The sequence below is a fragment of the Mustelus asterias genome, chromosome 7, assembly GCF_964213995.1.
Source record: "Mustelus asterias chromosome 7, sMusAst1.hap1.1, whole genome shotgun sequence".
NCBI classification, from domain to species: domain Eukaryota; kingdom Metazoa; phylum Chordata; class Chondrichthyes; order Carcharhiniformes; family Triakidae; genus Mustelus; species Mustelus asterias.
The window spans coordinates 3,714,397-4,291,112 of record NC_135807.1 but is presented as its reverse complement, the minus strand read 5'-3'; the positions used below and the strand labels follow the sequence as shown (position 1 = coordinate 4,291,112).

Genomic DNA, 576,716 nt, shown 5'->3' with positions numbered 1-576,716 from the left:
AGGAGGCCATTCGGCCCATCGGGCCTGCACCGACAACAATCCCACCCAGGCCCTATCCCCGTAACCCCACGTATTTACCCTGCTAATCCCCCGACACTAAGGGGCAATTTAGCATGGCCATTCCACCTAGCCTGTACACCTTTGGAGTGTGGGAGGAAACCGGAGCACCCGGAGGAAACCCACGCAGACACGGGGAGAACGTGCAAACTCCACACGGACAGTGAGCTGAGGCCGTAATTGAACCCGGGACCCTGGCGCTGTGAGGCAGCAGTGCTAACCACTGTGCCACCAGACTGTCTTCTCCTCAAGGAGTCAGCCAGGTGCCCTTGGGCACTCATAGGGAGGAGAACCAGCAGCTTAAAGCCCCAAGGCCATCCATGCAGCTGACTCTGGGAATGTCCGGCCACTCCCAACCCCCTCTTCGTCTGACCCTCATCAGCCTCAGCTCCACAGGCCAAGGAGGGCGACTCTGCCACACAGCAGGACCCCAAAGGTAGGCCGGGGATCCCATGTCTCGGACCCCCAGAGGGCACACACCAAGATCAACACAGACATAGCAGTCAGCAGACCACCTCCTGTGCTGTGGATGTCGGGGATGTAACAAGACAGAGCGGCAGGGTTAGCAAGGTCATGATGATGTAGTTACAGAGCCTGGGTGCGGGTGTTAATCATTAACCGTGTGTGTGTTCATGTCATTCCTTGATTCCTGCACATAATGAAGTCACGTGTCACAGTCCAGCTCTACTCCTCTGCAGTGTGTAACCGTCTGATTATAGTTCCAAAATCACTGCCTACATCCGTGGTACTTGCATCCCGATCAGAGTCACTGTCTGTGTGGAGTCTGCACATTCTCCCCGTGTCTCCGTGGGTTTCCTCCGGGTGCTCCGGTTTCCTCCCACACTCCAAAGATGTGCAGGTTAGGTGGATTGGCCATGCTAAATTGCCCCTTTGTGTCCAAAAATGTATTAGTTAGGGGGATTAGCAGGGTAAATGTGTGGGGTTACGGGGGCCAAGGCCTGGGTAAGATGCTCTGCTGGAGGGTCGGTCCAGACCCGATGGGCCGAATGGCCTTCTTCTGCACTGTAGAGATTCTATGATAATATGGATTTATACATTGTTTGAAAATCCTGCTCTTTGTGAATGGGTTTATTTGATTTAAGCAGTTATTAACAAAGAACAATACAGCACAGGAACTTGTGGACAGAGATTTATTCAGTTGATTATTGGAGCTTGTGGACAGAGATTTATTCAGTTGATGTTACACATCCTGACTTTCAGGAAGCATTTGCTAAGACCCTCATTTGGGAGTCTGGAGTTAGCATCAACACTCGCCGGCTCCCAGGTAAAAATGGTAAATTGGGTCACTAATTGGAGATGCCATAGGAAGATGGAGCAGTTATCAACAGTAGCAATCCTAATTGGGCAGTTAGAACCATTCGATTCCCCCGAGGTGTCGCGTTGGGCCCGCGCTGGGTAAAATTACGCATTAATGACTTTGATTAGCGCCTTGTCAGGAAGTCTACGTTTCCAGATGCTTTGGGTAGAGCACTTTAGTGGTTATGCTCCTGGGCTAGTCACAGACCTGTCGATAGCCAGTCCTGCCTCTCACTGGCAAATGCTCACATTTCCGTTTGTGAATTTCGATTATAGAGTAGAATAGAATCCCTACTGTACAGAAGGAGGCCATTCGGTCCATCGAGTCTATACCGACCACAATCCTACCCAGGCCCTATTCCCGCAACCCCACACATTTACCCTGCTAGTCCCCCTGACACTAGAGGCAATTTAGCACGGCCAATCAACCTAACCCGCACATCTTTGGACTATGGGAGGAAACCCACGCAGACACGGGGAGAACGTGCAAACTCCACACAGACAGTGACCCGAGGCCGGCATTGAACCCTGGCACTGTGAGGCAGCAGTGCTAGCCATTATTTCTTTATAATGAGGAGAGGCTTGGCTCGGGGAAGGTGGCTGTCCCTGATTGGTGAACCAATGACGAGTGGGTCAGACTGGGGTTAAAATGATTAGCCTGGGGTTAGGTCAAATCTCCGGGGCGGGACATGGAAAAGGAATTTGTGCATTTGTATAGTAACTTTCACTCCATCTGTGCTCACCCCAAAACTGGAAAATCCTGCCCAAAGTCAATGGACCTTTGCGTGGTCCGCTCCCCCCACCCGGGCGGGTGGGACGGGAAAATTCCACCCTAAGTGACTTCTAGCCAATGAAGTACTTCTGAGGGCAGTCACTGAGGTCACGAATGTGGCCTCCAATCAGCACGTTCCCACAAAACAAGGCGATAATAACCAGAGAAATAGTCTGTTCACCGTGAGGGGGATTGAGGGATAAATATTGGACCCAGGCCAAGTCTTGCTCTTCACTGAGATGGAATCTTTTATTGGAGAGAGCAGAGATAGCCTTGATTTAAAGTTTCAGCTTAACGAAGGCGCCTTTTGGCACTGCAGCGCTCCCTCAGCACCGCAGCGCTCCCTCAGCACTGCAGCGCTCCCTCAACACTGCAGCGCTCCCTCAACACTGCAGCGCTCCCTCAGCACTGCAGCGCTCCCTCAGCACTGCAGCGCTCCCTCAACACTGCAGCGCTCCCTCAACACTGCAGCGCTCCCTCAACACTGCAGCGCTCCCTCAGCACTGCAGCGCTCCCTCAGGACCGCAGCGCTCCCTCAGCACTGCAGCACTCCCTCAACACTGCAGCACTCCCTCAGCACCGCAGCGCTCCCTCAACACTGCAGCACTCCCTCAACACTGCAGCGCTCCCTCAACACTGCAGCGCTCCCTCAACACTGCAGCGCTCCCTCAACACTGCAGCGCTCCCTCAGCACTGCAGCGCTCCCTCAACAATGCAGCGCTCCCTCAGCACTGCAGCACTCCCTCAGGACTGCAGCGCTCCCTCAACAATGCAACGCTCCCTCAGCACTGCAGTGCTCCCTCAGGACCGCAGCGCTCCCTCAGCACTGCAGCGCTCCCTCAACACTGCAGCACTCCCTCAACACTGCAGCACTCCCTCAACACTGCAGCACTCCCTCAACACTGCAGCGCTCCCTCAACACTGCAGCGCTCCCTCAACACTGCAGCGCTCCCTCAACACTGCAGCGCTCCCTCAACACTGCAGCGCTCCCTCAACACTGCAGCGCTCTCTCAACACTGCAGCACTCCCTCAACACTGCAGCACTCCCTCAGCACCGCAGCACTCCCTCAGCACCGCAGTGCTCCCTCAGCACCGCAGCGCTCCCTCAACACTGCAGCGCTCCCTCAACACTGCAGCGCTCCCTCAGGACCGCAGCGCTCCCTCAACACTGCAGCACTCCCTCAACACTGCAGCACTCCCTCAACACTGCAGCGCTCCCTCAACACTGCAGCACTCCCTCAACACTGCAGCGCTCCCTCAACACTGCAGCGCTCCCTCAGGACCGCAGCGCTCCCTCAACACTGCAGCACTCCCTCAACACTGCAGCACTCCCTCAGCACTGCAGCACTCCCTCAACACTGCAGCACTCCCTCAACACTGCAGCACTCCCTCAACACTGCAGCACTCCCTCAACACTGCAGCACTCCCTCAACACTGCAGCGCTCCCTCAACACTGCAGCGCTCCCTCAGGACCGCAGCGCTCCCTCAGCACCGCAGCACTCATAGAATCATAGAAACCCTACAGTGCAGAAAGAGGCCATTTGGCCCATCGAGTCTGCACCGACCACAATCCCACCCAGGCCCTACCCCCATATCCCTACATATTTTACCCGCTAATCCCTCTAACCTACGCATCTCAGGACACTAAGGGGCAATTTTAGCATGGCCAATCAACCTAACCCGCACATCTTTAGACTGTGCGAGGAAACCGGAGCACCCGGAGGAAACCCACGCAGACACGAGGAGAATGTGCAAACTCCACACAGACAGTGACCCAAGCCGGGAATTGAACCCAGGTCCCTGGAGCTGTGAAGCAGCAGTGCTAACCACTGTGCTACCGTGCCGCCCCCTCAGCACTGCAGCACAGCAGCACTCTCTCAGCACCGTCTCTCTCTCCATCTCTCTCTCTCCGTCTCTCTCTCCACCTCTCTCTCTCTCTTCCTCCATCTCTCTCTCCATCTCTCTCTCTCTCTCGCTCTCCACATGGTTTTGTATGAATCGCATTGTCATCCCAAATACAAGAACAAAGAACAGGAGATAGCCATTTGGCCATCGAACCTGCTGCACCCTTCAATATGATCACAACTGATGCTGTCCCTCAACTCCACTTCCCTGCACTGTCCCCACAACCTTTCATTCCCTTCGTGCCCAGCAACCGTTAACCTCTGCCAGCAACTCAACTCCCACAGCACTCCGGAGTGAAGATTCACAACCCTCTCCGTGAAGAATTCTCCTCACCTCAGTCCAGTTCTACACTTCAGGAATGTCAGGTCCTTGAGAGGGAGCAGAGGGAGATTTACCCGGATGGTCTCCGGGACGAGGAATTTTGGCTCCACGGTGAGGGCTGGGGAAGCTGAGGTTGTTTTCCTTGGAGTGGGAGGAGATTGAGGGGAGATTTTATAGAATCACATTGCAGAAGGAGGCCATTGGCCCATCGAATCTGCACATACTCTCCGACAGAGCATCCCACCCAGGCCCTATCCTCGAAACCCCACGAATTTACCCAGCTAACCCCCTTCATTTACACATCTTTGGACACTAAAGGGCAATTTAGCACGGCCAATCAACCTAACCTGCACATCTTTGGACTGTGGGAGGAAACTGGAGCACCCGGAGGAAACCCACGCAGACATGGGGAGAACATGCAGACTCTGCACAGACAGTGACCCAAGGCCGGGAATCGAACCCACGTCCCTGGCGCTATGAGACAGTAGTGCTAACCACTGTGCCACCGTGCCGCCGGTTAGTTAACAGTGGTTAACTGATTGAACAAGGACTAGAACCGTAGAACATTCACGCAGCAGAAATAGATCGGGTGACCATTGTATTTGCAATGGCCAACAAATGAAACACCCAGCCTAATCCCACTTTACAGCATTATTTATTCCTTAGTGTCACAAGGAGGTTTACATTAACATTGCAATAAGTTTACTGTGAAAATCCCCTAGTCACCTGTTCGGGATACACTGAGGGAGAATTTAGCACGGCTAATGCACCCTAACCAGCACATCTTTCAGACTGTGGGAGGAAACCGGAGCACCCGGAGGAAACCCATGCAGACATGGGGAGAATGTGCAAACTCCACACAGACAGTGACCCGAGGCCGGGAATCGAATCCGGGTCCGTGGAGCTGTGTGAGGCAGCAGTGCTAACCACTGTGCTACCGTGCTGCGCTGAGCTGAGGTGCATATCCAGACACCTTTTTAAATAAATTAAATGTTTCTATCTCGACTACCGTTTAAGGCAATGAATTCCGGTCCCCCACAACCCTCTTGGTGGAAACATTATTTCCTCACCTCCCTTCTAATATTTCCAACAGTCACTTTAAATTCATGCTGCCCAGTCACTCACACCTCTCTACTAAAGTAAATTGGGCCTCCTGTCCAGGCCCTCACTATTTTGTACATCTCAATTAAATTTCATTTCAGCCTCCCCTGGTACAAGGAGAATAACCCCAGTCTATCCAATCTTTCCTCATAGCTGCAATTTTCCAGTCCTGGCAACACCCTTGTAAATCTCCTCTGTAACCTGTCTGGTGGTATTTACATTCTTTATGCAATGAGGTGACCAGAACTGCACACAGTTTGTGGCCTACCTAATGTTTTATGTTGTTTCAGCATAGCCTCCCTGCTGTTATATTCTATACCTCTGCAGTAAAAGAAAAGATTCCACGTGCCTTCGACCTGACCTTGAGTGTCTTTAAGACAGAGATGGATAGGTTCTTGATCAACAAGGGGATGAGGAGTTATGGGGAAAAGGCAGGAGAATGGGGATGAGATAAATATCAACCATGATTGAATGGCGGAGCAGACTCGGTGGGCCGAGTGGCCTAATTCTGCTCCTATGTCTTATGGTCTTACGATCAATCTGCCCTGCTACCTTCAAACATCTGTGGACATTCTTTTTTATTCTGGGATGTGGGTGTCACTGGCTGGCCAGCATTTATTGTAAGAAGTTTAACAACACCAGGTTAAAGTCCAACAGGTTTATTTGGTAGCAAATGCCATTTGAGTCATTTGCTACCAAATAAACCTGTTGGAATTTAACCTGGTGTTGTTAAACTTCTTACTGTGTTTACCCCAGTCCAACGCCGGCATCTCCACAGCATTTATTGTCCATTCCTAGTTGCCCTTGAGAAGGTGGTGGGGAGCTGCCTTCTTGAATCGCTGCAGTCCATGTGCTGTGGGTTGACCCACAATGCCGTTAGGGAGGGAATTCCAGGATTTTGACCCAGCGACAGTGACGGAACGGCGATATATTTCCAAGTCAGGATAGTGAATGACTTGGAGGGGAACCTCCAGGTGGTGGTGTTCCCATGTATCTGCTACTCTTCTATCTGGTAGATGATCCAGCAGAGGGCAGCAGAGCGGCGATGCTGATTGGTTGACGGGGTGAAGATTTGCATCTTTGGCGCAGTCACCATTTCCAGACGGGGACCTGACCAAGACAGTGGTTTGTGGAGGAGCTGTCGTCAAGGGATAGTTAAACCCCAAACACTACTTCAGAGTTCCTCTCCCTCCCTCCTCCTCTAACCAGAAAAAAAGTCACTGTGAGGACCACAAGCAAGAGAAAGCCCTGGATCAGTGAGCTTACGCACGACCGGTGGGAGAGAGACTGCAGCCTGAGTGAGATTCTGCCAGAGTGAGGGTATCGGGAATTTGGAGCTGAGTGGGAATTCGGTGCTGAGGGGAAAGAAGCGCTCATCTTCAGGAGGAGCGGAGAGGCGGATCTGTGAGGGAGGCTCGAGGGCAAGTGAGAGGTAGGAAGAAATTGAACCGTGACATCACAGCCATCATGTACCAGATGGAAGAGTAGCAGATTGGCTGGTGATCAGTAAGTAGTTTTTCTTTTCTTTTTTCTCATTTTTATCTCTTGGCGTTGCAGTTGTTGCCAGTTAACTTAAGGGTTAAGTCATGGCAGGAGATTCCAGACTTGTGTCATGCTCCTCCTGTACGACGTGGGAACTCAGGAGCCCTTCCAGTGTCCTTGGGTCCTTCACGTGCAGGAAGTGTGTCCAATTGCAGCTCCTGTTAGACTGCTTGACGACTCTGGAGCTGCGGATGGATTCACTTTGTAGCATCCACGATGCTGAGGAAGTCGGGGATAGCACGTTCAGTGAACTGGTCACACCGCAGATAAAAATTACTGTGGGAGAGAGGGAGTGGGTGACCACCACACAGAGGAAGAGTAGGAAAGCAGTGCAGGGGTCCCCTGCGGTCACCTCCCTCCAAAACAAATACACCATTTTGGATACTGTTGGGGGAGGTGGCAGCAGCCAGGTTCATGGCACCGTGGCTGGCTCTGCCACGCAGGAGGGCAGGAGAAAGAGTGGCAGAGCGATAGTGATAGGGGATTTAATTGTAAGAGGAATGTTTCTGTGGATGCAAACAAGACTCCTCGATGGTATGTTACCTCCCTGGTGCAAGGGTCAAGGATGTCTCGGAGCGGCTGCAGGACATTCTGGAGGGGGAGGGTGAACAGCCAGCTGTCACGGGGCATATAGGCACTAATGATATGGGTAAAAAATGGGATGAGGTCCTACAAGCTGAATTTAGAGAGTTAAAGGTTAAACTAAAAAGTAGGAGCTCAGAGGTAGTAATCTCAGGATTGCTCCCAGTGCCACGTGCTAGTCAGAGTCGGAATGTCAGGATAGCTGAGATGAAAACATGGCTTGAGGGATGGTACAAGAGGGAGGGATTCCTGGGACATTGGAACCGGTTCTGGGGGAGGTGGGACAAGTACAAATCAGACGGTCTGCACCTGGGTAGGACTGGAACCAATGTCCGAGGAGGAATGTTTGTCAGTGTTGTTGGGAAGAGTTTAAACTAATGTGGCAGGGGGATGGGAACTGATACAGGAAGCCAGAGGGAAGTAAAGTGGGGACAGAAACAAAAGGCAGGAAGGGGAAAAGTGGCAGGCAGAGAAACCAAAGACAAAAATCAAAAAGGGTCACATTACATCATAATTCTAAGAGGGCAATAAATGCCCAAAGAAACCAAGCCTGAAGGCTCTGTGTCTCAGTGCGAGGAGCATTTGCAATAAGGTAGATGAATTAACCAAGTAGACAGTCATTAATGGATATGATGTAATTAGGATCACGGAGATCTGGCTCCAGGGTGACCAGGGATGGGAACGCAACATCCAGGGATATTCAATATCCAGGAAAGATAGACGGAAAGGAAAGGGGGTGGGGCAGTGTTGCTGGTTAAAGAGGAGATTAACGCAATAGTAAGGAAGGACATTAGCCTGGACGATGTGGAATCTGTATGCGTGGAGCTGCGGAACAACAAAGGACAAAAAAACGTTAGTGGGAGTTGTGAACAGACCACCAATCAGTAGTAGTGAGGTTGGGGATGGCATCAAGCAGGAAATTAGGGATATGTGCAGTAAGGGTACAACAGTTGTTATGGGTGACTTCAATCTGCATATTGATTGGGCTCACCAAACTGGTAGCAATGCGATGGAGGAGGATTTCCTGGAATGTACAAGGGATGATTTTCTCGACCAATATGTCGAGGAACCAATTAGAGAGCAGGCCATCTTCGACTGGGTATTGTGTAATGAGAGAGGATTATTTAGCAAACTTATGGTGTGAGATCATAGAAACATAGAACAGTACAGCACAGTACAGGCTGTTCGGCCCTCGATGTTGTGCCGAGCTTTGACCAAAACCAAGATCAAGCTATCCCACTCCCTATCATCCTGGTGTGCTCCATGTGCCTATCCAATAACCGCTTAAATGTTCCTAAAGTGTCTGACTCCACTATCACTGCAGGCAGTCCATTCCACACCCCAACCATTCTCTGAGTAAAGAACCTACCTCAGACATTCCTCCTATATCTCCCACCATGAACCTTATAGTTATGCCCCCTAGTAACAGCTACATCCACCCGAGGAAATAGTCTCTGAATGTCCACTCTATCTACCCCCCTCATCATCTTATAAACCTCTATTAAGTCGCCTCTCATCCTCCTCCGCTCTAAAGAGAAAAGCCCTAGCTCCGTCAACCTTTCCTCACAAGACCTACCCTCCAAACCAGGCAGCATCCTGGTAAATCTCCTCTGCACTCTCTCCAATGCTTCCACATCCTTCTTATGGTGAGGTGACCAGAACTGCACACAATATTCCAAATGTGGTCTCACCAAGGTCCTGTACAGTTGCAGCATAACCCCACGGCTCTTAAACTCAAACCCCCTGTTAATAAACGCTAACACACTATAGGCCTTCTTCACGGCTCTAGCCACTTGAGTGGCAACCTTTAGAGATCTGTGGATATGAACCCCAAGATCTCTCTGTTCCTCCACATTCCTCAGAACCCTGCCGTTGACCCTGTAATCCGCATTCAAATTTGTCCTACCAAAATGAATCACCTCGCACTTATCAGGGTTAAACTCCATCTGCCATTTTTCGGCCCAGCTCTGCATCCTATCAATGTCTCTTTGCAGCCTACAACAGCCTTCCACCTCATCCACTACTCCACCAATCTTGGTGTCATCAGCAAATTTACTGATCCACCCTGCAGCCCCCTCCTCCAAATCACAAATAGCAGAGGACCCAGCACTGATCCCTGTGGTACACCACTGGTAACTGGTGTCCAGTCTGAAAATTTTCCATCCACCACCACCCTCTGTCTTCTATGAGATAGCCAGTTACTTATCCAATTGGCCAAATTTCCCTCTATCCCACACCTCCTTACTTTCTTCATGAGCCGACCATGGGGGACCTTATCAAACGCCTTACTAAAATCCATGTATACGACATCAACTGCTCTACCTTCATCTACACACTTAGTTACCTCCTCAAAGAATTCAATCAAATTTATGAGGCAAGACTTACCCTTCACGAATCCGTGTTGACTATCCCGGATTAAGCTGCATCTTTCTAAATGGTCGTAAATCCTATCCCTCAGGACCTTTTCCATTAACTTACCGACCACCGAAGTAAGACTAACCGGCCTATAATTACCAGGGTCATTCCTGTTTCCTTTCTTGAACAGAGGAACAACATTCTCCACTCTCCAGTCCCCTGGCACTATCCCCGTGGACAGTGAGGACCCAAAGATCAAAGCCAAAGGCTCTGCAATCTCATCCCTTGCCTCCCAAAGAATCCTAGGATATATCTCATCTGGCCCAGGGGACTTATCGACCCTCAGGTTTTTCAAAATTGCTAATACATCTTCCCTCAGAACATCTACCTCCTCCAGCCTATCAGCCTGTATCACACTCCTATCTTCTAAAACATGGCCCCTCTCCTTGGTGAACACTGCAGGAAAGTATTCATTCATCGCCTCTCCTACCTCTTCTGACTGCATGCACAAGTTCCCACTACTGTCCTTGACCGGCCCTAACCTCACCCTGGTCATTCTTTTATTTCTCACATAAGAGTAAAAAGCCTTGGGGTTTTCCTTGATTCGACCCACCAAGGACTTCTCATGCCCCCTCCTAGCTCTCCTAAGCCCCTTTTTTTTAGCTCATTCCTTGTTAACTTGTAACCCTCAAGCGACCCAACTGAACCTTGTTTTCACATCCTTACATACGCTTCATTTTTCCTCTTGACAAGACATTCAACCTATTTTGTGAACCATGGTTCCCTCACTCGGCCATTTCCTCCCTGCCTGACAGGGACATACCTATCAAGGACACCCAGTATTTGTTCCTTGAACAAGCTCCACTTTTCATTTGTGCCTTTCCCTGTCAGTTTCTGTTCCCATCTTATGCTCCCTAATTCTTGCCTAATCGCATCATAATTACCTCTCCCCCAATTATAAACCTTGCCCTGCCGTACGGCCCTATCCCTCTCCATTGCAATAATGAAAGACACCGAATTGTGGTCACTATCTCCAAAGTGTTCTCCCACAAACAAATCTAACACTTGGCCCGGTTCATTTCCCAGTACCAAATCCCATGTGGCCCCACCTCTTGTCGGCCTATCCACATATTGTGTCAGGAAACCCTCCTGCACACACTGCACAAAAACTGCCCCATCCGAACTATTCGACCTATAAAGGTTCCAATCAATATTTGGAAAGTTAAAGTCCCCCATGACAACTACCCTGTGACCTCCACACCTATCCATAATCTGCTTAGCAATTTCTTCCTCCACATCTCTATTACTATTTGGGGGCCTATAGTAAACTCCTAACAACGTGACCGCTCCTTTCCTATTTCTAACTTCAGCCCATATTACCTCAGTGTGCAGATCCCCCTCAAACTGCCTTTCTGCAGCGTTAAACTATCCTTGATTAACAATGCTACTCCTCCACCTCTTTTACCACCTTCCTGAAACATCTATACCCCGGAACTTCCAACAATCATTCCTGTCCCTGTTCTAACCATGTCTCCATAATGGCCACAACATCGTAGTCCCAAGTACCAATCCACGCTCCAAGTTCACCTACCTTATTCCGGATGCTCCTTGCATTGAAGTAGACACACTTCAACACACTTTCCTGTCTGCCGGTACACTCCTACGACCTTGATACCCTCCTCAGTACCTCACTACACTCAATACTGACTTCTGGACTACAGCTCGTTTTCCCATCCCCCTAACAAATTAGTTTAAACCCTCCCGAAGAGCCGTGGCAAATTTCCCTCCCAGGATATTGGCGCCCCTCTGGTTCAGGTGCACCCCGTCCTGTTTGTACAGGTCCCAACTTCCCTAGAATGTGCTCCAATTATCCATGTAACTGAAACCGTCCCTCCTACACCATCCCTGAAACCACATGTTTATCTGCACTCTCTCCCTGTTCCTCAACTCGCTATCACATGGCACCGGCAACAAACCAGAGATGACAACATGGTTTGTCTTGGCTCTCAGCTTCCACCCTGGCTCCTTAAATTGCTGTTTTAAATCCCCGCCCCTTCTCTTACCTATGTCATTGGTACCGATGTGTACCACGACTTGTGACTGTTCCCCCTCCCCCTTAAGGATCCTGAAAACACGTTCTGAGACATCACGGACCCTGGCACCCGGGAGGCAACACACCATCCGTGAGTCTCTTTCGCTGCCACAGAACCTCCTATCTGTCCCTCTAACTATCGAGTCCCCAATAACTATTGCTCTCCTGCTCTCCCCCTTCCCTTCTGAGCCACAGGGAGGGACTCAGTGCTGGAGATCCAGTCACCGAGGCCCACCACTGGTTGGTCGTCCCCGTCAACTGTACCCAAAGCGGTATACTTGTTGCCGGGGGAACGACCACAGGGGATCCATGCACTGACTGCTTCCTCCCAGCCCCTCTCACTGTCACCCATCTATCTTCATTCCTTGGAGTAACTACAACCCTGAAGCTTCTATCTATGTACTCCTCTGCCTCCTGAGTGATCCGAAGTTCATCCAGCTCCAGCTCCAGTTCCCTAACGCGGTTTTTGAGGAGCTGGAGATGGATGCACTTCCCACAGGTGAAATCAGCAGGGACACTGACAACATCCCTCACCTCAAACATTCTGCAGGAGGAACATTGCACTGCCTGCACTGACATCCCCTCTAGATAACTTGCGGATAAAACAAGAAAAAGAAAGAAAGAGATCCTTTGGGGAAGTGTGATCATAATATGGTATAATTCTTCATTAAGATGTTAAGTCTGAGACTATGGTCCTGAACTTGAGGAAAGCCAGTTTTGATGGTATGAGACGTGCATTGGCTAGGATAAGTTGGCAAAGGATACTTGAGAGGTTGACGGTGGATAGGCAATGGCAGACATTTAAAGAACACACGGATGAACTTCAACAACTGTACATCCCTGTCTGGCATAAGAGTAAAACGGGGAAGGTGGTTCATCCATGGCTAACAAGGGAAATCAGGGATAGTGTTAAAGCCAAAGAGGAGGCAGATAAAGTGACCAGAAAAAGCAGCAAACCTGAGGACTGGGAGAAATTTAAAATCCAGCAGTGGAGGACAAAGGGTCTAATTCAGACGGGGACAACAGAATACAAGAGTAGGCTTGCAGAAAACATAAAAACTGACTGCAAAAGGGCGGCATGGTAGCACAGTGGTTAGCACTGCAGCTTCACAGCTCCAGGGTCCCGGGTTCGATTCCCGGCTCGGGTCACTGTCTGTGTGGAGTTTTCACATTCTCCTCGTGTCTGCGTGGGTTTCCTCTGGGTGCTCCGGTTTCCTCCCACAGTCCAAAGATGTGTGGGTTAGGTTGATTGGCCAGGTTAAAAATTGCCCCTTAGAGTCCTGAGATGTGTAGGTTAGAGGGATTAGCGGGTAAAATATGTGGGGGTAGGGCCTGGGTGGGATTGTGGTCGGTGCAGACTCGATGGGCCGAATGGCCTCCTTCTGCACTGTAGGGATTCTATGATTCTATGAAAAGCTTCTATAGATATGTGAAGAGAAAAAGACTGGGGAAGACAAATGTAGGTCCCTTAGAGTTAGAATTAGGTAAATTTATAATGGGCAACAAAGAGACGGCAGACCAGCTCAACAAATACTTTGGATCTGTCTTTACTAAGAAGACACAAATAATCTTCCAGAAATACTAGGGACAGAGGGTCTTGCATGAAGGAGGAACTGAAGGAAATCTTTATTAGTCAGGAAATTGTATTGGGGAAATTGCTGGGATTAAAACCCAATAATTCCCCAGGACCTGATGCTCTGCATCCCAGAGAACTCAAGGAAATGGCCCGAGAAATAGTGGACACATTGGTGATCATTTTCCAGCAACTTATAGACTCTGGAAAAGTTCCAGTGGATTGGAAAGTGGTGACAGGATTGGTCCAAGTCACTAAAGGGAAATCGTGCTTGACAAATCATCTGGAATTTTTTGAGGATGTGACCAGTAGAGTGGACAAGGGTGAGCCAGTGGGTGTTGTGTATCTGGACTTTCAAAAGGCTTTTGACAAGGTCCCACACAAGAGATTAGTGAGCAAAATTAAAGCTCATGGTATTGGGGGTAATGGATTGACGTGGATAGAGAACTGGTTGGCAGACAGGAAGCAGAGAGTGGGAATAAACAGGTCCTTTTCAGAGTGACAGGCAGTGACGAGTGGGGTACGGCAAGGTTTAGTGCTGGGACCCCAGCTATTCACAATATACATTAATGATTTGGACGAAGGAATTGAATGCAATATCTCCAAATTTGCGGCTGACACTAAGCTGGGTGGCAGTGTGTGCTGTGAGGAGGGTGCTAAGAGGCTGCAGGGTGACTTGGACAGGCAGGCTGAGTGGCAAATACTTGGCAAATACAATATAATGTGGATAAATGTGAGGTCATCCACTTTGGTGGCAAAAACAGGAAGGAAGATTATTATCTGAATGGTGGCAGTTTAGGAAAAGGGGAAGTGCAACGTGACCTGGGTGTCATGGTGGAACAGTCGCTGAAGGTTGGCATGCAGGTACAGCAGGTGGTGAGGGAAGCTAATGGCATGCTGGCCTTCATAGCAAGAAGATTTGAGTATAGGAGTAAGGATGTCTTGCTGCAGTTATACAGGGCCTTGCTGAGGCCACACCTTGAGTATTGTGTGCAGTTTTGGTCTCCTAGTCTAAGGAAAGACATTCTTGCTATTGAGGGAGTCCAGTGAAGGTTCACCAGACTGATTCCTGGAATGGCAGGAGTGACATGTGAAGAGAGACTGGATCGACTGGGCTTGTACGGGATAAAGGGGGAGGTGGCTAGATGAATGGCAGGACTGACATGTGAAGAGAGACTGGATCGACTGGGCTTATATGGGATAAAGGGGGAGGTGGCTAGATGGGTGGAGAACTAGCTTGGTCACAGAAGACAGAGGGTGGTAGTGGAAGGGACTTTTTCCGGCTGGAGGCCTGTGATTAGGGGTGTTCATGATGTGGAGATGCCGGCGTTGGACTGGGGTAAACACAGTAAGAAGTTTAACAACACCAGGTTAAAGTCCAACAGGTTTATTTGGTAGCAAAAGCCACACAAGCTTTCGGAGCTCTAAGCCCCTTCTTCAGGTGAGTGGGAATTCTGTTCACAAACAGAGCTTATAAAGACACAGACTCAATTTACATGAATAATGGTTGGAATGCGAATACTTACAACTAATCAAGTCTTTAAGAAACGAAACAATGTGAGTGGAGAGAGCATCAAGACAGGCTAAAAAGATGTGTATTGTCTCCAGACAAGACAGCCAGTGAAACTCTGCAGGTCCACGCAACTGTGGGAGTTACAAATAGTGTGACATGAACCCAATATCCCGGTTGAGGCTGTCCTCGTGTGTGCGGAACTTGGCTATCAGTTTCTGCTCAGCGACTCTGCGCTGTCGTGTGTCACGAAGGCCGCCTTGGAGAACGCTTACCCGAATATCAGAGGCCGAATGCCCGTGACCGCTGAAGTGCTCCCCAACAGGAAGAGAACAGTCTTGCCTGGTGATTGTCGAGCGGTGTTCATTCATCCGTTGTCGCAGCGTCTGCATAGTTTCCCCAATGTACCATGCCTCGGGACATCCTTTCTTGCAGCGTATCAGGTAGACAACGTTGGCCGAGTTGCAAGAGTATGTACCGTGTACCTGGTGGATGGTGTTCTCACGTGAAATGATGGCATCTGTGTCGATGATCCGGCACGTCTTGCAGAGGTTGCTGTGGCAGGGTTGTGTGGTGTCATGGTCACTGTTCTCCTGAAGGCTGGGTAGTTTGCTGGGGACAATGGTCTGTTTGAGGTTGTGCGGTTGTTTGAAGGCAAGAAGTGGGGGTGTGGGGATGGCCTTGGCGAGGTGTTCATCTTCATCAATGACATGTTGAAGGCTCCGGAGGAGATGCCGTAGCTTCTCCGCTCCGGGGAAGTACTGGACGACGAAGGGTACTCTGTCCACTGTGTCCCGTGTTTGTCTTCTGAGGAGGTCGGTGCGGTTTTTCGCTGTGGCGCGTTGGAACTGTTGATCAATGAGTCTAGCGCCATATCCTGTTCTTATGAGGGCATCTTTCAGCGTCTGGAGGTGTCTGTTGCGATCCTCCTCATCCGAGCAGATCCTGTGTATATGGAGGGCTTGTCCGTAGGGGATGGCTTCTTTAACGTGTTTAGGGTGGAAGCTGGAGAAGTGGAGCATCGTGAGGTTATCCGTGGGCTTGCGGTACAGTGAGGTGCTGAGGTGACCGTCCTTAATGGAGATGCGTGTGTCCAAGAATGCAACCGATTCCGGAGAGTAGTCCATGGTGAGCCTGATGGTGGGATGGAACTTGTTGATGTCATCATAGAGTTGTTTCAGTGATTGCTCACCATGAGTCCAAAGGAAGAAAATGTCATCGATGTATCTAGTGTATAGCATCGGTTGAAGGTCCCGTGCGGTGAAGAAGTCTTGTTCGAACCTGTGCATGAAGATGTTGGCATATTGAGGTGCGAATTTGACCTTCAACAACCAGTTCTTCATCCAGACACACGGAACAGCCATGGGAACCAAATTCGCACCTCAATATGCCAACATCTTCATGCACAGGTTCGAACAAGACTTCTTCACCGCACGGGACTGTCAACCGATGCTGTACACTAGATACATCGATGACATTTTCTTCCTTTGGATTCATGGTGAACAATCACTGAAACAACTCTATGATGACATCAACAAGTTCCATCCCACCATCAGACTCACCATAGACTACTCTCCGGAATCGGTTGCATTCTTGGACACACGCATCTCCATTAAGGACGGTCACCTCAGCACCTCACTGTACCGCAAGCCCACGGATAACCTCACGATGCTCCACTTCTCCAGCTTCCACCCTAAACACGTTAAAGAAGCCATCCCCTACGGACAAGCCCTCCGTATACACAGGATCTGCTCGGATGAGGAGGATCGCAACAGACACCTCCAGACGCTGAAAGATGCCCTCATAAGAACAGGATATGGCGCTAGACTCATTGATCAACAGTTCCAACGCGCCACAGCGAAAAACCGCACCGACCTCCTCAGAAGACAAACACGGGACACGGTGGACAGAGTACCCTTCGTTGTCCAGTACTTCCCCGGAGCGGAGAAGCTACGGCATCTCCTCCGGAGCCTTCAACATGTCATTGATGAAGACGAACATCTCGCCAAGGCCATCCCCACACCCCCACTTCTTGCCTTCAAACAACCGCACAACCTCAAACAGACCATTGTCCGCAGCAAACTACCCAGCCTTCAGGAGAACAGTGACCATGACACCACACAACCCTGCCACAGCAACCTCTGCAAGACGTGCCGGATCATCGACACAGATGCCATCATCTCACGTGAGAACACCATCCACCAGGTACACGGTACATACTCTTGCAACTCGGCCAACGTTGTCTACCTGATACGCTGCAAGAAAGGATGTCCCGAGGCATGGTACATTGGGGAAACAATGCAGATGCTGTGACAACGGATGAATGAACACCGCTCGACAATCACCAGGCAAGACTGTTCTCTTCCTGTTGGGGAGCACTTCAGCGGTCACGGGCATTCGGCCTCTGATATTCGGGTAAGCGTTCTCCAAGGCGGCCTTCGTGACACACGACAGCGCAGAGTCGCTGAGCAGAAACTGATAGCCAAGTTCCGCACACACGAGGACGGCCTCAACCGGGATATTGGGTTCATGTCACACTATTTGTAACTCCCACAGTTGCGTGGACCTGCAGAGTTTCACTGGCTGTCTTGTCTGGAGACAATACACATCTTTTTAGCCTGTCTTGATGCTCTCTCCACTCACATTGTTTCGTTTCTTAAAGACTTGATTAGTTGTAAGTATTCGCATTCCAACCATTATTCATGTAAATTGAGTCTGTGTCTTTATAAGCTCTGTTTGTGAACAGAATTCCCACTCACCTGAAGAAGGGGCTTAGAGCTCCGAAAGCTTGTGTGGCTTTTGCTACCAAATAAACCTGTTGGACTTTAACCTGGTGTTGTTAAACTTCTTACTAGGGGTGTTCCGCAGGGCTCTGTATTGGGACCTCTGCTGTTTGTGATTTATATAAATGATCTAGAAGAAGGTGTAACTGGGGTGATCAGTAAGTTTGCAGACGACACAAAATTGGCAGGACTTGCAGATAGTGAGGAACATTGTCAGAAGCTACAGAAGGATATAGATAGGCTGGAAATTTGGGCAAAGAAATGGCAGATGGAGTTCAATCCTGATAAATGCGAAGTGATGCATTTTGGTAGAAATAATGTAGGGAGGAGCTATACGATAAATGGCAGAACCATAAAGGGTGTAGATACGCAGAGGGACCTGTGTGTGCAAGTCCACAGATCCTTGAAAGTGACGTCACAGGTGGAGAAGGTGGTGAAGAAGGCATATGGCATGCTTGCCTGTATAGGACGGGGCATAGAGTATAAAAGTTGGGGTCTGATGTTGCAGATGTATAGAACGTTGGTTCGGCCGCATTTGGAATACTGCGTCCAGTTCTGGTCGCCACACTACCAGAAGGACGTGGAGGCTTTGGAGAGAGTACAGAGGAGGTTTACCAGGATGTTACCTGGTATGGAGGGGCTTAGTTATGAGGAGAGATTGGGTAAACTGGGGTTGTTCTCCCTGGAAAGACGGAGGATGAGGGGAGACTTAATAGAGGCGTATAAAATTATGAAAGGCATAGATAGGGTGAACGGTGGGAAGCTTTTCCCCAGGTCGGTGGTGACGTTCACGAGGGGTCATAGGTTCAAGGTGAAGGGGGGGAGGTTTAACACAGATATCAGACGGACATGTTTTACACAGAGGGTGGTGGGGGCCTGGAATGCGCTGCCGGGCAAGGTGGTGGAGGCGGACACACTGGGAACGTTTAAGACTTATCTAGACAGCCATATGAACGGAGTGGGAATGGAGGGATACAAAAGAGTGGTCTAGTTTGGACCAGGGAGCGGCGCGGGCTTGGAGGGCCGAAGGGCCTGTTCCTGTGCTGTATTGTTCTTTGTTCTTTGTTGTTCTTTGTTAGATGTGTTCAAGAGGAAGCTGAATGTGGCCCTTGTGGCTAAAGGGACCAAGGGGTATGGAGAGAAAGCAGGAGTCGGATACTGACAGTGCATGATCAAAAATGATCCTATTGAATGGTGGTGCAGGCTTGAAGGGCCGAATGGCCTTCTCCTGCACCTATTTTCCATGTTTCAATGTTTCCAAGTAGTGGTTGTGGGTCTGGAAGATGCTGTCAAAGGATCTTTGCTGAGTTCCTGCAGTGTATCTTGTAGATGGTACGCACAGCTGCCACTGTTTGTCAGTGTTGGAGGGATTGAGTGTTTGTGGATGGGGTAGCAATCAAGCGGGGCTGCTTTGTCCTGGATGGTGTTGAGCTTCTTGAGGGTTGTTGGCGCTGCACCCATCCAGACAAGTGGGGAGTATTACATCACACTCCTGACTTGTCCCCTGTCGATGGTGGACAGGCTTTGGGGCGTCCGGACGTGAGTTAACCACTGCAGAATTCCCAGTCTTTGACTTGCGTTTGTAGCCACAGTATTCATATGGCTGGGTCCAGTTCAACATCTGGTCAATGGTAACCCCCAGGATGTTGACAGTGGGGAATTCAGCGACGGTAATGCCATTGAATGTCAAGGGGCGATGGTTAGATTCCCTCTTGCTGGAGATGGTCATTGCCTGGCATTTGTGTGGCACGCATGTTACTTGCCACTTGTCAGCCCAAGCCTGGATATTGTCCAGATCTTGCTGCATTTTTTTATGAACTGCTTCAATATCTGAGGAGTCGCAAATGGCGCTGGACATTGTGCAATCATCAGCGAACATTCCCACTTCTGACCTTATGATGGAGGAAAGCTCACTAATGAACCAGCTGAAGATGGTTGGACACTACCCTGAGGGAATCCTGCAGAGATGTCCTGGAACTGAGATGACAGATCCTTCACAACCACAACCCTCTTCCTATGTGCCAGGTATGACCCAAACCAGTGGAGAGTTTTCCCCCTGATTCCCATTTATTCCAGTTTTGCTCGGGCTCCCACACTCGGTCGAATGCAGCTTTGATGTCGAGGGCAGTCACTCTCACCTCACCTCTGGAATTCAGCTCTTTTGTCCATGTTTGAACCAAGGCCGTAGTGAGGTCAGGAGCTGAGTGACCCTGGCGAAACCCAAACTGGGCGTCACTGAGCAGGTTATTGCTGAGCAGGTGCTGCTTGACAGCACTGTTGGCGACCCCTTCCATCACTTTACTGATGATCGAGAGTAGACTGATTGGGTGGTAATTGGCTGGGTTGGATTTGTCCTGCTTTTTGTGTACAGGACATACCTGGGCAATTTTCCACATTGTCAGGTAGATGCCAGTGTTGTAACTGTACTGGAAGAGCTTGGTTAGGGAACAGCAAGTTCTGGAGCACAAGTCTTCAGTGCTATTGCCGGAATGTTATCAGGGTCCATTGTCTTTGCAGTATCCAGTGCCTCCAACCGTTTCTTGATATCACTGATGACATTCACTCCAAGCTCTCACACTTCTCTCTATTCTTCCATTTATTGAGCATTCTCTTGCTTTCTTTGTCCTCCCCAGGCTGCACCACCTCACACCTCTCTGGGTTAAATCTCACCTTCTACCTCTCTGGGTTAAATCCCACCTCACACCTCTCTGGCTGTTCAGGCCGCCTCTCTCCTATAGATTGATATCATCCTCACTTTCCCACTGCTCCAAGTTTGGGATCTTTGGCAAATTTTGAAATTTTAATTCTCGGAGAAAACTGATTAAAAAAACACAAAATAATTCTCAAACATTTCATAGAAACCCTACAGTGCGGAAGGAGGCCATTCGGCCCATCGAGTCTGCACCGACCACAATCCCACCCAGGCCCTACCCCCACATATTTACCCGCTGATCCACACATCTCAGAACTCTAAGGGGCAATTTTTAACCTGGCCAATCAACCTAACCCACACATCTTTGGACTGTGGGAGGAAACCGGAGCACCCGGAGGAAACCCACACAGACACGAGGAGAATGTGCAAACTCCACACAGACAGTGACCCGAGCCAGGAATCGAACCCGGGACCCTGGAGCTGTGAAGCAGCAGTGCTAACCACTGTGCTACCATGCCGCTGATTAAAAATCTTTATCCAGTTCTTTGTACCCTGTCTGTACGACCCTCTAAAGCAGGAAATGTTGAAAAACTGTGCCTGGAAAATTATTTTGCAACTTTTGATAAAGTTATTATTTATTTTATTAATTCATGGGACGTGGATATCATTGGCTGTCCAGTATTTATTGCCTGCCCCGATTTGCCCGAAGGCAGTTAGGAATCAACCACATTGCTGTTGTTTATTTGGATAAGCGTGAGATATTTTAGTTTCTGCAGTGGACGTTTCCTCGAGACGAGAGAATCCCAGCAACAGCTGCAGTTTGTTGCTGTTTTCTTCCCGCACCTCGTGGGGCACTAAGGCAGACTTTAACCTGGTCCCATAGCTAGTAATTCCCAGAACAGGTCACTTGTCTGTCGCCATGGGGGCTGATAGCTTGAGGGGGCCACTCCACATAGAGTCACAGAGGTTTACAGCATGGAAACAGGCCCTTCGGCTCAACTCATCCATGCCGCCCCGTTTTTAACCACTAAGCCAATCCCAATTGCCTGCGTTTGGCCCATATCCCTCTATACCCATCTCACCCATGTAACTGTCTAAACGCTTTTAAAAGACAACAAGGTACCCACATCTACTACTACCTCTAGCAGCTTGTGCTGTGCCGCCCAGCTCTAACAGCTGGGCGGCACGGTAGCGCAGTGGTTAGCACTGCTGCTTCACAGCTCCAGGGTCCTGGGTTCGATTCCCGGCTCGGGTCACTGTCTGTGTGGAGTTTGCATGTTCTCCTCGTGCCTGCGTGGGTTTCCTCCAGGTGCTCCAATTTCCTCCCACCGTCCAAAGATGTGCGGGTTAGGTTGATTGGCCAGGTTAAAAAAAGAAATTGCCCCTTAGAATCCTAAAAAAAATGCGTAGGTTTGAGGGATTAGCAGGTAAATATGTGGGGGTAGGGCCTGGGTGGGATTGTGGTCGGTGCAGACTCGATGGGCCGAATGGCCTCCTTCTGCACTGTAGGGTTTCTATGATGTTTCTATGATTGTTCCAGACACTCACCACCCTCTGTGTGAAAAAATTGCCCCTCTGGACCCTTTTGTATCTCCCCTCTCACCTTAAACCTATGCTCTCTGGTTTTAGACTCCCCTACCTTTGGGAAAAGATATTGACTATCTAGCTGATCTATGCCCCTCATTATTTTATAGACCTCTATAAGATCACCCCTCAGCCTTCTATGCTCCAGAGAAAAAAGTCCCAGTCTATTCAGCCTCTCCATATAACTCAATCCATCAAGTCCCAGTAGCGTCCTAGTAAATCTTTTCTGCACTCTTTCTAGTTTAATAATATCCTCTCTATAATAGGGTGACCCAAACTGTACACAGTATTCCAAGTGTGGCCTTACCAATGTCTTGTACAACTTCAACAAGACGTCCCAACTCCATCAAGTGTGGCCGACCAGGAGTCTCTCCCGCTCTTACCACCAGCCAGTGGTGCGTTTGGAAGGATTTGGCCGCGGTATGAATGGCCCTTCCTCGCCCGTCAAGTCCTGGGGTGAGTCTTGAATCCGGAGTTTCTGACCCAGAGGCAGGGACACTCCCCACTGCGCCGCAAGACCCCTGAGTTACAGCTAAAAGTTTATTTATTCACAAGTAGGCCTACATTCACACTGCGATGAAGTTACTGTGAAAAACCCTCGTCGCCACACTCCAGCGCCTGTTCGGGTTACACTGAGGGAGAATTTAGCACAGCCAGTGCACCCTAACCAGCACGTCTTTCAGACTGTGGGAGGAAACTGAAGCACCCGGAGGAAACTTGACGCCTCCTGGCTCCCCAAAGCCGATCCACCATCTACAAGGCACAAGTCAGGAGTGTGATGGAATACTCCCCACTTGCCTGGATGGGTGCAGCTCCAACAACACTCAAGAAGCTCAACACCATCCAGGACAAGCAGCCCATTTTATTGGCACCACATCCACAAACATCCACTCCCTCAACCACCGACGCTCATTAGCAGCAGTGTGTACTATCTACAAGATGCACTGCAGGAACTCATCAATGATCCTTAGAGAGCACCTTCCACGATCACTTCCATCTCAATGGACAAGGGCAGCAGATACGTGGGAACACCACCACCTGCAAGTTCCCCTCCGAGCCACTCACCATCCTGACTTGGAAATATATCGGCCGTTCCTTCACAGTCGCTGGGGTCAAAATCCTGGAATTCCCTCCCTAACAGCATTGTGGGTCAACCCACAGAACATGGACTGCAGCGATTCAAGAAGGCAGCTCACCACCACCTTCTCAAGGGCAACTAGGGATGGGCAATAAATGCCGGCCAGCCACGTCCCATGAATGAATAAAAAAATAATGGCCTCCTATTGCTATCCAAGCCTGTAACGGGGTTAAGAAGGCATAGTGTATACGTTTCTTTATTAAGTGTGCAGGATTAGAGGGGAATTGAGAAGTATTCAATTCAGAAGACGGTACGGTGGCACAGTGGTTAGCACTGCTGCCTCTCAGCGCCAGGAACCCGGGTTCGATTCCCGGCTTGGGGGGTCACTGTCTGTGTGGATTTTGCACATTCTCCTCGTGTCTGCGTGGGTTTCCTCCCACAGTCCAAGATGTGTGGGTTAGGTGGATTGGCCGTGCTAAATTGCCCATAGAGTCAGGGGGATTCATTAGGGTAAATGCATGGGGTTATGAGGATGGGGCCTGGGTGGGAGTGTGGTCGGTGCAGACTCGATGGGCCGAATGGCCTCCTTCTGCACTGCAGGATTTTATGATTCTATTCATTTAACCCAGAAGGTGTTGGGAATCATGTACTCACCACCTCAAAGGCTGATAGAGGCTGAAACCCTTAAAAAAAAGCACTTGGACCTGCTCTGGAGATGATGCAATCTACACCCCAACAGCTGGAAAGTGGGGCCAGACTCTGCATTGGTTGGCATGGATCTGATGGGCTGAATGGCCTCTTCTGTTCCATAAATTTTCCATTAGAGTGCTCCATTCAAGTTTAACATAAAGCTCAGTGTAATACGGACGTTATTTTTCCCCCAGGATTACTTACAGTTCTCAAAGGTTGGCTTCAGAAACTTCAGATCTGGGCTGCTTGCTTTTCCCATCTCCGTGGTGAGTTCATTTATATTTCAGCACAGTTACAACTCAGCTTTGCCAATACCCATTTCACACACCAAAGCAAAGCACCTTTATATTTAATCCAGCACTTTTCACTTCATAAAAAATGGAAAGTTCTGGAAGCGCTCGGCGGGTCGCCCAACACCAGCCGGGAGAGAGACAGAGGGTCAACTTTTAGTGTTATGAGACCATAAGACAGAGGAGCAGAATTAGGCCACTCGGCCCATCCCCATTCTCCTGCCTTTTCCCCATAACCCCTGACCCCCTTATTAATCAAGAACCTATCTATCTCTGTCTTAAAGACACTCAATGACCTGGCCTCCACAGCCGTCTGCGGCAAAGAGTTCCACACATTCCCCACTCTCTGGCTGAAGAAATTCCTCCTCATCTCAGTTTTAAAGGATCGTCCCTTCAGCCCGAGGTTATGCCCTGTCACCACATGAACCTTTGATGACCTTTCACCAGAGCCTGCTGTTCACGACCCATCAGAATGTTCCAGAACACTTCACTGCCAATGAATCATTTTCCTTCAACCGAAAGCAGTGCCAGTGGTAATTGAAAAACATGATTTCAAAGAGGTATCGATAAAAAAAGTACCAGTATAGAAGGATGCGGAGTAGCTGCAAAGATAATATTTTAAAATTCTTTCACAAGATGTGGGTCTCGCTGGCTAGGCTCGCATTTATGTCCTTCCCGAATTGCCTCTTGAGAAGGTGGTGGTGAGCTGCCTTCTTGAATCCCTGCAGTCCATGTGGTGTAGGTACACCCACAGTGCTGTTAGGGAGGGAGTTCCAGGGTTTTGGCTTGAGTAAATGGCTCTGGTTGTGAGGAGCCAACACGGGAATGGGCGCAATGGGCCGAATGAGCTCATTTTGCATTGTTCATGTCTATGGATTGTCTATTTTCACCCTTGCTGTCAAATCCCACCTCCTCCCTATCACCATAATCTCCTTAGGCCCGCACTGAGCAAGCCAGAGAAGGTTCACCAGGCTGATCCCGGGTATGGAGGGATTTTCTCATCACGAGAGGTTGAGTAGGTTGGGCCTCACTGGAGTTTAGAAGAACGAGAGGCGACCTTATTGAGAGGTGTAGGATTCTCAGGGGGTTTGACAGGGTAGATGCTGAGAGGTTGTTTCCCCTTGTGGGAGAGTCTGGGGCCAGAGGACATCATCTCAGAGTGCGGGGCCGCCTGTTTAAGACAAAGGTTAGCAAATCTGTGGAATTCTTTATCAAACTCAGTACCCCCAGTCTGAAGCCTCCAATCACCCAGTGCCCCCTCCTCACAACCTCAACCCGCAGTGTCCCCTCCTCACAACCTCAACACCCAGTGTCCCCTCCTCACAACCTCAACCCGCAGTGTCCCCTCCTCACAACCCCAACACCCAGTGTCCCCTCCTCACAACCTCAACACCCAGTGCCCCCTCCTCACAACCTCAACCCCCAGTGTCCCCTCCTCACAACCTCAACACCCAGTGTCCCCTCCTCACAACCTCAACACCCAGTGCCCCCCTCCTCACAACCTCAACAACCAGTGTCCCCTCCTCACAAACTCAACACCCAGTGCCCACTCCTCACAACCTCAACAACCAGTGTCCCCTCCTCACAACCTCAACACCCAGTGCCCCCCTCCTCACAACCTCAACACCCAGTGTCCCCTCCTCACAACCTCAACACCCAGTGCCCCCCTCCTCACAACCTCAACACCCAGTGCCCCCCTCCTCACAACCACAACATCCAGTGTCCCCTCCTCACAACCTCAACACCCAGTGTCCCCTCCTCACAACCTCAACCCCCAGTGCCCCCTCCTCACAACCTCGACACCCAGTGTCCCCTCCTCACAACCTCAACCCCCAGTGCCCCCTCCTCACAACCTCAACCCCCAGTGCCCCCTCCTCACAACCTCAACACCCAGTGTCCCCTCCTCACAACCTCAACACCCAGTGTCCCCTCCTCACAACCTCAAACAGAGGGTCAGTACTGAGGGAGTGCAGTACTGTCAGAGGGTCAGTACTGAGGGAGTGCCGCACTGTCAGAGGGTCAGTACTGAGGGAGTACCGCACTGTCAGAGGGTCAGCACTAAGGGAGTGCTGCACTGTCAGAGGGTCACTACTGAGGGTGTGCCGCACTGTCAGAGGGTCAGTTCTGAGAGAGTGCTGCACTGTCAGAGGGTCAGTACTGAGGGAGTGCGGCACTGTCAGAGGGTCAGTGCTGAGGGAGTGCTGCACTGTCAGAGGGTCAGTACTGAGGCAGTGCCGAACTGTCAGTGGGTCAGTACTGAGGGAGTGCTGCACTGTCAGAGATTCAGTGCTGAGGGAGTGCTGCACTGTCAGAGGGTCAGTGCTGAGGGAGTGCCGCACTGTCAGAGGGTCAGTGCTGAGAGAGTGCCGCACTGTCAGAGGGTCAGTACTGAGGGAGCGCCGCACTGTCAGAGGGTCAGTACTGAGGGAGTGCCGCACTGTCAGAGGGTCAGTGCTGAGGGAGTGCCGCACTGTCAGAGAGTCAGTACTGAGGGAGTGCCGCACTGTCAGAGGGTCAGTACTGAGGGAGTGCCGCACTGTCAGAGGGTCAGTACTGAGGGAGTGCCGCACTGTCAGAGAGTCAGTACTGAGGGAGTGCCGCACTGTCAGAGAGTCAGTACTGAGGGAGTCCCGCACTGTCAGAGGGTCAGTTCTGAGAGAGTGCCGCACTGTCAGAGGGTCAGTACTGAGGGAGTGCCGCACTGTCAGAGGGTCAGTGCTGAGGGAGTGCTGCACTGTCAGAGGGTCAGTACTGAGGCAGTGCCGAACTGTCAGTGGGTCAGTACTGAGGGAGTGCCGCACTGTCAGAGAGTCAGGTGCCATCTCTCTGATGGAGGATTAATCCGAGGCTCTTTCTGCTCTGTCTGGTGACCCTCTGCCGCTACTCCAATGAAGAGAGTGAAGTTTTTTGGCCCCCCCCAAGCATTTAGACCCCCTCCCTCCGCCCCCACCCACCCACCCCCCCCACCACCCCCCAACCACCATCATTAAAAAGGGATGATGGCACATTAACAGCTTGCTGATTGTCCAATATCACTGTGTAGACATTGGCTGCCATGTTTTGTACCTGACAACAGTGACTGGTGATAAAAAAAAGTGTTTGCTTGTCTGAGAGCGCGGAGGGACATTCCGAGGTGTACAAGTCACTATATAAATGCAAGTATATTTCTCTTGGGTTAATTTCCCCCTTTCGTTCATCTATGTAGCTGATAGGATGTACATTAGAATTAAAAATAAGTATGTATAAGTAATTTCCATTCTGTAATTGCATTTGGAGAGGGTTTAACTGTGCGGAGAATGTCAAAATGTTTCCCTTCGCTGATATATTGTGCAGAATGAAAAGTATTCCACTGACACCTGCTGGGGTAAAGCGACATTGCAGGAAAACAGGCAAAGATAAGGAGCTGCTTCCATGTTGCTGGTTATCCATCTTCATACAGAATTCAGCAGAAAAATGTAGATTGTCCTGAGGGAGTGCCGCACTGTCAGAGGGTCAGTGCTGAGGGAGTGCTGCACTGTCAGAGGGTCAGTGCTGAGGGAGTGCTGCACTGTCAGAGGGTCAGTGCTGAGGGAGTGCCGCACTGTCAGAGGGTCAGTGCTGAGGGAGTGCTGCACTGTCAGAGAGTCAGTGCTGAGGGAGTGCCACACTGTCAGAGGGTCAGTACTGAGGGAGTGCCGCACTGTCAGAGGGTCAGTACTGAGGGAGTGCTGCACTGTCAGAGGGTCAGTACTGAGGCAGTGCCACACTGTCAGAGGGACAGTACTGAGGGAGTGCTGCACTGTCAGAGGGTCAGTGCTGAGGGAGTGCTGCACTGTCAGAGGGTCAGTGCTGAGGCAGTGCCACACTGTCAGAGGGTCAGTGCTGAGGGAGTGCCGCACTGTCAGAGGGTCAGTACTGAGGGAGTGTCGCACTGTCAGAGGGTCAGCGCTGAGGGAGTACCGCACTGTCAGAGGGTCAGTGCTGAGGGAGTGCCGCACTGTCAGAGGGTCAGTACTGAGGGAGTGCTGCACTGTCAGAGGGTCAGTACTAAGGGAGTGCCGCACTGTCAGAAGGTCAGTACTGAGGGAGTGCTGCACTGTCAGAGAGTTGGTACTGAGGGAGTGCCGCACTGTCAGACGGTCAGTGTTGGGGAGTGCTGCACTGTCAGAGGGTCAGTATTGAGGGAGTGCCGCACTGTCAGAGGGTCAGTACTGAGGGAGTGCCGCACTGTCAGAGGGTCAGTACTGAGGGAGTGCCGCACTGTCAGAGGGTCAGTACTGAGGGAGTGCCGCACTGTCAGAGGGTCAGTGCTGAGGGAGTGCCGCACTGTCAGAGGGTCAGTGCTGAGGGAGTGCCGCACTGTCAGATGGTCAGTACTGAGGGAGTGCCGCACTGTCAGAGGGTCAGTACTGAGGGAGTGCCGCACTGTCAGAGGGTCAGTACTGAGGGAGTGCCGCACTGTCAGAGGGTCAGTGTTGGGGGAGTGCTGCATTTGTTGGAGTATGTGCCATCCATCAGTTTGAATATTAAATTGATGACCTCTCTGTCCGCACACTGAATCACTGAATCATAGAAACTCGACAGTGCAGAAAGAGGCCATTCGGCCCATTGCATCTGCACCGACCACAATCCCACCCAGGCCCTATACCCCTACATATTTACCCACTAATCCCTCTAACCTACGCATCTCAGGACACGAAGGGCAATTTTTAGCATGGCCAATCAACCTAACCCGCACATCTTTCGTACTGTGAGAGGAAACCGGAGCACCCGGAGGAAACCCACGCAGTCACGAGGAGAATGTGCAAACTCCACACAGACAGTGACCCGAGCCGGGAATCGAACTCAGGTCCCTGGAGCTGTGAAGCAGCAGTGCTAACCACTGTGCTACCGTGCCACCCATGACACTGACTGGCAGAATGGTTTCAAGGCAGAAGGAGACCATTCAGCCCATTGTGCACTACCTCTCTGATTGAGCAATTCATCCAGTGCTGTTCCCTACCTTCTCCCCATACCCCTGCGCATTCTTCCCTTTCAGATAGAGTCATAGGGTCATAGAGGTTTACTGCATGGGAATAGGCTCTTCGGTCTACTTGTCCATGCCTCCCTTTTTTTATGATGTGGAGATGCCGGCGTTGGACTGGGGTAAACACAGTAAGAAGTTTAACAACACCAGGTTAAAGTCCAACAGGTTTATTTGGTAGCAAAAGCCACACAAGCTTTCGAGGCTCTGAGCCCCTTCTTCAGGTGAGTGGGAATTCTGTTCACAAACAGAACTTATAAGACACAGACTCAATTTACATGAATAATGGTTGGAATGCGAATACTTACAACTAATCCAGTCTTTAAGAAACAAAACAATGGGAGTGGAGAGAGCATCAAGACAGGCTAAAAAGATGTGTATTGTCTCCAGACAAGACAGCCAGTGAAACTCTGCAGGTCCCGAGGCATGGTACATTGGGGAAACTATGCAGACGCTGCGACAACGGATGAATGAACACCGCTCGACAATCACCAGGCAAGACTGTTCTCTTCCTGTTGGGGAGCACTTCAGCGGTCACGGGCATTCGGCCTCTGATATTCGGGTAAGCGTTCTCCAAGGCGGCCTTCGCGACACACGACAGCGCAGAGTCGCGGAGCAGAAACTGATAGCCAGGTTCCGCACACACAAGGACGGCCTCAACCGGGATATTGGGTTTATATCACACTATTTCACATAAATATTTCTGCTTTTTTCCTCCTGAGTCTTTATCATGCGATCCTAGAATCAGAATTTATGTCACACTATTTGTAACTCCCACAGTTGCGTGGACCTGCAGAGTTTCACTGGCTGTCTTGTCTGGAGACAATACACATCTTTTTAGCCTGTCTTGATGCTCTCTCCACTCCCATTGTTTTGTTTCTTAAAGACTGGATTAGTTGTAAGTATTCGCATTCCAACCATTATTCATGTAAATTGAGTCTGTGTCTTATAAGTTCTGTTTGTGAACAGAATTCCCACTCACCTGAAGAAGGGGCTCAGAGCCTCGAAAGCTTGTGTGGCTTTTGCTACCAAATAAACCTGTTGGACTTTAACCTGGTGTTGTTAAACTTCTTACTCCCTTTTTTTAACCACTAAGCTAGTCCCAATTGCCCGCATTTGGCCCATATCCCTCTATACCCATCTTACCCATGTCACTGTTTAAATGCTTTTTAAAAGACAAAATTGTACCCGCCTCAACTACTACCTCTGGCAGCTCGTTCCAGACACTCACCACCCTCTGTGTGAAAAAATTGCCCCTCTGGATCCTTTTGTATCTCTCCCCTCTCACCTTAAACCTCTGCCCCCTAGTGTTAGACTCCCCTACCTTTATAGAACATAGAACATTACAGCGCAGTACAGGCCCTTCGGCCCTCGATGTTGCGCCGACCAGTGGAACCAATCTAAAGCCCCTCTAACCTACACTATTCCAATATCATCCATATGTTTATCCAATGACCATTTAAATGCCCTTAATGTTGGCGAGTCCACTACTGCTGCAGGCAGGGCATTCCACGCCCTTACTGCTCTCTGAGTAAAGAACCAACTCTGACATCTGTCCTATATCTATCACCCCTCAATTTAAAGCTATGTCCCCTCGTGCTAGCCATCACCATCCGAGGAAAAAGGCTCTCACTGTCCACCCTATCTAATCCTCTGATCATCTTGTATGCCTCTATTAAGTCATCTCTTAACCTTCTTCTCTCTGACGAAAACAGCCTCAAGTCCCTCAGCCTTTCCTCATAAGACCTTCCCACCATACCAGGCAACATCCTGGTAAATCTCCTCTGCACCCTTTCCAATGCTTCCACACCCTTCCTATAATGCGGCGACCAGAACTGTACGCAAAACTCCAAGTGCGGCCGCACCAGAGTTTTGTACAGCTGCAACATGACCTCCTGGCTCCGAAACTCAATCCCTCTACCAATAAAAGCTAACACTCCGTATGCCTTCTTAACAACCCTATCAACCTGGGTGCCAACTTTCAGGGATCTATGCATATGGACACCGAGATCTCTCTGCTCATCCACACTACCAAGTATCTAACCATTAGCCCAGTACTCTGTATTCCTGTTACTCCTTCCAAAGTGAATCACCTCACACTTTTCCGCATTGAACTCCATTTGCCACCTCTCAGGCCAGCTCTGCAGCTTATCTATGTCTCTCTGCAACATCCTTCCGCACAGTCCACAACTCCACCGACTTTAGTGTCATCCGCAAATTTACTAATCCATCCTTCTACACCCTCATCCAGGTCATTTATAAAAATGACAAACAGCAGTGGCCCCAAAACAGATCCTTGAGGTACACCACTAGTAACTGAACTCCAGGATGAACATTTCCCATCAACCACCACCCTCTGTTTTCTTACAGCTAGCCAATTCCTGATCCAAACCGCTAAATCACCCTCAATCCCATGCGTATGTATTTTCTGCAATAGCTTACCGTGGGGAACCTTATCAAACGCTTTACTGAAATTCACATACACCACATCAACCGCTTTACCCTCATCCACCTCTTTGGTCACCTTCTCAAAGAACTCAATAAGGTTTGTGAGGCACGACCTACCCTGCACAAAACCGTGTTGACTATCCCTAATCAAATTATTCCTTTCTAGATGATTATAAATCCTATCTCTTATAATCCTTTCCAAAACTTTGCCCACAACAGAAGTGAAAAATATCTTATGGGAAAAGATATTGACTATCTAGCTGATCTATGCCACTCATTATTTTATAGATCTCTATAAGATCACCCCTCAGCCTCCTACACTCCAGGGAAAAAAGTCCCAGTCTATCCAGCCTCTCCTAATAACTCAAACCATCAAGTCCGGGTATCATCCCAGTAAATCTTTGCTGCACTCTTTCTAGTTTAATAATACCCTTTCTATAACAGTGAAATTTGCTGTTGAATGTTTCAGTTGAAGCTGTCCACCACACTCTCAGGCAGAATGTGCCAGATTCTCACCACTGCCTGCATGAAAAACATTCCCCTCATCACGTCTTTGCTTCTTCTACGGATCACTTTAAATCTGTGCCCTCGCATTCTCGAACCTTTTACGAGCAGGACCAGTTTCTCCCTATCTACTCTGTCCAGCTCCCTCATGATTTTGAACATCTCTATCAAATCTCCTCTTCGCCTTCTTCTCTCCAAGGAGAACAGTCCAAACCTCACCAATCTCTCCCCATAACTGAAGTTTCTTATCCCTGGAACCGTTTTTGTAATCCCCTTCTGCACTCTCTCCAATGCGTTCACATCCTTCCTATGATGCGGCACCCAGAATTCTACCCTGTTTTTATGTCGCCTCTCCATGTTCTTCCTACAAAAATGCATCACCCCACACTTCTCCACGTTGAACTTCATCTGCCCCATGCCTCCCACTCCACCAACTTGTCTTTGTCCGTTCTGAAGTTCTACACTCTCCCCCTCACAGTTCACAAAATTTCCAAGTTTTGCATCATTGGTAAATTTTGAATTTGTGTCCAGTACATCAAGGTCTATATCATTACGCAGGAAGCGCATCCAACACTGATCCCTGGGAAACTCCACTACAAACCATCGTCCATTCTCTGTATCATAAGACCATAAGATATAGGAGCAGAATTAGGCCATTCGGCCCATCCAGTCTGCTCCACCATTCAATCATGGCTGATATGGTTCTCATCCCCATTCTCCTGCTGTCTCCCCGTAATCTTTGATCCCCTTATTGATCAAGAACCTATCTATCTCTGTCTTAAAGACACTCAATGACCTGGCATCCACAACCTTCTGCGGCAAAGAGTTCCACAGATTCACCACCCTCTGGCTGAAGAAATTCCTCCTCACCTCAGTTTTAAAGGAGCGTCCCTTCACTCCGAGGTTGTGCCCTCGAGTTCTAATCTCTCCCACTAGTGGAAACATCCTCTCCACGTCCACTCTATCCAGGTCGCTCAGTATTCTGTAAGTTTCAATTAGATTCCCCCTTCATCCTTCTAAACTCCATCGAGTACAGACCCAGAGTCCTCAACCACTCCTCATATGACAAACTCTTCATTCCTGGGATCATTCTGGGATCATCCTCTGGACCGCCTCCAATTTTATACAACCATAGAAATGTTAGGGTTCAGAAAGCCTCAACCATCAGTTTAGGCAGTCAGTTCCAGACACCCACCACCCTCTGGGTGAAAGGTTCTTTTGTCATGACCCCCCTGATCCTTCTGCCAATCGCCTTCAATCTGTGCCCCCTGGTATTGAGCCCTTGGCTCAGGGGGAAACAAGTCTTTCCTGTCTGCCCTGTCTCGGCCCCTTGTAATTCCGTGCACTGCAACGAGGTCATCCAGCAGCTTCCTCTGTTCCAAAAAAAATAACCCTAACCAATCCAACCGCACCTCGTAGCTGCAATTTTTAACACCAGCAAATTAGTTAAATATACTTTTCCAAGTAGAAATATATGTGCCTTCCTTAATTAATCCACAGTTGTCCATTTACGACTATTAATTTTGTCCTGGAGTGAAGTTTATTTATTAGTCACAGGTCAGGCTTACATTAACACTGCAATGAAGTTACTGTGAAAATCCCCTAGTTGCCACACTCCGGCGCCTGTTTGTGTCGATGCACCCTAACCAGCACAGTCTTTCAGACTGTGGGAGGAAACCGGAGCACCCAGAGGAATCCCACTCAGATACGGGGAGAACGTGCAAACTCCACGCAGACAGTGACCCAAGCCGGGAATCGAACCTGGGTCCCTGGCGCTGTGAGGCAGCGGCGCTAACCACTGTGCCACCGTGCCACACATTACTGTTTCTAGAAATATCTCCACCACCGAAGTGAACCTGACTGCTCTGTAGGTGCTGGGCCTGTCTTTGCATACATGTTTTGAACATGGATATAACATTTGGTGGATGTGAAAGATCCACTATTTTTGAATCCGCTATTCTGTGCGGAGTTTGCATGTTCTCCCCGTGTCTGCGTGGGTTTCCTCTGGGTGCTCCGGTTTCCTCCCGCAGTCCAAAGATGTGCAGGTTAGGGCCATGCTAAATTGCTCCTTAGTGTCAGAGGGTTGGCAGGGTAAACAGGTGGAGTGATGGGAATAGGACTTGGGTGGGATTGCGATCGGCGCAGACTCGATGGGCTGAATGGCCTCTTTCTGCACTGTAGGGATTCTATGATGAAGAACAGGGCAGTTCCCCCCCATGTCGCCAGCTCATGTTTACAGCTCTCAGGTTTCTTTCTCCAAGCTGCCTGTGGGATCTTGCTGTGTGAAAGTTGGCTGCTACGTTTCTGACATTACAGCAGAGACTGCACTTCCAAAGTATTTCATTGACTGTAAAGCACCTGGGGACATACAGTGATTGTGAAATGTGTTATACTAAAATTTGTATCTGGCTTCTAATCAATTCCTTTACTTTATCAGTTAACAGTATAATGAGCCTTTAAGTCCCTGGGTTTGTTTTCGAATTACGGAGTATCAAATGGGCTCTTTCTGTGTCACAGCTTCCTTTGATTAGAGCAAGAAGGAGACAAATTGATAATTCTGATATGTATCTGTGACCATGCTCCAGAATAGCAAATTATCCCCAACTCTGAAGAACAGAATTGATTGCAAAATGTAAACCAACAGGATTGAAGTGGCTCCTCAGCTCAGGGGAAACAAGTCTTTCCTGTCTACCATGTCCAGGCCCCTCATAATTCCGTACACCGCAACTGGTCACCTCATAGGTTATTTTTATTTATTCGTGGGACATGGGCGTCGCTGGCTGGGCCAGCATTTACTGCCTATCCCTTGTTGCCCTTGGAGGGCAGTTGAGAGTCAACCACATTGCTTTGGCTCTGGAGTTACATGTAGGCCAGACCGGGTAAGGCCGGCAGGTTTCCTTCCCAGATGGGTTCACTAATCCAATCCAATTGGAACCAATCCAATCGCTCCTCATAGCTGCAATTTTTAAGCCCTGGCAGCATTCTTATAAGTTTCCTCTGCATTCTCGCCAGAGCAATTATGTCCTTCCTGTGATGTGGTGACTAGAACTGTACACAAAAGCCCATTGTGTGGCACTGTATCGAAAGCCTTTTGGAAGTCCAGATACGCCACATCAACAGCATTACCCTCATCGATCCTCACTTGTCTCATTGAAAAACACCAGCAAATTAGTTAAATATGGTTTTCCAAGTAGAAATATAAGCGCAGGTGGAAGGATTAATGATGAACAGATATTTCTCCGATTAGAGTGAAGTGCACAGTTTGGGGAGAGTCTGTGGCTCACTGGCTATGGCCCAGGCTGATTATGATCATCAGTAAATTGATGGAAGGGGTCATCAACAGCGCTATCAAGCAGCACCTGCTCAGCAATAACCTGCTCAGTGACGCCCAGTTTGGGTTTCGCCAGGGTCACTCAGCTCCTGATCTCACTACGGCCTTGGTTCAAACATGGACAAAAGAGCTGAATTCTAGAGGTGAGGTGAGAGTGACAGCCCTTGACATCAAGGCTGCACTCGACTGAGTGTGGCATCAAGGAGCCCTGGCGAAACTGGAATCAGGGGGAAAGCTCTCCGCTGGTTGGAGTCATACCTGGTACAGAGGAAGATGGTTGTGGTTGAAGGAGTTCAATCATCCCAGCTCCAGGACATCAGTTTTTAAAGTTTTTAAATGTTTATTTTCGCAAGTTACATTAACACTGCAATGAAGTTACTGTGAAAATCCCCTCGTCACCACACTCCGGCGCCTGCTCGGGTACACTGAGGGGGAATTTAGCACGGCCAATGCACCTAACCGGCACGTCTTTCAGACTGTGGGAGGAAACCGGAGCACCCGGAGGAAACTCACGCGGACACAGGGAGAATATGCAGACTCCACACAGACAGTGACCCAAGCCAGGAATCGAACCCGGCTCCCTGGCACAGTGAGGCAGCAGTGCCAACCACAGTGCCACCGTCACTGCAGGAGTCCTTTCGGGTAGTGTCCTGGGCCCGACCATGTTCAGCTGCTTCATCAATGACCTTCCCTCCATCATAAGGTCAGAAGTGAGGATGTTCACCTATGGTTGCACAATGTTCAGCACCATTCGCGACTCCTCAGATACTTAAGCGCGTTCAAATGCAACAAGATCTGGACAATATCCAGGCTTGGGCTGACAAGTGGCAAGTAATATTCGCGCCACACAAGTGCTAGGCCATGACTATCTCCAACAAGAGAGAATCTAACATTGCCCCATGACATCCAACGGCACTACCATCGCTGAATCCCCCACTATCAATACCCTGAGGGTTACCATTGATCAGAAACTGAATTGGACTAGCCAGATAAATACTGTGGCTACCAGAGCTGGTCAGAGGCTGGGAATGCTGCAGTGAGTGACCCACCTCCTGAGGAATTGAAATGTTTGAACATGTTAGTCAGCTGGTCTGTTTTTTTTGTCATTAGTAATATCAGGCAGTCTGTAAGTTCGGCATTTCAATTTGATTGAAACTGTTCAAATGAGTTAGTTCAAAGACAGAATATTCTGGAGAATCACTCCAAGCTGAATTCTGACGAGTGCTGTACTAATTAAATTTAAGTTCATAAAGAGCCGGGCTTATTTTAAACGCAGCCAAGAATAAACAAAACACTTGAACAAATATCTAAAAATTCTCATTTACCAATTAAATTAAATCTAGAAGCACAGGATGTACATTACAGCAGCTAAGAATATCAGCGCACTCCAAACATGTGCGGGTTAGGTCGATTGGTCACACTAAATTGACCCTAGTGTCAGGGGGATTAGCAGGACAAATATGTGGGAATCAGGCCTGGGTGGGATCGTGGTTAGTGCAGACTCGATGGGCCGCATAAGAACATAAGAACATAAGAAATAGGAGCAGGAGTAGGCCATCTAGCCCCTCAAGCCTGCTCCGCCATTCAATAAGATCATGGCTGATCTGATAGTGGGTTCAGTTCCACTTACCCGCCCGCTCCCCATAACCCTTAATTCCCTTAATGGTTAAAAATCTATCTATCTGTGACTTAAACACATTTAACGAGGTAGCCTTTACCACTTCATTGGGCAGAGAATTCCAAAGATTCACTACCCTCTGGGAGAAGAAGTTCCTCCTCAACTCTGTTCTAAATTGACTCCCCCGTATTTTGAGGCTATGCCCCCTAGTTCTTGTTTCCATTGTAAGTGGAAATAACCTCGCTGCTTCTACCCTGTCTAGCCCCTTCATTAGCTTATATGTCTCTATAAGATCTCCCCTCAACCTTCTAAACTCCAATGAGTACAGGCCCAGTCTACTCAATCTCTCCTCATAAGCTAACCCCCTCATCTCCGGAATCAACCTGGTGAACCTTCTCTGTACCCCCTCCAAAGCTAATATATCCTTTCTTAAATAAGGGGACCAAAATTGTACACAGTACTCCAGTTGCGGCCTCACCAGTACCCTGTACAGTTGCAGCATGACCTCCCTGCTTTTATACTCCATCCCTCTCGCGATAAAGGCCAACATTCCATTTGCCTGAAGGATGGCTGAAGGACAAGGGCAGCAGATACCTGGGAACACCACCACCTGCAAGTTCCCCTCCAAGCCACTCAACATCCTGACTTGGAAATATATCGGCGTTCCTTCACTGTCGCTTGGTCAAAATCCTGGAATTCCCTCCCTAACAGCACTGTGGGTGTACCTACCCCACAGGATCTTTTATGTGCCTCCTGACAGAAGGTGGTGTGACTACGGCAAGCCAGCTGTGACCTGTGGTACATGATTGCACTTCAATCCCAAACAAAGGTGGCTCACCACCACCTTCTCAAGGGGCAAATAGGGAGGGGCAAAAGATGGTGCCCTGGCCACTAAGATACACATCCCAGGAATGTCCCCACCCCTGCAAATTTTATGACATCCCTTGCGATCACTACGACTCTCACCAACTTTTACAGATGCACCATAGAAAGCATTCTTTCTGGTTGTATCACAGCTTGGTATGGCTCGTGCTCTGCCCAAGACCGCAAGAAACTACAAAAGGTCATGAATGTAGCCCAATCCATCACGCAAACCAGCCTCCCATCCATTGACTCTGTCTACACTTCCCGCTGCCTCAGAAAAGCAGCCAGCATAATTAAGGACCCCATGCACCCCGGACATCCTCTCTTCCAACTTAAAAGTCTGAGGTCATGTACCAACTGACTCAAGAACAGCTTCTTCCCTGCTGCCATCAGACTTTTGAATGGACCTACCTCGCATTAAGTTGATCTTTCTCTACACCCTAGCTATGAGTGTAACACTACATTCTGCACTCTCTCCTTTCCTTCTCGATGAACGGTATGCTTTGTCTGTATCGCGCACAAGAAACAATACTTTTCACTGTATGTTAATACATGTGGCAATAATAAATCAAATCAAAATTTCTAAGTTCAGAGTGCTTGTTATGATAACACCAAGTCTCACCAAAAAACAGGAGTGTGTTTTGTTTTTCAAAGCACTGACATCCCTGAATGCGAACAATTGACCAAAACTCTGGCTAAAGAACATAAGGTGACGTGAGCGACAGTAGCCGAGAGTGGCGTGGTGGCACAGTGGTTAGCACTGATGCCTCACAACGCCAGAGACCCAGGTTCGATTCCGGCCTCGGGTCACTGTCTGTGTGGAGTTTGCACGTTCTCCCCGTGTCTGCATGGGTTTCCTCCGGGTGCTCCAGTTTCCTCCCACAGTCCAAAGATGTGCAAGTTAGGCCGATTGGCCATGCTAAATTGATCCTAGTGACGGGGACTAGCGGGATGGGGTTACAGGAATGGGGCCTGGGTGGGAATGTGGTCAGTGCAGACCCGATGGGCCGAATGGCCTCCTTCTGCACTGTCGGGATGCTATGATAACGAACTCAAAATAAATGCCATTGTTTCCAAACACAAACGTAAAGCCTCAGAGTGCTCCTGACCAGCGTTCTGATGAAAACTGTTTTGTAAATAAGGTACATGACTTTTATAGGCAAACCCAATCTTAATGGGTTCTAATTAAAAAAAAACTGCTTCATCCGCAGATCAATGATCGTGAAACAATTATGAGAGGCTTTCAGTCTCTTTGCAGCAATTAATTCTTTGATTGAATGTTTTATTTTCCTGCTGCATTCACACAGGGGATGGTATTTGTTTGACACATGGGATAATGACGTGGACTAGAGTGCTGTGTTGGAAAAAAACCCAGTGTTCAATCACAAAATAAATTCCAAAAAGAGACTTTAACACTCCTGTGATTGTCCCACGGTCATTGTTGAGCGGATAAAATTGTTCATTTATTTTATTAATCACGTTCCAATCTGAGGCGCAAGCAGAAAAGGACACGGGCGGCAAGAGAGTTCGGAATTCGGGATCCGTGAGCAATGCCTCATCCTCTGATTCACTGATGACCCCGACTTTAAAATGGCGACACTCCGAACTCCGCAAGCCCTGACCTAACAGAGGACAGAGAACAGGGCAGCACAGGAACAGGCCCTTCGGCCCTCCAAGTCTGCGCCAATCATGATGCCCGACTAAACTAAAACCGCATGCACTTATGGAGTCCATATCCTTCCATTCCCATCCTATTCATGTATTTGTCTAGATGCCCCTTAAATGCCGCTATCGTACCTGCTCCCACCACCTCCCCGGGCAGCACGTTCCAGACATTCACCACCCTCTGAGTAAAAGAACTTGCCTCGCACATCTCCTCTAAACTTTTCCCCACGCGCCTTAAACCTGTGTCCCCTAGTGCTTGACTTTTCTACCCTAGGAAAGAGCATCTGACTATCCACTCTATCCATACCACTCATAATCTTGTAGACTTCTATCAGGTCGCCCCTCAACCTCCGTCGTTCCAGTGAGAACAAACCGAGTTTCTCCAACCTTGCCTCATAGCTAATACCCTCCAGACCAGGCAACATCCTGATAAACATCTTCTGTACCCTCTCCAAAGCATCCACATCCTTCTGGTAGCGTGGCGGCCAGAATTGTACACAATATTTTAAATGAGGCCTAAATTAAGGTTCTATAAAGCTGTAGCATGACCTGCCACTTTTTAAACTCAATGCCCCGGCTGATGAAGACAAGCATGCCGTATGCCTTCTTGACTACCTTATCCACCTGCGTTGGCTGAGGTTCTCCAGACCTGTCCTGAGGGAGTGCTGCGCTGCCGGAGGTGAATAATAGAATCCCTACAGTGCAGAAGGAGGCCATTCAGCCCATCAAGCCTGCTCTGACAACAGTCCCATCCAGGCCCTACCCCTCTAACCCCATGTAGTGCCCCTGACACTAGGGTCAATTTAGCATGGCCAATCAACCTAACCCGTACATCTTTGAAGAAACCAGAGCACCCGGAAGAAACCCACGCAGACACGGGGAGAACGTGCAAACTCCACACAGACAGTAACCCAAAGCCAGAATGAACCTGGGTCCCTGACACTGTGAGGCAGCAGCGCTAACCATTGTGCCACCGTGCCGCCCTTTCAGATGGGACGTTGAATAAAGATAGTTCTAATAAAGATAGGATATATACAGTAAATGGCAGAACCCTTAAGAGTATTAATAGGCAAAGGGATCTGGGTGTACAGGTACACAGGTCATTGAAAGTGGCAATGCAGGTGGAGAAAGTAGTCAAGAAGGCATACGGCATGCTTGCCTTCATCGGCCGGGGCATTGAGTTTAAAAATTGGCAAGTCATGTTGCAGCTTTATAGAACCTTAGTTAGGCCGCACTTGGAATATAGTGTTCAATTCTGGTCACCACACTACCAGAAGGATGTGGAGGCTTTGGAGAGGGTACAGAAAAGATTTACCAGGATGTTGCCTGGTATGGAGGGCATTAGCTATGAGGAGAGGTTGGAGAAACTTGGTTTGTGGATTGACTGGAACGACGGAGGTTGAGGGGCGACCTGATAGAAGTCTACAAGATTATGAGGGGCATGGACAGAGTGGATAGTCAGAAGCTTTTTCCCAGGGTGGAAGAGTCAATTACTAGGGGGCACAGGTTTAAGGTGCGAGGGGCAAGGTTTAAAGGAGATGTACGAGGCAGATTTTTTACACAGAGGGCGGTGAGTGCCTGGAACTCGCTGCCGGGGGAGGGAGTGGAAGCGGATACAATAGTGAGTTTTAAGGGGCATCTGGACAAATACATGAATAGGATGGGAATAGAGGGATACGGTCCCTGGAAGGGAAGGGGGTTTTAGTTCAGTCGGGCAGCATGGTCGGTGCAGGCTTGGAGGGGCCGAAGGGCCTGTTCCTGTGCTGTAATTTTCTTTGTTCTTTGAGGTCGCTGTCTGCTCTCACATGAAAGATATCGCTGCCTACTGTTTTGAAAAGAGCAGGGGAATGTCGGGGGGGCCGGAGGGCAGGGGGGGTGTCGGTGGGGCAGAGGGCAGAGGGTGTCGGGGGGGGAGTGGAGGGCAGGGGGGATGTCGGGGGGGGAGTGGAGGACAGGGGGGTGTCGGGGGGGGAGTGGAGGGCAGGGGGGATGTCGGGGGGAGAGCGAAGGGTAGGGGGGTGTCAGGGGGGCAGAGGGTGGGGGGGGTGTCGGGGGGCAGAGGGCAGGAGGGTATCAGGGGGGCGGAGGGCAGGGGGTATCGGGGGGGCGGAGGGTGGGGGGGATGTCGGGGGGGCAGAGGGCAGGAGGTTGTCGCGGGGGCAGAGGGCAGGGGGGTGTTGGGGGGGCAGAGGGTGGGGGGTGTCGGGGGGAGAGGGCAGGGGGGTATCGGGGGGCGGAGGGCAGGAGGGTGTCGGGGGGGGCAGAGGGCAGGAGGGTGTCGGGGGGCAGAGGGCAGGGGGTGTCGGGGGGCAGAGGGCAGGAGGGTGTCAGGGGGGCAGAGGGCAGGGGGGTGTCGGGGGCAGAGGGCAGGGGTGTATCGGGGGGCGGAGGGCGGGGAGGTGTCAGAGGGGCTGGGGCTGTGGGGGCAGTGGGGGTGGCGGGTGGAGTTGGATGTCATCCCTGGCCAATATTTATCAGCCGCCACATTCCCTGCGTAACACCGAGGTAGGGAAAACAGCCAATGGCACATTGAGGATCTTGTAAAATGCTTCAGGACATTCTGAGGTGCTGAGAGGGGATACTGAATGGAGAATGCAGATGTACATTTCGATAGTGCCTTTCCCAACTACGGGACATCCCAATTCATGCACTTACCAGCCAGTGAATTGGCCATCATTTGGGCTTTAGACAACAGAGGAACATTCTTCCATCTGTTCCCTATTTATTTGCTGTTTAACTCTTTCCCGTCCTTGCTGGGATTTTGCCATTTGACGAATTTCCTCCCTTTCCTGCTTCACCTAAACCGTCCTTATCTCAACTTGTTTGAACTCCCCTCAATCACTTTTGCTATCCAGGTACTATCTTCGCGAGGAGGGGCTGAATATGCTGGCTCTTCCCACTGATCACCCGAATCATCAGCCTCCAGGTTTGTGAAGCAACAAGTTTGTCCCAGCGGAATGCTAGACCAGTCCTGGGAGATACTCGCTGGCACATCCCGCAGTGCTCGATAGAGTCATCCCAGGGTTCCAGAATGAACATATTCCCGTTCGTCATATGAGGAGTGGTTGAGGAGTCTGGGTCTGGACTCGATGGGGTTTAGAAGGGTGAGGGGGGATCTAATTGAAACTTATAGAATACTGAGAGGCCTAGATAGAGTGGACGTGGAGAGGATGTTTCCACGAGTGGGAGAGATTAGAACTCGAGGGCACAACCTGAGGCTAAAGGGACGATCCTTTAAAACTGAGATGAGGAGGAATTTCTTCAGCCAGAGAGTGGTGAATCTGTGGAACTCTTTGCCACAGAAGGTTGTGGAGGCCGGGTCATTGAGTGTCTTCAAGACAGAGATACATAGCGTTCTTAATCAAAAAGGGGATCAAAGTTATGGGGAGAAGGCAGGGGAATGGGGATGGGAATCATATCAGCCATGATTGAATGATGGAGTATACTCGATGGGCCGAATGGCCTAAATCTGCTCCAATATCTTATGGTCTTCTGACTGGAACTTTTGGTCCCGTCAGTGGCTACCTGGTGACCATAGCACAGCTGGTGAACAGCACAAAATGCCCAGACAGGGGTGAGACCAGAAGATCCCAGCGCCAGCCAATGGCGAAGCACTCTGCCAGGAGGGGGGAGGGGGGTGAGGGGAGAGGGGCAGAAGATCCCATCCGGGATCTACATCTGCAATGATTTGGAAGTACAGCAGCCAGCTGACAACGGGGAGAGTCCATTCAGCTTTCTTCTTCCATGTTCAAAGGCTGGGGATTGTCAGGTGACTCAGGCAGATCATCGAATCATAGAATCTACGGCACGGAGAAGGTTCTTCGGCCCAAACTGCTCCATGCCGACCAAAAAGCCCATCTAAGCTAACCCCATTGGCCTGCATTTGGCCCATATCGGGCCAAACATTGGGCAGCAGGGTGGCACAGTGGTTAGCACTGCTGCCTCACATCGCCAGGGACCCGGGTTCGATTCCCGGCTCAGATCACTGTCTGTGCGGAGTCTGCACGGTTTCCCTGTGTCTGCGTGGGTTTCCTCCGGGTTCTCCGGTTTCCTCCCACAGTCCAAAGATGTGCTGGTTAGGTTAATTGGACATGTAAAATTGCCCCCGAGTGTCAGGGTAAATAAGTGGGGTTATGGGGATTCTATAGGGATTCTATGATATCCCTCTAAACCTTTCCTATCCATGTATCTGTCCAAATGCCTTTTAAATGTTGTCAATGTCCCTGCCTCAACCCCTTCCCCCAGCAGCTCATTCCACACACGCACCACCCTCTGTGTAAAAAAGTTGCTCCCCAGGTTCCCATTAATTCTTTCCCCTCTTAACTTAAACCCTTGCCCTCTAGTTCTCAATTCCCCAACCCTGGGAAAAAGGCTGAGTGCATTCACCCTATCCGTGCCTCTCATGATCTTATACACCTCTATAAGATCACCCCTCAGTCTCCTATGCTCCAAAGAAAAAAGTCCTAGCCTATCCAATCTCTCCCTATAACTCAGTCCCTTGAGTCCTGGCAACATCCTTGTAAATCTCTTCTGCACTCTCTCCAGTTTAATAACATCTTTCCTATAGCAAGGCGACCAAAACTGAACACGATACTCCAGGTGCGGCCTCACCAACGTCCTGTACAACTGCAACATAACTTCCCAACTTCTATACTCAATGCCCTGACTGATGGCCAGCATGCCAAAAGCCTTCTTCACTGCCTGTAACTCCACCTTTAGAGAACCGGGCACCTGAACTCCAAGGTCCCTCTGTTCCACGATAATCCCAAAGGCCCTACCATTTACCGTGAAAGTCCTGCCTTGATTTGACTTTCCAAAATGCAACACCTCACATGATGCTTGTTTTGAGCTTCCTGTCTCCACTTCCCTCATTCGTTAAGGTTACAAAAGCCATCACTGGCAGTCCAGGATAGAAATCCAACAAGGAACAGCCAGATGGTGGGAGGGGAAATGGAAGGTGGAAATGAGGCAGAGTTCTGTGAGGGTCAGGCCGCCGTGAGGATCCAGAGGATGAAGAACAAGAAGGTGCAAAATGGCCCAATCTTCACGAGTCAAGTTTCAACTCCTTTGGGAGCCCCTGATGTGTCAGCAGTTCCGTGGCAATCGGCTCTCTGTTTCCGACTCCATCCCTTCCTGAATATCCATCCTGTGCTGTGGAAGCAGCTGGTTCCTGCTCCTGTTAATAACGGAAGGGACATCGGAATGGGGTGAAGCCATTCAGCCCCTGCTGCTTGTTCTAGCCCTCAATCTGATCACAGTTGATCTGTGTGTTAATGTCATCGACCCTCCTTCACTGCTTAACTCTTAATCCAGTTACCCCACAAAAATCACTCAATCTCACTTTGAACATTTTCAATTTGACCCCTCCCTCGCGATCGCCCCCAGCCCCATCCCCCCGGGAACATTGAGAGCGGAAATTCCAGATTTCCAATCCCCTTTTGGCAAAGACTGCTTCCTGACTTCACCCCGAGTGTCTGAGCTCACCATCCTAATCAGGTTTGTGAAGCAATGCCTTTGTTGTGGCGGAATTCTACGCCATTCCTGGGAGACACTCGCTGGCATGTCCTGCAGTGCTCGATAGTCAGTCCAGGCTTCCAGAGTGAATATTTTCCTGTTTGTCAAATGAGAAGCAGTAGAGGAGTTTGGGTCTATTCTCGATGGAGTCATTCCAGGGTTTCAGAATGAGATCTCTTAAATGCCACGGATTTTTCCCGGAATATTTCCTGTGGTTACTTGGGCCTCATCCTGCCGGATCTCCCATCGGCATCTGGAAGCCTCGCTGGGGAGAGTCACTGCCCATAGAATCATAGAATCCCTACAATGCAGAAGGAGGCCATTCGGCCCATTGAGTCTGCACCGACCACAATCCCACCCAGGCCCTATCCCCGTAACCCCTCATAATTACCCTGCTAATCTCCCTGACACTAAGGGGCAATTTACCATGACCAATCCACCTAACCCGCATATCTTTGGACTGTGGGAGGAAACCGGAGCACCCGGAGGAAACCCACGCAAAGACGAGGAGAATGTGCAAACTCCACACAGACAGTGACCCAAGCCGGGAATTGAACCCGGGTCCCTGGCGCTGTGAGGCAGCAGTGCTAATCACTGTGCCACTCTGCCGTACATTAGTGTTGTGCCATAGGGAATTGTGCACAGCAAGCTCCCACAAACAGCGATGACCATACGTGATCGGATAATCTGGGCAGGATCTTGAGCCCATCCTGCCATCTGCAAGATTGCCGGTGTGGGGTCGAGATGTGGTGAAAACCGGGAGTTGTGGATCTCACTGGCGATGTACAAAGAACAAAGAAAATTACAGCACAGGAACAGGCCCTTCGGCCCTCCAAGCCTGTACCGACCATGCTGCGCGACTGAACTAAAACCCCCTACCCTTCCGGGAACCATATCCCTCTATTCCCATCCTATTCATGTATTTGTCAAGACGCCCCTTAAAACTCACTATCGTATCCGCTTCCACTACCTCCCCCGGCAACGGGTTCCAGACACCCACTACTCTCTGTGTAAAAGACTTGCCTCGTAATCTCCTTTAAACCTTGCCCCTTGCAGGAACTTGATTTAAATACATTTGATATAATTAACATGCCATCCTCCCCCCCCCTCCCCCACCCCCACCCCCCCCCCCCCCCCCCCCCCAAACCAGGTATTGACCCCCACCATATATTCACACCACGTTAACGTCACCTTACACGGGCGCAGTTTGCTACAGGTTCACCCAGACATAAACCTGTCGTGGGGATCCGCCCCGGGGCATACAGGTGAGTATAGCCCCCAGAGCAGAGGGATATGACCAATCAGTGGCCTGGTAATACCCCCTGGCCAATGCCAACCTGTAGGAGGAATATCAGGAGAAATGGTTGAACCTGACGTTTTACTCAGGGATAGATGAGGATTTCAGCAGCTGGGAAATGAGACAGGGGCAGAAATACGGGATTAATAAAGATGACTTAAAGAGCCGACCCCAACTGATGAAATCTGGTCAACATGTGTGGCATACTAAGCTTCAAACTTGGCATCTTGGCATCTGTCCAGCTCATGTACTGGTGGAATAATATCAGAGGCATGTTAATATTCAGTCATGTTACCAAACAGATTGGAAGAGTTTCCACTGACATAGTGTCCCTACCTCTGGGGCAAAAACTCTGGGTTCAAGTCCGACACCAACACTTACCGGTTGTGTTACAGTTCAACAGTCTGATAGTTGACCCAGAAACCCTTCCGCCATCTCCCCACTCTTCCCCCAAAAGCCAGAGAAAACATATGCCTGAAGATAGGCTCGGAAATCAAGCAGGTTAATGTTAATATATTAGTCACAAGTAAGGTTCACATTAGCACTGCAATGAAGTTACTGTGAAATTCCCCTAGTCGCCACACTCCAGCACCTGTTCAGGCCAAACATCTAACCAGCACACCTTTCGGACTGTGGGAGGAAACCGGAGCACCCGGAGGAAACCCACGCAGACACGGGGAGAATGTGCAAACTCCACACAGACAGTGACCCAAGCCGGGAATTGAACCCGGGTCCCTGGCGCTGTGAGGCAGCAGTGCTAACCACCGTGCCACCGTGCCCGCCCCAGTTGCATGGGGGCTGCAAGAGGGAAGGAGATTGATATAAAAGATGCATCTCCGTTGAGCTGATGAACGAGGGGGGGGGTGGGGAATGGGTCCCTCTTGCGATATTAAGATGAGATTCCTGCTTCCTCAAGAACTGGCTTCGCAAACACTGAGATTGGAGAGCATCCAAAAGTAAATCCCAAAGAAAGCAAAGTGTATTGTAATATTGAAATACATCTGAAGAAACATATGCACACTTAATTAATGTTATTGCTTGCTTCAGAGGAATCTGCTGCTGATTACGGCTTTGAAAGATTTAGCCTCTCTGACAGAGCTTCACTGTCACAGTCTGATAATTCAAAAATAAGATGACACAACAAAATGAAAGTTTCCATCTTTCCCGGTCTCTTTTCTTCATGGAAGGTTTTCTGCCATTATAATTGCAATGATTGCTGCACCCTTTGATGTTTAAACGAGATTAGGTGGGGTTTCCTTTCATCTTTCCAGGCACATGCGTGTCGCTGGCAAGACCAGCATTTATTGCCCATCCCTTATTGAGAAGGTGGTGGGTGAGCCGCCTCCTTGAGCCGCTGCAGTCCGTGTGGTGTAGGTACACCCACAGTGCTGTCAGGGAGGGATTTTGATCCAGCGACAGTGAAGGAATGGTGAGTCAGGATGATGAGTGACTTGGAGGGGAACCTCCAGGTTGTGGTCATAGAATCATAGAATCCCTACAGTGCAGAAGGGGGCCATTCGGCCCATCGAGCCTGCACCGCTGACAACAATCTCACCCTAGCCCTATTCCCATAACCCCACATATTTACCCTGCTAATCCCCCTGATATCCCCATAACAGTAAGGAGCAATTTGGCATGGCCAATCAACCTAACCCACACATGTTTGGACTGTGGGAGGAAACTGGAGTACCCGGAGGAAACCCACACAGACACGGGGAGAAGGTGCAGACTACGCACAGACAGTGACCCAAACCAGGAATCAAACCCGGGTCTCTGGCGCTGTGAGGCAGCAGTGTGCCACCATGCCGTGGTGTTGCCATGCTACCTGCAGCTCTTGTCCTTTAGATGATAGAGGTCATGGGTTTGGAAGGTGCTGTCTCAGGAGACTTGATGAATTCTTACAGTGCATCTTGTAGATGCTGTCACTGTGTCCCAGTGTTGGAGGGAGTGAATATTTAAGCTGGTCGGTGGGGTATTGATCAAGTAAGCTGCTTTGTCCTGAATGGTGTTGAGTTTCTTAAGTGTTGTTGGAGCTGCACTCATCCAAGCAAATGGAGAGTTTTCTATCACACTCCTGACTTGTGCCTTGTAGATGATGGACAGGCTTTGGGTGTTAAACTCCTGGCCACAGACTCTAATTTATTTCTTCATGGTGTCGCTGGCTGGGCCAGCATTTATTGCCCATCCCTGAGTGCATTTAAGAGTCAACCACATTGCTGTGGTTCTGGAGTCGCATGTTGGCCAGACCGGGTAAGGATGGCAGATTTCCTTCCCTAAAGGGATGTTAGTGAGGGATTGTGTGGACTATTAATCCAGAGACCCAGGATAATACTCTCGGATCCCGGGTTCGAATCCCACCACGGGAGATGTTGAAATTTGAATTCAATAAAAATCTGGACTTAAAAGTCAAATGTTGACTAAGAAACCATTGTCAATGGATTTTTATGGCCAATCGACAATGGTTCCACGGTCATCATTAGACTTTTAATTCCAGATTTTTACTGAATTCAAATTTCAACACCTGCCATGGTGGGATTCGAACCCAGGGCCCCAGAGCATTCCCCTGGGTCCCTGGATTAATAATCCATGCTACTCCCTGTTCACTGACCTGCTCCTGTAGCCACAATATTTATGTGGCTGCTCCAGTTCAGTTTCCAGTCAATGGTCACCCTGGATGTTGGGGAGTGGCGAGTTCTTCAGTATTATTGCAGGAGCCTTTTGCTGCATCCAGAGCTCAGTGAATGTAACTGCCATGAGATCAGTGCTCCAGCAGACACAACTCCTTCAGAATATTTCCAATAGGTCTCAGACCACATATCGAATGTGACCTTGTTCCCTCTCTCCAATCCATCCACCCAGCCTCCGTAAACCTCAGCTCCTCTGAATCTCAGCTACCTCTGCGTTACCTCACACCAGGCTTCATTCCCACTTTCCCCCAGTACTTGCCGAGTGATGTTTAAAGTTTATTTACTGGTGTCACAAGTAAACATACATTAACACCGCAATGAAGTTACTGTGAAAATCCTCTAGTCGCCACACTCCGGCGCCTGTTCGGGTTTCACTGAGGGAAAATTTAGCATGGCCAATCCACCTAACCAGCACGTCTTTTGGACTGTGGGAGGAAACCGGAGCACCCGGAGGAAACCCACGCAGACACGGGGAGAACATGCAGACTCCACACAGACAGTGACCCAAGCCGGGAATCGAACCCAGGTCCTCGGCGCTGTGAGGCAGCAGTGCTAACCACTGTGCCACCGTGCCATGGAGTTTCACATCGTATGGGCCCTCCTCATGGCTGTGAAATCTGCAGGGGAGGTTCGGTGTCAACGGGACTGGAAACTCCTGCTGGCGGGAACAGCCGGAAAATTCCACCCTTATACTCCAAATCCTTTTCATCGAATCTTACTGCACTGAAGGAGGCCATTCGGTCCATTGTTCCTGTGCCAGATCTTTGAAACTGCTATCCATTTATTTCCCATAACCCTGCAATTTTCTTCCTTTTTAAGTGTTTGTGGAATTATCCTTTTCAAAGTTAATGTTGACCCTCCATCCAGCACCACGCTATGACACAGCGTTCCAGATTATTGAAGGTTAAGAGTTAACATAGAACAGTACAGCACAGTACAGGCCCTTCGGCCCACCATGTTGTGCCGAGCTTTGTCCGAAACCAAGATCAAGCTATCCCACTCCCTATCATTCTGGTGTGCTCCATGTGCCTATCCAATAACCGCTTGAAAGTTCCCTCAACAGTATCCAAAGCGGTATACTTGTTGCCGGGGGAACGACCTCAGGGGATCCCGGCACTGACTGCTTCCTCCCAGCCCCTCTCACTGTCACCCATCTATCTTCATTCTTCGGAGTAACTACATCCCTGAGGCTTCTATCTATGACCACCTCTGCCTCCCGAATGATCCGAAGTTCATCCAGCTCCAGCTCCAATTCCCTAACGCGGTTTTTGAGGAGCTGGAGATGGGGGCACTTCCCACAGGTGAAATCAGCAGGGACACTGACAACATCCCTCACCTCAAACATCCTGCAGGAGGAACATTGCACTGCCTGTACTGACATCCCCTCTAGGTAACTTGCTGAGAAAACAAGAAAAAGAAAGAGCTTACCTGATATTCACTCACCCCTGTGGTGACCCACTGTAATTACGTATTATATCCCTGCTGCACCTGACCCGAGACTCCTCCCTTTCCACCAGATCGAGGTATAAAGGTAACGGTTCCTCCCCCCTGCCTCAGTCTGGGCCAGGCTAGCTACAAGGGTGTGTTCCAGTTCTTTGTGATTAAAAGCCTGTTTTATTTCACACTCGCTATAGTCCTCGTGAATTGATGGTGCATCAATTTTAATCACAAAGAAAACAAAAATCATAGGATGGAACAAATTTTGAAGCCCGACAAATTAGACCTGGACCCTCAGGCTGTGGGAGCTTCCAACAGCTTTGACCACTGGCTGAAGTGCTTTGAAGCCTTCCTCGAAGCCTCCGCTGTCGTCCAGTCCGAAACAGACAAGCTGCACGTGCTCCACGCCCGGGTAAGTGACGTGGTCTATTCCACCATCCGTGACGCTGAGACGTACAGGGACGCGATAGAGCTCCTAAAGAGCCAGTACAGTAAACAGACAAACGAAGTCTACGCCAGACACCTTCTGCCTACTCGAAGACAACGGCCGGGAGAATCGAGTGCCCAATTTCTCCGCGAACTACGGGTACTCGGGGCAGGGCCTGTAATTGCCAGGCTGTATCCGCCGCGCGGTACACGGAGGACTCAATCCGCGATGCCTATGTTACGGGCATCGCGTCCAATTACATTCGGCAGCGACTGCTAGAGCAGGGTGGGCTGGACCTACCGAAAACGGTGGCGCCGGCAGAATCTTTAGAGGTGGCCTCCCGTAACCTCGAGGCTTACTCACCCGACCACGTGGTTGCATCGTGGGCACCACGGCCGCTGCCACCCCAGTATCTAGGAGGGCCGCAGACCTGCGCCACACCGCCCCCCACCAACAACTCGACTGCTGCGGCTGTTACAGGTCCGAAATGCTATTTTTGCGGCCTGGGGAAGCACCCCCGACAACGCTGCCCGGCGAGGGAGGTGTTCTCCGGGTGCGGGAAGAAGGCTCCGGAGGCATGTGCGGCCCCATAAGTCGGACCCCCTGGTCGAAAGGGTCCAGCTCCTCCACGCCAACCCTCAATATGCCTATGTGGCGTACCCCGATGGGCGGGAGGACACGGTCTCTATCCGGGACCTGGCGCCTGCGGGTGCCCCGGAGCCCACTATGCCAAGGTCTGCAGGGCAAAGTCATCCCCGAAGCCCAACAGTGCCGCGTGCGACCCGCGGGAGCCGCCATTTTGGACGCCATCGGCTGCGTGTGAGACAAGGGGGCCGCCATTTTGGACGCCGACAACTGCGGTCGACCACCCACTAGGATCAACGGCGGCGTCCATCGAGCTGGATCAATCTCATCCTCATCAACTCGCCAGGTCTATGATGGACATTAAGGTAAACGGCCACGTAGGAAATTGTTTGTTCGACTGCGGGAGTACGGAGAGTTTTATCCACCCCGATACGGTGAGCCACTACGCTCTTTCCGTGCGGCCAGTTAAACAAACAATTTCCTTGGCCTCAAAGTCCCGCTCGGTGGATGTCCTCGGGTACTGTGTGGTGACCCTTACGGTCCGGGGCACTGAGTACAAAAATTTCAAGCTCCTGGTGCTGCCACACCTCTGCGCTCCTGTACTCCTGGGGCTCGATTTCCTGACCCATCTCAGGAGTGTCACGTTGCAGTACAACGGGCCTCTTCCCCCGCTCTCCGTCTGCAACCCACAGTTCTTAGACTGCCCACCGCGCACCACCTGCAGCCTCTCGACCCTTCAAGTCACCCCTCCCTCACTATTCGAACACCTCACCCCCGAGTGTAAACCCATTGCCACCAAGAGCAGACGGTACAGTGCGGGGGACAGGACCTTCATCAGGTCCGAGGTCCAGCGGCTCCTGAAGGAGGGGATCATTGAGGCCAGTACTAGCCCCTGGAGAGCACAAGTGGTGGTGTTCAAAACTGGGGAGAAACACCGTATGGTCATCGATTACAGTCAGACCATCAATCGCTACACGCAGCTGGACGCGTATCCCCTTCCGCGCATATCTGACATGGTCAATCAGATTGCGCAATACCGGGTGTTCTCCACTATTAAATCGGCTTACCACCAGCTCCCCATCCGCCCGGAGGACCACCAATATACTGCTTTCGAGGCGGATGGCCGCCTCTATCACTTCCTTAGGGTCCCCTTCGGCGTCACCAACGGGGTCTTGGTTTTCCAGCGTGAGATGGACGAAATGGTGGACCAGAACAGGCTGCGGGCCACCTTCCCGTACCTGGATAACGTCACCATCTGCGGCCATGATCAGCAGGACCACGACGCAAACCTCAATAAATTTCTCCACACGGCCGCTCTCCTTAACCTGACCTACAATAGGGAGAAGTGCGTCTTCCGCACTCACCGCCTCCCATCCTGGGATATGTAGTGGAGAACGGGGTCATTGGCCCCGATCCTGACCGCATGCGTCCTCTCCTGGAACTTCCCCTTCCCACCAACCTCAAAGCACTGAGGAGATGCCTGGGCTTCTTCTCATACTACGCCCAGTGGGTCCCTAATTATGCGGATAAGGCCCGTCCGCTTATCAAATCCACCCTTTTTCCCTGTCGGGAGAGGCCCGCTTGGCCTTCAACCGCATCAAAGCGGACATCGCGAAGGCCACGATACACGCTGTGGACGAGTCAATCCCCTTCCAGGTGGAGAGCGATGCGTCTGACTTCGCCCTGGCCGCCACCCTTAACCAGGCGGGCAGACTCGTGGCCTTCTTCTCACGAACCCTTCAGGGCTCGGAAATTCAACACTCCTCTGTCGAGAAGGAGGCTCAGGCCATCGTCGAAGCAGTGCGACACTGGCGCCACTACTTAGCTGGCCGACGGTTCACTTTGCTCACTGACCAACGTTCGGTGGCTTTTATGTTCAACAATGCGCAGAGGGGCAAGATTAAGAATGATAAGATACTGAGGTGGAGGATTGAGCTCTCCACCTACAATTACGATATCTTATACCGGCCCGGGAAGCTCAATGAGCCTCCGGACACTCTGTCTCGCGGAACATGTGCTAGCGCGCAGGTGAACCAACTACAGACTCTCCATAGTGACCTCTGTCACCCGGGAGTCACCAGGCTCTACCATTTTATTAAGGCCCGTAACCTGCCCTATTCTGTTGAGGACGTCCAGTCTATAACCAGACACTGCCCGGTCTGCGCGGAGTGTAAGCCGCACTTCTATCGGCCGGACAGGGCACACCTCATAAAAGCTACCCGCCCCTTTGAACGCCTCAGTATTGATTTCAAAGGTCTCCTCCCCTCTTCTGACCGCAACATCTATTTCCTCAACGTTATAGATGAGTACTCCCGATTCCCTTTCGCCACTCCCTGCCCGGATATGACTTCAGCCACGGTTGTCAGGGCCCTGCACGGCCTCTTCACCCTGTTCGGTTTCCCTAGCTCCATCCATAGCGACCGGGGATCCTCCTTCATGAGTGATGAGCTGCGTCAGTACCTGCTCTGTAAAGGCATAGCCTCGAGTAGGACCACCAGCTACAACCCCAGGGGAAACGGACAGGTAGAGAGTGAGAATGCGACAGTCTGGAAGGCCGTTTTACTAGCGCTACGGTCTAAAGGTCTTCCAGTCACCCGCTGGCAAGAAGTCCCCCCTGATGCACTGCACTCAATTAGGTCACTCCTGTGTACGGCTACCAACGCCACCCCCCCATGAGCGGATGTTTGCTTTCCCTAGGAAGTCCTCCTCGGGGATCTCACTGGCATCGTGGCTGACGTACCCAGGCCCGGTTCTGCTCCGGAGGCATGTGCGGCCCCATAAGTCGGACCCCCTGGTCGAAAGGGTCCAGCTCCTCCACGCCATCCCCCAATATGCCTATGTGGCGTACCCCGATGGGCGGGAGGACACGGTCTCTATCCGGGACCTGGCGCCTGCGGGTGCCCCAGAGCCCACTATGCCTCTCCACCCCACTGTTGTTAAGGTAGCACCAGGTCCGCTTACTTCTCTGTCCCCCGTGTGCAACTCGCCTGAGCCCCCGGAGTCACCACGCAGTACCCGATCGGAAGGGTCGACGGCGGACTTGAGCGGATTCACCCTGCCACCTGAAACAACACCACAACCGGTACTACGGTGGTCGCAGCGACAGATCAAACCGCCTGACAGGCTGAACCTGTGAGGGGACGACGCCTTACTTCAGCTGTGACTTTTGTACATATTCTGTGACTTTTGTATATATTGTTCCACCCATCTCACCCCCGCCGGACTCTTTTTTTTAAACAGGGGGTGAATGTGGTGACCCACTGTAATTACATGTTATATGCCTGGACACACCCCTGCTGCACCTGACCCGAGACTCCTCCCTTTCCACCTGATCGAGGTATAAAGGTAACGGTTCCTCCCCCCTGCCTCAGTCTGGGCCAGGCTAGCTACAAGGGTGTGTTCCAGTTCTTTGTGATTAAAAGCCTGTTTTATTTCACACTCGCTATAGTCCTCGTGAATTGATGGTGCATCAAGCCCCTTTAGGTTAGAGGAGGTAGAAGTGTGGGGGTCACTGCAAGTGTAGTGTCTCATAGAACATAGAACATAGAACATTACAGCGCAGAACAGGCCCTTCGGCCCACGATGTTGCACCGACCAGTTAAAAAAAAAACTGTGACCCTCCAACCTAAACCAATTTCTTTTCGTCCATGAACCTATCTACGGATCTCTTAAACGCCCCCAAACTAGGCGCATTTACTACTGATGCTGGCAGGGCATTCCAATCCCTCACCACCCTCTGGGTAAAGAACCTACCCCTGACATCGGTTCTATAACTACCCCCCCTCAATTTAAAGCCATGCCCCCTCGTGCTGGATTTCTCCATCAGAGGAAAAAGGCTATCACTATCCACCCTATCTAAACCTCTAATCATCTTATATGTTTCAATAAGATCCCCTCTTAGCCGCCGCCTTTCCAGCGAAAACAATCCCAAATCCCTCAGCCTCTCTTCATAGGATCTCCCCTCCATACCAGGCAACATCCTGGTAAACCTCCTCTGCACCCTCTCCAAAGCCTCCACATCCTTCCTGTAATGTGGGGACCAGAACTGCACACAGTACTCCAAGTGCGGCCGCACCAGAGTTGTGTACAGTTGCAACATAACGCTACGACTCCTAAATTCAATCCCCCTACCAATAAACGCCAAGACACCATATGCCTTCTTAACAACCTTATCTACTTGATTCCCAACTTTCAGGGATCTATGCACACATACACCTAGATCCCTCTGCTCCTCCACACTATTCAAAGTCCTCCCGTTAGCCCTATACTCAACACATCTGTTATTCCTACCAAAGTGAATTACCTCACACTTCTCCGCATTAAACTCCATCCGCCACCTCTCGGCCCAACTTTGCAACCTGTCTAAGTCTTCCTGCAAACTACGACACCCTTCCTCACTGTCTACCACACCACCGACTTTGGTGTCATCAGCAAATTTGCTAATCCACCCAACTATACCCTCATCCAGATCATTAATAAATATTACAAACAGCAGTGGCCCCAAAACAGATCCCTGAGGTACACCACTTGTAACCGCACTCCATGATGAATATTTACTATCAACCACCACCCTCTGTTTCCTATCCGCTAGCCAATTCCTGATCCAATTTCCTAGATCACCCCCAATCCCATACATCTGCATTTTCTGCAGAAGCCTACCATGGTGAACCTTATCAAACGCCTTACTAAAATCCATATATACCACGTCCACTGCCTTGCCCCCATCCACCTCCTTGGTCACTTTCTCAAAAAACTCAATAAGGTTAGTAAGGCACGACCTACCTGCCACAAAACCATGCTGACTGTCACCTATCAATTCATTACTCTCCAAATAACTATAAATCCTATCCCTTATAATTTTTTCCAACATCTTGCCGACAACAGAAGTGAGACTCACCGGTCTATAATTCCCGGGGAAGTCTCTGTTCCCCTTCTTAAACAATGGGACAACATTCGCTAACCTCCAATCTTCTGGTACTATACCAGAGGCCAACGACGACCTGAAGATCAGAGCCAGAGGCTCTGCAATCACTTCTCTTGCCTCCCAGAGAATCCTTGGATAAATCCCATCCGGACCAGGGGATTTATCTATTTTCAGACCCTCCAGAATATCCTGCACATCCTCCTTATCAACTGTAATACTGTCTATTCTACTCCCTTGCAACCCAGTGTCCTCCTCAGCTATATTCATGTCCCCTTGCGTGAACACCGAAGAGAAATATTGGTTCAATGCTTCACCAATCTCCTCCGGTTCCACACATAACTTCCCTCTGCCATCTATAACTGGCCCTAAACTTGCCCTAACCAACCTTCTGTTCTTGACATACCTATAGAACGCCTTAGGATTCTCTTTAACCCTATCCGCCAAAGTCTTCTCATGTCCCCTTTTAGCCCTTCTAAGCTCGCTCTTCAACTCCCTCTTAGCCAATCTAAAGCTTTCTAGTGCACTACCCGAGTGCTCACGTCTCATCCGAACATAAGCCTCCTTTTTCTTTTTAACCAACAAAGAAACTTTTTTGGTGCACCACGGTTCCCTAGCCCTACCAATTCCTCCTTGCCTGACAGGGACATACCTATCACAGACTCGCAGTAGCTGCTCCTTGAAAAAACTCCACATGTCGGACGTTCCCAGTCCCTGTAATCTCCTAGTCCAACCTATGTTTCCTAATTCTCTCCTAATAGCCTCATAATTACCCTTCCCCCAGCTAAAACCACTGGCCCGAGGTTCATGCCTATCCCTTTCCATCACTAAGGTGAACGTAACCGAATTGTGGTCACTATCACCAAAATGCACACCAACTTCCAAGTCTAGCACCTGGTCTGGCTCATTTCCCAGCACCAGATCCAATATAGCCTCACCTCTAGTTGGCCTGTCTACATACTGAGTCAAAAAGCCTTCCTGCACGCTTTGAACAAAAACTGACCCCTCTAACGAGCTAGAGCTATAACAATTCCAGTCAATATTAGTCAAGTTAAAATCCCCCATAACAATTGCCCTATTACTTTCACTCCTAAGCAGGATTGACTCCGCAATCCTTTCCTCAACCTCTCTAGAACTTTTAGGAGGTCTATAAAAGACTCCCAACAGGGTGACCTCTCCTCTCCTATTTCTAATCTCCGCCCATACTACCTCAACAGATAAGTCCTCATCAAACCTCCTCTCTGACACTGTGATACAATCTCTGACCAATAATGCTACCCCTCCCCCTCTTCTACCTCCTTCCCTACTTCGACTAAAACATTTGAACCCCGGGACCTGCAGCATCCATTCCTGCCCCTGCTCTATCCATGTCTCTGAAATAGCCACAACATCGAAGTCCCAGGTACTGATCCACGCTGCAAGTTCACCCACTTTATTGCGAATACTCCTGGCATTGAAGTATACACATTTCAAACCCTGCTCCACCCCACCTCTGCAATGCCGTGCATTGCAGTCCCCATCCATGCATCCCTCACTTTCAGCCCCACTACTCAGGATCCCTCCCCCCCCCCCGAATCAGTTTAAACCTCCCTGCATGGCCTTAGCAAATTTACCCCCCAGGATATTGGTCCCCTTCTGATTAAGGTGTAGACCATCCTTCTCATAGAGGTCACACCTTCCCCAGTACGAGCCCCAATTGCTTAAGTACCTGAACCCCTCCCTCCTGCACCATCCCCTCAGCCATGAATTCAAACCTTCCCTCTCCCTATTCCTCTCTAAACTATCCCGTGGTACAGGCAAGAGTCCAGAGATAACCACTCTGTCAGTCTTGGCCTTTAGTTTCCACCCCAACTCCATAAATCCCTGCCTAAATCTCGGGTTTAGGAACCACCCAACTTATAGACAGGTAAAAATAAAACACTTAACCAGCAACCACTGTGACCCACACTGTAAAAGCAAACTACAAATCTTCCCAGAACTCCCCACAGCCGACTTCCGGTTTCCTGCTGCGCTGAAAAAAAAGTAAGTTAGTTTTATATTCACAGTAACGCTCAGCTCCGCCCTCCGACCACTCCCTGCAGACTAGGCCACACTCCGGCGCCTGTTCGGGTACACTGAGGGAGAATTTAGCACGGCCAATGCACCCTAACCAGCACGTCTTTCGGACTGTGGGAGGAAACTGGAGAACCCGGAGGAAACCCACACAGAGAACGTGTGACCCAAGCCATGAATCAAACCCAGGTCCCTGGCGCTATGAGGCAGCAATGCTAACCACAGTGCCACCAGTGCCGCACTGTCAGACGTTCAATACTGAGGGAGTGCCACACTGTCAGAAGGTCAATACTGAGGGAGTGCTACACTGTCAGAGGGTCAGTACTGAGGGAGTGCCGCACTGTCAGAAGGTCAATACTGAGGGAGTGCCGCACTGTCAGAGGGTCAGTACTGAGGGAGTGCCGCACTGTCAGAGGGTCAGTGCTGAGGGAGTGCCGCACTGTCAGAGGGTCAGTACTGAGGGAGTGCCGCACTGTCAGAAGGTCAATACTGAGGGAGTGCTACACTGTCAGAGGGTCAGTGCTGAGGGAGTGCCGCACTGTCAGAGGGTCAGTACTGAGGGAGTGCCGCACTGTCAGAAGGTCAATACTGAGGGAGTGCCGCACTGTCAGAGGGTCAGTACTGAGGGAGCGCCACACTGTCAGAGGGTCAGTACTGAGGGAGTGCCACACTGTCAGAGGGTCAGTACTGAGGGAGTGCCGCACTGTCAGAAGGTCAATACTGAGGGAGTGCCGCACTGTCAGAGGGTCAGTACTGAGGGAGTGCTGCACTGTCAGAGGGTCAGTACTGAGGGAGTGCCGCACTGTCAGAGGGTCAGTGCTGAGGGAGTGCCGCACTGTCAGAAGGTCAATACTGAGGGAGTGCCGCACTGTCAGAGGGTCAGTGCTGAGGGAGTGCCGCACTGTCAGAGGGTCAGTGCTGAGGGAGTGCCGCACTGTCAGAGGGTCAATACTGAGGGAGTGCCGCACTGTCAGAGGGTCAGTACTGAGGGAGTGCCGCACTGTCAGAGGGTCAGTGCTGAGGGAGTGCCGCACTGTCAGAGGGTCAGTACTGAGGGAGTGCCGCACTGTCAGAAGGTCAATACTGAGGGAGTGCCGCACTGTCAGAGGGTCAGTACTGAGGGAGTGCTGCACTGTCAGAGGGTCAGTACTGAGGGAGTGCCGCACTGTCAGAAGGTTTGATTTGATTTGATTTATTATTGTCACATGTATTAACATACAGTGAAAAGTATTGTTTCTTGTGCACTATACAGACAAAGCATACCGTTCATAGAGAAGGAAAGGAGAGAGTGCAGAATGTAGTGTTACAGTCATAGCTAGGGTGTAGAGAAAGATCAACTTAGTGCGAGGTAGGTCCATTCAAAAGTCTGACAGCAGCAGGGAAGAAGCTGTTCTTGAGTCGGTTGGTACGTGACCTCAGACTTATGTACCTTTTTCCCGGCAGTCAGTACTGAGGGGAGTGCCACACTGTCAGGGGGTCAGTACTGAGGGAGCGCCACACTGTCAGAGGGTCAGTACTGAGGGAGTGCTGCACTGTCAGAGGGTCAGTACTGAGGGAGTGCCACACTGTCAGAGGGTCAGTACTGAGGGAGCGCCGTACTGTCAGAGGGTCAGTGCTGAGGGAGTGCTACACTGTCAGAGGGTCAGTACTGAGGGAGTGCCACACTGTCAGAAGGTCAATACTGAGGGAGTGCTACACTGTCAGAGGGTCAGTACTGAGGGAGTGCCGCACTGTCAGAGGGTCAGTGCTGAGGGAGTGCCGCACTGTCAGAGGGTCAGTACTGAGGGAGTGCCGCACTGTTAAAAGGTCAATACTGAGGGAGTGCTACACTGTCAGAGGGTCAGTACTGAGGGAGTGCCGCACTGTCAGAGGGTCAGTGCTGAGGGAGTGCCGCACTGTCAGAGGGTCAGTACTGAGGGAGTGCCGCACTGTCAGAAGGTCAATACTGAGGGAGTGCTACACTGTCAGAGGGTCAGTACTGAGGGAGTGCTGCACTGTCAGAGGGTCAGTGCTGAGGGAGTGCCGCACTGTCAGAGGGTCAGTACTGAGGGAGTGCCGCACTGTCAGAAGGTCAATACTGAGGGAGTGCCGCACTGTCAGAGGGTCAGTACTGAGGGAGTGCTGCACTGTCAGAGGGTCAGTACTGAGGGAGTGCCGCACTGTCAGAGGGTCAGTGCTGAGGGAGTGCCGCACTGTCAGAAGGTCAATACTGAGGGAGTGCCGCACTGTCAGAGGGTCAGTGCTGAGGGAGTGCCGCACTGTCAGAGGGTCAGTGCTGAGGGAGTGCCGCACTGTCAGAGGGTCAATACTGAGGGAGTGCTGCACTGTCAGAGGGTCAGTGCTGAGGGAGTGCCGCACTGTCAGAGGGTCAGTGCTGAGGGAGTGCCGCACTGTCAGAGGGTCAGTGCTGAGGGAGTGCCGCACTGTCAGAGGGTCAGTGCTGAGGGAGTGCCGCACTGTCAGAAGGTTTGATTTGATTTGATTTATTATTGTCACATGTATTAACATGCAGTGAAAAGTATTGTTTCTTGTGCACTATACAGACAAAGCATACCGTTCATAGAGAAGGAAAGGAGTGTGCAGAATGTAGTGTTACAGTCATAGCTAGGGTGTAGAGAAAGATCAACTTAGTGCGAGGTAGATCCATTCAAAAGTCTGACAGCAGCAGGGAAGAAGCTGTTCTTGAGTCGGTTGGTACGTGACCTCAGACTTTTGTATCTTTTTCCCGGCAGTCAGTACTGAGGGAGTGCCACACTGTCAGAGGGTCAGTACTGAGGGAGCGCCACACTGTCAGAGGGTCAGTACTGAGGGAGTGCCACACTGTCAGAGGGTCAGTACTGAGGGAGTGCTGCACTGTCAGAGGGTCAGTACTGAGGGAGTGCCACACTGTCAGAGGGTCAGTACTGAGGGAGCGCCGTACTGTCAGAGGGTCAGTGCTGAGGGAGTGCCACACTGTCAGAGGGTCAGGACTGAGGGAGTGCCACACTGTCAGAAGGTCAATACTGAGGGAGTGCTACACTGTCAGAGGGTCAGTACTGAGGGAGTGCCGCACTGTCAGAGGGTCAGTGCTGAGGGAGTGCCGCACTGTCAGAGGGTCAATACTGAGGGAGTGCCGCACTGTCAGAAGGTCAATACTGAGGGAGTGCTACACTGTCAGAGGGTCAGTACTGAGGGAGTGCCGCACTGTCAGAGGGTCAGTGCTGAGGGAGTGCCGCACTGTCAGAGGGTCAGTACTGAGGGAGTGCCGCACTGTCAGAAGGTCAATACTGAGGGAGTGCTACACTGTCAGAGGGTCAGTACTGAGGGAGTGCCGCACTGTCAGAGGGTCAGTGCTGAGGGAGTGCCGCACTGTCAGAGGGTCAGTACTGAGGGAGTGCTGCACTGTCAGAGGGTCAGTACTGAGGGAGTGCCGCACTGTCAGAAGGTCAATACTGAGGGAGTGCCGCACTGTCAGAGGGTCAGTACTGAGGAAGTGCTGCACTGTCAGAGGGTCAGTACTGAGGGAGTGCCGCACTGTCAGAGGGTCAGTGCTGATGGAGTGCCGCACTGTCAGAAGGTCAATACTGAGGGAGTGCCGCACTGTCAGAGGGTCAGTGCTGAGGGAGTGCCGCACTGTCAGAGGGTCAGTGCTGAGGGAGTGCCGCACTGTCAGAGGGTCAATACTGAGGGAGTGCCGCACTGTCAGAGGGTCAGTACTGAGGGAGTGCCGCACTGTCAGAAGGTCAATACTGAGGGAGTGCCGCACTGTCAGAGGGTCAGTGCTGAGGGAGTGCCGCACTGTCAGAGGGTCAGTGCTGAGGGAGTGCCGCACTGTCAGAGGGTCAATACTGAGGGAGTGCCGCACTGTCAGAGGGTCAGTACTGAGGGAGTGCCGCACTGTCAGAGGGTCAGTGCTGAGGGAGTGCCGCACTGTCAGAGGGTCAGTACTGAGGGAGTGCCGCACTGTCAGAAGGTCAATACTGAGGGAGTGCCGCACTGTCAGTGGGTCAGTACTGAGGGAGTGCTGCACTGTCAGAGGGTCAGTACTGAGGGAGTGCCGCACTGTCAGAGGGTCAGTACTGAGGGAGTGCTGCACTGTCAGGGGGTCAGTACTGAGGGAGTGCTGCACTGTCAGAGGGTCAGTACTGAGGGAGTGCCGCACTGTCAGAGGGTCAGTGCTGAGGGAGTGCCGCACTGTCAGAAGGTTTGATTTGATTTGATTTATTATTGTCACATGTATTAACATACAGTGAAAAGTATTGTTTCTTGTGCACTATACAGACAAAGCATACCGTTCATAGAGAAGGAAAGGAGAGAGTGCAGAATGTAGTGTTACAGTCATAGCTAGGGTGTAGAGAAAGATCAACTTAGTGCGAGGTAGGTCCATTCAAAAGTCTGACAGCAGCAGGGAAGAAGCTGTTCTTGAGTCGGTTGGTACGTGACCTCAGACTTATGTATCTTTTTCCCGGCAGTCAGTACTGAGGGAGTGCCACACTGTCAGAGGGTCAGTACTGAGGGAGCGCCACACTGTCAGAGGGTCAGTACTGAGGGAGCGCCACACTGTCAGAGGGTCAGTACTGAGGGAGTGCCACACTGTCAGAGGGTCAGTACTGAGGGAGTGCTGCACTGTCAGAGGGTCAGTACTGAGCGAGTGCCACACTGTCAGAGGGTCAGTAGTGAGGGAGCGCCGCACTGTCAGAGGGTCAGTACTGAGGGAGTGCCGCACTGTCAGAGGGTCAGTGCTGAGGGAGTGCCGCACTGTCAGAAGGTCAATACTGAGGGAGTGCCGCACTGTCAGAGGGTCAGTGCTGAGGGAGTGCCGCACTGTCAGAGGGTCAGTGCTGAGGGAGTGCCGCACTGTCAGAGGGTCAATACTGAGGGAGTGCCGCACTGTCAGTGGGTCAGTACTGAGGGAGTGCCGCACTGTCAGAGGGTCAGTGCTGAGGGAGTGCCGCACTGTCAGAGGGTCAATACTGAGGGACTGCCGCACTGTCAGAAGGTTTGATTTGATTTGATTTATTATTGTCACATGTATTAACATGCAGTGAAAAGTATTGTTTCTTGTGCACTATACAGACAAAGCATACCGTTCATAGAGAAGGAAAGGAGTGTGCAGAATGTAGTGTTACAGTCATAGCTAGGGTGTAGAGAAAGATCAACTTAGTGCGAGGTAGGTCCATTCAAAAGTCTGACAGCAGCAGGGAAGAAGCTGTTCTTGAGTCGGTTGGTACGTGACCTCAGACTTTTGTATCTTTTTCCCGGCAGTCAGTACTGAGGGAGTGCCACACTGTCAGAGGGTCAGTACTGAGGGAGCGCCACACTGTCAGAGGGTCAGTACTGAGGGAGTGCCACACTGTCAGAGGGTCAGTACTGAGGGAGTGCTGCACTGTCAGAGGGTCAGTACTGAGGGAGTGCCACACTGTCAGAGGGTCAGTACTGAGGGAGCGCCGTACTGTCAGAGGGTCAGTGCTGAGGGAGTGCCACACTGTCAGAGGGTCAGGACTGAGGGAGTGCCACACTGTCAGAAGGTCAATACTGAGGGAGTGCTACACTGTCAGAGGGTCAGTACTGAGGGAGTGCCGCACTGTCAGAGGGTCAGTGCTGAGGGAGTGCCGCACTGTCAGAGGGTCAATACTGAGGGAGTGCCGCACTGTCAGAAGGTCAATACTGAGGGAGTGCTACACTGTCAGAGGGTCAGTACTGAGGGAGTGCCGCACTGTCAGAGGGTCAGTGCTGAGGGAGTGCCGCACTGTCAGAGGGTCAGTACTGAGGGAGTGCCGCACTGTCAGAAGGTCAATACTGAGGGAGTGCTACACTGTCAGAGGGTCAGTACTGAGGGAGTGCCGCACTGTCAGAGGGTCAGTGCTGAGGGAGTGCCGCACTGTCAGAGGGTCAGTACTGAGGGAGTGCCGCACTGTCAGAAGGTCAATACTGAGGGAGTGCCGCACTGTCAGTGGGTCAGTACTGAGGGAGTGCTGCACTGTCAGAGGGTCAGTACTGAGGGAGAGCCGCACTGTCAGAAGGTCAATACTGAGGGAGTGCCGCACTGTCAGAGGGTCAGTACTGAGGAAGTGCTGCACTGTCAGAGGGTCAGTACTGAGGGAGTGCCGCACTGTCAGAGGGTCAGTGCTGATGGAGTGCCGCACTGTCAGAAGGTCAATACTGAGGGAGTGCCGCACTGTCAGAGGGTCAGTGCTGAGGGAGTGCCGCACTGTCAGAGGGTCAGTGCTGAGGGAGTGCCGCACTGTCAGAGGGTCAATACTGAGGGAGTGCCGCACTGTCAGAGGGTCAGTACTGAGGGAGTGCCGCACTGTCAGAGGGTCAGTGCTGAGGGAGTGCCGCACTGTCAGAGGGTCAGTACTGAGGGAGTGCCGCATTGTCAGAGGGTCAGTGCTGAGGGAGTGCCGCACTGTCAGAGGGTCAATACTGAGGGAGTGCCGCACTGTCAGAGGGTCAGTACTGAGGGAGTGCCGCACTGTCAGAGGGTCAGTGCTGAGGGAGTGCCGCACTGTCAGAGGGTCAGTACTGAGGGAGTGCCGCACTGTCAGAAGGTCAATACTGAGGGAGTGCCGCACTGTCAGTGGGTCAGTACTGAGGGAGTGCTGCTCTGTCAGAGGGTCAGTACTGAGGGAGTGCCGCACTGTCAGAGGGTCAGTACTGAGGGAGTGCTGCACTGTCAGGGGGTCAGTACTGAGGGAGTGCTGCACTGTCAGAGGGTCAGTACTGAGGGAGTGCCGCACTGTCAGAGGGTCAGTGCTGAGGGAGTGCCGCACTGTCAGAAGGTTTGATTTGATTTGATTTATTATTGTCACATGTATTAACATACAGTGAAAAGTATTGTTTCTTGTGCACTATACAGACAAAGCATACCATTCATAGAGAAGGAAAGGAGAGAGTGCAGAATGTAGTGTTACAGTCATATCTAGGGTGTAGAGAAAGATCAACTTAGTGCGAGGTAGGTCCATTCAAAAGTCTGACAGCAGCAGGGAAGAAGCTGTTCTTGAGTCGGTTGGTACGTGACCTCAGACTTATGTATCTTTTTCCCGGCAGTCAGTACTGAGGGAGTGCCACACTGTCAGAGGGTCAGTACTGAGGGAGCGCCACACTGTCAGAGGGTCAGTACTGAGGGAGCGCCACACTGTCAGAGGGTCAGTACTGAGGGAGTGCCACACTGTCAGAGGGTCAGTACTGAGGGAGTGCTGCACTGTCAGAGGGTCAGTACTGAGCGAGTGCCACACTGTCAGAGGGTCAGTAGTGAGGGAGCGCCGCACTGTCAGAGGGTCAGTACTGAGGGAGTGCCGCACTGTCAGAGGGTCAGTGCTGAGGGAGTGCCGCACTGTCAGAAGGTCAATACTGAGGGAGTGCCGCACTGTCAGAGGGTCAGTGCTGAGGGAGTGCCGCACTGTCAGAGGGTCAGTGCTGAGGGAGTGCCGCACTGTCAGAGGGTCAATACTGAGGGAGTGCCGCACTGTCAGTGGGTCAGTACTGAGGGAGTGCCGCACTGTCAGAGGGTCAGTGCTGAGGGAGTGCCGCACTGTCAGAGGGTCAGTACTGAGGGACTGCCGCACTGTCAGAAGGTTTGATTTGATTTGATTTATTATTGTCACATGTATTAACATACAGTGAAAAGTATTGTTTCTTGTGCACTATACAGACAAAGCATACCATTCATAGAGAAGGAAAGGAGAGAGTGCAGAATGTAGTGTTACAGTCATAGCTAGGGTGTAGAGAAAGATCAACTTAGTGCGAGGTAGGTCCATTCAAAAGTCTGACAGCAGCAGGGAAGAAGCTGTTCTTGAGTCGGTTGGTACGTGACCTCAGACTTATGTATCTTTTTCCCGGCAGTCAGTACTGAGGGAGTGCCACACTGTCAGAGGGTCAGTACTGAGGGAGCGCCACACTGTCAGAGGGTCAGTACTGAGGGAGTGCCGCACTGTCAGAAGGTCAATACTGAGGGAGTGCCGCACTGTCAGAGGGTCAGTACTGAGGGAGTGCTGCACTGTCAGAGTGTCCGTACTGAGGGAGTGCCGCACTGTCAGAGGGTCAGTGCTGAGGGAGTGCCGCACTGTCAGAAGGTCAATACTGAGGGAGTGCCGCACTGTCAGAGGGTCAGTGCTGAGGGAGTGCCGCACTGTCAGAGGGTCAGTGCTGAGGGAGTGCCGCACTGTCAGAGGGTCAGTACTGAGGGAGTGCCGCACTGTCAGAGGGTCAGTGCTGAGGGAGTGCCGCACTGTCAGAAGGTTTGATTTGATTTGATTTATTATTGTCACATGTATTAACATACAGTGAAAAGTATTGTTTCTTGTGCACTATACAGACAAAGCATACCGTTCATAGAGAAGGAAAGGAGAGAGTGCAGAATGTAGTGTTACAGTCATAGCTAGGGTGTAGAGAAAGATCAACTTAGTGCGAGGTAGGTCCATTCAAAAGTCTGACAGCAGCAGGGAAGAAGCTGTTCTTGAGTCGGTTGGTACGTGACCTCAGACTTATGTATCTTTTTCCCGGCAGTCAGTACTGAGGGCGTGCCACACTGTCAGAGGGTCAGTACTGAGGGAGTGCCACACTGTCAGAGGGTCAGTACTGAGGGAGCGCCACACTGTCAGAGGGTCAGTACTGAGGGAGTGCCACACTGTCAGAGGGTCAGTACTGAGGGAGTGCTGCACTGTCAGAGGGTCAGTACTGAGGGAGTGCCACACTGTCAGAGGGTCAGTACTGAGGGAGCGCCGCACTGTCAGAGGGTCAGTACTGAGGGAGTGCCGCACTGTCAGAGGGTCAGTACTGAGGGAATGCCGCACTGTCAGAGGGTCAGTGCTGAGGGAGTGCCACACTGTCAGAGGGTCAGTACTGAGGGAGTGCCACACTGTCAGAGAGTCAGTACTGAGGGAGTGTCACACAGTCAGAGGGTTAGTACTGAGGGAGTGCTGCGCTGTCAGAGGGTCAGTGGTGAGGGAGTGCCGCACTGTCAGAGGGTCAGTACTGAGCGAGTGCCACACTGTCAGAGGGTCAGTACTGAGGGAGTCCCGCACTGTCAGAGGGTCAGTACTGAGGGAGTGCTGCGCTGTCAGAGGGTCAGTGCTGAGGGAGTGCCACATTGTCAGAGGGTCAGTACTGAGGGAGTGCCGCATTGTCAGAGAGTCAGTACTGAGGGAGTGCCGCACTGTCAGAGGGTCAGTACTGAGGGAGTGCCGCACTGTCAGAGGGTCAGTACTGAGGGAGTGCCGCACTGTCAGAGGGTCAGTACTGAGGGAGTGCCACACTGTCAGAGGGTCAGTACTGAGGGAGTGCCGCACTGTCAGAGGGTCAGTACTGAGGGAGTGCTGCACTGTCAGAGGGTCAGTACTGAGGGAGTGCCGCACTGTCAGAGGGTCAGGACTGAGGGAGTGCTGCACTTGCAGAAGTTCCGTCACTTTTTTAGTTTATGTCCCTTGGATAGACAGTAAAGCAAGGTTCCGTTGGAATGTTTTAACTTCATGGAATCCTGACAGTACAGAACAAGACCATTCAGCCCATCGAGTCTGCACCGACCACAATCCCACCCAGGCCCTATTCCTGTAACCCCACACATTTATCCTGCTAATCTCCCTGACATTCCAGTCAATTTAGCGTAGCCAATCAACCTAACCCGCACATCTTTGGAGTGTGGGAGGAAACTGGAGCACCCGGAGGAAACCCACGCAGAGACGGGGAGAACGTGCAGACTCCACACAGACAGTGACCCAAGCCGGGAATCGAACCCGGGTCCTTGGCGCTGTGAGGCAGCAGCGCTAACCACTGCGCCACCGTGCCGCCCCATTACAGATGCTTTGTTAATACAAAGGGTTTTGTACTTTAATTGTCATTCACGTTAATCAGTTTGAGGTTATTTCTTTCTCCGATCCTTTCTGAAACAAATGCCGCCAACATTTGGTTTGTTCAGAGTAAGTGTCAACCCACCACCAACCTGGAGCAGAGTGGAGTTTCTCACAGGGAATAAATGGCATTTTCTCCCAGACTGTTAGGTCTGGATTCGAACCAGACTGTCTGGTTTAATTACAGCCAACAATAACTAATTAACATCTGAAATCACTGAACACTCCAGACAAACGTTGATCACAGCCAGGGACAGACTGTTTCCAACAGTTGAGGCGTTACAAAGAATGGGACCAAAGTTACAAGATTGGATGTTGAGAGATATAAAGCATGTTTGGATATAGCCCCGTAACATCATAAAACTGGCAATTCTACTGAGCAAGTGCATTCACAACCAGAAACTGCTACAGGCCAAGGTGCTGTCGATGATGTATTAAAAAACTTGATAATGTGTGAGGAGAAAGAGAGATTCCAGCAAGTTAATCAAGTCAAAACTAATCAACAAGCCATTTCTGAAATCCTTCTCAGCAAGACCACAGCACGTGGCAGTGCCGAGGGAAAGCTGCAGTGGTGGAGGTGCCATCTTTCGAGTGAGGTGTTAAAGGGGTGCCACCCCTGCACCCCCACATGACAAAAAATAAGCAAAGGGAATTACCTGTTCCCTAAGCTCCCAAGACGCTCCCCTGTGGGGAATCTGTAGTTCCCCATTGTTTTTTCCAGAGTATCGTCCCAGACAATCCACGCACCCCGGACATTCTCTCTTCCACCTTCTTCCATCGGGAAAAAGATACAAATGTCTGAGAACGCATGCTCTCACTGGGTTCCCTGAGACCAATGGCCTCAATTGATATCACTGGCCGAGAGATGATCACATTGCTGTTTGTGGGATCATGCTGTGTGAAAATTGACTGCCATGTTTCCTACATTACAACAACAACTAAACTCCGAACATACCTCACTGGCTGTGAAGTGTTTTGAGTACAGTAACAGTTTTAACAACACCAGGTTAAAGTCCAACAGGTTTATTTGGTAGCAAATATCATTAGCTTTCGGAGCGCTGCTCCTTCGTCAGATGGAGTGGAAATGACCGCAGTCTACATTACCCCGTCTACAGTCATTTCCACTCCATCTGACAAAGGAGCAGCGCTCCGAAAGCTAATGGTATTTGCTACCAAATAAACCTGTTGGACTTTAACCTGGTGTTGTTAAAACTCTTACTGTGTTCACCCCAGTCCAACGCCGGCATCTCCACATCAAGTGTTTTGAGGCCATGAAAGGCAATAGAAATTATTTTGTACACACAGACTAGTTGTTTAAAGTTTATTTATTAGTGTCACAAACAGGCTTACATTCACACTGCAACGAAGTTACTGTGAAAAACTCCTAGTTGCCACACTCCGGCGCCTGTTCGGGTAACACTGAGGGGGAATTTAGCATGGCCAATGCACTTAACCAGCACGTCTTTCAGACTGTGGGAGGAAACTGGAGCACTCTTTGGGCTGACCCCGGAATCTTCCGGAATTGAAGACTATTCTCCATCAACAATCACAGGGTTTAAACAGTACGTCTTCATTTAACTTTCCTTGAAGAGTTTCTGAGCTTAACATCGACACATTTGGGGCCAGAATTGATGTTTGACCAGGAGGGGGATTGTAAATGAGAACTCATTTTGTGGGACATTACAGAAACTATCCAATCAGTGTGGACTATCTGAGGTGACCCTGTAATATTAACAATTTCATAGAATTCTACAGTGCAGAGGAGGCCATTCAGCCCATTGAGTCTACACCAACTACAATCCCACCCAGGCCCTATTCCCGTAACTCCACATATTTACCCTGCTCATCCTCCTGGCGTGGAGATGCCGGCGTTGGACTGGGGTAAACACAGTAAGAAGTCTAACAACACCAGGTTAAAGTCCAACAGGTTTATTTAGTAGCAAAAGCCACTAGCTTTCGGAACAGGCTGTCCCTTCGTCAGGTGGGCGGGAGTTCTGATCCAAATAAACCGACCAAACTACCAAATAAACCTGTTGGACTTTAACCTGGTGTTGTTAGACTTTCTTACTGTGCATCCCCCTGGCACCAGGGTTAATTTAGCATGGCCAATGCATCTAACCAGCAGGCCTTTCAGACTGTGACCTGGGACCTGGGTTTGATTTCCGGCTTGGGTCACTGTCCGTGTGGAGTTTGCACGTTCTCCCTGTGTCTGCGTGGGTTTCCTCCGAGTGCTCCGGTTTCCTCCCACGGTCCAAAGATGTGTAAGTTAGGTGGGTTGGCCATGCTAAATTGCCCCTTAGTGTCCAAAGATGTGCAGGTTACTGGATTAGCCATGATGAATGTGTGGGTGTAGGAGATAGGGTGGGGGAGATGCTCTGTCAGAGAGCAGGTGCAGACTCGATGGGCTGAAGGACCTCCTTCTGCACTGTAGGGATTCTATGATTCTAAGATATATGGAGCAACTGAAATCAGGAATGTTCAAGAGGCCGGAGCTGGAGAAGGGAAGGGATCTTTGATTTGATTTATTATTGTCACATGTATTAGTATACAGTGAAAAGTATTGTTTTTTACACGCTGTACAGACAAAGCATACCGTTCATAGAGAAGGAAAGGAGAGGGTGCAGAATGTAGTGTTACAGTCATGGTTAGGGTGTAGAGAAAGATCAACTTAATGCGAGGTAGGTCCATTCAAAAGTTTGACAGATCTTGTGAGAGAACTCGCATTTCTCCAGGAAATTCCTCTTGCAAAGCTGAGATTTGAAAATTGATGGTTGTCTCAAAAATGAAGTCTAATTTTGGCGTCTCATTCTTCAATAGTCAAACTGCTCATTCTATCAGTCCCGCTAATTTATGTTTTTTGTTCGTGTTGTCACTCCCAACAATGGAAAGTTATCCATACCGGCGTCACACACAGACACTGGGACGATAATTCCCAGCCTATTCAATTCAATCACTCAAACTCTGCTTTAATTGGATGGTTTAATTTATCGGTGCACGGAATTATCAAGCAGGATTGTGGAAAATATACATTGATAACTCAACAGCATGACAGCAGCTTATTTTATCAGCATCCCATTCACCAATTTACCGAAGAAAAGGCAAGCAGCATGCTTTAATGACTATCGTCCGGTGGCTCTGACATCCATCATTATGAAGTGCTTTGAAAGTCTAGTCATGGAACAAATCAATTCCAGCCTCCCAGACTACCTGGATTCACTACAGTTTACCTACCGCCCAACAAGTCCACAGCAGACGCCATTTCCCTGGCTCTGCACTCAACCCTGGAACACCTAGATAACAAGGACACCTATGTCAGACTCTTACTCATTGACTCCAGCTCAGCCTTCAACACCATCATTCCTACGAAACCCATCTCCAAACTTCATGGCCTGGGCCTCGGCTCCTCCCTCTGTGACTGGACCCTGAACTTCCTAACCCACAGATCACAATCCAAACCAGCCTCCCATCCATTGACTCTGTCTACACTTCCCGCTGCCTCGGCAAAGCAGCCAGCATAATTAAGGATCCCACGCACCCCGGGCATTCTCTCCTCCACCTTCTTCTGTCAGGAAAAAGATACAAAAGTCTGTGGTCACGTACCAACCGACTCAAGAACAGCTTCTTCCCTGCTGCTGTCAGACTTTTGAATGGACTTACCTTGCACTAAGTTGATCTTTCTCTACACCCTAGCTGTGACTGTAACACTACATTCTGCACTCTCTCTTTTCCTTCTCTATGAACGGTATGCTTTGTCTGTATAGCGCGCAAGAATCAACAATTTTCACTCTATGTTAATACATGTGACAATAATAAATCAAATCAAATCAAATCTTCACCATTCACACCCTACACCACTACTGCACAGTGGCCGCCGCGTGTACCATCTACAAGGTGCACTGCAGCAACTCACCAAGGTTCTTTAGACAGCACCTTCCAAACCTTAAGACCATAGACCATAAGACATAGGAACAGAATTAGGTCACTCGGCCCATCGAGTCTGCTCCGCCATTCAATCATGGCTGATATTTTTCTCATCCTCATTCTCCTGCCTTTTCCCCATAACCCCTGATCCCCTTATTAATCAAGAATCTATCTATCTCTGTCTTAAAGACACTCAATGACCCGGCCTCCACAGCCTTCTGGTGTAAAGAGTTCCACAGATTCACCATTCTCTGGCTGAAGAAATTCCTCCTTGTCTCAAACCCACGATCTCTATCTCCTGGAAGGACAAGAGCGGCAGATACATGGGAACATCACCACTTGGAGGTTCCCCTCCAAGCCACTCACCAACCTGACTTGGAAATATATCACTGTTCCTTCACTGTTGCTGCATCAAAACTGTGGAACTGTGGGTGTACGGACACCACATGGACCGCAGCGGTTCAAGAAGGCAGCTCACCACCTTCTGAAGGACAACTCGGGATGGGCAATAAATGCTGACCTAGCCAGCGACACCCACATCTCAGAAAAGAATGGATATACTGTGCGAACACATAGTTATTGCCCAACAATTGCAAACTTTTAAGAGTTAGGGAAAGGCCATTTTAATAGAATCCCCACAGTGCAGAAGGAGGCCATTCGGCCCATCGAGTCTGCACCGACCACAATCCCACCCAGGCCCTATCCCCGTAACCCCACATATTTACCCTGCTAGTCCCTCTGACACTAGGGTCAATTTATCATGGCCAATCAACCTAACCCACGCATCTTTGGACTGCGGGAGGAAACCGCTGCACCCAGAGGAAACCCACATGGACGGGGAGAATGTGCAAACTCCACGCAGACAGTGACTTGAGGCCAGAATTGAACCCGGGTCTCTGGCGCTGTGAGGCAGCCATGCAAACCACTGTGCCAATGAGCCACACACACGCTGACCGTGTTTTAAATCACAGCCATTCTATCTGGTCTTCATCGTGAGTGATGTCTCTCTGCTGCTCTGTGACGGGGTGGATTCAGAAAGAATGTTTCCGATGGTGGGGAGTCCAGAACTAGGGGTCATAGTTTGAGGATAAGGGGTAAATCTTTTAGAACTGAGGTGAGGAGAAATTTCTTCACCCAGAGGGTGATGAATGTGTGGAATTCACTAACACCGAAAGTAATTGAGGCCAAAACATTGTCTGATTTCAAGAAATTAGATATAGCTCTTGGGGCTAAAGGGATCAAAGGATATGGGAGGAAGGGGGGGATCAGGATATTGAATTTTATGATCAGCCATGATCAAAATGAATGGCAGAGCAGGCTCGAAGGGCCGAATGGCCTCTTCCTGCTTCTAGTTTCTATCTTTCTATGTTTTGATTTGATTTGATTATTGTCACATGTATTAACATATAGTGAAAAGTATTGTTTCTTGCGTGCTATACAGGCAAAGTATACCGTTCATAGAGAAGGAAAGGAGGGAGTGCAGAATGTAGTGTTACAGTCATAGCTAGGGTGTAGAGAAAGATCAACTTAATGCAAGGTAGGCCCATTCAAAAGTCTGACAGCAGCAGGGAAGAAGCTGTTCTTGAGTCGGTTGGTTCATGATCTCAGACTTTTGTATATTTTTCTTGACAGAAGAAGGTGGAAGAGAGAATGTCCGGGGTGTGTGGGGTCCTTAATTACGCTGGCTGCTTTTCCCGAGGCAGCGGGAAGTGTAGACAGAGTCAATGGATGGGAGGCTGGTTTGCGTGATGGATTGGGCTTCATTCATAAGAACATAAGAACATAAGAAATAGGAGCAGGAGTAGGCCATCTAGCCCCTCGAGCCTGCCCCGCCATTCAATAAGATCATGGCTGATCTGACGTGGATCAGTGCCACTTACCCGCCTGATCCCCATAACCCTTAATTCCCTTACCGATCAGGAATCCATCCATCCGCGCTTTAAACATATTCAGCGAGGTAGCCTCCACCACCTCAGCGGGCAGAGAATTCCAGAGATTCACCACCCTCTGGGAGAAGAAGTTCCTCCTCAACTCTGTCTTAAACCGACCCCCCTTTATTTTGAGGCTGTGTCCTCTAGTTTTAACTTCCTTACTAAGTGGAAAGAATCTCTCCGCCTCCACCCTATCCAGCCCCCACATTATCTTATAAGTCTCCATAAGATCCCCCCTCATCCTTCCAAACTCCAACGAGTACAAACCCAATCTCCTCAGCCTCTCCTCATAATCCAAACCCCTCATCTCCGGTATCAACCTGGTGAACCTTCTCTGCACTCCCTCCAATGCCAATATATCCTTCCTCATATAAGGGGACCAATACTGCACACAGTATTCCAGCTGCGGCCTCACCAATGCCCTGTACAGGTGCATCAAGACATCCCTGCTTTTATATTCTATCCCCCTCGCAATATAGGCCAACATCCCATTTGCCTTCTTGATCACCTGTTGTACCTGCAGACTGGGCTTTTGCGTCTCATGCACAAGGACCCCCAGGTCCCTTTGCACGGTAGCATGTTTTAGTTTGTTTCCATTGAGATAGTAATCCCATTTGTTATTATTTCCTCCAAAGTGTATAACCTCGCATTTCTCAACGTTATACTCCATTTGCCATTTGCCATATCCTCGCCCACTCACTCACCAAGCTGTGATACACCCAGAAAGAATGCTTTCTTTGGTGCATCTATAAAAGTTGGTGAGAGTCGTAGTGGATGTGCCTCGGTGTTTTGATGTAACACCATGGAAAGATCTGCATCTATAAAAGTTGGTGAGAGTCGTAGTGGATGTGCCTCGGTGTTTTGATGTAACACCATGGAAAGATCTGCAGCTTCAAGCGTCCATTTCATGAAATCATTTCATGACCTTTTGAAGTTCCTTGCTCATTGGCACAGTGGTTAGCATGGCTGCCTCACAGCGCCAGGGACCCGGGTTCAATTCTGGCCTCAGGTCACTGTCTGTGTGGAGTTTGCACATTCTCCCCATCCATGTGGGTTTCCTCCGGGTGCTCCTGTTTCCTCCCACAGTCCAAAGATGTGTGGGTTAGGTTGATTGGCCATGATAAATTGACCCTAGTGCCAGAGGGACTAGCAGGGTAAATATGTGGAGTTACGGGGATAGGGCCTGAGTGGGATTGTGGTTGGTGCAGACTCGATGGGCCGAATGGCCTCCTTCTGCACTGTGGGGATTCTATTAAAATGGCCTTTCCCTAACTCTTAAAAGTTTTCAATCATTGGGCAATAACTATGTGTTCGGGCAGAGCAGCAGCCATACCAAGCTGTGATACACCCAGAAAGAATGCTTTCTTTGGTGCATCTATAAAAGTTGGTGAGAGTCGTAGTGGATGTGCCTCGGTGTTTTGATGTAACACCATGGAAAGATCTGCAGCTTCAAGCGTCCATTTCATGAAATCATTTCATGAAATAAAGCAAACATTTGATTTGATTTTGGGAGGTAAGAGGTTAAGAAACTTTGGGATTTGGTAAATAACGATCCAACTGAATAGAATTGTTAAACCTCGCTCTGTGCCAATGTCTCTGTCCTTTTATGACTGTACCTGGACCTTTACAGAAACAGCACCTCCCAATAACGCTATAAAACCTGTACGTAAAACAGACTCTAATCATAAAAGTTGAACCAGACACTTGTCGTAAAAGTTCAGACTTTCTCCTCATTAGAAAAAAAAATAGCCTTAACCATTCACCTTCCAAAATGTAATTATAATCTCTGCGTCCTTTCGGGACAACTGTTCGCATTATTATTAACCAACTGTGATGAAAAGATTCAGTAATTACTATTTCTTTATTAATAGTCATCATTAGACTGAGCTGAACAGAGAAAGCGGCTTTCATGAGGTTTATATTGTGTGGGGATTTGAGGCACTGCAGCCGGGGGGGGAGAGGGGCCACTCTCATTTTGGACTCGAAAGGTTCTGGGTTCAACTCCAACTCCAGAGAGACTTGAGCTCAGGAATCTAGGCTGAACTAGCAGTGCAGTACTGAGCGAGTGCCGTACCATTAGAGGTGCTGTCTGTCAGATCATCTCCGTCTGCCCACTGGATACAATATAAAACCCCAGGACATGATTTGAAGGGAGAGTTCTCCCTGCTGACATTAGTTATCCCTTCATCAAGATCGCAGATGAGAAAACAGATGATGTGGTCACTGTCGAACACTGTCTCTGGGATCCTGCTGTGCTCAAATACATACCATGTTTCCAACAGAGACAACATTCCAACAAGTACTTCACTGGCTGCGGAGTGTTTCGAACATTTTTGATTCGAGTTGATTTATTATTGTTACATGTATTAGTAGACAGTGAACATAAGAACATAAGAACTAGGAGCAGGAGTAGGCCATCTGGCCCTTCGAGCCTGCTCCGCCATTCAATAAGATCACGGCTGATCTTTTCGTGGACTCAGCTCCACTTACCCACCCGCTCACCATAACCCTTAATTCCTTTACTGTTCAAAAATCTATCTATCCTTGACTTAAAAACATTCAGTGAGGTAGCCTCAACTGCTTCACTGGGCAGGGAATTCCACAGATTCACAACCCTTTGGGTGAAGAAGTTCCTCCTCAACTCAGTTCTAAATCTGCTCTCCCTTATTTTGAGGCTGTGCTCCCTAGTTCTGGTTTCATTTGCCAGTGGAAACTACTTCCCTGCTTCTATGTTATCTATTCCCTTCATAATTTTATGTATTTCTATAAGATCTCCCCTCATTCTTCTGAATTCCAATGAGTGTAGCCCCAGTCTACTCAGTCTCTTCTCATAAGCCAACCCTCTCAACTTTGGAATCAACCTAGTGAATCTCCTCTGCACCACCTCCAGTGCCAGTATATCCTTTCTCAAAAAAGTGAAAAGTATTGTTTCTTGCGTGTTATACAGACAAGGCATACTGTACAGAGAGAAGGAAACGAGAGGGAGCAGAATGTAGTGTTACAGTCACAGCTAGGGTGTAGAGAAAGATCAACTTAGTGCGAGGTAGGTCCATTCAAAAGTCTGATGGCAGCAGGGAAGAAGCTGTTCTTGAGTCGGTTGGTACGTGATCTCAGACTTTTATATCTTTTTCCCGACGGATGAAGGTGGAACATTTCCTTAGACTCCTGCAAAAGTAGAAGTGTTGGTGAGCTTTCTTAACTATAGCGTCGGCATGGAGGGACAATGGCAGATTGTTGGTGATCTGGATACCTGGAAACTTGAGGCTTTTGACCATTCATCAGCAAACATGAAAATCGAGTTGGAGGGGAATTTGGCCACACAGTCATAGGTGTATCAGGAGTATAGTAGGGGGCTGAGAACACAGCCTTGTGGGCACCGGTGTTGAGGATGATCGTGGAGGAGGTGTTGTTGCCTATCCTGACTGATTGTGGTCTGTGAGTTAGGAAGTCTAGGATCCAGTCGCAGATGGGAATGCCGAGGCCCAAGCCACGGAGTTTGGAGATGAGTTTCTTAAGAATAATATGTTGAAGGCTGAGCTATGTCGATAAATAGGAGTCTGACATAGGTGTCCTTGTTATCTAGGTGTTCCAGGGTTGAGTGCAGGGCCAGATGGTGTCTGCTCTGGATCTGTTGCGGCGGTAGGCAAACTGTAGTGGATCCAGGTAGTCTGGGAGGCTGGAATTGATTTGTGCCATGACTAACCTTGTTAGTTGTGAAAGCTATGACAGGTGTCCCAGAAATGCAAAGATTTTTCTATGTAAACATATGGCATGTTGGCCTTCATAGCAAGGAGATTGAGTATAGGAATGGAGATGTTTTACTGCGATGTATAGGGTGTTGGTGAGGCCATTCCTCGAGTGTTGTGTGCAGTTTTGGTGTCCTTATCCGAGGAAGGATGTTCTTGCTACAGAGGGAGCACAGCGAAGGTTTACCAGGCTGATTCCTGGGATTGGCAGGTCTGTCATATGAGGAGACACTAAGTCGGTTAGGATTATATTCACTGGAGTTTGGAAGAGTGAGAGGGGATCTCATAGAAACGTATAAAACTCTAACAGGGTTAGACAGGGTAGATTCAGAAAGAATGTTCCCGATGGTGGGGGAGTCCTGAACTAGGGGTCATAATTTGAGGAAAAGGGGTAAACCTTTTAGAACTGAGGTGAGGAGAAATTTCTTCACCCAGAGGGTGGTGAATGTGTGGAATTCACTACCACAGAATGTAGTTGAGGCCAAAACGTTGTCGAATTTCAAGAAGAAATTAGAACAAAGAATAAAGAAAATTACAGCACAGGAACAGGCCCTTCGGCCCTCCAAGACTGCACCGACCATGCTGCCCGACTGAACTAAAAACCCCTACGCTTCCGGGGACCATATCCCTCTATTCCCATCTCATTCATGTACTTGTCAAGACGCCCCTTAAAAGTCACTACCGTATCCGCTTCCACTACCTCCCCCGGCAACGAGTTCCAGGCACCCACCATTCTCTGTGTAAAAAATCTGCCTCGTACATCTGTTTTAAAACTTGCCCCTCGCACCTTAAACCTATGCCCCCTAGTAATTGACTCTTCCACCCTGGGAAAAAGCTTCTGACTATCCACTCTGTCCATGCCCCTCATAATCTTGTAGACTTCTATCAGGTCGCCCCTCAACCTCCGTTGCTCCAGTGAGAACAAACCAAGTTTCTCCAACCTCTCCTCATAGCTAATGCCCTCCATACCAGGCAACATCCTGGCAAATCTTTTCTGTACCCTCTCCAAAGCCGCCACATCCTTCTGGTAGTGTGGCGACCAGAATTGAACACTATATTCCAAGTGCAGCCTCACTAAGGTCAACATGTCTTGCCAATTTTGAAACTCAATACCCCGGCCAATGAAGGCAAGCATGCCGTATGCCTTCTTGACTACCTTCTCCACCTGCATTGCCACTTTCAGTGACCTGTGTACCTGTACACCCAGATCCCTTTGCCTATCAATACTCCTAAGTGTTCTGCCATTTACTGTATGTTTCCTATCTGTATTAGACGTTCCAAAATGCATTACCTCACATTTGTCCGGATTAAACTCCATCTGCCATCTCTCCGCCCAAGTCTCCAACCGATCTATATCCTCTGATGGTCCTCATCGCTATCCGCAAATCCACCAACCTTTGTGTCATCCGCAAACTTACTAATCAATCCAGTTACATTTTCCTCCAAATCATTTATATATATTACAAACATAGATATTGCTCTTGGGGCTAAAGGGATCAAGGGATATGGGAGGAAGGGGGGATCAGGATATTGAATTCGATGATTAGCCATGATCAGAATGAGGAGGTGTGTCTGCCTGTTTCACCAGTCTGTCTCTGTATTGAAGTCTGTGAGTGTCTTCCTCGTGGCTTACGATGGGAATGGTGTTCTCCCTGTTCACTATCTCTGTGTGAATTTACTGAGGCTGTTCCCCAGAGTAGAAAGAGGCAACCAGCTTTTACAAAGAGGCAGAGTTCTATTCATTTTCAAATTGCACCTTTTATATTGCTGAACAGAGAGACATGTTGCTGAAACTTTTCATCTTGCACTCATCAGGACAAACACAAGAATACCAAATTTCAAATGATCACAATAATTGATACTGGAGTAGAGAAGGGTATTGATTGATTGGCAAGTGGTGCGAGCAATGGGGAAATATTGGCTTCCCCAAGCTCCTGGGCAAAGTGCAAGGCCTGACCATATTCCTTTTGTTTGCAGGAAACAGATCCCCACGTTTGAATGTTTGTCACTTCCAGCCAGTGTAACTGAGCCACACTCTGAGCTCAACTGAGTATTGTAAACTGGTTGTCAGTGTAGCCATTAGCACACTCATGGTTGGGCAGTCAGTGAACAAAGAACAAAGAAAATTACAGCACAGGAACAGGCCCTTCGGCCCTCCAAGCCTGCACCAACCATGCTGCCCGACTGAACTAAAACCCCCTACCCTTCCGGGGACCATATCCCTCTATTCCCATCCTATTCATGTATTTGTCAAGATGCCCCTTAAAACTCACTGCCATATCTGCTTCCACTTGCCCCCCCCACCACGAGTTCCAGGCACCCACCACCCTCTGTGTAAAAAATCTGCCTCGTACATCTCCTTTAAACCTTGCCCCACGCACCTTAAACCTGTGCCTCTATCACAGTGCTGCCCTATCACAGAATCACATCTAACAATAGACATTTATTCTTTTCAATTATTTATTTATTTGTGCCACAAGTACGCTAACATTAACACTGCAATGAAGCTACTGTGAAAATCCCCTAGTCACCACACTCCGGCGCCTGTTCGGGTAATACTGAGGGAGAATTTAGCACGGCCAATCCACCTAACCAGCACATCTTTCAGACTGTGGGAGGAAACTGGAGCACCCGGAGGAAACCCATGCAGACACCGGGAGAATGTGCAAACTCCACACAGACTGCGACCCAAGCCAGGAATCGAACCTGCGTTCATGGGGCTGTGAGGCAGCAGTGCTAACGATGGTGCCACCATGCCGCTGATTATGTTGAGTTTCGCCGGGCGAGCTAGTTGAGTATGGTTTGTACTCAGTCTATCACGGGTAACCGAAGGATCATGCAATTTGATTCAATCAACCAATCAGTGGGACGTACATCCAATGTATCTAATGTCACACCAGCACTGAAATCCATTAATGCCGTTACTCATTGTGTGGTGGGCAGAATGTCTTTCTGGACTGACGGCAGCATCCTGTTAATGGGAAATAAAGCTCATGTAGCCAGCGAGACCCTTCTGCTTGCTTGAGGGCAATGCCTCGGCCAGTTAGAGTCAACTTGCCTCCCTCTCTTGTGCTATAAATTGTTGTGTTTATTAGAAACCAGGTATTCTTGTGTTTGTCCTGTGACGCTCCTGTACCTTTAAGGAATGTATTTATTTCATGTGAGGGGTATGTTTAAAATTCAGCTCTCATTTACACGGTGCCGATTTGTCTGTAGCAGGCAGCTCAGTGCTGAGAGTGCAAGAGAGTAATTGATTCTAGATGATGGGATGTTTGTTTTAATCTGAGCAAATGCATTTCTGTATATTTTGTTTTTTCTTCTGGGATTTCAGAGTCGGGTTTAATTAGCTTGACTGACAAGAAGCAGAGTCATGTGAATGGGCGGGGCTAAGCTTGCATGGAAAAATAGTCATGTTCTGCCTGTTCCTGAAAGAAGCAAGTAGTCTTTCTCTCTCTCTGGAGGCTGCTGTTTGGGGCTGCCAGAAGTCAGGTGTCTCTCTCTGTCTCTCTCCAGAAGTGTTCAAAAGGCTCCAGGACTGTTAGCAAGTAAAAACACGTAAGCCTAGGGTTTGCTCTATGATTTTGATGCGGAGTTTAAGTCTATGAGGAATATTGCCTAAATTGTAACTCATAAGGATAGGTTCGTGGTTAAGAATTGTATCTTGTCACGTTTAAATGTTGTTCAGTTGGTAAAAGTTAAGCTAATTCATTTGTTATAGTTAAACTGTATTGTTAAAATAAAATTTGTTTTGATAAAGCTTCCCAGTGGGTCACCAGAATCACACCTGGAGTGAAACACCTTCTCCTCACATTAATAACAAAGTCAAAAAATAGTTTGTGGCCGGGTGGCCAAAAACAACAACAATGGTAACATTAACTATGACAGCAATTGTAACATTGAGAGTCAAGCATGCTGGGAACTTTGGTCAAGTTATAATTAAACAGAGGTGCAGGTTAGAAGGCTGCTGCAAGTCATGACCGCTCCTGTGGACTGTGACCTGATGCTTCCTGCGTTGATAAAATAAGGACAGTTATTTGGGTTATGCTAGACTTGTTGGTGCCAAAGTCTCCCGCCATGTCCATATATGACTGAGGTTACGTGACCTACGTGCAGTTTGATGGCAACATCAAGGAGTTGTTTACAAGTAACTCCATTGGCCATGCTCGAGCATTGTGATCAATTTCTGGTGATATCATTGGCTGAGTACCAGAAACCTTTCTGGAAGGTTGGGGAAAGTTTGAGGATAAAGTATGGTCTTTGAGACTTTGTCTCCAGTGAAACCTCATGACCCACCATCGCAAGTTTACCCTGGAGAATATCTTTAGTGAAGACAAAAAGCCATGAGGGAAGATCTACATCGGAGAGCAGACCTGGCCATTTCATTCAAAACCGGGTAGTATTTGTTGTCAGTTGGAAGTTTAAAGTTAATATTAGAGTCAAAGGGTTAAAATTAAATGTGTTAAAGTAATGTAATTGTTATGAGTTTATATGAGTATTGGTACCTGAAGTATTGAATAAAGCAAAAGTTTTGTTTAAGTTGATCACCATGATAAGTTGTCCATTAATGTCAGGGGGATTAGCAGGGTAAATATATGTGGTTACAGGTTTAGGATCTGGGTGGGATTGTTGTCAGTGCACGCTCTGCACTGTAGGGATTCTATGATTCTATGATTCTAAGTGAAAGACTCCTGTCCTTTGATTTGTTATACTTTATATCAGGGGAGACGGTGGCAGAGTGATATTGTTACTGGACAAATAATCCAGAGACCCAGGTTCGAATCCCGCCACGGCAGATGGTGGAATTTTAATTCAATAAAAAAAATCTGGAATTAAGAATCTACTGATGACCATGAAGCCATTGTCAATTGTTGGAAAGGGGGGTTTTGGAAAAACCCATCTGGTTCACTAATGTCCTTTGGGGAAGGAAATCTGCCATCCTTACCTAGTCTGGCCTACATGTGATTCCAGAGTCACAGCAATGTGGTTGACTCTCAACTACCCTCTGAACAAAGGCAACTAGGGATGGGCAATAAATACTGGCCAAGCCATAAAATGAATACATTTTTAAAAAATATTAAAATTAGTATCAGGGAAGAGCTTTAAGTCACCCTATTATAGAAAGAATATTATTAGACTAAAAGAGTGCAGAAAAGATTTACTAGGATGCTACCGGGACTTGATGGATTGAGTTATAAGGAGAGGCTGGATAGACTGGGACTTTTTTCTCTGGAGCGTAGGAGGCTGAGGGGTGATCTTATAGAGGTCTATAAAATAGTGAGGGGCATAGATAAGGTCGATAATCAATATCTTTTCCCAAAGGTAGGAGAGTCTAAAACTAGAGGGCATAGGTTTAAGGTGAGAGGGGAGAGATACAAAAGTGTCCAGAGGGGCAATTTTTCCACACAGAGGGTGGTGAGTGTCTGGAATGAGCTGCCAGAGGTAGTAGTAGAGGCGGGTACAATGTTGTCTTTTAAAAAGCATTTAGACAGTTACATGGGTAAGATGGATATAGATGGATATGGGCCAAACACGGGCAATTGGGACTAGCTTAATAGTAAAAACTGGACGGCATGGACAAGTTGGGCCGAAGGGCCTGTATCCGTGCTGTAAATATCTATGACTCTAACTTTACAGTCAGATAACAATTCTAACTTCACAATATACCTTGGGGCTTCTGATCCGCTCTGTAACAGTCCAGAGTAAATAGCAAAAACCTTTGGCAACATGAGGCACTTTTCAGCAGGATTCAAGAATCCGATCTAGCCAATGGCAAGTTTTTTTCTATGGAATGAGTTACTGCTTTATGGAAGGATTTATCGTTACGTACGATTTTCAATATGTTCCCAGCTTAGCTGAAAGCAGAGATTTCAGGTCAGGTCGATCAGTATGCGTCAATACTCCACATGCCGCTGCTATGGGGTGGAAGCTGAGAAGCACGAGGGTTAAATCCGTTTGCCATCCTGTTGAGTTGCACACTCTCTGAAGCCACTAATAGATTCTTTTTCGAAAATTCTCTCATAGAATTTGATGCAATTGATATTCATTCCCAAGTGCGACTGTTTAGTGGAGTGGAATTTTCATTTTGAATCACACGACACTAAAGACGGCCATTGGGACCATTTTTAAAAATTTATTCATGGGACACGGGCGTCACTGGCTGGCCAGCATTCATTGTCTATCCCTAGTTGCCCAAGGACAGTTGAGAGTCAACCATATTGCTGTGGCTCTGGAGTCACATGTAGGCCAGACCAGGTAAGGATGGCAGATTTCCTTCCCTAAAGGACATTAGTAAACTAGATGGGTTTTTCCGACAATCGACAATGGTTTCATGGTCATCAGTAGATTCCTAATTCCAGATATTTTTTATTGAATTCAGATTCCACCATCTGCTGTGGCGGGATTCGAACCTGGGTCCCCAGAACATGAGGTGAGTTTCTGGACTAATAGTCTCATGATAATACCACGAGGCCATCGCCTTCCATTTGCTGCACTGTGAATGCTGTACTCATAGAATCATAGAATGCCTACAGTACAGAAGGAGGCCATTCACCCCATCGAGGCTGCACCGACAACAATCCCACCCTACTGACCTACCGGGATGCGTAGGTTAGAGGGATTATCATAGAATCATAGAATCATAGAAACCCTACAGTGTGGAAGGAGGCCATTCGGCCCATCGAGTCTGCACCGACCACAATCCCACCCAGGCCCTACCCCCATATCCCTACATATTTACCCGCTAATCCCTCTAACCTACACATCTCAGGACACTAAGGGGCAATTTTAGCATGGCCAATCAACCTAACCCGCACATCTTTGGATTAGCGGGATAAATATGTGGGGTTACGATGATAAGGCCTAGGTGGGGTTGTTGTTGGTGCAGACTCAATGGGCTGAATGGCCTCCTTCTGCACTGTAGGGATTCTGTGGATTGTATAACACTCAGAGTCTTGGACTGCTAACTAGTAGGAGACTGGACACATGAGAATTGATATCTTGGCAAAAAATGAACCTTGCGCCTTAGGCAGTGTAACGGCAGTCAGGCAAATCCTAGGACAACCTCAGCAGCCATTGAAGTGTTGTCCCTATTGTCATTACACAGGACTTCCCTGTGCACCCCCCCCCCCCACAATGGCCTCAACCACCAACTGGCCTGCTTAGTGATTTTTAATACACGCGTCAAAAAAAACCTCCTTCGACCTTTCAGTGCCGGTGAGATACCTGTCTTCCTGATAGCTTTCTTTGTGTCATTCTCAGCTATCTTGCACATTCTCTGTATATTATTAGCCCGAGGCGCCCGCAATAAAGCTGCATCCTTCCTTTCATATCTGAGGTAATAACTGCTTTCCTAAGCCCTTTCCTCTCAACAGAAAAGTAATTACTTTTCTGAAGAATTGATCACAACACACCACAAAGCTCTGCTTCCCCTCTCAAACATCCCTCCGAGTTGCTGCTTATCTGCCTTCTCTCCGCAGTGGCCCCCACCCCCCCTTTCCCAGAAGACCCCACGCTTCAATCAATATTCTGTTCAAAATCAGATGGATTTTTTTTCGTTAATTTGCTTTTGACATTTGCTACAGAAGCTGTATTTGAAAATAAAGAACAAAGCTGGGTATTTGCTTTATTAGAATTCCTGAAACTCCCCACACGAGACGGATTGCGTATTGGTACCTTTACAAACTTTGAAAATATATAATTGCCCAATATTTAATAAGAGAAATTGCAGTTTCAGAAAACAAATTCAATTGCTCGTGCATTGGCTGTCAATGTCCGTCTCTATCCCAGTTTTCCCTTCTCTCCATAATCTCAGAACCCTACGGATGAAATATTTAACATCCCAACATTACTTTACATGGAATTACACTGGGTTGATAACAGCGCAGAGACAGGCCATTCAGCCCAGCTGATCTATGCTGGGGCTTATGCTTCTCCCAACCATTCATCTCACCCCATCAACACATCCTTCTATACCTTTTTCCCTCGTGTGTCTATCCAGCTTCCCCTTAACTGTATCAATAGTGTTCACCTCAGCCACTCCCTGTAGTACCGAGTTCCACATCCTCACCACTCTCTGGGCAAAGAAGATTCTCCTGAATTCCCAATTGAATTCATTAGTTTTATATTTATGCCTGCAGTCCTGGGTCTGAGCTACAAGTGGAGACATCTTCTCAGTGTCCACCCTATCAAATCCCTACCCTAATTGTAAAGACTGCTGTTAGGTTCCCCCACCCCCACTACCCTCCAGAGGATGGAGCTCTGGCCTGTTCTGCTTTTCCTGATAGTTACGGCATTTGGGAGTTTGTTTTAGATGAAGCAGCGTTTTGTTTCAGATTCTGCCTCACTTGATGCGACTGTTATTGGCTACAATTAGTCCCGGGTAGAATTCACAGCACGTTGCACCGCTCATTAATTTGCAATCTCTGAATAGATGAGCTGGAGGATTTGCCATTGTGCTAATGGTTTAAAAATCAGCCGATTGACAGGCCGATGTAAGGGCTTGATAATGTGATCGGTGATGCCCATAGTTCAGGTGGGGGTGCCTCGCAATATAGAATGAGATGAAAGGGGGCAAGAAGAATGAAAGAGAGATAGAAAGAGGGAGAGAATGGGAGAGAGAGAGAGATAGAAAGAGAGAGAGAATGAGAGAGAGAGAGATAATGGGAGAGAGAGATAATTTGCACATTCTCCCTGCGTCTCTGTGGGGTTTCCTCCGGATGCTCCGGTTTCCTCCCACAGTCTGAAAGATGTGCGGGTTAGGGTGCATTGACCCAAACAGGCGCCGGAGTGTGGCGACGAGGGGAATTTCACAGTAACGTCATTGCAGTGTTAATGTAAGCCTTACTTGTGACTAATAAATAAACTTTAGATAGAATGGGAGAGAGAGCTCGAACAAGAGAGAAAAAAGAGCATGGGAGAGAGAGACAGATAGAAAGAGAGAGAGAGAGAGATAAAGAGAGAATGGGAGCGAGATAGAAAGAGGGAGAGACAGAGAGGTAGAGAGAAAGAATGAGATGGAAAGTGAGAGAGAGAAAGAGAGAGAGAAGTAGAAAGAGAGCGAAGTTGATTTGCATTTACACAGACTCAGGACATCTCAAAGTGTTTTCCAGCCAAGTTTTACCATTGGTGGAATGTAGAAAACATGGCAACCAATCTGTGCACAGCAAGATCCCAGTTAACCAGCTAATCTGTTTTTTATCATGTTGATTGAGGGATAAATATTGGCTTCAAACGACAAGCAATGCTCCAGTGATGAGGGATCTGAAATGTGTTGTGACTAAATTTGGGTCTGGAATGCACTGCCTGGGAGTGTGGTGGAGGCAGGTTCAATGGAGGCTTTCAAGAGGACATTAGATGGTTATTTGAATAGAAACAATGTGCAGGGGTTATGGGGGAAAGGCAGGGGAATGGTATTAAGCCATGATGCTCATTTGGAGAGCCGGTGCAGACACGATAGGTCGAATGGCCTCCTTCTACACCATAATAATTCCGCATTTCTACAATTTCAGCTGCACGGGTAGATTGGAGAGGTTGGGCCTGTTCTCCTTGGAGAGGAGAAGATTGAGGGGAGATTTGATCGAGGTGTGCAACATCATGAGGGGGCTGGACAGAGCAGATAGAGAGAAACTGTTCCCATTGGTGGAAGGAGTGAGAATCAAAGGACATCCATTTAAAATGATTGGCAAATGACAGCATGAGGACAAAGATTTTACACAGCGAGTTGCTTGGATCTGGACCGCGCTGCCTGAGGATGCGGTGGAGACAAATTCAACTCTGGTCCTCAAAGAGAAACTGGATAAATATCTGAAAAGGCAATAACAAACAGAACTACAAGGAAAGGCCAAGGGGTTGGAACTAGCTAAATTGCTCTTACGTAGAGCCAGCACAGGTTTGAGGGGTTGAATGGTCTCCTACTGCACTGTAGCCATTCTGTTAGACACTGGTTCTATGGGATTGTTTACATTCACCTGAGGGTTGACAACTCTGAGTAAATATATTCCTGGAGGTTACATCTCATGATTTACCCCCCTCACTGCAGCTATTAGGGGCGGCACGGTGGCACAGTGGTTAGCCCTGCTGCTTCACAGCTCCAGAGATCTGGGTTCGATTCCCGGCTTGGGTCACTGTCTGTGTGGAGTTTGCACATTCTCTTCGTGTCTGCGTGGGTTTCCTCCGGGTGCTCCGGTTTCCTCCCACAGTCCAAAGATGTGCGGGTTAGGTTGATTGGCCATGCTAAAATTGCCCCTTAGTGTCCTGAGATGCATAGGTTAGAGGGATTAGTGGGTAAAATATGTAGGGGTATGGGAGTAGGGCCTGGGTGGGATTGTAGTCGGTGCAGACTCGATGGGCCGAATGGCCTCTTTCTGTGCTGTAGGGTTTCTATGATTTCTATTGGTTGGTCAACACACCCATCCTTGTGACCCACTGCCTTCCTATACCAATCGGAAAGCACAAAGACCCATTACCCAATTGGATGATGTTCGACTGTCAGCCAATCAGCCTCTCTTTCCCCCATCTGGCAAAGAGAAATGTTCAATGAATTTTCTATTCTTTTTAAAGTCCCGATGGTTTTTCTCCAAGGTTGTGCACAAGCCTGGAGGCTGATCTTCAATTCTTGGAGACTCCGGGACAAGCGAAAAGCAAAGTGTCAGCTTTGATTCTTGTGCTGGACTGGGATCTGAATCCAAGATATTCAGATTGAGGAGAAAGAATTCTACCTGCTTTCAAAATGTGGAGATGCCGGTGTTGGACTGGGGTGGACACAGTAAGAAGTCTCATAACACCAGCTTAAAGTCCAACAGGTTTATTTGGTTGCAACGGTTATGAGACTGTCGTGAGGCTTCTTACTGTACCTTCAAAAACCAACCCCTTTAGAAAACATCCTCAAGAGACACCAAGTTCTTTATGTTTCTTATGCTTCTTGTATGCTTGCCTTTATAGGACGGGGTATAGAGTATAAAAGCTGGAGTCTGATGTTGCAGCTGTATAGAACGCTGGTTAGGCCACATTTGGAGTACTGCGTCCAGTTCTGGTCGCCGCACTACCAGAAGGACATGGAGGCATTGGAGAGAGTGCAGAGAAGGTTTACCAGGATGTTGCCTGGTATGGAGGGTCTTAGCTATGAGGAGAGATTGGGTAAACTGGGGTTGTTCTCCTTGGAAAGACGGAGAATGAGGGGAGATCTAATAGTGGTATACAAGATTATGAAGGGTATAGATAGGGTGAACAGTGGGAAGCTTTTTCCCAGGTCGGAGGTGACGATCACGAGGGGTCACGGGCTCAAGCTGAGAGGGGCAAGGTATAACTCAGACATCAGAGGGACGTTTTTTACACAGAGGGTGGTGGGGGCCTGGAATGCGCTGCCAAGTAGGGTGGTGGAGGCAGGCACGCTGACATCGTTTAAGACTTACCTGGATAGTCACATGAGCAGCCTGGGAATGGAGGAATACAAACGATTGGTCTAGTTGGACCAAGGAGCGGCACAGGCTTGGAGGGCCGAAGGGCCTGTTTCCTGTGCTGTACTGTTCTTTGTTCTTTACAAATTACTGAGCATTTCAGTCCTTGCCCCAGCATAGTCTTGTTTTCAAAATTCTCATCCTCGTTTTCACCTTCCTGTCCGTGTGACCTCCTCTTCCACTCTACATGACTGCCACTTCCTGCCGTGTAACCTCCTCTTCCTGTCTCCGTGACTGCCACTTCCTGTCTGTGTGACCTCCTCTTCCCTTCTGCGTGACCTCCACTTCCTGTCTGTGTGACCTCCTCTTCCTCTCTGTGTGACCACCTCTTGTGTGTCCTGAGGGCCACATGATTGGGCTGGACCCTATGGAGTGCCTTGGCAGGAAGCTGGGTGCAATGGCACATACTCTCGCTCGGGGAGGACCCACAGTAGGAGTCAGGGAGAAGTATTGTACAGTCGCATAGTTAATTCTGTTTGACCTTGTGTTGTAAATAATTATTTTTCACAATAAATCCTTTGTTAGTTTGAGCCACATCAAGTTGCCCTCGATTTATTACACTGGCGACGAGGAAAAGCTTTTGAATTTGTCAGGGATGACAGTGCACAGCTACAGGGGAGGAGATATGAGCGTCGAAAATATGAAGAAGCAACGCACATTAAAATGCCTCTGATTGGAAAGGTTGAACCATTTGACCCAGAAGTGGAAAACTACGGACAGTAAATTGAAAAGACTTCCTTATAGCGAATGAAATAATAGCTGAAGAAAAATGAAGGGTTATTCTGCTAGTTTAACATCGCCCAACACTCCAGACACAAAGGGGGCGACCTTACCAAACACATTCTCAGTGCCAAACAAGGTTGTTGTGTCAAGAATCATAGAATTCCGACAGTACAGAAGGAGGCCATTCAGCCCATCGAGTCTACACCAATCACAATCCCACCCAGGCCCTATTCTCGCAAAACCACACATTTACCCCGCTAATCCCCCTGACACTAGGGTCAATTTAGCATGGCCAATCAACCTAACCCGCACATCTTTGGAGTGTGGGAGGAAATCAGAGTACCCGGAGGAAACCCACGGGGAGAAAATGCAGATTCCGCACAGACAGTGACCCAAACCAGGAATCGAACCCGGGTCCCTGGCGCTGTGAGATAGCAGTGCTAACCACTGTGCTACCATGTCGCCCAACATGTAGACCCTCTGAGGAGGAGAGTAGGCCCTGATACAAGGGGTCAACAGGTGACCCCTGCAGTTGATCCAGTTTCTCCAGGATTGGTTCCAGGGATCCCTGGGGGAAATGTGGAACTGAAGCAGCCAGCAGGTTCTGTAACTGAGGAGACAGCAGCTACAGAGGAGGATCTGGAGCCCGGATTGATGAGTTTCCCTCTCACAAGCGTCCGACCTGATTCTTCATTTCCTGAAGAGCCTAGCACAGAATTGAGACATTCTACCAGGATCTGAAATTCCCCGGATTGATTAAATATGTGATGAGTTTCCCTGGGATATTCCTGATGTAATTTGTAATTTGTTTGCTGAAGTTAATGAAGTTATCAGAAGGACGTGGACGCACTGGAGGGGGTGCAGAGGAGATTCACCAGGATGCTGCCTGGGATGGAACATTGAAGTTATGAAGAGAGCTTGGAGAGGCTTGGGTTGTTTTCTTTGGAGCAGAGAAGACTGAGGGGCGACCTGATCGAGGTCAGGATTATGAGGGGCATGGACAGAGTGGATAAGGAGCAGCTGTTCCCCTTAGTTGAAAGGTCAGTTACGAGGGGACGCAAGTTAAAAGGGAGGGATGGGAGGTTTAGTGGGGATGTGAGGAAAAACATTTTTACCCAGAGGGTGGTGAGGGTCTGGAATGCGCTGCCTGGGAGGGTGGTGGGGGTGGGATGCCTCACATCCTCTTAAAAGTACCTGGATGAGCACTTGGTACATCATAACATTCAGGGCTTTGGGCCAAGTGCTGGCAGATGGGATTAGGTCAGGTCAGGGCCTTTCATGCGTTGGTGCAGACTCGATGGGCTGAAGGGCCTCTTCTGCACTCTATTTTTTAAAATTTATTTTATTAGTGTCACAAGTAGGCTTACATTAACACTGCAATGAAGTTACTGTGAAAATCCTCTAGTCGCCACACTCTGGTGCCTGTTCGGGTACACTGAGGGAGAATTTAGCATGGTCAATGCACCTAACCAGCATGTATTTCAGACGGTGGGAGGAACCTGGAGCACCCGGAGGAAACCCACGCAGACACGGGGAGAACGTGCAGACGGAGACCCAAACCGGCAAAGGAACCCGGGTCCCTGTGATTCTGATTCTGTGATTCCGTGATGTTCTTTTTCTTTCATCCATTGGTGAATCAGTGTGGCCCTGATAGCGTGGGCCCTATAGCATGGGCCTTTTAGTGTGGCCTCTTTAGTGTGGCCCTTTTAGCGTGGCCCCTTTAATGTGGCCCCTTTAATGTGGCCCCTTTAGTGTGGCCCCTTTAATGTGGCCCCTTTAGTGTGGCCCCTTTAATGTGGCCCTTTTAGCGTGGCCCCTTTAATGTGGCCCCTTTAGTGTGGCCCCTTTAATGTGGCCCCTTTAGTGTGGCCCCTTTAATGTGGCCCTTTTAGCATGGCCCCTTTAATGTGGCCCCTTTAATGTGGCCCCTTTAGTGTGGCCCCTTTAGCGTGGCCCCTTTAGTGTGGCCCCTTTAGCGTGGCCCCTTTAATGTGGCCCTTTTAGCGTGGCCCCTTTAGTGTGGCCCCTTTAGCGTGGCCCCTTTAATATGGCCCTTTTAGCGTGGCCCCTTTAATGTGGCCCCTTTAGCGTGGCAGCTTTAGCCTGGTCCCTTTAGTGTGATCCCTTTAGTGTGGCCCCTTTAAGTTCCATGACGGCCACTTCATCAGGTTGGACCCTATGGAGTATTGAGGTGTGTTAGCTGAACCAATCAGGTGCGAGGGTGCGTATCTCGTGTCGGGGAGGATCCTCAGTTGGAGCCAGGGAGGAGAGTTGTACAGTCGCATCATTAATTCTGTCCGGCCCTTTACCGTAAATAATTATTTATCATTGGCAAGAAATCCTTTGGTACTTTGATTCACATCGATTTGCACTCGATTTATTACAACTTCCTGTCTGCATGCCGTCCACTTCCTGTCTGCATGCCCTCCACTTCCTGTCTGCATGCCCTCCACTTCCTGTCTGCGTGACCGTCTTTATCTGAAGTGGGAAAATGTTCAGGACGACGGGGGGAAAGGTGAGGGCGTGGAGCTCAGTGAGCTGTTCCTGCAGAGAGCTAGTGCAAACTCGAGGGGCCAAATGGCCTCTTTCTGTGGTGTAACCATTCAAGATCCTCTGGTGACCTGATTCCTCCCACCCTGCCATCCTCTGAGATATCTCCAACCCTGGTTTCCTGGATCATTCTGTGTGATCTCGTTATGAGGTTCCACTCCTCCATCCTCGTGTTGTGAAAACACAACACAAAACATTCTTGGGGAGCGAATGGACAGAATGGTGAGATTGTCAAAAGTGCCTTCCATGTAAATCAACAGAAGGGTAAGCTCACCGGACCATTATAGAGAAAAGTGAAACTTCTTCCAAAAATGTGTGGGTTAGGTGGATTGGCCATACTAAATCACCCTTTAATGTCAGCGGGATTAGCAGGGTAAATATATTGGGTTATGGGGATAGGGCCTGGGTGGGATTGTTGCCAGTGCAGGCTCGATGGGCCGAATGGCCTCTTGCTGTACTGTAAGGATTCTATGATATGAACATACGCACAAAATAATATTCTGATATTAATGTTTTTAGAAACATAGAGAAGTTGCAGAATAGAAGGAGGCCATTCAGCCCGTCCAGGACAATAATCTCAAAATAACTTAAAGAAATGTTTCCCATTATATATTCCATTAACATTTTCTTCTATTTGTACGGCATGGTGGCACAGTGGTTAGCACTGCTGCCTCACAACGCCAGGGACCCGGATTGGGTCACTGTTTGTGGGGAGTCTGCATGTTCTCCCCATGTCTGTGTGGGTTTCCTCTGGTTTCCTCCCACAGTTGAAAGATGTGCGGTTTAGGTTGATTGGCCATGCTAAATTGACCCCAGTATTAGGGGATTAGCAGAGTAAATATGTGGGGTTACGGGAATAGGGCCTGGGTGGGATTATGGTCGGTGCAGACTCGATGGGCCGAATAGCCTTCTTCTGTACTGTGGGGATTCTATGAAATCTGAAAGAAGAGTCGACAATATTTAATTTAATCTCTAATGATTTAATCCACAACATTATTTCCACAACAGTCAATTCAAAACACATCAAAATCACCAACACTTCCAACATAAAACACAAAATTAAACGCAACCCTACTTGAATTGGAGAGTTTATTGACTTTTAAATCGAAAGTTAGCTCGAGTCAGTTTGTGAAGTTTATTTTTGGCAGTAATATTGCATTTTCAATCCACCTGGGGGAGCTAACATCCTGGTTTTCCATTTAGCATCACCTCAGCAGAATTCCGGGGAATGTATCAGGAGCCCGGCTCCTTGGAACACAGGAGCAGGAGAAGGCCATTCAGTTCCTCGAGCCTGTTAGAAAATGGCTAATCAGCATCCTAACTCCATCCATGCTGCCCTTGGCTCTAGGGAATCCTTCTCCAGCCTTATACCTCCAGCCTTTCGCACTTGGAATGTAGTGTTCAATTCTGGTCGCCACACTAAAAGAAGGATGTGGAGGCTTTGGAGAGGGTACAGAAAAGATTTACCAGGATGTTGCCTGGCATCGAGGGCATTAGCTATGAGGAGAGGTTGGAGAAACTTGATTTGTTCTCACTGGAACGATGGAAGTTGAGGGGTGACCTGATAGAAGTCTTCAAGATTATGAGGGGCATGGACAGAGTGGATAGTCAGAAGCTTTTTCCCAGGGTCAAAGAGTCAATCACCAGGGGGCACAGTTTAAGGTGCGAGGGGCAAGGTTTAAAGGAGATGTACGAGGCAAGTTATTTACACAGAGGATGGTGGGTGCCTGGAACTCGCTGCCGGGGGAGGTAGTGGAAGCGGATATGATAGTGAGTTTTAAGGGGCGTCTGGACAAATACATGAATGGGATGGGAATAGAGGGATACGGTCGCCGGAAGGGTAGGGGGTTTTAGTTCAGTCGGGCAGCATGGTCGGTGCAGGCTTGGAGGGCCGAAGGGCCTGTTCCTGTGCTGTAATTTTCTTTGTTCTTTCCCAGCAAAAAGAAATCCATTGGTCTCAGGTTGAAGGTGGTGAGTGGATCTCGCATTCATTGATTTCCCTGGGAGAAAGTGTGAGACTTCATTGCATAGTTCTTACTGTCACACCTCAACCCTCCCTCAACAGTGAGAAAATGTCCCTCGCTATCTGCCCAGTTCAATCCTTTCAAGATCAGAGAGCTCTCAATCTAATTGCCCCCTCTCAGCCCACCCGAATCCCGCTATGTTCCCGGAACACGACCTACTTTAAGCAATCTCTCCTCATGAGGGGGGTCGAGGCTGGCCCGGACATGTCCAGGAGACCAGCGATCAGGCCGTGGGTAGGGGGTGAGAGGGCCAGCGTTGCAGGGGTCGCGGGGCAGGTCAGCGACCGGGAGGCCGGCAGTGTGGGGCCACTGGACATGTGCCGATCTCGGCGCTGACAGATTGGCGTGCGCGCACTGGGCTGCTCGGAGCTATGCTGCCGGCCTCTCCAGCGGGAATCGGTCTCACCCACAGTTTGTCAGTGTGATTCACACTCAGGGCTCTGCACAGGGTGTGGGAGATTCATTGTGAAACTCACGCAAATTCGACACTCGGAATGTTTTTGGGAGAATCACCCCCAGCACTTGTGGCGAGAGAATAGAGCCAACGTTTCGAGTCTGGACAACTATCCTCGAAACAGAACAAAAAAAGACTTGCATTGATATAGCGCCTCTGATGTTGTCAGGACATCCCAAAGCATTTACAGCTAATGTGGCACTTTTCAGAGTGTAGGCACAGTTGTAATGCAGGAACTGCATCATCCACTTTGCACACAGCAAGATCCCACAAAAGCAATGTGACAATGAGCAGGTACTCTGTTTTAGTGACAGGGATTGAAGGATAAACATTGGCGCCAGGAGATGAGAGAACTCCCCTGCTCTTCGATATAATGGCCATTGGGTCTGCTACAGTCTGAGAGTGCTTACAGGTCCTCTTTTACTGACACATCTACACTGCAGCACTCCCTCAGTACTGACCCTCTGACAGTGCAGCACTCCCTCAGTACTGACCCTCTGACAGTGCGGCACTCCCTCAGTACTGACCCTCTGACAGTGCAGCACTCCCTCAGTACTGACCCTCTGACAGTGCGGCACTCCCTCAGTACTGACCCTCTGACAGTGCAGCACTCCCTCAGTACTGACCCTCTGACAGTGCGGCACTCCCTCAGTACTGACCCTCTGACAGTGCGGCACTCCCTCAGCACTGACCCTCTGACAGTGCAGCACTCCCTCAGTACTGACCCTCTGACAGTGCAGCATCCCTCAGTACTGACCCTCTGACAGTCCAGCACTCCCTCAGTACTGACACTCTGACAGTGCGGCACTCCCTCAGCACTGACCGTCTGACAGTGCAGCACTCCCTCAGTACTGACTCTCTGACAGTGCGGCACTCCCTCAGTATTGACCCTCTGACAGTGCAGCACTCCCTCAGCACTGACCCTCTGACAGTGCGGCACTCCCTCAGGACTGACCCTCTGACAGTGCGGCACTCCCTCAGCACTGACCCTCTGACAGTGCAGCACTCCCTCAGCACTGACCCTCTGACAGTGCGGCACTCCCTCAGTACTGACCCTCTGACAGTGTGGCACTCCCTCAGCACTGACCCTCTGACAGTGCGGCACTCCCTCAGCACTGACCCTCTGACGGTGCAGCACTCCCTCAGCACTGACCCTCTGACAGTGCAGCACTCCCTCAGTACTGACCCTCTGACAGTGCGGCACTCCCTCAGTACTGACCCTCTGACATTGAAGCACTCCCTCAGTTCTCAGAATCTCAACTAATGCTCTGGGGACCCAGGTTTGAATCCCGCCACGGCAGATGGTGGAATTGGAATTACATTTTTAAAAATCTGGAATTAAGAATCTACTGATGACCGTGAAACCATTATCGATTGTCGAAAAAACCCATCTGGTTCACTAATGTCCCTTTAGGGAAGGAAATCTGCCGTCCTTACCCGATCTGGCCTACATATAACTCCCGAGTCACAGCAATGTGGTTGACTCTCAACTGCCCTCTGAACAAGGACAGCTAGGGATGGGCAATAAATGCTGGCCAGCGACGCTCATGTCCCATGAATGAATAAAAAAAGAAGAAAAAACCAGTCTTTGAGCCACACATTTGACTCTGAGCGAATCTGCCCACTCCAATTTGCTCGTGGCTCAGGTATAATCCTGAGATTATTACCTCAGAAGTTCCGTTGATCTGAATTTAGCCCCTGGCTGCTGATATTCTCCAAGCAGAACCTTTATCCTCATTCTGATTATGTCTTTGATACCCACATGGAACAAAACCACTGAATCCCATCCCTTCTCCCCCCGCAACTTCCTCACCAGCCCTGAGTAGATGTCCTGAACCCTGACACCGGGCAGGAAACACAGCCACCTGAATTCACACTCTCGGTTGCAGAGAACCTTGTCTATCCCTCTGACTATTCTGTACCCCACCATCGCTAAATCTTGTTAACGCTCCCACTTGAGTTGTTTCCTATGTCGTGGGTAGTTTTCTCATCTACTCTGCAGGACCAAATGTTCATATGTACGGACTGTGAGCAACTCAATGCCTTTGGACAATCACAAAGGCTGAGGCTCTTCCATATCTACTCCCCCGATCCCCTTACCTGCCTCACTCACAGTCACGCCCACCTGTCCCTGACCAAAGGGCTGTGACCACCTCCTGGAACAAATCATCTCGGTAACACTCCTCCGTGCTGATACATCACACTGTCTGCAGCTCGGCCTCCAGCTCACTGACTCTGAGCTGAAGAGGTGCCGACGCTTACTCCAGCTGTGTTTGCCCATGGATCATACTAGCCACCAGGGACATCCCCAACGCCTCTACTATCTCAGGAGACTGAGGAAATTTGGCATGTCAGCCACGACTCTTACCAACTTCTACAGATGCGCCATAGAAAGCATTCTTTCTGGTTGTATCACAGCTTGGTATGGCTCCTGCTCTGCCCAAGATCGCAAGAAACTAAACCCAATCCATCATGCAAACCAGCCTCCCATCCATTGAGTCCGTCTACAATTCCCGTGCCTTGGCAAAGCAGCCAGCAGAATTAAGGACCCCACACACCCCGGACATTCTCTCTTCCACCTTCTTCCATCGGGAAAAAGATACAAAAGTTTGAGGTCACATACCAACCAACTCAAGAACAGCTTCTTCCCTGCTGTCATAAGACTTTTGAATGGACCTACCCCGCATTAAGTTGATCTTTCTCTGCACCCTAGCTATGACTGTAAAACTACATTCTGCACTCTCTCCTTTCCTTCTCTATGAATGGTATGCTTTATCTGTATAGCGTGCAAGAACCAATACTTTTCACTGTATGTTAATACATGTGACAATAATAAATCAAATTTGACCTCCTCTTGGGAAATAAGGAAGGGCAGGTGTCAGAAGTGTTAGTGAGGGATCACTTTGGGACCAGTGACCATAATTCTATTAGTTTTAAGATAGCTATGGAGGTCTGGCCCAAAAGTTAAAATTCTAAATTGAGGCAAGGCCAATTTTGATTGTATCAGGCAGGAACTTTCAAAAGTTAATTGGGAGAGTTTGTGGGAAGGTAAAGGGACGTCTGGTAAGTGGCATGCTTTCAAAGGTGTGTTAACCAGGGTTCAGAGTAAACACATTCCACTTAGAGTGAAGGGCAAGGCTGGCAGAAGTAGGGAACCCTGGAAGACTCGGGATATTGAGGCCCTGGTCACAAGAAGAAAGAGGCACATGACATGAATAGGCAGCTGGGATCAAGTAAATCCCTTGAAGAGTATAGGGGGTGTAGGAGTAGTGTTAAGAGAGAAATCAGGAGGGCAAAAAGGAGATACGAGATTGTTTTGGCAGATAAGGCAAAGGAGAATCCACGGAGCTTCTACAAATACATAAAGGGCAAAAGAGTAACAAGGGAGAGAGTAGGGCCTCTTAAGGATCAACATGGTCATCTATGTGTGGATCCACAAGAGATGGGTGAGATCCTAAATGAATATTTCTCATCAGAATTTACTGTTGAGAAAAGCATGGATGTTAGGGAACTTGGAGAAATAAATAGTGATGTCTTGAGGAGTGTACATATTACAGAGAAGGAGGTGCTGGAAATTTAAAGCGCATCAAGGTAGATAAATCCCCGGGACCTGATGAAGTGTATCCCAGGACATTTTGGGAGGCTAGGGAGGAAATTGCGGGTCCCCTAGCCGAGATATTTGAATCATCGATAGTCACGGGTGATGTGCCTGAAGATTGGAGAGTGGCAAATGTTGTGCCTTTGTTTAAAAAGGCTGCAGGGAAAAGCCTGGGAACTACAGGCCAGTGAGCCTCACATCTGTGGTGGGTAAGTTGTTGGAAGGTATTTTGAGAGACAGGATCTACAGACATTTAGAGACGCAAGGACTGATTCGGGACAGTCAGCATGGCTTTGTGAGTGGAAAATCATGTCTCACAAATTGGATTGAGTTTTTTGAAGGGGTAACCAAGAAGATAGATGAGGGCAGCGCAGTTGATGTTGTCCACATGGACTTTAGCAAGGCCTTTGACGAGGTACCGCATGGTAGGTTGTTGCAAAAGGTTAAATCTCACGGGATCCAGGGTGAGGTATCTAAATGGATACAAAATTGGCTTGATGACAGAATGCGGAGATGCCGGCGTTGGACTGGGGTGAACACAGTAAGAGTTTTAACAACACCAGGTTAAAGTCCAACAGGTTTATTTGGTAGCAAATACCATTAGCTTTCAGAGCGCTGTTCCTTCGTCAGATGGAGTGGGAATGTGCTCTCAAACAGAGCACAGAGACACAAAATCAAATTACAGAATACTGATTAGAATGCGAATCCCTACAGCCAACCAGATCTTAAAGGTACAGACAATGTGGGTGGAGGGAGCATTAAGCACAGGTTAAAGAGATGTATATTGTCTCCAGACAGGACAGCCTGCAAGTCCAGGAGGCAAGCTGAGGGGGTTACTAATAATGTGACATAAATCCAACATCCCGGTTTAGGCCGTCCTCATGTGTGCGGAACTTGGCTATCAGTTTCTGCTCAGTGACTCTGCGCTGTCGTTTGTCGTGAAGGCCGCCTTGGAGAATGCTCTATGACAGAAGCCAGAGGGTGGTTGGAGAGAGTTGTTTTTCAAACTGGAGGCCAGCGACCAGCGGAGCGCCTTAGGGATCAGTGCTGGGCCCACTGTTATTTGTCATTTATGTTAATGATTTGGATGAGAATATAGGGGGCATGGTTAGTAAGTTTGCAGATGACACTAAGATTGGTGGCATAGTGGACAGTGAAGAAAGTTATCTCTGATTGCAATGGGATCTTCATCAATTGGGCCAGTGGATTGACGAATGGCAGATGGAGATTAATTTAGACAAATGCGAGGTGATGCATTTTGGTAGATTGAACCGGGGCAGGACTTACTCAGTTAATGGTAGGGCGTTGGGGAGAGTTACAGAACAAAGAGATCTAGGGGTACATGTTCATAGCTCCTTGAAAGTGGAGTCACAGGTGGGCAGAGTGGTGAAGAAGGCATTCGGCATGCTTGGTTTCATCGGTCAGAACATTGAATACAGGAGTTGGGACGTCTTGTTGAAGTTGTACAAGACATTGGTAAAGCAACACTTGGAATACTGTGTGCAATTCTAGTCACCCTATTATAGAAAGGATATAATTAAACTAGAAAGAGTGCAGAAAAGATTTATTAGGATGCTACCGGGACTTGATGGATTGAGTTATAAGGAGAGACTGGATAGACTGGGACTTTTTTCTCTGGAGTGTTGGAGGCTGAGGGGGTGATCTTATAGAGGTCTATAAAATAATGAGGGGCACAGATCAGCTAGATAGTCAATATATTTTCCCAAAGGTAGGGGAGTCTAAAACTAGAGGGCATAGGTTTAAGGTGAGAGGGGAGAGATACAAAAGTGTCCAGAGGGGCAATGTTTTCACACAGAGAGTGTCTGGAACAAGCTGCCAGAGGTAGTAGTAGAGGCTGGTACAATTTTGTCTTTTAAAAAGCATTTAGACAGTTACATGAGTACGATGGGTATAGAGAGATATGGGCCAAATGCGACTAATTGGGACTAGCTTAGGGTTTTAAAAAAAAAAGGCGGCATGGACAAGTTGGGCCGAAGGGCCTGTTTCCATGCTGTAAACCTCTATGACTCTATAAATCAAATCAAATCAAATCAAAAATCTGCAGTCGCAACACAACACCTGTTCTACATCCTTACTGTGCGCTAAGTAAGTAACAAATGACTTACTTTATTAATTATTTTAAAGTTATGTTAATGCCTCTCCTTATCACCACTTTCTCTATTAGTTTAAACCTTGTAAACCACTAAACCCTAGCACTTAATAATAAAATAAATAATGGAATCACTAGTTGCACTCCACTCTCTTGCAAGTATATCCATTCTTATGTAAGCTAATGGACAGGTAATAACTGAGAAAGCTCAAGCCAACATTGGTCTTTATATCAAGGAGGTTGAAATATAAAGGCTTGAAGGTTATGTTCCATGTGTTTATAGTTCTGGTTAGACTTTCACATACAACAAACACTGTGTTCAGTTCTGGACATCACACCTTCGGATGGATATATTGACCTTGGAGGAGGCGCAGAGTCGATTCACCAGAATGATCCAGAGGCCAACGTGTATAAATCAGGAGGACAAGTTGCATCAGTTAGGCTGGTATTCCATCAAGTATAGAAGAAAGAAGGGTTCTTTAAAGTTGAAGGGCGGGGTGGGGATGGGGAGGGTGGCACTGGAAAATTCTGGCCATAATTTGGGGACATAAGGTCAAATCATAGAATCCTTACAGTGCAGAAGGAGGCCATTTGGTCCACTGAGTCTGCACTGACTCTCCAACTGAGGATACCACCCAGGCCCTATCTCTGCAGCCCCATATATTGGCAAGGCCAATCCACCTAACCGACACATCTTTGGACACTAAGGGACAATTTACTATGGCCAATCCACCTAACCTACACATCTTTGGACAATAAGGGGCAATTTAGCATGGCCAATCCATGTAACCTACACATCTTTTGACAGTAAGGCGCAGTTTAGCATGGCCAATCCACCTAACCTACACATCTTTGGACACTAAGGGACAATTTAACATGGCCAATCCACCTAACCTACACATATTTGGACACTAAGGGGCAATTTAGCATGGCCAATCCACCTAACCTACACATCTTTGGACACTAAGGGACAATTTAGCATGGCCAATCTACCTAACCTACGCATCTTTGGACAGCGGGAGGAAACCGGAGCACCCGGATGAAACCCAGGCAGACATGGGGAGAATGTACAAACTCCACATAGACAGTCACCCAAGGATGGAATCAAACCTGAGTCCCTGTCGCTGTGAGGTCTAAGTGAATGAAAGAACAAGATCGAAAGGCTGAGCGACCTCTTCCTATTTCTATGTACCTACCTTCTACTGAATTTGTCATGTGATTCTGCCAGAGTGTCCAAGCCTCTCCAATGGATTCAATACTAAAGGCGATTTATTGGAGAGAGATGGGACTCAGAGATGGCACGATTCTCTGCTGTACATAACTGAGGCGGTTGTAGGACAGCTAAAGCTCGACTTAGATATAACTAATGAATTGCTCGATCTGTACTAACCCGACAACATAACGAAAGTATAATCTCCAGAGATACCCTCGCTGCAGCACTGGTGCAATTGTTCTACTTCTGACACGGTCTATGTTTGTGTCTCGTCTGAGAGAGATTGCCAAATCAGTACGGAATTAATGTCAACTTAAAGACAGTTTGTGCACGGTAGGCTTGGGTCCAGCGGGGATTGCAATGAGTTTGTGGAAACGGATTTCACTCAGTACCTTAAGGAGATGTCAGAGAGAGCAAACCTTCATTAAATCTGCCTGCACTTGCTGCAAGTGCTGAGTCCCACAGGTGAGAGCCTGCACACAATTTAAATATCAGAAACAAATGAAAAGCAGTTGGGAACAGGGGGGAATAGTCAGTCCGACCTCCTCAACTTCGTTTCTTGAAAGGTAGAAATTTAAATTGAATTTAAAAAACCTGAATTCACATAAAATTAAATGAAAGCAAAACAAGGATTAATTAATTTAATAATAAGGTCTTGCACACGGATGTGAATCGTATTTTGAAATGCCACGCATTTGATACTCATTCAATGCACATTTTTGTCTTTGCATATTTGTACAGCATTGGATTTTAAACAATTTTATCTCAGCCAAGTTAAAATCATGATCTTTAAATATGATTCACTGTCGTCTGTAAATTGATTATGTAAATGTTGCCATATTTGTTCGTGATAAATGGCAACAAATATTAAGGCAATTACAGATCCAAACATATAGGCCAGAACTCTATCATCTCGCCCACCATGGAATCGGAGCGTGCGAGGGTCCGACAACAGAAATCTCCGCTGACCTCAGGTGGGAATTTCCGGTCTCGCCCGAGCAAGACCATAAAATCCCGTCCATAGTTTATTGAGGCGATCATGTGTAAATGCATGTGTGTGTACGTGTGTGAGACCGTGCTTATAAGGGAAAGCGATGGCCCACTGCTATTATTGCCAGGCTATTAATCCAGAAACTCAGCTAATGTTCTGGGGATAAAAGCAAATTACTGCGGATGCTGGAATCTGAAACCAAAAGAGGAAACGCTGGAAAATCTCAGCAGGTCTGGCAGCATCTGTAAGGAGAGAAAAGAGTTGATGTTTCGAGTCCAGACGACCCTTTGTCACAAAGGGTCGTCTGGACTCGAAACGTCAGTTCTTTTCTCTCCTTACAGATGCTGCCAGACCTGCTGAGATTTTCCAGCGTTTTCTCTTTTGGTTAATGCTCTGGGGACCCGGGTTCGAATCCCGCCACGGCAGATGGTGGAACTTGAATTCAATAAAAAGTATCTGGAATTACGAATCTACTGGTGACCATGAAACCATTGTCGATTGTTGGAAAAAAAATCCATCTGATTCACTAACATCCTTTAGGGAAGGAAATCTGCCATCCTTACCTGGTCTTGCCTACATGTGACCCCAGAGCCACGGCAATGTGGTTGACTCTCAACTGCCCTCCGAGGGCAACTAGGGATGGGCAATAAATGCTAGCGATGCCCATGTCCCACAAAACAAAATCCGATTCTCTCCCCCAGAGGGTTGTCACTGCTCCAGAATTGAGGATATTCCAGGCTGAGGGGGATAGATCCTTGCCCTTTAGGGGAACGAAGAACAGGGTTTCTGAGGATGATAACAGGAATGTGGATGCATACCTTTCAGAAGACGATCAACAGCATGGATGTCTTTTCTCATAAAAAGCGAAGGGGGGGGGGTGACCTGACGGAGGTCTCTAAAATTCTGCAAACTCTTCAAGGACTGGACACTGGGAGAATGTTTTCATGAGGGTGGAGGGGAGAGGTGGAGGGGTGTCAGAGGAGGAGTAAGCAGAGGCCATCATTATAGGATAGTTAGCAGGAAATCCAATGGGGGATTCTGGAGAAACTCCTATCGATTGAAGCAAATAGTATAGGTGCATCCAAAGGGAAGCGAGACAAGCCAACGAGGGAGCCAGGAACAGAGGGGTATGATGATAGATGTAGGCATATTGGCATTGCCACTAAACTAATAATCCAGACACCCAGGGTAATGTTCTGGGGAACCACTGCAAATGGTGGAATTTGAATTGAACAACAATCTGGAATGAAGAATCTACAGATGACCATGAAACCATTGTCGATTGTCAGAAAAACCCACCTGGTTCACCAATGTCCTTTAGGGAAGGAAATCTGCCGTCCTTACCCGATCTGGCCTACATGTGACTCCAGAGCCACAGCGATGTGGTTAACTCAGAACAGCTCTCTGAAATGGCTGAGCGAGACATTCAGTTCAAGGAGCAATTAGGGATGGGCAATAGATACTGGCCGAGCCAGCAACACTCACGTCCCATGAACCAATGAAAAAAAAACCATAATATCATAAAATATAGGAGCAGAAGTAGGCCAATCAGCCCATCGAGTCTGCTCCGCCATTCAATGAGATCATGACTGATCTGATATGATAATCCTCAACTCCACTTTCCCGACTTATCCCCATGACCCTGGTTTCCCTAACTGATTATAATTCTGTCTACCTTTGAAAGGCAGACTAGTCTCAAGGGGCTGAATGGCCTATTTCTGCTTCTTTTTCTTATGTTCTTACATAAGTGGATGTGCGGATAATGACATTATCAACCTCTCCATAGACTGGGGACACTGAGAACTGGTTAATCTCTTCTCCCTGATCTACCTGCAGAAGCACTATCACAGTCACCTGGTCAAAACCAACGAAACTTTGCACTGATCTGATCGGATTTTGATTTATTATTGTCACATGTATTAACATGCAGTGAAAAGTATTGTTTCTTGCGCGCTATACAGACAAAGCATACCGTTCATAGAGAAGGAAAGGAGAGAGTGCAGAATGTAGTGTTACAGTCATAGCTAGGGTGTAGAGAAAGATCAACTTAATGCAAGGTAGGTCCATTCAAAAGTCTGACAGCAGCAGGGAAGAAGCTGTTCTTGAGTCGGCTGGTATGTGACCTCAGACTTTTGTACTTTTTCCCGACGGAAGAAGGTGGAAGAGAGAATGTCCGGGGTGCGTGGGGTTCTTAATTATGCTGGCTGCTTTGCCGAGGCAGCGGGAAGTGTAGACAGAGTCAATGGATGGGAGGCTGGTTTGCGTGATGGATTGGGCTACATTCACGATCTTTTGTAGTTTCTTGCAGTCTTGGGCAGAGCAGGAGCCATACCAAGCTGTGATACAACCTGGGGATAACCAACTCTAGTAGATTTGCTTTCTCTGGCAAGTGTGACTGAACGAGATCATTCGCTATTTCGGTGTTGTATTTAAAATGTGTTTCCAACCATATGTCGGTCCCATCAGTAAGAATGCTTATTTCCACTTCTGTAACATCACCCAACATTGTTGGGTGTTTCAACAATTTTCCTCTCAATCCCTGCCTCAGCTCAGCATCCGCTGAAACCCTCATCCATACCTTTGTTGCCTCGAGAATCATCTATTCCAGCACACTCCCAGCTGCTTTTGTAGATTCTCCACTGAAGTTATCCAAAACCCCGCTGCTCAGCTCCTAACTCGCACTGCGGTACTCACATCTGCCCATCATCCCAGTGCTCACTGACTCCTATTGGCTTCTGGCCTGGCAACAGCTCAATTTTAACATTCACGCCTCATTTTCTCAGAGTAAGAAATCTCACAACACCAGGTTAAAGTCCAACAGGTTTATTTTGGAATCACGAGCTTTCGGAGCGTTGCTCCTTCATCAGGTGAATGGGGATAGAACCATAGAATCATAGAATCCCTACAGTGCAGAAGGAGGCCATTCAGCCCACCGAGTCTACACTGACCACAATCCCATCCAGGCCCTATTCCCGTAACCCCTCATATTTACCTGCTAATCCCCCTGTGTTACAACTCAGGTCGGATACTCCAAAGTGTTCTATGAAGCTCGCCTGACCTGTAATGTTTTGCGTTGAATTTGGCTAGGATGAGCGTGAGAGGTTTCACTCCAGGTGTGATTCAACTGACCCACGAGGAGCTGTTATCAAAAACAAAGTTTAATTAAGAATATTGTTGAGATGTATAGTAAGACAATTAGCAAGAACTTTTAACAATTACAAACAAGAAGCACAACAACCACGATAATGCATAACTCTTAAGGAAATATCTCTAATGTGTTCCAACCAAAGCCAACATCCAATACACAAAACCCTCCAATAAACACAATACAGCATAGGGTCATGCCCACTTGTTACAGGAATCCCGCCTCCTGGGTTCAATACTGAAAATCCCTTGTGAAGAAATGCAGAAGAGGTTGCAGTTGAATCTGTTTCCCAAAACCCAGCTTCTTTAAGGCAGAACCAAACAAAGAGGAAAAACCAGGGAGAGAAAGAGACTGCTCCTTGGCTTGCTGCTAAACTGCTTCCCACAATGAAACTGAAAGCCCAAAGGAAAAAAAACCCCTATCACCTGACTGCCACAGCTTAGCTCCACCCCCAATGACATCACTGAAGCTGTAAGCTGCATGATTTTATTTTTAAAAACCTTCCTTAAAGGTACACTCACATAACACCTGATACTAGGGTTAATTTAGCATGGCCAATCAATCTAACCCGCACAACTTTGCATTTTGAAATCCCTTCATGGCCTTGTCCCTCTCTCTGTCAACAATCTCCTCTAGCCCCTTTGAGATATCTGGGCTCCTCTAACTCTGGCCTTTTGAGCACCCCTGAATTTAAATCACTCCAGGATTGTTGGTTGTACACCTATAGAAAAGTGACAACAGTTTTGCCTTGGGTAAAATAGATTTTAAACTCTAAAAATCCAGGAATAAGAGAGTGTCACCAAGAAGGTGCTTACCTGAGGAAGGTTCGTACGATTGTTTTAACTGTGTGAATTTAATCTTGTATGTTTATTTTTTTCCTATTAGTAAACCTTTCTAATTTTTAAAATCCCTGAAGTGTTATTGGAATTCTGTGCCTCCAGGATTAGGTTTTGTATCATTTTCAAAATACAAAAAAAAGGTTATGATCAGCAGCACAGGTTTCCCTGTGTGATTTGGCTTGTTGAGCAAACAGCTCCTGTTGTGGTCTTAAAATATACCCTTATACTGGCCATGTATCCCTGCACTAACCATATACCCTGCACTGACCATATACCCTGCACTGACCATATACCCTGCACTGACCATATACCCTGCACTGACCATATACTCTGCACTGACCACATACACTGTACTGACCACATACCCCTGTACTGACCATATACCCTACACTGACCATATACCCTGCACTGACCATATACCCTGCACTGACCATATACCCTGCACTGACCATATACCCTGCACTGACCATATACTCTGCACTGACCATATACCCTGCACTGACCATATACTCTGCACTGACCATATACACTGTACTGACCACATACCCCTGCACTGACCATATACCCTGCACTGACCATATACCCTGCACTGACCATATACCCTGCACTGACCATATACTCTGCACTGACCATATACACTGTACTGACCACATACCCCTGCACTGACCATATACACTGTACTGACCACATACCCCTGCACTGACCATATACTCTGCACTGACCATATACTCTGCACTGACCATATACTCTGCACTGACCATATACTCTGCACTGACCATATACTCTGCACTGACCATATACCCTGCACTGACCATATACTCTGCACTGACCATATACCCTGCACTGACCATATACTCTGCACTGACCATATACACTGTACTGACCACATACCCCTGCACTGACCATATACACTGTACTGACCACATACCCCTGCACTGACCATATACACTGTACTGACCACATACCCCTGCACTGACCATATACTCTGCACTGACCATATACACTGTACTGACCACATACCCCTGCACTGACCATATACCCTGCACTGACCATATACCCTGCACTGACCATATACTCTGCACTGACCATATACTCTGCACTGACCATATACCCTGCACTGACCATATACCCTGCACTGACCATATACTCTGCACTGACCATATACTCTGCACTGACCATATACCCTGCACTGGCCATGTGCCCCTGCACTGACCATATACCCTGCACTGATCATATAACCGGCACTGACCATATATCCCTGCACTGACCATATACCCCTGCACTGACCATACAACCCGCACTGACCATTCTGCTCAGACAGTTTTGATCAGTTAGGGTCGATCCCAATCAATATTAAACTCCCATAAAAACCTCAGTGTTTACTGTTAAATTAATGCTTTCTGCACCTTTAACCTCATTTACTGCTATATCCCCTAGATCCCTGGATTGTCATTAAAACCTAAGTTTATTTATTATTGTCACAAGTAGGCTTACATTAACACTGCAATGAAGTTACTGTGAAAATCCCCTAGTCGCCACACTCCAGCACCTGTCCGGGTACACTGAGGGAGAATTTAGCACGGCCAATACACCTAACCAGCACGTCTTTTGGACTGTGGGAGGAAACCGGAGCACCCGGAGGAAACCCACGCAGACATGGGGAGAACGTGCAAACTCCACACAGACAGTGACCCAAGCCGGGAATCGAACCCGGGTCCCTGACGTTGTGGGGCAGCAGTGCTAACCACTGTGCCATCCTGTTTAATAATTAATAATAAATTAACGAAAGAGGCAGGCTAACTTTCAGCGAAAATTAAACTGTGAAACGTAAATCAGATTTCTAAACCATTTCTCAGAACTCTTCATTCCTAGAGATGGTTACGGTGAATGCTGAACTAATGTACAGCACATTCCAGTGAAACACCGAGGATATTCTTTTGTAGAATAATGTTTTAATAGACTAAAGGTAATTGCAACCCTCTGTGTGAGCAGAATAAATGAGGCAGACACTTTGCTCTGCATGTTCAGATCTCTGTGGACGTAGCGCTGTGACAGACTTTGCTCGGTAATTGTTTGTGAGAATCCGGGGAAAAAAGCAAATCGATCACTGCTGATGAGAGGTATTTTGAAAATGGATTCACTGAAATACGTAATCAGCAACGTCCAAAGTTTAATTACATCCTGCCAGCCAGGACAGTGGAATACACAGTCAAGGAATCACATTCGTCCATGGTGCCTGCGTCGGTGCTTGGAGAGATTTCTCTGATCAGTCGCACTCCCCCAGCTCCTGCTCCCTCGCCCTGAAAATTCTCTTTCTCAAATATTAATCCCATTTTGAAAATTACAATGACTTCCAGGCAATGCATTCCAGGTCACAACTTGTCGCGTGAAAGAACTCGACATTTCCCTTCCCCTTCCTCCGCCAATTATCTTAAATCTGTGTCCCCTGGTTACTGATGTTGTCGGCTGCTGTGTAGGGCAGCACGGTGGCACAGTGGTTAGCACTGCTGCCTCACAACGCCAGGGACCCCGGGTTCGATTCCCAGCTTGGGTCACTGTCTGTGTGGAGTTTGCACATTCTCCCCTTGTCTGCGTGGGTTTCCTCCGGGTGCTCCGGTTTCCTCCCACAGTCCAAAGACATGCTGATTAGGGTGCATTGGCCGTGCTAAATTCTCCCACAGTGTACCTGAACAGGTGCCAGAGTGTGGCGACTAGGGGATTTTCACAGTAACTTCATTGCAGTGTAAATATAAGCCTACTTGTGACTAATAAATAAACGTTTAACTTTAGTCTGGTAGGTCCCCTGAAGACGTTCTGAGTCATGTATACTTTAACAGTAAGTGTTTTTTAACTCCTGGTAATCATGTACCCACATATAGGATAAGGTCTAAATTGGAGCTGTCTCCATGCTTGCCTGTACACAAGTCTCTGTCCAGTACACGATTGCCGTCTAGACTCGGCTCATGGGTTCCTTTACATCACACTGTGGGCAGTACTGTATCCAGTCCCCACATTAACCCTTTCTATACCAGACCATTTTACTACACCACCCCAAGTCTTTATCCACCATGTTTACAAAGCATTCCTGTTTACTCAGCATATTTACATGACCTACCCTCAAAGAACAAAGAAAATTACAGCACAGGAACAGGCCCTTCAGCCCTCCAAGCCTGCACCGACCATGCTGCCCGACTGAACTAAAACCCCCTACCCTTCCGGGGACCATATTCCTCTATTCCCATCCTATTCATGTATTTGTCCAAACACCCCTATTGTATCTGCTTCCACTACCCCCCCCCCCCCCAGCAATGTGTTCCAGGCACCCACTACTCTCTGTGTAAAAAACTTGCCTCGTACATCTCCTTTAACCCTTGCCCCTCGCACCTTAAACCTGTGCCCCCTAGTAATTGACTCTTCCACCCTGGGGAAAAGCTTCTCACTATCCACTCCATCCATGCCTCCCATAATCTTGTAGACTTCTACCAGGTCACCCCTCAACCTCCGTCGTTCCCGACCCCTCATCGGCTCTATTGCCCTGATTTTACCGGCACACCCACCCCGAAATCGAGGCATTCTCTGCAGCCTTCGGGCGCAATCTTACAAGCCTCGGACAGACGTGCCAATGAAATTCTGGCCTATGTGTTTATAGTTTCAGGCAGCCCGGAGGCTACATAACAACTCTCCCAGATCTTGTCTTTACAGCTGGAGGAGTGGGGGACTGTGTTGACAGGGTAAACCCTGATAAATAGGAGGCAGTTTTGGATGTTGCTGACTTGGCATTTGGTCACCTTCAATTTCCCTCCAATGTAGTGGTAGGATCACCTCGAGGGATGGGGAGGAGGCGCCTCCTGACCGTACCTTCCGGAATACAGACAAGATACAACTGTGGTGGCACAGTGGTTAGCAGGTTCGATTCCCGGCTTGGGTCACTGTCTGCGCAGAGTCTGCACGTTCTCCCCGTGTCTGCGTGGTTTCCTCCGGGTGCTCCGGTTTCCTCCCACAGTCTGAAAGACGTGCTGGTTAGGGTGCATTGACCCGAACAGGTGCCGGAGTGTGGCGACTAGGGGAATTTCACAGTAACTTAGTTGCAGTGTTAATGTAAGCCTTACTTGTGACACTAATAAATAAGCTTTACTTTAACTTTATAAGGTAATGCATCAAAAGGCTACTTAACAAGAGCCCATGGTGTTGAGGGCAGTATATTAGCATGGATAGAGGATTGGCTAACGGTACGGTAGCACAGTGGTTAGCACTGCTGCTTCACAGCTCCAGGGACCTGGGTTCAAATCCCGAGCTCGGGTCACTGTCTGTGTGGAGTTTGCACATTCTCCTCGTGTCTGCGTGGGTTTCCTCCGGGTGCTCCGGTTTCCTCCCACAGTCCAAAGATGTGCGGGTTAGGTTGATTGGCCATGCTAAAATTGCCCCTTAGTGTCCTGAGATGCATAGGTTAGAGGGATTAGTGGGTAAAATATGTAGGGATATGGGGGTAGGGCCTGGGTGGGATTGTGGTCGGTGCAGACTCGATGGGCCAAATGGCCTCTTTCTGTGCTGTAGGGTTTCTATGATTCTATGATAATAGAAGACAGGGAGTTGGGATAAGAAGGGCAACCTGTAACTAGTGGAGTGCCACTGGGATCAGTGCTGGGGCCACAGTTATTTATAACATATATTATGACTTTGACAAGGAAGTGAATGCACTCTTGCCAAGTTTGCGGATGACACAAAAATACGGAAGGCACGTGGTGAGGATGACGGAGGTACAGGAGGAGACAGACAGGTTAGGTGAGTGGCAAAAACTTGGTAGATGGGATATAATGTAGGAAAGTGTGAAGTTCAGCACTTTGTAGGAAGAATAAAGGAGCTGAATATTATTTAACTGGAGAAAGACTGCAGAAAGCTGCAGCACAGAGGGGTTTGGTGCCCTCGTGCATAAATCACAAAAAGCCAGCAAACACGTTCTGCAGGTAATAGGAAAGACAAATGGAATGTTGGCCTTTATTTCAAAGGGAATGGAATATAAAAATAAGGAAGGCTTACTGAAACTATTCAAGGCCAAACCTGGAATACAGTGAACAGTTTTGATCTCCTTCTCTAAGGAAAGATACACTGGCAATGGAGGCAGTCCAGAGAAGGTTCACTCGGTTGATCCCGGGTACGGAGGGATTTTCTTATGAGGAGAGAACAAAGAACAGAGAAAAGTACAGCACAGGAACAGGCCCTTCGGCCCTCCGAGTCTGCACGATCAGGATGCCCTAACTAAACTAAAAAAAAACCTTCTGCCCTTACTCGGTCCGTATCCCTCTATTCCCTCCCTATTCATGCACCCATCCAGGTGCCTCTTAAATGTTGCTAATGTGCCTGCTTCCACCACCTCCTCTGGCAGCGCGTTCCAGGCACCCACCACCCTCTGCATGAAAAACTTCCCCCACACATCTCTCTAAACTTTCCCCCTCTCACCTTGAACCTGTGCCCCCTTGTAATTGACTTTTCCACCCTGGGGGAAAAGCCTCTGTCTATCTACCCTGTCTATGCCTCTCATCATTTTGTAGACCTCTATCAAGTCTCCCCTCAGCCTCCATCTTTCCAGTGAAAACAATCCTAGTTTATTCAACCTCTCCTCATAGCCAACACCCTCGAGACCAGGCAACATCCTGGTGAACTTTCTTTGCACTCTCTCCAAAGCTTCCATGTCCTTTTGGTAGTGTGATGACCAGAACTGCAGATCTGCAATACTCCAAATGCAGCCTAACCAAGGTTTTATATAGCTGCAACATGATTTCCCAACTCTTGTACCCGGGTCCCCAGAGCATTAGCTGAGTTTCTGGATTAATAGTCTAGTGACAATAGCGCTAGGCCATTGCCTCCCCTGTTTGTGGGAGCTTGCTGTGCACAGATTAGCTGCTGCATCTCCGACGTCGAAACATGTCAAACATTCCACATTTGCAGTGAAGCGCTATTGGGACATCCAGTGGCGGAGCAGAAATTCAAGTCTGTCACAAAAAATTCAGCAATTGCCGAGCGTTTGTACCACCTGGAATTAATTGTGCCGGTTCCTCATTAGCTTCCGTGCCTTTGTGTTGCAGCCCCAGTTGATGGCAGGTTTGAGCCCAGCCTGGGAGCGTAAACCATCATCTCAATGTACAAAATGAAGGTTCCTTTCGAGTTCTGCTCCTGAAAAGAACTGACAGCAATAACTTTCTCTCCAGTAATCCCCAGACTTCCGCCACTCCAAATGTATCTCATTTGTCGATAGCTTTTCATTGATTTGTTTTCAGATAGGAATGCTCAAAATGAGTTGTGTTATTATTACGCTGTATAATTGAACACAGAGGGAATTTGTACATTTATTTGAAGGACCTCGCTGAGGAAAATAAAACTATTGTTTATGCTTCATTATTTGAACTGTGTGCAGCTGGTTAATCTCCAGAGGCTCTTGGCTTCCAACGTCAAAGCATTAACTTATCCCTTAACTACTGCAAAACTAATTGTGAAGCTGTAAGTCCATAAAATCGGCACAAGTAACAATTTCTCCTCTGGTAATCTTCTGGTAGATTATTTGCACAAATAATCACAAATGAGCTAAATCACCCCAGTAAATTAACGGCGCGCTAATGACGCAAGCTGTTATTAAAGCATAAACTGGCCCATGAGTTTGGGGAATGGGGAAATACGCAGTCAGTTGTTAAGGATGTTCTGGAGTTGCACAAAGATTGCCCATTACACTCATCCAGAAAGTTAGGGCTGGTGATTAAAACCACTGTGGTAATTGTTAATGCTACGCCAATCGTATCTCTCCAACCCAGAAAGAGAACAATTTAAACTGTTTGATATCATTCCTGCGGGTAGTAAATTGTTGTTAGAGATTTTTTTTAAAGAAAATTACATGTAAAATTTTAGAATTTTCTTAATTTTCCTTTGTCTCTCTTTACTCCTTAAAACCATTTTTTCCCTCTATTTCTCTTTCCTCATTTGATTTATTAGGCATAGCTAGGGTGTAGAGAAAGATCAACTTAATGCAAGGTAAGTCCATTCAAACGTCTGACAGCAGCAGGGAAGAAGCTGTTCTTGAGTCAGCTGCTGCTAAGCGGTTATTGGATAGGCACATGGAGCACACCAGGATGATAGGGAGTGGGATAGCTTGATCTTGGTTTCAGATAAAGCTCGGCACAACATCGTGGGCCGAAGGGCCTGTTCTGTGCTGTACTGTTCTATGTTCTATGTACGTGACCTCAGACTTTTGTATCTTTTTCTCAATGGAAGAAAGTGGAAGAGATTATCTCTGGGGTCCGTGGGGTCCTTGATTATGCTGGCTGCTTTTCTGAGGCAGCGGGAAGTGTAGACAGAGTCAATGGATGGTAGGCTGGTTTGAGAGATGGACTGGGCTACATTCACGACTCTTTGTAGTTTCTTGTGGTCCTGGGCAGAGCAGGAGCCATACCAAGCTGTGATACAACCAGAAAGAATGCTTTCTATGGTGCATCTGTAAAAGTTGGTGAGAGTCGTAGCTGACATGCCAAATTTCCTTAGTCTTCTGAGAAAGTAGAGGCGTTGGTGGGCTTTCTTAACTATAGTGTCGGCATGGGGGGACCAGGTTGTTGGTGATCTGGACACCTAAAAACGTGAAGCTGTCTGATTTGACACTAATTCTTCCACGTTCCCTCTCCATCTGTTCCTTTCTCAATCCTTAAATCTCATTAGTTAAGGAGCTAGACAGATGATTCCACCATTCACTGAGGTGCGTGTTGTCCCGTTATCCCTTGTCGCCCTGTTGACAGATCACACTTCCTGTGGGATGGATGACAATCCAGCTGAAGGGTGTGGGAAAATGTCCAAAGAATATTATGTAATGGCCCATTCCGGATAGATCGAGACATCAAATTGTAGAAAAGCAAAAAAACTCTACTGCAAAGTGAGGGACCTGGAGTTCTGATGGAAGATCGCAATCCTGAAATGATGGTCAGAATTCTCCGGCCATTCAGTCCAGCGGGATTCTCTGATCCCGCTGCAGTGAATGGAGATTTGGTTGAGTGCCAAATTCTCCATCCTCACCGGCAGCGGGGCGCGAACAGCCGGAATATTCCAGCCATTAACTCTGGGGAGGATTTCCCATGAATCCAGTGGCATGTTTCTTGGCGGCTGGTGGTGGCCTGCCATTGGCCAAAGGTGGGATCTTCTGGTCCCGTCGCTGTCAAGAGACTTCCTGTCGAATCCAACACCTGTTGCCGGGGTGGCGGGGGGGGGGGTGGTCACCGTCAACATGACCCGAAGATCTCATTGGTGAGAACGGGCAGAAAATGCCCCTCCCCCCACCTTGCTCCTTTCTCCACAGATGTTGCCATACCAACTGAATAATTCCAGCATTTCCTTCTTTTACGTCAATTTTTATCTATTTTGTTCAGAAGCTGATGGCAATTTTTAAACTTCATTCGTGGGACATGGGCGTCGCTGGCTGGCCAGCATTTATTGCCCATCCCTAGTTGCCCTTGAGAAGGTGGTGGTGAGCTGCCTTCTTGAATCGCTGCAGTCCATGTTCTGTGGGTTGACCCACAATGCCGTTAGGGAGGGGACTCCAGGATTTTGACCCAGTGACTGCGAAGGAACGGTGATATATTTCCAAGTCAGGATGGTGAGTGGCTTGAAGGGGAACTTGCAGGTGGTGGTGTTCCCATGTATCTGCTGCCCTTGTCCTTCTAGATGGAAGTGGTCGTGGGTTTGGAAGGCGCTGCCTAAGGATCTTTGGTGAATTGCTGCAGTGCATCTTGTAGATAGTACACACTGCTGCTACTGAGCGTCAGTGGTGGAGGGAGTGGATGTGGTGCCAATCAAGCGGGCTGCTTTGTCCTGGATGGTGTTGAGCTTCTTGAGTGTTGGAGCTGCACCCATCCAGGCAAGTGGAGAGTATTCCATCACACTCCTGACTTGTGCCTTGTAGAGGGTGGACAGGCTTTGGGGAGTCAGGAGGTGAGTTACTCGCTGTGGCATTCCCAGCCTCTGATCTGCTCTTGTCGCCACTGTGTTAATGTGGTGAGTCCAGTTGAGTTTCTAGTCAATGGTAACCCCAAGGATGTCGACAGTCGGGGATTCAGTGATGGTCATTCATTGAATGATTCATTGAATGTCAAGGGGCAGTGGTTAGAGTGTCTCTTATTAGTGATGGTCATTGCCTGGCATTTGTGTGGCGTGAATGTTATTTGTCACTTGTCAGCCCAAGCCTGGATATTGTCCAGATCTCGTTGCATTTGAACATGGACTGCTTCAGTATCTGAGGAGTCGCGAATGGTGCTGAACATTGTGCAATCATCGGCGAACATCCCCACTTCTGACCTGATAACGGAGGTAAAGGTAATTGATGAAGCAGCTGAAGATTGTTGGGCCTTGGACACTCCCCTGAGGGACTCCTGCAGAGATGTCCTGGAGCTGAGATGACTGACTCTCCACAACCATCTTCCTATGTGCCAGGTATGACTCCAACCAGCGGTGAGTTTGCCCCCTGATTCCCATTGATTCCAGTTTCGCTAGGGTTCCCTGATGCCACATTTGGTCAAATACTGCTTGATGTCAAGGGCTGTCAGTCTCACCTCACCTCTGGAATTCAGCTCTTTTGACCATGTTTGAACCAAGGCTGTAATGAGGTCAGGAGCTGAGTGACCCTGGCGAAACCCAAACTGGGCGTCACTGAGCAGCTTATTGGTGAGCAGGTGCTGCTTGACAGCGCTGTTGGTGACCCCTTCCATCACTTTACTGATGATCGAGAGTAGACTGATTGGATTGTAATTGGCCAGGTTTGATTTGTCCTGCTTTTTGTGTACAGGACATACCTGGGCAATTTTCCACATTGTTGGGTAGATGCCAGTGTTGTAACTGTACTGGGAGAGAATAATATGCTCAGGAAATATTCTTTAAATTTGTTCACAGTATATGAATGAGGCCAACATTTATTGCCCATCCCTAATTGCCCCTGGGAAGCCGTCTTCTTGAACCGCTGCACTTCGTGCGATATAGGTCTATCCATAGAAGAAAGACTTTTTTTAATTTATTTTACTCCAATTTTCTTTTCCTTTCTAAAGGAAAGGATCATCATCCCAGTACCTAAGAAAAACCAAGTAGTGTGCCTTAATGACTTTCGGCTGATGGCTTTGACATCCATCATTATGAAGTGCTTCAAAAGGTTAGTTTGCCTATTGCCGCAACAGGTCCACAGCAGACGCCACCTCCCTGGCCCTGCACTCAAGCCTGGAACACCGAGATAACAAGAACACCTACACCAGACTCCTATTTATTGACTACAGCTCAGCCTTCAACTCCATTATTCCTACAAAACTCATCTCCAAACTCCATGGTCTGGGCCTTGGCACCTCCCTCTGCGACTGGATCCTGAACTTCCTAACTTGCAGACCACAATCAGTAAGGATAGGCAACAACACCTCTTCCTCCACAATTATCCTCAACACCGGTGCCCCACAAGGCTGTGTTCTCAGCCCCCTACTATACTCCTTATACACCAATGACTGTACGGCCAAATTCCCCTCCAATTCGATTTTCAAGTTTGCTGATGACACCACTGTAGTGGGTCGGATCTCAAACAATGACAAGACAGAGTACAGGAATGAGATAGAGAATCTGGTGAACTGGTGCAGCAACAATAATCTCTCCCTCAATGTCAACAAAACGAAGGAGATTGTCATCGACTTCAGGAAGCTTAGTGGAGAACATGCCCCTGTCTATATCAATGAAGATGAAGTAGAAAGGGTCGAGAGCTTCACGTTTTTAGGTGTCCAGATCACCAACAACCTGTCCTGGTCCCCCCATGCCGACACTATAGTTAAGAAAGCCCCACCAACGCCTCTACTTTCTCAGAAGACTAAGGAAATTTGGCATGTCAGCTACGACTCTCACCAACCTTTACAGATGCGCCATAGAAAGCATTCTTTCTGGTTGTATCACAGCTTGGTGTGGCTCCTGCTCTGCCCAAGACCGCAAGGAACTACAAAACGTCATGAATGTAGCCCAATCCATCACGCAAATCAGCCTCCCATCCATTGACTCTGTCTACACTTCCCGCTGCCTCAGAAAAGCAGTCAGCATAATTATGGACCCCACGTCCCCGGACATTCTCTCTTCCACCTTCTTCCTTCGGGAAAAAGATACAAAAGTCTGAGGCCACGTATCAACTGACTCAAAAACAGCTTCTTCCCTGCTGCTGTCAGACTATTGAGTGGACCTACCTTGCATTAAGTTGATCTTTCTCCACACCCTAGCTGTGACTGTAACACTACATTCTGCACTCTCTCCTTTCCTTCTCTATGAACGGTATGCTTTGTATAGTGCGCAAGAAACAATACTTTTCACTGTATACTAATACAGGTGACAATAATAAATCGAATCAAAGGCGGCAAATTATTTATTTGAGTCGGGTCAGTTCAGGGGAAGAGGTTCTCACCACAAAGGGAGAATTACAAAAATGAAAGCAATTAGTTTAAATCCACAAAAATACTCCATTTTCAGTTTAAGGAATAATTACAGGAATTATTTGAATAGTTTGAAGAATTCCACAATAAGATAACGTTTTTCTCACCCAATGACAACCAATTGGGAAAGAGTGAAGGTAGCCTAGTGATAATGCTCAATGATTCATAATCCCAAACTTGGATGAATGTTCCAGAAACATATATTCAAATTCCATCTCAGCAGCTGTGGAGGGGGAGAATTAAATTGATAATTATCGAGAACATGGGCGGCATGGTGGCAGTGTTAGCAATGCTGCCTCACAGCTCCAGGGACCTGGGTTCGTTTCCCGGCTTCGGTCACCTGTGCGCATGGAGGCTGCACGTTCTCCCCGTGTCTGGGTGGGTTTCCTCCGGGTGCTCCAGTTTCCTCCCACAGTCTGAAAGACGTGCTGGTTAGGGTGCATTGGCCTTGCTAAATTCTCCCTCAGTGTAACCCGAACAGGCGCCGGAGTGTGGCGACTAGGGGATTTTCACAGTAACTTCATTGCAGCGTTAATGTAAGCCTACTTGTGACATTAATAAATAAACTTTAAAACTTCCTATAATGTTCTCCCCGTGTCTGTGTGGGTTTCCTCCGGGTGCTCCGGTTTCCTCCTACAGTCTGAAAGATATGCTGGTTAGGGTGCATTGGCTATGCTAAATTCACCTTCAGTGTGTCCGAACAGGCGCCAGAGTGTGGTGACGAGGGGATTTTCACAGTAACTTCATTGCAGTATTAACGTAAGCCGACTTGTGACACCAATAAATAAAATAAATAAAAATATAGCTTCTCTGGTAATGATCGTGAAGCTATTGTTTTGTTGTACAAATAAGGAGGCACGGTGGCCTGAAGCATAGCACCAGGGACCTGGGTTCGATTCCCAGCTTGGGTCATTGTCTGTATGGCGTCTGCACATTCTCCCCGTGTCTGCATGGGTTTCCTCCGGTTTCCGCCACACTCCAAAGATGTGCAGGTTAGGTGAATTGGCCAGGTCAGGGGGACTAGCTTGGGTAAATGCATGGGGTTATGGGGATAGGGCCTGGATGGGATTGTGGTCAGTGCGAACTTGATGGGCCGAATTTGTTCTCACTGGAGCGACGGAGGTTGAGGGGCGACCTGATAAAAATCTACAGGATTGAGGGGCATGGACAGAGTGGATAGTCAGGAACTTTTTCCCAGGGTGGAAGAGTCAATTACTAGGGGGCACAGGTTTAAGGTGCGAGGGGCAAGGTTTAAAAGAGATGTACGAGGCAGATCTTTCACACAGAGAGTGGTGGGTGCCTGGAACTCGTTGCCGGGGGAAGGAGTGGAAGCGGATACGGTAATGACTTTTAAGGGGCGTCTTGACAAGTACATGAATGAGATGGAAATAGAGGGATATGGTCCCCGGAAGGGTAGGGGGTTTTAGTTCAGTCGGGCAGCATGGTCGGTGCAGGCTTGGAGGGCCGAAGGGCCTGTTCCTGTGCTGTAATTTTCTTTGTTCTTTGTATAGCCTCCTTCTGCACTGTAGGGTTCTATGATTCTATGATAAATCCATCTGGTTCATTAAACTAATGTCTTTCAGAGGAAGGAAATCTGCCGTCCTTACCTGGTCTGACCTCCATGTGACTCCAGAGCCACAGCAATGTGGTTGATTCTAAACTGCCCTCTGAAATGGCCCAACAAGCCACTCCCAGCACCTGCTCAGATTCAGAGAATTGTTACAGCACAGGAGGCCATTCTGCCAGTCACATCTGCCCTGGTTCTCTGAAGGAACAATTCACCCAGTGTCACTCCACCGCCTTCACCCCGTAACCCCGCACATTCTTCCTTTACAGGTAATTACAGGTAATTATGCAATTCCCTCTTGAAAGCATTTGCAGAGTTACATTAAAGGTTATTGCAGAAAATAAAAGCTAATGGTCCAGGGGGTAACAAACTGGCATGGATAGAAGATTGGTTAGCTAACAAGATATAGGGAGTTGGCATAAATGGGTCTTTTTCTGGTTAACACAGTGAGTTTTACAACACCAGCTTAAGGCTCCGAAAGCTTGTGTGGCTTTTGCTACCAAATAAACCTGTTGGACTTTAACCTGGTGTTGTTAAACTTCTTACTGTGTTTACCCCAGTCCAACGCCGGCATCTCCACATCTTTTTCTGGTTGGCAGGATGTGAAAAGTGGTGTGCCACAAAGGTCAGTGCTGGGACCCCAACGTTTTACAATTTATATAAATGATTTATCATCGAATCCCTACACTGCAGAAGGAGACCATTCGGCCCATCGAGTCAGCACCAATACCAATCCCACCCAAGCCCTATTCCTGTAACATCATATAGTTACCCTGCAAATCCCCCTGGACAATTGAGCATGGCCTAACCCGCACATCTTTTAGACTGTGGGAGGAAACCCACGCAGACACGGGGAGAACGTGCAGACTCCACACAGACAGTGATCCAAGCCGGGAATTGAACCCGGGTCCCTGGCACTGTGAGGCAGCAATGCTAACCACTGCACCACCATGCCGCCCCTTCATTTAGATGAAGGAACGGAAGGTTAGGTTGGTAAATTTGCCGATGTCACAAAAATAGGTAGGAATGTAAGTTGTGAAGGGGACATAAGGAGGCTACAAAGGGACATCGATAGTTTAATGAGCGGAAAGAAAACCTGGCAAATAGAGAATAATGTGGGAAAATGTGAAATTCTCCATTTTGGCAGGAAGAATTTTAAAAAAGCATTTTATCTGACTGGTGAGATTGCAGAGCTCTGAGATTCAGAGGGATCCAGGTGCCCAAGTACATGAACAGTGTCACCAACAGTGCTTGCAAGTAGCATCAGAAACTCAACTGGACTCACCACATGAACACAGTGGCCAGAAGAGCAGGTCAGGGGCTAAGAATACTGCGGCGAATAACTCACCTCCCGACTCCCCAAAGCCTGTCCACCATCTACAAGGCACAAGTTAGGAGTGTGATGGAATATTCTCCATAGAATCCCTACAGTGCAGAAGGAGGCCATTTGGCCCATTGAGACTGCACCGACCACAATCCCACCCAGGCCCTATTCCAACAAATCCACATATTTACCTTGCTAACCCCGCCTGACACTAGGGTCAATTTAGCATGGCTAAACAACCTAACCTGCACATCTTTATACTTCACTTGCCTGGATGAGTGCAACTCCAGCAACACTCAAGAAGCTCCACACCCATCCAGGACAAAGCAGCCCACTCGAGTGGCACCCCATTCACCACCTTAAACACTCACTCCATCTGCCATCCACAAGATGCACTGCAACAACTCGACAAGCTTCCTTGTACAGCACCTTCCACCTCCTGCAGATTCCTCTCCAAGCCTACTGTGACTTGCAATAGGGAGTTAGATGAATACTTGGAAAGAGAAGAAAGTACAGGTCGATGGGGAAGTAACAGGGGAGTGATGAGTTGGATATTGAGTCGGTACAGGTGTAGTGGGCTGAATGACCTGTATCATTCTATGATTGGGATTTAAAGGCCAGATTACTGAAGGTCAGGACTGCATGTATTATTTATTTATTATTGTCACAAGTAGGCTTATATTAACACTGTAATGAAGTTACTGTGAAAATCCCACACTCCAGCACCTGAGGGACAATTTATCATGGCTAATGCACCAAACCGGCACGTCTTTCAGACTGTGGGAGGAAATCGGAGCACCCGGAAGAAACCCACGCAGACACGGAGAGAACGTGCAGACTCCGCACAGACAGTGACCCAAGCCGGGAATCGAACCCGGGTCCCTGGCGCTGTGAGGCAGCAGTGCTAACCACTGTAATTGGCTGTAGAAACTGTCCCTTTCTCTTGGGGATCTGCAGCGTACATACCGGCGAACGTGATTCCTTTTGCAACAGTCCCTGTGTGAGCAAAGCCTTTCCTCCTTCACAGAGCCTGCGTGCAGCGCGACATTTGCCAGTCGTTTCAAAACATGAATCTACATGTATTTGAATATTACACACGCCATGAATTTTGCATGAAGTTAAGCCGCCTTCTTTAAACATTAATGCTCACAGGCAAAGGGCTTCTTACTCAAAACTTCAATTTTTCTCTCCTCCCGGGACTCGGAGGGGGGGGGGGGCGGAAAGTAAAGCAAATAACCGTCTTGGTTTGAGTTTCCCCCGGGGACCATGTAACCAGAGGGAACCGCACGGTCCGTACATCCCAGGAGCCAGAGCTGCTGCTTGTGAAATATGATAAGGGAGAGGAGCAGGGTGGATTCAGTTTGTTTATTCTTGTTCTGATCCCTTTCCTTTGTTTGTCGATGTGAAATGATTGGGACCGATCAAAATTTCTTAAAAGCGGAGTATTAGTGGCTCTCACATCGGCTCATTAATTAGAAAATCCCTGTGTCCTTTCCACTGATTATTTTCATTTCTTGCCTTTCTGTTTCTTCCGCTTCATCGACGGCCTTTGCCCCTCACCCTGAAATAAAAACAGACAGAACATCTTGGTTCAGTCAGCGGCTTGAAGGGTGCAGTTCCAGACACCGAAGCTAGGTGGCAGAGTGTTTGGCGTGGGCGGGAGCAGCAAGTTGTGCAAAAGGGATTTTTGATGGATGAAGTGATGGGCTAAACTGTGGCAGACGCAGTTCAAGGTAGGGAAGTGGGTGAGTGTAGTAAGTCCTCGGAGGCAGAAGTCCCTTCACCAAAATCCCTTTATTTACACGTTTGACAACAGTATACAGAGTTAGCAGCCTACACTCGGAGTCCCAGAGGAACTGACACGCCTGGTTATGTGCAAAGCAAGAGGCTCCCTGATTGGCCCATCAATTTGGCCCTTAATTCTCCTCGTGTCTGCGTGGGTTTCCTCCGGGTGCACTGGTTTCCTCCCACACTCCAAAGATGTGCGGGTTAGGTTGATTGGCCATGCTAAATTGACTCGAGTGTCGGGGATTAGCAGGGTAAATGTGTGGGGTTACTGGAATAGGGCCTGGATGGGATTGTGGTCGGTGCAGACTCGATGGGCTGAATGGTCTCTTCTGTACTTTAGGGATTCTATGATTAGGCAGAAATTGGCAGCTCTTGATTGGGAGAGGCTGTTTGAGGGTAAATCCACATCTGGCATGTGGGAGTCTTTTAAGGAACAGTTGTTAGGGCTGCAGGACAAGCATGTGCCTATAAAAAAGAAGGATAGGAAGGGTAGGATTCAAGAACCGTGGATAACCAGGGAAATTGAGGGACTGGTCAAAAAGAAAAGAGAGGCGTATGTTAGGTCCAGGCAGCTAAAAACGGAGGGAGCTCTGGAGGAGTACAAAGAAAGTAGGAAAGAACTCAAACGGGGAATTAGAAGGGCAAAAAGGGGTCACGAAATGTCCTTGGCAGACAGGATTAAGGAGAATCCCAAGGCATTTTATTCATACGTTAGGAACAAAAGGGTTGTCAGGGAAAAAGTCGGACCTCTCAGGGACAAAAGTGGGGAATTATGCTTGGAGCCCAAAGAAGTAGGGGCGATCCTAAATGAATACTTTGCGTCGGTATTCACAAAGGAGTTGACTGGGAGTGTCTTGGAGGGGAGTGTTGAACTGTTGGAGAAAATCTCCATTACAAGGGAGGAAGTGTTAGGTTTGTTAGAGAATATAAAGACTGACAAATCCCCAGGGCCTGATGGAATCTATCCAAGGCTGCTCAGGGAGACGAGAGATGAAATCGCTGGGCCTCTGACGCAAATCTTTGTCTCGTCACTGGACGCAGGTGAGGTCCCAGAGGATTGGAGGATAGCTAATGTGGTCCCGTTATTTAAGAAGGGTAGGAAGGATAACGCGGGTAATTATAGGCAGGTGAGCTTGACGTCCATGGTGGGGAAGTTGTTGGAGAAGATTCTTAGAGATAGGATGTATGCGCATTTAGAAAGGAATAAACTCATTAACGATAGTCAGCATGGTTTTGTGAGAGGGAGGTCATGCCTCACTAACCTGGTGGAGTTTTTTGAAGAAGTGACTAGAATGGTTGACGAGGGAAGGGCCGTGGATGTCGTCTATGTGGACTTTAGTAAAGCGTTTGACAAAGTCCCTCATGGTAGGCTGGTGCAAAAGGTTGGATTTCATGGGTTAAAGGGGGAGGTGGCTAGGTGGGTGGAGAATTGACTTGCTCACAGAAGACAGAGGGTGGTAGTGGAAGGGTCTTTTTCCGGCTGGAGGCCTGTGACTAGTGGTGTTCCGCAGGGCTCTGTATTGGGACCTCTGCTGTTTGTGATTTATATAAACGATCTGGAAGGAGGTGTAACTGGGGTGATCAGTAAGTTTGCGGACGACACAAAATTGGCTGGACTTGCAGATAGTGAGGAGCATTGTCAGAGGTTACAGAAGGATATAGATAGGCTGGAAATTTGGGCAAAGAAATGGCAGATGGAGTTCAATCCTGATAAATGCGAAGTGATGCATTTTGGTAGCAATAATGTAGGGAGGAGCTATACGATAAATGGCAGAACCATAAAGGGTGTAGATACGCAGAGGGACCTGGGTGTGCAAGTCCACAGATCCTTGAAGGTGACGTCACAGGTGGAGAAGGTGGTGAAGAAGGCATATGGCATGCTTGCCTTTATAGGACGGGGCATAGAGTATAAAAGTTGGGGTCTGATGTTGCAGATGTATAGAACGTTGGTTCGGCCGCATTTGGAATACTGCGTCCAGTTCTGGTCGCCACACTACCAGAAGGACGTGGAGGCTTTGGAGAAAGTACAGAGGAGGTTTACCAGGATGTTGCCTGGTATGGAGGGGCTTAGTTATGAGGAGAGATTGGGTAGACTGGGGTTGTTTTCCCTGGAAAGACGGAGGATGAGGGGAGACTTAATAGAGGTGTATAAAATTATGAAAGGCATAGATAGGGTGAACAGTGGGAAGCTTTTCCCCAGGTCGGTGGTGACGTTCACGAGGGGTCATAGGTTCAAGGTGAAGGGGGGGAGGTTTAACACAGATATCAGAAGGACATATTTTACACAGAGGGTGGTGGGGGCCTGGAATGCGCTGCCAGGCAAGGTGGTGGAGGCGGACACACTGGGAACGTTTAAGACTTATCTAGATAGCCACATGAACGGAGTGGGAATGGAGGGATACAAAAGAATGGTCTAGTTTGGACCAGGGAGCAGCACGGGCTTGGAGGGCCGAAGGGCCTGTTCCTGTGCTGTATTGTTCTTTGTTTTTTTTATTAATCAGGGAGTTCATATTCTAACAAGCCAACCTCAATTGCCTGATTAAAGTCATTACAGGGAGTTTTCAAGTTTAAAGTTTATTTATTAGTGTCACAAGTAGGCTTACATTAACACTGCAATGGAGTTACTGTGAAAATCCCCTAGTTGCCACACTCCAGCACCTGTTCGGGTACACTGAGGGGGAATTTAGCATGGCCGATGCACCCTAACCAGCACGTCTTTTGGACTGTGGGAGGAAACTGGAGCACCCGGAGGAAACCCACGCAGACATGGGAAGAATGTGCAGACAGTCACCCAAGCCGGGAATCGAGCCCGGGTCCCTGGTGCTGAGAGGCAGCAGTGCTAACCACTGTGCCACCGAGTTGCCCATGGCACAGTGAATTTGTCAGTAGGCTAGTATCCCAGAAAAAGATCTGGGTACCCGGGTTCAAAGCCCGCCACAGCAGATGGAGAAATTTAAATTCATTAAAGCTCTGATGATGACCATGAAACCATCGTCAATGACCAGAAAAACCCATCTGATTCACTAATGCCCTTTCGGGAAGGAAATCTGCCGTCCTTACTCGGTCTGGCCTACATGCGACTCCAGACGTACAGGTTGACTTCCACATGCCCTCTGAAATGGAGGGCTGTTAGGGAAGGACAATACATTCTGGCCCAGCCAGCGACGCTGACATCCCGCGAAATTACTTTGAGAAGATTCAATTTCAATGTTATCTTATTGGCAGGAGGGTAGAATCTATAGAGGAGCAGAGATATTTAGGAATCCATACACAGAAAGCATTAAAAACGCCAAGGACAATAAAAATGGTACAATGGTATGACAGCCTCCGAGAGTCTCCTCCAAGGGGAAACATTTCAGCATGCACTCTGTCATGTTGAGTTTAAGATAGCCATGTGATCATGAAAGGCACTATATAAATGCAGTCTTTGGGTACAACTCCGGCCTCAGGTCACTGGCTGTGCGGAGTTTGCACGCTCTCCCCGTGGGTTTCCTCCGGGTGCTCCGGTTTTCTCCCACAGTCTGAAAGACGTGCTAGTTAGGTGCATTGACCACGCTAAATTCTCCCTCAGTGTACCCGAACAGGCGCCGGAGTGTGGCAACTGGGGGATTTTCACAGTAACTTCATTGCAGTGTTAATGTGAGCCTACTTGTGACAAATAGATAAACTTTAACTTTAGTGGAGTAAGTGCATGAGATTATGGGGATGGGGCCTGGGTGGGATGTTCTGTCGGAGAGTTGGTGCAGATGGACCGAATGGCCTCTTTCTGCATTGTAGGGATGCTATGGTTCTATGGGTAGGTTAGGGGTATTGACCGTGCTAAATTGCCCTCTCGTGTCCAAAGAGTGGGTTAATAGGGTAAATGTGTGGGGTTACGGGAATAGGGCCTGGGTGGGATTGTGATCGGTGCAGACACAAAGAAAAAAAAACAAAGAACGAAGAAAATTACAGCACAGGAACAGGCCCTTCGGCCCTCCAAGCCTGGACCGACCATGCTGCCCGACTGAACTAAAACCCCCTACCCTTCCGGGGACCATATCCCTCTGTTCCCATCCTATTCATGTATTTGTCCAGATGCCCCTTAGAAGCCACGATCGTATCTGCTTCCACTACCTCCCCTGGCAGCGGGTTCCAGACACCCACCACCCTAAAAAATAAATTGCTGACTCGATGGGCCGAATGGCCTCCTTCTGCTCTGTAGGATTCTATGTCTTTGACCAAGCCTTTCATCATCTCTCCTAACATTTCCGAGTGGAGGGGGGAGGGGTGAGGTCAGTGTACCGTTTGCACCCTACCCCCCCCCCCCCCCCACCCCCCCACCCAGAAGGAAAGTTGATTTTAAAGCCACCAACTTTTAAAAAGCCCACCCCGCTGTGATAACGCGCTCGGGACAGCTGAAACAAGCTCCGAGTCCCCGCAGTGGAAGGGAGTCCCACTCTCAGGAGCTCAAATTCTAACAGTGCCGGCAGTGCGGCAACTCAGTCATCGACACCGTCAGGAATGCAAGAAGACCCATGGAGATCACTGACGGTATCTGGGGCCTAGCGAGATCCGGGGCTTGTACTGCGGGGGGGGGGGGGAAATCAGCTTCCCAAGGGATGGGGAAGGAGGGGGTTACAGGGCACGGGATTAAGAGGCCTGGCGAGAAGGTGTCCCCCTGAATGACGTGACCCCTTTTCACCAAGGTTGTAAAAAGAACCCGCCCGGCTTTCACTGCCCAGTGTATTGTGACAGTGGAGGTGGATTGAGGGCATTAAGTGGGCAATAATTGGCCACCAAAGACCCTGAATAGTCCTAAGGGTGGGCAAACTGGTGGGCACCATACCTATCCCCTGTTATGATGGGACCAGGTTGGGATTGGGTGAGAAGGCAGTGGACTCAAAACCTGACATATTTTACACATACGCCCGCTGCCTGCAAGGGGTGCACGGGGGGGGTGGGGGGGGGTGGGGGTGGATCCAGCCCCTCACAAGGTTCTGTGTCAAATTTTGTTTAGTAATGCTTCTGTGAAGGTGCTATCTAAATGCAAGTTACTGTTGTTGTTGTGAAATGTTTTTAACTCCCTACAACTCTAAGACAGACGTTGAAGGAAATTGGGAAATGGTATGGGAACAAGAGCTCATTGCATTTGCCTGAGGTGAATTAGTTGAAGCATAAACCAGATCAGTTACAGAATTACCAGCACAGAGGTAGGCCATTCGGCCCAACTGGTCTATGCTGGTGCACAGTTTTGGTCCCCTACTGGAGGAGGGATGTAGTTGCATTGAAGGCAATTCAGAGGAGGTTGATTCCAATAAGTTGATCTTTCTCTACACCCTAGCTATGGCTGTAATACTGCATTCTGCACCCTCTCCTTTCCTTCTCTATGAACGGTATGCTTTGTTTGTATAGCCCGCAAGAAACAATACTTTTCCCAACACGTGACAAGAATAAATCAAATCAAATCAAATATGAGGGGTTTGCCTTATGGAGAGAGATAGAGCAGTTTAGGCCAACACTCTCTAGAGTTTAGAAGGATGAGGGGAGATCTAATTGAGGTATGGGAGATGCTAAAGGGGATTGATATTGGAGACATGTGGGACAATCCAGAACAAGAGGTGATAGTTTTAGGATAAGGGGTCGCAGATTTAAAACAGAGATGAGGAGAAACTATTTCTCTCGAATCTGTGGAATTCATTAACCCAGAGTTTGGTGGATGCTGGGATATCGAGTAAATTTAGGGGAGATAGACAGACAGGTTTTTAATTAGTAATAGGGTTGAAGGGTTATGGAGAACGGGCAGGAATGTGGAGATGAGGCCAAGGTGAGATTAGCCATGATTGTTTGAAAGGCAGAGCAGGTTCGAGGGGCTGAATGGCCTCCTTCTGCTTCCAGTTCTGATGTCCACACAGGCCTCAGCCCCGTCGATCTTCATTTCACCAACATATCTTTCTATTCCTTTTCCCTCCTGTGTTTATCCGCCTTTCCCCTTAAGCGCATCTATCATCGATACTATTCACCTCAACGACTCCCTCTAGTAGCGAGATCCAGATTCGCATGCACCACTCTCTGGATAAACAATCTTCTCCTGAATTCCTTGCTGGATTTCTGAGTGACTATTTTACAGTGATAACCCCTGGTTTTATGGCTGCCTCACAAGTGAAATCATAGAACAGAAGGAGCCATTTCAGCACACCAGCCTCGTGCTGACTCTCTGCAAGAACAACTCATTCAGACACCCCCCCCCCCTCCCCCCCACAGCCCTACAAATCTTCTCGCTTCAGGTATTTACCCCATTCCCTTTAGAAAGCCTCGATAGACCCTGCTTCCTCCTCACCCTCAGGCAGCACATTCCACACCCTAATCACTCCCTTTCCTGCATCACATCATCTTTAGCCAACACCTTCACCCTGTGTCCTCTGCTTCTCGATCCCTCCACCAATGGGAGCGGTTTCTCCCTGTCCACTCTGCCCAGACCCCTCATGATTTTCAGCATCCCGGAGGAAACCCACGCAGACACGGGGAGAACATGCAAATTGCACACAGACAGTGACCCTACCCAGGAATCGAACCCGGGTCCCTGGCGCTGTGAAGCAGCAGTGCTAACCACTGTGCCACCCCTCCTCATTCCAGGAACCATTCCGTTTTTGGCACTCTCTCTAAATCGTTCCTAAAGCGCGGTGCCCAAAATTGGACACAACACCCTAAATTGCGGCCAAGCCAGTGTTTTACAAAGGATGATCATATCTTCCTCGTCTCTGTTAATAAAGATCAGAAGCCCATAATCCTTTTTAAAAGTCACCTCAACCTGCCCTGCCTCTCCACACCTGCCCTTTAGTACACTGTCCTAATTTGAAAAATCTCCATCATGTCATTCCTCAGTCTTCTGGATTACAGAGAAAAGAGCCCAGTTCATTCAATTTTTCCTCATTCATCATAGAATTCCTACTGTGCACAAGAGACCATTCGGCCCATTGAGTTTGCACCGACTCTCTGACAGGGCCTGGGTGGGATTGTGGTCGGTGCAGACTCGATAGGCCGAATGGCCTCCTTCTGCACTGTAGGGATTCTATGATTCTATGAGAGTATTTTACCCAAGCCCTCGAACCTGTAATCTCACACATTTTACCACGGCTAATCAATTCTAACCTACACATCTTATGTTTGCTCGTTGGTTTATTAGTGTCACAAGTAGGCTTACATTAACACTGCAATGAAGATACTGTGAAAATCCCCTAGTTGCCACACTCTGATGTGAGGGTTTTTCCTGCGATGGAGAGCAGCGAGATTCCTCGATGGTTATCGCATACTTGCCGATTGCCCTTCCTCTTGTAGAGGTGTACGATGGAAGCATCTGCTTCTCGATCCCTCCACCAATGGGAGCGGTTTCTCCCTGTCCACTGTGCCCAGATCCCTCATGATTTTGAGCATCTCGACCAAACCTCCTCTCGACCTGTTCTTCCCCGAGGAAGATAACCCTGTCTTTGCCAATCTATCCTCGTACCTGAGGTTTAATGTTTAAAGTTTATTTATTCCTGTCACAAATAGGCTTACATTAACACTGCAATGAAGTTACTGTGAAATTCTCCTAGTCGCCACACTCCAGCGCCTGTTCGGGTACACTGAGGGAGGATTTAGCACGGCCAATGCACCCTAACCAGCACGTCTTTCAGAATATGGGAGGAAACCGGAGCACCCGGAGGAAACCCACGCAGACACGGGGAGAACGTGCAGACTCCACACAGACAGTGACCCAACCCGGGAATCGAATCTGGGTCCCTGGCGCTGTGAAGCAGCAGTGCTAACCACTGTGCCACCCCACCTCATTCCAGGAACCATTCCCTTAAAATCTTTTTGGCACTCATCTTTCCTGAAATGCGGCGCCCAAAAGGGACCCAGATTCTTTCAGACTGTGAGAGGAAACCGGCTTACCCGGAGGAAACCCACACAGACACGGGGAGAACGTGCAAATTCCACACAGACAGTGACCCAAGGCCGGAATTGAACCGGGTCCCTGGCACTGTGAGGCAGCAGTGCTAACCACTGTGCCATCGTGCCGCTCCACCTTGTCTCAGTCGTGGCATCACCTGTACTCACCATCTCAATCGGAGCTCTTTATTACGTGTTTGATCTTACCGCCAACTCGGTGTAGCCTTCATCCACCAGCACGTTTCTTGCACAGTTATTGATGTGCTTGAAGCGATCGGGACCTAGTAAGATCCCCCCGTACCACCGGGAAACCACCACCAGCACATTTCGAGCATCTAATATCTGTTGAAGCAGAACAACGTGCAAGTAAAGGATTCGTTCAATCCTTGCTGATAATTGTCAAGAAAGCAAGGAATTGGCATAGTTTTCTTTTGGCAATATCATTGTCATTTTTCTCATGTAGTGTGAAACAGGCTGGTGGGGGTGTGATTATTGTAATTGAGTTAAGAGACAGAACAACTACAAGGGTTTAAAATAACAGTAAGGAGTGATTTTGATAAGTTAATGAACCAATTGGAACTTCAATAAGCATTTACATAGAGCAATAAAAGTAGTAGTGTTGAAGTGGATTGTTCTAGTTCAAAGGGGGACATATACAGGTTGTAAAAATTGTAATTGAGGCAAAGGTGCGATAGCCTAATGGTGGGCGACACAGTGGCACAGTGGTTAGCACAGCTGCCTCACAGCGCCAGGGATCTGGGTTTGATTCCCGGCTTGGGTCACTGTCTGTGTGGAGTTTGCACGTTCTCCCCGTGTCTGCGTGGGTTTCCTCCGGGTGCTCCGGTTTCCTCCCACAGTCGAAAGACATGCGGGTTAGGTTGATTGGCCATTGCTACACTGACCCTAGTATCAGGGGGATTAGCAGGGTAAATATGTGGTGTTACAGGAATAGGGCCCAGGTGGGATTGTGGTCGGTGCAGACTCGATGGGCCGAATGGCCTCCTCATGCACTGTAGGGATTCTGATCCAAAGCCTACTTTTTAAAATAAAGGAGCTGAAGCAATGTGTTCAATTCTGGTCGCCACACTACCAGAAGGATGTGGAGGCTTTGGAGAGGGAACAGAAAAGATTTACCAGGATGTTGCCTGGTATGGAGGGCATTAGCTATGAGGAGAGGTTGGAAAAACTTATAGAACATAGAACATAGAACATAGAACATTACAGCGCAGAACAGGCCCTTCGGCCCACGATGTTGCACCGACCAGTTAAAAAAAAAACTGTGACCCTCCAACCTAAACCAATTTCTTTTCGTCCATGAACCTATCTACGGATCTCTTAAACGCCCCCAAACTAGGCGCATTTACTACTGATGCTGGCAGGGCATTCCAATCCCTCACCACCCTCTGGGTAAAGAACCTACCCCTGACATCGGTTCTATAACTACCCCCCCTCAATTTAAAGCCATGCCCCCTCGTGCTGGATTTCTCCATCAGAGGAAAAAGGCTATCACTATCCACCCTATCTAAACCTCTAATCATCTTATATGTTTCAATAAGATCCCCTCTTAGCCGCCGCCTTTCCAGCGAAAACAATCCCAAATCCCTCAGCCTCTCCTCATAGGATCTCCCCTCCATACCAGGCAACATCCTGGTAAACCTCCTCTGCACCCTCTCCAAAGCCTCCACATCCTTCCTGTAATGTGGGGACCAGAACTGCACACAGTACTCCAAGTGCGGCCGCACCAGAGTTGTGTACAGTTGCAACATAACGCTACGACTCCTAAATTCAATCCCCCTACCAATAAACGCCAAGACACCATATGCCTTCTTAACAACCTTATCTACTTGATTCCCAACTTTCAGGGATCTATGCACACATACACCTAGATCCCTCTGCTCCTCCACACTATTCAAAGTCCTCCCGTTAGCCCTATACTCAACACATCTGTTATTCCTACCAAAGTGAATTACCTCACACTTCTCCGCATTAAACTCCATCCGCCACCTCTCGGCCCAACTTTGCAACCTGTCTAAGTCTTCCTGCAAACTACGACACCCTTCCTCACTGTCTACCACACCACCGACTTTGGTGTCATCAGCAAATTTGCTAATCCACCCAACTATACCCTCATCCAGATCATTAATAAATATTACAAACAGCAGTGGCCCCAAAACAGATCCCTGAGGTACACCACTTGTAACCGCACTCCATGATGAATATTTACTATCAACCACCACCCTCTGTTTCCTATCCGCTAGCCAATTCCTGATCCAATTTCCTAGATCACCCCCAATCCCATACATCTGCATTTTCTGCAGAAGCCTACCATGGTGAACCTTATCAAACGCCTTACTAAAATCCATATATACCACGTCCACTGCCTTGCCCCCATCCACCTCCTTGGTCACTTTCTCAAAAAACTCAATAAGGTTAGTAAGGCACGACCTACCTGCCACAAAACCATGCTGACTATCACCTATCAATTCATTACTCTCCAAATAACTATAAATCCTATCCCTTATAATTTTTTCCAACATCTTGCCGACAACAGAAGTGAGACTCACCGGTCTATAATTCCCGGGGAAGTCTCTGTTCCCCTTCTTAAACAATGGGACAACATTCGCTAACCTCCAATCTTCTGGTACTATACCAGAGGCCAACGACGACCTGAAGATCAGAGCCAGAGGCTCTGCAATCACTTCTCTTGCCTCCCAGAGAATCCTTGGATAAATCCCATCCGGACCAGGGGATTTATCTATTTTCAGACCCTCCAGAATATCCTGCACATCCTCCTTATCAACTGTAATACTGTCTATTCTACTCCCTTGCAACCCAGTGTCCTCCTCAGCTATATTCATGTCCCCTTGCGTGAACACCGAAGAGAAATATTGGTTCAATGCTTCACCAATCTCCTCCGGTTCCACACATAACTTCCCTCTGCCATCTATAACTGGCCCTAAACTTGCCCTAACCAACCTTCTGTTCTTGACATACCTATAGAACGCCTTAGGATTCTCTTTAACCCTATCCGCCAAAGTCTTCTCATGTCCCCTTTTAGCCCTTCTAAGCTCGCTCTTCAACTCCCTCTTAGCCAATCTAAAGCTTTCTAGTGCACTACCCGAGTGCTCACATCTCATCCGAACATAAGCCTCCTTTTTCTTTTTAACCAACAAAGAAACTTTTTTGGTGCATCACGGTTCCCTAGCCCTACCAATTCCTCCTTGCCTGACAGGGACATACCTATCACAGACTCGCAGTAGCTGCTCCTTGAAAAAACTCCACATGTCGGACGTTCCCAGTCCCTGTAATCTCCTAGTCCAACCTATGTTTCCTAATTCTCTCCTAATAGCCTCATAATTACCCTTCCCCCAGCTAAAACCACTGGCCCGAGGTTCATGCCTATCCCTTTCCATCACTAAGGTGAACGTAACCGAATTGTGGTCACTATCACCAAAATGCACACCAACTTCCAAGTCTAGCACCTGGTCTGGCTCATTTCCCAGCACCAGATCCAATATAGCCTCACCTCTAGTTGGCCTGTCTACATACTTGGTTTGTTCTCACTGGAAAGACGGAGGTTGAGGGGAGACCTGATAGAAGTCTACAAGATTATGAGGGGCATGGACAGAGTGGATAGTCAGAAGCTTTTTCCCAGGGTGGAAGCGTCAATTACTAGGGGGCATAGGTTTAAGGTGCGAGGGGCAAGGTTTAAAGGAGATGTACAGGGCAGATTTTTTTTACACAGAGGGTGGTGGGTGCCTGGAACCCGTTGCCGGGGGAGGTAGTGGAAGTAGATGCGATCGTGACTTTAAGAGGCGTCTTGACAAATACATGAATAGGATGGGAATAGAGGGATATGGTCCCCTGAAGGGTAGGAGGTTTTAGTTCAGTCGGGCAGCATGGTCAGTACAGGATTGGCTGGCCAAAGGGCCTGTTCCTGTGCTGTAATTTTCTTTGTTCTTTGAAAGGAGTTTGATTAGTTCTAGGAAAAGGGCATTACGGGGGGACTGGATAGAGGGTGGAGAGATCATAGGGAAGGAACACATTTAAGAAAATGCTCAAGTCAGTTTGGGGACCAGCTACGTAGACAGTGTGGACAAGACAAAACCTGGAGAACCAGTTGTTGTTAGCCTCAGAGGCCACCCCAAAAGCCAAAGGGCACTGTCTGGTACAATTGCTGGAGTTCTATAGATTTAAAAATCGATAGCAACGGCACGGTAGCACAGTGGTTAGCACTGCTGCCTCACAGCGCCAGGATCTGGGTTCAATTCCAGCCTCAGATCACCATCTGTGTGGAGTTTGCACATTCTCCCCATATCTGCATGGGTTTCCTCCAGGTGCTCCGGTTTCCTCCCACAGTCCAAAGATGTACAGGTTAGGTGCATTGGCCATGCTAAATTGACCCTAGTGTCAGGGGGATTAGCAGGCTAAATATATGGTGCTACAGGGATAGGGCTGGGTGAGATTGTGGTCGGTGCAGACTCGATGGGCCGAATGGCCTCCTTCTGCACTGTAGGGTTTCTATGATTCTATGACTGTTAACAAGCAGGAAAGGAAGGTAAACTCTGAGGTAGTTTAAGTTACGATCCTTTGGAACTGTTTTAAAGTACTACTAACCGTGTGAAGCCACGCCTGTGCTTTTCCATTTTATTTGTTTTTAATAAATGTTTACTTGAATGTAAAATAATCACAGTTAGTCGGGGACATCATTTCCTGATTTCAGAAAGCCTCCTCGTAATATACAAATTGCAACTGTTTTGGCAGCTGTTTCAAGTTTCCCTTTGTGATTTGGGAAGCTGGGTTCTTACCATCACCATGCCTCAACATAATTCTGTTGCTGTAAATAAAAGCTGAGATCCATTTATAAAAATCTCTTAAATAAACCTTTATAAATCACGGACTAAGCCCTAGCTGGAGTAGTGTGTTAACTTTAGGCATTACACTGTAGGAAGGCCCTTGGGAGCAAATAAGGAGAAACTGTTTCCTGTTACAGAAGAGTCCATTTGATTTGATTTTTATTGTCACATGTATTGGGATACAGTGAAAAGTATTGTTTCTTGTGCGCCATACGGACAAAGCATACCATTCATAGAGAAGGAAAGGAGAGAGTGCAGAATGTAGTGTTACAGTCATAGCTCGGGTGCAGAGAAAGATAAGCAATAATATAAAGTAGGTCCATTCAAAAGTCTGACGGTAGCAGGGAAGAAGCTGTTCTTGAGTCGGTTGGTCCGTGACCTCAGACTTTTGTATCTTTTTCCCAACGGACGAAGGTGGAAGAGAGAATGTCCGGGGTGCGTGGGGGTTCCTTGATTATGCTGGCTGCTTTGTCGAGGCAGTGAGAAGTATAGACAGTGTCAATGGGTGGGAGGTTGGTTTGCCTGATGGACTGATATCGGTGAACAGAAGAGCACAGATTTAAGATAATTGAGGAAAAAAGCTCAGGGCGAGATGGAGAGAATTGATCTGAAGATAGTCCTTCTGAACTGGAAAGCGTTGCCTGAAAGGGTGGCGGAAACTGATTCAACAACACCTTTCAAAAGGAGAACTAGATAAATACTTGTAAAAGATAACACTTGCAGACTAATGGGGGTGGGGGGAGGGGGGAGGGGGGGGCAGGGAGCAGAGCAGGGGGAGGGAGGGGGACCGATTGGAAAACTCTTCCAAAAAGCCAGAACTGATGTCAAGTACTCATTGGGGTCTTTCCTTATTCTCTCCAGGATGTGGGCGTCGCTGGGTAGGCCGGCATTAACTGCCCTTCGCCACCACCACATTGAACCATTTAAAAAAATTTAAGTTTATTTATTAGTGTCACAAGTCAGCTTACATTAACACTGCAATGAAGTTACTGTGAAAATCTCCCAGTCGCCACACTCCGGGTGCCTGTTCGGGTACACTGAGGGAGAATTTAGCACGGCCAATGCACCCTAACCAGCACGTCTTTCAGACTGTGGGAGGAAACCGGAGCACCCGGAGGAAATCCACGCAGACACGGGGGGAACGTGCAAACTCCGCACAGACAGTGACCCAAGGCTGGAATCGAACTCGAGTCCCTGGCGCTGTGAGGCAGCAGTGCTAACCACTGCGCCACCATGCCGCCCACATGGACTGCAGTCCATGTGCATTAGAAACACTCAGTGCAGTCCATGTGGATTTAGGCTCTCCTAATCCATTGTCTCCGAGAGTGAAAAGTGACATGATGATGAAACAACATAATGTGATTGTTGGATGAGATAATGATAATAACGGGCTATACTGATGAAGGATTGCTATGAAACATTCTGAAGTGTTGTGTTACCTGCAGTAGATGCAGAAGTCGGCCTCCAGCTGCTGTTTCTCCATCATCCTCACAGTCTTGCAGGAAGGTCTGTTTGTCCTCGCAGTATATCCTGAACAATTAACACGCACACTCTAGTCTCTCTTTAGAATAGATCACGCAATGCATAACCAGCAATAGAAATGTTAGCTTCTACTCTGGTGTCACTTACAGCATAGAATCAACAACAGCAAACACCCCAGATTCATTTTTAAAAACCAATGTCTAACACGAGCAACGTCAAGAACACAAGAGATTGGAGGAGGTGTAGCCCACTTGGCCCATCGAGCCTGCTGCCCCATGACTGGTTTTCAACTCCATATCCCTCTATTCCCATCCTATTCATGTATTTGTCCAGATACCCCTATCGTTTCTGCTTCCACCACCTCCCCCGGCAACGTGTTCCAGGCACCCACCACCCTCTGTGTAAAAAATCTGCCTCGTACATCTCCTTTAAACCTTGCCCCTCGCACCTTAAACCTGTGCCCCCTAGTAATTGACACTTCCACCCTGGGAAAAAGTTTCTGACTATCCACTCTGTCCATGCCTCTCATAATCTTGTAGACCTCTGTCAGATTGCCCCCTCAACCTCCGTCGTTCCAATGAGAAAAAATTGAGTTTATCTAACCTCTCCTCATAACTAATACTCTCCATACCAGGCAACATCCTGGTAAACCTCTTCTGTATCTTCTCCAAAGCCTCAACATCCTTCTGGTAGTGTGGCGACCAGAATTGTACCCAATAATCCAAATGAGGCCTAACTAAGGTTCTATACAGTTGCAGCATGACCTGCCAATTCTTACACTCAATGCCCCGACCGATGAGGGCAAACATGACGTATGCCTTCTTGACTACCTTATCCACCCTGCGTTGCCATTTTCAGTGATGGGTAGACATGTACGCCCAGATCCCACTGCCTATCAATACTCTTCAGGGTTCTACCATTTACCATTTCCATTAACAATGCAGCAGCCTGTATACACTGGCCGACCTGGACATTAACTCAATAACTCAAGGGCGTTAACACAGGGAACATCATGACCACCAAGATCCCTCCCAGGTCACACATCATCACCAATTTAGGAACAAAAGGAGGCCATTGGGCCCCTTGACCCTGCTGTACTATTCAATGAGATCATAACTACGAGACGTACAATCCTTCCCTCATTTTTACTCATTCCTGGGATGTGAGCATCACTAGCAAGGCCAAATTGTAATTGCCATTCCTAATTGGTGAGCTGCCTTCTTGAATCATTGCAGTCCATGTGGTGTAGGTGCACCCACAGTGCTGTTGGGGAGGGAGTTCCAGGATTTTGAGCCAGCGACAGTGAAGGAACAGCAATATTTCCAAGCCAGGATGGCAAGTGGCTTGGAGGAGAACCTCCAGGTGGTGGTGTTCCCAGGTATCTGCTGCCTTTGTCCTTCTAGATGGCAGAGATCATGGGTTTGGATGATGTCCGAGGAGCCTTGGTGAGTTGCTGCAGTGCATCTTGTAGATGGTACACACTGCTGCCAGTGTGGGTGTCATTGATGGAGGAAGTCAATGTTTAAGGTGGTGCAGGGGTCTCAATCAAGCGGGCTGTTTTGTTCTGGATGGTGTTGAGCTTCTTGAGTGTTGTTGGAGCTGAACCAATCCAGGCAAGTGGAGAGTATTCCATCACACTCCTGACTTGTGCCTTGTAGACGATGGACAGGTTTTGGGGAGTCAGGAGATGAGTTACTCACCAAAGGATTCCAAGCCTCTAACCTGCTCTTGTAGCCACAGTATTTCAATGACTGGTCCAGTTCACTTTCTGGTCAATGGTAACCCCAGGATGTTGATAGTGGGAGATTCAGTGATGATAAGACCATTGATTGTCAAGGGGTGATGGTTAGATTCTCTTTTGTTGGAGTTGGTCATTGCCTGGCATTTGTGTGGAGTGAATGTTATTTGTTATTTACCGACCCAAGCCCAGATACTGACGTTATGATGGAAAGAAGGTCATTGGTGAAGATGGTGGGCCCAGGACACTCCCCTGAAGGGCTCCTGCAGAGATGTCCTGGAGCTGAGATGATTCACCTCCAACCACCACAACCATCTTCCTTTGTGCCGGGTATGACTCCAACCAGCGGAGAGTTTTCCACCTGATCCCAGTTTTGTTAGGGATCCCTAACTTCCTCCCACATCCCTTAATGCCTTTGGCTAACTTGGTTAGTATTAGCCGAAAATTACTGAAAAGAGAGGCACTTTGCTGAAGTTTTTCAGTTTGCACTCATCAGGCCAAACACAAGAATGCCAAATTTTAAACAATCACAGCAATTGATTCCACAGGAGAAGTGGGTACTGATTGGTTGGCAAGTCAAATGCCCAAGGTGTTGCCATGGGGAAAGCAATGGGGAACTATAGATTCTCAAATTCAATTGTATTACCATTGCTGAATCCCCCAGCATCAACACTCCCCAAAGCCTGTCCAGCGTCTAGAAGGCATAAGTCAGGAGTGTGATGGAATATTCCCCACTTGCCTGGATGAGTGCAACTCCAACAACACTCAAGAAGCTCAACACCTTCCAGGATAAAGCAGCCCACTTGATAAGTACCCCATCCACTGCCTTAAACATTCACTCTGTCCACTACTGATTCACAATGATAGCCGTGTACACCATCTAAGAACAAAGAACAAAGAAAATTACAGCACAGGAACAGGCCCTTCGGCCCTCCAAGCCTGCACCGACTATGCTGTCCGACTGAACTAAAGCCCCTACCCTTCCGGGGACCATATCCCTCTATTCCCATCCTATTCATGTATTTGTCAAATCGCCCCCTTAAAAGTCACTATCGTCTCCGCTTCCACTACCTTCCCCAGCAGCAGGTTCCAGGCACCCACCACCCGCTGTGTAAGATACTTGCCTCGTACATCTCCTTTAAACCTTGCCCCTTGCCCCTTAAACCTGTGCCCCCTAGTAATTGACTCTTCCACCCTGCAAAAAAAGCTTCTGACTATCCACTCTGTCCATGCCCCTCATAATCTTGTAGACGTCTATCAGGTCGCCCCCTCGTACTCCGTCGTTCCAATGAGAACAACCTAAGTTTCTGCAACCTCTCCTCATAGCTAACGCCCTCCATACCAGGCAACATCCTGGTAAATCTTTTCTGTACCCTCTCCAAAGCCTTCTGGTAGTGTGGCGACCAGAATTGAACACGAAACAGCAACTCAGTAAGGCTCCTTTGACAGCACTTTCCAATCCAACAGCTCTCCCATCTAGGACAACAGCAGCATGCACATGGGAACACCACCACCTGGAGGTTCCCCTCCAAGTCACTCACCATCTTGACTTGGAAATGTGTCAGCAATTTCTTCACTGTTGCTGGGTCAAAATCCTGGAACTCTGTACTTTCTCCAATGCCTTCACATCCTTCCTCAAGTACTGGACTCTAAATAAAATCCTGGAACTCCCTCCCCAACAGCACTGTGGGTGTACCTACACCTCAGGGACTGCAGCGGTTCAAGAAGGCAGCTCACCACCACCATCTGAAGGGCAATTAGGAATGAGCAATAAATGCTGGCCTAGCCAGAGACACCCACATCCTGTAAATTAATATGAAAATCCCCGAGTCGCCACACTCCAGCATCTGTTCGGGTACACTGAGGGAGAATTTAGCACGGCCAATGCACCTAACCTGCACGTCTTTAGACTGTGGGAGGAAACCAGAGCACCCGGAGGAAACCCACGCAGACACGGGGAGAACGTGCAGACTCCGCACAGACAGTCATCCAAGCTGGGAATCGAACTCGGATCCCTGGCACTGTGAGACGATGGCCTGGTGGTATTATCGCGAGACTATTAATCCGGAAACTCAGCTCATGCTCTGGGGACCCAGGTTCGAATACCGCCACGGCAGATGGTGGAATTTGAATTCCATAAAAAATATCTGGAAATAGGAATCTACTGATGATGATGGTTTGCTAATATCCCTTCAGGGAAGGAAATCTGCCGTCCTTACCCGGTCTGGCCTACATGTGACTCCAGAGCCACAGCAATGTGGTTGACTCTCAACTGCCCTCTGAACAAGGACAACTAGGGATGGGCAATAAATGCTGGCCAGCGACGCTCATGTCCCATGAATGAATAAAAAAAGGAACATGAAAAAAAAATCTTCTCAATTCAGTTCCGATCCTATTTTGACCACCATTTAATTGTGTTTTGATTCAAAGGTTATTCAAACAATTGACCTGTCTTGTACCTGTAAGCGTAGATGTTGTGCGTAGCATTTGCAATCTTTTTGTTCTGATAAAGCTCCTGTAGAAGCAGTTTCACCTGAAGAGGAAACAAAGCAAATATATGTCACAAAATGTTAACACGTCACTCAAATCGTCCACAGAACAAAGAAAATTACAGCACAGGAACAGGCCCTTCAGCCCTCCAAGCCTGCACCGACCATGCTGCCCGACTGAACTAAAACCCCCTACCCTTCCGGGGACCGTATCCCTCTATTCCCATCCTATTCACGTATTTGTCCAGACGCCCCTTAAAAGTCACTATCGTATCTGCTTCCACTACCTTCCCCAGCAGGGGGAGCTAGTGGAAGATAGCAACCAATGCAAAATAGTGGATATGATTCCATTATCAACTGTTTCCACAGGGTTATTCATCTCTCCAAGTATTCTTACAGCATGGGGCTGTCAGTGGGTTGGGATGAGAAAAGGTCAAAACAAAGATCTTGCATTTACATAGCACCTTTCACAACCACAGGGTCTCCTGACTGCACAGACTGTTGAAATGGGGGAAAAGTCAAATTTGGTCCACAAATAGCAATGTGATAGCGGAGATGATGGTGTTGTGGCAATGTCACTTCAGACACGGGTTCAAATCCCACCACGGCAGCTGGTGAAATTTTAATTCAATCAATAAGTTTGGAATTTAAGGCTAGTCTCAGAATGAAATCGTTGCCGATTGTCGGAAAAACCCACCTGGTTCACTAATGTCTTTTTGGGAAAGAAATCTGCCGTCCTTACCTGGCCTGGCCTATATGTGGCTCCAGAACCACAGCAATGTGGTTGACTCTCAACTGCCCTCTGAAATGGCCAAGAGAGACACTCAGTTCATGGGGCAATTAGGGAAGGATAACAAATGCTGGCCCACATCCAGTGATGCCCACATCACATGAAAGAATCAGGAAATAAAAATGATCTGACGAAGGGTCATCGAGACTCGAAATGTTGATTTGATTTATTGCCACATGTACTAGTATACAACGAAAAATATTGTTTCTTGCGCGCTATACAGACAAAGCATGTCGTTCATAGAGAAGGAAAGGAGAGAGCTGCAGAATGTAGTGTTAGAGCTAGGGTGTAGAGAAAGATCAACTTAGTGCGAGGTAGGTCCATTCAAAAGTCTGATGGCAGCAGGGAAGAAGCTGCTCTTGAGTTGGTTGGTACGTGACCTCAGACTTTTGTATCTTTTTCTCAACAGAAGAAGGTGGAAGAGAGAATGTCCGGGGCGCGTGGGGTCCTTAATTATGCTGGCTGCTTTTCCAAGGCAGCGGGAAGTGTAGACAGAGTCAATGGATGGGAGGCTGGTTTGCGTGATAGATTGGGCTACATTCACAACCTTTTGTAGTTTCTTGTGGTCTTGGGCAGAACAGGAGCCATACCAAGCTGTGATACAACCAGAAAGAATGCTTTCCATGGTGCATCTGTAAAAGTTGGTGAGAGTCGTAGCTGACATGCCAAATTTCCTTAGTCTCCTGAGAAAGTAGAGGCGTTGGTGGGGCTTTCTTAACTATAGTGTCGGCATGGGGGGACCAGGACAGGTTGTTGGTGATCTGGACACGTAAAAACTTGAAGCTCTCAACCCTTTCTACTTCATCCCCATTGATGTAGACAGGGGCATGTTCTCCTTTACGCTTCCTGAAGTCGATGACACTTTCCTTCGTTTTGTTGACATTGAGGGAGAGATTATTGTTGCTGCACCAGTTCACCAGATTCTCTATCTCATTGTCTTCCCACAGATGCTGTGAGGCCTGCTGAGATTTCCCAGCACTGTCTGTTTTGGTTTCAGATTCCAGCACCCGCAGTAATTTGCCTTTAGTTGATTGAAGGAGAATTATTGATCAGGACATGGGGGAGATTCCCTTCCCCTTCCCCCCTCCCCCCACTATTCTTCAAAATTGTGCCCTGGGATCTTCTGAATCCACTTGAGCACATATGTCTGAGCCAAAAGTGGCACCTCTGACTGTGCAGCACTCCCTCAGTACCACACTGGGACTGTCAGCAAGGACTGGGATTGAACCAGCAAGCTTAAAAATCCAAGGACAGGAGTGTTACTCACAGAATCACGCACCCCACTGCTCCCCAGGCTAATAGACCCTTTCGAAGATTGCCAAGAGATGGATGTTCAAATTCACTTTCAATGGTTTTTGGGATAGTGGTTTATTCCAGTTCGCTGTGAAGTACAGAAAGGTTCAACCAGTGGTTTTGTTGTAAAAAATATTGTTGTTAAGCGTCAGGACAAACCTCTTTAATAATACCAATTACTAAAAGAAAGATATTGCATTTCTATAGCACCTTTCACGGCCTCAGCGAATGAAGTACTTTGTTACATAAAAAACAAAAAATACCGGAAATACTCAACAGATCAGGCAGCATCTGTGGACGCAGAAGCAGAGTTAACGTTTCAGGTGGATGACCTTCCGTCAGGGCAGGAAGAGATTAGAGATTTCACACATTATAAACAAATGCTGAGCCAAGGGGAAAGGAGCAAACAAGGTCTGTGAGTAACACTCCTGTCCTTGGATTTTTAAGGTTGCTGGTTCAAGCCCAGTCCTTGCTGACACTCCCAGTGTGGTACTGAGGGAGTGCTGCACAGTCAGAGGTGCCACTTTTGGCTCAGACACAAAGCTCAGGCCCTGTTTGTGCTCACGTGGATCCAAGAGATCCCGGGGCACGATTTTGAAGAATAGCGGGGGGGGGATCTCCCCCAATATCCTGATTGATAATTCTCCTTCAATCAACGTCATTTAAAAAACTAAAGCAAATTATTGCGGATGCTGGAATCTGAAACAAAAACGGAAAACATTAACCAGGGTTCCAAGAGTTAGAAAATGAGACATGATCACATGAACAGGCTGATAGTTCCTGAGTCAGAGAAGGTTAAGGAGGTGACTTAATTGAAGTTTTTCAGGATTTGGAAAGGAATAGATGGGGTAGTGGGGGGGAGTCTAGGACAGAGGCAGGTGTTAGAAAATGCATCTTTAAGCAAAGGAGTGATGGAAGAGTGGAACTCTCTCTCCGTCAAAAAGCTGTCGATGCTGGGGCTCAGCTGGGCATCACTGCCCATTTATCAACATTTATCATCTGTCCCTGGTTGCCCTTGAGAAGGTGGTGGTGAGCTGCCTTCTTGAGCCGCTGCAGTCCATGTGGTGTAGGCACACCCCCAGTGCTGTTAGGGAGGGAGTTCCAGGATTGTGACCCAGTGACAGTAAAGGAACAGCCGATATATTTCCAAGTCAGGATGGTGAGTAGCTTCTGCCCTTATCCTTCTAAGTGTGAGGTCACTGGTTTGCAAGATGCTGTTGAAGGAGCCTTGGCAAGTTCAGCCATTATCACGTTAAAAGGTGGAACAGGCCTGAGGGTACAGAATGGCCTCTGTCTGTTCCTATAATTACATCGGAATTGTTACCACTCTTCATCCTGTACATCGCTGTTCAATACACAGGGACCATTCACATCGGGAATGACAGCTGATGCTAGTTTTGCAATGAGTGGGCCGGATCTCAAACAGTGTCGAGACGGAGTACAGGAATGAGATCGAGAATCTGGTGAACTGGTGCGGCAACAATAATCTCTCCCTCAATGTCAACAAAACGTCATTGACTTCAGGAAGCGTAGTGGAGACTATGCCCCAGTCAACGTCAATGGGGACGAAGTAGAAAGGGTCGAGAGCTTCAAGTGTTTGGGTGTCCAGATCACCAACAACCTGTCCTGGTCCCCCCATGCCGACACTATAGTTCAGAAAGCCCACCAATGCCTCTACTTTCTCAGAAGACTAAGGGAATTTGGCATGTCAGCTACGACTTTCACAGATGCACTATAGAAAGCATTCTCTCTGGTTATATCACAGCTTGGTATGGCTCCTGCTCTGCCCAAGACCACAAGAAACTACAAATGTAGCCCAGTCCATCACGCAAACCAGCCTCCCATCCATTGACTCTGTCGACACCTCCTGCTGCCTCGGCAAAGCAGTCAGCATAATCCAGGACCCCACGCACCCTGGGCATTCTCTCTTCCACCTTCTTCTGTTGAGAAAAAGATACAAAAGTCTGAGGTCACGTACCAACCGACTCAAGAACAGCTTCTTCCCTGCTGCTGTCAGACTTTTGAATGGACCTACCTCGCATTAAGTTGATCTTTCTCTACACCCTAGCTATGACTGTAACACTACATTCAGCACCCTCTCCTTTCCTTCTCTATGAATGATATGCTTTGTCTGTATAGTGCGTAAGAAACAATACTTTTCACTGTATGTTAATACATGTGACAATAATAAATCAAATGAAAGATTCCCAGGTGTTGATTGCTGTTCACTTTAGTGTTCATAGTGAATGAACCCGAGACCACCTTCCTCTCACAGACACTGTTCATCAGTGCGAACAATTTTCACAAGGCAAAACGTCAACCTTACTGGGAGACGATGAAGTCAATCTCACTGATTGCTGGTAACCTTGTTTTTTTACTGGGGTTATTTTCTCATATGTCAGATTAAACAGAAGTGCTTTGGAATGATTACAAAACAATCATCAGCACAAAGCAAATCGTAAACTGTGAAAGCAAAGCTTCAGCACTTTACAACCACCTTCTGAATCCTGAAATGAAATCACTCCCAGGAATGTATGTTTTATTTTCACTGCAGGATTGTCAAAGAAACAACTTGGAGATGATTGCAAGAAATAGCATATCGCCCATAGGGGCGGCACGGTAGCACAGTGGTTAGCGCTGCTGCTTCACAGCTCCATGGACCAGGGTTCGATTCCCGGCTTGGCTCACTGTCTGTGTGGAGTTTGTACATTCTCCTCGTGTCTGCGTGGGTTTCCTCCGGGTGCTCCGGTTTCCTCCCACAGTCCAAAGATGTGTGGGTTAGGTTGATTGGCCATGCTAAAAATTGCCCTTAGTGTCCTGAGATGCGTAGGTTAGAGGGATTAGTGGATAAGGATATGGGGGTAGGGCCTGGGTGGGATTGTGGTCGGTGCAGACTCGATGGGCCGAATGGCCTCTTTCTGTACTGTAGGGTTTCTATGATTTCTATGATTTCTATGAATCAGAAATAACGCTGGAAACACCTGCACGTCAGAACGTAACCGGTGACAACTTTGTATTGGATGTAATGTGACCAATGGTAACAAGCTGCAAGGATCAGCTGACCCAGTCAACCATGGAACCAATCACAGAATGATGTAATAGTCAGCTGACTCACTATAAATAAGAACCTGTTTGGAATTGAGGGGAGCTTGGAGTGGCCCAGGGCGAGGCCTAAGTTTGGAGTAATGAGGTTTCTTTATTAAACCTTTTCTTTGATTTATAAGTTGGAGTAAGTTTTTATTGTCTGCATTTGAAGAGTTACTTCTGATGAAACAAGGCACAGCGTGATATATTAAACGGTGCTAGAGATGGGATCACCACCTACTAACTCAACTAGTAAAACAAATCTGAATAGATTGGGGTGGCACGGTGGTTAGCACTGCTGCCTCACAGCGCCAGGGACCTGGGTTCAATTCTGGCCTCAAGTCACCATCTGTGCGGAGTCTGCACATTCTCCCCATGTCTGCGTGGGTTTCCTCCCACAGTCCAAAGATGTGCGGGTTAGGTGCATTGGCCATGCTAAATTGCCACTTAGTGTGTCAGGAGGATTAGGGGGATAGGACCTGGGTGGGATTGTTGTCGGTGCAGGCTTGATGGGCCAAATGGCCTCCTGCTGCACTGTAGGATTCTATGAGACTTCAAAGGGTCCCTGGAATCATTGCCAAACGCTTGCCGTCAGTTTAGAAGCCATAAAAGTGCAAAAGCTGAATGGAGGGAAAGGCTTTACTCCACATGACAACCATCAGAGCTTTGGAATCATAGGCAACAAACATTTACATTTGTATAGCCTCTTTACTGCTGTAAATCCCCTCAAGGGCATTCCATGGAACAGTCAGCATGTGACGCCAAGACACCGGAGGCGATATTAGGAAGGGAGTTTGGTCAGAGGAATAGGTTTGAAGGCAGCAGATCCCAAGCTGTGGGTCACAACCCCTTTCATTTTATCATTTCTTAGGATGTGGACATCGCTGACAAGGCCCGTGTTTATCACCTGTCCCTCATTGCCCTTGAGAAGGCGAATGTCTCGCCTTGAGTGTCTCGCTCAGCCAATTCAGAGGGTAATTAAGAGTCAACCACATTGCTGTAGGTCTGGAGTCACATGTAGGCCAGACCGGGTGAGGTTTCTCTTCCGCCAAGGACATGAGTGAACCAGATGAGTTTTATGACAATTGACAATGGTTTCAAGGATTCATTAATTCCGTGGTGGGATTTGCATCCATTTCCTCAGAGTATTAGCCTGGGCCTCTGGGTCACTGGCAGAGAACCACTATCTCCCCTACATCCTCTTGTAGCATGGTGAGGCTTGAGGAGGTTACGCAGATAGGGAGGGGATGATGAGATTTGAATTGAAGACATAGCCAGACTAGGAGCTGGTTCAAGGGGCACTGCTCCAAAAAAACCCTCCATAAACATTTATCCTGCAGATATTGTTACCAAAATGAATGATTTGGTCATAAAACTCAGTTTCCGTTTGTGGGAGTTTGTTGACAATTGACTGTTTGAAATAAATAACTCAGAACAGTGACAACAATGTGGAATAGAACCGTGAGCTTTGCTCATTCCAAAAGCTCCACCTTCCTGATAATCAAATCAAACAAAATATTTGCATTGATATAGTGCCTTCCACGATCTCAGGATAGAAGCATAGAAACATAGAAGATAGGAGCAGGAGGAGGCCATTCGGCCCTTCGAGCCTGCTCCGCCATTCATCACGATCATGGCTGATCATCCAACTCAATAGCCTAATCCTGCTTTCTCCCCGTAACCTTTGATCCCGTTCACCCCGAGTGCTATATCCAGCTGCCCCTTGAATACACTCAATGTTTTGGCATCAACTACTTCCCGTGGTAATGAATTCCACAGGCTCACCACTCTTTGGGTGAAGAAATGTCTCCTCACCTCCGTCCTAAATGGTCTACCCTGAATCCTCAGACTGTGACCCCTGGTTCTGGACTCCCCCACCATCAGGAACATCCTTCCTGCATCTACCCTGTCTAGTGCTGTTAGAATTTTATAAGTCTCTATGAGATTCCCCTGCCATTTGTCTGAACTCTAGCGAAAACAATCCTAACCTCGTCAATCTCTCCTCGTACATCAATCCCGCCATCCCCAGAATCAGCCTGGTAAACCTTCGCTGCACTCCCTCGAGAGCAAGAACATCCTTCCTCAGAAAAGGAGACCAAAACTGTACACAATACTCCAGGTGTGGCCTCACCAAGGCCCTGTATAATTGCAACAGCACATCCCTGTCCCTGTACTCGAAACCTCTCGCAATGAAGGCCAACATACCATTTGTCTTCTTTACCGCCTGCCGCACCTGCATGTTCCAGAACTCCTTACAACTTGTTTATTTCCTGACGTGTATGTGGCAGCCAACTTGTGCACAGCAAGATCCCACAAACAGCAACGTGATATCGCGTTTCTTCCCCCCATGATGTTGATGGTGGGATGTTGACATTGACAAGGACACCGGCGAGAACTCTTGACTCATCTTCGAAATAGAAATGTTTATGTTCCCCGAGAGAGCCTGGGTTTAGTGTTCCATCAGATCGAGTATGCTGCTAGTCCAGCTCTCCCTTTGGTAAAGAGGTAAAGAAGTTTTCCTTTGCCACGATCACCTGGGCCTCAACTGGGACCCAGGGTGGCACAGTGGTTCGCACTGCTGCCTCACAGTGCCAGGGACCCGGGTTCAATTCCCAGCTTGGGTCACTGTCTGTGTGGAGTCTGCACGGGTTTCCCCCAGGTGCTCCGGTTTCCTCCCTCAGTTCAAAGATGTGCGGGTTAGGTGGATTGGCCATGTCAAATTGCCCCTTAGTGTCAGCGGGACTAGCAGCATAAATACGTGGGACTATAGGATAGAGGCTGGGTGGGATTGTGATCGGTGCAGGCTCGATGGGGTCGAATGTCCTCCTTCTGCGCTGTAGGGATTCTGTGACTATTTCGAAGAAGAGCAGGGGAGTTCTTCCCAGTGCCCGAGGGCCAATCCTTTTCCCCCAGTTCACACATCAATAAATAGACCATTTGGTGATTATCACAATCCTGTTTGTGGGATCTTGCTGTGTGTAAACTGGCTGCCCCATTTCCTACCGTCCAATAGTGACTACAATTTACAAGTAGTTCATTGGAGGTGAGGTGCTTTGGGAAATCCCAAAATCGTGACCGTACAAACACATGAACCAAGAGCTGGAGTAGGCCATTCGGCCCCTCGAGCCTGCTCCACCATTCACTATGATCATGACCTCCAACCCCCCAATAACCTTTCATCCTCATGCTCATCAATAATCTACTTACCTCGGTCTAAAAAATATTCAGAGATTCTGCTTCCGCTGCCTTTTCTGGCAGAGACTCGCCACCCTCTGAGAGTAAACATTTCTCCTCATCTCCGTCTTAAACTAATGGCCCCTTATTTTTAAACAGTGACCCTCTAGTTCTGGATTCTCCCACAAGAGAAACACCAGTGGAATTTTACTGCCCTGCCTGTTACGGGAATCGGAGCGGGCGAGGGGCGGACAACGAGAAAGTCCATTGACCTCGGGTGGGACTTTACGGTTTCCGGACGAGTGAGGCTGGAAAATCCCGCCCATCCCCTCCACATTCACCCTGTCAATACCCTCAGGATCTTAAAAGTTTCAATCAAGTTGCCTCTTATTCTTCTAAACGCCAGCAGATACAAGCCTAGTCTATCAAACCTTTCCCCATGAGATAACCCACCCATTCCTGGTATTAGTCTGGTAAACCCTCTGTGAACTGTTTCCAATGATTTACATCCTTCAAGAACGAAGAAAATTACGGCACAGGAACAGGCCCTTCGGCCCTCCAAGCCTGCACCGACCATGCTGCCCAATTGAACTAAAACCCCCTACCCTTCCGGGGACCATATCCCTCTATTCCCATCCTATTCATGGATTTGTCCAGACGGCCCTTAAAACTCACTATCATATCTGCTTCCACTACCTCCCCCCTTCCTTCAATAATGAGCCCTATGCTGTACCCAGTACTCCAAGTGTGGTCTCACCAATGTCCTGCATAACGGAAGCATAACCTCGCTGCTTTTATATTCAACTCCCCTCACAATAAACAAGACCATTCTATTAGCTTTTCCCATGACCAATACCCTTAACCTGCACATCTTTGGACTGTGGGAGGAAACCGGAGCGCCCGGAGGAAACCCACGCAGACACGGGGAGAACGTGCAGTCTCCACATAGGTCTGTGGTTCCCTGTTTTCTCTTCCCCTCCTTTCTTAAATAGTGGGGTGACATTTTCTACCTTCCAATCTGCCGGGGCCACTCCGACACTTCTGGAGAATTAAGAAAGATGATCACCGATGCATCCATTATTCCCATAGCTACCTCTTTCAATATATAGAAATTGATTTGGATATAGAATATCAGGTCCCGGGGACTTGTCAAACTGCAGTCCCATTAATTTCAATAACCTCCTTACGGATACAAGTTGCCTTCAATTTCTCACTCTTCCTAATCCCTTGGACCATGGAAGCTACCCATTCTCCTCTTCAATCTTCTGGGCCACACTCCTTCCCCATTTTTCCTGTGGAATGATCTGCCTCATTTGGTACTTCGTACAGTTTCATGAACGTCTTTCAAAAAGGGAATCGGATAAATGTTTGAAAGACAGTAAGATCACAGAGATATCACAGATAGGATGGCCCACTGCGCCTCTTGTGACTTCCTACAAATCACAGCATACTACAGCGCAGAAGAGTTGGCCCTTCGAGTCGGCACTGACACATTCGAAACACCTGACCTCCCACCTATTCCAATCCGCCAGCACTTGGCCCATAGCCTTGAATGTTATGAGGTGCCAAGTTCTCATCCAGGTATTTTTTAAAGGATGTGAGGCATCCCGCCTCCACCACCCTCCCAGGCAGCGCATTCCAGACCCTCACCACCCTCTGGGTAAAGAACTTTTTCCACAAATCCTCCCACCCCTCACTTTTAATTTGTGTTCCCTTGTAACTGACCCTTCAACTTAGAGGAACAGCTGCTCCCTATCCACTCTGTCCATGCCCCTCATAATCTTGAACACCTCGATCAGGTCGCCCCCTCAGTCTTCTCTGTTCCAACGAAAACAACCCAAGCCTATCCAACCTCTCTTCATAACTTAAATGCTCCATCCCAGGCAGCATCCTAGTGAATCTCCTCTGCACCCCCTCCAGTGCAATCACATCCTTCCGATAATGTGGTGACCAGAACCGCACACAGTGCTCCAGCTGTGGCCTCACCAACGTTCTATACAACTTAATAGAGGCAGGTGTAATTTTGTCTTTTAAAAAGTATTTGGACAGTTACATGGGTAAGATGGGCGTAGAGGGATATGGGCCAAATGGCAGCAATTGGGACTAGATAAGTGGTTAAAAAAAGGGTGGCATGGACAAGTTGGGCTGAAGGGCCTGTTCCATGCTATAAACCTCCATGACTCTAACTCCATCATGACCTCTCTGTTTTTGTAATCTATCCCGCGATTGATAAAGGCGAGTGTGCCATATGCCTTTTTCACCACCTTATTAACCTGCTTTTCCGCCTTCAGAGATCTATGGACAAAATCCTTGGTAATTCTACATAAAAGCTACTCCCTGTTCACTAAGCCCTTGTAAAGATAAGCAAATTCACAAAAGAAATTTGTTTTTCTATTTCTGTAAATCGGACAATTAGTGCAAATAAATGAACCTGAATATTTAATGATGTCTTTTGTCTGGTCAAATCTTAATTCTCAGAGATAAGCAGATTTTTCATTAAGCTTGTAATTGGTCGATATTCAACCGCACTTTGTGGTGCATTTCCCTGCGACTTCATAAATTATACAAAGGTTCCAATTCTAAACGAACATCAAAGTATTCATGAAGCGTCAAATCAGCTTTAATCAACTCTTATCTCCTTTGATTTCAAAAGCCTAATTTGATCTCTTACCATCATTATGAATTAATGCAGAGGCCGGGATGTAAATGCCAAGTTAATGTAGTATGGGTTACACTAAGCGAGGAGAAATTAAAATCTCTTTCCAAATCAAAAAGTTCTTAAAGAGCTCATAAAATTTCAATTAAATTCTCTTTGGAGATGTGTTTCATAAACAGAGATCTTCCTCATCATTATCAACACTTTCTTCATCAACTCTCAGCTCATTATTAAACACATCAGCGAAATATTTATTCTGCTGATGAAATGCTTGGGATGGGTTTGTTGAAATAACAAATGTTCAAAGTTGCCACAGAAGCGGATTCTCAGATCACAGAGCGACAGACTGCAGAAGGAGGTTACTTGGCCCGTCGTGTCTGTACCGGCTCGCTAAAGAGAGGTACTATCAGTCCCAATCCGCTCTCCCCATCATCCCTTCTCTTTCCCCCTTAACCCTGCAAATGTGTGTGCTGCCTCACAGCTCCAGGGTCCTGGGTTCGATTCCCGGCTTGGGTCACTGTCTGTGTGGAGTCTGCACGTTCTCCCCAATCACAACATGATACAATTTAAGCTTGTTATGGAGAAGGAAATAGACAAGCGGCAAAGTTTTGGATTGGGGGAGAGCAGATTTTCGTAAAATAAGACAGGATCTGATGAAGGTAGACTAGGAGTAGCTACTAACGGGAAAATCTACAGAAGAGCACTGGGGGGGCATTCAAAAAGGAAATTGGGCGGGTGCAAGCCCAACGTGTTCCCTCTAGGATGATAGGCAGGAATAATAAGCGCAGAGAACCATGGATGACCAGAGATATTCAGGATACAATGAGAAGGAAAAGAAAGGCTTTTAAAAAGTACAAGGGGAGCAAATCAGTGGAGGCATTAGTGAGGTATAGAAAGTGCAGGGTGCAGCTTAAGAAAGCAATAAGGAACACAAAGAGGGGATATGAGAAAGCTCTAGCTGGTGAAAGTAGGGAAAATCCCAAGATATTCTATAAGTATATCAATGGGAAAAGGATAACCAGGGAAAGAGTAGGGCCCATTAGGGAGCAAGGGGGAAATCTGTGGGTGAAGCAAGAGGACATTGAATGAATACTGTGTACAGTATTCAGCATACAGTACAATTGGATGAGTACTGTGTACAGTTTTGGTCCCCTTATTTAAGAAAGGATGCATTGGCTTTGGAAGGGGTGCAGAGAAGGTTAACTAGGTTGATTCCAGAGCTGAGGGGGTTGGCTTATGAGGAGAGATTGAGTAGACTGGGCCTGTACTCATTGGAGTTTAGAAGGTTGAGGGGAGATCTTATAGAGACATATAAGATACTGAAGGGGCTAGACAGGGTAGAAACATTGAGATTGTTTCCACTTACAATGGAAACAAGAACTAGGGGGCATAGCCTCAAAATACAGGGGAGTCAATTTAGAACAGAGTTGCGGAGGAACTTCTTCTCCCAGAGGGTAGTGAATCTTTGGAATTTTCTGCCCAATGAAGCGGTAGAGGCTACCTCATTAAAATGTGTTTAAGTCACAGATAGGTTTTTAGCCAATAAGGGAATTAAGGGTTATGGAGAGCGGGCGGGTAAGTGGAACTGAACCCACTATCAGATCAGCCATGATCTTATTGAATGGCGGAGCAGGCTTGAGGGGCTAGATGGCCTACTCCTGCTCCTATTTCTTATGTTCTTATGTACTTGTTGAATGAATACTTCACACCTGTTCTTCACCCAAGAGAATGAGGACGATGGTGTGGAATTCAGACAGAGAGACTGTGAGGTTCTTGAGCAAATTGACACAGGGAAAGACAAGGTGTTGGAGATGTTGGCAGCCTTAAAAGTGAATAAACCTCCAGGTCCGGATGAATTGTGCCCCAGGCTGCTGTGGGAGGCAAGGGAGGCGATTGCAGGGACTCTGACCCAAATTTTCAATTCTTCTCTGGCCACGGGGGAGGTGTCAGACGACTGGAGAACAGCTAATGTGGTTCCGCTATTTAAGAAGCGTTGTAGAGATAAACCAGGGAACTACAGACCAGTGAGTCTTATGTCAGTGGTAGGGAAATTATTAGAGAAACATCTGAAGGAGAGAATCTATCTCCACTTGGAGAGGCAAAGCTTGATCAGGGATAGTCAGCATGGCTTCATCAGAGGGAGGTCATGCCTAACAAATTTGATTGAATTTTTTGAGGAGGTGACCAGGTGTGTAGATGAGGGTAGTGCAGTCGATGTAGTTTATATGGACTTCAGCAAAGCCTTTGACAAGGTCCCACATGGGAGACTTGTAAAGAAGGTAAATTCACATGGGATACAGGGTAATTTGATAAAGTGGATTCAAAATTGGCTCAGTTGTAGGAGACAGAGGGTGATGACAGAAAGCTGCTTTAGTGACTGGAAGCCGGTGTCCAGTGGCGTACCACAGGGATCTGTGTTGGGCCCCCTATTATTCGTCATTTATATAAATAACATTGATGACTATGTGGGGGATAGGATTAGTAAGTTTGCAGATGACACAAGGATTGGACAGGTGGTTAACAGTGAGGTGGAGTGTCTTAGGCTACAAGATGATATAGACGGAATGGTCAAATGGGCAGATAAGTGGCAGATGGAATTTAACCTTGAAAAGTGTGAGGTGAGACACTTTGGAAGGAGTAATTTGACAAGAAAGTACTCAATGAATGGTAGGACACTAGGAAGTTCTGAGGAACAAAGGGACCTTGGTGTGTTTGTCCACAGATCTCTGAAAGCAGAAGGGCATGTTAGTAGGATGGTGAAAAAGGCATATGGGACACTTGCCTTTATCAATCGAGGCATAGATTACAAAAGCAGGGAAGTCCTGTTGGAGTTGTATAGAACTTTGGTGAGGCCACAGCTGGAGCACTGGGTGCAGTTCTGGTCACCACATTATAGGAAGGATGTGATTGCACTGGAGGGGGTGCAGAGGAGATTCACCAGGATGCTGCCTGGGATGGAATATTTATGAAGAGAGGTCGGATAGGCTTGGGTTGTTTTCGTTGGAGCAGAGAAGACTGAGTGGCGACCTAATTGAGGTGTACAAGATTATGAGGGACTTGGACAGAGTGGATAAGGAGCAGCTGTTCTCCTTAGTTGAAGGATCAGTCACAAGGGGACATAGGTTCTTTGTGAGGGACAGGGGGTTTAGGGAGGATATGAGGAAAATCTTTTTTACTCAGAAGATGGTGATGGTCTGGAATACGCTGCCTGGGAGGGTGGTGGAGGCGGGTTGCCTCACATCCTTTAAAAAGTATCTGGATGAGCACTTGGCACATCATAACATTCAGGGCTATGGGCCCAGTGCTGGCAGATGGGATTAGGTGGGAGTTCAGGTGTTTCTAATGTGTCGGTGCCGCCTCAATGGACCGAAGGGCTTCTTCTGCACTGCATGGTTCTATGATTCCATATGTCTGCGTGGGTTTCCTCCGGGTTCCTCCCACAGTCTGAAAGACGTGCTGGTTAGGGTGCATTGGCCGTGCTAAATTCTCCTTCAGTGAACCCGAGCAGGCACCGGAGTGTGGCGACTCGGGGATTTTCACTGTAACTTCATTGCAGTGTTAATGTAAGCCTACTTGTGACACTAATAAATAAACTTTAAATGTTTCAGTATTTGTCAATTCCCTCTTGAGAGTTCCTCTTGAAGCTGTTTCCACCTCCCTTTCAGGCAATGCATTCCATTCACAACAACCTGTAGAGTGGTGGCGCAGTGGTATTGTCACTGGACTCGTAATCCAGAGACCTAGGGTTTGAATCCCACCACGGTAGATGGTGAAATTTGAATTCAATAAAAAACATCTGGAATTACAAGTCTAGTGACGACCCCGAAAGAATTGCTGTCGAACCACATTGGGTTCACTGATGCCCTTACGTAAGGAAATCTGGAGTCACACGTGCGCCAGACCCGGTAAAATTGACTCTTAAAAGGGCTCAGACAGCAATGCCCATGTCCCCTGAACAAGTAAATAAAAACTCGCTGGGTATAGACAATTCTCCTCATCTCCTGCCCTCCCCATCCCAATTTCTTTCTTATTCATTCATGGGACATGGGTATCACTGGGTAGGCCAGCATTTATTGCCCATCCCCAGTTGCCCTTGAGAAGGTGGTGGTGAGCTGCCTTCTTGAATCGCTGCAGTCCATGTTCTGTGGGTTGACCCACAATGCTGTTAGGGAGGGAATTCCAGGATTTTGACCCAGCGACTGTGAAGGAATGGCGATATATTTCCAAGTCAGTACGGTAAGTGGCTTGGAGGGAAGCTTGCAGGTGGTGATGTTTCCATGTACCTGCTACCCTTGTCCTTCGAGATGGAAGTGATTGTGGGTTTGGAAGGCGCTGTCTAAGGATCTTTGGTGATCTTGTAGATACTGCTGCTACTGAGCGTCGGTGGTGGAGGGAGTGAATGTTTGTAGATGTGGTGCCAATCAAGTCGGCTGCTTTGTCCTGGATGGTGTCAAGCTTCTTGAGTTCAGAACCTCAACCACGATTCTGGCATTTCCAAAATGCCTGTCACAATCACTGCACTTTTGAATGGACCTACCTCGCATTAGGTTGATCTTTCTCTACACCCTAGCTATGACTGTAACACTACATTCTGCACTCTCTCCTTTCCTTCTCTATGTACAGTATGCTTTGTCTGTATTGCGCGCAAGAAACAATACTTTTCACAACTCGCTGTGTAACATAAATCCACCACATCGCCCCTCCCGGCCAGGTTCTCTTCTCAAGCACCTTAAACCTGTGTTACAGGCACTGCACATTGTTCCTCTCCAAACACGTTTCCAACTTTGGTTTCAAATCTACTGGCAGAGTAGAAGAAAATAGATGTTCTGAAATCTATAACTTTCTTCTCGCTTGTACGCATCTACACCCTGGTGATTTTCACCTGTGCGTACCTGGTTCAGTGTCACCACAGGGGCAAGGTGTGCCTGGAATGTACTCCTCCGATCTGTGATTGGTTCCCCGTGAATCATCGTTGGAAGTTGTTCAGCTGGAAGTTGATGGCAGAATCACATGGTGAGTCACATGTCAACCAGTGAGTCACATGTCAACCGGTGAGTCACATGTCAACCGGTGAGTCACATGTCAACCGGTGAGTCACATGTCAACCGGTGAGTCACATGTCAACCGGTGAGTCACATGTCAACCGGTGTTCCTTCCCCCTGCATTGTATTATTGCTGTCACTCAGAGGGCTTTGGGGGCTCGGTTTAGCTCAGTTAGCTGGACGGTTGGTTTGTGATGCCAATCGACGCCAATAGCGCAGGTTCAATTCCCGCACTGGCTGAGGTTATTCATGAGGCCCTGCTAATAATGATCTGTGAAATTGATTATGGGACAAATACTGGTCGGTTCACTGGGGCCAAGTCCCTTTGGAATAATGCCATGGGATCTTTGACATCCACTCGAACAGGCAGATGTCTGAAAATCGGCACTACTGACAGTGTAGCTGTCCCTCAGGACCACACTGGACTGACAGCCTTCATTTTTATGAAAAATGGGTGCCACGGTGGTTAGCACTGCTGCCTCACAGTGCCAGGGACCCGGGTTCGATTCCCAGCTTGGGTCACATCTTTGGAGTGTGGGAGGAAACCAGAGCACCCGGAGGAAACTCACGCAGACACAGGGGGAGCGTGCAGACTTCACACAGACAAAGATGTGTGGGTTAGGTGGATTGGCCATGCTAAATTGCCCCTTAGTGTCAAGGGGACTAGCTAGGGTAAATGCATGGGGTTATGGGGACAGGGCCTGGGTGGGATTGCGGTCAGTGCAGACTCGATGGGCCGAATGGGATCCCTCTGCACTGTAGGATTCTATGATTATGCCCGAGGCATGGTTTGGGTAGTGGGACACACAACTTTGTGATTCAGGAGTCATATGGCCTCCTTCTGTGATGCAGATTTTGGTGATTTCTTACGAACCCTAGAGAGGCTGATAACTAGTAAAATCAAATTCAGATTCCCAGCAGCCAATCGAATCTGCACCAACTCTACAACAGGGCACCTTACCCAACCCCCCCCCTATCTCCGTAACCTCACACATGCATCCCATTAATTCCCTTAAGCTATATACCTTTGGACACTAAGGGACAATCTAGCACGGCCAATCCACCTAACCCGCACATCTTTGGACTGTGGGAGGAAACTGGGGCACCCGGAGGAAACCCACGCAGACACGGGGAGAACGTGCAGATTCCACACAGACAGTGACCCGAGGCCGGAATTGAACCCGGGTCCCTGGCACTGTGAGGCAGCAGTGCTAACCACTGTGCCACCGTGCCGCCCAATATCTCATTACAAGACTCGGTGACAAATTGCATTTGATAATCGCTCCTGTGAAGCACCCTGGGGTATTTAGCTATTTGATGCTATATAAATGCAGATTGTGTTGTTGGGTGCATCCCATCCCTACTTGGAGAGAATGAAGGTCGGGTCATAGCTTACCTTCTGAGCTTTCCGGGAAAGCGACATTCACTGTATCCCGCTGATCAGGTGACTGACAGGCAATGAGATAATCATCTTGATAATCCACTTCAGACTCTTCCGTTGTTTTCTGTATTTCTGGAACTGTCAACAAACATCAGAAATAAGGAAACAAAGACGATGCTTTAATAAATTACTGTCCAATTTACACTTTGATAACGGTGAGCGCTAATAACCTCTCTGCTAATTTTAAACACAAAATACAGGTCATTTATTTGCCCCATTCAGATAAGAACATAAGAAATAGGAGCAGGAGTAGGCCATCTCGCCCCTCGAGCCTGCCCCGCCATTCAATAAGATCATGGCTGATCTGAAGTGGATCAGTTCCACTTACCCGCCTGCTCCCCATATCCCCTAATTCCCTTACCGATCAGAAATCCACCTATCCATGACTTAAACATATTCAACGAGGTAGCCTCCACCACTTCAGTGGGCAGAGAATTCCAGAGATTCACCACCCTCTGAGAGAAGAAGTTCCCCCTCAACTCTGTTCTGAACCGGCCCCCACTTATTTTGAGGCTGTGCCCTCTAGTTCTAGTTTCCTTTCTAAGTGGAAAGAATCTCTCCACCTCTACCCTATCCAGCCCCTTCATTATCTTATATGCCTCTATAAGATCACCCCTCAGCCTTCTAAACTCCAATGAGTACAGACCCAATCTGTTCAATCTCTCCTCATAAGCTACACCCCTCATCTCCGGTATCAACCTGGTGAACCTTCTCTGCACTCCCTCCAAGGCCAATATATCCTTTCGCAAATAAGGGGACCAAATCTGCACACAGTACTCCAGTTGCGGCCTCACCAGTGCCTTGTACAGTTGCAGCAAGACCTCCCTGCTTTTATATTCTATCCCCCTCGCGATAAAGGCCAACATTCCATTCGCCTTCTTGATCACCTGCTGCACCTGCAGACTGAGTTTTTGCGATTCGTGCACAAGGACCCCCAGGTCCCTCTGCAGAGTCGCACGATGTAATTTTAGCATGATGGAAGATACAAACATTTTTGTGCAAACATTCCTGTACTCCATCAGCAACAGGCAATCTTCCAATCTGGGCTCTTATCATTCAATGCCAACAGTGTAGAAGGAGGCCTTTCGGCACAACAAGTCTGCACTGACTCTCCCACAGCGCATCTTACCCAGGCCCTTCCCCCACCACTTCCCATAACCCCATGCATCTATTTGATTGGATTTGATTTGATTTATTATTGTCACATGTATTAACATACAGTGAAAAATATTGTTTCTTGCGCGCTATACAGACAAAGCATACCGTTCATAGAGAAGGGGAGAGTGTAGAATGTAGTGTTACAGTCATAGCTGGGGTGTAGAGAAAGATCAGCTTAATGCAAGGTAAGTCCATTCAAAAGTCTGACAGCAGCAGGGAAGAAGCTGTTCTTGAGTCGGTTGGTACGTGACCTCAGACTTTTGTATCTTTTTCCCGACGGAAGAAGGTGGAAGAGAGAATGTCCGGGGTGCGTGGGGTCCTGGATTATGCTGGCTGCTTTGCCGAGGCAGCAGGAAGTGTAGACAGAGGGCCTGATTTTACCAAAATCGCAGTAAAGTTGGGCGCCTGGCCTATACCACGATCTGCACCCAATTCCGAGCAGATCGCGGCTTTACCGACACCCGATTCGGGCGCCCCGACGATTTAAATACATTTGCATGCATTTAAATTGACTTAATGAACCGCGCGCCCAACCCTACCGCCAAATCCCACTTTACCGTCTTCTGGCCTGATCCGCGTCCGCGCTGTTACCGACCTGCAAAATAAAAGTCTGAAGTCGCCGCTGCAGCCTCCGGAGAGCGGGGTCAGAGACTGCAACGGCTCCCTGACCCAGGCCATCCTCTGGTCGGGGCGGGAGGAGGGTGGGAGGAGAAGAGGGGGTGTGACGTCTCATCCCTGGGTGTGGGGGAGAGGGTGGGAGGGGAGGGGGTGTGGCGTCTCATCCTCGGTGGGGTGGGGGGGTGGATTACTCTTCCCTGCAGGTGCGAGAGAGCAGGAGAGATGGCTGTGGCTGGTAGTGGACCAGTGATGGTGCCAGGAGGGATCGGCCGCAGACACGCAGCGGTACCCCCCCCCCGACCAGAGGATGAGACCTCACACCCGCTATCCCCCCTGCCCCAGGGGATGAGACGTCACACCACACCCCCCCCCGCCAGAGGATGAATGTCAGAGAGCCACTCTCTGCTTTTCTTTCCGTGCCCGGGCCCGCTATCAGATTTTTTCCGAACTGCGATGCGCAGTTCAGAGCTCCGATTGGTCCGGCAGTGCTAAGCCCCACCCACAGCACGGATCAGGCTGGAGCCGGTAAAACGTGTTTGGGCGCGCTGGAAAGAGGATTCCAGGCGCAGATCTATTTGACACCCGGATCCGGCACTTAGACTCAAAATGGTAAACTTCCCCCCAGAGTCAATGGATGGGAGCCTCGACTCTAATCCCCCAAACCTACACATCTCGGGACACTAAGGGGCAATTTAGCAATGGCCAATCAACCTAACCCGCACATCTTTGGACTGTGGGAGGAAACCGGAGCACCCGGAGGAAACCCACGCAGACACGGGGAGAACATGCCGACTTCACACAGACGGTGACCCAAGGCCGGAATCAAACCCGGGTCCCTGGCACTGTGAGACAGCAGTGCTAACCACTGTGCCGAATGGCCTCCTTCAGCACTGTAGGGGTTCTATGATAATTAATGAATTCAATTGATGAAAAGTATCTGGAGCTGAAAGCTCGTCTCAGTAATTGTGACCATGAAATTATCATCGATTGTTGGAAAAACCCACTTGGTTCACTAATGCCCTTTAGGGAAGGAAATCTGCCATCCTTACCTGGTCTGATCTATATGTGACTCCAGAGCCACAGCAATGTGGTTGACTCTTAATCTTAAATAGCCTTAGCAAGTCACTCAGACCAAGGGCGTCACCAGGTAAAGGCAGTAGTTCTCCATCTCTAATCAGGATATAAACTAGGCATCATTATCAATAGCAGGAGGGTTTTGGTTTATAAAAGAAAAAGGCTCAAAGTGCTCTAAGAGCTGTTAGCCATAGGGGTGGTTGGCACGGTGGCACAGTGGGTTAGCACTGCTGCCTCACAGCGCCAGGGACCCGGGTTCGATTCCCAGGGGCACAGTGACACAGTGGTTAGTACTGCTGCCTCACTGCGCGAGGGACCCGGGTTCGATTCCCGGCTTGGCTCACTGTCTGTGTGGAGTCTGCATGTTCTCCCCGTGTCTGCATGGGTTTCCTCCGGGTGCTCCAGTTTCCTCCCACAGTCCAAAAGATATGCTGGTTAGGTGCATTGGCCATGCTAAATTCTCCCTCAGTGTACCTGAACAGGTGCCAGAGTGTGGCGACTAGGGGATTTTCACAGTAACTTCATTGCAGTGTAAATGTAAGCCGACTTGTGACGCCAATAAATAAACTTTAAACAAGCAATGAAGGATGGGCAACAAATGCTGGCCTTGCCAGCGATGCCCACATCCCATGACTAATTAAAAATATCTATCTTATAGGATATATGCACACATCTGGAGCATACAGAACATATCCGGACTAGTTTTCCAGTAATGGGGACAGGGTGACTGCTATGAGTTCCAAAATGTTTACACTCTCTTCTCATGCCTCTCAACATAACCACGGCCTCTTCCTGTTGTGTGGAGATAACTCACAAAGGTTGAGAAACGAAGATGACTAAAACCACTTGCTGGTGATTTATGAAAACTAAGCATGGTTTTCTTTGTGGTGTTTAAGCACGTATACAAGTCCCAGAATGTCAGCAGCGACACAGGACAGGAGCTCGGGATTACCTGCATCAGCTGACTGTGGTTTCAGTTGGAGAAAATCTCTAATCTTTCCCACCCAGAGGAAGAGGATACATTCTCCTGGATTCTCCCTGAAACAGATTAAAACATCCCGTCAACTCAGGCATTACTTCAATTCTATAAAAATATCAAACGGAAAGTCTATTAATAGAATCATGGAATACCACCGAACAGGAAGAGACCATTCGGTCCATCAGGTCTGCAACAGCTCCTTCATAGGACAATCCAATTTGGGCGGCACGGGATGACACAGTGCCTCACAGCACCAGGGACCCAGGTTCAATTCCCGGCTTGGGTCACTGTCTGTGTGGAGTTTGCGTGTTCTCCCCGTGTCTGCGTGGGTTTCTTCCGGGTGCTCCGGTTTCCTTCCACAGTCCAAAAGACGTGCTGGTTAGGGTGCATTGGCCGTGCTAAATTCCCCCTCAGTGTACCCGAACAGGCGCCGGGGTGTGGCGACTCGAGGATTTTCACAGTAACTTCATTGCAGTGTGAATATAAGCCTACTTGTGACACTAAACAAATAAACTTCAAATCTGAACAGATGGGGTCCTAGCACAGGTCCCTGCGGTACCTCACTAGTCAATGACAACACTTCACTGGCCGTAAAGCTTTTGGAAAATCCTGAGGTGGTGAAAAGTTCCAGATAAATGAATTGTTTTTTGTTCCTTTTATGACAATATTCTGAGGGACAGGATCTACAGGCATTTAGAGATGCAAGGACTGATTAGGGACAGTCGGCATGGCTTTGTAAGTGGAAAATCATGTCTCACTAATTTGATTGAGTTTTTTGAAGAGGTAACCAAGAAGGTAGATGAGGGCAGTGCAGTTGATGTTGTCTACATGGACTTTAGCAAGGCCTTTGACAAGGTACCGCATGGTAGGTTGTTGCATACGGTTAAATCTCACAGGATCCAGGGTGAGGTAGCCAAATGGATACAAAATTGGCTTGATCACAGAAGAGAGAAGATGCTTGTAGAGGGTTGTTTTTCAAACTGGAGGCCTGTGACCAGCGGTGTGCCTCAGGGATCAGTGCTGGGTCCACTGTTATTTGTCATTTATATTAATGATTTGAATGCAAATTTAGGAGACATGGTTAGTAAGTTTACAGATGACACCAAGATTGGTGACATGGTGGACGACAGTGAAGAAGATTATCTAGGTTGCAACGGGATCTTGATCAATTAAGCCAGTGGGCTGACGAATGGCAGATGGAGTTTAGATAAATACGAGGCAATGCATTTAGGTAGATCGAACCAGGGCAGGACTTACTCAGTTAATGGTAGGGCGTTGGGGAGAGTTATAGAACAGAGATCTAGGGGTACATGTTCATAGCTCTTTGAAAGTGGAGTCACAGGTGGACAGAGTGGTGAAGAAGGCATTCGGCATGCTTCGTTTCATCGGTCAGAACATTGAATACAGGAGTTAGGACATCTTTTGAAGTTGTACAAGACATTGGTAAGGCCACACTTGGAATACTGTGTACAGTTCTGGTCACCCTATTATAGAAAGGATATTATTAAACTAGAAAGAGTGCAGAAAAGATTTACTAGGATGCTACTGGACTTGATGGATTGAGTTATAAGGAGAGGCTGAATAGACTGGGACTTTTTTCTCTGGAGCATAGGAGGCTGAGGGGTGATCTTATAGAGGTCCATATAATAATGAGGGGCATAGATCAGCTGGATAGTCAATATCTTTTCCCAAAGGTAGGGGAGTCTAAAACTAGAGGGCATAGGTTTAAGGTGAGAGATACAAAAATGTCCAGAGGGGCAATTTTTTCACACAGAGGGTGGTGAGTGTCTGGAACAAGTTGCCAGAGGTAGTAGTAGAGGCGGGTACAATTTTGTTTTTTAAAAAGCATTTAGACAGTTACATGGGTAAGATGGGTATAGAGGGATATGGGACAAATGCAGGCATTTGGGACTAGCTTTGGGGTTAAAAGAAAGGGGCAGCATGGACAAGTTGGGCCGAAGAGCCTGTTTCCATGCTGTAAACCTCTATGACATAAATATTTGTAGACACGAGGGCTTTATTTGAATTTATATTTGCTTTGAGATCATCGGATCAACTCACAGATAGATTTCCTCCAAGCTGTTTGAGAGCGAAATGCGCTCCTGCCCTCTCAGCCACGGAGCACTGAAATCAAACAAAAATCCATCAAAATCTTCAACGTCACATCCAAAAAGAAAAGATTATTTTTCTTTGGTTCAACAAAGGTTTCAAAATGGAGGATATTGGAGGCTTTGACAAAGGGTCGTCTGGACTTGAAACGTCAGCTCTTTTTTCTCTCCTTACAGATGCTGCCAGACCCGCTGAGATTTTCCAGCATTTCCTCTTTTTGTTTTAAAATGGAGATTCCTCGCCTCACAAGGTCAGCAAGTCATTAGAGAGGCAAATCACCTGTTTCTGTGCCAGAATTCCTACGTAAATCCCATTCAAATAAAGTTCATTTGAGGTTGGGGTCATTCAAATGTCACATCATGGAGCTGGGTGTCACCAGATTTCCCTAATTGCCCTCAAGAAGATGGTGGAGACTGCCTTCTTGAGACGCTGCAGTCCCTGAGGTGTAGGTACACCAACAGTGCTCTTAGGGAGGGTGTTCCAAGATTCTGACCCGGTGACAGTGAACGAATGGCCGATATATTTCCAAATCAGGATGGTGAGTGACTCGGAGAGAAGTAACAGACGGTGGAACATTGTGGATTCTCCTGAAATCTCTCGGAATTAAAAATTAATTGTACGCACAGTACATGTATGAACAGAGGGAGAAAAATAATCAACAGGGAATTAACAAGTCTTTTGCTCTAAATGCTTTTGTTCATTATTTATTAAAGAAATACTGGAGACAAGCAGGAATGGGTTAAGAAAATGCCTGTTCGCTTTCTGATTGGCCACTGGATGGTGGGTTGCCATGACAATGGAAGTGTCAGGCAGCCAATGGTGGGGGGAGGGGGCGGGGCGTTTGGAGATGGGAAGTCTAGGAATGACCCCTCTGGGAATATATACGTCCAGAATTAGGAACCTTAACAAAGACAACTTGTGACCTGCACTCCCTCTAATATTTCCTTCCCTTTATCCAGGCCCATTAGCTCCCGGCAGGATTTGCCTTGGCCCAGAGAATCGGGCGTTGAGCAAAAAACGGTGCCCGTTGCGATGTTCCCGGCCTGTTAGGTTGCAGGTGTGAGCAGACCCTTTGAAGTCACAAAGGAAGTTTCATTAGAACTGAATCAAAGCTTACTTTAACTGGTAGATAGGTGGAGCAGCTGTCGGGTATTCAGGAGGAAGCATCACCTAGACAGCAAAGAACATAAATATTGATGATACAGATTAGTTTTACATGGACGTACACAAAATCTACAGCACAGAAACTGGACATTTGGTCCAACTGGTCAACGTCAGTCAGTCCGAGCCTCATCTCACCCTATCAGCACGGTCTGTTTCAATCTCCCTCAAGCTTATCCAAGAGTGTTTGAAAAGGTTGAGAGGGGATTTGATGGACATGTTCAGACTTGTCTGGAATCTGGGTGGAGTCAGTAAGGAGGGGCTGTTCCCATTATTGGAGGCAGGGAGCGGGGGGCGGGGGGGGGGGGGGGTGGAAGAGGGATTAGGAACCAGGAGATAGCAACGGCTTGGGCTGATTGGCAGGGAAGCAATGGCAGCATCAGGAAGGGAGCTTTTCCAGCGCAGCAAGTGGTTCCGACCTGGCATAAACTGTCTGAGAAGGTGGTGGAGGCAGATTCAATCTTGGTTATTGAAGGAGAATTGTATCATTATCTGAAGAGGAAAAAGTTGCAGCACTATAGAGAAGAGGCGGGCGACTGGCACTAGGTTGATTGCTCTTGCAGAGGGCTGGATGGGCCGAATGGTCTCCCTTTGTGCTGTAGCCACCTCTTTCCACCAACCTCAAACATTTCATTTGGCAGCGAGTTCAAATTCTTTCGGCAACACCTTGCAGGTTTATCCAGAGTTTAAATTTTTTGAAGCCATTCTTCTGAATAAATCCTCACTTCAACATCAGAAACATTTGTAACTAAAGGTTTTCAACGCCCCTGAACAACTTCACAAATACGTAGCCAACCAAACATCTACTGCCCAACACTGACCAAGACCCATTCACCCATCATGCAATGTATTCACTGACCCACACTCACTCCCTGTCCACAAACACCTCAATTTCACAATCTCTCCACAGCTCTGCCCCTCCCTACCCTCTGTGATCTCTTCCAGCTTTATGAATTTCTGAGATCTCTGCACTCCTCCAATTATGGAATCACATACACTCCCGATTTTAATTGCCCCAGCATTGGTGCCCTGGGACCTAACCTCTGGAATTTCCTCCCTAAACTTCTCCACTTTTGTGGAGTTTAATCTGGACAAATGCGAGGTGATGCATTTTGGACGATCAAATTTCGGTGTGAATTATACTGTAAATGGCAGAACCCTCAGGAACATTAACATACAGAGGGATCTGGGCGTGCAGGTCCACAGTTCCCTAAAAGTGGCAACACAGGTGGCCAAGGTGATTAAGAAGGCATATGGAATGCTTGCCTTCATCAGCCAGGGCATTGAGTACAAGAGTTGGGAAATCATGTTGCAGCTATATAAAACCTTGGTTAGGCTGCATTTGGAGTATTGCGAGCAGTTCTGGTCACCACACTAGCAGAAGGACATGGAAGCATTGGAGAGAGTGCAAAGAAGGTTCACCAGGATGTTGCCTGGTCTCAAGGGTGTTGGCTATGAGGAGAGGTTGAATAAACTAGGATTGTTTTCACTTGAAAGACGGAGGCTGAGGGGAGACCTGATAGAGGTCTACAAAATTATGAGAGGCACAGACAGGGTGGATAGTCAGAGGGTGAAGTGTCAATTACAAAGGGGGCACAGGTTCAAGGTGAGGGGGGGAAAGTTTAAGGGAAGTGTTTGGGGGAAGCTTTTCACGCAGAGAGTGGTGGGTGCCTGGAACACGTTGCCAGAAGAGGTGGTGGAAGCAGACACATTAGCAACATTTAAGAGGCATGAGGATGGGTACATGAATAGAGAGAGAACAGAGGGATACAGACCGAGTGAGGACAGAAGGCTTTTCCTTTAGTTTAGTTAGGGCATCTTGATCAGCACGGGCTTGGAGGGCCGAAGGGCCTGTCCTGTGCTGTACTTTTCTTTGTTCTTTGTACATCTCTTTCCTCCACTCAGATGCTCTGTAAAAACCTACCTCAGTGACTATACTTTCGCTCATTGAGCTTAACATTTCCTTGGTTCCGTGGTTCAGTGTCAAATATTGTGTCATCATTACTCCTGTGAAGCATCTTCAGATGTATTTTAACTATGCTAAAAGGTGCTATATAAACGCAGGTTGTTGTAACAAGATAAGAACATAAGAAATCAGTGCAGGAGGACCATAGAGGCTGGGTCAATAAGTATGTTCAAGGCTGAGATAGACAGATTTTTAATCAGGTAACAAATCAAGGGTTATGGGGACAAGGCAGAAAAGTGGAGTTGAGGATTATCATATCAGACCAGTCATGATATCATTGAGTAGCAGGGAAGACCCGATGGGCTGAATGGCCTACTTCTTCTCATACGTCTTATGGTCTCATGAAGTAGACCATCTGGCTGATCTTGGATTTTAACTCCATTTTCCCGCCCACCCCCCTATCTCTCAATGCCTGGAGACTCTGTCTAATCCAGCCTTAAATGTACCCCATGATGTAATATCGACAACCAACTCAGTGTGAGCGCAGTGTCTGGTGTGGGGATACTGTGCCTTTAAGAAATGTATTTGGGTCATGTTCCTTGTGCAGGATCTGGTTCAGCAGTTTGTTTTATTATCGGTGTCGTTTTGTCTGCATCTGGCAGCTCCTGTTGTTACTACAGCTGCATAATTGGTCCTAGTTGCTAGAATGTCTGTTTTAATTGTTATGGCTCAGGTCAGAAACTCCAATGTGTTTTATGGAGCCTGCCTGAACCATACTTTTTGCATCTTGAATGTGGCTCGGATAAGCATGAGATGTTTCACTTCAGGTATGATTCAAATGACCCACTCGGGAGCTTTTATCAAACAAAGTTTATTTAAGAATATAGTTAACATGTATAGTAAGAAAATTAGCAAGGACTCTTATCACTTACAAACAAGAAGCAAAACAACCACAATAATGTATAACCCTTAACCAATATATATATATACATATATATATTAGATGTTCCAGTCAAAATCAAAATTCAATAAGCAAAATCCTTTAAACAGATTTATCACTGCACAGGCTAAAGCTCACATGATACTAGAATCCAGTTCACTGGGTTGAATGCTGATTTCAAATGATCTTGAAATCTCAGAGCAGCTTGTAGTCTTCAGCTCCCAAAAACATCAGAACATAGATTCTTTACTGCCACAAGCCCTCCTTTCAGCTAACTGGTAAAACTTGCAAAATAAAAACAGAGAGAGACTTTGTTTCCAGCTTGTTTCTAGGACTGCCTCTAACACTGCAGCGAAAACCAAACTAAAAGCAGCACTCGCCACCTGAGTTGCACACAGTTTTTTTCTCTTCCCACCAATGACATCACCAAAGGTTGTGAGCTGAGAAACACTGATTGCGGGAGCTGCAGAGATCATGATAAAAAAAAACTCTTAAAGGGACACTAACATCACATAATCTGGCTTAATGCTGTTCTGTTATTTTACTGTTTTCCCCTGGGGTTTTGCAAAGTAGGGCTTGGTTCAGTTGATTCACAGTAATATCAGATGACTAGGCTCACAGAGAAAAATCTAGCTCAGTTGCTTTTGGGAGCTGTAGAAAGAAGAAATAGCTCTGAGTCTGGAGACTGGGATCTCCCAGGAACTAGGTTTATTTCTCTGAAGTTCTGTTGTTTAAGGTTATATCTTTCTCTGGAAACTGCTGCATGGCAGTCAGAAAGCTTTCTGTGAGCTGTTAAGAATGATACTTGGTCATGTTTAAGTATTTTAATCGGTAAAAGTTATGCTAATCATTCTTGTTATATTCTAATTGTGTTCTTCATTAAAGTTGGTTTTGATAAACAGGGGCGGAATGGTGCCACAGTGATTAGCACTGCTGCCTCATAGCGCCAGGGACCCGGGTTCGATTCCCGGCTTGGGTCACTGTCTGTGTGGAGTTTGCACATTCTCCCCGTGTCTGCGTGGGTTTCCTTCGGGTGCTCCGGTTTCCTCCCACAGTCCAAAGATGTGCGGGTCAGATTGATTGGCCATGCTAAATCCTCCCTAGTTTGGGGGAGATTAGCAGGGCAAATATGTGGGGTTATGGGAATAGGGTAGGATTGTTGTCAGTGTAGTCTCGGTGGTACGAATGGCCTCCTTCTGTAGGGATTCTATGAACACTTCCGAGTTGGTCATTGAATCATACTTGGAGTGAAACATCTTATGCTCACGTGAATGCCAAAATCAAAAAACGTTGGGGTCCAGGCTAACTGCATGATATATCTTGGAGTTTTTGATCTGGTCCCCAACACTGGTACACATTGGAGTTTAGCCTCAGTTTTGCAAGGATGGAGAAGCAAAGGCAGGATTTTGAGCAAGTGCCATACCTGTAAACAAATCGTCCATTTCGGGTGATCCAATTCATCCACAATCCTGATACAAAATATTCTGGAAGCCTCATCAACGACACACCATTCATCCTCATAGATCGATGACAGTGCTTCTATCTCATCGATCTGATTGGAAAAAAAGAATTGCACTGTGAACAAATACAAACTGGCTTAAACATCATTTATTTTCCAGCTACGGCTTACAAACTGAACTTTGAACTGTGTCCGCTAAATTGTATAACCAAACTTTCTGCCAACACAAACCATGGCAGCACGCTGGCACAGTGGTTAGCACTGCTGCCTCACAGCACCAGGGACCCGGGTTCAATTCCAGCCTCAGGTCACTGTGTGTGTGGAGTTTGCACGTTCTCCCCTTGTCTGCGTGGGTTTCATCTAGACGCTCCGGTTTCCTCCCACACTCCAAAGATGTGTGGGTTAGATGGATTGGCCATGCTAAATTGCCCCTTAGTGTCAGGTGGACTAGCTAATATAAATACTTGGGATTAAGGGGATAGGGCCTGGGTGGAATTGCTGTCAGTGCAGACTCGATGGGCCGAATGGCCTCTTTCTGCACTGTAGAGATTCTATGATATTCAGACCAACAGTACGGCCCCCAGATTTGGCAGCAATTAGATCCATGCATGTTTAGGCTCTGAAATTATTTTGCGCACAAAATTGCCAGGAGTATGAGCGGGACAGGGAGGGGCAACGGGCTTTTGGGGAACTTCAGTGAATAACAGAACCAACAGTCTATCTCTTAACCAATGAGATTTGCAGATCAAGAATGAAACACAAGAACAAAAGGAGAAAGAAATTGAGGGAACAACAGACAAATCAGAAACCGAAATAAGGAGAGCAAAAAAAAGAGGGAAAATAAACTGGAAAAAAAACTATTTAAAAATTAGAATTATAATTTAGCATTTTGAAAATCTCCCACAATTCACTAACTGACAGAATGAGTCTCCACATTTGTTTTCTAGGCCAGAGAGGTTGGTTGATGGTGATTCTCAATAACACACCATTAAAAAGGTACATATACTTTAAGTACCAGACATAACTTTCTGTGACCAGTTTAAAGGATTTGATTTGATTTATTATTGTCACATGTATTAACATAGTGAAAAGTATTGTTTCTTGCGCACTATACAGACAGAGCATACCGTTCATAGAGAAGGAGAGATTGCAGAATGTAGTGTTACAGTCATAGCTAGGGTGCAGAGAAAGATCAACTTAACGTGAGGTAGGTCCATTCAAAAGTCTGACAGCAGCAGGGAAGAAGTTGTTTTCGAGTCGGTTGGTACGTGACCTCAGACTTTTGTATCTTTTTCCCGACGGAAGGAGGTGGAAGAGAGAATGTCCGGGGTGCGTGGGGTCCTTAATTATGCTGGCTGCTTTGCTGAGGCAGCGGGAAGTGTAGACAGAGTCAATGGATGGGAGGCTGGTGTGCGTGATGGATTGGGCTTCATTCACGACCTTTTGTGCTTCCTTGCAGTTTTGGGCAGAGCAGGAGCCATACCAAGCTGTGATACAACCAGAAAGAATGCTTTCTCTGGTGCATCTGTAAAAGATGGTGAGAGTCGTAGCTGACATGTCAAAGGACAATTAACATTCCGATGATTGAACTTGATGAAGTCGGGGATATTTCTCTTCATCACGAATTGAGAGATGATTTGTGTCTGAATAAACATCGATCGCTGGCTGTTATTGTTTCAGCAAATTCAGGACTCTTGGGTTTTGTGACTTCACGAACATCCTATTGAAAATCTCCGATCACATTTAAACCCCCACCCTGTCTTCACACTGGCGTTCAGCACAGCCTCACAGGTTAGAGAGGGTTCCATTCAGCTTGCGTCACAGACACAGTATTAGCTCTCTCAGTGCCGGAACATCTCAACTCTGAATCAGAATGAATACAGGTCAAACTCACAGCAGAGAAATATAGGCAAACACTCCAAAGCAGCACTGAGGGAGTGCCGCACTGTCAGAGGGAACAGTACTGAGGGAGTGCCGCACTGTCAGAGGGTCAGTGCTGAGGGAGTGCCGCACTGTCAGAGGGTCAGTGCTGAGGGAGTGCCGCACTGTCAGAGGGAACAGTACTGAGGGAGTGCCGCACTGTCAGAGGGTCAGTGCTGGGGGAGTGCCGCACTGTCAGAGGGACAGTACTGAGGGAGTTCCGCACTGTCAGAGGGACAGTACTGAGGGAGTGCCGCACTGTCAGAGGGTCAGTACTGAGGGAGTGCCGCACTGTCAGAGGGAACAGTACTGAGGGAGTGCCGCACTGTCAGAGGGAACAGTACTGAGGGAGTGCCGCACTGTCAGAGGGTCAGTACAGAGGGAGTGCTGCACTGTCAGAGGGTCAGTACAGAGGGAGTGCTGCACTGTCAGAGGATGAGTACTGAGGGAATTCCGCACTGTCAGAGGGTCAGTACTGAGGGAGTGCCGCACTGTCAGAGGGACAGTACTGAGGGAGTTCCGCACTGTCAGAGGGACAGTACTGAGGGAGTGCCGCACTGTCAGAGGGACAGTACTGAGGGAGTTCCGCACTGTCAGAGGGAACAGTACTGAGGGAGTGCCGCACTGTCAGAGGGTCAGTACAGAGGGAGTGCTGCACTGTCAGAGGGTCAGTACAGAGGGAGTGCTGCACTGTCAGAGGGTCAGTACAGAGGGAGTGCTGCACTGTCAGAGGATGAGTACTGAGGGAATTCCGCACTGTCAGAGGGTCAGTACTGAGGGAGATCCGCACTGTCAGAGGGACAGTACTGAGGGAGTGCCACACTGTCAGAGGGACAGTACTGAGGGAGCTCCACACTGTCAGAGGGTCAGTGCTGAGGGAGTGCCGCACTGTCAGAGGGACAGTACTGAGGGAGTTCCACACTGTCAGAGGGACAGTACTGAGGGAGTTCCGCACTGTCAGAGGGTCAGTGCTGAGGGAGTGCTGCACTGTCAGAGGGTCAGTACTGAGGGAGTGTTTCACTGACTGAGATACTGTCTTTAAATACAATGTTAATGTCCCTTTCCAGTGAATATAAAAGCTCCTCCATCCAGTTTTGTGAAGACGTGCAAGGGAGTTACCCCTGTTGTTTGATTAAAAGTTATCCTTCAGTCTGCAGACTGGAAACCTTTCGACCTTTAAAACATATCTGGATGAGGACTTAAAACATCATAACATTCAAGGATATGGGACAAATGCTGGAAAATCGGATTAGCGCGACTTCATCATAGAATCCCTACATTGTAGGATGAGGCCATTCAGCCCATCGAGCCGCAACCAACAACAATCCCACCCAGGCCCTATCCCCTAACCTCATGTCTTTACCCTGTTAGTCCCCCTGACACTAAGGGACAATTTATCATAGCCAATCCACCTAACCTGCTCACCTTTGGAGTGTGGGAGGAAACTGGGGCACCGGGGGAAACCCACACAGACTCAGGAAGAACATGCCACCTCCACACAGGCCAGAATTGAACCCAGATCCCTGGCGCTGTGAGGCAGCAATACTAACCACAGTGCCACCGTGCCTCCCACGTGGTAGTTCTTGTTGGTACAGACTCGATGAGCTGAAGAGCCTTTTCTGCTGTGTGACTCTGACACCACTGACATGGGTTATCCAGCCATCGTCACACTGCTGTCTGCGGGGGTTTAAGCGGAGAAATAAGCTGCCACATTTCCTACAATGTATAATGCCATTCAGAAGGTCCTTCACTGGACCACGAGAAGCAGGCTTCACTGAACAGCCAGGGGATGTGAAAGTCGCTACAGAAATGTAAGTCTTTCCCTTTGAGATCCCTGTGTCCAGTTTCTCAGCCAGTGTGAATTACTCACTTGTTTCTGAAGGTTTTCCTCCTCAGCCATTCATTCATTCATTGGTCAGGGTGTTTCAATGGGGCACTCAGCTGCTTTCTGCTACAATGTCCCAGCTGGGCCTCTGCCTGTCGCCACCGCGCATGTGCGGGCACTGGCCCCGCCCTCCCGCTCAATGGGTAGAGCCTATTCACAACGCGTCATAGGTCACGACCCTAGCGGTTGACAACTTCCGGTTGCGGAGTGGCCCAGCCTCCTGTCAGTACAGTGTGAAGTTTAACAACACCAGGTTAAAGTCCAACAGGTTTATTTGGTAGCAAAAGCCACACAAGCTTTCGAGGCTCTGAGCCAGGGCAATGCTGATAACACAGGGGGAACTGAGAAACCAGTCCCAATCACTCTCACTCATCAATAATCATTCATAATGTCTCTTACTGTGAATGGACTGTTTTATTTTTACCTGCTGTTTGATTTAGATCAAATAAAAACAAGGATGCTGGAAATGCTCAGCAGGACTGTGGAGAGAAACTGTTGAATTGAATATGACTTCTTTAGAACTCTGAATAAACCATGCTGTAGTGGTATTGTCACTGGACTAGTCATCCAGAGACCTGGGGGCCCCAGGTTCATAATCCCACCACAGCAGAAATTTGAATCAAGTAAAAATCTGTGTAAATTCTAGCTGTTTCCTGACAGACTAGTTGTGGTGTATCAAAGTTACCTTCCAGTTGGGATTCAATTTTCTGATTAAAAGCAGAACCAATTTAATCCATTAGAGGGCAGCAATCATCTTCTAGGCTTGGTAAGAGAAAGAAGAAATACTGTTCTTTGATTTGATTTGATTTATTATTGTCACATGTATTAGTATACAGTGAAAAGTATTGTTTCTTGCGCGCTATACAGACAAAGCATACCGTATATAGAGAAGGTAAGGAGAGAGTGCAGAATGTAGCGTTACAGTCATAGCTAGGGTGTAGAGAAAGATCAACTTAATGCTAACTTGGTCCATTCAAAAGTCTGACAGCAGCAGGGAAGAAGCTGTTCTTGAATCGGTTGGTACGTGACCTCAGACTTTTGTATCTTTTTCCTGATGGGAGAAGGTGGAAGAGAGAATGTCTGGGGTACGTGGGGTCCTTAATTATGCTGGCTGCTTTTCGGAGACAGCAGGAAGTGTAGACAGTGTTGATGGATGAGAGGCTGGTTTGTGTGATGGACTGGGCTTCATTCACGACCCTTCATTGTTTATTGCGGTCTTGGGCAGAGCAGGAGCCATACCAAGCTGTGATACAACCAGAAAGAATGCTTTCTACAGTGCATCTGTAAAAGTTGGTGAAAAGTTGATTATACAATGCTGTGTTTTTCTAAATTAAGGTCACAATCTTGTGACATTTCAACATGATGTAATGAATTGTGATTTAACCAGGGCTTTGTATAGCTGGAGAACAACTTCTATCTTCCGGTATACTATTCTTCTAGATCCCTCCATTTGCCTTTTGGATCATTTCACAAATTACTACTTCGCAACATTTTAATGCTCCATTTATCTGGACACTCAAGTTCTTTTGACCTCCACTGCATCTAGTTGTCCACTATTTCAAAGGTATCATATTAGGGGCTTCATATGGTAGACGCTGGGAGATTGTTTCCGCTGGTCGGGGCATCTAAAACATGGGGACACAGCCTCAGGACAAGGGGCCGACCATTTAGGACCGAGACGAGGAGAAATGACTTCACTCACAGGGTTGTGAATCTTTGGAATTTTGTACCTCAGAGGGTTGTGGAAGCTCCATTGTTGAATCGACTTTAGGCTGGGATAGACAGATATTTGGTCTCTCAGGAAATTGAGAGATGTGGGGAGCGGGTGGGAAAATGGAGTTGAAGCCCGAGATCAACCATGGTCATGTTGAATGGGAGAGCAGCTACGACGGGCCGAGTGGTCTACTCCTGTTTCTTGTGTTCTTGACTTCCATCATTCTTGGGTCCAAAGTGGATGACCTCACGTTTACCTGCAACAAAACACATCTGCCAGATTTTTGTCCACTCACTTTTAACCTGTCCATATTTCTTTGCAATGTTCTATTTCCATCTACAACACTGACAATGCCACATATCTCCCTGTCATCAGCAAATTTGCATACATGTGGTTTCCGAACACATTATCTGAGTCATTAATAAATGTAGTGAATAGTGGAGGCCCCAGCGCAGATCCTTGCGGAACACCACCAGTCACACCCCACCAATTACAGTATCTGACCATTTCTTCATTTTCACTGACATTATCATTATTATCAAACACTGTTGGTACAAATGATCAAAGACTGGAGCATATAATTCAGGCTGACTCACTGTACCAGTATTGAGGGAGTACTGCACTGTCAGACACTCTGTCTTCTGCGTGAGACATTTACATCCCCTGGAAAGGGCAGAAGATCCCAGGGCACTATTCCGCAGAAGAGAAGAGGATGTTCTCCTCAGTCTCCTGGCTAATATTTATCCTTCAACCTCCAACAGAAAAATAGATAATCTCATCATTATCACATTGCTGTTTGTGGGATCTTGCTATGTGCAAATTTGCTGCTTAATTGCCTACATGACAACAGTGACTATATTTCAAAAGTGCCTCAATGGTTATAAAAAGCGTGTGAGGTCATGAAAAGTGTGAAGGAAATGCCAGATTTTCTTAAACTGCACACCTACATTCAAGAGATCCTTTATCAGTTGCAGCAAGACCTGGACTACATACTGGACTACTGGGCGGTATGGTGGCACAGAGGTTAGCACTGCTGCCTCACAGCGCCAGGGCCTGAGTTCCATTCCTGGCTTGGGTCACCATCTGTGCGGAGTCTGCACGTTCTCTCCATGTCTGCGTAGGTTTCCTCCGGGTGCTCTGGTTTCCTCCCACAGTCCAGAAGACGTGCTAGTTAAGTGTACTAGCCATGATAAATTCTCCCTCATTATACCCAAACAGGTGCCTGAGTGTGGCGACCAGGGGATTTTCAATGTAATTTTATTGCAGTGTTAATGTAAGCCTACTTGTGACACTAATAAAAAAACTTTAAAACATTCAGCCTTGGGCTGGTAAGTAGTAAGTAACATTCACACCACACAAGTGCCAGGTAAAGATCATTTCCAATAAATCTAACAAACACCCCATGACATTCAATGGTGTAACCATCACTGAATCCCCCACTATCAACACCCTGGAGGTTACCAATGACCAGAAACTGAACTGGGCCCAGCCATATAAATACTGTGGCTACCAGAGCAGGTCAGTAACTAGGAATCCTGTGGCGAGTAACTCACCTCCTGACTCCCTAAAACCTGTCCACAAGTAACAAGGCACATATCAGCAGTGTGATGGAATTCTCTCCACTTGCCTGGATGGGTGCAGTTCCAACAACACTCAAGAAGCTTGACACCAGCCAGGACAAAGCAACCTGCTTGATTAGTATGCCATCGATCATAAAAAGATAAAGTCGCCATAGTCCCAGATGACCATCGGCTGCTCTCCCCCTTGGTGGTGATTTAACCTGAGGATCACCATACCTAAGGCGAGGACAAGGTTGAGAAGGTGGGGCCTTCATGAATAACCTCAGCCAGTGCAGGAATTGAACCCACGCTGTTGGCGCCACTTTGCATCACTACCCAGCTGTCCAACCAACTGAGCTAAACCAACCTCACCGTCGACCATATTGAACGCTCACTCCCTCCATCACCAGTGCACAGTGACAGCCGCGTGTACTATCTACAAAATGCAATGGAGCAACTCATCAAGCCTCCTTCGATAGCATCTTCCAAAGACATGACTTGTACCATCTAGCAGGACAAGTGAGCAGATAAATAGAAACAGTGTCCTCCCAGTCAGACACCACCCTATGAATCATTTTTTAAAAATACATTTTATGGGGTCTGGGTGTCACTGGCGAGGCCAGCATTTATTGCCCATCCCTAATTGCCCCTGAGAAGCTGGTGATGAGCTGCCTTCTTCAATCGCTGCAGTTTGCGTGGTATAGGTACACCCACAGTGCTGTTGGTACACCCACAGTGCTGTTAGGGAGGGAGTTCCAGGATTTTGACCCAGGGACTGTGAAGGAATGGCCAAGTCAGGATGGTGAGTCGCTTGGGGGGGAACCTCCAGGTGGTGGTGTTCCCAGGTAACTGCTGTTCTTGTCCTTCTAGATGGTAGAGGTCTTAGGTTTGGGAGGTGCTGTCAAAGGAGCCTTGGTGAGTTGCTGCAGTGCATCTTCTAGATGGTACACATGGCTGCCACTGTTCATTAGTGGTGAAGGGGGTGCTATCAAGCAGGCTGTTTTATCCTGGATGGCATTGATCTTCTTGAGTGTTGTTGGATCTGTACTGAGTGCGGGCAGAGGTAGTGTTTTCTTTCAAGTCTCTTTGGCTTTAAACAATACATCTCAAAAACTAATAGCTGTATTTCAATGAAATCTGGTACACAGATTGAGTATGACCCAAGGAAGAATTTATTCATTTTTTGGTGAAGGTTTAGATCTGGATTTTCTTAAAGCATTGGTTAACAGTGGGAGATTGTTAACCAATGACATTTGTTTTAAGGATCTTGTTTAGAGTGTTGTGAATTGCTTCAGCTGCATGGGTGGAACTTGTAACAGCTGTAAAAACGTGAGCAGAGTTTTCAGAGCAAGTTGTTGGATGTGGATTTTCTTTCCCGATTCATTCATGGGATGTGGGCATCGTTGGCTGGGCCAACGTTTGTCGCTCATCCGTAGTTGCCCTGAACTGAGTGACTCGCTCAGCCATTTCAGAGGGCAGTTCAGAGTCAAACATGTAGACCAGACTGGGTAAGGACGGCTGACTTCCTTCTTTCTTTAAGGGACATTAGTGAACCGGATTAGTTGTTATGGCAATCATTTTATGGTCATTATTAGACCTTCTTTTAAGAATTCCAGATTTTTATTAAATTCAAATTCTACCATCTGCCCTTATAGATTCAAATCCAGGTCCCCAAAACAAATACTTTAGATCTGTCTTCACTAAGAAGGACACCGTGGGCAGCACAGTGGTTAGCATTGGTGCCTCACAGCGCCAGGGACCTGGGCCCTGGGTTCAATTCCTGGCTTGGGTCACTGTCTGTGTGGAGTTTGCACGTTCTACCCGTGTCTGCGTGGGTTTCCTCCGGGTGCTCCGGTTTCCTCCCACAGTCTGAAAGACGTGCTGGTTAGGTTCATTGACCTGAACAGGCACCGGAGTGTGGCGACTATGGGATTTTCACAGTAACTTCCTTACTTGTGACTAATAACTTAACAAAAAACCTTCCAGAAATATTAGGGGACAGAGGGTTTAGCCTGAAGGAAGAACTGGAGGAAATCCTTATTAGTCAGGAAATTGTATGGTGGAAATTGCTAGGATTAAAACCCAATAAGTCCCCAGGGCCTGATGCTCTGCATCCCAGAGTACTCAAGGAAGTGGCCCGAGGAATAGTGGACAGATTGGTGATCGTTTTCCAGCATTCTATAGAATCTGGAAGAATTCCAGTGGATTGGAGGGTAGCTAATGTAACCCCACTTTTTAAAGAAGGAGGGAGAGAGAAAGAAAACGGGGAATTACGGACCGGTTAGCCTGACATCGGTGGTGCGGAAAATGCTGGAGTCAATTAGTAAGGGTGCAATAACTGGGCATTTGGAAAATGGTGACATGATTGGTCCAAGTCAGCACGGATTCACTAAAGGGAAATCGTGCTTGACAAATCATCTGGAATTTTTTGAGGATGTGACCAGTAGAGTGGACAAGGGTGAGCCAGTGGGTGTTGGCTATCTGGACTTTCAAAAGGCTTTTAACAAGGTCCCACACAAGAGATAAGTGAGCAAAATTAAAGCTCATGGTATTGGGGGTAATGTATTGACGTGGATAGAGAACTGGTTGGCAGACAGGAAGCAGAGAGTGGGAATAAACGAGTCCTTTTCAGAGTGGCAGGCAGTGACAAGTGGGGTACCGCAGGGTTCAGTGCTGGGACCCCAGCTATTCACAATGTACATTAATGATTTGGACGAAGGAATTGAATGCAATATCTCCAAATTTGCGGCTGACACTAAGCCTCCGGGAAGAGCTGCATAATGATAGTAATGTTGAGTCTGATATAGGTGTCTTTGTTATCTAGGTGTTCCAGGGTTGAGTGCAGGGCCAGGGAGATGGCATCTGCTGTGGACCCGTTGTGGCGGTTGGTGAACTGTAGTGGATCCAGGCAACCTGGGAGGCATGAATTGATTCGTGCCATGACTAACCTTTCAAAGCACTTCATAATGATGGATGTCAGACCGGATGATAGTCATTAAAGCACGCTGCCAGGCTTTTCTTTGGTACTGGGATGATGGTCGTGCCAGCTAATGGCATGCTGGCTTTCATAGCAAGATGATTTGAGTCTAGGAGTAAAAATGTCTTGCTGCAGTTATACAGGGCCTTGGTGGGGTCACACCTTGAGTGTTGTGTGCAGTTTTGGTCTTCTAGTCTGAGGAAGGACCATTCTTCCTATTGAGGGGGTCCAGTGAAGGTTCACCAGACTGATTCCTGGAATGGCAGGACTGAGATGTGAAGAGAGACTGGATTGACTGGGCTTGCACTCACTGGAATTGAAAAGATTGAGTGGGGATCTCATAGAAACATATAAAATCCTGATGGGACTGACAGGCTAGATGCGGGAAGAATGTTCCCAATGTTGGGGAAGTCCGGAACTAGGGGTCACAGTCTAAGAATAAGGATTTAGATGAGGAAGAACTTCTTCACTCAGAGAGTTGTGAACCTGTGGAATTCTCGACCACAGAAAGCTGTTGGTGCCAGTTCATTAGATATGTTCAAGAGGGAGCTGGACGTGACCCTTGTGGCTAAAGGGATCAAGGGATATGGAGAGAAAGCAGGAGTGGGATACTGACAGTGCATGATCAGCCATGATCATATTGAATGGAGGTGCAGGCTCGAAGGGCCGATTGGCCTACTCCTGCACCTATTTTCTATGTTTCTATGTATTACCCTGGGTCTCTGGATTATGAGTCCAGCCCATACTCTGCTGCCTCCAGGTGGAGTGATCTGAAGCCTCCTCTGTGAACTGGAAGCTCTTAATAATGTTTTTTCAGCTTTGAAACAACACAGCATCAGACAGATGGGGAACAGCCTTCAGGAAGAGCCCCATAATGATGATGATGTTGAGTTAACACAGCACGGTGGAGGTATGAGCTCCATTGAGTTCCCTTTCCCTTATTCTGATGGTTTTGCAAGCTGTTATCTCTCTTGTGCATCATACGTCTCACATCGAATTTCCTGATGCTGACACTTTAAATGAAGAATCATAGGATCATAGAAACAGTGCAGAAGGAGGCCATTTGGCCCATCGATCTGCACCGACAATAATCCCACTCAGGCCCTATCCTTGTAACCCCACGTAATCCCCTGATACTAAGGGGCAATCCCACCCAGACCAGTTCCCAATAACCCCAAGTATTTACCCCGCTAATCCCCCTAACCTACACATCTTGGGACACTAAGGGGCAATTTAGCATGGCCCACCCACCTAACCTGCTCATCTTTCAGACTGTGGGAGGAAACTGGAGCACCCGGAGGAGACACGGGGAGAATGTGCAAACTCCACACAGACAGTGACCCAAGCTGGGAATTGAACCCTGGTCCTTGGTGCTGTGAGGCAGCAGTGTTAACCACAGTGCCGCCGTAAGGAGAATCATAATGATAAGAATCATGTAAGAAGAATCATATAAGACTCGAAACATTAACCCTGTTTCTCTCCCCATAGATGCTGCTGGACTTGCAGAGTTTCTGCAACATTTTCTGTTTTTATTTCAGATTTCCAGGATCCACAGTATTTTGCTTTTACCTCAAACGTGAACTCTTGTTCAAGAAGAAATGTGTTCCAGATGTTTTATTCTCTGACAAACTCATCTTCAACAAAAAGTATTATGTTTCCTTAGCAGAGCCCATGTAGAAATGATCATTGATAAGCTGATTTCATGTGATAACATGTCCTGTTTCAGTATCACCATTAGACCATTGGTCATTCATGAGTCACGTGACTGTTTACTCTGAGAATATCAATATCACACGCTTAATCATCATCTGCATTTGTACCCGCAAAGATAAATGTAAGATTAGAATGTGTGCACTTGATTAAAGCAGATTGCAGTGCATTAGATTCCACTGTTTCTTAGAACTTATTGAGTGAAAAGTACAAGTTGATTGACCCATCTCCTCGGGTCACTGTCTGTGTGGAGTTTGCACATTCTCCCCGTGTCTCCTCCGGGCGCTCCGGTTTCCACCCACAGTCGAAAGATGTGCGGGTTAGGTGGATTGGCCATGCTAAATTGATCCTAGTGTCAGGGGGACTAGCAGGGTAAATATGTGTGGTTACAGGAATAGGGCCTGGGTCAGTGCAGACTCGATGGGCCGAATAGCCTCCTTCTGCACTGTGGTGATCCTATGATTCTAACTCCAGTCTTAGACTTTCTTCAATCTGACCCACACTTCATGGTGGTTGCAGGATCTGCACTGGACACTTCTACAAAATAACACCATGTAAATACCAGGAGAGGCAAACCCAGCACCTACCCCTCAAAAGACCAATTCACATCCAGTAAGCACAGGGTGACCAACTATCCCAGATTCAAAGGGCTTGTCCCTTATGTTGACTGTTTGTCCCATGCCTCTTAAGGGATGCCTTTTGTCCCATATTTCGAGGACAGTGTGTGAGAGTTTGATCCTGGGGAGTTTAAGTTGAGTAATTTGAGTGGGACTGAGTGGGCCAGCAGAGCGGTGATAATGTTGTGACTCCACAAGGTATCATAAGTTTTGGGCTCTTTGAGCCCCGCCCCTATCACCAGCACCCTCTGGAATAATCCGTCAATAGGGACGCTATCCAGACCTTTCATTATTTTATCAGCCTTGCTTAGTTCACCTGTAAATCCAAGAGTAAATACACCGAGGTCTTTGAGCCTGAGTAACTGGAGTTGTTTAATTGGGATCAATCTAACATCCCTGCTAAAGGGAGTCAGTTAGTTCAGTCTGAGGACTCTGGGTCTGTACTCGATGGAGTTTAGAAGGATAAGGGGGGACCTCGTTGAAACTTACAGAATACTGAAATGCCTGGATGGAGTGGACGTGGAGATGTCTCCAATAGTAGGAGAGATTGGTAGAGTTCCTTGAGAACATTACATGTGCAGTGGACAATGGGGAACCTGTGGATGTGGTGTATCTGGATTTCCAGAAGGTATTTGACAAGGTGCCGCACCAAAGACTGCTACATAAGATAAAGGTGCACAGTGTTACGGGTAATGTATTAGCATGGATAGAGGATTGGTTAACTAACAGAAAGCAAAGAGTGGGGGTAAATGGGTGTTTTTCTGGTTGGCAATCAGTGACTAGTGGTGTGCCTCGGGGATCAGTGTCGGGACCGCAATTGTTTACAATTTACATAGATGATTTGGAGTTGGGGACCAAGTGTAGCGTGTCAAAATTCGCAGATGACACTAAGATGGGTGGAAGAGCAAAGTGTGCAGAGGACGCTGGAACTCTGTAAAGGGATAAAGATAATCGAAGTGAGTGGGTGAGGGTCTGGCAGATGGAGTACAATGTTGGTAAATGTGAGGTCATCCATTTTGGTAGGGATAACAGCAAAATGGTCTATTATTTAAATGGTAAAAAATTGCAGCATGCTGCTGTGCAGAGGGACCTGGGTGTCCTTGTGCAGGAATCTCAAGGAGTTGGTTTGCAGGTGCAGCAGGTAATTAAGAAGGCAAATGGAATTTTGTCCTTCATTGTTAGAGGGATGGAGTTTAAAAACAGTGAGATTATGTTACAGCTGTATGAGGTGCTGGTGAGGCCACACCTGGAGTACTGTGTACAGTTTTGGGTCTCCTTACTTGAGAAAGGATATACTGGCACTGGAGGTGGTGCAGAGGAGATTCACTAAGTTGATTCCGGAGTTGAGAGGGTTGGCTTATGAGGAGAGACTGAGTAGACTGGGGCTATACTCATTGGAATTCAGAAGAATGAGGGGAGATCTTATAGAAACATATAAGATTATGAAGGGAATAGATAAGATAGAAGCAGGGAAGTTGTTTCCACTGGCGGGTGAAACTAGAACTAGGGGGCATAGCCTCAAAATAAGGGGAAGCAGATTCAGGACTGAGTTGAGGAGGAACTTCTTCACACAAAGCGTTGTGAATCTGTGGAATTCCCTGCCCAGTGAAGCAGTTGAGGCTACCTCATTGAATGTTTTTAAGACAAGGATAGATAAATTTTTGAACAGTAAAGGAATTAAGGATTATGGTGAGCGGGTGGGTAAGTAGAGCTGAGTCCACAAAAAGATCAGCCATGATCTTATTGAATGGCGGAGCAAGCTCGAGGGGCCAGAAGGCCCACTCCTGCTCCTAGTTCTTATGTTCTTATTAGGATCTGAGGGCACAACCTCAGAGTAAAGGGACGACCCTTTAGAACCAAGATGAGGAGGAATTTCTCCAGCCAGGGTGTGGTGAATCTGTGGAATGCATTGCCACAGAGTGGCACGGTGACAAAGTGGTTAGCACTGCTGCCTCACAGCATCAGGGACCTGGGTTCAATTCCAGCCTCGGGTCACTGTCTGTGTAGAGTTTGCACATCCTCTGTGTGGGTTTCCTCCGGGTGCTCTGGTTCCTCCCACAGTCCAAGGATGTGTGGGTTTGGTGGATTGGCCATGCTAAATTGACCCTAGTGTCAGGGGATTAGCTACGGTAAATATGTGGGGTTATGGGAATAGGTCCTGGGTGGGATTGTGGTCGGTGCAGACTTGATGGGCCGAATGGCCTCCTTTTGCACTGTAGGGATTCTATGATTCTACAAGGCTGTGGAGGCCAGGTCATTGAGTGCATTTAAGACAGAGATAGATAGATTCTTGACTGGTAAGGGAATCAAAGGTTATGGGGAAAACTGGGAGGATGGGGTTGAAAAACATATCAGCCATGATAGAATGGCGGAACAGACTCGATGGGCCGAATGGCTTCATTCTGCTCCTATATTTTATGGCTGGATTCAATCCCTGTACCGGCTGAGGTTGTATATGAAAGCCCTGCCTTCTCAACATTGCCTGAGGTGTAATGACCCTCAGGTTAAATCACCACCTGTCAGTCCCTATGGTCAGCTGGGACTATGGTGACATTAGTATCTCTGGGCCTTGCTTGTTCCTGAGTTAATATTTAATCCCTAGTGTCTCCAAGACAATCTGGAAGGTTGTTATCGCCTTCCAGCGTGAGGAGAGGCAGAATTCCCATTTCACCATTCCCAGCTTACAGTTCAAAACGCGAGCGCATCCCCGGATTGCAATCGAACCGATGGAGTTTACATGCACACAACCTGCTTTTGTGGTGCCGGAGGGGTTCCTCCCCAAACCCCAGCCTGTGCAGCTATTGTTTTGAAAAGAGGGAGAGGGATTGGGTCGGGGCTGGGCTGTCTGTGCGGAGTTTAAAGCAGGAGACTCCTGCTGTTTCGAGGTTTGTCCCCTGCGGCATACTGTGCTCTTTGTAAACAGGAACTCCCTCCCCTGGGGAATCCCTGTGTTAGTTACACACTCCGAATTGTTACATTGTAGTCACGCGCTGCACTGGAAGTCCCGCTGCTGCTCCCTGCTTACTGAGCTCTAACAGGTAAAACACAGCACTGCGGGGGGAGAGAGAGGGATAAAATCAACAAGTTAGCACAATTGTAATCATTCACTTTGTTGTGTCGCTGCCTCAGCCGATCACTGAGCCGGTGGCCGGGCGGTGTTGTGTTTTGTGAAGGATGCCAACTTTACTGAACTCCCAGTTCATCCTTCACTTGGCTGTAGCAATGCTTGCAGACCTGGAAATTTCTTAATTAAGAGAGGGCACAGATCTAAAGTAATGGGCAAAAAAGGGCAACCCCTCCCCGCCCCCCCTCCCCCCATTGAGGTAGAAAAACCCTTTCAGACAGCCAGTGGGTTCGGATCTGAAATGCAGAGTGCATGTGGGTGACATGACGGCACAGTGGGTTAGCACTGTTGCCTCACAGCACCAGGGACCCAGGTTCAATTCCCAGCTTGGATCACTGTCTGTGCAGAGTCTGCATGTCCTCCCTGTGTCTGCGTGGGTTTCCTCCGGGTGCTCTGGTTTCCTCCCACAGTCTGAAAGACGTGGTGGCTAGGTGCATTGGCTGTGCTAAATTCTCCCTCCGTGTACCTGAACAGGCGCTGGAGTGTGACGACCAGGGGATTTTCACAGTAACTTCATTGCAGTGTAAGCTGACTAATAAATAAGCTTTAAACTGCCTGAGTGTGGTGGAGTCAGCTTCAATCGAGGCATTCAAGAGGGCAATGTGCAGGGGTAAGGTTGGGGTGGGATAGCACGAGAGCACCCGGTACACACATGATGGACCAAATGGCAGCTTGCACTGGAATGATGAAGTGATTCTCAGAGCAGCTCATTGTGATAGAGCATGTGTCATTCAGGTTGATGGAGTAAACATGTTTACATGTGCTTCAGCTGTTCAAACCGGTGAGGGGTATGGGATGGGGAGAGACTGTTCCTGTTGGCAGAACGGCCAGGTATCAGAGACTGATTGCAGGTGAATGGCAAAAACCGATGACCACATTGATGAGGAAAACCTTTTTTTTATACACATTGAGTTGTTGGGATCTGGAAACATTGCCTCAGAGTGTGGTAGAGGCTAGATTTAATTGTGACTTTTGAAAGGGAATTGCAAAAGCACCTGATGTTCAGGGGAAAGGGGAGTGAAGCTAGTTGAGTTGTTGCAGAGAATCGGCAGGAACTTGGTGGGCTGAATGGCCTATGCTGTAATCATTCTATGATTCTATGGTTTTCAGAAGATCTGTCACTGCTGTTCCTGAGTCCCAGGTGTTTGGTGAGTGTGCTTGATAACATTCACAAAAACACAAACTCCAAAATAATATTTTCTTAATTGGTTTCAAAATGTGTATTTTCTGTATTGACAAAAGGATGGTATTTCAAAGTCAGAACGTTGTGTTGCAAATTGACAAAAACTTGGAAGTTTATCTCACTACGTAAGACCATAAGAATAGGAACAGGAGGAGGCCATTCAGCCCATACAGAATTGGTGCCGTACTTTCACATCATTGGAAAGATGGGATGGAAAAGTTCATCATGCATGTATCCGGGACCTTTCAGATTAAGAGTGAAGGTATTCTCAGATTGAGAATGAAGGGTTGGTGATGGTATTTGGTGTGAAAAAGTTACATCAATACGTCTATAGTGGACATTTCATAATTAGTTACCAACAACAAACCCTTATTGGGCCTGCTCAAAGATGAGGCAATTCCCCCTATTGCCTCTGCTCAGATACAGTGTTGGGCCTTGTTACTTGTGGCCTATAAGTATCTTCTAGAACACCTCCTTGGAACCCAGAGAGCCAACACTGACGCACTGTCGCCTCCTGATGCCCACAAGCCTGGCTCCTCTACCAACATCAGGACAAGTCATGAATGACCCTAAATATTTTGGAGATTCTGCCAATTTCCACAAGGCAGATTAAGGCCTGGACTGAAAAAGATCCAAGCTTATCTAAAATAAGGTATATGATCTGATACAGTGCCCTCTGAACCTTACCTAGCTGAGGAAGAGGAGTTTGGTGTTTCAGACAGGATCACTCTCTGGGGAAGTCCCAAGTAGTTGTTCCACCCCCCGGGGCATCATCTAATATTAATGGAACGACACGATGGCCACCTGGGAATATCAAAGATGAAGATGCTGCCGAGGAGTTAGCTCTGGCGGCTTGGCCTTGACTCTGAAATCACAGACTTGGTAAAGTAATGTGACCTGTGTCAGGAAAATCAAAACCTCCCTCCCTACACCCATGGGAGTGTCTGCTGCGAGACTGATGGGGTCTATTATGGTGGTGGGGCAGAAATTAAGCCCTCGGCTGAGAACTTCGATTTCATCTGGTTGAAGTGTGTAGTCCGACAAGTTGACAATGGACTTCCCTGCAGTGGTACTGTTTTCTACTGTGGTACCGGGGGAGGCTTGGTTGCTGCTGGTGGTGATGCCGAGTTTCTCGAGTTTCCTGTTCTTGGTGTGCATGTAGATGGTGTAGTTCCTTTGTCTCGTCTGCTTGGCAGAGTTTCGCAGCTGGTCTGCGTCCCGAGTGCAAGTTGAGAATATGGACTCTATCTTGGTTTCCAGGCTGCGGCGTTTGCTGTAGAGCTGGTGTACGAGGTGGTTGAGGAGTGTGAGAGAGGTGCGACGGCAAAGTCTCTCAGCGTAGTCTGTGTTATAGGTTGATCTGAGTGGGTTTGTGATCCGTAGTCCTTTTGGTATCTTGTTTGCTTTCTTGCATCTTTGTAGAAACTTGATGTCTGTGTCGATATGCGCGATCTTCTTGGAGATCCTCTCCACTTGGAGCCGGTAGGCCATGGACGTGTGTGCGTACGGACTTGCAGGGCCCTTTATGGGTTCCATGTTTTTAATCATGGAGGATTTTCACAGTAACTTCATTGCAGTGTTAATATCAGCCTACTTGTGACAAATAAATTAACCATGTGGTTGGAGGTGCATCGCATGGGCTCCATCCCAATGTTTCTGGTTACCCTACGATCGATAAATTACAGCAAAGTTTCTATACACACGGAATACCGGAAGTCCAGGTTATGATAACGGCACAGCTTCTACTAGCTGTGATTTCCAGAGCTTCGAATGGTATCTGATACATCTAAACTGCATCTAAATGGACTGGTGGAACGGGTGGTGCTCGGAAAACAACCGGTGGCATGCAAACTGGCACGATCTTTGTTTAACTGTGGGACCACATCTCACACAACAGGAATTGCCCCAGTGGAACTGCTGATGGGGTATCAGCTTCGGACAAGCCTGAGCCTGCTGTTCCCAATCCTGGTGGGGAGGGTGGAGTCCTAACCAGAAAACCAGGAAAAAAAACTCACCGTTCTGCAAGGGCAGAACATTTCAAATCGGTGATCTGGTTCTCCAGGGTGGCACAGTGGGTTAGCACTGCTGCTTCACAGCTCCAGGGACCTGGGTTCGATTCCCGGCTTGGGTCACTGTTTGTGTGGAGTTTGCACATTCTCCCCGTGTCTGCGTGGGTTTCCTCCCTCAGTCCAAAGATGTGCGGGTTAGGTGGATTGGCCATGCTAAATTGCCCCTTAGTGTCAGGGGGACTAGCTAGTGTAAATGCATGTGGTTATGGGGATAGGGTCTGGGTGGGGTTGCGATCAGTGCAGACTTGATGGGCCGAATGGCCTCCTTCTGCACTGTAGGGATTCTATGATTCTACGTAAGGAGCTTCAGGGATGGCATCACGTTAGGTCCCTGGGATCGTTATGGAGAAGACGGGGCCAGTATCCTATAAGGTTAATGTTCAGGGTAAAATGGTAAAGAAACATCGGGACCATCTCGTGGAGTGAGTTCATGCCTGAGCAGTCACTAACCGACCGCGAAGATTGCTGCCTCCGGTGTTAACCCACAGCCTGAAGCTGACTCCACGTTGGCCTCTCTGGATGACCAGGACACACAGATGGAAGCAGAGGAAGTTGGCATCCCGAGGAGGAGCCCACATCAATACTGTGCAACATTTCCTCCGGGACAGAGGGTTCCCTCTTTGGGTTCACACCACCAAACCCTGCCCTGCTTACCAGACCTCAGACAAACTGCTAAGCGGCAGAAAGGAACTTCTCTCAATGGGGGTGCTGGGGGAGAAATGGGCCTAAGAGGGGAGGGATGTTATGGCAGCCATGGTGGGTCATCGATAGATCTCCCTGTGGGTATTGTGGAGTACAAGCTCCCTTATTGAGTGAATGGAGTGAGCAGCCGGAGGATAAAACCCATTGCTCCAGCCTGGACAGTTGATGTAGGTCCCCGAGTATAGGCTTGTTTGCTGTAAGCTGCATGTGTGGCTCTGTCTTTGGTTATTAATAAAGGGTTTCTTGGTGATGGAAGTCTGGCCTTGGTGGAACTATTACAACTACCAAACCTTGTTTAAACTCAAACCAGGCAAGTTGATTCTGGTCAAAGCATTACTCTGAGGAATGGACCAGAGAATGGCTGTCAGCTATTTTGTTCATTCCAGACAGGTGCAATGTGTGTACCTGTTCTTTCTGTCTGCAAAGGACTGGGCTCCGTGTATTAATATATGTAGCTTTTAGTGTGCGTCAGTGTGCCACACTGCAAACCTGCCTGACAATCTTCAAATGATTGTCCGTAATTCTTGCAGACTCAGGATTATTTAGCAAATATTGTCCAATCTCAGAATCGCATCTAATGTTGGACATCTTGCTTTGAGTTTTGCAAGCACGAACTGGTTGGGTACATTCTGTATCTTGTCTGTTGTGAACAGTGGCGAGGACATGGACAATCCAGCAGTCTTTGGGATGTGCGGCCTACATACCTGGCATCACACTGGCACTGAAATTCATAGACCGCATCATTCATTTGTGTAACAGGCAGAATGTCTTTTCCGTTTGAGAGCAGCATCCTGAACGTGGTGAATAGGAATCGTGGTGCTGCTGCATAGCAACAGCGTGAAGCAGCTAGCTTCACCTGATGCTCACATTTTTGAGACGCCTTCGCCTTCCAGGGTACTCGGAGGTAGACGGGGCAGTTTTCAGGACTGTAAGTGATGGCCTTAGGTGAGTAATGACCTGGTCAGAGTAGCCATTATCCCGCAGGATGACTTTGATGTGCCCTATGTCAACACGGTGAGTAAGTGACCCGGGCACTATTTGTGACACTACCGATGAGGTGAATCTTATAGCGTGTGGAATTGTAGGAATCCCAGCGTGTGTATTGACCAGTGGGCTTGCAGTAGATGGTCCCAGAGAACCCCCTGGCAGATTTCTCAGCCAGTTCATAAGGGAAAGAGCTCATTTGACTGCTCCATTTCACTGGTGAATTTGAGTGCAGGAAGGAGCTCAGGGATGTGTGAGGAAATTCTTACACACAGGAGCACATTCACATACAGCAAATATATCATCTACGTATGGGAAATGGGCAAGGGATAGAATGCTGGTGGGTCTAGATCACTATGTTATAGTGCTGTAGCCACAAATCTCCATGGATTCATCAAGTGATTTGATTTATTATTGTCACGTAGCAATATACAGTGAAAAGTATTGTTTCTTGCGCGCTATCCGGACAAAGCATACCGTTGATAGAGAAGGAAAGGAGAGCGTGGAGAATGTAGTGCTACAGTCATAGCTAGGGTGTAGAGAAAGATCAACTTAATGCGAGGTAGGTCCATTCAAAAGTCTGATGGCAACAGCGAAGAAGCTGTTCTTGAGTCGGTTGGTACGTGACCTCAGACTTTTGTATCTTTTTCCCGATGGAACAAGGTGGAAGAGAGAATGTCCGGGGTGCGCGGGGTCCTTGATTATGCTGGCTGCTTGTCTACACTTCCCGCGGCCTCTGAAAGAGTCAGTGGATGGGAGGCTGGTTTGAGTGATGGACGGGGCTACATTCACAACCACGTGGACACGGCATTGCTATCGACCTGCAAGTCCTGCATGTCCTTTGCAAATGTGAAGGAATTCTTCACAATTACCTGGAAAACATTTAAGATAAAGACAAAATCCTGTGGATGCTGGAATCTGAGACAAAACATGCTGTAAAATCTCAGCGGGTTTGACAGCATCTATGGAGGGGGAACAGAGCTAACGTTTCGAGTCTAGAAGATCCTCTGAGGAAGGGTCACCCAGACTCGAAACGTTGGCTCTATTCTCTCTCCACAGGTGCTGTCAGACCTGCTGAGTTTCTCTAGCATTTTCTGTTTTCGTTTGTGGAAAATATGTGGCAACTTAGCCAACCATGTGACCAATTAATCTTGTGTAGAAATGGCCATGGATAAGAAAGGCTATAAGGGCACATCACTTTTGTGTGTCTTGGGCAATCCTTAGAAATGAGAACAGAGTGAGAACAAATCCTGTCAGATACCTCACCCGACAGCCCATTATTCTTACACAAGTCCGAGTGTTTTTCAAATTTGCTTTCGAGGCAGCCCGGGATTGCTAAGCAGCAGGTCTGACCGATACGATTTCTGACCCATCGTTAAGAATGGTGTGGATTTTGTTCATGTATTCTAGAAAGGGAAACCTGCTGTCCTTGCAGGGCCTTGGGCGAGATGTAACTCCCGTCCCACGCCAGCGTGGTGGACTATTCGGCCAGTCCAGGTGGTGGTTACCAAGTCATTTTGCTGCATCAAGGACATGGGGGATAGTATCTCTGGATCATTTGGCTGTGATTCACTTGTTTGATCACACATAGTGATGACACAACCAACACCATTAACCCTGTAAAGTCCCCACTGATAAATTCAGTCAATCAAACAACAAGATGCTAGTCTCAGTAATGGTGACCACGAAACTATCATCTATTGTTGTAAAAATCCATCTGGTTCACTAAAGGAAATCTGTCGTCCTTACCCGGTCTGGCCTACATGGGATTCCAGATCCGCAGCAATGTGGTTAACTCTTAACTGCCTCTGAGATGACTGAGAAAGCTACTCAGTTCAAGGGCAATTAGGGCTGAGCAACCAATGCTGACGCAGCCAATGACACCCACTCCCCATCAATGAATGAAAAAGAACATTTTGGGGCAAATCTCTGAGACCAAGTCTTGCAATGTTGGCACTGAAGCCCAAATGCATGGTCTATCTCGGCTTGCTCCACAGATCTCCATGGTGTTCATTGGTATCACTATCACCAGTTCCCCCACCATCAGCATACTGGAGGCTCCGGTTAACCAGGAACCCAACTGCACCGTTCGGTGGACCTGCACATTTCCAGATTACAACAGTAACTACATCTCATTGGCTGCTTAATTGGCAGAAAAGTACATTAAGTTGACATTGTCCAAGTGTTTGGGAAGTGGAAGTGTCTCTTTGCAGTTGGTCACATGTTCACGTATGAACTTCAGAGGATATTACTCAATGTTCCTTTCTTGGGCAATGGATATTTCCTTGTGTACATCTGCATTTGTTCATCTATGTTCCTTCTGAATGAAAAGACAGCAGGCAGCTGAGGATTCCCATGCTGCCAGAGTGCAAATGTATTTATTGTTGGAACCAGTTTGCCAGCTTTAAGAAAGAGAAAAGGTATACGTTTTTCAAAAACTTTTAAAGTTAAATCTTGGAATCTGGGTGTCGCTGGGTAGGCCAGCATTTATTGCCCATCTCTAATTGCCCCTTGAGAAGGTGGCGGTGAGTTGCCTTCTTGAATCACTATAGCCCATGTGGTGTAGGCACACCCACAGTGCTGTTAGGGAGGGAGTTCCAGGATTTTGACCCAGCGACCGTGAAGGAACGGCCAATATATTTCCAAGTCAGGATCGTGAGGGGAACCTCCAAGGTGGTGTTCCCAGGCATCTGCTGCCCTTGTCCTTCTAGATGGCAGAGGCCATGGGTTTGGAAGGTGCTGCCTAAGGAGCCTTGGTGAGTTGCTGCAGTGCATCTTGTAGACGATACACACTGCTCCTACTGTGCGTCGGTGGTGGAAGAAGTGAACTGATGGAGTGCCAATGAACTTATCCGCTTTGTCCTGGTTGTTGTTGGAGCTGCACTCATCCTGGTGCGGTGGGGGGCAGGGAAGGCAGAGGGACCTTCTCGTGAACCTGGGCCTGGCCAAACTCCCCACCAACAACAGGTCCAGGCAGTGGGTGACCAAGGGGACGTCCAACCCAACTGTCTTTCTGTGTACCGTGGCTAAATTTGTGGCTGGATGTCCCTGGAAAGGGAGCATGCAGTGTCCACTGGCATTGCAGACTAGGTTAGACAGTGTAGATTCTGGAAGAATGTTCCCAATAGTGGGGGAGTCCAGAACTACGGGTCATCATTTTAGAATTGAGGTGAGGAGAAATTTCTTCACCCAGAGGGTGGTGAATGTGTGGAATTCACTACCACAGAAAGTAGTTGAGGCCAAAACGTTGTGTGATTTCAGGAAGAAATTGGATATAGCTCTTGGGGCTAAAGGGATCAACGGATATGGGGGAAGGGGGCATCAGGATACTGAATTCGATGATCAGCCATGATCAAAAAGAATGATGGAGCAGGCTCAAAGGGCTGAATGGCCTCCTCCTGCTTCAAGTTTCTATGTTTCCGCGTTTGATGGGCACTGCAAGGACTGGGGTGCCTTATTATCCCTTTTAATCACTTTTTAGTTTGATGTTTCATCGGTGATTTTGTCTATCGGTTTGTTTGATTTGGTTTAATTGGCTTCATACAAAAGTGTTGGAGCTGCATCCATCCAGGCAAGTGGGGAGCATTCCATCACACTCCTGACTTGTGCCGTGTAGATGGTGGACAGGCTTTGGGGAGTCAGGGAGATGAGTCACTCACCACAGGATTCCCAGCCTCTGACTTGCTCTGTCTGGTACCCACAGTATTTATATGGCTGGGTCCAGTTCAATTTTTAAAAATTTATTGTCACAAGTAAGGCTTACATTAACACTGCAGTGAAGTTACTGTGAAATTCCCCTAGTCGCCACACTCCGGCGCCTGTTCGGGTCAATGCACCCTAACCAGCACATCTTTCAGAATGTGGGAGGAAACCGGAGCACCCGGAGGAAACCCACGCAGACACGGGGAGAACGTGCAGACCCCACACAGACAGTCACCCAAGATGGGAATGGAACCCAGGTCTGTGGCACTGTGAGGCAGCAATGCTAACCACCATGCCGTCTCAATTCAATCAGGAAAGGTTGAACAGGCTGGGCCTTATTACCTATAAAAGAGAAGGCCGAGGGGGTGACCTGTTCAAGGCCTTTCACTCTGTGAGAGGATTTGATAAATTTATTTATTAATCTGAGAGCCCAAGCATCTATTAGAATAACAGAACACCTGCTCCCCAGAGAAAACATTGTTTGGCAGTTCAGGTTCTCTGATCTCTGCATCCATTTCACAAAGTTCAAGGCCCTCCAGCCCCCTTCACCCTCCAAACACTCCCCACGCTCCATCCATGCCATCTCATGTCCCCAACCCCACCCACCCCCTCAGGCCTCCTATGCCAGGCTGTGCTCTGTCACCCACCCAATTTTATGTATGCATTAACACTGCAATGAAGTTACTGTGAAAAGCCCCTAGTTGCCACACTCCGGCGCCTGTTCGGGTAACACTGAGGGAGAATTTAGCACAGCCAATGCACCCTAACCAGCACGTCTTTTGGACTGTAGGAGGAAACCAGGGCACCCGGAGGAAACCCACACAGACACGGGGAGAATGTGCAGACTCCACACAGACAGTGACCCAGGCCAGGAATCAAACCTCTGTCCCTGGTGCTGTGAGGCAGCAGTGCTAACCGCTGTGCCACCGGGCCACACCAAGGGTCAGAGGCAGAAGGCTTAAGTCATCGGCAAAGACACCAGCCTGAACTTTCACCGAGTGGAGTTGACTCAGTAGCCCTTTAAAAATGGGGTTGAGTCCTGATTCCTGACCTTGTTCCCGGGTTGTCTGATTATCTGGAGTGCCTTTAAAAGGCACGGGCCTGTTTCCTGTCAGAAGCTCAGACCCAGCACTCCTGACGCGCTGGCTCTGGTTCAGAGATGGGCATGTTCTACTCCTCTGCAATGTCCGTGGAGCCAAGCTGGATTTTCATAGTTTGTGGCCCTTCAGGAGAGTTGTGAACCCCAGCCTGCGTGAGGGGGCCTTTTTAAAAGGTAAGTTCAAAAAGTCCCCCTATGCCCCCCATGCCAAGCTCTGCCACTTCCATGCCCATTCCACTGTACGCTCTCTACACCCAATACACATCACACTGTCAAGGGGAATATCTAAAAAAAGCTTTGAGAAAATATACTCAGTTGATGAGTTTCTCCCGTTGGGAGGGAGTCGGGGGGAAAAAGTCCTGGATTGAAAGTTAATACACGTGTAAATCCTTCAGTTTCAAGTTTCAAAAACCACAAACACTTGAATCCAATTGGTCTTGAATAAACATTGTGAAATTGCCGCAGAGATCAGAGAACCTGATCTGCCAATCAAACAATGTTTTCTCTGGGGAGCAGGTGTTCTGTGATTCTAATAGATGCCTGGGCTCTCAGCCATGCTACATAAAATTGGGTGGCTGGCAGAGCGTTGCATAGGAGGTCTGAGGGGGTGAGTGGGGGGGGCATGAGGTGGCATGGATGGGGCATTGCGAGTGTTTGGAAGGTGAAGGGGGTTGGCGGGCCTTTGTGGCTTTTTTTGGTGAATGGGACAGAGTCCCACGGCACTGAGGTAGGCCTTTTAAACAGCCCCTCTGCCTGCCTCCGCACTTCCTGCCAGGTTGGCCAGCCCGACTCCATCTCGCTCCCAGCCCCCATCAATGAAGATCCTGTCTTGGTGGGCACTTTCTCCTGAGGGGGGTATTTTCCTGACTCCATGGGCGGCACGGTGGCACAGTGGTTAGCACTGCTGCCTCATAGCTCCAGGGTCCCAGGTTCGATTCCCGGCTTGGGTTACTGTCTGTGTGGAGTTTGCACGTTCTCCCCATGTCTGCGTGGGTTTCCTCTGGGTACTCCGGTTTCTCCCACATTCTGAAAGCTGTGCTGGTTAGGTGGATTGGCCGTGCTAAATTCTCCCTCAGTGTACCCGAACAGGCACCGGAGTGTGGCGACTAGGGGATTTTCACAGTAACTTCATTGCAGTGTTAATGTAAGCCTGCTTGTGACTAATAAATAAAGTTCAAAACTTTAAATCTTGAGGATTAAAACCTAGGCCAAAGTGCAGCGACATTTTTATGCAATGAGCAGTCAGGATTTGCAGTGTGCTGCTCGGATAACAACTCAATAGTGTCCTTGAACAGGCAATTGAATGAATATTTGACTAGAACAAACTCTGGAATGGAGAAAGAGTGGGACATCACTGGATTTCTCTTCCAAAGACCCAGTTCAGCCTCGATGGGCCAAATGGCCTCCTCCTGCACTGTGCCATTCAATTATTCTCGATAAACAAATAGGAGATAAGAATACATTGATGGGATGAGATGAAATAAAGTGGGAGGAAGCTTGCATGGAGCGTAAACATCAACATAGACCAGTTGGGCTGAAAGGCCTATTCTGTGTTGAAGGATTTATGTAATTCCGTGTAAAATATTCTCCCGACAATACCCTCCACTTTGGCCTCTCTTGGTTCCACTCGTAACAGTTCAGTGCTGGCGAGAAGATCTCCTGTTGTGGCTTCTCTTCTTGCAACCTTGTGGCTGGAGCTCTCCAAGCGTCGCACATTTTGGAGAGACAGTGATAATGTCACTGGGCTAGTAATCCATTAAAACTAGCCCCTCAAGAGGGCAGATGGGGCCTCGGTTTAGAGTCAGAGTTCTACAGCGCAAAAAGAGACCCTTCGGCCCATCATGTCTGCACCAGTCATCAAGCACCTATCTATTCCAGTTCCATTTTCCAGCACGTGTTCTTCTTCAGCCTTGTGCACCATCCAAAAGAGGACAGTGCAGCACTCCCTCCCTCAGTCGCGCACTGGCCTGTCAGCCTGCATTATGTACTCAGTTCTCTGGAGGAATATGGAGTGTGTGTACCTGTAGGATTCAGACAGAGAAATGAGAGCTCTTCTCACTGATCCATGGTTGACACTGTATGTTGGGTACCAAATCTTGCTCAGTTCTGCTAAATTGTGTAGATTGCCAAGTTTGCTTGTGTCCCAAGCATTGTGACATCCCCACATTGTTATGTAATCTTTTCGCAAGTTTCAAAGCAGTTCGAACTTGGGGAAGTGAGATTACATTTGATTGAATTGCTGTAAATTGGCTGTTAACAAAACCGAAAATCTGTTTTATAAAGTATTTGGGATCCTGGGCTTTATACATAGAGGGTTTACTAGGATGTTACCGGAACTTGATGGTTTGAGTTACAAGGAGAGGCTGGATAGACTGGGACTTTTTTCTCTGGAGTGTAGAAGGCTGAGGGGTGATCTTATAGAGGTCTATAAAACAATAAGGGGCCTTTTCCCAAAGGTAGAAGAGTCTAAAACTAGAGGGGATAGGTTTAAGGTGAGAGGGGAGAGATACAAAAGGATTCAGAGGGGCAACCTTTTCACACAGAGGGTGGTGAGTGTCTGGAACGAGCTGCCATAGATAGTAATAGAGGCGGGTACAATTTTGTCTTCAAAAAGCATTTAGATAGTTACACGGGTAAGATGGGTATAGAGGGATATGGGCCCATTGAGGGCAATTGGGACTAGCTGAGTGGTTAAAAACTGGGCAGCATAAACAAGTTGGGCCGAAGGGCCTGTTTCCATGCTGTAAACCTCGATGGCTCTATGACTGGTGAACAAAAAAAGTGAAATTAAGGAAAGAAAGGGGGTTAGAATTGGGATTATTGTGTTTTATTTGCTGTGTTCATTTAGTTTTCATCACTGCAGTCTGTGATAAAATGATATTGAAATATTCTGATCTGTTGTACAAAGAAAATATTCTGGGGCTTCACTTGCCGCTCGTGGAGCGCACGGTAATGTCAGTTTCCCCTTGGGGTCCAACATTAGTGACCATGCTTTCAGCTACCTGGGCCTGAACTCCAGTATCATTCGCTGAAATCTCTCTGCCTCTCTCGCCTCCTGTAAGAAGCTCCAGTGATTTCTGCTGGGATTTCAGCGGCACACCAGGAGGAGCAGGGAATGACTGACAGCAACCTCCCTAACTCCACCTGTGTGGAGTCCAGACCTGCCCCTTACTTACACAGCCAGTGACTGCAGACGGCTTTGTGTTGTTCTAACCGTGGGATCCAGGACAAATGCGGGGACTAGCTTAGTGGTTTAAAAAAAAGGGCGGCATGGACAAGTTGGGCCGAAGGGCCTGTTTCCATGCTGTAAACCTCTGTGACTCTATTTGGTGTTGAGCAGAGGTAGAGAGGAACAGCAACAACAACTGATGTTTGTATAACGCCTTTACTGCAGTGAAGCATCTCAAAGAGCTTCTCAGGGATATTATAAAACAATGTTTGACACAGAGGCACACTGGAGATATTGGGCAGGATTTTACAGCCTTGATCGTCCCAAAACTGTAAAAATACCACCCAAGGTCAACAGACCTTCCCGTTGTCCGCCCCTCGCCCACTCCGATCCCCGTGGCTGACGAGGGGGGGGGGTAAAATTCCAGCCATTAGCTCAGGTGACCAAAAGCTTGGTCAAAGAGAGAGGTTTTACTGAGCATCTGAAAGGAGGAAAGCGAGGTAGAGAGACGGTGAGGAATGCGGAAGGAATTTCCCAGCTTGGGGCCCAGGCAGCTGAGAGCACAGCTGCCGATGGTGCAGTGATTAAAATCGCGATGCTCCAGACCATTATTAGATGAGTGTGGATACCTCAGAGGGCTGTGGGGCTGGAGGAGATTCCAGACATCTGCTGAATGTTCAGACATCACTGGCTAGGCTCCAGCTGAAGTATTGTGTCTCATTCTGGGCAACCACACTTTAGGAAGGATGCCAAGGCCTTAGAGAGAGTGCAGTGTAGATTGACCAGAATTGTAAAGGTCAATTTATGGGGTGTGGGCGTCACTGGCTAGGCCAGCTAATAGTGCCCGTCGCTAATCTCCCTCAAGAAGGTGGAGGTGAGCTGCCTTCTTGAACCACAGTAAGAAGTCTAACAACACCAGGTTAAAGTCCAAAAGGTTTATTTGGTAGCAAAAGCCACACAAGCTTTCGGAGCTCCAAGCCCCTTCTTCAGGTGAGTGGGAATTCTGTTCACAAACAGAGCATATAAAGACACAAACTCAATTTACATGAATAATGGTTGGAATGCAAATACTTACAACTAAAACAACGTGAAACAAAACAAAACAAAAACTCACGTTGTTTTGTTTCTTAAAGACTTGATTAGTTGTAAGTATTCGCATTCCAACCATTATTCATGTAAATTGAGTTTGTGTCTTTATATGCCCTGTTTGTGAACAGAATTCCCACTCACCTGAAGAAGGGGCTTGGAGCTCCGAAAGCTTGTGTGGCTTTTGCTACCAAATAAACCTGTTGGACTTTAACCTGGTGTTGTTAAACTTCTTACTGTGTTTACCCCAGTCCAACGCCGGCATCTCCACTTCTTGAACCACTACAGTGCTATTAATGGTGCTGTTCCAGGATTTTGACCCAGTGCCAGTGAAGGAACGATGACATACAACGGGTGTGTGATCTAGAAAGCACTGCCTGAAAGGGCGACAGAAGCAGACTCAATGAAAGCTTCAAAATGGACCCAGATAAATAGTGAGACTATTTGGGATAGCACAGTCAAAGAGCTAGGATGATACAATGGGCTGAATGGCCTCCTCCTGCACTGTCAGATTCTATGATTGGACCACACTTTCCTATTCCTTCAATTAAGTAGAAATGCATCTTAAAAGTTGCTGAAAAATTCTGGAACCGGATTGTGTCTCGCTCTCGCTCTCTCTGAACCTCTACAGTTCATGTGGTGCGGTAACCACTACTTTGGTGGTGATGTTTGCAGTGGGAACCTGTGAGGAGGCACGACCGACAACTGTAAATGGTGAGAACACCAACTAACCAAAATAGCCCTCTGGTGAACCAAAGAGTCATAGTCCCTCCCATTAGGGTGTACCACACTCACAGTGCTGTTAGCGAGGGAGTTCCAGGATTTGACCCAGCCACAGTGAAAGAACGGTGATATTTTCCAAGTCAGGATGGTGAGCGACTTGGAGGAGAACCTCCAGGTGGTGGTGTTCCCAGGTATCTGCTGCCCTTATCCTTCGAGATAGTAGTGGTTGTGGATTTGGAAGGTGCTACCTTGGTGAGTTGATAAAGTGCATCTTGTGGATAGTACACACTGCTGTCACTGTGTGTTAGTGGTGGAAGGACTGGATGTTTGTGGATGGGGTGCCAATGTAGTGAGCTGCTTTGTCCTGGATGGTGTTGAGCTTCTTGTGTTGTTGGAGCTGCGTCCATCCAGGCAAGTGGAGAGTATTCCATTACACTCCTGACTTGTGCCTTGTAGATGGTGGACAGACTCTGGGGAGTCAGGAGGTGGGTTATTCGCTGCTGAATTCCCAGCCTCTGACCTGCTTTTGTAGCCACTGTGTTTATATGGCTGGGCCCAGTTCAGTTTCTGGTCAATGGCAATCCACAGGACTTCGATATTCGGGGATTCAGTGATGGTAATGCCATTGAATATCAACGGGAGATGGTTTGATTCTCTCTTTTTGTTGGAGATGGTCATTGCCTGGCACTTGTGCACTGAGAATGTTATTTGCCACTTGTCAGCCCAAGCCGGGATACTGTCCAGGTCTTGCTGCATTTGAACATGGACTGCTTCAGCATCTGAGGAGTCGCGAATGGTGCTGAACATTGTGCAATCATCGGTGAACATCCCCACTTCTGACCTTATGATGGAGGGACACTCCCTTGAGCGACTAATGCAGTGATGTCCTGGAGCTGAGATAATTAACCTCCAACCACCACAACCATCTTCCTTTGTGCCCAGGTATGACTCCAACCAGGAGAGATTTTCCCCCGATTCCCATTGATTCCAGTTTTGCTGGGGCTCCTTGATGCCACACTGGGTGAAATGCTGCCTTGATGTCAAGGGCAGTCACTCTCACCTCACCGGCCCTTTAGTGAGTAATTAATTACTTCAGTGCACTTGTAAACATCTAAACTGGTAAATTGTGTACCTGAACCCTGCTTCATTGATATTTCTTGACAACTTTTACACCTGTCTGCTATAAGTGAGATTAGAAAGAATACAATTAATTTTTGATTTGATTTATTATTGTCACATGTATTAACATACAGTGAAAAGTATTGTTTCTTGGGTGCTATACAGACAAAGCACACCGTTCATAGAGAAGGAAGGAAGTGAGTGCAGAATGTAGTGTTACAGTCATAGCTAGGGTATAGAGAAAGATCAACTTAATGCAAGGTAAGTCCATTCAAAAGTCTGACAGCAGCAGGGAAGAAGCTGTTCTTGAGTCGGTCGGTACGTGACCTCAGACTTTTGTACCTTTTTCCTGAAGGAAGAAGGTGGAAGAGAGAATGTCCGGGGTGCGTGGAGTCCTTGATTACATTGGCTGCTTTGCCGAGGCAGTGGGAAGTGTAGACAGAGTCAATGGATGGGAGTCTGGTTTGCCTGATAATTAATACAATTAATTTTTATATTCCTGCTGTAAACTGCTTCACGTTGCCTCAGTGAAGGCCCCGCCATGTTTCACTGCGGGACAGGTGAGGAGGTCCAGCAGGTTCGATCCCTGCCCCCTCACATATCAAACATCAGTATGGATATTGTGGGGATGGGGGATTGCAGAAAGACTACCCCTGCAGTCCCAGCATTTGGGTGTAATTTTGTTCGTATGGGTGGTACGTGCTTTGTATAAGTTTAACCCCAGACATTTTCTGTAGCAGGGTTTGACTTGTTTGTCGAAATTGTTTCTACTGTAAGCACTGCTGCAAATTCCTGAATCCTGAACTTCCTAATTCACAGACCACCATCAGTAAGGATAGGCAACAACCCCTCCTCCAAGATCATCCTTAGCACCGGTGCCCCACAAGGCTGTGTTAGAATCATAGAATCATAGAACCCTACAGTGCAGAAAGAGGCCATTCGGCCCATCGAGTCTGCACCGACCACAATCCCACCCAGGCCCTACCCCCATATCCCTACATATTTTATCCACCAATCCCCCTAACCTACGCATCTCAGGAAACTAAGGGGCAATTTTTTTTTTTATCACGGCCAATCAACCTAACTTGCACATCTTTGGACTGTGGGAGGAAACCGGAGCACCCGGAGGAAACCCACGCAGACACGAGGAGAATGTGCAAACTCCACACAGACAGTGACCCGAGCCGGGAATCGAACCCAGGTCCCTGGAGCTGTGAAGCAGCAGTGCTAACCACTGTGCTACCGTGCCGCCGTGTTCTCAGCCCCCTACTATACTCCTTATACACCTATGACTGTGCGGCCAAATTCCCCTTCTATTCGATTTACAAGTTTGCTGATGACACCACTGTAGTGGGTCGGATCCAGATAGAGAATCTGGTGAACTGGTGCGATGACAATAATCTCTTCCTCAATGTCAACAAGACGGAATAGATAGTCATCGACTTCAGGAAGTGTAGTGGAGAACATGCCCCTGTCTACATCAATGGGGACGAAGTGGAAATGGTCGAGAGCTTCAAGTTTCTAGGTGTCCAGATCACCAACAATCTGTCCTGGTCCCTCCACGCTGATGCTATAGTTAAGAAAGCCCACCAACACCTTTACTTTCTCCGGCTAAGGAAGTTTGGTATGTCTGCTATGACTTTCACCAACTTTTACGGATACATCGTTGAAAGCATTCTTTCTGGCTGTATCACAGCTTAGTATGGCTCCTGCTCTATCCAAGAAACTACAAAAGATTATAAATGAAGCCCAGTCCATTATGCAAACCAGCCTCCCATCCATTGACTCTGTCTACACTTCCGCTGCCTCGGCAAAGCAGCCAGCATAATTAAGGACCCCACACATCCCAGATATTCTCTCTTCCATCTTCCGTCGGGAAAAAGATACAAAAGTCTGAGGTCACGTACCAACTGACTCAAGAACAGTTTCTTCCCTGCTGCTGTCAGACTTTTGAATGGACCTACCTCGCACTAAGTTGATCTTTCTCTACACCCTAGCTATGACTGTAACACTACATTCTGCACTCTTTCCTTCACCATGAACGGTATGCTTTGTCTGTATAGCGCGCAAGAAACAATACTTTTCACTGTATTCTAATACATGTGACAATAATAAATCAAATCAAATTTGGGCAATCCTAGAATGGTTACAGTGCAGAAAGAGGCCAGTCAGCCTGCTGTGTCTCTGCTGCCTCTCCACAAGAGCAAACTCACCCAAACCCATGGCTTCACCGTTTCACCTGGGCTGCATATATTTTTGAAAGTAGGCCATTCAGACCAAGTCTGCACCAGCTCTGTGACAGACTATCTTACCTGTATCTCTTGATGTCATTATTATCCAGAAATCTATCATAAATTCATAAGATATAGGAGCAGAATTAGGCCATTCAGCCCATCGAGTCTGCTCCGCCATTCGATCATGGCTGATATCATCCTCATCCCCATTTTCCTGCCTTCTCCCCTTAACCCTTCAACCCATTCCCAATTAAAAATCTGTCTAACGCCTCCTTAAATTTACTCTGTCCCAGCATCCACTGCACTTCGGGATAGCGAATTCCACAGATTCACTACCCTTTGGGAGAAGTAGTTTCTCCTCAACTCTGTTTTAAATTTGCTGCCCCTTATCCTAAGACTATGACCTCTCATCCTAGAATGCTCCACAAGAGGAAGCATCCGCTCCACGTCTACTTTATCCATACCTTTTATCATCTTGTATACCTCAATTTGATCTCCCCTCATTCTTCTCAATTCCAGAGAGTCTCGGCCTAAACTATTCAACCTCTCTTCATGCGACAAATCCCCTCATCTCTGGAATCAATCGAGTGAATTTCTGTCTTGGACATACTCAATGATTGAGTTTCCTCTGGGGTAGAGAATTCCAGCCTCTTAAGTGAAGAAATTCCTCCTCATCTCCGTCATAGAAGGGATCTGGGAAGTGTGGATTGGCACAGGCTGTTCTCTGGTAAGGATGTAAATGGAAAGTGGGAGGCCTTCAAAGGAGAAATTTTGAGAGTGCAGAGTTTGTATGTTCCTGTCAGGATTAAAGGCAAAGTAAATAGGAATAAGGAACCTTGGTTCTCGAGGGAGATTGTAACACTGATTAAGAGGAAGAGAGAGTTGTATGAAATGTACAGGCAGCAAGGAACACATCAGATGCTCGAGGAGTATAAAAAGTGCAAGAAGCTATTTAAGAGGGAAATCAGGAGGGCTAAAAGAAGACATGAGGTTGCTTTGGCAGACAGAGTGAAGGAAAATCCAAAGAGCTTCTATAGGTATGTTAGGAGCAAAAGGATAGTGAGGGATAAAATTGGTCCTCTTGAAGACCAGAGTGGTAGACTGTGTATGGAACCAAAAGAGATGGGGGAGATACTAAATGGTTTTTTTGCATCCGTATTTACTGAGGAAACGGGCATGGAGTCTACGGAAATAGGGCAAACTGGTAGGGAGGCCATGGAAGCTTTACAGATTAAAGGGGAGGAGGTGCTCGCTGTCTTGAGGCAAATCAGAGTGGATAAATCCCCAGGACCGGACAGGGTATTCCCACGGACCTTGAGGGAAGCTAGTGTTGAACTTGCAGGGGCCCTGGCAGACATATTTAAAATGTCAGTATTCACGGGGGAGGTGCCGGATGATTGGAGGGTGGCTCATGTTGTTCCGTTGTTTAAAAAAGGTTCCAAAAGAAATCCGGGAAATTATCGGCCAGTAAGTTTGACGTCGGTGGTGGGCAAGTTATTGGAAGGTGTGATACGGGATAGGATCAACAAATATTTGGATAGACAGGGACTTATTAGGGAGAGTCAACATGGCTTTGTGCGTGGTAGGTCATGTTTGACCAATCTATTAGAGTTTTTCGAGGAGGTTACCAAGAAAGTGGATGAAGGGAAGGGGGTGGATGTTGTCTACCTGGATTTCAGCAAGGCCTTTGACAAGGTCCCTCATGGGAGGTTAGTTAGGAAGGTTCAGTCGATAGGTATACATGGGGAGGTAGTAAATTGGATTCGACACTGGCTCAATGGAAGAAGCCAGAGAGTGGTTGTGGAGGATTGCTTCTCTGAGTGGAGGCCTGTGACTAGTGGTGTGCCACAGGGATCGGTGTTGGGTCCATTGTTGTTTGTCATCTATATCAATGATCTGGATGATAATGTGGTAAATTGGATCAGCAAGTTTGCTGATGATACAAAGATTGGAGGTGTAGTGGACAGTGAGGAAGGTTTTCAAAGCTTGCAGAGGGATTTGGACCAACTAGAAAAATGGGCTGAAAAATGGCAAATGGAATTTAACGCAGACAAGTGTGAGATATTGCACTTTGGAAGGACAAACCAAAGAAGAACGTACTCGGTAAATGGTAGGACTCTGAAGAGTGCAGTTGAACAGAGGGATCTGGGAATACAGGTACAGAATTCCCTAAAAGTGACGTCACAGGTGGATAGAGTCGTAAAGAGTGCCTTTGGTACATTGGCCTTTATAAATCAGAGTATCGAGTATAAAAGTTGGAGTGTTATGGTAAGGTTATATAAGGCATTGGTGAGGCCGAATTTGGAGTATTGTGTACAGTTTTGGTCACCTAGTTACAGGAAGGATGTAAATAAGATTGAAAGAGTGCAGAGAAGGTTCACAAGGATGTTGCCGGGACTTGAGAAGCTGAGTTACAGAGAGAGATTGAATAGGTTGGGACTTTATTCCCTGGAGCGTAGAAGATTGAGGGGAGATTTGATAGAGGTGTATAAGATTTTGATGGGTATAGATAGAGTGAATGCAAGCAGGCTTTTTCCGCTGAGGCTCGGGGAGAAAAAAACCAGAGGGCATGGGTTAAGGGTGAAAGGAGAAAAGTTTAAAGGGAATATTAGGGGGGGCTTCTTCACGCAGAGAGTGGTGGGAGTGTGGAATGAGCTGCCGGATAAAGTGGTAAATGCGGGGTCACTTTTAACGTTTAAGAAAAACTTGGACGGGTTCATGGATGAGAGGGGTGTGGAGGGATATGGTCCAAGTGCAGGTCAGTGGGACTAGGCATAAAATAGTTCGGCACAGACAAGAAGGGCCAAAAGGCCTGTTTCTGAGCTGTAATTTTCTATGGTTCTATGGTAAATGGCCTTCCCGTTATGAAGAGGAATTTCTTCTCTCTGAGGGCTGAGAGTCTTTGGAACTCTTTGTCACAGAGAGCTGTGGGGACAGAGTCCTTGTGTATATTTAAGGCTGAGATAGAGATTTTTAATCAGTAAGGGAATCAAGGGTTATGGGGAAAGGGCAGGAAAGTGGACATGAGAAATATCGGATGAGCCATGATCCTATTGAATGGCAGAGCTGGCTCTAGGGGCCGAATGGCCTCCACCTGTTCCTATTTCTTATTGTGATCACCCAGAGCTTATTACCTTTATGGTTCTGCTTTTTAATTCATCCCTTAATGGCTCATATTCCTTGTTCTCAGTCCTGTGAATGTCGTTGGGACCACATGGACCATGACAACTGGATTGTCCCCCTCCCACCAGCCCAGACCAGATATCCTGAACTCTGACACTGGACAGGCAGCATCGCCGTCTAGACTCGCTTCATTCCTATTTACTCCTCCACTTGAATAGCATCCTGTTTTATGGTCAGCTTGCTCATCCACTCTGCAGTCCCTGCCCTCATCTGGACAACATGCAACAAGGGTAGGTCTTATGAGGAAAGATTGAGGGAGCTAGGGCTGTTCTCTCTGGAGCGGAGGAGGCTGAGGGGAGACTTAATAGAGGTTTATAAAATGATGAAGGGGATAGATAGAGTGAACGTTCAAAGACTATTTCCTCGGGTGGATGGAGCTATTACAAGGGGGCATAACTATAGGGTTCGTGGTGGGAGATATAGGAAGGATATCAGAGGTAGGTTCTTTACGCAGAGAGTGGTTGGAGTGTGGAATGGACTGCCTGCAGTGATAGTGCAGTCAGACACTATAGGAACATTTAAGCGGTTATTGGATAGGCACATGGAGCACACCAGGATGATAGGGAGTGGGATAGCTTGATCTTGGTTTCAGATAAAGCTCGGCACAACATCGTGGGCCGAAGGGCCTGTTCTGTGCTGTATGTTCTATGTAACCCCAAACTTGTTGGACAATTGAAGGGGCTGAGGTTCCTCCAATTCTACCTTCCTGATCCCCTTACCTGCCTCACTTGTGGCACAGTGGTTAGCACCGCTGCATCACAACGCCGGGGACCTGGGTTCAATTCCCGGGTTGGGTCACTGTTTGTGTGGAATTTGCACGTTCTTCCCGTGTCTACGTGGGTTCCTCCGGATGCTCCAGTTTCCTCCCACAGTCCGAAAGACGTGCTGGTTAGGTGCATTGACCCGAACAGGCGTTGGAGCGTGGCAACTAGGGGAATTTCACAGTAACTTCATTGCAGTGTTAATGTCAGCCTTACTTGTGACTAATAGATAAATAAACTTGCAGTCACACCCCCCCGTCCCTGACCATTGACCATGGGAGGCGATGGGCTAGTGGTATTATGGCTGGACTATTCATCCAGAAACTCAGCTCATGTTCTGGGGACCCGGGTTCGAATCCCGCCACGGCAGATGGTGGAATTTGAATCCAATAAAAAAAATGTGGAATTAGGAATCTACTGATAACCATGAAACCATTGTTGATTGTCGGAAAAACCAATCTGGTTCACTCATGTCCTTTAGGGAAGGAAACCTAAGGTCGTTACCTGGTCTGGTCTACATGTGACTCCAGAGCCACACCAATGTGGTTGACTCTCAACTGCCCTCCAAGAGCAACAAGGGATGGGCAATAAATGCTGGCCAGCCGGTGATGCCCGTGTCCCACGAATGAATAAAAAGAAATCAGAAGACCCTATCCTAAGGGGTGTGACTGGTATAAAGTCTGAGTAATTTCATTGCCCCTCAGTGTCTGCAGCTCAGCCTCCAGCTCAGTAGAGCTGAGATGAAATTCCCTGAGCTGTGGACACTTACAAGTAACATTTATTTATTAGTCACAAGTAAGGCTTACATTAACACTGCAATGAAGTTACTTTGAAGTTCCTCTAGTTGCCACAGTCCGGCACCTGTCCGGGTCAATACACCTAACCAGCACGTCTTTCAGACTGTGGGAGGAAACCGGAGCACCCGAAGGAAACCCACGCAGACACGGGGAGAATGTGCAGACTCCACACAGACAGTGACCCAAGCCGGGAATCGAACCCGGGTCCCTGGCGCTGTGAGGCAGCAGTGCTAACCACTGCGCCACAGTGCCGCGCCGACATGGTTGTCTTATATCGCATTGGTGTCCATAAGCTTTCAGCAACACGCTAATTGTTAAGACAATGGCAACTAGATCAATGAATGGAGATTAGCAATGCCATTTCTCCTGTTTTTTCTATCAGAAATGTACATTTTTCTTTCTATCTCTTTTCTCTCTCCTAATCCAATTTTTCATTCTCTCTCTCTCTCTCCCTCTTCTGTACTTGATTTGATTCAAATTCACCCAATTTCTTTCTCCATTGTTCCTCTGTTCGTTTTCCAATTCTTGAATCTTATTGATTAAGGAGTAAAAGCAAATTAGTGCAAATGCTGGAATCTGAAATCAAAAGAGAAAACACTGGAAAATCTCAGCAGGTCCGGCAGCATCTGTACGGAGAGAAAAGAGCTGACGTTTCGAGTCCAGATGACCCTTTGTCAAAGGCAGAGAAAGTGGGAGATATTTATACTGCAGGGGGAGGGAATGAAAGATGAGTCATAGCCGCAGAGGAAAAGACTGCTAATGGCTGTCCACAGAAAGAATAAAGGGTGTGAATGGCCAAACGGCAGAGAAGCTGAAATCAGAGGGTAAACTGTGACAGATGAAGATGTGGGAGAGAGGGTGGGAGAGAGGTAAAATTGAGAAAAACGGAAGCAAAGGGGGAGAAAAGGTAAGGAAAGGGAGAAAGAGTGGGGGGAAAGAAAAATAAAGACAGACAATAAAGAAATAAAAAGTAGAGAACAGTTAAAAATTAAATATAATGAGAACAATGGGGTTGAGGTTGATTAAGGAGTGTTGGATACAGAGTCATTATGATGCAGAAGGAGACTATTCACCTCTTTGATTCCATGCTGGCTCTCTGCAGAGCAATCCAGTCAGTACTGGTTGCCCCCCATTCTGTCCCGGTAGCCCTGCAAGCCCTTTGAGCGCCCATCCAATTTCATTTTGAAAAAAGTCACCGTGGCTGCTTCCACTCCCCTCATAGTCAGTGTGTTCCAGAGCAGGGTCCTGTCATTCACTGATCCCGCAATGCGCCATCATCAGCTTGCACGCCCAGCAAGAAACGGTACCAAAATGTTTTGGCTGGAATGCTATAGCGTCTAACTAATGGGGAACATGGTGAGGTGCCCCACTCTGTGATCTGAATCATTGTGCTGGGAATCGCTGCTCTGTGCCCTCTTGGGTTATGCACAGAATTTTTTTGTCATTTTGAAATATTTTCTCATTAGAAATGAGTTCTGAAATTGAGGACCAGGTACTGCGCGAGGCTGAGGAGCAGTTGCTTCATCAGGCCCGGAATGGCATCCTGGAGGAAGTCAAACAACTGCTGGATCGCAGGAAGGTTGAGAAATTGGCTTTCAACATTAACTGCAAAGGTACGTTTTTCCAAACTTCAGATATCATAGCATCTGTGAATCATCGAATCCCTACAGTGCAGGAGGAGGTCATTCGGCCCATCGAGTCTGTACCAGCTCTCCGACAGATCCTACCCCGTAAACCCACACATTTACTCTGCTAATTCCTCTAACCTACACATTTTGGGACATTAAGGGGCAATCTCGCCTGGCCAATCCACCTAACCCTCACATCTTTGGACTGTGGGAGGAAACCAGAGCACCCGGAGGAAACCCACGCAGACACAGGTAGAACGTGCAAACTTCACGCAGTTACCCAAGGCCAGAATCGAACCTGGGTCCCTGGTGCTGTGAGGCAGCAGTGCTAACCACTGTGATATTGGGTTTTACTATTCAAGCATCACCAATTAAAATCTCCGATTGCTGCTGTTGAATGGTGGAAATTGTAGAATCTTGCAGGCAGGAGGAGACCATTCAGCCCTTCTTGCCTGTCAGCTGCTTTGAAGGAACTATCCAGTTCGTCCCATTCCCCAACTTTTACCCCATCGTCCTACCAATTCTGTCCTTGTTTGAGGTGAGGGACGACGACAGTGTCCCTACTGATTACACCTGTGGGAAGTGCACCCATCTGCAGCTCCTCCAAAACCGTGTTAGGGAACTGGAGCTGGAGTTGGATGAACTTAGGATCATCAGGGACGCAGAGATGGCCATAGACACAAGCTTTAGGAATACAGTTACTCCGAGGATTGAAAACAGATGGGTGACGGTGAGAGGGGCTGGGAGGAAGCAGTCCGTGCAGGGATCCCCGGTGGTCGTTCCCCTTAGCAACAAGTATTCCGCTTTGGATACGGTTGAGGGGGATGACATACCAGTGGGGAGCCGCAGTGAGAGGATCTCCAGCACAGTGTCCGTCTCTGTGGCTCGGGAGGGAAAGGGGGAGAGCGGGAGGGCAATAGTTATTGGGGACTCGTTAGTTAGAGGGATAGATAGGAGGTTCTGTGGCAGCAAAAGAGACTCACGGATGGTATGTTGCCTACCGGATGCCAAGGTCCGTGATGTCTCAGACCGTGTTTTCCAGATTCTGAAGGGGGAGGGGAAACAGTCACAAGTCGTGGTGCACATTGGTACCAATGACATAGGTAAGAGAAGGGACGGGGATTTAAAGCAGGAATTTCTGGAGCTGGGCTGGAAGCTGAGAGCCAAGACGAAACATGTGGTCATCTCTGGTACGTTGCCGGTACCACGTGATAGCGAGTTGAGGAACAGGGAGAGAGTGCAGTTAAAGATGTGGTTGCAGGGATGGTGTAGGAGGGAGGGTTTCAGATACGTGGATAATTGGAACACGTTCTGGGGAAGGTGGGACCTGTACAAACAGGACGGGGTGCACCTGAACCAGAGGGGCACCAATATCCTCGGAGGGAAATTTGTTACGGCTCTTCAGGGGGGTTTAAACTAATTTGTCAGGGGAGTGGGAAAGGGAGTTGTAGTCCAGAAGTCAGTGAGGGTGGTGAGGTATTGGGGAAGGTATCAGGGTCAAGGGTGGGTACTGGTAGACAGGAAGGTGGGTTGAAGTGTGTCTACTTCAATGCAAGGAGCATCCGGAACAAGGTAGATGAACTTGGGGCGTGGATTGGTACTTGGGACTACGATGTTGTGGCCATTACGGAGACGTGGGTAGAACAAGGACAGGAATGGTTGTTGGACGTTCCGGGGTATAGATGTTTCACTAAGTGTAGGGAAGCTGGTAAAAGAGGTGGAGGAGTGGCATTGTTAATCAAGGATAGTTTAACGGCTGCGGAAAGGCACTTCGTGGGGGATCTGCACACTGAGGTAATATGGGCTGAAGTTAGAAATAGGAAAGGAGCGGTCACGTTGCTAGGAGTTTACTATAGGCCCCCAAATAGTAATAGAGATGTGGAGGAAGAAATTGCTAAGCAGATTATGGATATGTGTGGGGGTCACAGGGTAGTTGTCATGGGGGACTTTAACTTTCCAAATATTGATTGGAACCTTTGTAGGTCAAATAGTTTGGATGGGGCAGTTTTTGTGCAGTGTGTGCGGGAGGGTTTCCTGACACAATATGTGGATGGGCCGACGAGAGGTGAGGCCACATTGGATTTGATACTGGGAAATGAACCGGGCCAAGTGTTAGATTTGGTTGTGGGAGAGCAATTTGGAGATAGTGACCACAATTCGGTGTCTTTTGTTATTGCAATGGAGAGGGATAGGGCCGTACGGCAGGGCAAGGTTTACAATTGGGGGAGGGGTAATTATGATGCGATTAGGCAAGAATTAGGGGGCATAAGTTGGGAACAGAAACTGTCAGAGAAAGGAACTAATGAAAAGTGGAACTTTTTCAAGGAACAAATACTGGATGTCCTTGATAGGTATGTTCCTGTCAGGCAGGGAGGAAATGGCCGAGTGAGGGAACCATGGTTCACAAAAGAGGTGGAATGTCTTGTGAAAAGGAAGAGGGAAGCTTATGTAGGGATGAGGAAACAAGGTTCAGATGGCTCGATTGAGGGTTACAAGTTAGCAAGGAATGAGCTGAAAAAGGGGCTTAGGAGAGCTAGGAGGGGACATGAGAAGTCCTTGGCGGGTCGGATCAAGGAAAACCCCAAGGCTTTTTACTCTTATGTGAGGAATAAAAGAATGACCAGGGTGAGGTTAGGGCCGGTCAAGGACAGTAGTGGGAACTTGTGTATGGAGTCAGTAGAGATAGGCGAGGTGATGAATGAATACTTTTCTTCAGTGTTCACCAAGGAGAGGGGCCATGTTTTTGAGGAAGAGAAGGTGTTACAGGCTAATAGGCTGGAGGAAATAGATGTTCGGAGGGAGGATGTCTTGGCAGTTTTGAATAAACTGAAGGTCGATAAGTCCCCTGGGCCTGATGAAATGTATCCTAGGATTCTGTGGGAGGCAAGGGATGAGATTGCAGAGCCTTTGGCGTTGATCTTTGGGTCCTCGCTGTCCACGGGGATGGTGCCAGAGGACTGGAGAATGGCGAATGTTGTTCCTCTGTTTAAGAAAGGGAATAGAAATGACCCTGGTAATTATAGGCCGGTTAGTCTTACTTCGGTGGTTGGTAAATTGATGGAAAGGGTCCTTAGGGATGGGATTTACGACCATTTAGAAAGATGCGGATTAATCCGAGATAGTCAGCACGGATTCGTGAAGGGCAAGTCGTGCCTCACAAATTTGATAGAATTTTTTGAGGAGGTAACTAAGTGTGTTGATGAAGGTAGGGCAGTTGATGTCATATACATGGATTTTAGTAAGGCGTTTGATAAGGTCCCCCATGGTCGGCTTATGATGAAAGTGAGGAGGTGTGGGATAGAGGGAAAGTTGGCCGATTGGATAGGTAACTGGCTGTCTGACCGAAGACAGAGGGTGGTGGTCGATGGAAAATTTTCGGATTGGAGGCAGGTTGCTAGTGGTGTGCCGCAGGGATCAGTGCTTGGTCCTCTGCTCTTTGTGATTTTTATTAATGACTTAGAGGAGGGGGCTGAAGGGTGGATCAGTAAATTTGCTGATGACACCAAGATTGGTGGAGTAGTGGATGAGGTGGAGGGCTGTTGTAGGCTGCAAAGAGACATAGATAGGATGCAAAGCTGGGCTGAAAAATGGCAAATGGAGTTTAACCCTGATAAATGTGAGGTGATTCATTTTGGTAGGACAAATTTAAATGTGGATTACAGGGTCAAAGGTAGGGTTCTGAAGACTGTGGAGGAACAGAGAGATCTTGGGGTCCATATCCACAGATCTCTAAAGGTTGCCAGTCAAGTGGATAGAGCTGTGAAGAAGGCCTATAGTGTGTTAGCTTTTATTAACAGGGGGTTGGAGTTTAAGAGCCGTGGGGTTATGCTGCAACTGTACAGGACCTTGGTGAGACCACATTTGGAATGTTGTGTGCAGTTCTGGTCACCTCACTATAAGAAGGATGTGGAAGCGCTGGAAAGAGTGCAGAGGAGATTTACCAGGATGCTGCCTGGTTTGGAGGGTAGGTCATATGAGGAAAGGTTGAGGGAGCTAGGGCTGTTCTCTCTGGAGCGGAGGAGGCTGAGGGGAGACTTAATAGAGGTGTATAAAATGATGAAGGGGATAGATAGAGTGAACGTTCAAAGACTATTTCCTCAGGTGGATGGAGCTATTACAAGGGGGCATAACTATAGGGTTCGTTGTGGGAGATACAGGACGGATATCAGAGGTAGGTTCTTTACGCAGAGAGTGGTTGGGGTGTGGAATGGACTGCCTGCAGTGATAGTAGAGTCAGACACTTTAGAAACATTTAAGCGGTTATTGGATAGGCACATGGAGCACACCAGGATGATAGGGAGTGGGATAGCTTGATCTTGGTTTCAGATAAAGCTCGGCACAACATCGTGGGCCGAAGGGCCTGTTCTGTGCTGTACTGTTCTATGTTCTATGTTCTCGAATATTTATCCAATTCTTCCTCTGAAAGTTCTGATTGAATTTGCTTCAATCATCCTCTTGGGCAGCGCCTTCCGGAACAGGAGGAGGCCATTCAGCCCCTCGAGCCAGCTCTGCTATTCAATAGGATCATGGCCCACCCTACATTCGTCACTTCCACTTTCCTTGCCCTTTCCCCATAACTCTTGATTCCCTTACTGAACGTACAACAACAACTTGCTGCATTAAAACAAATCTCCTCATTTACCTTCTCGTTATTTTGCCTGTTATCCTAAACCTGTGTCTCCCGATTACTGACCTTCCTATCATTGGAGGAAGGCTTTCCTTGTGTATTCAATCAAAATGGTTCAGAATTTTGAACACCTCTTAACCTGCTCAAAGGAAAACAACCTTCAGTTCCTCCAACTCCTCTCCGTAATTTGAGCATGGCCAGTGATCAACTTCACCTCCTTGAAGTCGCTGACTGCCTCCCTTGCCAGTGGATTTGAGGATCTTGTGAAGGATGGTGCTTTGCCCAGTGCTCCCTACCTGGTGCAGCTTATTCTAATTCCAAAGGCACACAGGACCATCAGGATCTCTGCTGCTCTTAACTAATGAGATTAGTCTCGGGTTTGAGAACCTGGTTCCCAAATTTTTCTTTTCCTCAGTCATCGGCTGACTCACTTGGTGGCACAGTGGTTAGCACAGCTGCCTCACAGTGCCAAGGAGCCAGGTTCAATTCCCAGGTAGGGTCACTGTCTGTGTGGAGTTTGCACGTTCTCCCCGTATCCGCGTGGGTTTCCTCCGGATGCTTCGGTTTCCTCCCACAGTCCAAAGATGTGCGGGTTAAGTTGATTGACCATGCTGAATGCGTGGGATTACGGGGGCAGGGCAGCGGATGGGCCTGGCTAAGCCGATCTTCGGAGAGTTGCAGCGGACTCGATGGGCTGAATGGTCTCCTCCTGCACTGTAGGGATTCTTTCCTCATCGAGAGAAAGGCTTCCAAGTTATTGAAAATGGTCCACATTTTCCAAGACCTCAGCGTTGATCTTAATCAATGCAGGATGGCTTTTTTTGCTGTGGGAGCTGGTTAGAAAGTGACCTCGCCGGGTGTTCAGTGAAATGTCCGCTTTCTCTGGGAAAGTGATTAGCGGTAGTCCAGTTTCTGAGTGAGTGCACACGCAAGCACCTTCTGAATTCTGAAGACTGAGGTTGGATTGGCTTTGATTTTGATGGTGATGAACAGTTTGCCACCTGGTCTGGAGATGATCTCTGCGCCTGTGGGTCATTTTCTGGGGTGAGGCACGGTATTGTGGTGAGGACAACAGAGAGCTGTCGCAATGACACAGCCTCGTCTGATCTCAGTCGCCAGTGAGGTGGCTCCATTGGTGAGGATCACACCTTGTACCAGGAGTAGGCAGAGGGTGGGGAGTCATTTTGGGGTGAAGGTGGTGTCGTGGTAATGTCGCTGGACGAATAATCCACAGGAATAGGCTAATGGGGGTAGCACAGTGGTTAGCACTGCTGCCTCACAGCGCCAGGGACCCGGGTTCGATTCCCGGCTTGGGTCACTGTCTGTGTGGAGTCTGCACGTTCTCCCCGTGTCTGCGTGGGTTTCCTCCGGGTGCTCCGGTTTCCTCCCACAGTCTGAAAGACGTGCTGGTTAGGGTGCATTGGCCGTGCTAAATTCTCCCTCGGTGTGTCCGAACAGGCGCCGGAGTGTGGCGACTGGGGGATTTTCACAGTAACTTCATTGCGGTGTTAATGTAAGCCTACTTGTGACACTAATCAATAAACTTTAAAAACGTTAATGCTTTGGGGACATGGTTTCAAATCCTAGGACAGCAACTGGTGGAATTTAAATTCAATTAATAAAATCTGGAATTAGAAGCTAGTCTCAGTAATAGTGACCGTCAACGATTATCATTTATTGTTGTAAAATTAAACATCTGGTTCGCTAATATTCAGAAATCTGCCATTCTTACCCGGCCTGGCCTACACGTGACTCCAGATCCACAGCAATGTGGTTGACTCTGAAATGGCCGAGCGAGATGCTCAGTTTAAGGGCAATTAGGGATGGGCAACACCTGTTGACCCAGCCAGCGACACCCATCATGAATGAATAAGGGGGAATATATAATACCTGAGAAGGATACTCCGTAATCCTTCACGGTTAACCGAGTCAAAGGCTTTTGTGAGCTTGTAAAAGCCTGTGTGCAGCGGCTGGTGTTCTTGGGTTTGCCACACGATGAAGGTCACCAAGTAAAACAAGTAACGGCGGCACAAAGGGTGGCACGGGTGGCACAGTGGTTAGCACTGCTGCCTCACAGCGCCAGGGATCCGGGTTCGATTCCCGGCTTGGGTCACTGTCTGTGTGGAGTTTGCATGTTCTCCCCGTGTCTGCGTGGGTTTCCTCCGGGTGCTCCGGTTTCCTCCCACAGTCCAAAGACATGCGGGTTAGGTGCATTGGCCATGCTAAGTTGTCCCTTAGTGTCAGGGGGATTAGCTAGAGTAAGTACGTGGGATTAGGGGGATAGAGGCTGGGTGGGATTGTGGTCGATGCAGGCTCGATGGGCCGAATGGCCTCCTTCTGCACTGGAGGATTCTATGAAGTGAGAGTTTCATCCTCTTAATTTTCTGAAATAAGTGAATGCATGTGGAGACTGAATAATTAACAACTTGTTCTGTTTTAGGCCGGAGTAAGTCGAATTTTGGTTGGACCCCTCTACATCTAGCTTGCTATTTTGGACATAAAGATGTCGTGGAGGAATTATTAAAGGTAAGTTTTGATTTTTAGATATTATGCATTTCGTAATTAATTCAGAAATTTCGTATCAAGAAATGCCACGGATGGGTTACAAATGTATCCATGTTGAATGTTGTGTTAATTTTTTGTTGCTGAAATGTACAGGAATTGTTAAGATGTCTGCGTCTCTGAACACTGAAATGTTAAATGTTTCCTGCTGAGTAATTCTTGATTGTTCACTGGTTGGTTTACAAAAACTGTATTGAAAGTATCGTGAAGTATTTGCTGATGAATCATAGAATCATAGAAACCCTACAGTGCAGAAGGAGGCCATTCGGCCCATCGAGTCTGCACCGACCACAATCCCACCCAGGCCCTACCCCCACATATTTACCCGCTAATCCCTCTAACCTACACATCCCAGGACTCTAAGGGGCAATTTTTTTTTTTTTAACCTGGCCAATCAACCTAACCCGCACATCTTTGGACTGTGGGAGGAAACCGGAGCACCCGGAGGAAACCCACGCAGACACGAGGAGAATGTGCAAACTCCACACAGACAGTGACCCGAGCCGGGAATCGAACCCAGGACCCTGGAGCTGTGAAGCAGCAGTGCTACCGTGCCGCCCACAGTACGATGCATGCCAGTTTATCATGCGCTTTATCCATGGCACTGTTAATGTAGAAAGATTATAGTAGATGTAAAAATGGTGTTCAATAATATGCATTGATATTCAATTCAATTTCACCCAGTGATCCATATGGAAATTCATTTTGGCTAACATTGTTTGTTTGGTTAAAAAGAAATTGCCCAACAATGGATAATAGCATTATAAGAATGGTGTCAGGGAGGTTGTATCTTTGTGCAGTAGCATTCCAGCTTGAAATTTAAAGTCTACTTGTCATGCTTAAAATTAGTTTTGAATTTTGAACTCTAATCAATGACTTAAACCATTTCAGATCTAAATTTTAATGATTTTGTTGAAAATTTAATGAGAAAAATTGCTGAAAAACAAAAAGAATGTTGCCTCTAATTTTCTGAGGGGGGGGGGGATTGGTAGCAGAACAGCAGAGAGAAGCAATATTCTTTAAGATTTTTATCTGTTCTGTTGATTTGAAAAATTGCTTTAGTTGAAATGATTAATATTGATACTGAGAAAGATAACCTGAAAGGGCTACGGAGTCTAAATTGAGAAAGAGAATAATTTCCATAATAACGTTACATGTAATTACAACAACTATCTTGGTTGAAGATTGAATGCCTGATGGTGTTAACTTAGTTTCCTCACGTGGTTGGGTTTGATAACCAACTTGAACCTCTAGTGATTTCATCAGCGCTTATTGCTTAAGCAGCAACATCAAAGGAAAGACAGACGTTAACATTAATTTTAATTCTTTAAGTTTTAGATCGTGGATGCCACGATGGGTGGCTTTCCACCTTGAGACCTTGATTTAAATCCAGCCATGACTGACTGACATTATCCTCTGTTGCCTGCAAGAATATCCTGTAAAATTAGTTTAAACAGTTTCAACCCAGTTCCTGGTAACCACGAGTGACCGTAATTTGACACAGGTTGGCATTAAATTAGTAATAGAACATAGAACAGTACAGCACAGAACAGGCCCTTCAGCCCACAATGTTGTGCCGAGCTTTATCTGAAACCAAGATCAAGCTATCCATGGGGAAACCGCAAAACACACAATGCTGCAGTGAGGTTTAGAACAGGCAATGTATGAAAGCTTTTACCCTGTAACTTTGAGTGCTTGATACTGACACTGGGTGGCAGCGTTGATGAAAAGTTCATGAACAAAATGCAAAATTTTGATGCTTCTATTGTGATCTGAATGGAACAATCTGGGTAATTGTGATTGGGATGGTGAAAATCAGTGCTCCTAGCTGACTTTTAATCATCAGAATATTGGGCGGGAGAGACCATTCAGCCCTTCAAACCTGTTCCCCCATCCGGCCTATCAGACCTGTTTCCCCGTTCGGCCTATCAGACCTGTTTCCCCGTTCGGCCCATCAGACCTGTTCCCCCATTCGGCCTATCAGACCTGTTCCACCACTTAACCAGTCCGTTGCTGATCTTTTCTGAATTCCATCCCCCCGCGTTGGTTCCTTAACCCTTAACCCCCCTCCCCCCTTACCCAACACAAGTCCGTCAGTCCCAGCTCTGAAGTTTCTTTTGGGGAGGTAGTTCCGGTTTTCCGCTACCCTTTGTGTGGAGAAGTATTTCCGAACACCACATCTCATTTTAAGCTTTAGAGCCCCTTGCTCTGGACTCTTCCCACCATGAGAAATCGTTTCTCTTTGTCAATCCGACTGTGTGGAATGTGAAAGTCACTTGAAGATTCACTATCTGGGTGTGTGGGTTCTGTGCCCTGTGAGTGGAAACTTGTTCTGAAGGGGTGGAATGCCAGATTGCAGCCAACTTTGGAGGCCTTGTTAACTCAAACCACGCTGTAATATACAAAGCTGCACAGGACAGCACAGTGGTTAGCATTGCTGCCTCACTGCGTCAGGGTTCAATTCCCGGCTTGGGTCACTGTCTGCACGTTCTCCCCGTGTCTGCGTGGGTTTCCTCCGGGTGCTCCGGTTTCCTCCCACAGTCTGAAAGACGTGCTGGTTAGGTGCATTGGCCATGCTAAATTCTCCCTCAGTGTACCTCACCACCCTCAGGGTAAAAAAGTAGGAGAATGGAATACAAATTTCTCAGGGTTATAACTTGTTTATATGTTTGCCATGTGAAATTAAACTCCACAATTCTGGAAGCAGAAATGTTTCTCCTGTCTCAACAACCAACGTAACAATTGATATTTGGGTCCGGTACTCTAGTGGTGACTGTGTTACTGGACTAATCATGTCGAGGCCTGAGAAATGTTCTGGAGACTTCAAATCCCACCACAGTAGCTTGGGAATTAAATTTAATTAATTAAATGAAGAGCTAATGGTGACCGCAAAGGGTTGTTGTAAAAAACCCATCTGGTTCACAATGTCCTTCAGGGAAGGAAATCTGCCATCCTTACCTGGTCTGGCCTACATGTGACTCCAGACCAACAGCAAGCTTAATTGCTCTCTGAAATGACCTAGCGAGACACCAGCTGAGTTAGAATCATATCACGCAATCATAGAATCCTACAGTGCAGAAGGAGGCCATTCGTCCCATCGAGTCTGCACCGACCACAATCCCACCCAGGCCCTATCCATGCATTTACCCTAGCTAGTCTCCCGGACACTAAGGAGCAATTTAGCGTGGCCAATCCACCTAACCCACACATCTTGGGAGTGTGGGAGGAAACCGGAGCACCCGGAGGAAACCCACATAAAAACAGGGAGAACGTGCAAACTCCACACAGACAGTGACCCGAGGCTGGAATCGAACCTGGGTCCCTGGCGCTGTGAGGCAGCAGTGCCAACCACTGTGCCACCGTGCTGCCCCAGAATGACCCATCATTTAATTTTCAATCTATTCTTCACCTCCAGTGCCCCAACTCCTTCCCCTGAGCAGAATAAAAGGGGCTTAGGGAGCTTAAGCTTAAGGGCAGTGAGTAGGTTTTCCTGTTCCCTGCTGGCCCTGTGAAAATCCTAAACACCCCAGAGGCGCCAGGATTCGAGACCTCGCAGCTCCTTTGAATACCTGGCTCCAGAGGCCTGAGAAGGACCTATCTCCTTGGGCTTGGATCTTTTGTACTTGCTCAGTTTCTGGTCAAGTCGATGTAATTCAGAATCGGTATGTGTTTTGAATTAAACTCCTAACGCAAAGTGAATGGGGATTAATCGACCCACATATCTCTTCCAACAAGGAATGATGGGAACCACATAGAAATCCAAACTGAGAGATAGGCAGGTACTTGATGTCAAAGAAAGGATTGTCAAAGGCCCAGCAAGTGCAAATGATAATGCGTCACACATTTATTATCCTGTGATTTAAAACAATTTTCCTCCCCACATCTGCGTCAAACCCTACACCTCAAACCGCCATTCCACCCATCAAGTGCATCCCAGCTCTCTACACAGCAATTCAGTCTTATTTCCCTGCTTTATTTCCACGGAAAGCCCTGGAAGTTTATTTTCCTCAATTATCCATCACGGGCAACATAATGCAACTCCTAATGACTCACTGGAAATGGCAGGGAAGGTTCAGAAAGTGGTTAAAAGATAGATGTGATACTGGGCTTTATAGGGACATGGAATGCAGAAACAGGGAAGTTACACTGCACCTTTATAAACCAATGGCCTCGAATGGAGTGTTGTGTTCGACATTGGCAGCACAGTTTTGGAAAGAGGCTTTGGAGCGAGAACAGAAAATATTTTGAATCATAGAATCCCTGCTGTGCAGAAGGAGGCCATTCAGCCCATCGAGTCTGCACTGACTCTCTGACAGAGTATCTTACCCCGGCCCCCTCCTCCATGACATGGTGGCACAGTGGTTAGCACTGCTGCCTCACAGCGCCAGGGACCCGGGTTCGATTCTAGCCTTGGGTCACTGTCTGTGTGGAGTCTGCGCGTTCTCCCCATGTCTGTGTGGGTTTCCTCCGGGGAAACCGCTCTGTTTTCCAAGATGAGGATTCCAGCTATTAGGAATTCCAATAGGAATTCGGGAGAAACCTCTTTACCCAAAAAGAATGTGAAACTCATTGAGGGGTGAGACTCGATGGTACATGAAAGGGTTTGGTAGGCTAGAGGTACAGAAGGTGTTTCCATCCCTAACAGCAGTGTGGGTGTACCTGCACCACATGGACTGCAGCGGCTCAAGAAGGCAGCTCACCACCACCTCCTGAAGGGGTAATTAGGGATGGACAATAAATATTGGCTTAGCCGGTGATACCCACATCCCTTGAAAGAATATAAAGGAAAACATGGGAGTTGTTGTGGTGAGTGGCATTGATGAGGGGAAGCTGGATAAACACATGCAAAAAACAAAACAGCACAGTAACAGGCCCTTCAGCCCTCCAAGCCTGCACCGATCACATTTACCTATCTAGACCAACCGTTTATATCCCTCTATTCCCCGTTTGTGATAAGTCTTAAATGTCGCGAACGTAACTGCCTCAACCACCTCACTAGGCAGTGCATTCCAGGCCCCCACCACCCTCTGTGTAAAAAACCTTCCCCCGCACATCTCCACTGAACCTTTCCCCCCTTACCTTGAACTTGTGCCCCCTTGTAATTGTCATTTCTGCCCTGGGAAAAAGCTTCCAACTCTTCACCCTATCCACGCCCCTCATAATTTTATAAAATTCTATCAGGTCGTCCCTCAGTCTCCGTCTTTCCAGGGAGAACAATCCCAGCTTATTCACTCTCTCCTCATAGCTAATACCCTCCATTCCAGGCAACATCCTGGTAAACCATTTCTGTACTCTCTCCAAAGCCCCCACACCCTCCTGGACGGGGTGAGATGAAATCAGGTGGGAGTGAGGAGTGTAGGCAGTGATGTGGGCTGCTTGTTTCTGTGTGCTCCATGTGAATATACACTCGGTGATACCACAGCGACTGGGACCAGACTTCTCGACGTCACTTGGAGCCATGCTCATGAATCTTGTGGTGAATCATTGGATTATTTGTTGGTTATCTTATTTCTGATAGGCTGAAGCAGACGTCAACGTGGTCAATGATGTAGGAGACACTCCGCTCCATCGAGCAGCTTTCACGGGAAGGAAGGTGAGAAGATATATTTTTCAGGAATTGCAATGGAATGTTTGAAACTGGCTCAAGCTATTATTGCAAAGCTGGTGTTTGTAAAATTGTTTGTTAAAGAGGAAGGTGGGGATTTAAAAACAAAGAGATGCAAGTGCATATGCAGTACACAGAGTGAAACATTGTACCGAGAGGTCAGACAGTAGTGTTGCCAAGGCAAATTCAAAACCAATCAGTTTAAACTAGGTATTTGAATAACAGCAGACTATCAAATTTGAATTTGTTGTTTTGGTAACCTATAAACCAATCCTATTGTGGGAATGTTGGTATGTCATCAGGGGTATGACATACCAGAGAGCCAGACAGTAACCGCTCTCTGCCACAGCTCATTTATGTCTTAAAAGTAAGCCTTATCTCAATAGTGAAGATAGCAAAGGAAAAAGAAGACGGAAGATTGCAGAAGGTAAAACTTCTCACATAAAATCATAGAATCCCTACAGTGCAGAAGGAGGCCATTCGGCCCATTGAGTCTGCACTACCCACAATCCCACCCAGGCCCTATTCCTGTAATCCCACATATTTACCCTGCTAATCCTGTGACATTAGGGAGAATTTATTATGGCCAATCCACCTAACCCGCACATCTTTGGACTATGGGAGGAAACCGGAGCACCCGGAGGAAACCCACACAGACACGGGGAGAACGTGCAAACTCCACGCAGACAGTGACCCAAGTCGGGAATTGAACCCGGGTCCCTGGCGCTGTGAGGCAGCAGTGCTGATCACTGTGCCATCATGCTGCCAATGCTGTATTTTGAAAGTGACTAAAATAGAATCAACCTCCCCTTTATTACACTCTCAATTTTGTTCAATTGTTGCCAGATTCTATTAATCTACATTTAGAATATTATTTGCAGTCCCCCCCACGCCCCCGCTGGTCTACAGCAACTCCTGATCCAGCACTGCCTCGATTCTAAAATTTGCATCCTTGTTTCCAAATCACTCCATGGCCTCATCTACACCAGCCGTCCACCCCCCATCCCCTTATCTTTGTGATCTCCTCCAGCCTCATGTCCCTCTGAGATCTCTCACTCCTCCAGTCCTGGTCACTTGAGTAACCCTGAGTTTAATCGCTCCACTCGCTGTTGGTGACCTTGTCTTCAGAGCCAGGACTCCGAGCTCTGGAAATTCCTCCCTAAACCTCTCCCCCTCTGAAACACGCTTGGCTCCTTTTAAGACACTTCTCAAAACCTGTCTCTCTGACCAAGCTTTAAGTGGCTTGGTAACAAATTTTGTTTGCTAACCCACAATTGAGGTGCTTGGAGAGGTCAATGGCGCTATATAAATGCAAGTTGTAGTTTTTGATTGATCTTTCAAAGGAACAGTGTTGACCTGATTACCAGAGCCAGGTAGCACCACAGTCCATCCTGTTTCCAACAAGATCCATCCTGTGTTTTCCTGTGTTTCAGTCAGGCGCTGTCCTGTAGTTCGATCAGGCACTGTCCTGTGTTTATCCTGCGTTTCAGTCAGTCTCCGTCTTGTGTTTCAGTCAGACTCTGTCCTGTGTTTTCCTGTGTTTCAGTCAGGCTCTGTCCTGTGTTTTCCTGTGTTTCAGTCAGGCTCTGTCCTGTGTTTTCCTGTGTTTCAGTCAGGCTCTGTCCTGTGTTTTCCTGTGTTTCAGTCAGGCTCTGTCCTGTGTTTTCCTGTGTTTCAGTCAGGCTCTGTCCTGTGTTTTCCTGTGTTTCAGTCAGGCTCTGTCCTGTGTTTTCCTGTGTTTCAGTCAGGCTCTGTCCTGTGTTTTCCTGTGTTTCAGTCAGGCTCTGTCCTGTGTTTTCCTGTGTTTCAGTCAGGCTCTGTCCTGTGTTTTCCTGTGTTTCAGTCAGGCTCTGTCCCGTGTTTTCCTGTGTTTCAGTCAGACTCTGTCCTGTGTTTTTCGGTGTTTCAGTCAGGCTCTGCCCTGTGTTTTCCTGTGTTTCAGTCAGGCTCTGTCCCGTGTTTCAGTCAGGCTCTGTCCCGTGTTTCAGTCAGGCTCTGTCCCGTGTTTCAGTCAGGCTCTGTCCCGTGTTTCAGTCAGGCTCTGCCCTGTGTTTCAGTCAGGCTCTGTCCCGTGTTTCAGTCAGGCTCTGTCCCGTGTTTCAGTCAGGCTCTGCCCTGTGTTTCAGTCAGGCTCTGCCCCGTGTTTCAGTCAGGCTCTGCCCCGTGTTTCAGTCAGGCTCTGCCCCGTGTTTCAGTCAGGCTCTGCCCTGTGTTTTCCTGTGTTTCAGTCAGGCTCTGTCCCGTGTTTTCCTGTGTTTCAGTCAGGCTCTGCCCTGTGTTTCAGTCAGGCTCTGCCCTGTGTTTTCCTGTGTTTCAGTCAGGCTCTGTCCCGTGTTTTCCTGTGTTTCAGTCAGGCTCTGTCCCGTGTTTCAGTCAGGCTCTGCCCTGTGTTTTCCGGTGTTTCAGTCAGGCTCTGCCCTGTGTTTTCCGGTGTTTCAGTCAGGCTCTGCCCTGTGTTTCAGTCAGGCTCTGCCCTGTGTTTTCCTGTGTTTCAGTCAGGCTCTGTCCCGTGTTTTCCTGTGTTTCAGTCAGGCTCTGTCCCGTGTTTCAGTCAGGCTCTGCCCTGTGTTTTCCGGTGTTTCAGTCAGGCTCTGCCCCGTGTTTCAGTCAGGCTCTGCCCTGTGTTTTCCGGTGTTTCAGTCAGGCTCTGCCCTGTGTTTTCCGGTGTTTCAGTCAGGCTCTGCCCCGTGTTTCAGTCAGGCTCTGCCCTGTGTTTTCCGGTGTTTTCCAGGAGCTGGTCTTGCTGCTGTTACAGTTTGACGCCGACGCCGCTATCATTAATGGAGACGGTGAAACACCGAGAGCTGTCACTCAGGACGAGGAAATCCGAGGCATGCTGCAAGGTAAACACAAAGAAAGCCTTGCATTTATATAGCGCCTTTCATGATCTCGGGACATCCTGCCTGCGAAGCACGTTTTGAACTGTAGTCTCCGTTCTAACAAAGGAAAAGCAGCATCTACTCTGTGCACAGCAAGATCCCACTAATAACAATGTGATGATGCCCAGACAATCTGGTCTTCTGATAAGGGATAAATATTGGCCAGGGCACCAGGGCTTCCTCCCTCGCTCATCACCCCGCCCCCCTCCCCCCCCCCCCCCCCCCCCCCCCCCCCCCCCCCCCCAAGAGGGGTGGGCTCTGCGATGATGAGCCCGGCACGATTATGGGAACCTCGTTTCTCAAAACATTCTGAGCTTCAGACGTAAATAAAGGCCTTATGCAGAATTAGACAGCCCTGTCACAGTGAGGGCGGGGCTGGAAAATGCGGCGAGCCACCCAAAACTTCATTGACTTTGGCAGGACTGGAAGATCCCGTTAGTGGGAGAGTTGCGCCCTTTCTCTTGCCGGCTTCGTACACCCAGCCCCGCTGCTCCCCAGGGCAGTGCAGTGAATGTATGGGAGATATCTCTGCTGAAGTTGTTTTTGATTTTGATTTGATGTATTATTGTCACATGTGTTAGTATACAATGAAAAATATTGTTTCTTGCGCGCTATACAGACGAAGCATACTGTTCATAGATAAGGAAAGAAGAGGGTGCAGAATGTAGTGTTACAGTCATAGCCAGGGTGTAGAGAAAGATCAACTTAATGCGAGGTAATTTCATCCAATGCGGCCCTCAATTCCTCTGCAGATCATGTGTGGGTAAGGATGGGATTGAAGGAGAATTTGGGACTCTGCTATGCTTTGCGTGGAGTCGTATCTGACCTGTTTCTGTTCTAGAAACCCAAAGTCTTTCTTTTTACAAAAACAGCTGCTGAAATGACACAAGAGAGAAAGTTGGAGGAGCTGCTATTGGCCGCTGCGCGGGAGGGAGATGTAGCAGAGTTAACCGCTTTGGTAAGTGTTGTCAGATTAATCTGCCCATCATCAGCAGGGGCAGTTCGAATGTTTAATGGTTTGTCTTCTTTCCAGTTCGGGAATCCGGGACAGTTCGAAGAAAAGAGAATCTCACAGCAGGGAGAGGAGGCCATTTGGCCCATCATGCCTGGGCTTTCTGAAAGTGCTATCCAATTAGCCCCCGGATGGAAGCAAGTTACTGCGGATGCTGGAATCTGAAACCAAAAGAAAATAACGCTGGAAAATCTCAGCCGGTCTGGCAGCATCTCCTTTTCTAAGGAGAGAAAAAGGTTTTGAGTCCAGATGGCCCTTTGTCAAAGCTGGAGCTTTGCTCTGCAGACATTTGACAAAGGGTCACCTGGACTCGAAACGTCAGCTCTTTTCTCTCCTTACAGATGCTGCCAGACCTGCTGAGATTTTCCAGCGTTTTGGATCCAGTTGTTGTGGGAAATTACCACCGGAGTCAGACTGGAGGTTCAACAATACAGCTTTATTTCAGACACGAAGCTTCAGGGAGAAAGCACTGGTACTCCGCAGTACTTGGCAGCTACCTTCTCAATCATACAATAGCAGTCGATCATTTTTATACCTTTCAGCCAATGGATAGCCCGGACATTAGCCGTTTAACACATCGTTATAGTTGAGTAGACAGATCACGGTGATCGAAAGTTAACATATCGTTGCAATCAGACAGGTACAGACATGGGTATTTAACATCGCATTGTTCATAGAATGGATACATTTCCTCTATCAATGACTGGTTTTGGTCTATACATACAGTGATTGGTTTTTGCTGCATTTATGTATTTGTGTTCCCATCTATGGCTGATCTTGTTATCAGACCTTATTGTCCTGGGTCTGTCCTTATCTTTAAAGTGCCTCAAGCTCTGACTGGCTTCCTGCAGCTTTTGGTTCCTGCATGTTTAACTTTAAATAACTGTCTGTGCTGCATGTTTTAATCTTAAGTAGCTGTCTGTGCTAAAAGTCAGTGTCTGCTTAATGTCTCTTTCCAGGCAACCATTTTATGATTTTCCCCACCTCACAGTTAGCCCCAATCCTCGCTGCTCTTTACAGTCCTCCACATTTTCCCCTTCAAGCATTTATCCCATTCCCTTGTGAAATTTAAAGGTTTATTTGTTAGTGTCACAAGTAGGCTTACATTAACACTGCAATGAAGTTACAGTGAAAATCCCCCAGTCACCACACTCCGGGCGCCTGTTCGGACACACTGAGGGAGAATTTAGCACGGCCAATCCACCTAACCAGCACGTCTTTCAGACTGTGGGAGGAAACCGGAGCACCCGGAGGAAACCCATGCAGACACAGGCAGGCTCCACACAGACAGACAGACTATCCACTGTGCTGCCGTGCTTCCAAACAGCCCCTTCCAGATCACAACAACCCGCTGCGTAAAATAAATTCTCTTCATTTCCCCTCTTTTTCTTTTGCCAATTCTGTTATCTTTGAGTCCTCTGGTTCCCGTTCCTGCCAGTGACAGGACTTTCTCCTCAGGCTGTGTTTATTTGTCTCAACACCAGAGGGAGCACTTCTTGTACATCCTCAGCCGTGCTGCCTGCTATCAGTGCTGCCCCTTTATCATTGCAGGTTTTTGTTAACTAGTCCACCTATCATTTAGCAATCATTCTCTCTGTACAACACTTGCTTCCGATGATTTAATAATTGCTAACGATATATAGTCAGGAGATTTCAGTAAACAAGATTCTCAGCTCCCAATGCCGAGTATCGATTGTAATATTTAGTTTAAGGACACTTTTTTTTGGTTTAAGAAAATCAATCGAAATAAATTGCAGTAGCACAGTGGTTAACACTGCTGCCTCACAGCGCCAGGGGCCCGGGTTCAATTCCCGACTTTGGGTCACTGTCTATGTGGAGTTTGCACGTTCTCCCCGTGTCTGCGTGGGTTTCCTCCGGGTGCTCCGGTTTCCCCCCACAGTCCAAAGATGTGTAGGTTAAGTGGATTGGCTGTGCTAAATTGCCCCTTCGTGTCCAAAGGTGTGCAGGTTAGGTGGATTGGCCATGCTAAATTGCCCCTTCGTGTCCAAAGATGTGTAGGTTAGGTGGATTGGCCATGTTAAATTGCCCCTTAGTGTCCAAAGATGTGTAGGGTAGGTGGATTGGCCATGCTAAATGCGTGGGGTGACAAGGATAAGGCGGGGGAGATGCTATTTCGGAGAGTCGGTGTAGATGCAATGGGCCAAATGGCCTCTTTCTGCACTATCGGGATTCTATGAAAGTCTTCTGACTGAGATATTTAAGGAAATAAAAATCATGACTCGATATGAGACTGGAAAATATGACCTGGAGATTAAGAGTCTCATTATCTCCCAAACTGGTTTCCCGGGCTGGCTATCCATTATTGGCCAAGACTTTGTGCTGAAATCTCTGCAGTGGCCTTGACCCTACAACCTTCTGGGTCAGAGTGCTACTCACTGAGCCATGGCTGTCACCGTCGATTCGCTTTTGGGTGAGCTGTCGGTATTCCGGAAACCAGGAGTTTTGATTGCCGCTAATGTGACTGTAATTTAATTATTTTCAGCTGAACAAGTCGAATCCAACGAACGTGAACTGTGTGGACAAGTTGGGAAATACACCACTGCACTGTGCAGCATACCGGGGCCAGAGGCTCAGTGCTATAAAGCTTCTAAAGTGTGGTGCTGACCCCAGCATCAAGAATAACAACAGTAAGTAATGGCTGAAAATGAGGAACATGAGGAGGAGGAGGCCATTTGGCCCTCTGAACCTGCCCCACCATTCAACAAGATCATGACTAATCATCCCTCTTCCCACACTCTTCTCCATATCCCTTAATCCTCTTCGTACCAACAATCTATCGATTTCTGCCTTGAACACACTCAGTGACTCTGCTTCCACAGGCCTCTGGGTAGAGAATTCCAAAGATTCGCCACCCTCGGAGTGAAGAAATTCCTCCTCATCTCAGTCTCAAAGAACAAAGAACAATACAGCACAGGAACAGGCCCTTCGGCCCTCCAAGCCCGCGCCGCTCCCTGGTCCAAACTAGACCATTCTTTTGTATCCCTCCATTCCCACTCCGTTCATATGGCTGTCTAGATAAGTCTTAAACGTTCCCAGTGTGTCCGCCTCCACCACCTTGCCTGGCAGCGCATTCCAGGCCCCCACCACCCTCTGTGTAAAATATGTCCGTCTGATATCTGTGTTAAACCTCCCCCCCTTCACCTTGAACCTATGACCCCTCGTGAATGTCACCACCGACCTGGGGAAAAGCTTCCCACCGTTCACCCTATCTATGCCTTTCATAATTTTATACACCTCTATTAAGTCTCCCCTCATCCTCCGTCTTTCCAGGGAGAACAACCCCAGTTTACCCAATCTCTCCTCATAACTAAGCCCCTCCATACCAGGTAACATCCTGGTAAACCTCCTCTGTACTCTCTCCAAAGCCTCCACGTCCTTCTGGTAGTGTGGCGACCAGAACTGGACGCAGTATTCCAGATGCGGCCGAACCAACGTTCTATACATCTGCAACATCAGACCCCAACTTTTATACTCTATGCCCCGTCCTATAAAGGCAAGCATGCCATATGCCTTCTTCACCACCTTCTCCACCTGTGACGTCACTTTCAAGGATCTGTGGACTTGCACACCCAGGTCCCTCTGCGTATCTACACCCTTTATGGTTCTGCCATTTATCATATAGCTCCTCCCTACATTATTTCTACCAAAATGCATCACTTCGCATTGATCAGGATTGAACTCCATCTGCCATTTCTTTGCCCAAATTTCCAGCCTATCTATATCCTTCTGTAGCCTCTGACAATGTTCCTCACTATCTGCAAGTCCTGCCAATTTTGTGTCGTCCGCAAACTTACTGATCATCCCAGTTACACCTTCTTCCAGATCATTTATATAAATCACAAACAGCAGAGGTCCCAATACAGAGCCCTGCGGAACACCACTAGTCACAGGCCTCCAGCCGGAAAAAGACCCTTCCACTACCACCCTCTGTCTTCTGTGACCAAGCCAGTTCTCCACCCATCTAGCCACCTCCCCCTTTATCCCATGAGATCCAACCTTTTTCACCAGCCTACCATGAGGGACTTTGTCAAACACTTTACTAAAGTCCATATAGACTACATCCACGGCCCTTCCCTCGTCAACCATTTTGGTCACTTCTTCAAAAAACTCCACCAGGTTAGTGAGGCATGACCTCCCTCTCACAAAACCATGCTGACTATCGTTAATGAGTTTATTCCTTTCTAAATGCGCATACATCCTATCTCTAAGAATCTTCTCCAACAACTTCCCCACCACGGACGTCAAGCTCACCGGCCTATAATTACCCGGGTTATCCTGCCTACCCTTCTTAAATAACGGGACCACATTAGCTATCCTCCAATCCTCTGGGACCTCACCTGCGTCCAGTGACGAGACAAAGATTTGCGTCAGAAGCCCAGCGATTTCATCTCTCGTCTCCCTGAGCAGCCTTGGATAGATTCCATCAGGCCCTGGGGATTTGTCAGTCTTTAAATTCTCTAACAAACCTAACACTTCCTCCTTTGTAATGGAGATTTTCTCCAACGGTTCAACACTCCCCTCCGAGACACTCCCAGTCAACACATCCCTCTCCTTTGTGAATACCGACGCAAAGTATTCATTTAGGATCTTTCAAATGGCCGACTCCTAATCCCGAGACTGCGAACCCCCATGGTCTACATTTCTCCAGCTAGGGAAAAAATTCACAGCATTTCCATCAGTGATGGGTAACCTAGGCTAGTGAGTGGCCCTCCTTCATCTCAAAGGGTTGTGAATGTAGCCCAATCCATCACACAAACCAGCCTCCCATCCATTGACTCTGTCTACACTTCCCGCTGCCTCGGAAAAGCAGCCAGCATAATTAAGGACTCCACGCACCCCGGACATTCTCTCTTCCACCTTTCGTCGGGAAAAAGATGCAAAAGTCTGAGGTCACGTACCAACCGACACAAGAACAGCTTCTTCACTGCTGCTGTTAGACTTACCACATATTAAGTTGATCTTTCTCTACACCCGAGCTATGACTGTCACACTACATTCTGCACTCTCTCCTTTCCTTCTCTATGAACGGTATGCTTTGTATAGTGTGCAAGAAACAATATTTTTCACTGTATACTAATAATAAATCAAATTAAATCAAAATCAGTGGGCCACAAGATTGAAATCGGGTTTGTTCACTCTCCGTGACACCATGAATCAGATTAAATACATTTAATACACACTGAATGTTCCATAACCAGTTATAGAAAATGCTTCATCATTTTGATATTAATGGAACTGTCATCAACTTCAAATGGTAAAAACGAAAGGAATATTGAAGCTTTGGACACAGAGGGAGCGCACGGCTCTCACAGTCAGTGTTGTGAGCAATCAGCACCCACCTCACTTCACTCACCCTCGCTTTACGTGCAAATCGCTTCAGTCAGACCGGGAGGAAAAAAATACATGGACGGGAATCAGCGGAATGTGGTGACGCCGCGCCTGGGGCAACGGTCGCTTCTCGGCCTTTTGGCTAAGATCAAGTGTAGTATGGTCGGCAGCCCATGGTCGGCCGCACTTGGTTGAGGTCATTAGGTTACACTGAAGCTTCATATGTTTCATATGAAGCAATTTTTTAAAGCGGCATCTCGGCCTTTTGGCTAAGATGCAAATGAGCTCAAGTCTTGGAGGAGGTATTGCTTTCCCTTCTCCAATCAGCTTGGCTCATGTAGATCGGGCCCAGGACAGGGTGGTTTGGTCGCTCGCCCTGTCTTGTCAGCCTGGATCGGAAATGTCTCAACTTGTTGAGACTCTGAATTGGATTTGATTTGATTGAATTAGAAAAGTTTTTTAAAAAACTGTCAACAAAATGTCTCGTGGGGCCGCACTCGGAAGCCAGATAGGCCGCATGTGACCCCCAGGCAGCAGATTGGCCCCCCGCTGATCAAGACACTGTCCAGCACCTTGAAGGATTTTATAAGTTTTAATGAGATCATATGTGACAGTTCCAAACTGGAGGGAATGTTAGTCCAGTCTCTCCTCGTAACCCCCGCCCTACCCCGGACACCAGCCGAGTGAACACTCATTACAACTCTCTCTGTTCAATTTTAGCATCAAAATAATGATGTTTGCAGATAAAACACACTTAGAAATTAATTGATAATGTCCGATTTTAATTGTGACTGGTACTTGGTGAGTCAACGTAAGAAGCTTACATTTCACGTCAGTTTGTGCCTTTGTTACAACCTGGAATGATTTGCCTGATGAAGCTGTCATTTTTAAAAAAGAAATTGTAGCAATTTACAGCGCGGGAGGCCACTCAGCCCATTATCTTCATACTGGCCGATCCGGTCTACTCCCGTTTTCCAGCTCTTGATCTGAAGCCCTATAGGCTGCGGCATCTCGAGAGCTGTCCAGATGTGATGAAGGGTTTCTGTTTCTCAACATCCTTTCAGACAGTGAGTTCCAGACCCCCCCCCCCCCCCAAAGAGCACCAGTGGATGGAAATAATTACTCCTCAAAGCCCTCGAATCCTTCTACCAATCACATGAACTCTATGTATCCTTGTTACTGATGTCGTTATTAACAACAATAGATCCTTTCCTATCCGTTCTCTCTGGATTCCTCAGAATTAAATCTCCCCTCAGCCTCCTCCGTTCTAAAGGAAACTCCCCCCAGCCTGTTCAGTTTTCCCCCCTCACTAACATTCTCCTGTCCCGACAGCATCCTGTATAAATCTCCCCTGCACCCTCTCCACTCTGTCCACATCCTTCCTGTAACATGGGAAGCAGAAACGGTGCACTGTTGTGGTCGAACTAGTGTTTTACACACTTCCAGTACAACCTCCCTACTCCTATACTCTGGGCCTCGGCTAATGAAGGAATGCACCCCGTATGTCTTCTTAACCACCTGTCCAGCTACCTTCACGGATTTGGACACCTGCACTCCAAAATCCCGCTACTTTATTTATTTATTAGTAACAAGTAAGGCTTACATTAACACTGCAATGAAGTTACTGTGAAATTCCCCTCGTCGCCACACTCCGGCGTCTGTTCGAGTCAATGTACCTAACCAGAACGTCTTTCAGACTGAGAGAGGAAACCGGAGCACCCGGAGGAAACCCACGCAGACACAGGGAGAACGTGCAAACTTCACACAGACAGTGACCCAGCCGGGAATCGAACCCGGGTCCCTGGCGCTGTGAGGCAGCAGCGCTAACCACTGTGTCACCCTTACTTCTGCACATATTTCAGTATTTTTAAAATCCTTTATTTCATTCATTCGTGGGACATGGGCGTCGCTGGCTGGGCCAGCATTTATTGCCCATCCCTAGTTGCCCGAGGACAGTTGAGAGTCAACCACATTGCTGTGGCTCTGGAGTCACATGTTGGCCAGACCAGGTAAGGACGGCAGATTTCCTTCCCTACTTTCTGTGCATTCCCTTTGCCCCGTTTGACCTCCCTAAATGCATCAGCTGACACATCTCAGGATTGAGTCCCTTTGCCAATGTCCCGCCCAACCACATACCTTCCTGCAGTTTGTAGCTTTATCTCATTATCGAGCATATTGCTTATGCATCATCTGCAAACTTCTTAACCTGCCCCATAAATGTGTCTAATTATTGATGCGTGCCATAAAAAAATCAAGGGGCCCAGTAGTGAGTCCTACAGAACCGCACTGGAAGTAGCCTCGCAGTCACACAGGCAACACTGGACTCTGTCTGGCTGCCTCATTATCCAGGGCTGGCATTTGATTTCTCCCAGTGAGCTGTCCCTCTATGGCACCGTAGCAACAGAGTTATCACCTCAGCAAATTGTTCCAAATCTAAACTCACCATCCACTTCCCCTCAGTCCCGCTGATCTGGGACAGGACGTTGCATAGTTCCTGCTGCGGGTTGCATTTATTTCACAAGTTCTTGGTTACGAAAAGGATTATTTCCCCATAGAATCTTACAGCAAGAAAAGAGGCCACTCAGCCCAGCGATAGAGAACTGTACGAACCTCCTCCCACCCTCCTGCAACTCACCCCATCAACACTTACTGCTGTTCCTTTCTCCCCTGTGTGTTCATCCACATTCCCCTTAAATACACCAATGCCATTCACCTCGGGGTGGGAGTTCCACATTCTCACCGTTCTCTGGGTGACAGAGATTCTCCTGATTCCCCATTGGAGTTAATGAACTTACTTCTCCAGCCATTTGGATTCCATGTCCCCGCATCCATACACACGCGCACACATGCAGACATACATGCATGCACGCGTGAATACGACACCAGCACATGCACACACACACGTGCACACATACACAGACGCGCGCACTCTCAGTCGCGCACTCGCTCGCGCACTCTCGCACCAACACATGCACTCACAGACACACACACCCTCGTTCTAATTGAAGTGCCAGTGGTCTATCGCTCCTAATTGTTTCTGTGTTTTCTTTCATAGACCAAGTGCCACTTGATTTGGCTCGCGGTACAGAAATCAAACTCGTCCTCGGTGCAAAATCCAGCAAGGTTTGTCTGTCTCTCCTGCAAATCCTTCCAAAGCAACTGTTTTTTGCTGTCAGTGTGAGTTCAGTGTGAGCTCAGTGTCATTCCTGGAAAACTCCCTTTGGAAGCTTACTTCTCCAGCCATGTTTCCATGCTGTCAACCTCTATGATTCTACAGAAGGATGTGGAAAAGATTGAAAGGGTGCAGAGGCGATTTACAAGGACGTTGCCTGGATTGAGTGGCATGCCTTATGAGGATAGGCTGAGGGAGCTCGGTCTTTTCTCCTTGGAGAGACGTAGGATGAGAGGAGACCTAATAGAGGTGTATAAGATGTCGAGAGGCATAGATCAGGTGGACTCTTAGAGGCTTTTTCCCAGGGTGGAAATGGCTGCTACGAGAGGACACAGGTTTAAGGTGCTGGGGGGTAGGTACAGGGGAGATGTTAGGGGGAAGTTTTTCACACAGAGGATGGTGGGCGAGTGGAATCGGCTGCCGTCAGTGGTGGTGGTGGAGGCAAACTCAATAGGGTCTTTTAAGAGATCCTGGATGAGTACATGGGACTTAATAGGATGGAGGGTTATAGGTAGGACTAGAAGGTAGGGATATGTAGGGATATGTTCAGCACAACTTGTGGGGCCGAAGGGCCTGTTTTGTGCTGTAGTTTTTCTATGTTTCTATGTTTCTAAAAGCTCATTTCCAAGGTTACGATCACTGCAAACTTTTCAATATCTTTGTCACTCAGTGACCAGTTTGTAAAGTGGAAACCGAACCATTTGCTCTCAGTCTGATTGTTATAAAGGGGAAGTTGATCCCCCCTCTGAGAGCTAACACATAACCACTCAAAGAGGAATACCTCACTTCATAATCTGTTAAAGTGTGTGTGGGAAATAGTACGATCGGCTCTTTAGCAGCTTTTAGTGATTAAATCAAAGTAACTCCCCGAGACACTCTCTGTAAAAGCAACAAGTAAAACTTTATTTATCTAACTAACAGTGAACAGGTTAACTAAACTATTAACAAACCCAATAAAACACAATTCTAATGGAATGCTGTTTAGATAAATATAATTCCCACTTATTAACAAAAAAATAGAATTTTTAGTCACTCTCTAAATTACAACCAGGTTTGATCTTCCGGAATCTTCTGTCTTCTTTCTTCTTTTGATTTCTTCTGTCTGGAATCTCTGTTTTCTTTTGGTACCTTTACTATTCAGATGAGGTTTTCTTTTAAGACATAAATGAAACTGTGAGCTAAAAGCTATCCGCTGTGGCAGAGCGCAGTTGCTGTGCCTCTCTGGAGCTGCGAGCTGTCTCTCTCTAAAGCTGTGAGCTGTGGTAGGTGCTCTTTTTTCATTTGTCCCACTGCCCCCTGTCTCTTATACCCCTGATGACATACCAACATCCCCACAGGAGGATTGGTTCTGAGGTTACCAAAACACAAATTTAAATCTAATAAGCTGCTGGTAGCTAAGTGACCAGTTTAAGCTGATCGGTTAAAATTCAAAAGCCTGTTCTGATTCAAATGCCTGAAGCCTGTTACTAAGGCAACCCTGCTGCTTCTCCTTTGATATGATGTTTCAGTCTGTGTTCTCCATGCACACGTACCTTTTAAGCACAGAAAAAAAGCACCTTTTAAAAGGACCATGCAATTTTACAACTCCTAGCATTTTACAATTTTTAAAATAATTTTTACAAACACCAATTTTGCAACACTGATATTCCGGAAGGTTGTGGGGCCTGCATCAGAATCTTGACTTGCTACATGTCATTTAGGGTGAGGCTCCCAGCCCAGTACTAATGGAGTGCCGCACTGTCAGAGGTGCCCTCTTCTGGATAAGACACTAAAGGGGATTCACACACAAGAACACAACACAAGAACACAACACAAGAACTAGAAGCTGGTGTAGGCCACCAGGTACCTCAAACCTGCCCCAACATTCATAGAAACATAGAAAATAAGAGCAGGAGGAGGGCATTCGGCCCTTCAACCCTGTTCCACCGTACATTATGATCATGGCTGATCATCAAATTCACTATCCTGACCCCGCCCTCCCCCCAATATCCTTTGACCCCCTTCGCCTCCAAGTGCTATATCTAACACCTTTTTGAATACATTCAATGTTTTGGGCTCAACTAATTCCTGTGGTAGCGAATTCCACAGACTGACCACTCTCTGGGTGAAGAAATGTCTCCTCATCTCTGTCCTAAACAGTCTACCCTGTATCCTCAGACTGTGACCCCTGGTTCTGGACTTCCCCACCATAGGGGACATCCTTTCTGCATCTACCCTGTTAGAATTTTATAGGTTTCTATGAGATCCCCCCTCATTCTTCTGAACTCCAGCGAATACAATTCTAACCAACTCAATCTCTCCACATATGTCAGTCCCGCCATCCCAGAAATTTTTTATTCATTTGTGGGACATGGGCGTCGCTGGCTGGCCAGCATTTATTGCCCATCCCTAGTTGACGTTGGAGGGCAGTTGAGAGTCAACCACATTGCTGTGGCTCTGGAGTCACATGTAGGCCAGACCGGGTAAGGACGGCAGATTTCCTTCCCTAAAGGACATTAGTGAACCAGATGGGTTTTTTATGGTAATGGGTTAGTTTCAAGGCTACCATCCAGTATTCCAGATGTAGTTAATTATTGAATTTAAATTCCCCAGGATGGGATTGGAACGTGTGTATCTGAATCATTAATCCAGGTTACTGGATTACTAGCTCAGTAAGATAAAGACTCTGCTGCTGTATCCTGTAACTATTATAACTCTGTCTACGAATAACTCGCAGAATTTGCAAAAGGGCATAAATCTGAGACAATTGTTTGAAAAGGTATTGTCTTTAAATGGCTGGGCAAAGGCGGATAATGCAACTAATATCAGTTTGTTATCTTTTCAGGGGATGTATAAGATGGTGCAAAGGTTTGAAGGACCACTTCTTAAGGTAACAGCTTTCCATGAATCTGTGACAGATTGTTGATGTCAAATATAATAGAACCATTGCAAGAAGTGACCCTACCTCATTCTTCTGAACTCAAGGTCAAGGTTCACAGGGGGGAAGGTGTACAGGTCAAGGTTCATAGGAGGGAAGGTGTACAGGTCAAGGTTCACGGGGGGAGGTGTACAGGTCAAGGTTCACGGGGGGAGGTGTACAGGTCAAGGTTCACGGGGGGAAAGTGTACAGGTCAAGGTTCACGGGGGGGGGTGTACAGGTCAAGGTTCACGGGAGGAAGGTGTACAAGTCAAGGTTCACGGGGGAAGGTGTACAGGTCAAGATTCACAGGGAAGGTGTACAGGTTAAGGTTCACAAGGGAAGGCGTACAGGTCAAGGTTCACGGGGGGAAGGGTGGGTGCAGCAGCTCTGAGACACAGGGCCTTGGGAGATGCAGTTGGTTGCATGTTTTCTGGAGATGGCCCACAGGAGCAGGAGTAGGCCATTCAGCCCGTTGAACCTGCTCCACCATTCAATGTGATAATGGCTGGTACCCACACTATCCCCATAACCCTTTACATTAAGATGAATCAGAAATCTCTACCATAAACAAACTCGATGACTGAGTTCCCAGTTCCCTGGGGCAGAGAATTCCAAAGATTCACAGCCCTCGAATGTAAAGAAATCTTTCCTCATCTTAGTCCTAAGTGGTTTCCCTTTTATTTTGAAATTGTGCCCCCTGGTTCGAGACTCCGTACCAAGGGAAACATCTTGCCTGCATCTACCCGGTCTATTCCTTCAAGTAATTTGTAGGTTTCAGTGAGATCAATTCTCACTCTTCAAAACTCGGGAAAATACCGGTCCGGTTCGCCCAATCTCTCTGCAGAAGACAGTCCCACCATCCCCGGGACAGCAAATGGAGTTTTGGCTGAGCACCAAATTCTCCGTTGTTGCCGGCAATGGGGCGTCCACAAACCAGAGCAGAGAATCCCGTCCGTGACCGACACATCGAGGAGGACAAGGGCAGCAGATACCTGGGAACACCACCACCTGCAAGTTTCGCTCAAACCTCTCACCATCCTTCAAAATATTTTGCCATTCCTTCACTGCTGCTGGGTCAAAATCACAGAATCTTTACAGTGCAGAAGGCCATTCAGCCCATTGAGTCTGCACTGGTTCTCTGAAAGAACATTCTACCAAGTCCCATTTCCCTGCCTTATCCCTGTAACCGTGCATATTCTCTCTTTTCAGACAGCAATCCAATTCCCTTTTAAATACCTCAATCAAAGCTGCCTCCACCATCCTCTCAGGCAGGTTGCTCCAATCCAATCACCCTCTGGGTGAAAAGAATTTTCCTCACATCACTTCTACTCTCTTTGTCAATAATTTTGAATCTTTACCCCCAAGTTCTTGATGCTCTCCTGAGTGATTTGATCTGATTTATTATTGTCACATGTATTAACATACAGTGAAAAGTATTGTTTCTTGCCTGTGATACAGACAAAGCATACCGTTCATAGAAAAAGAAAGAAGAGAGTGCAGAATGTAGTGTTACAGTCATAACTAGGGTGTAGAGAAAGATCAACTTAGTGCGAGGTAGGTCCATTAAAATGTCTGACGGCAGCAGGGAAGAAGCTGTTCTTGAGTCGGTTGGTACGTGACCTCAGACTTTTGTATCTTTTTCCCGATGGAAGAAGGTGAAGAGAGAATGTCCGGGGTGCGTGGGGTCCTTAATTATGCTGGCTGCTTTGCCGAGGCAGCGGGAAGTGTAGACAGAGTCAATGGATGGGAGGCTGGTTTGCGTGATGGATTGGGCTACATTCATGACCTTTTGTAGTTCCTTGCGGTCTTGGGCAGAGCAGGAGCCATACCAAGCTGTGATACAACCAGGAAGAATGCTTTCTATGTTGCATCTGTAAAAGCTGATGAGAGTCATAGTGAACATGCCAAATTTCCTTAATCTTCTGAGAAAGTAGAGCATTGGTGGGCTTTCTTAACTATAGTGTCGGCATGGGGGGACCAGGACAGGTTGTCAGTGATCTGGACACCTAAAAACTTGAAGCTCTTGATAAATTCTACTTTGTCCCCGTTGATGTAGACAGGGGCATGTTCTCCACTATGGTTCCTGAACTCGATGACTATCTCCTTCGTTTGTTGACATTGAGGGAGAGATTATTGTTGCCGCACCAGTTCACCAGATTCTCTATCTCATTCCTGTACTCTGTCTCGTCATTGTTTGAGATCCGACCCACTACGGTGGCGTTGTCAGCAAACTTGGAAATCGAGTTGGAGGGGAGTTTGGCCACACAGTCATAGGTATTGAATTTGATGATCAGCCATGATCAAGATGAATGGCGGAGCAGGCTCGAAGGGCCGAATGGCCTCCTGCTGCTTCCAACTTCTATGTTTCTATGTTTATCCATCCCCAGTCATCGGCGTAGGGCCTCAGCAGAAAATCCAAGGTTGACACTCCGGTGCAGTGCTGAGGGAGTGCTGCACTGTCAGAGATGCTGTCTTCCAGATAAGGCATTAAAACAAGGCCCTCTCTGTCCTCTTGGGATCTTCTTTCATCATCTTAACACCTCAGTTAAATCACTCCTTAACTGTTGTCACACATGAGAATACAAAGCTAGACTGTCCAATGTGTCTCCATGTTAATTCTGCTAGCCTCGCTATGCCTTCTCTGCTAACTGCATTATTGGTTAGAAAGTTCTGGCCATCCTTTCCAGTTATACTCATCCATTTTATCTTTCTAGCGTTCCAGGTTTTTTGGCTGGAATTTGGTCTGGGTGGTTTTGGAACACGGAGTGCTGTCGTGGTTTCACAATCAGTAAGTGTGAGCAAATTATGTTTGTGTAACAAGAAATGTGAACGTTCGATTTGTGTGCCAGTGATTCAGCGTTAGACAATCGCCCGCTCTCTCCTTTCTGAAGGTCCGATGCGAAGACAGAGGTTTACCGGCAAGGTTGCAAGAATCTCACACAAGCTACTTGTACAGTAAGACCCATTTAATTGTTACCTTAGAACTGGAGGGCAAAGCAGAGAACACCGGGGGGAGGACATTCAGCCCATCAGGCCAATGCCAGCCCTGGACAAAAACAGCTCAGCAAGTCCCAATCCCCAGCCATTTTCCTGTGGCCCTGCAAATTAGGGGAGGCAGTGGCGTAGCGGTATTGTCACTGGGCTACTAATCCAGAGACCCAGGGTAATGCTCTGGGTTCGAATCCCATCAGAGCGGATGGTAAAATTTGAATTCTGTAAATATCTGGAATTAAAGGTCCAATGATGACCATGAAACCATTGTCGATTGTTGTAAAAACCCATCTGGTTCACTGATGTCCTTTAGGGAAGGAAATCTGCTGTCCTTACCCGGTCTGGCCTACATGTGACTCCAGAGCCACAGCAATGTGGTTGACTCTCAAATGCCCTCTGAAATGGAGAGCGGTTAGGGATGGCGAGCAAATGTGACCCAGCCAGCGACGCCCATGTAAAAAATAATATCCAATTCCCTTCTGAAAGTCTTTCCCAGGCAATGCATCACGCAGCCTTTTGTTCTGTTCCCTCCCTGGCTTGGGTGACTGTGTGGAGACTGCACGTTCTCCCCGTGACTTTTAGGGTGGCACAGTGGTTAGCACTGCCGTCTCACAGCACCAGGGACCCGGGTTCAATTCCCGGCTTGGGTCACTGTCTGTGTGGAGTCTGCACGTTCTCCCCGTGTCTGTGTGGGGTTTCCTCCGGGTGCTCCGGTTTCCCCCCACAGTCTGAAACACGTGCTGGTTAGGGTGCATTGGCCGTGCTAAATTCTCCCGAACAGGCACCAGAGTTGGAGACTGGGGGATTTTCACAGTAACTTCATTGCAGTGTTAATGTCAGCCTACTTGTGACACTAAAAAATAAATAATAAATTCACTTCAGATTTTTGATACTTCTATGAATGGGAATAGATTCTTGAATAATTTTTCCATTTCTGCTGTTATGATCCAGTCAGGGGCTGTTAACACTAAATGAGAAATTGCATCACCTTGTTTTAGCCAATAGAACCAGGCCACAAAATTCCACGATTTAAATAAAATCACAAACTGTATTGTATTTAAAAGGTTTAAACAAAACAAAATGCTATTACTGTAACAATATGGTTTATGCTATGAAGGAGAAGTTTGATCTCTCAGAGAACTAACACTCAACCACTCAAAGTGAAGGACCTCCCTTCATACCAAAAGGGAAAAGAGGGTGATGGTTGATGGGAAATGTTCATCCTGGAGTTCAGTTACGAGTGGTGTACTGCAAGGATCTGTTTTGGGGCCACTGCTGTTTGTCATTTTTATGAATGACCTGGATGAGGGCGTAGAAGGATGGGTTAGTAAATTTGCGGATGACACTAAGTCGGTGGAGTTGTGGACAGTGCGGAAGGATGTTGCAGGTTACAGAGGGACATAGATAAGCTGCAGAGCTGGGCTGAGAGGTGGCAAATGTAGTTCAATGCGGAAAAGTGTGAGGTGATTCACTTTGGAAGGAGTAACAGGATTACAGAGTACTGGGCTAATGGTAAGATACTTGGTAGTGTGGATGAACAGAGAGATCTCGGTGTCCATGTGCATAGATCCCTGAAAGTTGGCACCCAGGTTGATAGGGTTGTTAAGAAGGCGTACGGTGTGTTAGCTTTTATTGGTAGAGGGATTGAGTTTCGGAGCCAGGAGGTCATGTTGCAGCTGTACAAAACTCTGGTGCGGCCGCACTTGGAGTATTGCGTACAGTTCTGGTCGCTGCATTATAGGAAGGATGTGGAAGCATTGGAAAGGGTGCAGAGGAGATTTACCAGGATGTTGCCTGGTATGGTGGGAAGGTCCTCTGAGGAAAGGCTGAGGGACTTGAGGCTGTTTTTGTTAGAGAGAAGAAGGTTAAGAGGTGACTTAATAGAGGCATACAAGATGATCAGAGGATTAGACAGGGTGGATAGTGAGAGCCTTTTTCCTCGGATGGTGATGGCTAGCACGAGGGGACATAGCTTTAAATTGAGGGGTGATAGATATAGGACAGATGTCAGAGGTAGGTTCTTTACTCAGAGAGTAGTAAGGGCGTGGAATGCCCTGCCTGCAGCAGTAGTGGACTCGTCAACATTAAGGGCATTTAAATGGTTATTGGATAAACATATGGATGATATTGGAATAGTGTAGATTAGATGGGCTTTAGATTGGTTTCACTGGTCGGCGCAACATCGAGGGCCGAAGGGCCTGTACTGCGCTGTAATGTTCTATGAAAATGCTGGAAAATCTCAGCAGGCCTGGCAGCATCTGTAAGGAGAGAAAAGAGCTGACGTTTCGAGTCCAGATGACCCTTTGTCAAAGCTAAAAGGCAGAGAAAGTGGGAGATATTTATCCTGCAGGGGGAGGGAATGAAAGATGAGTCATAGCCACAAAAACCAGGGGAAAGGCTGCTAATGGCAGCCCATAGAGAGAATAAAGGGTGTGAATGGCCAAACGGCAGAGAAGCTGTAGAATGAAAACAAAGGGGTGGAGGTGAGATCGAGTCAATCATCTGAAGTTGTTGAATTTGATGTTGAGACCGGAAGGCTGTAAAGTGCTGAGCCGGAAGATGAGATGCTGTTCCTCCAGTTTGCGTTGAGCTTCACTGGAATATTCCTATCCGCCTCCTTTCATAATCTGTTAAAGTGTGTGTGGGAAATAGTACGATCCGTCTTCAGCAACTTTCAGTGATTAAATCAAAATAACACTCCTGAGATTCTCTCTTTATAAAGAAACAAGTAAGACTTTATTTTCCTAACTAACCGTGAACAGGTTAACTAAACTATTAACAAACATTATTCTAATGGAATGCTGTTTCCATAAATACAATTCCCGCTTATTGACAAAAAAAAATAGAAATTTTAGTTGCTCTCGAACGTCAATCAGATTTGTAATCTGCCGGAATCATCTTCCTTCTTTGCTGCTTTCTCCTGTGTTCCGTTGGTCTGTTCTTCTGAGATGAGATGAGGCTTTCTTTTAATACATAAAACGTGACTGTTACACTGGCGGAGAGCAGGTTCTGCCTCTCTCTAGCTGGGAGCGGTGGCAGTTGCTGACAGAGGCACTGGCTGTCTTTCTGACCATTTGGAGCTGGGGGCGGTGGCCCTCATAACCCTGATGACATACTAAAATTCGCACAATGGGATTGGTTTACAGGTTATCAAAACCATCATATTCAAATCTGATAGGCCACTGCTATACAAATACCCACTTCAAATTGATTGGTTAAAATTCAAAAACATGTTCTGATTCAAATGCCTAAAGCCTGTTACCAAAGCAATCCTGTGGTTTTGCCCCTGATACATTGCTTCAGACTGTGTACTGGATTTTTGCAAAAAAAAAACCCTTTTTAAAAAAAACCATGCAATGGTGTCTGCTTTTTAGTATTTTTACAATTGTTTTATAATTTTCACAAACACTAACTTCACAACATTTATAATTACCGATGTTACACACTCACATTTGCTTTCCCTCCTCCTGTACGATTAGGATTCTATTAAACATTTGGCCCAACTGGATGCTCGTTAGGAACCAGCTTGATTAACTGTAACCGTTTGGAGAGTGTAATGTGCGAATGAACCCAGGGAAGGAAATAAATGTCAGGACTCCAGAATTAAACTGAAACACCAGAATCATCCTTACTGTGCACGCCCACACAAAATCTAACACAAGCAATAAAGACCAATAGCATTGAATACAGGAGTTGGGACATCTTGCTGAAGTTGTACAAGACATTGGTAAGGCCACACTTGGAATACTGTGTACAGTTCAGGTCACCCGATTATAGAAAGGATATTATTAAACTAGAACGAGTGCAGAAAAAATTTACTAGGATGCTACCGGGACTTGATGGATTGAGTTATAAGGACAGGCTGGATAGACTGGGACTTTTTTCTCTGGAGCATAGAAGGCTGAGGGGTGATCTTATAGAGGTCTATAAAATAATGAGGGGCACAGATCAGCTAGAAAGTCAATATCTTTTCCCAAAGGTAGGGGAGTCTAAAACTAGAGGGCATAGGTTTAAGGTGAGAGGGGAGAGATACAAAAGTGTCCGGAGGGGCAATTTGTTCACTCAGAGTGTGGGGAGTATCTGGAACAAGCTGCCAGAGGTAGTAGTAGAGGCGGGTACAATTTTGTCTTTTAAAAAGCATTTAGATAGTTACATGGGTATGATGGGTATAGAGGGATATGGGCCAAATACGGGCAATTGGGGCTAGCTTAGGGGTTTAAAAAAAAAGGCGGCATGGACAAGTTGGGCCGAAGGGCCTGTTTCCATTCTGTAAACCTCTATGACTCAATAGGTACTTTAACAATAATTCGAAACCAAGTTCAACGTTAAACTCCATCCCACAGACATAGCCCAGCTTAACCTTTCACTCTGAGTGGCTTTAAAGCACACTCACTTATTCCTTTCCTTATTCATTCATGAGATGTGGGCATCGTTGGCTGGGCCAACATTGGTTGCCCATCCCTAATTGCCCTCGAACTGAGTGTCTCGCTCGGCCATTTCAGAGGGCAGTTAAAAGACAACCACATTGCTGTGGCTCTGGAGTCACATGTAGGCCAGACCAGGTAAGGATGGCAGATTTCCTTCCCTAAAGGACATTAGTGAACAAGATGGGTTTTTCCGACAATCGACAATGGTTCCATGGTCATCAGTAGATTCTTAATTCCAGATTTTTTTTTATTGAATTCAAATTCCACCACCTGCCATGGCGGGATTCGAACCCGGGTCCCCCAGAACATTCGCTGAGTTTCTGGATTAATAGTTTAGCGATAATACCACTAGGCCATCGCGTCCCCTGCAGTGTTAATGTAAGCCTACTTGTGACATCAATGAATAAACTTTCACTTATTGCCCATCCCCGAGGACAATTGAGAGTTAACTTCATTTCTATGGCTCTGGAGTCACATGTAGGCCAGACCCGGTAAGGACGGCAGATTTCCTCCCCGAAGGACATTTGTGAACCAGATGGGTTTTCCGACAATGGTTTTATGGTCATCAGTAGATTCTTAATTGCAGATTTTTATTAAATTCAAATTCCACCATCTCCCGTGATGAGTAATGTCCGGGTCCCAGGACATTATCCTGGGTCTCTGGATTACTAGTTCAGTGACAATACCACAATGTCACCACTTCCCCCAGCCTCTTTTAGCCTCTGGCTCGGGTCTGGCTACCCAGGTCACAGCTCGGGTATGTGGTATCTTGCGAACAGTATGACCTCCCGTTCCAGGGATAGGAGTCACTGATGGTGGCCCAATGTGACCCACCAGAAACACTGCCTTGGAGTCCATTCCAGAGCTGTTCTTCCCTCTTTACAGAGAGCACTGGTTCTGCCCGAATCTCTGGTTAAATACAATGGATTGAATGTCATCTCCCAGTGAGTGGAAAAGCAGAATGCACCAATTCCTGTGCAAGCCCTGCTCCACCCTCAGTAACTGTGGGGTTGGGGTGGGTTAAGGGACCGGAGGGGCAGGCGTTGAGCGAGGGCGAGAGGTGGGGTTGGGTGGGCAAAGTAAGCGGAGGAATGAAGTCAAATTTCTTTGTGAGTTGAGGTGCCAACCTCCCATTCCCACCTGTGTGAGTTCCCCTCCCTCCGTGGACTAGACCCGGACAGATTGCGTGCTAAGTTTTAGGTTCTTCTGGATTTCTCATTCTCCAAACCTCTCTGTCCCAAAGGTTAAAAGTACGGATGAGAGAGTCTTTTCAATCAAGTGTTTTGATGACAGTATTCACATCTTCAAAGTGCATCACAAAGGAGCGTCTGCTCAGACAAGTCAGGTGAGTAGCCAAATACTGTCGATTTTTATAACTGAGTTGATGAACTGTGTTTTAGCTCAGGACAAATCCCGATCTCTCAGCCATGACTGGCCTGGAAAACAAACACCTGCTCACAGCCCAGCCCTGCCCTTCCAGAATCAAGATCCGGCCCCCTTCTCATCACCTTCTGCCCCTCCAGCCTCTGTATTCTTACCCGTATAAGGGAGTGCCACTCCATTGGAGGGTCAGAATTAAGTGAGTGCCGCACTGTCAGAGGGTCAGTGCTGAGGGAGTGCCGCACTGTCAGAGGGTCAGTACTGAGGGAGTGCCGCACTGTCGGAGGGTCAGTACTGAGGGAGTGCCGCACTGTCAGAGGGTCAGTACTGAGGGAGTGCCGCACTGTCAGAGGGTCAGTACTGAGGGAGTGCTGCACTGTCAGAGGGTCAATACTGAGGGAGTGTCACACTGTCAGAGGGTCAGTACTGAGGGAGTGCTGCACTGTCAGAGGGTCAGTACTGAGGGAGTGCCGCACTGTCGGAGGGTCAGTACTGAGGGAGTGCTGCACTGTCAGAGGGTCAGTGCTGAGGGAGTGCTGCACTGTCAGAGGGTCAGTACTGAGGGAGTGCTGCACTGTCAGAGGGTCAGTACTGAGGGAGTGCCGCACTGTCAGAGGGTCAGTACTGAGGGAGTGCCGCACTGTCAGAAGGTCAGTGCTGAGGGAGTGCCGCACTGTCAGAGGGTCAGTGCTGAGGGAGTGCCGCACTGTCGGAGGGTCAGTGCTGAGGGAGTGCCGCACTGTCAGAGGGTCAGTGCTGAGAGAGTGCCGCACTGTCAGAGGGTCAGTACTGAGGGAGTGCCGCACAGTCAGAGGGTCAGTACTGAGGGAGTGCGGCACTGTCAGAGGGTCAGTGCTGAGAGAGTGCCGCACTGTCAGAGGGTCAGAACTGAGGGAGTGCTGTACTGTCAGAGGGTCAGCACTGAGGGAGCGCCGCACTGTCAGAGGGTCAGTACTGAGGGAGTGCCGCACTGTCAGAGGGTCAGTACTGAGGGAGTGCCGCACTGTCAGAGGGTCAGTACTGAGGGAGTGCCGCACTGTCAGAGGGTCAGTACTGAGGGAGTGCCGCACTGTCAGAGGGTCAGTACTGAGGGAGTGCCGCACTGTCAGAGGGTCAGTACTGAGGGAGTGCTGCACTGTCAGAGGGTCAGTACTGAGGGAGTGCTGCACTGTCAGGGGGTCAGTACTGAGGGAGTGCCGCACTGTCAGGGGGTCAGTAAACCAGCCTCATCTGCTCCTGTGGTTGAATGTTGAGTATCCAATGGGAATGTTTTGAAGATGAGAAGGGGAGGTCTGTCCAATGGTTTCTCTGTTTCTTAGTAACGATTATTAAAGAAAGGAAATGTTGCAGATGCAGGAGATCGGAAGGAAACACAGAAATACTCGGCATATCTGGAAGCAACTCTGGATAAAAACAGAGATATTAGGCGGGATTTTCTGGCCGCGCTCGCCCCAAGACCGGAAAATCCCACCGGAGGTCAATGGACCTTTGCATGGTCCGTCCCCCCACCCGCTGCGATTCCCGCGGTGAACAGGATGGGAAAATTCCGCCCAGTGTTTCAGGTGGATGGAACAGTTGTCTGGAAGATCGAATTGACATAGGGAAGGACAGGATATTGGAGGCAGATTTAAAAGTGGATAAGTCTCCAGGTCTGGATGAATTGTGCCCTCAGCTGCTGTGGGCGGCAAGGGAGGAGATTGCAGGGGCTCTGACCCAAATTTTCAATTCCTCTCTGGCCACGGGGGAGGTGCCAGACGACTGGAGAACAGCTAATGTGGTTCCGCTATAGGGTTGTAGAGATAAACCAGGGAACTACAGACCCAGTGAATCTCATGTCAGTGGTCGGGAAATTATTAGAGAAACGTCTGAAGGAGAGCATCGATCTCCACTTGGAAAAGCAAAGCTTGATCAGGGATAGTAGGCACGGCTTCGTCAGCGGGAGGTCATGCCTAACAAATTTGATTGAATTTTTTGAGGAGGTGACCAGGTGTGCAGATGAGGGTAGTGCAGTCGATGCAGTTTCCATGGATTTCAGCAAAGCCTTTGACAAGGTTCCACATGGCAGTCTTAGGTAGGGTTCTGAAGACTGTGGAGGAACAGAGAGATCTTGGGGTCCATATCCACAAATCTCTAAAGGTTGCCAGTCAAGTGGATAGAGCTGTGAAGAAGGCCTATAGTGTGTTAGCTTTTATTAACAGGGGGTTGGAGTTTAAGAGTCGTGGGGTTATGCTGCAACTGTACAGGACCTTGGTGAGACCACATTTGGAATATTGTGTGCAGTTCTGGTCACCTCACTATAAGAAGGATGTGGAAGCGCTGGAAAGAGTGCAGAGGAGATTTACCAGGATGCTGCCTGGTTTGGAGGGTAGGTCATATGAGGAAAGGTTGAGGGAGCTAGGGCTGTTCTCTCTGGAGCGGAGGAGGCTGAGGGGAGACTTAATAGAGGTGTATAAAATGATGAAGGGGATAGATAGAGTGAACGTTCAAAGACTATTTCCTCGGGTGGATGGAGCTATTACAAGGGGGCATAACTATAGGGTTCGTGGTGGGAGATACAGGACGGATATCAGAGGTAGGTTCTTTACGCAGAGAGTGGTTGGGGTGTGGAATGGACTGCCTGCAGTGATAGTGGAGTCAGACACTTTAGAAACATTTAAGCGGTTATTGGATAGGCACATGGAGCACACCAGGATGGTAGGGAGTGGGATAGCTTGATCTTGGTTTCAGATAAAGCTCGGCACAACATCGTGGGCCGAAGGGCCTGTTCTGTGCTGTACTGTTCTATGTTCTATGTTCTATGTTTTATAAAGAAGGTAAATTTACATGGGATACAGGGTAATTAGATAAAGTGGATTCAAAATTGGCTCAGTTGTAGGAGACAGAGGGTGATGACAGAAGGCTGCTTTAGTGACTGGAAGCCAGTGTCCAGTGGAGTACCACAGGCAAAAATTTGTACCATTTTTAATGAAAATCGAATTATCCTAGTGAAAATAATATTTTGTGAATTTATTTCCCCTGTAAAACAGGGTATTTTTAAATTCATTTGTGGGGCATGGGTGTCGCTGGCTGGCCAGCATTTATTGCCCATCCCTAGTTAACCGTGGGCAGTTGCTGTGGCTCTGGAGTCACATGTAGGCCAGACCGGGTAAGGACGGCAGATTTCCTTCCCTAAAGGACATTAGTGACATAGATGGGTTTTTCCGACAATCGACAATGGTTTCATGGTTGTCAGTAGATTCTTAATTCCAAATATTTTTATTGGATTCAAATTCCATCATCTGCCGTGGCGGGATTCGAACCCGGATCCCCAGAACACTAGCTGATTTTCTGGATTAATAATCTGGTGATAGTACCACTGGGCCATCGCCTCCCCCTGGGTATTATACAATCCATTAGGGTTACTTCATTCATCTTTTGCTACTCCAGCTATCCACATCTCTCCATCATTTTTTTTGGTAAGTAATTCCAGATTTCTGTTTTTGTTCTAGAAATGGCTTCAGGCTATAGGTGAGCATTCTGCTTACAGCACTCACTACTGTTCCCCGGATCAGTACAGCGATGATGATGAAGATGAAGCCTCTGAGTCTCTACAGGAATCATTACAGGTATATGTCAACATCCGAATGGATTCTCAAGCTGCTATCCCTCTTTGTGATGTACAAAGAGAGACTGGATTCACTGGGCTTGTACTCACTGGAATTGAGAAGAATGAGAGGGGATCTCATAGAAACATAGAAAATCCTGATGGGACTGGACAGGCTCGATGCGAGGAGAATGTTCCCAATGTTGGGGAAGTGCAGAACTAGGGGCCACAGTCTAAGAATAAAGGGGCGGCCCAGTGGTTAGCACTGTTGCCTCACAGTGCCAGGGACCCGGGTTCAATTCCTGGTTTGGGTCACTGTCTGTCTGTTGGGTCTGCACGTTCTCCCCGTGTCTGCGTGGGTTTCCTCCGGGTGCTCCGGTTTCCTTCCACAGTCTGAAAGACGTGCCGGTTAGGATGCATTGGTCATGCTAAATTTTCCCTCAGTGTACCCGAACAGGCACCAGAGTGTGACAACTAGGGCAATTTCACAGTAACTTAATTGCAGTGTTAATGTAAGCCTTACTTGCGACTAATAAATAAACTTTAAAAAACATTTAAGTTGTAAGCCATTCAGGACTGAGATGAGGAAGAATTTTTTCACTCAGAGTTGTGAATCTGTGGAATTCTCTACCACAGAAAGCTGTTGGGGCCGGTTGGTTAGATATGTTCAAGAGGGAGCTGGACGTGGCCCTTGTGGCTAAAGGGATCAAGGGGTATGGAGAGAAAGCGGGAGTCGGATACTGACAGTGCATGATCAGCCATGATCATATTGAATGGTGATGCAGGCTCCAAAGGGCCGAATGGCCTATCCCTGCACCTATTTTGTATACTTCTATTAACAACAGAGTCAATGTGTGAATGAGTGAGAGTTAACAGGGACAGAGTGTGAATGAGTGAGAGTTAACAGAGTCAGAGTGTGAATGAGTGAGAGTTAACAGGGTCAGAGTGTGAATGAGTGAGAGTTAACAGGGTCAGAGTGTGAATGAGTGAGAGTTAACAGGGACAGAGTGTGAATGAGTGAGAGTTAACAGGGACAGAGTGTGAATGAGTGAGTTAACAGGGTCAGAGTGTGAATGAGTGTGAGTTAACGGACAGAGTGTGAATGAGTGAGAGTTAACAGGGACAGAGTGTGAATGAGTGAGAGTTAACAGGGTCAGAGTGTGAATGAGTGAGAGTTAACAGGGTCAGAGTGTGAATGAGTGAGAGTTAACAGGGTCAGAGTGTGAATGAGTGAGAGTTAACGGACAGAGTGTGAATGAGTGAGAGTTAACAACAGGGACAGAGTGTGAATGAGTGAGTTAACAGGGTCAGAGTGTGAATGAGTGAGAGTTAACAACAGGGACAGAGTGTGAATGAGTGAGAGTTAACGGACAGAGTGTGAATGAGTGAGAGTTAACAGGGTCAGAGTGTGAATGAGTGAGAGTTAACAGGGTCAGAGTGTGAATGAGTGAGAGTTAACAACAGGGTCAGAGTGTGAATGAGTGAGTTAACAGGGTCAGAGTGTGAATGAGTGAGAGTTAACAACAGGGACAGAGTGTGAATGAGTGAGAGTTAACGGACAGAGTGTGAATGAGTGAGAGTTAACAACAGGGACAGAGTGTGAATGAGTGAGAGTTAACAACAGGGACAGAGTGTGAATGAGTGAGAGTTAACAACAGGGACAGAGTGTGAATGAGTGAGAGTTAACAGGGTCAGAGTGTGAATGAGTGAGAGTTAACAGGGTCAGAGTGTGAATGAGTGAGAGTTAACAGGGTCAGAGTGTGAATGAGTGAGAGTTAACGGACAGAGTGTGAATGAGTGAGAGTTAACAGGGTCAGAGTGTGAATGAGTGAGAGTTAACAACAGGGTCAGAGTGTGAATGAGTGAGAGTTAACAGGGACAGAGTGTGAATGAGTGAGAGTTAACAACAGGGACAGAGTGTGAATGAGTGAGAGTTAACGGACAGAGTGTGAATGAGTGAGAGTTAACAGGGTCAGAGTGTGAATGAGTGAGAGTTAACAGGGTCAGAGTGTGAATGAGTGAGAGTTAACAGGGTCAGAGTGTGAATGAGTGAGAGTTAACGGACAGAGTGTGAATGAGTGAGAGTTAACAACAGGGTCAGAGTGTGAATGAGTGAGAGTTAACAACAGGGTCAGAGTGTGAATGAGTGAGAGTTAACAGGGACAGAGTGTGAATGAGTGAGAGTTAACAACAGGGACAGAGTGTGAATGAGTGAGAGTTAACGGACAGAGTGTGAATGAGTGAGAGTTAACAACAGGGACAGAGTGTGAATGAGTGAGAGTTAACAACAGGGACAGAGTGTGAATGAGTGAGAGTTAACAACAGGGACAGAGTGTGAATGAGTGAGAGTTAACAGGGTCAGAGTGTGAATGAGTGAGAGTTAACAGGGTCAGAGTGTGAATGAGTGAGAGTTAACAGGGTCAGAGTGTGAATGAGTGAGAGTTAACGGACAGAGTGTGAATGAGTGAGAGTTAACAACAGGGTCAGAGTGTGAATGAGTGAGAGTTAACAACAGGGACAGAGTGTGAATGAGTGAGAGTTAACAGGGTCAGAGTGTGAATGAGTGAGAGTTAACAACAGGGACAGAGTGTGAATGAGTGAGAGTTAACGGACAGAGTGTGAATGAGTGAGAGTTAACAACAGGGACAGAGTGTGAATGAGTGAGAGTTAACAACAGGGACAGAGTGTGAATGAGTGAGAGTTAACGGACAGAGTGTGAATGAGTGAGAGTTAACAACAGGGACAGAGTGTGAATGAGTGAGAGTTAACAACAGGGACAGAGTGTGAATGAGTGAGAGTTAACAACAGGGTCAGAGTGTGAATGAGTGAGAGTTAACAACAGGGTCAGAGTGTGAATGAGTGAGAGTTAACAGGGACAGAGTGTGAATGAGTGAGAGTTAACAACAGGGACAGAGTGTGAATGAGTGAGAGTTAACAGGGACAGAGTGTGAATGAGTGAGAGTTAACAACAGGGACAGAGTGTGAATGAGTGAGAGTTAACAACAGGGACAGAGTGTGAATGAGTGAGAGTTAACAACAGGGTCAGAGTGTGAATGAGTGAGTTAACAACAGGGTCAGAGTGTGAATGAGTGAGAGTTAACAGGGTCAGAGTGTGAATGAGTGAGAGTTAACAACAGGGACAGAGTGTGAATGAGTGAGAGTTAACAGGGTCAGAGTGTGAATGAGTGAGAGTTAACAGGGACAGAGTGTGAATGAGTGAGAGTTAACAGGGACAGAGTGTGAATGAGTGAGAGTTAACAACAGGGACAGAGTGTGAATGAGTGAGAGTTAACAGGGTCAGAGTGTGAATGAGTGAGTTAACAGGGACAGAGTGTGAATGAGTGAGAGTTAACAACAGGGACAGAGTGTGAATGAGTGAGAGTTAACAGGGACAGAGTGTGAATGAGTGAGAGTTAACAGGGACAGAGTGTGAATGAGTGAGAGTTAACAGGGACAGAGTGTGAATGAGTGAGAGTTAACAGGGACAGAGTGTGAATGAGTGAGAGTTAACAGGGTCAGAGTGTGAATGAGTGAGAGTTAACAGGGACAGAGTGTGAATGAGTGAGAGTTAACAGGGACAGAGTGTGAATGAGTGAGAGTTAACAGGGACAGAGTGTGAATGAGTGAGAGTTAACAGGGTCAGAGTGTGAATGAGTGAGAGTTAACAGGGTCAGAGTGTGAATGAGTGAGAGTTAACAGGGACAGAGTGTGAATGAGTGAGTTAACAGGGACAGAGTGTGAATGAGTGAGAGTTAACAGGGTCAGAGTGTGAATGAGTGAGAGTTAACAGGGTCAGAGTGTGAATGAGTGAGAGTTAACAGGGACAGAGTGTGAATGAGTGAGTTAACAGGGACAGAGTGTGAATGAGTGAGTTAACAACAGGGTCAGAGTGTGAATGAGTGAGAGTTAACAGGGTCAGAGTGTGAATGAGTGTGAGTTAACAACAGGGACAGAGTGTGAATGAGTGAGAGTTAACAACAGGGTCAGAGTGTGAATGAGTGTGAGTTAACAACAGGGTCAGAGTGTGAATGAGTGAGAGTTAACAACAGGGTCAGAGTGTGAATGAGTGAGAGTTAACAACAGGGACAGAGTGTGAATGAGTGAGAGTTAACAGGGTCAGAGTGTGAATGAGTGTGAGTTAACAACAGGGTCAGAGTGTGAATGAGTGAGAGTTAACAACAGGGTCAGAGTGTGAATGAGTGAGAGTTAACAACAGGGACAGAGTGTGAATGAGTGAGAGTTAACAGGGTCAGAGTGTGAATGAGTGAGTTAACAGGGTCAGAGTGTGAATGAGTGAGTTAACAGGGTCAGAGTGTGAATGAGTGAGAGTTAACAGGGTGTGTGTGAATGAGTGAGAGTTAACAACAGGGACAGAGTGTGAATGAGTGAGTTAACAGGGACAGAGTGTGAATGAGTGAGTTAACAGGGACAGAGTGTGAATGAGTGAGTTAACAGGGACAGAGTGTGAATGAGTGTGAGTTAACAGGGTCAGAGTGTGAATGAGTGAGTTAACAGGGTCAGAGTGTGAATGAGTGAGTTAACAGGGACAGAGTGTGAATGAGTGTGAGTTAACAGGGTCAGAGTGTGAATGAGTGAGTTAACAGGGTCAGTGTGTGAATGAGTGTGAGTTAACAGGGTCAGAGTGTGAATGAGTGAGTTAACAGGGTCAGTGTGTGAATGAGTGTGAGTTAACAGGGACAGAGTGTGAATGAGTGTGAGTTAACAGGGTCAGAGTGTGAATGAGTGAGTTAACAGGGTCAGTGTGTGAATGAGTGTGAGTTAACAGGGTCAGAGTGTGAATGAGTGAGAGTTAACAGGGTCAGAGTGTGAATGAGTGAGTTAACAGGGTCAGAGTGTGAATGAGTGAGTTAACAGGGACAGAGTGTGAATGAGTGAGAGTTAACAGGGTCAGAGTGTGAATGAGTGAGTTAACAGGGTCAGAGTGTGAATGAGTGAGTTAACAGGGTCAGTGTGTGAATGAGTGTGAGTTAACAGGGTCAGAGTGTGAATGAGTGAGTTAACAGGGTCAGAGTGTGAATGAGTGAGAGTTAACAGGGTCAGAGTGTGAATGAGTGAGAGTTAACAGGGTCAGAGTGTGAATGAGTGAGAGTTAACAGGGTCAGAGTGTGAATGAGTGAGAGTTAACAGGGTCAGAGTGTGAATGAGTGAGTTAACAGGGTCAGTGTGTGAATGAGTGTGAGTTAACAGGGTCAGAGTGTGAATGAGTGAGTTAACAGGGTCAGAGTGTGAATGAGTGAGAGTTAACAGGGTCAGAGTGTGAATGAGTGAGAGTTAACAGGGTCAGAGTGTGAATGAGTGAGAGTTAACAGGGTCAGAGTGTGAATGAGTGAGTTAACAGGGTCAGAGTGTGAATGAGTGAGAGTTAACAGGGTCAGAGTGTGAATGAGTGAGAGTTAACAGGGTCAGAGTGTGAATGAGTGAGAGTTAACAGGGTCAGAGTGTGAATGAGTGAGTTAACAGGGTCAGTGTGTGAATGAGTGTGAGTTAACAGGGTCAGAGTGTGAATGAGTGAGTTAACAGGGTCAGAGTGTGAATGAGTGAGAGTTAACAGGGTCAGAGTGTGAATGAGTGAGAGTTAACAGGGTCAGAGTGTGAATGAGTGAGAGTTAACAGGGTCAGAGTGTGAATGAGTGAGTTAACAGGGTCAGAGTGTGAATGAGTGAGAGTTAACAGGGTCAGAGTGTGAATGAGTGAGTTAACAGGGTCAGAGTGTGAATGAGTGAGAGTTAACAGGGTCAGAGTGTGAATGAGTGAGTTAACAGGGTCAGAGTGTGAATGAGTGAGAGTTAACAGGGTCAGAGTGTGAATGAGTGAGTTAACAGGGTCAGAGTGTGAATGAGTGAGTTAACAGGGTCAGAGTGTGAATGAGTGAGTTAACAGGGTCAGAGTGTGAATGAGTGAGTTAACAGGGACAGAGTGTGAATGAGTGAGTTAACAGGGTCAGAGTGTGAATGAGTGAGAGTTAACAGGGACAGAGTGTGAATGAGTGAGTTAACAGGGTCAGAGTGTGAATGAGTGAGAGTTAACAGGGTCAGAGTGTGAATGAGTGAGAGTTAACAGGGTCAGAGTGTGAATGAGTGAGTTAACAGAGTCAGAGTGTGAATGAGTGAGAGTTAACAGGGACAGAGTGTGAATGAGTGAGAGTTAACAGGGTCAGAGTGTGAATGAGTGAGAGTTAACAGGGTCAGAGTGTGAATGAGTGAGAGTTAACAGGGTCAGAGTGTGAATGAGTGAGAGTTAACAGGGTCAGAGTGTGAATGAGTGAGAGTTAACAGGGTCAGAGTGTGAATGAGTGAGAGTTAACAGGGTCAGAGTGTGAATGAGTGAGAGTTAACAGGGTCAGAGTGTGAATGAGTGAGAGTTAACAGGGTCAGAGTGTGAATGAGTGAGAGTTAACAGGGACAGAGTGTGAATGAGTGAGAGTTAACAGGGTCAGAGTGTGAATGAGTGAGAGTTAACAGGGTCAGAGTGTGAATGAGTGAGAGTTAACAGGGTCAGAGTGTGAATGAGTGAGAGTTAACAGGGTCAGAGTGTGAATGAGTGAGAGTTAACAGGGACAGAGTGTGAATGAGTGTGAGTTAACAGGGTCAGAGTGTGAATGAGTGAGAGTTAACAGGGTCAGAGTGTGAATGAGTGAGAGTTAACAGGGTCAGAGTGTGAATGAGTGAGAGTTAACAGGGACAGAGTGTGAATGAGTGAGAGTTAACAGGGTCAGAGTGTGAATGAGTGAGAGTTAACAGGGTCAGAGTGTGAATGAGTGAGAGTTAACAGGGACAGAGTGTGAATGAGTGTGAGTTAACAGGGACAGAGTGTGAATGAGTGTGAGTTAACAGGGACAGAGTGTGAATGAGTGAGTTAACAGGGTCAGAGTGTGAATGAGTGAGAGTTAACAGGGACAGAGTGTGAATGAGTGTGAGTTAACAGGGACAGAGTGTGAATGAGTGAGAGTTAACAGGGACAGAGTGTGAATGAGTGAGAGTTAACAACAGGGACAGAGTGTGAATGAGTGAGAGTTAACAGGGACAGAGTGTGAATGAGTGAGAGTTAACAGGGACAGAGTGTGAATGAGTGAGAGTTAACAGGGTCAGAGTGTGAATGAGTGAGAGTTAACAGGGACAGAGTGTGAATGAGTGAGAGTTAACAGGGACAGAGTGTGAATGAGTGAGAGTTAACAGGGTCAGAGTGTGAATGAGTGAGAGTTAACAGGGTCAGAGTGTGAATGAGTGAGAGTTAACAGGGACAGAGTGTGAATGAGTGTGAGTTAACAGGGACAGAGTGTGAATGAGTGAGAGTTAACAGGGACAGAGTGTGAATGAGTGAGAGTTAACAGGGTCAGAGTGTGAATGAGTGAGAGTTAACAGGGTCAGAGTGTGAATGAGTGAGTTAACAGGGTCAGAGTGTGAATGAGTGAGAGTTAACAGGGTCAGAGTGTGAATGAGTGAGAGTTAACAACAGGGACAGAGTGTGAATGAGTGAGAGTTAACAACAGGGACAGAGTGTGAATGAGTGAGAGTTAACAGGGTCAGAGTGTGAATGAGTGAGAGTTAACAACAGGGACAGAGTGTGAATGAGTGAGAGTTAACAACAGGGTCAGAGTGTGAATGAGTGTGAGTTAACAGGGACAGAGTGTGAATGAGTGAGAGTTAACAGGGACAGAGTGTGAATGAGTGAGAGTTAACAGGGACAGAGTGTGAATGAGTGAGAGTTAACAGGGTCAGAGTGTGAATGAGTGAGAGTTAACAACAGAGTCAGAGTGTGAATGAGTGAGAGTTAACAACAGGGACAGAGTGTGAATGAGTGAGAGTTAACAACAGGGACAGAGTGTGAATGAGTGAGAGTTAACAACAGGGTCAGAGTGTGAATGAGTGTGAGTTAACAGGGACAGAGTGTGAATGAGTGAGAGTTAACAGGGACAGAGTGTGAATGAGTGAGAGTTAACAGGGACAGAGTGTGAATGAGTGAGAGTTAACAGGGTCAGAGTGTGAATGAGTAAGAGTTAACAACAGAGTCAGAGTGTGAATGAGTGAGAGTTAACAGGGTCAGAGTGTGAATGAGTGAGAGTTAACAGGGACAGAGTGTGAATGAGTGAGAGTTAACAACAGGGACAGAGTGTGAATGAGTGAGAGTTAACAGGGTCAGAGTGTGAATGAGTGAGTTAACAGGGTCAGAGTGTGAATGAGTGAGAGTTAACAGGGTCAGAGTGTGAATGAGTGAGAGTTAACAGGGACAGAGTGTGAATGAGTGAGAGTTAACAGGGTCAGAGTGTGAATGAGTGAGAGTTAACAGGGTCAGAGTGTGAATGAGTGAGAGTTAACAGGGACAGAGTGTGAATGAGTGAGAGTTAACAGGGACAGAGTGTGAATGAGTGAGAGTTAACAACAGGGACAGAGTGTGAATGAGTGAGAGTTAACAGGGACAGAGTGTGAATGAGTGAGAGTTAACAGGGACAGAGTGTGAATGAGTGAGAGTTAACAGGGACAGAGTGTGAATGAGTGAGTTAACAGGGTCAGAGTGTGAATGAGTGAGAGTTAACAGGGACAGAGTGTGAATGAGTGAGAGTTAACAACAGGGACAGAGTGTGAATGAGTGAGAGTTAACAGGGTCAGAGTGTGAATGAGTGAGAGTTAACAACAGGGACAGAGTGTGAATGAGTGAGAGTTAACAGGGTCAGAGTGTGAATGAGTGAGAGTTAACAGGGACAGAGTGTGAATGAGTGAGAGTTAACAGGGACAGAGTGTGAATGAGTGAGAGTTAACAACAGGGACAGAGTGTGAATGAGTGAGAGTTAACAGGGTCAGAGTGTGAATGAGTGAGAGTTAACAGGGACAGAGTGTGAATGAGTGAGAGTTAACAGGGTCAGAGTGTGAATGAGTGAGAGTTAACAACAGGGACAGAGTGTGAATGAGTGAGAGTTAACAGGGTCAGAGTGTGAATGAGTGAGAGTTAACAGGGACAGAGTGTGAATGAGTGAGAGTTAACAGGGACAGAGTGTGAATGAGTGAGAGTTAACAACAGGGACAGAGTGTGAATGAGTGAGAGTTAACAGGGACAGAGTGTGAATGAGTGAGAGTTAACAGGGACAGAGTGTGAATGAGTGAGAGTTAACAGGGTCAGAGTGTGAATGAGTGAGAGTTAACAGGGTCAGAGTGTGAATGAGTGAGAGTTAACAGGGTCAGAGTGTGAATGAGTGAGAGTTAACAGGGACAGAGTGTGAATGAGTGAGAGTTAACAACAGGGACAGAGTGTGAATGAGTGAGAGTTAACAGGGTCAGAGTGTGAATGAGTGAGAGTTAACAACAGGGACAGAGTGTGAATGAGTGAGAGTTAACAACAGGGTCAGAGTGTGAATGAGTGTGAGTTAACAGGGACAGAGTGTGAATGAGTGAGAGTTAACAGGGACAGAGTGTGAATGAGTGAGAGTTAACAGGGACAGAGTGTGAATGAGTGAGAGTTAACAGGGTCAGAGTGTGAATGAGTGAGAGTTAACAACAGGGACAGAGTGTGAATGAGTGAGAGTTAACAGGGTCAGAGTGTGAATGAGTGAGAGTTAACAACAGGGACAGAGTGTGAATGAGTGAGAGTTAACAACAGGGTCAGAGTGTGAATGAGTGTGAGTTAACAGGGACAGAGTGTGAATGAGTGAGAGTTAACAGGGTCAGAGTGTGAATGAGTGAGAGTTAACAACAGAGTCAGAGTGTGAATGAGTGAGAGTTAACAACAGGGACAGAGTGTGAATGAGTGAGAGTTAACAACAGGGTCAGAGTGTGAATGAGTGTGAGTTAACAACAGGGACAGAGTGTGAATGAGTGAGAGTTAACAACAGGGTCAGAGTGTGAATGAGTGAGAGTTAACAGGGACAGAGTGTGAATGAGTGTGAGTTAACAGGGACAGAGTGTGAATGAGTGAGAGTTAACAGGGACAGAGTGTGAATGAGTGAGAGTTAACAACAGGGTCAGAGTGTGAATGAGAGTGAGTTAACAGGGACAGAGTGTGAATGAGTGAGAGTTAACAGGGACAGAGTGTGAATGAGTGAGAGTTAACAGGGACAGAGTGTGAATGAGTGAGAGTTAACAGGGACAGAGTGTGAATGAGTGAGAGTTAACAGGGTCAGAGTGTGAATGAGTGAGAGTTAACAACAGGGACAGAGTGTGAATGAGTGAGAGTTAACAACAGGGACAGAGTGTGAATGAGTGTGAGTTAACAGGGTCAGAGTGTGAATGAGTGAGTTAACAGGGTCAGAGTGTGAATGAGTGAGTTAACAGGGACAGAGTGTGAATGAGTGAGTTAACAACAGGGACAGAGTGTGAATGAGTGAGTTAACAGGGTCAGAGTGTGAATGAGTGTGAGTTAACAGGGTCAGAGTGTGAATGAGTGTGAGTTAACAGGGTCAGAGTGTGAATGAGTGTGAGTTAACAGGGTCAGAGTGTGAATGAGTGAGTTAACAGGGTCAGTGTGTGAATGAGTGTGAGTTAACAGGGTCAGAGTGTGAATGAGTGTGAGTTAACAGGGACAGAGTGTGAATGAGTGAGAGTTAACAGGGTCAGAGTGTGAATGAGTGAGAGTTAACAACAGGGACAGAGTGTGAATGAGTGAGAGTTAACAACAGGGACAGAGTGTGAATGAGTGAGAGTTAACAGGGTCAGAGTGTGAATGAGTGTGAGTTAACAGGGACAGAGTGTGAATGAGTGAGAGTTAACAACAGGGACAGAGTGTGAATGAGTGAGAGTTAACAGGGTCAGAGTGTGAATGAGTGTGAGTTAACAGGGACAGAGTGTGAATGAGTGAGAGTTAACAGGGTCAGAGTGTGAATGAGTGAGTTAACAGGGACAGAGTGTGAATGAGTGAGAGTTAACAGGGTCAGAGTGTGAATGAGTGAGAGTTAACAACAGGGACAGAGTGTGAATGAGTGTGAGTTAACAGGGACAGAGTGTGAATGAGTGTGAGTTAACAGGGACAGAGTGTGAATGAGTGTGAGTTAACAGGGTCAGAGTGTGAATGAGTGTGAGTTAACAGGGACAGAGTGTGAATGAGTGAGAGTTAACAACAGGGACAGAGTGTGAATGAGTGAGAGTTAACAACAGGGTCAGAGTGTGAATGAGTGTGAGTTAACAGGGACAGAGTGTGAATGAGTGTGAGTTAACAGGGACAGAGTGTGAATGAGTGAGAGTTAACAACAGGGACAGAGTGTGAATGAGTGAGAGTTAACAGGGTCAGAGTGTGAATGAGTGAGAGTTAACAGGGTCAGAGTGTGAATGAGTGAGAGTTAACAACAGGGACAGAGTGTGAATGAGTGAGAGTTAACAGGGTCAGAGTGTGAATGAGTGAGAGTTAACAACAGGGACAGAGTGTGAATGAGTGAGAGTTAACAGGGTCAGAGTGTGAATGAGTGAGAGTTAACAACAGGGTCAGAGTGTGAATGAGTGAGAGTTAACAACAGGGTCAGAGTGTGAATGAGTGAGAGTTAACAACAGGGACAGAGTGTGAATGAGTGTGAGTTAACAGGGACAGAGTGTGAATGAGTGAGAGTTAACAGGGTCAGAGTGTGAATGAGTGAGAGTTAACAGGGTCAGAGTGTGAATGAGTGAGAGTTAACAGGGTCAGAGTGTGAATGTGTGAGTTAACAGGGTCAGAGTGTGAATGAGTGAGTTAACAGGGTCAGAGTGTGAATGAGTGAGAGTTAACAGGGTCAGAGTGTGAATGAGTGAGTTAACAGGGTCAGAGTGTGAATGAGTGAGAGTTAACAACAGGGTCAGAGTGTGAATGAGTGAGAGTTAACAACAGGGTCAGAGTGTGAATGAGTGAGAGTTAACAGGGTCAGAGTGTGAATGAGTGAGAGTTAACAGGGTCAGAGTGTGAATGAGTGAGAGTTAACAGGGTCAGAGTGTGAATGAGTGAGAGTTAACAGGGACAGAGTGTGAATGAGTGTGAGTTAACAGGGTCAGAGTGTGAATGAGTGTGAGTTAACAGGGACAGAGTGTGAATGAGTGAGAGTTAACAACAGGGTCAGAGTGTGAATGAGTGAGAGTTAACAACAGGGTCAGAGTGTGAATGAGTGAGAGTTAACAGGGTCAGAGTGTGAATGAGTGAGAGTTAACAGGGTCAGAGTGTGAATGAGTGAGAGTTAACAGGGTCAGAGTGTGAATGAGTGAGAGTTAACAGGGACAGAGTGTGAATGAGTGTGAGTTAACAGGGTCAGAGTGTGAATGAGTGTGAGTTAACAGGGACAGAGTGTGAATGAGTGAGAGTTAACAGGGACAGAGTGTGAATGAGTGAGAGTTAACAGGGTCAGAGTGTGAATGAGTGAGAGTTAACAGGGACAGAGTGTGAATGAGTGTGAGTTAACAGGGTCAGAGTGTGAATGAGTGTGAGTTAACAGGGACAGAGTGTGAATGAGTGTGAGTTAACAACAGGGTCAGAGTGTGAATGAGTGAGAGTTAACAGGGACAGAGTGTGAATGAGTGAGAGTTAACAGGGACAGAGTGTGAATGAGTGAGTTAACAGGGTCAGAGTGTGAATGAGTGAGAGTTAACAACAGGGTCAGAGTGTGAATGAGTGAGTTAACAGGGTCAGTGTGTGAATGAGTGAGTTAACAGGGTCAGAGTGTGAATGAGTGAGTTAACAGGGACAGAGTGTGAATGACTGAGTTAACAGGGTCAGAGTGTGAATGAGTGAGAGTTAACAACAGGGACAGAGTGTGAATGACTGAGTTAACAGGGTCAGAGTGTGAATGAGTGAGAGTTAACAACAGGGTCAGAGTGTGAATGAGTGAGAGTTAACAACAGGGTCAGAGTGTGAATGAGTGAGAGTTAACAGGGTCAGTGTGTGAATGAGTGAGTTAACAACAGGGACAGAGTGTGAATGAGTGAGAGTTAACAGGGACAGAGTGTGAATGAGTGAGAGTTAACAGGGACAGAGTGTGAATGAGTGAGAGTTAACAGGGTCAGAGTGTGAATGAGTGAGAGTTAACAGGGTCAGTGTGTGAATGAGTGTGAGTTAACAGGGTCAGTGTGTGAATGAGTGAGAGTTAACAGGGACAGAGTGTGAATGAGTGTGAGTTAACAGGGACAGAGTGTGAATGAGTGTGAGTTAACAGGGTCAGTGTGTGAATGAGTGAGAGTTAACAACAGGGTCAGAGTGTGAATGAGTGTGAGTTAACAGGGTCAGTGTGTGAATGAGTGAGAGTTAACAACAGGGACAGAGTGTGAATGAGTGAGAGTTAACAACAGGGACAGAGTGTGAATGAGTGTGAGTTAACAGGGTCAGTGTGTGAATGAGTGAGAGTTAACAACAGGGACAGAGTGTGAATGAGTGAGAGTTAACAGGGACAGAGTGTGAATGAGTGTGAGTTAACAGGGTCAGAGTGTGAATGAGTGTGAGTTAACAGGGTCAGAGTGTGAATGAGTGTGAGTTAACAGGGTCAGAGTGTGAATGAGTGTGAGTTAACAGGGTCAGAGTGTGAATGACTGTGAGTTAACAGGGTCAGAGTGTGAATGAGTGAGAGTTAACAGGGTCAGAGTGTGAATAAGTGAGAGTTAACAGGGTCAGAGTGTGAATGAGTGAGTTAACAGGGTCAGAGTGTGAATGAGTGAGAGTTAACAGGGTCAGAGTGTGAATGAGTGAGAGTTAACAGGGACAGAGTGTGAATGAGTGTGAGTTAACAGGGTCAGAGTGTGAATGAGTGAGAGTTAACAGGGTCAGAGTGTGAATGAGTGAGAGTTAACAGGGTCAGAGTGTGAATGAGTGAGAGTTAACAGGGTCAGAGTGTGAATGAGTGAGAGTTAACAGGGTCAGAGTGTGAATGAGTGAGAGTTAACAGGGACAGAGTGTGAATGAGTGAGAGTTAACAGGGACAGAGTGTGAATGAGTGAGAGTTAACAGGGACAGAGTGTGAATGAGTGAGAGTTAACAGGGTCAGAGTGTGAATGAGTGAGTTAACAGGGACAGAGTGTGAATGAGTGAGTTAACAGGGACAGAGTGTGAATGAGTGAGAGTTAACAGGGTCAGAGTGTGAATGAGTGTGAGTTAACAACAGGGTCAGAGTGTGAATGAGTGAGAGTTAACAGGGTCAGAGTGTGAATGAGTGTGAGTTAACAACAGGGTCAGAGTGTGAATGAGTGAGAGTTAACAGGGTCAGAGTGTGAATGAGTGTGAGTTAACAACAGGGTCAGAGTGTGAATGAGTGAGAGTTAACAACAGGGTCAGAGTGTGAATGAGTGAGAGTTAACAGGGTCAGTGTGTGAATGAGTGTGAGTTAACAGGGTCAGAGTGTGAATGAGTGTGAGTTAACAGGGTCAGAGTGTGAATGAGTGAGAGTTAACAGGGTCAGAGTGTGAATGAGTGTGAGTTAACAGGGTCAGAGTGTGAATGAGTGAGAGTTAACAGGGTCAGAGTGTGAATGAGTGAGTTAACAGGGTCAGAGTGTGAATGAGTGAGAGTTAACAACAGGGTCAGAGTGTGAATGAGTGAGTTAACAGGGTCAGAGTGTGAATGAGTGAGAGTTAACAGGGACAGAGTGTGAATGAGTGAGAGTTAACAACAGGGACAGAGTGTGAATGAGTGAGTTAACAGGGTCAGAGTGTGAATGAGTGAGAGTTAACAACAGGGACAGAGTGTGAATGAGTGAGAGTTAACAGGGACAGAGTGTGAATGAGTGAGAGTTAACAACAGGGACAGAGTGTGAATGACTGAGTTAACAGGGTCAGTGTGTGAATGAGTGAGTTAACAACAGGGACAGAGTGTGAATGAGTGAGAGTTAACAGGGACAGAGTGTGAATGAGTGAGAGTTAACAGGGTCAGAGTGTGAATGAGTGAGAGTTAACAGGGACAGAGTGTGAATGAGTGAGAGTTAACAGGGTCAGAGTGTGAATGAGTGAGAGTTAACAACAGGGACAGAGTGTGAATGAGTGAGAGTCAACAGGGACAGAGTGTGAATGAGTGAGAGTTAACAGGGTCAGAGTGTGAATGAGTGAGTTAACAGGGTCAGAGTGTGAATGAGTGAGAGTTAACAACAGGGTCAGAGTGTGAATGAGTGAGAGTTAACAACAGGGTCAGAGTGTGAATGAGTGAGAGTTAACAACAGGGACAGAGTGTGAATGAGTGAGAGTTAACAGGGACAGAGTGTGAATGAGTGAGAGTTAACAGGGTCAGAGTGTGAATGAGTGAGAGTTAACAGGGACAGAGTGTGAATGAGTGAGAGTTAACAGGGACAGAGTGTGAATGAGTGAGAGTTAACAGGGTCAGAGTGTGAATGAGTGAGAGTTAACAGGGACAGAGTGTGAATGAGTGAGAGTTAACAGGGTCAGAGTGTGAATGAGTGAGTTAACAGGGACAGAGTGTGAATGAGTGAGAGTTAACAGGGTCAGAGTGTGAATGAGTGAGAGTTAACAGGGTCAGAGTGTGAATGAGTGAGAGTTAACAGGGACAGAGTGTGAATGAGTGAGAGTTAACAGGGACAGAGTGTGAATGAGTGAGAGTTAACAGGGTCAGAGTGTGAATGAGTGAGAGTTAACAGGGTCAGAGTGTGAATGAGTGAGAGTTAACAGGGACAGAGTGTGAATGAGTGTGAGTTAACAGGGTCAGAGTGTGAATGAGTGAGAGTTAACAGGGTCAGAGTGTGAATGAGTGTGAGTTAACAGGGTGAGAGTGTGAATGAGTGAGAGTTAACAGGGTCAGAGTGTGAATGAGTGAGTTAACAGGGTCAGAGTGTGAATGAGTGAGAGTTAACAGGGACAGAGTGTGAATGAGTGAGAGTTAACAACAGGGACAGAGTGTGAATGAGTGAGAGTTAACAGGGACAGAGTGTGAATGAGTGAGAGTTAACAACAGGGACAGAGTGTGAATGAGTGAGAGTTAACAACAGGGTCAGAGTGTGAATGAGTGAGTTAACAGGGTCAGAGTGTGAATGAGTGTGAGTTAACAGGGTCAGAGTGTGAATGAGTGAGAGTTAACAGGGACAGAGTGTGAATGAGTGAGTTAACAGGGTCAGAGTGTGAATGAGTGAGAGTTAACAACAGGGACAGAGTGTGAATGAGTGAGAGTTAACAGGGACAGAGTGTGAATGAGTGAGAGTTAACAACAGGGACAGAGTGTGAATGAGTGAGAGTTAACAACAGGGACAGAGTGTGAATGAGTGAGAGTTAACAACAGGGTCAGAGTGTGAATGAGTGAGTTAACAACAGGGTCAGAGTGTGAATGAGTGAGAGTTAACAGGGTCAGAGTGTGAATGAGTGAGAGTTAACAACAGGGACAGAGTGTGAATGAGTGAGAGTTAACAGGGTCAGAGTGTGAATGAGTGAGAGTTAACAGGGACAGAGTGTGAATGAGTGAGAGTTAACAGGGACAGAGTGTGAATGAGTGAGAGTTAACAACAGGGACAGAGTGTGAATGAGTGAGAGTTAACAGGGTCAGAGTGTGAATGAGTGAGTTAACAGGGACAGAGTGTGAATGAGTGAGAGTTAACAGGGACAGAGTGTGAATGAGTGAGAGTTAACAGGGACAGAGTGTGAATGAGTGAGAGTTAACAGGGACAGAGTGTGAATGAGTGAGAGTTAACAGGGACAGAGTGTGAATGAGTGAGAGTTAACAGGGACAGAGTGTGAATGAGTGAGAGTTAACAGGGACAGAGTGTGAATGAGTGAGAGTTAACAGGGACAGAGTGTGAATGAGTGAGAGTTAACAGGGACAGAGTGTGAATGAGTGAGAGTTAACAGGGTCAGAGTGTGAATGAGTGAGAGTTAACAGGGACAGAGTGTGAATGAGTGAGAGTTAACAGGGACAGAGTGTGAATGAGTGAGAGTTAACAGGGACAGAGTGTGAATGAGTGAGAGTTAACAGGGTCAGAGTGTGAATGAGTGAGAGTTAACAGGGTCAGAGTGTGAATGAGTGAGAGTTAACAGGGACAGAGTGTGAATGAGTGAGTTAACAGGGACAGAGTGTGAATGAGTGAGTTAACAGGGTCAGAGTGTGAATGAGTGAGAGTTAACAGGGTCAGAGTGTGAATGAGTGAGAGTTAACAGGGACAGAGTGTGAATGAGTGAGTTAACAGGGACAGAGTGTGAATGAGTGAGTTAACAACAGGGTCAGAGTGTGAATGAGTGAGAGTTAACAGGGTCAGAGTGTGAATGAGTGAGAGTTAACAACAGGGACAGAGTGTGAATGAGTGAGAGTTAACAACAGGGTCAGAGTGTGAATGAGTGTGAGTTAACAACAGGGTCAGAGTGTGAATGAGTGAGAGTTAACAACAGGGTCAGAGTGTGAATGAGTGAGAGTTAACAACAGGGACAGAGTGTGAATGAGTGAGAGTTAACAGGGTCAGAGTGTGAATGAGTGAGAGTTAACAGGGTCAGAGTGTGAATGAGTGAGAGTTAACAGGGTCAGTGTGTGAATGAGTGTGAGTTAACAGGGTCAGAGTGTGAATGAGTGAGTTAACAGGGTCAGAGTGTGAATGAGTGAGAGTTAACAGGGTCAGTGTGTGAATGAGTGAGAGTTAACAACAGGGACAGAGTGTGAATGAGTGAGTTAACAGGGACAGAGTGTGAATGAGTGAGTTAACAGGGACAGAGTGTGAATGAGTGAGTTAACAGGGACAGAGTGTGAATGAGTGTGAGTTAACAGGGTCAGAGTGTGAATGAGTGAGTTAACAGGGTCAGAGTGTGAATGAGTGAGTTAACAGGGACAGAGTGTGAATGAGTGTGAGTTAACAGGGTCAGAGTGTGAATGAGTGAGTTAACAGGGTCAGTGTGTGAATGAGTGTGAGTTAACAGGGTCAGAGTGTGAATGAGTGAGTTAACAGGGTCAGTGTGTGAATGAGTGTGAGTTAACAGGGACAGAGTGTGAATGAGTGTGAGTTAACAGGGTCAGAGTGTGAATGAGTGAGTTAACAGGGTCAGTGTGTGAATGAGTGTGAGTTAACAGGGTCAGAGTGTGAATGAGTGAGAGTTAACAGGGTCAGAGTGTGAATGAGTGAGTTAACAGGGTCAGAGTGTGAATGAGTGAGTTAACAGGGACAGAGTGTGAATGAGTGAGAGTTAACAGGGACAGAGTGTGAATGAGTGAGAGTTAACAGGGACAGAGTGTGAATGAGTGAGTTAACAGGGTCAGTGTGTGAATGAGTGAGTTAACAGGGTCAGAGTGTGAATGAGTGAGAGTTAACAGGGTCAGAGTGTGAATGAGTGAGTTAACAGGGTCAGTGTGTGAATGAGTGTGAGTTAACAGGGTCAGAGTGTGAATGAGTGAGAGTTAACAGGGTCAGAGTGTGAATGAGTGAGTTAACAGGGTCAGAGTGTGAATGAGTGAGTTAACAGGGACAGAGTGTGAATGAGTGAGAGTTAACAGGGACAGAGTGTGAATGAGTGAGAGTTAACAGGGACAGAGTGTGAATGAGTGAGTTAACAGGGTCAGTGTGTGAATGAGTGAGTTAACAGGGTCAGAGTGTGAATGAGTGAGAGTTAACAGGGTCAGAGTGTGAATGAGTGAGTTAACAGGGTCAGTGTGTGAATGAGTGTGAGTTAACAGGGTCAGAGTGTGAATGAGTGAGAGTTAACAGGGTCAGAGTGTGAATGAGTGAGAGTTAACAGGGTCAGAGTGTGAATGAGTGAGAGTTAACAGGGACAGAGTGTGAATGAGTGAGAGTTAACAGGGTCAGAGTGTGAATGAGTGAGAGTTAACAGGGTCAGAGTGTGAATGAGTGAGAGTTAACAGGGTCAGAGTGTGAATGAGTGAGTTAACAGGGTCAGAGTGTGAATGAGTGAGAGTTAACAGGGTCAGAGTGTGAATGAGTGAGAGTTAACAGGGTCAGAGTGTGAATGAGTGAGAGTTAACAGGGTCAGAGTGTGAATGAGTGAGTTAACAGGGTCAGAGTGTGAATGAGTGAGAGTTAACAGGGTCAGAGTGTGAATGAGTGAGTTAACAGGGTCAGAGTGTGAATGAGTGAGTTAACAGGGTCAGAGTGTGAATGAGTGAGAGTTAACAGGGTCAGAGTGTGAATGAGTGAGTTAACAGGGTCAGAGTGTGAATGAGTGAGAGTTAACAGGGTCAGAGTGTGAATGAGTGAGTTAACAGGGTCAGAGTGTGAATGAGTGAGTTAACAGGGTCAGAGTGTGAATGAGTGAGTTAACAGGGTCAGAGTGTGAATGAGTGAGTTAACAGGGACAGAGTGTGAATGAGTGAGTTAACAGGGTCAGAGTGTGAATGAGTGAGAGTTAACAGGGACAGAGTGTGAATGAGTGAGTTAACAGGGTCAGAGTGTGAATGAGTGAGAGTTAACAGGGTCAGAGTGTGAATGAGTGAGAGTTAACAGGGTCAGAGTGTGAATGAGTGAGTTAACAGAGTCAGAGTGTGAATGAGTGAGAGTTAACAGGGACAGAGTGTGAATGAGTGAGAGTTAACAGGGTCAGAGTGTGAATGAGTGAGAGTTAACAGGGTCAGAGTGTGAATGAGTGAGAGTTAACAGGGTCAGAGTGTGAATGAGTGAGAGTTAACAGGGTCAGAGTGTGAATGAGTGAGAGTTAACAGGGTCAGAGTGTGAATGAGTGAGAGTTAACAGGGTCAGAGTGTGAATGAGTGAGAGTTAACAGGGTCAGAGTGTGAATGAGTGAGAGTTAACAGGGTCAGAGTGTGAATGAGTGAGAGTTAACAGGGACAGAGTGTGAATGAGTGAGAGTTAACAGGGTCAGAGTGTGAATGAGTGAGAGTTAACAGGGTCAGAGTGTGAATGAGTGAGAGTTAACAGGGTCAGAGTGTGAATGAGTGAGAGTTAACAGGGTCAGAGTGTGAATGAGTGAGAGTTAACAGGGACAGAGTGTGAATGAGTGTGAGTTAACAGGGTCAGAGTGTGAATGAGTGAGAGTTAACAGGGTCAGAGTGTGAATGAGTGAGAGTTAACAGGGTCAGAGTGTGAATGAGTGAGAGTTAACAGGGACAGAGTGTGAATGAGTGAGAGTTAACAGGGTCAGAGTGTGAATGAGTGAGAGTTAACAGGGTCAGAGTGTGAATGAGTGAGAGTTAACAGGGACAGAGTGTGAATGAGTGTGAGTTAACAGGGACAGAGTGTGAATGAGTGTGAGTTAACAGGGACAGAGTGTGAATGAGTGAGTTAACAGGGTCAGAGTGTGAATGAGTGAGAGTTAACAGGGACAGAGTGTGAATGAGTGTGAGTTAACAGGGACAGAGTGTGAATGAGTGAGAGTTAACAGGGACAGAGTGTGAATGAGTGAGAGTTAACAACAGGGACAGAGTGTGAATGAGTGAGAGTTAACAGGGACAGAGTGTGAATGAGTGAGAGTTAACAGGGACAGAGTGTGAATGAGTGAGAGTTAACAGGGTCAGAGTGTGAATGAGTGAGAGTTAACAGGGACAGAGTGTGAATGAGTGAGAGTTAACAGGGACAGAGTGTGAATGAGTGAGAGTAAACAGGGTCAGAGTGTGAATGAGTGAGAGTTAACAGGGTCAGAGTGTGAATGAGTGAGAGTTAACAGGGACAGAGTGTGAATGAGTGTGAGTTAACAGGGACAGAGTGTGAATGAGTGAGAGTTAACAGGGACAGAGTGTGAATGAGTGAGAGTTAACAGGGTCAGAGTGTGAATGAGTGAGAGTTAACAGGGTCAGAGTGTGAATGAGTGAGTTAACAGGGTCAGAGTGTGAATGAGTGAGAGTTAACAGGGTCAGAGTGTGAATGAGTGAGAGTTAACAACAGGGACAGAGTGTGAATGAGTGAGAGTTAACAACAGGGACAGAGTGTGAATGAGTGAGAGTTAACAGGGTCAGAGTGTGAATGAGTGAGAGTTAACAACAGGGACAGAGTGTGAATGAGTGAGAGTTAACAACAGGGTCAGAGTGTGAATGAGTGTGAGTTAACAGGGACAGAGTGTGAATGAGTGAGAGTTAACAGGGACAGAGTGTGAATGAGTGAGAGTTAACAGGGACAGAGTGTGAATGAGTGAGAGTTAACAGGGTCAGAGTGTGAATGAGTGAGAGTTAACAACAGAGTCAGAGTGTGAATGAGTGAGAGTTAACAACAGGGACAGAGTGTGAATGAGTGAGAGTTAACAACAGGGACAGAGTGTGAATGAGTGAGAGTTAACAACAGGGTCAGAGTGTGAATGAGTGTGAGTTAACAGGGACAGAGTGTGAATGAGTGAGAGTTAACAGGGACAGAGTGTGAATGAGTGAGAGTTAACAGGGACAGAGTGTGAATGAGTGAGAGTTAACAGGGTCAGAGTGTGAATGAGTAAGAGTTAACAACAGAGTCAGAGTGTGAATGAGTGAGAGTTAACAGGGTCAGAGTGTGAATGAGTGAGAGTTAACAGGGACAGAGTGTGAATGAGTGAGAGTTAACAACAGGGACAGAGTGTGAATGAGTGAGAGTTAACAGGGTCAGAGTGTGAATGAGTGAGTTAACAGGGTCAGAGTGTGAATGAGTGAGAGTTAACAGGGTCAGAGTGTGAATGAGTGAGAGTTAACAGGGACAGAGTGTGAATGAGTGAGAGTTAACAGGGTCAGAGTGTGAATGAGTGAGAGTTAACAGGGTCAGAGTGTGAATGAGTGAGAGTTAACAGGGACAGAGTGTGAATGAGTGAGAGTTAACAGGGACAGAGTGTGAATGAGTGAGAGTTAACAACAGGGACAGAGTGTGAATGAGTGAGAGTTAACAGGGACAGAGTGTGAATGAGTGAGAGTTAACAGGGACAGAGTGTGAATGAGTGAGAGTTAACAGGGACAGAGTGTGAATGAGTGAGTTAACAGGGTCAGAGTGTGAATGAGTGAGAGTTAACAGGGACAGAGTGTGAATGAGTGAGAGTTAACAACAGGGACAGAGTGTGAATGAGTGAGAGTTAACAGGGTCAGAGTGTGAATGAGTGAGAGTTAACAACAGGGACAGAGTGTGAATGAGTGAGAGTTAACAGGGTCAGAGTGTGAATGAGTGAGAGTTAACAGGGACAGAGTGTGAATGAGTGAGAGTTAACAGGGACAGAGTGTGAATGAGTGAGAGTTAACAACAGGGACAGAGTGTGAATGAGTGAGAGTTAACAGGGTCAGAGTGTGAATGAGTGAGAGTTAACAGGGACAGAGTGTGAATGAGTGAGAGTTAACAGGGTCAGAGTGTGAATGAGTGAGAGTTAACAACAGGGACAGAGTGTGAATGAGTGAGAGTTAACAGGGTCAGAGTGTGAATGAGTGAGAGTTAACAGGGACAGAGTGTGAATGAGTGAGAGTTAACAGGGACAGAGTGTGAATGAGTGAGAGTTAACAACAGGGACAGAGTGTGAATGAGTGAGAGTTAACAGGGACAGAGTGTGAATGAGTGAGAGTTAACAGGGACAGAGTGTGAATGAGTGAGAGTTAACAGGGTCAGAGTGTGAATGAGTGAGAGTTAACAGGGTCAGAGTGTGAATGAGTGAGAGTTAACAGGGTCAGAGTGTGAATGAGTGAGAGTTAACAGGGACAGAGTGTGAATGAGTGAGAGTTAACAACAGGGACAGAGTGTGAATGAGTGAGAGTTAACAGGGTCAGAGTGTGAATGAGTGAGAGTTAACAACAGGGACAGAGTGTGAATGAGTGAGAGTTAACAACAGGGTCAGAGTGTGAATGAGTGTGAGTTAACAGGGACAGAGTGTGAATGAGTGAGAGTTAACAGGGACAGAGTGTGAATGAGTGAGAGTTAACAGGGACAGAGTGTGAATGAGTGAGAGTTAACAGGGTCAGAGTGTGAATGAGTGAGAGTTAACAACAGGGACAGAGTGTGAATGAGTGAGAGTTAACAGGGTCAGAGTGTGAATGAGTGAGAGTTAACAACAGGGACAGAGTGTGAATGAGTGAGAGTTAACAACAGGGTCAGAGTGTGAATGAGTGTGAGTTAACAGGGACAGAGTGTGAATGAGTGAGAGTTAACAGGGTCAGAGTGTGAATGAGTGAGAGTTAACAACAGAGTCAGAGTGTGAATGAGTGAGAGTTAACAACAGGGACAGAGTGTGAATGAGTGAGAGTTAACAACAGGGTCAGAGTGTGTTTGAGTGTGAGTTAACAACAGGGACAGAGTGTGAATGAGTGAGAGTTAACAACAGGGTCAGAGTGTGAATGAGTGAGAGTTAACAGGGACAGAGTGTGAATGAGTGTGAGTTAACAGGGTCAGAGTGTGAATGAGTGAGAGTTAACAGGGACAGAGTGTGAATGAGTGAGAGTTAACAACAGGGTCAGAGTGTGAATGAGAGTGAGTTAACAGGGACAGAGTGTGAATGAGTGAGAGTTAACAGGGACAGAGTGTGAATGAGTGAGAGTTAACAGGGACAGAGTGTGAATGAGTGAGAGTTAACAGGGACAGAGTGTGAATGAGTGAGAGTTAACAGGGTCAGAGTGTGAATGAGTGAGAGTTAACAACAGGGACAGAGTGTGAATGAGTGAGAGTTAACAACAGGGACAGAGTGTGAATGAGTGTGAGTTAACAGGGTCAGAGTGTGAATGAGTGAGTTAACAGGGTCAGAGTGTGAATGAGTGAGTTAACAGGGACAGAGTGTGAATGAGTGAGTTAACAACAGGGACAGAGTGTGAATGAGTGAGTTAACAGGGTCAGAGTGTGAATGAGTGTGAGTTAACAGGGTCAGAGTGTGAATGAGTGTGAGTTAACAGGGTCAGAGTGTGAATGAGTGTGAGTTAACAGGGTCAGAGTGTGAATGAGTGAGTTAACAGGGTCAGTGTGTGAATGAGTGTGAGTTAACAGGGTCAGAGTGTGAATGAGTGTGAGTTAACAGGGACAGAGTGTGAATGAGTGAGAGTTAACAGGGTCAGAGTGTGAATGAGTGAGAGTTAACAACAGGGACAGAGTGTGAATGAGTGAGAGTTAACAACAGGGACAGAGTGTGAATGAGTGAGAGTTAACAGGGTCAGAGTGTGAATGAGTGTGAGTTAACAGGGACAGAGTGTGAATGAGTGAGAGTTAACAACAGGGACAGAGTGTGAATGAGTGAGAGTTAACAGGGTCAGAGTGTGAATGAGTGTGAGTTAACAGGGACAGAGTGTGAATGAGTGAGAGTTAACAGGGTCAGAGTGTGAATGAGTGAGTTAACAGGGACAGAGTGTGAATGAGTGAGAGTTAACAACAGGGACAGAGTGTGAATGAGTGTGAGTTAACAGGGACAGAGTGTGAATGAGTGTGAGTTAACAGGGACAGAGTGTGAATGAGTGTGAGTTAACAGGGTCAGAGTGTGAATGAGTGTGAGTTAACAGGGACAGAGTGTGAATGAGTGAGAGTTAACAACAGGGACAGAGTGTGAATGAGTGAGAGTTAACAACAGGGTCAGAGTGTGAATGAGTGTGAGTTAACAGGGACAGAGTGTGAATGAGTGTGAGTTAACAGGGACAGAGTGTGAATGAGTGAGAGTTAACAACAGGGACAGAGTGTGAATGAGTGAGAGTTAACAGGGTCAGAGTGTGAATGAGTGAGAGTTAACAGGGTCAGAGTGTGAATGAGTGAGAGTTAACAACAGGGACAGAGTGTGAATGAGTGAGAGTTAACAGGGTCAGAGTGTGAATAAGTGAGAGTTAACAACAGGGACAGAGTGTGAATGAGTGAGAGTTAACAGGGTCAGAGTGTGAATGAGTGAGAGTTAACAACAGGGTCAGAGTGTGAATGAGTGAGAGTTAACAACAGGGTCAGAGTGTGAATGAGTGAGAGTTAACAACAGGGACAGAGTGTGAATGAGTGTGAGTTAACAGGGACAGAGTGTGAATGAGTGAGAGTTAACAGGGTCAGAGTGTGAATGAGTGAGAGTTAACAGGGTCAGAGTGTGAATGAGTGAGAGTTAACAGGGTCAGAGTGTGAATGAGTGAGTTAACAGGGTCAGAGTGTGAATGAGTGAGAGTTAACAGGGTCAGAGTGTGAATGAGTGAGTTAACAGGGTCAGAGTGTGAATGAGTGAGAGTTAACAGGGTCAGAGTGTGAATGAGTGAGTTAACAGGGTCAGAGTGTGAATGAGTGAGAGTTAACAGGGTCAGAGTGTGAATGAGTGAGTTAACAGGGTCAGAGTGTGAATGAGTGAGAGTTAACAACAGGGTCAGAGTGTGAATGAGTGAGAGTTAACAACAGGGTCAGAGTGTGAATGAGTGAGAGTTAACAGGGTCAGAGTGTGAATGAGTGAGAGTTAACAGGGTCAGAGTGTGAATGAGTGAGAGTTAACAGGGTCAGAGTGTGAATGAGTGAGAGTTAACAGGGACAGAGTGTGAATGAGTGTGAGTTAACAGGGTCAGAGTGTGAATGAGTGTGAGTTAACAGGGACAGAGTGTGAATGAGTGAGAGTTAACAGGGACAGAGTGTGAATGAGTGAGAGTTAACAGGGTCAGAGTGTGAATGAGTGAGAGTTAACAGGGACAGAGTGTGAATGAGTGTGAGTTAACAGGGTCAGAGTGTGAATGAGTGTGAGTTAACAGGGACAGAGTGTGAATGAGTGTGAGTTAACAACAGGGTCAGAGTGTGAATGAGTGAGAGTTAACAGGGACAGAGTGTGAATGAGTGAGAGTTAACAGGGACAGAGTGTGAATGAGTGAGTTAACAGGGTCAGAGTGTGAATGAGTGAGAGTTAACAACAGGGACAGAGTGTGAATGAGTGAGTTAACAGGGTCAGTGTGTGAATGAGTGAGTTAACAGGGTCAGAGTGTGAATGAGTGAGTTAACAGGGACAGAGTGTGAATGACTGAGTTAACAGGGTCAGAGTGTGAATGAGTGAGAGTTAACAACAGGGACAGAGTGTGAATGACTGAGTTAACAACAGGGACAGAGTGTGAATGAGTGAGTTAACAGGGTCAGTGTGTGAATGAGTGAGAGTTAACAGGGTCAGAGTGTGAATGAGTGAGAGTTAACAGGGTCAGAGTGTGAATGAGTGAGTTAACAGGGTCAGTGTGTGAATGAGTGAGAGTTAACAGGGTCAGAGTGTGAATGAGTGAGTTAACAGGGTCAGAGTGTGAATGACTGAGTTAACAGGGTCAGAGTGTGAATGAGTGAGAGTTAACAACAGGGTCAGAGTGTGAATGAGTGAGAGTTAACAGGGTCAGTGTGTGAATGAGTGAGTTAACAACAGGGACAGAGTGTGAATGAGTGAGAGTTAACAGGGACAGAGTGTGAATGAGTGAGAGTTAACAGGGACAGAGTGTGAATGAGTGAGAGTTAACAGGGTCAGAGTGTGAATGAGTGTGAGTTAACAACAGGGACAGAGTGTGAATGACTGAGTTAACAGGGTCAGTTTGTGAATGAGTGAGAGTTAACAGGGTCAGTGTGTGAATGAGTGAGTTAACAACAGGGACAGAGTGTGAATGAGTGAGAGTTAACAGGGACAGAGTGTGAATGAGTGAGAGTTAACAACAGGGACAGAGTGTGAATGACTGAGTTAACAGGGTCAGTTTGTGAATGAGTGAGAGTTAACAGGGTCAGTGTGTGAATGAGTGAGTTAACAACAGGGACAGAGTGTGAATGAGTGAGAGTTAACAGGGACAGAGTGTGAATGAGTGAGAGTTAACAGGGACAGAGTGTGAATGAGTGAGAGTTAACAGGGTCAGAGTGTGAATGAGTGAGAGTTAACAGGGACAGAGTGTGAATGAGTGAGAGTTAACAGGGTCAGAGTGTGAATGAGTGTGAGTTAACAACAGGGTCAGAGTGTGAATGAGTGTGAGTTAACAGGGTCAGAGTGTGAATGAGTGAGTTAACAGGGTCAGTGTGTGAATGAGTGAGAGTTAACAACAGGGTCAGAGTGTGAATGAGTGAGAGTTAACAGGGACAGAGTGTGAATGAGTGTGAGTTAACAGGGTCAGAGTGTGAATGAGTGAGAGTTAACAGGGTCAGTGTGTGAATGAGTGTGAGTTAACAGGGTCAGTGTGTGAATGAGTGAGAGTTAACAGGGACAGAGTGTGAATGAGTGTGAGTTAACAGGGACAGAGTGTGAATGAGTGTGAGTTAACAGGGTCAGTGTGTGAATGAGTGAGAGTTAACAACAGGGTCAGAGTGTGAATGAGTGTGAGTTAACAGGGTCAGTGTGTGAATGAGTGAGAGTTAACAACAGGGACAGAGTGTGAATGAGTGAGAGTTAACAACAGGGACAGAGTGTGAATGAGTGTGAGTTAACAGGGTCAGTGTGTGAATGAGTGAGAGTTAACAACAGGGACAGAGTGTGAATGAGTGAGAGTTAACAGGGACAGAGTGTGAATGAGTGTGAGTTAACAGGGTCAGAGTGTGAATGAGTGTGAGTTAACAGGGTCAGAGTGTGAATGAGTGTGAGTTAACAGGGTCAGAGTGTGAATGAGTGTGAGTTAACAGGGTCAGAGTGTGAATGACTGTGAGTTAACAGGGTCAGAGTGTGAATGAGTGAGAGTTAACAGGGTCAGAGTGTGAATGAGTGAGAGTTAACAGGGTCAGAGTGTGAATGAGTGAGTTAACAGGGTCAGAGTGTGAATGAGTGAGAGTTAACAGGGTCAGAGTGTGAATGAGTGAGAGTTAACAGGGACAGAGTGTGAATGAGTGTGAGTTAACAGGGTCAGAGTGTGAATGAGTGAGAGTTAACAGGGTCAGAGTGTGAATGAGTGAGAGTTAACAGGGTCAGAGTGTGAATGAGTGAGAGTTAACAGGGTCAGAGTGTGAATGAGTGAGAGTTAACAGGGTCAGAGTGTGAATGAGTGAGAGTTAACAGGGTCAGAGTGTGAATGAGTGAGAGTTAACAGGGACAGAGTGTGAATGAGTGAGAGTTAACAGGGACAGAGTGTGAATGAGTGAGAGTTAACAGGGACAGAGTGTGAATGAGTGAGAGTTAACAGGGTCAGAGTGTGAATGAGTGAGTTAACAGGGACAGAGTGTGAATGAGTGAGTTAACAGGGACAGAGTGTGAATGAGTGAGAGTTAACAGGGTCAGAGTGTGAATGAGTGTGAGTTAACAACAGGGTCAGAGTGTGAATGAGTGAGAGTTAACAGGGTCAGAGTGTGAATGAGTGTGAGTTAACAACAGGGTCAGAGTGTGAATGAGTGAGAGTTAACAGGGTCAGAGTGTGAATGAGTGTGAGTTAACAACAGGGTCAGAGTGTGAATGAGTGAGAGTTAACAACAGGGTCAGAGTGTGAATGAGTGAGAGTTAACAGGGTCAGTGTGTGAATGAGTGTGAGTTAACAGGGTCAGAGTGTGAATGAGTGTGAGTTAACAGGGTCAGAGTGTGAATGAGTGAGAGTTAACAGGGTCAGAGTGTGAATGAGTGTGAGTTAACAGGGTCAGAGTGTGAATGAGTGAGAGTTAACAGGGTCAGAGTGTGAATGAGTGAGTTAACAGGGTCAGAGTGTGAATGAGTGAGAGTTAACAACAGGGTCAGAGTGTGAATGAGTGAGTTAACAGGGTCAGAGTGTGAATGAGTGAGAGTTAACAGGGACAGAGTGTGAATGAGTGAGAGTTAACAACAGGGACAGAGTGTGAATGAGTGAGTTAACAGGGTCAGAGTGTGAATGAGTGAGAGTTAACAACAGGGACAGAGTGTGAATGAGTGAGAGTTAACAGGGACAGAGTGTGAATGAGTGAGTTAACAACAGGGACAGAGTGTGAATGACTGAGTTAACAGGGACAGAGTGTGAATGAGTGAGAGTTAACAACAGGGACAGAGTGTGAATGACTGAGTTAACAGGGTCAGTGTGTGAATGAGTGAGTTAACAACAGGGACAGAGTGTGAATGAGTGAGAGTTAACAGGGACAGAGTGTGAATGAGTGAGAGTTAACAGGGTCAGAGTGTGAATGAGTGAGAGTTAACAGGGACAGAGTGTGAATGAGTGAGAGTTAACAGGGTCAGAGTGTGAATGAGTGAGAGTTAACAACAGGGACAGAGTGTGAATGAGTGAGAGTTAACAGGGACAGAGTGTGAATGAGTGAGAGTTAACAGGGTCAGAGTGTGAATGAGTGAGTTAACAGGGTCAGAGTGTGAATGAGTGAGAGTTAACAACAGGGTCAGAGTGTGAATGAGTGAGAGTTAACAACAGGGTCAGAGTGTGAATGAGTGAGAGTTAACAACAGGGACAGAGTGTGAATGAGTGAGAGTTAACAGGGACAGAGTGTGAATGAGTGAGAGTTAACAGGGTCAGAGTGTGAATGAGTGAGAGTTAACAGGGACAGAGTGTGAATGAGTGAGAGTTAACAGGGACAGAGTGTGAATGAGTGAGAGTTAACAGGGTCAGAGTGTGAATGAGTGAGAGTTAACAGGGACAGAGTGTGAATGAGTGAGAGTTAACAGGGTCAGAGTGTGAATGAGTGAGTTAACAGGGACAGAGTGTGAATGAGTGAGAGTTAACAGGGTCAGAGTGTGAATGAGTGAGAGTTAACAGGGTCAGAGTGTGAATGAGTGAGAGTTAACAGGGACAGAGTGTGAATGAGTGAGAGTTAACAGGGACAGAGTGTGAATGAGTGAGAGTTAACAGGGTCAGAGTGTGAATGAGTGAGAGTTAACAGGGTCAGAGTGTGAATGAGTGAGAGTTAACAGGGACAGAGTGTGAATGAGTGTGAGTTAACAGGGTCAGAGTGTGAATGAGTGAGAGTTAACAGGGTCAGAGTGTGAATGAGTGTGAGTTAACAGGGTGAGAGTGTGAATGAGTGAGAGTTAACAGGGTCAGAGTGTGAATGAGTGAGTTAACAGGGTCAGAGTGTGAATGAGTGAGAGTTAACAGGGACAGAGTGTGAATGAGTGAGAGTTAACAACAGGGACAGAGTGTGAATGAGTGAGAGTTAACAGGGACAGAGTGTGAATGAGTGAGAGTTAACAACAGGGACAGAGTGTGAATGAGTGAGAGTTAACAACAGGGTCAGAGTGTGAATGAGTGAGTTAACAGGGTCAGAGTGTGAATGAGTGTGAGTTAACAGGGTCAGAGTGTGAATGAGTGAGAGTTAACAGGGACAGAGTGTGAATGAGTGTGAGTTAACAGGGTCAGAGTGTGAATGAGTGAGAGTTAACAGGGTCAGAGTGTGAATGACTGAGTTAACAGGGTCAGTGTGTGAATGAGTGAGTTAACAACAGGGACAGAGTGTGAATGAGTGAGAGTTAACAGGGACAGAGTGTGAATGAGTGAGAGTTAACAGGGTCAGAGTGTGAATGAGTGAGAGTTAACAGGGACAGAGTGTGAATGAGTGAGAGTTAACAGGGACAGAGTGTGAATGAGTGAGAGTTAACAGGGTCAGAGTGTGAATGAGTGAGAGTTAACAGGGTCAGAGTGTGAATGAGTGAGTTAACAGGGTCAGAGTGTGAATGAGTGAGTTAACAACAGGGACAGAGTGTGAATGAGTGAGAGTTAACAGGGACAGAGTGTGAATGAGTGAGAGTTAACAGGGTCAGAGTGTGAATGAGTGAGAGTTAACAGGGACAGAGTGTGAATGAGTGAGAGTTAACAGGGTCAGAGTGTGAATGAGTGTGAGTTAACAGGGTCAGAGTGTGAATGAGTGAGAGTTAACAGGGACAGAGTGTGAATGACTGAGTTAACAGGGTCAGTGTGTGAATGAGTGAGAGTTAACAACAGGGACAGAGTGTGAATGAGTGAGAGTTAACAGGGACAGAGTGTGAATGAGTGAGAGTTAACAACAGGGACAGAGTGTGAATGAGTGAGAGTTAACAGGGTCAGAGTGTGAATGAGTGAGAGTTAACAACAGGGACAGAGTGTGAATGAGTGAGAGTTAACAACAGGGACAGAGTGTGAATGAGTGAGAGTTAACAACAGGGACAGAGTGTGAATGAGTGAGAGTTAACAACAGGGACAGAGTGTGAATGAGTGAGAGTTAACAGGGACAGAGTGTGAATGAGTGAGAGTTAACAACAGGGTCAGAGTGTGAATGAGTGTGAGTTAACAGGGACAGAGTGTGAATGAGTGAGAGTTAACAGGGACAGAGTGTGAATGAGTGAGAGTTAACAGGGACAGAGTGTGAATGAGTGAGAGTTAACAGGGTCAGAGTGTGAATGAGTGAGAGTTAACAACAGAGTCAGAGTGTGAATGAGTGAGAGTTAACAACAGGGACAGAGTGTGAATGAGTGAGAGTTAACAGGGTCAGAGTGTGAATGAGTGAGTTAACAGGGTCAGAGTGTGAATGAGTGAGAGTTAACAGGGTCAGAGTGTGAATGAGTGAGAGTTAACAGGGTCAGAGTGTGAATGAGTGAGAGTTAACAGGGTCAGAGTGTGAATGAGTGAGTTAACAGGGTCAGAGTGTGAATGAGTGAGAGTTAACAGGGTCAGAGTGTGAATGAGTGAGAGTTAACAGGGTCAGAGTGTGAATGAGTGAGAGTTAACAGGGTCAGAGTGTGAATGAGTGAGAGTTAACAGGGTCAGAGTGTGAATGAGTGAGAGTTAACAGGGTCAGAGTGTGAATGAGTGAGAGTTAACAGGGACAGAGTGTGAATGAGTGTGAGTTAACAGGGACAGAGTGTGAATGAGTGAGAGTTAACAGGGACAGAGTGTGAATGAGTGAGAGTTAACAACAGGGACAGAGTGTGAATGAGTGAGAGTTAACAGGGACAGAGTGTGAATGAGTGAGAGTTAACAGGGTCAGAGTGTGAATGAGTGAGAGTTAACAGGGACAGAGTGTGAATGAGTGAGAGTTAACAGGGACAGAGTGTGAATGAGTGAGAGTTAACAGGGTCAGAGTGTGAATGAGTGAGAGTTAACAGGGTCAGAGTGTGAATGAGTGAGTTAACAGGGTCAGAGTGTGAATGAGTGAGTTAACAACAGGGACAGAGTGTGAATGAGTGAGAGTTAACAGGGACAGAGTGTGAATGAGTGAGAGTTAACAGGGTCAGAGTGTGAATGAGTGAGAGTTAACAGGGACAGAGTGTGAATGAGTGAGAGTTAACAGGGTCAGAGTGTGAATGAGTGTGAGTTAACAGGGTCAGAGTGTGAATGAGTGAGAGTTAACAGGGACAGAGTGTGAATGACTGAGTTAACAGGGTCAGTGTGTGAATGAGTGAGAGTTAACAACAGGGACAGAGTGTGAATGAGTGAGAGTTAACAGGGACAGAGTGTGAATGAGTGAGAGTTAACAACAGGGACAGAGTGTGAATGAGTGAGAGTTAACAGGGTCAGAGTGTGAATGAGTGAGAGTTAACAACAGGGACAGAGTGTGAATGAGTGAGAGTTAACAACAGGGACAGAGTGTGAATGAGTGAGAGTTAACAACAGGGTCAGAGTGTGAATGAGTGAGAGTTAACAACAGGGACAGAGTGTGAATGAGTGAGAGTTAACAGGGACAGAGTGTGAATGAGTGAGAGTTAACAACAGGGTCAGAGTGTGAATGAGTGTGAGTTAACAGGGACAGAGTGTGAATGAGTGAGAGTTAACAGGGACAGAGTGTGAATGAGTGAGAGTTAACAGGGACAGAGTGTGAATGAGTGAGAGTTAACAGGGTCAGAGTGTGAATGAGTGAGAGTTAACAGGGACAGAGTGTGAATGAGTGAGAGTTAACAACAGAGTCAGAGTGTGAATGAGTGAGAGTTAACAACAGGGACAGAGTGTGAATGAGTGAGAGTTAACAGGGTCAGAGTGTGAATGAGTGAGTTAACAGGGTCAGAGTGTGAATGAGTGAGAGTTAACAGGGTCAGAGTGTGAATGAGTGAGAGTTAACAGGGTCAGAGTGTGAATGAGTGAGAGTTAACAGGGTCAGAGTGTGAATGAGTGAGTTAACAGGGTCAGAGTGTGAATGAGTGAGAGTTAACAGGGTCAGAGTGTGAATGAGTGAGAGTTAACAGGGTCAGAGTGTGAATGAGTGAGAGTTAACAGGGTCAGAGTGTGAATGAGTGAGAGTTAACAGGGTCAGAGTGTGAATGAGTGAGAGTTAACAGGGTCAGAGTGTGAATGAGTGAGAGTTAACAGGGACAGAGTGTGAATGAGTGTGAGTTAACAGGGACAGAGTGTGAATGAGTGAGAGTTAACAGGGACAGAGTGTGAATGAGTGAGAGTTAACAACAGGGACAGAGTGTGAATGAGTGAGAGTTAACAGGGACAGAGTGTGAATGAGTGAGAGTTAACAGGGTCAGAGTGTGAATGAGTGAGAGTTAACAGGGTCAGAGTGTGAATGAGTGAGTTAACAGGGTCAGAGTGTGAATGAGTGAGAGTTAACAGGGACAGAGTGTGAATGAGTGAGAGTTAACAGGGTCAGAGTGTGAATGAGTGAGAGTTAACAGGGTCAGAGTGTGAATGAGTGAGAGTTAACAGGGTCAGAGTGTGAATGAGTGTGAGTTAACAGGGACAGAGTGTGAATGAGTGAGAGTTAACAACAGGGACAGAGTGTGAATGAGTGAGAGTTAACAGGGTCAGAGTGTGAATGAGTGAGAGTTAACAACAGGGACAGAGTGTGAATGAGTGAGAGTTAACAACAGGGTCAGAGTGTGAATGAGTGTGAGTTAACAGGGACAGAGTGTGAATGAGTGAGAGTTAACAGGGACAGAGTGTGAATGAGTGAGAGTTAACAGGGACAGAGTGTGAATGAGTGAGAGTTAACAGGGTCAGAGTGTGAATGAGTGAGAGTTAACAACAGGGACAGAGTGTGAATGAGTGAGAGTTAACAGGGTCAGAGTGTGAATGAGTGAGAGTTAACAACAGGGACAGAGTGTGAATGAGTGAGAGTTCACAACAGGGTCAGAGTGTGAATGAGTGTGAGTTAACAGGGACAGAGTGTGAATGAGTGAGAGTTAACAGGGACAGAGTGTGAATGAGTGAGAGTTAACAACAGGGACAGAGTGTGAATGAGTGAGAGTTAACAGGGTCAGAGTGTGAATGAGTGAGAGTTCACAACAGAGTCAGAGTGTGAATGAGTGAGAGTTAACAACAGGGACAGAGTGTGAATGAGTGAGAGTTAACAACAGGGACAGAGTGTGAATGAGTGAGAGTTAACAACAGGGTCAGAGTGTGAATGAGTGTGAGTTAACAGGGACAGAGTGTGAATGAGTGAGAGTTAACAGGGACAGAGTGTGAATGAGTGAGAGTTAACAGGGACAGAGTGTGAATGAGTGAGAGTTAACAGGGACAGAGTGTGAATGAGTGAGAGTTAACAACAGGGACAGAGTGTGAATGAGTGAGAGTTAACAACAGGGTCAGAGTGTGAATGAGTGAGAGTTAACAGGGTCAGAGTGTGAATGAGTGAGAGTTAACAGGGACAGAGTGTGAATGAGTGAGAGTTAACAGGGTCAGAGTGTGAATGAGTGTGAGTTAACAACAGGGACAGAGTGTGAATGAGTGAGAGTTAACAGGGACAGAGTGTGAATGAGTGAGTTAACAGGGTCAGTGTGTGAATGAGTGAGAGTTAACAACAGGGACAGAGTGTGAATGAGTGAGAGTTAACAGGGACAGAGTGTGAATGAGTGTGAGTTAACAGGGTCAGAGTGTGAATGAGTGTGAGTTAACAACAGGGACAGAGTGTGAATGAGTGTGAGTTAACAGGGACAGAGTGTGAATGAGTGAGTTAACAGGGTCAGTGTGTGAATGAGTGAGAGTTAACAACAGGGACAGAGTGTGAATGAGTGAGAGTTAACAGGGACAGAGTGTGAATGAGTGTGAGTTAACAGGGTCAGAGTGTGAATGAGTGTGAGTTAACAGGGTCAGAGTGTGAATGAGTGTGAGTTAACAGGGTCAGAGTGTGAATGAGTGTGAGTTAACAGGGTCAGAGTGTGAATGAGTGTGAGTTAACAGGGTCAGAGTGTGAATGAGTGTGAGTTAACAGGGTCAGAGTGTGAATGAGTGAGAGTTAACAGGGTCAGAGTGTGAATGAGTGTGAGTTAACAGGGTCAGAGTGTGAATGAGTGTGAGTTAACAGGGTCAGAGTGTGAATGAGTGTGAGTTAACAGGGTCAGAGTGTGAATGAGTGTGAGTTAACAGGGTCAGAGTGTGAATGAGTGAGAGTTAACAGGGTCAGAGTGTGAATGAGTGAGTTAACAGGGTCAGTGTGTGAATGAGTGAGAGTTAACAGGGACAGAGTGTGAATGAGTGAGAGTTAACAGGGACAGAGTGTGAATGGGTGAGAGTTAACAGGGTCAGAGTGTGAATGAGTGAGAGTTAACAGGGTCAGAGTGTGAATGAGTGTGAGTTAACAGGGTCAGAGTGTGAATGAGTGTGAGTTAACAGGGTCAGTGTGTGAATGAGTGAGAGTTAACAACAGGGACAGAGTGTGAATGAGTGAGAGTTAACAGGGACAGAGTGTGAATGAGTGAGAGTTAACAGGGACAGAGTGTGAATGAGTGAGAGTTAACAGGGTCAGAGTGTGAATGAGTGAGAGTTAACAGGGTCAGAGTGTGAATGAGTGAGAGTTAACAGGGTCAGAGTGTGAATGAGTGTGAGTTAACAGGGACAGAGTGTGAATGAGTGAGAGTTAACAGGGACAGAGTGTGAATGAGTGAGAGTTAACAGGGTCAGAGTGTGAATGAGTGAGAGTTAACAGGGTCAGAGTGTGAATGAGTGAGAGTTAACAGGGACAGAGTGTGAATGAGTGTGAGTTAACAGGGACAGAGTGTGAATGAGTGAGAGTTAACAACAGGGTCAGAGTGTGAATGAGTGAGAGTTAACAACAGGGACAGAGTGTGAATGAGTGTGAGTTAACAGGGACAGAGTGTGAATGAGTGAGAGTTAACAACAGGGTCAGAGTGTGAATGAGTGAGAGTTAACAACAGGGTCAGAGTGTGAATGAGTGAGAGTTAACAGGGTCAGAGTGTGAATGAGTGAGTTAACAGGGACAGAGTGTGAATGAGTGTGAGTTAACAGGGACAGAGTGTGAATGAGTGAGAGTTAACAACAGGGTCAGAGTGTGAATGAGTGAGAGTTAACAGGGTCAGAGTGTGAATGAGTGTGAGTTAACAACAGGGACAGAGTGTGAATGAGTGAGAGTTAACAGGGTCAGAGTGTGAATGAGTGTGAGTTAACAGGGTCAGAGTGTGAATGAGTGAGAGTTAACAGGGTCAGAGTGTGAATGAGTGTGAGTTAACAGGGTCAGAGTGTGAATGAGTGAGAGTTAACAGGGACAGAGTGTGAATGAGTGAGAGTTAACAGGGTCAGAGTGTGAATGAGTGAGAGTTAACAACAGGGTCAGAGTGTGAATGAGTGAGAGTTAACAACAGGGTCAGAGTGTGAATGAGTGAGAGTTAACAACAGGGTCAGAGTGTGAATGAGTGAGAGTTAACAGGGTCAGAGTGTGAATGAGTGTGAGTTAACAGGGTCAGAGTGTGAATGAGTGAGAGTTAACAGGGTCAGAGTGTGAATGAGTGAGAGTTAACAGGGTCAGAGTGTGAATGAGTGAGAGTTAACAGGGTCAGAGTGTGAATGAGTGAGAGTTAACAGGGACAGAGTGTGAATGAGTGTGAGTTAACAGGGACAGAGTGTGAATGAGTGAGAGTTAACAACAGGGTCAGAGTGTGAATGAGTGAGAGTTAACAACAGGGACAGAGTGTGAATGAGTGTGAGTTAACAGGGACAGAGTGTGAATGAGTGAGAGTTAACAACAGGGACAGAGTGTGAATGAGTGAGAGTTAACAACAGGGTCAGAGTGTGAATGAGTGAGAGTTAACAACAGGGTCAGAGTGTGAATGAGTGTGAGTTAACAGGGTCAGAGTGTGAATGAGTGAGTTAACAGGGTCAGAGTGTGAATGAGTGTGAGTTAACAGGGTCAGAGTGTGAATGAGTGAGAGTTAACAGGGTCAGAGTGTGAATGAGTGAGTTAACAGGGTCAGAGTGTGAATGAGTGAGAGTTAACAGGGACAGAGTGTGAATGAGTGAGAGTTAACAGGGACAGAGTGTGAATGAGTGAGAGTTAACAACAGGGACAGAGTGTGAATGAGTGAGAGTTAACAACAGGGTCAGAGTGTGAATGAGTGAGTTAACAGGGTCAGAGTGTGAATGAGTGTGAGTTAACAGGGTCAGAGTGTGAATGAGTGAGAGTTAACAACAGGGACAGAGTGTGAATGAGTGAGAGTTAACAGGGTCAGAGTGTGAATGAGTGAGTTAACAGGGACAGAGTGTGAATGACTGAGTTAACAGGGTCAGTGTGTGAATGAGTGAGAGTTAACAGGGTCAGAGTGTGAATGAGTGTGAGTTAACAGGGTCAGAGTGTGAATGAGTGAGAGTTAACAGGGACAGAGTGTGAATGAGTGAGAGTTAACAGGGTCAGAGTGTGAATGAGTGAGAGTTAACAGGGACAGAGTGTGAATGAGTGAGAGTTAACAGGGACAGAGTGTGAATGAGTGAGAGTTAACAACAGGGACAGAGTGTGAATGAGTGTGAGTTAACAGGGTCAGAGTGTGAATGAGTGTGAGTTAACAGGGTCAGAGTGTGAATGAGTGAGAGTTAACAGGGACAGAGTGTGAATGAGTGAGAGTTAACAGGGTCAGAGTGTGAATGAGTGAGAGTTAACAGGGTCAGAGTGTGAATGAGTGTGAGTTAACAGGGTCAGAGTGTGAATGAGTGAGAGTTAACAGGGTCAGAGTGTGAATGAGTGTGAGTTAACAGGGTCAGAGTGTGAATGAGTGAGAGTTAACAGGGACAGAGTGTGAATGAGTGAGTTAACAGGGTCAGTGTGTGAATGAGTGAGAGTTAACAGGGACAGAGTGTGAATGAGTGAGAGTTAACAGGGTCAGAGTGTGAATGAGTGAGAGTTAACAGGGACAGAGTGTGAATGAGTGAGAGTTAACAGGGACAGAGTGTGAATGAGTGAGAGTTAACAGGGACAGAGTGTGAATGAGTGAGAGTTAACAGGGTCAGAGTGTGAATGAGTGAGAGTTAACAGGGACAGAGTGTGAATGAGTGAGAGTTAACAGGGTCAGAGTGTGAATGAGTGTGAGTTAACAGGGTCAGAGTGTGAATGAGTGAGAGTTAACAGGGACAGAGTGTGAATGAGTGAGAGTTAACAACAGGGACAGAGTGTGAATGAGTGAGAGTTAACAGGGACAGAGTGTGAATGAGTGAGAGTTAACAACAGGGACAGAGTGTGAATGAGTGAGAGTTAACAGGGTCAGAGTGTGAATGAGTGTGAGTTAACAGGGACAGAGTGTGAATGAGTGAGAGTTAACAACAGGGTCAGAGTGTGAATGAGTGTGAGTTAACAGGGACAGAGTGTGAATGAGTGAGAGTTAACAGGGACAGAGTGTGAATGAGTGAGAGTTAACAGGGTCAGAGTGTGAATGAGTGAGAGTTAACAACAGAGTCAGAGTGTGAATGAGTGAGAGTTAACAACAGGGACAGAGTGTGAATGAGTGAGAGTTAACAGGGTCAGAGTGTGAATGAGCGAGTTAACAGGGTCAGAGTGTGAATGAGTGAGAGTTAACAGGGTCAGAGTTTGAATGAGTGAGAGTTAACAGGGTCAGAGTGTGAATGAGTGAGAGTTAACAGGGTCAGAGTGTGAATGAGTGAGAGTTAACAGGGTCAGAGTGTGAATGAGTGAGAGTTAACAGGGTCAGAGTGTGAATGAGTGAGAGTTAACAGGGACAGAGTGTGAATGAGTGTGAGTTAACAGGGACAGAGTGTGAATGAGTGAGAGTTAACAGGGACAGAGTGTGAATGAGTGAGAGTTAACAACAGGGACAGAGTGTGAATGAGTGAGAGTTAACAGGGACAGAGTGTGAATGAGTGAGAGTTAACAGGGACAGAGTGTGAATGAGTGAGAGTTAACAGGGTCAGAGTGTGAATGAGTGAGAGTTAACAGGGTCAGAGTGTGAATGAGTGAGAGTTAACAGGGTCAGAGTGTGAATGAGTGAGTTAACAGGGTCAGAGTGTGAATGAGTGAGAGTTAACAGGGACAGAGTGTGAATGAGTGAGAGTTAACAACAGGGACAGAGTGTGAATGAGTGAGAGTTAACAGGGTCAGAGTGTGAATGAGTGAGAGTTAACAACAGGGACAGAGTGTGAATGAGTGAGAGTTAACAACAGGGTCAGAGTGTGAATGAGTGAGAGTTAACAGGGACTGAGTGAGAGTTAACAGGGACAGAGTGTGAATGAGTGAGAGTTAACAGGGACAGAGTGTGAATGAGTGAGAGTTAACAGGGTCAGAGTGTGAATGAGTGAGAGTTAACAGGGACTGAGTGAGAGTTAACAGGGACAGAGTGTGAATGAGTGAGAGTTAACAGGGACAGAGTGTGAATGAGTGAGAGTTAACAGGGTCAGAGTGTGAATGAGTGAGAGTTAACAACAGGGACAGAGTGTGAATGAGTGAGAGTTAACAGGGTCAGAGTGTGAATGAGTGAGAGTTAACAACAGGGACAGAGTGTGAATGAGTGAGAGTTAACAACAGGGTCAGAGTGTGAATGAGTGAGAGTTAACAGGGTCAGAGTGTGAATGAGTGAGAGTTAACAACAGGGACAGAGTGTGAATGAGTGAGAGTTAACAACAGGGTCAGAGTGTGAATGAGTGAGAGTTAACAGGGACTGAGTGAGAGTTAACAGGGACAGAGTGTGAATGAGTGAGAGTTAACAGGGACAGAGTGTGAATGAGTGAGAGTTAACAGGGTCAGAGTGTGAATGAGTGAGAGTTAACAGGGACTGAGTGAGAGTTAACAGGGACAGAGTGTGAATGAGTGAGAGTTAACAGGGACAGAGTGTGAATGAGTGAGAGTTAACAGGGTCAGAGTGTGAATGAGTGAGAGTTAACAACAGGGACAGAGTGTGAATGAGTGAGAGTTAACAGGGTCAGAGTGTGAATGAGTGAGAGTTAACAACAGGGACAGAGTGTGAATGAGTGAGAGTTAACAACAGGGTCAGAGTGTGAATGAGTGTGAGTTAACAGGGACAGAGTGTGAATGAGTGAGAGTTAACAGGGACAGAGTGTGAATGAGTGAGAGTTAACAGGGACAGAGTGTGAATGAGTGAGAGTTAACAGGGTCAGAGTGTGAATGAGTGAGAGTTAACAACAGAGTCAGAGTGTGAATGAGTGAGAGTTAACAACAGGGACAGAGTGTGAATGAGTGAGAGTTAACAACAGGGACAGAGTGTGAATGAGTGAGAGTTAACAACAGGGTCAGAGTGTGAATGAGTGTGAGTTAACAGGGACAGAGTGTGAATGAGTGAGAGTTAACAGGGACAGAGTGTGAATGAGTGAGAGTTAACAGGGACAGAGTGTGAATGAGTGAGAGTTAACAGGGTCAGAGTGTGAATGAGTGAGAGTTAACAACAGGGACAGAGTGTGAATGAGTGAGAGTTAACAGGGTCAGAGTGTGAATGAGTGAGAGTTAACAGGGTCAGAGTGTGAATGAGTGTGAGTTAACAGGGTCAGAGTGTGAATGAGTGAGAGTTAACAACAGGGACAGAGTGTGAATGAGTGAGAGTTAACAGGGTCAGAGTGTGAATGAGTGAGAGTTAACAGGGACAGAGTGTGAATGAGTGAGAGTTAACAGGGTCAGAGTGTGAATGAGTGAGTTAACAGGGACAGAGTGTGAATGAGTGAGAGTTAACAGGGACAGAGTGTGAATGAGTGAGAGTTAACAGGGTCAGAGTGTGAATGAGTGAGAGTTAACAGGGTCAGAGTGTGAATGAGTGAGAGTTAACAGGGACAGAGTGTGAATGAGTGAGAGTTAACAGGGTCAGAGTGTGAATGAGTGAGAGTTAACAGGGACAGAGTGTGAATGAGTGTGAGTTAACAGGGTCAGAGTGTGAATGAGTGTGAGTTAACAGGGACAGAGTGTGAATGAGTGAGAGTTAACAGGGTCAGAGTGTGAATGAGTGAGAGTTAACAACAGGGTCAGAGTGTGAATGAGTGAGAGTTAACAACAGGGACAGAGTGTGAATGAGTGAGAGTTAACAACAGGGACAGAGTGTGAATGAGTGAGAGTTAACAGGGTCAGTGTGTGAATGAGTGTGAGTTAACAGGGTCAGAGTGTGAATGAGTGTGAGTTAACAGGGTCAGAGTGTGAATGAGTGAGAGTTAACAGGGTCAGAGTGTGAATGAGTGTGAGTTAACAGGGTCAGAGTGTGAATGAGTGAGAGTTAACAGGGTCAGAGTGTGAATGAGTGAGTTAACAGGGTCAGAGTGTGAATGAGTGAGAGTTAACAGGGACAGAGTGTGAATGAGTGAGAGTTAACAACAGGGACAGAGTGTGAATGAGTGAGAGTTAACAACAGGGTCAGAGTGTGAATGAGTGAGTTAACAGGGTCAGAGTGTGAATGAGTGAGAGTTAACAGGGACAGAGTGTGAATGAGTGAGAGTTAACAGGGACAGAGTGTGAATGAGTGAGAGTTAACAACAGGGACAGAGTGTGAATGAGTGAGAGTTAACAACAGGGTCAGAGTGTGAATGAGTGAGTTAACAGGGACAGAGTGTGAATGAGTGAGAGTTAACAGGGTCAGAGTGTGAATGAGTGAGAGTTAACAGGGTCAGAGTGTGAATGAGTGAGAGTTAACAGGGTCAGAGTGTGAATGAGTGAGAGTTAACAGGGACAGAGTGTGAATGAGTGAGTTAACAGGGACAGAGTGTGAATGAGTGAGAGTTAACAACAGGGACAGAGTGTGAATGAGTGAGTTAACAACAGGGACAGAGTGTGAATGAGTGAGAGTTAACAACAGGGACAGAGTGTGAATGAGTGAGAGTTAACAACAGGGACAGAGTGTGAATGAGTGAGAGTTAACAGGGACAGAGTGTGAATGACTGAGTTAACAGGGTCAGTGTGTGAATGAGTGAGAGTTAACAACAGGGACAGAGTGTGAATGAGTGAGAGTTAACAGGGACAGAGTGTGAATGAGTGAGAGTTAACAGGGTCAGAGTGTGAATGAGTGAGAGTTAACAGGGACAGAGTGTGAATGAGTGAGAGTTAACAGGGACAGAGTGTGAATGAGTGAGAGTTAACAGGGTCAGAGTGTGAATGAGTGAGAGTTAACAGGGACAGAGTGTGAATGAGTGAGAGTTAACAACAGGGACAGAGTGTGAATGAGTGAGAGTTAACAGGGTCAGAGTGTGAATGAGTGTGAGTTAACAGGGACAGAGTGTGAATGAGTGAGAGTTAACAACAGGGTCAGAGTGTGAATGAGTGTGAGTTAACAGGGACAGAGTGTGAATGAGTGAGAGTTAACAGGGACAGAGTGTGAATGAGTGAGAGTTAACAGGGACAGAGTGTGAATGAGTGAGAGTTAACAGGGTCAGAGTGTGAATGAGTGAGAGTTAACAACAGAGTCAGAGTGTGAATGAGTGAGAGTTAACAACAGGGACAGAGTGTGAATGAGTGAGAGTTAACAGGGTCAGAGTGTGAATGAGTGAGTTAACAGGGTCAGAGTGTGAATGAGTGAGAGTTAACAGGGTCAGAGTTTGAATGAGTGAGAGTTAACAGGGTCAGAGTGTGAATGAGTGAGAGTTAACAGGGTCAGAGTGTGAATGAGTGAGAGTTAACAGGGTCAGAGTGTGAATGAGTGAGAGTTAACAGGGACAGAGTGTGAATGAGTGTGAGTTAACAGGGACAGAGTGTGAATGAGTGAGAGTTAACAGGGACAGAGTGTGAATGAGTGAGAGTTAACAACAGGGACAGAGTGTGAATGAGTGAGAGTTAACAACAGGGACAGAGTGTGAATGAGTGAGAGTTAACAGGGTCAGAGTGTGAATGAGCGAGTTAACAGGGTCAGAGTGTGAATGAGTGAGAGTTAACAGGGTCAGAGTTTGAATGAGTGAGAGTTAACAGGGTCAGAGTGTGAATGAGTGAGAGTTAACAGGGTCAGAGTGTGAATGAGTGAGAGTTAACAGGGTCAGAGTGTGAATGAGTGAGAGTTAACAGGGTCAGAGTGTGAATGAGTGAGAGTTAACAGGGACAGAGTGTGAATGAGTGTGAGTTAACAGGGACAGAGTGTGAATGAGTGAGAGTTAACAGGGACAGAGTGTGAATGAGTGAGAGTTAACAACAGGGACAGAGTGTGAATGAGTGAGAGTTAACAGGGACAGAGTGTGAATGAGTGAGAGTTAACAGGGACAGAGTGTGAATGAGTGAGAGTTAACAGGGTCAGAGTGTGAATGAGTGAGAGTTAACAGGGTCAGAGTGTGAATGAGTGAGAGTTAACAGGGTCAGAGTGTGAATGAGTGAGTTAACAGGGTCAGAGTGTGAATGAGTGAGAGTTAACAGGGACAGAGTGTGAATGAGTGAGAGTTAACAACAGGGACAGAGTGTGAATGAGTGAGAGTTAACAGGGTCAGAGTGTGAATGAGTGAGAGTTAACAACAGGGACAGAGTGTGAATGAGTGAGAGTTAACAACAGGGTCAGAGTGTGAATGAGTGAGAGTTAACAGGGACTGAGTGAGAGTTAACAGGAACAGAGTGTGAATGAGTGAGAGTTAACAGGGACAGAGTGTGAATGAGTGAGAGTTAACAGGGTCAGAGTGTGAATGAGTGAGAGTTAACAGGGACTGAGTGAGAGTTAACAGGGACAGAGTGTGAATGAGTGAGAGTTAACAGGGACAGAGTGTGAATGAGTGAGAGTTAACAGGGTCAGAGTGTGAATGAGTGAGAGTTAACAACAGGGACAGAGTGTGAATGAGTGAGAGTTAACAGGGTCAGAGTGTGAATGAGTGAGAGTTAACAACAGGGACAGAGTGTGAATGAGTGAGAGTTAACAACAGGGTCAGAGTGTGAATGAGTGAGAGTTAACAACAGGGACAGAGTGTGAATGAGTGAGAGTTAACAACAGGGACAGAGTGTGAATGAGTGAGAGTTAACAACAGGGTCAGAGTGTGAATGAGTGAGAGTTAACAGGGACTGAGTGAGAGTTAACAGGGACAGAGTGTGAATGAGTGAGAGTTAACAGGGACAGAGTGTGAATGAGTGAGAGTTAACAGGGTCAGAGTGTGAATGAGTGAGAGTTAACAGGGACTGAGTGAGAGTTAACAGGGACAGAGTGTGAATGAGTGAGAGTTAACAGGGACAGAGTGTGAATGAGTGAGAGTTAACAGGGTCAGAGTGTGAATGAGTGAGAGTTAACAACAGGGACAGAGTGTGAATGAGTGAGAGTTAACAGGGTCAGAGTGTGAATGAGTGAGAGTTAACAACAGGGACAGAGTGTGAATGAGTGAGAGTTAACAACAGGGTCAGAGTGTGAATGAGTGTGAGTTAACAGGGACAGAGTGTGAATGAGTGAGAGTTAACAGGGACAGAGTGTGAATGAGTGAGAGTTAACAGGGACAGAGTGTGAATGAGTGAGAGTTAACAGGGTCAGAGTGTGAATGAGTGAGAGTTAACAACAGAGTCAGAGTGTGAATGAGTGAGAGTTAACAACAGGGACAGAGTGTGAATGAGTGAGAGTTAACAACAGGGACAGAGTGTGAATGAGTGAGAGTTAACAACAGGGTCAGAGTGTGAATGAGTGTGAGTTAACAGGGACAGAGTGTGAATGAGTGAGAGTTAACAGGGACAGAGTGTGAATGAGTGAGAGTTAACAGGGACAGAGTGTGAATGAGTGAGAGTTAACAGGGTCAGAGTGTGAATGAGTGAGAGTTAACAACAGGGACAGAGTGTGAATGAGTGAGAGTTAACAGGGTCAGAGTGTGAATGAGTGAGAGTTAACAGGGTCAGAGTGTGAATGAGTGTGAGTTAACAGGGTCAGAGTGTGAATGAGTGAGAGTTAACAACAGGGACAGAGTGTGAATGAGTGAGAGTTAACAGGGTCAGAGTGTGAATGAGTGAGAGTTAACAGGGACAGAGTGTGAATGAGTGAGAGTTAACAGGGTCAGAGTGTGAATGAGTGAGTTAACAGGGACAGAGTGTGAATGAGTGAGAGTTAACAGGGACAGAGTGTGAATGAGTGAGAGTTAACAGGGTCAGAGTGTGAATGAGTGAGAGTTAACAGGGTCAGAGTGTGAATGAGTGAGAGTTAACAGGGACAGAGTGTGAATGAGTGAGAGTTAACAGGGTCAGAGTGTGAATGAGTGAGAGTTAACAGGGACAGAGTGTGAATGAGTGTGAGTTAACAGGGTCAGAGTGTGAATGAGTGTGAGTTAACAGGGACAGAGTGTGAATGAGTGAGAGTTAACAGGGTCAGAGTGTGAATGAGTGAGAGTTAACAACAGGGTCAGAGTGTGAATGAGTGAGAGTTAACAGGGTCAGAGTGTGAATGAGTGAGAGTTAACAACAGGGACAGAGTGTGAATGAGTGAGAGTTAACAACAGGGACAGAGTGTGAATGAGTGAGAGTTAACAGGGTCAGTGTGTGAATGAGTGTGAGTTAACAGGGTCAGAGTGTGAATGAGTGTGAGTTAACAGGGTCAGAGTGTGAATGAGTGAGAGTTAACAGGGTCAGAGTGTGAATGAGTGTGAGTTAACAGGGTCAGAGTGTGAATGAGTGAGAGTTAACAGGGTCAGAGTGTGAATGAGTGAGTTAACAGGGTCAGAGTGTGAATGAGTGAGAGTTAACAGGGACAGAGTGTGAATGAGTGAGAGTTAACAACAGGGACAGAGTGTGAATGAGTGAGAGTTAACAACAGGGTCAGAGTGTGAATGAGTGAGTTAACAGGGTCAGAGTGTGAATGAGTGAGAGTTAACAGGGACAGAGTGTGAATGAGTGAGAGTTAACAGGGTCAGAGTGTGAATGAGTGAGAGTTAACAGGGTCAGAGTGTGAATGAGTGAGAGTTAACAGGGACAGAGTGTGAATGAGTGAGTTAACAGGGACAGAGTGTGAATGAGTGAGAGTTAACAACAGGGACAGAGTGTGAATGAGTGAGAGTTAACAACAGGGACAGAGTGTGAATGAGTGAGAGTTAACAACAGGGACAGAGTGTGAATGAGTGAGTTAACAACAGGGACAGAGTGTGAATGAGTGAGAGTTAACAACAGGGACAGAGTGTGAATGAGTGAGAGTTAACAACAGGGACAGAGTGTGAATGAGTGAGAGTTAACAGGGACAGAGTGTGAATGACTGAGTTAACAGGGTCAGTGTGTGAATGAGTGAGAGTTAACAACAGGGACAGAGTGTGAATGAGTGAGAGTTAACAGGGTCAGAGTGTGAATGAGTGAGAGTTAACAGGGTCAGAGTGTGAATGAGTGAGAGTTAACAGGGACAGAGTGTGAATGAGTGAGAGTTAACAGGGACAGAGTGTGAATGAGTGAGAGTTAACAGGGTCAGAGTGTGAATGAGTGAGAGTTAACAGGGACAGAGTGTGAATGAGTGAGAGTTAACAACAGGGACAGAGTGTGAATGAGTGAGAGTTAACAGGGACAGAGTGTGAATGAGTGAGAGTTAACAACAGGGACAGAGTGTGAATGAGTGAGAGTTAACAGGGTCAGAGTGTGAATGAGTGTGAGTTAACAGGGACAGAGTGTGAATGAGTGAGAGTTAACAACAGGGTCAGAGTGTGAATGAGTGTGAGTTAACAGGGACAGAGTGTGAATGAGTGAGAGTTAACAGGGACAGAGTGTGAATGAGTGAGAGTTAACAGGGACAGAGTGTGAATGAGTGAGAGTTAACAGGGTCAGAGTGTGAATGAGTGAGAGTTAACAACAGAGTCAGAGTGTGAATGAGTGAGAGTTAACAACAGGGACAGAGTGTGAATGAGTGAGAGTTAACAGGGTCAGAGTGTGAATGAGTGAGTTAACAGGGTCAGAGTGTGAATGAGTGAGAGTTAACAGGGTCAGAGTTTGAATGAGTGAGAGTTAACAGGGTCAGAGTGTGAATGAGTGAGAGTTAACAGGGTCAGAGTGTGAATGAGTGAGAGTTAACAGGGTCAGAGTGTGAATGAGTGAGAGTTAACAGGGACAGAGTGTGAATGAGTGTGAGTTAACAGGGACAGAGTGTGAATGAGTGAGAGTTAACAGGGACAGAGTGTGAATGAGTGAGAGTTAACAACAGGGACAGAGTGTGAATGAGTGAGAGTTAACAGGGTCAGAGTGTGAATGAGTGAGAGTTAACAGGGACAGAGTGTGAATGAGTGTGAGTTAACAGGGACAGAGTGTGAATGAGTGAGAGTTAACAGGGACAGAGTGTGAATGAGTGAGAGTTAACAACAGGGACAGAGTGTGAATGAGTGAGAGTTAACAGGGACAGAGTGTGAATGAGTGAGAGTTAACAGGGACAGAGTGTGAATGAGTGAGAGTTAACAGAGTCAGAGTGTGAATGAGTGAGAGTTAACAGGGACAGAGTGTGAATGAGTGAGAGTTAACAGGGACAGAGTGTGAATGAGTGAGAGTTAACAACAGGGACAGAGTGTGAATGAGTGAGAGTTAACAGGGACAGAGTGTGAATGAGTGAGAGTTAACAGGGTCAGAGTGTGAATGAGTGAGAGTTAACAGGGTCAGAGTGTGAATGAGTGAGTTAACAGGGTCAGAGTGTGAATGAGTGAGAGTTAACAGGGACAGAGTGTGAATGAGTGAGAGTTAACAACAGGGACAGAGTGTGAATGAGTGAGAGTTAACAGGGTCAGAGTGTGAATGAGTGAGAGTTAACAACAGGGACAGAGTGTGAATGAGTGAGAGTTAACAACAGGGTCAGAGTGTGAATGAGTGTGAGTTAACAGGGACAGAGTGTGCATGAGTGAGAGTTAACAGGGACAGAGTGTGAATGAGTGAGAGTTAACAGGGACAGAGTGTGAATGAGTGAGAGTTAACAGGGTCAGAGTGTGAATGAGTGAGAGTTAACAACAGGGACAGAGTGTGAATGAGTGAGAGTTAACAACAGGGTCAGAGTGTGAATGAGTGAGAGTTAACAGGGACAGAGTGTGAATGAGTGAGAGTTAACAGGGACAGAGTGTGAATGAGTGAGAGTTAACAGGGACAGAGTGTGAATGAGTGAGAGTTAACAGGGTCAGAGTGTGAATGAGTGAGAGTTAACAACAGAGTCAGAGTGTGAATGAGTGAGAGTTAACAACAGGGACAGAGTGTGAATGAGTGAGAGTTAACAACAGGGACAGAGTGTGAATGAGTGAGAGTTAACAACAGGGTCAGAGTGTGAATGAGTGTGAGTTAACAGGGACAGAGTGTGAATGAGTGAGAGTTAACAGGGACAGAGTGTGAATGAGTGAGAGTTAACAGGGACAGAGTGTGAATGAGTGAGAGTTAACAGGGTCAGAGTGTGAATGAGTGAGAGTTAACAACAGAGTCAGAGTGTGAATGAGTGAGAGTTAACAACAGGGACAGAGTGTGAATGAGTGAGAGTTAACAACAGGGACAGAGTGTGAATGAGTGAGAGTTAACAACAGGGTCAGAGTGTGAATGAGTGTGAGTTAACAGGGACAGAGTGTGAATGAGTGAGAGTTAACAACAGGGACAGAGTGTGAATGAGTGAGAGTTAACAGGGTCAGAGTGTGAATGAGTGAGAGTTAACAACAGGGACAGAGTGTGAATGAGTGAGAGTTAACAGGGTCAGAGTGTGAATGAGTGAGAGTTAACAACAGGGACAGAGTGTGAATGAGTGAGAGTTAACAGGGACAGAGTGTGAATGAGTGAGAGTTAACAGGGTCAGAGTGTGAATGAGTGTGAGTTAACAGGGTCAGAGTGTGAATGAGTGAGAGTTAACAACAGGGACAGAGTGTGAATGAGTGAGAGTTAACAGGGACAGAGTGTGAATGAGTGTGAGTTAACAGGGTCAGAGTGTGAATGAGTGAGTTAACAGGGTCAGTGTGTGAATGAGTGAGAGTTAACAACAGGGACAGAGTGTGAATGAGTGAGAGTTAACAACAGGGTCAGAGTGTGAATGAGTGAGAGTTAACAGGGACAGAGTGTGAATGAGTGTGAGTTAACAGGGACAGAGTGTGAATGAGTGAGAGTTAACAGGGTCAGAGTGTGAATGAGTGAGAGTTAACAACAGGGACAGAGTGTGAATGAGTGAGAGTTAACAACAGGGTCAGAGTGTGAATGAGTGAGTTAACAGGGTCAGTGTGTGAATGAGTGTGAGTTAACAGGGTCAGAGTGTGAATGAGTGTGAGTTAACAGGGTCAGTGTGTGAATGAGTGAGAGTTAACAGGGTCAGAGTGTGAATGAGTGTGAGTTAACAGGGTCAGAGTGTGAATGAGTGAGAGTTAACAGGGTCAGAGTGTGAATGAGTGAGAGTTAACAGGGACAGAGTGTGAATGAGTGAGAGTTAACAGGGACAGAGTGTGAATGAGTGTGAGTTAACAGGGACAGAGTGTGAATGAGTGAGAGTTAACAGGGACAGAGTGTGAATGAGTGAGAGTTAACAGGGTCAGTGTGTGAATGAGTGAGAGTTAACAACAGGGACAGAGTGTGAATGAGTGAGAGTTAACAGGGTCAGAGTGTGAATGAGTGAGTTAACAGGGTCAGAGTGTGAATGAGTGAGTTAACAGGGACAGAGTGTGAATGAGTGTGAGTTAACAGGGACAGAGTGTGAATGAGTGAGAGTTAACAGGGACAGAGTGTGAATGAGTGAGAGTTAACAGGGTCAGTGTGTGAATGAGTGAGAGTTAACAACAGGGACAGAGTGTGAATGAGTGAGTTAACAGGGACAGAGTGTGAATGAGTGAGAGTTAACAACAGGGTCAGAGTGTGAATGAGTGAGAGTTAACAACAGGGACAGAGTGTGAATGAGTGAGAGTTAACAGGGTCAGTGTGTGAATGAGTGAGAGTTAACAACAGGGACAGAGTGTGAATGAGTGAGAGTTAACAGGGACAGAGTGTGAATGAGTGAGTTAACAGGGTCAGAGTGTGAATGAGTGAGTTAACAGGGTCAGAGTGTGAATGAGTGAGTTAACAGGGACAGAGTGTGAATGAGTGTGAGTTAACAGGGACAGAGTGTGAATGAGTGAGAGTTAACAGGGACAGAGTGTGAATGAGTGAGAGTTAACAGGGTCAGTGTGTGAATGAGTGAGAGTTAACAACAGGGACAGAGTGTGAATGAGTGAGAGTTAACAACAGGGTCAGAGTGTGAATGAGTGAGAGTTAACAGAATCAGAGTGTGAATGAGTGTGAGTTAACAGGGACAGAGTGTGAATGAGTGAGAGTTAACAGGGTCAGAGTGTGAATGAGTGAGAGTTAACAGGGTCAGAGTGTGAATGAGTGAGAGTTAACAGAATCAGAGTGTGAATGAGTGTGAGTTAACAGGGACAGAGTGTGAATGAGTGAGAGTTAACAGGGTCAGAGTGTGAATGAGTGAGAGTTAACAGAATCAGAGTGTGAATGAGTGTGAGTTAACAGGGTCAGAGTGTGAATGAGTGAGAGTTAACAGGGTCAGAGTGTGAATGAGTGTGAGTTAACAGGGACAGAGTGTGAATGAGTGAGAGTTAACAGGGTCAGTGTGTGAATGAGTGAGAGTTAACAACAGGGTCAGAGTGTGAATGAGTGAGAGTTAACAACAGGGACAGAGTGTGAATGAGTGAGAGTTAACAACAGAGTCAGAGTGTGAATGAGTGAGTTAACAGGGACAGAGTGTGAATGAGTGAGAGTTAACAGGGTCAGAGTGTGAATGAGTGAGAGTTAACAACAGAGTCAGAGTGTGAATGAGTGTGAGTTAACAGGGTCAGAGTGTGAATGAGTGAGTTAACAGGGTCAGAGTGTGAATGAGTGAGTTAACAGGGTCAGAGTGTGAATGAGTGAGTTAACAGAGTCAGAGTGTGAATGAGTGAGAGTTAACAGGGTCAGAGTGTGAATGAGTGAGTTAACAGGGTCAGAGTGTGAATGAGTGAGTTAACAGGGACAGAGTGTGAATGAGTGAGAGTTAACAGGGTCAGAGTGTGAATGAGTGAGTTAACAGGGACAGAGTGTGAATGAGTGAGAGTTAACAACAGGGTCAGAGTGTGAATGAGTGAGAGTTAACAACAGAGTCAGAGTGTGAATGAGTGAGTTAACAGGGTCAGAGTGTGAATGAGTGAGAGTTAACAGGGTCAGAGTGTGAATGAGTGAGAGTTAACAGGGTCAGAGTGTGAATGAGTGTGAGTTAACAGACAGAGTGTGAATGAGTGAGAGTTAACAGGGACAGAGTGTGAATGAGTGAGAGTTAACAGGGTCAGAGTGTGAATGAGTGAGAGTTAACAGGGTCAGAGTGTGAATGAGTGAGAGTTAACAGGGTCAGAGTGTGAATGAGTGAGAGTTAACAGGGACAGAGTGTGAATGAGTGTGAGTTAACAGGGTCAGAGTGTGAATGAGTGAGAGTTAACAACAGGGTCAGAGTGTGAATGAGTGAGAGTTAACAGGGACAGAGTGTGAATGAGTGAGAGTTAACAGGGACAGAGTGTGAATGAGTGAGAGTTAACAGGGTCAGAGTGTGAATGAGTGAGAGTTAACAACAGGGTCAGAGTGTGAATGAGTGAGAGTTAACAGGGACAGAGTGTGAATGAGTGAGAGTTAACAGGGACAGAGTGTGAATGAGTGAGAGTTAACAACAGGGACAGAGTGTGAATGAGTGAGTTAACAGGGTCAGAGTGTGAATGAGTGTGAGTTAACAGGGACAGAGTGTGAATGAGTGTGAGTTAACAGGGACAGAGTGTGAATGAGTGAGAGTTAACAGGGACAGAGTGTGAATGCGTGTGAGTTAACAGGGACAGAGTGTGAATGAGTGAGAGTTAACAGGGACAGAGTGTGAATGAGTGAGAGTTAACAGGGACAGTGTGTGAATGAGTGAGAGTTAACAACAGGGACAGAGTGTGAATGAGTGAGAGTTAACAACAGGGACAGAGTGTGAATGAGTGAGAGTTAACAACAGGGACAGAGTGTGAATGAGTGAGAGTTAACAACAGGGTCAGAGTGTGAATGAGTGTGAGTTAACAGGGACAGAGTGTGAATGAGTGAGAGTTAACAGGGACAGAGTGTGAATGAGTGAGAGTTAACAGGGACAGAGTGTGAATGAGTGAGAGTTAACAGGGTCAGAGTGTGAATGAGTGAGAGTTAACAGGGTCAGAGTGTGAATGAGTGAGAGTTAACAGGGTCAGAGTGTGAATGAGTGAGAGTTAACAACAGGGTCAGAGTGTGAATGAGTGAGAGTTAACAACAGGGTCAGAGTGTGAATGAGTGTGAGTTAACAACAGGGACAGAGTGTGAATGAGTGAGAGTTAACAGGGACAGAGTGTGAATGAGTGTGAGTTAACAGGGTCAGAGTGTGAATGAGTGAGAGTTAACAGGGACAGAGTGTGAATGAGTGAGTTAACAGGGTCAGTGTGTGAATGAGTGAGAGTTAACAGGGACAGAGTGTGAATGAGTGAGAGTTAACAGGGACAGAGTGTGAATGAGTGAGTTAACAGGGACAGAGTGTGAATGAGTGAGAGTTAACAGGGTCAGAGTGTGAATGAGTGAGAGTTAACAGGGACAGAGTGTGAATGAGTGAGTTAACAGGGTCAGTGTGTGAATGAGTGAGAGTTAACAGGGACAGAGTGTGAATGAGTGAGAGTTAACAACAGGGTCAGAGTGTGAATGAGTGAGAGTTAACAGGGACAGAGTGTGAATGAGTGTGAGTTAACAACAGGGACAGAGTGTGAATGAGTGAGAGTTAACAGGGACAGAGTGTGAATGAGTGTGAGTTAACAACAGGGACAGAGTGTGAATGAGTGAGAGTTAACAGGGTCAGTGTGTGAATGAGTGAGAGTTAACAGGGACAGAGTGTGAATGAGTGAGAGTTAACAGGGACAGAGTGTGAATGAGTGAGAGTTAACAACAGGGTCAGAGTGTGAATGAGTGTGAGTTAACAGGGACAGAGTGTGAATGAGTGAGAGTTAACAGGGACAGAGTGTGAATGAGTGAGAGTTAACAGGGACAGAGTGTGAATGAGTGAGAGTTAACAGGGTCAGAGTGTGAATGAGTGAGAGTTAACAGGGACAGAGTGTGAATGAGTGTGAGTTAACAGGGTCAGAGTGTGAATGAGTGAGAGTTAACAACAGGGACAGAGTGTGAATGAGTGAGAGTTAACAGGGTCAGAGTGTGAATGAGTGAGAGTTAACAGGGTCAGAGTGTGAATGAGTGAGAGTTAACAGGGTCAGAGTGTGAATGAGTGTGAGTTAACAGGGACAGAGTGTGAATGAGTGAGAGTTAACAGGGTCAGAGTGTGAATGAGTGAGTTAACAGGGACAGAGTGTGAATGAGTGAGAGTTAACAGGGTCAGAGTGTGAATGAGTGAGAGTTAACAGGGACAGAGTGTGAATGAGTGTGAGTTAACAGGGTCAGAGTGTGAATGAGTGAGAGTTAACAGGGTCAGAGTGTGAATGAGTGAGAGTTAACAACAGGGTCAGAGTGTGAATGAGTGTGAGTTAACAACAGGGACAGAGTGTGAATGAGTGAGAGTTAACAGGGACAGAGTGTGAATGAGTGAGAGTTAACAGGGTCAGAGTGTGAATGAGTGAGAGTTAACAGGGACAGAGTGTGAATGAGTGTGAGTTAACAGGGTCAGAGTGTGAATGAGTGAGAGTTAACAGGGTCAGAGTGTGAATGAGTGAGAGTTAACAACAGGGTCAGAGTGTGAATGAGTGTGAGTTAACAACAGGGACAGAGTGTGAATGAGTGAGAGTTAACAGGGTCAGTGTGTGAATGAGTGAGAGTTAACAGGGTCAGAGTGTGAATGAGTGAGAGTTAACAACAGGGTCAGAGTGTGAATGAGTGTGAGTTAACAACAGGGACAGAGTGTGAATGAGTGAGAGTTAACAGGGTCAGTGTGTGAATGAGTGAGAGTTAACAGGGACAGAGTGTGAATGAGTGAGAGTTAACAGGGTCAGAGTGTGAATGAGTGAGAGTTAACAGGGACAGAGTGTGAATGAGTGTGAGTTAACAGGGTCAGAGTGTGAATGAGTGAGAGTTAACAACAGGGACAGAGTGTGAATGAGTGAGAGTTAACAGGGTCAGAGTGTGAATGAGTGAGAGTTAACAGGGTCAGAGTGTGAATGAGTGAGAGTTAACAGGGACAGAGTGTGAATGAGTGTGAGTTAACAGGGTCAGTGTGTGAATGAGTGAGAGTTAACAGGGTCAGAGTGTGAATGAGTGAGTTAACAGGGACAGAGTGTGAATGAGTGAGAGTTAACAGGGTCAGAGTGTGAATGAGTGAGAGTTAACAGGGTCAGAGTGTGAATGAGTGAGAGTTAACAGGGTCAGAGTGTGAATGAGTGAGAGTTAACAACAGGGACAGAGTGTGAATGAGTGAGAGTTAACAGGGTCAGAGTGTGAATGAGTGTGAGTTAACAGGGACAGAGTGTGAATGAGTGAGAGTTAACAGGGTCAGAGTGTGAATGAGTGTGAGTTAACAGGGACAGAGTGTGAATGAGTGAGAGTTAACAGGGACAGAGTGTGAATGAGTGAGAGTTAACAGGGTCAGTGTGTGAATGAGTGAGAGTTAACAGGGTCAGAGTGTGAATGAGTGAGAGTTAACAACAGGGTCAGAGTGTGAATGAGTGTGAGTTAACAACAGGGACAGAGTGTGAATGAGTGAGAGTTAACAGGGACAGAGTGTGAATGAGTGAGAGTTAACAGGGTCAGTGTGTGAATGAGTGAGAGTTAACAGGGACAGAGTGTGAATGAGTGAGAGTTAACAGGGTCAGAGTGTGAATGAGTGAGAGTTAACAGGGTCAGAGTGTGAATGAGTGAGAGTTAACAACAGGGACAGAGTGTGAATGAGTGAGAGTTAACAGGGACAGAGTGTGAATGAGTGAGAGTTAACAACAGGGTCAGAGTGTGAATGAGTGTGAGTTAACAGGGACAGAGTGTGAATGAGTGAGAGTTAACAGGGACAGAGTGTGAATGAGTGAGAGTTAACAGGGACAGAGTGTGAATGAGTGTGAGTTAACAACAGGGACAGAGTGTGAATGAGTGAGAGTTAACAGGGTCAGTGTGTGAATGAGTGAGAGTTAACAACAGGGTCAGAGTGTGAATGAGTGTGAGTTAACAGGGACAGAGTGTGAATGAGTGAGAGTTAACAGGGACAGAGTGTGAATGAGTGAGAGTTAACAGGGACAGAGTGTGAATGAGTGTGAGTTAACAACAGGGACAGAGTGTGAATGAGTGAGAGTTAACAGGGTCAGTGTGTGAATGAGTGAGAGTTAACAGGGACAGAGTGTGAATGAGTGAGAGTTAACAGGGACAGAGTGTGAATGAGTGAGGGTTAACAGGGTCAGAGTGTGAATGAGTGAGAGTTAACAACAGGGACAGAGTGTGAATGAGTGAGAGTTAACAGGGTCAGTGTGTGAATGAGTGAGAGTTAACAGGGTCAGAGTGTGAATGAGTGAGAGTTAACAGGGACAGAGTGTGAATGAGTGAGAGTTAACAGGGACAGAGTGTGAATGAGTGAGGGTTAACAGGGTCAGAGTGTGAATGAGTGAGAGTTAACAACAGGGACAGAGTGTGAATGAGTGAGAGTTAACAGGGACAGAGTGTGAATGAGTGAGAGTTAACAGGGTCAGAGTGTGAATGAGTGAGGGTTAACAGGGTCAGAGTGTGAATGAGTGAGAGTTAACAACAGGGTCAGAGTGTGAATGAGTGTGAGTTAACAGGGACAGAGTGTGAATGAGTGAGAGTTAACAGGGACAGAGTGTGAATGAGTGAGAGTTAACAGGGACAGAGTGTGAATGAGTGTGAGTTAACAACAGGGTCAGAGTGTGAATGAGTGTGAGTTAACAGGGACAGAGTGTGAATGAGTGAGAGTTAACAACAGGGTCAGAGTGTGAATGAGTGTGAGTTAACAGGGACAGAGTGTGAATGAGTGAGAGTTAACAGGGACAGAGTGTGAATGAGTGAGAGTTAACAGGGACAGAGTGTGAATGAGTGAGAGTTAACAACAGGGACAGAGTGTGAATGAGTGAGAGTTAACAGGGTCAGAGTGTGAATGAGTGAGGGTTAACAGGGTCAGTGTGTGAATGAGTGAGAGTTAACAACAGGGACAGAGTGTGAATGAGTGAGAGTTAACAACAGGGTCAGAGTGTGAATGAGTGTGAGTTAACAGGGACAGAGTGTGAATGAGTGAGAGTTAACAGGGACAGAGTGTGAATGAGTGAGAGTTAACAACAGAGTCAGAGTGTGAATGAGTGAGAGTTAACAGGGTCAGAGTGTGAATGAGTGAGAGTTAACAACAGAGTCAGAGTGTGAATGAGTGTGAGTTAACAGGGTCAGAGTGTGAATGAGTGAGAGTTAACAACAGGGTCAGAGTGTGAATGAGTGAGAGTTAACAGGGACAGAGTGTGAATGAGTGAGTTAACAGGGACAGAGTGTGAATGAGTGAGAGTTAACAGGGACAGAGTGTGAATGAGTGAGAGTTAACAGGGTCAGAGTGTGAATGAGTGAGTTAACAGGGTCAGAGTGTGAATGAGTGAGTTAACAGGGACAGAGTGTGAATGAGTGAGAGTTAACAGGGACAGAGTGTGAATGAGTGAGTTAACAGGGACAGAGTGTGAATGAGTGAGAGTTAACAGGGTCAGTGTGTGAATGAGTGAGTTAACAGGGACAGAGTGTGAATGAGTGAGAGTTAACAGGGTCAGAGTGTGAATGAGTGAGTTAACAGGGTCAGAGTGTGAATGAGTGAGTTAACAGAGTCAGAGTGTGAATGAGTGAGAGTTAACAACAGGGTCAGAGTGTGAATGAGTGAGAGTTAACAGGGACAGAGTGTGAATGAGTGAGTTAACAGGGTCAGAGTGTGAATGAGTGAGTTAACAGAGTCAGAATGTGAATGAGTGAGAGTTAACAACAGGGACAGAGTGTGAATGAGTGAGAGTTAACAGGGTCAGAGTGTGAATGAGTGAGAGTTAACAGGGACAGAGTGTGAATGAGTGAGAGTTAACAGGGACAGAGTGTGAATGAGTGAGAGTTAACAGGGTCAGAGTGTGAATGAGTGAGAGTTAACAGGGACAGAGTGTGAATGAGTGAGAGTTAACAGGGTCAGAGTGTGAATGAGTGAGAGTTAACAGAGTCAGAGTGTGAATGAGTGAGAGTTAACAGAGTCAGAGTGTGAATGAGTGTGAGTTAACAGGGTCAGAGTGTGAATGAGTGAGAGTTAACAGGGTCAGAGTGTGAATGAGTGAGTTAACAGGGTCAGAGTGTGAATGAGTGAGAGTTAACAGGGTCAGAGTGTGAATGAGTGAGTTAACAGGGACAGAGTGTGAATGAGTGAGAGTTAACAGGGTCAGAGTGTGAATGAGTGAGTTAACAGGGACAGAGTGTGAATGAGTGAGTTAACAGAGTCAGAGTGTGAATGAGTGAGAGTTAACAGGGTCAGAGTGTGAATGAGTGAGAGTTAACAGGGTCAGAGTGTGAATGAGTGAGAGTTAACAGAGTCAGAGTGTGAATGAGTGAGAGTTAACAACAGGGACAGAGTGTGAATGAGTGAGTTAACAGGGACAGAGTGTGAATGAGTGAGAGTTAACAGGGTCAGAGTGTGAATGAGTGAGTTAACAGGGTCAGTGTGTGAATGAGTGAGTTAACAGGGACAGAGTGTGAATGAGTGAGTTAACAGAGTCAGAGTGTGAATGAGTGAGAGTTAACAGGGTCAGAGTGTGAATGAGTGAGAGTTAACAGGGTCAGAGTGTGAATGAGTGAGAGTTAACAGGGTCAGAGTGTGAATGAGTGAGAGTTAACAGGGACAGAGTGTGAATGAGTGTGAGTTAACAGGGACAGAGTGTGAATGAGTGAGAGTTAACAGGGACAGAGTGTGAATGAGTGAGAGTTAACAGGGTCAGAGTGTGAATGAGTGAGAGTTAACAGGGTCAGAGTGTGAATGAGTGAGAGTTAACAGGGACAGAGTGTGAATGAGTGTGAGTTAACAGGGACAGAGTGTGAATGAGTGAGAGTTAACAGGGACAGAGTGTGAATGAGTGAGAGTTAACAACAGGGACAGAGTGTGAATGAGTGAGTTAACAGGGTCAGAGTGTGAATGAGTGAGAGTTAACAACAGGGACAGAGTGTGAATGAGTGAGAGTTAACAGGGTCAGAGTGTGAATGAGTGAGAGTTAACAGGGTCAGAGTGTGAATGAGTGAGTTAACAACAGGGACAGAGTGTGAATGAGTGAGAGTTAACAGGGACAGAGTGTGAATGAGTGAGAGTTAACAACAGGGACAGAGTGTGAATGAGTGAGAGTTAACAACAGGGTCAGAGTGTGAATGAGTGTGAGTTAACAGGGACAGAGTGTGAATGAGTGAGAGTTAACAGGGACAGAGTGTGAATGAGTGAGAGTTAACAGGGACAGAGTGTGAATGAGTGAGAGTTAACAGGGTCAGAGTGTGAATGAGTGAGAGTTAACAACAGAGTCAGAGTGTGAATGAGTGAGAGTTAACAACAGGGACAGAGTGTGAATGAGTGAGAGTTAACAACAGGGTCAGAGTGTGAATGAGTGAGAGTTAACAGGGACAGAGTGTGAATGAGTGAGTTAACAGGGACAGAGTGTGAATGAGTGAGTTAACAGGGTCAGAGTGTGAATGAGTGAGAGTTAACAACAGGGACAGAGTGTGAATGAGTGAGAGTTAACAGAGTCAGAGTGTGAATGAGTGAGAGTTAACAACAGGGACAGAGTGTGAATGAGTGAGAGTTAACAGGGTCAGAGTGTGAATGAGTGAGTTAACAGGGTCAGAGTGTGAATGAGTGAGAGTTAACAGGGACAGAGTGTGAATGAGTGTGAGTTAACAGGGACAGAGTGTGAATGAGTGAGAGTTAACAGGGTCAGAGTGTGAATGAGTGAGAGTTAACAACAGGGACAGAGTGTGAATGAGTGAGAGTTAACAGGGACAGAGTGTGAATGAGTGTGAGTTAACAGGGACAGAGTGTGAATGAGTGAGAGTTAACAGAGTCAGAGTGTGAATGAGTGAGAGTTAACAGAATCAGAGTGTGAATGAGTGAGAGTTAACAGGGACAGAGTGTGAATGAGTGAGAGTTAACAACAGAGTCAGAGTGTGAATGAGTGAGAGTTAACAGGGTCAGAGTGTGAATGAGTGAGAGTTAACGGACAGAGTCAGAGTGTGAATGAGTGAGAGTTAACAACAGGGTCAGAGTGTGATGAGTGTGAGTTAACAGGGTCAGAGTGTGAATGAGTGAGAGTTAACAGGGACAGAGTGTGAATGAGTGTGAGTTAACAGGGTCAGAGTGTGAATGAGTGAGAGTTAACAGGGACAGAGTGTGAATGAGTGTGAGTTAACAGGGTCAGAGTGTGAATGAGTGAGAGTTAACAGGGACAGAGTGTGAATGAGCGTGAGTTAACAGGGTCAGAGTGTGAATGAGCGTGAGTTAACAGGGACAGAGTGTGAATGAGTGTGAGTTAACAGGGACAGAGTGTGAATGAGTGAGAGTTAACAGGGTCAGAGTGTGAATGAGTGAGAGTTAACAGGGACAGAGTGTGAATGAGTGTGAGTTAACAGGGTCAGAGTGTGAATGAGTGAGAGTTAACAGGGTCAGAGTGTGAATGAGTGTGAGTTAACAGGGACAGAGTGTGAATGAGTGAGAGGTAACAGGGTCAGAGTGTGAATGAGTGAGAGTTAACAGGGACAGAGTGTGAATGAGTGTGAGTTAACAGGGTCAGAGTGTGAATGAGTGTGAGTTAACAGGGTCAGAGTGTGAATGAGTGAGAGTTAACAGGGACAGAGTGTGAATGAGTGTGAGTTAACAGGGTCAGAGTGTGAATGAGTGAGAGTTAACAGGGACAGAGTGTGAATGAGTGTGAGTTAACAGGGTCAGAGTGTGAATGAGTGAGAGTTAACAGGGACAGAGTGTGAATGAGTGTGAGTTAACAGGGTCAGAGTGTGAATGAGTGAGAGTTAACAGGGTCAGAGTGTGAATGAGTGAGAGTTAACAGGGACAGAGTGTGAATGAGTGAGAGTTAACAGGGTCAGAGTGTGAATGAGTGTGAGTTAACAGGGACAGAGTGTGAATGAGTGAGAGTTAACAGGGACAGAGTGTGAATGAGTGAGAGTTAACAGGGACAGAGTGTGAATGAGTGAGAGTTAACAGGGTCAGAGTGTGAATGAGTGAGAGTTAACAGGGTCAGAGTGTGAATGAGTGAGAGTTAACAGGGACAGAGTGTGAATGAGTGAGAGTTAACAACAGAGTCAGAGTGTGAATGAGTGAGAGTTAACAGAATCAGAGTGTGAATGAGTGAGAGTTAACAGGGACAGAGTGTGAATGAGTGAGAGTTAACAGGGACAGAGTGTGAATGAGTGAGAGTTAACAACAGAGTCAGAGTGTGAATGAGTGAGAGTTAACAGAATCAGAGTGTGAATGAGTGAGAGTTAACAGGGACAGAGTGTGAATGAGTGAGAGTTAACAGAATCAGAGTGTGAATGAGTGAGAGTTAACAGGGACAGAGTGTGAATGAGTGAGAGTTAACAACAGAGTCAGAGTGTGAATGAGTGAGAGTTAACAGGGTCAGAGTGTGAATGAGTGAGAGTTAACAGGGTCAGAGTGTGAATGAGTGTGAGTTAACAGGGTCAGAGTGTGAATGAGTGAGAGTTAACAACAGGGTCAGAGTGTGAATGAGTGTGAGTTAACAGGGTCAGAGTGTGAATGAGTGAGAGTTAACAGGGACAGAGTGTGAATGAGTGTGAGTTAACAGGGTCAGAGTGTGAATGAGTGAGAGTTAACAGGGACAGAGTGTGAATGAGTGTGAGTTAACAGGGTCAGAGTGTGAATGAGTGAGAGTTAACAGGGACAGAGTGTGAATGAGTGTGAGTTAACAGGGTCAGAGTGTGAATGAGTGAGAGTTAACAGGGACAGAGTGTGAATGAGTGAGAGTTAACAGGGTCAGAGTGTGAATGAGTGAGAGTTAACAGAGTCAGAGTGTGAATGAGTGAGAGTTATCAGGGTCAGAGTGTGAATGAGTGAGAGTTAACAGGGTCAGAGTGTGAATGAGTGTGAGTTAACAGGGACAGAGTGTGAATGAGTGAGAGTTAACAGGGTCAGAGTGTGAATGAGTGAGAGTTAACAGGGACAGAGTGTGAATGAGTGTGAGTTAACAGGGTCAGAGTGTGAATGAGTGTGAGTTAACAGGGTCAGAGTGTGAATGAGTGAGAGTTAACAGGGACAGAGTGTGAATGAGTGAGAGTTAACAGGGACAGAGTGTGAATGAGTGAGAGTTAACAGGGTCAGAGTGTGAATGAGTGAGAGTTAACAGGGTCAGAGTGTGAATGAGTGTGAGTTAACAACAGGGACAGAGTGTGAATGAGTGAGAGTTAACAGGGACAGAGTGTGAATGAGTGAGAGTTAACAGGGTCAGAGTGTGAATGAGTGTGTGTTAACAGGGACAGAGTGTGAATGAGTGAGTTAACAGGGACAGAGTGTGAATGAGTGAGAGTTAACAACAGGGTCAGAGTGTGAATGAGTGAGAGTTAACAACAGGGACAGAGTGTGAATGAGTGTGAGTTAACAGGGTCAGAGTGTGAATGAGTGAGAGTTAACAGGGACAGAGTGTGAATGAGTGAGAGTTAACAACAGGGTCAGAGTGTGAATGAGTGTGAGTTAACAGGGACAGAGTGTGAATGAGTGAGAGTTAACAGGGTCAGAGTGTGAATGAGTGAGAGTTAACAACAGGGACAGAGTGTGAATGAGTGAGAGTTAACAACAGGGTCAGAGTGTGAATGAGTGAGAGTTAACAGGGACAGAGTGTGAATGAGTGTGAGTTAACAACAGGGACAGAGTGTGAATGAGTGAGAGTTAACAACAGGGTCAGAGTGTGAATGAGTGAGAGTTAACAGGGACAGAGTGTGAATGAGTGAGAGTTAACAACAGGGACAGAGTGTGAATGAGTGAGAGTTAACAACAGGGTCAGAGTGTGAATGAGTGAGAGTTAACAGGGTCAGAGTGTGAATGAGTGAGAGTTAACAACAGGGTCAGAGTGTGAATGAGTGAGTTAACAGGGACAGAGTGTGAATGAGTGAGAGTTAACAGGGTCAGAGTGTGAATGAGTGAGAGTTAACAGGGTCAGAGTGTGAATGAGTGAGAGTTAACAACAGGGTCAGAGTGTGAATGAGTGAGTTAACAGGGACAGAGTGTGAATGAGTGAGAGTTAACAGGGTCAGAGTGTGAATGAGTGAGAGTTAACAACAGGGTCAGAGTGTGAATGAGTGAGTTAACAGGGACAGAGTGTGAATGAGTGAGAGTTAACAGGGTCAGAGTGTGAATGAGTGAGAGTTAACAGGGTCAGAGTGTGAATGAGTGAGAGTTAACAGGGTCAGAGTGTGAATGAGTGAGAGTTAACAGGGTCAGAGTGTGAATGAGTGAGAGTTAACAGGGTCAGAGTGTGAATGAGTGAGAGTTAACAGGGTCAGAGTGTGAATGAGTGAGTTAACAGGGACAGAGTGTGAATGAGTGAGTTAACAGGGACAGAGTGTGAATGAGTGAGAGTTAACAACAGGGTCAGAGTGTGAATGAGTGAGTTAACAGGGACAGAGTGTGAATGAGTGAGAGTTAACAACAGGGTCAGAGTGTGAATGAGTGAGAGTTAACAACAGGGACAGAGTGTGAATGAGTGAGAGTTAACAGGGTCAGAGTGTGAATGAGTGAGAGTTAACAACAGGGTCAGAGTGTGAATGAGTGAGTTAACAGGGTCAGAGTGTGAATGAGTGAGTTAACAGGGACAGAGTGTGAATGAGTGAGAGTTAACAGGGACAGAGTGTGAATGAGTGAGAGTTAACAGGGTCAGAGTGTGAATGAGTGAGTTAACAGGGACAGAGTGTGAATGAGTGAGAGTTAACAGGGACAGAGTGTGAATGAGTGAGTTAACAGGGTCAGAGTGTGAATGAGTGAGAGTTAACAACAGGGACAAAGTGTGAATGAGTGAGTTAACAGGGTCAGAGTGTGAATGAGTGAGAGTTAACAGGGTCAGAGTGTGAATGAGTGAGAGTTAACAGGGTCAGAGTGTGAATGAGTGAGAGTTAACAACAGGGTCAGAGTGTGAATGAGTGAGAGTTAACAGGGTCAGAGTGTGAATGAGTGAGAGTTAACAGGGTCAGAGTGTGAATGAGTGAGAGTTAACAGGGTCAGAGTGTGAATGAGTGAGAGTTAACAACAGGGTCAGAGTGTGAATGAGTGAGTTAACAGGGTCAGAGTGTGAATGAGTGAGAGTTAACAGGGTCAGAGTGTGAATGAGTGAGAGTTAACAACAGGGTCAGAGTGTGAATGAGTGAGAGTTAACAGGGTCAGAGTGTGAATGAGTGTGAGTTAACAACAGGGTCAGAGTGTGAATGAGTGAGTTAACAGGGACAGAGTGTGAATGAGTGAGAGTTAACAGGGACAGAGTGTGAATGAGTGAGAGTTAACAGGGTCAGAGTGTGAATGAGTGAGAGTTAACAACAGGGTCAGAGTGTGAATGAGTGAGTTAACAGGGACAGAGTGTGAATGAGTGAGAGTTAACAACAGGGTCAGAGTGTGAATGAGTGAGAGTTAACAACAGGGTCAGAGTGTGAATGAGTGAGAGTTAACAACAGGGACAGAGTGTGAATGAGTGTGAGTTAACAGGGTCAGAGTGTGAATGAGTGAGTTAACAGGGTCAGAGTGTGAATGAGTGAGAGTTAACAGGGTCAGAGTGTGAATGAGTGAGAGTTAACAACAGGGTCAGAGTGTGAATGAGTGAGAGTTAACAGGGTCAGAGTGTGAATGAGTGAGTTAACAGGGTCAGAGTGTGAATGAGTGAGAGTTAACAACAGGGTCAGAGTGTGAATGAGTGAGAGTTAACAGGGTCAGAGTGTGAATGAGTGAGAGTTAACAGGGTCAGAGTGTGAATGAGTGAGTTAACAGGGTCAGAGTGTGAATGAGTGAGAGTTAACAGGGTCAGAGTGTGAATGAGTGAGTTAACAGGGTCAGAGTGTGAATGAGTGAGTTAACAGGGTCAGAGTGTGAATGAGTGAGAGTTAACAGGGTCAGAGTGTGAATGAGTGAGAGTTAACAGGGTCAGAGTGTGAATGAGTGAGAGTTAACAACAGGGTCAGAGTGTGAATGAGTGTGAGTTAACAGGGTCAGAGTGTGAATGAGTGAGAGTTAACAACAGGGTCAGAGTGTGAATGAGTGAGTTAACAGGGTCAGAGTGTGAATGAGTGTGAGTTAACAGGGTCAGAGTGTGAATGAGTGAGAGTTAACAACAGGGTCAGAGTGTGAATGAGTGAGTTAACAGGGTCAGAGTGTGAATGAGTGAGAGTTAACAGGGTCAGAGTGTGAATGAGTGAGAGTTAACAACAGGGTCAGAGTGTGAATGAGTGAGTTAACAGGGACAGAGTGTGAATGAGTGAGAGTTAACAGGGACAGAGTGTGAATGAGTGAGAGTTAACAGGGTCAGAGTGTGAATGAGTGAGAGTTAACAGGGTCAGAGTGTGAATGAGTGAGAGTTAACAACAGGGTCAGAGTGTGAATGAGTGTGAGTTAACAGGGTCAGAGTGTGAATGAGTGAGAGTTAACAGGGTCAGAGTGTGAATGAGTGAGAGTTAACAGGGTCAGAGTGTGAATGAGTGAGAGTTAACAACAGGGACAGAGTGTGAATGAGTGAGAGTTAACAGGGACAGAGTGTGAATGAGTGAGAGTTAACAGGGACAGAGTGTGAATGAGTGAGAGTTAACAGGGACAGAATGTGAATGAGTGAGAGTTAACAGGGACAGAGTGTGAATGAGTGAGAGTTAACAGGGTCAGAGTGTGAATGAGTGAGAGTTAACAACAGGGACAGAGTGTGAATGAGTGAGAGTTAACAGGGTCAGAGTGTGAATGAGTGAGAGTTAACAGGGACAGAGTGTGAATGAGTGTGAGTTAACAGGGTCAGAGTGTGAATGAGTGAGTTAACAGGGTCAGAGTGTGAATGAGTGAGAGTTAACAGGGTCAGAGTGTGAATGAGTGTGAGTTAACAGGGTCAGAGTGTGAATGAGTGAGAGGTAACAGGGTCAGAGTGTGAATGAGTGAGAGTTAACAACAGGGACAGAGTGTGAATGAGTGAGAGTTAACAGGGTCAGAGTGTGAATGAGTGAGAGTTAACAGGGTCAGAGTGTGAATGAGTGAGAGTTAACAGGGTCAGAGTGTGAATGAGTGAGAGTTAACAACAGGGACAGAGTGTGAATGAGTGAGAGTTAACAGGGACAGAGTGTGAATGAGTGAGAGTTAACAGGGTCAGAGTGTGAATGAGTGAGAGTTAACAACAGGGACAGAGTGTGAATGAGTGAGAGTTAACAGGGTCAGAGTGTGAATGAGTGAGAGTTAACAGGGACAGAGTGTGAATGAGTGTGAGTTAACAGGGTCAGAGTGTGAATGAGTGAGTTAACAGGGTCAGAGTGTGAATGAGTGAGAGTTAACAGGGTCAGAGTGTGAATGAGTGTGAGTTAACAGGGTCAGAGTGTGAATGAGTGAGAGGTAACAGGGTCAGAGTGTGAATGAGTGAGAGTTAACAACAGGGACAGAGTGTGAATGAGTGAGAGTTAACAGGGTCAGAGTGTGAATGAGTGAGAGTTAACAGGGTCAGAGTGTGAATGAGTGAGAGTTAACAGGGTCAGAGTGTGAATGAGTGAGAGTTAACAACAGGGACAGAGTGTGAATGAGTGAGTTAACAGGGACAGAGTGTGAATGAGTGAGAGTTAACAGGGACAGAGTGTGAATGAGTGAGTTAACAGGGACAGAGTGTGAATGAGTGAGAGTTAACAACAGGGACAGAGTGTGAATGAGTGAGTTAACAGGGACAGAGTGTGAATGAGTGAGTTAACAGGGACAGAGTGTGAATGAGTGAGAGTTAACAGGGTCAGAGTGTGAATGAGTGAGAGTTAACAACAGGGACAGAGTGTGAATGAGTGAGTTAACAGGGACAGAGTGTGAATGAGTGAGTTAACAGGGACAGAGTGTGAATGAGTGAGAGTTAACAGGGTCAGAGTGTGAATGAGTGAGAGTTAACAACAGGGACAGAGTGTGAATGAGTGAGAGTTAACAACAGGGACAGAGTGTGAATGAGTGAGAGTTAACAGAATCAGAGTGTGAATGAGTGAGAGTTAACAACAGGGACAGAGTGTGAATGAGTGAGAGTTAACAGGGTCAGAGTGTGAATGAGTGAGAGTTAACAGGGTCAGAGTGTGAATGAGTGAGAGTTAACAGAGTCAGAGTGTGAATGAGTGAGAGTTAACAGAGTCAGAGTGTGAATGAGTGAGAGTTAACAGGGTCAGAGTGTGAATGAGTGAGTTAACAGGGTCAGAGTGTGAATGAGTGAGAGTTAACAGGGTCAGAGTGTGAATGAGTGAGAGTTAACAGGGACAGAGTGTGAATGAGTGTGAGTTAACAGGGACAGAGTGTGAATGAGTGAGAGTTAACAGGGACAGAGTGTGAATGAGTGAGTTAACAGGGTCAGAGTGTGAATGAGTGAGTTAACAGGGTCAGAGTGTGAATGAGTGTGAGTTAACAGGGTCAGAGTGTGAATGAGTGAGAGTTAACAGGGTCAGAGTGTGAACGAGTGAGAGTTAACAGAATCAGAGTGTGAATGAGTGTGAGTTAACAGGGTCAGAGTGTGAACGAGTGTGAGTTAACAGGGTCAGAGTGTGAATGAGTGTGAGTTAACAGGGTCAGAGTGTGAACGAGTGTGAGTTAACAGGGTCAGAGTGTGAATGAGTGAGAGTTAACAACAGGGACAGAGTGTGAATGAGTGAGAGTTAACAGAATCAGAGTGTGAATGAGTGTGAGTTAACAGGGTCAGAGTGTGAACGAGTGTGAGTTAACAGGGACAGAGTGTGAATGAGTGAGTTAACAGGGACAGAGTGTGAATGAGTGAGTTAACAGGGTCAGAGTGTGAATGAGTGAGAGTTAACAACAGGGACAGAGTGTGAATGAGTGAGAGTTAACAACAGGGACAGAGTGTGAATGAGTGAGAGTTAACAACAGGGACAGCAGAACGGGAATTTACTCATCACAGGAGGCAGGCCGGAGGTAAACAATCAGAATATTCTTTGTGAAATGTGTATGTGATTAGATCTCAAATTTCTGGAAGTGTGTGACAGAATTGATGATTTTTTAGGTGGTAGTGATTGTTTTGTCGCCGGTGGTTTGTCATTGTCTCTGGGAAGGACAGGAGGTGATTGCCAGGTTTACCTTGGCTGGACGGGAATCAAACCGCATTATTGGTGTTATTCGGAACCCTACACTCGCTGTCTCGCCGCCTGAACTATCACACCCTCCCCCTCACCCCCCTCACTACCACCCACATCAATGGTTTTGTTATTGGATTAGAAGTCAGAGCGTTGAACTATCTGGACGAGAGCTCAGATCCTACGGCTCGAGAATTTAAATTCCATATTTAAATAAATTTGTAATATTGATCATCGAACTGATTGTCGGAAAAACCCATCTGGTTCACCAATGCCCTTTAGGGAATGAAATCTGCCGTCCTTACCCGGTCTGGCCTACATGTGACTCCAGAGCCACAGCAATGTGGTTGGCTCTTATCTGTCCTCTGAAATGCCCGAGTGAGACACTCAGTCCGAGGGCAACTAGGGATGGGCAACAAATACTGACCCTTCATTGAATGAATGTGGGAAGGGGGGCAGGGGAAAGGGATTTGAGTCTGAGCTGACGTTGGGAAATCCAAATGTTCCCCATCGTATTAAAGAATTGAACAAGACACTGTCGGTATTATCGGAGAGTATTTGCCGTCTCTGTAAACACCACTAGGGGGCCCATTTCACTGCTGTGATTTATTGCACATTGCCTCCCTCTGTTGGAGAGTTGAGTTACTGCACTTTGAAAAGAACAAGTAACCACTCATCGGGAGGCCTCGCTCATCCCAAAACAGTAAACTTCTGCCTGGGCGGCACCACGGTGGCACAGTGGGTTAGCACTGCTGCTTCACAGCTCCAAGGACCTGGGTTCAATTCCCGGCTTGGGTCACTGTCCGTGTGGAGTTTGCACGTTCTCCCCGTGTCTGCGTGGGTTTCCTCCCACAGTCCAAAGGTGTGCGGGTTGGATGGATTGGCCATGCTAAATTGCCCCTTAGTGTCCTGGGATAATCTCATTAGCGATAGACAGCATGGTTTTGTACGAGGAAGGTCATGCCTCACAAATTTGGTTGAGTTTTTTGAGGAGGTGACAAAAACGATTGACGAGGGAAGGGCCGTGGTTGTCATCTATATGGATTTTAGTAAAGCGTTTGACAAGGTCCCTCATGGCAGGCTGGTGCAAAAGGTTAAATCTCGCGGGATAAAAGGTGAGCTAGCTAGATGGGTGGAGAACTGGCTTAGCCATAGAAGACAGAGGGTAACAGTGGAGGGGTCTTTTTCCGGTTGGAGGTCTGTGACTAGTGGTGTTCCGCAGGGCTCTGTACTGGAACCTCTGCTGTTTGTAATATATATAAATGATTTGGAGGAAGATGTAGCTGGTGTGATCAGTAAGTTTGCGGACGACACAAAGATTGCTGGAGTTGCGGATAGTAATGAACATTGTCAGAGAATACAGCAGGATATAGATAGGCTGGAACATTGGGCGGAGAAATGGCAGATGGAATTTAATCCAGATAAATGTGAAGTGATGCATTTCGGTAGATCTAATGTAAGGGGGAGCTATACAATAAATGGCAGAACCATCAGGAGTATAGACACACAGAGGGACCTGGGTGTACAAGTCCACAGATCCTTAAAGGTGGCAGCACAGGTGGAGAGAGTGGTGAAGAAGGCATATGGCATGCTTGTCTTTATTGGACGGGGCATAGAATATAAAAGTTGGCATATGATGTTGCAGCTGTACAGAACGTTGGTTAGGCCACATTTGGAATACTGCGTCCAGTTCTGGTTGCCACACTACCAGAAGGACGTGGAGGCTTTGGAGAGAGTGCAGAGAAGGTTTACCAGGATGTTGCCTGGTATGGAGGGTCTTAGCTATGAGGAGAGATTGGGTAAACTGGGGTTGTTCTCCTGGAAAGACGGAGGATGAGGGGCGACCTAATAGAGGTGTATAAAATTATGAAGGACATAGATAGAGTGCAGTAAGAAGTCTCACAACACCAGGTTAAAGTCCAACAGGTTTATTTGGTAGCAAATACCATAAGCTTTCGGAGCACAGCTCCTTCGTCAGATATCCACTCCATCTGACAAAGGAGCTGTGCTCCGAAAGCTTATGGTATTTGCTACCAAATAAACCTGTTGGACTTTAACCTGGTGTTGTGAGACTTTTTACTGTGCTTACCCCAGTCCAACGCCGGCATCTCCACATCATAGATAGAGTGAACAGTGGGAAGCTTTTTCCCAGGTTGGAGGTGACGAACACAAGGGGTCACGGGTTCAAGGTGAGGGGGGCAAGGTTCAACACAGATGTCAGGGGGATGTATTTTACACAGAGGGTGGTGGGGGCCTGGAATGCACTGCCAAGCAAGGTGATTGAGGCGGACACGCTGGGATCGTTTAAGACTTATCTAGATAGCCACATGACCAGACTGGGAATAGAGGGATACAAACGAATGGTCTAGTTGGGCACATGAGCGGCACAGGCTTGGAGGGCCGAAGGGCCTGTTCCTGTGCTGTATTGTTCTTTGTTCTATATGTAAGTTGGAGGGATTAGTGGGGTAAATGTGTGGGGTAGCGGGGATAAGGCCTAGATGGGATTGTTGTCGGTACAGACTCGATGGGCCTAATGGCCTCTTTCTGTCCTGTAGTGTTTCTATGATTCTAGGTCAATGGATCTCCCTGTGCCCCGCCCCTCTCCTGCTCTGATTCCCGTGGCGGGTGAGCTGGTAAAATTCCAGCCAATATCTCAGCATGTTTTAAATGCTGTCAGATGCTTGTTTTTGCCTGTTATTCTGGGACAGCCAATTTTGGTGTTTGTCTGCAAGTGATCCTGTCTCACGCACAATGGGAGCATGAATCAGCTCTTCGAGTCTGCTCCAGCATTCAATGGGATTCCACTGGCTGGGAAGTCCAGGACTTGGCGGGCGGGCGGGGGGGGGGGGGGGGGGGGGGGGGATCCACACCCACATCCACATCCAGTCTGTTCACATTCAAACATGATCATGGCTGGTCTCAGGCTCCAACTCCATTTTCCCGCCCACTCCCCAGAATCATCGTAATTCCCTGAGAGACCAAAATATCCATCTATCCTGGCCTAAATATATTCCTGGCTTAAATATATTCAACAATGGAGCATCCACAATGCTCTGGGATAGAGAATTCCAAAGATTCGCAGCCCTTTGAAGACATTTCTCCTCTTCTCAGTCCTAAACCATCGGCCCCTTTTATCCTGAGACTGTGCCCCCCCCCACACCCCCATCTTTCAGACTCTCCAGCCAGTGGAAACAATCTCTCAGTGCCCTCCCAATCACACCCCTTCCAGAATCTTGATATTAATGATATTGCCTCTCGTTCATCCACTCATCCCTTTATCTACTGTTCCAGTTACATCCTCAAAATGCGTCAATGCATTTGTCAAACAGGATTTCCCGTTTGTAGAACCATGCTGACATGTTCTAATCAGATTGGACCTTCCTAAGTGAATTGTTGAGACTTCCTTAATAATAGATACCAGCATTTTCCCTACAACTGATGTGAGACTAATGGACCTTTAGTTCCCTGCTTTTCCTCTCCCTCCTCTCTTGAGAAGTGGTGTAACATTTGCCAACTTCCAGTCTAGTGAGACCTTTGCCCAAATCTAAGGAATTTTGGAAAATTATAGTCAATACATCCACTATATCTGCAGCTCTGTCTTTTAGAACCCTGGAGTGTAGGCCATCAGGTCCTGGGGATTTCAGTTCCTTCAGTTTCTCCAATACTTCAGTTTAAGTTTATTTATTAGTGTCACAAGTAGTCTTACGTTAACACTGCAATGAAGTTACTGTGAAAATCCCCTCGTCGCCACACTCTGGCACCTGTTCGGGTACACTGGGGGAGAATTTGGTATGGCCAATCCACCTAACCGACACGTCTTTGGACAGTGGGAGGAAGCCGGAGCACCCGGAGGAATCTCACACAGACACGGGGAGAATGTGCAGACTCTACACAGACAGTGACCCAAGCTGGGAATTAAACCCGGGTCCCTGGCGCTGTGAGGCAGCAGCGCTAACCACTGTGCCACCGTGCCGCCCCGGGTCCCTGGCACTGTGAGACAGCAGTGCTAACCACTGTGCCACCGTGCCGCCCCGGGTCCCTGGCGCTGTGAGGCAGCAGCGCTAACCACTGTGCCACCGTGCCGCCCCGGGTCCCTGGCGCTGTGAGGCAGCAGCGCTAACCACTGTGCCACCGTGCCGCCCCGGGTCCCTGGCGCTGTGAGACAGCAGCGCTAACCACTGTGCCACCGTGCCGCCCCATTTATTTCCGTTGGCATTAATCGCCCTTATTGCCTCACTCACTTTAGCCCCTCGGTTACCATCCATTTCTGATATGGAACTTGTGTATTCTGTTGTGAAGACTGACACAAAATATTGTCTCTGCCATTTCCTCATTCCCCACAATAATTTCTCCTATCTGCTTCTAAGGGACCAACGTTATTTCAGCTACTCTCTTCCTTTTTATATATATATAAAAGCTCATACACTCTAACAATCTGTTTCTATGTTGCTGGCGAATTTACTCTCTTACGTAAACATTTTGATGGCACCTTGCTGGTTTCTAAATCACCCCCAATCCTCAGACTTAATTTCCTGAGTGAGCCACAGATCAGTCCTTCTTGCTGGGTTTTTGTTTTTCAATGGAATGTGTTTTTTTGGGCATTTTAAATTGTTTATTTAAATGTTTCCCACTCCTGATTTACTGCCAGAATTTTTAGACTATTTACCCAATTAACCACAGCCACTGTTCCCCTCACATCTGTGTAATGGGTTTTGTTTAAGCTGAATATTCTTGTTTGTGATTGGAATATATCACTTTCAAACTTCATAGAAACCCTACAGTACAGAAAGAGGCCATTCGGCCCATCGAGTCTGCACCGACCACAATCCCACCCAGGCCCTACCCCCATATCCCTACATATTTTACCCGCTAATCCCTCTAATCTACGCATCCCAGGACACTAAGGGGCAATTTTAGCACGGCCAATCAACCTAACCCGCACATCTTTGGACTGTGGGAGGAAACCGGTGCACCCGGAGGAAACCCACGCAGACACGAGGAGAACGTGCAAACTCCACACAGACAGTGACCCAAGCCGGGAATCGAACCCAGGTCCCTGGCACTGAGAGGCAGCAGTGCTAACCACTGTGCCACGTGCTGCCCTGATCACGGCTGATCTACCCCAATCCCACCTTACCCCATATCCATTATTCCCCAATATCCAAATTCTATTGACTTGAGTATTCAAAGTGGAGGTGGATAAATATCTGACAGATCGAGGAATAGAGGGCGATGGGGAAATGTCACAGGAAAGGAGTTGAGGACGGCATAGATCAGCCATGATGGTATTGAATGGTGGGATAGGCTGGGAGGACCTGGTGGCCACTCCTGCTTCTATTTCTTGTGTTTGTGTTGAGTATACTCAAGTCTTGAGCCAACATAACTCACTGAGCTAGAGAATTCGAAAGATTCACAATCTCCGAGTGAAGAAATTTCTCCTCCCAAAATAGCAGATCCCTTATTCTGCACAGTAAGAAGTCTCAAAACACCAGGGTAAAGTCCAACAGGTTTACTTGGAATTCACTCACCTGAGGAAGGAGCAGCGCTCCCAAAGCTCGTGATTCCAAATAAACCTGTTGGACTTTACCCTGGTGTTGTGAGACTTCTTACTGTGCCCACTCCAATCCAACGCTGGCAACTCCACACTCTTATTCTGCACCAGTGTTCCAGATTCCCCAGCCACAGGCAACATTTTCTTCGCATCAAACCTCGAGGACTGTTTCAGTGAGATGACCTCATTGTTTTGTTATTGTGTGCTAACCTGCATCGAGCCCCGTTTACCCATCATCCCACGGGCCTGTTTTTGTGATGATCTTAAAACTGTGACCCTCTGGTCCATCCGATCGGTGGAAATGGTTTCTCCTCATTTAATCTTCTTCATTTTGAACGTCCCTATCCAATCTCCTCTTGTGGATTCCCCAGACCATCTCCGAGAGGGGTCAGAGCAGCCGCCAGATACCTGCATCCTCCACCCATGCGGATACTTGCACCTTGGCGGGACCCGGTTCTAGACTAGGCTCACGCACAATCTGCTCATCACCTCAGTTTGATTTGATTTATTATTGTCACATGTATGAACATACAGTGAAAAGTATTGTTTCCCGCGCGCTATACAGACAAAGCATACCGTTCATAGAGAAGGAAAGGAGAGAGTGCAGAATGTAGTGTTACAGTCATAGCTAGGGTGTAGAGAAAGATCAACTTAATGCAAGATAAGTCCATTCAAAAGTCTGACAGCAGCAGGGAAGAAGCTGTTCTTGAGTCGGTTGGTGCGTGACCTCAGACTTTTGTATCTTTTTCCCGACGGAAGAAGGTGGAAGAGAGAATGTCCGGGGTGCGTGGGGTCCTTAATTATGCTGGCTGCTTTTTCAAGGCAGTGGGAAGTGTAGATGGCGTCAGTGGACGGGAGGCTGGTTTGCGTGATGGACTGGGCTTCGTTCACGACCCTTTGTAGTTTCTGGCAGTCTTGGGCAGAGCAGGAGCCAGACCAAGCTGTGATACAACCAGAAAGAATGCTTTCTATGGCGCATCTGTAAAAGTTGGTGAGAGTTGTAGCTGACATGCCAAATTTCCTTAATCTTCTGAGAAAGTAGAGGCGTTGGTGGGCTTTCTTAACTATAGTGTCGGCATGGGGGGACCAGGACAGGTTGTTGGTGATCTGGACACCTTGAAACGTTTGACCATTTCTACTTCGTCCCCGTTGATGTAGACAGGGGCATGTTCTCCTTTACGTTTCCGGAAGTCGATGACTATCTCCTTCATTTTGTGGACATTGACATTGACATGTGCCCATAGCAGGCAGAGGCTGCGGCAGCCAAGACATTCGGAAGACTGCTGGAGACCAGATCCCTGCTGGGTCCGGGTCTGACGACAAGCCTCTGGTATCGGCCCTGGGAAGAATTTTGGAGATACAGGGACGGTCAGGGGACTGTCCGGCAGGGCTGTCAGAGGCCATCAGCAGATTGGGACAAAGTCCGTCCATGTCTGTCCAGTGTGGTATCTCTGGCACGCAAGCTCATCAGAGTCATCATGGGCAGTGTGGCGGTAACCTTGGCGACCCAGGTCCAGCAGTTCTTGCTGGATTTCTGGGCCTTTCAGTAGTGGTTAGGTGAGAGGGGGTGGGACACCTCGGCCTCTTTTTAGATGCCCCTTCTCAGGGAGCCAGGGAGGGGCCTGGGAAAAGGAGGAGATACCCTGGGGGCACCCACGGGCGGCACGGTGGCACGGCAGTTAGTACTGCTGCCTCACAGCGCCAGGGACCCAGGTTCAATTCCCGGCTTGGGTCACTGTCTGTGTGGAGTCTGCACGTTCTCCCCGTGTCTGCGTGGGTTTCCTCCGGGTGCTCCGGTTTCCTCCCATAGTCTGACAGATGTGCGGTTGGGTGCATTGGTCCCTTAATGCACCTGAGTAGGCACTGGCGACTAGGGGATTCTCACGGTAACTTCATTGCAGTGTTAATGTAAGCCTACTTGTGACTAATAAATAAATGCTTTAGTGCATTCCAGGGGTGTCCCACTGCCCCAAAACCCCTCTGCCTGCGACCCTATCAACTCCAGCAGGTCAGGCTGAGGAGCACGCACCCTCAGCAGGCTGGGCATCCAGGGCCTAAGATTGCCAAAGTTACGATAGAGAGATAGATTTTTGATCAGTAAGGGAATCCAGGATTACGGGGAAAGGGCAGGAAAGTGGATGTGAGGAATGTCGTCGGATCAGCCATGATCCTATTGAATGGTGGAGCAGGCTCGAGGGGCCGAATGGCCTACCTCTGCACTGTAGGAATTCTATGATTCTTTCAAAGAGCTAGCATGGGCACAGTGGGCCAAGTGGCCTCCTCCTGTGCTGTATCTTTGTTTGATCCTGTACTATCTCAAAATTCTGTCCAGTTTATATTGGAATTGAAGTCTTAGAGGAAACGTGTTTGGGCATTGGCCATTTGGAGCATTGGAAAGGAGTGTTTATTCAGCTGCCGCTGAGTAGAAACTTCAACAAACACCGACCTGTGGGGGTTTCTGCTGTTGGAGACAGATACCTACACAGGAGCGGACAATCCAGTCCCACCTTGCCATCGCTGCAACCAGCCAGCTGCTGCATGTTTGCAAAACCCCGTCGCAGGGAGGGCAGCTGTTCCGTTTCTATTTTGCCCCCGTTGTGGAAAGCTGCCATTTCCCTTCTCCACTGCAGCTGAGTGACTATATCCCCAGCTGGGACTTTTCCAAAACTTACCTGTAGAATCAGTGATTCAATGTTGGGAATTACTCCAGGAAGCGCGGTGTTCAGTGACAGCTGTGTTTAACTGGGCCCACACTGTTTGCAACCTGTCAGCGAGTGTTTGATATATTTGAGATACATTTTTTTGTGTCCTTCAGTGTGTATGTAAAGGATGTTGACTGGCGTATTGTGGAATGATTCACATCAATCGAGGCATAGATTACAAAAGCAGGGAAGCCATGTAGGAGTTGTATAGAACTTTGGTGAGGCCGCAGCTGGTGCACTGTGTGCAGTTCTGGTCACCACATTATCGGAAGGATGTGATTGCACTGGAGGGGGTGCAGAGCAGGTTCACCAGGATGCTGCCTGGGATGGAACGTTTAAGTTATAAAGAGAGGTTGGATAGGCTTGGGTTGTTTTTGTTGGAGCAGAGAAGACTGAGGGGCGACCTGATCGAGGTGTTCAAGATTATGAGGGGCATGGACAGGGTGGATAAGGAGCAGCTGTTCCCCTTAGTTGAAGGGTCAGTTACGAGGGGACATAAGTTAAAAGTGAGAGGTGGGAGGTTTAGGGGGGATGTGAGGAAAAACATTTTTACTCCGAGGGTGGTGGGGGTCTGGAATGCGCTGCCTGGGAGGGTGGTGGAGGCGGGAGGCCTCACATCCTTTAAAAAGTACCTGGATGAGCACTTGGAACATCATAACTTTCAGGGCTATGGGCCCAGTGCTGGCAAGTGGGATTAGGTGGGAGGTCAGGGCCTTTCGTGTGTCGGCGCAGACTCCATGGGCCGAAGGGCCTCTTCTGTACTGAGGTATTCTGTGATTCTGAGAATGATAAGTTAGCAGGAAGTGCATTTCCAATCATTATAAATTACTGTGATTTTTTTTAAAGATCCTTTATTTCTTCAGTGAGTCTAAAATTTGTGTCCTCTGGTCACCGACCCCTCTGCCGGTGGAAACATTTTCTCCTCGTTAATCTGAACGTCTCTATCAAACCTCCCCTGGACCTTCTCTGAGGAGATGGATGTGGAGGCTTTGGAGGGAGTACGGAAATGGTTTACCAGGATGTTGCCTGGTATGGAGGGTATTAGCTATGAGGAGAGGTTGAATAAACTGGGATTGTTCTCCCTGAGGGGCGACCTGATAGAAGTTTATAAAATTATGAGGGGTATGGATAGGGTGAACAATTGGAGGCTTTTTCCCAGGGCAGAAATGACAATTACAAGGGGTAACAAGTTCAAGGTGGGGGGAAAGGTTCAGTGGAGATGTGCGGGGGAAGGGTTTTACACAGAAGGTGGTGGGGGCCTGGAATGCACTGACAAGTGAGGTGGTTGAGGTAGATACATTGGCCATATTTAAGACTTATCTGGATAGACACATGAACAGATGGGGAATAGAGGGATACAGGCGGTTGGTCTGGATAGGACAACGTGATCAGCACAGGGTTGGAGGGCTGAAGGGCCTGTTCCTGCGCTGTACTGTTCTTTGTTCTTTGAGAACGATCCCAGTTTCTCCAGTCTCTCCACATAACTGAGTAATCAAAGGCAATCCAGTCAGGCGTATAATTATTAATAACTGGACGTTACTGACTCCCTGGGGCCTGCTGTGAACTGGTCAGTTCAGCCTTTCACATTCCTTCATTATGCAGAATTATAAAGTGTGATTCTGGGCATTCGATGAAACTAATTCATGGGCAGGTCAGACTGAAGCAGACGACAGCGGCTGGCTGTTTGCGGGTAACTATCAGCTCAGTGTTGTAGATCAGTTCTAAACTGCAATAGCGTCATCCTGAGAATGGACCTTACAACAGCCCGGGAAACAGATGCTGCAAAAGGACTATTGTTGCACAGTTAGCTATCTAAAATACTCAACGGGATTGATAAAGTAAATGTGAACCAAATCATAGAATTCTACAGTGCTGAAGGAGGCCATTTGGCCCATCAAACCTGCACCAACCGCAATCCCACCCAGGCCCTATCCCTGTAACCCCATGCATTTACCCTAGCTAGTCCCCCTGACACTAAGGGGCAATTTAGCATGGCCAATCCATCTAACCCGCACGTCTTTGGAGTCTGGGAGGAAACCAGAGCACCCGGAGGAAACCCATGCAGACACAGGGAGAACGTGCAAACTCCACACAGAAAGGCACCCAAGACTGCAATCAAACCCGGGTCCCTGGAGCTGTGAGGCAGCAGCTGAAGGGGCCGAATGGCCACCTCCTGTGGTCCAGGCATAAGCCCTTAGCTGCACACTAGGCTTGCTGACGGCATGATCTCAGTGGAAGGTGATGGACTAGTGGTATTCGAATCTTGCCACGACAGATGGTGGAGTTTAAATTCAATAAAAAGTATCTGGAATTAAGAATCTAAGGTGAGAGGGGAGAGATACAAAAGGGTCCAGAGGGGCAATTTTTCACACAGAGGGTGGGGAGTGTCTGGAACAAGCTGCCAGAGGCAGTAGTAGAGGCGGGTACAATTTTGTCTTTTAAAAAGCATTTAGACAGTTACATGGGTAAGATGGGTATAGAGGGATATGGGCCAAATGCGGGCAATTGGGACTAGCTCAGTGGTAAAAACTTGGCAGCATGGACAAGTTAGGCCAGAGGGCCTGTTTCCATGCTGTAAATATCTATGATTCTATTGATGACCATGAAATCATTGTCGATTGTTGGAAACACCCATCTGGTTCACTAATGTCCTTTAGGGAAGGAAATCTGCTGTCCTTACCCGGTCTGGCCTACATGTGAAATCCAGAGCCACAGTAATGTGGTTGACTCTTAACTGCCCTCAGGCAACTAGGGATGGCAATAAATGCTGGCCCAGTCAGCGACGCCCATGTCCCACAAATGAATTTTTAAAAAATCTATTGGGAAGGGATTTGTGTATACTAGTTGTAGATTCTCTCACAAAGCGAGGTGGCAGTGAGTGGTCCATTGCTTGATGAGCTACTTTGCTGCTTAGCCCGAGTAAGAAAAATTAATCCTCTGAATATAGAGCTAATGCTTAATCTGTGTCACCTTGAAATAATGGTGCCCAGAGCAACGGGAAGTGCTGAGGCTGTGCTTTGTGTTCTTATATCTGTCTCTCACACATTGGGTGCGCTGGAGAACATACATTTACATTTAGAACAAACATTTCCACGGTGTGTTTAATCAGTCACAGAATTTCCAATGAAAAGCCTAAGCCAACTTTCCACCCTGCACTGTGATGCCTTCTCAATAAATGTTTTATCACTGCAAATAGTGTGTCTGCAAAGAACACTGACCTTGCCGTGTACGTTTCCAACTAATACTGTTCTTTGTACGTACAGCTTTTCCCAGTGACAAATTCAGGAAGAACCTCTTTAGAACAAAGAAAATTACAGCACAGGAACAGGCCCTTCGGCCCTCCAAGCCTGCACCGACCATGCTGCCCGACTGAACTAAAACCCCCTACCCTTCCGGGGACCATATCCCTCTATTCCCATCCTATTCATGTCCTTGTCAAGATGCCCCTTAAAAGTCACTATCGTATCCGCTTCCACTACCTCCCCCGGCAACAAGTTCCAGGCACCCACCACCCTCTGTGTAAACAATCTACCTCGTACATCTCCTTTAAACCTTGCCTCTCGCACCTTAAACCTGTGCCCCCTAGTAATTGACGTTTCCACCCTGGGAAAAAGCTTCTGACTATCCACTCTGTCCATGCCTCTCATAATCTTGTAGACTTCTTTCAGGTCGCCCCCTCAACCTCCGTCGCTCCAGTGAGAACAAACCAAGTTTCTCCAACCTCTCCTCGTAGCTAATGCCCTCCATACCAGGCAACATCCTGGTCAATCTTTTCTGTAACCTCTCCAAAGCCTCCACATCCTTCTGGTAGTGTGGCGACCAGAATTGAACACTATATTCCAAGTGCGGCCTAACTAAGGTTCCATAAAGCTGCAACATGACTTGCCAATTTTTAAACTCAATGCCCTGGCTGATGAAGGCAAGCATGCCTTATACCTTCTTGACTACCTTCTCCACCTGCATTGCCACTTTCAGTGACCTGTGTACCTGTACACCCAGATCCCTCTGCCTATCAATACTCCTAAGGGTTCTGCCATTTACTGTATATTTCCTATCTGTATTAGACCTTCCAAAATGCATTACCTCACATTTGTCCAGATTAAACTCCATCTGCTATCCCTCCGCCCAAGTCTCCAACTGATCTATATCCTGCTGTATCCCCTGATGGTCTCATCGCTATCCGCAAATCCACCAACCTTTGTGTCGTCCGCAAACTTACTGATCAAACCAGACAGTGGTTGGAGTGTGGAACCCGCAGAGTGGTTGAGGCCTTTACAGGGAAGCTGAATAAACATGTAAAGGAGTAAGGAATAGAAAGATACATTGATGGGTGAGGTGTCGAGAGATTGGAGCAGAAACACCAGCATAGAGCTGATGGGCTGAATGGCCTGCTCCTGTAAATACTTTGTGATACTTTTGAGTTGCAAAAGAAAAATCAGGTCGGCTGTAAAATTGTAACTTATTCGATAAGTGCAAAAGAAAATGGAGAGTTGTGTCATTGGATTTTCTTTTTAACATCGTGAGTTGCAAGGAGTTGTGGTCGGTGCAGACTCGATGGGCCGAATGGCCTCCTTCTGCACCGTAGGGTTTCTATGATTCTATGAGGACATTAAATGAGCATAATGACGGGCAGCACGGTGGCACAGTGGTTAGCACCGCCGCCTCACAGCGCCAGGGACCCGGGTGGCACGGTGGCACAGTGATTAGCGCTGCTGCCTCACAGCGCCAGGGACCCGGGCAGCATGGTGGCACAGTGATTAGCACTGCTGCCTCACAGCGCCAGGGACCCGGGCGGCACGGTGGCACAGTGGTTAGCACTGCTGCCTCACAGCGCCAGGGACCCGGGCAGCATGGTGGCACAGTGATTAGCGCTGCTGCCTCACAGCGCCAGGGACCCGGGCAGCATGGTGGCACAGTGGTTAGCACTGCTGCCTCACAGCGCCAGGGACCCGGGGCAGCACGGTGGCACAGTGGTTAGCAACGCCGCCTCACAGCGCCAGGGACCCAGGTGGCACGGTGGCACAGTGATTAGCGCTGCTGCCTCACAGCGCCAGGGACCCGGGCAGCATGGTGGCACAGTGATTAGCACTGCTGCCTCACAGCGCCAGGGACCCGGGCGGCACGGTGGCACAGTGGTTAGCACCGCTGCCTCACAGCGCCAAGGACCCGGGGCAGCACGGTGGCACAGTGGTTAGCACTGCTGCCTCACAGCGCCAGGGACCCGGGGCAGCACGGTGGCACAGTGGTTAGCACCGCTGTCTCACAGTGCCAGGGACCCAGGTTCGATTCCCAGCTTGGGTCACTGTCCCTGTGGAGTTTGCACGTTCTCCCCGTGTCTGCGTGGGTTTCCTCCGGGTGCTCCAGTTTCCTCCCACACTCCAAGGATGTGCGGATTAGGTGGATTGGCCATGCTAAATTGCCCCTTAGTGTCAGGGGGATTAGCATGGTAAATATATGGGGTTAGGGGCTAGGGCCTGGGTGGCATTGTTGTCGGTGCAGACTCGATGGGCTGAATGGCCCCCTTCTGCACTGTAGGAATTCTATGATTCTAATCCAATGTTGAATGCGGATAAGTTACTAAATCGAGGTGTTTTGTATGATGCTTGTTGTCTGGTGCCTTGAGATGAATGTGTGTGTGGCTGTATTTTTCTGTGAGTGATGGAAGAAGATCAATTCTAGGATGAACAATTGGTGATGCCCCAGTGTCAGTCCCGCACTGTGGAAGTCTCTGCATCTGGTTACCTTGGGGAGCTTTACAAAAAGCAGAAACAACTAATGTCACTGCTGCTCCCTCCCTCCCCCCGACTGATTTCTCAACCTTCCTTTGTGTCGAATGTTTAGTGTTTCTCATTGTAAGTTACTGTATGTTATATTTATTTACTGAGTAATTTGGGATGTTCATTCCCTATTCATTGAAACAATGCAAATCTCCTGAATAAGGGGAATGAATAACCTTGTGAAAATAGTCCTTTGGTAACACATCTCAAAGTCAGCAGTGGAGTTAAAGTTTAAAGTTTATTTGTTAGTGTCACAAGTAGGCTTACATTGACACTGCGATGAGGTTACTGTGAAAATCCCCCAGTTGCCACACTCCGGTGCCTGTTCGGGTACACTGAGGGAGTGCTGCAGTGTTGGAGGTGTGTATCTTGCATCAGACACTGAGCTGAGGTCCCCAGCCACCCTCTCGGCTGAGGAAGAGCTGGGGAGTTCTCCCTGGAGCACTGGTCAACATTTATCCCTCAGCCATGGTGGCACAGTGGTTAGCACTGCTGCCTCACAGCGCCAGGGGCCCGGTTTCGATTCCAGCCTTGGGTCAGTGTCTGTGTGGAGTTTGCACATTTTCCCCGTGTCTGCGTGGGTTTCCTCCGGGTGCTCCGGTTTCCTCCCACACTCCAAAGATGTGCAGTTTATGTGGATTGACTGTGGTAAATTGTGGCTTAGAGTCCAAAGATGTGCAGGTTAGGGGGGGGGGGATTAGTGGGGTAAATACGTGGGGTTACGGGGATCGGGCCTGGGTAAGATGCCCTGTCGGAGAGTCGGTGCAGACTCAATGGGCTGAATGGCCTCCTTCTGCACTGTAGAGATTCGATGATTTTATGTATACAGGATGATATAGAATCCTACAGCGCAGAAGGAAGCCACTCGGCCCATCGAGTCTGCACCGACCACAATCCCACCCAGGCCCTGTTCCCTATGATCTGCTCATTAACATGTTGCTGTTGTGGGATTTTGCTGTGTATAATTGGCTGCTGCGTTTCCGATGTTACAATAATGATTACACTCGTCACAAAGTATGGTGAGGATGTCTGTAATTGGCTAATCTGGACACTGTGATCCACCATCACGTTCTATCATGGCGGTGTGTTCAAATCCCTAGAGTGGTCTTTAAACCTCAAATCTCTGACTCCGAGGTGATCCGAATACCAAGAGAGCCGCGACTCGATCATCTGGGAGCACCAGAACTTGTTTCACCAGAATCCTGGAATAGTGAAAGATTTCTTTATTCTTTCATGGGACATGGGCGTCGCCGGCCGGGCCAGTATTTGTTGCCCATCCCTAATTGCCCTCGGACTGAGTGTCGCCCTCGGACTGAGTGTCGCCCTCGGACTGAGTGTCTCACTTGGCCATTTCAGAGGGCATTTTGAGTCAACCTGTGGCTCTGGGGTCACATGTAGGCCAGACCGGGTAAGGACGGCAGATTTCCTTCCCTAAAGGACATTAGTGAACCAGATGAGTTTTTTGCAACAATTGCTGAGAGTTGCCATGGATACCATTACTGAGGCCACCTTTGTAATCCCAGATTTGTAAATTGGATTTAAGTTCCACCAGCTGCGGTGGTGGGATTTGAACCGGGTCCCCAGTGCTTTAGCCTGGGGCCTCTGGATTACGAGCCCATCACCACACTGTCCCCATGGAGGGACATTCATGAATATCAATCCGTTTTGTGCTGTTGGAATATTTATATTTCCATTTTTGATGAACAGACTATGCAGACTTGCCAGCAGAAACTCGAGAAGGAAGTTGCGAGTTTATTGAACATGGTGGAAGGGCCTGGAATGGCGAAAGGTAGACGTCTGGAATTTTATCACTCAACTGAAATAAAGTTTCCTTTTCTTCTTTTCCAGTGAGCTCCTAACGCCTCAGAACCATCATTTCAAAGTTGCCAGATTTTCATTCAGGGCAGGCGGGGGTACATTGGAACTAAACTGCTTCATATTTACCCCATTCTCAGAGTCATAGAGGTTTACAGCATGGAAACAGGCCCTTCGGCCCAACTTGTCCATGCTGCCCTTTTTTTTTAACCACTAAGCTAGTCCCAATTGCCGATATTTGGCCCAAACCCTTCTATACCCATCTTTCCCGTGTAACTGTCTAAATAACTGTCTCAGGGCAGCATGGGTGGCACAGTGGGGTTAGCACTGCTGCCTCACAGCGCCAGGGACCCAGGTTCGATTCCCGGCTTGGGTCACTGTCTGTGTGGAGTTTGCATGTTCTCTCTGTGTTTGCGTGGGTTTCCTCCGGGTGCTCTGGTTTCCTCCCACAGTCTGAAAGATGTGCTGTTTAGGTGCATTGACCCAAACAGATGCTGGAGTGTGGCGACTAGGGGAGTTTCACAGTAACTTCATTGCAGTGTTAATGTAAGCCTTACTTGCGATTAATAAATAAGCTTGAAATAAACTTTAACTCAAACCATCAAATCCTGGTAGCATCCTAGTAAATCTTTTCTGCACTCTTTCCAGTTTAATAATATCCTTTCTATAATAGGGTGACCAGAGCTGTACACAGTATTCCAAGTGTGGCCTTACCAATGTCTTGTACAACTTCAACAAGACATTCCAACTCCTGTATTCAATGTTCTGGCTGATGAAACCAAGCATGCCAAATGCCTTCTTCACCACTCTGTCCACCTGTGACTTCACTTTCAAGGACCCTGAGATCTCTTTGTTCTGTAACTCTCCTCAACGCCCTACCATTAACTGAGTAAGTCCTGCCCTGGTTCAATGTACCAAAATGCATCACCTCGCATTTATTTAAATTAAACTCCATCTGCCATTCGTCAGCCCTCTGGCCCAATTGATCAAGATCCCGTTGCAATTGGAGATAACTTTCTTCACTGTACCCTATGCCACCAATCTTAGAACAAAGAAAAAAGAACAATACAGCACAGGAACAGGCCCTTCGGCCCTCCAAGCCTGTGCCGCTCCCTGGTCCAAACTAGACCATTCTTTTGTATCCCTCCATTCCCACTCCATTCATATGGCTATCTAGATAAGTCTTAAACGTTCCCAGTGTGTCCGCCTCCACCACCTTGCCTGGCAGCGCATTCCAGGCCCCCACCACCCTCTGTGTAAAATATGTCCTTCTGATATCCGTGTTAAACCTCCCCCCCTTCACCTTGAACCTATGACCTCTCGTGAACGTCACCACCGACCTGGGGCAAAGCTTCCCACCGTTCACCCTATCTATGCCTTTCATAATTTTATACACCTCTATTAAGTCTCCCCTCATCCTCCGTCTTTCCAGGGAGAACAACCCCAGTTTGCCCAATCTCTCCTCATAACTAAGCCCCTCCAAACCAGGCAACATCCTGGTAAACCTCCTCTTCACTCTCTCCAAAGCCTCCACGTCCTTCTGGTAGTGTGGCGACCAGAACTGGACGCAGTATTCCAAATGCGGCCGAACCAACGTTCTATACATCTGCAACATCAGACCCCAACTTTTATACTCTATGCCCCGTCCTATAAAGGCAAGCATGCCATATGCCTTCTTCACCACCTTCTCCACCTGTGACGTCACCTTCAAGGATCTGTGGACTTGCACACCCAGGTCCCTCTGCGTATCTACACCCTTTATGGTTCTGCCATTTATCGTATAGCTCCTCCCTACATTATTTCTACCAAAATGCATCACTTCGCATTTATCAGGATTGAACTCCATCTGCCATTTCTTTGCCCAAATTTCCAGCCTATCTATATCCTTCTGTAGCTTCTGACAATGGTCCTCACTATCTGCAAGTCCTGCCAATTTTGTGTCATCCGCAAACTTACTGATCACCCCAGTTACACCTTCTTCAGATCGTTTATATAAATCACAAACAGCAGAGGTCCCAATACAGAGCCCTGCGGAACACCACTAGTCACAGGCCTCCAGCCGGAAAAAGACCCTTCCACTACCACCCTCTGTCTTCTGTGACCAAGCCAGTTCTCCACCCATCTAACCACCTCCCCCTTTATCCCATGAGATCGAACCTTTTTCACCAGCCTTAGTGTCATCTGCAAACTTACTAACCATGCCTCCTATATTCTCATCCAAATCATTCATATGATCATTAAGTCTCCTCAAGATTATTACTAATCTCAGCTCAATTCTCAGTCTGGTGGGGGCAAGGTGCTCCCAATGAAAGAAACAAGGGATTACCATGAAACAGTCCATTGATAGAGTGACTGATGCAGAGAAATGAGTGGCCATACATCCATCCTCCAGCTAATAGCCACAGAGCACCCAAGAACCCCATTCAGCCCATCATACCTGTGCTCTTTGAAGGAACTATCCAGTTAGTCCTCCTGTCTCGTGTCCCCAGTTACCATGCAAATATTGAAGTTTATTTTGTTTTCATTTTATTGGTGCCATCAGTAGGCTTACAATGAAGTTACTGTGAAAATCCCCCAGTCGCCACACTCCGGCACCTGTTCGGGTACACTGAGGGAGAATTTAGCACGGCCAATGCACCCTAACCAGCACGTCTTTCGGACTGTGGGAGGAAACTGGAGCACCCGGAGAAAACCCACGCAGACACGGGGAGAACGTGCAAACTCCACACAGACAGTGACCCAAGGCTGGAATCGAACCTGCGTCCCTGGCACTGTGAGGCAGCAGTGCTAACCACTGTGTCAACGTGCCACCGGATCCAATTCCCTTTTTGAAAGCTTCTGTTGAATCTGCCTCCACTGCCCTTTCGGGCAGCGCCTTCCAGATCGCAACAACTTAACTGTGTTTTTTAAGTCCTGTTTTGTCTGCTTTTAGTGCGCTCTGCCTTTATTTATAAATCCTAGGATGATTTTTAACATCTTTCTCATCCTGTCCTGCTGCCTTCACACTTGGTTTTATTACTGATAAGTGTTGGCGAAAGTTCTAAAAATAAATTCAACCACTGACCTAAAAATCTTAAGCCCCTGAATGGAAATGCTCCTTAATAAGAGTAGGTTAAACTAATTACAAACTAATCCACGCTGTTAATCCTTCAACACTGCAGCACGAACTGATGTTGGCTTTCCAAATGCTTTTGGGGATGAATAATTTTGAATGTTGATAAAGTTCATGTCTCCACTGGCGGACTTCTTTAAGGTTTCAATTTTTGATTGAATATGTTTCTGCAGTTAAACTTTTTTCTGTTTCCGCTGAGTAAGTCCCAGAATTAATAGTAACAGCACCGAGCGAGGCCATTCGGCCCGTTCTCGGCCACAGCAACTCATTCCCCACCATTTTAACTCTGCAAACACTTTCCCGTCAGATGCGTATCTAATTTTCCTTCAAATGCCATGATCACAGCCGCTTTCTCTGCACTTAAGCATTGCATTCCAACTCCAAACTACTCGACTTAAAGATAAAACTAGGCTTTTCCCCCCGATGCCTTTAAGCCCTTCTGACAATCACCTTAACTGAGTGTCAACTCTTCCACCTATGGTCATTGTTTTTTATCTGTCTACTATGCCCAGACCCCGCATGTTTTGAAAAAGGGTGCTAAGTTTATTTATTAGTGTCACAAGTAGGCTTACATTAACACTGCAATGAAGTTACTGTGAAAATCCCCTAGTCGCCACACTCCAGCGCCTGTTCGGGTACACTGAGGGAGAATTTAGCACGGCCAATGCACCTAACCATCAATTCTTTCAGTCTGTCCTGGGATGCCTCGGTTAGCGGGATTAGCAGGGTAAATATGTGGGTTATGGGAATAGGGCCTGGGTGGGGTTGTGGTCGGTGCACTCGATGGGCTGAATGGCCTCATTCTGCACTGTAGGATTTCTATGACAGTGTAGAACTTCAGAAGGACAGGGATAGGGTGATGGAGCGGGCAGATAGGTGGCAAATGCAGTTCAATGCGGAGAGGTGTGAGGTGATGCATTGTGGGTGGAGGAACTTGGAGAGACAATCTCAAACAAAGAGTAAAATTCCAAAGGGGTGCAGGAGCAGAGAGACCTGGGTAAATAAGTGCACAAAGAAGCATCTGGATGAGCACTTCAATCGCCACGGGCATATTAGGCCATGGACCAAGTGCTGGTAAAGGGGCTTAGTATTGGTTGGTATTTGATGCTGGGCCGTAGGGCCTGTTTCTGCGCTGTATAACTCTATGGAATCATTGAAAGTGGCGGGACAGGTGGAGAGAGCAGTAAATAAATCATAGAATATCCTGGGCTTTTTCAACAGGGGCATTGGGTATAAAGACGAGGGAGTTTTATGATAAGCTTGTTAATCATGCTGGGGTTGCTGTAGCAATACAAGTTTAGTTATGTTATGAAGCTGGCTATAGTTAGGTTGGCCGTGGGGATAATGTTTGATTCTTGTTTGGTTTACTGCAGGATTACCACCCCGACTGTTACAGAAGGTCAAAGATGTGACAGAATCATCCCGAATTGCCAGTATCTCACTCAATAACTGTGTCCTTTTCATCGCAAAACAAGAAGCGGTTTGTATTCTTCATGTACCTTGTGACACACTGTTTAGCAGCAATCTTTAGCTTTTATCCACTCATTCAGTGTGGCAGGAGGCCATTCAGCCCATCATGCCTGTACTGGCTCTTTGAAACCGTTATCCTGTTCCATCTTGCCTCATTCCCAGAATGCTGCAACCTTTTCCTTTTCAGCTCTGGGCCATTTGGAGAAACCTCTTCACCCAAAGGAACACTAGGATGCTGGAACGTTAGAAATTGGAGAAAGATTTGTCTGTGTGATATTTTGAGCCTGTTCCACCATTCAATATGATCATAGCTGATCTACTGCATCAGCTGCACCTTCCTGTACTATTGCCATTTGTTTTATTCAAAGTTTATTTATTAGTCATATGAGGAGAGACTAAGTCGGTTAGGATTATATTCACTGGAGTTTAGAAGAGTGAGAGGGGATCTCATAGAAACTTATAAAATTCTAACAGGGTTAGACAGGGTAGATTCAGAAAGAATGTTCCCGATGGTGGGGGAGTCCAGAACTAGGGGTCATAGTTTGAGGATAAGGGGGAAACCTTTTCGAACTGAGATGAGGAGATATTTCTTCACCCAGTGGATGGTGAATGTGTGGAATTCACTCCCACAGAAAGTAGTTAAGGCCAAAAGGTGGTGTGATTTCAAGAAGAAATTAGATATAGCTCTTGGGGATCAAGGGATATGGGGGGAAGGGGGGGATCAGGATATTGAATTCGATGATCAGCCATGATCAAGATGAATGGCGGAGCAGGCTCGAAGGGCCGAATGGCCTCCTCCTGCTTCTAGTTTCTACGCAGTGTCGCAAGTAGGCTTACGTTAACACTGCAATGAAGTTACTGTGAAAATCCCCTAGTCGCCACACTCCAGCGCCTGTTCGGGTACACTGAGGGAGAATTTAGCATGGCCAATCCACCTAATCAGCACGTCTTTCGAACTGTGGGAGGAAACCGGAGCACCCGGAGAAAACCCATGCAGACACGGGGAGAACGTGCAAACTCACACAGTCAGTGGCCCAAGCCAGGAATTGAACCTGGGTCCCTGGAGCTGTGAGGCAGCAGCGCTAACCACTGTGCCACCATGCCGCAGGATGTGGGCATCGGCTGGCTAGATAAACATCTATTGCCCATCCCTAATTGCTCTTTAGGAGGTGGTGAGCTGCCTTCTTGAGCCGCTGCAGTCCCTGTGATGTAGGTACACCCAGTAAGAAGTCTCACAACACCATGTTAAAGTCCAACAGTTTTATTTGGTAGCACAAGCCACTAGCTTTCGGAGCGCTGCTCCTTCGTCAGGTGAGTGGGAGTTCTGTTCACAAACAGGGCATATAAAGACACAAACTCAATTTACAAAATAATGGTTGGAATGCGAGTCTTTACAGGTAATCAAGTCTTAAAGGTACAGACAATGTGAGTGGAGAGAGGGTTAAGCACAGGTTAAAGAGATGTGTATTGTCTCCAGCCAGGACAGTTAGTGAGATTTTGCAAGCCCAGGCAAGTCATGGGGGTTACAGATAGTGTGACATGAACCCAAGATCCTGGTTAAGGCCGTCCTCATGTGTGCGGAACTTGGCTATCGGCCTCTGCTCAGCGACTCTGCGCCATCATGTGTCGTGAAGGCCGCCTTGGAGAACGCTTACCCGAAGATCAGAGGTCGAATGCCCGTGACCGCTGAAGTGCTCCCCCACAGGAAGAGAACAGTCTTGCCTGGTGATTGTCGAGCGATGTTCATTCATCCGTTGTCGTAGCGTCTGCATGGTTTCCCCAATGTACCATGCCTCGGGACATCCTTTCCTGCAGCGTATCAGGTAGACAACGTTGGCCGAGTTGCAAGAGTAGGTACCGTGTACCTGGTGGATGGTGTTCTCACGTGAGATGATGGCATCCGTGTCGCTGATCCGGCACGTCTTGCAGAGGTTGCTGTGGCAGGGTTGTGTGGTGTCGTGGTCACTGTTCTCCTGAAGGCTGGGTAGTTTGCTGCGGACAATGGTCTGTTTAAGGTTGTGCGGTTGTTTGAAGGCAAGAAGTGGGGGTGTGGGGATAGCCTTGGCGAGATGTTTGTCTTCATCAATGACATGTTGAAGGCTCCGGAGGAGATGCCGTAGCTTCTCCGCTCCGGGGAAGTACTGGACAACGAAGGGTACTCTGTCCACTGTGTCCCGTGTTTGTCTTCTGAGGAGGTCGGTGCGGTTTTTTGCTGTGGCGCGTCGGAACCGTTGATCGATGAGTCTAGCGCCATATCCTGTTCTTATGAGGGCATCTTTCAGCGTCTGGAGGTGTCTGTTGCGACCCTCCTCATCCGAGCAGATCCTGTGTATACGGAGGGCTTGTCCATAGGTGATGGCTTCTTTAACGTGTTTAGGGTGGAAGCTGGAGAAGTGAAGCATCGTGAGGTTATCCGTGGGCTTGCGGTATCTTACCCAGGCCTCTTCCCCCACCCTATCCCCTTAACCCCACACATTTACCGTGGTTTATCCATCAAGTTTACCCATACTTAAGACACTAAGGGGCAATTTAACATGGCCAATCTGCCTTACCTGCACATCTTTGGACTTTGGGAGGAAACTGGAGGAAACCCATGCAGGCGCAGGGAGAGCGTTCAAACCCCTCACAACAGTCACCCAAGCCGGGAATCGAGCCTGGGTCCCTGACGCTGTGAGGCAGCAGTGCTAACCACTGGGCCATCATGAATGTTTAAAATGATGGATGTGGTGGATTCAAGTGGGCTGCTTTGTCCTGGATGGTGTTGAGATTCTTGAGTGTTGTTGGAGCTGCACCATCCAGACAAGTGGGGAGTATTCCATCACACTCCTGACTTGTGCCTTGTAGATGGAGGCCAGGCTTTGTCAGGAGATGAGTTATTCCAAATTAAATGCAGAAATCCCAGCCTCTGACTGCTGCTGCATTTGTTTGGCCAGTCAGTATCCCTCCATTCGCTGTCAATACTGTGTCGTTTTATTTAGATTGGGGCGTTCTTTAGCCAGGCCCTGAAAAACCACTGTTCCTAAGGTGGACATTTAGACTCCGAGATAGGGTGGTTTCTCTGCCCATTTGCATGCTGGGTAAATAGCCCACCATGACCCTTAAGCCGTTTCATGCAGAAAACCCTCTACCACCTTGTGCTGATTGCTGTGTGCTGTGTGTGAAGTTGCCCAAGGTATCTGGGTGCGTTGAGGGCTGGGCTTTGTGTGTAATGTGGGGGTTCTGGGGGAGCTGAATAATCCAATCCTGGCACTGCTACAGGTTTGGGGAGGGGGTGTTTGATGAGTGGGGTGGGTGGGACGCTCTGGATTCTGCATTCTCTTTCTGCTGTTTACGCTTGGTCTCCGCATGGACCACCCAGTGAAGCGCAAGGTGATTGGTGCCTTAGCGGATGCTTCTTCTCCAGTTTGTGTGTTCCAAAGCAAGTGATTCCCACGTGTCGATGGGGATGTTGCATGTATTTACGGAGGCTTCCAGAGTGTCCTTGTCGTGTTTCTTTTGCCCTCCTAGTGATCACTTGCCATTGCGGAGCTCGGAGCAGAGCACTTGTTTCGGGAGTCTAGTGCTGGGCATGTGGACAATGTGGCCCGGTCATCACAGCTGGTCGAGCGTGACCAGTGCCTCAATACTGGGAGAGGACACTCACATTGGTACGCCTATCCTGCCAGTGGATTTGCAAGATTTTGTGGAGGCAACATTGGCGATATCTCTCCAGGAATTTGAGGTGCATGTTGTACTTTGTCCATGTTTCTGATGCATGCAGGAGGGTGTTCACCATGGCTGCTCTGTAGAACATGAGCTTGATGCTGGATTTGAGGTCTCAGACTGCGAACACTCTGTCCCTTAGGTGACTGAGGGCTGCACTGGCACATTGGAGTCAATGCAGGCCTTCATCGTCAATGTCTGCTCGCGCCAAGAGGAGGCTCCCGAGGTCTGGGAAAGTATCCACGTTGCTCCAGGAATCCAGATGTGACTCCAGACCCTCAGCAATGTGGTTGACACTTAACTGCCCTCTGAAATGGCCCGTGCAAGTTGTATCAAATGAGGAATAAAAGAATGACCAGGGTGAGGTTAGGGCCGGTCAAGGACATTAGTGGGAACTTGTGTATGGAGTCAGTAGAGATAGGCGAGGTGATGAATGAATACTTTTCTTCAGTGTTCACCAAGGAGAGGGGCCATGTTTTTGAGGAAGAGAAGGTGTTACAGGCTAATAGGCTGGAGGAAATAGATGTTCGGAGGGAGGATGTCTTGGCAGTTTTGAATAAACTGAAGGTCGATAAGTCCCCTGGGCCTGATGAAATGTATCCTAGGATTCTGTGGGAGGCAAGGGATGAGATTGCAGAGCCTTTGGCTTTGATCTTTGGGTCCTCGCTGTCCACGGGGATGGTGCCAGAGGACTGGAGAATGGCGAATGTTGTTCCTCTGTTTAAGAAAGGGAATAGAAATGACCCTGGTAATTATAGACCGGTTAGTCTTACTTCGGTGGTTGGTAAATTGATGGAAAGGGTCCTTAGGGATGGGATTTACGACCATTTAGAAAGATGCGGATTAATCCGAGATAGTCAGCACGGATTCGTGAAGGGCAAGTCGTGCCTCACAAATTTGATAGAATTTTTTGAGGAGGTAACTAAGTGTGTTGATGAAGGTAGGGCAGTTGATGTCATATACATGGATTTTAGTAAGGCGTTTGATAAGGTCCCCCATGGTCGGCTTATGATGAAAGTGAGGAGGTGTGGGATAGAGGGAAAGTTGGCCGATTGGATAGGTAACTGGCTGTCTGACCGAAGACAGAGGGTGGTGGTCGATGGAAAATTTTCGGATTGGAGGCAGGTTGCTAGCGGTGTGCCGCAGGGATCAGTGCTTGGTCCTCTGCTCTTTGTGATTTTTATTAATGACTTAGAGGAGGGGGCTGAAGGGTGGATCAGTAAATTTGCTGATGACACCAAGATTGGTGGAGTAGTGGATGAGGTGGAGGGCTGTTGTAGGCTGCAAAGAGACATAGATAGGATGCAAAGCTGGGCTGAAAAATGGCAAATGGAGTTTAGCCCTGATAAATGTGAGGTGATTCATTTTGGTAGGACAAATTTAAATGTGGATTACAGGGTCAAAGGTAGGGTTCTGAAGACTGTGGAGGAACAGAGAGATCTTGGGGTCCATATCCACAGATCTCTAAAGGTTGCCAGTCAAGTGGATAGAGCTGTGAAGAAGGCCTATAGTGTGTTAGCTTTTATTAACAGGGGGTTGGAGTTTAAGAGCCGTGGGGTTATGCTGCAACTGTACAGGACCTTGGTGAGACCACATTTGGAATATTGTGTGCAGTTCTGGTCACCTCACTATAAGAAGGATGTGGAAGCGCTGGAAAGAGTGCAGAGGAGATTTACCAGGATGCTGCCTGGTTTGGAGGGTAGGTCATATGAGGAAAGGTTGAGGGAGCTAGGGCTGTTCTCTCTGGAGCGGAGGAGGCTGAGGGGAGACTTAATAGAGGTGTATAAAATGATGAAGGGGATAGATAGAGTGAACGTTCAAAGACTATTTCCTCGGGTGGATGGGGCTATTACAAGGGGGCATAACTATAGGGTTCGTGGTGGGAGATACAGGACGGATATCAGAGGTAGGTTCTTTACGCAGAGAGTGGTTGGGGTGTGGAATGGACTGCCTGCAGTGATAGTGGAGTCAGACACTTTAGAAACATTTAAGCGGTTATTGGATAGGCACATGGAGCACACCAGGATGGTAGGGAGTGGGATAGCTTGATCTTGGTTTCAGATAAAGCTCGGCACAACATCGTGGGCCGAAGGGCCTGTTCTGTGCTGTACTGTTCTATGTTCTATGTTCTATAAACCACACAATGTCTAAAAGGAAAGAAACCGGATGAACCACTCGGCATCGACCGAGAGACCGGAAACAACAGCAGCAAAGTCAGTCCTGTCGACCCTGCAAACTCCTGACTAACATCCGGAGGCGAGTGCCAAAATTGGGAGAGGTGTCTCACAGACTAATCAAACAACAGCCTGACACAGTCATTGTTACGGAATCATACCGACAGATAGTGTCCCCGCCCTCAACATCGACTCTGGACCCCATGAGGACTTGTTTAATGTTGTTCAGGTTTAATGACTTGTTCAGGTTTAAATCGGAGGTGGAAGTTTCCCACTGGATATCAGCTCCTGCAGCGGGTGGGGAGAGAACAGCAGAGACAAAGTTTCAGCAAAATACTGCGGATGCTGGAAATATAAACGGAAAATAACGGAAAAGCTCAGCTGGTCAGGTAGCATCTGTGGACAGAGAAACCAAGTTAATGTTTCAAATCCGTGTGATTATTCTACAGAACTGCAGAACAGAACCCTCCTCCCCACCAGGCCTCACCCCCTCCCCCCCCACCCCCAGGCCTCACCCCCCTCCCCCCCCCCACCCCCAGGCCTCACCCCCTCCCCCCCCTCCAACCCCCCCCTCCCCCCAGGCCTCACCCCCTCCTCTCCCCCCAGCCTCGCCCCTTCCTCCCCCCCGGCCTCGCCCCTTCCTCTCCCCCCGGCCTCGCCCCTTCCACCCCCCCCCCCGGCCTCGCCCCTTCCACCCCCCCCCCCCCCCCCGGCCTTGCCCCCTCCTCCCCCCCGGCCTTGCCCCCTCCTCCCCCCTGGCCTTGCCCCCTCCTCCCCCCGGCCTTGCCCCCTCCTCCCCCCGGCCTTTCCCCCTCCTCCCCCCCGGCCTTGCCCCCTCCTCCCCCCCCGGCCTTGCCCCCTCCTCCCCCCTGGCCTTGCCCCCTCCTCCCCCCCGGCCTTGCCCCCTCCTCCCCCCCGGCCTTGCCCCCTCCTCCCCCCCGGCCTTGCCCCCTCCTCCCCCCGGCCTTGCCCCCTCCTCCCCCCCGGCCTTGCCCCCTCCTCCCCCCCGGCCTTGCCCCCTCCTCCCCCCCGGCCTTGCCCCCTCCTCCCCCCCGGCCTTGCCCCCTCCTCCCCCCCGGCCTTGCCCCCTCCTCCCCCCCGGCCTTGCCCCCTCCTCCCCCCCGGCCTTGCCCCCTCCTCCCCCCCGGCCTTGCCCCCTCCTCCCCCCCGGCCTTGCCCCCTCCTCCCCCCCGGCCTTGCCCCCTCCTCCCCCCCGGCCTTGCCCCCTCCTCCCCCCCGGCCTTGCCCCCTCCTCCCCCCCGGCCTTGCCCCCTCCTCCCCCCCGGCCTTGCCCCCTCCTCCCCCCCGGCCTTGCCCCCTCCTCCCCCCCGGCCTTGCCCCCTCCTCCCCCCCGGCCTTGCCCCCTCCTCCCCCCCGGCCTTGCCCCCTCCTCCCCCCCGGCCTTGCCCCCTCCTCCCCCCCCGGCCTTGCCCCCTCCTCCCCCCCGGCCTTGCCCCCTCCTCCCCCCCGGCCTTGCCCCCTCCTCCCCCCCGGCCTTGCCCCCTCCTCCCCCCCGGCCTTGCCCCCCCCTCTCCCCCGGCCACGCCCCTCCCCCGGCCACGCCCCTCCCCCGGCCACGCCCCTCCCCCGGCCACGCCCCTCCTCCCTCCCGGCCACGCCCCCTCCTCCCCCTGGCCACGCCCCCTCCTCCCCCTGGCCACGCCCCCTCCTCCTCCTGGCCACTCTCCCTCCTCCCACCGGCCACGCCTCCTCCTCCCCCGGCCACGCCTCCTCCTCCCCCCGGCCACGCCTCCTCCTCCCCCCGGCCACGCCTCCTCCTCCCCCCGGCCACGCCTCCTCCTCCCACAATGATGAAGTTACTGGTCATTTTTTCAAAAAACTTTGATTAGCTTTTAAACTTCCCGTTGCTCCTGGAGGTTTAACTTTGCTTCTGCTCTGCTCATTAGAACGGGATACAGACGATGAAGCTTCCTTTATTCCACTGATCCCATTCTCCTTCACATTCCATCTGTGCCTTGCTCCCTGTCACCGTTTACTCCGATCAGACTGGTTGTGTGATATTCAGTAGCCATTAACCTAAGCTAACAGCACAGTCTGCCGATAAGGCTGCCTGTCTGCCAGCAGATTAACACGGCTGCCTGCATTGTTGGCCAGCATCAAGGGCACTGAGGTGCCTGTTTAATTGGCCTCAGTACCAACTGGGTTAGTCGATCTGTTCGAGCCGCCGGTCCGTGATCGCTAGCTGTCGGTGATTCCAGCGAGCGTACTGGACAAGGGCAAAATCTGACACAACTGTGATGCCTCCGCAGTGGGATAGCCTGCAAGCTGCGTGCACATGAGCAGTGCGGAATCAGCAATCTCGTTACTGTACGTCAGCAGGAGATTGTTACCTTTGGGAGGGAGGGAGGGAGGGAGGGGAGGGGCGTAGATGTTCAGGGTCAGAGCTCCTTACACAAGCACAGCACTGCGGTTGCTGGAATTCTTCAGCTGAAAATAGAAGAAGGGGGAAAGCTGCGGGCAGCAGCTCATGGGAAACGGAGCCAACGTGTCGGGACTGTGACCTCTCCTCAGGAAAGTTGGAGATGTGCTGGGATTGGGGCGTGTGAAAGGGGGAGTGTGGGAGGTGCTGTCCCCCAGGCTGAGCTTTATTGGAACACCGCAGGTGGCTGAAGGCGGGGAGGTCGGAGCGTGGGAGAATTCCAGTGACTGACAATCGGACACTCTAACTCCAGAATATTCATCTTCACTTACAGGTAACTTACCGCGAAGGAAGAGCGCTTTTAAATGCCTAATCCTTTAGAACATTATCCCTGCTGGAAGCTTTATCAATTCACACCGGATTTTATTTGGAATTTGTAAATACAAAAGGATAAATAGATTTCCCTCCATGTTTCTGGTGGGAAGCACTCTCAATCCTGTTAATTTTACAGTTTGTGTGTGTGCCTCTGTGCCTCTGTGTGTGCCTCTGTGCCTCTGTGTGTGCCTCTGTGTGTGCCTCTCTGTCTCTGTGTGTGCCTCTCTGTCTCTGTGTGTGCCTCTCTGTCTCTGTGTGTGCCTCTCTGTCTCTGTGTGTGCCTCTCTGTCTCTGTGTGTGCCTCTCTGTCTCTGTGTGTGCCTCTCTGTCTCTGTGTGTGCCTCTCTGTCTCTGTGTGAGCCTCTCTGTCTCTGTGTGTGCCTCTCTGTGTGTGTGTGTGTGTGTGTGTGTGTGTATTTCAGTATCAGAAACAATTGAGTAAATTAATTTCAGTATTTCACTGAATATAAAAAGTAAATGTTAATGTTGTGATTTGTCTAAAACGCTAAGCCGCCTTGAACCATGGCTAAATTTCCCTGGCTTTTTCCCCATTCCATTGACTTGCTAAGCAGGGGAGTGAGGATTTAGGTGTGAGTGGTTAGGGTGCATTGACCTGAACAGGCGCTGGAGTGTGACGACTAGGATTTTCACAGTAACTTCATTGCAGTGTTACTGTAAACCTCCTTGTGATACTAATAAATAAACTTTAACTTTTGTTCAAAGCTCGAGCCTGCAGCGCTTCTCGAATCCTCATTCATTGAAATGTTCCTCCGACAATTCGAGAAGTTGTGCATTTGGAGGAAAAATCATTACTCTATCATTGAAGAAATAATACGTAAAGTTTAAAAGTCACATTTGAACTATTCAAATGGAACTGCTTAATGCACCTAATCCTTAATTGAGAAAGAGTTAGAGTTGATCCGGAGTTTTTGCGACAACTTATGCTCTCTTGTAATGTTTCCAGTGCAGTTTGTGGGAAATTTTGAAACTTAGATATTTAAGTTTTAAAAAGATGTCCAAAGAAACACTTGAATGGTTAAATTGGGATCAGTGAGAATTCTCGTTCACTCTCCTCTGGATTTTAGTTTTTATTTGGGATAGATGTAACTGATTTGTCCAGGGGTGAGTTGAGTGATTGTGATCTGGTAAGTCACTGAAAGTCTGCCTTTTGAGTTGGCTGTCGCTTATATCTCGGCTAACCACCTCACGGTGGCACAGTGGTTAGCACTGCTGCCTCACAGCATCAGGGACCCGGGTTCAATTCCTGGCTTGGGTCACTGTCTGTGTGGAGTTTGCACGTTCTCCCCGTGTCTGCGTGGGTTTCCTCCGGGTGCTCCGGTTTCCTCCCACAGTCCAAAGATGTGCGGGTTCGGTTGATTGGCCATGCTAAATTGTCCCTCGTGTCAGGAGGACTAGCTAGGGTAATAGGGCCTGGGTGGCATTGTGGTCGGTACAGACTCGATGGGCTGAATGGCCTCCTTCTGCACTGTAGGGATTCTATGGGAGTCTAAAGATAACAGAGCAAAATAGGATGCTGGAAATCTGTGATAAAAATAGTGAATGCTGGATAAACTCAGCGGGCCTGGCAGCTCTGTGGAGAGAGAAACAGGGTTAATGTTTCCGGTTTAAATGACCCTTTGGCAGAACAGTTCTATGGAAGGATCACTTGAACCAAAACGTTAATTCACAAGAAGAATAGCTAGAGCCTAATATAGAATCATAGAATCCCTGCAGTGCAGAAGGAGGCCATTCGGCCCATCGAGTCTGCACCGACCACAATCCCACCCAGGCCCTATTCCTGTAACCCCTCATATTTACCCTGCTAATCCCCCTGACACTAGGGTTAATTTAGCATGGCCAATCAACCTAACCCACACATCTTTGGACTGTGGGAGGAAACTGGAGCACCCGGAGGAAACCCACGCAGACACGACATATATACAGGCAGTGTACGGAGCAAGGAGAGAATAGAATGGCTAACCTTTTGCTAAAATTGTGGAGAAGAACTTGCTGAAATGTACTGCCTCACCTAGACGTCTAGGGCAAGAACTGGTTACTATTCTTATCATTGGTTCGATGTGTTATTAGGATTATCTTTGCGATCCAGCATATCACTGCACTCAGATCCAGGATATTAACGGGACGAGAGAGGGTAGCGAGTGGGAAGTGATTTCCACTGGGTGGGAAGCCGAGGTCTAGAGGGCCAGAGTCTAAAATTCCGAGCCAGCCCGTTCAGTGGGTGAAATTAGGAAAGGGGTGGGAATGTTTGGAATTCTCTCGTGGCAATTGATGCGAGCGAGACCTATCATTAGTTTTTAAATTGAGATTAATAGATTTGAGAAAGATATTAAGGTTAGGCCAGAGATCAACCATGATCTCATTGAATGGTGGAACAGGCTCGAGGGGCTGAATGGCCTCCTCCTGTTTCTTTAAATGGAATATATAATCAGATTAAGATGAAAACAGCATCTTCTATCTACTCTCATGACAAGAGGAGAGTTTAACGTAGAAATGGAATAATGACCTCAACACCATTTCTCTACTAATACTGATCTTCAGTTCCTCCCTCTCACTAAGCCCTGTGTTCCCCAACATTCTGATATCTTATTTCTATCTTCCTTTGTGAAGATAGAACCATGTATTTCATTGGTCAGTCATTTCTTTGTTCCCCATTAAAAATTCCCGTTTCTGGCGGTAAGGGACCTACATTTGTCTTCATCAATCTTTTTCTCCTCACATACCTATAGAAACTTTTACAGTCAGTTTTTATGCTGCCTGCAAGCTTAATTTCATATTCTATTTTACCCTTCTTAATCAGTCCCTTGGTCGTCCTTTGTTGAATTCTAAACTGCTCCCAATCCTCAGATCTGCTGTTTTTCTTGGCCAATTTGTATGCTTCTTCCTTGGATCTAATACTATCTCTAATTCCCCTTGTGAGCCATGGTTTGGCTACCTCTCCAGTTTTTGTTTGTGCCAGGTGGGCCCAATGTCCTCCTTCTGCACTGTAGGGATTCTATGATTCCAGCAGGCCAGTTGTTGCTCCAACTGTGCAGCTATTCCAAGGATTAAAATTGCTGTTTAATTAATTCCCGGCCCAGGCAAATGCTTTCTTTAGTTCCATCCCAAAAACTAAGTTTAAAGTTTATTTATTAGTGTCGCAACTGGGCTTACATTAACACCGCAATGAAGTTACTGTGAAAATCCCCGAGTCGTCACACTCTGGCATCTGTTCGGGTAACATTGAGGGAGAATTTAGCATGGCCAATGCACCTAACCAGCACGTCTTTCAGACTGTGGGAGGAAACTGGAGCACCCGGAGGAAACCCACGCAGACACGGGGAGAACATGCAGACTCCGCACAGACAGTGACCCAGGCCGGGAATTGAACCCGGGTCCCCGGGTGCTATTTGATAAAGTCAGGCAGGCGAGAGGTTTTTACCCTGGACTGTGGCGCAGGGTATAGGAGCAAGTGCAAAGGGGTCATTTCTTTGGGATCAGGTTGGTTTGGATTGGCAGGCTGGGCATGTGCCGCACTGCTGCCGCCTAACTCAGTGTCCCAGAGCTTTTGCTTCACAAGTGCTGAAGTCTTCCAATCCTCTGTGGCCAACATTTCAAACAATTACCCAGTTATACTTTTACAAAAATAATTCATTCATATAATGTGCGCATCACTAGCTAGACCAGCATTTATTGCTCATTCCTAATTGCCCTTGAGAAGGTGGTAGTGAGCTGCCTTCTTGAATCGCTGCAGCCCACGTGGTGTAGGTACACCCAGAGTGCTGTTAGGGACCCAGTTGGACCCAGTGACAGTTAATTAACGGTGATATCTTTACAAGTCACGTTGCTGAGTGACTGGGAGGGGAACTGTGAGCAGGTGGTGGTGTTCCCAGGTATTTGCTGCCCTTGTCCTTCGATATGGAAGTGGTCGTGGGTTTGGAAGGTGCTATCTAAGGAGCCTTGGTGAATTGCTGCAGTGCATCTTGTAGATAGTACACACTGCTGCTACTGAGCGTCGGTGGTGGAGGGAGTGAATGTTTGTGGATGGGGTGCCAATCAAGCGGGGCTGCTTTGTCCTGGATGATGTTGAGCTTCTTGAGTGTTGTTGGAGCTGCACCCATCCAGGCAAGTGGGGAGTATTCCATCACACTCCTGACTTGTGCCTTGGAGATCGTGGACAGGCTTTGGGGAGTCAGGAGGTGAGTTACTTGCTACACAATTCCCAGCCTCTGACCTGTTCTTGTAACCATTGTGTTTATATGGGTTAGTCCAGTTCAGTTCCTGATCAATGGTGATCCCCAGGATATTGATAGGATGTTGTTGGTGATCTTATAGAGGTCTATAAAATAATGAGGGGCATAGACAAGGTAGATAGTCAACATCTTTTCCCAAAGGTAGGGGTGTCTAAAATTAGAGGGCATAGGTTTAAGGTGAGAGGGGAGAGATACAAAAGGGTCCAGAGAGGCAATTTTTTCACACAGAGGGTGGTGAGTGTCTGGAACAAGCTGCCAGAGGTAGTAGTAGAGGCGGGTACAATTTTGCCTTTTAAAAAGTATTTAGATAGTTACATGGGTAAGATGGATATAGAGGGATATGGGCCCATTGAGGGCAATTGGGACTAGCTTAGGGGTAAAAACTGGGCAGTGTGGACAAGTTGGGCCGAAGGGCCTGTTTCCACGCTGTAAACCTCGATGGCTCTATGACTGGTGAACAAAAAAGTGAAATTAAGGAAAGAAAGGGGGTTAGAATTGGGATTATTGTGTTTTATTTGCTGCGTTCATTTAGTTTTCATCACTGCAGTCTGTGATAAAATGATATTGAAATATTCTGATCTGTTGTACAAAGAAAATATTCTGGGGCTTCACTTGCCGCTCGTGGAGCGCACGGTAATGTCAGTTTCCCCTTGGGGTCCAACATTAGTGACCATGCTTTCAGCTACCTGGGCCTGAACTCCAGTATCATTCGCTGAAATCTCTCTGCCTCTCTCGCCTCCTGTAAGAAGCTCCAGTGATTTCTGCTGGGATTTCAGCGGCACATCAGGAGGAGCAGGGAATGACTGACAGCAACCTCCCTAACTCCACCTGTGTGGAGTCCAGACCTGCCCCTTACTTACACAGCCAGTGACTGCAGACGGCTTTGTGTTGTTCTCACCGTGGGATCCAGGCCGTTGTGTTGTAGGTTCTGATTTGGCACGTTTTGCTCTTTGGTCAACGATGTAGTTTTATTGCTCGTTTATACTTTGAGAGAACAAGGAGAGAAGCTATAAGGAAAGATTAATGAAATATTTTCCAAGTAGATCCTTAGAGAGAATTCTAATGTGATGTGAAGTGTCCTGGAGGAGAGGGACATCAGTGTCACTGGCTGGGACAGTATTCATTGCCCATCCCTAACTACCCTCCATCTCAGAGGGCATTTGAGAGGCAACCACATTGCTGTGGCTCTGGAGTGACGTGTAGGTCAGACCGGGTAAGGACAGCAGATTTCCTTCCCTAAAGGGACATTAGTGATCCAGATGGATTTTTCCGATAATCAGCGAAGATCAGACTTTTAATTCCAGATTTTTATTGAATTCAAATTTAACCATCTGCCGTGGTGGAATTTGAACTTGTGTCCCTGCCCTGGGTCTCTGGATTATTAGTTCAGTGATAATACCACTGCACCAGTGCTTACCCTTAATGTTAGTACAGTAGGAATTAACTTGTTTGAGTGCTTAGAGAGGATATGGAAGAGCCAGTGAGTGGTGTGTATTGTGCTATTTACACACTGAGGGATTATAATCAGCAGGCAGGATGGAAATTATGTCCTTCCTGAGCCAATGCCAACTGCTATGTACAAGGCATCCAATTTCCATGTGTGGTTGAACTTCTTGGCTTTAACATAAAAACTAGGAGTGGGCCATTCGGCCCTTCGAGCTTGTTCTGCCTTTCAATATGATCATGGCTGAGCCTCTATCTCAGTGCCGTATTCCTGCTTTCTCCCCACATTCCATCAAAATCGAAACATTTAAATGTGTTCTGTAATGCTATTAAACAAAGTGCAGTTGACTGGAAGGTTGTGCATGTTGAAATTTCACCTGGGAAACTGAGTTGTGGATTCTATTCCAACTTTTTAGTCTCGTTGGTCCAGCTTACTTGCTTAAATGTCTCTGTAAAAATCTTGTTAGGAACATGGGAACAGGAGGAGGCCATTCAGTCCCTCAAGGCTGTTCCACGATTCAGTGAATCTGTGATCTGACTCCACCAGCCTTTGCCCCAGATCCTTTAATCCCTTTTTTTAACTAAAATCTATCAATCTCGCTGAAAATTAAAAATTTATCCAGCGCCACTTGTGATTTGCGGACGAGAGTTCGCAAACCTCTACTGCCTTCATGTGTAGCATTCCTTCCCCAGTTTTCACTAAACTTGATGACGAGCATTTTGAGGGTCCGGTTATTAAATGTATTTGATGTCTCCATTCCGATGTCTTTTTTTAAAATTAAGATATTGCCGCCTAATTCAACTGTTCCCTTTGGTTTGGAGGGTGCATTATGCGTTAGACTAAAGGAGCTCGCAATGTCCGTGGCATCGCAGTGCACTCTAGGTGTCATGCGGCAATTGATTTTGATTTGATTTGTTATTGTCACATATCCAGTGAAAAGTATTGTTTTTTGCGCGCTATACAGACAAAGCATACCATTCATAGAGAAGGAAATGACAGAATGTAGTGTTACAGTCATAGCTAAGGTGTAGACAAAGATCAACTTAATGCAAAGTAGGTCCATTCTTCCCTGGCAGCAGGGAAGAAGCTGTTCTTGAGTCGGTTGGTACATGACCTCAGACTTTTGTATCTTTTTCCCAACGGAAGAAGGTGGAAGAGAGAATGTCCAGGGTGCGTGGGATCCTTAATTATGCAGGCTGCTTTGTCGAGGCAGTGGGAAGTGTAGACAGAGTCAATGGATGGGAGGCTGGTTTGCGTGATGGATTGGGCTACATTCACAACCTTTTGTAGTTCCTTGCGGTCTTGGGCAGATCAGGAGCCATACCAAGCTGTGATACAACCAGAAAGAATGCTTTCTATGGTGCATCTGTAAAAGATGGTGAGAGTCGTAGCTGAGATGCCAAATTTCCTTAGTCTTCTGAGAAAGTAGAGGGATTGGTGGGATTTCTTAACTATAGTGTCGGCATGGGGGGGACCAGGACATGTTGTCGGTGATCTGGAAACCTAAAATCTTGGATGGCTTCACCTGAGGAATAAGACCTGACAGAGGGTTATGTGTTTGGCTTTTTCAAAAGGTATCCTTGCCCTTTCTCAGGGCTGATAAAATAACTTGTCTGCACCGACACAAAGCAAAATCCAGATTGATTTGAAAAAAATAATTAAAATTGCTGGGCCATTTCAGAGGGCAGTTGAGAGTCAATGATATTGCTGTGGCTCTGGAGTCACATGTAAGATAAATCAGTAAGGAAGGCAGATTTTTTTCCCTAAAGGATATTAGTGAACCAGATGGGTTTTATGATAGTCTGTTTCTGTACTGGAATGATGCCTCTATTTACTGTTGAGAGAAGGATATAACGGAAGCATTCAACTGTAAACTAGTAACTTGACAACGAGGGAGAGAGGATTAATGTTAGGGGTCTGAAGGGGATGTTAGAAGACACTATTCTAATGCAAAAGATGATCAGAATATGTGTAATGTTTTACATAGCTGGTACAGAAATAGCAGAGGAGAATTAGTTGCCAAGAATAGGTAAACTGGGCCATATGATTGCTGCTTGGGAGGCGATGGCCTGGTGGTATTATCGCTAGATTATTAATCCAGAAACCCAGCTAATGTTCTGGGGACTCGGGTTCGAATCCCGCCACGGCAGATGGTGGAATTTAAATTCAATTTTAAAAATCTGGAATTAAGAATCTACTGATGACCATGAAACCATTGTCGATTGTTGGAAAAGCCCATCTGGTTCACTAATATCCTTTAGGGAAGGAAATCTGCCGTGTTACCTGGTCTGGCCTTGGTAATACCATGGTTCTGGTCACCCTATTATAGAAAGGATATTATTAAACTAGAAAGAATGCAGAAAAGATTTACTAGGATGCTACCGAGACTTGATGGTTTGAGTTATCAGGAGAAGCTGGATATTCATTCATTCGTGGGACATGGGCGTCGCTGGCTGGCCAGCATTTATTACCCATCCCTAGTTGCCCCTTGGAGGACAGTTGAGAGTCAACACATTGCTGTGGCTCTGGAGTCACATGTAGGCCAGACCAGGTAAGGGAGGCAGATTTCCTCCTGCTGGGACTTTTTTCTCTGGAGCGTAGGAGGCTGAGGGGTGATCTTATAGAGGTCTACAACATAATGAGGGGTATAGATCAGCTAGATAGTCAATATCTTTTCCCAAAGGTAGGGGAGTCTAAAACTAGGGGGCATAGGTTTAAGGTGAGAGGGGAGAGATAGAAAAGTGTCCAGAGGGGCAATTCTTTCACACAGAGGGTGGTGAGTGTCTGGGACAAGCTGCCAGAGGTAGTAGTAGAGGCGGGTACAATTTTGTCTTTTAAAAAGCATTTAGACAGTTACATGGGTAAGATGGGTATAGAGGGCTATGGGCCAAATGCAGGCAATTGGGACTAGCTTAGTGGTTAAAAAAAAGGGCAGCATGGACAAGTTGGGCCGAAGGGCCTGTTTCCATGTTGGAAACCTCTGACTTGATGGGTTTACTTCTGATCCAATGGCTAAAATTCTCTGATGTCACATGCCCTGGTACTGCTGCCAGTGAGAATGGAGAAATTGGCATTCGATCAAATCTCCACTCACTGCAGCGGGACTGGAGAATCCCAGCTCTGGGCGAGGTTGAAGAATTCCAGCCTCTGTCTTTTTGTCTTATGGATTTGATCTGATCTAAGGAAATTATTTAAATGGAGAAAAACTGCAGAAAGCTGCAACACAAAGGGACTTGGGGGAACTTGTGCATGAAACACAGAAAGCTGGCACACTGGTACAGCAGGTAGTCAGGAAGGCTAATGGAATATTGGTCCTTATTTCAAGGGGGTTGGAGTATAAGAGTCGGGAAGTCTTGCTGCAACTGTACAAGGTACTGGTGAGACCACATCTGGAGCACTGTGAACAGTTTTGGTTCCCTCATTTAAGGAAGGATATTATTTGATTGGAGGCAGTTCAGAGAAGGTTCACTGGGATGATCCCCGGTATGGAGGGATTGTCTTATGAGGAAAGGTTAAACACATTGGGACACTCATTGGAATTTAGAAGAATGAGAGGTGATCTCATTGAAACCAGAGAATCCTGACAGTGCAGAAGGAGGCCATTTGGCCCATTGAGTCTGCACCGACTCTCCGAATCATAGGATTCTTAAAGGGTTTAACAAGGTAAATGCTGCAAGGATGTTTTCCCTCATGGGAGAGTCTAGGGCCTGAGGGCACAGTCTCAGAATAAAAGGGTCAATTTAAGACTCAGATGAAGAGGAATTTCTTCTCTCAGAGGGTTGTGAGTCTTGGAACTCCTTGTTGCAGAGAGCTGTGGGATAGAGTCCTTGTGCATATTTAAGGCTGAATTAGATTTTTGAAAGGTATGGGAAACAAGGGTTAAGGGGAAAGGGCAGGAAAGTGAGGAATATCATTGGATCAGCCATGATCCTATCGAATGACAGAGCAGGATCAAGGGGCCAAATGGCCTCCACCTGTTCCTATTTCTCTTATTTCTGTTGTGTAATCTTACGGGGATGGGTTTGAGGAAATCCTTTTTAAAAACTTGCTTTGTTTTGCTGCCAATACTGTTACATTAAAATAATCGTAACCGTTAACAAAAAAAAAGTCACCTGCCAGATTAGTTCTGTGTGCAAAGATTACAAGTAAACAGTCGCAACCTTGTTATCAGATAAAATACCCTTCCCAGAATTTCTTTGGAAAAGGGCTTTGTAATGTTATTTGAAGCAAAGCCTTCCCTTGCAGCTGTGTTTTAAATAAAGGTGCTCCTTCGTAATTACACGGCGGCACCCTGCTCCTAATTGGAGTGGGCCGTTCCCGAACACACCTGCTCGGATTTTCCAGCTCTGCCCTCTGGCACTTTGTTCGAACAATGACGTGGAGGTAAAGGACACAATGCTGGACAATGACTGAAGCTTAGTTGTTTGCCTTCTGCCTGCGAGAGGTAGGATATAAGTTGGCTTGGGAGAGGTTCTGAAATTTGCGAAGGAGGGTTATTCAATGGCAGTATGTTAGTGTTTAAAAATAAGATGCAGTTGATCTGTCGGCGCTGCTTATCATTCAGCAGCTGGAAGGTTCTGAGCGCTGCTGTCACACAGGCTTGGCTGTTAGCGGACACAGCGCTCACAGCTGAGGTGTTGACATAGGCTTTGGGTTTTTTATTTATTGGTTTACTTTTTGTGATCCGTCCTGCGAAGGTTGACAGCAGAATCTGTGCATTCAAAGTCGATGGATGAAGCCTTAATGGTGAGTGTTGCGATGTCTGTGATACAGGCAATAGAATCTTCTGCATACAAAATAGAAGGAAAGGTGGACAGTTTTGTTTGGATGTTTATTCTATTATCTTTAACACCAAAGGGTTTTAAAGTGAAGCTCGGCTAGCTCCTGTATAATCATTCATACCAGCGAATTGCGGAATAGCCAAAGCCTTGAGTTTTCTTTTAAAAACACAGTTACACCTGTTGTGAATCGCTTGAAATATTTGCAAGCGCGAGAAGCGTAGAATCGAATTGTATCCTGTTGAATCTCAATTGGGTTGCAAGTAAAGTTGGAAAGTCACCGTAGGTTACTATTGTTCTATCTGGGTGGCACGGTGGCACAGTAGTTAGCACTGCTGCCTCACAGCGCCAGGGACCCAGGTTCAATTCCAGGCTTGGGTGACTGTCTGTGTGGAGTTTGCACATTCTCCCCGTGTCTACATGGGTTTCCTCCAGGTGCTCCGGTTTCCTCCCACAGTCCAGAGATGAGTGGGTTAGGTTGATTGGTCATACTAAATTGCCCATAGTGTCCCAGGATGTGTAGGTTAGAAGGATTAGTGGAATAAGTGTGTGGGGTTATGGGGATAGGGCCTGCGTTGGGATTGTTGACGGTGCAGACTCGATGGGCCGAATGGCCTCCTGCACTGTAGGGATTTTATCTCTTAGGTGCCTCTGTCACATGCACCCACCATTTCCCCTGTGGATTGGTTGACTCTACGGTCTGGATATTTACTGGGAAGGGGGGAGGAGTTATGGTCACGATACCCGGTAAGTGCAAGTTTCCCCGAACAGTACGGAGATCTCTTACTGCAGATTCCCCAACCTGATTGGTGGGTGGAAATACTACAGAGAAGGGCGTGGTTTTTAGCAGGTAAGTCTGTTGGTGGCGGGGGAGGGGAGTCACGAGGTGGGGAGCAGATTTTGTTGGTGGGTAGGATATCATAGAATCCCTACTGTGCAGAAGGAGGCCATTCAGCCCATCAAATCTGTACCAACCATGACCTCACCCAGGCCTATTCCCATAACCCCACGCATTTATTCTGCTAATCCCCCGCCACTAAGGGACACTTTCGCGCGGCCAATCCACCTAACCTGCACATGTTTGGAGTGTGGGAGGAAACCGGATCACCTGGAGGAAACCCACGGAGACACGAGGAGAATGTGCAAACTCCACACAGACAGTGACCTGAGGCCAGAATTGAACCCGTTGTGAGGCATCAGTGCTAACCACTGTGCCGTGTATGTTTGGGAGGGGACATAAACAGAAAATGCTGGAAAATCTCAGCGGTCTGACAGCATCTGTGGAGAGAAAATCGAGAAAATGTTTCGAGTCTGGATGACCCTTCGTCAGAATGACAAAGGGTCATCCAGACTCGAAACGTTGGCTCTATTCTCTCCCCACAGATGCTGTCAGACCTGCTGAGATTTGCCAGCGTTTTCTGTTCATGTTTTGGATTCCAGCATACATAGAACATAGAACATAGAACATAGAACAGTACAGCACAGAACAGGCCCTTCGGCCCACGATGTTGTGCCGAGCTTTATCTGAAACCAAGATCGAGCTATCCCACTCCCTATCATCCTAGTGTGCTCCATGTGCCTATCCAATAACCACTTAAATGTTCCTAAAGTGTCTGACTCCACTATCACTGCAGGCAGTCCATTCCACACCCCAACCACTCTCTGCATAAAGAACCTACCTCTGATATCCTTCCTGTATCTCCCACCACGAACCCTATAGTTATGCCCCCTTGTAATAGCTCCATCCACCCGAGGAAATAGTCTTTGAACGTTCACTCTATCTATCCCCTTCATCATTTTATAAACCTCTATTAAGTCTCCCCTCAGCCTCCTCCACTCCAGAGAGAACAGCCCTAGCTCCCTCAACCTTTCCTCATAAGACCTACCCTCCAAACCAGGCAGCATCCTGGTAAACCTCCTCTGCACTCTTTCCAGCACTTCCACATCCTTCTTATAGTGAGGTGACCAGAACTGCACACAATATTCCAAATGTGGTCTCACCAAGGTCCTGTACAGTTGCAGCATAACCCCACGGCTCTTAAACTCCAACCCCCTGTTAATAAAAGCTAACACACTATAGGCCTTCTTCACAGCTCTATCCACTTGAGTGTCAACCTTTAGAGATCTGTGGATATGAACCCCAAGATCTCTCTGTTCCTCCACAGTCTTCAGATCCCTACCTTTGACCCTGTAATCCACATTTAAATTAGTCCTACCAAAATGAATCACCTCACATTTATCAGGGTTAAACTCCCATTTGCCATTTTTCAGCCCAGCTTTGCATCCTATCTATGTCTCTTTGCAGCCTACAACAGCCCTCCACCTCATCCACTACTCCACCAATCTTGGTGTCATCAGCAAATTTACTGATCCACCCTTCAGCCCCCTCCTCTAAGTCATTAATAAAAATCACAAAGAGCAGAGGACCAAGCACTGAACCCTGCGGCACTCCGCTAGTAACCTGCCTCCAGTCCGAAAATTTTCCATCCACCACCACCCTCTGTCTTCGATCAGACAGCCAGTTACCCATCCAATCTGCCAACTTTCCCTCTATCCCACACCTCCTCACTTTCATCATAAGCCGACCATGGGGGACCTTATCAAACGCCTTACTAAAATCCATGTATATGACATCAACTGTCCTACCTTCATCAACACACTTAGTTACCTCCTCAAAAAATTCTATCAAATTTGTGAGGCACGACTTGCCCTTCATGAATCCGTGCTGACTATCCCGGATTAATCCGCATCTTTCTAAATGGTCGTAAATCCCATCTCTCAGGACCTTTTCCATCAATTTACCAACCACCGAAGTAAGACTAACCGGTCTATAATTACCAGGGTCATTTCTATTCCCTTTCTTAAACAGAGGAACAACATTCGCCATTCTCCAGTCCTCTGGCACCATCCCTGTGGACAGCGAGGACCCAAAGATCAAAGCCAAAGGCTCTGCAATCTCATCCCTTGCCTCCCAAAGAATCCTAGGATACATTTCATCAGGCCCAGGGGACTTATCGACCTTCAGTTTATTCAAAACTGCCAGGACATCCTCCCTCCGAACATCTATTTCCTCCAGCCTATTAGCCTGTAACACCTTCTCTTCCTCAAAAACATGGCCCCTCTCATGCATCCGCATGATTTTGCCTGTATTTATGTTTGGGGAGAGCTGGGTGATGGTGCCGTGGTCAGAGGTGATCATGGTGAGGGTTGGTGTCGGGGAAGGTTGTTGATAGGCAGGGGGTTGGGATAATGATGTATAATCTTGTTGGACCTGGTGGAAACATTTCTCTTTCTGGCCCACGAGCAGTGCTGTAAAACGTACATTGTGTTTAGATGCAGCCCCCTTGCCTTCTTTTGACCTGCTGGGTTTCAAAGAACAAAGAGAATTACAGCACAGGAACAGGCCCTTTGGCCCTCCAAGCCTGCACCAACCATGCTGCCCGACATAACTAAAACCCCCTACCCTTCTGGGGACCATATCCCACTATTCCCATCCTATTCATGTATTTGTCAAGATGCCCCTTAAAAGTCACTACCGTATCCACTTCCACAACTCACCCGGCAACAAGTTCCAGGCACCCACCGCCCTCTGTGTAAAAAATCTGCCTCGTACATCTCCTTTAAACCTTGCCCCTCGCACCTTAAACCTGTGCCCCCTAGTAGTTGACGTTTCCACCCTGGGAAAAAGCTTCTGACTATCCACTCTGTCCATGCCCCTCATAATCTTGTGGACTTCTATCAGGTCGCCCCTCAACCTCCGTCGTTCCAGTGAGAACAAACCAAGTTTCTCCAACCTCTCCTCATAGCTAATGCCCTCCATACCAGGCAACATCCTGGTAAATCTTTTCTGTACCCTCTCCAAAGCTTCCACATCCTTCTGGTAGTGTGGCGACCAGAATTCAACACAATATTCCAAGTGCGGTCTAACTAAGGTTCTATAAAGCTGCACGTGACTCAATTTAAACTCAATGCCCTGGCTGATGAAGGCAAGCATGCCGTATGCCTTCTTGACTACCTGCTCCACCTGCATTGCCACTTTCAGTGACCTGTGTATCTGTACACCCAGATCCCTCTGCCTATCAATACTCTTAAGGGTTCTGCCATTTACTGTATATTTCCTATCTGTATTAGACCTTCCAAAATGCATTACCTCACATTTGTCCGGATTAAACTCCAGGTCATGGAAACCTTTCCTAAGGTCATGGAAACCTGGATGACAGCAATAAGAATGACAGCATTATGAAAGGTTTCAATGACCTGAACTTCAGGGCCTCAGCAGCTGCCTATCAAAACCAGGGCAATTAAAATCGGGAATATACAACAGACCAGAATTGAAAGAGTGTAGATTTTTTTCTTTATTCTTTCATGGAATGTGGGTGTCACTGGCATGATCCACATTTATTGCCCATCCCTAATTGCCATAGAACTGAGTAGAATCATTACAGTGTAGAAGGAGGCCCTTCGGCCCATCGAGTCTGCACGAACCACAATCCCTCCCAGACCCTATCCCCATAGCTCCAAGTATTGCCCTGCTAGTCCCCCTGACATTAAGGGGCAATTTATCATGGCCAATGTACCTAACCCGCGTTTCTTTGGCATGTGGAAGGAAACCGGAGCACCCGGAGGAAACTCACGCAGACGCGGGGAGAATGAGCAAACTCCGCACAGACAGTGACCCAAGCTGGGAATCGAACCAGGGACTCTGGCGCTGTGAGGCAGCAGTGATAACCACTGTGCCACCATGCCGCCCTGGCTTGCTGGGGCTATTTCAGAAGGCAATTTAGAATCAATCACATTGCTATGGCTCTGGAGTCACATGTAGGCCAGACTGGGTAAGGATGACAGATTTCCTTCCCGAAAGAACATTAGTGAACCAGGTGAGTTTTCACAACATGAGATGATAAACTAGCTTTCTATTCCAGATTTAGTAACTGAATTTAAATTCCACCAGCTGAAATCCGTGGTGGGATTTGAAGCCATGTCTACAGAGCATTAACCTGGTCTCTGGATTACCAGCCCAATGACATTACCACTACTCCACAGTCACAAGGCCGCAGGATTGGAGGAGATGGAAGTAGGAAAAGGTGAGGTTACGGAGGGATTTTAAAATGTGGATGAGGATTTTGAAGCGGAGACCTTGTTGGACCAGAAGTCAGTTCAGGGGAACAAGCGCAGGCTGAAAGGTGAACAGGATTTTGAATGAGTTGAGATATTTTCAGCATAATTCGGATGCTGTTACAATGCATCCAGAAGAATAACCTTTAAAAGGAGATTTGGGTTCCCAATAGCTAACTCAAAGGATCAAACATCAAGGTTTACACGTTTTAAGACTTTTACTGTAACAAACAAACCAAAACCAACCCTGACTAAGCATTACTGGTTAGACAACTAAGATGTTCATAGAATTCCTACAGTGCAGAAGGAGACCATTTGGCCTATCAAATCTGCACCAACCACAATCCCACCCAAGTCCAATCCCCATAACCCCATGTATTTACCCTGTTAATCTCCTTGACACTATGGGCAATTTACCATGGCCAATCAACCCAACCAGCACATATTTGGACTGTGGGAGGAAACCAGTCCAGACATGGGGAGAACGTGCTAACTCCACACGGACAGTGACCCAAGCCGGAATCAAACCCGGGTCCCTGGTGCTGTGAGGCAGCAGTGCTAACCACTGTGTCACCATGCATGTCAAATGACAGAAAATATACAAGCAAAATACTGCGGATGCTGGAATATGAAATAAACTCTGACGAAGGGTCATCCAGACTCGAAACTTTAAATAAGTTCTTTGTGTCGGTCTTCACGGTGGAAGACACAAATAGTTTGCTGAATATTAGAGATCGAGAGTTGGTGGGAGGGGAGGTCCTTAATACAATTACTGTTACTAAGGAGGTGGTGCTTGGTAGACTAATAGGACTGAAGGTAGACAAGTCCCCGGGCCCGGATGGAATGCATCCCAGGGTACTGAAAGAAATGGCTGAGGTAATAGCAGATGCGTTAGTAGTAATTTATCAAAATTCGCTGGACTCTGGGGTAGTGCCGGCTGACTGGAAAACAGCTACTGTTACGCTGCTGTTTAAAAAAGGAAGTAGACAAAAGGCGGATAACTACAGGCCAGTTAGCTTAACATCCATAGTTGGGAAGATGCTAGAGTCCATTATTAAAGAGGAAATAACAGAGCACCTGAATAAGAATGGTTCGATCAAGCAGATGCAGCATGGATTCATGAAGGGAAAGTCGTGTTTGACGAATCTACTGGACTTTTATGAAGATGTCACTAGTGCGGTTGACAGAGGGGAACCGGTGGATGTGGTGTTTTTAGATTTCCAGAAGGCGTTCGATAAGGTGCCTCACAAAAGGTTGCTGCAGAAGATTGGGGTACACGGAGTTAGGGGCAAGGTGTTGGCGTGGATTGGGGATTGGCTATCTAACAGGAAGCAGAGAGTTGGGATAAATGGGTGCTTTTCTGGTTGGCAGTTGGTGACCAGTGGCGTGCCGCAGGGATCGGTGCTGGGGCCTCAATTGTTTACCATTTACATGGATGATCTGGAGGAGGGGACTGAATGTAGGGTATTCAAGTTTGCTGATGACACGAAGGTGAGTGGGAAAGTGAATTGAGTGGAGGACGCGCAAAGTCTGCAGAGAGATTTGGATAGGCTGAGCGAGTGGGCGAGGATCTGGCAGATGGCATATAACGTTAGCAAATGTGAGGTTATCCACTTTGGAAGAAATAATAGTAAATTGGAATATTATTTAAATGGAGAAAAATTACATCGTGCGACTGTGCAGAGGGATCTGGGGGTCCTTGTGCACGAATCGCAAAAACTCAGTCTGCAGGTGCAGCAGGTGATCAAGAAGGCGAATGGAATGTTGGCCTTTATCGCGAGGGGGATAGAATATAAAAGCAGGGAGGTCTTGCTGCAACTGTACAAGGCACTGGTGAGGCCGCAACTGGAGTACTGTGTGCAGTTTTGGTCCCCTTATTTGCGAAAGGATATATTGGCCTTGGAGGGAGTGCAGAGAAGGTTCACCAGGTTGATACCGGAGATGAGGGGTGTAGCTTATGAGGAGAGATTAAACAGATTGGGTCTGTACTCGTTGGAGTTTAGAAGGATGAGGGGTGATCTTATAGAGACATATAAGATAATGAAGGGGCTGGATAGGGTAGAGGTGGAGAGATTCTTTCTACTTAGAAGGGAAACCAGAACTAGAGGGCACAGCCTCAAAATAAGGGGGGGCCGGTTCAGAACAGAGTTGAGGGGGAACTTCTTCTCTCAGAGGGTAGTGAATCTCTGGAATTCTCTGCCCATTGAAGTGGTGGAGGCTTCCTCGTTGAATATGTTTAAATCACGGGTAGATAGTTTTCTGATCGATAAGGGAATTAGGGGTTATGGGGAGCAGGCGGGTAAGTGGAACTGATTCGCTTCAGATCAGCCATGATCTTGTTGAATGGCGGGGCAGGCTTGAAGGGCCAGATGGCCTACTCCTGCTCCTATTTCTTATGTTTTTATGTTCTTATGAAACATTGGCTCTATTCTGACTCCACAGGTGCTGTCAGACCTGCTGAGACTTTCCAGCGTCTTCTGTTTTTGTGACAGAAAATAAATCCGCCCTCTCATTTCCGAACATGACCAAAGATCCCAAGGGGCTTTGATTGGTTAATATGTACTTTCTGCAGAATTGTAATCATTACAGGAGTTAGTCCAAAGCTGCTCCCCGTTCCAACAGTTCCCGAATCTATATAAATAATCTGCAAGCCGAGACCGAGTGTAACATAGCAAAATTCACGGATGGTACTAAAATAGGTGGGAAAGCAGGCTGTGATGAAGAGATAAAGAGTTTACAGATGGATATTGATAGGCTAGGAGAATGGGCCAGAATCTGGCAGTGGAGTTATGTGCGAGGTTATCCGTTTTTGCCAGAAAAGTAAAAGGGCAAATTATTATTTAAAAGGGAAGCAGATTCCAAAGTGCGTCAGTGCAGAGGGATCTGGGTGTCCTTGTGCATGAATCGCAGAACGTCAGTTTGCAGGTGCAGCATGTAATAAAAAAGGCACATGGAATCTGGGAATTTTTTAGCAAAAGGGTTAGAGTTTAAAAATAAAAAAGTGTTGTTATAATTGTGTAAGGTATTGGTGAGACCACATCTGGAATATTGTCTCCAGTTTTTTCCTCCTTACTTGAGGAAGGATGTGGTGGAATTGGAGGCAGTTCAGAGGAGGTTCACCAGACTGATTCCGGGGATGAGGAGTGGTTGAATAGCTTGGGCTTGTACTCCCTGAAGTTCAGAAGAATGGGGGAGGAATCTGATGGAGGAATATAAAATGCTAAAGGGGATTGATAAGGTGGATGTTGAACAGATGTTCCCTATTGTGGGACAGTCGAGAACAAGAGGTCACGGATATAGAATGAGAGGAGGTAGGTTTAAAACTGAGATAAGGAGAAATACTTCTCTCAAGAGTGTTGTGAATTTGTGGAACTCGCCGCCTCAGAGTGCAGTGGAGGCAGAATCAATGCAGTGAATTCAAGAAAGAGATGGATATCACATTCTCACTCTGTCTGTCTCTCACTCTGTCTCACACACTTTCTATTTGTCTTTCACACACTCACTCTCTCGCTCTCTCACACTCACTCGCTCTGTTTCTCTCTCTCTCTCTTTAGCATTTATCACTCTCTGTATCCATGGTCTGAGAGTCTGTAAGTCTGCCCGTTACTAAGCTTGCTGCTCCTTTTATTGTGCCGGGGGTAGAAGCTGGCACTTATTCGGAGTTGACCCGGGCACCTTGCCCTCACAGCGACCAGATCACATCAGCTTACTGTCAGTGGGAATGAGTAGATCTCATACCCCTGTCCATTGCTCCATTTTACCTTGAAGTGAAAGAGACAGTTTTAAACATAACTATCTGATAAAACCTCGCACACGTGACAATGAACTCAAGGTTACAGTGGGTGTGGAATGGAAGGTCAGGCAGGTGGTAACAAGGGCATGATTGAGGATTCCAGCATTAGGTGAGCTGGACGGGGTCCAAGGTGGGCAATGGTTTGGAGGTGGAGCTGGCAGTCTTGACACTGAAGTGAATATTTGACTCAAAGCCCACCTTAGACTCAAACCCAGCAGCAAAGTTGCAATCGCCCCGGCTAAAAACTAGACAGTTAGCAGGAATGGAAATTCTGGCAGGAAATAGAGTTTGTGGCCGGAGATATCATAGAATCCCTACAGTGCAGAAGGAGGCCATTCAGCCTATTGAGTCTGTACCAACCACAATCCCACCCAGGCCCTATCCCCATAACCCCATGTATTTACCCTGATCATCCCGACACTAGGGTCAATTTAGCATGGCGAATCCACCTAACCCGCACATCCCTCAGTGACCTGAGGCCGGAATTGAACCTGGGTTCCTGACACTGTGAGGCCGCAGTACTGACCACTGTGCCACCCACAGTCTTCTCAATATTGAAAAACATTCTGATAATATTTGCAGGCTATAGATCAGTTTATACAAAAGTTAAAGGGAAGGTGACTCATTTGGTTTGTCTGATATGTGGAACAATGTTTCTTAAAGCGACACCCCTTACCTTTTTAACAGCGTGGAATGTAATTCAATGTTCCAGCAATTAGATTTTCTATTGCTTTTTCAATTCTTGCTCAAGCTATTGCCCTTGCAGTTGAGGTAAATCTCCTCGTTCAAATCAATTTGTTTTTAGCTCCTCATTTTCCATCTACACTTATTTACATGTGTTTTTGTTTATCTTTCCATTGGATGTGGGTGTCACTGGCGAGACCAACATTTATTGCCCATCCTTACTTGCCCTTCAAGTGTTGGTGAGCTGCCTTCTTGAATCCGATGCAGTTCCTGAGGTGTAGGTACACCCGCAGTGCTGTTAGGGAGAGAATTCCAGGAGTTTGACATGTGACAGTAAAGGAACGGCGATATATTTCCAAGTCAGGATGTTGAGTGGCTTGGAGGGGAACCTCCAGGTGGTGGTGTTCCCAGGTATCTGCTGCCCTTGTCCTTCTAGATGGTGGAGGTCATGGGTTTGGAAGGAGCCATGGTGAGTTGTTGCAGTGCATCTTGTAGATGGTACACACTGCCACTGTGCGGTGGTGGAGGGCGTGAATGTTCAAGATGGTTGATTGGTGTCTATAAAACAGACTCGATGGTGTCAAGCTTCTTGAGTGTTGTTGGAGCTGCACTCATCCAGGCAAGTGGAGAGAATTCCATCAGACTCCTGACTTGTGCCTTGTAGATGGTGCATTCCAAGTTGTAGAGTCCCCAGCCTCTGACCTATCCTGGTTTGTGTGTGAATGTGGCAGGGTGTGATGTTAAAGGGTCCAGGGTGCACAGGTTCTGGGAGTCAGGAGGTGAGTTAGTCACCGCAGGACACCCAGCCTCTGACCTGCCCTTGTAGCCACAGTATTGATATGGCTGGGTCCAGTTCAGTTTCTGGTCAATGGTAACCCCCAGGATTTTGACCTCCAGGATTCAGCGATGGTAATGCCATTGAATGTCAAGGGGCGATGGTTGAATTCTCTCTTGTGAGAGATGGCCATTGCCTGGTGCTTGTGTGGTGTGAATCTTACTTGCCACTTGTCAGCCCAAGCCTGGATGTTGAGGGGTATGCCAGGCCATGAGGATACAAGTTGTGATAGTTTACAATGCGCCTCAACAATGGGTGGTTTGAGTTGCTAGATCAGTTCAAAGTCTGTCCCATTTAGCACAGTGACAGTGCCACACAACACGATGGAGGTTATTCTCAATGTGAAGATGGGATTGGTCTCCACAAGGACTGTGCGGTGGTCACTCTTACCGATACTGTCATGGACAGATGCATCTGTGGTTGGTGAAGATGAGGTCAAGTATGTTTCACCCTCTGGTTGGTTCTCCAACCACCTACCAGAGACCCAGTCTAGCGGTTATACCCTATAGGATTCAGCCCGGCTCATTCAGGCATGGTGCCTCGGAGCCACTCTCGGTGATGGACATTGAAGCCCCCCCCCGCCCAGAGTACGTTTCATGTCCAATCCGCCCTCAGTGTTTCCTCCAATCTCTGTTTGACATGGGGAGTTACTGAGTCGTCAACTGAGGGGAATCAGCAGGAGGGTTTCTTGCCCCACGTCTGACCTGAAGCCACAAAGGTTGAGGTTGTCCGGAATCCGTGTTGAGGATTCTCTCCTGACTGTATACCACTGTTCTGCCACCACCACCTCTGGTGCAACAAGACATACCCATGGCCAGTGCTGGTGGTGTCTGAGACATTGGCTAGAATTTTCCCGCCTTGCCCACCACGGGAATCGGAGTGGGCGAGGGGCGGACCATGGAAAGGTCTGTTTTCCTCGCGTGGGATTATCCGGTTTCGGGACGGTCGAGGCCCAGTGTCTATACGGTATGGTTCAGTCAGTATGGCTATGACAGGCTGTTGATTGATTGGTCAGTGAGACAGCTGTCCCAGCTTTGTACGATTTGGTAAGGAGGACTTTGTAGGGGCGATAGGACTGAGTTTGCCGTTTTTGTTTGTGGTGCTTGGGTCAATGTTATATTCTCTGTCAGGTTTCATTCTTTTTCAAATTTGTAGCAGTTTGATATGACTGAGTGTCTTGCTAGGCCACTGCAGAGGGCAGTTAAGAGTCACCCACATTGCTGTGGCTCTGGAGTCACGTGTAGGCCAGACCGGGTAAGGACGGCAGATTCCCTTCCCCAAACGACATTAATGAATCAGGTGGGTTTTTCCAACAATCGACAGTGGTTTCATGACTAGCTTTATCATTTTCAGATTGTATTAATTGAATTTAAATTCACCATCTGCTGTGGTGGGATTTGAACCTGTGTCCCCAGAGTTACAGCCTGGGCCTCTGTTTTTAAAGTTTATTTATTATTGTCACAAGTAGACTTACATTAACACTGCAATGAAGTTACTGTGAAAATCCCCGAGTCGCCACATTCTGGCACCTGTTTGGGTCAATGCACCTAGCCAGCAGATCCTTTGGACTGTGGGAGGAAACCGGAGCACCCGGAGGAAACCCACGCAGACACGGGGAGAACGTGCAGACTCCACACAGACAGTGACCCAAGCCGGGAATCGAACCCAGGTCCCTGGCGCTGTGAGGTAGCAGTGCTAACCACTGTGCCGCTGAGCCACCCTGGATTACTAACCGAGTTACGTTACCACTCTGCCACTACCTCCACAGTGTTAGGAAGAAAATTAACTAAAGGTTTGTCTGGAGGTGAGTTCTGGCGGCATTAGGGGTGTTTTAAATAAAATAATAGAATGCAAATAAAGTAGCTTTGATTTTTAAATCAATAACTTGATTCAAATGGCTGTTCAAATATTCCCATGTGCAGTACCCGTCTGCAGCTGAGTAAATTAAACTGTAGTCTCGCTCAGGTAAAGCAGCCATTAATATTCTCTCGTGTCCCTCTCAGCACGCTCCGAGTACTCTCTCTTGCTGTTAATGTAACTCTTCCAGCCCCCATGCTGTTGCTAAATCTGATTGTAAATAATTTATCATTGCAAATCCTGTTTATAGAAGGCCAAATGTGACTGAGGATCCTTCAGTGCCATTACCCTTCAGTCTAAGTGGCGATGACAAAAATAGTCTGACTTCAGGGAATTTGTGGATGGATTTGTGCGGAGATGGGGGTGAGAGGATGATTAACCTCAGAGCAAGGAATGACAGCGCAGCAGCATAAATGATGGTGTAGCGTCAGCACCAACCGAGATTACTTGCTCCATAATTTAAACTTTCACCCACACCATTCAACAACAACGTGTAGTTGGAGGGGGGGGGGCAAAGAACAAAGAGCAGTACAGCACAGGAACAGGCCCTTCGGCCCTCCAAGCCTGTGCTGATCACATTGTCCTATCTAGACCAACCGCCTGTATCCCTATATACCCCGCCTGTTCATGTCTATCTAGATACGTCTTAAATGTGACTATCGTAACTGCCTCAACCACCTCACTTGGCAGTGCATTCCTCGCCCCCACCACCCTCTTCCCCCGCACGTCTCCACTGAACCTTCCCCCCTTACCTTGAACTTGTGCCCCCTTGTAATTGTCATTTCTGCCCTGGGAAAAAGCTTCCAACTGTTCACCCTATCCACACCCCTCATAATTTTATAAAATTCTATCAGCTCGCCTTCCAGCCTCTGTCTTTCCAGGGTGAACAATCCCAGTTTATTCAATCTCTCCTCATAGCGAATACCCTCCATACCAGGCAACATCCTGGTAAACCATCTCCGTACTCCCTCCAAAGCCTCCACGTCCTTCTGGTAGTGTGGTGACCAGAATTGAACGCAGTATTCCAAATATGGCCAAACCAACATTTTATATAACATAATTTGCCAACTTTTATACTTGATGCCCCATCCAATGAAGGCAAGCGTGCCATTATCATCAGGTGGTCACACCAGGGCCACGGGAGGAGGCCAAGTGGGTGACGGCCAGGAAGGGTAAGGCTAGGGTGGTTGAGAGCACCCCGGTGGATTTGCCCCTGCACAACAAGTACTCCTGCTTGAGTACTGCTGGGGGGGACAGCCCGCCTGGGGGAAGCAGCAGTGGCCGTGTCTCCGCAGTGGAGTCCAGCCCTGTAACTCAGAGGGCTAAGGAAAAGAGGAGGAAGGCGGTATTAATCGGGGACTCGATGGTGAAGGGGACAGACAGGCGTTTCTGCGGAGGTAGGCGGGATTCTCGCATGGTGGTCTGCCTCCCTGGGGCCGGGATCCAGGATGTCGCTAGTCGCGTCCCGGAAATCCTGAGGTGGGAGGGAGAGAAGCCTGAGGTAGCGGTACATATTGGTACCGCTGATGTGGGTAGGAAGGGAGAAGGGGTCATGAAAAGGGAGTACAGGGAATTAGGGAGACAGCTGAGAAAGAGGAAAGCAAAGGTAGTAATCTCAGGATTACTGCCTGTGCCACGGGAAGGTGAGGGCAGGAATGGAGTGAGGTGGAGGATGAATGTGTGGCTGAGGGACTGGTGCAGGGGGCAGGGATTCAGGTTCCTGGACCATTGGGACCTCTTCAGGGGCAGGGGTGATCTGTATACAAAAAACGGGTGGAACTTGAATCACACGGGGACCAATATCCTGGCCGGTAGGTTGGCTAAGGCTACTGGGGAGAATTTAAACTAGATAGGTTGGGGGGAGGGGAGCTAGAAGAGTTGACTAGGATCAAGGAACTAATTGATGGGGGGGAGGATGCAGGGGTAAGGGGAATTACAAAATTAATGGTAGAGGAGAGGGTGCAAGTGAATGAAGGCAGTAATTTAGATAAGGGAGTAGAGGGAGACGGTGTTTGCGACTCATCAAAGCGGGTTCAGATAAAAGCTGGAATAAGGACACTTTGCCTGAATGCACGAAGCATTCGGAACAAGGTGAATGAGTTGATGGTGCAAATCAGCACAAGTGGGTACGATCTAGTGGCCATTACAGAAACGTGGCTGAAAGGTGACCAGGACTGGGAGATGAATATCCAGGGGTATCAGGCGTTTAGGAAGAATAGACAGGAAGGAAAAGGTGGTGGGGTCGCGCTATTAATAAGAGATAATATCAGGGTAGTACTGAGGGATGACATAGGCTCTGAGGAACAAAACGTGGAATCGTTATGGGTAGAGATGAGGAATAGTAGAGGGAGAAAGACACTAGTAGGTGTGGTATATAGGCCCCCGAATAATAATGTTGAGGTAGGGAGGGCTATAAACAAGCAGATAAGGGATGCGTGTAAAAACGGAACGGCAATAATCATGGGGGACTTCAACATGCACATTGACTGGCAGACTCAAGTCGGTAAGGGTGGAATGGAGGAAGAGTTCTTAGAATGCTGTCGGGATAGTTTCCTTGAACAGCATGTTACGGAACCGACGAGGGAACGAGCTATTTTGGATCTGGTATTGTGTAACGAGGTAGGTAGAATTAAGGATCTTATTGTGAAGGACCCTCTTGGGTCTAGTGACCACAATATGGTCGAATTTCTGATTCAGATGGAAGAGGAGAAAGTTTGGTCTCAAACCAGTGTCCTCTGTTTGAACAGAGGGAAATATGATAGGATGAGGGATGAATTGGCTAAGGTAGACTGGGAGAGCAGGCTGGCAGGTAGGATAGCTGAGGAACAGTGGAGGATTTTTAAGGAGATCCTTTTCAGTTCTCAGCAAAAATATATTCCAGCAAAAAACAAGGATGGTAAGAAAAGGGAGAACCAGCCGTGGATAACGAAGGAAATAAAGGAGAGTATTAAAATAAAAACAGCTGCGTACAGAGTGGCCAAAAATAGTGGAGAAACAAGTGATTGGGAAAAATTTAAGAAACAACAAAGAGAGACTAAGAAAGCGATAAAGAAAGGAAGGATAGACTATGAAGCTAGGCTAGCAATTAATATAAAAAATGATAGTAAAAGTTTTTATAAATATATAAAAAGGAATAGAGTGGCTAGAGTGAATGTTGGACCCTTGGAGGACGAGAGGGGGGAGTTAATAGTGGGAAATGAGGATATGGCTGAGTCTTTAAATAAGTTTTTTGTGTCGGTCTTCACGGTGGAGGACACAAATAGTTTGCCAAATATTAACGATAGAGGGTTGGCAGCAGGAGAAATACTTAATACAATTAATGTTACCAGAGAGGCAGTGCTGGGTAGACTAATGGGACTGAAGGTGGACAAGTCCCCGGGTCCGGATGGAATGCATCCCAGGGTATTGAAAGAAATGTCAGATGTAATAGTGGATGCGTTAGTGATTATTTATCAAAACTCGTTGCATTCTGGGGTAGTGCCGGTTGATTGGAAAACGGCTAATGTTACGCCGCTGTTTAAAAAAGGAAGGAGACAAAAGGCGGGTAACTATAGGCCGGTCAGCTTAACGTCTGTAGTAGGGAAAATGCTGGAATCCATTATTAAGGAGGAGATAGCAGGGCATCTGGATAGAAATGGTTCGATCAATCAGACGCAGCATGGATTCATGAGGGGAAAGTCGTGCTTGACGAACATGTTGGATTTTTATGAAGATGTGACGAGGGCGGTTGATGGAGGAGAACCGGTGGATGCGGTGTTTTTGGATTTCCAAAAGGCGTTTGATAAGGTGCCCCATAAAAGGCTGCTGAAGAAGATTAGGGCACACGGAGTTGGGGGTAGTGTGTTAAAGTGGATTGGGGACTGGCTATCCGACAGGAAGCAAAGAGTCGGAATAAATGGGTGTTTTTCCGGTTAGAGGAAGGTAACTAGTGGCGTGCCGCAGGGATCGGTACTCAGGCCGCAACTGTTTACCATTTATATAGATGATCTGGAGGAGGGGACGGAGTGTAGGGTAACGAAGTTTGCAGACGACACAAAGATAAGTGGAAAAGTGAATCGTGTGGAGGACGGAGAAGATCTGCAGAGAGATTTGGACAGGCTGAGTGAGTGGGCGAGGATATGGCAAATGGAGTATAACGTTGATAAATGCGAGGTTATACACTTTGGAGGAAATAATAACAAATGGGATTACTATCTCAATGGAAACAAATTAAAACATGCTACCGTGCAAAGGGACCTGGGGGTCCTTGTGCATGAGACGCAAAAGCCCAGTCTGCAGGTACAACAGGTGATCAAGAAGGCAAATGGGATGTTGGCCTATATTGCGAGGGGGATAGAATATAAAAGCAGGGATGTCTTGATGCACCTGTACAGGGCATTGGTGAGGCCGCAGCTGGAATACTGTGTGCAGTATTGGTCCCCTTATATGAGGAAGGATATATTGGCATTGGAGGGAGTGCAGAGAAGGTTCACCAGGTTGATACCGGAGATGAGGGGTTTGGATTATGAGGAGAGGCTGAGGAGATTGGGTTTGTACTCGTTGGAGTTTAGAAGGATGAGGGGGGATCTTATGGAGACTTATAAGATAATGCGGGGGCTGGATAGGGTGGAGGCGGAGAGATTCTTTCCACTTAGTAAGGAAGTTAAAACTAGAGGACACAGCCTCAAAATAAAGGGGGGTCGGTTTAAGACAGAGTTGAGGAGGAACTTCTTCTCCCAGAGGATGGTGAATCTCTGGAATTCTCTGCCCACTGAGGTGGTGGAGGCTACCTCGCTGAATATGTTTAAAGCGCGGATGGATGGATTCCTGATCGGTAAGGGAATTAAGGGTTATGGGGATCAGGCGGGTAAGTGGTGCTGATCCACGTCAGATCAGCCATGATCTTATTGAATGGCGGGGCAGGCTCGAGGGGCTAGATGGCCTACTCCTGCTCCTATTTCTTATGTTCTTATGTTCTTATTATGCTTTCTTCACCAGCTTTTCCACCTGTGCTGCCACTTTTAAGTATCTGTGGACCTGCACTCCCAGATCTCTGTTAGCTCAGTTGGCTGGACAGCTGGTTAGTGATGCCAACAGCGTGGATTCAATTCCCGTACTGGATGAGATTATTCATAAAGGCCTCGCCTTCTCAATCTTGCCCCTCGCCTGAGGTGTGGTGACCCTCAGGTTAAATCACCACCAGTCAGCTCTTCCCCTCAAAGGGGAAAGCATCCTATGGTCATCTGGGACTGTGGCCACTTTATCGTACCTGCATTTACAGTGCCTTTCAACATGGTAAAATATCCCAAAATGCATCACAGGAGCATCTGACGCCAAGTCACATGAGATATGAGTTCAGGTGACCGGACATTTGGTCAAAGAGGTAAACTTTCAGGTGAGTTTGGGAGAAGAGGGTGGTACAGAGGATTAGGGAGGGAGTTCCAGGGTTTGGGGCCCAGGAAGCTAAAAATATGACCACCAATGGTGGAGCGCTGGAAATGGGAGATGTGCAAGAAGCCGAATTGGAGGTGCGCAGAAACATTGGGCAGCTGTAGGTCTGGAGGAGGTCATAGAGTCATAGAGGTTTACAGCATGGAAACAGGCCCTTCGGCCCAACTTGTCCATGCCGCCCTTTTTTTTTAAACCCCTAAGCTAATCCCAATTGCCCTCAATGGGCCCATATCCCTCTATACCCATCTTACCCATGTAACTATCTAAATGCTTTTTAAAAGACAAAATTGTACCCGCCTCTACTACTACCTCTGGCAGCTTGTTCCAGACACTCACCACCTTCTGTGTGGAAAAAATTGCCCCTCAGGACACTTTTGTATCTCTCCCCTCTCACCTTAAACCTATGCCCTCTAGTTTTACACTCTCCGACCTTTGGGAAAAGATATTGACGATCTAGCTGAACTGTGCCCCTCATTATTTTATAGACCTCTATAAGATCACCCCCTCAGCCTCCTATGCTCCAGAGAGAAAAGTCCCAGTCTATCCAGCCTCTCCTTATAACTCAAACCATCAAGTCCTGGTAGCATCCGAGTAAATCTCTTCTGCACTCTTTCCAGTTTAATAATATCCTTTCTATAATATGGTGACCAGAACTGGACACAGTATTCCAAGTGTAGCCTTATCAATGTCTTGTACAACTTCAACAAGATGTCCCAACTCCTGTATTCAATGTTCTGACCAATGAAACCAAGCATGCTGAATGATTTCTTCACCACTCTGTCTACCTATAACTCCACTTTCAAGGAGCTATGACCCTGTACCCCTAGATCTCTTTCTTCTGTATTTCTCCCCAACGCTCTACCATTAACTGAGTAAGTCCTGCCCTGGTTCAATCTACCAAAATGTATCACCTCGCATTTATCTGAATTAAACTCCATCTGCCATTCGTCAGCCCACTGGCCCAATTCATCAAGATCCCATTGCAATCAGAGATAACTTTCTTCACTGTCCGCTATGCCATCAATCTTGGTGTCATCTGCAAACTTACTAACCATACCTCCTATATTCTCATCCCAATCATTAATATAAATGACAAATAACAGTGGGCCCAGCACTGATCCCTGAGGCACACCGCTGGTCACAGGCCTCCAGTTTGAAAAACAACTCTCTACAACCACCTTCTGTCAAGAAGCCAATTTTGTATCCATTTAGATACCTCACCCTGGATCCTGTGAGATTTAACCGTATGCAACAACCTAATATACGGTACCTTGTCAAAGACCTTGCTAAAGTCCATGTAGACAACATCAACTGCACTGCCCTCATCTACCTTCTTGGTTACCCCTTCAAAAAACTCAAATCAAATTTGTGAGACATGGTTTTCCACTCACAAAGCCATGCTGACTGTCCCTGATCAGTCCTTGCAGCTCTAAATGCCTGTAGATCCTTTCTCTCAAAATACCTTCCAACAATTTACCCACCACAGATGTGAGGCTCACTGGCCTGTAGTTCCCAGGCTTTTCCCTGCAGCCCTTTTTTAAACAAAGGGACAACATTTGCCACTCTCCAATCTTCAGGCACCTCACCCGTGACAATCGATGATTCAAATATCTCGACTAGGGGACCCGCAGTTTCCTCCCTTGCCTCCCACAACGTCCTGGGATACGCTTCATCAGGTCCTGGAGATTTATCTACCTTGATGCGCTTTAAGACTTCCAGCACCACCTTCTCTGTAATATGTACACTCCTCAAGACATCACTATTTATTTTCCCAAGTTCCCTTTCGGTGATGGGGAGGGAGCAAGGCCATGGAGGGATTTGAAAAGTAATATGAGGATTTTAATAAGAATATAAGAACTAGGAGCAGGAGTAGGCCATCGGGCCCCTCGAGCCTGCTCCACCATTCAATAAGATCATGGCTGATCTTTTCGTGGACTCAGCTCCACTTACCCACCCGCTCACCAAAACCCTTAATTCCTTTACTGTTCAAAAATTTATCTACCCTTGCCTTAAAAACATTCAATGAGGTAGCCTCAACTGCTTCACTGGGCAGGGAATTCCACAGATTCACAACCCTTTGTGTGAAGAAGTTCCTCCTCAACTTAGTCCTAAATCTGGTTCCCCCTATTTTGAGGCTATGCCCCCTAGTTCTAGTTTCACCCGCCAGTGGAAACAACTTGCCTGCTTCTATCTTATCTATTCCCATCATAATCTTATATGTTTCTATAAGATCTCCCCTCATTCTTCTGAATTCCAATGAGTATAGTCCCAGTCTACTCAGTCTCTCCTCATAAGCCAACCCTCTCAACTCCGGAATCAACTTAGTGAATCTCCTCTGCACCACCTCCAGTGCCAGTATATCCTTTCTCAAGTAAGGAGACCAAAAACTGTACACAGTCCTCCAGGTGTGGCCTCACCAGCACTTTATACAGCTGCAACATAACCTCGCTGTTTTTAAACTCCATCTCTCTAGCAATGAAGGACAAAATTCCATTTGCCGCCTTAATTACTTGCTGCACCTGCAAACCAACTCCTTGAGATTCCTGCACAAGGACACCCATGTCCCTCTGCACAGCAGCATGCTGCAATTTTTTAGCATTTAAAGAATAGTCCAGTTTGCTGTATTTCCTACCAAAATGGATGACCTCACATTTACCAACATTGTACTCCATCTGCCAGACCCTCGCTCACTCACTTAAACTATCTATATCCCTTTGCAGACTTTTTGCGCCTTCTGCACACTTTGCACTGCCACCCATCTTAATGTCATCTGCGAATTTTGACACACTACACTTGGTCCCCAACTCCAAATCATCTATATAAATTGTAAACAATTGCGGTCCCAACACTGATCCCTGAGGCACACCACTAGTCACTGATCACCAACCAGAAAAACACCCATTTACCCCCACTCTTTGCTTTCTGTTAGTTAACCAATCCTCTATCCATGCCAATACATTACCCGTAACACTGTGCACCTTTATCTTATGTAGCAGTCTTTGGTGTGGCACCTTGTCAAATGCCTTCTGGAAATCCAGATACACACATCCACAGGTTCCCCATTGTCCACTGCACATGTAATGTTCTCAAAGAATTCCACCAAATTACTCAAACATGACCTTCCCTTCATGAACCCATGCTGCATCTTACCAATGGGACAATTTATATCCAGATGTCTCGCTATTTCTTCCTTGATGATAGATTCAAGCATTTTCCCTGCTACAGAAGTTAAGCTAACCGGCCTATAGTTACCCGCCTTTTGTCTACCTCCTTTTTTAAACAGTGGCGTCACATTTGCTGTTTTCCAACCTGCGGGAACCAGCCCAGAGTCCAGGGAATTTTGGTAAATTACCACTAGTACATTTGCTATTTCTCCCGCCATCTCTTTTAGTACCCTGGGATGCATTCCATCAGGACCAGGAGACTTGTCTACCTTTAGCCCCATTAACTTGCCCAACACTACCTCTTTCGTGATAATGATAGTTTCTAGGTTCTCACCTGCCATAGCCTTCCTGTCAGCAATTTTTGGCATGTTATTTGTGTCTTCCACTGTGAAGACCGACTCAAAATACCTGTTCAATGCCTCAGCCATTTTCTCATTTCCAGTTATTACATCCCCCTTCTCGTCCTCTAAAGGACCAATGTTTACTTTCGCCACTCTTTTTCATTTTACATATTTGTAGAAACTTTTGCTATCTGTTTTTATATTCTGAGCTAGTTTACTCTCATAATCCATCTTACTTTTCTTTATAGCTTTTTTTCATGGCTTTCTGTTGACCTTTAAAGATTTCCCAATCCTCTAGGTTCCCACTAATCTTTGCCACTTTGTATGCATTTTTTTTTCAATTTGATACCCTCCTTTATTTCCTTAGATATCCATGGCTGATTATCTCTTTTTCTACAGTCCTTCCTTATCACTGGTATATACTTTTGCTGAGCACTGTGAAAGATCGCTTTGAAAGTCCTCCACTGTTCCTCAATTGTCCCACCATAAAGTTTTCGTTCCCAGTCTACCTTAGCCAACTCCTCCCTCATCCCTTTATAGTTTCCTTTGTTTAAACGCAAGACACTGGTATTGGATTTTACCTTCTCATGCTCCATCTGTATTTCAAATTCAACCATACTGTGATCGCTTCTTCCAAGAGGATCCCTAACTGCAAGATCATTAATTATTCCCGTCTCATTACACAGGACCAGATCTAGGATAGGTTGCTCCCTTAAGTGTTCCATTACATACTGTTCAAGGAAGCTATCGCGGATACATTCTATGAAGTCCTCCTCAAGGCTGCCTTGACCGACCTGGTTTGACCAATTGATATGTAGATTAAAATCCCCCATGATAATTGCTGTACCATTTTTACACGCAGCAGTTATTTCTTTGTTTATTTCACGCCCCACCATGATGTCATTATTTGGTGGCCTATAGACTACACCTATCAGTAACACCCAGAGGTTGCCGGAACAGGAGCCTGTGAAGGTCAGCGAGCACAGGGAATAGTGGGTGAATTCAGCTATCAGCAGTAGAGTTGTGGATCATCTCTCAAACAGGAAGTTGGCCTGCAGAATATTCTAGCAGTTCCTGGCACATCGAGACACCACGACATTGGCTCGAGTCTTCAGAAAATTCTGAGCCTTTGACTTATTCAGTTGATCCAATTTCCAATCCATTTAGAAATGTTTCTCACTCCCTTGTATGTGGAAGAAAATACTTTGCTAAAATTTAAGTGTGAGATATTCGCAAAACCCTCCCTTTTCCATCTCGATGGCACAGTGGTTAGCACTGCTGCCTCACAGCACCAGTGTTCGAATCCCAGCTTGGGTCACTATGCAGAGTCTGCACGTTCTCCCCATGTCTGCATGGGTTTCCTCCGGGTGCTCCGGTTTCCTCCCACAGTCCAAAATACATGCTGGTTAGGGTGCATTGGCCATGCTAAATTCTCCCTCAATGTACCCGAACAAGCATCAGAGTGTGGTGACCAGGGGATTTTCACAGTAACTTCATTGCAGTATTAATGTAAGCCTACTTGTGACACTAATAAATAAACTTAATTAGCATCAGGCTATTTCTTCAGAATAGTGAGTCAGATATGACAGGTTGAGAATAGATAGACAAGGGAAAACTGTTCCCATTAGCTGAAGGTGCAAGGACTTGGAGAGACTGATCTAAAAGATGCAGGGGCTGTGAGGAAGACCCTTTTTACACAGCAGGTGGTAATGACCTGAAACTCACCGTCCAGCAGGAAGTGGAAATGCTGAATCATTTCACAATGAAATTGAGTGAACATGTCAGGGAAATGAACTTGCAGAGCCAGGGGGTGGAGTGGGGGGAGTGGGGTGATTGCACTCCTCTGGAGAGAGCCAGAGTGGACTTGATTAGCTTGTAAAGGTTTCTGTAGACACGTAAAGAGAAAAAGATTGACAAAATTGAATGTAGGCCCCTTACAGTCAGAAGCCGGAGAATTCATAACAGGGAATAAAGAAATGGCTGAGGAATTAAATTTGTACTTTATTCATGTCTTCCTTTGTGAAGATTGAAGCAATGTCCCAGCAGTTCTGAGGGAAACCAAGATTTAGTGAGGAGCTGAAGGAAATCAGCATTAGTAGAGAGATGGTTTGGGGGAAATTGAGGGATTGAAGGTGGACAAACCTCCAGGTCCTGATAATCTTTATCCCAGAGTACATAAGGAAATGGCCCTGGAGATAGTAGATCCATAGGTGGTTATTTTCCGAAATTCTTTGGACTCTGGAATGGTTCCTACAGATTGGAGGGTAACTCATGTAAACCCACTATTCAAAAAGGGAGATAGAGAGAAAACAGGGAAATATAGAGCAGTGAGCCTAACGTCGGTACTGGGGAAGTTGCTGGAGTCCATTATCAAGGATTTCATAACTCGGCATTTGGAAGGCAGTGGTATAATCAGACAAAGTCAACATGGATTTACAAAAGGGAAATCATGCTTGACAAATCTATTGGAATTTTTTGAGGATGTAACTAGTCGAGTTGACCAAGGAGAACCAGTGGATCTGTGCCAGGACCCCAACTGTCCAGATCATATATTAATGATTTGGAAGCGGGAACTGAATGTATTATCTCCAAATGTGCAAATGATACCAGGTTGGGTGGGAGGATGAGCTGTGAGGAGGATGCAGAGATGCTTCAGCGTGGTTTGGACAGGCTGGGTGTGTGGGCATCTGCATGGCAGATGCAGTATAATGCGGATAAATGTGAGGTTATCTACTTTGGTAGCAATAATAGGAAGACAGATTGTTACTTGAATGGGTGTAAATTGAGAGAGGTGGATACTCTGCGAGACCTTGGAGTCCTCGTGCATCAGTCGCTGAAAATAAGCGCACAGGTACAGCAGGCAGTAAAGAAGGCAAATGGTATGTTGGCCTTCATAGCGAGAGGATTTGAGTATAGGAAGAGGTATATTTTGCTGCAATTGTATCGGGTGTTGGTGAGGCTACACCTGGAGTATTGTGTGCAGTTTTGGTGCCCTTATCTGAGGAAGGATGTCTTTGCTATAGAGGGAGTCCAGCGAAGGTTTACCAGGCTGATTCCTGGGATGGCAGGTCTGTCACATGAGGAGAAACTAAGTTGGTTAGAATAATATTCATTGGAGTTTAGAAGAGTGAGAGGGGATCTCATAGAAACTTATAAAATTCTAACAGGGTTAGACAGAGTAGATTCAGAAAGGATGTTCTCGATGGTGGGGGAGTCCAGAACTAGGGGTCATAGATTGACGATAAGGAATTAACCTTTAAGATGGGCCATTCAGTCCATTGAGCCTGCACTGACTTCCCCAGTGCTGTGCAGCGATTGTCAGCCTAGAGTTTGTGGTCAAGTCATTTGGGTCACCTACAGCACAGAGGGAGGCCATCTGGCCCATCAACATAGAAACTACAAGCAGGCCATTCAGCCCTTCGAACCTGCTCCGCCATTCATTTTGATCATGGCTGATCATCAAATTCAATATCCTGATCCCCCCTTTCCCCCATATCCCCTTGATCCCTTTAGCCCCAAGAGCGAAATCTAATTTCTTCTTGAAACCAGGCAACGTTTTGGCCTCAACTACTTTCTGCGGGAATGAATTCCACACATTCACCAGAACTTTCTCCTCACCTCAGTAATCAGTGCAGAAGGAGGCCATTTGGCCCTTTGAGTCTGCACTGACAACAATCCCACCCGGGCCCTATCCCCATTACCCCATGTATATAGGTTCCTAATCCCCTGACACTAAGGGGCAATTTAGCATGGCCAATCCACCTAACCCACGCATCTTTGGAGTGTGAGAGGAAACCCATGCAGGCACGGGGAGAATGTGCAAACTCCACATAGACAGTGACCCAAGCCGTGAATCGAACCCGGGTCCCTGGAGCTGTGAGGCAGCAGTGCTAACCACTGTGCCACCGTGCTGCCCTGGGGTGGTGAAAGGCACTATATAAATGTAATTGTCTTTGCTTTTTTAATTCTCTCAATATTCACCTTTTCAGTTCTTAAGATGCTAATTTTTATTTTGTCTTGCTTTACTCATGAGACAATTGAACCTGTTTCCAATGTCTCTTCATTTTGGTGTCTATAGAGGGGGTGAGTGTGGAGAAAAAAGTCTGGGTCGCTGGTAGGGGTCATTGGCAACAAAAGGGGAAAGGTCACAGGTCTCACCCTGCTTTCCACTTATTGCCATGATGTGGAGTTGCTGGCGTTGGACAGGGGTGGGCACGGTAAGAAGTCTCTCAACATCAGGTTAAAGTCCAACAGGTCACCTGATCAAGTCACCTGATGAAGGAGCAGCGCTCCGAAAGCTCATGATAACAAGTAAACCTGTTGGACTTTAACCTGGTGTTGTGAGACTGCTTACTGTGCGCACTTATTGTCAAGTTTGGAATTAGTCTGTCCACTTTACAGATCAGTAGATAGCAGGGACATTTTCTTCACAATGTAGAAACACTACTGTGCATCTTAAATACTCCATTTCTTTCTGAATATGTCCTTTCCGAGCAGGACATTTTTATTAAGAAATCTGTTTTGCCCTTGCTTTGGTTTTTACTTGTTTTAAATGCTGATTTTTCTCAGCGATTCTCAATGCTGTTATTTAACCAGAAAGCACAACTCTGGTGATTTTGATTTTCCTTCACATACCCTCATTGAAAGAGATGCTCGTTCTTCGCCTCGCTGAGCACGGGGTCCAGTGGAACGGAGGAGTTTAAAAAAATTATCAGGTGTGGGCATCACTTAGACCCTCACTAAATGCCCCTTGATGGTGAATTATAGAATCATAGATTCTGTACAGTACAGAAGGTGGCCTTTCGGCCCTTGAAGTCTGCACTGACAACAATCCCACCCAAGTCCTATCCCCATAATCCCATGCATTTACCCTGCTAGTTCCCCTGACACTAGGGAGCAATTTACCATGGCCAATGTATCTAACCCGCACATCTTTGGACTGTGGGAGGAAACTGGAGCCCCCGGAGGAAATCCACGCAGACACGGGGAGAAGGTGCAGACTCCGCACAGACAGTGACCCAAGCCGGGAATTGAACCCGGGTCCCTGGCACTGTGAGGCAGCAGTGCTCTGTACGAATTTTCACCTGTCATGAATGGGGTGGTGGAAGTGAGGTCGAAGATGATCTGTGATTGTATTGAATGATAGAACGGGCTCGGGGGCCGAATGGCCTGCTCCTTCTGTTTCACAGTGAGGGTTTTATAACCAGAGATTCTTTGCAGAATTCTTTGCCTGAGTATCTTTGCAGAAAGCAGCATCTTTTTCTCTTTCCTTTCACCCTCTCTGTTTTAACAAACAAAACTCAACTTTATTGAAGTCTTAATATGCTGAGCAAGAACTCCTTGTCTAATGGTGACATTTCTGTTTTAAACAATTCTCATGCATATATTGGGACATCAAACTCTCTTGGTCCTGTGTGCATGTTGACAGCCATATAAAACAAGTGAAGAATGTAACCGAATAAATCAAACCACAGGGGGCTGACACGGGGGAATTAAACTTGTTTTTTTGATTTGTGAAACTCCCTTTGCCTGTCGATACACGATTATGAAAAAAAACATCAGTGCTGGTTAATATTTCTGGTTTGGTTATCTGCTTCCAGACAATCTTTCTTTGCAGTTGTTTTATAGGAACTGATGGAGTGTAATAAAAGTCTGCAACACTAAACAGGTCTGCAGTTATAACCGTTCAGGCCAGTGACCCTGCGTCGGAACTCCACAAGGTGTAGCAGCTTCCACGAGGTTATAGTTGTTGGGGTGAAGATCACCAACCTGAGATGTTAACTTTTCCCTCTCCACTCAATGCAGGCTGACCAGCTGAAGATTATATGTTCACATTTTGGATTTCCAGCATCCGCAGTAATTTTGCCTTTCTGTTAAAGTTTAAAGTTTATTTATTAGTGTCACAAGTAGGCTTACATTAACACTGCAATGAAGTTACTGTGAAAATCCCCCTAGTCGCCACACTCCGGCGCCTGTTCGGGTACACTGAGGGAGAATTTAGCGCGGCCAATGCACCCTAACCATGTTATTGTCGGAGAGAAACATCTTTGCTTGTATGTAACGTGATTTCAGATATCACCAGGGTGCGAAACAGCCAAACGGCCTCCCACGGTGTTGCAAATCGTCCAGTCCCTATCAATGTGGCCCATTTTGGATCATTTAATCAGGAACACCTTTCCCCTGCTCTCTCTCAGCATTCAACGTTGCTGGGAATGCATTTCTGCTCTGTCCCTCCCAGTGGATGTTGCTGAGGATTGTCAGTTCTATTGGAGAGTAAGGAGTCGAACAACACCAGGTTAAAGTCCAACAGGTTTATTTGGTAGCAAACGCCACTAGCTTTCGGAGCGCTGCTCCTTCGTCAGGTGAGTGGGAGATCTGCTCATAAACAGGGCATATAAAGACATAAACTCAATTTACAGAATAATGAATAATGATTGGAATGCGAGTCTTTACAGCTAATCAAGTCTTAAAGATACAGACAATGTGGGTGGAGAGAGCATTAGCACAGGTTAAAGAGATGTGTATTGTCTCCAGACAGGACAGCCAGTGAGACTTTGTCTGTACCTTTAAGACTTGATTAGCTGTAAAGACTCGCATTCCAATCGTTATTCTGTAAATTGAGTTTGTGTCTTTATATGCCCTCTTTGTGAACAGAACTCCCACTCACCTGACAAAGGAGCAGCGCTCCGAAAGCTAGTGGCTTGTGCTACCAAATAAACCTATTGGACTTTAACCTGGTGTTGTTAGACTCCTTACTGTGTTTACCCCAGTCCAACGCCGGCATCTCCACATCATTCTATTGGAGAGCACATTCTCAACCTGCTCCCAGATGTATCCACACCCCCATGTTCATCCCAGTGGGAGTCGACGTGCAGCAGCAAACAGGAACAATAAGCTTGGTCTTGCCCTTGGGGTTATGTTGCCTCGGGTGATGTGTCTGTTTGATGCAGGGGCTGGTTTTTTGAAGCAGGTTTATTTACCCTCTTTATATCCAGCAGGAATGTTCTACAATGTAACCCTGAGCCTCTGATTCTCACTTTCCCCACCATCCCCCTCACTTTTCAAAGGTGTAATTTTTAAAGATTCTCACTTCAAATGTGACCATCAATGTTGGTTTTCTCTAAAACCTCCTACTGAACAGGGCTAAACTCGTATTGCCAGTAATCATTAATTTTCATGGTGTTCAATTTTTTAAAAAATGCAACGACGATGGACTGATATTGCAAATAAAATTAAAAAGGAAGTTAACTGTGATTAATTGGGCAGCATGGTGGCACGGTGGTCAGCACTGCTACCTCACAGCACCAGGGACCCAGGTTCGATTCCCGGCTTGGGTCACTGTCTGTGTAGAGTCTGCGTGGGTTTCCTCCGGGTGCTCCAGTTTCCTCCCACAGTCTGAAAGACGTGCTGGTTAGGGTGCATTGGCCGTGCTAAATTCCCCCTCAGTGTGTCCGAACGGGCGCCGGAGTGTGGCAACGCGAGGATTTTCACAGTAACTTCATTGCAGTGTTAACGTAAGCCTGCTTGTGACACTAGTAAATAAACTTTAAACTTCATTGACAACTCGTGTAGTTTGTAAATGGTTCGCAAATGGTTTGTAAGCCAATTGAGCTCAGACCTTGCTACATTTGTGTTCAGAGATGTTGGGGCTTTAATTTATGGTATCCAAAACCAGTTTAATAGTGCGGTGACAGTAAATATTAGCTCAGTGTAATGGTGTAGTGTTTCATTACCAGTTAAAACTGGTACTGTGCAGAACAAATCGGCAAAAATAGTTGTTCTATTTTGATCACACGAAGATTGGGATTGGAGAATGATGTGTCATGTTGAATCAGCTGAACTTTAATCTTTTGTTCAGTCTGTAAAGAACTTTAGTAATCATCTTTCAGCAGCTAACTCTCAACAGTCCCTTCGTCATGGAGGTAAGTTTCTATTCTTCTTCGAGAAACTATTTTGATACTTCACTGATGGAATTTAAGTGTCTTATGTGCATGTTTAAAGTTAATTTATTAGTGTCACAAGTAGGCTTGCATTAACACCGCAATGAAGTTACTGTGAAAATCCCCTAGTCGCCACACTCCGGCACCTGTTTGGGTACACTGAAGGAGAATTTAGCATGGCCAATGCACCTAACCAGCATCTCTTTCGGACTGTGGGAGGAAATCGGAGCACCCGGAGGAAACCCACGCAGACACGGGGAGAACGTGCAGACTCCACACAGACAATGACCCAAGCCGGGAATCGAACCCGGGTCCCTGGCGCTGTGAGGCATCAGTGCTAACCACTGTGCCACCTCAGGTCCCTGACGCTGTGAAGCAGCAGTGCTAACCGCTGTGCCACATGTGCGTTTCTAAACAAAACAGTTTGAATGTTTTGAAATGCCGATAAAAATGCTTATAGTTTGATAAATCGTGTATTTTATTGAAGAAACTAATTAAAACAGTTTATGATTGGAATATTCCAGTGGTCAGGTAGCATATGTGGAGGGAGAAACAGACAGGTGGCGCGGTGGCACAGTGGTTGGCACTGCTGCCTCACAGCGCCAGGAACCCGGGTTCAATTCCTGCCTTGGGTCACTGTCTATGCGGAGTTTGCACCTTCTCCCCGTGTCTACGTGGGTTTCCTCCGGGTGCTCCGGTTTCCTCCCACAGTCCAAAGACTGTGCCGGTTAGGTGGATGGGCCGTGCTAGATTGCCTGGATGTGTAGGTTAGGTCGTTTGGCCATGGTAAATGTGCAGGGTTATGGGGACGGGGGTGTGGGCCTGGGTAAGATATTCTTCACAGTCAGTACTGACTCAATGGGCCGAATGTCCTCCTTCTGCACTGCAAGGATTCTGTGATTCAGATTGTTAACCTTTCGCCAAAACTCCCAGGCTGTGAGTGATAACTTTTGTGATTAACGCTTTAGTAAAATTAGTTGCCAAAAATCAGCACCTGTGTAAAGAACAATCCAGTACAAAAACTGCTGTTACGTTGCACAATCTGTGTAACATTTTCATAACTCGATCAGAGTTACAGTCTACAAATTGAAATTGATATTTGGATAAATGTGAGGTTATTCACTTTGGAAGCAAAAACAAGAAGGCAGATGACTACCTGAATGGGTGTAAATTGGGAGAGGGGAGTGTGCAGCGGGACCTGGGTGTCCTTGTGCACCAGTCGCTGAAGGTAAGCATGCAGGTGCAGCAGGCGGTAAAGAAGGCAAATGGTATGTTGGCCTTCAGTGCGAGAGGTTTTGAGTACAGGAGCAGGGATGTGTTGTTGCGATTATACAGGGTCTTGGTGAGGCCACACCTAGAATATTGTGTGCAGTTTTGGTCTCCTTTTCTGAGGGAGGATGTTCTTGCTCTCGAGGGAGTGCAGCGAAGGTTTACCAGGCTGATTCCGGGGATGGTGGGACTGATGTATGAGGAGAGATTGACTAGGTTAGGATTGTTTTCGCTGGAGTTCAGACGAATGAGGGAGGATCTCATAGAGACTTATAAAATTCTATCAAGTCTAGACAAGGTAGATGCAGAGAGGATGTTCCCGATGGTGGGGGAGTCCAGAACCAGGGTCACAGTCTGAGGATTCAGGGTAGCCATAATGTGGAGATGTCGGCGTTGGACTGGGGTAAGCACAGTAAGAAGCCTCAACACCAGGTTAAAATCCAACTTTTAACCTGGTGTTGTGAGACTTCTTACTGATTCAGGGTAGACCATTTAGGATGGAGATGATGAGACATTTCTTCACCCAAAGAGTGGTGAGCCTGTGGAATTCATTACCACAGGAAGTAATTGACGCCAAAACATTGAATGTATTCAAGAGGCGGCTGGATATAGCACTTGGGGCGAATGGGATCAAAGGTTATGGGGAGAAAGCAGGATTAGGCTATTGAGTTGGATGATCAGCCATGATTATGATGAATGGTGGAGCAGGCTCGAAGGGCCGAATGGCCTCCTCCTGCTCCTGTCTCTATGTTTCTATGACGCTGAATGTACTGACATGTGGAGAATGCCACAAGGTACCTGTACAAGGAGAGCCAATTGTATTGTGCACAGGTGTCTATTTGCATGTTATTTAAATGACATGATGGCTGGAGAAGTGGTGACCTATCAGAAACAAAGCAGGAAGGAATACTGATAGAATGAGGAAAACCATGGCAACCAGATTTCAATGTGTTCAAGATGGTAAGAAGCTAGAACCGATAAATGTCTAAAGAGGTTTAAAGGTCTAGATACTTAAATCATGAACAGGTACAGAAAATGCTCACAATGGCTAATAGACAAGTCGTAGTGCTAACCACTCTGCCACCTGTGCGGCACGGTAGCACGGTGGTCAGCACTGCTGCCTCACAGCACCAAGGACCCGGGTTCGATTCCCGGCTTGGGTCACTGTCTGTGTGGAGTTTGCACGTTCTCTCCGTGTCTGCGTGGGTTTCCTCCGGGTGCTCTGGTTTCCTCCCACAATCTGAAAGATGTGCTAGTTCAGTGCATTGACCCGAACAGATGCCGGAGTGTGGTGACTAGGGGAATTTCACAGTAACTTCACTGCAGTGTTAATGTAAGCCTTACTTGTGACTAATAAACACACTTTTCACTTTATAGCAAGAGGACTAGATAGCAGAGTCATGGTTCAGCAAAGACCACACCTGGAATATTGACCTTGGAGGGAGTGCCGCAGACAGTTACTGTAATGATACTGGATTCAAAGGGGTACGTTATGGGAAGAGGTGACACAAACTGGGATTGTCTTCCCTGGACTTTTTTTATTCATTCATGGGACATGGGCGTCGCTGGCTGGGCCAGCATTTATTGCCCATCCCTAGTTGCCCCTAGAGGGCAGTTGAGAGTCAACCACATTGCTGTGGCTCTGGAGTCACATGTAGGCCAGACTGGGTAAGGACGGCAGATTTCCTTCCCTAAAGGACATTAGTGAACCAGATGGGTTTTTCCAACAACCGACAATGGTTTCATCGCCATCAGTAGATTCTTAACTCCAGACTTATTTATTGTATTCAAATTTCACCATTTGCCGTGGCGGGATTCGAACTCAGGTCCCCAGAACAGGTTGAGGATGATTTGATCAATTTTTTGAGCTATTTAGGGAAGATGTAAGGTAGACTGGAGGGAAATATTGCCATTGGTTAGGGAGAGTAGGACGAGGGTACAGACTAAAGATCAGAGCTGGGCCATTCAGGAGTGAAATGAGGAAACATTTTGGCACACAGAGGGAAAGTTTCAAACTCTTCTATAATGGCAATTGATGCTGGGTCAATTGTTAATGTTAAACCTGACATTGGTAAGATTCTGTGAAGCAGAGGTATTGAGGGAGATGAGGCAAAGTGAGTAAATGAAGTTAGATCACGGATCTGCTACGATCTCATTGAGTGGCAGTGGGACAGGCTGGAAGGGTTGAATGGCCTCCTCCTGTTCCTAATGGATCAATATTTCATTAATCCCTCATCATTTTCCCAAATTGTTCACATTTGCCTCTAATAATGAAAAGACACAGACGGGATTTTCTGCCAGCCCCCGCCCCGAGCTGGGAGATTCCCGGTAGCAGAGATGCCTCGCCGTTGGTGGGATCATCCAGTCCCGCCGAAACCAGTGGCCATTGCCTTGCTTGCTGCCCCCACCATCAGGGAAGCTTCCGCAGTGGGACTGGAAGATCCCACCATAGAAGCATAGCATTACTACAGTGCAGAAAGAGGCCATTCGGCCCATCGAGTCTGCACCGACCACAATCCCACCCAGGCCCTATCCCCATAACCCCACAAATTTACCCCACTATTCCCTCTAACCTACACATCCTGGGACACTAAGGGGCAATTTAGGATGGCCAATGCACCCAAACGATGGGAAGGCTGGAAAATCTCGCTCCAGCCTGTCTCATTCTGCAATATTCCATCCAGCACAAAGTATCGCATTGAAGACAATACCTTTCATTCTCACAATTTAAAAAGTTGTTTTGTTTTCCTTACCCTCTCATTTTCCATTGCCCAAAGTTCTGTCACCCATTTCCTATTCTACCCAAAGCCCCATTTACCAATCATGCCTAGGGCACGGTGGCACAGTGGTTAGCACTGCTGCCTCACAGCGCCAGGGACCCGGGTTCGATTCCCGGCTTGGGTCACTGTCTGTGCGGAGTCTGCACATTCTCCCCGTGTCTGCGTGGGTTTCCTCCAGGTGCTCCGATTTCCTCCCGCAGTCCAAAGATGTGCGGGTTAGGTGCATCAGCCATGCTAAGTTGCCCCTTCGTGTCCTGGGGTGCATAGATTCGAGGGATTAGCGGGGTAAATATCTAGGGTTACAGGGATAAGGCCTAGGTAGGATTGTTGTTGGTACAGACTCGATGGGCCAAATGGTCTCCTTCTGCACTGTAGGGATTCTATGATTTCTACCTTTACTGATCTATACCAATCTGTTTCACAACTGTCACTTGGTTTGGTTTGATTTGATTTGATTTATTATTGTCACATGTATTGGTATACAGTGAAAAGTATTGTTTTTTGCACGCTATACAGACAAAGCTTAGCATTCATAGAGAAGGAAATGAGAGAGTGCAGAATGTAGTGTTACAGTCATAGCTAGGGTGTAGAGAAAGATCAACTTAATGCGAGGTAGGTCCATTCAAAAGTCTGACAGCAGCAGGGAAGAAGCTGTTCTTGAGTCGGTTAGTACGTGACCTCAGACTTTTGTATCTTTTTCCTGATGGAAGAAGGTGGAAGAGAAGGGAAGGTGTTACTGTACCTGAACATTGCTGGAGTGAGAAGCATGTTGCTGAAGTGTTTCACCCTGCGCTCCAATCAGGACGCACAGCACAATACCAAATGTAGCGACTATTTGAAGTTTGGCATTCTTGCATTTGTCCTGATGAGTGTAAGACAAAAAAGTTCAGCAACATGTCTCTTTTTTTCAGTAGTATTCGACTTGTTTCCAATGCGTTAAATTTTAAATCCTTCCATTCTTCACCTCCTTGGCCTCAGTCCAACTTTACCTGGTACAAGTTGATTGTCCTGATTGATCTATTAAAGGGAAGGTTAGACAGATGTTTGAGGGAGTAAGGGAGGAAGGATATGTCAGTGGTGTTCAGTGAAGGTCAGAGGAGGCTCATATGGAGCATAAGTACCAGCATTGTGCTGGCTGGGCTGAATGGCCTCTTTCTGAGCTGTGTAGAAAAACAAATTGGCTCAACCTGGTTTGTTTCTCTGTTCAAATCAAACTCCACCCCTATCCCCCTCTCCCTGAGATCTTCGTGTCTGTACAAAGTTCCTGTGCTTCACGTGTTTCTCACGTGTTTCTCACGTGTGTACCTTTCAAACCTTCAGGGAAAATAAGTGTGTAAACATTTTGAATCATATCTTTATTTTTCAAGCACCTGTGAGCTCTTTTCCAGGACTCATGAGTTTATCATTTTTTAATTCATTTACGGGATGTGGGTGTCACTGACTGGGCCCAGCATTTATTACCCATCCCTGATTGCCCTTGAGAAGGTGGTGGTGAGCCGCTGCCTTGAACTGCTGCAGTCTATGTGGTGTAGGTACACCCACAGTGCTGTTAGGGAGGGAGTTCCAGGATTTTGACCCAGCGACAGTGAAGGAATGGCCGATATATTTCCAAGTCAGGATGGTGAGTGGGTTGGAGGGGAACCTCCAGATGGTGGTGTTCCTAGGTATTTGCTGCCCTTGTCCTTCTAGATGGTAAAGGTTTTGGGTTTGGAAGGTGCTGCGTAAGGAGCCTTGGTGAGTTGCTGCAGTGCATCTTGTAGGTGGTACACACGGCTGCCACTGTGCATCAGTGATGGAGGGATTGAATGTTTGTAAATGTGGTGCCAATCAAGCCGGCTGCTTTGTCCTGGATGGTGTTGAGCTTCTTGAGTGTTGTTGGAGCTGCACCCATCCAGGCAAGTGGAGATTATTCCATCACACTCCTGACTTGTGCCTTGTAGATGGTGGACAGGCTTTGGGGAGTCAGGAGGTAAATTACTCACCACAGTATTCTCAGCCTCTGACTTGCTCTTGTAGCCACAGTATTTATATGGCTGGGTCCAGTTCAGTTTCTGGTCAATGGTAACCCCCAGGATGTTGACAGTGGGGAATTCAGCGATGGCATTGAATGTCAAGGGGCGATGGTTAGATTCTCTCTTGTTGGAGATGATCATTGCCTGGCATTTGTGCGGCGCGAATGTTACTTGTCAGCCCAAGCCTGGATATTGTCCGGATCTTGTTGCATTTGAACATGGGCTGCTTCAGTATCTGAGGAGTCGCGAATGGTGCTGAACATTGTGCCATCATCAGCGAACATCCCCACTTCTGACCTTATGACAGAAGGAAGGTCATTGATGAAGCAGCTGAAGATTGTTGGGCCTAGGACACTCCCCTGAGGGACTCCTGCAGAGATGTTCTGGAGCTGAGATGACTGACTCTCTACAACCACAACCATCTTCCTTTGCATTAGATATAATTCAAAAAGCAGAGAGTTTGCCCCCTGATACCCATTGATTCCAGTTTCGCTGGGGCTCCTTGATGCCACACTCGGTCGAATGCAGCCTTGATGTCAAGGGCAGTCACTCTCACCTCACCTCTGAAATTCAGCTCTTTTGTCCATGTTTGAACCAAGGCTGTAATGAGGTCAGGAGCTGAGTGACTCTGGCGAAACCCAAACTGGGCGTCACTGAGCAGGTTATTGCTGAGCAGGTGCTGCTTGATAGCGCTGTTGATGACCCCTTCCATCACTTCACTGATGATCGAGAGTAGACTGATTGGGTGGTAATTGGCCGGGTTGGATTTGTCCTGCTTTTTGTGTACAGGACATACCTGGGCAATTTTCCACATTGTTGGGTAGATGCCAGTGTTGTAACTGTACTGGAAGAGCTTGGTTAGGGAACAGCAAGTTCTGGAGCACAAGTCTTCAGTGCTATTGATGGGATGTTATCAGGGTCCATTGTCTTTGCAGTATCCAGTGCCTCCAACTGTTTCTTGATATCACACGGAGTGAATCAACTTGGCTGGAGACTGGCATCTGAGATGCTGGGGACCACTGGAGGAGGCCGAGATGGATCATCCACTCGACACTTCTGACTGAAGATTGCTGCGAATACTTCAGCCTTATCTTTTGCACTGATGTGCTGGACTCCTCCATCATTGAGGATGGGGATATTTGTGGAGCCTCCTCCTCCAGTGAGTTGTTTAATTGTCCACCACCATTCACAGCTGAATGTGGAAGGACTGCAGAGCTTAGATTTGATCCGTTGATTGTGGGATCGCTTAGCTCTGTCTATTACTTGCTGTTTATGCAAGTAGTCCTGGTTGGTAGCTTTACCAGATTGACACCTCATTTTTAGGTCTGCCTGGTGCTGCTCCTGACATGCCCTCCTGCACTCTCCATTGACCCAGGGTTGATCCACTGGTTTGATGGTAATGGTTGAGTGGGGGATATGTCGGGTCATGAGGTTTCAGATTGTGCTTGAGTACAGTTCCGCTGCTGTCAATGGCCCACAGCGCCTCATGGATGCCAGTCTTGAGTTGCTGGATCTGTTCGAAGTCTGTCCCATTTCACACGGTGATAGTGCCACACAACACAATGGAGGTTATTCTCAATGTGAAGGCGGGACTTCATCTCCACAAGGTGGTCACTCTTATCGGTACTGCCATGGACAGATGCATCTGAAGGAGGCAGGTTGGTGAGGATGAGTTCAAGTGTTTTCCCTCTTGTTGGTTCCCTCACCACTTCCCGCAGACCCAGTCTAGCAGCGATGCCCTTTAGGACCCGACCAGCTCGGTCTGTGATGCTGCCACCGAGTAACTCTTGGTGGTGGACATTGAAACACCCCCACCCAGAGAACATTCTGTGCCCTAGTCACCCTCGGTGCTTCCTCCAAGTGTTGTTCAACATGGAGGAATCCTGATTCATCAGCCGAAGGAGGACGGTACGTGGTAACCAGTAAGAGGTTTCCTTGCCCATGTTTAACCTGCTGCCATGAGACTTCATGGGATCCAGAATCGATGTTGAGGGTTCCCAGGGCATCTCCCTCCCAATTATAAACGACCGTGCCTCCACCTCTGCTGGATCTGTCCTGACACTGAAGCAGGACGGTGTGATTTTCCCAGCGCTGCTCAAGTAGCGAGGCAAGCCAGGGAATGTCAGCGGGTGGCCACAAACCGGAATCGCCACCGGTCTGTCTCGATCTTCCCGGGCCATTTTTTTCATCGTAATCAGCCTCGCATCAGGGACCAGCGTGAGGCTGATTACAATATGCAAATAGTGATTGCATCACTTTAGCAAGTCCAGGTCGCAATCATCCAGGCTCGCTAATGTTTCTGAACCCGCCGGTGAGCATTCCACCGGCAGGAGTCACGTACAGTCCTCACCAATGGGGAACAGGTGTAAGAGTCTCACTGGTGAGACTGGAGGCCATTGCCTCCTGGGGGCAGGGGGTGTGCCCCTTGGGCATTGCCAGCCTGGCACCTTGGCACTGCCCACTGGGCACATTGGTAATGCTCAGCAGGCACTGGGCAGTGCCAAGTGGTGGAGCCTCACGAGAGCAGGGCCAGATGGGATGGAGCTAGACTGAGGGTAGCGGGAGGTAGGAGGTGCGGGGAGGGGGGACTCTGCATCGGGGGTGGGGGCTGGTTGAGGGTGTGGTTGGTACTCCGAGGTGGGGCTGGCTATCAGGAGACCGGCGACCCAGGGGGGGAGGTGCAGTACACTGGGAGATCAGCACATGCCCAGTTGCCCCCTCAGCAGTCCAGTGCTGGCTTCTCGGGCAGGATAAGGCCCTGCCCTCCGCCAGCCTAAATCCCCGACAACCCCTGTGTTGCACAGAGTGCAGGAAATTCATTTAACTAAACTTGCCCTAAAAACAAGTGGGGAAACCTCCCATTTTCCAGCCCAAGTTGGGCCTGTTTTAGTGAAAATCGCACCTTACATACCCAGGAATGGAGATGGTGATGTCTGGGGTGTTATCTGGAGGGTATGATTCTGTCAGTGTGACTCTGGCCAGTCTGAGGGACAGAGCTCCCAACCTTAGCACAAAGCCCCAGATTTCAGTGAGAAGAACTTTGCAGGTTTTGCCTCGATCGATGCCGGGTGGTTCATACGGTTCCATTCCTTAGTGGTTGATTTGTTACGGTTGTGGGACAGTGATTGACTTTAAAAGGTTTCTGGGCACTGAAATGGCCCTGATAAAGTTTGAAATTACTTCCTCTGCCTTCCATCTCCCGGCAACATCTTCCCTTCACTGTCCAGGCCGGGAGGATTGTCCTCGATTCCCCATTTCCTCTCTCGCAGCCCGATCGTTGCTGGCAATGCTTCTGTTTTGGCAGCTTCACTGCCTCCTGTCCTGTTACTGACACGATGCACAGGTGAGAGAGCAGGGAGGGACTGTGAGAACCAACAGGCTTTTCTGCAGGAGTCGTCTGACAACCTGCTTAACATACATGAGATCAAGGGCGGCACAGTGGTTAGCACTGCTGCCTCACAGCGCCAGGGACCCGGGGCGGCACGGTGACACAGTGGTTAGCACTGCTGCCTCACAGCGCCAGGGACCCGGGGCGGCACGGTGGCACAGTGGTTAGCACTGCTGCCTCACAGCGCCAGGGACCCGGGTTCGATTCCCGGCTTGGGTCACTGTCTGTGTAGAGTCTGCACGTTCTCCCCGTGTCTGCGTGGGTTTCCTCCGGGTGCTCTGCTTTCCTCCCACAGTCTGAAAGACGTGCGGGTTAGGTGCGTTTTCCATGCTAAATACTCCCTCCGTGTACCCGAACAGGCGCCGGAGTGTGGTGACGAGGGGATTTTCACTGACTTCATTGCAGTGTTAATGTGACAATAATAAATAAGTTATTGAAGGGTTCAGGTGGTGCAGCTTGCAATGCAACTAAAGTAGCTTTATTTAAATTATTTACTTTGGATTGTGCCTGGCTCACTGCACCTGAATGCGAGGCTATTTACTACTTGCGTGAGTGCCTCTGAATGAGGCAGCAGTGTAAGTGAGCACAGCTCTGAATGAGGCAGCAGTGTGAGTGAGCACAGCTCTGAATGAGGCAGCAGTGTGAGTGAACACAGCTCTGAATGAGGCAGCGATGTGAATGAGGCAGCAGTGTGAGTGAGCACAGCTCTGAATGAGGCAGCGATGTGAGTGAGCACAGCTCTGAATGAGGCAGCAGTGTGAGTGAGCACAGCTCTGAATGAGGCAGCAGTGTGAGTGAGCACAGCTCTGAATGAGGCAGCAGTGTGAGTGAGCACAGCTCTGAATGAGGCAGCAGTGTGAGTGAGCACAGCTCTGAATGAGGCAGCGATGTGAGTGAGCACAGCTGTTTCAGTCCAAAATAAGCTGAGTGCTCAAAGCATCGTCGAGCAACAATTTTGACCTTGATGTGAATGCAAATGGTTAATGTTTTTGGGTTAATTTCTGTGGCAGCAGGTGGTAAACATGTTGGGCTGTGTGTTCTGGCTGGGGTCACCTCCTTTAGCGCACTGTGGATGTTTCTCCAACTACACTTCTGGTTTGAGATATTTTCTGATATTCAAAACATACCCTGCCGTCAGTGCACCTTCTCTGTTTCCGTCTCTGTCCCGTTCTCCAGCATCACAAACAGCTTTTTGTTAAAAGTTGATTTTTTAAAATCCAAATGACAAAAATCCATTCTGTCTTCAACACCAAATATTTCTGAGCAGAATTTCCTCTGGGCTTTCAAATTCCCTCCGCTCCTTCACTGAGTGGGTGGGTGTGGTTCCTGGAATCATAGAATCCAGTCTTGCAGAAGGAGGCCATTCGGCCCATCCAGTCTGCACCGACCACAATCCCACCCAGGCCCTATCCCCATTACCCCGCACATTTACCCTGCGAATCTCCCTGGCACTAGGGTCAATTTAGCATGGCCAATCCACCTAACCCGCACATCTTTGGACAGTGGGAGAAAACCGGAGCACCTGGAGGAAACCCACGCAGACACAGGGAGAAAGCGCAAACTACACACAGACAGTCATCCGAGGCCGGATTTGAGCCTAGGACCCTGGTGCTGTGAGGCAGCAGTGCTAACCACTGTGCCACCATGCTGCCCAGGCATCTTACCAAGGCCCTCTCCCCCACCCTATCCCTGTAACCCCACACATTTCCCATGGCTAATCTACCTAACCTGCACATCTTTGGACTGTGGGAGGAAACCCATGTAGAGACATGGGGAGAATGTGCAGACTCCGCACAGACAGTGACCCGAGGCCTGAATTGAACCCGGGTCCCTGGCGCTGAGAGGCAGTAGTGCTAACCACTGTGCCGCCCTAAGAACATTCATGGATAATATGTTTTTTTTTAATTAACAGTAATGCTTCTGGGGCTAATCGTAAATCTCACTTCATCAAACAATTTCACAACCTCCCTATTTAAGAATTAAGATTCTGTATCGGGACTTGGAATGGCTTTGTTTTGGAGCCATTCTATTTTCCATTTTTTAGTCAATTTACAAGTGTAACTGGAATCATTCTGAATGTTACACAAAGGCCAATCAGAATTGAATACATTTACAGCACAGGAGGCCATTCAGCCTGTTGTGTGCATATTTTTTTAAATTGTGGGACATGGGTGTCGCTGGCTGGCCAGCATTTATTGCCCATCCCTAGTTGCCCTTGAGAAGGTGGTGGTGAGCTGCCTTCTTGAATCACTGCAGTCTACAGGCTGTGGGTTGACCCACAATGCCGTTGGGAGGGAATTCAAGGAATTTGAACCAGCGACTGCGAAGGAACTGCTGATATATTTCCAAGTCAGGTCACTGAGTGGCTTGGAGGGGAACTTTCAGGTGCTGGTGTTCCCATGTGTCTGCTGCCTTTGTCCTTAAAGATGGAAGTGGTTTAGCCAACAAGTAGCCATCCAGTCTAATCCCATTTTCCAGCTCTTAGTCAGTACACCTGTAGGTTCCTGCAAATCAAACACAAATCCAAGTATTTCTTAACTGAGAGTTTGTGTCTCTACCACCCCGTCAGGGAGTGAGTTAAATATGAACATAGAAGTTAGGAGGAGTCTGCCATTTTGTCCCTCGAACCCACTCTACAATTGATAAGATCATGGCTGCCTGATTGTGGCCTCAACTCCACTTTCCTGCCTCGTCCAATCAGCTTTGAGCCCCTCGTCAATCAAAAATGTGTCTAACTCAGCCTTATGCATAAACAATTACCCGGCCTTGGCAGACTAATGACCCTCAGAAAAATATTCTTCTCATCTCCGTCTTAAATAGGAGACTCCTTATTTTTAAAAGTGTGCCCTGGTTCTAGTCTCTTAATAACACAGAAACAATGGCATGGTGGCACAGTGGTTGGCACTGCTGCCTCACAGCGCCAGGGACCCGGGTTCAATTCCCAGCTTGGGTCACTGTCTGTGTGGAGTTTGCACATTCTCTCCATGTCTGCATGGGTTTCCTCTGGGTGCTCCGGTTTTCTCCCAGAATCCAAAGATATGCAGGTTAGGTGGATTGGCCATGCTAAATTGCCCCTTAGTGTCCCAAAGATGTGCAGGTTAGGTGGATTGGCCATGATAAATTACCCCTTAGTGTCCAAAGATGTGCAGGTTAGGTGGATCGTCAGTGCAAGAAAAATTGAATAAATGGTAAAATATCTTGATAGAAGCTATGGAGAAGTATGTACCATCCAGATTTTTGGATATAATTCCTACAGAGCAGAAGAGGCCATTCGGCCCATCGAGTCTGCACCAACTCTGACAGAGCATCTTACCCTGGCCCTATCCCTGTAACTCCACATATTTAGCCTGTACATCTTGGGACACTAAGGGGCAATTTAGCCTGGCCAATCCACCTAACAGTAAGTAGAAACTCCCCGTGCTTCCATAGAGAACACCACGAGTTGTGCAGAATGGCCTTTACAAAGGCTAAGAATCGTGTTGTCAATGGAAGGATGTAGAATCCACTCTGTGTGATGACGTCTCCGTCAGCTAGCAGTGAACTATCGAGATATCGGAGACATTAACTCCGCTGCTCTCTTCACAGATGCAGTTGAGTGTTTCCAGCATTTTCTGATTATATTTCAGATTTCCAGCTTCAGCAGTATTTCTGGTTTCAACCGAAGGACTTTCCCAGTTGTTTTTTGTGTTGTCGCTTCTTACTGTGCCATCATGTGGTGGGAATTTCACACTGCACCCCGGATTCCTCAGTAACACTCGCTGCTGCTCTGGAACTTGTAGTTCCGGTAGGAATATCGGGGAAAGGAGGAGGCTATTTATCCTCTTTCAGCTTGTTCCACCATTCGGTGAGATTGTGACTGATCTGTAACCTCGCTCCATTTACTAGATTGACACCTGGAAGCAGTGGGTTGTCCTGTGAGGAAAGGTTTGACAAAGGCTCGTTTCCATGGGAGTTTTGGAGAGTGAGGGGTGGTTGAAGTGTATATGATCCGGAATGGTAGTGACAAGGTGGTCATGTTATAAGAACATAAGAACTAGGAGCAGGAGTAGGCCCTTTGTAACTGACCCTTAAACTAAGGGGAACAACTGCTCCCTATCCACCCTATCCATGTCCCTCATAATCTTGTACACATCGATCAGGTCTCCCCCTCAGTCTTCTCTGCTCCAATGAAAACAACCCAAGCCTATCCAACGTCTCTTCATAACTTTGTCAGCGTCCTGGTGAATCTCCTCTGCACCCCCTCCAGTACTCACGTCCTTCTAATAATGTGGCGGCCAGAATTGCACACAGTACTCCAGCTGTGGCCTCACCAAAGTTCTATACAATCCAGCATGACATTTGTAATCTATGCCTCGATTGGTAAAGGCAAGTGTCCCATATGCCTTTTTCACCACCCTACTAACATGCCCTTCCGCTGCCAGAGATCTGAAAAAGGCTGCCCCTTTTTTATTCTTAACCTCTCCTCACAAACTTCATTTGATGCCCCCTCCAAGATATCATCTCCTTCCTGCAGTAACTGACTCCTTAACTCATAATGCAATACCTCCTCCTCTTTTACTCCCTCCCCTGTCTCACCTGAAGATTCTATATCCCAGAATGTTGAGCTGCCAATCCTGCCCCTCCTTCACTCTGTGATGGCGACTATATCATAATTCTTCAATCCTCACCCTTAACCTTCCTCCTTGTGTCATCAGATCTGAGAGGGAAAAGAATATTGAATATAGAACAGTACAGCACAGTACAAGCCCTTTGGCCCACGATGTTGTGCCGAGCTTTGTCCGAAACCAATATCAAGCTATCCCACTCCCTATCATCCTGGTGTGCTCCATGTGCCTATCCAATAACCACTTGAAAGTTCCTAAAGTGTCCGACTCCACTATCACAGCAGGCAGTCCATTCCACACCCCAACCACTTTCTGAGTAAAGAACCTACCTCGGACATCCCTCCTATATCTCCTACCATGAACCTTATAGTTATGCCCCCTAGTAACAGCTACATCCACCCGAGGAAATAGTCTCTGAATGTCCACTCTATCAATCCCCCTCATCATCTTATAAATCTCTATTGAGTTGCCTCTCAACCTCCTCCGCTCAAAAGAGAAAAGCCCTAGCTCCCTCAACCTTTCCTCATAAGACCTACCCTCCAAACCAGGCAGCATCCTGGTAAATCTCCTTTGCACTCTTTCCAGTGCTTCCACATCCTTCTTATAGTGAGGTGACCAGAACTGCACACAATATTCCAAATGTGGTCTCACCAAGGTCCTGTACAGTTGCAGCAGAACCCCACAGCTCTTAAACTCAAACCCCCTGTTAATAAAAGCTAACACACTATAGGCCTTCTTCACAGCTCTATTCACTTGAGTGGCAACCTTCAGAGATCTGTGGATATGAACCCCAAGATCTCTCTGTTTCTCCACATTCCTCAGAACCCTACCTTTGACCCTGTAATCCGCATTCAAATTACTCCTACCAAAATGAATCACCTCGCACTTATCAGGGTTAAACTCCATCTGCCATTTTTCGGCCCAGCTCTGCATCCTATCAATGTCTCTTTGCAGCCTACAACAGCCCTCCACCTCATCCACTACTCCACCAATCTTGGTGTCATCAGCAAATTTCCTGATCCACCCTTCAGCCCCTCCTCCAAGTCATTTATAAAAATCACAAATAGCAGAGGACCCAGCATTGATCCCTGTGGTACACCGCTGGTAACTGGTCTCCAGTCTGAAAATTTTCCATCCACCACCACCCTCTGTCTTCTATGAGATAGCCAGTTACTTATCCAATCGGCCAAATTTCCCTCTATCCCACACCTCCTTACTTTCTTCATGAGCCGACCATGGGGGACCTTATCAAACGCCTTACTAAAATCCATGTATATGACATCAACTGCTCTACCTTCATCTACACACTTAGTTACCTCCTCAAAGAATTCAATCAAATTTGTGAGGCAAGACTTACCCTTCACGAATCCGTGTTGACTATCCCGGATTAAGCTGCATCTTTCTAAATGGTCGTAAATCCTATCCCTCAGGACCTTTTCCATTAACTTACTGACCACCGAAGTAAGACTAACCGGCCTATAATTACCAGGGTCATTCCTATTTCCTTTCTTGAACAGAGGAACAACATTCGCCACTCTCCAGTCCTCTGGCACTTTCCCCGTGAACAGTGAGGACCCAAAGATCAAAGCCAAAAGCTCTGCAATCTCACCCCTTGCCTCCCAAAGAATCCTAGGATATATCTCATCTGGCCCAGGGGACTTATCGACCTTCAGGTTTTTCAAAATTACTAATCTTCCCTCAGAACATCTACCCCCTCCAGCCTATCAGCCTGTATCACACTCTCATCCTCAAAAACATGGCCCCTCTCCTTGGTGAACACTGAAGAAAAGTATTAATTCATCGCCTCTCCTATCTCTTCTGACTCCATGCACAAGTTCCCACGACTGTCCATGACCGGCCCTAACCTCACCCTGATCATTCTTTTATTTCTCACATAAGAGTAAAAAGCCTTGGGGTTTTCGTTGATCCGACCCGCCAAGGACTTCTCATGCCCCCTCCTAGCTCTCCTAAGCCCTTTTTTCAGCTCATTCCTTGCTAACTTGTAACCCTCAATGGACCCAACTGAACCTTGTTTTCACATCCTTACATATGCTTCCTTCTTCCTCTTGACAAGACATTCAACCTCTTTTGTGAACCATGGTTCCCTCACTCAGCCATTTCCTCCCTGCCTGACAGGGACATACCTATCAAGGACACCCAGTATTTGTTCCTTGAACAAGCTCCACTTTTCATTTGTGCCTTTCCCTGACAGTTTCTGTTCTCATCTTATGCCCCCTAATTCTTGCCTAATCGCATCATAATTACCCCTCCCCCAATTGTAAACCTTGTCCTGCCGTACGGCCCTATCCCTCTCCATTGCAATAATGAAAGACACCGAATTGTGGTCACTATCTCCAAAGTGCTCTCCCACAACCAAATCTAACACTTGGCCCGGTCCATTTCCCAGTACCAAATCCAATGTGGCCCCACCTCTTGTCGGCCTATCCACATATTGTGTCAGGAAACCCTCCTGCACTCACTGTACAAAAACTGCCCCATCCGAACTATTCGACCTATAAAGGTTCCAATCAATATTTGGGAAGTTAAAGTCACCCATGACAACTACCCTGTGACCTCCACACCTATCCAAAAGCTGGGGGTTGATGTGTCATCTGAAAAATGGCACCTCTGGCAGCGCAGCACACCCTTGGCACTGTTGTGGAGTGTCAGCCTGCACTAGAGTCTCTGTGGTGAGAATTGAACCATGAAGCTTTGGAAGGTTGCAAGTGTTAAGCCTGTGAAGACAGCAATACAATTTAGTTTTATATTCATCGCCCCCAACTCTTGGATTTCTTCTGTTTTGATTTGACTCTGATATATAAAGTTAAATTACCCTCAATTCTTTTCATCCCTCTCACTCCTCCTGTCTCAAGTTTCAATCTTTGTTGCCACTCATCCCTTTGAACCATGGCATGAGTCCATTCAGCTGATGGTTTTTGTGTCGACACTTTCCTCAAGCTATTTAATTAGTCCTACTTCCCAGAGTCCTGTCATTATTTTCTTTTTCAAGAATTTATCTAGTTTCCTAAATCAGTCTAAGTCAGTTAGGATTATGTTCTCTGGAGTTTAGAAGAGTGAAAGGGGATCTCATAGAAACTTTTAAAATTCTAACAAAATTAGACAGGGTAGATTCAGAAAGAATGTTCCCAATGGTGGGGGAGTCCAGAACTAGGGGTCATAAACAAAGAACAAAGAAAATTACAGCTCAGGAACAGGCCCTTCGGCCCTCCAAGCCTGCACAGACCATGCTACCTGACTTAACTAAAACCCCCGACCCTTCCGGGGACCATTTCCCTCCATTCCCACCCTATTCATGTATTTGTCAAGACGTCCCTTAAAAGTCACTATCGTACCTGCTTCCACTACCTCCCCCGGCAACGAGTTCCAGGCACCCACCACCCTCTGTGTAAAAAATCTGCCTCGTACTGTCCCTCGCACCTTAAACCTGTGCCCCCTAGTAATTGACTCTTGCACCCTGGGAAAAAGCTTCTGACTATCCACTCTGTCCATGCCCCTCATAATCATAGTTTGAGGATGAAGGGTAAATCTTTTAGAACTGAGGTGAGGAGAAATTTCTTCACCCAGAGGGTGGTGAATGTGTGGAATTCACTCCCACAGAATGTAATTGAGGCCAAAACGTTGTCTGATTTCAAGAAGAAATTAGATATAGCTCTTGGGGCTAAAGGGATTGAGGGATATGGGAGGAAGAGGGATCAGGATATTGAATTCGATGATCAGCCATGATCAAGATGAATGGTGGAGCAGGCTCGAAGGGCTGAATGGCCTCCTCCTGCTTCTAGTTTCTATGTTCCCTTTGAAAATGCCGATTGAATCTGCTTCCACCACCCTTTCAGGCAGCGCCTTCCAAATCATTGTAACTTACTGTTAAAAGATTCTCCCTATGTCATCACTGCTTCCACTGCCAATTACATAAAATCTGTATCCCTGGTTGTCAAACCTTCTGCCACCTCTTTCTTTCTCCCTGTTGCTCTTGTTCCTGTTCTCCTTGTTCTTTCTCTCTGTTCCCCCCTCACGCGCTCCCTCTCTCCCCCCACTCCCTCTCTCCCCCCACTCCCTCTCTCCCCCCACTCCCTCTCTCCCCCCGCCACTCTCACCATCACTCTGACTTTCTTTCTCTCTTCCCTCCCCAGGTGCGTAATCTGCGATTAGAGCAGGAACAGGAGAAGAACAAGATTCTTTCAGAAGCTCTGCAGACTCTGGCCTGTGAACATCATGAACTCGAACAGTCTTTAGTCAAAGGGTCTCCACCGCAGAGCGTACTGAGTGATGATGAATTCTACGACGCTGTATCAGGTCAGTGGGTAAAGGATTCGCTGAGGTCAGAAATGGAATTCCGAGTTCTACAAGTTGTAAGCTTCAGGTTGACTTTGGGAGTGGGAGATTACCCAAACAAGGGCTGAGCACAGAAGTGTTTCTCGAGTATTTTGTTAACAAGCAACGAAAAGTGATGCATCAGCCAATTAGAAAGGAGAGTATCCGGCCCTGTCGGGTGAGAATGCGGCACCAGTCCTGGAGAGGGAAAGGCGGATGGTGCACTCTGAGTGTTGATGTTTGTAACTTCCTGCTCTCTAGCTGAACTGTTCTGAAGCATCCTGCCTCTCGTGCTCACACGAAGCCCAACACAAACTGGAGGAACAACAACTCATCTTCCAGTTAGGCACCTTCCAGCCTTCTGGACTTAACATTGAGTTCAACAACTTCAGACAGTGACTGTGCCCCTCCATCTTGGCTCCCCCTTTTTGTAGTTTGTTGTTGTTTTGCACCTCCTTGGCCTGTTCCAATGCAACCCCACCCTTCCCCACCTGCTCCTCCTCACCCCTCCCTCACTTGGCCACCTGTCCCTTGTTGTTCAGTTGCTCCCATTAGCACATTTTGCCGCGATGAGCACTCTTCGTTCCTTAACGGCACCATTAACATTCCCCTTTGTCTCATGTCCATTACAACTCTGGCAATCTCTCCTTTGCTAACCGCACCCCCCTCCCCCCACCGAGTCCTTCCATTCTGCCCCACCTCCTCTCCTAATATATAATTCATTACTTTTCTGTAGAAGGGTCGCTCAAACTCAAAACACTAACTCTGTTTTTCTCTCCATAGTGGCTGCCAGACCTGCTGCATTTTCCAGCATTTTCTGCTTTTATTTCAGATTTCCAATATCTGCAGTATTTTGCTACCTCATGAGGACTGCACCCCACCCCCCCCCAACTCCCCCACCGCCCCGAGCACTCCCAGGGCAACTTCCTTCTGACTGTATACCACTGTGCCACCACCTCTCGTGGTGTCAGGGGCATTGTCTGTGAGGTTGCATGAGTGTTACTATGCCAGGCTGTTGATTTGATTTGATTTATTATTGTCACATGTATTAACATACAGTGAAAAGTATTGTTTCTTGCGCATGCTATACAGACAAAGCATACCGTTCATAGAGAAGGAAACGAGAGAGTGCAGAATGTAGTGTTACAGTCATAGCTAGGGTGTAGAGAAAGATCAACTTAATGCAAGGTAAGTCCATTCAAAAGTCTGACAGCAGCAGGGAAGAAGCTGTTCTTGAGTTGGTTGGTACGTGGCCTCAGATTTTTGTCGCTTTTTCCCCAAGGAAGAAGGTGGAAGAGAGAATGTCTGTGGTGTGTGGGGTCCTTAATTATGCTGGCTGCTTTGCCGAGGCAGCAGGAAGTATAGACAGAGTCCATGGATGGGAGGCTGGTTTGCATGGTGGATTGGGCTACATTCACGACCTTTTGTAGTTCCATGCGGTCTTGGGCAGAGCAGGAGCCATACCAAGCTGTCTTACAACCAGAAAGAATGCTTTCTATGGTGCATCTGTAAAAGTTGGTGAGAGTTGTAGCTGACATGTCAAATTTCCTTAGTCTTCTGAGAAAGTAGAGGTGTTGGTGGGCTTTCTTAACTATAGTGTCGGCATGGGGGGACCAGGTCAGGTTGTTGGTGATCTGGACACCTAAAAACCTGAAGCTCTCGATCCTTTCTCCTTCATCCCCATTGATGTAGACAGGGGCATGTTCTCCTTTACGCTTCCTGAAGTCGATGACAATCTCCTTCATTTTGTTGACATTGAGGGAGAGATTATTGTTGCCGCACCAGTTCACCAGATTCTCTAGCTCATTCCTGTTCTCTGTCTCGTCATTGTTTGAGATCCGACCCACTACGGTGGTGTCGTCAGCAAACTTGAAAATCGAATTGGAGGGAAATTTTGCCGCACAGTCATAGGTGTATAAGGAGTATAGTAGGGGGCTGAGAACACAGCCTTGTGGGGCACTGGTGTTGAGAATGATCGTGGAGGAGGGGTTGTTGCCTATCCTGACTGATTGTGGTCTGTGAGTTAGGAAGTCTAGGATCCAGTCGCAGAGGGAGGTGCCGAGGCCCAGGCCACGGAGTTTGGAGATGAGTTTTGTGGGAATAATAGTGTTGAAGGCTGAGCTGTAGTTAATTAATAGGAGTCTGACATAGGTGTCCTTGTTATCTAGGTGTTCCAGGGTTGAGTGCAAGGCCAGGGAAATGGCGTCTGCTGTGGACCTGTTGCGGCGGTAGGCAAACTGTCGTGGATCCAGGTAGTCTGGGAGGCTGGAATTGATTCGTGCCATGACTAACCTTTCGAAGCACTTCATAATCATGGATGTCAGAACCACCGGCCGATAGTCGTTAAGGCACGCTGCTTGGCTTTTCTTTGGTACTGGGATGATGGTCGTCTTCTTGAAGCAGATAGGGACCTCAGATTGGTGTAAAGAGAGGTTGAAGATGTCTCTGAATACCCCCACCAGCTGATCTGCGCAGGATCTGAGTGCTTGTCTGGGTACCCCATCCGGACCAGTCGCTTTCCTTGGGTTCACCTTCAAGAAAGCTGCTCTGACATCTGTAATGGTGACCCTAGATACAGGATCATCCAGAGCTTCCAGGGGGGAAGGCATGCTCTCCCTGACCTCATAAAGCTCTCCTAATTTTGGCACAGACCCCCAGATTTTAGTAAGGATTTTGTAGAGTTGATAGGGCTGGATTTACCATTGTAAGTTCATTTATTAGTGTCACAAGTAGGCTTACATTGACGCTGCAATGAAGTTACTGTGAAAATCCCCTAGTTGCCACACTCCGGCGCCTGTTCGGGTACACTGAGGGAGAATCTGGCACGGCCAATGCACCCTAACCAGCACGTCTTTGAGACTGTGGGAGGAAACCGGAGCACCCGGAGGAAACCCATGCAGACACGGGAAGAACGTGCAGACCCTGCACAGACAGTGACCCAAGCCGAGAATCGAACCCGGGTCCCTGGCGCTGTGAGGCAGCAGTGCTAACCACTGTGCCACCCCAGAATCAGAATTCCCTGATTCTAAGCAGCTTGTTGATCTGTCTCTGTCATGGGGAAACAGCTCTCATTGTAATACCAGAATATCTTTGAATTACTTTGTGAGGCGATGGAGGCTGGGATATAGATTGTACAAAGGCGCATTGTACTGACCGAGTTACATGTTAAGTGTCACTCTGTGTGTTGACTCTCAGTAAAATAAAGGAATTTACTGATTGGACAATGTCCCCAAGAGTGTTTGCTCGGCCTGCCTTCAGAGAGGGAAATATTTGGGCAAAAGGCAGGGTGTTCAGTCGGTAATGATGGGATGCTGCTGATTTGGCCTTGATTTCTGCTGTCATCCAGGTGGGTGAAGTGCAATGATTGTCCAGTTCCATAAAAGTAGAATACTAGGAACCACTTGCAGGAGCGACTGAAACCACAGAAACCCGACTTTGTAACCAGGAATATGCCGTATAAAACCAAAGAGATAACGGTAAAGCTATCCCGGACACTGGGTCAGCCAGTGCTGGAACACTGGGCGGGATTTTCACCCTCTCTGCAGTGTGCTTCATGGCGGTGGGAGGCAATGCGCTGCTCGCTGGTGGTGGGATCTTACCGGATCACCGTTGTCAACCGGATTTCCCGTTGAACGCATCCCTCGCTGCTGGGCAACCTGCGGTGGAGGTGCATCATCGGCAGGGTGGCACGGTGCAACAGCGGTTAGCACTGCTGCCTCCCTCAACTAAAGTGTAATAGGGGCGGCCCAGTGCCACAGTGGTTAGCACTGCTGCCTTGTAGCGCCAGGGACCCGGGTTCGATTCCCGGCTTGGGTCACTGTCTGTGTGGAGTCTGCACGTTCTCCCCGTGTCTGCGTGGGTTTCCTCCGGGTGCTCCCATTTCCTCCCACAGTCTGAAAGACGTGCTGGTTAGGGTGCATTGGCCATGCTAAATTCTCCCTCAGTGTAACCCGAACAGGCGCCAGAGTGTGGCGACTCGGGATTTTCACAGTAACTTCATTGCAGTGTTAATATAAGCCTTTGTGTGACACTAATAAATAAAAATAAAATTGGAGATGGTCTGTCTGTTGAGGTAAAAGCAGCACTCTGAAATGCCAGACATTATTCCCACTGAGAGCAAACATCAGATGGGCAATGGAGAGGTGGCACAGTGGTGAGCACTGCTGCCTCACAGTGCCAGGGACCCGGGTTCAATTCCAGCCTCGATTTCCAAGGGAGTGAGAAATTAGAGTATGAATGGAACAGTAATTGTAGATGGCTTAACGCTGACAGACTGTGATGGAAATGGAGGCAAATTATCAAACTGGATTTCAAACTGTCTGGACAATGGGAAGGAAAGGCGATGAGTGGAAAGGCTGAATCCCCTCAAGGGCGGTCATCTGTATTACACTTGCCTTAATAGTTGCTCTGTGACCTTTTTTAATGTAAGTACGTCACATTTTTAGGTGGTAATACACGCTCAGCCATTACCCTGGCGTGGAATTTGTGCTAAATAATGTATGGCCACTTAAACTAAAATAGCAGCATAAAGAATGAAGGAGGAGATCGGGTGAAACGCACCGACCATCCAGATTATAGAATCAATTACTCTCCTGAACTCCTGTGTGATGAACTTGGAATCACACAGAATGTTAAAGTTTGATTCCCAGCTTGGGTCACTGTCTGTGTGGAGTCTGCATGTTCTCCCCGTATCTGCGTGGGTTTCTTCCGGGTGCTCCAGTTTCCTCCCACAGTCTGAAAGACGTGCTGGTTAGGGTGCATTGGCCCTGCTAAATTCTCCCTCAGTGTGTCCGAACAGGCGCCAGAGTGTGACGACCAGGGGATTTTCACAGTAAATAAATTGCTCACAATTGCTTTAGTCCCAGTGTTGAAAATTCACTTGCGTCTTTGCCAATGATTTTCTTCCAGTTCCTGCTAACGCGCTCTGTAGGTGCATGAGAGCGGGATGCATTGTGGACATGGTTCCTGCCCTGCTCCAGTAAACTGCAATACCTGAAACGCACGATGACAACTTAAACTTGGCTGGAGTCCCAGCTCCTGTTGATGTATTCTGTTCAAGTGGGTCACAGTTGCAGTTTTCACCCTGTTCCTGTGGCACTGGAGGTGCTTGGAGTCGGCACTGACAACCCATGGCACAAGACAACCAGGCAGAGCACTTGCAAGGTAGCATTGATGTAAACATGTTAGGGTAACGCTGCGAGGAGAGGAAGAAAATATTTCTTTCCGCGGAAATAAAACAGAAAATGCTGGAAAAACTCCGAGCTGTGACGGGGAGACATTCGGGCTTGACACACTAACTCTCGATACATTAACTCTCTTTCCACAGATGCTGCCAGACCTGCTGAATTTTCCCAGCGCTTTCTGTTTTTATTTCAGCATCTGCAGTGTTTTGCTGTTAGTTTCGGCAGTTTGAACCAAGTATTTGGACGGTGTTATGGGGGGAGGGGGGGAAGAGGGGGAATGTTCCACTGGGGTAGGAAGGTGTTTGAATGAATCTGATGCTGAACATTGACATTGTGGTCAGAGTTGATGAAGCCGGCAGCTTGGACCATGATGAATAACGTGTCTGTTCGTGATGTGGTCATTATTCTAACAGGCTGATTAAAATCTACTTTTGTCAGATTAATTTTCAATCGCAAGATTAAAATCAATATAGATCCCTTGACCTATTTACCCATTAACCGGAATAGCGAGATACAAAAGAAAGGCTGTTGTTTTCTGGTGCCAATTTTTGAATATTTGGAAAGGAGTAGTCGTTAATGGACACGTAATTATTTTTTATTTATTTCAATTAAGATGCTTATTAAATGCCCTCCTTACTGCCTCAGCTTAGTAGCCCCTTGACCTGCCACTGAATGAATTCATTGGAAACTCCGTCGCAAAGCTAACTCAGCTGAAGCAGGTTGGCATTCTGTTCCACTGACGTCACCATCTCACTTAAAATTCATGAGCAAGAATGTTTTGTATTCTGCAGGAAATGCGTGACTTTAGTGACCTGGTACTACGAGGGAAATCATGATTAAAAACTGACTATACAATTACAGCATTCTTTTCTAAACTTAAAACTCACTTGACAAATATTTTGTCCCCATTTGTGCTTTTCACGTAGATTTATATTTCCACAAAATTACACTGACAAACCAATTTTAAAATCGATCTGTGCACTTGTGTCACACATAATGTCAAGGGAAGGATAATTAAAGACTTTTTTTTCATTTATGGTTCCGCTGCATCTGAATGAATTTTCAGCGCTGGTTTTGGGAATGCGAGTATGCAAATGAGCTTCATTGTATGTTTGGACCATCACCGGATGGATTCTGTAAACAACACCAGACTGGGTCGGGTTTCCGAGCTTGGTACAGAGTGAATGGTATCAGTTGTTACACGGCTTTTCAAAGCAAGACCATCTGGACGCACTAACATGGCTTGTTTCTGAATGCAGATTCTGACTCTGTGGACTCTCTGAGTGGGTTTGAGACCGTAACAAGCCAGTCGGCAGAGGACGAACCTTTGAACCAGAGCAATACCGAGAGGTCAAAGATGTCTGAGCAGGAAAAGCATGGCAGCAGTCCGCCACAAGCCAATGGCGTCACAAAGTACAGGTGAGCCAATAAGCCAAACACTGCAGAGCGTAGCTTGTTAGAGATGGCCATAATTGTACCTGGAGCTCCGAGCCAAGCCGTGCATGGGGTTGGCACAAGAGTACTTGAATAAAATTGTTGAGAAAATTGGATTTCATATTCTGTTTCATGATAGGGATGGCTGTGGAAACAGAGGACTTGGTTTCTCCGTTACATTTCCTTTTCTTAAAGCACTCATCACAACTTTTATTGAACATGAGAAATATGTTACCAAATAAATGTTCTTTGTAGCGCTGTCAAGGAGGAATTCTCAGTCTATCTAGACTCCAGACCTTGTGAAATGTTTAATACCAAGGTACCATTGTATTAGAGAGGCCTAACATTATCTTTATTTTGCTCTGAACATGCAGTTTCAATTGCTCCTTTTCAGATATACTTAAATTTTGAATCATTCAGTCTAGCTCACGATAGGGATGTGAGATACGTGGGCCAAGTGGGCAAGTTGAGTTGAGAATATTAGTTGAGTTGAGATGGGTACATGAAAAGGGAGGGAATAGAGGGATATGGCCCAAGTAAAGGCAGAAGGTTTTTAGTTAGGGCATCATGATCAGCACGGGGTTGGAGGGTCGAAGAGCCTGTTCCTGTGCTGTACTTTTCTTTGTTCAATATTTGGGGTAAGATGTTGGACAAACTGCAAATGGAAACATTGTTTAAATGTAATGGATTGCAGGAACGGAAACATTTTTTTTCTTGTTTTTATCCTGTTGCACATTTGAAAGACTAAACTTGATCGCGAGGCCTAAATTTTAATGAACTGTAAGAGATACTTTGAGCTCTGGTATCACCTATGGTGTTCATTCTGTTAGTGATCTGATTACCTCGTAGTTGCTTGGGTACTGTGATATTTTTTAATTATAGTGTGTAGATATTTAACTTCAATTATTAGAAATAGAAATTATTTAAATTTGGTCTGTATGTAGCAAATGTTCATAGAATCCCTACAGTGCAAAAGGAGGCCATTCGGCCCATCGAGTCTGCACTGACCACAATTCCACCCAGGCCCTATCTCCATAACTCTACTCATTTACCCTGACACCAAGGGGCAATTTAGCATGGCCAATCAACCTAACCTGCACATCTTTGGACTGAGAGAGGAAATCAGAGCACCCGGAGGAAACCCACGCAGACACGGGGAGAATGTGTAAACGCCACACAGTGACCCAAGCCGGGAATCGAACCCGGGTCCCTGGCGCTGTGAGGCAGCAGTGCTAACCACTGTGCCACTGATGTTAAACAGTAAACTGTTATACTAAGGCTTTCCTGTTGTCTTGCTGTAGACTATTATGGATAAGTGACATTATCTTTCTCGTGCAGTTTGACTTCAAAATGTCAATCTAACTGATTCAAGTTAATTTTTGTATTGTTGGTATTAATTAGGGAAGTATGCTGGTTGCATACCGTACACAGCAGAGTTCACCAGTATTCATATGCAACACAAACACACGTCATTAATGAGATTAGACTATTGGCAGTTTATTTATTGATGAATCTGTATGTTGAACAAGGTGTGGATTGACACCACGAGAACATGGAACGCTTCCATTTCTCGTGCCTACTTTCAACATCGAGTGCTGCTGGGCTATGAATACTGGGGATGCATCCATAATTTAAACTCCCTGTTCTTTCCCCAATCTACCCATTAAGAACAGGGGCACCATGATGTAAATTGTTCCACCTCTTTGTACTGGCTGCAAGTAAGCTTGTCAATTTCTGTCAAATTGTGGGCCAATCGCTGTTGTTCCAAGCACATAAGAACTAGGAGCAGGAGTGGGCCATCTGGTCCCTCGAGCCTGCTCCGCCATTCAATAAGACCATGGCTGATCTTTGAGACTCAGTTGAAGTGGAGCCCCTAAGCTTAGCTGAAAACTGAAGATCTTCAACCCATCTGTGTGAGCAGACTTTAACTCCAGGTGCAAATGCAGAAGGATAGTAGGCAGAAAGAGCAGGGAGGTCCTGAGAGAGCAATTCAGGGAGTTGGGTAGTAGGCTGAAAAGTAGGGCCTCTAGGGTAGCGATCTCTGGACTACTCCCAGTGCCACAAGTTAGTGAGGCTAGGAACAGGGAGATTGTACAGCTGAACGCGTGGCTAAAGGACTGGTGCAGGAGGGAGGGTTTCGAATTCGTGGATCACTGGGAAGTCTTCAAGAGAGGATGGCACCTGTACAAGAAGGACGGGTTACACCTAAACTGGAGGGGCACGAATATCCTAGCTGGGAGTTTTGCTAGTGTGGTTTGGGTGGGTTTAAACTAATGTGGCAGGGGGGTGGGGTTCAGAACAATAGGTCAATAAGCATAGAGGCTGGGGACGAGGTTGGGGCCAAGACAAGGCTATCTAAGAGGCAGAGCGTTCTGGGGGAGGATGACCTCAGTGGGCCTGGAGGTCTGGAGTGCATCTGCTTCAATGCAAGGAGCATCACGGGCAAGACAGATGAGCTTAGAGCCTTAATGCTTGCGCGGAATTTGGATGTGGTTGCAGTGATGGAGATTTGGTTAAAAGGACAGAACTGGCAGCTGAATATTCCGGGGTATGAGTGTTTTAGGCGAGACAGAGGAGGGGCAAGGAGAGGTGGGGGAGTAGCAGTGCTGGTTAGGGAGCATATTACAGCGGTACAGAGGGTGGACAATTTGGAAGAGTCAGGTAACGAGTCACTGTGGGTGGAGCTCAGAAACAGGAAGGGCGCAGTCACTATGCTGGGTGTATACTACAGGCCTCCCAACAGCCCACGGGAAGTTGAGGAACGGATATGTAAGGAGATTCTGGACAGGTGCAGAAAAAATAAGGTTGTTGTAGTGGGAGACTTTAATTTCCCTTGTATAGACTGGAAATCGCTTAGGGCTGGGGCCCTGGACGAGGAAGAATTTATAAAATGCGTACAGGAAGGTTCTTTGGAACAATATGTTGACAGCCCAACTAGAGAGGGGGCTATACTGGACCTAGTACTGGGGAATGAGCCCGGTCAGGTCATCAAAGTTTCAGTAGGGGAACAAGTGGCAAATAATGACCACAATTCTGTAAACTTTAGGATAGTAATGGAAAAAGATGAGTGTTGTCCTATGGGTAAGGTGCTGAATTGAGGGAAGGCTAACTACAGCCAGATTAGGCAGGATTTGGTGGCTGTTGATTGGGAGAGGCTGTTCGAGGGTAAATCCACATTTGGCATGGAGTCTTTTAAGAAGCAGTTGATAGGACTGCAGGCAGGCATATGCCTGTAAAGAGGAAGGATAGGAAAGGTAGGATTCGGGAGCCGTGGATAACCAGTGAAATTGTGGGTCTAATCAAAAAGAAAAAAGAGGCATAGAACAAAGAACAGTACAGCACAGGAACAGGCCCTTCGGCCCTCCAAGCCTGCGCCACTCATGTGCCCACTAGACCATTCTTTTGTATCCCACTATTCCCAGTCTGTTTATGTGGTTATCTAGATAAGTCTTAAACGATCCCAGCGTGTCCGCCTCAATCACCTTGTTTGGCAGTGCAAAAGACACTGAGGACACAAAGATACATGAGGTCCAGGCAGCTAAAAACAGATGGAGCACTGGAGGAATACAGAGAAAGTAGAAAAGAACTCAAACAGGGAGTTAGAAGGGCAAAAAGGGGTCACAAAATGTCCTTGGCAGACAGGATTAAGGAGAATCATAGAAGAAATCATAGAAACCCTACAGTGCAGAAAGAGGCCATTTGGCCCATCGAGTCTGCACCGACCACAATCTCACCCAGGCCCTACCCCCATATCCCTACATATTAACCCGCTAATCCACCGAGGACTCTAAGGGGCAATTTTAGCACGGCCAATCAACCTAACCCGCACATCTTTGGACTGTGGGAGGAAACCGGAGCACCCGGAGGAAACCCACGCAGACACGAGGAGAATGTGCAAACTCCACACAGACAGTGACCCAAGCCGGGAATCGAACCCAGGTCCCTGGAGCTGTGAAGCAGCAGTGCTAACCACTGTGCGACCGTGCCGCCCTAGGTTAAAGACCATCTCTTTAACCTGTGTTGAATGCTCCCTCCACCCACATTGTCTGTACATTTAAGACCTGGCTGGCTGTAGAGATTTGCATTCTAATCAGTATTCTGTAATTTGATTTCTGTGTCTGTGCCCTGTTTGAGAACAGATATCCACTCCATCTGACGAAGGAGCTGTGCTCCGAAAGCTTATGGTATTTGCTACCAAATAAACCTGTTGGACTTTAACCTGGTGTTGTGAGACTTCTTACAGGTGAGGTCCGAGAGGATTGGAGGATAGCAAATGTGGTCCCGTTATTTAAGAAGGGTAGCAAGGATAACCCGGGTCTTTATAGGCCGGTGAGCTTGACATCCGTGGTAGGGAAGTTGTTGGAGAAGATTCTTAGAGATAGGATATATGCGCATTTAGAACTGAATAATCTCATTAGCGATAGACAGCATGGTTTTGTACGACGGAGGTCATGCCTCACAAATTTGGTTGAGTTTTTTGAGGAGGTGACAAAAATGATTGACGAGGGAAGGGTCGTGGATGTCGTCTATATGGATTTTAGTAAAGCGTTTGATAAGGTCCCTCATGGCAGGCTGGTGCAAAAGGTTAAATCTCATGGGATAAAAGGTGAGTTAGCTAGATGGGTAGAGAACTGGCTTAGCCATAGAAGACAAAGAGTAGCAGTGGAGGGGTCTTTTTCCGGTTGGAGGTCTGTGACTAATGGTGTTCCGCAGGGCTCTGTACTGGGACCTCTGCTGTTTGTGATATATATAAATGATTTGGTCAGAGTTAATGGAGGAAGATGTAACTGGTGTGATCAGTAAGTTTGCGGACGACACGAAGATTGCTGGAGTTGCAGATAGTGATGAACATTGTCAGAGAATACAGCAGGATATAGATAGGCTGGAACATTGGGCGGAGAAATGGCAGATGGAATTTAAACCAGATAAATGTGAAGTGATGCATTTCGGTAGATCTAATGTAAGGGGGAGCTATACAATAAATGGCAGAACCATCAGGAGTATAGACACACAGAGGGACCTGGGTGTACAAGTCCACAGATCCTTAAAGGTGGCAGCATAGGTGGAGAGGGTGGTCAAGAAAGCATATGGCATGCTTGCCTTTATTGGACGGGCATAGAATATAAAAGTTGGCATATGATGTTGCAGCTGTATAGAACGTTGGTTAGGCCATATTTGGAATACTGCGTCCAGTTCTGGTTGCCACACTACCAGAAGGACGTGGAGGCTTTGGAGAGAGTACAGAGAAGGTTTACCAGGATGTTGCCTGGTATGGAGGGCCTTAGCTATGAGGAGAGATTGGGTAAACTGGGGTTGTTCTCCCTGGAAAGACGGAGGATGAGGGGCGACCTAATAGAGGTGTATAAAATTACGAAGGACATAGATAGTGAACAGTGGGAAGCTTTTTCCCAGGTCGGAGGTGACGAACACAAGGGGTCACGGGTTCAAGGTGAGGGGGGCAAGGTTCAACAAAGATGTCAGGGGGACGTATTTTACACAGAAGGTGGTGGGGGCCTGGAATGCACTGCCAAGCAAGGTGATTGAGGCGGACACGCTGGGATCGTTTAAGACTTATCTAGATAACCACATGAACAGACTGGGAATAGAGGGATACAAAAGAATGGTCTAGTGGGCACATGAGCGGCACAGGCTTGGAGGGCCGAAGGGCCTGTTCCTGTGCTGTATTGTTCTTTGTTCTTCTTTGTAATCCACAGTGCCACCTAATCTCAGATCCTCATCCATCTTTCCCCAATCCCTCCATGGTCTCAACTCTCCCCATCACCTTCTCCTTCAATCTTCTAAGATATCTGCAGCCGTGCCTGGATTCTGAGCTCTGGGACTCTCTCCCAAAGCTTCCCCATTTCTCCACCTCTCTCTCTTTTGAGATCCTCCTCAAAGCCTTTCTCTCTAACCAAGCTTTTGGTCACTTGTTAGAATATCGCTGCGTGTCAAATTTTGCTCCTGCAAAGTGCCTTGAGGCAATTTACTGTAAGGTGTGATAAAAATGCTATTGCTGGAGCAGTAGTGGATTGTTGTTTTATAAATTTGTTACTATGGAAGAAATCCAAGTATCAGCGAAACCACGTTGCACGTTTAGTAAGGTACCGAATTCGAGAAAAAAATATAGTCCATTGCTACAAATAGAAACATAGAAACTAGAAGCAGGAGGAGGCCATTCGGCCCTTCGAGCCTGCTCTGCCATTCGTCTTGATCATGGCTGATCATCAAATTCAATATCCTGATCCCCCCCCCCCATATCCCTCGATCCCTTTAGCCCCAAGAGCTATACCTAATTTGTTCTTGAAATCAGGGAACGTTTTGGCCTCAACTACATTCTGTGGGAGTGAATTCCACACATTCACCACCCTCTGGGTGAAGAAGTTTCTCCTCACCTCAGTTCTAAAAGGTTTACCCCTTATCCTCAAACTATGACCCCAAGTTCTGGACTCCCCCACCACTGGGAACATTCTTTCTGAATCCACCCTGTCTAACCCTGTTAGAATTTTATAAGTTTCTATGAGATTCCCTCTCACTCTTCTAAACTCCAGTGAATATAATCCTAACCGACTTAGTCTCTCCTCATATGACAGACCTGCCATCCCAGGAATCAGCCTGGTAAACCTTCGCTGCGCTCCCTCTATAGCAAGGACATCCTTCCTCAGATAAGGACACCCCAAAACTACACACAATACTCCAGGTGTGGCCTCACCAACGCCCTGTACAATTGCAGTAAAACATCCCTATCCCGATACTCAAATCCTCTCGCTATGAAGGCCAACATACCGTTTGCCGCCTTTACTGCCTGCTGTACCTGCGCGCTTACTTGCAGATGAGCAGGTGAAATTAAATATGAATGTTTTAGAAACATAGAACATAGAAACCCTACAGTGCAGAAGGAGGCCATTCGGCCCATCGAGTCTACACCGACCACAATCCCACCCAGGCCCTCCCCCCACATATTTTACCCGCTAATCCCTCTAACCTACGCATCCCAGGACTCTAAGGGACAATTTTTAACCTGGCCAATCAACCTAACCCGCACATCTTTGGACTGTGGGAGGAAACCGGAGCACCCGGAGGAAACCCACGCAGACACGAGGAGAATGTGCAAACTCCACACAGACAGTGACCCGAGCCGGGAATCGAACCCGGGATCCTGGAGCTGTGAAGCAGCAGTGCTAACCACTGTGCTACCGTGCCGTTTAGTTTTGAAATGTCCCAAAATTCCACGCGATGGATCAGCCAATGAGAACGGATGAAACAACCAATAATATCACTGAAAATAGAAAATGCTGGAAAATCTCAGCATGTCTGGCAGCATCTGTGGAGAGAGAACTGAGTTAATGTTTCGAGTCTGGAATGTCTGACAGCATCTGTGGAGAGAGAACTGAGTTAATGTTTCGAGTCTGGATGACTCTTTGTAAGAGCTCGGATGAAGAATTTTATCCAGACTTGAAACGTTAACTCTGTTTCACTCCACAGATGCTGTCAGGCCTGCTGAGATTTTCCAGCATTTTCTGTTTTTGTTGCAGATTTCAGCACCCGCGGTATTTTGCTTTTATGTCATTGAAAATGTAAGTTTTGGGGAAAAGATGTGGCAGGGTGCAAGGGTTAATACAGAGAGTATTCTAGAGCACGGGCAGATTGGCTGAAGACTGCGCCACGTGGTGGAGGCGATGGTGATGGAGAGAGAGGGAATAGAAATGTAGGGTGGGTCAGGATTAGGAAAGTGAAGCTGTGAGCTGGGTCACGAGTCTGGCAGAGATTGCGGAGATGAAGTGGAGTCAGGCCACAGAGGGATTTGTAAAAGCGGATGAGGATTATGTAATTATGCTGCCTCCAGACAGCAGAGAAGCGGTCAGCAAGAACAGGGTGATAGGCAGGCAGAGCTTTAGCACAGGATGGGATGGCAAAATTAGGGAAGATTTGGCGCTGGAACGTTGGTGAGGAAGATGTTTGAAACTGGGCGTAAAGAAGGGGTGATTGAGGCCGGGTAGAGCTGATATTAGGAAGCAGGCTTGGTAACTGGATCTGCGTGTTGTTGCGATCACACAGGACGCCAAAGCTGTGCCCCGTCTCGCTCAACCTGGGCGTACAGCCAGGAGGTTTGTGATGGGAGCCAAAGAAGGTGTTTTTGGTAATGGTCGTCACAAGTTGTGCCTAATCCTGTTTCGGTTATTTGGCAGCACTATGTATAAAGTGATATTAAATACTCAAGTTCTGAACCCACAACTGTGCAAAGTGCAAGGAAGTGAACCAGGCCAACACTTGATGGTGGGAGATGATTATGAACAGTCTGATATTTCCGGCTTCTCGCCTGGAAGGTCCCCCAAAAATGTTTGTGTTTTGAGTCATCCTGAATGGCTGGGATAGATCCTCGTCTCAACCCTGCATTCTGCATTTTGACTGATTATGGGATGGACCTTAAATATTTTGGGATTTTAGGATTGAGGATTAGGCTGTTTAGAAATTTAGGAAGATGGTTTGATATTGAGAGATTGTCAGGGAACCTAAGCATGGGGGCACAGTCTCAGGGTAAGATAGTTCAGGACTGAGATGAGGAGAAATTATATCAGCCAATTATATGTGGGTGTCTGGAACTCGCTGCCAGGGGAGGTCGTGGAAGCAGATATGATAGTGACTTTTCAGAGGCATCTGGACAAATACATGAATAGGATGAGAATAGAGGGATATGGTCCCCGGAAGGGTAGGGGGTTTTAGTTAAGTCGGGCAGCATGGTCGATGCAGGCTTGGAGGGCCGAAGGGCCTCTTCCTGTGCTGTAATTTTCTTTGTTCTAAAGTTTTTTAATTCTTTGGAACTATGATGCTCCATTGTTGAAAATATTTAAGTAGCCTCACACCAACAGGTTAAAGTCCAACAGGTTTATTTGATAGCACGAGCTTTCGGAGTGCCGCTCCTTCATCAGAGAATTAAGGAGAGAAGGAGGGAAAGTGGAGGTCAGAATCAGCCCATGATATTGAATGGTGGAGCAGGCTCAACAGGCCATGTGATCTGCTACTATTTCTTGCCGCCTTAATTTGTTTTCTCATTCAGTCTTACGCTGATAGGAATAAGATGTGGAATTAACCCTGTGGGTGGGATAATGGCCGGAATTCTCTGTCCTCGCCTGGGGTTGGGATTCTTCGGTCCCGCTGCGATGAATGGAGATTTGGCTAGTGCCAAATTCTCTGTTCTCTCTGGCAATGGTATCGGGGCAAGAACAGACGAGAATTCCAGCCACTATCGCTTGGTGATTTGAATTAACTGGTTAGATAAATACTGTTCCGTGCCCAACAAGGAAAAAGAAACCGAAACAGAAAATGCTGGAAAATCCCAGCAGGTCTGACAGTGTCTGTGGAGAGAGAATAGAGCTAGAGTTATTCAGACTTAAAACATTGGCTCTATTCTCTCTCCACAGATACTGTCAGACCTGCTGGGATTTTGTTCATCTTTTGTTTCAGTATTTCAACATCTGCAGTAATTTGTTTTTATCTTGAGGGGAAAAAGAAACATCTTTCCTGTTGCAGTTCATAGAATCCCTGCAGAAGAGATCATTCGGCCCATCGAGTCTGTACCGACTCTCCAATAGCGCACCCTACCTAGGCTCAATCCCCCGTCCTAACCCTGTAATGCCATACTTGGCCAATCCACCTAACCCGCACATCATCAGACTGTGGGAGGAAACCGGAGCAGCCGGAGGAAACCCACGCAGACACGGGGAGAATGTGCAGACTCCGCACAGACAGTGACCAGAGGCCGGAATCGGACCCGGGTCCCTGGCGCTGTGAGGCAGCAGTGCCAACCACTGTGCCACCCCACAGTTTCTGCATGAAAGAATATATTTATAAGAGAAACTGTTCTTTTGTTTTCTCTTCTCAGTCTTATAGTTGTGACTTGGAAGTCTCAGAGTGAAATGATCAGAAATGACAGCCTGTAGCTACCCCGGTGATCTCAGTAGATTTTGCAAGCTATTCTGGAGAGGCCCTAGGCTGTGAATTAATGGCGCTTTTGTCTTTGTTACCTTGTTTAAAATGGAGGCAGTTACTGTGTGACTTAAAATGGAGAACTGGAGCTGGCCGGTCTCCAAGGATCAGGAATTCTCCTTTTTTGACGACAGATTATTTAAAATGCTGATTAACAATTGCGAGGTGCCGGTAGGCGAGCGTACGCACTGAGTGTATTTTCTGAGATATTACTTCAATTATTCCAGCAACTTACTCTTGTAAGATTATATTTTAACCTGCAGGAAAAGATTCTGGATGTGATGCTTTAGCTGGAGTTGCCACTTTGACACTGAGTTTAATTTAACTTGCACCCTCGATTGAAAAGGGAAAGATGAGCTTTGAAAAGAACAGTTTCCACTGTTCGTGCGCCTTTTCATTGAACTGGTCAGATGTAAATCCGATACCATGCTTGCTGCAATAAAACAGTGGCTGCAGCTCACAGTGTAAATTAATTGGCTATAAAACACTTCAGGATATCCTGAGGCTGAAACAGGTGCTATTTAAATGCAAGTCTTTTTGATGCCCCCGTTTGGTGCTGCACTGAAATGTTAACCCAGATTGATGTTGAGTAGGAAATGCTGGAATCTAATAAGCCTTCAGAAGATGACAACCTGCACCTGTGCAAAATACCATCTTAGATCCTGCTGCAGCTGTACAGAACTTTAGTTTAGGCCTCATTTGGATTATTGTGTCCAATTCTGGTCGCCACACTACCCTTTGGAGAGGGAACAGAAAAGATTTACCAAGATGTTGCCTGGTCTGGAGGGTATTAGCTATGAGGAGAGATTGGAGAAACTCGGTTTTTTCTCACTGGAACGATGGAGGTTGAGGGGCGACCTGATAGAGGTTTACAAGATTATGAGCGGGATGGACAGAGTGGATAGTCAGATGCTCTTTCCTAGGGGACACAGGTTTAAGGTGCGTGGGGAAAAGTTTAGAGGAGATGTGCGAGGCAAGTTTTTTTACACAGAGGGTGGTGAATGTCTGGAACGCGCTGCCCGGGGAGGTGGTGGGAGCAGGTACGATAGCGGCATTTAAGGGGCAACTAGACGAATACATGAATAGGATGGGAATGGAAGGATACGGGCTCCGTAAATGCATACGGTTTTAGTTCAGTCGGGCAGCATGATCGGTGCAGGCTTGGAGGGCCGAAGGGCCTGTTCCTGTGCTGTACTGTTCTTTGTTCTTATATCTGTCGGTGCTGTGAGAATGTGAAGGAAACCCAAACTGCAAGTGATTCTTGTATAACAGTTCACAAGGATGCAATTGGACAATCCCTATTTGATATTCTTCAGAAAGCGGAGAATACAGAGATAGATCGGGAGGTTTTTCAGGCAAAATGCTAACCAGGTAATCTGATTCATTGTATAAAATATCTGCAATACTCCGGTTTTCCCAGTGACCTGTGTTTTTATTTTAAATTCTTACTCTCCCATATTTCTGTGAGCAGGCAGTTCATAGAATCCCTACAGTGCAGAAAGAGGCCATTCGGCCCATCGAGTCTACACCGACCACAATTCCACCCTGACCCTATCCTCATAACCCGATTCATTTCCCCTAGCTAGTGGCGGATGATGCATTTGTAACAGTACGGACTGGTATAACTTCGTTCCTCACAAATACTTGAAGAGAAATCAACACTAAGTATATTTATCAAAATTAGAAAGTGCTGGAAACATTTGACAGCTTTGTCCACAGCTGAAAACTTCATGAGCATTAGAAACCTTTTCTGATGCACATCCTCCGGAATCCTTGCAGTCTGCTCGTGGTCCACACTGCAATGCTCCCTGCCTGGAACAGTAAGAAGCCTCACAACACCAGGTTAAAGACCAACAGGTTTATTTGGAATCAAGAACTTTCAGAGCGCTGCTCCTTCATCAGGTGATGTCCAACGCTGGCATCTCCACATCCCTGCCTGATAGGAAGTGATAGTAATTCTCCTTTTGAATAGTCACGTCCCCGTTTTCTCAAAACATTATTGGTGATTCCTCCCGTTGAGAGTGGTTCTCCCTTGCGGGTGGCAGGTCGCAGGCGGGTGGCAGTGAGATCACAGGCGGGTGGCAGTGAGATCTCCGTGTTGGCCTTGGGTTCACAGATAGTTTAACCTTTGCCTCACAGGCTGTCCCGCAGTGAGGACATCGGTTGTCCGGTAGACATGGTGATGGATTATCGGCTTCTCTTACCGTCTCTCTCCGCGGCAGCTCTGATTGAGTAGAAGGTCTTGGCATCATTTTTGATGTTGGATTGCCGTTTAGGTCACAGATGGGCACCTGTTTCTCTGTGTTGGTGTAGAGCACACCCTCATGGAGGCTTTGACACTGTCCTTCAAACATTTGCTTTTTATTCGTTTGCGGAACATGGGCGTCGTTAGCTGGCCAGTATTATTGCTCATTCCTATTCGCCTTCGAACCGAGTGGTTCACTCAACCATTTCAAAGGACAGTTAAGAGTTAACCACATTGCTGTGGCTCAGGGGTCACATGTAGGCCAGACCAGGTAAGGACAGTAGATTTCCATCCCGAAAGGACACTCAGATGGGTTTTTACAACAATCAACAATGGTTTCACGGTCACCAGTAGATTCTTAATTCCAGATAGTTTTTATTGAATTCAAACTCCTCCATCTGCCGTGGCGGGATTCGAACCCTGGTCCCCAGAACATTAGCTGAGTTTCTGGATTAATAGTCTTGTGATAATACCACTAGGCCATCACCTCTCCTTGGTTCCCATGTGAACAAATTCTCTGACTGAGTACAGCATCTGCTTGGGCTTTCCTGAGTCGGACATATTGGTGAAATATCCTATCAATCTCTACTGATGTGAGATTATCATGGACTTTATACTTTGCATGTCTACATCTTGGAGTTGACTCATCCTTCCTCTTTATCCACCCACTTGATTCTCAAATTTTTTCTAAGAGCATTAAGGATGATATGACATCAATAAGTTGTCCATGATGAAGCATCGGGAAAACAAATTATCCAATAGACATTGAGTTTATTGACAGGTCTGTTATCAGAATTTTTGAGTGCAGAGCAGGCACAGTGGATTTGATGCTGTATCTCTTCAATGTCCGCATTTTGGGATAGATAATTTCCAATATATGGGGAGTAAGATATTTTCCAACACTTCACCATGAATCTCGATTGAAGGTGATTTGAAAGCTTTGCTTTGGGTTGTCAAAGGAAAGAAGAAACTGCGACAACCATTCTATGATTCAATAAAAAGAAACTAAAGGCCGGGGTTAATTTCAGCTGAACCGGGTCAGTGTCAGTGTGATTTTCCAGATGGCAGAATGATCTCAATCTTCAAGAAAGCCGACATGTTGAACTGTAGCAACTCCAGGGACATAACATTGCTGTCAGCTGGGAAAGCCCAAGTTAGCTTACTTCTTAATTGACTCATGCCTGTTGTAGAGGAGGTCCTTCCAGAGTTCCCGTAACGATTCCAACCCAACCGGCATTAGCTTCCCAATATCCCAATGTTCATAGAACATAGAACATAGAACATTACAGCGCAGAACAGGCCCTTCGGCCCACGATGTTGCACCGACCAGTTAAAAAAAAAAACTGTGACCCTCCAACCTAAACCAATTTCTTTTCATCCATGAACCTATCTACGGATCTCTTAAACGCCCCCAAACTAGGCGCATTTACTACTGATGCTGGCAGGGCATTCCAATCCCTCACCACCCTCTGGGTAAAGAACCTACCCCTGACATCGGTTCTATAACTACCCCCCCTCAATTTAAAGCCATGCCCCCTCGTGCTGGATTTCTCCATCAGAGGAAAAAGGCTATCACTATCCACCCTATCTAAACCTCTAATCATCTTATATGTTTCAATAAGATCCCCTCTTAGCCGTCGCCTTTCCAGCGAAAACAATCCCAAATCCCTCAGCCTCTCCTCATAGGATCTCCCCTCCATACCAGGCAACATCCTGGTAAACCTCCTCTGCACCCTCTCCAAAGCCTCCACATCCTTCCTGTAATGTGGGGACCAGAACTGCACACAGTACTCCAAGTGCGGCCGCACCAGAGTTGTGTACAGTTGCAACATAACGCTACGACTCCTAAATTCAATCCCCCTACCAATAAACGCCAAGACACCATATGCCTTCTTAACAACCTTATCTACTTGATTCCCAACTTTCAGGGATCTATGCACACATACACCTAGATCCCTCTGCTCCTCCACACTATTCAAAGTCCTCCCGTTAGCCCTATACTCAACACATCTGTTATTCCTACCAAAGTGAATTACCTCACACTTCTCCGCATTAAACTCCATCCGCCACCTCTCGGCCCAACTTTGCAACCTGTCTAAGTCTTCCTGCAAACTACGACACCCTTCCTCACTGTCTACCACACCACCGACTTTGGTGTCATCAGCAAATTTGCTAATCCACCCAACTATACCCTCATCCAGATCATTAATAAATATTACAAACAGCAGTGGCCCCAAAACAGATCCCTGAGGTACACCACTTGTAACCGCACTCCATGATGAATATTTACTATCAACCACCACCCTCTGTTTCCTATCCGCTAGCCAATTCCTGATCCAATTTCCTAGATCACCCCCAATCCCATACATCTGCATTTTCTGCAGAAGCCTACCATGGTGAACCTTATCAAACGCCTTACTAAAATCCATATATACCACGTCCACTGCCTTGCCCCCATCCACCTCCTTGGTCACTTTCTCAAAAAACTCAATAAGGTTAGTAAGGCACGACCTACCTGCCACAAAACCATGCTGACTATCACCTATCAATTCATTACTCTCCAAATAACTATAAATCCTATCCCTTATAATTTTTTCCAACATCTTGCCGACAACAGAAGTGAGACTCACCGGTCTATAATTCCCGGGGAAGTCTCTGTTCCCCTTCTTAAACAATGGGACAACATTCGCTAACCTCCAATCTTCTGGTACTATACCAGAGGCCAACGACGACCTGAAGATCAGAGCCAGAGGCTCTGCAATCACTTCTCTTGCCTCCCAGAGAATCCTTGGATAAATCCCATCCGGACCAGGGGATTTATCTATTTTCAGACCCTCCAGAATATCCTGCACATCCTCCTTATCAACTGTAATACTGTCTATTCTACTCCCTTGCAACCCAGTGTCCTCCTCAGCTATATTCATGTCCCCTTGCGTGAACACCGAAGAGAAATATTGGTTCAATGCTTCACCAATCTCCTCCGGTTCCACACATAACTTCCCTCTGCCATCTATAACTGGCCCTAAACTTGCCCTAACCAACCTTCTGTTCTTGACATACCTATAGAACGCCTTAGGATTCTCTTTAACCCTATCCGCCAAAGTCTTCTCATGTCCCCTTTTAGCCCTTCTAAGCTCGCTCTTCAACTCCCTCTTAGCCAATCTAAAGCTTTCTAGTGCACTACCCGAGTGCTCACGTCTCATCCGAACATAAGCCTCCTTTTTCTTTTTAACCAACAAAGAAACTTTTTTGGTGCACCACGGTTCCCTAGCCCTACCAATTCCTCCTTGCCTGACAGGGACATACCTATCACAGACTCGCAGTAGCTGCTCCTTGAAAAAACTCCACATGTCGGACGTTCCCAGTCCCTGTAATCTCCTAGTCCAACCTATGTTTCCTAATTCTCTCCTAATAGCCTCATAATTACCCTTCCCCCAGCTAAAACCACTGGCCCGAGGTTCATGCCTATCCCTTTCCATCACTAAGGTGAACGTAACCGAATTGTGGTCACTATCACCAAAATGCACACCAACTTCCAAGTCTAGCACCTGGTCTGGCTCATTTCCCAGCACCAGATCCAATATAGCCTCACCTCTAGTTGGCCTGTCTACATACTGAGTCAAAAAACCTTCCTGCACGCTTTGAACAAAAACTGACCCCTCTAACGAGCTCGAGCTATAACAATTCCAGTCAATATTAGTCAAGTTAAAATCCCCCATAACAATTGCCCTATTACTTTCACTCCTAAGCAGGATTGACTCCGCAATCCTTTCCTCAACCTCTCTAGAACTTTTAGGAGGTCTATAAAAGACTCCCAACAGGGTGACCTCTCCTCTCCTATTTCTAATCTCCGCCCATACTACCTCAACAGATAAGTCCTCATCAAACCTCCTCTCTGACACTGTGATACAATCTCTGACCAATAATGCTACCCCTCCCCCTCTTCTACCTCCTTCCCTACTTCGACTAAAACATTTGAACCCCGGGACCTGCAGCATCCATTCCTGCCCCTGCTCTATCCATGTCTCTGAAATAGCCACAACATCGAAGTCCCAGGTACTGATCCACGCTGCAAGTTCACCCACTTTATTGCGAATACTCCTGGCATTGAAGTATACATATTTCAAACCCTGCTCCACCCCACCTCTGCAATGCCGTGCATTGCAGTCCCCATCCATGCATCCCTCACTTTCAGCCCCACTACTCAGGATCCCTCCCCCCCCCCGAATCAGTTTAAACCTCCCTGCATGGCCTTAGCAAATTTACCCCCCAGGATATTGGTCCCCTTCTGATTAAGGTGTAGACCATCCTTCTCATAGAGGTCACACCTTCCCCAGTACGAGCCCCAATTGCTTAAGTACCTGAACCCCTCCCTCCTGCACCATCCCCTCAGCCATGAATTCAAACCTTCCCTCTCCCTATTCCTCTCTAAACTATCCCGTGGTACAGGCAAGAGTCCAGAGATAACCACTCTGTCAGTCTTGGCCTTTAGTTTCCACCCCAACTCCATAAATCCCTGCCTAATATCCCCTTCCCCTATCCTCCCTATGTCGTGTGTCCCCACATGTACAATAACTTGTGGTTTATCTCCCTCCCCCCTAAGAGTCCTGAATACCCTGTCAGACACATCCCGGACCCCAGCCCCTGGTAGGCAACACACCAACCCTGAGTCCCTACCTTTAGTTCCGACCCTCCTATCTGTCCCCTTAATTGTGGAGTCCCCAATCACAAGGCCCAGTCTTTTACAGCCCCTAACCACCTGAGCTTTCTCACTCGGCTCACCCCCAGAGATCTGCTCTCTATGCTCAGTTGATTCCTCCTCAACTGTAGCCTCCAGCACCGAAAACCTATTATGGAGGGGAACCGCCCCAGGGGATTGTCTTCCCGATTGCTTCTTACCCCTCCTCCTGGCATTGACCCAAGCCTCATTTCTAGGAGTTACTATTTCTCTATAACTCCTATCAACTTCCACCTCCGCCTCCCGAATTATGCGGAGTTCCTCTACCTCCCCCTCCAGCTCCTTTACACGCTCCTCCAGAAGCTGCAATCTAATGCACTTCTTACAACTAAAATCTCCTGAAACACTACTGGATTTCCTCACCACATACATCCCACAGGAGATGCAGCATACTGCCTGAACTGCCATCCCTGAAGCCATTACCAGCAAGAAAAAAAGAAAACAAAAAACTTCCCCACACTTATAATTAGGTTAGAGGAGGATGGAAGGGTGGGATCCTCTACCAGTGTAGAGGATCGGGTATCTCCTCTGCACCAATTTATAGGGCTAGGGGCCCGAGAGAAAAAAAAAACTACTACTGAGGGGGAACCTCCCAGGTAACTGACTTTTAAAGTTAAAATAAAAACCCTTCCCAGACTCCTTTGCTGCCCACTTCTAGTTTTCACTTTAAACTTGAAAAACTGCTGTTAAAGTAAAGGCCAAAAAAATACACACACTAGCTGACTAATTAAATAAATAAACAATTCAATTAATCCAATTAATCTCTTACCAGCACTGCTGCTTTTCAATCACCCCTCTCAGCTTGCTCCAGTGGATCAATGTTCGGAAAGGTGCTGAGAGCAGGATGACCCGCTGTACATTGCTCTCTTTGATCTCATGCAAGGCTTTGACTGGGACAATCTCTCTGCCCTTTGGAAGGTGCTCCAGTGATGTGGGAGCCCAGCTAAGTTCAGAAACACCATCGTTTCCAAATAACAGCATTGTGCAATGGTCCCAGCACAGACCCCTCCCCTGTCAAACAGGAGTCAAACAGGAGTGTGTCATTACACTGACACTATTCTCAGTCTTTTCTGTTGCAACACTGCAACCTGTCACTGATAGGCCTTCACTCCAGGTGTGGTAATAACTTATTGCATTGATTGTAAACTTTTCAACCTCAACAGACTAAAGGTCAAAACCAAGACTTATTCTTCTGCAGCTGACAATCCACAAGTTAGTGCTCATTCTGAAGAAGAATACAGATCGTTGGCGTATGCAGCAATGCTACATATGAACATGCAAATTAGAAACAGGAGTAGGCCACTCGGCCCCTCCAGCTTGTGCTGCCATTCAATAAGATCATGGCTGATTTGATTGTAACCTCAACCCCACATTCCCGCGTAACCCCAATAACCTTTCACCCCTTTGTTAATCTAGCTCTGCCTTAAGAATATTCAAAGACTCTGCTTCGCCAATCTTCTGAGGAAGAGAATTCCCAAGACTCATGAATCTCTGAGGGAAAACAATTTTCACCATCTGTGTATTCAATGGGTGACCCCTTATTTTTACACAGTGACCCCTAGTTCTGGATTCTCCCACAAGAAGAAACATCCTCTGAGCATCCACCTTGTCAATACCCCTCAGGATTTTATGTGTTTATATCAAGTCACCTCTTGCTCTTCTAAACTTCAGTGGACACAAGCCTAACCTTTCCAACCACTCCTCAACCGCCCTCCCCCCCCCCCCCCCCCCCCCCCCCCCATTCTAGGTCTTAGTCTAGTAACTTTCTCTGAACTGCTTCCAAGACTTTACATTTTTCCTTAAATAAGGAGACCAATACTGTTTTAAAAAAAAAATCCTGCCGCTCCCTCCCTACCTGCACTGTGAGTGTACCTACATCACGTGGACTGCAGCAGTTCAAGAAGGCAGCTCACCACTACCTTCTCAAGGGCAGTTAGGGATGGGTAACAAATGCTGGCCAGCCAGAGACACCCACATCCCATGAGATAATTATAAAGAATATGACACTCTAGGTGTGATCTCACCAATGCCCTGTATAACTGAAGTATAACCTCCCTACTTTGTAATCTCCTCCCCCCCCAATAAACAATAACTTTCTATTAGCTTTCCGAATGACTTGCTGTATACTAGCCCTTTGCAATTCAAGAATGTTAGACTTGCCCAGAACGCCAGGAAGACCAAAATCCACGACCAACCCACACCTTCTTATTCACCTTCTCTCATTTTCCACGTGGGTCACCACCACACTGTTTGACCGCCCTTCTCCATCTCCTCCTGTCCGTCACCCATTCCTCTTTCAATCCTGCTATGTCTTAGTCTCTCGCCACCAAGCCTTTCTGTCTGCTCTTTAGCCTCCCTCTTCACCTTCTTCCTGTCAGCCCCATCTCTATCACTCGTCTCATTCTCCCTCCAAAAAAATGACCAGACCGTTTCAATCACATCTCAGTTACTTTCTTCAATGCTCCCACAGTCTTCACTGGCCCCCTGGTTTGCTGGTTCTTGGTTTTGTCCTTTGTCATCATTCCACACATCCAGCTCACTATTCCCATCTCATTAGTATCCAGTCATTATTCCTCTCTTCCCGAGATTGCCCAGGTTTCTGCACCACATGACAAGGCTGGTCTTGCAACAGTCCTGTAGAATCCTCCTTTCAGTTACAGTGATACTTTTCTATGACATAACGCTCCCCTGCACTCCTTTCAATTCCTCCAGTTTGAGCTAATCCCTTGTTTAATCTCCATTTCCTTGCTTCCATCTTCCTCCAGCACAGACCCTAGGTATTTGAAGCTATTCACTTCCTCCAAGTCTTCACCCAGAGTCTCTAAACCTTCACTTTGTTCCTCCTCCCTCTGTAAAAACTGACTGTTCATCAATTTTTAAAAATTCATTCGTGGGACATGAGCGTCGCTGGCTGGCCAGCATTTATTGCCCATTCCTAGTTGCCCGAGGGCAGTCGAGAATCAACCACATTGCTGTGGCTCTGGAGTCACATGTAGGCCAGACCCCTCCGTCTTCTGGTTCTTGATCCTCCTGTCAATGAGAACACATCACATCAAGCTGTCCATTGAGGTCCGCAGTAGGAGTCATCTCATTTCTCCGATCAGCGCCTCAGCAAGTCACTGACTGGATAGTCAAACTGGATATCCCATAACAAGTTTTCCCTGTCATTAGAAATGTTGGATGGTGCCGCACTGTAACGACAGGAATTGTCACATTGACATCTAATTCTTTCTTTCATTCATTCTTTTTGCGTGTTACACATCAGCAAATGTAGCCACAGCCAAATTTTGTTAAGGATACTAAGGCTTATTAAATTGATTACCTAGATTTTGCAACAAGACTATGTTATAGGGGTGACACGGTAGCACAGTGGTTAGCACTGCTGCTTCACGGCGCAAGGGACCCGGGTTCGATTCCTGATTTGGGTCATTGTCTGTGTGGAGTTTGCACATTCTCCCCGTGTCTGCGTGGGTTTCCTCCAGGTGCTCCGGTTTCCTCCCACAGTCCAAAGAAGTGTGGGTTAGGTTGATTGGCTTTAGTGTCAGGGGCATTAGCAGGGTAAATATGGGGGTAACAGGAATAGGGTCTGGGTGGGATTGTGGTCGGTGCAGACTTGATGGGCTGAATGGCCTCCTTCTGTACTGTCGGGATTGTATGATCTATGATCACGAGGTCAATGGTAGTAAACTAACAAGCAGTTTATTAACATGTTTTAATCCTAACACAATCAGCACAAGACTGCCCAGGCTTGTTCCACCCAAGGTGGAGCTTGAGTCCCAGGTCACCTGACCCCTTCTCTTAAAGGGGCATGCCCCCAACCTGCATTACAGGCTCGATATTACAGAGCACTGGAGAAAATAGCACTTTTGAGAAGTTAGCTTCTGAGAGTAAAAGTAGTGAGAAAAGGCCCCAAGAATTCGAGACAGATTTACAACCAAAGCCCGGGGAAGTCTGTGAGCTGAGAAAAGTTACTGTGTCGTTTGCGTCGACCTCCCCTGGTCATTTACTGAAATCAAATCCACTTTACTAAACCTAACAGCATTGTACACAACTTTACAATAGAGTAGGTGTCAATTTATCGCTAGTGCGCCATTTAGCTCATCTGTGTAAAATGTTAGATGGGAAAGTTATTTTATTTTCAGAAAAAGAAAGAATGAGTTGCATTTATATAGTGCCGATCGGGCACACTGGACTGCTTTACAGCCAGTGAAGTATTTCTGAGTTGCAGTCGCTCAGTCTAGGAAATGCAGCAGCAAATTTGTGCACAGCAAGCTCCCACAAACAGCAATGTGATAACGACAGCTTATCTGCTTTTATGATGTTGGCTGAGGGATAAATATTGGCCGAGACACTGGAGCGATCTCTCCTGCTCCTCAGAATGGTGCCATGGCATCTTTTGTACCCAGCTAACAAGACAGATGGAGCCTCAGTTTAATGCCTCATCTGAAAGACAGAATTCCCAACAGTGCAGCACTCCCTCAGTTCTGCACGGGAGTGTCAGCCTTGATATTTCTTGCGCTCAAACCCTAAATTAAGACTTGAACTTGGAATCTTGTGACTTGGAGGTGAAAGACCTTCCAGCTGAAATTGTAATTATTATCCTTCAAGAGTGATTTCAGTTTTTAGTCCATGTTGGAGCTGCTTGTTTGATTATAAGGGGGCGATGGCCTAGTCATATTATCGCTATATCATTAGTCCAGAAACTCAGCTAATGTTCTGGGGATCTGGGTTCATATCCCTCCACGGCAGGTTGTGGAATGTGAATTCGACAAAAGATATCTGGAATTAAGAACCTACTGATGACCATGAAACCATTGTCGATTGTCGGAAAAACCCATCTGGTTCACTAATGTCCTTTAGGAAAGGAAATCTGCCGTCCTTACCCGGTCTATAAGACAAAGGAGCAGAATTAGGCCACTCGGCCCATCGAGTCTGCTCCGCCATTCAATCATGGCTGATATTTTTCTCATCCCCATTCTCCTGCCTTTTCCCCCTATAACATGGTTCTATAGCGGATTCGATTGAGTCTTTTAAGAGACTTTTGGATAGGTTCATGGAGGTTAGTAAGATAGAGGGTTATAGATGAGCCTAGAAGGCAACTTGTGGGCCGAAGGGCCTATTTGTGCTGTAGCTTTTCTATGTTCTATGTTCTAACCCCTGATCCCCTCATTAATCAAGAATCTATCTATCTCTGTCCTAAAGACACTCAATGACCTGGCCTCTACAGCCCTCTATGGCAAACAGTTCCACAGATTCAACACTCTCTGGCTGAAGAAATTCCTCCTCATCTCTGTTTTAAAGGATCGTCCCTTTAGCCTGAGGTTATGCCCCCTCTGGTTCTAGTTTTTCCTATTAATGGAAACATCCTCTCCACATCCACTTTATCCAGGCCTCTCAGTATTCTGTAAGTTTCAATAAGATCCCCCCTCATCCTTCTGATCTCCAACGAGTACAGACCCAGAGTCCTCAACCATCCCTCATACGACAAGCTCTTCATTCCAGGGATCATTCTTGTGAATCTCCTCTGGACCCTTTCCAAGGCCAGTACATCCTTCCTTAGATATGGGGCCCAAAACTGCTCACAATACTCCAAATGGGGTCTGACCAGAGCCTTATACAGCTTCAGAAGTACATCCCTGCTCTTGTATTCTCGCCCTCTCGACATGAATGCTGACATTGCATTTGGCCCACATGTGACTCCAGAGCCACAGGTTGACTCTCAACCGTCCTCGGGTTTTAGTTCAGTTCAGTCAGGCAGCATGGTCGGTGCAGGCTTGGAGGGCCAAAGGGCCTGTTCCTGTGCTGTAATTTTCTTTGTTCTTTGAATGGTTGGAATGTGAGTCTTGACAGGTAATCAAGATTTTACAGGTACAGTGTGAGTGGAGAGAGGGATAATCACAGATTAAAGAGGTGTGAATTGCCTCAAGCCAAGAGAGTTAGTAGGATTTTGCAAGCCCAGGCAAAATGGTGGGGGTTACAGATAGTGTGACATGAACCCAAGATCCCGGTTAAGGCTGTTCTCATGAGTGCAGAACTTGGTTACATTACATGTAACCCCCACCATTTGGCCGGGTTTGCAAAATCCTACTAACTGTCCTGGGTATGGGCAATAAATGCTGGTCAGTCAGCGATGCCCATTTCCCAGAAATGAATAAAAAAAGATAATGCTAGGCGAATTTCTCCAGAAATGACATTTAAAATGACCACAATGGTTAAAATACAAATTCTAGCAACATCCAATGGGAAGAAACTGGAGCTGGAATAAATGTATTGGACTCTTTCTAGAATAAATTACTATGTTTTCCTGTCACTGTTAATGAATATATCAAGTATTGCCTCTTGTAGACCAAACAACTTTGACCATTGGAAAATGCTTTGTTTTATTCATTCAAGGGACATGGGCGTTTCTGGCAAGGCCAGACTGCTTAGATAGATTTCCTTTTCTAAGGACATTCGTTTCATGGTCACCGTTACTGAAATGAGCTTTTAATTGCAGTTAATTATTGAAATTCCCCCAGTTACTGAGGTGGGTTAATACTCATCTGGTTCACTTTAGGGGTGGCCCAGTGGTTACCACTGTTAACACACAGCAGCAGGGAGCTGGGTTTGACTCTGGCCTTGGCTAACTGTCTGTGTGGAGACATCCCCTGAAATATTGTTTCTTCAGACAGGAGCTAGAAGCCCAGCAATCTGACTCTACTGTGTGGAGTTTGCACATTCTCCTCGTGTCTGCGTGGGTTTCCTCCGGGTGCTCTGATTTCCTCCTACAGTCCAAAGATGTGCAGGTTAGGTTGATTGGCCATGCTAAAATCGCCCTTAGTGTCCTGAGATGCGTAGGTTAATGGGATTAGTGGGTAAATATGTAGGGATATGGGGGGAGGGATGGGTGGGATTGCGGTCAGTGCAGACTCGATGGGCCGAATGGCCTCTTTCTGTGCTGTAGGGTTTCTATGATTTCTACTCAGCAAGTCTTGAGTTAGGATCACCAGGAAATCTGATAGACCCATCAGAATGTTCTCCACAATCAAACCATTAACTTTAGTCTTCCCAATAAGAAGTCTCGGAACACCAGGTTAAAGTCCAACAGGTTTATTTGGAATCATAAGCTTTCGGAGCGCTACTCCTTCATCAGGTGAGCGGAGAGGTAGGTTCACAAGCATCGCACATATAGGCAAAGACACAATTGCAAGATTATTACAGATTGGAACGTGAAGAATTACCCTTTGTTTAAGAAGGGTAGCAAGAATACTCCAGGTAATTACAGGCCGGTGAGCCTTACATCAGTGGTAGGGAAATTATTGGAGAGGATTCTTCGAGACAGGATTTATTCCCACTTTGAAATAAGTGGACGTATTAATGAGAGGCAACATGGTTTTATGAAGCGTATCTCACGAACTTGATCGAGTTTTTCGAGGAAGTGACGAAGATGATTGATGAGGGTAGGGCAGTGGATGTTGTCCACATGGACTTCAGTAAGGGCTTTGACAAGGTCCCTCATGGCAGACTGGTGCAGAAGGTGAAGTCGCATGGGATCAGAGGTGAGCTAGCAAGGCGGATACAAAACTGGCTAGGTCAAAGAAGACAGACGGTAGCAGTGGAAGGGTGTGTTTCTGAATGGAGGGCTGTGACAAGTGGTGTTCCTCGGGGATCGGTGCTGGGACCTTTGCTGTTTGTAATATATATATAAATGATTTGGAGGAAAATATAACAGGATTGATTAGTAAGTTTGCGGCCGACACAAAGGTTGGTGGATTTGCGGATAGCGATGAGGACCATCAGAAGATATAGCAGGATATAGATCAGTTGGAGACTTGGGCGGAGAGATGGCAGGCAGGTGGAGTTTAATCCGGACAAATGTGAGGTAATGCATTTTGGAAGGTCTAATACAGATGGGAAATAAACAGTAAATGGCAGAACCCTTAAGAGTATTGATAGGCAAAGGGATCTGGTTGTACAGGTACACAGGTCACTGAAAGTGGTAATGCAGGTGGAGAAGGTAGTCAAGAAGGCATACGGCATGCTTGCCTTCATCGGCCGGGGCATTGAGTTTAAAAATTGGCAAGTCATATTGCAGCTGTATAGAACCTTAGTTAGGCCGCACTTGGAATAAAGTGTTCAATTCTGGTCGCCACACTACCAGAAGGATGTGGAGGCTTTGGAGAGGGTACAGAAAAGATTTACCAGGATGTTGCCTGGTATGGAAGGCATTAGCTATGAGGAGAGGTTGGTGAAACTTGGTTTGTTCTCACTGGAGCGACGGAGGTTGAGGAGCGACGGAGGTTGAGGGGCGACCTGATAGAAGTCTACAAGATTATGAGAGGCATGGACAGTGTGGATAGTCAGAAGCTTTTCCCAGGGTGGAAGAGTCAATTACTAGGGGGCACAGGTTTAAGGTGCGAGGGGCAAGGTTTAAAGGAGATGTACGAGGCAGATTTTTTACACAGTGAGTAGTGGGTGCCTGGAACCCGTTGCTGGGGGAAGTAGTGGAAGCGGATACGGTAGTGACTTTTAAGGGGCATCTTGACAATCACATGAATAGGATGGGAATAGAGGGATATGGTCCCCGGAAGGGTAGGGGGTTTTAGTTCAGTCGGGCAGCATGGTCGTTGCAGGCTTGGAGGGCTGAAGGGCCTGTTCCTGTGCTATAATTTTCTTTGTTCTTTGAATGGTTGGAATGTGAGTCTTTACAGGTAATCAAGATTTTACAGGTACAGTATGAGTGGAGAGAGGGATAATCACAGGTTAAAGAGGTGTGAATTGCCTCAAGCCAAGAGAGTCAGTAGGATTTTGCAAGCCCAGGCAAAATGGTGGGGGTTACAGATAGTGTGACATGAACCCAAGATCCCGGTTAAGGCTGTCCTCATGAGTGCAGAACTTGGTTACATTACATGTAACCCCCACCATTTGGCCGGGTTTGCAAAATCCTACTAACTGTCCTGGCTTGAGACAATTCACACCTCTTTAACCTGTGATTATCCCTCTCTCCACTCGCGTTGTCTGTATCTGTAAAGACGTGATTACCTGTAAAGACTCACATTCCAACCTTTCTAATCTGTAATTATCTTGCAATTGTGTCTTTGCCGAATTAACCTTTACCTCCTCTCATCTGATGAAGGAGCAGCGCTCCGAAAGCTCGTGATACCAAATAAGCCTGTTGGACTTTAACCTGGTGTTGTGAGACTTAGTACTGTGCCCACCCCTGTCCAACGCCGGCATCTCCACATCATGGTTAGTCTTCCCAAGTCTTGTTTTGGGATGCTCCGCTGCTGGTGTCAACACCTTTGCTATTCATTATTGTACTTCCTACCTCTCAGGTTGAGTGTTGCTGACAAGGCCAGCATCTGTTGTCCCCGGGAAAATGGTGAAGCATTACTTCCTCCCATTCCCCTGCAGGTCTTTCCAGTTCCACTGTTGGTTCAAATTGTTCCAAGAAAAGATTTGCCTAAATGGTGAGGAGAATGGGCTAAAGCATTTTAATTAAAACAAAACGTTTGTTAGATTTTCCCTTGAATTAATCTTTGCTAATTGATACAGTGCAGAACTCAGTTTACAGAGTTTAAAACTCATTCGTGGTATAAGATGAATACCACATCTACAAACATCCACTCCTTCCACCACCGACGCTCAGTAGCAGCAGTGTGTACTGTCCATAAGATGCACTGCAGCAATTCACCAAAGATCCTTAGACAGCACCTTCCAAACCCACAACCACTTCCATCTAGAAGAACAAGAGCAGCAGATACCTGGGAACACCACCACCTGCAAGTTCCTCTCCAAGCCGCTCACCATCCTGCCTTGGAAATATATCGCCGTTCCTTCACAGTCGCTGGGTCAAAATCCTGGAATTCCCTCCCTTACAGCATTGTGGGTCAACCCACAGAACATGGACTGCAGCGATTCAAGAAGGCAGCTCACCACCACCTTCTCAAGGGCAACTAGAAATGGGCAATAAATGCTGGCCAGTCAGTGACGCCAATGTCCCATGAATGAATAAAAAAAAGACAGGGCTTTAGTGAGACCACACCTGAAGTAGTGTGCACAGCTTCTGACTCTACCTAAGGAAGGATGAAGGTGTACCGTAGATTGGTTCCTGGGATGAGAGGGTCATCCTATAAGGAGGGACTGAGTCGCATGGGCCTATACTCTGAAATTTCAAGGAATGAAACAAGATCTCAGTGAATCATGTAAAATTCTCCGAGGGTTTGTCAGGGTAGAAGCTGAGAGCCTGTTTCCCCCTGGCTGGAGAGTCTAGAACGAGGGAGGATCACTTCAGGAGATGTCAACCGTGAAGGTGGAGATAAGAAATTTCTTCACGCAAAAGGGTTGTGATTGTGCCTTCCCCCTGAGGGTGGCACAGTGCTTAGCACTGCTGCCTCACAGCGCCAGGGACTCGGATTCGATTCCGATCACGGGTCACTGTCTGTGTGGAGTTTGCCCGTGTCTCCGTGGTTTTCTTCCAAGTGCTCCGGTTTCCTTCCACAGTCCAAAGATGTGCGGGTTAGGTGGATTGGCCATGCTAAATTCCCCCTTAGTGTCCTAAGATATGTAGGTTAAATGGATTGGTGATGGTAAATGTTAGGGTTACAGGGATAGGAAGAGAGGGCCTGGGTAAGATACTCTGTCAGAAAGTTGGTGCAGACTCGATGGGCCGAATGGCCTCTTCTGCACTGTAAAGATTCTATGATTCTGTAGCAAGTTTGGTGGCGGGAGGTTTTTAATTGGACGGTTTCTAATTGGGTGGGAGTATCTGGCAGGTAGAAATTGGACTTCCTTCCTGCCTCCACCCCGATTAAAGTCTGGGGCAGGAAGGCCCATGGACATCCTTCCCACCTTGCTGCTGGCTGAGGCCTTTAAGTGGGCAATTAATCTGCCCAGTAGCTGATCAAGGGATCCAGCTTTGGGAAGGGTGGGGTTGGATTGAGGGATCCAGCGTCACCCCACCGTCCTTGCTGAAAAGCCCCCTTCACTGTGACTCTCACTGTCCGACCCACAATCCCCACCCCCCTTTCCCGCCACCAGGGCCCCAGTCCCTCCTCGATCTCGCTGGCGCAACTGAGAAAAGAAGGGCTGCTAGCTTCTGATTGACCAGCAACCTTTGGCAAGTGGGACTTCCATCCCTGGGGTACTGGAATCCGAGGGAAGGTTTGCCACTGGTCTGTCGAGAATGGCGCAAGACGTGGCATGGCTTATAGAATAGAATCCTACAGTGCAGAAGGAGGCCATTCGGCCCATCAAGTCTGTACCAACCACAATCTCAAACAGGCCCTATCCCCATAACCCCATGCATTTATGCCAGCTTGTTCCCCTGTCACTAAGGGGCAATTTAGCATGGCCAATCCACCTAACCCGCACATCTTTGGACTGTGGGAGGAAACTGGAGCACCCGGAGGAAACCCACGCAGACACGGGGAGAACGTGCAGACTACGCACAGACAGTGACCCGAGCCGGGACTCAAACCCTTGTCCCTGACGCTGTGGCGCTGCCAATTCAATAGTGGACCAGAATCTAAGTGCCATTATTTAGTCAATGTGTTGATGCTGGCGGCTTAGGGCTCTGACTAATTGGATAGTGAAATAATCATAGAATCCTACAGTGCAGAAGGAGGCCATTCGGCCCATCGAGTCTGCACCGACAACAATCCCACCTAGGCCCTATCCCCTTAACCCCACATATTTACCCTGCTAATCCCCCTGACACTAGTGACAATTTAGCACGGCCAATCAGCCTAACCCGCCCATCTTTCAGACTGTGGGAGGAAACTGGAGCACCCGGAGGAAACCCACGCAGACACGGGGAGAACGTGCAAACTCCACACAGACAGTGAGCCAAGCCGGGAATCGAACCTGAGTCCCTGGCGTTGTGAGGCAGCAGAGCTAACCACTGTGCCACCGTGCTGCCCCAAAATATCTGAATTCAGTGATTTGTGACTAAACATAGATGTGATGTAGTGTTGTTGTTATACATGAAGGAACTTTAGCTGCTTACAGTAGTTTTCAGTGAATCTGAGAGTATTTGTGGACACAGGTTATGTTGGTACAAAGCTCAGTTCATTTTGTTAGCTATTTTCAGAATCCATCTTTCTTTGAACATTGCTGCAAGGTTTTTCTTCCAAGGTGTGATTTTAAAGGAAGGAGAAGATAAATAAAGATATAAAGAATCTTCAATGCTGTAGAGTAATATTTGGTCTCTGGCAGGGTAAATTTGACAGCATTAATGTAGCTATCCTTACCTACAGGGTAAGGGAGGGAAGACAAGTCCGATTCCATCTATTAAAAGCAATCCGGTGAACCACGCAGCAAAGGGGAGCTTTGGCAAAAGGCAGGATTCGACATTAGGAGGGTAATTGCAATAGGCAAGTTACAGGAGACTGTCTCCTCCAACTCAAGACTGTCCTTATCCAATGACCTACTCAACCCACCGGCAGTAGACCTTCCCTCACGCTGTCCTACCAGGCCGAGGAATATAACAGCTGAGGACCTACGAGAGAAGGACTGGCAGAAGAGGATATCCGCCAGGAACTGCACACTCACCATGGGCCCTTTTACACCGTCTCGCGAGTGGCCTCTGTGCAACCATCCAAGATCAATGGGGTCTCCCAAGGACATCCAAGCTGCAGGAGGATAAGTTGGAACAATTAATATTGGAAATGTTGGAAACAGTCAGCAGGACAGGTCACAAGAGCAAGAGAGAGAGAAGCAGAGTTAACGTTTCAGCTCAGTGACCAGAACTTTCATTAGAACTTTAGAATGTTTAACTTCTAACTTTAGAATTGATTTGAAAGTGTGGTGGAGGTGAAATGACTGCTTTTGTGCCACGATTGAGGTTCTGAATGGAGTGGAGGTTCTAGATGACTGGTAGTTGTTGCATAAGGTTAAATCTCACCAGATCCAGGGTGAGGTATCTAAATGGATACAAAATTGGCTTTTTGACAGAAGACAGAAGTGGTTGTAGAAGGTTTTTCAAACTGGAGGCCTGTGACCAGCGGTGTGCCTCTGGGATCAGTGTTGGGTCCACTGTTATTTGTCATTTATATTAATGATTTGGATGAGAATATAGGAGGCATGGTTAGTAAGTTTGCAGATGACACCAAGATTAGAGGTGACGATTGCAACAGGATCTTGATCAATTGGGCCAGTGGGCTGACGAATGGCAGATGGACTTAAATTTAGACAAATGCGAGGTGATGCGTTTTGGTAGATTGAACCAGGGCAGGACTTACTCAGTTAATGGTAGGGCATTGGGGTGAGTTACAGAGCAAAGAGATCTAGGGGTACATGTTCATAGCTCCTTGAAAGTGGAGCCACAGGTGGACAGAGTGGTGAAGAAAGCATTCGGCATGCTTGGTTTCATTGGTCAGAACACTGAATGCAGGAGTTGGGACGTCTTGATGAAGTTGTACAAGACATTGGTAAGGCCACACTTGATGGTGAGTGTCTGGAACAAGCTGCCAGAGGCAGTAGTAGAGGCGGGTACAATTTTGTCTTTTAAAAAGCATTTAGATAGTTACATGGATAAGATGGGTATAGAAGGATATGGGCCAAATGCGGGCAATTGGGATTAGCTTAGGGGTTTAAAAAAAAGGGTGGCATGGACATGTTGGGCCAAAGGACCTGTTTCCATGCTGTAAACCTCTATGACTTTATGAATCTAGATGGAGAGGATGTTTCCATGAGTGGGAGAGACTAGAACCAGAGGGCACAACCTCAGAGTGAAGGGACGCTCCTTTAAAACTGAGATAAGGAGGAATTCCTTCAGCCAGAGAGTGGTGAATCTGTGGAACTCATTCCCACAGAGGGCTGTGGAGGCTAGGTCACCGAGTGTCTTTAAGACAGAGATAGATAGGTTCTTGATTAATAAGGGGATCAGGGGTTATGGAGAGAAGGCAGGAGAATGGGGATGAGAAAAATACCAGCCATGATTAAATGGCAGAGCAGACACGATGGGCTGAGTGGCCTAATTCCACTCCTATATCTTATGGTTTTCTCAAACTTGTGAAACCTCAGCGTTCAAACAGTTTTTGAATGTGCTGTGTTCTCGTGTAGCGCTTCATCTCACACCAGCTCAGTGAAGTGCAGAAATTGAGCAGACAACACTGTCCAATTTTGGAGAATTAAATTTTTCCCCATTCTTGTTTGATTTGGTCAGTGGTGAAAGTTGTTTTGTGGTGAGGGTTTTTGGATGAATGCACCTTGGTGATTAGTAATCAAGCTCTGGAGATCTCTTCCAGTCCCAAAGTGGGTTGGTAAAAGCCGGCTCTCTCCGAGTGAGTTTTGTTCATGTCTCCTGTGGGCCTTTCTGCAAAGCTGGAATACAGTCGCAGTACAAAGGGGCAGTTCGAAATCTTCAGGACCATTTATATTTTTAGGTCAGTAAAATGATTTAAAGTGAATTAATCCGAATTAAAGAGAGCTGTCCGGACCTTGTTCTGTTGACCTCCAGATATTGAGACAATTTGGTACGGTGCCAGGGAAAAACTAGAAATACTATCTCTCTGGTCGATCTGTAATTTGAATCTGACTGATGTTGAATAACAATTTGAAAATGAACTTGAGACCCATGTGCATTGTCAAGACTATATAAATAATACAGGCGACGTGATGACAATTCGTGTTCATCTGCTCCCCTCAGGATATTCACTGATCTACATTTGCTCTCAGTTAAGCAATGCCTCGATTCTTATCTTGCTTCTCAAATTCCTCAATGTCCTCGTTCCACTCCCTGTCTCTGTAATAGTCCCATTTTCACAACCCTCCAAGATCTCCACCTTCCTCCCATTGTGGGCCCTTTCAAGCTCATGGGATTGGGGAAAGTGTATTGAGATGGGTAGAAAACTGGTTGGCAGAGAGGAAACAAAGAGTAGGAATTAATGGGTGCTTTTCAAATTGGCAGGCAGAAACTAGTGAGGCGCCACAGGGATTGGTGCTGGGACCCCAGCTATTCACAATATAAATTAATTATTTGGATGAGGGAACAAAATGTAACAGCTCAAAGTTTGCAAATGATATCAACTTGGGTAAGAGGGTGAACTGTGACGAGGATGCAGAGATCCTTCAGAATGCTCTGGACAGATTGGGTGAGTGGGCTAATCAATGGCAGATGCAGTATAATTTGAATAAATGTGAGGTTATTCACTTTGGAAGCAAAACAAGAAGGCAGATTACTACCTGAATGGCTGTAAATTGGGAGAGGGGAGTGTGCAGCGGGATCTGGGTGTCCTTGTGCACCAGTCACTGAAGGTAAGCATGGAGGTGCAACAGGCAGTAAAAAAGGCAAATGGTATGTTGGCCTTCATTGCGAGAGGTTTTGAGTACAGGAGCAGGGATGTGTTGTTGCAATTATACAGGGCCTTGGTGAGGCCACACCTAGAGTATTGTGTGCAGTTTTGGTCTCCTTTTCTGAGGAAGGATGTTCTTGCTCTTGAGGGAGTGCAGTGAAGGTTTACCAGGCTGATTCCGGGGACGGCGGGACTGATGTATGAGGAGAGATTGACTAGGTTAGGATTGTTTTCGCTGGAGTTCAGATGAATGAGGGGAGGATCTTATAGAGACTTATAAAATTCTAACAGGACTTGACAGGGTAGATGCAGGGAGGATGTTCCCGATGGTGGGGGCTCCAGAACCAGAGGTCACAGTCTGAGGATTCGGGGTAGACCATTTAGGATGGAGATGAGGAGACATTTCTTCACCCAAAGAGTGGTGAGCCTGTGGAATTTATTACCACAGGAAAAAGTTGATGCCAAAATATTGAATGTATTCAAGATGCGGCTGGATGTAGCACTTGGGGCAAATGAAATCAAAGGTTATGGGGAGAAAGCAGGATTAGACTATTGAGTTGGATGATCAGCCATGATCGCGATGAATGGCGGAGCAGGCTCGAAGGGCTGAATGGCCTCCTCCTGTTTCTATCTTCTATGTTTCTATGTTTAAAACATCCCCAATTTTAATCATTCCACTATTGACAGATGTGCCTTCAATGCTGCAATTCCCTTTCTAAAACTCTCATCCTATCTACCTATCCAGGGTAGCACGGTGGCGCAGTGCTGCTCCATAGCCGCCAGGGACCCGGGTTCGATTCCCAGCTTGGGTCACTGTCTGTGTGGAGTTTGCACGTTCTCCCCGTGCCTGTGTGGGTTTCCCCCAGGTGCTCTGGTTTCCTCCCACAGTCTGAAAGTTGTGCTGTTTAGGTGCATTGGCCATGCTAAATTCTCACTTGATGGGATTTTCACAGTAACTTCATTGCAGTGTTAATATAACATAGAAACATAGAAGATAGGAGCAAGAGGAGGCCAATTGGCCCTTCAAACCTGCCCCTCCATTCATCACAATCATGGCTGATCGACCAACTCAATAGCCTCATCCTGCTTTCTCCCCATAACCTTTGATCCCATTCGCCCCCAAGTGCGATATCTATAGAAACATTGAAGATAAATGTAAGCCTACTTGTGACATTCATAAATAAATAAAAATGTACACCTCTTTCCTCCTTTACTGGCATTTATAAACCTATCTCTTTATTTTCATCACCTCTCCAGTATCTCCTTAAGTGAATCAATGCCAAATTTTATTTGACAATGCCTCCTGTAAAACTATGGGCTGTTTCCTTTTTATGAATAAATTATAAATGTTTCATTTTATAAATTATTATAATAAATAATGTTTCATTGTTATAAATTATAATGAATCTTATAAATATTCATTATAAATAGAATATAAATATTTTAAATTATTAATATTACAGCTTCACTGTATATTCTTTTTACAAAGTTATTGTCAGCATCAAGGGGATTTTCACAGTAACTTCATTGCAGTGTTAATGTCAGCCTACTTGTGACAGTAATAAATAAACTTAAATTAATATTTTAGAGTATATTTGGAATTGAAATAATATTTTGAGAAATTAAACCTGTTTGTTGTGAGTGGTTTTATTTTGTGAGAACTGATGTTGTGCCTATTTGAGCAGTATGTTATTCTGCACTTTGGCAGGAGTGTATCCAGGGATATGGAACAAAGATGATTAGATGTCGTTAAGGCACAGATCAGCCATGATCTAACTGAATAGCAGAACAGGCTTGAGGGGATGAATGACCTTCCTGTATTCCTAATCCAGCACTCGAGTCAGCTCTGATTGTCAGTCTTGGTTCAGTTGTAGCATTCTTGTTTCTGGTGGTTGTGGATTCAAGCCGCAGTCCCAAATTTGAGCATTTGATCTCAGAGTTTTACAGCATAAGTAGAGGCCCTTCGGCCCATCATGTCTGCGCCAGCCATCAAGTACCCACCTATTCCAATGCCATTTTTCCATCACTTGGTCCATAGCCTTGTATGCTATGGCATTTCAGTGTTCATCTGACAATCCAGTGCGGTTTGGTTATTGTTGCCGATCAGATGAAAGAAGATTGGGGAAGTTCTGATCACTTTGTTGTTAGTTATGTCTTCACCAGTATTACTTTTAATAAGTTGGTCATTTATCTCTGTGTGTTAAGGACCAGATCAGAAACTCCAAGGTATTTTATGAAGTTAGTCTCAACCCTAATGTTTACATTTGATTTTGGCTTTGGGGTAAATGTAAGGTGTTTCACTCCAGGTATGATTGAAGTGACCCAATAGGAAGCTTTTATCAAAACAAACTTTATTTAAGAACACAGTTAGTATATAACAAAAAGAATTAGCATAACTTTTACCAATTATAATAGTTAAACATGGCAAAATAGCTGTCTCTATTGTTTCACTTTAGCAATATCCCCCATAGACAAGAAGAACTTCTTTAGAACCAGTTAGCACAGAAACCAAAGATGCTTACATAGGTACTAGATTTCCCGCCTGTTGACACTTCTGGAGAGTGATCCAGACAAACACTTGTCTTCTACTTTTCATGCAGCAACTCCCAGAGAAAGCTCCACCCCAAAATAGTAGAATCTCAAAGAAAGCGGCTTATGTCTTGTCAGATTCCACTCTTCACTTCAGACAGAGCAAAAGATACAGAGATAGCAATCTCTCTCTAAAAATTCCAAAAGCAGACTGCCTTGAGCCTGCCTGTACCCAGTCATATGACTTTACCCGTCAATCAACCCAGTCAAGCCCTACTCTGCAATCCCAGGGGAAAACATAAAACAACAGAACTCTGCATTAGGTCAGATTAAAACAAACATTGCAGCCATTAAGATCAATTATGTTGCTGCAGCAACAATACAGTGAGTCATCGAGCTTTAGAGGTTTACAGCATGGAAACAGGCCCTTCAGTCCAACTTATCCAGGCCACCCTTTTTTTTAAACCCCGAAGCTAATCCCAATTGCCTGCACTTGGCCCATATCCCTCTAAACCCATTTTACCCACGTAACTGTCTAAATGCTTTTTAAAAGACAAAATTGTACCCGCCTCTACTACTGCCTCTGGCAGTTGCAGACACTCACCACCCTCTGTGTGAAAAAATTGCCCCTCTGGACCCTTTTGTATCTCTCCCCTCTCATCTTAAATCTATGCCCTCTAGTTTTAGACTCCCCTACCTTTTAAAAAAAGATATTGACTATCTAGCTGATCTATGCTCCTGTGCCACTGCTGCTGCTTCCAGACAAAGTGGCTCCAATAAAATATCAGGGAGTTGTGAACACATTCAGCACAGAAACATGACTAAAATATATTTCATAAATACACAATGTCATCTCACAATGCTACGGTGGCATAGTGGTTAGCACTACTGCCTCACAGCACCAGGGACCCAAGTTCGATTCCCGGCTTGGGTCACTGCCTGTGTGGAGTCTGCACGTTCTCCCCGTGTCTGTGTGGGTTTCCTCCGGATGCTCCAGTTTCTTCCCACAGTCTGAAAGACGTGCTGGTTAGGGTGCATTGACCCGAACAGGTACCGGAATGTGGCACCTGTTCGACTTGGGGAATTTCACAGTAACTTCATTGCAATAATGTAAGCCTTACCTGTGATTAATAAATAAACTTTAACTTTTATTTGTGAGAGCTTTCTATGTGCTAATGGGTTGCCGTGTTTCCCTCTGTTCTCTCACTTTCTGCACTTGTAATTCATTGATTTTAAAGAAATCTGGAATTTGGACATTAAATGCTGGCTTAGCCACATGCCCAGGATGAAAATTGATATTTAAATACATCAAATTACATTCCTATAGCGCAGAAGGAGGCCATTCAGCTCATTGAGTCTGCACCAGATTCATAAAAATTCAAGCTCTCTCTTTATGCAAATTGTAAAAGAAAATCTCAGTTTGGTTTAGAACAGAGCATGCTGGAAAATGTTTTTATGTTTAATTTTTATTTATTGATGTCACAAGTAAGCTTACACTAACACTGCAATGAAGTTACTGTGAAAATCCCCTAGTGCTCAGCAGGTCCGGCAGTATCTGTAGGGAGAGAGAAAACAAAGTTAACGTTTCAAGTCCGTTTGACTCTTCATCAGAACTAAAGAGAGGGAGAAGTGTGTTAGATGTTAAAGTGTAACTGTGAGAGATTACAAGAAGATGTAGCAACCTTAAGAACAAAAAATAGATAGCCTGTTGTAAAAGGGAGGGGGAGGGAAAAGGGAGGATCATTACATTGAGACAATAAATCACAGAACCATAGAATCCGTACAGTGCAGGAGTAGATCATTCAGCCCATCGAGTCTGCACCGACTCTTACCCAGGCTTAACTCATAACTCCACATTTTTAGCCCTAATCCCACTAACCTATATATCTTGGGACATTAAAGGTCAATTTAGCATGGTCAAGCTACTTAACCTGCATGTCTTTGCAGTGTGGGAGGAAACTGGAGCACCCGGAGGAAACCCACGCAGACACGGAGAGAACGTGCAAACTCCACACAGACAGTCACCTGAGGCTGGAATTGAACCTGGGTCTCTGGCACTGAGGCCGCAGCAGTCTGGGATATATTTTAATAAGGGTTTGAGATGGAGGGGAGAGGCCACAGTCTAAAGTTGCTGAATTCATTTTGAGTCCAGAGGGCTATAACGTGCCTAATTGAAAAATGAGATGCCACCCTCCAGCTTGCTTTGGGCTTCACTCGAGCATGGCAACAGGCCCAGGACGGATACTTTGGCTTAGTTGGAAACACACTCGCCTGAGTCGTGGGTTGAGTTTCAAACACTGTTGTAAGATTTGAGCAGTAATCCAGGTTACCCATTCAGTTGTGTATTGAGGGAGTACTACATTGTTGAAGCTGCTGTCTATTGGATTAAACACTGCTGGGGTAGCATTATTAAAGGGAGTTTGAGTGGCTCAAAGGATGGGAAATCTAGTGAGGCTATTAGCTGAGCTGGAAGTCCCTACAACAAGAAGCAGTTTGGCAAATGAAGAATATTTTGGCTGATGTTACACCAACATATTTGGGGCAGCACAGTGTCACTGCTGCCTCACAGCACCAAGGACCCAGGCTCGATTCTGGCCTCAGGACACTGTCTGTGTGGAGTTTGCATTTTCTCCCCGTGTCTGCGTGGGTTTCCTCCGGGTGTTTCCTCCTACAGTCCGAAGATGCGCGGGTTAGGTTGGTTGCCCATGCTAAATTGACCGTAGTGTCAGGGGGATTAGCAGGGTAAATGGGTGGGGTTAAGGGAATAGGGCCTAGTTGGGATGTGGTCGGTACAGACTCGAAGGGCTCAATAGCCTCCTTCTGCACTGTTGGGATTGATATATACTTCTTACAGCTTACATGAAGTGGCAACTTAGAAATCTATATTTTTATACACAAATAGAGTTGTGTCTTGTAAATATATTTGTAATGACTTTAAGGAGGCCCACAATGTGGACCCTCTTAGAATACAAACTCCCTGATTAAACCAGTAATGGCTTGTCCAGTCAGGAGCCCTGCATGTGTACGCACTGTGGAGTGTCAGGATTACTGTCACTCTGGGTTTATACTCTGTACGAGGAAGTACCTGCCTGAATGTTGCTGATTATGTTAATCTATATTTGGTGAAGGAAGACTGACCTCGGAAGAGTTATTTCAATATTGGCCTGCTCTGTTTTGATAGCCTTGTGAAACCAGCCAAACATCAAGTAAAAAAATAAACAAAGTAGGATCTCGATGTAGATTAATTGTTTCATGTTGCAGTGTTCTCAATATTGCAAGGGAAGAGATTTCGTGTTGAATTCTAAAGTGCGTGAGAATGGAATTCTTGGGGTTGGAGGCCAACATTGTACTGATAATGATTTGTGGCTTTGTGTTCTAAACTTTCCTCCAGCACGGTGGCACAGTGGTTAGCACAGCTGCTCACAGCGCCAGAAACCCGGGTTCAACTCCGACTTTGGGTGTCTGTGTGGAGTTTGCACGTTCTCCGTGTCTGCGTGGGTTTCCTCCCACGGTGAATTGGCCGTGCTAGATTGTCCCTTACTGTCCCAAGTTGTGTTGGTTAAGGGGGTTAGCGTGGTAAATACATGGGGTTATGGGGATAGGGCCTGAGTAAGATGCTCTTTCAGAGAGTCAGTGCAGACTCATAGAAACCCTACAGTGCAGAATGGAGTCTGCACCGACCGCAATCCTACCCAGGCTCTATTCCCGTAACCCCACATAGTTACCCTGCTAATCCCTGTGACACACGGGTCAATTTAGCATGGCCAATCAACCTAACCTGCACACGTTTGGATTGTGGGGGGAAACCGAAGCACCCGAAGGAAACCCACGCAGACATGGGGAGAACGTGCAAACTCAACACAGACAGTGACCCGAGGCCAGAATTGAATCTGGATCCCTAGCACTGTGAGGAGCCATGTTAACTACTGTGCCACCGTGCCACCCACAATAGGCTGAATGGCCTCCTTCTGCACTATAGGGATTCTATGAAAATGTAACTTGATGTATTGAAATATCAATTTTCATCCTGGGTGTCACTGGCTAAGCCAGCATTTATTGTCCATCCGTAAATTGATGGTGAAGGGGCTGGAAGATTTAGGCTAGTGAATGAAGTGTCAGTCAAGTGAACTCTTTTGTCCCACATGGTATTAAAGTTTTTGGCCGTTGCTCCAGATGTTCTCATCCAGGCAAGTGTAGGATATTCATCTAACTCCTGAGTTATTTGTGGAGAGACTTTGGGGAATTGAGAGTCGAGCCACTTTTTTATATATTCATTCGATGGATGTGGACATTGCTGGCTAGGCCAGCATTTATTGCCCGTTCTTAACTACCTTAGAGAAGGTGATGGTGAGCTGCCTTTTTGAACCGCCGCAGTCCATGTAGTGTAGGTACACCCACAGTGCTGTTAGGGAGGGAATTCCAGGATATTGACCCAACGACTGCGAAGGAACGGCGATATATTTCAAGTCAGGATAGTGAGTGATTGGAGGGGAACCTCCAGGTGCTGGTGTTCCCAGGTATCTGCTGTCCTTGTCCTTCTAGATGGAAGTGGTTGTGGGTTTGGAAGGTGTTGTCTAAGGAGCCTTGGTGAGTTGCCACATAATACCCAGCTTTTAACAGCCACTTCATGAAGGTGACTGGTCCCGTTGACTTTCTGGTCAGTGGTAATCCCCAAGACGTAGACTCGTCAATGCTAATGGCATTGATTGTCAATGGACATTAGTTGGATTCTCTCTTGTTGGATATGGTCATTGCCTGGCACTTGTTTGGCATGAATGTTATTCACCACTTGTCAGCCCAAGCCTGAATGTCATCCAGATCTTTCTACACATGGAAATGGATTGCTTCAGCATACCTTGAGCTATAAATGGAGCTAATCAGAGCTGAATGGTCAGTGAACAGCTTAGTTTCTGGAAAGCTATTGCTAAATTATGGGCGGCACATTGGCACAGTGGTTAGCACTGCTGCCTCACAGCACCAGGGACCCGGGTTCAGTTGCCGGCTTGGGTCACTGTCTGTGTGGAGTTTGCACATTCTCCCCGTGTCTGTGTGAGTTTCGTCCGGGTGCTCCGGTTTCCTCCCACACTCCAAAGATGTGCGGGTTAGGTGGATTGGCCATGCAAAATTGCCCCTTAGTGTTCTGGGATACGTAGGTTAGAGGGATTAGTGGGGTAAATATGTGGGTTATGGGGATAGGGCCTGGGTGGGATTGTTGTCGGTGCAGACTCGATGGGCCAAATGCCCTCCTTCTGCACTGTAGGGTTTCTATTGCTAATTCTTTCGTAAATTGAGAGAGGATTGTTGGACCTGGGACACTTTGTCACAATTACTCATTTCTAAATCCAGGGTGTAAGGTATCAATGTCTAATGGGTTCGGGATCTGAGTGGCCCTGGCAGAACCCAAACTGAACACTGGTGGGCAGATAGATGACGCATTCCACCACTTGGCTGATTTTTGTTCTACTTTTTGTGGACAGGCCATACTTTTTTATTTGATTTATTATTGTCACATGTATTAACATACAGTGAAAAGTATTGTCTCTTTCGCGCTATACAGACAAAGCATACCGTTCATAGAGAAGGAAAGGAGAGAGTGCAGAATGTAGTGTTACAGTCATAGCTCGGGTGTAGAGAAAGATCAACTTAATGCAAGGTAAGTTCATTCAAAAGTCTGACAGCAGCAGGGAAGAAGCTGTTCTTGAGTCGGTTGGTATGTGACCTCAGACTTTTGTATCTTTTTCCCGACGGAAGAAGGTGGAAGAGAGAATGTCCGGGGTGCGTGGGGTCCTTAATTATGCTGGCTGCTTTTCCAAGGCAGTGGGAAGTGTAGACAGAGTCAATGAGCGGGAGGCTGGTTTGCTGGGCTATGTAAACAATCCTTTGTAGTTTCTTGCAGTCTTGGTCATATCAGGAGCCACACCAAGTTGTGATACAACCAGAAAGAATGTTTTCTATGGTGCATCTGTGAAAGTTGGTGAGAGTCGTAGCAGACATAATGAATTTCCTTAGTCTTCTGAGAAAGTAGAGACGTTGGTGGGCTTTCGTAACTATAGTGTCGGCATGGGGGGACCAGGACAGGTAGTTGGTGATCTGGGCACCGAAAAGCTTGAAGCTCTCGATCATTTCTACTTCGTCCCCATTGATGTAGACAGGAGCACGTCCTCCACTATGCTTCCTGATGTCAATGACGATCTCCTTTGTTACCTGGACATTTGTTCCACAGTATTGCTGAAATGCTGGTGTTGTAGCTTCACTGGAACAGCTCAGCAAACGGCACAGCTGGTACTGGAGCTCAAGTCATAGAATCCCTACCATGCAGGGGGAGGCCATTCGGCACATGGAGCCTGCACCCACAACAATCCCACACAGGCCCTATCCCCGTAACCCCATGTATTTATCCTGCTAATCCCCTTGACACGAAGGGGCAATTTAGCATGGCCAATCCACCTAATCCGCACATCTTTAGACTGTGGGAGGAAACTAGAGCACCCAGAAAAAACAGGAGGTTGGGTGGCTTATAGCTTTTGATGTGTCGTGTATTTTTTGTTATATAGTAACTGTATCCAATTGGTAGAATATATACCTGGTCTCCCGCACCAGCCTTTGAGCGACGCATTCCTCTCTCAGCTTGTGTGTCCGATGCCAATTTTCACATAGTTCAGGTAATAAACTGGAGATTATTATCTTTTGAGTTTCTGCTTCTTAATTTGATGCCTCTCACTGACGGTGCTGATCCTCCTTCCATGTCCTGCCAATGAAAGCGGTACCTAGATAGAGTGTGATCATCGGGACCCTCCCTCTCCCACTGCAGTTTCCTCTCCAGCCCTGGGCAAATGTCTGGAACCCTGGCAAAGGGCAGGCAAGACAGCCGCCTGGACTCACGCTCTTTGCTGCAGGGAATGGTGTCAGTCCTTCCCAAAGGATGTCCCTCTAATATCACTGCGTTCCCTTCTGCTCCCTCAACCCGAATACCTTCCTGTGACATGGTGTCTTGGTCACCCACCCTGCAGCCCCACTCGCATCCCAACAAGCTGAGAGGACCTCTGACCTGTTGGACAATTGCAGAGGCTGACACTCCTACACTCCTGCCCTTTGCCTGCCTTAGCTGCTGTCACACCCTCCTGACCCTCAGCACCTTCCAAATCAGAAGACCCTGTCCTACAGGGTGTACCTGCCTCCTGAAACAAATCGTCCCTCTGACAGCTGTGCACCTCAAAAAAATGAGAGGGTGATTTGTTTGTCTACCTGAGTTAAAGATGGCTTCAACTGTCTGGTATTTTGCACTTGCATGCTATACTCTGCCATCATTCAAGATTGGAGCTGTTAGTAGAACCTTCTTCTAACAATAGTTAGACAAGGGGGCGGCATGGTGGCACAGTGGTTAGCACTGCTGTCTCACAGCTCCAGGGACCCGGGTTCACTGTCTGTGTCTAGTTTGCACGTCCTCCCCGTGTCTGCGTGGGTTTCCTCCCACAGTCCGTAAGATGTGCTGGTTAGGTGCATTGGCCATGCTAAATTCTCCCTCAGTGTACCCGAACAGGCGCCGGGGTGTGGCGACTAGGGGATTTTCACAGTAACTTCATTGCGGTGTTAATGTAAGCCTTACTTGTGACACTAATAAATAAACTTAAAAAACTTTAGTTGCTTCATTGTCCAAACCCATAACCACAAAAAGTTGGCTTAATCTAGTTTATGGGATTTTTAGCTCCATATCATTAATGTGGCTACAAAATCAGGTCAGAGGTTATGAATCCTGTGGTTAGTAACTACTGACTCCCCAAAGCCTGTCCACCGTCTGCAAGGCACAAGTCAGGAGTGCAGAAGGAGGCCATTAGGACTCATTACGTCTGCATCTTACTCAGGCCCGCCCTATCCATGTAACCCCATACATTCACCATGGCCAATCCACCAAACCTGCACATCTTTCGGACTGTGGGAGGAAACCGGAGCACCCGGAGGAAACCCACGCAGACATGGGGAGAATGCGCAAACTCCACACAGTCACCCGAGCCCAGAATTGAACCCCGGTCCCTGACACTGCGAGGTAGCAGTGCTAACCACTGTGCTACCGTGCCATCCTAATACATACACTTCTACGACAGACGTACAGTAGCAGCCGCGTGTACCATCTACAAGATGCACTGCAGGCACTCACCAAGATAGCACCTTCCAAATGCACAACCTACCATCTAGGACAAGGCAGCAGACCCATTGGAACACTCCAGCTGAAGGTTCCCCTCCAAGTCACTTGCCATCCTGACTTGGAAATATATTGGCTGTTCCTTCACTGTCACTGGGTCAAAATACTGAAACTCCCTCCCTAACGGCAGTGTGGATATACCTACACCACACAGACTGCAGCAGTTCAAGGCGGCGGCTCACCACCACCTTCTCGAGGAGCAATAAAGAATGGGCAATAAATGCCGGCCTAGCCAGTGACACCCACATCCCATGAACAAATAAAAAAAAGAGACCAGAATTGAAGGAGCACAGACACTTTGTCAGCTTGGAGGATGAGTTTGCAGGGATAGGGAAGGGAGTGGTCATGGGGGGACTTGGAAATAAGGATGAGTATTATAAAGTTGAGGGTATGGTCCTCCTTAAATCAGGCTTTGTCACTTGACTTCATGGTAACGTAGGAGTGCCATGTGATTACAGATTGTTAATTGCACTGTTGCTGATGGTCCACAGTGACTCGTGGATATCCAATCACAAGCTGCTGGGTCTTACCTTAAGCAATCTGCCTTAGCACAATGATAATGCTGTGTATTACAATGGAACATGTCCTCTGTCTGAAGACTGTCTTTGCCTCTACGAGGACTCTGCTGTGGTCACTCCTACTTCTCCTGTCATGGTCAGACATACCTCCATTAAAAAGCAGAATCTAAATCAAAATTGTCGAGACATTTGTGTGTGTATGAATATAAAATTGATCGTCTTGCATTACAACAGTGACTACGCTTTAAAAGATTTTCATTGGCTACAAGCTGCTTTGCGATGTCTGGTGGCTGTGAAAGGTGCTATGTAAATGCAAGCATTTTTTCATTTGTCTGAACTCTCACCGTTGATTTAATATGCGTGTGTAGCGGCTTGCCAGGACAAATATGTTGCAGGGCAATACTTATATGCTGAATAATTCAAATGCAAATCATATTCTGAAGTACCAGGACAATTTATCAAGATGAACTTGGGAAGATTAAAGACGTGAAGGCAAAAATTCCCATGGACCCGGAAGCCACCCCTAGACTTTTTCGGGGATGGGTCTGTGCTCTATGCTTTGTTGGAGAAAGTCAAAACCAAACTAGAAAAGCTCGAAGAACTGGGTATTATACAACTGGTTTGCAGAATGGGCAACACCCATAGTGCCTGTAGTAACACCATGTGCATCTGTGGAGACTGTAAATTGACAGTAAACCAGGTTGCAAAGCTGGACAGATACCCTATCCCAAAGATTTATATGCAAGACTGGCTGGAGAACAGTCATACACAAAATTAGATATCAGCCATGCACATCAACAGTTAAAGCTTTTTATAGAATCACAGAATCCTGACAGTGCAGAAGGAAGCCATTTGGCCCATTAAGTCTGCACCAACTCTCCAAAAGAACATCTTACCCAGGCCCTATCTTCGTAACCGCACATTTAGCTTGCTAATCCCCCAAACCTACACACCCTCGGACATTAAGGGGCAACTTGCCATCGCCAATCCACTTCACTTGCTCATAGAGTCATAGAGGTTTACAGCATGGAAACAGGCCCTTCGGCCCAACTTGTCCATGCCGCCCTTTTTTTTTAAACCCCTAAGCTAATCCCAATTGCCCGCATTTGGCCCATATCCCTCTATACCCATCATACCCATGTAACTATCTAAATGCGTTTTAAAAGATAAAATTGTACCTGCCTCTACTACTACCTCTGGCAGCTTGTTCCAGACACTCACCACCCTCTGTGTGAAAAAATTGCCCCTCTGGACACTTTTGTATCTCTCCCCTCTCACCTTAAACCTATGCCCTCTAGTTTTAGACTCCCCTGCCTTTGGGAAAAGATATTGACTATCTACCTTGTCTATGCCCCTCATTATTTTATAGACCTCTATTAAGGTCACCCATCAGCCTCCTACGCTCCAGAGAAAAAAGTCCCAGTCTATCCAGCCTCTCCTTATAACTCAATCCATCAAGTCCCAGTAGCATCCTAGTATATCTTTTCGGCACTCTTTCTAGTTTAACAAAATCCTTTCTATAATAGGGTGACCAGAATTGCACACAGTATTCCAAGTGTGGCCTTACCAATGTCTTGTACAACTTCAACAAGACGTCCCAACACCTGTATTCAATGTTTTGACCGATGAAACCAAGCATGCCGAATGCCTTCTTCACCACCCTGTCCACCTGTGACTCCATTATCAAGGAGCTATGAACATGTACCCCGAGATCTCTTTGTTCTGTAACCCTCCCCAATGCCCTACCATTAACTGAGTAAGTCCTGGCCTGGTTCAATCTACCAAAATGCATTACCTCACATTTGTCTAAATTCAACTCCATCTGCCATTCGTCAGCCCATTGGCCCAATTGATCAAGATCCCGCTGCAATTGGAGATAACCTTCCTCACTGTCCACCATGCCACCAATCTTGGTGTCATCTGCAAACTTACTAAGCATGCCCCCTATATTCTCATCCAAATCATTAATATAAATGACAAATAACAGTGGGCCCAGCACTGATCCCTGAGGCACACCGCTGGTCACAGGCCTCCAGTTTGAAAAACAATTCTCTACAACCACCCTCTGGCTTCTGTCAAGGAGCCAATTTTTTATTCATTTAGATACCTCACCCTGGATCCTGTGAGATTTAACCGTATGCAACAACCTACCATGCGGTACCTTGTCAAAGGCTTTGCTAAAGTCCATGTAGACAACATCAACTGCACTGCCCTCATCTACCTTCTTGGTTACCCCTTCAAAAAACTCAATTAAATTTGTGAGACATGATTTTCCACTCATAAAGCCATGCTGACTGTCCCTAATCAGTCCTTGCATCTCTAAATGCATGTAGATCCTGTCTCTCAAAATACCTTCCAACAATTTACCCACCACAGTTGTGAGGCTCACTGGCCTGTAGTTCCCAGGCTTTTCCCTGCAGCCCTTTTTAAACAAAGGCACAACATTTGCCATTCTCCAATCTTCAGGCACCTCACCCGTGACTATCGATGATTCAAATATCTCGGCTAGGGGACCCGCAATTTCCTCCCTAGCCTCCCGCAACGTCCTGGGATACACTTCATCAGGTCCCGCAGATTTATCTACCTTGATGCACTTTAAGACTTCCAGCACCTCCTTCTCTGTAATATGTACACTCTTCAAGACATCAATATTTAATTCCCCAAGTTCCCTAACATCCATGCCTTTCTCAACAGTAAATACTGATGAGAAATATTCATTTAGGATCTCGCCCATCTCTTGTGGATCCACACATAGATTACCTTGTTGATCCTTAAGAGGCCCTACTCTCTTCCTTGTTACTCTTTTGCCCTTTATATATTTATAGAAGCTCTCTGGATTCTCCTTTGTCTTGTCTGCCAAACCAATTTCGTGTCCCCTTTTTGCCCTCCTGATTTCTCTCTTAACTCCACTCCTACACCCCCTATACTCTTCAAGAGATTCACTTGATCCCAGCTGCCTGTGCATGTCATGTGCCTCTTTCTTCTTCTTGACCAGGACCTCAATATCCCGAGTCATCCAGGGTTCCTGACTTCTGCCAGCCTTCCCTTCACTCTAAGAGGAATGTGTTTACCCTGAACCCTGGTTAACACACTTTTGAAAGCCTCCCACTTACCAGACGTCCCTTTTCCTTCCCACAGACTCCCCCAATTAACTTTTGAAAGTTCCTGCCTGATACCATCAAAATTGGCCTTGCCCCAAATTAGAATATTAACTTTTGGGACAGATCTATCATTCTCCATAGCTATCTTAAAACTAATAGAATTATGGTCACTGGTCCCAAAGTGGTCCCTCACTAACACTTCTGTCACCTGCCCTTCCTTATTTCCCAAGAGGAGGTCAAATTTTGCCCCCTCTCTAGTCGGGCCATCCACATACTGAATAAGAAATTCCTCCTGAATACACTCAACAAATTTCTCTCCATCCAACCCTCTAATACTATGGCTGTCCCAGTCAATGTTGGGAAAATTAAAATCTCTGACTATTACCACCCTATTTTTCTTGGAGCTATCTGAAATCTCCTTACATATTTGCTCCTCAATTTCCCGCTGACTATTTGGGGGCCTATAGTACAATCCTATCAAAGTGATTTCCCCCTTCTGATTTCTCAGTTCTACCCATATAGACTCAGTGGCCGAGCCCTCGGATATATCCCCTCAGTATGGCCGTGATGCTTCCCCTAATCAAAAGTGCAACTCCCCCTCCTCTCTTACCTCCTGTTCTGTCTTTCCTATAGCATCTGTACCCTGGAACATTGAGCTGCCAGTCCTGTCCCTCCCTTAGCCATGTTTCAGTAATTGCTATAATATCCCAGTCCCACGTACCCATCGATGCCCTGAGTTCATCTGCCTTGCCCGTCAGGCCTCTTGCATTGAAATAAATGCAGTTTAATCTGGACTTCCCTTGCTCTCTGTCTTGCTTCTGTCTGATCTGCCTGGTACTAGGATTACTGACACTGCCTTTACTAATTAACGTGCTCTCTTTAACTTCCGTGCTGTCCTCAAACTTCTCTTCTGTCTCCCTACATCTTTGGATTGTAGGAGGAAGACACGAGGAGAATGTGCAAACTCCACACAGACACCCGAGGCCGGAATCGAACCCGGGTCCTTGGCGCTGTGAGGCAGCAGTGCTAACCACTGTGCCACCTAGTTGGAGTTGGATGATGCTACCTGAGACTATGTGACTATTAACACCCATTAAGGATTGTATCAGTGTATGCACTTGCCTTTCAGTGTTTCATCAGCTTGCGTCATATTTTGAAGAGTGGAAAGTTTATTATAGGGCATGTCGTTGTATATTTGGGTGATGTACTGATTACCTGTGCAACTGGAGAATACTTGGCTAATCTAGAAGAAGTACCAAGAAGATTTCAGGAGGCGAGAGTTTGTCTATAAAGGGAAAAATGCACTTTCCAGGCCAGTGCAGTAGCTCACCTCCGCTCCCATGTAGATGCCCTGGGATGTATCCTATGGAGGACAACGTAATTTCAACAAAGGGGGCACAGGCCCCTCAAAACCCTCGAAGCTTAAATCATTCCTGGAGATGGTTAATTATTACAGGCGTTTCATTCCAAACCTGCAAACACTATTAGCTCCTTTGCACATGTTACTGAAGAAACACCAGAGATGGTTCTGTAAAACACGACAGAATGAAGTATTTAATAAAGGCAAGCAACTATTACAGTCCTCTTGTCTCTTGGTACATTTTGATCCGTCGAGGAACTTAGTACTGGTGTGTGACACCTGCCCATATGGTGTTGGGGCAATTTTCTCTCTCAGGATGGATGATGGGTCTGACACGCCTATTGCATACGTGACGAGAACCCTTTCAGAAGCTGAGAAAGGTTATTCTCAAATAGAGAAAGGGGGCTGTGCGTCCTGTACCGAATAAGAAAATTCCACAGTGTATCTATGGAAGACATTTTACTGTATTGTCAGACCACGAGCCACTGTTGGGTCTATTCAAGGAGGACAAGGCTATAGGAACATAAGAACTAGGAGCAGGAGTGGGCCATCCGGCCCCTCGAGCCTGCTCCGCCATTCAATAAGATCATGGCTGATCTTTTCTTGGACTCAGCTCCACTTACCCGCCCACTCACCATAACCCTTAATTCCTTTACTGTTCAAGATCTATCTTTGCCTTAAAAACATTCAATGAGGGAGCCTCAGCTGCTTCACTGGGCAGGGAATTCCACAGATTCACAACCCTTTGTGTGAAGAAGTTCCTCCTCAACTCAGTCCTAAATCTGCTCCCCCTTATTTAGAGGCCATGCCCCCTAGTTATAGTTTCACCTGCCAGTGGAAACAACTTTACTGTTCAAAAATTTATCTATCCTTGCCTTAAAAACATTCAATAATTTAATCCTGCTGATTGCATTGATCAGGATTCAGCGCTGGACACTGATCTTATTGTCCAATGAGTGCACGGTTGAACACTGACAAGGGACACAAAAGCCCTCAATCATCTTCCACTGCTGGAGAGTACACCCCCCCCCCCCCCCCCCCCGCCACATCCTGGCACCGCAAGAAATCACATGTTAGCAATGAATTTTCAAGACACTCTGCCAATGTCAGCATAACAAATACACATTTGGACCAGCAGAGACCCGCTGTTATCAAAGACAGGACAAAAGATATTGGGAGAATGAGATGATTTCCAAAGACATGAAACCTCACCACGTTAGGAAAGCTGAGCTTAGCTGTGAGGGTGGCATCATCCTACGGGGAGCGAGAGGAGTTGTCCCGGTGCCAGAGAGGGAATGCTCATTCCAGAGTGCCCATTCAGGTGTGTCAAAATGAAGATGCTTGCCAGAAGCTGTGTTAGGTGACCAGGCATCGATGGCGATATTGAGAGGCTGGTGAAGCACTGTGATCAGTGTTTGATCAGGGTGGCACAGTGGGTTAGCACTGCTGCCTCTCAGCGCCAGGGACCCAGGTTCAATTCCCGGCTTGGGTCACTGTCTGCGTGGAGTCTGCACGTTCTCCCCGTGTCGGGGTTTCTTCTGGGTGCTCCGGCTTCCCCCACAGTCCGAAAGATGTGCTGGTTAGGTGGATTGGCCGTGCTAAATTCACCTGAGTGTCAGGGGGAGTAGGAGGGTAAATACATGGGGTTGTGCGGATATGGCCTGGGTGGGATTGTGATCGGTGCAGATTCAATGGGCTGAATGGCCTCCTTCTGCACTGTAGGATTCTATGATTCTTATGCCAGTTACAACAGAAGGTACTGGTTACAGGCCCTTTGCACCCTCGGGAACGGTCAGGTCGGCCATTGGTGCGAGTCCACATGGATTATGCAGAACCATTTTTGGGCACCATTCTTCCACTATTGGTGGATGCCCACTCCAGATGGATGGAAGTATTTGAGATGTGATCCACAACCACACTTGGCACAGTCGGGAAGCTTCACCAGTGCTCCGTGTCCCATGGAGTACCTGAAGTACTTGAATTAGATAACGGAACGGCTTTCTCAAGCACCACATTTCAAAGTTTCATGTCTTTCCGTGGGGTAATCACCCTCATCCAATGGACAGGCTGAGTGGGCGGTCCAGACTTTCAAAGCCGGCTTAAAGAAGCAGTTAGCTGCATCTTTGGAAACAAAAATAGCTTGGTTCCTTTTAGCTTACACCCATTCGACCAATGGTATATCTCCAGCAGAATATTGATGGGTCATCGCCCAAGGGCCAGGCTAAGCCTGGCATTCCCAAATTTAGCGGGGAGGGTAGAGGCAAGACAGTGCAACCAAAAGAGGAACCATGATTCCACTAAAGATGCAAGATGATTTGAAATAGATGACCCAGTCTATGTGAAAAACTTTGGAAGTGGCCCCAGCTGGGTTCCAGGAATTGTTGTGGCCACTGCAGAACCGTTGTCTTACGAAGTGAATGTGCAAGACAGGAGTTTGAGGAAGCGTGGACTGGATGGACTATTTGTGTGGACGCTAGTAATCCCAAGAGCCAGTGTTACAGCATGATTGGTTGCTTCCCGCTAGAAGTGTTGTTGGGTGCCCAAGAGTGAGATGTCCAATCAGCCTGTGACAGGTGAGAGTATTAAAGTTTATTTATTAGTCACAAGTAAGGCTTACATTAACACTGCAATGTAGTCACTGTGAAATTCCCCTAGTCGCCACAGTCCGCCGCCTGTTCGGGTCAATGCACCCTAACCAGCACGTCTTTCAGAATGTGGGAGGAAACCGGAGCACTCAGAGGAAACCCATACAGACACGGGGAGAACGTGCAAACACAGACAGTGACCCAAGCCGGGGATTGAACCCGGGTCCCTGGCACTGTGAAGCAGCAGTGCTAACTACTGTGCCATCGTGCTGCTCTTCCGACTGAGACAGAGGAGTTTGAAGTGTCAGTACCAGAATAGAGACCAGTGTGACAGTTCCTCCAGAAAGTACCCCAGTTGGTGGAGTTGCACTGCTCTATGAGGAATTGGATGTCACCAGAGGGTTTTTGATGGACTGATTAAAAGTATTCACTGTTGTAAATTTTGAGGGACTGTATAAGTTAAAACGATTATTCTGTGTATAAAGGAATTTAGAGGGGGAGGGATGTGGTCCCTTAGAGGGGCGAGCTGCTGAAAGGGTCACATGACCCGTCTGACCAATCGGGAGTTGAGGCTTCACTCCAATTTGTCTGGGCTTGTCCCAGCAGTTAGATCCTAGAATCATAACTGGAAACATTGAATCTGTCTCACCTTGTAAACAGTTGTTAATAAATGTCTCTCCTTTATAATTAAGCGGTGAAGCCAAGTTAGTACAATTTCTTTCAGAAAATAAAATTTTGAGATACTGTCCAGTATCTGAGTAATTTGAGACATGATGTTGTAAGTGTCGCAGGTTGGGAATGAAAAGGATAACGAACCTGTTAAAGCTCTCTCTTTGTGACCATTATATTTTCTAGTTTGTTGTAGAATAAATGACACGAAGAAAGGTTTGCATTACATAGTGTCGTTTCTGACCTCCGACATTCTAAGGTGCTTCACAGCCAATTAAGTACTTGTGAAGTGCCATTACTATTCTAATGGGAAGCAGCGGCCAGGTTACCTCACTCAGCAATGTGATAGTGACCAGGTCAATCTGTTGTTAGTGATGTCGGTTGAGGGATAAGTGTTATCCAGAATTCCAAAGATAAACGTCCCTGCTCTTCCTCAAAAAATGCAACGTGCCCTTTTACATCCACCTGAGATCGTTCCCGATGATTAAACAACAACCCCTTTATCATTCTACCATAAGACCATTCGAAATAGGGACATGAGGAGACCATTCAGCCCATTGTGTCTGCACCGCCATTTAATACGATGGTGATGGCTACCATAGGGGACATAGCTTTAAATTGAGGGGTGATAGATATAGGACAGATGTTAGAGGTAGGTTCTTTACTCAGAGAGTAGTAAGGGCGTGGAATGCCCTGCCTGCAGCAGTAGTAGACTCGTCAACATTAAGAGCATTCAAATGGTTATTGGATAAACATATGGATGATATTGGAATAGTGTAGGTTAGGTGGGCTTTAGATTGGTTTCACTGGTCGGCGCAACATCAAGGGCCGAAGGGCCTGTACAGCGCTGTAATGTTCTATGTTCTATGGCTGGTCTAACACTCACTAAGTCCACTCTCCTGCCTAATCTCCCACACCCTTAATTCCCCGACCGATTAGAAACCTATCGATCTCAGCCTTCAGAATGTCCAAGGACCCGATCTCCACAGCTTCCTGGGGTAAAGAATTCCAAAGATTCACCACTCTCTGAGAGAAGAGCTCCTTCCTCTGATGCTTCTTAAATGAGCACCTCCCTATTCTGCGACTATGCCCTCTGGGCTCAGACTCTCCCATGAGTGGAAGCATCCTCCCAACATTTACCCTGTCTAACCCCCTAAAAATCTGATATGTTTCATGAGACTGCCAAGGTATAAAGAGATATAGAATCTACAGTGCAGAAGGAGTCCATTCAGCCCATCGAGCCTGCACCAACAGCAATCCCACCCAGGTCCTATTCCCGTAACCCCATATATTTCCCCTCCTATTCCCCTGACACTCAGAGTAAAATTCAGCATGGCCAATCCACCTAACCCGCATTTTTTTGGATTATGGGAGGAAATTGGAGCACCCGGAGGAAACCCATGCAGACACGGGGAGAACATGCAAATGCCACAGATAGTGACCCAAGGCTGGAATTGAACCTGGAGCTGTGGGGCAGCAGTGCTGACCACTATGCCGCAGTGCTGACCACTATGCCACCGTGCTGCCCCAAAGATGAATGGGATGGGCTCTGGTATTTTCCTGTCGCAATTCCGAATAAATGTTGTGGTATTCCCCCATTCCTCCTCTTCTTGTGGCCACTGCTCTTTCCTCTTTACGTTCTCAATGGTAGCCATGAGGTGGAGGTGCCGGCGTTGGACTGGGGTAAACACAGCAAGAAGACTCACAACACCAGGTTAAAGTCCCACAGGTTTATTTGGTAGCAAAAGCCACTAGCTTTCAGAGCGCTCGCTACTCCTTCATCAGGTGAGTGGGATTTCAGTTCATAAGTAGGGCATAGGCCCTATTTGTGAACTGAAATCCCACTCACCTGACGAAGGAGCAGCGCTCCGAAAGTTAGTGGCTTTTGCTACCAAATAAACCTGTTGGACTTGAACCTGGTGTTGTGAGACTTCTTATTCTTTATGTTCACCAGGATCCTAGTACCTTAGTAACTCACTTCAGCACAGTGTTCCAGCATTGACTCGGAGGAGATTAACACATGCGGATGTTGAATAATGGCCTAAATCAATATACAAGTTAATTGTGTTGAAATACGGTATGTGTAAACGTTTACTGGGACATTAACCAAGAGGGGCTGATCTACCGTGAAAACAGAATGTTTATATATTTTTTGTTACATTTGAGAATTATTAAAAATCTCAGAGTTTGCTTTCCTTTTCTTTGCTCTAGATCAAGCTTGCCAGCCCCTATGTTTTCCAGAAATGACTTTAGTATTTGGAGTATACTTCGTAAATGCATTGGAATGGTGAGTGGATTCTGCTCTCTAAGTGTGTTTAGTTCTTTGATGTGGGAAATGAAATTCCCATCACCTGAGGCAGGGGGAGGGGGAGGGTGGGGCGAGAACGGGAATCATCACCACACTATGTGTACACTGTAGGAATTTTATTTTCACTGTGCAGTTATCTGGTTGGTGGTGGAATTATCTTGCAAGGCTCCGATCATAAATCATAGAATCCCTATAGTGCAGAGGAAGCCATTCGACCCATCAATTAATAAAATCTGGAATTGAAAGCTAGTCTCAGTAATCGTGAGCATGAAATTATCGTGGATTATCATAAAACCCATCTGGTTCACTAATGCCCTTTAGGGAAGGAAATCTGCCATCCTTACCCGGCCTGGCCTACATATGACTCTAGAGCCACAGCAATGTGGTTGACTCTTAACTGCCCTCTGAAATCATAGAATCCCTACAATGCAGAAGGAGGCCATTCAGCCCATCAAATCTGCACCGAGCACATTTCCATCCAGGCCCTGTTCCCGTAACCAACATATTTACCCTGCTAATCCCCCTGACACTAGGGTCAATTTAGCATGGCCAATCAATCTAACCTGCACATCTTTGGACTGTGGGAGGAAACTGGAGCACCCGGAGAAAACCCACACAGACACGGAAAGAACGTGCAGACTCCACACAAACAGTGACCCAAGCCGGGAATCGAACTCGGGTCCCTGGCGCTGTGGGGCAGCAATGCTAACCACTGTGCTAATGGCCGATGAAGCCACTCAGTTCAAGGGAAATTAGGGATGGGCAACAAATGCTGGCCTTTCCAGCAACGCCAGACATCCCATGAAAGAATATATATATTTAAATCCTTTGTTGTCTATCAATACTACAGCAGGGAGCTGAACACAGAGCAATTGATGCTGCTTTTAGTTCATTGTGTATAATCTTGTGATTCTAAATCTGCTATTTCATTTAAAGTAACTGTGTTGACATCAATAAATTCTTTATTCCAGGAGCTCTCCAAGATTGCTATGCCTGTCATTTTTAATGAACCACTTAGCTTTCTCCAGCGACTTACAGAATACATGGAACATACATATCTCATCCATGAAGCTATTGGCTGCCATAATTCATTAGAGAGAATGCAGGTATTGTATAATCATCGCTATCTCAACTCTCGCTGTAGTTTAATCATCACCATTTCAACCCTTGCTGTAGTTTAATCATCACCATCTCAACTCTCGCTGTAGTTTAATCATCACCATCTCAACTCTCGCTGTAGTACAGACCATAAGATACAGGAGCAGAATTAGGCCACTCGGCCCATCGAGTCTGCTCCGCCATTCAATCATGGCTGATATTTTTCTCATCCCCATTCTCCTGCCTTTTCCCCATAACCCCTGATACCCTCAAAAATCAAGAACCTATCTATCTCTGTCGTAAAGACACTCAATGACCTGGCCTCCACAGCCTTCTGCAGCAGAGTTCCACAGATTCACCACTCCCTGGCTGAAGAAATTCCTCCTCATCTCCTTTTTAAAGGATCACACCTTTAGCCTGAGGTTGTGCCCTCTGGTTCTAGTTTTTCCTACTAGTAGAAACGTCCTCTCCATGTCCACTTTAACTAGGCCTCGTAGTATCCTGTAAGTTTCAATAAGATCCCCCTCTCATTTTTCTAAACTCCAACCAGTAAAGACCCAGAGTCCTCAACCGTTCCTCATACGACAAGCTCTTCATTCCAGGGATGATTCTTGTGAACCTCCTCTGGACCCTTTCCAAGGCCAGCACATCCTTCCTTAGATACGGGGCCCAAAACTGCTCACAATACTCCAAATGGGGTCTGACTAGAGCCTTTTATAGCCTCAGAAGTACATCCCTGCTTTTGTATTCTAGCCCTCTCGATATGAATGCTAACATTGCATTTGCCTTCCTAACTGCCGACTGAACCTGCACGTTAATCTTAAGAGAATCTTGAACAAGGATTCCCAAGTCCCTTTGTGTTTCTGATTTCCTAAGCATTTTCCCATTTAGAAAATAGTCTATGCCTCCATTCCTCCTTCCAAAGTGCATAACCTCACACTTTTCCACATTGTATTCCATCTGCCACTTCTTTGCCCACTCTCCTGACCTGTCCAAGTCCTTCTGCAGCCCCCCTGCTTCCTCAATACTACCTGCCCTTCTACATATCTTTGTATCATCTGCAAACTTAGCAGCAGTGCCTTCAATTCTTTCCTCCAAATCATTAATGTATATTGTGAAAAGTTGTGGTCCCAACACCGACCCCTGAGACACACCACTAGTCACCGGCTGCCATCCTGAGAAAGACCCCTTTATCCCCACTCTCTGCCTTCTGCCAGTCAACCAATCCTCTATCCATGTCAGGATCTTACCCTTAACACCATGGGCATTTAACTTATTTAACAGTCTCCTATGCGGCACTGCCATCTAGTCATCGCCATCTCAACTCTCGCTGTTGCCTATTCTGGACCCAGGTCGTGGTATAATTGAGTCTAACCAATTGCGCATCACCAATAAGGACAAAACCTTTCACTGGGTAAAATTTAGGATGCTACCAAACACTGGAATTCTCCCACTAACTCTGCACCTCTCGACCTTTCACACACTCAAAACATAGCTCCACCCTTTCTAAAATCTCCTTATGTGCCTTGCTGTAAGATTCAGCACTGCTGCAAAGCACCGGGGGCTGTTTTATTATGTTAAAGGCGCTATATAATTGCAAGTTATTGTGGTGATCCACTTACCTTTTCCTCATCAACATTCGCTGTCTCCCTCTCTCTCGTTTCCATCTTGCTTGATTTTTTTCCACTAATCCTGCCAAGGTCCTGCTCCATCATACTGAGGCACTTCTTCAGCACTCTCATCAACTTCCCCATGTACAACGCAACAAAAAAAACTATTATATGGTTAACTTTGGTGGAGAGTGGTTGCCTTGTCTGGTCAGGAGATATCTGTTCATTGGAAACTGTATTGTTGACCAGGGATGCAGGGTTCCCTGCTGCTTCCATGGTCCCCTGGGTTTTAGATAGCTCAAGGACAATTGGATTGTTCCGTGATTGCTGTTATATTATTTTAAATGAAAATGTTGTAAATGAAACAGCATTTCCCAGTGATGATGTGATGGTGAGCATAGTGGTGATGGAAACCCAACATCAGAGTGTTTATTCTATTAGGAAACTCTTTGTTTTAATTTTTGAAAAGTCAAGTTTGATTTTTCAGGATGCATTTTCAATAATTGAGCAGAGAAAGGGGCAAAGAAAGCACAGCACTCTCACCAGAATAGTACCCATTGGAGACATGAGTTTAATTCCCACCACAGGATTCTGAAATGTAAAGCTAATCTCAGTAATGGGTGACCATGTAACTTATCATCAATTGTCGTAAAAATCCATCTGGTTTACTGATGTGCTTTAGTGAAGGAAATCTGCCGTCCTTACCCGGTCTGGTCTACATGTCACTCCAGACCCATAGCAACGTCATTGTCTCTTGGTTGCCCTCTGAAATGGTCGAGTAATCGCTCAGTTCAAGGGCAATTAGGGATGGGCAACTTATTGGCCCAGGTGGCAACACCCACATTCCATTTAAATAATTTAAGAAGTGGAATCATAGAATCCCTACAGTGCAGAAGGAGGCCATTCGGCCCATAAAGTCTGCACCAACCACAATTCCACCCAGGCCCTATCCCCATAACTCCATGCATTTACCCTAGCTAGTCCCCTTGACACTAAGGGACAATTTAGTATGGCCAATCCATCTAACCTGCCCATCTTGGAGTGTAGGTGGAAACTGGAGCACCCGGAGGAAACCCACGCAGACACAGGGAGAACTCCACACAGACAGAGACCCAAGCTGGGAACTGAATCCAGGTCCTGGGTGCTGTGAGGCAGCAGTGCTAACCACTGTGCCACCATGCCCCCTCAGTACTGTGGACAAATCAGCTTGCCTCCTAATCTTTGCTTCCATTTTAACGAAGTTGTGAATAAACTAGCTTTATTTTGACTGCTTAAAGACTGAAGTGTTGGTAGAGATTTTGTGATGCTGACAGTAATTGTAACGATGATATTTTATAATTGTATTTGTACATAATGGTTTTTGTATTCAATATTCCTTAAACAGTGTGTCGCAGCATTTGCAGTTTCAGCTGTTGCTTCTCAGTGGGAAAGGACAGGAAAGCCATTTAACCCACTCCTCGGAGAGACATACGAGATGGTTCGGTGAGAAATTTATCTGCTGATTAACTTGCTTTGTTTCAAGCGGTACAAATTGAGTAGGAGTGTTTTGATGCAGGTTATTTTTCCTTCTGTACCATTTTGAGAGAAGTAGCAAGTTATTGAAGGGTTACTGATGGATATCACACAGAAAATGGATTTTGAAAAGTAAAAATTTGACTTGCACACTCTGCGTTTAGCAGCTGCAGCAGCTCTTGTTGTTAGTCTCTCCGCTCCAGACTGCTTTTCAGAGGGCAGGATCCCGAGTAATGTGAACAAAGAAAATTACAGCACAGGAACAGGCCCTTCGGCCCTCCAAGCCTGCACCGACCATGCTGCCCGACTGAACTAAAACCTCCTGTCCTTTCCGGGGATCGTATCCCTCTATTCCCATCCTGTTCATGCGAATTCACCGAAGATCCTTAGACAGCACCTTCCAAACCCATGACCACTTCCATCTAGAAGGACAAGGGCAGCAGATACATGAGAACACCACCACCTGGAGGTTCCCCTCCAAGTCACTCACCATCCTGATTTGGAAATATATCACCGTTCCTTTGCAGTCGCTGGGTCAAAATCCTGGAATTCCCTCCTTAACGGCATTGTGGGTCAACCCACAGAACATGGACTGCAGCGATTCAAGAAGGCAGCTCACCACCATCTTCTCAAGGGCAACTAGGGATGGGCAATAAATGCTGGCCAGCCAGCGACACCCATGTCCCACGAATGAATTTTAAAAAATTAAAATTTCATGTCTTTGTCTAGACATCCCTAAAAGTCACCATCGTATCTGTTTCCACTACTTAAGGGCGGTGGCACAGTGGTTAGCACTGTTGCCTCACAGCGCCAGGGACCTGGGTTCAATTCCAGCTTTGGGTCACTGTCTGTGTGGAGTTTGCACGTTTTCCCTGTGTCTACGTCGGTTTCCTCCAGGAGCGCCAGTTTTCCCCCACAGTCCAAAGATGTGCAGGTTAGGTGGATTGTCACACTAAATTGTCCCTTAATGTCAGGGGAATTAGCAGGGTAAATACTTGGGGTTACGAGGATAGGGCCTGAGTGGGATTGCTCTTGGTGCAGGCTTGATGGGCCGAATGGCCTCCTTCTGCACTGTAGTGCTTCTATGTTTCTATTCTATTCTATGGTTCTACATCCCCCGGCAGCAAGTTCCAGGCACCCACCACCCTCTGGGTAAAACACTTGCCTCGTACATCTCCTTTAAACCTTGCCCCTTGCATCTTAAGCCTGTGCCCCCTAGTAATTGTCTCTTCATAATCACAAGGAGAGTTTGACATTCCTTTAAACCTTGATGGGAAAACTGGAGAAACACATTCTGGGGTGGGTGGGAAAGAAGTAGAAGCTTATCCTGATAGGGTAAAACGGAGAAGGGTGGGAGGAGGCTTGTGTGAGATTAAATCCTAGCAATTTAATCTGATGGGTTGAATGGACTGTATCAGTGTAGTGAATTCTGTGTAAGAATGCAGGTTATTAATTAGTTGCGTCAGTTCCTGTTCTTTCAGTTGTGGATACTTATCTTTCCAGCACCCCAGTTTTGCATAAGAAACTAAGAAATAACAGCAAGAGTAGGCCATTCAGCCCTTCAAGCCCATTCTGCCATTCAGTGGCTGCTCTTCTCTATCAGCACCATTTCTATCACTATCTCTGTATCCCTCGATACTCTTAATATGTAGAAATCTATTGAGCTGTGTGCTAAGAATTACGCTGATAAACAACTTACATTTGTCAGTCAGGCTTGTGGTGTGGCACTTCTGGAAGTATTGGAAGCTGCATATATTAATACCCAGGACCTGTATTTTACAAACAGAAAGTACATCTGCACACATTGCGTCAGTTTCAGCCTAACAAAATAAATGACAGCTGATTGATTCAATCCTCAGGGCAATGCCTTGGCCATTCAGAGTCAAGCTGCCTAGTTTAAAGTTCAAACAAGGCTTGGCAGTTAACTACCAGTCACCATCAACTGATGCATTCTCCATGCCAATGCCGCCAATCAGAGTCCACTTGCCAACCAATCAGCGTTCTCTTTTCATACTGTATACATTTGTTGATTTCCTTTGCATTGTATTCTTGCAAATATCCTGATGAGTACAAGATCAAAAATTTCGACAAAAAATGTTTTTTTTTCAGTCATTTTTCTCAAAGGTGAGAAACTTGTAAGTGTTGATGTTTGAAGATGTTGGTGTGCTCATACATGGAACACAAAAATTAACGTGCAGGCACAACAAGCAATTAGGAGGGTGAATGAGATTTATTGAGAGGGGATTGGAGTACAAGAGTTTTTGATTTGATTTGATTTATTATCACATGTATTAACATACAATGAAAAGTATTATTTCTTGTGTGCTTTACAGACAAAGCATACCATTCATAGAGAAGGAAAGGAGAGAGTGCAGAATGTAGTGTTACAGTCATAGCTAAGGTGTAGAGAAAGAACAACTTTGTGTGAGGTAGGTCCATTCAAAAGTCTGACAGCAGCAGGGAAGAAGCTGTTCTTGAGTCGGTTGGTACGTGACCTCAGACTTTTGTATCTTTTCCCCGACGGACGAAGGTGGAAGAGAGAATGTCCGGGATGAGTGGGGTCCTTAATTATGCTGGCTGCTTTTCCAACGTAGCAGAAAGTGTAGACAGAGTCAATGGCTGGGAGGCTGGTTTGCGTGATGGATTGGGCTACATTCACGACCTTTTGTAGTTCCTTGCGGTCTTGGGCAGAGCAGGAGCCATACCAAGCTGTGATGCAACCAGAAAGAATGTTTTCTATGATGCATCTGTGATAGTTGGTGAGGGTCTTGGCTGACATGCCAAATTTCCTTAGTTGTCTGAGAAAGTAGAGGTGTTGGTGGGCTTTCTTAACTATAGTGTCGGCATGGGGGGGACCAGGACAAGTTGTTGGTGATCTGGATGCCTCAAAACTTGAAGAATAACGAAGTTGTGCTACAATTGTACAAGGCTTTGGTGAAACCACATCTGGCCGTGTGCAGTTTGGTCTACGCATTTCAGAAAGGATAATACTTGCACTGGCATGGGTACAGCAAAGGTTCACTAAATTGGTCCCTGGGCTGACAGATTGTCTGATGAAGATGAGCAAATTGGGTCTACTTTCTTGGAGTTTAGAAGAATGAGAAGTGATCTCATTGAAAAGTGCAAGATTCTGAAGGGGCTCGATAAGGTGGATGCTGACAGATTGCTTCTGCTGGTCAGGGAATCTAAAATGTGAGGGCACAGTCTCAGGAAAAGGGGGCTGATCATTTAGAACTGAGATGAGGACAAATTGCTTAACTCAAAGTGTGGTGAATCTTTGGAATCCTCTACCCCAGAGGGTTGTGGATTCTCCATCGTTGAAGACATTTAAGACCAGGATAAGCAGATCTTTGATGAATCTGGGAATCATGGGGGAGGGGGATCGGGCGGGAAAAATGGAATTGAAGCCCAAGATCAGCCATGTTTGTATTGAATGGTGGAATGAGCTCGATGGGCCGAGTGGTCTACTCCTCCTCCTGTTTCTTGTGTAATCTCAGCGTTACCCGGAGAATGTGGAACTCCCTACCACAGGGAGCGGGTGAAGTGAATAGTATAAATGCATTTAAAGGAAAGCTAGATAAACACAGGGAAAGAGAAGAGGGTGACGACAGTTGATTTAGCTGAGGAAAGATGGAAGGAGGCATGAATGGCACAGTGGGGCAGCACGGTGGCACAGTGGTTAGCACTGCTGCCTCACAGCACCAGGGACCCGGGTTCGATTCCCAGCTTGGGTCACTGTCTGTGCGGAGTTTGCACATTTTCCCCTGTCTGCTTGGGTTTCCTCCGGGTGCTCCGGTTTCCTCCCACAGTCCAAATATGTGCGGGTTAGGTTGATTGGCCATAGTAAATTGCCCCTTAGTGTCAGGGGACTAGCGAGGGTAAATATGTAGGAATAGGACAGGAACTGGGTGGGATTGTAGTCGGTGCAAGCTTGATGGGCCGAATGGCTTCCTTCAGCATTGTAGGATTCTATGATTGGAGAATAAACACTGACGTAGACCGGATGGGCGAGATGGTCTGTGTTTGTGGTGTGTATCCCGTATTTTGCTCAGGGTCCACATCAAGATGAGGATTAGGCCGTGTGACAAATTGCATTGCATAAAGTTGCTGTTACATTCCAATGTAATGCATGTTTGTACCTTGCTTTGATGAACTGGTTCAGGTGTTTTTTTCTTTTCCACAGGCAGGATCTAGGATTCAAGCTGATATCGGAGCAAGTCAGTCACCATCCTCCAATCAGTGCATTCCATGCTGAAGGACTCGCTCACAACTTTGTTTTCCATGGATCCATATATCCCAAACTCAAATTCTGGGGGAAGAGTGTGGAAGCAGAGCCAAAAGGAATAATGACACTAGAGCTTTTGAAGTAAGTGATAGAAGTTGTACACGGTTAGAGTACACAGCCAAGGCAGAATCACAGAATCCCTACAGTGCAGGAGGAGGCCATTCGGCCCATCAAGTCTGCACCGACCACAATCCCACCCAGGCCCTATCCCCGAAACTCCACATATTTACCTGACTAATCCCCCTGACATTCTCCTAACACCAAGGAGCAATTTAGCACGGCCAATCAATCCAACCCGCACATTTTCAGACTGTGGGAGGAAACTGGAGCACCCGGAGGAAACCCACGCAGACAGGAGAAAATGTGCAAACTCCACAGACAGTCACCCAAGCCGGGAATCGAACCCAGTTCCCTGGCGCTTGAGGCTGTACTCCTAACCATTGAGCCACCATGCCGTCCCTAGTGTGGATGGCATTGAGATACAGATAAGCTGTGATCTACCTGACTGGTGGAATAGGCCTGAGAGGCTGAATAGCCTTCTCCTGTTCCTGTGTTCCTAAATGCAGAAACAGTTTCAGAAATGCTTGGGGTGCTAAAGTGAACATGCAATTTCATTCTGTGGCCCAGTGGCACAGTGCCTAGCACTGCTGCCTCACAGCACCAGGGACCCGGGGCAGCACGGTGGCACAGTGGTCAGCACTGCTGCCTCACAGCACCAGGGACCCGGGTGGCACAGTGGTCAGCACTGCTGCCTCACAGCACCAGGGACCCGGGTGGCACAGTGGTCAGCACTGCTGCCTCACAGCACCAGGGACCCGGGTGGCACGGTAGTCAGCACTGCTGCCTCACAGCACCAGGGACCCAGGTTCGATTCCCGGCTTGGGTCACTGTCTGTGTGGAGTCTGCACATTCTCCCCGTGTCTGCGTGGGTTTCCTCCGGGTGCTTCGATTTCCTCCCACAGTCCGAAATACATGCTGGTTAGGTGGATTGGCCACACTAAATTCTCCCCCCAGGGCCTGATGATCTACATCCCAGAGTACTTAAGAAAGTGGCTCTAGAAATAGTGGATGCATTGGTGGTCATCTTCCAGGATTCTATAGACTCTGGAACAGTCTCTGCAGATTGGAGGGTAGCGAATGTCACTCCAATATTCAAAAAGGGAGGTAGAGAGAAAACAGGGAATTATAGACCAGGAAACTTAACATCGGTAGTGGGGAAAATTCTCGAATCCATTATCAAGGACTTTATAGCGGAGCATTTAGAAAGCATTGGCAGGATCAGACAGAGTCAGCATGGATTTATGAAAGGGAAATCATGCTTGACAAATCTGTTGGAATTCTCTGAAGATGTAACTGGTAGAGTTGACAAAGGGGGAACCAGTCGATGTTGTATATTTGGACTTTCAGAAAGCGTTTGACAAAGTCCCGCACAAGAGATTATCGTGCAAGATTAAAGCGCATGGGATTGGGGGAAGTGTATTGAGATGGATAGAAAACTGGTAGGCAGAGAGGAAACAAAGATTAATGGGTGCTTTTCAAATTGGCAGGCAGTAAGTAGTGGGGTCCCACAGGGATCGGTGCTGGGACCCCAGCTATTCACAATATATATTAATGATTTGGATGGGGGAACAAAATGTAACATCTCAAAGTTTGCAGATGATACCAAGTTGGGCGGGAGGGTGAACTGTGCCGAGGATGCAGGCATCCTTCAGAATGATCTGGACAGGTTGGGTGAGTGGGCGAATCAATGGCAGATGCAGTATAATTTGGATAAGTGTGAGATTATTCATTTTGGAAGCAAAAACAAGAAGGCAGATTACTACCTGAATGGCTGTAAATTGGGAGAGGGGAGTGTGCAGCGGGACCTGGGTGTCGTTGTGCACCAGTCACTGAAGGTAAGCATGCAGGTGCAGCAGGCGGTAAAGAAGGCAAATGGCATGTTGGCCTTCATTGCGAGAGGTTTCGAGTACAGGAGCAGGGATATATTGGTTGCAATTATACAGGGCCTTGGTGAGGCCACACCTAGAATATTGTGTGCAGTTTTGGTCTCCTTTTCTGAGAAAGGATGCTCTTGTTCTCTGGGGAGTGCAGCGAAGATTTACCAGGCTGATTCCGGGGATGGCGCGACTGATGTATGAGGACAGATTGACTCGGTTAGGATTGTTTTCGTTGGAGTTCAGATGAATGAGGCTGGATAGGGTAGAGGTGGAGAGATTCTTTCCACTTAGAAAGGAAGCTAGAACTAGAGGGCACAGCCTCAAAATAAAGAGGGGTCAGTTTAGGACAGAGTTGAGGAAGAACTTCTCTCAGAGGTGGTGAATCTCTGGAATTCTCTGCCCACTGAAGTGGTGGAGGCTACCTCGTTGAATATGTTTAAATCACGGATAGATGGATTCCTGATCGGTGAGGGAATTAGGGGTTATGGGGATCAGGCGGGTAAGTGGAACTGATCCACTTCAGATCAGCCATGATCTTATTGAATGGCGGGGCAGGCTCGAGGGGCTAGATGGCCTACTCCTGCTCCTATTTCTTATGTTCTTATGCTCTTATCTCATAGAAACTTATAAAATTCTAACTAGACGGGGTAGATGCAGGGGGAGGATATTCCCAATGGATGGGGAGTCCAGAACTAGGGGTCACAGTCTGAGGATTCAGGGTAGACCATTTAGGATGGAGATGAGGAGACATTTCTCCACCCAGAGTGGTGAGCCTGTGGAATTCATTATCACAGAACGTAGTTGATGCCAAAACATTGAATGTATTCAAGAGGCGGCTGGATATAGCACTTGGGGCGAATGGGATCAAATGTTATGGGGAGAAAGCAGGATTAGGCTATTGAGTTGGACGATCAGCCATGACCGTACTGAATGGCGGAGCAGGCTCGAAGGGCCAAATAGCATCCTCCTGCTCTTATCTTATATATGTTTCTAAGTACCCGAACAGGTGCCGGAGTGTGACGATTAGGGGATTTTCATAGTAATTTCATTGTAGTGTTAATGTCAGCCAACTTGTGACATTAATAAAATAAACTTAGTTTATTTTAATTAAACCAAGAGGAGCACTACATTCACACTGTAACTAAGTGTTACGAGTTTGCACGTTCTCCCTGTGTCTGCGTGGGTTTCCTCCGGGTGCTCCGGTTTCCTCCCACAGTCTGAAAGACGTGCTGGTTAGGGTGCATTGACCCGAACAGGTGCGCCGGAGTGTGGCGACTCGGGGAATTTCACAGTAACTTCATTGCAGTGTTAATGTAAGCCTTACTTGTGACTAATAAATAAACTTTACTGTGTTTTAGTCATAGGATAATGTCACTTTCGGAAGTTTAATAGCATGCATTTCAGAAACAACTAATTGCTTCCTTGTATCAGCAGATGGAAGATAATTTGTTAATTGGTTTCATTTTGACAGTTATGTAGAAGAACTAAGCTGCATATTGCTGGATTGTACATCCATCATCCTGTGCAGGCATGTGGCTCTGACACTCACTCATTTCACACTCATTGCAGAAAGATTTTCCTCTCCGGCAGCTGAAAAGGCTCCAACCACTCCAGTACAAGAGTGTTGGTAATTTGATGGAGTAAATTGAACATTTTACTCAAAAGCTTCATAATCCAAGGGAAGGTGGTACGGTGTGGATGGAGGCTGAGCTGTGGAACACACATGCTGCAGATTAACAAGCGGCTTCTCATTCTGTGTTTGAACAAAGAGCAGTACAGCACAGGAACAGGCCACCAAGCCTGTGCCGACACATGACGCCTTTCTAAACAAAAGACCTTTTGTCTCTACGCAGTCTGTATCCCTATATTCCCTGTCTATTCATCTATCTGTCAAGATGCCTCTTAAACATTGCTATTGTATCTGCTTCTACCACCTCCTCTGGCAGCGCATTCCAGGCACTTACCACCCTCTGTGTAAAACAACTTGCCTCTCACATCTCCTTTAAACTTTCCCCCTTTTACCTTGAACGTATGTCTCCTCGTAATTGACATTTCTACCTGGGAAAAAGACTCCGACTATCATTTCTATCAAGATCTGAATTGGCCATGGTAAATTGTCCCCTTGTGTCAGGGGGATTAGCAGGGTAAATGGGATTGGGGGATAGGGCCTGGGTGGGATTGTTGTCAATGGGCTGAATGTCCTCCTGCTGCACTGTACGGATCCTATGTGTACAATGTGGTGAAGCTGATTCATGTTCCAGCTCTCAGCAGTAACCCCGCTTAGGTTATACAAATTGGGCCTGTTTCCTCCAGAATTTATAAGGTTTAAGGGGTGATCTCATCAAAGTCTTCAAGATACTAACAGAAAAAGACAGGGTAGATAAACTATTTCCACTGGCTGGAGATTCTAGAACTAGCACAGTCTAAAAATTAGGGCCAGACCATTCAGGAGAGATGTTTGGAAGCACTTCTACACATAAAGGGTGGGAGAGGTTTGGAATTCGCTTCCACAAACGGCAGTTGATGCCAGATCAGTTGCTGTCTTTAAACCTGAGATAAATACATTTTTGTTAAGCAAAGGTATTAAGGGATATGGGCCAAAGGCAGGTAAATGGAGTTAGGCCACAAATCAGCCACGATCTCATTGAATAGCAGAACAGGCTTAGACCATAAGATATAGGAGCAGAGTTAGGCCATTCGGCCCATCGACTCTAATCCACCATTCAATCATGGCTGACATGATTCTCATCCACATTCTCCTACCTTCTCCCCGTAACCCTTGATCCCCTTTTTGATCAAGAACCTATTTATCTCTGTCTTAAATACACTCAATCACCTGGCCTCCACAGTCCTCTGTGGCAATGAGTTCCACAGATTCACCATCCTCTGGCGGAATTCCTCCTCATCTCAGTTTTAAAGGGCTGTCCCTTCACTCTGAGGTTGTGCCCTCGAGTTCTGGACTCTCCCACGAGTGGAAACATCCTCTCCATGTCCACTCTCCCTAGGCCTCTCAGTATTCTGTAAGTTCGAATTAGATACCCCCTCATCCTTCTCAACTCCATCGAGTGTAGATGAATTTGATGGGCTGAATGGCCTACTCATGTTCCTATTTTAGGCAATGAACATGCAGGCAATTATATTTGTGTTTTTTTTCCCAGAAAGCTAAACTGGCACTGGTGAAAGGATGGAAGATTTAGAAATAAAAGATCATTCGAAAAGTTGATGATGAAGAACCTGCTCTATGTTGACTGCTAACTAAATTAATATTTTCTTTCCCTTGCAGGCACAATGAAGCTTACACTTGGACAAATCCAACTTGCTGTGTGCATAACATTATAGTGGGACAGCTGTGGATCGAGCAGTATGGGAATGTTGAAATAACTAATCACAAGTAAGGAGTGAAAGGCTTTGTTAAAGTTATCCTCATTTTGGACATTTGCAGATGTATTAATTGAAGGTGATCTGTCCACAGATCTGGGGAGAAATGTATTCTGAACTTTAAGCCTTGTGGCCTTTTTGGTAAAGAATTGCACAAAGTTGAAGGTTACATCCAGGACAAAAGGTAAGACTAATCCATCCGCCAGTTGTTTCAAGATAATCCTTTGTCCTTAATGCTGTGCTAGACGTTGCTATCGCGTCATTTGAACCATCATAGCCAAAGCTGATTTACAGCGACAGCTCTACAAAGCCTTGGTTAGACCACACCTGGAGTTACTGTGAGCAGCTCAGGGCAATTGGGACATATTGGCCTTTGGAGGGAGTGGAATGTAGGTTTACCAGAATTGCACCTGGACTTCAAGAGTTAAATTGCAAGGAGAGATTTGATAAACGATTGGATTTTAATTCCCCGGAATTCAGATGGTTGAGGGATAATTTACTCAAAGTTTTTTTTAAGATATGAAAGCTGTTGGGGAGGGGGTAGAGGCTGTACAATTCCTCGTAGGCCTTCCCACTGAAGTCCAGCCTGCATTGAGCCCTCCCCAATTTCACAGTGGGAAGGACAAGACCTAGGCCGTGCCCCAAATGAAGCCCTTTTACTGGCCAATTAATGACCACCTGGGGGTGCTTTCCTATCCAGCCTCAATTTTCACCTAGTGGGGAGGATTTCAGAATTTCAGGGGTGGGATAAGCACGAAAATTGACCCTGGTCAGGTCTGGAGGTGGTGTGGGAATGGGGGTGGGTGGGGGGGGGGGGGGGGCGGGGGGGGTTGGTTAGTGCAGGGGTCGCCTCCATCGACTGCTTCCGTTCAACATTGGGTGTTCGATAAGGTCTGGTCCCTGAAGATTCTCTTCCTCACCCACCCTCCAGCTACTTCACCAACACCCCCATGCTACTCTTTCCACCCCTCAGCCGACACCAGCCTCACCAAGCCCCATACTTACCTGGTCTTGGACTCGCACGCAACACTGAAGTTCGGGATGAAAGCAAAACACTGTGGATACCGGAATCTGAAACAAAAATAGAAAATGCTGGAAAATCTCAGCAGGTCCGACAGCATCTGTGCAAAGAGAATAGGGCCAACGTTTCGAGTCAGGATGAGCCTTTGTCAGAGCTCGGAGATTTGGGAGACTGCTTGCAGTCCCAATCTTGTCCACTGCAGCTTCTGGCGCTGGTGGGATTAGAGAACATCTGGACAATTAGATAGGCCGGCAGCTCTCTGAGGCAGGACTTGCTCCCGAGTGAGGGGTGGAAGTCCCATCTCCGGACATTTTAAAAAAAATATGTTTTCATGGAAAGTGGGCAGCTCTGGCTGGGCCAGCATTTATTGCCCATCTCTACAGTGCTCATTGGAGCATTAGAACAAAGAACAAAGAAAATTACAGCACAGGAACAGGCCCTTCAGCCCTCCAAGCCTGCACCGACCATGCTGCCCGACTGAACTAAAACCCCCTACCCTTCCGGGGACCGTATCCCTCCATTCCCATCCTATTCATGTATTTGTCAAGATGCCCCTTAAAAGTCACTATTGTATCCGCTTCCACTACCTCCCCCGGCAGCAAGTTCCAGGCACCCACCACCCTCTGTGTAAACAGAACTTGCCTCGAACACTCCTTTAAACCTTGCCCCTCGCACCTTAAACCTGTGCCCCCTAGTAATTGACTCTTCCACCCTGGGAAAAAGCTTCTGACTATCCACTTTGTCCATGCCCCTCATAATCTTGTAGACTTCTATCAGGTCACCTCTCAACCTCCATCATTCCAGTGAAAGCAAACCAAGTTTTTCCAACCTCTTCTCATAGCTAATGCCCTCCATGCCAGGCAACATCCTGGTAAATCTTTTCTGTACCCTCTCCAAAGCCTCCACATGCTTCTGGTAGTGTGGCGACCAGAATTGAACACTATATTCCAAGTGCGGCCTAACTAATTACTGGGTGCCACGCAACCATTTATCAGCAGGGATGTGTTTGCTGCTGACCCTTCCAGTGGCAGGAGGGAAGCAATGGGCTAATGGTATTATCACTAGACCAATAATCCAGAAACTCAGCTAATGTTCTGGGGACCCGGATTCAAATCCCGCCACGGCAAATGATGGAATTTGAATTCAATAAAAAAAATCTGTAATTAAGGATTTACTGATGACCATGAAACCATTGTCAATTGTCGGAAAAACCCACTAATGTCCATTAGGGAAGGAAATCTGCCGTCCTTACCTGGCCTACATGTGACTCCAGAGCCACAGCAATGTGGTTGACTCTCAACTGCCCTCTGAACAAGGGCAACGAGGGATGGGCAATAAATGCTGGCCAGCCAGCGATGCCCATGTCCCACAAATGAATTTTTAAAAAGGTGAAGGAAACCCTGCCATCTGAAAAGTCCTGGGCACTATTTCTGCCAATTGAGGAGTGTCAGACTTAGGGGACCTTGCATTAAAAATAGAGCCAGATCTTTCAGGAGTGACAGTAGGAAACATTCGTACATGCAAAAGTTGATGCTAGTTTGGAACTTTTTTCTGAAAATGGCAGAGACCATGTCAATTAATTTTAAATCCAAGATTGATAAGAGTTTTGTTAAAGATATGTGGCAAAGATGGGTAATATGCAGCTAAGTTACAGATCAGCCATATCCTCATTGAATGGTGCAACAAGCTCGAGGGGCTGAATGGCCTTCTCCTGTTCCTCCGTTTCTGTAATGCTGCTGATTTCATGATGACCTTAAAAAAAGAGATAACAGAATAATGTTGTTTTGTACAGCCAGCTTGTAATATCACTTTAGCTGCAGTTGTAATGATCAAGGTAAATAGTCAAGTTGAGTTCCTGAAGAAATGTGAATGAAGTCAAACGCATGAGTACAAATGAATGTAGATCAGAGTGAAACGACACAAGTCTCTGATGTTCCAAGTCACTGTTTAAAGTCGTCACAGTCCCAGATGACTGTAGGCTGCTCTCCTCTTTGAGGGGGAGAGCTGACTGGTGGTGATCTAACCTGAGGGCCTCCACACCTCCTGCAAGAGGCAAGTTTGAGAAGGTGGGGACTTGTTGAATATCCTCAGCCGGAACGGGGATTGAATCCACACTGGTGGCATCGCTCTGCATCATTAACCAGTCACTGTTTATACTTTAGGTGAAGGACAAATCTTGAGCCAGTCCATTTCTTGACACCAGTATTTTCACAAACTCCACTTTTATCCCCGCAATGGCAGTGTACACCGGTTCTTAAATAATTCAGAATAATTGTATAATCGTTTCCCAATTATAAACAAAACCAAGCACTTCATAAGACCATAAGATATAGGAGCAGAATTAGGCTATTCGGCCCATCGAGTCTGCTCTGCCATTCAATCATGGCTGATCTGATTCTCATCTCCATTCTCCTGCCTTTTCCCCATAACCCTTGATCATTGTAACAGGATTCCAACATTAACATCTAAGCTGGAATTGATGAGGCTGAAGGAGATTGATGGAAGTTCGTGGAAGAGTTTGTAATTGAGAATGAGGATTTTGGGGAATAAATGGAAGTTAGTGAAGACAGAGGGTTTACATTAGCTACCCTCCAATCTGTAGAAACCAGTCCAAAATGACCACCAATGGGTCTACCATTTCTAGGGCTATTTCCTTAAGTACTCTGGGATGAAGATCAGGCCCTGGAGATTTATCCACCTTCAGTCCCATCAATTTCCCCAAAACTATTTCTCTACTAATGCTGATTTCCTTCAGCTCCTCACTAAAACATGTTTCTCTCAGCACTTCTGGGACATTATTCATGTCTTCGTTTGTGAAGACCGAAGCAAAGTACAAATTTAATTCCTCAGCCATTTCTTTGTTCCCCGTTATGAATTCTCCCGTTTCTGACTGTAAGGCGCCTACATTTGTTTTTGTCAATCTTTTTCTCTTTACATATCTGTAGAAACTTTTATAATCAGTTTTTAGGTTCCCCACTAGCAGCCACATTTGCTGAGGTAAGGTAACAGTATTTTGTACAGTACTGGTGAATTAATAACCTGTTGCCAATGATTTATATTGAAACTTTCCCGTGGTCTGTCACAGTAAGAAGAGGCTCTGTGCAGTATATGGAAAATGGACAGAGTGTCTGTGGGTGATCGACCCCAGTACATTCGATGCCTACAAAAAAAATGACAAGAAAAATACAGAGGAGAAGAAACTGAGCAAATCAGTAAGTATGGAATCAATTTATGTCAAATAAATCAAATTGGTTGATTGGATGCTTTTATTCTTTTGCCTGCCTCATTAAACTCCTGTAGCTACTGGAACTGGATTGATTTGAGTTCTTTCTTGGTTGGGCGCCAGTTCCCCAAGCCGACAAATTTAAAATTCTAATCCTTTGGGTGTATATATCTTTCTAGAGTCTTCTTCCTAACTCTAACCTCCTCCAGCCATACAAAACTCTCCCTGGCCAAAGTTTCCATCCCGTTTGTCTACCTCCCCCCTCCTCCTGTCCCTTGCAGAGTTTGTTCGGCTCTTTGTCTGCAGCCTCTGAGGCCCGTGCTGTGGAATTCCCTCCTGAACCACCAGCTCCTCTCCCATCTGATTCCCCCTCTTCACGGACCCTCCAAAAAATACATCTACGACCAAAATGTTGGCCAGCCCTCCTGATCTCTCCTCTGCCATGGCACCAACAGGCAGGATTTTCCCATCCTGGTTGGAGGGTGGAAGTGGAAATGAGGAAAATATGGAGCTGCCATATCGGGACAGCTCCCTGGGGGAAATTTTCCAGTGACAAGCAGCGGGACAGAATGCCTGCTGACAGAGGTGGGTAGCTAATTTAGATAATTAAAGGCTCTGTTTAAGCTGATTTTCAGACCTACTGGCATTTTGCCTGCAGCAGACCAGTCCCCTGTCACATACGCGGAGGCCACTAGGTTCACGGAGGCAGTCATCCTGCAGTTATAGAAACTAGAAGCAGCAGTAGGCCATTCGGCCCTTCGAGGCTGCTCTGCCATTCATTTTGATCATGGCTGATCATTGAATTCAATATCCTGATCTTCCCCCCCCCCATATCCCTTAATCCCTTTAGCCCCAAGAGCTATATCTAATTTCTTCTTGAAATCTCACAATATTTTGGCTTCAACTACATTCTGTGGTAGTAAATTCCACACATTCACCACCCTCTGGGTGAAGAAATTTCTCCTCACCTCAGTTCTAAAAGGTTTACCCCTTTTCCTCAAACTATGACCCCTAATTCTGCACTCCCCCACCACTGGGAACATTCTTTCTGAATCTACCCTGTCTAACCCTGTTAGAGTTTTATAAGTTTCTATGAGATCCCCTCTCACTCTTCTAAACTCCGGTGAATATAACCCTAACCGACTTAGTGTCTCCTCATATGACAGACCTGCTATCCCAGGAAGCAACCTGGTAAACCTTCGCTGTACTCCCTCTATAGCAAGGACATCCTTCCTCAGATAAGGACACCAAAACTGCACACAATACTCCAGGTGCGGCCTCACCAACACCCTATACACTTGCAATAAAACATATCTATCCTATACTCAAATCCTATCGCTATGAAGGCCAACATACTATTTGCCTTCTTTACTGCCTGCTGTACCTGCACGCTTACTTTCAGCGACTAATCAAGGACGCCAAGGTTTTGCTGAGTATCCATGTCTCTCAATTTACATCCATTCAAGTAATCTGCCTTCCTATTATTGCTACCGTAGTGGATAACCTTACATTTGTCCACATTATACTGCATCTGCTATGCAAATGCCCTTACAGTCAGCCTGGGAAACTATGGAAGTCATGACCCAGAGAACTGCAGGCAGCAAAGGCAAACCCCATGACCCAGCTGAGTCAACTGGACGGATCTGCCTGCTTGACAACTCTGATTTTAATTTTTTTATTTACCTCCAAATCCACGACTTCTACCACCTAGAAGGACCAGGGCAGCTGATGCAATGCAACACCACCCATTGGAAGTTCCCCTCCAAGTCACTCACCATCCTAACTTGGAAATATATCACCATTCCTTTACTGTTGTTGAGTCAAAATCCTGGAACTCTCTCCCTTGCAGCACCGTGGGTGTACCTACATCGCATGGAGTGCAGCGGTTCGAGAAGGCAGCTCACTATCACCTTCTCAAGGTCGATTATGGATGGACAATAAATGCTGGCCTAGCCAGCGACACCTACACCCATGAAAGAATTTAAAATAACACACTGAGACATTTCAGTAACCCTGACTGTTATAATCCTCTTTCCACTCTTTCACCTGAAGTTAACTGCTGAGGTTTGTGATGCTGAGAATGAAGTAAGGAAAGACTGCAGGCCTTCTCAGTAATGTCTCAAAGGTCCAGTCCCAGTCCCATTTTCCACTCTTTACCCTGTGACATGATCTGGAACTTAAATGGTACACTTGAGTTCAGAATTCTGATTTGATTGGATTTGATTTATTATTGTCACATGTATTAGCATACAGTGAAAAGTATTGTTTCTTGCGCCCTATACAGACAGAGCATACCGTTCATAGAGAAGGAAAGGAGAGAGTGCAGAATGTAGTGTTACAGTCATAGCTAGGGTGTAGAGAAAGATCAACTTAATGCAAGGTAGGTCTATTCAAAAGTCTGGCAGCAGCAGGGAAGAAGCTGTTCTTGAGTCGGTTGGTACGTGACCTCAGATTTTTGTATCTTTTTCCCAATGGAAGAAGGTGGAAGAGAGAATGTCCGGGGTGCGTGGGGGCCTTAATTATACTGGCTGCTTTTCCCGAGGCAGCGGGAAGTGTAGACAGAGTCAATGGCTGGGAGGCTGGTTTGTGTGATGGCTTGGGCTACATTCACAACCTTTTGTAGTTCCTTGTGGTCTTGAGCAGAGCAGGAGCCGTACCAAGCTGTGATACAACCAGAAAGAATGCTTTCTATGCTTTACAATGCTGTGTCTATAATTGGTGAAAGTTTCCTGGTTTAATTTGTATAATAATGTACCTCTTTTATGATGCGACTATCCTAGTCAGTAGCTTCAGAGAAATCAGAACTGGATGAAATGCCACTGCCAGATAACTCTGAAAGTGTACAGGTTATACCAGGGAGTCGTCTGCTGTGGAAGATTGCACCTAGACCACCAAACTCTCAACAGGTTAGTTTCCAAACATCTTGGGGATGAATATGGTTTTTATTTATTCATACCAGTGGAGTGATTTGTCAATGAACGCTAAATACCAGACACATTAAAAACTAGCAACTAGTTCTGCATTTTCAATTGAAATCTCTTTCTTCTCACTGAGGATGTCCCCTCTTAAAGTTAGGGGAGATGATGGCCTAGTGGTATTATTACCAGACTATTAATTCAGAAACTCAGCAAATGTTCTGGTGACCCGGGTTCGAATCCTGCCACTGCAGATGGTTAAAATTTGAATTCAATAAAATTAAGAACCTACTGGTGACCATGAAACCATTGTCGATTGTCAGAAAAACCCATCTGGTTCACTAATGTCCTTTAGGGAAGGAGATCTGCTATCCTTACCCGGCTGGCCTACATGTGACTCCAGAGCCACAGCAATGTGGTTGACTCTCAACCCCCTCCAAGGGCAACTAGGGATGGGCAATAAATGCTGGCCAGCCAGTGACGCCCATGTCCCATGAATGAATTATAAAAAAAAGTCTCCAGGCCTCTTGTGCATTAACCCCTTGCCCCTCCCCAAGTTTATTTCACCATTGGGGGAGGCAGTGGCAAAGTAGTATTGTCTGTCGCTGGACTATAATTCAGAGACCCAGGATAATGCTCAATGGGCTGGGTTCGAATCCCACCATGTCAGATGGTAAAATTTGAATTCAATTAAAAGTCTAATGATGACCATGAAACCATTGTCGATTGTCGTAAAAACCCTTCTGGTTCAGTTATGTCCTTTAGAGAAGGAAATCTGCTGTCCCCTAGTCTGGCCTACATGTGACTGCAGATCCACAGCTATGTGGTTGACTCTTAAATACCCTCAGGAATGTGCAATAAATGCTGGCTCAGCCAGTGATGCCCACATCCCATAAATGAATTAAAAACAAAGGATCTGTGACTTCAGCCTCCTAGACCCATGCCATGGAGATCACTCCATAGGCTTGCACTCTTGACTTGAGCACAAAAACCTAGACTTATACTCCAATGCCATACTGAGCAAGTGTTGCACTGTTGGAGGTGCATCGTTCAGTAAGACAGTAAACTGAGGGTCCCGCCTGCCCCCTCAGATGGACGTAGGGAATCCCAGTCGCTATTTTGATGAAGAACAAAGAGTTTTGGCTGGGTATATTTATCCCTCAATCAACATAACTAAGAGAAAGCAGGTAATCTGGTTATTATCACATTGCCGGTTGTGGGATCCTGCTGTGTGAAAAATTAACATTTCCTTCAGTGCAACAGTGGCTACACTTCAAACGTACTTCCTTGGCTATAAAGTGCTTTGGATGTCCTGAGGTTGTGAAAGACGCTATAGAAATGCAGGTCTGTCTTCCCAAAGGACCCAGGTGTGAAATGTCACTGTTTTACCATCTGTTCAGCAATGCGCACGTGGGCTGAATTATTTTTGTAGAATATTTTTGTAATATTTTCCAGATGTACAATTTCACCAACTTTGCCATGTCACTGAATGAACTGGATAAAGAAATGGAGAATGTTATTGCACCCACTGATTGCCGATTTCGACCTGATATTAAAGCAATGGAAAATGGTGATATAGGTATGATCAAATATTAATAGAAATAACTCTGACCAGGAAAACTTGAGAATATCTTTTTAGTGTTTGGAGTCTTCATTTGCACCTTGATGGTGAAATTTGAATATGTAAATAAATTGTCTATCAAATTTGCTAATAGAAAACTAAATGTGGGACAGTTTTCCCAAATTGGGAATTGGGAATCCTGTCCAATTCTCCGGGATCTCCTAACATCATGCCTGCTCCAGTGGGCTGTACTGAATTTCTCCCGCTGCATCAGACGATGCATAAATTGGAGTTTTCTGAGCCTCTTAAATCTTTCTTTGATTCAGTATTGCTCCGTGGCTGGCACCCTCAGTATTGTCAGGTCTAAGTTGTCTGTCCTGCAGAACCAGAGGTTTGTCAACACAGAATCCACAATTGAGCTGTTGTTGTCTTATTGCAAAAGGGAAATGATAGCGTGGACTGGTGGAATTCCTCCCCTATTACAGCTGGTTGTCTTTGGGTCAGGTGAGGTGCAAGATTAAATAATAATATTTGTGTCTGAGGGTGAAGCATCACGCTCTTGATGTGAGGCAAAGATACACTTGTGACTCGCACCCCTTTCATACCATCACCCCTCTCAACCCCTCCATTGTCTCTATATTGTCACACTGTTTAGCCAACATCCAGTCCTGGGTCATCAGAAATTTCCTCCAATTAAATCAGGTTGAAGTCACTGTATCTGGTCCCCAGCATAATCTCTGCTCCCTCATCGCCAACTCTATCCCTCTCCCTGGCAATTGTGTGAGGCTGAACCAGATTGAACATAATCTTGACATCATATGTGATCCCAGGATAATCTTTCAAACTCAAATCCATGCCATCACCATAATATCCCAGTTCCACCTCCAAGTTATTGCAAGTCTCTTCTGCTGAAACCCTCACATGTGGCTTTGTTACCTCCAGGGCTGACTATTTCAATGCACTCTTGGCTAGCATTGACACATTCTACCGTCCATAAACTTGAGGTTATCCAAAACTCTGCTACCTGTGCCCTAACTCGAGTCAGATGCTATTCAACCCAACCCTCCTTGTGCTTGCTGACTTATATTGCCCCCTGGTTAAACAACACCTTGGTTTTAAAACATTTATCCTGGTTTTCAAGGAAGGCCTCACACCCTCTACCTATCTCTGTAATCTCCTCCAACTCCACAACTCTCTGAGATCTTTGTGCTCTTCCAATTCTGGCCTTTTGAGTACCCCAATTTTAATCAGCTCCAAGCTCTGGAAATCCCTCCCAAAACCCCTTTCTCCTCACTTCTTGCATTCCTTAAAAATAATCTCTCTGATCTAACTTTGTCCACTTCCCCCATACCTCCTTATGTGGCCATTCTCGTTCTGTTTAATAATGCCTCTTTGAAGCACCTTAAGACATTTTGCCACATTAAAGGTGTCGTATGAATAAATGTTATTGTAAATATCTGCTTGCCTTATCAACTGGCAAAGTGATACATTTTTATTTTACCTGAAAGTGATTATTGTTAATTCCAAATTAAGCCATTCAGGAACTTTCAAGGAGCAAATTGTTCCGAATTTCTGGTTCATCTGTCACAAATTTGTTGAAGGATTGACCACCAAACCTTAACATGTGTCACATGGCCAAACCCGTTACAAAAATATATTGGCAATTTTCAGTGTAGTTACTGTGAAAATTCAAGTGAACATACCTTCCTGTTTAAACCTTTTGTAGACTTAGCCAGTGAAGAAAAGAAGAGGTTGGAAGAAAAGCAAAGAGCTGCTCGCAAGCAACGCGCCAAGTCTGACAATGACTGGAAAAACAAGTTAGTATTCAATCTCCTCAGATTTGTTTATTTAGTAATCTACGTTTGAAGTTTAGAGGGAGAGTCATGTCAAACTATTCTCTCTGTCACCTGTCACATACAAGTAAATTGACAACTTGAGATTGGGAGGGTCACTTTGTGGTGGCACAGTGATTAGCACTGCTGCCTCACAGCGCCAGGGACCCAGGTTCAATTCCAGTCTTGGCTGACTGTCTGTGTGGAGTTCGCACGTTCTCCCCCTGTCTGCGTGGGTTTCCTCCGGGTACTCCGGTTTCTTCCCACAGTCCAGAGGTGTGTAGGTTAGGTGGATTGGCCATGGTAAATGCGTGGGATTATGAGGAGAGATTGTGGGGGATGGGCCTGGGTAAGAGGCTCCTTTGACAGTCAGTGCAGACTCGATGGACCAATTGGCCTCCTCATGCACTGTATGGATTCTATGGACTCCTTCATATGTTTGATTTCAAATGCTGTTTGTCTGTTCAGATTATTGTTAATGATATGGAATAATTAACCAAACTGTAGGTTTCAGTTTTGTAAAGTTGCCATTAGCAGAGACAACGTAAAAGTACATTCGTCCCTACTTTAAATTTAGAAATTGCGAGGCAGAAATGAAGTTATATATTGATGCTCTGCTATTCAAAAATAGAGCATTCTGAATTCAGTTTATGGTTTTTTTAGAAAATTCTGTTTAATTGTTTGTAAAATTTTACGTTTAATCGTTTCAGCTAGCATATTTAAATTTCAGATAAATGCCCTCCCTAAAGTCTTGCATGTCACAAGTGGTTAGGCTGGTACTCTTTGGGGCTTTGCTTTGAACTTAGACCCCCACACTAAGCATTTTGTACATCCCATTGCAATAGGGAGTGTTAACACATTCTAATAATTCCAAAGATTCAAACCCTCTGAATAAAGAAATCTCTCCGCATTTCAGTTCTAAATAGCCAACCCCTTATCCCAAGAACATGTTCTTGACTCTCCAGCTAGGGGGAACAGCCTCCCACAATATCTACCCTGTCAAGCACTCAGAATTTTATACATTTCAATTAGATGACTTTTATTCCACTGAACTCCAGAGAATAAAGGTCCATTCTACGTGATCTGTCCTCGCAGAACAGCCCCTCTCATTCCAGGATACTTGGGTATGAAGACAGTAACTATACACTAAAGCTCTATATAATTCCAACAGGGCCTACGTACCCTTTATACTTGTATCCCCATGTAATAAAAGCTAACACATTATTTTCTTGATTTCTTCGGGTAGTAACTTGGTCCAGATTTAATAGTATAACTGAAACTAGGTATATCTCAAACTAAGCATTTTTAATCAGTGTCTAGTTCACCATCTGTGAGTAACTTAAATAACTTTAAAAATACACAACAGTTTGCGGTTTACATGTTCAGCTGCAGTAGCCAATTTCTTCGCAAATGTTTCAAATCAATTGCGTTCAAAAACTTTTAAAACGTGCTGATATTGTCCTTCTGCACAAAAGGATCAGCTTGATATTTGGATCCTCACTTAGAGCCTGTGAACAAATCTAATTAATGAAAACTCTCAATGATTAACACATCGTGGGGCTGGGTTTTGTGGGTGGGCTGGCTTGGAATGCTATATCTTTATTCTAATGTGTTGCCAGCACTGACTCCTAGGAGAAGAGTGAGTTCATTTCAGAGCAGTGAATTCCATCACTATACTTCAGTTCCTGGTGCTTCACTGCATTTTCAGGTTGCACACAATCTCAAAAACCCAATTTTCACACACTGATTTTTAAAGTTTATTAGTGTCACAAGTAGGCTTACATTAACAATGAAGTTACTGTGAAATTCCTCTAGTCACCACACTCTGGCGCCTGTTCAGGTACACTGAGGGGGAATTTAGCACGGCCAATCCACCTAACCAACACGTTTTTCAGACTGTGGGAGGAAACCCACACAGACACGGGGAGAACGTGCAGAGACAGTGACCCAAGCTAGGAATTGAACCCAGATCCCTGGCGCTGTGAGGCAGCAGTGCAAACCACTGTACCACCGTGCTGCCCTAAAGGGAAAAGGAGGGGGGATTAGAGTTGGAAGCGCAGATTTTCTGCTTCACTAAATTTGAAAGTTTGCACTTGTAATGATTACCTGTTTAGCAGAATTAAATACTGATCAGACATTGTAACCTGTAATAACCTGTACTTCTCTCTACTGTTTCCCCCAAAGGAACCAATTGGCAGAGGGTCCCAGGTTTGGCTTGTTTGTACTTCATTATTGGTTTTCTGGCTTTTTGTGTCCTAATTGCTTGGGATAACACTCTCTTTCTATCAAATGAACTCTTGAATCTTGATTATAAAACAATATCCACGTACAGTGACCACATTTCAAACAGATTATGACAGGGAGACCAAGACTATGAGAAGTTCACTGATGATATCCCCTTTTTATCTCGTCTCAAGCATTCACAATTAAGCAGTAATATCAGATAAAGTAATCTATAAATGTATTTATTAGATCTCCAATAGTCACAGGGTTAGTTAATCTTGATTTGTCACATATTATTGTGAGTTAAAAGTTGTCTCTTGGTAACAAGCTTGTTTTTCGGCCAATTTGTCCTTTTTTTGGCTTTAAAAATGTAAAGCCTTCAGCCTGCTTTGTGGACTTCGTGGGTGCCTGTCTTGTTTACAGATTACTTACAGCACACAAACAGGCCATTCGGCCCAACTGATCAATGCTAGAGTTTATGCTCCACACAAACCTTCTCCCATCCTTCATCTCACTTATCATCATAATCTTCTTTTCTTCTTGGACTGATCTAGCTTCCTCTTAAATGCACCTATACTATGCTCTTCAGCTACTCCATGTTGATGCGGTCTGTCCAGTTATGTGTGACTCTCAGGGTGCAAAAAGGAGGCCATTCAGCCCTTTGACCCTGCTCTGGCCATTTGGCTACAGTTACAATTGGTATACAATTCTGTTGCTGCTGTTGATCCATATCACCGAATGGATTTTCCACTTTTGAGTGGCTAGATCTGTCCACCCCACTTAGCGTTGTGCCTGGATATCCTCACCATCAGGATGAAGCTTTGTCTTTTAACTGAGCCGTTATAACTCCTACCATTATCACAACACGTGGTGTAGGCTTAATCAGGAAGTTACATCCTCCAGAACGTGGCTAGTTTGTTCAGTGGCGGTCATATACACTGTGCCCTTTGGCTACTTGTTTGACATGACAGAGTTCTGATTCATCAGATGAGGGTAGGGTCAGGAAATCTCATTAGATTTATTTGATTTGATTTCATGACACCAACAAAATTGAGGACTCCCAGGTCCAAGTCTGACAAGCATCACTCTCCCTGATGGCTCTACCCCGCAAAAGGGACAGGGCTTGCCAAAGGACAGAACCAGAGGAATCTGCGACACAGGCTAATTTGATTTGATTTGATTTATTATTGTCACATGAATTACTATACATGAAAAGTATACAGTGAAAAGTATTGTTTCTTGCCCGTTATACAGACAAGGCATACCATTCATAGAGAAGGAAAGCAGAGTGCAAAATGTAGTGTTACAGTCATAGCTAGAGTGTAGAGAAAGATCAACTTAGTGCAAGGTAGGTCCATTCAAAAGTCTGACGGCAGCAGGGAAGAAGCTGTTTTTGAATCGGTTGGTATGTGACCTCAGATTTTTGTATCTTTTTCCCAACGGCAGAAAGTGGAAGAGAGAATGTCCGGGGTGCGTGGGGTCCTTAATTATGCTGGCTGCTTTGCCAAGGCAGCGGGAAGTGTAGACAGTGTTAATGGATGGGAGGCTGGTTTGCGTGATGGATTGGGCTACATCCATGACCTTTTGTAGTTTCTTGTGGCCTGGGACAGAGCAGGAGCCATACCAAGCTGCGATACAACCAGAAAGAATGCTTTCTATGGTGCATCTGTAAACGTTGGTGAGAGTCGCAACGGACATGCCAAATTTCCTTAGTCTTCTGAGAAAGTAGAGGCGTTGGTGGGCTTTCTTAACCGTAGTGTTGGCATGAGGGACCAGGACAGGTTGTTGGTGATCTGGACACCTAGAAACTTGAAGCTCTTGACCATAATGGACATGACTCTGAAAGTACGAATGGGCCTGTTACTTGACTAGTCTGGGGAACAGTTCTCCCAATTTGGACCAGTCCCCAAATGGGACTGAGGAGGATTTTATTTTTATTCATGAGATGTGGATGCAGCAAGACCAGCCTTTACTGCCTACAGCTATGTAACTGGGTGCCTTGCTAGGCCACTGCAGAGGGCAGTTCAGAGTCACCCACATTGCTGCGGATTTGGAGTCACATATTGTAATGATGAACTTTCACAGACTTCATTAGAAACACAAGATGTATTTATTAATAAGAAAACTGTACAGCAGCCACATGGCTGCCCTTAGTCCGCTACATGTCACCAGCCTAAGAGGACTCCACTCCATGGAGTGATTACCCACTCTGGGTCTCAATTGGTCTCACAAACCTTACTCTGCTGTGTTCCCCTTAAAGGGACAAACACCATGCATGTAGTACAGACCAAGTGATGCCAGATTTCCTTCCTGAAGAGCATTAGTGAACTGGAGGTTTATTTTTGGGATAATCCAGTAGTTTCATGGTCATCAACACTGGTGTTGGCTTTTAAAAAAAAGATCAGAATTATTTAATTAATAGAATTTAAATTTCCAAGCTGCCATAGTGGGATCTGAACTCTTGCTCTTGGATCAGACTCCGGAATCCTGCTTTACCAGTAACATAATTGCAATGCTACTGTATCCCCAATTTGTAGGGTCAGTTCATATTTTTTTAAATATCAAAGAAATAACAAAGGTTTTTTTTCTAAGTCAGCAGGTAGTTTTAAATGAACAATGAATAAATTACTCTTTCATTACCTATAGTCTTTAATAGTCTACACAGAAACAGGAGTAGGCCATTCAGCCCCTCAAGTCTGCTCTGCCATTCAATGAGATTATGGCTGATTGGTGGCCTAACTCCATATACCCACCTTTGGCCCAAATCCCTGAATACTTTTGCTTAACAAAAGCTTATCTATCTCCAATTTAAGGATAACAACTGATCTGGCATCAACTGCCATTTGTGGAAGAGAGTTCCAAACATCTCCCCCCTTTGTATGTAGAAGTGCTTCCTATCATCTCTCCTGAATGGTTTGACGCTAATTTTTAGACTGTGCCCCCTAGTCCTAGAATCTCCAGCCAGTGGAAATAGTTTATCTTTATTTACTCTGTCTCTTCCTGTTAACATCTTGAAGACATCAATCAGATCCACCCCTTAACTGTCTAAATTCTAGAGAAAACAGGCCTCGTTTGAATAATCTCTCCTCATAATGTAATCCCTGAAATCATTTTTGTAAACCTACACTGCACTCCCTCCAAGGCCAATATATTCTTCCTAAGGTATGGTGCCCAGATCTGCTGACAGTACTCCAAACATGGTCTAACCAGGGTTTTGTATAGCTGCAGCATAACTTCTACGTCCTTATATACCACAGTAAGTCTCACAACACCAGGTTAAAGTCCCAACAGGTTTATTTGGAATTCCGAGCTTTCGGAACGCTGCTCATTCAGCAGAGAGGAGCAGTGCTCCAAAAGCTCGTGATTCCAAATAAACCTGTTGGACTTTAACCTGGTGTTGTGAGACTTCTTACTGTACCCATCCCAGTCCAACACCGGCATCTCCACATCCTTATATACCAGTGCTCTAGATATAAAGGCCAACATTCCATTAGCCTTCTTGATTATTTTCTGCATCTGTACGTGACATTGCACTTGAACCCCCAAGTGTCTTTGGACATCTATTTAACTTCATACCATCCAGAAAGTACGCTGATCTATCCTTTCACCTAATCTATCAATATCCCTTTGTAATTTTTTTGCTATCATCTATACTGTCTACAATGCCGCCGAACTTTGTATCATTGGCAAATTTGGATATATGACTTTCTACAAAGTAGGAGTAATGTAAAGGTGGTGTATTCCCCTCTTTTCACCTAGATGTATTTTTAAAAGGAAACTGCATTGCCAGAACAGCTGGTGCAGTAGTTCAGAGCTGATCGGGCCCACTAAATGTCCAGAATTTATCGAGCGCACAACACCGGCGCTATTGCTTTGTAACAGCCATGGCAAACACAGTCCTCCTCCTGTTTTTATTATACTCTGAAGCTAGCAGAACTGGCTAACATTGTCCTTGGAACCAGCAATCGGATGTGTGTGGTATAAAGTCCTGAAATTCAAACCACCAAAGATCAGATTGAGAAGGCACTGCTGACACTATTAGAATACTAGCTGCCTTCTATAGAAGCAGTGACTTTTATTTCAGCTTGCTGCATAACCACTGTACGTTGATGGGATGTTTGGCTTTACTGGATGCATTCTCTCTCAGTCCTATGTTGTAACCTTATTTTCCTGAAAGAGTGACTGGCATGCCCAAACTCCATATCTTGCATGATGCATTCTTTAAGACAAAATTGCAACAGATTTATTAAAATATTTGGTTTTGTGAAATAAATTTTACTTTTTCGTCAAATATTTTGTTAATAGCAACACATGACAACTTGCTTGAAGAATGCAGCATTTTTTGGTAATAGTGAGCATCTAATAATACATTTCAAGTGTGCATGTGTATTCCCTCCCATAGGGCAGGGGTGTCCAACCTTTAGGAGGGGAGGGTCAGTGGAAGATAAACGTGTTCAAACCAATGGGTGGGCTGCATACAATTACACACAATAATCTCACACCCCAGGCCTACCATTGACTGGGAGTGTCTCGGAGGGGAGTGTTGAACCGTTGGAGAAAATCACCATTACAAGGGAGGAAGTGTTAGGTTTGTTAGAGAATATAAAGACTGACAAATCCCCAGGGCCTGATGGAATCTATCCAAGGCTGCTCAGGGAGACGAGAGATGAAATCGTTGGGCTTCTGACGCAAATCTTTGTCTCGTCACTGGACGCAGGTGAGGTCCCAGAGGATTGGAGGATAGCTAATGTGGTCCCGTTATTTAAGAAGGGTAGGAAGGATAACCCAAGTAATTATAGGCCGGTGAGCTTGACGTCCGTGGTGGGGAAGTTGTTGGAGAAGATTCTTAGAGATAGGATGCATGCGCATTTAGAAAGGAATAAACTCATTAACGATAGTCAGCATGGTTTTGTGAGAGGGAGGTCATGCCTCACTAACCTGGTGGAGGTTTTTGAAGAAGTGACCAGAATGGTTGACGAGGGAAGGGCCGTGGATGTCGTCTATATGGACTTTAGTAAAGCATTTGACAAAGTCCCTCATGGTAGGCTGGTGAAAAAGGTTGGATCTCATGGGATAAAGGGGGAGGTGGTTAGATGGGTGGAGAACTGGCTTGGTCACAGAAGACAGAGGGTGGTAGTGGAAGGGTCTTTTCCTGGCTGGAGGCCTGTGACTAGTGGTGTTCCGCAGGGCTCTGTATTGGGACCTCTGCTGTTTGTGATTTATATAAACGATCTGGAAGAATGTGTAGCTGGGGTGATCAGTAAGTTTGCGGACGACACAAAACTGGCAGGACTTGCAGATAGTGAGGAGCATTGTCAGAAGCTACAGAAGGATATAGATAGGCTGGAAATTTGGGCAAAGAAATGGCAGATGGAGTTCAATCCTGATAAATGCGAAGTGATGCATTTTGGTAGAAATAATGTAGGGAGGAGCTATACGATAAATGGCAGAACCATAAAGGGTGTAGATACGCAGTGGGACCTGGGTGTGCAAGTCCACAGATCCTAGAAGGTGATGTCACAGGTGGAGAAGGTGGTGAAGAAGGCATATGGCATGCTTGCCTTTATAGGACGGGGCATAGAGTATAAAAGTTGGGGTCTGATGTTGCAGATGTATAGAATGTTGGTTCGGCTGCATTTGGAATACTGCGTCCAGTTCTGGTCACCACACTACCAGAAGGACGTGGAGGCTTTGGAGAGAGTACAGAGGAGGTTTACCAGGATGTTACCTGGTATGGAGGGGCTTAGTTATGAGGAGAGATTGGGTAAACTGGGGTTGTTCTCCCTGGAAAGACGGAGGATGAGGGGAGACTTAATAGAGGTGTATAAAATTATGAAAGGCATAGATAGGGTGAACGGTGGGAAGCTTTTCCCCAGGTCGGTGGTGACGTTCACGAGGGGTCATAGGTTCAAGGTGAAGGGGGGGAGGTTTAACACAGATATCAGAAGGGCATATTTTACACAGAGGGTGGTGGGGGCCTGGAATGCGCTGCCAGGCAAGGTGGTGGAGGCGGACACACTGGGAACGGTTAAGACTTATCTAGACAGCCATATGAACGGAGTGGGAATGGAGGGATACAAAAGAATGGTCTAGTTTGGACCAGGGAGCGGCACGGGCTTGGAGGGCCGAAGGGCCTGTTCCTGTGCTGTATTGTTCTTTGTTCTTTATCTCTTCCTCTTAAATTCCCCTGGTCCTGCTTCTATGGAACTGATTCCCGATGAGTGTGACATAATGGCCTCCTAGTTTGGTATAAATGTATCAGTCACAGAGCAGCCTATTTTTCCAATCATTTAGGTTTCTCTCAGTAAAATTGCTTTGTACACAGGCTCACAAAGATGGCAGGGGCTTGCTGGTTCAGATAGAGGAGCTTGGAGGTTAGATTTGGCCAGTGGGTCACCTGTTGGACACTCCTCTTTCTGGGGTCCTTGAAATCAGCTCCCTTCTAGTATTAATGCTACACTCTTTTATAAACTACAGAAGTATGTAAATATTTACCATTTGCCTAGTGGTGCCTGTGTAATGAATTTGAGCAGAATGAAGGTTTTGGAGTATGAAATATGTGGTGCGAGTCCCACCCAGACAGTTGCTCTCCCACAAGTAACATACGATAAGGCAGCAACAAGCGATGCCATGTTTTATTTTCTTATGTGATTTTTTTTTTAAACAGGTGGTTCCATCAAGGTCCCAATCCTTACGTTGGTGCATCAGACTGGCTGTACTCAGGAGGCTACTGGGATAGGAATTACTCTCACTGCAATGATATTTATTAAGTTAACATGAGAGAAGAAGTCAGCCAGTGTCTCGGCTATGAGCAAATTTCAGGGCACATATTATTTCATGACTTTGGAAAAAAAAACAGTACAACCTCAACCAATGTAAATTTACTTCTTTTTGGTCTCTTCCAATAAGAATGTTCTTTGAGAGCTTTCTTGTAAGTACTGCCAAGAATTTATGATAGCAGCCTCTTAATGAGAGCATCTTTATGTCTTTCACTTTTCCAACTGTTGCACAACTGCTGAGACCTATTCTAGAAGTGCCCAAGAAGGAAGCTGTATATCCACCTCTGGCAGGTTTCTTGTAAGGCAATAAGTGGGAATAAAGGTTGTCCATTAAGTTCCATAAGACGGTTTATAGTAGGGTGCTAAGTTAAGCAATTTGTACTCGAGCAATAAGTGGGAGGAATACAGGCTCATCGAGTCTCTTAAAATTGTTTATTGTATGGCACTAAGTTAAGCTATTTCTACGCAGTCATGCTGCCCTTAATTCATCTGTTTCTGAAGAACCTAATCACTTATCACAATGTTACAGTATTTTAACTATATGCAAGTTATGTCTAAATCCATTATAAGGCTACCTAAGGATTCATGGGAATTGCGTAAGGTACCCATTAATTGATATATGTTTCAATGGATTTTATATCCTAACAATATAATTCAGTTTCAATATCTCAATTTATCACTGAACAGAAATATCTCCTTACTTCAGAAATGCATGTGGAAGGAATGCTTTGCCTCTTGTACAACATATTCCATCTTATTGCCAAGTCATTGGTAATCTTAACACTTCATTTCCAGTTTCTTTTTGGTCTATTTACTGTGTGTTTGTGTTGAATTTGACTTGTCATGTAGTGATATTTCTTTGAGAAATTTGTTTTGTTCAGGAGTTTCAAAGCCACGGCAAGCTTTGCAAACCTTATTTGGAAAAACTGTATAGCTAAAAGTGTAAAGAAAATTCTGTAATTATTTGTACAGTATATCAGAGCTTAAGTTCAGGAAATCTTGGAAGTTAAAAGAAAACGAAGGTTGAATGTATTAAAACTGCAATGTTTGAAATTGTGATCAGTTGTACTTAAAGAGTTTATCGATTGTAGAAAATGCTTCCATTGTAAATCTGAATTCTAGTCACTTTAGGTTTGCAATTCATTTGGTCTTTGTATAATTAGGTTAATGTTGTACTCTAGGTTATGACACTGTCGCCTCATTAGCAGTTAGCACTGGCAATGGGAGTAGTTTTGTGTTGCACACCACCCAATGTGTTCAGATACACATGCTTCAAATGTGAAATAACTGAAATTAATTATTTTGAAATGAATTTCTCATCAATCTCAAATGCATTCAAATCACATTTTACCTTGTGATGTACTGCCGTTTGAAATTATGTTGGATTCGGTTAAACATCGAATTGTATTGACAGCGCATTTGATATTTTCAGTTAGAATGCCTTCATTTCTCAGTTCTTCAAAGCTTCAGTAGTGAAGAAATGCAAACAGACTTGGGATCTTTCTCTGTATCTCGAATGTCTGCCGTTACCAATTTTCATTGATGGTGTGGGTTGAACTTGAAAAGTATGTATTTCTCGGTTATAGTGCATATCTTAGAAATAATGGAAGAACACTAATTCAGATTTTTAACTACTGCTTGTCATTTAATACAAGAATATCAAATGTAATATTGCTGCTAAATAAAGGCTTTTCAAAATGTGTAGATATAAAACAATTGTCTTTGTTTAATGTTTAAGTTCTGTGGGGGAGGAGAAGATTAAATATTTTGTAATGACTCCATTTACCATCAGTCACTTGGCTCACCAGCACTGTGAATCTAAGATTTTTAAAAATTCATTCATGGGACACGGGTGTCGTTGGGTGGCCAGCATTTATTGCCCATCCCTAGTGGGCTTTGAGAAGGTGGTGGTGAGCTGCCTTCTTGAATCGCTGCAGTCCACGTGCTGTGAGTTGACCCACAATGCTGTTAGGGAGGCAATTCCAGGATTTTGACCCAGCGACTGTGAAGGAACGGCGATATATTTCCAAGTCAGGATGGTGAGTGGCTCGGAGGGGAACTTGCAGGTGGTGGTGTTCCCATTGTTGTCCTTCTAGATGGAAGTGGTCATGGGTTTGGAACGTGCTGTCTAAGGATCTTTGGTGAATTGCTACAGTGCATCTTGTAGATAGTACACACTGCTGCTACTGAGCGTCGGTGGTGGAGGGATTGAATGTTTGTAAATGGGGTACCAATCAAGCCGGCTGCTTTGTCCTGGATGGTGTCAAGCTTCTTGAGTGTTGTTGGAGCTGCACTCATTCAGGCAAGTGGAGAGTTTTCCATCACATTCCTGACTTGTGCCTTGTAGATAGTGGATAGGCTTTGGGGAGTCATTGTAGGAACGGACCATTTGTGTGTACAAGCCTCTGAGCCAACCCAGGCCTATGCCAAATATTCTTCCTCAATTCAGTTTACTCTTTGCTCCAAACATTTGATATTGATGCCTGATTTTTTGGGAGATACCTGCTATACTCTCTATCAGTTAGTATAGATAGGTGCTTGGTGGCTGGCATGGACATGATGGGCCGAAGGGCATCTTTTCATGCTGTAAAACTCTGACTCTATGACCATCAACATTGTACAGAAACATTCTTCGATGTCATGTAGAGAATTTTTTAAAAATTCATTCATGGGACACGGGCGTCACTGGCTGGCCAGCATTTATTGCCCATCCCTAGTTGCCCTTGGAGGGCAGTTGAAAGTCAACCACATTGCTGTGGCGCTGGAGTCACATGTAGGCCAGACAAGGTAAGAACAGCAGATTTCCTTTCCTAAAGGACATTAGAGGAACAGATGGGTTTTTCCAACAATCGACAATGGGTTTTATGGTCATCAGTAGATTCTTAATTCCAGCTATTTTTTTATTGAATTCAAATTCCACCATCTGCCATGGCAGGATTCAAACCTTGGAACATTAGTTGAGTTTCTTGATTAATAGACTAGCAATAATGCCACTCGGCCATTGCCTCCCCTAATTGAGCATGGAAGGCTCATGAGACTGTTCCCTTTATGATGTAGCAACCATATTAGGTTCCAAAGAGAGGCTCAGGGAGGTTTCTGGACCTTAGAACCTTCCCTGATGTTAGTCATAAATTGATTGACTTCATGGTTTGTCATCAAGCATAGTCAGGAAACCAGAGTGTTCCCATCTCCGCAGTCAGTTGATTATATCGCCTCTAATATAACTGCTGGTACTGCCCTAAACTGTCCATTGCTACCTACTGCTGGCGTCTGATGCATCAACCGGTGTTAACCCCTTGGAGTGATTCCTTCATACTTTCAAATGCTCCTAGACTCGCGAATTCAGAATTCAGGAAATCTATTTTTGCCATCTTATTAGATGTTGTGAAGGTGTGTTTCATGATTCCTCAGCTGCTCCCTGTATGTGGTTTGAATTTAGATTCTAAACCAGCTAAGGTTAATACTACCTGCTGAAGCTTTTCACCTTGTTACTCATCAGGACAGACAAAAATGCCAAATTTCAAAGGGAGCACCAATTTATACTGCCTGAGAAAAAACTGCTGATTATCTGGCAAGTTGACTCTGAGGCATTGCTGTGGAGATTGCACCAGGGAAATACTGTCACCTGTACTTTTGCTAATTCACAAGAGGCACAATGCCTGGATGCGCTCCACAGAAATCACTGCTGGGACCCAGCCATTCACAATATATATGAAGGATTTGCAGATCATTTGCAGATCAAAAAAAGTCCTAAGTCCAGAATGAGCGTGGAAACAGGAGTGTTTCAGATCCATTATTTCGGCGAGGCCACCAGTCAAATCATATGACCCTCTATCTGTTTTCTGGCAATTGGGGGAGTGGGCAGGGCATAAATCACCCGAAAGCCGGCTAATAGCAGGAGAGGGCACCATTACACGTGCAGGTTTGTGTGCTCTCAGAGCACAGAGACCATCACTGCCTCTTGCTGCTATCAGTCGATCTCTATGGCCTAGAACCCACCCCCCTGCCCAAAATGATCATGACCCCTCCCCTCCCCTAACCAATAGTTGTTGCAGAGTGGCAGCGGTTTACCCACCCCCTCACCAATCGCTGTTGCAGAGTACAGAGTGGTTCCCCCCGCCCTCCGAACGCTCCGCCCTCTCAGTTGGTGCTGCTACCCTCACTGCCCAATGCCAGCTTGGCGGTGCCAGGAATATAGGTTTTATTGATTCAGGGGATGTGGGTGTCGCTGACAAGGCCAGCATTTATTACCCATCCTTAATTGCTCTTGAACTGAATGCTTTGCCAAGCCATTTGAGAGGGCATTTATGAGTCAACGACATTGTTATGGATACAAGCAAAACACTGCGGATGCTGGAATCTGAAACAAAAACAGAAAATGCTGGAAAATCTCAGCAAGTCTGACAGCATCTGTGGAGAGAGAATAGAGCTAACATTTCAAGTCTAGATGACCCTTCGTCATGAAACATTGGCTCTATTCTCTCCCCACAGATGCTGTCAGATCTGCTGAGATTTTCCAGTGTTTTCTGACATTGTTATGGACCTGGAGTCACATGTAGGCCAGATCAGGTAAGGATGGCAGATTTCCTTCCCTGAAGGATATTAGTGAACCAGATGGGCTTTTACGATAATTGACAATGGTTTCATGGTCATCATTAGACTTCAATTCCAGATTTGTATTTAATTCAAATTTCACCATCTGTCATGGTGGGATTCAAACCCGGGTCACCAGAGCATTATCCTGGGTCTCTGGATTACTAGTCCAGTGACAATACCATTATGCCATCGCCTTCCCCTAAATGTTATGTCCGCTTCAAATCTTGGTTTCAAGTTGGCAAACGTGGCTACAATACACTCTGCCCCTTCACCTGAGTCATTAATATAGATTGGAAACAGTTGAGGCTGCAGTGTTGATCCCTTTTGCACCTCACTAGTAACAGTTTGCCAACTTGAAAATCATACATTTATGACTCTGACTCCTGTTGTTTAGCCAATCCTCTCTCCATGCTATTACCGGCCATACTATGAGCTCTTAACTTTTGCAGTAACTTTTTATGTTGCCCTTCCTGAATGCCCTTTTGCAAATCCAAATATACTACATCTACTGGTTCCCCGTTATCCACCCTGCCCATTATATCCTCAGAAAACTAATTAATTTGACAAACTTCGGTGGAATTCTGCCATTTTAAGGCTAAGTGCCCACACCAGCTGGCAGCATCTGTCAGGGGGATTTAACCACCTGAAAGATGCAAATGAGCTTATCTCAGGGAACCCACCAGCCAGCACCATTGTCCAGCGATTGGGTTCTCCTTTTTAAAAGGCATTCCCCCATCTCCGCAGTCAGGAAAAAGCCCCCTCCCCCCAAAAAATGGAGTAGTGCCCTCACACTGACCAGGGGAGCACCCCAACCCCTCACCAAAAAGGGGCATTGCCGCATCCTCCTCCCCACCTACAAATAATGGGTCACCCTACTCCCCTCCCAACATCATGCAGGCATAAGGGTGACCCAATCTGACTGCCCCCCAGTCCCCCTCCCTACTCAGCCGTCCTTCCCCCTTAGACCCCCAACACCGCCCCCTCACCCCTTAGACCCCCTACTCATCTCCCTCCTCTCCTCAGACCCCCCTTCAGGCCATGGGCTTGGCAGTTTCAACAATACACTGCCCCCTGGCATTCTGACACTGACACCATGGTATGGCACTTTGGGCCCTGAGGGTGGTCAAGAAGATAGGTCCAATGGCCATTTGCCCCTCTGCTGCTGCCCGACTGCAAAGGCAGGGTCCCTCAAGGGTCCTGGAAATCGTGGGCTGGGGACAAGAGGTTGACCTCACCGCTCTCCCCTGGGATGGGGTTCTTAGAGCTGGACTGCCCCACTAGCCCTGGCAGACCTGAAGATCACCCCTGGCATGGTGATTTCAGGCAGCCCTATGATCAACATCTTCCTTCCTGCTGTGAGAGTGTTGAAGTGGCCAGGTCAATATGTTTTTGGGAGCTTGCCTCTGAGAGGACTCCAACGCATCAACACTGAGCCAAAGTTCGAGCTGCGGGAGATGCAGTTGCTGTGGATTACACTTATGTCATCAGCTGACACATTACCTGCTCTGCTAAAGGTATTGTGCTTTGTTTAACCAGTTGGGGTTTTGTCTTTTCAAATATCAGTGAACTATTGTGGAATAATATTAAAAAGCTTAACAAGTTAAGCTATAAATTTAATACAATGCTTTTATCTTCATAGTATCTCCACAGCACAGAAGGAAGCCATTCGGCCCATCGAGTCTGCACCGACTCTGGCAGAAGGGGAAATTTTCCCATCTCGCCTGCCACAGGAATCCATGGAAAGGTCTGTTGTCCTCAGGCAGGATCTTCCGGTTTTGGGGCGAGCACAGCTGGAAAATACCACCCTGAGTGTCTTACCCAGGCCCTCTCTCCTGCCCTATCCCCATAACCCCGCATATTCACCAACGCTTACCCATCTAACCTACACATATTGAGACACTAAGGGGCAATTTAGCAATCCACCGAACCCGCACATCTTTGAATTGTGGGAGGAAACCCACGCAGACATGGGGAAAATGTGCAAACTCCACACAGTCACCCAAAGCTGGAATCGAACCTGGGACCCTGGCGCAGCAGTGGTAACCACTGTGCCACCGTGTTGCCATTGGTTCTAGTTAAACGACTGCCCAATTTGGAGGAGAAAACCATAAAACCCAGTAACTAATCCACTACCTGGTCATCAGACCTCAGCTCTCAGGTTCCACTGTCTCTTGCTCCCTCTCTCGGACAGCTCCTTGTCATGTAAGAGACTAGAACAACAGCTCCCTCATTGTGTCAAATTCCCTCACCTGCCAAGTTCCTGAGTTTAGTACTCTGTCAAAGCAGTCATCTTTTATTTAGTCAACGAAGTATAGCCAAACGTAACATTTATAGACATATTGTGCAACAAAGAATTCAATTACAAAGTCATTTTTATGCAGAGAATTTTACTTTCTTTGTGTGTCCTGATCTTCAATTTGTCAGTAGGTTTATGTTACTCTAATATGACCGCGGAAGTACGTTTCATAATGAACTTTGAAAATAATTCTCATACCGTTCAAAAGTATCTGAGCAAATGGAGTTGCTTGACGATTTGATGTTCATTGCAGTATGTATCTCGTTCACCGTAGTGCTCAGGTTTTGAAAACGACTCACCAGATCCTGCATCTGGAACTCCAGTTCACCGAGCCGAATATATACCTTCTGAAAGATTTCAGTCAGGATGTTTAGTGTTTCCTGCTGAGTTTCTGAATGTAACAGCTGTAAATCCAGCTGTGAGTTTGGAACATGGCTGTAATTGTGGTAAGTCACTGGTGCAGAACCCTCATTTTCTGAATCTGAAGTGTGTTGGCTTAATACTTTTTCACTTTGGGAAGAAAATGATATCGTGTCCATTTCGTGCATTTCATTTCCAGCTTCATTAACTCCTACATTGGGAAATGTAGATCAGAAAGAATGTGAAACTAATTGGAAATCATTGAATACTATCATTGGCCACAGATTTTATAGCGAATGAATGGAAAATAATCAGAATGTTTTGATGAACAGAAACGTCTTCGCAGGTCCAAAAACTTGTTGAGACCAAGGCAGGCGCTGTGCAATGTTGGGCGGGATTTTCCGGCCATTCCCACCAGCGGGACCTTCTGGACGGGCCAATGGCAACTACCCCCTCCGCCCGCCCCCAGCACGGAACTGGAATAGGACTGGAAGATACCGCCACCCCCCAAGGTGTGCTACCTCAGCCACCGCAAAACACGCCGCAGAGGTGCGGAAAATCCTGCCCATTGTCCAGAAGCCTATTTGGGAGAACCCTGTTGACAATCCTTCAGACAATGAGGGTCAATAACCTCTAATTCCCCTGCCTCGGGTGTTCGCATTAACTTGAAATAACCATGGAGAGCTGTCCTAGTTGCTTTTATTTGCCCCAAACATTGTTGTTTTATTGCTAACCAATTGCTCCAAAGTGTAGAATTTTCCACTGCTGAGATTACATTCACACTGGAAAAGTCAAGGGTCAGAATTTTACAGTCATAAATCGAGTACATGCTTGACCCGACTGAATGTAAAAAAGCGTCACATGATGTCAGACACTTTCAACATCATGTGTTTGAGCTGATGCCACTGACAATTAAAGGGTTAATTAAGGCTATTAGCAAGGCAATAGACAGTGATTTTTTGGTGCCTGTGCAATTTTTAGCTTCTCGCCCAGGCAAAACTGGTGGGCAGAAAACACATTTTTAACTTTTCCGCCAACCAATCAACACTCATTGCTCACACAGTAGAAAGTTGTTGTTTCACCAGAGATTGGTATACTTGTGCGCAAGATAAAAACCTTCGACTATACGTCTTTTTCATGTTCTGTACGACCAAATGACTATCTGAATGTATATCTGTTTTGAACTATGGGGTGAATTTTCCTGTTCCGCCCGCCACAGGAATCGGGGGCGGGGGGTGGGGGGGTGGGTTGACTATGCAAAGGTCCATTGACCTTGGGTGGGATTTTCTGGGTTTGGGGCAAGCACAGCTGGAAAATCCCGCCCTATGTATTGGTTCTTTCAAGGTTAGCCATTGCCTATCTATCGTCATGCATTTTAACATGCTTTCCCAATCCACCATAGTGAATTTTCCCCTCATAATTTCTTTTGTTTATGATTTAAAACGCATCGGTGGGACTTCCCAGCCGCACGCGCCCTGAAATCGGAAAATCCCACCCGAACTTAACAGACCTTTCCATGGTCTGCCCCTCGCCTGCTCTGATTCCTGTGGCGGGCGGAACGGGAGAATTTTCCTCCTAGTCTCTGATCGAACTACATCACTTTCAAACTTCACAGCAACAACAAATGTGATTTTAGAATGAAAGTGAACATCAGCAAAACCAAAGTAATGCATATCTCAAAATCATCAAGGAACTGTCATATATTCGTAGAAGGAAAAGAGCTAGAACAGGCACAAGAATTCAAGTATTTAAGAAGAATAATATGTGCAGATGGAAGGTGCAACTAGGAAATAAGGGTAAGGATAGAAATTGGAAAGACAGCATTGAGTAAGAAGAGACAGTTGCTAACCAGAAAGTTGAATAAACAAACCAAGTCAGAGCAGAGAGCTGAAGTGGGCTCAGTATGAGTAGGGAATGTCTTACTGTGAACAGGAACTGTTTTGTGAGCCACAGAGGAAGATCTTTGGTACATCATCGTACCCGATGAAGAGGTTGATTTGAGATGTTGTTTTGTATGGATGTGTGACTTGAATCTTACAGAAAGAGGAGACCAACTTGCAAAATAGATTTGAAATGTGGGCTTGGAGGAAAAAGGAAAGGATTAGCTGGAGAGGAGAAGAAACAAATGTTGAAGTGCTGAGGAGAGTGAACCAACAATGAAATCTGCTGAATGTAATTAATAAAAGTCAGAGAGACTATGCAGGGCACATCTTAAGAGGAAATGGATTAACAAGAGACTTCATGGAGGAAAGGTTTCAAGGATAAAGAGTGAGAAGTCTCACAGCACCAGGTTAAAGTCCAGGTTTATTTGGTAGCACGAGCTTTCGGAGCGCTGCTCCTTCATCACCTGATTTGCAAAATTTGTAAAAAAAGAGGAATGAAGTATGATCAATGTAATTAGACAGCCTCACCAATACAAGCAAATGTCAAGTCTTACCAGGTTCTTTTTTGCTTTCCATTTTCTTTCCATCTTTCTCAGTCACGTCCGTTGTCTTGGTGTACAGAAAACTTCCCAGTGTTTCCTTTGTTTTTCTAGCTTTGAGGACTGAGAAGCATTCGGAAGAATTACATTTCTCAGGATTTTTATGGTCACCTGGTGTCCTGTCGACCATGTACACGAGGGAGTCATTCTGACAGAATTCCTCGTCAGCTGACGCTGCTCTCATGGGATATGAAGCTCTTCCAAGAGCAATTAAAAGTTGTCTGTAATTATCCAGCACTGACATGTCAGAGCAGAGAGCTGAAGTGGGCTCAGTGTGGGTTGGGAATGTCTCAGCGTGAACAGGAACTGTTTTGTGAGCCACAGAGGGAGATTTTTGGTACATTACCGTACCGGATGACAGTGTGCGCTGGGTCGAGGCGGCCTCTGGGACTGATTCTGATTTACGAGATGCTGGCTGGGTCTTGTGAACAGATGCATGTCTAATTGTGCTTTCATCGACTTTAGATCTCTGTACTTGGGCCAAAGCTGAAACATGGTTGAATTCTGGTTCAGGTGTATCCTTGCCGTTGGCAGGAAGTGCTTGCTTTATCATTGGTCCTGTTATGACTTTGCGGTGAGCTGGTTCATGCTCAATGCTAGATGATGCATCGTCTTGGGTGACTGAAGAAGTATTTGTATAAATGTATGCAAAACCAGACTCATCTTGGTTTACAGAACATATATTTGTGTAAATGTATACAAAATTAGGTTCTTCCTCATCTACCATTTCGGGAATCTCCTTATTAGACACCATATTCAATTTATCTAAACTTGGTTCAGTCATTAATAGACTGGGAGTTAAATCCTCATGTATAGCAGATACATCTTCCAATGCGGTTTTATTAAGACAATAAGCTTTTTGATCAGTGGGTGCAAGCATGTTGGGTGATACAGTTTCATTTTGATCTGCTGCTTCTTCTGGATATGATAGTGATTCTCTTCTCTCCTCTGGGTCTGCAGTTATCACTGCATGTTAAAACATCAAAAAAGTTGTGATTTAAAGCACACATTAAGAATTGGAAACTAAATATTAGACACTAACAACTGACCATTCAATTATAATGTGTGCAATAATTCAATACAGGATCTACAGGATATGTGCTCCAGTATAGTTTCACAGGAAAGAATGGCGAACATTTTTACAACATGATTTCCTAGGGAACATTGAAATATTATTATTGTGCTTTAATGGTAGAATTTATGTCATTCCTGCTTGTCTAAAAGGTAGTCATGATGTGGAGATGCCGGTGTTGTGAGACTTCTTACTGTGTCTAAAAGGTAAACATGAAATCAATTTGTATATACTTATTTTCAATATAGAAGTTTGGAGTAACTCCTGTGATCCCACCTTTGACACATACATTCCTTGATCACCAGGTAAAGGGTGGACAGGCAAATGGATTTTTACTTTGAAGGGCTACCTTGATGTGCTGAGGGAAAACCAAGTTTATGAAATGAGGTTGGGGTTCAAATATTGGAAATGCTGCTTAGCATTTACATAGCAAATATGGTGTTCTTTTCTAGTAAACGACAACTTGCATTGGTATAGTACTTTTCATAAAGTGTAATAAAATGTTCCCAAGGCACGTCACAGGAGTGTTAACTGATAAATTTTGACACGGAGCCACATAAAGAGATATTAGAGCAGGTGACCAGCAACGTGATAAAACAGATCGGTTCGAGTGTCTTAAAGTGGGAGGATCCAAGCAAACTGGAGAGAGGATTCAGGGTGGGCGACCATGTTTTTGTAAGGAGCTTTGGGAGAGTGTGGATCCTGGGGGGAGTGTGGAAACGACTGGGTCAGTGTCATACATCATTAACATTTTGGGAAACAGAGTGCAGAAACATGTGGATCATTTAAGGCAGAGACAAGTGAGTGTTGCTTCGGGTTAAGTATTGTTGCGCTGGTAATGGTGAAGTGCATCCTCCAGTGAGTGAAATGACTTTGGCAGCATTGGCAAGTGAAGAGGGCGCTGGTCCAAGCAGCTCGTCATAGGTGGAAAGTCCATCCCATGGTGAGCGTGAGGAGATTGCTCCAACAAAAGAAGGGCCTGCCCAACTCACTCCCAGTAAGTTTGGAAATCTCTGGAGAGACTGGACTGTATTTGATGCCCTACCACTATAAGACCATAAGACATAGGAGCAGAATTAGGCCATTTGGCCCATCGAGTCTGCTCCATCATTCAATCATGGCTGATATTTTTCTTATCCCCATAACCCCTGATCCCCTTATTAATCAAGAACTTATCTCTGTCTTAAAGACACTCAATGACCTGGCCTCCACAACCTTCTGTGGCAAAGAGTTCCACAGATTCGCCACTCTCTGGCTGAAGAAATTCCTCCTCATCTCTGTTTTAAATAACTGTTGGGTTATTTTTGTAAATAGCTACTTATCTGTTGTTATGTATGCAGTTTGAATCTTGAAGGGGGACGGATGTGGTGTTGTAGCCCTGTTAAGGGGTGATTCTCTGCTGGAACACACTGGTCCAATCGGGAGCTGAGTTGGGGACTCAGTTAAACTTGCCTGGGTTTGTTCCAGTAGTCAAAGTTTTGAGCCTGGGGAGTTAAGACCTTTTCCCTTGTTCTTTAGTGTGTATAGTTATTCTGTGAATAAACCTTTTTTAGTTCCCTGACCTGAGTTCAAGCCTTACCTCGCTAAGCTACGCTTTAGTTCTATTTACCCAATTAACCTTAACCAGTTCTCCCTTCATGAAGATCTTCGGTTGCAATTGAAAAACATCACTTTCAGACTTAACATGGAATTGAATGAAAGATGGAGAAGCTGCCTCTAACCTGTTAATGGCCCTATGACTATTAAATGACAGCAGGCCAGCTGCATTTCTCCTGGAAGGGCTCCACACCAATTTATTTTTAGCCAGTGGTGCAATATGAACACATTTCCTTTTTTTCCCTTTTTGTCCACTAATCTGTTATGAGGGACCTTATCAGAAGCATCTGTGTTCCATCACACTCTTGACTTGTGCCTGGTAGATGGTGGACAGGCTTTGAGCAGGAAGGAGGTGAGTATTGGGTGGCATGGTAGCAGCTCTGCTGCCTCACAGCGCCAGGAACCAGGTTCGATTCCTGGCTTGGGTCACTGTCTGTGCAGAGTCTGCATGTTCGCCCTGTGTTTGCGTGGATTTCCTCCGGGTGCTCCAGTTTCCTCCCACAAGCCGAAAGACATGTTGGTTAGGTCCATTGGCCAAGCTAAATTCTCCCTCAGTGTACCTGAACAGGCGTTGCAGCGTGACGACTAGGGGATTTTCACAATAACTTCTTTGTAATGTTACTGTAAGCCTACTTGTGACACTAATAAATAAACATTAAGTTTTAATCTCCAGAATTCCCAGCTTTAGGCTTGTTCTTGCAGCCACAGTGTTTAGACAGCTGATCCAGTTCAGTTTCTGGTCAATGGGATATAGCAATGGTAATGCCATTGAATGTCAAGGAAAGTTGGTTAGATTCTCTCTTGGTGAAGATGGTCATTGCCTGGCAATCGTGTGGCACAGGTGTTACTTTCCACTTGTAAGCCCAAGCCTGAATATTGTTCATGTTTTGGTGCACATGGGCACAGCCTGGTTCAGTATCTCAGGGGTTGTGAATGGTGCTGAACATTGCAATCATCTGCAAATATCTCCTTAAGGTAGAGGGAAGGACATTGATGAAGCAGCTGAAGATGGTTGGGCCTAGGAGACTACGCTGAGGAATTGCTTTAATCCCCATGTTTAGGTTATTTGTTCCATCATTGACCCTGATACTGTAGAGAGGAGGCCATGATGAAGGTGGAGCCTGAATTCATTGCTGCCCGTATAATAGCATACAAGCCTGAGAGAAGGAGGAGAAAATAGCAACAGAGGAAGCTGGCTTGCCAAAGGCAGGAACAAAACCCTCACAAACACGGAGCAGCAGGGCCCCTTCCGAATGCAGAGGATGAACAAAACAAAACTATTGTGCACAGGAAGCTCATTAGATGCAGGGTGCACTCTGCAGAAGAGTGAGAACCAGTTTCTCTAATGCCTTCACATTTGATTTGATTTGATTTATTATTGTCACGTGCATTAGTATACAGTAAAAAGTATTGTTTCTTGTGCGCTGTACAGACAAAGCATGCCGTTCATAGAGAAGGAAAGAAGAGAGTGCAGAATGTAGTGTTACAGTCATAGCTAGGGTGTAGAGAAAGATCAACTGAATCCAAGGTAGGTCCATTCAAAAGTCTGATGGCAGCAGGGAAGAAGTTGTTTTTGTATCGGTTGGTATGTGACCTCAGACTTTTGTAACATTTTCCTGATGTAAGAAGGTGGAAGAGAGAATGTCCGGGATGCTTGGGGTCCTTGATTATGCTGGCTGGTTTGCAGAGGCAGCGGGAAATGTAGACAGAGTCATTGGATGGGGGGCTGGTTTGCATAATGGATCAGGCTACATTCACGACACTTTGTAGTTTCTTGCAGTTTTTGGCAGAGCAGGAGCCATACCAAGCTGTGATACAATCAGAAAGAATGCTTTCTATGGTGCATCTGTAAAAGTTGGTGAGAGTCGTAGCTGACATGCCAAATTTCCTTAGTCTTCTGAGAAAGTAGAGGCATTGGTGGACTTTCTTAACTATAGTGTCAGCATGGACAGGTTGTTGGTGATCTGGACACTGAGAAACTTGAAGCTCTCGACCATTTCTACTTCGTCCCCAATGTCGTAGACAGGGGAATGTTCTCCACTACGCTTCCTGAAGTCAATGACAATCTCCTTCATTTTGTTGACATTGAGGGAGAGATTATTGTTGCCGCACCAGTTCACCATATTCTCTCATTCCTGTACTCTGTCCATCATTGTTTGAGACCCGACCCACCATGGGTATGTCGTTAGCAAACTTGAAAATCGAGTTGGAGGGGAATTTGGCCACACAATCAAAGGTGTATAAGTATAATTGGGGGCTGAGAGCACAGCCTTGCGGCGCAATGGTGTTGAGGATGATTGTGGAGGAGGTGTTGTTGCCTATCCTTACTGATTGTGGTCTATGGGTTAGGAAGTTGAGGATCCAGTCGCAGAGAGAGGAGCCAAGTCCCAGGCCATGGAGTTTGGAGATGAGTTTCGTAGGAATAATGGTGTTGAAGACTAAGCTGTAGTCAATAAATAGGAGTCTGACATAGGTGTCTTTGTTATTGTGGTGTATCAGGGTTGAGTGCAGGGCCAGGGAGACAGCGTCTGCTGTGGACCTGTTGTGGCAATAGGTGTTATCTAGGTGTCCAGATAGTAAAGTGGGGCGTAAAACGATTCGCACATTTGGCGTTGGTTTTTGCGACCGCCACCATTTTACGAGTGTCGGAAATGGGGAGAGGCAGGTTAATTTATTGGAGTTTATTTAAAGAAGCATTTAAATGTCATTAGCGAGCCCGGTGCTCGCCTGCCTTTATGACATCGCCGGGAAAGATTATGGCCAGCAAGGAATAGATATGCTCTCCATGAACAGCGAGCAGTCGACTTGGCCTTGCTGATGCAACCGGAGCCCATTGAGGTCCTCTGGAGAGGCCGAGGGCAAGGGGGGAGGGGAGGGGGTGCTCCTTGAGCAGGGCCAGACAGGCAGTGCCAGTCTGGCACCTGGGCAATGCCCACTGGGCAGTGGCAGGGGATGGGACTAATGATGGGTGCGGCCAGTGGGGGAAAGGTTAATGGGGGAGGGGGGCCCGCTGCCACTCTGCAGTGATCGTTGGCGGGAGGGCAGCAGAGCTGCAATCGCTGAAGGAGGGAGGGGTTCCACGATTGGACTGGGCGGTCGGCGGGGAGGGGAGGGGGGGTTGGTGGGGGCTGTATCTCGGGCCACGGGCCCCTGTGATTGCAGGGAAGGAGAGCTGCTTCAGGCTGCCTGCACTAGAAGGGGCCTGACAGCTCTCTCTTTGTCTGTCAGATCCCTGCTACTGCTAATGCGCATGTGTAGCATCAGAGACCAGCACGTGCGCACTACCTCCCTCTGCAGGCTTTTGGGTGCATTTAGCCCTGCCCATAGGCTTCTGTAGCAAGCAACAGGCTCACTCAGAATTTTGCAAGCAGAGTGTGTATGGGGGGGGGCCTAAAAACACACCCAAAAGACGGATCTGAAATTCTCCCAGTTTCAAGTCCACCCAGCACTTAGACAAAAAATGTTAAAATACCACCCTATGACTCTATGTACGCTACGACTCTCACCAACTTTTACAGATGCACCATAGAAAGCATTCGTTCTGGTTGTATCACAGATTGGTATGGCTCCTGCTCTGTTCAAGACCGCAAGGAACTACAAAGGGTCGTGAACGAAGCCCAGTCTATCAGGCAAACCAGCCTCCCATCCATTGGCTCTGTCTATACTTCCCACTGCCTCAGAAAAACAATCAGCATAATCAAGGACCCCACGGACCCCGGACGTATTCTCTTCCACCTTCTTCTGTCGGGAAAAAGATACAAAAGTCTAAGGTTATGTATCAACTGACTCAAACCTTCTTCCCGGCTGCCATCAGACTTTTTACTGCATTTACCTTGCATTAAGCTGATCTTTCTCTACACCCTAGCTATGACTGTAACACTACATTCTGCACTCTCTCCTTCTCTATGTATGGTATGCGTTATCTGTATAGCACGCAAGAAACAATACTTTTCACTGTAAACTATTATATATGTGACAAATCAAATTAAATGGCTATACTGCTTGTCCAACATCCAATGATGAATGAGCAGAAATTTTCTCCAACTAAACATTGGGAAGACAAAAGCTACAGTCCTCAATCCCCTTTGCAAACTCTGCTGCCACTGCCTCTGTGACTGACTCCATTCCTCTCCCTGGCAGCTGACTGAGGCTGACTCAAACTGTCTGCAACTGCAGCGTCAAATGTAATCTCAATATTCCAACACAGTCCTGACCAGCTTCCTATATTCTGTCTTCCATAAACCTTAGGTTAGCATCCCCCATGTCCTTACTTGCACCAAGTCCTGCTCACCCATCACTCCTCCGTCACTGATCCCTGTAAGCTCCATTGACCAAAATCCGGATTTTAAAATTTACGTCCTTGTTTTAATGTCCTTCCATGGCTTTACCCCTCCCTATCTGTGTAATCTGCTCCAGCTCCTCCACTCTCCGAGATCTCTGCACTCCTCTAATTCTGACCTCTTGTGTATCCCTGATTTTAATTATTCCACTATTAGTGGCTGGGCTTTCAGCTGCCAAGGTCCTAAGCTCTAGAATCCTGTCCCTAAACTTCTCTGCCTTTTTACCCCCTTTTTCCTTCAAGTCACTCTTTAAATCTATTTCTTTGACCAAGCTTTTCGGTAGCTGCCCTAATAAACATATCAGTTTATGTTGCTCAGTGCCAAATTCTATTTTATATCACCCCGTGACACCACCTTGGTACCTTTTATTACATTAAAGGCTATATAAATATAAATTGTTGTTCTTGACACAGAATGGAAGTTGTATGGCTTTCAGTTTGGAGATGGCTGCTAATCAGGGTTTCCATCACTCAAACAATCAAGTTTGTGAAGTTATGAGGAATACAGTTTTTCAAAAAAAACTTGGCAAATATTAGTCTTTCAACTAAGATAGTTTAGTAAACAGACAACATTTATTTTTCTTACCTTTGTTTATATAGTATAAATGCACCAGTTCTTTTAAATCTAGAGTTGGGTTAACTGCATGACAGAAGAAACATATTATGGCTTATATTTTTGACTCTTAATAAAACTACACTTAATTATTTGGATACAAAAGAAGAATTTTTGAAATACCGATCATATTACATGGAGATAAACTGAACACAAACCTGCTCTAAATTCCAGTAATTCCTTGAAGTAGATCGAGGCGAACTGGTGTATATCTGTAGGTTGTTCAAACAGAATAGATTTGCCGAGTGTTTCAACAAGTGTCTTGAAGCCATAGGGAACTACAGATTTACTGCAAGCCATTTTGGGATTGGTTCGGCACTTCTGAATGAAGGAGAAAAAGAAAGCAATGTAGACGCAAAACAAACCTTTATATTTCCATTAGCTTAAGCTGATTACATTTTTACACATATTAAATCTTCTTCATTGCATACGAGTTTTGCTAATAACAATCCCCAAATACACAAAAGTGTTTTGTATTTCAAACACGAGGCATTGACAAAGCAATGTTTTACTTCATCCCTAAGTGCCCTGATTTTCACGCTTTCTGCTTGAACTATAACTTCTGTTGTTATGTTGGTGCTTAAAAAATGGCATTATGGAGAGAACCCAGAGACTCTGAAAGAACATTAAGCTCTTTGAGGTCTATAAAATAATAAGGACATGGATGAAGTAGATACTCAACATCTTTTCCCCAAGGTAGGGAAGTCTAAAACTAGAGGGCAGAGGTTTAAGGTGAGAGGGGAGAGATACAAAAGGGTCCAGGGGCAATTCTTTCATGCAGAGGGTGGTGAGTGTCTGGAACAAGCTGCCAGCGGTAGTAGTAGAGGCAGGTACAATTTTGTCTTTTAAAAAGCATTTAGACAGTTACATGGGAAGATGGGTATAGAGGGATATGGGCCAAACGCGGGCAATTGGCAATAGCTTTGTCGTAAAAACTGAGTGACATGAACAAGTTGGGCCTGAAGGGCCTGTTTCCATGCTATAAACCTCTATGACTATTTTGATTTGATTTATTATTGTCACCTATTAGTATACGGTGAAAAGTATTGTTTCTTGCAGGTGATACAGACAAGCATACCGTTCATAGAGAAGGAAAGGAGAGAGTTCAGAATGTAGTGTTACAATATAGCTAGGGTGTAGAGAAAGATCAACTTGGTGTCTGATGGCAGCAGGGAAGAAGCTGTTCTTGAGTCGGTTGGTACGTGACCTCAGACTTTTGCATCTTTTTCCTGACGGAAGAAAGTGGAAGAGAGTATGTCCGATGGGCATAGGGTCCTTAATTATGCTGGCTGCTTTTTCGAGGCAGCGGAAAGCGTAGACAGAGTCAGTGGATGGGAGGCCAGTTTGCGTGATGGATTGGGCTACATTCACAACCTTTTGTAGTTTCTTGCAGTCTTGGGCAGAGCAGGAGCCATACCAACCTGTGATACAACGAGAAAGAATGCTTTCTATGGTGCATCTGTAAAAGTTGGTGAGCATCGTAACTGAAATGCCAAATTTTCTTAGTTTCTGAGAAAGTAGAGGCATTGGTGGGCTTTCTTAACTATAGTGTCGGCATGGGGGGACCAGGACAGGTTGTTGGTGATCTGGACACCTAAAAACCTGAAGCCCACGACCATTTCTATGTCTCCCCATTGACGTAGACAGGGGCATGTTCTCCACTAAGCTTCCTGAAGTCAATGACTATCTCCTTCATTGTGTTGACATTGAGGGAGATATTATTGTTGTCGCACCAGTTCACCAGATTCTCTATCTCATTCCTGTACTCCATCTTGTCTATTGTTTGAGATCTAAGTGAGATGACCTCTAATTTTTCTAAACTCCTGAAAGCAGAGACACATTCTTCTTCAGCAAACTCTTAGGATCACACTCTTATCCCCTCTAAGGCAACAATTTTCTTCCTTATGCACGGGAACCAAGAACTAAGGGGGGCTTTGTTTTTCATATTTTCCAATTTTATATACACACACAACTTGCAGCTCTCAATTCACAAGTGATTGAACTTCCTTTTGTGTTCCATGGTTTGTACTGGAAGTGTTATATTCCTCCTGTGCCCACCTTTGGGGAGATCTGTGGGTCATTGAGATTTACCATTCTGGTTCAAAGGATGGGGGATTTTAACTACAAGGAAGCTGGGGTTGTTCTCCTTGAAGCAAATGAGCTTGAGTAGGGATTTAATAGTGGTGTACAAAATTATGATAGGTTTAGAGAAGGTAGATAAAGAAATGGTGTTCCCACTAGCTGATGGTTTGATTTTGATTTGATTTGATTTATTATTGTCACTTGTATTGGGATACAGGGAAAAGTATTGGGGGCCGATTCTCCCAAAAGTGCTAAATTGGCGGGAAAACTGTTCTAGATCATGATTGTTTTTTCAGTGCAACTTCAGATCTGAACCTCTCCACTCTGTGCAATGCAGAGGTCACAATCGTGAATATGGGGGGCGAGGCCTATTCACACCAGAGTCTGACAGTTCTAGAACTCTGCGCATGCGCAGTGGCCCCAATCTGTCAGTCTCCCCGTTTGCTGGCCAGCTCGATCGCTGGCCAGCCCGGGACCCCCACAGTGCTGCCTCTCCAGCCACCCCCCCCCGAAACGGGAGGCAGGCCACCCCCCCAGCAGATTACCATACCCTTCCCCCCCCAGCCCACCTCGATTGCTGGCCTCCCTCCAGCTCAGACTGATCCCCATGCCGAGTGGCAGCGGGACCCCTCACTCCCACCGAACACCCTCTAGGCCCTGTCCACAATAGGCCCCATCCCCTTGGCATGGGCACTTTCCCCTTTGGGCAGTGCTGGGGGCACAAGCTGGCACTGTCAGGGTGCCCATGCCCTGGGGGCATCACATCCCTGCTGCCCGACTCTCTGGGTGCCCCAATTGCCCCCCTTCATTCCAGCAGGGTCTCCCCGAATGTGGGGAGCTATTCTAAACCCCGCCGGAATGAAGTACTCGTGGTGGGGTGGGAGATACTATCATGAGATAATCACATTTAAAATAGATTTAAAATACATTTTAAAATGATTTAAATCACTTACCTCTCTTCCCGCCGGTTTCCCAGCGCGGTCCCGACTGCGACTGTTCTCCGGCTCTGGGAGACGCTCATGCGTTGGGAACACATGCGCGAATCCTGTGAAATGGCCGGCACGCGCATCTCCTGATGCGACCCACCCGAAAATTTGTGGGTCGCGATGGAAGAATCGCCCCCAATTGCGCGCTATATAGACCAGACATAACGTTCATTGAGTAGAGTCATAGAGGTTTACAGCATGGAAACAGACCCTTCGGCCCAACTTGTCCATGCCGCCCTTTTTTTTAAACCCCAAAGCCAGTCCCAATTGCCCGCATTTGGCCCATATCCCTCTATATCAATCGTACCCATGTAACTGTCTAAATGCTTTTTAAAAGACAAAATTGTACCCGTCTCTACTACTACCTCTGGCAGCTTGTTCCAGACACTCACTACCGTCTGTGTGAAAAAAGTGCCCCTCTGGACACTTTTGTATCTCTCCCCTCTCACCTTAAACCTATGCCTTCTAGTTTTAGACTCCCCTACCTTTGGGAAAAGATATTGACTATCTAGCTGATTTATGCCCCTTATTATTTTATAGACCTCTATAAGATCACCCCTCAGCCTTCTACGCTCCAGAGAAAAAAGTCCCAGCCTATCCAGCCCCTCCTTTTAACTCAAACCATCAAGTCCCGGGAGCATCCAGGTAAATCTTTTCTGCACTCTTTCTCGTTTAATAATATCCTTTCTATAATAGGGTGACCAGAACTGTACACAGTATTCCAAGTGTGGCCTTACCAATGTCTTGTACAACTTCAACAAGACGTCGCAACTCCTGTATTCAATGTTCTGACCAGTGATTCAATGTTCTGTTCACATGGGGAGAAGGAAAAGAATGTAGTGTTACAGATAGGGTGACGAGAAAGACCAACTTAACATATGACATGGGAACACAGATTTAAGTTTTGGGTAAGAGATGCAGAAGGGACCTAGGAAGAACTAATTTTTACACAGCAAGTGGTAATGATTGGGAACCAAAGGTGGTGGAAGTGAAGACAGTAAATGCTTTCAAAAGGAAATTGGAGGAAAATAAACGTTCAGGGCTGTGGGGAGATGACTGGAAATGAGATTGACTGGATTGATCTACAGAAAGTTGGCATAACGGTCTTGTCATTGGACAAGTAATCCAGAGACCCAGAGTAATGCTCTGGGGATCCAGGTTCAAATCCCACCATGGCAGATGGTGGAATTTAAACTTGATAAAACATCTGGAATTGAAAGTCTAATGATGGCCATGAAACCAGTAGCGATTGTCACGACAACCCATTTGGTTCACTAATGTCCTTTAGAGAAGCAAACTTGCCATCCTTACCTTCTCTGGCGCCCATATGCACCCAGACATGTGACTCTTAAATTCCCTCTGAAATTACCTAGCAAGCCACTCAGATGTATTCAACCAGGTTGACACTTCATTTTAAGTGATTCCACAACCAACAGATCAAATCCAAGCCCTACAGTCCTGCCACATCTAATCATGAATGGTGATGGACAATTAAACAACTCACTGGAGGAGGAGGCTCCATAATATCAAGAAACAGCTGGAGGCACTGGATATTGCAAAGGCAATGGGCCCTGTCAACATTCCGGCAATCATACTGAAGACCTATGTTCCAGAACTTGTCGCTCCTCCAGCCAAGTTGTTTCAGTATCATTGCAACACTGGCATCTACCCGACAATGTGGAAAGTTGCCCAGGTATGTCCTGTACACAAAAAGCAGGACAAGTCCAACCCAGCCCATTATTGCCCATCAATTTATTCTCGATCATCAGTAAAGTGATGGATCCACAGCTCTATCAAGCAGCACCTGCTCAGCAATAACCTGCTCAGTGACAGCCAGATTGGGTTTCGCCAGAGTCACTCAGCTCCTGACATTACAGCCTTGGTTCAAAAATGGACAAAAGAGCTGAATTCCAGAGGTGAGGTGAGAGTGACAGCCCTTGACATCAAGCAGCATTTGACCAGGTATGTCATCAAGGAGCCCTAGCAAAACTAGAATCAATGGGAGTCAGGGGGCAAACTCTCTGCTGGTTTGGAGTAATACCTGGCACAAAGGAAGATGGTTGTGGTGGTTGGAGGTCAATCATTTCATTCCCAGGACATCACTGCAGGAGTCCCTCAGGGTAGTGTCCCAGGCCCAACCATCTTCAGCTGCTTCATCAATGACTCTCCTTCTATCGTAAGGTCAGAAGTGGGGATGTTTGCTGATGATTGTGCAATGTACAGCATCATTTGCAACTCCTCAGATACTGAAGCAGTCTATGTCCAAATGCAACAAGACCTGGATAATAGCCAGGTTTGAGCTGACAAGTGGCAAGTAACATTCACACCAGATAATCTACATCTCTAACAAGACATTGCCCCTTGACACTCAATCACATTACTATCACTGAATCCCCCACTATCAACATCCTGGGGGTTACCATTGACCAAAAACTGAACTGGACTAGCCACAAAAATACTGTGGCGACCAGAACAGATCAAAGACCAGGAATCCTGGTTCAAATCCTGGCATAATGCAAGGCAAAGGAAGACTCCTTGATTGATGCTACATTAACTTGCTTTACTGTCTACTGACTCCATAATCAGTATTTGGTGCTTGCTGTGATACTTTTACAGGATGTAGTCCTATGACCTTCACCTCCTAGAAGAATTAGGGCAGCAAGCAAATGGAAACACCATCACCTACAAGTTCCCCACAAGACTGCACACCATCTTGACTTGAACACATAATCGTCAATTGCTTCTCATTGTCATTGGGTCACTTTCTATCCACATGGACTGCAGTGGTTCAAGAGAACAGAATTGCATCACCTTATAAGTGCAACCAGGCTTGGCAATTTTTGGCAGACACAGCAATCAATGTTTTAAATATTTCTGTTGCTTTTCACATGAGCTCCTTACTAAAATTTCTTGCTTATTTTGCTAATAACAAATCAGTGACTGAATATTCTGTGTTATGGGTCATTGCCTCATAAAAATTGGATTGAAACTTTCCAAATTATTAGCAGAGCAACTTTTAATCATTATTTTTCTGATTTAGGAACAGCAAAATCTGTTCAGGTGTCTTGTCAAATATGATCAGAAAAAAATTCTGTAATGCCGTTATTTAGTGTAGGCAACATCTCCGAGTGGGAAATATGCACTTTTTTTAAAAAATGCACAGATGAAGTAATGTAAAAATGTTGAGATGCATGTTTGCGGTCTCAATTCGCCTCACATGTTGTCAGAGGGAAGTGTCAAGCCAAAGTATCATCATTTTCCATACACCTTCTAGCTGTCAATTAAAGAACTGCATTGATGAAAATGAGTTGATACACTCACCATCTTAACATAGAAAATAGGTGCAGGAGTAGGCCATTTGGCCCTTCGAGCCCGCACCACCATTCAATATGATCATTTTTGATCATGCACTTGCAGTATCCCACTCTCACTTTCTCTCCATACCCCTTGATCCCTCTAGCCACAAGGGCCACGTCCACCTCCCTCTTGAACACATTTAACAAACTGGCCCCAACAGCTTTCTGTGGTAGAGAATTCCACAGGTTCATAACTCTCTGAGTGAAGAGGCTCTTCCTCATCTCAGTCCTGAATGGCTTACCTCTTATTCTTAGACTGTGACCCCTAGTTGTGGACTTCCCCAACATTGGGAACATTCTTCCTGCATCAAGCATGTCCAGTCCCATCAGGATTTTATATGTTTCTATGAGATCCCCTCTCATTCTTCTCAATTCCAGTGAGTACAAGCCCAGTCAATCCAGTCTCTCTTCACATGTCAGTCCTGCCATTCCAGGAATCAGTCTGGTGAACCTTCGCTGGACATCCGCAATAGGAAGAATGGTCCTTCCTCAGACTAGGAGACCAAAACTGCACACAACACTCAAGGTGTGGCCTCAATAAGACCTTATATAACTGCAGCAAGACATCTTTACTCCTAGACTCAAATCATCTTGCTATGAAAGCCAGCATGCCATTAGCTGGCACGACCATCATCCCAGTACCAAAGAAAAGCCTGGCAGCGTGCTTTAATGACTATCATCCGGTCTGACATCCATCATTATGAAGTGCTTCAAAAGGTTAGTCATGGCACGAATCAATTCACGCCTCCCAGATTGCCTGGATCCACCACAGTTCACCAACCATCACAACAGGTCCACAGCCGTACCCCTGGAACACCTAGATAACCTATGTCAGACTCCTATTTATTGACTGCAGCTCAGCCTCAACACCATTATTCCTACAAGATTCATCCCCAAACTCCGTAGCCTGGGGCTCAGCTCCTCCCTCTGCATCTGGATCCCGAACTTTCTAACCCACAGACCGCAATCAGTAAGGATAGGCAACAACACTCCGTCCACGATCATCCTCAATACTGTTGCCCCACAAGGCTATGTCTTCAGCCCCTTACTATATTCCTTATACACCTATGACTATGCGGCTAAATTCCTCTCCAACTCGATTTTCAAGTTTGCTTATGACATTGCCATAGTGGGTTGGATCTCAAACAATGACGAGACACAGTACAGGAAAGAGATAGAGAATCTGGTGAACTGGTGCAACGACAATAACTTCTCCCTCAAAACGAAGAAGATAGTCATTGAATTCAGGAAGCGTCAACCTCTCCTGCTCCCCCCATGCCGATTCTATAGTTAAAAAAGCCCACCAACGCCTTTACTTTCTCAGAAGACTAAGGAAATTTGCCATGTCCGCTACGATTCTTACCAACATTTACAAATGCACCATTGAAAGCATTCTTTCTGGTTATATCACAGCTTGGTATGGCTGCTGCTCTGCCCAAGACCGCAAGGAACTACAAAAGGTCGTGAATGTAGCCCAATCCATCACTCAAACCAACCTCCCATCCATTGACACTGTCTCGGAAAAGCAGCCAGCATAATTAAGGACCCCATGCACCCAGACATATTTTCTTCCATCTTCTTCTGTTGGGTAAAAGATACAAAGTCTGAGGTCACGAACCAACCAACTCAAGAACAGCTCCTGCTCTGCTGCCATCAGACTTTTGAATGGACTCACCTCACATTAAGTTGATCTTTCTCTACACCCTAGCTATAACTGTAATGCTACATTCTGCACTCTCGACTCCCTCCTCTATGTACAGTATGCTTTGTAAAGCGCGCAAGAAACAATACTTTTCACTGTATACTTATTCATGTGAGAATAAATCAAATCAAAGCTTTCCTCACCACCTGCTGTACCTGCATACCAACCTTCAGCGATTGTTCCACCATGGCACCCAGGTCACGTTGCACTTCCCCTTTTCCTAAACTGCCATCATTCAGATAATAATCTTCCTTCCTGATTTTGTCACCAAAGTGGATAACCTCACATTTATCTACGTTATATTGCATTTGCTAAATATTTGCCAACTTAGCCTGCCTGTCCAAGTCACCCTGCAGCCTCTTAGCATCCTCCTCACAGCACACACTGCCACCCAGCTGAGTGTCATCCGCAAATTTGGAGATATTGCATTCAATTCCTTCGTCCAAATCATTAATGTATATTGTGAATAGCTGGGGTGCCCCACTGGTCACTGCCTGCCACTCTGAAAAGGACCCGTTTATTCCCACTCTCTGCTTCCTATCCCCAAGCAGTTCTCTATCCACATCAATATATTATCCCCAAAATCATGAGCTTTAATTTTGCTCACTAATCTCTTGTGTGGGACCTTGTCAAAAGCCTTTTGAAAGTCCAGATACACAACATCCATGGTTCACCTTTGTCCACTCTTTCCTGGATATTGAATACCCCTGGATGTTGAATTCTCATCCCTGGTCACCCTGGAGCCAGATCTCCGTGATCCCAATTACATCCTATCAAGTAATAACCATCTGCGCAGTTAATTCTTATACTAAGGGAGTGACCATGGGAGGGGATTTTCACAGTGACTTCATTGCAGTGTGAATGTAACCCTACTTCTGACTAATAGATAAACTTTACTTTTGACTGCGAGTGCTGGAAAATAATAAAAAGGAAAAGGTACATAACAAAATCAAGCAGCTACAGAATTAAAACTGGTTTACTCTACTGGTCACATTCTCAAAACGCGATTTCCCTTTAGTGAATCCGTGCTGACTTGGACCAATCATGTCACCACTTTCCAAATGCCCAGTTATTGCACCCTTACTAATTGACTCCAGCATTTTCCGCACCACCGATGTCAGGCTAACCGGTCCGTAATTCCCCGTTTTCTTTCTCTCTCCCTCCTTCTTTAAAAAGTGGGGTTATCTTAGCCACCCTCCAATCCAATGGAACTCTCCCAGAGTCTATAGGATGTTGGATAATGATCACCAATGTGTCCACTATTTCTTGGGCCATTTCCTTGAGTTCTCTGAGATGCAGAGCAATCAGGCCCTGTGGACTTATTGGGTTTTAATCCCAACAATTTCCTGACTAATAAGGATTTCTTTTAGTTCCTCCTTCATGCTAGACCATTTGTCCTCTATTTCTGGAAGGTTATTTGTGTCCTCTTTAGTGAAGACAGATCCAAAATATTTGTTCAGCTGGTCTGCCATCTCTTTGTTGCCCATTATAAATTTACCTGATTCTAACTGTAAGGGACATAAGAAATAGGAGCAGGAGTAGGCCATCTAGCACCTACATTTGTCTTCCCCAGTCCTTTTCTCTTCACATATCTATAGAAGCTTTTGCAGTCAGTTTTTATGTATGCAAGCCTACTCTTGTATTCTATTGTCCCCGTCTGAATTAGACCCTTTGTCCTCCTCTGCTGGATTTTAAATTTCTCCCGGTCCTCAGCTTTGCTGCTTTTTCTGGTCACTTTATCTGCCTCCTCTTTGGCTTTAACACTATCCCTGATTTCCCTTGTTAGCCATGGATGAGCCACCTTCCCTGTTTTACTCTTAGGCCAGACAGGGATGTACAGTTGTTAAAGTTCATCCATGTGTTCTTTAAATGTCTGCCATTGCCTATCCACCGTCAACCTCTCAAGTATCCTTTGCCAGCTTATCCTAGCCAATGCACGTCTCATACCATCAAAACTGGCTTTCCTCAAGTTCAGGACCATAGTCTCAGACTTAACTGTGTTACTCTCCATCTTAATGAAGAATTCTACTATACTATGGTCACTCTTCCCCAAAAGATCTCGCACCAGAAGGTTGTTAATTAATCCTCCCTCATTACACAATACCCAGTCTAGAACGGCCTGCTCTCTAGTTGATGCCTCGCCATTTTGGTCGAGAAAACCATCCCTTACACATTCCAGGAAATCCTCCACCATCGCATTGCTACCAGTTTGGTGAGCCCAATCAATACGCAGATTGAAGTCACCCATACCTGCTGTACCCTTACTGCATATCCCTAATTTCCTGCTTGATGCCATCCCCAACCTCACTACTACTGTTTGGTGGTCTGTTCACAACTCCCACGAGCATTTTTTGTCCTTTGGTGTTCCACCCATACAGATTCCACATCGTGCAGGCAAATGTCCTTCCTTACTTACTATTGCACTATCTGTCGGGAAAAATGTAATGCTACATTCTGCACTCTCTCCTTTCCTTCTCTATAAACGGTATGCATGTCTGTATCACGTGCAAGAAACAAGACTTTTCACCGTATACTAATACATGTGACAATAATAAATCAAATCAAATCACAATTGCCTCTTTAACCAGCAATACTATCTCACCCCCCACGTTAACCGCCCCCCCCCCCCCCCCCCCCCCACCCCCTTTCCTTTCCATCTATCTTTCCTGGATATTGAATACCCCTGGATGTTGAATTCCCATCCCTGGTCACCCTGGAGCCAGATCTCCGTGATCCCAATTACATCATATCGAGTAATAACCATCTGCGCAGTTAATTCTTATACTAAGGGAGTGACCATGGGAGGGGACTTTCACAGTGACTTCATTGCAGTGTGAATGTAAGCCTACTTCTGACTAATAGATAAACTTTACTTTTGACTGCGAGTGCTGGAAAATAATAAAAAGGAAAAAGTACATAACAAAATCAAGCAGCTACAGAATTAAAACTGGTTTACAAAGATTGCCAGACAAAATCTGAGTGAAGATTCTGGAAATTGGTTTTGAGCTCTAAAAATACCGGAAGGATTTTCCATGATCTAGCCAAAAACAACCTTATATCTTGCACTCATCAGGACACTTTGCAAGAATACCTGTATAAGGGGATAACAACAGTAAGAAGTCTCACAACACCAGGTTAAAGTCCAACAGGTTTATTTGGTAGTAAATACCATAAGCTTTCGGAGCACTGCTCCTTCGTCAGATGGAGTGGATATCTGCTCTCAAACAGTGCACAGACACGGAAATCAAGTTACAGAATACTAATTAGAATGCGAATCTCTAAAGCCAGCCAGGTCTTAAAGGTACAGACAATGTGGGTGGAGGGAGCACCACACAGGACCTTCAACCGATGCTATACACTAGATACATCGATGACATTTTCTTCCTTTGGAGTCATGGTGAGCAATCACTGAAACAACTATATGATGACATCAACAAGTTCCATCCCACCATCAGACTCACCATGGACTACTCTCCGGAATCGGTTGCATTCTTGGACACACGCATCTCCATTAAGGACGGTCACCTCAGCACCTCACTGTACCGCAAGCCCACGGATAACCTCATGATGGTCCACTTCTCCAGCTTCCACCCTAAAGACGTAAAAGAAGCCATCCCCTACGGACAAGCCCTCCGAATACACAGGATCTGCTCGGATGAGGAGGATCGCAACAGACACCTCCAGACGCTGAAAGATGCCCTCATAAGAACAGGATATGGCGCTCGACTCATCGATCAACAGTTCCAACGCGCCACAGCGAAAAACCGCACCGACCTCCACAGAAGACAAACACGGGACACGGTGGACAGAGTGAGAGAGAACAGTGACCACGACACCACACAACCCTGCCACAGCAACCTCTGCAAGACGTGCCGGATCATCGACACGGATGCCATCATCTCACGTGAGAACACCATCTACCAGGTACACGGTACCTACTCTTGCAACTCGGCCAACATTGTCTACCTGATACGCTGCAGGAAAGGATGTCCCAAGGCATGGTACATTGGGGAAACCATGCAGACGCTACGACAACGGATGAATGAACACCGCTCGACAATCACCAGGCAAGACTGTTCTCTTCCTGTGGGGGAGCACTTCAGCAGTCACGAGCATTCAGCCTTGGATCTTCAGGTAAGCGTTCTCCAAGGCGGCCTTCACGACACACGACAGCGCAGAGTCGCTGAGCAGAAACTGATAGCCAAGTTCCGCACACATGAGGACGGCCTAAACCGGGATGTTGGATTTATGTCACATTATCAGTAACCCCCACAGCTTGCCTCCTGGGCTTGTAGAATCTCACTATCTGTTCTGTCTGGAGACAATACACATTTCTTTAACCTGTGTTGAATGCTCCCTCCACCCACATTGTCTGTACCTTTAAGACCTGGCTGGCTTTAGAGATTCGCATTCTAATTAGTATTCTGTAACTTGATTTCCGTGTCTGTGCACTGTTTGAGAGCAGATATCCACTCCATCTGACGAAGGAGCAGTGCTCCGAAAGCTTATGGTATTTACTACCAAATAAACCTGTTGGACTTTAACCTGGTGTTGTGAGACTTCTTACTGTGCATACCCCAGTCCAACGCCGGCATCTCCACATTAAGGGGATAACAACAATTTATACTGTATGAGAAGGGAATGCTGATTGGTAGAGGAGTTGCCATGGAGAACACAACAGTTGATAGTGATTGGCAGATAACTGTCAGGCATTGTTTGAAATTTAAACCAGCAGCTTGACCCTAATTTGTCAAGGCATTACCCTGGGAAATGAATCAGCCATTCCTGGGATAGTTGCAATGCTTTTGGGGAAGATGGCACCTGTACAAGTCAGATGGGTTGCACTTGAACAGAGCTGGGACTGAGTTCCTTGCTCATGTTTTGCCAGTGCTGTTGGAAGGGCTTCAAACTAACTTGGCAGAGGTGTGGGAACCAGAAGAGGATATTAGAGAGGAATACTAGGATGCACAAAATACTGGGGGAGAAAGATAGCACTGGATTAGAGAATAGCAAGTTAACAGGTGAATTTGGAGTAAGGGAGAATGACGTTTAAATCAGAGTTACTGTGCATGTATGTGAACTCAAAAAGTATAATAAATAAGATTGGGGAGTTACAGCTGCAGATTGCGATATGGAAATCTGATGTTGTAGCGATTACAGAGATCTGGCTAAAGGGCAGGACTAAGTGTTAAATATTCCTGTGAACAAGATGTTCAGAAAAGATAGGGAAGAAAGGAGGAGGGGTGTTGCTATTAATTAAGGTTCAAGGGCAGAAACAATTTGGCTTGAGCTAAAGAGCAAAAAGGATGCAATTACATTGCTCAGTGTTGTTTATAGACCAGCAACTAGTGGGAAAGATACAGAGTAACAAATTTGCAGGGAAGAACAGTACAGCACAGGAAACAGGCCCTTCGGCCCTCCAAGCCTGTGCCGCTCCTTGGTCCAACTAGACCAATCGTTTGTATCCCTCCATTCCCAGGCTGCTCATGTGACTATCCAGGTAAGTCTTAAACGATGTCAGCGTGCCTGCCTCCACCACCCTACTTGGTAGCGCATTCCAGGCCCCCAGCACCCTCTGTGTAAAAAACATCCCTCTGATATCTGAGTTATACTTTGCCCCTCTCACCTTGAGCCCGTGACCCCTCGTGATCGTCACCTCCGACCTGGGAAAAAGCTTCCCACTGTTCACCCCATCTATCCCCTTCATAATCTTGTACACCTCTATTAGGTCTCCCGTCATTCTCCGTCTTTCCAGGGAGAACAACCCCAGTTTACCCAATACAGAGCTACAGAGATGCAAACATGATGGAGTTTTTAGTGGGGATTTTAATTACCCAAATGTAGACTAGGATAATGGTAATGTAAAGGACAGAGAGAGGCTAATGTTCGTAGATTATTTTCAGGAAAATTTTCTACAGTGGTAGAACAAGAAAGTAGTCCAACAAGAAAGGATGCAGTGTTGGATCTGGTTCTTGGAAATGAGGAAATGACCTGCGTGTATATATGCATAAATCATTGAAGGTGGCAGGATAGGTGGAGAGAGAGTTAATAAAACATACAGTATTAATAAGGGTATAGAGTCCAAGAACAAGGAGGTTATGCTGAATTTATACAAGACACTAGTTAGAACTCAGCTGGAATACTGTGTCCGGTTCTTGATGCCACACTATAGGAAGGATATGAACGCATTGGAGAGAGTGCAGAAAAGGTTTACAAGAATGGTTCCAGGGATGAGAAACTTCAGTTATGAGGATAGAACATAAGAACATAAGAACTAGGAGCAGGAGTAGGCCATCTGGCCCCTCGAGCCTGCTCCGCCATTCAATAAGATCATGGCTGATCTTTTTGTGGACTCAGCTCCACTTACCCACCCGCTCACCATAACCCTTAATTCCTTGCGTTAAAAACATTCAATGAGGTAGCCTCAACTGCTTCACTGGGCAGGGAATTCCACAGATTCACAACCCTTTGTGTGAAGAAGTTCCTCCTCAACTCAGTCCTAAATCGGCTTCTCCTTATTTTGAGGCTATGCCCCCTAGTTCTAGTTTCGCCCGCCAGTGGAAACAACTTCCCTGCTTCTATCTTATCTATTCCCTTCATAATCTTATATGTTCCTATAAGATCTCCCCTCATTTTTCTGAATTCCAAGTTTACTCAGCCTCTCCTCATAAGCCAACCCACTCAACTCTGGAATCAACCTAGTGAATCTGCTCTGCACCCCCTCCAGTGCCAGTATATCCTTGCTCAAGTAAGGAGACCATAACTGTACACAGTACTCCAGGTGTGGCCTCACCAGCACCTTATACAGCTGCAACATAACCTCGCTGTTTTTAAACTCCATCCCTTTAGCAATGAAGGGCAAAATTCCATTTGCCTTCTTAATTACCTTCTTAATTAGATTGGTGAGGTTTGAACTGTTCTCCTTGAAGAGAAGGCGGCTAAGAGGAAATTTGATAGAGATGTTCAAAATCATGAGGAGGCTGGACACAGTAGATAGGGAGAAACTGGTCCTGCTTGTAAAAGCAACAAGAATGAGAGGGTACATATTTAAAATGAATTACAAAAGAAGCAAATGCGATGTGAGAAAAAAACTTTTTCACAGCAAGTGATTTAGGTCTGGATTGTTCTGCCTGGAAGTGTGATGGAGGCAGGTTCAATCGAGGCATTCAAGACCGCATTAGATAATTATTTGACTAGGGAGCATGAGGAAGAAGGATGAGAATAGCATAATACTTAATATTTATTTGGAGAGCTGGTGCAGATACGATGGGCCGAAAGGCTTCCTCTTGCCCCATAACAATTCTGTGACTCAATCAACATCATCGTCTCAAACACAGAATCATAGAATAGAATAATAGAATCTACAGTGCAGAAGGCAGCCATTTGGCCCATCAAGACTGCGCTGACCACAATCCCACACAGGCCCTATCCCCATAACCCCATGCATTTACCCTAGCTAATTCCCCTGACAGGGGCAATTTGCATGGCCAATTCATCTAATCTGCACATCTTTGGACTGTGGGAGGAAACCGGAGCACCTGGAGGAAACCCACGCAGACACAGAGAGAACGTGCAAACTTCATACAGACAATGACCCAAGCCATAAATCGAACCAGGGTCCCTGATGCTGTGAGGCAGCAGTGCTAACCACTGTGCCATCGTGCTGCCCCAACAAGTTTGCTGCTTTTCCTTTATACTGGTGAAGTGTCCTGATGAGTGCAAAATGAAAAGCTTTGCCAAGTCTCCTTTTTCAGCAATACTCAAATTCTATACGACAAACAACAATCCAGCAGTTATCCTATTCTTGATAAACAATAAAAATACCTATGCAAAAAGGGCCAGATGTAAAAATGGTAAAAAAATACCTCTTTAAACATATTGGTCCATGGAGCCAGCAAGAAGTGATAGCTTCACAATCAGTAAAGGAATGTTTTGGAGTGGTTGTGGGAGAGGAGCAGATTCCAAAAGACAATACCGAACTGAGCTGAAGGCACAACTGTATTACAAACACAAGAATTTGCATTGAAATAACAACATTCACATATTAAAAGGGTCAGTTTCTCCCTATCTACTCTGTCAAATGCAAGACACTTCACATAATTCATTATCAAACTGAATTTGGCATCAAGCCACATAAAGGGATATTAGAATAGGTGACCAATGGCTTAGACAAGGAGATAAGTTTTAAGGGGCATTTTAAAAGAAGAGGCAGAGAGATTTCAGGAGGTAATTCCAGAGTTTAGGGCTCCACACAGCTGAAGGTAAGGCCAGCAACACTGGAGCGAAGGCATGTGCAAGAGGCCAGAATTGTAGAGATCCCAGAGGATTTTTGGGCTGCAAAAGATTACAGATAGGGAGGAACAAGGACAAGTTATTTAGAAGCAAGGATGACAATTTTAAAAGTGAGACATTGCAGGCCCTGAAACCAACGTAGGTCAGTGAGCACAGGGGGTGGTGGGTGAACAGGCAGACTGATGCCTTCCAATTCTTCAAAAAGGTACATTATATCTGCAAAGGTGTTGGGTGTCAGGGTGCTGGGAGTCAGGGTGCTCAGCTGGGAGTCAGGGTGTTGGGTTTGGAGCCACGGTGCTGAGCTGGGAGTCAGGTGTTGGGGGATGGGGTGCTGGAGGACACTGAGCTGGGTGCTGGGGGGCACTGAGCTGGGTATTAGGGTGCTGAGCTGGGAGTCAGGGTGCTCAGCTGGGAGTCAGGGTGTTGAGTTTGGAGCCACGGTGCTGAGCTGAGAGTCAGGATGTTGGGTTTGGAGAACAGGGTGTTGCAGTATCATGGAGCTGGGAGTCAGGGTGCTGGGGGGCGCTGGGTGTCAGGGTGTTGAGCTGGGAGTCAGGGTGCTGGGAGGGCTGGGCTGGGTGTTGCAATGAGTATCAGGAGCTGGGTGTCAGGGGCCAGGAAGTGGGGTGACAGGGTGCTGGATTTGGAATCAGGGAGCGGGGTGTTGGGAATCAGGGGCCTGGGGGCGGGGTATTGGGTGCCAGGAGCGGGGTGTTGGGTGCCAGAGGCAGGGTGTTGGGTATCAGGGTGCTGGGTTTGGAGTCAAGGTGCCAGGAAGCGGGGCATTGGGTGCTAACGGGCAGGGTGTTCGGGATCAGGGGCCAGGGTGTTGGGTATCTGGGTGATGGGTTTGGAGTCAAGGTGCCAGGGGCCAGGCTGTTGGGTGGCAGGGAGCGGGATGTTGGGTGCCAGATGTTGGGTGCCAGGGAGCGGGATTTTGGGTGGCAGAGAGCGGGGTGTTGGGTATCAGGGTGCTGGGTTTGGAGTCAAGGTGCCAGGGAGCGAGCAGGGCATGGGTGCCAGGGAGCAGGGTTTTGGGTGGCAGGGAGTGGGGTGTTGGGTATCAGGGTGCTGGGTTTGGAGTCAAGGTGCCAGGGAGTGAGCGGGGTGTTGGGTGGCAGGGAGCAGGGTGTTGGGTGCCAGGGTGTTGGGTGGCAGGGTGTTGGATGGCAGGGGGCAGGGTGTTGGGTGGCAGGGAGCAGGATGGTGGGTGGCAGGGAGTGGGGTGTTGGCTGCCAGGATGTTGGGTGGCAAGGGGTGGGGTGTTGGGTGCCAGGGTGTTGGTGGCAGGAAGCAGGGTGTTGGGTGGCAGGGAGCGGGGTGTTGAGTGGCAGGGAGTGGGGTATTGGGTACTGGGTGTCAGGGAGCGAGATGTTGGGTGCCGGGGAGTGGGGTGTTGGGTGGCAGGGTGTTGGGTAGCAGGGGGGATGTAAGGTGGCAGGGAACAGGATGGTGGGTGGTAGGGAGCGGGGTGTTGGGTGGCAGGGAGTGGGGTACTGGGGGTCAGGGAGCGGGGTATTGGGTGTCAGGGAGCGGGGTGTTGGGTGCCAGGGAGCGGGGTGTTGGGTGCCAGTGAGCGGGGTGTTGGGTGGCAGGGAGTGCGGTATTGGGTGTCAGGGAGCGGGGTATTGGGTGGCAGGGAGTAGGGTGTTGGGTGCCAGGGAGTGGGGAGTTGGGTGGCAGGGAGCGGGGTATTGGGTACCAGGGAGTGGGGTGTTGGGTGGCAGGGAGTGGGGTACGGGGGTCAGGGAGCGGGCTACTGGGGGTCAGGGAGCGGGGTGTGGGGTGGCAGGGAGTGGGTGTTGAGTGGCAGGGAGCAAGGTGTTGGGTGGCAGAGAGTGGGATGTTGGGTGCCAGGGTGTTGGAGGCCAGGGAGCAGGGTGTTGGGTGGCAGGGATCAAGGTGTTTGGGTGGCAGGGAGCGGGACGTTGGGTGCCAAGCTGTTGGGTGCCAGGGAGCAGGATTTTGGGTGGCAGGGAGCGGGGTGTTGGGTATCACGGTGCTGGGTTTGGAGTCAAGGTGCCAGGGAGCGAGCAGGGTGTTGGGTGGCACGGAGCAGGGTGTTGGGTGCCAGGGAGCGGGGTGTTGGGTGCCAGGGGGTTGGGTAGCAGGGAGCAGGATGTAGGGTGGCAGGGAGCAGGATGGTGGGTGGCAGGGAGCGGGGTGTTGGGTGCCCTGGTGTTGGGTGACAGGGAACGGCATATTGGGTGGCAGGGAGCAGGGTATTTGGTGGCAGGGAGCGGGGTACTGGGGGTCAGGGAGTGGGGTACTGGGGGTCAGGGAGCGGGGTGTTGGGTGCCAGGAAGCGCAGTGTTGGGTGCCAGTGAGCGGGGTGTTGGGTGGCAGGGAGCGGGGTGTTGGGTATCAGGGCGCTGGGTTTGGAGTCAAGGTGCCAGGGAGCGAGCGGGGTGTTGGGTGGCACGGAGCAGGGTGTTGGGTGCCAGGGAGCGGGGTGTTGGGTGCCAGGGGGTTGTGTAGCAGGGAGCAGGATGTAGGGTGGCAGGGTGCAGGATGGTGGGTGGCAGGGAGCGGGGTGTTGGGTGCCCGGTGTTGGGTGATAGGGAACGGCATATTGGGCGGCAGGGAGCGGGGTATTTGGTGGCAGGGAGCGGGGTACTGGGGGTCAGCGAGCGGGGTATTGGGTGTCAGGGAGCGGGGTGTTGGTTACCAGGGAGCGCAGTGTGCGGTGCCAGTGAGCGGGGTGTTGGGTGGCAGGGAGCGGGGTGTTGGGTGTCAAGGAGCGGGGTTTTGGGTGGCAGGGAGTGGGGTGTTGGGTGGCAGGGAATGGGGTGTTGGGTGGCAGGGAGTGGGGTACGGGGGGTCAGGGAGCAGGGTATTGGGTGTCAGGGAGCGGGCTACTGGGGGTCAGGGAGCGGGGTGTTGGGTGGCAGGGAGTGGGGTGTTGAGTGGCAGGGAGCAAAGTGTTGGGTGGCAGAGAGTGGGATGTTGGGTGCCAGAATGTTGGGGGCCAGGGAGCAGGGTGTTGCGTGGCAGGGATCAGGGTGTTTGGGTGGCAAGGTGTTGGGTGCCAGAGAGCAGGATTTTGGGTGGCAGGGAGCGGGGTGTTGGGTATCAGGGTGCTGGGTTTGGAGTCAAGGTGCCAGGGAGTGAGTGGGGTGTTGGGTGACAGGGAGCAGGGTGTTGGGTGGCAGGGAGCAGGACGTTGGGTGCCAGAATGTTGGGGGCCAGGGAGCAGGGTGTTGCGTGGCAGGGATCAGGGTGTTTGGGTGGCAAGGTGTTGGGTGCCAGAGAGCAGGATTTTGGGTGGCAGGGAGCGGGGTGTTGGGTATCAGGGTGCTGGGTTTGGAGTCAAGGTGCCAGGGAGTGAGTGGGGTGTTGGGTGACAGGGAGCAGGGTGTTGGGTGGCAGGGAGCAGGACGTTGGGTGCCAGAATGTTGGGGGCCAGGGAGCAGGGTGTTGCGTGGCAGGGATCAGGGTGTTTGGGCGGCAAGGTGTTGGGTGCCAGAGAGCAGGATTTTGGGTGGCAGGGAGCGGGGTGTTGGGTATCAGGGTGCTGGGTTTGGAGTCAAGGTGCCAGGGAGCGAGTGGGGTGTTGGGTGGCAGGGAGCAGGGTGTTGGGTGGCAGGGAGCGGGACGTTGGGTGCCAAGGTGTCGGGTGCCAGGGTGCAGGGTGCCAGGGTGTTGGGTGGCAGGGAGGGTGGTATTGGGTGTCAGGGAAATGCATATTTGGTGGCAGGGAGCGGGGTATTGGGTGCCAGGGTGCAGGGTGTTGGGTGGCAGGGAGCAGAGTACTGGGGGTCAGGGAGCGGGGTATTGGGTGTCAGGGAGCGGGGTGTGGGTGCCAGTGAGCGGGGAGTTGGGTGGCAGGGAGCGGGGTACTGGGGTTCAGGGAGTGGGGTATTGGGTGTCATGGAGCGGGTATCTGGGTGGCAGGGAGTGGGGTATTGGGTGCCAGGGAGCGGGGTGTCGGGTGGCAGGGAGTGAGGTGTTGGGTATCAGGGTGTTGGGTTTGGAGTCAAGGTGCCAGGGAGCGAGCGGGATGTTGGGTGGCAGGGAGCAGGGTGTTGGGTGGCAGGAGCGGGCTGTTTGGTGGCAGGGAGCAGGATATAGGGGGTCAGGGTGCGGAGTGGCTGGGTGCCAGTGTGTTGGGTGGCAGGGGGCAGGGTGTCAGGTGGCAGGGAGCGGGGTGTTGGGTGGCAGGGAGCGGGGTGTTGGGTGGCAGGGAACAGGTTATAGGGCGTCAGGGAGTGGGGTGTTGAGTCACAGGTGGATAGGGTCGTAAAGAGTGCCTTTGGTACATTGGCCTTTATAAATCGGAGTATCGAGTATAAAAGTTGGAGTGTTATGGTAAGGTTATATAAGGCATTGGTGAGGCCGAATTTGGAGTATTGTGTACAGTTTTGGTCACCTAGTTACAGGAAGGATGTAAATAAGATTGAAAGAGTGCAGAGAAGGTTCACAAGGATGTTGCCGGGACTTGAGAAGCTGAGTTACAGAGAGAGATTGAATAGGTTGGGACTTTATTCCCTGGAGCGTAGAAGAATGAGGGGAGATTTGATAGAGGTGTATAAGATTTTGATGGGTTTAGATAGAGTGAATGCAAGCAGGCTTTTTCCGCTGAGGCTCGGGGAGAAAAAAACCAGAGGGCATGGGTTAAGGGTGAAAGGAGAAAAGTTTAAAGGGAATATTAGGGGGGGCTTCTTCACGCAGAGAGTGGTGGGAGTGTGGAATGAGCTGCCGGATAAAGTGGTAAATGCGGGGTCACTTTTAACATTTAAGAAAAACTTGGACGGGTTCATGGATGAGAGGGGTGTGGAGGGATATGGTCCAAGTGCAGGTCAGTGGGACTAGGCATAAAATGGTTCGGCACAGACAAGAAGGGCCAAAAGGCCTGTTTCTGAGCTGTAATTTTCTATGGTTCTAGGGAGCGGGGTGTTGGGTGCCAGGGAGCACTGTATTGGGTGCCAGGGAGCGGGCTATAGTGGGTCTGGGAGCGGGGTACTGGGGGTCAGGGGGCTGGGGAAGGGGCGGGGCGCTGAGGGCGGGGTCTATGCTCTGATTGGCCGCACTGTGTACATGGGCAGCACGTTCCAAGATGGCGGCGGCAGTCTTCCCGCTCATTTTCCTCCCGAGCTTTCCGAATAGACACCCAGGACCGGCACGGTTTGGGACCCGGACTCCCGGATACAAACAGCATCCCTCCCAGTCTGCGGGGCCGCCGTCAGCGCCGCCATGCACCTCGCTCACCGGCTGAAGAAGGGCGGAGACGTTTGTAAGGGAACGAGCTTGTCGTTGAGCCTGGCGGACGGACTGGTTTGAATGTTAACGGCCAGCGGAGCGCGCGCTGGGGCATTGTGAGGTCAGCGGTAGGGCAGCCTCGTGACCCTGTCAATCAGCGGTCACGTGACCCTGTCAACGAGCCGCCGCGTGTCACACCTGGACCATTCTCACAGGGCGGCAGGAGGCCATTCAGCCCCCCTCCCTGTCACAGCTGGACCATTCTCACCCGGCAGCAGGAGGCCATTCAGCCCCCCTCCCTGTCACAGCTGGACCATTCTCACCCGGCAGCAGGAGACCATTCAGCCCCTCTTGCCATTCAGTGGCAAACCAATTGGATTCCCACTTAACCATCACTGAGGCAGTGTCACCCACATCCAATGAATGCATTTTTAAAATCTCAGGCATCCCCACTCCTATCTAAATCACAATACCAAGCATGTTTCAGCTTTTTCCCGATATAATGGCAAAATACTGAGGGTGCTGGAATCTGAAACAAAGACAGGAAATGTTGGAAAATCTCAGCAGGTCTGAAAGCATCTATGGAGAGAGAATCAAGCCAACATTTTGAGTCTGGGTAACCCTTTATTAGAGCTTTTTATTTCTCTGGTGTGAAATGCCAACATTTATTGCCCATCTGTAATTGCCCTTGAGAGGTTTGTGGTGAGCCGCCTTCTTGAACAGCAACAATCCATTTGATGTAGATACACCCACAGTGCTGTTCGGGAGTGAGTTCTAAGAGTTAGACCCAGCGACAGTGAATGAAGAGCCAATATATTTCCAAGTCAGGATGGTGAGTGACTTGGAGGAAATTTACAGTTGGTGGTATTACCATGCAACTGCTACTCTTCTAAGTGATAGAGATCACAGGTTTTGTAAGGTGACTGAAGTAGGTTTGGCATGTTGCTGCAGTATATCTTACAGATAATACACACTAATCCAATTTACCTCAGGTGATTGAGGGAGCAAATGTTTAAGGAGGTAGGCGAAGTGCCAATCAAATAAGCTGCTTTGTCCTAGATGTCAAGGTGTCATGACCCTGACACCCAAAATGTGATGTTCCTTTAACACATGCATCTCTGATTTTCTGTCTAATTCTACTTTCAACATTACCACCACAGACTATATTACCACCCCAACAAATGTTTTTTGCCCTTGGTGTTTCTTAACTCGACCCATACAGATTCCACATCGTCTGTGCTAATATCTTTCCTCAATATCATATCAATAAAGTTTATTTATTAGTTTTGCAAGTCGGTTTACATTAGCACTGCAATGTTACTGTGAAAATCCCCAAATTGCTACACTCCGGCACTTGTTTGGGTACATGGAAACATAGAAGATAGGAGCAGGTGGAGGCCATTTATCACGATCATGGCTGATCGTCCAGCTCAATAGCCGAATCCTGCTTTCTCCTCAAATGATTCCATTCGCCCCTTGGATCTGTTGAACCAGGAGCACTTCTCGTCACAATGGATGTCTCGGCACTCTACACCAGCATCCCCCACAACGACGGCATTGCTGCAACTGCCCTCAGTACTCAACGTTGACAACTTCCAATCTCCAGACGCAATTCTACAACTCATCCGCTTCATCCTGGACCACAACGTCTTCACCTTCAACCAGTTCTTCATCCAGACACATGGAACAGCCGTGGAGACCAAATTCACACCTCAATATGCCAACATCTTCATGCACAGGTTTGAAGAAGACCTCTTCACCGCACAGGACCGTCAACCAACGCTATACACTAAATACATCGATGACATTTTCTTCCTTTGGACTCATGGCGAACAATCACTGAAACAACTATATGATATCAACAAGTTCCATCCCACCATCAGACTCACCATGGACTACTCTCCGGAATCGGTTGCATTCTTGGACACACGCATCTCCATCAAGGACGGTCACCTCAGCACTTCACTGTACCGCAAGCCCACGGATAACCTCACGATGCTCCACTTCTCCAGCTTCCACCCTAAACACGTTAAAGAAGCCATCACCTACGGACAAGCCCTCCGTATACACAGGATCTGCACAGATGAGGAGGATCGCAACTGACACCTACAGACGCTGAAAGACGCCCTCATAAGAACAGGATATGGCACTCGACTCATCCATCGATCGACAGTTTTGATGCACCACAGCGAAAAACCGCACAGACCTCCTCGGAAGACAAACATGGGACACAGCAGACAGAGTACCCTTCGTCATCCAGTACTTCTCCGGAGCGGAGAAGCTACGACATCTTCTCCGGAGCCTTCAGCATGTCATCAATGAAGACGAACATCTCGCCAACGCCATCCCCACACCCCCACTTCTTGCCTTCAAACAACCGCACAACCTTAAACAGCATACTACCCAGCCTTCAGGAGAACAGTGACCATGACACCACACAACCCTGCCACAGCAACCTCTGCAAGACGTGATGGATCATCGACACAGATGCCATCATCTCACGTGAGAACACCATCCACCAGGTACACGGTACAAATTCTTGCGACTCGGCCAACGTTGTCTACTTGATACGCTGCAGGAAAGGATGTCCCGAGTCATGGTACATTGGGTAGACCATGCAGACACTACGACAACGGATGAATGAACACCGCTCGACAATCACCAGGCAGGAGTGTTCTCTCCGTGTCGGGGAACAATTTCAGCAGTCACGGGCATTCAGCCTCTGATCTTCAGATAAGCGTTCTCCAAGGCGGCCTTCTCGACACACGATAATGCAGAATCACCAAGCGAAAACTGATAGCCAAGTTCCACACACATGAGGGCGGCCTCAACTGGGATTTTGGGTTCATGTCACACTATCTGTAACCCCCACGACTTGCCTGGGCTTGCAAAATCTCACTAACTGTCCTGGCTGGAGACAATTCACACCTCTTTAACCTATGCTTAACTCTCTCTCCACTCACATTGTCTGTACCTGTAAAGACTCGCATTCCAACCATTATCTTGTAAACTGAGTCCGTGTCTATGTATGCCCTGTTTGTGAACACAACTCTTCACTCACCTGAAGAAGGAGCGACACTCCGAAAGCTTGTGCTACCAAATAAACCTGTTGGACTTTAACCTGGTGTTGTGAGACTTCTTACTGTAATTGCAACAACACATCCCTGCTCCTATACTCAAAACCTCTCACAATGAAGGCCAACGTACCATTCGCCTTCTTTAGCTCCTGCACGCTTACCTTCAGTGACTGGTGCACAAGGACACCCAGGTCCCACTGCACACTCCCCTCTTCCAATTTACAGCCATTCAGGCAGTCATCTGCCTTCTTGTTTTTGCTTCCAAAGTGAATAACCTCACACTTATCCAAATTATACTGCATCTGCAATTGATATGCCCACTCAAGGAGTACACTGAGTGAGAATTTAGCATGGCTAATGCACCTAACCAGCATGTCTTTCGGACTGTGGGAGGAAACTGGAACACCCAGGAAATCCACGCAGACACAGGGAGAACATGCGGACTGCGCACAGTGAAAGTGACCTAAGCTGGGAATTGAACCTGCGTCCTGGCATGTGAGGCGGCAGTGCTAACCACTGTACCACCATGCCGATGTTCTTCAATCAACAATGCAACTCCACCACCTTTTCCTTTCTGTCTGTCCTTCCTAAACACTGAATAGCCACCAATGTTTAGTTCCCATCCTTGGTCACCTTGGAATCATGTCTTCGTAATGCCAATGATATCATACCCATTTACATCTATCTGTGCAACTGATTCATCCATTTTCTTTCGAATGCTCTGAGCGTTATGATATAAACCGTAAGGCTCGTCCTTTTAACGTTTCTTTTCCCATTCCTACTATTTTTTTTACTGTGCCCTTATCTGACTCTGGTCCTTGATTCACCCCTCCACAAGGACATCTGTCCCAGTCCTGCCCAGGTGTAACCCATCAAGTTTGTACAAGTCCCACCTCCCCAAAACAGGTCGCAATGGCCCAGGAATCTGAAACCCTCCCCCTCACACCACCTTTTCAGCCACATCCACAGCACACATCATCTCTTTGGCCATGTACTCAACCCTGGGACACCTAGATAACAAATATACCTATGTCAGACTCCTGTTTATTGACTACAGCTCAGCCTTCAACACCATTATTTCTACAAAACTCATCTCCAAACTCTGTGGCTTGGGGCTTGGCTTCTTCCTCTGCGACTGGATCCTGAACTTCCTAACCCACAGACTGCAATCAGTAAGGATGGGCAACAATACCTCCTCCACAATCATCCTCAACACCGGTACCGCACAAGGCTATGTCCTCAGCCCCCTACTATACTCCTTATACACCTATGACTGTGTGATCAAATTTTCCTCCAACTCGAATTTCAAGTTTGCTGATGACACTACCATAGTGGGTCGGATCTCAAACAATGACGAAACAGTACAGGAATGAGATAAAGGATCTGGTGAACTGGTGTGACGACAATAATCTCTATCTCAATGTCAATAAAATGAAAGAGATAGTCATCGACTTCAGGAAGCGTGGAGAACATGCCCCGGACTACATTAATGCGGACAAAGTAGAAATGGTCGAAAGCTTCAAGATTTTAGGTGTCCAGATCACCAACAACCTGTCCTGGTCCCCCCATGCTGACACTAGAGTTAAGAAAGTCCACCAATGCCTCTACTTTCTTAGAAGATTTAAGGAAATTTGGCATATCCGCTATGACTCTCACCAACTTTTACGGATGCACCATAGACAGCATTCTTTCTGGTTGTATCACAGCTTGATATGGCTCCTGCTCTGTCCAAGACTGCAACTACAAAACTAAAAAAGGTCGTGAACGAAGCCCAGTCTATCATGCAAACCAGCCTCCCATCCATTGACTCTGTCTACACTTCCCGCTGCCTCGGCAAAGCAGCCAGCATAACCAAGGACCCCACACACCACAGACATACTCTCTTCCACCTTGTTCCGTCAGGAAAAAGAGATAAAAATTTGAGGTCACGTACTAACTGACTCAAGAACAGCTTCTTCCCTGCTATCAGACTTTTGAATGGACCTACCTTGCATTAAGTTGATCTTTTTCTACACCCTAGCTATGACTGTAACACATTCTGCACTCTCTCATTTCCTTCTCTATGAATGGTATGCTTTGTCTGTATAGCACGCAAGAAACAATACTTTTCACTGTATACTAATGCATGTGATAATAATAAATCAAATTAAATCAAATCTGCTCCAGGGAAAACAATCCCAACCTATCCAATCTCTTCTCATAGCTGAAACTTTCCATCCCAGGTATCATCTTGGTGAATCTCCTAACCCTCTCCAGTGCAATAATATCCTTCCAGGGTGGCACGGTGGCACAATGGTTAACACTGCTGCCTCACAGCGCCAGGGACCCAGGTTCAATTCCCGGCTTGGGTCACTGTGCGGAGTTGGCACGTTCTCTCCGTGTCTGCATGGCTTTCCTCCAGGTACTCTGGTTTCCTCCCACAGTCTGAAAGACATGCTGGTTAGGTACATTGGCCATGCTAAATTGCCCCTTAGTCAGGGAAATTAGCATACCATAGTGGGATACGGGGATAGGGACTGGGTGGGATTGTTGTTGGCACAGCCTCAATGGGCCAAATGGCCTCCTTCTGCACTGTTGGGATTCTATGATTTGACATTGCTCTGCCCAACATACCAACTCATCAATATCAGTCTATAGCCTAAGAGCATCCTACTCACTATCAACTCGCCTACCACCAATTTTTGTGTCATCTGCAAACTTACAAATTACACCTTCTACATTTATATCCAAGTCGTTAATGTATATAACAAACAACAAGGGTCCTAGCACCAATCTCTGTGGTAAACCGCTAGTCACAGGCTTCCAATCACAAAAGCAACCATCTACCATCATCCTTTGGCTCCTTTAACAAACGAATTTTGGATCCAATTTTCCAACTCGTCTTAGATCCAATGGACTGTAACCTTTTGGACCAGCTTTTCATGTGGAACCTTGTCAAAGACCTTATTGAAATCCATGTAAACCACATCAACTGTGCTACCTTCATCAATGTATTTATCTTCTAAAAAAGCTCAATTAAATTGGTTTTCGACAGGAGCTCCCACCAACAAATCCATGCCGACTATCCTTGAATAATCCTATCTTTCAGATTTTTTTCCAATAATTTCCCTACCACTGACATTAGACAAACTGGTCTGTAATTACCTGGCTTATCTCTGCTGCCCTTCTTGAATAAAGGTACCATATTAGTTATTCTCCAATCATCTGGTACTTCACCTGTGACTCGCAAAGATTTAAATATCTCCATCAGGGCCCCTGCAATCTCCTCCCTTTCCTCCCATAGCAGCCTGGGATACATCTCATCAGGCCCTGGGGATATATGAATCTTTATGCCCGCTAAAACCTCGTCCTTATTAATCTTAATGTGTTGTAGAACTTCACAGTCCCAACTGAAATCTCCAGCTATAATGTCTTTCTCCTTAGTGAATACAGATGAAAAATATTCATTTAGGCCTCACCCATATCCTCTGCCTCCATGCACAGATTGCCCCTTTGGTCTCTAATAGGCCCCACTTTTTCCTGATCATCCTCTTGCTCTTAATACACTTATAAAATGCCTTGGGGTTTTCCTTAATCTTATCTGCGAATTATATTTTATGGCCCCTCTGCCTTCCTAATTTCTTTTCAAGCACCCCCTGCACTCTGCATATTGTCGAAGGGCCTCTCCCACCTTGAGCTCAAAATGTTAACTCTCTGTCTACTCAGACCTGCTGAGTTCTTCCAGCACTTTCACTTTTTATTTCAGATCTCTAGAATCCACAGTATTTTTCTTTTGTATCAGATCAGCCATCATCTAACTGAATCGCAGAGCTGGCTCAAAGCACCAAAAGGCCTACTCCAGTTCGCTTTTTTCACGATCTAACCCTGTCAACATACTTTTCCACTTCTTTCTTTCTCAGGTATATTGAGCTTCCACTTAAATACTGATCACATTCGGCTTAGATGTAGAAAATATGGAACAATTTTTACAAACTGTGGCAGGGGAAGAAATAATATCTAAATCTTTTCAAGAGATTAAATGTACTTTATTGCAATTACCTGGAAACAGTAATTGAGACATTCCAAATAGGTTAATGAACACAAATCAGAAGTCAGAATTAACTGGCAATAAGATCTTTATTTTATTGCACAGATTCTTACAAGTTTTCTTTTAAAGTACCAGGGTTCACTAATGTAACTACTGTCTTCAGCCTGTTTTTAAAGAGTGTTTTACTTAAGAAGACACAACGTACAGTGTCTTTTCACAGAGGTGAGAACAGGGGGAACTGCTGTTCTGGTTCCATCATTTATTCTGCTTTTGTTTTTGCCTAAGGTTCTGGTTCTGGTGTCTTTGCTTCTGGTGAAGCTGGCGCTGGTGATTTTGATTCTGGTGTTGCTCCTGGTGATTTTGATTCTGGTGTTGCTCCTGGTGATTTTGATTCTGGTGTCGCTGTTTGTGGTGCAGCTTCTGGTGATTTTGGCTCTTCCTCTCCTTGCTCCTTGCTCATAGAATCTGCAAGAGATTTAATGCTGTCTATCAGGCCATCCATCTTGCTTCCCAATGCATCAATTCTGCAATTTACTCTTTTAAAACCATTATCAACAATGGAGGGTAACTGCTCTTCCTTTGCCTCTGCCGCACTTTGTTCCATCGGGCAAGACTCAGCTGCCTCTTCTGTTTTCTTCTCTACTGCAGAATCAGTCTTTGCAGCCTCTTCTGTTTTTGAAGACTCTTCTTCTATAGGGCAAGACTCAGCTGCCTCTTCTGTTTTCTTCTCTTCTGCAGAATCAGTCTTTGCAGCCTCTTCTGTTTTTGAAGACTCTTCTGCTATAGGGCAAGACTCACCTTCTTCTGTTGCCTTCTTCTCTTCAGCCTCTGTTTTTTCTGCTTTTTCTTCTGCGGGACAAGATTCGTCTGTCTCTGTTGTCTTCTGTTCTGCTGCTTTTTCTTCTGCGGGACAAGTGTCATCTGACTCTGTCTTTGCGGGGGGAGGTGATGAGCTTTCGTCTTTATCTGTGGAAGACACTGGGCAGCTTTCACTATCATCAGCCTTTTCAGGCTCCTGAATACCTACAACAAAGACACAAAATGAGTGGAATAGATTGGAACAATAACTTACACTTTACAGAAAGTTAATTTGGGGTCATCTTGAATCAGAAATGTAAGTTGCAGCTTTTAAGAATGTCAGTATGTTTTTACACTATTTCTAACTGAGACAAAACAGTGAATAATGTAGGTAGAATTGGATCCAATTATAGAATCATAGAATCCCTAATGTGCAGAAGGAGGCCATTTGGCCCATCGAGTCTACACCAACAACAATCCCACTCAGGCCCTATTCCCGTAACCCCATGTATTTAACCTGCTAATCCCCCTGACACAAATGGTCAATTTAGCATGGCCAATCAACCTAATCTGCACATCTTTGCACTGTGGCAGGAAACCAGAGCGGCATGGTAGCACAGTGGTTAGCATGGCTGCTTCACAGCTCCAGGGACCTGGGTTCGATTCCCGGCTTGGGTCACTGTCTGTGTGGAGTTTGCACATTCTCCTCGTGTCTGCGTGGGTTTCCTCCGGGTGCTCCGGTTTCCTCCCACAGTCCAAAGATGTGCGGGTTAGGTTGATTGGCCATGCTAAAATTGCCCCTTAGAGTCCTAGGTGGATTAGCGGGTAAATATGTAGGGATATGGGGGTAGGGCCTGGGTGGGATTGTGGTCGGTGCAGACTCGATGGGCCAAATGGCCTCTTTCTGCACTGTAGGGTTTCTATGATGATTTCAGAGCACCCGAAAGAAAGCCACGAAAACCGATGTTTTCAAAAAGCAATTTATTTAGCCTCAACAACTTACATTATACGGTCCCTTTAATATAGTTTCAATGTTGAGTTGAGGCAGGGATAGAGTCAGCTGATTTTACAAATGGAAGTAGGTGGTCTTGGCGATAGAGCATCCAATATATGGTTGGAAGTTCATCTGAGTGTCAAATATGACACCAGGATTGCAGATAGTCCTGGTTTAGCCTCAAGACAGATGTCACGGAGAGGGTGTATAGAGTCAGTGGCAAGAGAATGGAATTTGTGCTGGGGATCACAGACAATAGTGTTCCTAATATTAAGCTTGGGAAAATCTCTGCTTATCCAGAGGTGTTAGACGAGCAATCTGACAATTTTCAGGCACTGGATGGGTATCATTTGCAAAACATGTGTTTCAAATGATATTGCCAAAGGATAGTATACAGTTGTGGCTGGAAAGTATGAAGGGGCCAAGGGGCTTTCTTGGAGGCTCCAGAGATGATAGAGCTTGGGGGTAATTCTCTTATTAGAACTGCACAAGGAACTAGGTGAGAGTAGAATTGCCGAGCTGTAAGATATGTAGCATTATAGTGGATGAATTTCAGGACTAAAGATATAATACTGCAAAGTTAGACGCATGTAAATAAATAAACTCGATGGTGAAATATGGAGCTTAAAGATTTGAATTATAAGGTTTTTCAAACAGAAGGTAAAATAAGAGCATCAAAGGTTTACAGCAGAACTATGGCCCAGGGAAAAGCAATGATAGGAAGAAATAACGAGGTGTGAAAAGGCATGAAGTATCTCGTATCTATACTGCATATGCTTCAAGCAACTGGATGATAATAAAACATGTGACAGTATTGCATCCAGCCGGAAGAGTAACGTAAAATAAAACAGTACAAAAACATATCATGTCATGTTTTTATGTAGAAAGAGAAAAATACTTTTATCGTCTTTGAGATTAAGCTTGCAGAAGTCATTTTCATGGGCTTCAATAATATCCATGCATGGAAGTTTTACATATGAGGTTAATGTGAATTTCTTTCTGGTTGTTTAGGGTATTCAGAGGTTAATGGCAGAAATAAATTAAGTGAATGATCAAATTTAAAGATAAAAGCAAAATACCGCGGATGCTGGAATCTGAAGCAAACACAGAAATTGCTGGAAAATCTCAGCAGGTCTGACAGCATCTGTGGAGAATGAACAGAGCTACGGGGGTGGCAATCTTACCTTCTTGTCCTGCTGGTCGATTGGCGGGGCGAGAGGTATGATCGCGAGATCGGCCTATCATGATCTTACTGGGTCCGGATATCCTGCGAGATCAGCCTCACACCCGGAAAGAAGCCTGAGGGTGTGGGGCCGAAGCAGAGGGGGGCGGGGTCTAGATGGAATGGGGCATGGGGGGGGGGGAAACGCTGCACACTCTGCAACTGGCAATTGACCAGGAGTGTGGGGGGGGGGGGGGGGGGGAGAGGTAATGGCCGGGCCAGAAGTGGGGCGTGATCGGCCTGGCTGAGGATGGGAAGCAATCGGCCGGGCCGGGGGTAGTGAGGCGTGATCGGCTGGGCTGGGGGCAGGGAACGATCCGTCAGGGGGCTGATCGGCTGGGCCAGGGATGGGGAATGATTGGCTGGGCCAGGGTGGATGGAGGGGGGGAGAGGTGGGTGTGTGTGGTTAGGTCAGCGATAGCAGGGTTGGGTGCCTGACAGATCTCTCTCTGTGCTGTTGCAACGGGGCCTACGGGGGAGGGGACGTGCTGATCGGTTAGGGAGGGGGGCCCACTTCCATTCTGCTGTAAGTGATCAGTGAGGCGGGGGGGGGAGGGGGGGGGTGGTGGCGGGGCTAATATTTCCAGGCGGGAGGCCCTCGCGATTGGCCACAGGCCACCGGGATATCTGGGGTGGGGAGTGCTTTGTCGAGGCCAGATTTGTTGATCTCTCAGACCAATCAGGGTTCTGCTGGTTGCCACTGCGCATGTGTAGCTACATAGGTGTGCACATGCACAATGGCTCCCTCCGCTACTGCAGCAGTCTTCCTGGCGAGTTAAGTCCTGCCCCTTCCTCGAGTGGCTAGAAACAGTCTAGTCCATTTTTTCCACTCTTGAGTGCATAGGATATGGAATTTGGACTCGTCCAGGAAAACGGATCTGAAACGCTCCCGTTTTCACGCTAGCTAGGCACTTAAAATGTTTCTCATAAAATTGCCCCCATTAGCTCTGTTCTCTCTCCACAGATGCTGTCAGACCAATGAGAATTGACAGCATTTTCTAGATTATTAAACATATTATTGTTTCTAGTTATGCAAATGAGTAAAGGACGTACATAGGCAATACAATGGTTATCAGGATCAACTGAGACTCTCAGAACTGAGCCTGATGATTTCTGAAAATTTCAAAAATGACCATATGACAGCAAGGAAAAAAGTTTGATGAAAACTATTTTTTTATTCAGCTTGTATAGATTTAAACCTGCTCCTAACTGCCTGTGGGGCTGAAAACACTGGGACATCTACACCATATAGTGCCATCACTCCACCTCCACCTCATCTGCCCACAGCAAGATTGCTTTCAGTTTGTCATAAGCATTGAGTAGAAATGCAAGGAGAAACAATGGAGGATGGTGAGGGATGCAGATTTCTAAGGATGTCACTTTCCATAAGAATATTCAGGCAACACAAGTTCTATTTGGATCTTAACGAGGAGAACAGTATTGCATAGGATTAAATAGGATTTACAGCAAAGAAACAGACCTTTTGGCCGCCAGTCCATGCCAAGAATTTATGTTCTCCGTGAGCCTCCTCCTTATTTTAATCTATCAACATAACCCTCAGTTCCCTTTTTCCCATGTGTTGATGTAGACTCCTGATAAATGCACCAATGCTATTTGTTTTCGCCAATCCTTGTGTTGCAACTTACACTTCACATTCTCACCACTTTATGGATAAATTCACTAGATTTTTTTTCTAACTATCTTACATTGATAGTCTCTCGTTTTGTTCTTTCCCTCAAGTGAGTCTACTCAAGTCACCCCTGAAACCTTCCAAGAGAAAAGAGACCCAATCTGTTCACCCTTTCCTGATAAATGCACCCTCCATTTTTTCATAATATGGTAATAGTATTAGGAACATAGAAATTGAAGCAGCCTATTTAGTCCCTTGGATTTTTTTGCATTCCATGTTTAGTTACCATTACAGGGGAGGCAGTGTGGTATTGTGACTAGACTAGTAATCCAGAAACCCAGGGTAATGCTCTGGGGATCCAGGTTCAAATCCCACCACAGCATGTGAAATTTGAATTCAATAAAAATCTGGAATTAAAAGTCTAATGATGAGCATGAAATTATTGTCAATTGTTGTAAAACCCCTACTGGTTCACAAAATCTGCTGTCCTTGTCTGGTCTGGCCTATATGACACAGTACCATAGCTGGCTCTCAAATGCCCTCTGAAATGGCCGAGCAAGCTATCCTGTTCAAAGGCAATTCAGGAACAAATGTAGCCTTGCCAGCAACGCCCAAATCCCATAAAAGAATAAAGAAAAACATAATTGTAGAAAACTGGTTGATCTACGAATTTCTAAAGTGTCGAGGTTATCTGCTGGTATCCAAGATCTTATCATATTAGCCTTGATCTGGAGGTTTCTATAATTGCTCACATTGACCTGTGGGATTTTCATTCTTGAATGTTGTTCCTGGTAGCATTGGGGATTGTTTCCTCAATGCAGTAAGACTGAATGGTGTGTGAAGATATGGAATAGATTTGAGTTGTCCTCGGTTATGTCTCACCTTTGTGAGTAATTATTTTATAGGACCTTAGTTCTGTACAAATCCTTATCACCTTAGCTTGTTGTGATATTTCTTCTGGCCTCAATGCAAACTTGTCCCACTGTAATCTTGGCAATTTTGGATCATGCGTTTTTATTGTGTACATTGGTCACCTTCTCTTTGGGGTTTAAAAAAGAATGGGTACGTACTGGTCTGGTTAAAATTACTGGTAAAAAAGAATTGGTACATACTGGTCTGCCAAACATGGGCTCTGCCAATCATGCCAATCAGCTCTGCCAAACACTTAAAGATGTCACTCTCAGATGTGACACTGCAATGTGTAGATCTTGTTTGATCTGTTTACATTTGAAAATTAGAGATTTCATTGTTCGAGTCATTTGTTCAGCTTGGTTCTTAGATCTCGGGTAATGAGGATATCGAGGGAGTTGTTTTAACTCAGTTGGCTGGACAGCTGGTTGGTGATACAGTGCGACATCAGTAATGTGAATTAAGTTTCTATACTGGCTGAGGTTATTCACGAAGGCCCTCTTTTCTCAACCTTGCTCCTCACCTGAAGTGTGGTGATCCTCAGGTTAAATGACCACCAGTCACAACCTGTGGTCATCTGGGACTATGGCAGCTTTACTTTACCTTTAATGAGGATAAGAAGTAATGTGATAAATATTCCATTTCTCACACATTTCCTGAAATGACTTACCAATATATGCAGACTTATCGGTAGTGATATCTTGAGGCACATTGAATAAACTGAAACTAGCACTTATTGTGCAATAGTTTGTCCAATAATGTGCTAATAAAACGTTGAAGTCAGTGTCATGGGCAGCACGGTAGCACAGTGGTTAGCACTGCTGCTTCACAGCTCCAGGGTCCCGGGTTCGATTCCCAGCTCGGGTCACTGTCTGTGTGGAGTTTGCACATTCTCTGGTTTCCTCCCATAGTCCAAAGATGTGCGGGTTAGGTTGATCGACCAGGTTAAAAATTGCCCCTTAGAGTCCTGAGATGCGTAGGTTAGAGGGATTAGCAGGTAAATAAGTGGGGGTAGGGCCTGGGTGGGATTGTGGTCGGTGCAGACTCGATGGGCCGAATGGCCTCCTTCTGCACTGTAGGGTTTCTATGATTTCTAAAGAGATCCGATGTGATTTTGGATCAAGGGCTGGAACTTCATGTGGAATCAATGGTTTCTTTGTACTGTCTTGACATATGTTCTCGACATGCCTCACATTTACGAATTCATACCTGGCCAATAGACTGTGTCACTTGTGAGTCTTCTCGTCCAATGTGTGACTGATGAAGTTTTTGAAGAATATCAGGTCACAAAGTATGAAGGCCTGCCTGCATTTAAAAATGGCCCTCCCTGGAGATGCCTATCCCATCCCGAAGACAAAATCCGTCAATGATGGTTTTCCATAGATTTTGCAGTGTAGAATCATTTGCTGTTTCTTCATGGAGCTGTTGCATGTAGTGGTGCAATCACACTGTTGGGGTTGTACTACAGACCTTCCAACAACCGCATGAAGTGGAGGAACTGATATGTCAGCAGATTGTAGGAAGATGTAAAAACAATAGGGTTGTTATGATGGGTGATTTTAACTTCCCCAACATAGACTGGGATTCCTTTAATGCCAGGGGCTTGGACAGGTCAGAGTTTGTTCAGTGTGTTCAAGAGTGCTTCTTGAGACAATATGTAGATAGTCCAACTCAGGAAGGGCTATTTTAGACCTGGCTCTGGGAAACGAGCCCAGACAGGTGATTGATGTCTCAGTGGGGGACCATTTTTGGGAACAGTGATCACAATTCTATAAGTTTCAAGATAGAACATAGAACACTACGGCGCAGTACAGGCCCTTCGGCCCTCGATGTTGCGCCGACCTGAGAAACCAATCTAAAGCCCATCTAACCTACACTAATGCAATATCATCCATATGTTTATCCAATGACCATTTAAATGCCCTTAATGTTGGCGGGTCTACTACTGTTGTAGGCAGGGCATTCCACGCCCTTACTACTCTCTGAGTAAAGAACCTACCTCTGACATCTGTCCTATATCTATCACCCCTCAATTTAAAGCTATGTCCCCACGTGCTAGCCATCACCATCCGAGGAAAAAGGCTCTCACTGTCCACCCTATCTAATCCTCTGATCATCTTGTATGCCTCTATTAAGTCACCTCTTAACCTTCTTCTCTCTAATGAAAACAGCCTCAAGTCCCTCAGCCTTTCCTCATAAGACCTTCCCATCATACCAAGCAACATCCTGGTAAATCTCCTCTGCACCCTTTCCAATGCTTCCACATCCTTCTTATAATGCGGCGACCAGAACTGTACGCAATACTCCAAGTGCGGCCGCACTAGAGTTTTGTACAGCTGCAACATGACCTCACGGCTCCGAAACTCAATCCCTCTACCAACAAAAGCTAACACACCATACGCCTTCTTAACAACCATATCAACCTGGATGCCAACTTTCAGAGATCTATGCACATGGACACCGAGATCTCTCTGCTCATCCACACCACCAAGTATCTTACCATTAGCCCAGTACTCTGTATTCCTGTTACTCCTTCCAAAGTGAATCACCTCACACTTTTCCACATTAAACCCAATTTGTCACCTCTCAGCCCAGCTCTGCAGCTTATCTATGTCCCTCTGTAACCTACAACATCCTTCTGCACTGTCCACAACTCCACCGACTTTAGTGTCATCCGCAAATTTACTAATCCATCCTTCTACACCCTCATCCAGGTCATTTATAAAAATGACAAACAGCAGTGGCCCCAAAACAGATCCTCGTGGTACACCACTAGTAACTGAATTCCAGGATGAACATTTCCCATCAACCACCACCCTCTGTCTTACAGCTTGCCAATTTCTGATCTAAACCGCTAAATCACCCTCAATCCCATGCCTCCGTATCTTCTGCAATAGCTTACCGTGGGGAACCTTATCAAATGCTTTACTGAAATCCACATACACCACATCAACTGCTTTACCCTTATCCACCTCTTTGGTCACCTGCTCAAAGAATATAATAAGGTTTGTGAGGCACGACCTACCCTTCACAAAACCGTGTTGACTATCCCTAATCAAATTGTTCCTTTCTAGATGATTATAAATCCTATCTCTTATAATCCTTTCCAAAACTTTGCCCACAACAGAAGTAAGGCTCACTGGTCTATAATTACCAGGGTTGTCTCTACTCCCCTTCTTGAACAAGGGGCAACATTTGCTATCCTCCAGTCTTCTGGCACTATTCCTGTAGACAACGATGACATAAAGAGCAAAGCCAAAGGCTCTGCAATCTCCTCCCTAGCCTCCCAGAGAATCCTAGGATAAATCCTATCTGGCCCAGGGGACTTATCTATTTTCACACTTTCCAGAATTGCTAACACCTCCTCCTTATGAACCTCAATCCCACCTAGTCTAACTTGTAGATACTTTTTCTGCAAGATACTTGTAGAAAAGGATAGAAGTAGTCCCAGAGTGAAAGTACTAAACTGGGGGAAAGCTAAATACGACAGTATTAGGCAGGAACTAGGGTATATAGACTGGGGCGGCTGTTTGAGGGTAAATCCACATCCGATATGTGGGAGTCTTTTAAAATTCAGTTGTTAATGATTCAGGATTAGTATGTTTCTGTAAAAATGAAGGATAAAGATGGCAAGATTTGGGAACCCTGGTTGACAAGAGAGATTGTGAGCTTAGTGAAAAAGAAGAAGGAGGCATACATAAATTTCAGGAAATTGAAAACGGATAAGGCTCTTGAGGAATACAAAGATAGCAGGAAAGAACTTAAACAGGAACTCAGGAGGGCAAAAAGGGGCCGTGAAATGTGCTTGGCAGGCAGGATTAGGGAGAATCCAAAGGCTTTTAATGCATATGGAAGGAGGAAGAGGGCAACTAAGGAAAGGGTAGATCCACTCAAGGGCAGTGGAGGGAATTTGTGTGTGGAGCTAGATGAGGTGGGTGAAGTCCTCAATGAGAACTTTGCATCAGTATACACAAAGGAAAGGATGTGGTGGATGGTGAGTGTAGAAAGGAGGATGTTGACATTTTAGATTATGTTGTGATAAAAAGGGAGGAGAGATATTAGAGGTTTTGAAAAACATTAAGAACAAAGAACAAAGAACAGTACAGCACAGGAAACAGGCCCTTCGGCCCTCCAAGCCTGTGCCGCTCCTTGGTCCAACTAGACCAATCGTTTGTATCTCTCCATTCCCAGGCTGCTCATGTGACTATCCAGGTAAGTCTTAAACGATGTCAGCGTGCCTGCCTCCACCACCCTACTTGGCAGCGCATTCCAGGCCCCCACCACCCTCTGTGTAAAAAACGTCCCTCTGATGTCTGAGTTATACTTCGCCCCTCTCACCTTGAGCCCGTGACCCCTCGTGATCGTCACCTCCGACCTGGGAAAAAGCTTCCCACTGTTCACCCTATCTATACCCTTCATAATCTTGTACACCTCTATTAGATCTCCCCTCATTCTCCGTCTTTCCAAGGAGAACAACCCCAGTCTACCCAATCTCTCCTCATAGCTAAGACCCTCCATACCAGGCAACATCCTGGTAAACCTTCTCTGCACTCTCTCTAATGCCTCCACGTCCTTCTGGTAGTGCGGCGACCAGAACTGGACGCAGTACTCCAAATGTGGCCTAACCAGCGTTCTATACAGCTGCATCATCAGACTCCAGCTTTTATACTCTATACCCCGTCCTATAAAGGCAAGCATACCATATGCCTTCTTCACCACCTTCTCCACCTGTGTTGCCACCTTCAAGGATTTGTGGACTTGCACACCTAGGTCCCTCTGTGTTTCTATACTCCTGATGACTCTGCCATTTATTGTATAACTCCTCCCTACATTATTTCTTCCAAAATGCATCACTTCGCATTTATCCGGATTAAATTCCATCTGCCACCTCTCCGCCCAATTTTCCAGCCTATCTATATCCTGCTGTATTGCCCGACAATGCTCTTCGCTATCCGCAATTCCAGCCATCTTCGTGTCATCCGCAAACTTGCTGATTACACCAGTTACACCTTCTTCCAAATCATTTATATATATCACAAATAGCAGAGGCCCCAGTACAGAGCCCTGCGGAACACCACTGGTCACAGACCTCCAGCCGGAAAAAGACCCTTCGACCACTACCCTCTGTCTCCTATGGCCAAGCCAGTTCTCCACCCATCTAGCCACTTCTCCTTGTATCCCATGAGCCTTAACCTTCTTAACCAACCTGCCATGCGGGACTTTGTCAAATGCCTTACTGAAATCCATATAGACGACATCCATGGCCCTTCCTTCATCAACCGTTTTTGTCACTTCCTCAAAAAACTCCACCAAATTTGTAAGGCACGACCTCCCTCTTACAAAACCATGCTGTCTGTCACTAATGAGATCGTTCCGTTCTAAATGCACATACATCCTGTCTCTAAGAATCCTCTCCAACAACTTCCCTACCACGGACGTCAAGCTCACCGGCCTATAATTTCCTGGGTTATCCCTGCTACCCTTCTTAAACAACGGGACCACATTCGCTATCCTCCAATCCTCAGGGACCAGGGGGACAAGGGGGACAAGTCCCCAGGGCCAGATAGGGTCTATCCTAGAATACTGAGAGAGGCAAGGTAAGAATTTGCTGAGGGCTTGGCCAAAATGTTTGTATCCTCTTTAGCCACGGGCGAGGTACCAGGATTGGAGAGTAGCTAACATTGTTCCTCTGTTTGAGAAGGGCAGAAGAGACAATCCAGGAAATTACAGGCCTGTGAGCCTTACATCAGTGGTGGGGAAATTATTGGAGAAGATTCATAGCGACAGGATGTACTCACATCTGGAAGAAAAAAGGCTTATTAGTGATAGGCAGCATGGTTTTGTGAAGGGGAGGTCGTGTCTCACAAACTTGATTGAATTCTTTGTAGAAGTGACAAGAAAAATTGACCAGGGCAGGGCAGTGGATGTTGTATATATGGACTTTAGTAAAGCCTTTTTCATAGAAGATAGGAGCAGGAGGAGGCCCTTTGAGCCTACTCCGACGTTCAAAGAACAAGAACAAAGAACAATACAGCACAGGAACAGGCCCTTCGGCCCTCCAAGCCCGCGCCGCTCCCCGGTCCAGGATTGAATCCTGAATCCAGGATCCCCGCCGCTCCCCATTCATTACGATCATGGCTGATTATCCAACTCAATAGCCTAATCCTTCTTTCTCCCCATAACCTTTGATTCCATTCACCCGAAGTGCTATATTTAGCTGCCTCTCGAGTACATTCAATGTTTTGGCATCAATTACTTCCTGTGGAAGAATTCCACAGGCTCACCATGCTTTGGGTGAAGAAATGTCTCCTCACCTCTGTCCTAAATGATCTACCCCGAATTCTCAGACTGTGACCCCTGGTTCTGGACTCCCCCACCATCGGGAATCCCCCCTGTATCTACCCTGTCTAGATCTGTTGGGACTTTATAAGTCTCCACGAGATCCCCCCTCGTTCGTCTGAACTCTAGCGAAAACAATCCTAACCGAGTCAATCTCTCCTCATATATCAGTCCCGCCATCCTTTGATAAGATTCCTCGTGGCTGGCTGACACAGGTGAAGTCATATGGGATCTGAGGTGAGCTGGTAAGATGGATACAAAACTGGCTTGGGCATAGAAAGCAGACAGTAGCAGGGAAGGGTACTTTTCTAACTGGAGGTCTGTGACAAGTGGTGTTCCACAAGGATCAGTGCTGGGGCCTCTGTTGTTTGTAATATATATAAATGATTTGGAGGAAAACGTAGATGGTCTGATTAGTAAATTTGCAGATGATACAAAAATTGGGGGAGTAGTGGATAGTGAGAAGGATTGTCAGAGGATACAGCAGGATATAAATCGGCTGGAGACCTGGGCCGAAAGATGGCAGATGGAATTTAACCTGGCCAAATGTGAGGTGATGCGATTTGGAAGGTCTCCTGCAGAAGGAAAGTATGCAGTAAATGGTAGAATCCTTATTAGCATACAGAGAGATCTAGGTGTGCAGCTCCACGGTCCCCTGAAGGTGGCAACTCAGGTGGACAAGGTGGTCAAGAAGGCTTATGGCGTGCTGGCCTCCATTAGTCGGGGCATTGAGTATAGGAATTGGAAAATCATGTTGCTGCTGTATAAGACTTTGGTTAGGCCGCATTTGGAGTATTGTGTATAGTTCTGGTCGCCATACTCCCAGAAGGATGTTGATGCGTTGGAAAGGTGTAGAAGAGATTTATCAGGATGTTGCCTGGTTTGGAGGATATGAACTGTGAAGGAAGGTTGAACAAACTTGGATTGTTTTCATTAGAGCGTCGGAGGATGAGGGGGGGGAACCTGGTAGAGGTTTCCAAGATTATGACAGGCTTGGATAGAGTGGATAGTCAGAGTCTTTTTCCCAGAGTCGAAGGATCAATTACTCGGGGGCATAGGTTGAAAGTGAGAGGGGGAAAGTTTAAAAGAGATGTAAGGGGCAAGTTTTTCACACACAGCGTGGTGAATGCCTGGAATGCGCTGCCGGAGGAGGTGGTGGAAGCAGATTCTATAACAACGTTCAAGAGGCATCTGAATAGATACATGAATAGGCAGGGAATAGAGAGATATGGACCACAAAGAGGCAAGAAAATATGAGATTAGAGAGGCATCTGTGTCGGCACAGACTTGGTGGGCCAAAGGGCCTGTTCCTGTGCTGTACTGTTCTTTGTTCTGTTGGCGATTGAATTGTGCAAAATGTACCAAATCAATTTGCAGACTTGCATTTTCCTGCAAGTTCTCCCTTGCAGTAGCTCCCTTGAAGCTGCTAATTTTATCAAAACATTCTAGATATTTTGATGTTAGCTCATAAACTGAGGCAGTAGGAGTAGTTTATGAAGTTGATCTGCCTTGTGATGTCTGGCTAATTCCATGGATTCTTACTACTGTGAGGTCAGGGTATGCCAATAGACGTACAATCGCTGGACTCTAGTTACTACTACCATAAAAGCTTCCACAAATATACAAAAAGAAAGTGTAGTTAAAGTGAGTGGTGATCCCTTGGAGGATAAGATTAGGGAATTAATAATGGGAAACAAGGACATGGTAGAGACTTTGAACATTTATTGTGTATCTATCTTAATAGTAGAATACACTAGAAGCGTCCCAAAATGAGAAGCAAATTAAGAGGCAAAAGGAGGGAGGACATTGAAACAGTTCACCATCAACCAGGGTGGCACAGTGATTAGAACTGTTGCCTCACAGCACCAGGGACCCAGGTTTGATTCTGGCCTCGGGTGACTGTGTGTGGAGTTTGCACATTCTCTCTCTGTGCGTTTCCTCCGGGTGCTCCAGTTTCCTCCCACAATCCAAAGATGCATTAGGTGGATTGGCCATGCTCAAAATGTGGGGTTACGGAGATAGGGTGGGGGAGTGGGCCGAGGTAGAATGCTCTTCCGCAGGGTCAAGGCAGATCCGATGGGCCAAATGGCCTCCTTTTACATTGTAAGGATTCTATGGACTAGGAGAGATAGTACTAGGAAATGTAATAACTCTGAAGGTTGATAAGCCCCCTGAATCTGATGGCCTGCATTCTGGAGTCTTACAAATGTGCTTGCAAAGATAGTGGATGCATTGGTTGTAATCTTCCAAAATTCCCCAGATTTTGGAAAGGTTCCAATGGATTGGAAGAATGTAAGAAGTGGGGTGGGGTGCGGGGGGCAGAAAGCAGGAAACTAAACAATAGCTAATCTAACACCTGTCATTGGGAAAATACTAAAATTCATTATTAAAGAGTTAGTTGCAGGACATTTAGTAAATCATAATAACGTTTTAAAAGTTTGTTTATTATTCTCACAAGTAGGTTTACATTAACACCGCAATGAAGTTACTGCGATAATCCCTCGGCGCCACAGTCCGGCACCTGTTCGGGTACACTGAGGGGGAATTTAGCATGGCCAATACATCTAACCAGCATATCTTTCGGACTGTGGGAGAAACTGGAGCATCTGGAAGAAACCCATGCAGACACAGGGAGAATGTGCAGACTCCGTATAAACAGTGACCCAAGCCAGGAATCGAACCCGGGTTCCTGGCACTGTGAGGCAGCAGTGCTAACCACTGTGCCACCATGCCCCCCTTTGTGAAAAGGAAATTGTGTTTGACGAATTTCTTTTAGTTCTTTGAACATACAACAAGCATGGTGGATAAAGGGTAGCAGTGGATAGTGTATTTGGATTTCCAAAAGGCATTTTATCAGATGTCATATAAAAAGAAATTATGGGCATTGGGGTTATATATTAGCATTGGATAGAGGATTGACTAACAGGAAATGAGTGGAATGCCACAGGGATCTGTCTGTGGTGGACTATTCATCATCTATATTAATGACTTGGATGAAGGGAACAACTGTATTGTAGCCAAATTTGAACATGATACAGAACTCAGAATCAGAGTTGTTACAGCACAGAAGAATGGCATTTGGCTCTTTGTGAATTGCTCATTTGGAAAGCACCAGCTTTCTGAACGAGCAACTCACTGAGTGCCAATCTCCCTCCTTCTCCTCATAATCCTGTTTTCTTCCTTTATTAGAAAACAATCCAACTCCCTCTTGAATGCCTCCACTACACTCTCAGGCATTGCATACCATGTGATAATGTTTCTCCTCACATCTCCATTGCTTCATTTGCACGCTATTTTGTGTCCTCATGTTCTTGATCCTTCCACCAATGACAACAGTTTTTGGCTATCTGCTTTGTCTGAACGCCTCATGAGTTTGAACACCTCTATCAAATTTCTCTTCACCGAGAAAAACAGTTGCAATCTGTCTACATAATGCAATTCCTATCTCTGGAACCATTCTCTTTTCTTTACTCTTTTCAATGCCTTCACATCTTTCCTAGTGTTTGGTGCCCAGAATTGGGCAGAATGTTCTATTTGAGGCTGAATCATTGCTTTACACAAGTTTAGCAAAAACTATTTTCTTCATTATTCTGTGCCCCTATTGATAAAGCCAAGGAGGCTGTATGCTTTATTAGCCACTCTTAAATATGTTCTACCACCTTCAATGACCTATGCACGTGTACACCCAGGTCCCTCTGCTTCTGTATCCCCTTTAGCATTGTACCCTTTATTCTATATCATCTCTGCAATCTTCTTGCCAAAATGAATCATTTTAAACTTTTATGCATTGAACTTCATCTTACATTTGTCCGCCCATTTCATCAATCCATCTGTGTCCTTTTGTAATTCTACATTTTTCTCCTCACAGTTCACAATGCATCCAATGTTTTGTATCATCACAAAGTTTCAAAATGTGCCCTGTCTCCCTAGGTCTAGGTCATTAATATATATCAGAAAGTGCAAGGGCCCTACACCTATCCTTGGGGAACTCCACTACAAACCTTCAGAAAACATCCATTAACCATTGTATTGTTACTGTTTCTCAGCCAATTTATCTATGTTGCGACTGTCCCTTTTATTTAATGAGCTATAATTTTGGTCACAAGTCTACTGTCACTTTATCAGTTCATGTACATCACATCAACAGCATTTTCATCATCAATGTTCTCCGCTATCTCATCAAATATTTCCAGAAAGTTAGTTAAACACTGTTTGCTCTTAATAAATTCATGCTTCTGGTTTTCCTTAATCAAACTATTTGGTCAAGTCACTAACTTTGTCTTGAATTATTGTTTCTTGAAGCTTCCTTAACACTGAGGTTAAATTGACTGGTCCATAGCTGCTGGCGTTAAACAGACTGGCCTGTAGTTGCTATTGCTAACCTGACTGGCATGTAATTGCTGGATAGGGAGGAAAGATAGATTAAATAGGAAAGCAAGTTGTGACGAGGATACTAAGGCTATGATTTTTCTGTCCCTTCATTGTGGGACTCATTGGGGAGATTTGGCAGCCTAACCAAAAATCCATTGACTTTCAGTGGGACTGGATGATCCAGGCAGTGGCCAAAGCTGCAAAATCCCACCCAAAGAATCTGCAAAGGGACATAGATAGGTTATGCGAGTGAGCACAAATTTGGCAGATCGGGTATAATGTGGGAAAATGTGAAGTTGTTCACTTTGGGAGGAAGAAAAAGCTAAATATTCGTCAAAATGTTGTTGCTATTCATGCTAGTGGGACCGTTAAAGATCCTGCTGATGGCGCATCCCCACCATGGGTTTCCTTGCAGTGAGGGGTGCATTCAACAGGAAACTCTGTTGACAATGGTGGGACCATAAAATCCCACCACTTGTGAATGGCGTGCGACCTTGCTCTGCCGCAAAACGTGCCATGGAGAGGGAGGAAAATCTCACCCATTATTACGTAGAAAGGAGCATGTGGACACGGGATTGAGTAAGAAGTTGGGAATTTGGTTCAGGTTGGAAATTGAGTGCACAGAGACAAAGAGATGCTCTTTTTCTGTTTTTTATAGCCTTCTGTGTTGGTGAGTTTCCCTCCTTGTCTCCAAGCTTGGTGAGTGCAACATCCTATTACTTTACCTGTGTAAATTATTAAATAATTATAAAAATAAGGTTGGAGCGAAATGTCAGGGCTGGTGGTGTGCCATGACTGCACATCTGTAACTGCAGACAGCCATATCTACAGGAATTGTCTGGTGGCACAGTGGTTAGCACTGCTGCCTCACAGCGCCAGGGTTCGATTCCAAGCTTGGGTCACTGTCTGTGCAAAGCCTGCACATTCTCCCTGTGTCTGCGTGGGTTTCCTCCGGGTGCTCTGGCTTCCTCCCACAATTCAAAGATGTGCGGATTAGACGGATTGGCCATGCTAAATTGCCCCTTAGTGTCAGGGGAACTAGCTGGGATAAATGCATGGGGCTATGGAGATAAGGCCTGGGTGGGATTGTAGTTAGTGTGGACTCGATGGGCCTCCTTCTGCACGGTAGGATTCTTTGATTCTTCTATGAATCTTAGGCAACTTTGGATTCAAGATGCTGAGCTTGGAGTCGAAGTTGTGGACATTTTGGGGCACTTTGTTCCAGGAGTCACTCACTTACTCTTTACAGAATTTTTAGAGTTGGTCAGTGGTCAGAGATAAGAGGATGTGACTGTGAGTTACACAGGTACGGTGAATCAGCATGTAGTGATGGGAGAGCCTCAGCCCCTGGCTTTGTCCAACAGGTGCTTGCTATCTGTGTGGATGAGGAGAAGGACTGCAGGGTTGATGAGTAAACAGATCATGGCACCATTGTGAAGGATGGCGGCGTGGGTAGTTAAGTAGGAAATGTGGTAGTGATATGAGACAGCCCAGTCAGGGGAATAGATGCTGTTCTGCGCAGTTGAGAAGGCTGTGTTTCCTAAAATAAAATCAAATTAATGCAGATGCTGGAATCTGAAACAGAAACAGAAGATGCTGGAAAATTTCAGCAGATCTCACAGCATCCAAGGAGAGAGAATAGAGCTAATGTTTCAAGTCTTGACTTTTCGTCAGAGCTGAAGACAATTGAAAATAGGATGAGATTTAGACTGTTTTGTGTGTGTGAGTGTGTGTATGAGTGTGTGTGCGTACATGCCTGGTCCAGTTAAAGTTGCAGGCTTAAAAAAACCCCACTGGCTGCATCCCATTGGGTGAGCCTCCGTTCACTCAATAAGGCAGCTCATACTCCAAGAAACCCATGGATAGATCTCTTGACGATCTTCTGTGGCCTCCGTGGTCATCATATCTGTCCACAACATTTTTGGCAATTTCTCCCTTGCCTCCCAGCTATTGTTGGCCTTCTATCTAGCCCAAACAGCCACACCCCCACATCCCTCCCCATTCAGATGTTAGAAAACATTTCTACACGCAGAGAGTGGTGAAGGTTTGGAATTCTCTTTCTCAAATGGCCGTGGATGCTGGTTCAATTGTTAGATTTAAGTCTGAGATATACAAATTTCTATTGAGCAGTGGTATCAAGAGATATGGGCCTACAGCAGGTACATGGAGTTCGGTCACAGATCAGCCATGATCTTATTGAATAGTGGAATAGTAGGCTGAATAGTCTACTCCCGTCCCTATAATTGAAATTTTAGCCCTGTTCTCTCTCCACAGATGCTGTCAGACCTCCTGAGATTTTCCAGCATTTTCTGTTTTTGTTTGAGGCTATGTTGCCTGCCTAGTACCAAGGTAAGGACATCGGCTCTGGGCTGGAGAGGAACTCTTAGTGGGAGGGGGAGGATAGTCCTATCTATGTGTGGCATGGCAGCACAGTGGTTAGCACTGCTACTTCACAGCATCAGGGACCCGGGTTCAATTCCGACTTTAAGTGACTGTGTAGAGTTTTCAAAGAACAAAGAACAATACAGCACAGGAACAGGCCCTTCGGCCCTCCAAGCCCACGCCGCTCCCTGGTCCAAACTAGACCATTCTTTTGTATCCCTCCATTCCCACTCCGTTCATGTGGCTATCTAGATAAGTCTTAAACGTTCTCAGTGTGCCCGCCTCCACCACCTTGCCCGGCAGCACATTCCAGGCCCCCACCACCCTCTGTGTAAAATATGTCCTTCTGATATCCGTGTTAACCCCCCCCCCCCCCTCACCTTGAATCTATGACCCGTGAACGTCACCACCGACCTGGGAAAAAGCTTCCCACCGTTCACCCTATCTATGCCTTTCATAATTTTATACACCTCTATTAGGTCTCCCCTCATCCTCCGTCTTTCCAGTGAGAACAACCCCAGTTTACCCCATCTCTCCTCATAACTAAGCCCCTCCATACCAAGCAACATCCTGGTAAACCTCCTCTGCACTCTCTCTAAAGCCTCCACGTTCTTCTGGTAGTGTGGCGACCAGAACTGGACGCAGTATTCCAAATGCGGCCAAACCAACGTTCTATACATCTGCAACATCAGGTCCCAACTTTTATCCTCTATGCCCTGTCCTATAAAGGCAAACATGCCATATGCCTTATTCACTACCTTCTCCACCTGTGACGTCACCTTCAAGAATCTGTGGACTTGCACACCCAGGTCCCTCTGTGTATCTACACCCTTTATGGTTCTGCCATTTATCGTATAGCTCCCCCCTACATTAGCTCTACCAAAATACATCACTTCACATTTAACTGGATTGAACTCCATCTGTCATTTCTTTGCCCAAATTTCTAGCCTATCTATATCCATCAGTAGCCTCTGACAATGTTCCTCACTATCTGCAAGCCCAGCCAATTTCGTGTCGTCCGCAAACTTACTGATTACCCCAGTTACACCTTCTTCCAGATCGTTTATGTTTCATTTTCATGTTCTCCCCGTGTCTGCGTGGGTTTCCTCCGGGTGCACCAGTTTCCTCCCACAGTCCTAAGGTGTGTAGGTTGATGGACTGGCCATGCTAAATTGCCCTCAGTGTCAGGGGGATTAGCAGGGTAAATATGTGGGGTTACGGAGTTAGGACCTAGATGGGATTGTTGGTGCAGGCTCGATGGGCTGAGTATTTGAATATTTCTGCATTGTAGGATTCTATGCATCTATGTCACCAATGAGGTTCTGTATAGTGAGTATAAGCTGCTAAGGGCTAAATTAAACAGCAGAATCTCAAGGGTAATTATCTCTGGTTTATTACCTGAGTCAGAAGCAAATTGGCACAGGTAAATAAGATGAGAGAGATGAATGTGTAGTTCAAAGGTTGGTGTGGGAGAAATGGGTTTCAATTCATGGGGCACTGGTACCATTACTGAGGAAAGGGGAGCTGTAAACATAGAAACATATAAGATAAGAGCAGGAGGATGCTATTTGGCCCTTCGAACCTGCTCCGTCATTCAGTACGGTCATGGCTGATCGTCCAACTCAATAGCCTAATCCTGCTTTTTCTCCATAACCTTTGATCCTACTCGTCCCAAGTGCTGTATCCAGCCGCCTCTTGAATACATTCAATGTTTTGGCATCAACTACTTCCTGTGGTAATGAATTCCATAGGCTCGCCACTCTTTGGGTGAAGAAATGTATCCTCACCTCTATCCTAAATGGTCTACCCCGAATCCTCAGATTGTGACCCCTGGTTCTGGACTCCCCCACCATCGGGAACATCTTCCCTGTATCTAGCCTGTCTAGTCCTGTTCGAATTTTATCAGTCTCTATGAGATCCCCCCTCATTCATCTGAACTCCAGTGAAAAAAATCCTATTAGGATTTTTTATAGGACTATTAGGATGGTCTACACTTGAACCATGCTGGGGCAAATGTTCTGGCAAATCCTATAACTAGGATGGTAGAGAGAGCTTTAAACTAAATAGTGGGAGGAGTGTAAAGGGAATTAAAGTAATAGAGCAGGGCAGCAATTTGGATAGAGTTCCAGAGTGAGAGAGGAAGGGACAGAACATACAATCATAAGAATGCACCAGCATCTGAAGTCATAAAGGTTAAAAGCAGAGTTTAAGATTTCTATCTGAATGTACGTAGCATTTGTAACAAAATGGATGAATTGTTAGCACAGAGGGAGATAAGTATGAATGATCTTATAGGCTTCACAGAGACATGGTTGGAAAAGGTGATCAAGAATGGGGCCTGAATGTGAAAGGGTTTTTGACATGCAGGACGATGGAGGTTAGAGAATAGTGATGGATTAGCTCTGGTATTAGTACATTACTACGAGAAGACCTTTAGCTTGAAAGAACAAGACGCAGGATCATAAAATAAAAATACTGCAGACGCTGGAAATCTGAAGTCAAACAGAAAATGCTGGAAAAACTCAGCAGCTCTGTCAGCTTCTATGGAGAGAGAAAAACAGTTAATGTTTCAAGTATGTATGATTCTCCTTCAGACCAAGATGTAGAATCAGTGGGGTAGAGAAAGAAATAGTAAATGTAAGAGGTCGTATGTTTGTATCTAAAGTTTATGCTTTTATAAAAGGACATTTTAGATCAAAAATGTGCTGTATAAAAATCTGCCAGTAGGGTGTGCTGAATCCCTGCTGTTTGGCAGCAGTGCTAAGCCTGCCTAGTGTGGCAAAGTGATTAGCACTGCTGCCTCACAGTGCCAGGCATCCGGGTTTGATTCCAGGTTTGGGTCACTGTCTGTGTGAAGTTTGTACATTCTCCCCGTGTCTGTGTGGGTTTCCTCCGGGTGCTCCGGTTTCCTCCCTCAGTCCAAAGATGTGGAGGTTAGATGGATTGGCCATGCTAAATTGCCCCTTAGTGTCAGGGGGGCTAACTAGGGTAAATGCATGGATTATGGGGATAGGGCCTGGGTGGGATTGTAGGCAGTGCAGTCTCAATGGGCTGAATGGCCTCCTACTGCACTGTAGGATTCTATGATATTTTTTGTGTATGGGGCCTATTTGGCAGGCAGTTCAATTCAGAAGCTGATGTATGCGCTGGCATTCTTAATTGTTTAGAAGTGACAAAACACATCAGATGGAGATGAGTGTGGGATTATTAGGGGCTTTAGTGACTTTTGATTCAGCTGCTGTGGACTTTGTAGTCTATGTTGAGCAAATGGGACATTATTTTGTTGTGAATGAAATTGAAGAGGAATAACAACCATAAGTGTTTCATAGTCAACGGAATGAAAAACTTCCGAGAGATCTCATTGCCCATGAGGAAGATGCGAGAGTGCCAGACTGTGTGCTCCACCACGTCCTCTGCCAGAATCAACTGGGCCAAGTGCTCCGGACTCTTGGTCGGTCCATGGCAGATGGACCCCCTCACAGAGGAGCTCAGGACTTTCACATAGAACAAGACCAGCATCCTCTACTTGGGAGTCCATCTTTGCCTGGCTGATGAACTGGCAAGAGGTGGAGGTCAAAATCACTGCTCGCCTGAGTCACTGGACAGGACTACTCCAAGTGCTGTGAGTTATCGTCATAAACCAACTGATCGCCTCCCTGTTGTGGTACCAGCTGGTCACTTTGACCCCTCCCCCTGACTTTGTCACAAACATCCAGAGAACCTTACTCCGGTTGTTCTGGGACAACAGGCTGCACTGGGTCTCTGCTGAGGTTCTGCACCTCCCACTTGAGAAGGGCAGTCAGATGCTGGTGTGCCTTCGTACCCAGGTGGCTCCCTTCTGCCTTCAGACCTCACAGAGGTACCTTTACGTTGAGCCTCCTCCACGATGGTATTCCCTGGCGATGTACTTCTTCCGCCAAGTGCACGGCCTGAATTATGATGTGCAGCTACTGTACATAGATCTGGAGGGTCTTTGGAACTCCTTGCAAATGTTGCCTGTCTTTTACCAGGACCGTCTCAAAGTCTGAAACGCGGTTGCCTCGCACCACAGCTCTCGCCCGTCAGGAGTAGTGGCTATTGTTCATAAGCCGCTGCTCAGGAATCCACTCCTCCATCCATATCATTTTTGGTAGCTGACGGAGAGGAGGGCTCTGGATGCCGGAGTGAACCAGGGTCGGGAATGTGCTGGGTGGCGGAGGAGTGGGCTGGATGACATCTCTCAAGCTCACCGAGCACGCGGAGGTGGATGTCAGGCACGTGGCCAATGCCATCCAAGACCTTGGAACTGTCGTGCTTGGACCCGAAGTCACATGTGGTCTCGAGGAGTGCAACTGCACGATGGAATTTCACATTGGCCCCAAACCTAGACCTACCACCTAGACTTACCATCACCCCACCCCTCCAAAGCTAAGTCAGCTGCCCCACAGCTTGAGCCGCCATGCGGAAATATCCTCCGTGCCCTTTGTTGCTGCACGGAGGCATTTCCTGTACAGGCTGCTGCTGCACATCTTCCACTACTGTCTCCTCGCCCATCGCCCGTATACACCTTGGTGGGCCCTGTTGCCATCCGGTGGTGGAAGTCCCTCTACAGAGGAATTCCCGCTCACTACCTTGGAGACCTGGGGTGGAGGGTGTTGTATGCAGCAGTTCCGTACAATTGAAGGTTACACCAGTTCACGAGCTCCAAAGAGACATGCCCTTTTTGCAATCTTGTGGAGTCCATGAGCCATGTCTACGTTGAATGTCATAGACTGCACATCCTTTTTAGTTACCTAAAAAACCTTCTGTTGATGTTTTGTTTGCACTTCAGCCCCATTCTCCTGATCTACAGGCACCCGGTGCAGAGGGGGGCAAGGAAGGCAGAGGACCTCCTCGTGAACCTGCTCCTGGGCCTGGCTAAATTTGTCCCAGTAAGAAGTTTAACAACACCAGGTTAAAGTCCAACAGGTTTATTTGGTAGCAAAAGCCACACAAGCTAGTGTTTACCCCAGTCCAACGCCGGCATCTCCACATCAAATTTGTCCCAAACAGGTCCAGGCAGCGGGCGACCGAGGGAGTTGTCTGACCCGACTGTCTGCCCCAAAACCGCAGCTTCCGAGGGCACCGTTGAGGCCTTCTGTGCCCACTGAGCACCGCAGGGACTGGGGTGCATTATTGACTCCTTTAATCACATTCGAGTTTAATGTTTTAAGTTTCCTTTCTACTTTGTCTTTTGTTTTGGGCGCTTCCCTTCTTTTTGGGGACTGCCCCTTTTGATTTGTCCCTTAATTAATTTGATTTAGTTTAATTGTTTTGCCAAAAAAATTGACAAGCCAGTTGATAAAAATTTTAAAGGGTTTGTGGACATTTTGAAAAAGTACTTTGATCCCACAGCTGCAGGTATTGCTGAGTGATTCAACTTTCACCAAAGAGAATAGCACGAGGGTATCAGTTTTCCAGTTCCTGGCTGCATAAAGAAAATTAGCGGAATATTGTGACTTTACAGCTTTGCGTGATCACATCTGTTGGCACTGTAGTGGAAAAGGGTAAAATGCAGATGCCTATAAGTGGAAAAACACTAATTGTTGCTACTGTGGACAAAAGGGACACAAACAACGTGCATTTAGAGCTGCAGAGCTCAGGCTGATCACAGGAATGGGCATCATGAAGAGCTCACAGACAAATCATGCATGTAAGTAAACAGACAGTTGAAAAGGACATATTACTTGGAAACAAAATGCAAAAGTAATGTGAATCCAAGCGAGACAGAAAGTGAAACTTAACAGTGACAATTCAGAAAAACATTGTGTTGTATTCAGTTTGATTTGAAACTTGATGACGGACTAAAATTTGACATTGCCTTAATGGTAAAATGGTTAAAATGAGGTTGACATTGCAGCATTTGCGTCTATTACTTCAAAGAAGACAAGGGAGGATTTTTTCAAGAAATGCCTACTGGAGAAAATCCTCCTCCAGCTTAGTACCTACACTGGTCATCCTGTGAATATACTTAGACAAATGTCAGTTCAAGCTAAATATGAGATCAGATAGCTAAGTTGCCATTTAACAATGTATGGACAGAAAGTGGCTAAAAGAAATTCGGCTGGAATAAGATAAAGAAAGTGCATGGCAATCCCATGTTGCAGTGTTTGTTAGACAAGCATGCTGATGTCTTCAAAGAATGTCTTGGAGTTATTAAAGACATTGAACCCAGACTGGCAATGAAGGGCAAAGCTACTCCAAGGTTCTTCAAACCACATTCAGGTCCCTACTCAATGCAACAGGAAATCGATCAGGAACTAGACTGACTTGAAAACTTTCAGGTAATTGAGAAAGTTGATTGTGCAGAGTGGGCAGCTCCCATAGTCCAAGTAGTGAAGGGTGACAGGTCTATCAGAATATATAGTGACTATAAAATCACCAGTAACCCTTTCCTGGAAATGCACAAGGGTATCAGTTTTCCAGTTCCTGGCTGAGTAGAGAAAATTAGCGGAATATTGTGACTTTACAGCTTTGCCTGCTGTCGAGAATTGAGGACATGTTCGCTGCTCTGAATGGAGATAAATTATTCACAAAGCTTGACCTATCACAAGCATTTTTGCCAATGCGGCTGCTTGAAGATTGCAGGAATTATACAACCATCAGCACACACCGTTTATAAAATTATGAGGGGTATAGAAAGGGTGAACAGTTGGAAACTTTTTCCCAGGATAGAACTGACAATTACAAGGGGGCACAAGTTCAAGGTAAGGGGGGAAAGGTTCAGTGGAGATGTGCGGGAGAAGTTTTTTACACAGAGAGTGATGGGGGCCTGGAATGCACTGACAAGTGAGGTGGTTGAGGCAGATGCATTAGCGACATTGGAGTTTAGAAGGATGAGGGGGGATCTTATGGAGACTTATAAGATAATGCGGGGGCTGGACAGGGTGGAGGCGGAGAGATTCTTTCCACTTAGTAAGGAAGTTAAAACTAGAGGACACAGCCTCAAAATAAAGGGGGGTCGGTTTAAGACAGAGTTGAGGAGGAACTTCTTCTCCCAGAGGGTGGTGAATCTCTGGAATTCTCTGCCCACTGAGGTGGTGGAGGCTACCTCGCTGAATATGTTTAAAGCGCGGATGGATGGATTCCTGATCGGTAAAGGAATTAAGGGTTATGGGGATCAGGCGGGTAAGTGGTACTGATCCACGTCAGATCAGCCATGATCTTATTGAATGGCGGGGCAGGCTCGAGGGGCTAGATGGCCTACTCCTGCTCCTATTTCTTATGTTCTTATTTAAGACTTATCTGGATAGGCACATGAAAGATGGGGAATAGAGGGATACAAGCGGTTGGTCTAGATAGGACAACGTGATTGACGCAGGCTTGGAGGGCTGAAGGACCTGTACTGCTCTTTGTTCACACAGTCCATATCAATACAAAATCTACCATGCAGAATTGTATTATCATCAGCCTTATTCCAGCAGGCCATGGATAAAATACTGCAGGGCCTCCTTGGTGTCATCTGCTTCCAAGATGACACGCTTATCACTAGGAAAAAAATCCCCACCTCATTTAGAGAACCTAGGCAGGATCCTGTAAGAAATCCAAAAATCATTCTTGAAGCCCTCAAAGGTGTAGCTGGGACATGTGATTGACAAAATTAACCTCGCAACCTCACCCAGAAAGGTGGAGGCAGTGGTGAAAGCATCACAGCCCAAAAATGTTAAGGAGCTTTATTCATTTTTGTGAATAACCATTGGAAGGTTATTTTGTTTGGCTACCAAGGTAGCACTACTGAATTTTTTTTTTTATTCATTCATGGGACATGGGCATCGCTGGCTGATCAGCATTCATTGCCCATCCCTAGTTGCCCTTGGAGGACAGTTGAGAATTCACCACATTGCTGTGGCTCTGGAGTCACATGTAAGCGAGACCAGGTAAGGATGGCAGATTTCCTTCCCGAAAGGATATTAGTGAACCAGATGGGTTTTTCTGACAATCGACAGTGGTTTCCTAGTGATCAGTAAATTCTTAATTACAGATATTTTCCAGACACCTTGCCTAGGAAATCTCAGAGTTCTGGAATGGGCGACAGGGTAGGGAAGTGACTAATTTTCATTTTGTGTGACTCCACCATGATGCCTTTTAAAATTTAAAGTTTATTTATTAGTGTCACAAGTTGCCTTACATTAAGCAGATTATGGATATGTGTGGGGGTCACAGGGTAGTTGTCATAGGGGACTTTAACTTTCCAAATATTGATTGGAACCTTTGTAGGTCAAAAAGTTCGGATGGGGCAGTTTTTGTGCAGTGTGTGCAGGAGGGTTTCCTGACACAATATGTGGATAGGCCGACAAGAGGTGAGGCCACATTGGATTTGGTACTGGTAAATGAACCAGGCCAAGTGTTAGATTTGGTTGTGGGAGAGCACTTTGGAGATAGTGACCACAATTCGGTGTCTTTTGTTATTGCAATGGAGAGGGATAGGGCCGTACGGCAGGGCAAGGTTTACAATTGGGGGAGAGGTAATTATGATGCGATTAGGCAAGAATTAGGGGGCATAAGATGGGAACAGAAACTGTCAGGGAAAGGAACTAATGAAAAGTGGAACTTTTTCAAGGAACAAATACTGCGTGTCCTTGATAGGTATGTCCCTGTCAGGCAGGGAGGAAATGGCCGAGTGAGGGAACCATGGTTCACGAAAGAGGTGGAATGTCTTGTGAAAAGGAAGAGGGAAGTTTATGTAGGGATGAGGAGACAAGGTTCAGATGGCTCGATTGAGGGTTACAAGTTAGCAAGGAATGAGCTGAAAAAGGGGCTTAGGAGAGCTAGGAGGGGACATGAGAAGTCCTTGGCGGGTCGGATCAAGGAAAACCCCAAGGCTTTTTACTCTTATGTGAGGAATAAAAGAATGACCAGGGTGAGGTTAGGGCCAGTCAAGGACAGTAGTGGGAACTTGTGTATGGAGTCAGTAGAGATAGGCGAGGTGATGAATGAATACTTTTCTTCAGTGTTCACCAAGTAGAGGAACCATGTTTTTGAGGAAGAGAAGGTGTTACAGGCTAATAGGCTGGAGGAAATAGATGTTCGGAGGGAGGATGTACTGGCAGTTTTGAATAAACTGAAGGTCGATAAGTCCCCTGGGCCTGATGAAATATATCCTAGGATTCTTTGGGAGGCAAGGGATGAGATTGCAGAGCCTTTGGCTTTGACCTTTGGGTCCTCACTGTCCACGGGGATGGTGCCAGAGGACTGGAGAGTGGCGAATGTTGTTCCTCTGTTTAAGAAAGGGAATAGAAATGACCCTGGTAATTATAGACCGGTTAGTCTTACTTTGGTGGTTGGTAAATTGATGGAAAAGGTCCTTAGGGATGGGATTTACGACCATTTAAAAAGATGCGGATTAATCCGGGATAGTCAGCACGGATTCGTGAAGGGCAAGTCGTGCCTCACAAATTTGATTGAATTTTTTGAGGAGGTAACTAAGTGTGTTGATGAAAGTAGGGCAGTTGATGTCATATACATGGATTTTAGTAAGGCGTTTGATAAGGTCCCCCATGGTCGGCTTATGATGAAAGTAAGGAGGTGTGGGATAGAGGGAAAGTTGGCCGATTGGATAGGTAACTGGCTATCTGATCGAAGACAGAGGGTGGTGGTGGATGGAAAATTTTCGGACTGGAGGCAGGTTGCTAGCGGAGTGTCACAGGGATCAGTGCTTGGTCCTCTGCTCTTTGTGATTTTTATTAATGACTTAGAGGAGGGGGCTGAAGGGTGGATCAGTAAATTTGCTGATGACACCAAGATTGGTGGAGTAGTGGATGAGGTGGAGGGCTGTTGTAGGCTGCAAAGAGACATAGATAGGATGCAAAGCTGGGCTGAAAAATGGCAAATGGAGTTTAACCCTGATAAATGTGAGGTGATTCATTTTGGTAGGACTAATTTAAATGTGGATTACAGGGTCAAAGGTAGGGTTCCGAAGACTGTGGAGGAACAGAGAGATCTTGGGGTCCATATCCACAGATCTCTAAAGGTTGCCACTCAAGTGGATAGAGCTGTGAAGAAGGCCTATAGTGTGTTAGAACATAGAACATAGAACATTACAGCGCAGAACAGGCCCTTCGGCCCACGATGTTGCACCGACCAGTTAAAAAAAAACTGTGACCCTCCAACCTAAACCAATTTCTTTTCGTCCATGAACCTATCTACGAATCTCTTAAACGCCCCCAAACTAGGCGCATTTACTACTGATGCTGGCAGGGCATTCCAATCCCTCACCACCCTCTGGGTAAAGAACCTACCCCTGACATCGGTTCTATAACTACCCCCCCTCAATTTAAAGCCATGCCCCCTCGTGCTGGATTTCTCCATCAGAGGAAAAAGGCTATCACTATCCACCCTATCTAAACCTCTAATCATCTTATATGTTTCAATAAGATCCCCTCTTAGCCGCCGCCTTTCCAGCGAAAACAATCCCAAATCCCTCAGCCTCTCCTCATAGGATCTCCCCTCCATACCAGGCAACATCCTGGTAAACCTCCTCTGCACCCTCTCCAAAGCCTCCACATCCTTCCTGTAATGTGGGGACCAGAACTGCACACAGTACTCCAAGTGCGGCCGCACCAGAGTTGTGTACAGTTGCAACATAACGCTACGACTCCTAAATTCAATCCCCCTACCAATAAACGCCAAGACACCATATGCCTTCTTAACAACCTTATCTACTTGATTCCCAACTTTCAGGGATCTATGCACACATACACCTAGATCCCTCTGCTCCTCCACACTATTCAAAGTCCTCCCGTTAGCCCTATACTCAACACATCTGTTATTCCTACCAAAGTGAATTACCTCACACTTCTCCGCATTAAACTCCATCCGCCACCTCTCGGCCCAACTTTGCAACCTGTCTAAGTCTTCCTGCAAACTACGACACCCTTCCTCACTGTCTACCACACCACCGACTTTGGTGTCATCAGCAAATTTGCTAATCCACCCAACTATACCCTCATCCAGATCATTAATAAATATTACAAACAGCAGTGGCCCCAAAACAGATCCCTGAGGTACACCACTTGTAACCGCACTCCATGATGAATGTTTACTATCAACCACCACCCTCTGTTTCCTATCCGCTAGCCAATTCCTGATCCAATTTCCTAGATCACCCCCAATCCCATACATCTGCATTTTCTGCAGAAGCCTACCATGGTGAACCTTATCAAACGCCTTACTAAAATCCATATATACCACGTCCACTGCCTTGCCCCCATCCACCTCCTTGGTCACTTTCTCAAAAAACTCAATAAGGTTAGTAAGGCACGACCTACCTGCCACAAAACCATGCTGACTATCACCTATCAATTCATTACTCTCCAAATAACTATAAATCCTATCCCTTATAATTTTTTCCAACATCTTGCCGACAACAGAAGTGAGACTCACCGGTCTATAATTCCCGGGGAAGTCTCTGTTCCCCTTCTTAAACAATGGGACAACATTCGCTAACCTCCAATCTTCTGGTACTATACCAGAGGCCAACGACGACCTGAAGATCAGAGCCAGAGGCTCTGCAATCACTTCTCTTGCCTCCCAGAGAATCCTTGGATAAATCCCATCCGGACCAGGGGATTTATCTATTTTCAGACCCTCCAGAATATCCTGCACATCCTCCTTATCAACTGTAATACTGTCTATTCTACTCCCTTGCAACCCAGTGTCCTCCTCAGCTATATTCATGTCCCCTTGCGTGAACACCGAAGAGAAATATTGGTTCAATGCTTCACCAATCTCCTCCGGTTCCACACATAACTTCCCTCTGCCATCTATAACTGGCCCTAAACTTGCCCTAACCAACCTTCTGTTCTTGACATACCTATAGAACGCCTTAGGATTCTCTTTAACCCTATCCGCCAAAGTCTTCTCATGTCCCCTTTTAGCCCTTCTAAGCTCGCTCTTCAACTCCCTCTTAGCCAATCTAAAGCTTTCTAGTGCACTACCCGAGTGCTCACGTCTCATCCGAACATAAGCCTCCTTTTTCTTTTTAACCAACAAAGAAACTTTTTTGGTGCACCACGGTTCCCTAGCCCTACCAATTCCTCCTTGCCTGACAGGGACATACCTATCACAGACTCGCAGTAGCTGCTCCTTGAAAAAACTCCACATGTCGGACGTTCCCAGTCCCTGTAATCTCCTAGTCCAACCTATGTTTCCTAATTCTCTCCTAATAGCCTCATAATTACCCTTCCCCCAGCTAAAACCACTGGCCCGAGGTTCATGCCTATCCCTTTCCATCACTAAGGTGAACGTAACCGAATTGTGGTCACTATCACCAAAATGCACACCAACTTCCAAGTCTAGCACCTGGTCTGGCTCATTTCCCAGCACCAGATCCAATATAGCCTCACCTCTAGTTGGCCTGTCTACATACTGAGTCAAAAAACCTTCCTGCACGCTTTGAACAAAAACTGACCCCTCTAACGAGCTAGAGCTATAACAATTCCAGTCAATATTAGTCAAGTTAAAATCCCCCATAACAATTGCCCTATTACTTTCACTCCTAAGCAGGATTGACTCCGCAATCCTTTCCTCAACCTCTCTAGAACTTTTAGGAGGTCTATAAAAGACTCCCAACAGGGTGACCTCTCCTCTCCTATTTCTAATCTCCGCCCATACTACCTCAACAGATAAGTCCTCATCAAACCTCCTCTCTGACACTGTGATACAATCTCTGACCAATAATGCTACCCCTCCCCCTCTTCTACCTCCTTCCCTACTTCGACTAAAACATTTGAACCCCGGGACCTGCAGCATCCATTCCTGCCCCTGCTCTATCCATGTCTCTGAAATAGCCACAACATCGAAGTCCCAGGTACTGATCCACGCTGCAAGTTCACCCACTTTATTGCGAATACTCCTGTTAGCTTTTATTAACAGGGGGTTGGAGTTTAAGAGCCGTGGGGTTATGCTGCAACTGTACAGGACCTTGGTGAGACCACATTTGGAATATTGTGTGCAGTTCTGGTCGCCTCACTATAGGAAGGATGTGGAGGCGCTGGAAAGAGTGCAGAGGAGATTTACCAGGATGCTGCCTGGTTTGGAGGGTAGGTCTTATGAGGAAAGGTTGAGGGAGCTAGGGCTGTTCTCTCTGGAGCGGAGGAGGCTGGGGGGAGACTTAATAGAGGTTTATAAAATGATGAAGGGGATAGATAGAGTGAACGTTCAAAGACTATTTCCTCGGGCGGATGGAGCTATTACAAGGGGGCATATCTATAGGGTTCATGGTGGGAGATATAGGAAGGATATCAGAGGTAGGTTCTTTACGCAGAGAGTGGTTGGGGTGTGGAATGGACTGCCTGCAGTGATAGTGGAGTCAGACACTTTAGGAACATTTAAGCGGTTATTGGATAGGCACATGGAGCACACCAGGATGATAGGGAGTGGGATAGCTTGATCTTGGTTTCAGGTAAAGCTCGGCACAACATCGTGGGCCGAAGGGCCTGTTCTGTGCTGTACTGTTCTATGTTCTAACACTGCAATGAAGTTACTGTGAAAATCCTCTAGAAGACACACTCCGGCGCCTGTTCGAGTTCGCTGAGGG

The 576,716-nt window shown here is 46.8% G+C and overlaps 3 protein-coding genes and 1 pseudogene across 7 annotated transcripts in view; 2 read left to right on the top strand and 2 right to left on the bottom strand.

Annotated features, from left to right (window-relative positions):
• Window positions 1–118,473: 118,473 nt before the first annotated feature.
• impact (impact RWD domain protein) lies at window positions 118,474–174,502 on the bottom strand. 2 transcript variants are annotated; one of them, XM_078215623.1, is made up of 11 exons: window positions 174,377–174,502; window positions 170,551–170,679; window positions 166,238–166,290; window positions 165,073–165,135; window positions 162,985–163,070; window positions 159,138–159,260; window positions 157,592–157,686; window positions 141,673–141,746; window positions 137,433–137,523; window positions 131,345–131,479; window positions 118,474–123,002 (listed from the first exon to the last, which is right to left on the bottom strand). In XM_078215623.1, exons 1-11 carry the CDS (start codon window positions 174,404–174,406, stop codon window positions 122,949–122,951), a joined length of 933 nt encoding a protein of 310 aa, XP_078071749.1. In that variant the 5' UTR covers window positions 174,407–174,502; the 3' UTR covers window positions 118,474–122,948. The 2 variants fall into 2 exon arrangements, with proteins under 2 accessions (XP_078071749.1, XP_078071750.1); XM_078215624.1 differs by lacking the exon at window positions 174,377–174,502 and adding an exon at window positions 171,714–171,841.
• An 11,423-nt stretch (window positions 174,503–185,925) lies between these two features.
• On the top strand, window positions 185,926–500,150 carry osbpl1a (oxysterol binding protein-like 1A). 2 transcript variants are annotated; one of them, XM_078215603.1, is made up of 29 exons: window positions 185,926–186,006; window positions 210,370–210,516; window positions 217,599–217,684; window positions 223,239–223,313; window positions 226,057–226,168; window positions 227,077–227,162; window positions 229,720–229,864; window positions 235,621–235,688; window positions 238,562–238,606; window positions 241,351–241,424; window positions 241,528–241,591; window positions 247,298–247,399; window positions 250,923–251,039; window positions 333,602–333,683; window positions 338,195–338,301; window positions 404,758–404,920; window positions 411,381–411,540; window positions 464,971–465,046; window positions 466,039–466,173; window positions 469,160–469,257; window positions 473,471–473,653; window positions 478,793–478,900; window positions 478,982–479,071; window positions 482,994–483,120; window positions 485,912–486,037; window positions 487,502–487,625; window positions 489,334–489,424; window positions 491,624–491,647; window positions 498,330–500,150. In XM_078215603.1, exons 2-29 carry the CDS (start codon window positions 210,372–210,374, stop codon window positions 498,430–498,432), a joined length of 2,916 nt encoding a protein of 971 aa, XP_078071729.1. In that variant the 5' UTR covers window positions 185,926–186,006; window positions 210,370–210,371; the 3' UTR covers window positions 498,433–500,150. The 2 variants fall into 2 exon arrangements, with proteins under 2 accessions (XP_078071729.1, XP_078071730.1); XM_078215604.1 differs by lacking the exon at window positions 185,926–186,006 and having other exon boundaries at window positions 210,367–210,516.
• Window positions 232,688–232,901, top strand: LOC144496243 (U2 spliceosomal RNA; annotated as a pseudogene).
• A 44,346-nt stretch (window positions 500,151–544,496) lies between the features above and the next one.
• Window positions 544,497–576,716, bottom strand: part of LOC144496049 (uncharacterized) — a 140,191-nt gene continuing 107,971 nt past the window's right edge. For 2 of the 3 annotated variants that reach the window (XM_078217002.1, XM_078217000.1), the window contains one exon: window positions 544,503–545,539. In XM_078217002.1, coding sequence (XP_078073128.1) covers window positions 544,797–545,539 — 743 coding nt within the window. In that variant the 3' untranslated portion in view covers window positions 544,503–544,796. Of the gene's footprint in view, window positions 545,540–576,716 lie in introns of all 3 variants that reach the window. The other variant, XM_078217001.1, reaches the window with a different exon arrangement.

Excerpts from the sequence above, each read along its gene's own strand:
- osbpl1a (XM_078215603.1), top strand. The coding sequence starts at position 210,372 with ATGAGTTCTGAAATTGAGGACCAGGTACTGCGCGAGGCTGAGGAGCAG. Across the intron at positions 226,169-227,076 it reads AATCCGAGGCATGCTGCAAG|CTGCTGAAATGACACAAGAG; the intron begins GTAAACACAAAG and ends TTACAAAAACAG. Across the intron at positions 465,047-466,038 it reads TTCGTAAATGCATTGGAATG|GAGCTCTCCAAGATTGCTAT; the intron begins GTGAGTGGATTC and ends TCTTTATTCCAG.
- impact (XM_078215623.1), bottom strand. The coding sequence starts at position 174,406 with ATGGCTGAGGAGGAAAACCTTCAGAAACAA. Across the intron at positions 157,687-159,137 it reads TTTCCCGGAAAGCTCAGAAG|CTGAACAACTTCCAACGATG; the intron begins GTAAGCTATGAC and ends ATCAACTTCCAG. Across the intron at positions 137,524-141,672 it reads CACAACATCTACGCTTACAG|GATATACTGCGAGGACAAAC; the intron begins GTACAAGACAGG and ends TTAATTGTTCAG.